This window comes from Neoarius graeffei, chromosome 8, assembly GCF_027579695.1.
Source record: "Neoarius graeffei isolate fNeoGra1 chromosome 8, fNeoGra1.pri, whole genome shotgun sequence".
NCBI lineage: Eukaryota > Metazoa > Chordata > Actinopteri > Siluriformes > Ariidae > Neoarius > Neoarius graeffei.
The window spans coordinates 80,062,854-80,490,353 of NC_083576.1; the positions used below are offsets into that span (position 1 = coordinate 80,062,854).

At 42.9% G+C, this 427,500-nt stretch overlaps 5 protein-coding genes across 11 annotated transcripts in view; 4 read left to right on the top strand and 1 right to left on the bottom strand.

The window, feature by feature from the left end:
* far1 (fatty acyl CoA reductase 1) overlaps positions 1 to 6,394 on the top strand; it is a 94,985-nt gene extending 88,591 nt beyond the window's left edge. Inside the window, exon 12 of the mRNA XM_060928307.1 lies at positions 4,095 to 6,394. Within this exon, the coding sequence (XP_060784290.1) occupies positions 4,095 to 4,257 (163 nt within the window). The 3' untranslated portion in view covers positions 4,258 to 6,394. The remainder of the gene's footprint in view (positions 1 to 4,094) is intronic.
* Positions 6,395 to 14,113: 7,719 nt separating this feature from the next.
* dkk3b (dickkopf WNT signaling pathway inhibitor 3b) lies at positions 14,114 to 35,305 on the bottom strand. The gene is made up of 7 exons (XM_060928308.1): positions 35,052 to 35,305; positions 32,345 to 32,425; positions 29,948 to 30,025; positions 24,027 to 24,119; positions 22,605 to 22,749; positions 17,019 to 17,169; positions 14,114 to 15,149 (listed from the first exon to the last, which is right to left on the bottom strand). Exons 1-7 carry the CDS (start codon positions 35,238 to 35,240, stop codon positions 15,104 to 15,106), a joined length of 783 nt encoding a protein of 260 aa, XP_060784291.1. The 5' UTR covers positions 35,241 to 35,305; the 3' UTR covers positions 14,114 to 15,103.
* Positions 35,306 to 49,016: 13,711 nt separating this feature from the next.
* Positions 49,017 to 284,203, top strand: mical2b (microtubule associated monooxygenase, calponin and LIM domain containing 2b). Of its 6 annotated transcripts, XM_060928315.1 has the most exons (37): positions 49,017 to 49,185; positions 84,462 to 84,798; positions 100,063 to 100,270; positions 103,359 to 103,475; positions 110,059 to 110,160; positions 113,408 to 113,563; positions 113,974 to 114,074; positions 119,015 to 119,272; positions 121,888 to 122,003; positions 124,322 to 124,448; positions 124,552 to 124,645; positions 128,465 to 128,612; positions 140,210 to 140,409; positions 140,839 to 140,930; positions 143,474 to 143,542; positions 143,617 to 143,739; positions 178,500 to 178,619; positions 178,766 to 179,125; positions 185,367 to 185,465; positions 187,625 to 187,738; positions 191,550 to 191,651; positions 199,414 to 199,518; positions 199,831 to 199,863; positions 206,367 to 206,547; positions 213,372 to 213,436; positions 213,519 to 213,597; positions 234,320 to 234,452; positions 237,892 to 237,971; positions 241,883 to 241,951; positions 242,640 to 242,743; positions 245,257 to 246,073; positions 246,159 to 246,235; positions 260,424 to 260,522; positions 260,601 to 260,694; positions 274,282 to 274,381; positions 278,006 to 278,079; positions 283,287 to 284,203. In XM_060928315.1, exons 2-37 carry the CDS (start codon positions 84,535 to 84,537, stop codon positions 283,469 to 283,471), a joined length of 5,265 nt encoding a protein of 1,754 aa, XP_060784298.1. In that variant the 5' UTR covers positions 49,017 to 49,185; positions 84,462 to 84,534; the 3' UTR covers positions 283,472 to 284,203. The 6 variants fall into 6 exon arrangements, with proteins under 6 accessions (XP_060784298.1, XP_060784293.1, XP_060784295.1 ...); XM_060928310.1 differs by lacking the exons at positions 178,500 to 178,619; positions 178,766 to 179,125; positions 185,367 to 185,465; ... (2 more) ...; positions 199,414 to 199,518; positions 199,831 to 199,863 and having other exon boundaries at positions 278,006 to 278,112; XM_060928312.1 differs by lacking the exons at positions 178,500 to 178,619; positions 178,766 to 179,125; positions 185,367 to 185,465; ... (2 more) ...; positions 199,414 to 199,518; positions 199,831 to 199,863.
* Positions 284,204 to 294,829: 10,626 nt separating this feature from the next.
* parvaa (parvin, alpha a) lies at positions 294,830 to 370,954 on the top strand. 2 transcript variants are annotated; one of them, XM_060928316.1, is made up of 13 exons: positions 294,830 to 295,101; positions 333,021 to 333,110; positions 338,110 to 338,180; positions 338,258 to 338,360; positions 341,194 to 341,334; positions 341,451 to 341,566; positions 349,311 to 349,369; positions 351,802 to 351,821; positions 354,707 to 354,768; positions 354,854 to 354,922; positions 357,591 to 357,692; positions 363,947 to 364,019; positions 370,318 to 370,954. In XM_060928316.1, exons 1-13 carry the CDS (start codon positions 294,975 to 294,977, stop codon positions 370,392 to 370,394), a joined length of 1,110 nt encoding a protein of 369 aa, XP_060784299.1. In that variant the 5' UTR covers positions 294,830 to 294,974; the 3' UTR covers positions 370,395 to 370,954. The 2 variants fall into 2 exon arrangements, with proteins under 2 accessions (XP_060784299.1, XP_060784300.1); XM_060928317.1 differs by lacking the exon at positions 294,830 to 295,101 and adding an exon at positions 330,788 to 330,936.
* A 34,053-nt stretch (positions 370,955 to 405,007) lies between these two features.
* Positions 405,008 to 427,500, top strand: part of tead1a (TEA domain family member 1a) — a 228,495-nt gene continuing 206,002 nt past the window's right edge. The window contains exons 1-2 of the mRNA XM_060928321.1: positions 405,008 to 405,152; positions 405,559 to 405,726. The gene's annotated coding sequence lies outside the window, so the exon portion shown is untranslated. The remainder of the gene's footprint in view (positions 405,153 to 405,558; positions 405,727 to 427,500) is intronic.

Genomic DNA, 427,500 nt, shown 5'->3' on the forward strand with positions numbered 1-427,500 from the left:
TCTTCCCTCATTTATCATCCGAATTCAGTTCTGATGGATGTTTGGGTCGATCTTCTATCGGGAACAAAATTTAGGAAATCCTTTCTTGAGTTTCCTGTTGTAAACAGTTAGTCGTGGAGGTTGGGCCTCTCTCACATTGTCACATTTCAGTTCTGTTCGATGTTCTGGTCGTCTTGGTTATTTTGACGGCAGGCCAGATGAGCTCCTACGTCCTTGACAACTCATTAGAAACACGGCACTGTACAGCACAAGACAAGTGTCTATTAATCAGCGACTCCCGAACAGTGCCAAGGCTTTATGGGCGACGCATTACTTTACTTTAAAAGCTACAGCAGTCTATTAGATCCAGCTCGTGTTACTTTACTTTTATAAAGCAGCCGCGGAGTGAACTCTAACTGTACATAACAGAGCCGTCACATATTTCAGGCCGAGTGTTATCTGATAGACGCTCTAATTGATTGGTGGATCTGCAGGACAGCGGCTGCTTCTGAAGCTGTCGGGGCTGGAATATAACACACCGCTATGTTTAGATCCCTGAAAACTATTCTTTTCTGCTTTTTCAGCAGTACCAAACAAATGCATGGGGAAAATTCACTGAACAAGAAGTGACACTAGAAAAAAGGCGAAAGAGGTGCGTGGTTTTGTTTTATCCAGGTGAAGCTCGATCTGTAAATTCACGCATCTTGTATTAAAAAGAAAAGAAAAAAAAAAGCTGTCGTATCTGTAATTGTTTAAAAAATGAAGGCACTCAACAAGATTATTGTGCGTCTCGAAGTTCAAGAGAGCTAGCCTGGGAAATCCCATGCTGCTTTGCACAATCGTTCCGATCTGAAAAGACAGCATGGAAACTATGGTCTAAAGGCTCGCCTGAGTTAGGGAGCCAATCAGAGAGTGGGGAGGGGTGGAAAGACGGTGACGCGTACTACTCGACAAACGGAAGCTTGTAGTTTATTTGGGACTGTTTACGGATCACATTTAACATGGCGGCGAGCGATACGAACCAAACTTTCGATCAAGCTTTAGACGCTGTTCTGAATAGTTTAGAGCGAAAGTTTGTTTTAAAAAAAAGAACAGCGTTTGGCGTTACAGTCTTTCTTCGTCTTCTTCGTCGCTCTAACTACGTCACCGGGTACAACTGCCATGATTGGCCATGGGCTACGTATACGCCAAATGATAGACATTCGCAACGTCCAATAAATGGCCGTTGACAATCGTAAACCACACCTCCCCTACGAGAAATTCAATAGGCGGATTCCAGACCATATTTCACTTGTGATATGGTCTGGTGTTAACCAGACTACAAGAGAGCAAGATTCGCTGTGCTCGCTGAGTGGGAGGGGCATACTCTGTGCGCGTGAGCTCATGTATGAGGAAGAGGGCAGATAGCTGTTTCCTCTGAGTGTCTTCCCGTGACACGGCACTTTGGAAAGATTGAACGGAGTAAAAAATGGAGTGGTTTTTTTTTTTCTTAAAATATAAACATTAAATACAAAAATGCCCTGTTTATGAGCATGTTGTAGTTGGGGGGGGGGAACAGTTTTCCCTTTTTTTTTTTTTTTCCTTTCCCTTATACAGTGTCTTGCAAAAGTATTCATCCCCCTTGGTGTTTGTCCTGTTTTGTCGCATTACAAGCTGGAATTAAAATGGATTTTTGGAGCGTTAGCACCATTTGATTTACCCAACATGCCTACAACTTTAAAGGTGCAATTTATTTATTTTTTTTTATTGTGACACAATAATTAAAATGGGGGAAAAAAACAGAAATCTGGAGTGTGCATAAGTATTCACCCCCTTCCGTCTGAAACCCCTAAATAAGAGCTGGTCCAACCAATTCACTTCATAAGTCACATAATTAGTTGATTAAGATCCACCTGTATGCAATCAACGTGTCACATGATCTGTCACATGATGTCTGTATAAAATCAACCTGTTCTGGAAGGACCCTGACTCTGCAACACTACTAAGCAAGCAGCATGAAAACCAAAGAGCCTCCAAACAGGTCAGAGACAAAGTTGTGGAGAAGTATAGATCAGGGTTGGGTTATTAAAACATATCCCAAACTCTGAATATCCCACGGAGCACCATTAAATCCATTATAGCAAAATGGCACCACTACAAACCTGACCAGAGAAGGCCCCGCCCACCAAAACTTACAGACCGGGCAAGGAGGGCATTAATCAGAGATGCAACAAAGACACTAAAGATAACACTGAAGGAGCTGCAAAGATCCACAGCGGAGATGGGAGTATCTGTCCATAGGACCACTTTAAGCCGTACACTCTACAGAGGAATGAGTGGCCAGAAAAAAAAGTCATTGCTTCAGAAAACACATTTGGAGTTTGCCCAACAGTATGTGGCAGACTCCACAAACACATGGAAGAAGATTCTCTGGTCAGATGAGACTAAAATTGATCTTTTTGGCCATCATGTGTGGCGCAAACCCAACGCTCTGAGCACACCATTCCTACAGTGAAGCATGGTGGTGGCAGCATGATGCTGTGGGGATGTTTTTCATCTGCAGGGACAGGAAAGCTGGTCAGGACTGAAGGAAAGATGGATGGGATTAAATAAAGAGCAGTTCTGGAGGAAAACCTGTTTGAGTCGGCCAGAGGTTTGAGACTGGGACGAAGGTTCACGTTCCAGCAGGACAATGACGCTAAACATACTGCTAAAGCTACACTGGAGTGGTTTAAAGGGAAACATTTAAATGTCTTGGAATGGCCTCGTCAAAGCCCAGACCTCAACCCAATTGAGAATCTGTGGCATGACTTGAAGATTATGCACCAACGCAACCCATCTAACTTGAAGGAGTTGGAGCAGTTTTGCCTTGAGGAATGGGCAAACATCCCAGTGGCTAGATGTGCTAAGCTAATAGAGATGTATCCCAAGAGACTTGCAGCTGTAATTGCAGCAAAAGCTGGCTGTACAGAGTATTGACCTTTTTTTTTCTCATCTTAATTATTGTTTGTGTCACAATAAAACAACAATGTGCACCTTTAACCTTCATCCTACCAAGTAGGGTCCATCTGGACCCCGCACCTATATGTTTGTTTGCCATTTTAAAAATATGTGACATACTGCCTCACCGTTTTATGAATTTGTCGGAATTTATGTCTTAATTAAAACACTAAAGCACCGGAAGATCAGCTTTTTGCATTGTGAAGGTATAATTAATTTGTTACTGGGGTCCAACCGGACCCCAGAGTAAAGTTTATCTGTCTTTCATTTTATAATTGAATAGCACACTGAAAGTTAACTTCTTTTATTTCTTTTATGTTCCATAATGAAACTACCAAGGCATTCCTTCTTGGGGTCCGTGTGGACCCCACTGCTGCAATAAGCACAGGCTGCAAAACAAAAGCCCTAAATTATTTTACAATTACTTTTTTGTTTTAAATTCTGTAAGAAAAGACCTAAGTTGTAATCCAGAATGTTTTACAGCTGCATGAGCTGCAAAAATCATGTATATAATGCCAATTTTTTTTGTGGCGCTATAATTTGCTACATGTATGCTAGTTATTGCAATGTTATTGCATTTATAATACATCATTGATATTCAGCCATAGTGGATTTTGTTCTTCAATAAAGTTATGTCTGTTTGCTGCATTGAATTGGTTCCTACTGCATTGATTTCAAGGTATTCCCTCCTGGGGTCCATACGGACCCCGCCTGGTAGTTTGTGTATGTAAAATTGGCTGGTAGGATGAAGGTTAAGTGTGTTCTTTATGCCTTGGGCCCTTTAGTGTATTGCTGTTATTAATACAAGATGTTCTGAACAAAACTTATCTGGTGATTTTGTCTTTATAAGCTTTAATTTTAAAGAAAAGTATTGGGGTCCAAACGGACCCCACATGGTAAGATTAAGGTGTAAAATAGCATGGTAGGATGAGGGTTAAAGTTGTAGGCATGTTGGGTAACTCAAATGGTGCTCACCCCCCAACAATCCATTTTAATTCCAGCTTGTAATGCGACAAAACAGGACAAACACCAAGGGGGATGAATACTTTTGCAGGACACTGTAAGCAATGATTTCACTCCTGTACTGTACAACATGTAAATTGTCATCATACACGGTTTGTCGTTCATGTCTCCAGGTTGCGAAACATCCGCTACACCTTCAACACCGTCCTGGTGATCCTGATCTGGCGTGTCTTCATCGCACGTTCGCAGATGGCGCGCAACATCTGGTACTTCGTGGTCAGCCTGTGCTTCAAGTTCCTGTCCTACTTCAGGGCATCCAGCACCATGAGATACTGAACCTCGTCCTGTCTTTCTCTCGTCTTCTCTCTCTCTCTCTCTCTCTCTCTTTTCTACAACAGCTATGCATACGCTCCAGCTCTGACCTCCAGAGCGCCCCCGCTAGGGTCAGATCCCAATGACTGCTTTGTAGAAAGCACGGCGCGACAGGGTTCGAAGACCACTGTAAATGATTCTCTGTTACAGTTTACAGATGTCCGTGATTCGTTTCCCGAATCGAGCGCGAGACGGGACGATAGGGGCACGATGGCTAGTTCACTGCTCGGTGCCTATTTCCTGTTTTACGATCTGCTCAGTCAGTGCTTTAGATGACCTCGCTTGGTTCGTCAGCATTCTATTTTTCTTCCTTAACTTATTTATGACTAAAATTTATTTTAAAAAAGGTTGTTGTTGCGCTAACAGTCGCTAGGTTATGCAAGTCGTGGCTTTTTCAGGTGGACTAGCACATTAACGGTAAAGGTGTTTTGCTTTCGCACTGAAACACACATTGTTAGTAATTTTTTTCCCCTTTAAGAATGATGCAGGAAGCTCGACCTGACTATAGCACAAACGTTCTTGATGATTTTTTTTTTTTTTAATTCCACCAAACACAACTTATAGTTCAGGTTTAATCTTTTAAATATGTAAATAATTAGATTTATGGCTTAATCATGCGTGTTTTGCTCAGCGCTGTGAATACGAGTGTGATTTTTCATAAGATTATTCCACCTATGGAGGCTCGGTTCACATCCCAGACTCATCTGAATGTTAAAATGACTGACTTATTCATGTAAAGCAGTTATGGGTTTTCTAAATCATTAGTGGTTATGATTTACGGTTTAGATGGCACTCTGATTACCAAGCCTTACCTTACCAAGCATTTCTAGAGTTAGGGGCTACTTATTTATGACAGAAATAGACTTCAGGAACTCGAGTTTATAACGTGCTCCGCTTACAGCCGCTTCATGTTACTCTGTCGTTTCTCGGCGGCTCGGCTCACGTTTCTCCGAATGGAAGTCGGTCACGGCGGCGCACACGCCGCAATGTCGCGCTCGCTGAACGTGCGAGGAGCTCTCAGTGCTTTCTGTGGTGTGAAAGTGAAGCTCCTGTTTATATCCCTGCTGTTTGGGGAATGTTTTTGAAAGCAGCAGCTGGGAAAACAGTCGAATAGTCCTACTGAGCTCGAGAGGAATTTCACCCGGATATACAGAGATATAGGACACACAGTAGGGTGCCATTACTTTGCAAAACAGTTCCGAAAAGCTATTATCAGCATCCAGGTACTTTTTTAAGTGACGCCTATGCAGCTAATACCAAAGCTTCATTTTACAGCAGGAACAGACCCAAATTAAAAAAAAAAAAAAAGACATGCAATAAAAAGTGTAGAGATTAGTGCAGAGAAATAAACGTGTGTGTGTGAGAGAGAGAGATCTCAGTTTCATGGTCGCAAAAGAGATGCAAATATTCCATCTTTGTTTCCAGAGCGTTTCATAAAACACATGTTGCTACTTTTTAAATTATATTCAAATATTCAAAAGCTGAATTGAATATAATTTGAATATTCGAATATAATTTGAATATTCAATATTTTTTCGCCCCGGGCTCGATCCAGTGCGTCCAGTGCTGTACTGTTTATGATTTGCGTATACACTGACAAAAATTTCAGCATTTAATGAGAAAACAAACCAAAAAAAAAATCATGTATAAGTAATAAAACACTTCAGGATATGCGGTTATTTAACAATTATTCGCTGAAGGCGAAGTGAATATTAACCGAGACAAAGTCGAGTTGCTGTGGTATGAGAGAAAAAAAAAATTTCCGAGCGTCTCAGACGTGTTTCAGGAAAATAATCGACTTTGTTTATTTATATTTTATTTCTTATTCCACACACCTGCGCTGTCGGTCCATGTTTTAGGCGTAGTGTCGGTTTAAATAAACATTTTTGAGTGCTTCATCTTTATAAAATGATGCACAAACCCTTTAAGGAAGCCTTTCTTTATATATATATATATATATATATATATATATATATATATATATATACACAATACCAGTCAAAAGTTTGTACACCCCTACTCTGCTCATTCATAGGTCGACTTTGTCTCGGTTATCTCATCTCATCTCATCTCATTATCTCTCACCGCTTTATCCTGTCCTACAGGGTCGCAGGCAAGCTGGAGCCTATCCCAGCTGACTACGGGCGAAAGGCGGGGTACACCCTGGACAAGTCGCCAGGTCATCACAGGGCTGACACATAGACACAGACAACCATTCACACTCACATTCACACCTACGCTCAATTTAGAGTCACCAGTTAACCTAACCTGCATGTCCCAGAGGAAACCCACGCGGACACGGGGAGAACATGCAAACTCCGCACAGAAAGGCCCTCGCCGGCCACGGGACTCGAACCCGGACCTTCTTGCTGTGAGGCGACAGCGCTAACCACTACACCACCGTGCCACCCGTCTCGGTTATCATTTAAATAATATTAGCTGGCGTTGAGTGGTATATCAGATAATATTATTATTATAATACATACACATTCCTTTCAGGTGTTCAACACGTCTTTCTCTTTCAAAATTCTCTCAAAATCTTTTGTATTTAGCAAAGCGAAGCAAACCTGGCGGCCATGTTCGTTTACAAATTGTCCCAGTCGCTCACTAGCGCTGAAGTTTTACGTCTCCGGTGTGTCACGTCATGTTGTCTTGACAACCATGCAATATCGTAAACCCTATTCAACGCTCATTCTCCATCGGGTAGAGTGACGTAATACACGTAGGATCAGCGATACGCTAACAATATCGCATGCTGTCGAACCAAATGAATGGAACCCGCTAGAAGGGAATAGAACACGTTTTTATTCCATCGAAAAAGCGTCCTGTATGGATAATAATCACCGATATTCACCGAGCCTGAGGAGGATAATTGTTTCCGTATGAATACTCAAGTGATCATTTCAAAATAATAAAGTATTTCAAAAAATTTCTTTCCGACTTTAAAAGCAACACGCGAATGTGCAGAGTCGTGTCACTTATCTACGCTGAGCCACATAAAATATTTTGTTTTGAAACAGATAAAATAAATCCTAACCCCGCCTTACCTTTGAATAGTTTTAGAACAATCGTCGTCGCATCTTTAGTGATTTTAGGAACAGCATTTTCTTTCATCATTTGTAATTCTTCCTCGCTTACGGCGACGAAGCGACCGGACGCCGTTTTGCCGAGTCGCTCGAGATGATTATCGAGAAATAGTCTGAATTTTTCGACCAATCAAAGTGCGCAATTTTCGATAATCATCTGCATATTTACTGTACACCTACAGGAAAATAATCCTTGAGATAATGGTGTGATATGATCCAAGTTACTACTCAGAAGTGGGATTTTTTTTTTTTCTCCTGTAACAGAACGTCTCAAAGTGTCGCGACTATTAAACTTTTACTACAGCAGTTCATCAAGGCTAATTACAGATCGTTTTAACCATTTCAAGCTTTTTAACAATTTATAGTGACGTCAGAACTAACTTCAACATCATTGTTTTCGCTTACATGAAAGAAAAAAAAGTAAATAGTTGTTTTCTCACCAGATTTGCTTTTTTCTCGAAGAAAAACGCAGCATTTTTCTAACAAAGTGCTGACGCTCTTGACTCCTTCCATTCACGCTTTTTCTTTGTTGAATAATAATAATCTTTTTTTTTTTTTAAACCTGCCTTGAGTTATCTCAAGCACTTGCCATACAAGACCTTCTAAAGACTGAGCTGTTACTATAGAAACAGTAGCCTGGTTTTCATTGCACCTGGTTTTGCGCAAAATAGAAGCGATATTTATTTATTTGTTTGTTTGTTTGTTTAAAAAATTTTGACAAAATACAATTGCAGACGGTGAGTGTTCAGATTAAGTAATGATATGCGATTTAAAGGAATACGCCACCCCCAGGTGAAATTGAGTCAGTCCCTGCAGTCCCTAGAGTTGGATGAGTGAGCCAAAGCGTTTTGTAGCCGACCCAGCCATTGTCCTGATCTGGAAACGTCCCGGTTAGCTTTAGCTTAGCGTAGTCGCTGTAATCCGGCGTGTCCAGCTAGCATTGTCGTTGCAAAAGTGAATCAAATAACTCAAGATTTTTTATAATTATTTCTCATGACATGTACATTCACATCGAGTACACATATCAATGCAAATTAACACGAAGGGATTTACTAGACCAATTTATATCTGGAACTGTTTTCGGCCACAGCACAGGCAAAGCACCGCTGCAGGCGCAAAGACGCCATGCAGCACCTGAAAACCCTGGTTTCCCTGGTAACACTGGTGTATTGACGGAAGTTGTGGTGCTGCGTGGTGTCTTTGCGCCTGCAGCGGTGCTTTGCCTGTGCTGTGGCCGAAAATAGTTCCAGATATAAACTGGTCTAGTAAATCCCTTCGTGTTAATTTGCATTGATATGTGTACTCGATGTGAATGTACACGTCATGAGAAATAATTATAAAAAATCTTGAGTTATTTGATTCACTTTTGCAACGATAATGCTAGCTGGACACGCCGGATTACAGCGACTACGCTAAGCTAAAGCTAACCGGGACGTTTCCAGATCAGGACAATGGCTGGGTCGGCTACAAAACGCTTTGGCTCACTCATCCGACTCTAGGGACTGCAGGGACTGACTCAATTTCACCTGGGGGTGGCGTATTCCTTTAAAGCTGGTTGTCTCCTCTCGCGACAGCTCTTCCAGAGCGCTCTTTTTTTATTTTTATTTTTTTCAGAAATGTTGCTGTATCGAATCGTCTAGGGGAAAAAAAAAACATCATGCAAGTGTTAAAATGTTTTTGCGATGTTTATTTGAGAGGGTTTTTTTCCCCAAAATTCACGTTTTGTCATGATTCGGTTTTTTTTTTTTTTCAAATTGCACATCAGGCAGGTTCACGGAGACACGGCGGATAACCGACTACAGTCGGATGAGCGCTTTAATATGAACCTGGGATTTCAGCGACACTCGGAGCTGCTGCTATAGAAAATTAATCAACACCTTCTGACCAATCAGGTTCAAGGAGCTAATCTTAAATTGTTCTATCCAGCTTTAGAAAACCGAAGCGTTACAGGATGAAGAATCTCCGGTTCCATGAAATACACTTTCCTGAACATTTCGCGGTACGATTGTGTGATCAAACCAGCACGGTTATGTCGGTAACGTACGGTAAAACGACCGATAAAAGACCAATGACGTCTCTGTTCTACAGAAATGCTGCATTAATAGTTATTGTACTTGATATTCAGGAATATAAAAAACGAAAAAAAGAATGAACTCCACAAAAGCATATCGATTATAAATTCGACATCACTTCAGTAAACATTTAATGCATAAATGGTCCGAGTTTTTTTTTTTTTTCCTCCCCGTTACATAAAAACTAAACCATGTGGATAGCCGCAGTGATTTTTTTTTTTTTTAAATCAGGAAAATATTTTGTAGAGCTTCCTTTTGAATAAATTGTTTCAGGAAAAAGGTGTTTTTGTTGCTCGTTAAGGTGACACTCATTCTGTTGGAGAACACCCCTGGGCCTGAGCAGCATTTATTTATTTATTTTTTCTCGTGATGGTCTTTTGTGCCGTATTCCTTTTTTTTTTTTCTTTATTGCAGAAAGTATATTGTAGATATCGATAGAGATTAGGATTAAAAATTGTTTGCACTTTCCTTTAATGATGGGCGTAATTATGTAAACACCTACACTACCGTTCAAAAGTTTGGGGTCACTTTGAAATGTCCTTATTTTTGAAAGAAAAGCACTGTTCTTTTCAACGAAGATCACTTTAAACTAATCAGAAATCCACTCTATACATTGCTAATGTGGTAAATGACTATTCTAGCTGCAAATGTCTGGTTTTTGGTGCAATATCTCCATAGGTGTATAGAGGCCCATTTCCAGCAACTCTCACTCCAGTGTTCTAATGGTACAATGTGTTTGCTCATTGCCTCAGAAGGCTAATGGATGATTAGAAAACCCTTGTACAATCATGTTAGCACAGCTGAAAACAGTTGAGCTCTTTAGAGAAGCTATAAAACTGACCTTCCTTTGAGCAGATTGAGTTTCTGGAGCATCACATTTGTGGGGTCGATTAAATGCTCAAAATGGCCAGAAAAATGTCTCGACTATATTTTCTATTCATTTTACAACTTATGGTGGGGGCGGCACGGTGGTGTAGTGGTTAGCGCTATCGCCTCACAGCAAGAAGGTCCGGGTTCGAGCCCCATGGCCGGCGAGGGCCTTTCTGTGCGGAGTTTGCATGTTCTCCCCGTGTCTGCGTGGGTTTCCTCCGGGTGCTCCGGTTTCCCCCACAGTCCAAAGACATGCAGGTTAGGTTAACTGGTGACTCTAAATTGACCGTAGGTGTGAATGTGAGTGTGAATGGTTGTCTGTGTCTATGTGTCAGCCCTGTGATGACCTGGCGACTTGTCCAGGGTGTACCCCGCCTTTCGCCCGTAGTCAGCTGGGATAGGCTCCAGCTTGCCTGCGACCCTGTAGAAGGATAAAGCGGCTAGAGATAATGAGATGAGATGAGATGAGATGAGATGAGATGAACTTATGGTGGTAAATAAAAGTGTGACTTTTCATGGAAAACACAAAATTGTCTGGGTGACCCCAAACTTTTGAACGGTAGCGTATCTTACTACGATCATCCCTTGTATTCTGAATCCGAACAAATCCATTTTGGGTGAAATTCCTCTTGGATAATCAAAGGCCCAATTTCCTGTCCACCGATTCTTCTTGTTGAATGTTGCTCGGGTCGCGTCCTCGTTTCAAAGGGCGTCTCACAGCTGTGATCTTCTCCCAGCTCTCCCTCCTGCTGCTCAAACACATCTGATCCCGAGGCCTTGATGAAGCCAACACACACACACTCTCATCGTCCTGTTTTGCCTTATCTCCATGACGTGACGTTCGCTTTCCCTTAAACTTGACATCATGATGAATTTTTCCAAAACTCTCCAGCGAGTACGTTTCTGATTTTCTTTATCAGGCTGAAAGAACGCTTGTTTTTTTTTTTTTTTTTTTTCCTCTGTCTGAGAATTGTTCAATGCCACAGTCGATGTTGATGGGGGGAGAAAAAAATACAACGTGTGCCTTGTATTTGTAAACCAAAAAAATGGAATAAATGACATGAAATCTGCCTGCAGCGTGTTTAATCCAGGACTCGGAAAACCTCCTGCGCTTTTAATAGACTTAGTCATGATTTGTACGTGTATAGTATGAGTCGTGACCAGAATAGACACTGATGAGTTAATCAGTCATGTTCGTCACATGCTTTAGTGGGATTTAATCCAAGCCTTGCGTCTGACCACGCGCTGTGTGTTTATCAGGTTCAGTAATGCTGCCCTCTAGTGGACATGGAAACACTTAAAGATTTAATCAGCATCAGAACACAGGGGTCTGAAAAGTCAGGAACCAGCTTAAATACACTCACCGGCTACTTTATTATTAAGAACATCCATCAGAAAAGGAGAAGCTCACGGTATGCTGCTGTCTATGTCACTGACATGGATTATGCAGACGATATAGCCGCCCGTGACAGTACCATACCCGGGCTTCAAGAAACCACTGACCATATCGCAAGGTATGGCAAGGAAGCAGGCCTACAGATTGGCACAAACAAGACAAAGACCATGCTGATAGGAAGGTCCCATAACCAGCGTCCTTGCCTTCTTTTCGAGACCCTGGATATAGAGGTCGAGGGAATAAATCTCGAGCAAGTAGATCACTTCTGGGATCCACGATCTCTAGTGATGGCTCAATCAATAAACATGGGCTCTGAAACAACAACTCCTCCAGCATTTGGATGCATTCCATCACAACTACTTACGAAGGATTTTGAATGTCCCGATTTTACGACCACGTTTCAAACCGTGAGATAAGGAGAAGAACCGGGCGCTCCACACTAGCATCAGTCATCGACGTCTCCTTTACTTCGACCATGTGGCTAGAATGCCAAGTGAAAGGCTCCTCTACTGGTTGCCACTTGTGAGTCTCGACGCGTTAGGCGTCTCAGGCTATCCCTGTTGAAGATCTTAGAACAAGACCTCCGGCTTCTCTTGGGTGACGATTGCAACATCTCGGATGGTGCGAGACTAACATTAGCTCGCAACAGGTGGCGTGGCGTCGCCTCTTGTTAACCGCACTGAACGAACGCAAAAAATGTGAGCAGGCAAAGCCGTCACCTGACGACGACTGAAGACCTGGATGAGGTACAAGGTAAGGTACCGATCAGGAACGCCTGCCGTTTTATTTTACGCAGTTCTCTAATCAGCCGATCCCTCGACATCGACAGCAGCACGATGCATCAAATCACGCAGATGCAGATACAAATCGACAGCTTCAGTTAACGTTCACAATGTTCAAACATCCGAACGGGAAAAATTGTGATCGCAAAGTTGTGACTTTCTTTCTTTCACTGTCGCATGGGTGTTGGTTTGAGCCAGATGGACTGGTTTGAGTATTTCAGAAACTGCTCCTGAGCTCCTCCACACACACACACACACACACACAACAGCCTCTAGAGTTTACAGAGAATGGTGCGGAAAAACAAAAAACATCAAATGAGTGAGCAACAGTTTCAAAGAAAGGTCAGAGGATAAATGGCCAGATTGGTTCGAGCTGCCAGGAAGAATATAGTGACTCGTACCGTATAATCACGTTTTGCAACAACCGTGGTGAGCAGAAAAGCATCTCAGCATGCAACAGCAAACAGAAGAGCACACTGGGTTCCAGTCCTGCAGCCAAGAACAGGGGTCTTAGAGCCAACAAGAAGTTCCTATTAAAGTGGCCAGTGAGCGGGGGCGTCATGGCTCAGGTGGATAAGGCGCCATACCATAAATCCAGGGACCTGGGTTCGATTCTGACCCAAGGTCATTTCCCGATCCCTCCCCATCTCTCTCTCCAGCTCATTTCCTGTCTCTACACTGTCCTATCCAATAAAGGTGAAAAAAGCCCCAAAAAAATCTTAAAAAAAAATTAATAAATAAATAAATAAAGTGGCCAGTGAGTGTATGCTACTGACATACTGTACATACAAACTTTTTTCTGCAATATTTATTTATTGCTGGAAAAACTAATGCTTGGAAATCTGAAATGTTTTTGTACTGACTTGAGAATGTAGAAAAAGTTTGTACTAAAAAAAAAACTTTTGCACAGGACCGTACTGTGTGCGTTCTTTTAAAGATAAACTATATCCATTAGGGTGCATCAGCTGCCCTCACTTTCATAAAATCTGATGCGTTTTTGTTCGGGTGTTCCTTTTCACCAATAAAGACATCCTGTAAAATCTTTTGACCATATTCAAAAGTCTAACGGTGGCACCATGAGGTTCTTTTGGGGTTTTTTTTGCCAAAAAACGCTTATTTTATGTTTTCGCGTAAGGTTTGAATCACAATGTCGGACTCCATTTACTGATTTCTTGTGAGCCAGAGATCATGTTAAGAACCTTTGCAAGGGATTGAGAAGCATTAATGTGATTCATAATACATTTGTATTGTTTGTTTAAAAGTAGTTGAACAGTGATTCAATGAACAGCTAAAACTCAAACTGTGCTTGATAATATATTTAGAATATGGACTAAAAATGTGGGCGGCGCGGTGGTGTAGTGGTTAGCGCTGTCGCCTCACAGCAAGAAGGTCCGGGTTCGAGTCCCGTGGCCGGCGAGGGCCTTTCTGTGCGGAGTTTGCATGTTCTCCCCGTGTCCGCGTGGGTTTCCTCCGGGTGCTCCGGTTTCCCCCACAGTCCAAAGACATGCAGGTTAGGTTAACTGGTGACTCTAAATTGAGCGTAGGTGTGAATGTGAGTGTGAATGGTTGTCTGTGTCTATGTGTCAGCCCTGTGATGACCTGGCGACTTGTCCAGGGTGTACCCCGCCTTTCGCCCGTAGTCAGCTGGGATAGGCTCCAGCTTGCCTGCGACCCTGTAGAACAGGATAAAGCGGCTACAGGTAATGAGATGAGATGAGAAGTCATAAAATAGCAGCTTTTTCCATAACTTTGAGCTCCTGGTGCCACCATTAAACTTTTGAATTTTGTCAAAATATTTCACCCAGTGTGTTTTCTTACCAAAAGGAACATAAAAAAACGCATCATGATCGGAGGAACTTTTAATTTTTACGGGGCGACTGATGCACCCCCACATTTCTAGATGAAATATCCAGGACAGTACAGTGCAAAAGGCTTTGGCACATGTAAAAATAGTGAAATTAAATGTTTCAATATTTTAAAAATACTATAAACAGGAAGCAGTAAGCCATAATAAATGAAACAAAGTCGATATTTGGTGTGACGACCCTTTGGGTTAAAAAAAAAAAAAAAGTAGTCTGAGGTCCAGCGAGTGGAGTTTGATAAGGAGATGAGCTGTAGGTTTTACTGAGCATCTTCCAGAACCAGCCGCAGTTCTTCTGGACACTTTGTCACACTCACTTCTTCATTTTGCCCCAAAACCCAGCAGCCTTTCTTTTTTCATCTGAAAAGTCGTCTCTTAAAAGTGTAATATGCTGCTCAGATACAAACTTTTTTTTTCTGTAGCATTTAATTTTGTGCTGGAAATAAAACGACCTCTAAAAAGTTTTTGTAATGTTTTGACTTGATAATGTAGAAGTCATAAAATAGAAATCTATAACAAAGTTGGTATGGGAAAAAAAAAAAGAGTGCCTAAGACTTTCGCACAGGACTGTAGTTGGTGTATATAGCATGCACAATCGAGCAACTGAAACTGAAGCAGTTATATACAAATATAACATAACATACACACGTTATATACATATACCTACATATAACCTGACAAACATCAAATAAGTGGAGCATTTTAAATAAGATGTCAGTCGCTGTCCTGCTTCTTTGAAGCGGTTAATGGAAATCCCTCAGGTTCTTCATCAAGCACAGGGACTCGCGACTAGAAAATAATAATAAAAAATATTTACAACATAATCAGGGATATTTTGTTATACAGTGGTGCTTGAAAGTTTGTGAAGCCTTTAGAATGCTCTATATTTCTGCATAAATATGACCTAAAACATCATCAGATTTTCACACAAGTCCTAAAGAGAACCCGGTGAGACAAAAATATTATACTTGGTCATTTATTTATTGAGGAAAATGATCCAATATTACATGTCTGTGAGTGGCAAAAGTATGTGAACCTTTGCTTTCAGTATCTGGTGTGACCCCCTTGTGCAGCAATAACTGCAACTAAATGTTTGTGGTAACTGTTGATCAGTCCTGCACACCAGCTTGGAGGAATTTTAGCCCATTCCTCCATACAGAACAGCTTCAACTCTGGGATGTTGGTGGGTTTCCTCACATGAACTGCTCGCTTCAGGTCCTTCCACAACATTTCGATTGGATTAAGGTCAGGACTTTGACTTGGCCATTCCAAAACATTAACTTTATTCTTCTTTAACCATTCTTTGGTAGAACGACTTGTGTGCTTAGGGTCGTTGTCTTGCTGCATGACCCGCCTTCTCTTGAGATTCAGTTCATGGACAGATGTCCTGACATTTTCCTTTAGAATTTGCTGGTATAATTCAGAATTCATTGTTCCATTAATGATGGCAAGCCGTCCTGGCCCAGATGCAGCAAAACAGGCCCAAACCATGATACTACCACCACCATGTTTCACAGATGGGATAAGGTTCTTATGCTGGAATGCAGTGTTTTCCTTTCTCCAAACATAACGCTTCTCATTTAAACCAAAAAGTTCTACTTTGGTCTCATCCATCCACAAAACATTTTTCCAATAGCCTTCTGGCTTGTTCACGTGATCTTTAGCAAACTGCAGACAAGCAGCGATGTTCTTTTTGAGAGCAGTGGCTTTCTCCTTGCAACCCTGCCATGCACACCATTGTTGTTCAGTGTTCTCCTGATGGTGGACTCATGAACATTAGCCAATGTGAGCGAGGCCTTCAGTTGCTTAGAAGTTACCCTGGGGTCCTTTGTGACCTCGCCAACTATTACACGCCTTGCTCTTGGAGTGAACTTTGTTGGTCGACCACTCCTGGGGAGGGTAACAATGGTCTTGAATTTCCTCCATTTGTACACAATCTGTCTGACTGTGGATTGGTGGAGTCCAAACTCTTTAGAGATGGTTTTGTAACCTTTTCCAGCCTGATGAGCATCAACAACGCTTTTTCTGAGGTTCTCAGAAATCTCCTTTGTTCGTGCCATGATCCACTTCCACAAACATGTGTTGTGAAGATCAGATTTTGATAGATCCCTGTTCTTTAAATAAAACAGGGTGCCCACTCACACCTGATTGTCGTCCCATTGATTGAAAACACCTGACTCTAATTTCACCTTCAAATTAACGGCTAATCCTGGAGGTTCACATACTTTTGCCACTCACAGATATGTAATATTGGATCATTTTCCTCAATAAATAAATGACCAAGTATAATATTTTTGTCTCATTTGTTGAACTGGGTTCTCTTTATCTACTTTTAGGACTTGTGTGAAAATCTGACGATGTTTTGGGTCATATTTATGCAGAAATATAGAAAATTCTAAAGGGTTCACAAACTTTCAAGCACCACTGTAATTTAAAGTTTTAAAAAGCTTTAAATCTTTAATAGCAGTAATTAAACAACTTATAAAAAACAAGTTTTTATTCCTTTGCTTCCGTTTAATTTTCAGGAGTAGTAGTCATTATTATTATTAGACAAAAGCAAAGGTGAAATGGAAATGTGATCCACTGGATGGCGCTGCAAGACCCCTTTATCTGTACAGTATCTGTATTTTGTGTGTGTGTGTGTGTGTGTGTGTTTACCCCAGTGGCTGGCACTGTAGACCTGCAGCACATGGACAGTGTTCATGAGGAGCCTCATCGTCCCACATCAGCAGCTCCAGCAGCTCGTTTGGCTGCTCGTGACAGCTCTGACCCTCCAGAGGCCGCGGCCTGCACACCGGATACAGCAACGCTACACACACACACACACAGGAGTGATTCATCATTACTATGTTAAAATTATGCAACATCATAAAGCAATTTTCTATTGGATTCATATCTGTAGACTTTTTCATATCTTTATTTCTATTCTTTCACCTCATTTTTCTTTCGCGCCACAAAAAAAAGTCATCTTAGCAACTAGGTTCCAAAGAACCAAATATAAGATTATTAAAACTATTTCGAGACATTATTTTTTACTAATTTCAAGCTTGATATATGAGTGCATCTCAAACAATTAGAAAATTGTGAAAAAGTTTTTTTTTTTTTTGTAATTTAATTCAAAAAGGTACATTTTCATATATTCTATATTCATCACATGTAAAAGTGAAATATTTTACGCCTGTTTTGTTATAATTTTGATGAATATGGGGTGGCACGGTGGTGTAGTGGTTAGCGCTGTCGCCTCACAGCAAGAAGGTCCGGGTTCGAGCCCCGGGGCCGGCGAGGGCCTTTCTGTGCGGAGTTTGCATGTTCTCCCCGTGTCCGCGTGGGTTTCCTCCGGGTGCTCCGGTTTCCCCCACAGTCCAAAGACATGCAGGTTAGGTTAATTGGTGACTCTAAATTGACCGTAGGTGTGAATGTGAGTGTGAATGGTTGTCTGTGTCTATGTGTCAGCCCTGTGATGACCTGGCGACTTGTCCAGGGTGTACCCCGCCTTTCGCCCGTAGTCAGCTGGGATAGGCTCCAGCTTGCCCACAACCCTGCACAGGATAAGCGGTTATGGATAATGGATGATTATGGCTTCTAGCTCATGAAAATAAGAAATCCAGTATTTCAAATTCTCGTCTCGTCTCGTCTTCTTCCGCTTTATCCGGGACCGGGTCGCGGAGGCAGCAGTCTAAGCAGGGAAGCCCAAACTTCCCTTTCCCCAGACACCTCGGCCAGCTCCTCGGGAAGAACACCGAGGCGTTCCCAGGCCAGCCGAGAGACATAGTCCCTCCAGCGTGTCCTGGGTCTTCCCCGGGGCCTCCTCCCGGGGGGACATGCCTGGAACACCTCCCCAGGGAGGCGTCCAGGAGGCATCCGAAAAAGATGCCCGAGCCACCTCAGCTGATTCCTCTCGATGTGGAGCAGCAGCGGCTCTACTCCGAGCTCCTCCCGAGTGACTGTGCTTCTCACCCTATCTCTAAGGGAGCGCCCAGCCACCCTGCGAAGGAAACTCATTTCGGCCGCTTGTATCCGCGATCTTGTCCTTTCGGTCATTACCCAAAGCTCATGACCATAGGTGAGAGTCGGAACGTAGATCGACCGGTAAATTGAGAGCTTCGCCTTTTGGCTCAGCTCCTTCTTCACCACAACGGACCGGTAAAGCGACCGCATCACTGCGGAGGCTGCACCGATCCGCCTGTCGATCTCACGCTCCATCCTTCCCTCACTCGTGAACAAGATCCCGAGATACTTAAACTCCTCCACTTGAGGCAGAACTTCTCCACCAACCTGGAGAGGGCAAGCCACCCTTTTCCGGTCGAGAACCATGGCCTCGGACTTGGAGGTGCTGATTCTCATCCCAGCCGCTTCACACTCGACTGCAAACCGCCCCTCCTTGAACTGCCACCTTATTGTGGTGGAGGGGTTTGTGTGCTTGAATGATCCTAGGAGCTATGTTGTCGGGGGCATTATGCCCCTGTCAGGGTTTCCCAAGGCAGACAGGTCCTAGGTGACAGGCCAGACTAAGAGCAGTTCACCAAAACCCCTATGGAGAAAAATCCGAGGACCGTGACGTCGCCCGGGATGACGCAGCCGGGGCCCCACCCTGGAGCCAGGCCCGGGGTTGGGGCTCGTATGCGAGTGCTTGGTGGCCGGGCCTTTGCCCATGGGGCCCGGCCGGGCTCAGCCCGAAGAGGTGACGTGGGCCCGACCTCCTGTGGGTTCACCACCCACAGAGGTAGCAGTAGGGGACTGGTGCAATGTGGATTGGGTGGCAGTCGAAGGCAGGGGCCTCGACGACCTGATCCCCGGACACAGCGGCTGGCTGTTGGGACATGGAATGTCACTTCGCTGGGGGGGAAAGAGCCTGAGCTTGTGCGGGAGGTTGAGAGGTACCGGCTAGAGATAGTCGGGCTCACCTCCACGCACAGCTTGGGCTCTGGAACCCAGCTCCTCGAGAGGGGCTGGACTCTCCACTTCTCTGGAGTCGCCCGTGGTGAGCGGCGGCGGGCTGGTGTGGGCTTGCTTATAGCTCCCCAGCTCAGCCGCCATGTGTTGGAGTTTACCCCAGTGAACGAGAGGGTCGCCTCGCTGCGCCTTCGGATTGGGGAGAGGGCTCTTGCTGTTGTTTGTGCCTATGGCCCAAATAGCAGTATAGAGTATCCGGCCTTCTTGGAGTCCCTGGGAGAGGTACTGAGGAGTGCTCAGACTGGGGACTCCATTGTGTTACTGGGGGACTTCAATGCTCACGTGGGAGATGACAGTGACACCTGGAGGGGCGTGGTTGGGAGGAACGGCCTCCCCGATCTGAACCCGAGTGGTGTTTTGTTATTGGACTTCTGTGCTAGTCACGGTTTGTCCATAACGAACACCATGTTCGAGCATAGGGGTGTCCATAAGTGCACGTGGCACCAGGACACCTTAGGTCGGAGGTCAATGATAGACTTTGTAGTCGTTTCATCTGATCTCCGGCCCTATGTCTTGGACACTCGGGTGAAGAGAGGGGCTGAGCTGTCAACTGATCACCACCTGGTGGTGAGTTGGATCCGCTGGCGGAGGAGGAAGCTGGACAGACCTGGCAGGCCCAAACGTATGGTGAGGGTCTGCTGGGAACGTCTGGCCGAGCACTCTGTCGGGGAGGTCTTTAACTCCCACCTCCGGGAGAGCTTTTCCCAGCTTCTGAGGGAGGCGGGGGACATTGAGTCTGAGTGGACCATGTTCTCTACCTCCATTGTGGACGCAGCTGTTCGGAGCTGTGGCCGCAAGGTCTCCGGTGCCTGTCGTGGCGGCAATCCCCGAACCCGGTGGTGGACACCAGAAGTAAGGGATGCCGTCAAGCTGAAGAAGGAGTCCTATCGGGCCATGTTAACCTCCAGGACTCCCGAGGCAGCTGACGGGTATCGGCAGGCCAGGCGTGCTGCAGCTCGGGCAGTTGCGGAAGCAAAAACTCGGAACTGGGAGGAGTTCGGGGAGGCCATGGAGAAGGACTATCGGTCGGCCTCGAAGAAATTCTGGCAAACCGTCCGGCGCCTCAGGAGGGGGAAGCAGTACTCTGCCAACACTGTTTACAGTGCGGGTGGGGAGCTGTTGACCTCGACTGGGGACATTGTCGGGCGGTGGAAGGAATACTTTGAGGATCTCCTCAATCCCACCGTCATGTCTTCCACTGAGGAGACTGAGGCTGATGACTCAGAGGTGGACTCGTCCATTACCCAAGCCGAAGTCACTGAGGTGGTTTGCAAGCTCCTCGGTGGCAAGGCACCGGGAGTGGATGAGATCCGCCCTGAGTATCTCAAGTCTCTGGATGTTGTGGGGCTGTCTTGGTTGACACGCCTCTGCAACATCGCGTGGCGGTCAGGGACAGTGCCTCTGGAGTGGCAGACTGGGGTGGTGGTCCCTCTTTTTAAGAAAGGGGACCGGAGAGTGTGCCCCAATTATAGGGGAATCACACTTCTCAGCCTCCCAGGGAAGGTTTACTCCAGGGTACTGGAGAGGAGAATTCGACCAATAGTCGAACCTCGGATCCAGGAGGAACAATGCGGTTTTCGTCCTGGTCGCGGAACACTGGACCAGCTCTATACCCTTCATAGGGTGCTCGAGGGTTCATGGGAGTTTGCCCAACCAGTCCACATGTGCTTTGTGGATCTGGAGAAGGCATTCGACCGTGTCCCCCGTAGTATTCTGTGGGGGGTGCTTCGGGAGTATGGGGTTCGGGGCTCTTTGCTAAGGGCTGTCCGGTCCCTGTACGAACGGAGCAGGAGTCTGGTTCGCATTGCTGGCAGTAAGTCAGACCTGTTCCCAGTATTTCAAATTATTAGAATATTTCCTCAGATCAATCAAAAAAAGGATTTACATACACACACACACTGTTGACTTTGGGACTGCGGTTGTCGTGAACGGTTTTGCGCTCGGGTTTCCGTCGGTGGGGGTTTATAGCATCAACGAAGCTGACTTCACATTAAAACTGTTAATGTTCTAGTCATGTTGTTTGTTGTTGCCCAAATGAGGATGGGTTCCCTTTTGAGTCTGGTTCCTCTCGAGGTTTCTTCCTCATGTCGTCTGAGGGAGTTTTTCCTTGCCACCGTCGCCACAGGCTTGCTCATTGGGGATAGATTAGGGATAAAATTAGCTCATGTTTTAAGTCGTTCAAATTCTGTAAAGCTGCTTTGCGACAATGTTTATTGTTAAAAGCGCTGTACAAATAAATTTGACACACAAGTGAGCAATGAGCGCACGCGCACAGGGCAGCTATGCTACAGCACCCGGGAGGAGTTGAGGGTTAGGTGCCTTGCTCAAGGGTACTTCAGGGATGATACCGTACAGAGGGAGGAGAACGAAGTGCTGCTCATTCACTCAACACCCCTCACATTTTCCCTGCCAGTCCTGAAAATTGAACCAGCAACCCTTTGGGCCCAAGGCTGCTTCTCTAACCTTCATGGCTGCCCTCATGAACCTGTGGAAGCCCTGCATGGTGGTGGTGGTGATGTTCTTGCTCCCACCCAAAGTGCCAAGTGTTTTTGTTGCTAATGATACGGTTACTATGGAAATGTCGATCTAACTTTTTTTTTTTTCTTCTCATGAATCACATAAGGAAGCGATCGAGTGCAGAAGCTGAGCGTAGCTTTAGGATCATTCTTCTCTCCTGAAGTAAATGGAGTCATATGACAGGAATAACGAGGAGAGAGAAAGGACAGAGGAAAAGATACGGTATCAGAGAGAGGAAACAGATGGTGAATGTGACTGAGAGTAATGAAGGAGGTGAAGAGGACAGAACCCCAGACGTGTGTGTGTGTGTGTGTGTGTGTGTGTGTGTGTGTGTGTGTGTGTTTTACAGCAGTTTAAGACTCCAGTGATGATGTAATGTTCTGAGGTTAACAGTAATAACCATCACAGATCACTTGCTGTTCGTTCTTTCAATTTTTTTCTCTTTCAACAAAATATTTCTTCATTTTCTTTCTCTGTGTATTTTCATTTCTTTCTTTCCTTCTTCTTTCTCGGTCACGTTTTCTTTCTACAAAACCTCGCTCTGTTTTATTTCTTTCTGCCACTTTCCATTTTTCTTTTTTCAAAAATCCTTCATATTTCTTTTTCTTTCTTTGCCTTTCTGATGTTTCTCTCTTTCTGCCTTATTTCTAACTATCTCCAGCTCTCTGATTTTATTCTACCTCTTTTCCTTTCTTACATGTCTGGTTACGCAGATGATTTGACACACTTCTGATGCACTACAGAAGCACTGGGAGCTCGAGAACCCTGTGGTACCTTTGTGTACGGCGCAGCAGTGCAGGGGGCTGCAGTCGTTCTGGTACTGACAGATGGTCCCTGAACCTCCTCGGGTTTTGTTCTGCATGCACACACCCCACACACACAGCTGTTCTCCACAGCACTCCTCATCCTTCACACACTCCTGCAAATACAAAAGAGAACATTGGAGAACATCCTCGGAGAGTAGTCTAAGTGGGAGAACATCATTGGAGAACAGTCCGAGTGGGAGATCGTCATTAGAGAACAGTCCGAGTGGGAGAAAGTCATCTGAGAGTAGTCTAAGTGGGAGAACATCATTGGAGAACAGTCTGAGTGGGAGAATGTCATTGGAGAACAGTCCGAGTGGGAGAAAGTCATCTGAGAGTAGTCTAAGTGGGAGAACGTCATTGGAGAACAGTCTGAGTGGGAGAACGTCATCTGAGAGTAGTCTAAGTGGGAGAACGTCATTGGAGAACAGTCTGAGTGGGAGAACGTCATTGGAGAACAGTCCGAGTGGGAGAAAGTCATCTGAGAGTAGTCTAAGTGGGAGAACGTCATTGGAGAACAGTCTGAGTGGGAGAACGTCATTGGAGAACAGTCTGAGTGGGAGAACGTCATTGGAGAACAGTCTGAGTGGGAGAACGTCATTGGAGAACAGTCCGAGTGGGAGAAAGTCATCTGAGAGCAGTCAGAGTGGGAGAACATCCTCAGAGGGCAGTCCAAGTGGGAGAACGTCCTTGGAGGGCAGTCCAAGTGGGAGAACGTCATCTGAGAGTAGTCTAAGTGGGAGAACGTCATTGGAGAACAGTCTGAGTGGGAGAACGTCATTGGAGAACAGTCCGAGTGGGAGAAAGTCATCTGAGAGTAGTCTAAGTGGGAGAACGTCATTGGAGAACAGTCTGAGTGGGAGAACGTCATTGGAGAACAGTCCGAGTGGGAGAAAGTCATCTGAGAGTAGTCTAAGTGGGAGAACGTCATTGGAGAACAGTCTGAGTGGGAGAACGTCATTGGAGAACAGTCTGAGTGGGAGAACGTCATTGGAGAACAGTCTGAGTGGGAGAACGTCATTGGAGAACAGTCCGAGTGGGAGAAAGTCATCTGAGAGCAGTCAGAGTGGGAGAACATCCTCAGAGGGCAGTCCAAGTGGGAGAACGTCCTTGGAGGGCAGTCCAAGTGGGAGAACGTCCTCGGAGGGCAGTCCGAGTGGGGGGGCAGTCCGAGTGGGAGAACGTCCTCGGAGGGCAGTCCAAGTGGGAGAACGTCCTCGGAGGGCAGTCCAAGTGGGAGAACGTCCTCGGAGGGCAGTCCGAGTGGGAGAACATCCTCGGACGGCAGTCAGAGTGGGAGAACGTCCTCGGAGAGCAGTCCGAGTGGGAGAACGTCCTCATACAACACCATGAGAGCACCATGAGGTCAGTGTGAGGTGGAGAAAATTCTCACCATGTTTGTGGATTTACACAAGACACATCTGGAGCTGCTGATATTGTAAAGACAGAAGCTGTCCTCCTCACAGTCTTCATCAATCAGACATTCCTGCAGATACACACACGCGCGCACGCACAGGCACACAGCTGTTACACTATATAATTTTATCTCTTCATGCAGGGGCAGATCCAGGCAACCTGAGAGGCAGGGGACAAAAAAAAAAAATTAAAAGAGCACCTGGAGGGTAATAACTCTTTTTTTCCCGACTGTAGATACATCCACATTTTCTTGCATGAAGAATCACCTCGAGGGCACTTCATTTCATTTTCTCACATGTAAGGAACCATATAAGGCACCATTTACATATTCTCCATGGGAAGGTCTCTGTAGAAGGCATTGCATTTGTGTATCTTCACACATAGAGGGACCCTTGAGGGCACAATACCACATTTCCTCACACATAGGGGAACCCTAGAGGGCACTTAATTGTGGTTGTTGTTGTTTTTTTCACATATGGGGAACCCTAGAGGGCATTCGGCCACATTTCCTCACACATAGGGCATTATATCACACATTCTCACATGTAGGGGATCCTAGAGAGCACATCATTTGTTTTTTCACATGTAGGGGAAACCTAGAGGGCACTAGACCACATTTCCTCACACATAAGGCACTATATCACATATTCTCGCACGTAAGGGAATCCTACAGGGCACTTAACTGTTTCTTCACATGTAGGACCACCCTAGAGGGCACTAGACCACATATCCTCACACATAGGGCACTATATCACATCCTCGCACATAAGGGAACCCTACAGGGCACTTCATTGAGTTTCTTCACACATAGAGGAATCCTAGAGGGCACTTCATTGTGTTTCTTCACATGTAGGACGACCCTAGAAAAGACGAGACCACATGTCATCCCACACAGGGCACTATATCACATATCCTTGCACATAGGGGAACCCTAGAGGGCACTCCGTTGTGTTTCTTCAAATGTATGGGAACCCTAGAGGGCACTAGATCACATTTCCTCACAGAGGGCACTATATCACACACCCTCACACATAGGGGAACCCTGGAGGGCACTTCATTGTGTTTCTTCACCTGTAGGACAACCCTAGAGGGCACTATAGAGGATGTGCAGTCATGTGACTCGTCCGTGTTTACTCCGCCATATTGGACGGCTTCAGGATTGTTTACCTTGCGCGAGCGTAATGGATCCAGGGAGTAATCCCCAAGAAAATTCGGAAAATACCCCGTCTACATCGCACGATAACTTGTCTAAGTTTGTTCAGCATCTTGAAGGTGACGTGAGGCAGCGTTACGTGGAAAAGTGTTCCAGGTTGGGGATTGCAGATTCGTACAACTTGCCGCAATCCTTGTTCAGAGAAATTCGGAGCTGCGGTGCCAGCGATTTGCCCAATCTGGCCTACCACGACATTTACAATTTTCTTGTTAATCGTGAATCGTGTTACACTGGCAAAGCCCTCAAAGCTTACAAGAGCCTGGAAGCTTATAAATATTTTGTTGCGGGATGGGTATCCTAACTATACCTCTGGAAGGTTCCGAAGAAGAATTTCTACTTGATAACCTCACGGGTAAGTGGCATTAAGACGTTTATCATAAGACTATGCAGGACGTTTTATCGTAAGACTGTTCGAAATCTAAACTCAGTTCCAGATAATGACAGGGTTGTAAATATGTATGTTTTTGTCTGAAATAAAAAAAAGATAAAACATTGTCATAGACTAGGCCAGGGTAGTAGGGCTAGGCATAGCCATTTTAAACGTTAGAGACTGTCTAGTTTCTAAGTATGCAGTTATCATTCAATCCGAAAATCAACTTAACAGATGTACTAGGAGGATTGAATTAGAAGATTACACCTACCTGATATGAAGTGTTCGCTACAAATTCGGCTGGTAGAACTGGGGTACCAGTTTTCTCTTCGCACAGCGGACACCCATTTTGCGCGTCTCTCCTCGTCTGCGGGGAATCTATAAAATGACAGGCCCTCCTTTTGGCCCTGTCTATTGGTACAACCAAATGCTGAACAAGATATAACCATTCTCGAAAGATCTACTCCCACACACTTGAGAATTAGAACGGGTTCGTCTAAGTTCTATGCGCGGCCATGCCGTCCAAGATGGCAGATAAACAAATATCACGTGACCTCGTGACGTCACGTGCACACTCTCTATATCACATATTCTTGCACATAAGGCACTATATCACATATCCTTGCATATGGGGAATCCTAAAGGGCACTTCATTGTGTTTCTTCACATGTAGGACAAGCCTAGAGGGCACTAGACCACGTTTCCTCACACACAAGGCACTATATCACATATCCTCGCACATAGGGGAACCCTAGAGGGCACTTCACTGTGTTTTTTTCACATGTAGGGGAACTCTAGAGGGTACTAGATCACATTTCCTCACACTATATCACACATCCTTGCATATAGGTGAACCCTACAGGGCACTTAATTGTGTTTCTTCACATGTAAGACAACCCTACACTAGGCCACATGTCATCCCACACAGGGCACTATATCACACATCTTTCCACATAGGGGAACCCTAGAGGGCACTTCACTGTGTTTCTTCACATGTAGGGGGACCCTAGAGGGCACTAGACCACATTTCCTCACACATAGGGCACTATATCACACATCATTGCATATAAGATAATCCTAGAGGGCACTTAATTGTGTTTCTTCACATGTAGGATAACCCTAGAGGGCACTAGACCACATTTCTTCACACACAGGGCACTATATCACATATCCTCACACATAAGGGAACCCTAGAGGACACTTAACTGTTTCTTCACATGTAGGACCACCCTAGAGAGCACTAGACCACATTTCTTCACACACAGGGCACTATATCACACATCCTCACACATAGGGGAACCCTAGAGGGCACTTTTACTGTGTTTCTTCACATGTAGGACAACCCTAGAAGGCACTAGATCACATTTCTTCACACACAAGGCACTATATCACACATCCTCACACATAGGGGAACCCTAGAGGACACTTAACTGTTTCTTCACATGTAGGACCACCCTAGAGAGCACTAGACCACATTTCTTCACACACAGGACACTATATCACACATCCTCACACATAGGGGAACCCTAGAGGGCACTTCACTGTGTTTCTTCACATGTAGGACAACCCTAGAAGGCACTAGATCACATTTCTTCACACACAGGGCACTATATCACACATCCTCATACATAGGGGAACCCTAGAGGGCACTTTTACTGTGTTTCTTCACATGTACAACCCTAGAAGGCACTAGATCACATTTCTTCACACACAGGGCACTATATCACATATCCTCACACATAGGGGAACCCTAGAGGGCACTTCACTGTGTTTTTTTTTCACATGTAGGGGAACTCTAGAGGGCACTAGACCACATTTCCTCACACTATATCACATATCCTTGCATATAGGGGAATCCTAGAGGGCACTTCATTGTGTTTCTTTACATGTAGGGCAACCCTAGAGGGCACTAGACCACATTTCTTCACACATAGGGCTCTATAACACACATCCTCACACATAGAGGAACCCTGGAGGGCACTTCATTGTGTTTCCTTGCACTTGGAGAACCCTGTGTAGGAAGGAACATTCATAAGACCACAGGGACAAAATGTCTGGTACCTAAAGGGAAATGGATTATGGTGGTCTGTAAATAATAGGCTTACTCTCGTTTTAGTTTATTCCATGTGGAGTGATTTGCTGTGTGTGTGTGTGTGTGTGTGTGAAACATATAATGTATTATTTTACTAGGTATTCTCATGGATACAATAAAATGTAATGATATTCTCATATTACAGTGCTTGTCAGGACTTTTAACTTTCAATATGCTTGTGTGTGTGTGTGTGTGTGTGTGTGTGTGTGTGTGTGTGTGAGTGAGCGCACATGCATGCATGTTCCCGGACCAGGAAATTCCAAAAGATAATTCTCCACCCCAAAAAAGTAAGGACTGTCAGTGCTCCAGTTGTGTGCTTCTGTTAACAGAAAGATCCTTTTTTAGAGTGAACACTTTATTGAACCCTTGTGTCATAAAGCTGATATAACCATGTCATAAAGGTGTCACTGAAGATATCACGTGCTGTCAGTTTCCGTCAAGTGATAGAAACGGGTGCCTCAAAAGAGCTTTATTCTAAATGCACTCTATTTAGCATATTTTATAATCAATGCTGTGTGATATATACTTTACTTTACGAGACATAAAAGTGACCCAAACGTGAAAAATGTTTCCTTGAAAGCTCTGGCTCCAGTTTACAAGGGCATCTAAATCCGTTTATCTGACACAAAGGAACACAGATGAGCTCCTGTAGCACAAACTGCTGAAAAAGTTACTGCTGGCTAAAACAGAAAGGTGTCAGCGTTAACTTTTTCAGCAGTTTGTTCTGTAGTAGCTCTCCTGTGGGAGTGGACCATATGGACTAGCCTTCGACACCCATGACTTAAGCTTATTAAACCTATTTTCCAGATACTTTTGCTTAATTTAAGCCTTTTTTCGAAAGAAGTAAAATGTTCTGCCAGTGGAATAAGACTTGCGCCACCCATGAGGCTATTTTCTAGAAGAAGGAATTAATTCTTGCCCAAAGCTGCACATCCAAAAAAAAAAAAAAAAAAAAGGACAACACGAACGTTTTTTTTTTTTACAAAATCTCAGTCGAGAAGAAAAGACCATAGTTAGCCAAACCAATTCCCAAGCCAAGTCCAAAGTCATATAGAAAAAGTCTCGAGACCAGACTCGAGTTGCACAGCGCTACTTTTAGGAGCTTGGACTTTCTCAGTCATTTCATCATGAGGAACATCATTTCATATGGATCTTCTTCACCAAAAAACAAGCGTCATCACTCAGGGCTTTGATTTTGCACGCTGGATAAAAATCAATCAGCAAAGTGTAAAAGTACATGTACACTCCACGCACAAAGAACATACAGTCGCACAACTGTTATCCTGAATAGCATCGTTACCATCACCACTTAATGGCAGGTTGCTACGCAGCGCTTTGCTAACACATCCAACGGCATCATGGCAGGATGATTTGTGCCACACGTCATTCCCTCACCACACTCCTCAAACCCTGCTTTCCATGCATTCCTTCCAGGCTGCTTAATCGCAGTAAATTCAGTGTAACTGCCAGCAATATACCACAACACCACCACTAACGGCAAGCTAGCAGCCGTAGCGTGGAATTAAACCCTGCAACGTAAAGCATAACCGTTACTGCCAAACTCCAGACGTTGTGTAATAACAACAGTGTGCAGTTTAGATTTATTGTTATTATTATAATTTCTATTTATTTGTTATAAAGTCAACTTTGTCTGAGTGTAATCCCGGCGCGGCAGTAAAACATTATTTTCCAGTCGAAAAACCGTGTTCTGGAGTCAGTAAACTCCACAGAGTTTACAAGCAGGATTTGCGAGAAGGGGAAATGTTGAATCAAGAGCTGTGTGACTCATGGAGCACTGGAAATGTGTTGTGCAAGTTGTGACAGAAAAGTGGATCAAGCCTAAACACGTGCCATCTGTTTTTCAGCTGATGAGTTTATAACATTACGCGATCCCGCTGGACATGTAAATAATTCCGTCTCCAGTCAGCCGTCCTGCTAATGAGGTTCGAGACGGTCCCGAATGTAAACAATAAAAAAGCGAGGATTGTTTTATCGACTGCTCTATGATGTTACTGAGCTCAAAATATCCATTAAATAGATGACTGGAATCGTTTCACGGTGCCATCGATAACGACTCGGGTGCGAGAATAAACTTCCTTCGTGATGAAAAAGACAGAACTACAAACTCACAAACAGCAATGAAGATTTTACGTATAGTTGATCTTAATGTTGTGTGTGTGTGTGTGTGTGTGTGTGTGTGTGTGTGTGTGTAGATATACCCACATGGTCCATCTCGTTCCAACGGCTCTCCTGAATGAAAGGTGCAGAGGAAAGTGTATCTCCTGACTCGCCCTCTGAGTCCTGGAGAAGGAAAAGGTGTTTTTAGAAAGAAAGAAAAAATAGCCATAAATTGGTGAACAACAGTTCTCTGTTCGTTCGAGGTAATGCTGTATATAAGGCGATCTGAAACATTTTAATCACTCTGACCAGATCCTAATGAAGGAATAAAAGACGTGTGGGTGTGCAGCTATAGGAAAATAATCAACGACAGGGTGATGTAATGTGATGCAGCCGGTCCAACTGCATGTCCTGAAGTGCTTTATTCCCCTTATACCCCAGTGTTCTGCCTTCCTCCCTCCCTTCCCTTTTCCTTCCTTAATGTCCCCTTTTCCTTCCTTCCTTCCTTCCTTCCTTCCTTCCTTCCTTCCTTCCTTCCTTCCTTCCTTCCTTCCTTCCCCTTTTCCCTTCCTTCCCTCACTTTTTCCTTCCTTAATGTCCCATTTTCCCTTCCTTCTCTCCCCTTTTCCTTTCTTCCTTCCTTCTTTCTCTCCTTCCCTCCCTCACTACCCTTTTCCTTCCTTCCTTCCTTCCTTCCTTCCCTTTCCCTCCCTCCCTCTCCTTCCTTCCTTCCTTCCTTCCTTCCTTCCCCTTTTCTTTCCTTCCCTCCCTTTCCTTTTCCTTCCCTCCTTCCCTCTCACTACCCCTTCCTTCCTTCCTTCCTTCCTTCCTTCCTTCCTTCCTTCCCTCCCTTTCCTTCCCTCCCTCACTACCCTTTCCTCCCTCCTTCCCTTTTCCTTCCTTCCCTCCCTCCCTCCTTTTCCTTCCTTCCCTCCCTCCTTCCTTCCTTCCTTCCCTCCCTTCCTTTCCTTCTTTCCTTCCTTCCTTTCCTTTTCCTTCTTTCCTTCCCTCCCTCCCTCCCTCCCCTTTTCCTTCCTTCCTTCCTTCCTTCCTTCCTTCCTTCCTTCCTTCCCTTTCCTTCCTTTCCTCCCCCCCTCCCTCCCTCCCTCCCTCCCTCCCCTTTTCCTTCCTTCCCTCCCTCCTATTCCTTCCTTCCCTCCCTTCCTTTCCTTCTTTCCTTCCTTCCCTCCCTTCCTTTCCTTTTCCTTCTTTCCTTCCCTCCCTCCCTCCCTCCCTCCCTCCCTCCCTTCCTTCCCTTTTCCTTCCTTCCTTCCTTCCTAACTAATCTATATTTTCTGGAAGGTCTGCTAAACAAATTAGTTCCTGCGATCATTTCTGTTATAGCAGCGATAAACAGTCATACTGTGAAACTAATAAGCGTTTAAAAACTCTGTCCTTAAAGAATGTGTAAAATTACTGTTACGAAACACTGACACTGGAGACTCCTTCCATAAATATTAACTAAATATCTTCTTACAGAAAGCTTCATTGTATAGTTTGCTTTGTTTAATAGCATTTATTATTCGAGTTAGATTACATAGAGCATCTTTCATACACTCCCTGTGTATGCTGTTAGGATAGAAATGAGAACATATTAAACTGAGTGTAATATACACTCACCGGCCACTTTAATAGGAACTTGTTCTTGAATCTCAGATCCCTGTTCTTGGCTGCAGGAGTGGAACCCAATGTGATCTTCTGCTGTTGCATGCTGAGATGCTTTTCTGCTCACCACGGTTGTAAAGAGTGATTATTTGAGATACTATATCCTTCCTGGCTGCTCCAACCAATCTGTCCAATTTTCCTCTGATCTTTCTTATCAACAAGGAGTTTCCACCCACAGACCTGTCGTTCACTCACTCACTTGATGATGTTTTTTGTTTTTCGCACCATTCTGTGTAAACTCGAGAGACTGTTGTGTGTGAAAACCCCAGGAGATCAGCGGTTTCTGAAATACTCAAACCAGTCCATCTGGCTCAAACCAACACCCATGCCACAGTGAAAGAAAGTCACACTTTGAGATCATAATTTTTTCTGTTCTGATGTTTGAAGTGAACATTAACTGAAGCTCTTGATTTGTATCTGTGGCTGGTGAGTGTATATACTGTATTTATAAATCTGTGATTCACCTTAAAGCCAGAACTGCTGTCAGATTCGATAATTCAACTACAGTGTGATACGATATGAAGGAAAATCTCTGAAATAAAGTCAAATTTCATGATCAGTTTTTTACTGCACTGCAAAAAAATGAAAACTGAATTTGAGGAGAAAATTACTTAATACTAGTGAAATTATCTTGCTGCATGGACAGATATTTTTATTTGATAAGACATCTTAGAATAAGTTGGTTGCAATCTAGAACTAGGTTTAATAATCTCAGAATTAGTGTCTTGTATTCTTTTAATAGGAAATGCTAGATAGTTTCAACTATTTTCAAGATATTTTCACTTGCTAAGACATAATTTTTTGCAGTGTCCTGTGGGTGAGAGGGTGATGGCCCACCTTGGCTCCGGCCCCGTTGAGACTGTGGTGGCCAAAAGGCAGACGGTGTCCGTATAGAGACCTGGAGGTTTCATTCACCATCTAAATATAATAAAGCAAGTGTTTCTGAATTAACAAGTGCTGCGTTTGCAACCCCGATTCCAAAAAAGTTGGGACAAAGTACAAATTGTAAATAAAAACGGAATGCAATGATGTGGAAGTTTCAAAATTCCATATTTTATTCAGAATAGAACATAGATGACATATCAAATGTTTAAACTGAGAAAATGTATCATTTAAAGAGAAAAATTAGGTGATTTTAAATTTCATGACAACAACACATCTCAAAAAAGTTGGGACAAGGCCATGTTTACCACTGTGAGACATCCCCTTTTCTCTTTACAACAGTCTGTAAACGTCTGGGGACTGAGGAGACAAGTTGCTCAAGTTTAGGGATAGGAATGTTAACCCATTCTTGTCTAATGTAGGATTCTAGCTGCTCAACTGTCTTAGGTCTTTTTTGTCGTATCTTCCATTTTATGATGCACCAAATGTTTTCTATGGGTGAAAGATCTGGACTGCAGGCTGGCCAGTTCAGTACCCGGACCCTTCTTCTACGCAGCCATGATGCTGTAATTGATGCAGTATGTGGTTTGGCATTGTCATGTTGGAAAATGCAAGGTCTTCCCTGAAAGAGACGTCGTCTGGATGGGAGCATATGTTGCTCTAGAACCTGGATAGACCTTTCAGCATTGATGGTGTCTTTCCAGATGTGTAAGCTGCCCATGCCACACGCACTAATGCAACCCCATACCATCAGAGATGCAGACTTCTGAACTGAGCGCTGATAACAACTTGGGTCGTCCTTCTCCTCTTTAGTCCGAATGACACGGCGTCCCTGATTTCCATAAAGAACTTCAAATTTTGATTCATCTGACCACAGAACAGTTTTCCACTTTGCCACAGTCCATTTTAAATGAGCCTTGGCCCAGAGAAGACGTCTGCGCTTCTGGATCACGTTTAGATACGGCTTCTTCTTTGAACTATAGAGTTTTAGCTGGCAACGGCGGACGGCACGGTGAATTGTGTTCACAGATAATGTTCTCTGGAAATATTCCTGAGCTCATTTTGTGATTTCCAATACAGAAGCATGCCTGTATGTGATGCAGTGCCGTCTAAGGGCCCGAAGATCACGGGCACCCAGTATGGTTTTCCGGCCTTGACCCTTACGCACAGAGATTCTTCCAGATTCTCTGAATCCTTTGATGATATTATGCACTGTAGATGATGATGATGATGATGATATGTTCAAACTCTCTGCAATTTTACACTGTCGAACTCCTTTCTGATATTGCTCCACTATTTGTCGGCGCAGAATTAGGGGGATTGGTGATCCTCTTCCCATCTTTACTTCTGAGAGCCGCTGCCACTCCAAGATGCTCTTTTTATACCCAGTCATGTTAATGACCTATTGCCAATTGACCTAATGAGTTGCAATTTGGTCCTCCAGCTGTTCCTTTTTTGTACCTTTAACTTTTCCAGCCTCTTATTGCCCCTGTCCCAACTTTTTTGAGATGTGTTGCTGTCATGAAATTTCAAATGAGCCAATATTTGGCATGAAATTTCAAAATGTCTCACTTTCGACATTTGATATGTTGTCTATGTTCTATTGTGAATACAATATCAGTTTTTGAGATTTGTAAATTATTGCATTCCATTTTTATTTACAATTTGCACTTTGTCCCAACTTTTTTGGAATCGGGGTTGTATTTGTAATAGGGAAAATGGACATTCAGGTATGACTAAACCATTTTAAAGTGGCAATTTGTAATTTTTCAGCTGATTAAATTGAATTAAATCTGTTAAATCTGCTTTCAGTTTTGCAGAAATCCTGGTCTCAGTTTGTATCTGTAATCAACTGAGCCAGCAGTTCCCAGTACTCCTGGGACAGGCTCCAGATCCACCGTGACTTGAACGAGGATAAAGCGTTTACTGAAGATGAACAAATGAACAGTGAAAAAGAAAACAATTTTATTGTGTCCTTGTGAGGTAACTGCAATGAAAACTTTGACAAGCCCTGCCCTTCCCTGAAAGTCACTAAAACTCGTAATTCAGAATTATGACTAGGAAGAAAAGAAAGAAAGAAAAAAGACACACAGACACTCCCTCAACTCCTAAAAAAAATAAAAAAATCCGACTTGCATTGTTCCAGCTGTGGGCGGGGCTCATTTACAGCCCAGAAATTTGTAAACAGAAGCCTGATCAAAGAAAATAAAGAAACTAATGAGATCCATTGTATATTAATATTAAAAACACAGTATTTCCATGGATGATGATGATGATGATGTTGTTATTATTATCGGTCTAGGAACACTTTTACATGTTACACACGACAGCTTTAAAATGCAACAAAGACACATGATAACTGTAACTAAGAAAAAAAAACATTTCTTCCATGTGGATTGGTCATAAAGAGATGATTTAAGGTGTGACCAGCTTTTCCAGCGATCCTTGAAAGATCCTCAAAATGTACTCTGGATCATCTTTGAAGAGGAATTTTACTTTTCTTTCTTAAATCTCTCAAGTCCGGTATCTATGGCGCTCTCAAACAGCTTCAAACTCACCTGAATCAATGGACCAGAAGCTCCACAGCTTCATTTATCCACCTCAGGAGCTGGAAATGAATAAAAACGTGCAGTGAGAAGCAACGAGAGGCTCTGTGTCCTACCTGATGCACGGCTTCTTCTAGTTTCTGCTGCGTGTCCTCCATCAGCTTTTCCACCTCCTTGAACATTTCACTTAAAGTTAATTGGCCCAGGGCCACATGAGCCACGAGGGTCTCGCCGAGGTCCAAAGGTCTCTTCTGATCTGCCTTCACAAGGCTTATAGAGAGAGACATGAGAGTGAAGAGCAGCATTGCTGTGGTGGAGCAGAGAGACTCCTCCAGTCTGACCTCAGGACCGATTGAAGGGAAACTGACGAAGGGGAGGGAAAAAAAACCCTCTTGGCTTTCTAAATGCCTGTGTTATTAAAGCAACAGTGCAACATTCCTTTAAAGTATTCACATATGGTTTGAGCTACAGTCAGGGGCGTAGCTAGGATTTTTTAAGGGGGGAGGGGGGGGTCACACACTGACTGGCAACCTGAGTACATTATGTAACAAAAAATAATTACCATTGCTAGTTTTAGGTAGCTTAGAAACTGGCTCTTCCATTATTGCGGTTTCTTCCACGTTTTCTTGATGTTGCGTTCTAGAAACGGCACTAAAACTTAGCTTCGAAGCCACAAAATGCAACTTTGATGGAAAAAAAATAATTAATTGTTTACGTCGAAAGAAGGAGGAAAGTTTTGCTTGTTTTGACATGGCAAATTATTAACACAAGAGGAAATACTCGTAATTCGCAACTAAAAAGACTGCAGCTACGGTACACTGGCAGCTTGACCACGCTTTCTAGTGCGATCGTATTGCACTTGCGCAGAACTGTATCAGTCCTGCGCGCCTTGGCTTGTGCACCTGAAGGCGTGCCTCAGGCTGCGCACGCGCCTAACGAGCTCCGGCACACACGCCGTTAACAAAGAACACCTGTCTTTAATCAATGAACTATGTTTGGACTATTTAAGGACTGCGCCCATGCAAGGACCATGCAAAGTATTACGCCGCGTCTAGTGTGCCTGACAGAGCCTTGTTCCCTGTTCTTGTTGACCTCCTGGTTTTTCGACTCCTGTTTCTCGTCCCTTGATCTTGTATAGTTTTGCCTCTGATATTCTGTCCGCGCCTCGATTGACCTCTTGCCTGTTTCCTTGATTACGACTTTGCCTGCTGTTTCAGACTGTTTGCCTGTTGTGTGCGTTTCACGCACTTTATGCTCATATCGCACTGTGTATTATTTAACATATCTGCACTTACATCCGCCTCTCCCGCACACACTCTGACAAACTGGGTTTTCGCGCCCAAACCACAGGAAGTCCGTACAAGGTTATAGAAACCCTAATGAGGCTCAGGTGACAATCTAGTTTAAAAAAAAAAAGTTAGAAAAATTACAGTGGGCGCTTTTCTAATATTCTTATGCGGCTATTGAAAAAAATGTATGGTCCGATAAGGGGGGGGGGTCACGGGCACCCCAGGACCCCACCCACCCACCTAGCTACGCCCCTGAGAGTATAACATTATAATCAATCTTTATATAGTAACCTTTTAAAAATAACTTGTATGAATGAATGAATAAACCATTTATTATCACTGTACCAGTGAAATTGACCATCAACCTGTCCTTACATAGGGGGAGTAGACAGGACAGGAAAACAGGGGAAAAAAAGAAATTACAGAAAACATGAGGAAAGGAGAGGAGAAAAAAAACATCCCCACTCTATGCTCCTGCGAGAGTACAGTATGGGAACAATAAAAAAACTCAGCACGTAAGCACAAAAAAACCCACAAGTACACTTTACAACATGACACAGGACTTGGGGGGGAGGGGAGGAGGTAGAGGTAACCCAGTGCAAGCAAGCAGCCATCCGCTCCTGCAGCCATGAGGGCGCTGGTCACGGACCCGCTTGTCACACTGGGGGTGAAAGCGGTGACCACGGGAAGTGGGGGAAGGAATTTCGAGAGAGAGTCTAACAGCAGTGTTCTCCAGGGGAATTGTTTTCCCAGCAATGACCTTGGCCAAGGCCAGTGCTGGCTAGGGAGCCGAAATAGTTAAGATTGGAATTTGTTTGGTCTTAGCGAGCAGACGCATGTCCACGTCCATCTTGGTCTCCAGAACAATCTAATTTCCATTGCAAAGCCGAAAGCTTCTCCAAGATATTATCCACGTTGCGGTTCAAGTTCTGAATAGCCACAGCCTGAGTGCCGACAGCTCTGCCCACCGCTTCAATCATGTCGGGCAGCTTTATGGGGCTTTGAACAGCTGTCACCGTTTTCTGATTTCCTCGATAAACCAGGGCAATGCCTAATCCAATCAGCAAAAGTCCTGTAATCATGGTTCCGAATAGGTAGATGTCTTCAATGTCCTCCACAGAAAGAACCGCCAGGCACACGACCCGCCACTTCTCCCACGCGTCCATCGTATAGCCAGCTGCGAACGTTCCAGCAGGACAGGCTGGCTCCCCCGAATCCAGGCTTCTCATCAAGAAGATTGTGTCAATTGTGTGAAGAGACCAGTTTATCAAATCCATGGTTTTTAGTTCGGAGAGTAATGTGGAGAGAGTCTCTCAGAATATAGACACTTAGACAGACAAGACAGCAGAAGCAGGAAAGATAAGGGAAGGGAGAGGGAGAGAATGCGACCACCTTCCGTGAGAGCATGGAGAGAAAAGCGCTCTTTTTTTAATATGCTAAACTGTCGACGCAGTTCCTAGTTATGGTAATTAGTTCAAGCTCCGCACATTCATCTGTTTCCGTAGGGCCCTACTGTTTACATCAGGAGGTAGGACACTATGCTTTAGCGTCTTTTCAATATGCTAAACTGTCGAATTTTTATCGACAGTTTAGCATACTGAAAAGACGGTCTTTTGATGAATATTCACAATTTTGTGGAAATCATTATAACAGCAAAAAAAGGAACGAGACGTTCAAAATGCACGTTGGTGTGATGGTCAGGTGTCCACATACTTTTAGCCATATCATGTATTTAGAGGGGGTTTTTTTCCAAGTACTGATTTGATTAAAGGTACCGACTGCAAAGTCATCTGAATTGTTTTTTTATTGCGCGTGGCATTTTCCGATGTCTCCCAAGAACATTAGCATGTGGACCAGATGTGATCATTTTGATGTCCTGAGGGTCGCATTTCTCCATTTTGGGTGTGTTTTCCTACCTCCTGATGTAAACAGTAGGGCCGTACGGAAACAGACGAATCTGCGGAGCTTGAACTAATTACCATAACTAGGAACTGCTTCACACCAAGATGGCAACGTGCGGAAAACATCATGACTCTGCATCGATCTCGGAGAGTTTTGAGTCGCAGGGATGTAATTTGTGGTTAGCATTCGCGAATAGATCCGTGAAACAAAAGACGAATAGATCTTTTCTTTGTTCCTGCTTTTGTGTTATCGTTTCTTTTTCTGTAAGATCAAAACATTCAGTGTATAACTCCATACTCGCTTGTCAAGTCCATGCATTCTAAGGCTAAGATACGGTAGCTAAGTGCTAGCTAGAATGATTTCGTTATCTGTCCAGAAAAATGACGTGCCATCTAACCTTGCTCTATTTTGCAGTTGCACTCACTAGGCAGGCTTTCCTTTTCTTTTTAGCTGTTGGAAGAGCCGAGTCCGCCATGTTTGCCCACGCCAACTAGTTTTGGTTAAAAGTAGGTCAAACACGTCCCACGGTGGTCACATGATATTGTTGCTCACTGGCTTCGGGAATCTCCAGAATCGTAAAATGCGGGACGCTTTTTATCTGAGTAAAACATTTACACACAGAATACAGAGTGTGTGTGTGCAGCAACGAAACATCTCGAAACTCCAACAGCAGTAGAAATAGAACATTTCGCCCAGAATTCAACTTTGCACTCAGAACCTTGAATTGATGCCGTGAATAAGTGCACTATCGGTAAATAATCATTTAAGCGTTTCAATGAGGATGAAAGTAAAGTATGTTCGGTATACAATAGTCATAAAATGGTTTTCACTGGAATGAGATATAAACACTTTTCCTCCACATGGAAATAGTCACCACTTGTATCACACGCTGCGGGATTTTGTTTTATTAATAGCAAGAAATATTAGAAAAGATGAAAATTCTAAAAGTGTCTCAATATATCACTGCTTGTTTTTTTGGCGTACGTGATTTGTACCCTATATATCTCTTAATAGGAACTTGTTGATTCTAAGACCCCTGTTCTTGGCTGCAGGAGTGGAACCCAATGTGCTCTTCTGTTTGCTGTTGCATGCTGAGATGCTTTTCTGCTCACCACGGTTGTAAAGAGTTGCTATGAGTTACTGTATCCTTCCTGGCAAAAAAAAAAAAAGCTCGAACCAATCTGTCCATTATCTCTGAGCTCTCTTATCAACAAGGTGTTTGTTTCCACTCACAGAACTGTCGCTCAGTCACTCTAGGTTGTTTTTTGTTTTTCACACCATTCTGTAGAAACTCTATAGACTGTTGTGTGTGAAGAGATCAGGAGCAGTTTCTGAAATACTCAAACCAGTCCATCTGGCTCAAATCAACACCCATGCTACAGTGAAAGAAAGAAAGTCACACTTTGAGATCATAATGTTTTTTCCCATTCTGATGTTTGAATGACGTGAACATTAACCGACGCTCTTGATTTGTATCTGCGTGATTTGATGCATCGTGCTGCTGTCACACAAGGGATCGGCTGATTAGGGAAAGGCATCAAACAGGAAGTGGCTGGTGAGTGTATAACATTATAAGCGAGCACTTTTACTTTTCAGACAAAATTTAGGGAAATAATGAAGGCTGAAGATGTTCAGTAAAATCTACAGCTCATTTCCTTATAAAACTGCACTCATTGGACCTGAGACGACTATTTTTTTATTTTTAAAGCAAAGCGTCGTCTCACACCAAATATTGACTTCGTTTCATTTATTACGGCTTACTGTGTTCACTTTACAGTATTTTTTAAATATAGAAATATTTAAGGCGGCACGGTGGTGTAGTGGTTAGCGCTGTCGCCTCACAGCAAGAAGGTCCTGGGTTCGAGCCCCGTGGCCGGCGAGGGCCTTTCTGTGTGGAGTTTGCATGTTCTCTCCGTGTCCGCGTGGGTTTCCTCCGGGTGCTCCGGTTTCCCCCACAGTCCAAAGACATGCAGGTTAGGTTAACTGGTGACTCTAAATTGAGCGTAGGTGTGAATGTGAGTGTGAATGGTTGTCTGTGTCTGTGTGTCAGCCCTGTGATGACCTGGCGACTTGTCCAGGGTGTACCCCGCCTTTCGCCCGTAGTCAGCTGGGATAGGCTCCAGCTTGCCTGCGACCCTGTAGAAGGATAAAGCGGCTAGAGATAATGAGATGAGAATGAGAAATATTTAATGTCATTATTTTTTGTCGGTATCTTTGCTCTGTAGCTTTTCTTTGCAGACGCAGGACTGTATATGGAGTAAAGCTTTCATGGTACATTACATGCACCTTTTTAATAGATGCAGTTTAGTATCCTTTGTCTCTGACCGTGTGATTTGGGGCCCTCTTTGGGAGACCGCCAATGAATCTACTGTATACATGAAATAATAAATGAACAGACGCCTTCTTGTCCTGTAGATGGCAACAGATGACTAGAAGCTTTTGTTTACCGTCATCGCACACTCCACAAACATAATGTACTGTAGCTCTATCAGCCAAACACTTTAGAACAGACAGTAAAGGCATTGGCTTTTTTTTTTTCAGTACTTTCACATTTACACTACCGTCAGGGGCGGACTTACCATTAGGCAAACCAAGGCGGTTGCCTAGGGCCCCCAAAATTTGGGGGCCCCTAACAGTCAGCCCCGTCATGGTAAACACCAAACAATATATATATGTAATCTTAATTTGTCTCTGATATTAAGTAGTCAACGATACAAATGGAAAAACACACCAAAATAGCATCAGAATATCGAATTCATGTGTATATAGTATTTTTCTCAGCACACACACACACCCTGGTTGTTTTACATTGGACTCGTCCATGATCTGACGGTGTAGACAGGTGCGCGACGGAAATTCAAACCAAAGCAGAGGGAACTGTAAACAAGATGAAGCGCAGTTATGAAAGTGGTTGCGCTAAACGAAAAAAAAGGGCACAAAGCAAAAAGAATGCAGCTGCACTTCTGAAACTAACTACATTTTTCAAATCGCCTGAGTCTGCTACAGATACTAATACTGTATGTTATCTGCGGAGTAAAAATAATAATTGGATTTCAGATATCCTTGTTTTATTAAAATATGGAGATTGACTCTTAAAATTCTCTCTCTCTCTCTACTGTCTCTTCTTCTGTTGTTTGCCTTGTCGCTCTCTCTCTTTCTGGTTTGATCTGAGCAATAAACACTGTCAGAATTTTGGCAAATGCTGGAGTAATCTCAAACCTGTTTCACTGTGGAGCTTATTTGGGGCACATTGTTAGAGTGGCAGTTTGCTATCTTTTTTTCTGAATTTACAGCAAGGAGATATGGCATGTGCCAAGTAGGGATGACCATTATTCTGTATGTGTGTTTCAAGACTGACTTTTGAGGGCCCCATGTCTGTATTTCGCCTAGGGCCCCAAAATGGCTAGAACCGCCCCTGACTACCGTTCAAAAGTTTGGGGTCATTTTTGAAATGTCCTTATTTTTGAAAGAAAAGCACTGTTCTTTTCAATGAAGATCACTTTAAACTAATCAGAAATCCACTCTATACATTGCTAATGTGGTAAATGACTATTCTAGCTGGTTTTTGGTGCAATATCTCCATAGGTGTATAGAGGCCCATTTCCAGCAACTCTCACTCCAGTGTTCTAATGGTACAATGTGTTTGCTCATTGCCTCAGAAGGCTAATGGATGATTAGAAAACCCTTGTACAATCATGTTAGCACAGCTGAAAACAGTTGAGCTCTTTAGAGAAGCTATAAAACTGACCTTCCTTTGAGCAGATTGAGTTTCTGGAGCATCACATTTGTGGGGTCAATTAAATGCTCAAAATGGCCAGAAAAATGTCTCGACTATATTTTCTATTCATTTTACAACTTATGGTGGTAAATAAAAGTGTGACTTTTCATGGAAAACACAAAATTGTCTGGGTGACCCCAAACTTTTGAACGGTAGTGTATACAGGAGTCAGAAGAAAAATATATTAAAATATAATTTGATGAATGAATGTTAATTTGTGAAGCAGATCCAAAGTCGTATCAGGTTCATAAGATGTATGAGTGTTAATTGCAAAGGGCTGTGTGTACACTGCCAGAAATAGGGGTACAGTAGGAGTCCATTTCTGTCCCCCAAGGTACAATCTACACTAATGTACCCTCTAGGGCTCATTATTAGACCTCAGTGTAGCTATGTGTACCTTTTTAGGACCAAAAAGGTACATATATGTTCCCAAGCAGTATATAAAGTGTACAGATACTGTAAGTACCTTCGAGGGTCCTGCACCAGTCACAAGCCAATGTACTCCTAAAGGTACAATAATGTGCTTTATTCCCTGAGTGTATGTTGAGTTTTGTTCAGGGGGACATGGTGACGTCTCTGAAAACTGATGCCCCTCTGTGGCAGCTGGTATGTGATATGGCAAATGCACTAAAATATGAGCTGTGTGTGTGCGTGCGTGCGTGCAATGTAGGTTATAGGGTTGCTATTTTATTATTATTAGTAGTAGTAGTAGTAGTAGTGTGCTTGCTCAAGCACACAGCAGCCGAAGGCTGCTATTGTTGTTCTTAAAGGTCCCATGGCATGGTGGTTTGTTGATGCTTTAAACGGGCTCGTGGAGGTTTCCGGATGTTATATCCGCAGCCTTTCTCGAAATGAACCCTCGGCACGTAAATATAGCCTCCTGGGAGAAAGCCCCATTTCAGCGCTTTTCCCAGTGCGTTGTTTTGCTAATGAGAAGCAGGAGGCGGGGAAGGGTAGAGGGTGGGGGCGGGCCATGGGGGGAGGGGGAGGGGCTTGACCAAGCTGTGGCCATGCTAGCTGTGTGTGAACAGTAGCAATGGCAATACTGATACTGATCTACATACTGACAGAAAATTATGGACACACAAAAATAAATATGAGAAATACATAACATAAGAAGAAATGACCACTAATCAGGTTCCTTCACAAGTCTAAATAAGGGAGTGGGAAAATGTGTGTACAACACTAGTAGTATAGTATAGTAGTATAGTGTTTGCGTGCACACACATACTCGCTGCTATCAGCGCCTGTAGCCACGCTGCTAAGACAAAACCCCGTTCTCCCTCGGACTCCTTTCGTAAACTCAACGTGACAGAGAACAGAGAGTGAGAGTGTTCGGAGTGGTAGTTTACGAACGTATAATACCCTAGGCTTGAACACGCACTCCATAACCAAAGAGGATAGAAGCAGCAACTACAGCAACATATCGCTTATCCAACAGAAGACATGCATTGCGGAGCAATAGTCACACATAAGCTCATAAGTTACAGTCGATTTCCAGACTAAACTCAGTTTAACAGAGCATGCTGCATGCTCTTTAGTTTTGTAGCGCAGATTACCTGGCTAACTGCAGGAAGCGGTTAGCTGCACAGCTAATGCAGCCATTGCTAGGCTAACGCACCGATTTTAAAACACGGCAAAACGACCAGTTATACACTTACTTGTTTGGTGTTTGTTGCTGATGCGGCAGGGATGCTCGGTACGGACTCAGGCTTCAGTGACAGTTGATGTGCAAAACCTGCCCTGTACTGTCCCAAGTTGTGGAAACATTCCTCAGGAAAATGCTTCCGACAAACATACACCGTCTTAGGTAGACTCGACGGCGTATTATTGAAGTAAATAAAATTAAGCCACTGCGTCTTCAGGGGCTCTCCCGTCGGCAGTAAAAACAGACTCTTTTCTGTGTTGTCACATCCATGTACAGCGCAATTTCCATGTTTCGCTCGCTTAGGTGATGCCATGTTGTTGTGTCCTCTATGGTCTCCTCACTACAACTGGGCGGGGCAATCCATACAGTGGGTGGGAATCCAGAGGGGGGGCGTGGGGATCATCTCCCTTGCTGATGTAGTAAAGGGAAGAGCTTATCAACGCGCCGTTTTGACGCGCCATTCTCAAATGTTGGGCATAGTTTGGTTTACACATTATGAAATTTCTAGCCACTGGGGTGACTTAAGAAGGTCAGAGGAACTCATTTTAACGTTAAAAAACCTCAGAAAGTGAAAATTTCATGCCATGGGACCTTTAAGTTTACTTATTCTGCCTTATTCCGACACGTTTTTTGGATCCACTACTCCTCCTAGGGCGTTCGAGATAGAGACACCATTCCAACTCTGAGACGTCTGGCCCGAAGTGGTGTAGTGTGCTTGTATACAGCTTTTGGATCAACGCACCCGTTCTCTTGTTCTAGGCGTTTTTCTTTTGTTTTTTTCCCATAGAGAATGAATAGGGCTCATGAATCGAATTGTCCTACTCGGACACGCTCCATCGCAGATGCACCAAACCTCATGTGATACTTCAGGCCAACTCCCCCGACACATACTTGCAATCGGTTCTGACCCGCACTCATATTTTTCCTTTCTTTTTGCTCATCCCTTTTTCCTCCATAGGCTTGCATTGATTTTTGGCCCCATTCAAATGAATGGAGTTTTGCTCAGTAACACTTCACCACACATCCACCAAACTTCATACGGCACCTCAGGCCAAATCACCATCACACACATGATATCGGTTCTGACCCGCACTCGTCTTTGTCTTGCCTTCCATCCGTCCATTTTTTCTCCATTTTGCCGCTAATCAGTGGAAGCTTGACTGAGTCATTCCTCCCTTCCCCCATAGGTGATGATGCATTTGGCAAGGATCTGCTCATTTGAGACTTTGACAGCAAATCAGCTTCAACTCAATGGCCACTTTATTAGGAATACTTACATGCACACACGATAGCAATTAGCATATAAGCATTCACGTGTTACCATGCTAGCTGTTAGCATGTTACCCATTACGATATCATGCCTGCTGTTAGCTCAAGAGTTGTTAGCATGTTCACCATTAGCATGTTATCATGAGAGTTGTTAACATGTTAGGATTAGCATGGTAGCATGCAGAGTTCACATGTTTGCTGTTAGCGAGTTCGCCTGAGCATGTTAGCATGTTAGCTGTTAGCATGTCACCCTCAGCGTGTTAGCATGCTAAAAGTTAACATACTAGCCATTAGCATGTTAGCCTGTTAGCTGTTAGCATGATAGCTGTCAGCATATTAGCCTTAGTGTTAGAATTTTAACAAAGAGCATGTTAATCATTAGCATGCTCTTGCATTAGCATGCTAGCTGTTAGCATGTTATCTATTAGCATGTTAGCATTAACATGTTAACATGCTAGCTTTTAGCATGTTAGTATGCTGTTAGCATGTTAGTATGCTAACTGTTAGCATGCTAGTTGTTAGCATGTTGGCATTAGCATGTTGGCATGCTAGCTTTTAGCATGCTAGCATGATAGCTGTTCTGCTACAGCTCAGCAAGCACACTGCATTTTCTCTGTGGAAATGCAGTCTAGTTGTTGTTGTTATTATTATTATTATTATTATTAGTAGTAGTAGTAGTATATTAGTAGCTATACCCTATGAAAGCCAAGGTCTAGTTCTGAATAAACAAGAGTTCAGGGATGCTTTGCACCTACGATACAATATGTCGCTAAGCGATTTATCACAGACCTGTCCATGTGGCTCGTCCTTCAATGTCAGTTACGCCTTATCTTGCAAGAAGGGAGGCTTTATTGCCCAAAGACATGATAATGTACGTGATTTCTTAATTACACTATTGAGCAAAGTTTGCCATAATGTCCAAGCTGAGCCTCAGCTGATTCCATTAAATGAAGAACACTTTGATCTAAAATCTACAACTACAAGTCAAGATGCACGCCTGGACATTAAAGCTGGGGGTTTCTGGCAACGAGGAGTTACAGCATTTTTCGATGTACGAGTCTCGCATGTAAACTCCAAGTGCAACCAGAACAAGGCAACCTCAACAATCTTCAAGGAGCAGGAACAAGAAAAGAAAAGAAAGTACCAACAAAGGATTCTAGACGTGGAAATGGGTTCTTTCACACCTTTAATTTTTGGAACTAATAGCGGAATGGGCGTTGAAAGCCAGATTTTCCTTAAAACTCTTGCCAAGAAATTGGCAAATAAAACCGGGCAAGGCAATGCAGACACAATGACTTACATAAGAACCAAGTTATCTTTTGAAATTTTGAAAGCAGTAATAATGTGCATTAGAGGTTCACGTACTCCTTTCTTTAAAAACAATGAATATGAATTTTTATTGGATTTTACTGTCAATGCCAATCTTGCTGATATTAGATAGTTTTTTTTTTCTTTTCCAGTTTTGTTCTTTATTTTATAATTATTTTTTTTCTTTGGTATTTGTAAATATGGTGTTTTTAATTCTTAAGAGTTTATATATATATTGTAAATTAGATTTTTATCAATGAATTTTAATAAAGTTTGTTTGTGAGGTAGTAGTAGTGATAATAATAATAATAGTTTTTCATTCATTAATTCATCACATATTTTAATTAGTTTTTATTTCAAAAATTAGATAGATAGACATTTTTATATATATATATATATATATATATATATATATATATATATATATATATATATAATCTCATTATCTGTAGCCGCTTTATCCTGTTCTACAGGGTCGCAGGCAAGCTGGAGCCTATCCCAGCTGACTACGGGCGAAAGGCGGGGTACACCCTGGACAAGTCGCCAGGTCATCACAGGGCCGACACATAGACACAGACAACCATTCACACTCACATTCACACCTACGGTCAATTTAGAGTCACCAGTTAACCTAACCTGCATGTCTTTGGACTGTGGGGGAAACCGGAGCACCCGGAGGAAACCCATGCAGACACGGGGAGAACATGCAAACTCCGCACAGAAAGGCCCTCGCCGGCCACGGGGCTCGAACCCGGACCTTCTTGCTGTGAGGCGACAGCGCTAACCAGTACACCAACATGCCGCCATATATATATATTTATATCTATATATAAAATCAGCAACTGATAAAATATATATTCTGTATGTTTGAAATACATTCTATATGTTTGTGTATATAAAATATTATTTAAATAGGGCTTATTCATTATTATTATTATTATTATTATTATTATTATCATTTATTGTTGTAGTAATAATAATAATTTTAATAGTTTTTATTCATTAATTCATTCCATATTTTAGTTTTTATGAATAAATAAATAAATAAATATACACAGAGAGAGACAAATTTTATAATATATATAAAAATCAGTAGCTGATATACATTCTATATGTTTGAAATACATTCTATATGTTTGTATAAATAAAATTATTATTTAAATAGGGCTTATTAATTATTATTATTATTATTATTAATTTTTAGTAGGTTTTTGTTCATTAATTCATTACAAATTTGAATTATTTTTATTCATAAAATAATTGTATATATTTTATTTATTTATTTATTTAGATATGTGAAATAGTTATTTAATAATAATAAAAATTTTAGTAGTTTTTCATTCATTAATTCATTCCATATTTTAATTAGTTTTTATTTTTAAATTTTTATAGATAGATAGATAGATAGATAGATAGATAGATAGATATCAGCAGCTGATAAAATATGCATTCTATATGTTTGAAATACATTCTATATGTTTTGTATATATACAATATTATTTAAATAGGGCTATTATTATTAGTTGTTGTTGTTGTCAATAATAATAATTTTATTAGTTTTTCATTCATTACTTCATTCCATATTTTAATTTTTATTTCAAAAAAATTAAATTATATATATATATATATATATATATATATATATATATATATATATAATGTGTGTGTGTGTGTGTGTGTGTGTGTGTGTGTGTATAGATAGATAGATAGATAGATAGATAGATAGATAGATAGATATAAAATCAGCAGCTGATAAAATATACATTCTATATGTTTGAAATACATTCTATATGTTTGTATAAATAAAATATTATTTAAATAGGGCTTATTTATTATTATTATTAGTAGTAGTATTGTACTTCTTCCCACTCCTTTTTCAATGTGCAGTGTTTTGTAATGTCTTAGCTCTTTATTTTATTTTTTAATTTCTCGTTTTCTTTCTTTTGTATGTACAAATAGTTATATATATTTTTATACATGTTCGAAATAAATAAATTCATTATTATTAATATTATTAATAATTTTTAGTAGTTTTTCGTTCATTAATTCATTCCATATTTGAATTATTTTTATTTATAAAATATTTTGATACATTTTATTTATTTATATGAAATATTATTTATTAATAATAATAATAATAATAATAATAATCGTAGTATTCTTTCATTTAATAATTTATTCCATATTTTATTTTTATTTTAAAAAAAAAAAAAATATATATATATATATATATATATATATATATATTTTATTTTTATTTAAAAAAAAATATATATATATATATATATATATATATATAATTTTAAATTATGGGCGGCCCGGTGGTGTAGTGGTTAGCGCTGTCGCCTCACAGCAAGAAGGTCCGGGTTCGAGCCCCGTGGCCGGCGAGGGCCTTTCTGTGTGGAGTTTGCATGTTCTCCTCGTGTCCGCGTGGGTTTCCTCCGGGTGCTCCGGTTTCCCCCACAGTCCAAAGACATGCAGGTTAGGTTAACTGGTGACTCTAAATTGAGCGTAGGTGTGAATGTGAGTGTGAATGGTTGTCTGTGTCTATGTGTCAGCCCTGTGATGACCTGGCGACTTGTCCAGGGTGTACCCCGCCTTTCGCCCGTAGTCAGCTGGGATAGGCTCCAGCTCGCCTGCGACCCTGTAGAACAGGATAAAGCGGCTACAGATAATGAGATGAGATTTTAAATACATTTTTTAAATACATGTTTGTATATTAAACATTGTTATTTAAATGGGGCTTTGGTATCGGACGTCAATCCTCGATTTGGATTGGACGCCTCGAGTTTGTCCTCGTACCTGATTGGACGACGACACCCCGAAGTCCCGCCTCTTACTATAAAATCCTGAGCCGCTCCATTGCTGCGCTGGGTAAACGCTGTGAGCAGCGAGAGGGAGAAGCAGCGCGACAGGAACCTGAGGGCTCGTTTTTATTCAGCTTGTTTTAAAGATTAACACACTCCGGGAAGGGTGACAGAAAGTTTACGGATTTATATCCGAAGTTCATAAAGATCGGCAGTGGATCCGGAAGGAGCTGAGCGTCAATAAAGCCGGTAAGTGAATCTGACAGGAAACTGGGAGAGAAACTTCAGCACAAACTCAACCTCACTGTGACTGACTGTGAGAGAGAGTGAGTGACTGACTGTGTGACTGACTGTGAGAGAGAGTGACTGACTGACTGTGACTGACTGTGAGAGAGAGTGAGTGACTGACTGTGTGACTGACTGTGAGAGAGAGTGAGTGACTGACTGTGTGAGTGACTGTGAGAGAGAGTGACTGACTGTGAGACTGACTGTGAGAGAGAGTGAGTGACTGACTGTGAGAGAGAGTGAGTGACTGACTGTGTGACTGACTGTGAGAGAGAGTGAGTGACTGACTGTGTGACTGACTGTGAGAGAGAGAGAGTGACTGTGAGAGAGAGAGAGAGAGAGAGAGAGAGTGACTGACTGTGAGAGAGAGAGAGAGAGAGAGTGACTGACTGTGTGACTGACTGTGAGAGAGAGTGAGTGACTGACTGTGTGACTGACTGTGAGAGAGAGTGAGTGACTGACTGTGTGACTGACTGTGAGAGAGAGTGAGTGACTGACTGTGTGACTGACTGTGAGAGAGAGTGAGTGACTGACTGTGTGACTGACTGTGAGAGAGAGTGAGTGACTGACTGTGAGAGAGAGTGAGTGACTGACTGTGTGACTGACTGTGAGAGAGAGTGAGTGACTGACTGTGACTGACTGTGAGAGAGAGTGAGTGACTGACTGTGTGACTGACTGTGAGAGAGAGTGAGTGACTGACTGTGTGAGTGACTGTGAGAGAGAGTGACTGACTGTGAGACTGACTGTGAGAGAGAGTGACTGACTGTGAGACTGACTGTGAGAGAGAGTGAGTGACTGACTGTGAGAAAGAGTGAGTGACTGACTGTGTGACTGACTGTGAGAGAGAGTGAGTGACTGACTGTGTGACTGACTGTGAGAGAGAGTGAGTGACTGACTGTGTGACTGACTGTGAGAGAGAGAGAGTGACTGTGAGAGAGAGAGAGTGACTGTGAGAGAGAGTGACTGTGAGAGAGAGAGTGACTGACTGTGAGAGAGAGAGAGAGAGTGACTGACTGTGTGACTGACTGTGAGAGAGAGAGAGAGAGTGACTGACTGTGTGACTGACTGTGAGAGAGAGAGAGAGAGTGACTGACTGTGTGACTGACTGTGAGAGAGAGTGAGTGACTGACTGTGTGACTGACTGTGAGAGAGAGTGAGTGACTGACTGTGAGAGAGAGAGTGACTGTGAGAGAGAGAGAGAGAGAGTGACTGACTGTGAGAGAGAGAGAGAGAGAGAGAGAGTGACTGTGTGACTGACTGTGAGAGAGAGTGACTGAGTGACTGTGAGAGAGTGTGACTGACTGTGTGACTGACTGTGAGAGAGAGAGTGACTGAGTGACTGTGAGAGAGAGTGACTGACTGTGTGACTGACTGTGAGAGAGAGAGAGAGAGAGAGTGACTGAGAGAGTGACTGTGAGAGAGAGAGAGAGTGACTGTGAGAGAGAGTGACTGACTGTGAGAGAGAGTGACTGACTGTGAGAGAGAGTGACTGACTGTGAGAGAGAGTGACTGACTGTGAGAGAGAGAGAGTGACTGAGAGAGAGTGACTGACTGTGTGACTGACTGTGAGAGAGAGTGACTGAGTGACTGTGAGAGAGAGTGACTGACTGTGTGACTGACTGTGAGAGAGAGAGAGAGTGACTGAGAGAGAGTGACTGACTGTGTGACTGACTGTGAGAGAGAGAGAGAGTGACTGTGAGAGAGAGTGACTGACTGTGTGACTGACTGTGAGAGAGAGAGAGTGACTGTGAGAGAGAGTGACTGACTGTGTGACTGACTGTGAGAGAGAGAGAGTGACTGTGAGAGAGAGTGACTGACTGTGTGACTGACTGAGAGAGAGAGTGACTGAGTGACTGTGAGAGAGAGTGACTGACTGTGTGACTGACTGTGAGAGAGAGAGAGTGACTGAGTGACTGTGAGAGAGAGTGACTGACTGTGTGACTGACTGTGAGAGAGAGAGAGTGACTGAGTGACTGTGAGAGAGAGTGACTGACTGTGTGACTGACTGAGAGAGAGAGAGAGTGACTGAGTGACTGTGAGAGAGAGTGACTGACTGTGTGACTGACTGTGAGAGAGAGAGAGTGACTGTGAGAGAGAGTGACTGACTGTGTGACTGACTGTGAGAGAGAGAGAGTGACTGAGTGACTGTGAGAGAGAGTGACTGACTGTGTGACTGACTGTGAGAGAGAGAGAGAGTGACTGAGTGACTGTGAGAGAGAGTGACTGACTGTGTGACTGACTGTGAGAGAGAGAGAGAGAGTGACTGAGTGACTGTGAGAGAGAGTGACTGACTGTGTGACTGACTGTGAGAGAGAGAGAGTGACTGAGTGACTGTGAGAGAGAGTGACTGACTGTGTGACTGACTGTGAGAGAGAGAGAGAGTGACTGAGTGACTGTGAGAGAGAGTGACTGACTGTGTGACTGACTGTGAGAGAGAGTGAGTGACTGACTGTGTGACTGACTGTGAGAGAGAGAGAGTGACTGTGAGAGAGAGTGACTGACTGTGTGACTGACTGTGAGAGAGAGAGAGTGACTGAGTGACTGTGAGAGAGAGTGACTGACTGTGTGACTGACTGTGAGAGAGAGAGAGAGAGTGACTGAGTGACTGTGAGAGAGAGTGACTGACTGTGTGACTGACTGTGAGAGAGAGAGAGTGACTGAGTGACTGTGAGAGAGAGTGACTGACTGTGTGACTGACTGTGAGAGAGAGAGAGTGACTGAGTGACTGTGAGAGAGAGTGACTGACTGTGTGACTGACTGTGAGAGAGAGTGAGTGACTGACTGTGTGACTGACTGTGAGAGAGTGAGTGACTGACTGTGTGACTGACTGTGAGAGAGTGAGTGACTGACTGTGTGACTGACTGTGAGAGAGAGTGACTGACTGTGTGAGTGACTGTGAGAGAGAGTGACTGACTGTGTGAGTGACTGTGAGAGAGAGAGAGTGACTGACTGAGTGAGTGACTGTGAGAGAGAGAGAGTGACTGACTGAGTGAGTGACTGTGAGAGAGAGAGAGTGACTGACTGAGTGAGTGACTGTGAGAGAGAGAGAGAGACTGACTGAGTGAGTGACTGTGAGAGAGAGAGAGTGACTGACTGAGTGAGTGACTGTGAGAGAGAGAGAGAGTGACTGACTGAGTGAGTGACTGTGAGAGAGAGAGAGTGACTGAGTGAGTGACTGAGAGAGAGAGAGTGACTGACTGAGTGAGTGACTGTGAGAGAGAGAGAGAGTGACTGACTGAGTGAGTGACTGTGAGAGAGAGAGAGTGACTGACTGAGTGAGTGACTGAGAGAGAGAGAGTGACTGACTGAGTAAGTGACTGTGAGAGAGAGAGAGTGACTGACTGAGTGAGTGACTGTGAGAGAGAGAGAGTGACTGACTGAGTGAGTGACTGTGAGAGAGAGAGAGAGTGACTGACTGAGTGAGTGACTGTGAGAGAGAGAGAGTGACTGACTGAGTGAGTGACTGTGAGAGAGAGAGAGTGACTGACTGAGTGAGTGACTGTGAGAGAGAGAGAGTGACTGACTGAGTGAGTGACTGTGAGAGAGAGAGAGTGACTGACTGAGTGAGTGACTGTGAGAGAGAGAGAGAGTGACTGACTGAGTGAGTGACTGTGAGAGAGAGAGAGAGTGACTGACTGAGTGAGTGACTGTGAGAGAGAGAGAGAGTGACTGACTGAGTGAGTGACTGTGAGAGAGAGAGAGTGACTGACTGAGTGAGTGACTGTGAGAGAGAGAGAGTGACTGACTGAGTGAGTGACTGTGAGAGAGAGAGAGTGACTGACTGAGTGAGTGACTGTGAGAGAGAGAGAGTGACTGACTGAGTGAGTGACTGTGTGAGAGAGTGAGTGACTGACTGAGTGAGTGACTGTGTGAGAGAGAGAGTGACTGACTGAGTGAGTGACTGTGAGAGAGAGAGAGTGACTGACTGTGTGTGTGACTGAGAGAGAGACTGACTGTGTGTGACACTGAGTGAGTGGCTGACTGTGTGTGACTGAGTGAGTGGCTGACTGTGTGTGTGACTGAGTGAGTGGCTGACTGTGTGTGTGTGTGACTGAGTGAGTGGCTGACTGTGTGTGTGTGTGACTGAGTGAGTGGCTGACTGTGTGTGTGTGACTGAGTGAGTGGCTGACTGTGTGTGTGACTGAGTGAGTGGCTGACTGTGTGTGTGACTGAGTGAGTGGCTGACTGTGTGTGTGTGACTGAGTGAGTGGCTGACTGTGTGTGTGTGACTGAGTGAGTGGCTGACTGTGTGTGTGTGTGACTGAGTGAGTGGCTGACTGTGTGTGTGTGACTGAGTGAGTGGCTGACTGTGTGTGTGTGTGACTGAGTGAGTGACTGTGTGTGTGTGTGTGACTGAGTGAGTGGCTGACTGTGTGTGTGTGACTGAGTGAGTGGCTGACTGTGTGTGTGTGACTGAGTGAGTGGCTGACTGTGTGTGTGTGACTGAGTGAGTGGCTGACTGTGTGTGTGTGTGTGACTGAGTGAGTGGCTGACTGTGTGTGTGTGTGTGACTGAGTGAGTGGCTGACTGTGTGTGTGTGTGACTGAGTGAGTGGCTGACTGTGTGTGTGTGTGACTGAGTGAGTGGCTGACTGTGTGTGTGTGTGACTGAGTGAGTGGCTGACTGTGTGTGTGTGTGACTGAGTGAGTGGCTGACTGTGTGTGTGTGTGACTGAGTGAGTGGCTGACTGTGTGTGTGTGACTGAGTGAGTGGCTGACTGTGTGTGTGTGACTGAGTGAGTGGCTGACTGTGTGTGTGTGACTGAGTGAGTGGCTGACTGTGTGTGTGTGACTGAGTGAGTGGCTGACTGTGTGTGTGTGTGACTGAGTGAGTGGCTGACTGTGTGTGTGTGTGACTGAGTGAGTGGCTGACTGTGTGTGTGTGTGACTGAGTGAGTGGCTGACTGTGTGTGTGTGTGTGTGTGACTGAGTGAGTGGCTGACTGTGTGTGTGTGTGTGACTGAGTGAGTGGCTGACTGTGTGTGTGTGTGTGTGTGACTGAGTGAGTGGCTGACTGTGTGTGTGTGTGTGACTGAGTGAGTGGCTGACTGTGTGTGTGTGTGACTGAGTGAGTGGCTGACTGTGTGTGTGTGTGACTGAGTGAGTGGCTGACTGTGTGTGTGTGACTGAGTGAGTGGCTGACTGTGTGTGTGTGACTGAGTGAGTGGCTGACTGTGTGTGTGTGACTGAGTGAGTGGCTGACTGTGTGTGTGTGACTGAGTGAGTGGCTGACTGTGTGTGTGTGACTGAGTGAGTGGCTGACTGTGTGTGTGTGACTGAGTGAGTGGCTGACTGTGTGTGTGTGTGACTGAGTGAGTGGCTGACTGTGTGTGTGTGTGACTGAGTGAGTGGCTGACTGTGTGTGTGTGACTGAGTGAGTGGCTGACTGTGTGTGTGTGACTGAGTGAGTGGCTGACTGTGTGTGTGTGTGACTGAGTGAGTGGCTGACTGTGTGTGTGTGTGACTGAGTGAGTGGCTGACTGTGTGTGTGTGACTGAGTGAGTGGCTGACTGTGTGTGTGTGTGACTGAGTGAGTGGCTGACTGTGTGTGTGTGACTGAGTGAGTGGCTGACTGTGTGTGTGTGTGACTGAGTGAGTGGCTGACTGACTGTGAGTGAGTGACTGTGAGAGAGAGACTGACTGACTGTGTGAGTGAGTGACTGAGAGAGAGACTTACTGACTGTGTGTGTGACTGAGTGAGTGGCTGACTGTGTGACTGTGAGTGAGTGGCTGACTGTGTGACTGTGAGTGAGTGGCTGACTGTGTGACTGTGAGTGAGTGGCTGACTGTGTGACTGTGAGTGAGTGGCTGACTGTGTGACTGTGAGTGAGTGGCTGACTGTGTGACTGTGAGTGAGTGGCTGACTGTGTGACTGTGAGTGAGTGGCTGACTGTGTGACTGTGAGTGAGTGGCTGACTGTGTGACTGTGAGTGAGTGGCTGACTGTGTGACTGTGAGTGAGTGGCTGACTGTGTGACTGTGAGTGAGTGGCTGACTGTGTGACTGTGAGTGAGTGGCTGACTGTGTGACTGTGAGTGAGTGGCTGACTGTGTGACTGTGAGTGAGTGGCTGACTGTGTGACTGTGAGTGAGTGACTGACTGTGTGACTGTGAGTGAGTGGCTGACTGTGTGACTGTGAGTGAGTGGCTGACTGTGTGACTGTGAGTGAGTGGCTGACTGTGTGACTGTGAGTGAGTGGCTGACTGTGTGACTGTGAGTGAGTGGCTGACTGTGTGACTGTGAGTGAGTGGCTGACTGTGTGACTGTGAGTGAGTGGCTGACTGTGTGACTGTGAGTGAGTGGCTGACTGTGTGACTGTGAGTGACTGACTGTGACTGACAGTTACTGTGTGATTGTGAGTGAGTGTTTGTGTGACTGTGAGTGACTGTGAGTGAGTGACTGACTGTGTGACTGTGAGTGACTGTGAGTGAGTGACTGACTGTGTGACTGTGAGTGACTGTGAGTGAGTGACTGACTGTGTGACTGTGAGTGAGTGACTGACTGTGTGACTGTGAGTGACTGTGAGTGAGTGACTGACTGTGTGACTGTGAGTGACTGTGAGTGAGTGACTGACTGTGACTGTGAGTGACTGTGAGTGAGTGACTGACTGTGTGACTGTGAGTGAGTGGCTGACTGTGTGACTGTGAGTGAGTGGCTGACTGTGTGACTGTGAGTGAGTGGCTGACTGTGTGACTGTGAGTGAGTGGCTGACTGTGTGACTGTGAGTGAGTGGCTGACTGTGTGACTGTGAGTGAGTGGCTGACTGTGTGACTGTGAGTGAGTGGCTGACTGTGTGACTGTGAGTGACTGACTGTGACTGACAGTTACTGTGTGATTGTGAGTGAGTGTTTGTGTGACTGTGACTGATTGTGAGTGACTGTGTGACTGTGAGTGAGTGAGTGACTGTGTGACTGTGAGTGAGTGGCTGACTGTGTGACTGTGAGTGAGTGGCTGACTGTGTGACTGTGAGTGAGTGGCTGACTGTGTGACTGTGAGTGAGTGGCTGACTGTGTGACTGTGAGTGAGTGGCTGACTGTGTGACTGTGAGTGAGTGGCTGACTGTGTGACTGTGAGTGAGTGGCTGACTGTGTGACTGTGAGTGAGTGGCTGACTGTGTGACTGTGAGTGAGTGGCTGACTGTGTGACTGTGAGTGAGTGGCTGACTGTGTGACTGTGAGTGAGTGGCTGACTGTGTGACTGTGAGTGAGTGGCTGACTGTGTGACTGTGAGTGAGTGGCTGACTGTGTGACTGTGAGTGACTGACTGTGACTGACAGTTACTGTGTGATTGTGAGTGAGTGTTTGTGTGACTGTGACTGATTGTGAGTGACTGTGTGACTGTGAGTGAGTGAGTGACTGTGTGACTGTGAGTGAGTGGCTGACTGTGTGACTGTGAGTGAGTGGCTGACTGTGTGACTGTGAGTGAGTGGCTGACTGTGTGACTGTGAGTGAGTGGCTGACTGTGTGACTGTGAGTGAGTGGCTGACTGTGTGACTGTGAGTGAGTGGCTGACTGTGTGACTGTGAGTGAGTGGCTGACTGTGTGACTGTGAGTGAGTGGCTGACTGTGTGACTGTGAGTGAGTGGCTGACTGTGTGACTGTGAGTGAGTGGCTGACTGTGTGACTGTGAGTGAGTGGCTGACTGTGTGACTGTGAGTGAGTGACTGACTGTGTGACTGTGAGTGACTGTGAGTGAGTGACTGACTGTGTGACTGTGAGTGAGTGACTGACTGTGTGACTGTGAGTGACTGTGAGTGAGTGACTGACTGTGTGACTGTGAGTGACTGTGAGTGAGTGACTGACTGTGTGACTGTGAGTGACTGTGAGTGAGTGACTGACTGTGTGACTGTGAGTGAGTGACTGACTGTGTGACTGTGAGTGACTGTGAGTGAGTGACTGACTGTGTGACTGTGAGTGACTGTGAGTGAGTGACTGACTGTGTGACTGTGAGTGACTGTGAGTGAGTGACTGACTGTGTGACTGTGAGTGAGTGACTGACTGTGTGACTGTGAGTGACTGTGAGTGAGTGACTGACTGTGTGACTGTGAGTGACTGTGAGTGAGTGACTGACTGTGTGACTGTGAGTGACTGTGAGTGAGTGACTGACTGTGTGACTGTGAGTGACTGTGAGTGAGTGACTGACTGTGTGACTGTGAGTGACTGTGAGTGAGTGACTGACTGTGTGACTGTGAGTGAGTGACTGACTGTGTGACTGTGAGTGAGTGACTGACTGTGTGACTGTGAGTGACTGTGAGTGAGTGACTGACTGTGTGACTGTGAGTGACTGTGAGTGAGTGACTGACTGTGTGACTGTGAGTGACTGTGAGTGAGTGACTGACTGTGTGACTGTGAGTGACTGTGAGTGAGTGACTGACTGTGTGACTGTGAGTGAGTGACTGACTGTGTGACTGTGAGTGAGTGACTGACTGTGTGACTGTGAGTGACTGTGAGTGAGTGACTGACTGTGTGACTGTGAGTGACTGTGAGTGAGTGACTGACTGTGTGACTGTGAGTGACTGTGAGTGAGTGACTGACTGTGTGACTGTGAGTGACTGTGAGTGAGTGACTGACTGTGTGACTGTGAGTGACTGTGAGTGAGTGACTGACTGTGTGACTGTGAGTGACTGTGAGTGAGTGACTGACTGTGTGACTGTGAGTGAGTGACTGACTGTGACTGTGAGTGAGTGACTGACTGTGTGACTGTGAGTGAGTGACTGACTGTGTGACTGTGAGTGACTGTGAGTGAGTGACTGACTGTGTGACTGTGAGTGACTGTGAGTGAGTGACTGACTGTGTGACTGTGAGTGACTGTGAGTGAGTGACTGACTGTGTGACTGTGAGTGACTGTGAGTGAGTGACTGACTGTGTGACTGTGAGTGACTGTGAGTGAGTGACTGACTGTGTGACTGTGAGTGACTGTGAGTGAGTGACTGACTGTGTGACTGTGAGTGACTGTGAGTGAGTGACTGACTGTGTGACTGTGAGTGACTGTGAGTGAGTGACTGACTGTGTGACTGTGAGTGACTGTGAGTGAGTGACTGACTGTGTGACTGTGAGTGACTGTGAGTGAGTGACTGACTGTGTGACTGTGAGTGACTGTGAGTGAGTGACTGACTGTGTGACTGTGAGTGACTGTGAGTGAGTGACTGACTGTGTGACTGTGAGTGAGTGACTGACTGTGTGACTGACTGTGTGACTGTGAGTGAGTGACTGACTGTGTGACTGTGAGTGACTGTGAGTGAGTGACTGACTGTGTGACTGTGAGTGACTGTGAGTGAGTGACTGACTGTGTGACTGTGAGTGACTGTGAGTGAGTGACTGACTGTGTGACTGTGAGTGACTGTGAGTGAGTGACTGACTGTGTGACTGTGAGTGACTGTGAGTGAGTGACTGACTGTGTGACTGTGAGTGACTGTGAGTGAGTGACTGACTGTGTGACTGTGAGTGAGTGACTGACTGTGTGACTGTGAGTGACTGTGAGTGAGTGACTGACTGTGTGACTGTGAGTGACTGTGAGTGAGTGACTGACTGTGTGACTGTGAGTGACTGTGAGTGAGTGACTGACTGTGTGACTGTGAGTGACTGTGAGTGAGTGACTGACTGTGTGACTGTGAGTGAGTGACTGACTGTGTGACTGTGAGTGACTGTGAGTGAGTGACTGACTGTGTGACTGTGAGTGACTGACTGTGTGACTGTGAGTGACTGTGAGTGAGTGACTGACTGTGTGACTGTGAGTGACTGTGAGTGAGTGACTGACTGTGTGACTGTGAGTGACTGTGAGTGAGTGACTGACTGTGTGACTGTGAGTGAGTGACTGACTGTGTGACTGACTGTGTGACTGTGAGTGAGTGACTGACTGTGTGACTGACTGTGTGACTGTGAGTGAGTGACTGACTGTGTGACTGTGAGTGACTGTGAGTGAGTGACTGACTGTGTGACTGTGAGTGACTGTGAGTGAGTGACTGACTGTGTGACTGTGAGTGACTGTGAGTGACTGACTGACTGTGTGACTGTGAGTGACTGTGAGTGAGTGACTGACTGTGTGACTGTGAGTGACTGTGAGTGAGTGACTGACTGTGTGACTGTGAGTGACTGTGAGTGAGTGACTGACTGTGTGACTGTGAGTGACTGTGAGTGAGTGACTGACTGTGTGACTGTGAGTGAGTGACTGACTGTGTGACTGACTGTGTGACTGTGAGTGACTGTGAGTGAGTGACTGACTGTGTGACTGAGAGTGACTGTGAGTGAGTGACTGACTGTGTGACTGTGAGTGACTGTGAGTGAGTGACTGACTGTGTGACTGTGAGTGACTGTGAGTGAGTGACTGACTGTGTGACTGTGAGTGACTGTGAGTGAGTGACTGACTGTGTGACTGTGAGTGAGTGACTGACTGTGTGACTGACTGTGTGACTGTGAGTGAGTGACTGACTGTGTGACTGACTGTGAGTGAGTGACTGACTGTGTGACTGTGAGTGACTGTGAGTGAGTGACTGACTGTGTGACTGTGAGTGACTGTGAGTGAGTGACTGACTGTGTGAGTGACTGTGAGTGAGTGACTGACTGTGTGACTGTGAGTGAGTGACTGACTGTGTGACTGTGAGTGACTGTGAGTGAGTGACTGACTGTGTGACTGTGAGTGACTGTGAGTGAGTGACTGACTGTGTGACTGTGAGTGAGTGACTGACTGTGTGACTGACTGTGTGACTGTGAGTGAGTGACTGACTGTGTGACTGTGAGTGAGTGACTGACTGTGTGACTGTGAGTGACTGTGAGTGAGTGACTGACTGTGTGACTGTGAGTGACTGTGAGTGAGTGACTGACTGTGTGACTGTGAGTGACTGTGAGTGAGTGACTGACTGTGTGACTGTGAGTGACTGTGAGTGAGTGACTGACTGTGTGACTGTGAGTGACTGTGAGTGAGTGACTGACTGTGTGACTGTGAGTGAGTGACTGACTGTGTGACTGTGAGTGACTGTGAGTGAGTGACTGACTGTGTGACTGTGAGTGACTGTGAGTGAGTGACTGACTGTGTGACTGTGAGTGAGTGACTGACTGTGTGACTGTGAGTGACTGTGAGTGAGTGACTGACTGTGTGACTGTGAGTGACTGTGAGTGAGTGACTGACTGTGTGACTGTGAGTGAGTGACTGACTGTGTGACTGTGAGTGAGTGACTGACTGTGTGACTGTGAGTGAGTGACTGACTGTGTGACTGTGAGTGACTGTGAGTGAGTGACTGACTGTGTGACTGTGAGTGACTGTGAGTGAGTGACTGACTGTGTGACTGTGAGTGAGTGAGTGACTGACTGTGTGACTGTGAGTGAGTGACTGACTGTGTGACTGTGAGTGAGTGACTGACTGTGTGACTGTGAGTGAGTGACTGACTGTGTGACTGTGAGTGACTGTGAGTGAGTGACTGACTGTGTGACTGTGAGTGACTGTGAGTGAGTGACTGACTGTGTGACTGTGAGTGACTGTGAGTGAGTGACTGACTGTGTGACTGTGAGTGACTGTGAGTGAGTGACTGACTGTGTGACTGTGAGTGACTGTGAGTGAGTGACTGACTGTGTGACTGTGAGTGACTGTGAGTGAGTGACTGACTGTGTGACTGTGAGTGACTGTGAGTGAGTGACTGACTGTGTGACTGTGAGTGACTGTGAGTGAGTGACTGACTGTGTGACTGTGAGTGACTGTGAGTGAGTGACTGACTGTGTGACTGTGAGTGACTGTGAGTGAGTGACTGACTGTGTGACTGTGAGTGACTGTGAGTGAGTGACTGACTGTGTGACTGTGAGTGACTGTGAGTGAGTGACTGACTGTGTGACTGTGAGTGACTGTGAGTGAGTGACTGACTGTGTGACTGTGAGTGACTGTGAGTGAGTGACTGACTGTGTGACTGTGAGTGACTGTGAGTGAGTGGCTGACTGTGTGACTGTGAGTGACTGTGAGTGAGTGGCTGACTGTGTGACTGTGAGTGAGTGGCTGACTGTGTGACTGTGAGTGACTGTGAGTGAGTGACTGACTGTGTGACTGTGAGTGAGTGGCTGTGAGATTTGCTGTGTTATTGTGAGTGAGTGGCTGACTGTGTGACTGTGAGTGAGTGGCTGACTGTGTGACTGTGAGTGAGTGGCTGTGAGATTTGCTGTGTGACTGTGAGTGAGTGACTGACTGTGTGACTGTGAGTGAGTGGCTGACTGTGTGACTGTGAGTGAGTGGCTGTGAGATTTGCTGTGTTATTGTGAGTGAGTGACTGACTGTGTGACTGTGGGTGAGTGACTGACTGTGTGACTGTGGCTGAGTGAGTGACTGTGAGAGAGAGACTGTGTGTGTGACTGAGAGAGAGACTGACTGTGTGTGTGACTGAGAGAGAGACTGACTGTGTGACTGTGAGTGAGTGGCTGACTGTGTGACTGTGAGTGAGTGACTGACTGTGTGATAGTGACTGACTGTGTGACTGTGAGTGAGTGGCTGTGAGATTTGCTGTGTTATTGTGAGTGAGTGACTGACTGTGTGACTGTGGGTGAGTGACTGACTGTGTGACTGTGGCTGAGTGAGTGACTGTGAGAGACTGACTGTGTGTGTGACTGAGAGAGAGACTGACTGTGTGTGTGACTGAGAGAGAGACTGACTGTGTGACTGTGAGTGAGTGGCTGACTGTGTGACTGTGAGTGAGTGGCTGACTGTGTGACTGTGAGTGAGTGGCTGACTGTGTGACTGTGAGTGAGTGGCTGACTGTGTGACTGTGAGTGAGTGGCTGACTGTGTGACTGTGAGTGACTGGCTGACTGTGTGACTGTGAGTGACTGGCTGACTGTGTGACTGTGAGTGACTGGCTGACTGTGTGACTGTGAGTGAGTGGCTGACTGTGTGACTGTGAGTGAGTGGCTGACTGTGTGACTGAGTGAGTGGCTGACTGTGTGACTGAGTGAGTGGCTGACTGTGTGACTGTGAGTGAGTGGCTGACTGTGTGACTGTGAGTGAGTGGCTGACTGTGTGACTGTGAGTGAGTGGCTGACTGTGTGACTGTGAGTGAGTGGCTGACTGTGTGACTGTGAGTGAGTGGCTGACTGTGTGACTGTGAGTGAGTGGCTGACTGTGTGACTGTGAGTGAGTGACTGACTGTGTGACTGTGAGTGAGTGACTGACTGTGTGACTGAGTGAGTGACTGACTGTGTGACTGTGAGTGAGTGACTGACTGTGTGACTGTGAGTGAGTGGCTGACTGTGTGACTGTGAGTGAGTGGCTGACTGTGTGACTGTGAGTGAGTGGCTGACTGTGTGACTGTGAGTGAGTGGCTGACTGTGTGACTGTGAGTGAGTGGCTGACTGTGTGACTGTGAGTGAGTGGCTGACTGTGTGACTGTGAGTGAGTGGCTGACTGTGTGACTGTGAGTGAGTGGCTGACTGTGTGACTGTGAGTGAGTGGCTGACTGTGTGACTGTGAGTGAGTGGCTGACTGTGTGACTGTGAGTGAGTGGCTGACTGTGTGACTGTGAGTGAGTGGCTGACTGTGTGACTGTGAGTGAGTGGCTGACTGTGTGACTGTGAGTGAGTGGCTGACTGTGTGACTGTGAGTGAGTGGCTGACTGTGTGACTGTGAGTGACTGACTGTGACTGACTGAGAGTTACTGTGTGATTGTGAGTGAGTGTGAGAGTTACTGTGTGACTGTGTGAGGGACTGACTGTGAGTGACTGACTGTGACTGACAGTTACTGTGTGATTGTGAGTGAGTGTTTGTGTGACTGTGACTGAGTGAGTGACTGACTGTGTGACTGTGAGTGAGTGACTGACTGTGTGACTGTGAGTGAGTGGCTGACTGTGAGTGAGTGACTGACTGTGTGATAGTGACTGACTGTGTGACTGTGAGTGAGTGGCTGTGAGATTTGCTGTGTTATTGTGAGTGAGTGACTGACTGTGTGACTGTGAGTGAGTGACTGAGAGTTAGTGTGATTGTGACTGTGAGTGAGTAACTGACTGTATGACTGTGAGTGAGTGACTGACTGTGACTGACTGAGAGTTACTGTGTGATTGTGAGTGAGTGTGAGAGTTACTGTGTGACTGTGTGAGGGACTGACTGTGTGACTGTGAGTGACTGACTGTGACTGACAGTTACTGTGTGACTGTGAGTGAGTGACTGACTGTGTGACTGTGAGTGAGTGACTGACTGTGTGACTGTGAGTGAGTGGCTGACTGTGTGACTGTGAGTGAGTGACTGACTGTGTGACTGTGAGTGAGTGGCTGACTGTGTGACTGTGAGTGAGTGACTGACTGTGTGACTGTGAGTGAGTGACTGACTGTGTGACTGTGAGTGAGTGGCTGACTGTGTGACTGTGAGTGAGTGACTGACTGTGTGACTGTGAGTGAGTGGCTGACTGTGTGACTGTGAGTGAGTGACTGACTGTGTGACTGTGAGTGAGTGGCTGACTGTGAGTGAGTGACTGACTGTGTGACTGTGAGTGAGTGGCTGACTGTGTGACTGTGAGTGAGTGGCTGACTGTGTGACTGTGAGTGAGTGACTGACTGTGTGACTGTGAGTGAGTGGCTGACTGTGTGACTGTGAGTGAGTGGCTGTGAGATTTGCTGTGTTATTGTGAGTGAGTGACTGACTGTGTGACTGTGGGTGAGTGACTGACTGTGTGACTGTGAGTGAGTGACTGAGAGTTAGTGTGATTGTGACTGTGAGTGAGTAACTGACTGTATGACTGTGAGTGAGTGACTGACTGTGACTGACTGAGAGTTACTGTGTGATTGTGAGTGAGTGTGAGAGTTACTGTGTGACTGTGTGAGGGACTGACTGTGTGACTGTGAGTGACTGACTGTGACTGACAGTTACTGTGTGATTGTGAGTGAGTGTTTGTGTGACTGTGAGTGACTGTGACTGACTGTGAGTTACTGTGTGATTGTGAGTGACTGTGTGACTGTGAGTGAGTGACTGACTGTGTGACTGTGACTGTGTGACTGACTGAGAGTTACTGTGTGATTGTGAGTGACTGTGACTGACTGAGTTACTGTGTGATTGTGAGTGACTGTGACTGACTGAGTTACTGTGTGATTGTGAGTGACTGAGTGAGTGACTGACTGTGTGACTGTGACTGTGTGACTGTGACTGACTGTGAGAGTTACTGTGTGATTGTGAGTTACTGTGTCACTGTGAGGGAGTGACTGACTGTGTGACTGAGAGTTACTGTGTGATTGTGAGTGAGTGACTGACTGTGTGACTGACTGTGAGAGTTACTGTGTGATTGTGAGTTACTGTGTCACTGTGAGGGAGTGACTGACTGTGTGACTGAGAGTTACTGTGTGATTGTGAGTGAGTGACTGACTGTGTGACTGAGTGAGTGACTGACTGTGTGACTGACTGAGTGAGTGACTGAGAGTTACTGTGTGACTGTGACTGACTGTGAGAGTTACTGTGAGTGACTGACTGTGTTACTGAGTGACTGACTGTGAGTGACTGACTGAGTGACTGACTGTGAGTGACTGTGTGACTGACAGTTACTGAGTGACTGTGACTGACTGTGTGACTGTGAGAGTTACTGTGTGATTGTGAGTGACTGTGTGACTGTGAGAGTTACTGTGTGATTGTGAGTGACTGTGTGACTGTGAGTGAGTGGCTGTGAGATTTACTGTGTTATTGTGAGTGACTGACTGTGTGACTGTGAGTGAGTGGCTGTGAGATTTACTGTGTTATTGTGAGTGACTGACTGTGTGACTGTGAGTGAGTGACTGTGAGAGTTAGTGTGATTTGTGAGTGACTGTGAGTGAGTGACCTGACTGTGTGTGACTGTGTGAGTGAGTGGCTGTGAGTGACTGACTGTGTGACTGTGAGTGAGTGACTGTGAGAGTTAGTGTGATTGTGACTGTGACTGACTGTGAGAGTGACTGTGTGACTGACTGTATGACTGACTGTGTGACTGACTGAGAGTTACTGTGTGACTGACTGTGAGAGTTACTGTGTGATTGTGAGTGAGTGACTGTGTGAGGGACTGACTGTGTGACTGTGAGTGAGTGACTGACTGTGTGACTGTGAGAGTTACTGTGTGATTGTGAGTGAGTGACTGACTGAGTGACTGAGAGTTACTGTTTGACTGTGTGAGGAACTGACTGTGTGACTGTGACTGACTGAGAGTTACTGTGTGATTGTGTGAGGGAGTGACTGAGTGACTGACTGTGTGAGTTACTGTGTGATTGTGTGACATTGAGTGACTGACTGTGTGACTGTGACTGACTGTGAGTGACTGACTGTGTGACTGAGAGTTACTGTGTGACTGAGTGACTGATTGTGTGAGTGACTGTGACTGACTGAGAGTTACTGTGTGATTGTGACTGTGTGACTGAGTTACTGTGTGATTGAGTGAGTGACTGTGACTGTGAGTGACTGAGTGACTGTGACTGACTGTGAGAGTTACTGTGTGACTGTGAGTGACTGAGTGACTGTGAGAGTTACTGTGTGATTGTGACTGTGTGACTGAGAGTTACTGTGTGATTGAGTGAGTGACTGTGAGTGACTGTGAGAGTTACTGTTTGAGTGACTGTGCCTGAGTGAGTGGCTGTGAGAGTTACTGTGTGATTGTGACTGTGTGACTGAGTGACTGTGTGATTGAGTGAGTGACTGTGTGAGACTGTGACTGTGTGTGTGACTGTGTGTGTAAGTGAGTGACTTTGAGGCTGTGTGACTGTGTGTGAGTGACTGAGTGAGACTGTGTGTGACTGAGTGACTGACTGTGTGTGACTGACTGTGTGTGAGTGACTTTGAGGCTGTGTGTGACTGAGTGACTGTGAGTCAGTGTGACTGACTGACTGAGTGAGTGACTGACTGGGTGAGTATGTGTGTGAGTGAGTGACTTTGAGGCTGTGTGACTGAGTGAGTGACTGACTGTGTGGCTGTGTGTGTGTGGCTGTGAGGCTGTGTGAGTGACTGTGTGAGTGACTGACTGACTGTGAGGCTGTGTGACTGACTGTGAGTGAGTGACTGACTGTGTGGCTGTGTGTGTGTGACTGTTTGTGACTGTGAGGCTGTGTGAGTGACTGTGTGAGTGACTGACTGACTGTGAGGCTGTGTGACTGACTGTGAGTGACTGACTGTGAGTGACTGTGAGGCTGTGTGAGTGACTGTGTGTGAGTGGCTGTCTGCTCTCAAAGCTACTCAGACTGCAGTTTGTTTACTATTTATTCTCAAACAAAGTGGTTATATTTATGAAAAATGAGTCTAAAGTGAACTTTTTGGGTCAGATATCAGGTCTCAGAGTCGAGTTAGTGTTTGGTATCCGGTGCACTGTTAGTGTTCGCTTAAATATTTCAGCAGCACCTGGACAATAAATAACTTCTTTTTTTAATTTTTCTTTTTTTAAGTAAAACTGTATTTAATATCCGATTAGATTTGATAAGCAGTTGTTTCATAATTTTGCAGGTTGACATTTCTGTGCATGCTAGAGAGCAAAGATGGCTTCAAAAATAAAGAAATGAGCTGTAAACAGTAATAAATTAAACACTGTCAATATTTGTTGTGATGAATCTATGCTTTCGAAATAAATAATAGTTTTGGGTACAATTTGTGCAGGTTTATAAGGAAATTGGTTCTTCTGGAGGTTTTGACTGCCACACTTGCTCCCTTTATCGGAGTGCGAATCCCAACAGCCTTCATCATGGGTTTATCTTTCTTCTTCTTTCTGGTGTCTAATGCAGGGATCAGACTACATTTTTTTCTTTCACGATGGTCACTATGTCTGATTAGATGACCACCGTGCTATAAATTCTTGCCATGTCTTGGTCAAGAGACTGGCAACATGACAAGTTTGACCCATCGTTGACATTTGTGCATGTCATCTGGAAGGAGGGTCAAGAAATTGTCAAATGTGGCCACCAAGGAGCATGTCTAATTTGAAGTGGAACCACAATTGAGACCAATGGAGTGGTTCCACTGGTCCCAGTTCGTCCCATTGTAGAGTGTCTTGGTCAAGAGACTGGCAATGCTACAAGTTTGACCTCGACCAATCATTGTTCAAATCCATGTGTGTCATCAGAAGGAAGGTCAAGAAGTTGTCAAACATGGCCACCAAGGAGCACGCCTAGAAAATCCAAAAAAATTCCAATGTGCTAGACTTGGGACCAGTGGAGTGGAAACACATTGGTCTCAGTGTGGTTCCATTCTACATTGGTTCCACTGATCCCAGGGTGGTTCCACTCTATTGGTCCCAAGTCTAGCATGTTGGAATTTTTTGGATTTTCTCGCCTCGTTTGACACTAGACTTTTCATTTGTCCCTTTTCCACCAAAGCAGTTCCAGGGCTGGTTCGGGGCCAGTGCTTAGTTTGGAACCAGGTTTTCTGTTTCCACTGACGAACTGGCTCTGGGGCCTGAAAAACCGGTTCCAGGCTAGCACCAACTCTCTGCTGGGCCAGAGGAAAGAACCGCTTACGTCAGCGGGGGGGCGGAGTTGTTAAGACCAACAACAATAACAAGACCACGAAAGCTCGCCATTTTTAAGCGACGAGAAGCAGCAGCTGTACAAACGCGAAGTCATTTATTATTATTGTTGCTGCTGCTTCTTCCGTGTTTTTGCTTCGATATTCGCGCCAAGGTTTAAGCAAACGTAGCGATGTAACTGACGTATACAGCGATGTAATGACGTATACAGTGATGTAATGACGTGACCCTGCGAGCTATGGAAAAGCAAACTGGTTCTCAGCTGGCTCGCAAGTTGAATGAGTTGTGAACCAGCACCAGCACTGGCCCCGAACCAGCCCTGGAACTGATTTGGTGGAAAAGGGGTAATTGAGGTATCTATTCTTCAGTTGTGGGCCTGTTTTGTTGTTTCTAACCTTCATATCCAGGCTTGACTCTGGAAATGTTTTCACTCGGACAGAATCCTATCAAAATCATCCTGAATTCATGTTGTCTGATCCTGGCATTCGTAACATGCCACTTTCTTTACTGACATTCGAGTTTTTTTTTTTTTTTTAATCTCCAGTAACATTTAATTTTCTGCTGGGAAACTGATCCTCTTTGAGATGATCATTCAGCTGTTTATGGAGGTGTCTGGGGACCTGCATGAAAAGTTTCTTTATGATTGGAAGACGCATAAACCATGGAAGCACAAACCTGATTCTGATCTCTGGTTATTCATCCATACATCCATTATCTGTACCGGTTATCTGTCAGTCACGTGGAAGCTGAAGCCAATTCCAGCTGACTTTTGTCAAGAGGCATTTTGCTGATCTATAGCAGGGCGAATACAGAGACGGCCATTCACAGAGCAGCCAGTTGACCTAATCTGTGGGACTGTAGGAGAAAACCCACGAAGGCATGAGAAAAACGTAAAGAAAGGCCTCGGTCAGCTGTGAGGTTTTCACCCAGAACCTTCTTGCTGTGAGGTAACTATGCTAACCACCATGCTGCCCATTATAATCACTGATTTGTTTCTGATCCAGTCCTTGAATGTACTATACATATAAAACGGGTGTAGACTGACACGTGAAAGGGTATAAACCAAAACCCATCTTTCATCCAATCTGTGAGGTTTTGCATAAGTTGGCGACAGGAGCTTGTAGAGAGTCTGCTTGGTTACTGTCACATATACAGTGTATTGTCTGTTTGAATCGAACCCTGAAGTGCTTTCCTCCTTTGGAACTGTTCATTTGTGAAGGTGAGAACATGGTGATCGTCTTTTGGTGTGAACCAAACAACCAGTCAGAGAGCTTCTTGGGACAGTGCTGAGAGTCTCGGTCTGCTTCCCACCAAACTCGTGCATTTACCCGACGACAGGACTACAGGAAACGAATCAAACCCCCCCCCCCCCCCCCCCCCCCCGGACACATGATGCCACATCTTTTCATGCTGTGTAACACATTAGAAGGAAAGCTCTACCTGCCCTCCTCCAAATACATGAGTTCAAAGACACCCATGATTGGCTAGTTTCACTGTAATCAACAGGGAGTGAGAGTATGGCCAATTTTGACACTGAACCATGGATGGTTGTTGGAATTTAAACTTGCAGTCTCTTGATATGAGTACGGTTTCAGGCCTTCATTCCGTGACGCCAGCATTTTGTATTTACAGTAACTGTGTGCAATGAGGAACAATACCAAACTAAAATAAAGGTATCAGTATTGCGTTCATTTGCAGATACGCAGGAGTTTGATATCCACATGGTATTGTATGTTTGACGCACTACATGTCCAATATGTTGCATGCAATCAGTGTTCCAGTTCATCCCAAAGGTGTTCAGTCAGGGCTCTGTGCAGGACGGTAGAGTTCATTCACTCCAACCTTGACGCATGCCTTCATGGAGCTCACTTTGTGCACAGCAGCATTGTTGTACTGGAAAAAGTTTGGGCCTCTTGGTTCCACTGAAGGGAAACTGTAACGCTACAGCGTAAAAAGACATTCTATACACTTGTTTGAGGAAGAACCACATGGGTATGATGGTCAGGTGTCCGAGTACTTTTGACCATGTTCTGGTTGGTAGGAGTCGTTGTTCATATCCTCGTCCTTTTATGGGAGTTTGTGCTCAAAGCGCCAGCACAAGTGGCTTGCGTTGATGTGTGAACTTTCCCCACACGCACTCCTTCCTTTATGGTCAAGCACCAGAAGTTTCCAAGAGCGTCCTGCTGACTTATAAGGGCTGTGCCGTTTATCAGTAGACAGAATGACAAAAATACCCCAGCACGGTGGCCCCATGGTCAAGTACAGCGTAGTCCACCCAGTGCCACAGCAGCATTTCACCACGGCCATGAGCAGAGCTTTACAGCAAGGCACAGAGGGAGAGTTCTGGCTCGGTGCTGAATGAAATAATTAATGCTAGTCATCTACAGATCGTAATGTGCTCCTGTGGGAGGCTCAGAGCTTTGTGTGGATTGTGGGCCTTATGCTGTCGCTCAGTCATGTCAGTCTCTCAGTAATAGCTTTCTATGAGAGATCAACATGGCACTTAGTAATAGCTTTGTCATAATATTGAGGGTCAGACAATATAATGAAATGTAGATAGCACTCCCAGAGGTATGACAAATAAAATAAGACACAAAACGGTAGATACGAGCAATAAAGTGCAATACAGTACGATGCAGGAGACAGTCGCAATAGTTTGTTGATCACATTAAGCCGTGTGAGTGTGTAGGGTCTGTGGTTTACCAGCTTGGGGGAAGAAGCTGTTTTTCCAGTCTTGCACTGCGTGAACGGATTGTCCTGTGTCGCAGACCAGAGGGAACTACCTGGAAGTGGTGGTGGCCAGGATGTGTCGGATCTCCGATATTCAAAGCCCTGCCCCGACAGCAGGCTGAGCAGTTGCAGGAAGCTACGTCCCAGTAGTGGACTCTGCCGTCTTGAGTCTTGGAGCCTTCTGGTCCTTTGTGGTGCAGCTGACAAACCACGCTGTGATGCAGCATGTGGTGGTGGTGATCTCCACAGTGCACCTATAGAAGTCTACCAGCAGTTTCTGTGGCAAACCAGCACTCCTCAGGTTCCTCAGAAAGAAGAGACGCTGTTGGGCCTTCCCAAGGACAGTGGATGTTTGAGGCCCACTTGTGTTGATGACCCCCAAACATTTAAGTGCAGTTATTGTGCTGTGCAAAATAACTTGTACTCTAGCACAATTCTGATTTCATCAGGAATGCGTAATTGTTTCTATAGTAACAGTTTACTCTATATGGTGCTTGTATGAAAAGACACGACGTTTAAGAGTTTTAAAGTGTTCGACAAACATCACTTTGGTAACTTTCTGTAAGGATATCTGTGAAAGTTCTCCGTCATCCAGGTCCTCGTAATCCGTAAGTGCAAAAGAAAGGGAACTGGACTTGCTTGAAGTCTTTGAATAAGGGAAGTCTTCAGGAATTTTTTTTTTTTTTAAATGCCCATGTGACAAGACCCACTTTTTTTCCAATACATATACCATATACTGAAACCTTCGTATCATGTGGGGGTTTTTTTTCAGTAATTTTTTTTGTGTGTGTTTTAACTAAAAGAATTTCGCCTTAAATATGTATCTAGAAACAGCTTTATTTACTCTCTCTCTCAAAAAAAAAAATCACTTGCAGTACAAATAGCTTTTTAATTGGGCCAGTACAGATCCCGGGTATCTGATCAGTGCCATCTTTCACAGAGCGAGAAAACGGAGGCTGGTAAAGGAACAAGTGTTTGTAGCTGCTATAACAAGCGATAACAGGAATGAATTTGTTTGTTAAATTTGGCTATAAAAACAATGACTGACTAGCTAGAAGGGCATTTTAGTCTAGACCTCTACCAAACCTCATAACATCAAAATCAAATCACTGGAACTGAGGATAATACTAAAGCAGTCCACCAAATTTCATCCAAATCTATTCACTACTTTTTGAGTTATGTTGAACAGATTAAAAAAAAAAATCCTGGATCCAGATACATATCTGGATTTGCATCGAAATCCAATCAATTGTTTCTTGACCCATGGCTCACCTTTCCTCCGAGTTTCATCCAAATCCGTTCACTACTTTTTTGAGTTACGTTTGGAACAGACTAACAAACTGGGGTGAAAACATAACCTCCTCTGGTGGGGTTTCAATCCTTGCCATCATCGCTAGCAACAGCGGCCCATGTGTTGTGTGGTTTGTAAAACATCCTTCTGTAGTTCACCATTTTAGTACTGTACGTGGGTTCAGCCGTGGTCTCGGGCTACTGCGATGTGTAACGTGATCCTTTTGCATGTGTGTGTGCACACAGGCATATTTTCTCTCCCATAAACAAGGATAAGCATCTTTCAAGACTGAATCATGAACCCTGCAGCACCAAGTCCTTGTTCTGTTTTTGGTCAAATCAAATCTTTTCAACCTTTTCAGACGTTTCACTTTTTTCAGGATGTTTAGGAAGAGGGTGCACTTTTACTTGTAACCCGCTCTGTATGTGTCTAAGTTTATGTAGCGTCTTTTAATAAAAATGCAAAGTCTAAACGAGACTGTATTACCCCAGAGACCACACCAGCTCTAATCCACATCTATCCCTGCGGGTGCACAGTGCAGAATTATCAGGATCGCATTCAAACGGTCTTGGCATACCGGAAAAGCCTAAATCCAAAGTAAACAAAAGTCGCTTTTGCACTGTTGCCACCCTGCCGTTTGAAAAGCGCAGCTGGTTCGTGTGATTAACATTCGACTAGAAACATGTGCAAGCTTCTCTGCATCCTGTCGGGTGGAAATATTGCAACTGCAAGAGCATTTTAAATACCGCTAACCAGGATATTGCTTATTGTTCATAATTTACATGTGATAGTTTATAAACCAGAAGGATGTCTTGAGGAAAACTTTTGATCATGAACTCAATATACGGTACACCATTAGTGTTGATTGCGCCTTTTATAAACAGGCCTTACTGAGGTGTCCTAACCTTGTGTAACCTGGAGATGGCTATGCGATCACACCCTCCTGGAAACTGAAATATGAAACTCTGCTATTCTGAGCACAGAGAACATCAGAAAGCTCCTGGATAACACACAGGGATTGAGGGAAGTTGTGACTTGCCAAATGCTCGCTGTTACTTTAGTCGATATCGGGAATTACAGAAACGATGACATGATTCACAATGATCAGGTGAGTGTTCTTATGAGGGTCATGCTGACATTCTTGTTTGCATGATACTTCAAGAATGAGTGGTTGATTGTTTGGGTTTATATGGAGTTATCAGTAGATGGGCTGATTTAGGTTTTGGAGTTGATCCAAACAGGTTAAAGGTCAAGTGGTGGTGGTGGAGGCGGCATCCCCTTCAGGCCAAGTTTACATTAGACCGTATCTGTCTCGTTTTCTTCGCGGATGCACTGTCCGTTTACATTAAAACGCTGGGAAACGGGAATCCGCCAGCGTCCACGTATTCAATCCAGATCGTGTCTGGTCCGGTGCTGTGTAAACATTGAGAATACGCGGATACGCTGTGCTGAGCTCTAGCTGGCGTCGTCATTGGACAACATCACTGTGACATCCACCTTCCTGATTCGCTGGCGTTGGTCATGTGACGCGACTGCTGAAAAACGGCGCGGACTTCCGCCTTGTATCACCTTTCATTAAAGAGTATAAAAGTATGAAAATACTGATGCAAATACTGCCCATTGTATAGTTATGATTGTCTTTAGGCTTGCCATCCTTCCACTTGCAAGTGGTAAGTGACGCGCATGCCCGACATGCACTGAGATCACACACACAGCGGCTCAGTCCCGAATCACTGCTCGTGCGCTCCACTCGCGCGCTCTGTGAGCTGCGCAGGGCCGGAGTGCGCACCCTCCAGAGGGCACTCGCTGTTCAGGGCGGAGTGATTTGGAGTGCAGGATGCCTGCGGAGCCAAGCGTATCCGTGTATTGGCGTTGCTATGTGCACGCGAATCGTGTATTGGCATTGCTGTGTGCACACTAATCGTTTTAAAAACGTTAATCTGATGATCCGCTGATACGGTCTAATGTAAACCCCACCTCAGTGATGTTGGCGTTGAGGATCTGCTTGTGTTTTGTTTGTTGCAGTGATGGAAATCACGGCCCATGTTATGTTTAGGGGTCCAAGCACCAAAGTCAACCCTAACCTAATGTGTTCAACGTACGAAAAGCTCTACTAAATAGATTTGATAAATTTCAGTAGCGTCCATGGAAAAAAGAAGCCTTTATTTGTCATGTACACTCAAGCACAGACTTAAGCGCACAGTGAAATTTCTTCTCTGTATTTAACCCATCTGAAGCCGTGAACACACAAGTGAGCAATGAGCACACGTGTATGTACCCGGAGCAATGCTTCAGCACCCGGGGAGCAATTAGGGGTGAGGTGCCTTGCTCAAGGGCACTTCAGCCCAAGGCCAACCAATGTTAACCTAACTTTGGACTGTGGGGGAAACCGGAGCACCTGGAGGAAAACCACGCAGCCCCGGGGAGAACTCCACACAGAAAGGCCCCTGTCGAGCCACTGGGCTTGAACCCAGAACCTTCTTACTGTAAGGCGACAGTGCGGGCCGCTACACTACTGTGCTGCCCAAAAAAGTACTACTACTAATGAGTCAATGACTACGTAGCTCACGCAGGGCCCCGTCTAGTCCAGAAGGAACGATCTAAAGCGGATCACCTTCCTTACACAATCAATGTTGCAACACTCAAGCTATATACAGAAGCGATATCCACCCTAGGAATACCGATCTATTTGCCAGAAAGAATCCAAAACGGTGAGGAATTGACTGAGAAGAAGCAATTTTTTTTTTTTGTTGAACTGCTCATTAAGGCTTAATTAGTCCATAACTTCATTAATACCAGATGGTGTCACCCTCCTGTCTGAAGTTCTGTGCTGATCAGCTGGTCCCCATCTTCACCCAGATCTTCAATAGATCCCTGGAGCTGTGTGAAGTCCCCTTATGCTTCAAACGCTCCACAATAATCCCAGTTCCCAAGAAAACCACCATCACAGGACTGAATAACTACAGGCCTGTAGCCCTCACATCTGTAGTCATGAAGTCCTTTGAGAGACTGGTGTTGTCCTTCAGGTGTGACATCACAGACCCCCTGCTGGACCCCCTGCAGTTTGCCTCCCAGGCAAACAGATCGGCGGATGAGGCAAACAATATGGGACTGCGCTACATCCTGCAACACCTCGACTCTGCAGGGATGTATGCCAGGATCCTGTTCGTGGACTTCAGTTTGGCGTTCAACACCATCGTTCCAGATATCCTTCACACCAAGCTCACCCAGCTCACTGTGCCCTCCTCCACCTGTCAGTGGATTATAAACTTCCTGACTGCAGGAAGCAGCAGGTGAGGCTGGGGAGCATCACATCCAGCACCTGGACTATCCGCACTGGTGCCCCCCCAGGGGTGTGTGCTTGCCCCACTGCTCTTCTCCCTTTACACCAACGACTGCACCTCAAGAGACCCGTCTGTTAAACTCCTGAAATTTGCAGACGACGCAACAGTCATCAGCCTCATCCGAGACAGTGACGAGTCTGCATACAGACGGGAGGTTGAACGGCTGGTCTGTTGGTGCGGTCAGAACAATCTGGAGCTGAACACGCTCAAAACTGTGGAGATGACAGTGGACTTTAGGAGGAGCCCCCCCACCCTGCCGCCCATCACGCAAATTTGGGTAGAAGCTATACGCACCCCAGGCAGACCTATCTTCCTGCCAAAAAGAATAAAAATCGGAGAATTGAGAGGGGAAGCGGGGTTGGGGTGGGGTGGGTTTTTTTTTTTTTTTTGGTGGAATGTGGATGACCCTGGATGGACGGACAACACGTGATGGGATAAACTCGTCAGCTGTCTAAACTGAGGTTCTTGACGGAACTTGTTTTCCAGTTAAAGGGGTCTCAAAGTTTCAGAACCGCTTTAATAAACTGCTTCAAATCTGTAATTCCTCAAGAATGGTGCCTTTTAGTTATACCTGAACTATACATGGATGTAGATGAGGTTTAGGGCACAGAGCTTCTCGAGAAACACAATGTTTCAGACCAAATAAGCTGAAATCGGCTGTGCAAGCAAGGTTTTTCTGAGGATGTAGGAGGTGAAACCAGGAGAATGTTCAAAACGTTTGATGGTAGCTGTTCCCGAAACATGATTGCTCTGAGAGTGGAGATGAGCAACAGTAACTACAATACATGACCTTTTATCATTTCAGATAATCTGTCAGAGCATGAGATGATCAAGTGCTTCTGAAAACCAAATGAATAGCATAAAGCAAAAAAAGGCAAAAGAAATGTCTGTCGGCTGAAATGCTTTGATGCTAACTGGACTTTCTAGCCATGTTTCTTGGAGGCAACCCGATTTCTGTACGTGGAATTGGCGTCAAAGCTTGACCCTTAGGTTTGAATATCTGGAATCAGTGAATCGATAGTGACTTGATGAGACCAGATGTATTCAAACTGGCGTTTGTCAAGGATACTGGATCAACAAAATGGTTGATTTTCTAATAAGTTTTGTAACTTGCTGCCCAACTCCTCATAATGTCCATACTTCATGATCTTGGCCTTGAAATAGGAAGCCATTCATTTGAAACTATTTTGAATCATTTTCAACCCATGGACATGTCAAAATAACCACTGGTCAACATCACATAACATTTTCAGATAGATTTCCCAGCGTTCACACTTGTCCATCTGTGAAGAGAAGAATGCCAATGAAGCCAACAAGAACTTGTAGTTCCTGTCCATGTTCATCCAGCAACTTGACCAGGCTGGAATAGTTGACGTGTCTTGCTCGGAATTGTTTGAAGCAGAACTCTTGAGTTTCTTGGAGTCCTTGTAATGAATGTCCTTTTGCAGCTAAGCCACATTTTAGAACTTCCTGTTTTTCCCAGGCAGGTACTTATCAGCACTTTTTCCTTCATACTAGGAGGAATGACATTTGAGCCCCTTTCCTTCCTCCATCTTGTTCTTTGGGCAGCTGTGCGCTTGGCATTTTCTCCAGCACATCATATCAACTTTATGCCCTTAATGAGAAAAATATCTAGCACAAGCAACAGAACTAGAACGAACCGAATCTATAGCTGGCTTGTCTTCATTGTTGTCCAGTTTCCTATTTTTTGCAACTTTTGTCGCAGTTCTAAAGTGAACAATGGCAAGACACCATTTTTGAGTGTTCCCATGGAACGCATGTTTGAAAGAATTCTGCCTCCTCCTTAATCCAGATTCACCGCTCTACCAGTTTGTCCCAAACCTTCTATCCACCATGTCTAAAACGTTTCTGCCTCATACTTGGACTAGGCTTGAGATGATGGGATTCGCAGATGGATTCCATTTGTCTCAACGGCTCTCAATTTGGACAGTCTAAACGTTCTTGAAAACATTGCCTACAGCTTTAGTAACAACAAAAATAAATTGTATCTTGTAATGTGTTTGGTTCCTTTTGTGATGCTTTGTAGTCTTGTATGAGCCAAACAGTTGAAGCCTGTATACCTCCAAACCACGAGTGATACCATGGTCAATCAGAGGTAGTTAAAGGGCATGATGTGGTGATGGCATTATTGCACACAATCTGAGGAGCCTTGTTTGGAGCCCTAATTGGACATTTTTATAATCACTGGATGGTTCTTCATGTTTTTGTTTTGTTTTTTTGAGCTCTATATGACGGGCGGTACGGTGGTGTAGTGGTTAGTGCTGTCGCCTCACAGCAAGAAGGTCCGGGTTCGAGCCCCGTGGCCGGCAAGGGCCTTTCTGTGCGGAGTTTGCATGTTCTCCCCGTGTCTGCATGGGTTTCCTCCGGGTGCTCCGGTTTCCCCCACAGTCCAAAGACATGCAGGTTAGGTTAACTGGTGACTCTAAATTGAGCGTAGGTGTGAATGTGAGTGTGAATGGTTGTCTGTGTCTATGTGTCAGCCCTGTGATGACCTGGCGACTTGTCCAGGGTGTACCCCGCCTTTCGCCCGTAGTCAGCTGGGATAGGCTCCAGCTTGCCTGCGACCCTGTAGAAGGATAAAGCGGCTAGAGATGATATGAGATGAGCTCTATATGACTTCAGGGCTGCTGCACACTTGGTCCTTGGACCCCTATAATCCAGTCTCAACATACAGAGCTACAGCATCGTCAGTGCTTGGACCCCTGGTAGGAAAACAATGAATAAGTAACAACACTTGGTTTTGTTATCATATAGACAGTGCCATCCATCTACTTCACCACAAAAAATGGAAGTGAGCAGGCCAAAGGATGTATGTGAATCTAAGGATGTGATGCCATGTAAAGAAAACGTATCCAGTTCAGAATCTGCTGAATCCCGTCGTTCTTGTTCATTTAAGGATAGGGGAAGTAACCCAGCTGAAAAGACCTGCTGTGGTTCTGCATGACGCACTCGGAAATGGTTAGATGCAAATTTATTTATTTATTATGCTACATCAGCAGTATTTGTGCCCACTGGCCTATTGTGGACCTGGTGAAGTTTCATGTTTTTGCCAGCAACAGTTCACAAGTTACACCAATAAGTACAACCGTTATTACTATTATGATCAATATATATATATATATATATATATATATATATATATATATATATATATATATATATAATATATAAAATAGAGGACCTGGGTTAGATATGTATGCACATAATTTAGGAGAGGTTAACTCAACTGTTCCAGGCTAATTTGAACCCAAGGAACAATCCAAGATGGCTGCCAGTAGCCATATTGAAAATATCAATTTTTGAACCACTCACCACAGAAGTACATGCAATACCTCATTTTATGGGTTTTTGGGTACGGGGAATCTATAAGTGACATCGTTTTTATGATTGAAGGAAAAGGGAACAAGCTATGGTCAAGGGTTAGGTGTGGGTTTTTTTTTTTTTTTAAAAGGCCAAAATTGCACTTTGACAGAAAACATGAGGAAAAACAGAATAACCCTACTTCAAACATGAAATCATGGAATTGGAAGACCTATGTGCACAATTTGAGAGTATAAGAAGGGAAGCATTTGATTAATATAAAGAAATTTGTATTTTCGATCATACTATTATGATCAATGGAATGTTAACTTAAAGTGAGCAATACAAAACATATTACTTTAGTAGGCAGTAATATCTCGAGAGCCTAAATGTTTAACAGCCAACAATACAACTTTTAATATCACGTTATTACTGTTTGTCTCACATAAACCAGGGTCAGGAACATGAAGAGTAGCACAATAATACTGTAATACCGGCGGCCATCTTGGATTGGTAATTTTCAGGCTGTTCGCCCTGGATAGCAATTTTTGGCACACATCCCAAGTTATTCCTTGGGGTCAAATTAGCCTACAACAGTTGAGTTATCCTCTCTTAAAGGAACAGTCCACCGTACTTCCATAATGAAATATGCTCTTATCTGAATTGAGACGAGCTGCTCTGTACCTCTCAGAGCTTTGCGCGACCTCCCAGTCAGTCAGACGCGCTGTCACTCCTGTTAGCAATGTAGCTAGGCTCAGTATGGCCAATGGTATTTTTTTGGGGCTGTAGTTAGATGCGACCAAACTCTTCCGCGTTTTTCCTGTTTACATAGGTTTACATGACCAGTGACATGAAACAAATTCAGTTACACAAATTGAAACGTAGCGATTTTCTATGCTATGGAAAGTCCGCACTATAATGACAGGCGTACTAACACCTTCTGCGCGCTTCGGCAGCGCATTGATACGGAGCTCAGATATCAATGCGCTGCCGAAGCGCGCAGAAGGTGTTAGTACGCCTGTCATTATAGTGCGGACTTTCCATAGCATAGAAAATCGCTACGTTTCAATTTGTGTAACTGAACTTGTTTCATGTCACTGGTCATATAAACCTATGTAAACAGGAAAAACGCGGAAGAGTTTGGTCGCATCTAACTACAGCCCCAAAAAATACCATTGGCCATGCTGAGCCTAGCTACATTGCTAACAGGAGTGACAGCGCGTCTGACTGACTGGGAGGTCGCGCAAAGCTCGGAGAGGTACGGAGCAGCTCGTCTCAATTCAGATAAGAGCATATTTCATTATGGAAGTACGGTGGACTGTTCCTTTAAATTATGTGCGTACATATCTAAGCCGGGTCCTAGACTAATGTACTTGACATATCTGATCTAAGCCTTGGTCAGAACCTGACACTTCTTCTGATAAATGTATTGGTCAAACAACTGATGCGAGACATGGAGATGCATCAATCAGTGGGGAAGCCATGGCCTAAAGGTTGGAGAAGCAGTTTTGGGACTAAAAGGTCACTGGTTTGATTCCGTGGACCAGCAGGAATGGCTGAAGTGCTCTTGAGCAAAGCACCGAACCCCCAGCTGCTCCCCAGACCGCTCTGGATATGTTGTATGTCAATCTGGAAAAGAGTCTGCTAGACTCTTAATATAATGCAATGACTTACATTAGCGATGGATTAAAATCGAGCAGGAAAGTTTCAACATTTTGGCAAAAGTAAATGTTACGAGATCTACAAATTAAGAGGAAAAAAACTTCAACAAAAAGGGCAGCATTTTGCTTCTCTTTTCCCCTGAAATCTGATCCTAATGTCATCTTTATGATCGATGACAAATTTGCACTAAAATTGCCACAGACTTGCTTGTGGTTGTTTTCCATCATGATGCTGTAAAGGAATAATCCATTGTGCGTGCCAGATTCGCAGGAAGTGACCTCTCGCTGGTCGGCCTTGACGCAGGTGACCAAGATGTTTGGGAAATGAAGTGCGTGTATAAACGGTACTATGCACACCCAATCAAAACTTCTCTTGGCTAAAACTCTTGCTAAAATCCACTCTGTATTTCTGATTTAATTGCTTCAGGTATAACCTTAGCATGGTGACCGAGATCCATGATGAGTGGTGGTCCAGTTTCTGCGATTTTTAGTCGATTGATCACAAAATAAGGTGTAGACAAGGACAACTATTGGTTTTATAGGCTTCAAACTTTTTTTTTTTTTAATTTTACATTTGGAGCCTTGAGAACAGTGCATTATAAATAGCATGACACCAACACATCAGAATGTGGCCAGTGCAGAGTTACGAGTAGATTCACCTGTCATCAATGGGTTTAAAAAAAAAAAAAAAAGTTAAGCACCGCAGTAGGACCAACACACTACTTCTGTTTTTGCCGACTGTTTAATAAAACAAGAGGATTGCGTTTGTTTTCTCTCCCATATAAACAAGAAACTAGCCCATGAATAATGCGTTAGGGCGACGGTGTTAAGTGGTGTGGTTTAAATGAGAATATGTACTTAAATTCTGAGCTTGTACTCCCAGAAATAAGTCACCTACAGGTTTTAAGTGATTGGACTCCTTAGATGAAAACGCAACAGGGCTGCTATGCTTGTAGAGTCGATGCATATTCATGTGGTGGGGCAAGATCATTTTAGCATGGTGTTGGAGTCCTGGTTTTGTAGAGATTTTAAGGTCATTCGTTTCCATTATTTCATACCACTGTACTTCAGGGCTCTATCCCTTATTTATAGCACATATCCATCAGGGCAGCGTGGAAAGCTGTTGACAATCCCAGCTGACTTTGGGCAAGAGGTGGGGTTCACCCTGGGCAGGTCACCAGTCTACCACAGGGCTAAGACGGAAACGAACAGCCATCGCACTTGCAGGCAATTTTCCGAGTATCTGGTTGACCGCCGGTAGTTGGGGGTTCGATGCCTTGCTCAAGGGCACTTCAACCATTCCTGCTGGTCCAGGGAATCGAACTGGCGACCTCTTGTTCCCAAAGCTGCTTCTCTAACCTTTAGGCCATGGCTTCCCCAAAGCCACTTTTCATATACATTACAGCGCAGTGAGATTCTTTGTGTTGCATACCCCAGCTTGTTACAAGGTTGGGGTCAGAGTGTAAGGTTCAGCCATGATGTGGCACATCTGGAGCAGAAGGGACTATATAAACTATGCTCAAAGGCCCAACAGTGTCAGCTTGGTGGTTCTGGGACTTGAACCACCAAACCTTCTGATCAGAAACCCAGAGCCTTAACCTTTGAGCCATCACTGCCCAAGGAGGCACTTGGAGAAGTCCATAAGGGCAGGATTCACTGCCCTGGGTTTGCTCTATGAACAGTTTTGCAATAAATTGTGGGCGAAGCCATGGCCTAATGTTTGGAGAAGCAGCTTTGAGACCAAAAGGTTGCTGGTTGATTCCCTGGAGTGGCACGAATGGCTGAAAGTACCCCTGAGCAGAGTACTTGCTCTGGGTAAGGGCGTCTGCTTGAATGCCATTAACATAATGACCGTATGCTGTCGATTCCCAACTGCCTCTTATGAGGTTGGGATAATTCATTCGATAGTAGCCTACAGTATAAGTTACATGTGATAGCCACTTGAGTTTCACTTTGTTTGAGGCTATGTTCTGGTCTGTGGTCACATGAGTAACTGCAGTTTTATCCATTTCTGAAACATGGGCATTAAGCACTCCTCCTCCATGCACATACAGTAGTTTTGGGTCACTACCTCTATCCTGTACTACTTTCAGAGCCTGCAGGCTATCCATTACAAGCAGACGAGCCTGGTGTAATTGAACACCTTCCTTCATAAAACCGCACGCTTCAGCGAGACGTTCTCCGATTACATCCGTTTCATCTCACTCACTCTTTCCAAACATCCTAAAGGCAAGACCCTTCTGTGCGAACATGTTCAGTGGTAAAATCACCACCACAGCTTTCCCACATTGCCATCTTATTCCTGTGTGTTACGAGGTCATGGACTTCAGTGTTGCCGTTCGTGTGACTCCCCAGCTGATGTGGACTGTGTCTCGTATTCATTGGTGACTCCGCCGGGACGTGTACACAGCGCTTTGATGGAGAAACCTCAAAGCACAGGCTGGTGCATATAAAAAGAGGATATCGAGCTGAAGGTGACAGACTTCCAGGCTTCATTTCAGAGATGGATGGATATGTGCTGGCAACAAGGGGATTCGAAACAAAACCCAGTGCCCCTGGATACAAATATTATTAAAAAATGAAATTTGGGTACATATTGTCAAATTTTTCTTTTTTTAAAGGAAACCTTACTGTATTCGTGATTAGTCATATCAAGAATCATGACGTCCTATTGCTAGAAGTCCTCCCGTACTTGTTTTTGATGCACAGTTGTCTATAAAAATAGACAAAAAGATTAAAAACAATGAACAGGTCACGCTTCAGACATTCGATGCCGCCTTCTGACTGGGCCACGCCTCCTACTCCTATGCCTCCTAAGTGTGGCCTGTTAATGGTTAATTTTTTTTTTTATAGACAACTGTGTATGGCGGCACGGTGGTGTAGTGGTTAGCGCTGTCGCCTCACAGCAGGAAGGTCCGGGTTCGAGCCCAGTGGCTGACGAAGGCCTTTCTGTGTGGAGTTTGCATGTTCTCCCCGTGTCCGCGTGGGTTTCCTCCGGGTGCTCCGGTTTCCCCCACAGTCCAAAGACATGCAGGTTAGGTTAACTGGTGACTCTAAATTGACCGTAGGTGTGAATGTGAGTGTGAATGGTTGTCTGTGTCTATGTGTCAGCCCTGTGATGACCTGGCGACTTGTCCAGGGTGTACCCCGCCTTTCGCCCGTAGTCAGCTGGGATAGGCTCCAGCTTGCCTGCGACCCTGTAGGACAGGATAAAGCGGCTAGAGATAATGAGATGAGATGAGACAACTGTGTATCGTACAATGTCTTAAAGAATCATGACACTTTTTTGTCATTTTTGATAGTTGTATAAAAATGGACAAAAAGATTAAAAACCCTGAACAAGCCACGCTTCAGACTTGAGTAGGAGGTGTAGCCCAGAGTCAGAAGGCGGAGTCGAATGTCAGTGGTTTAAATGTCAATACACCGTGTGTGTGTGTGTGTGTGTGTGTGTGTGTGTTTAGTTTGACTCTGCTGTCCCAACTGGTGCATCTTGAAGTGAGGAATGATAGTAGTAGCCTCGTAGGTCCAGTCACAAATTATTGGCACCCTTCAAAATTCTTCTGAGCAAAATGTAACCAACATGTTCCAATTATATTTTACTATAGGTTTGCAAGTGAATGTCTCGGAACCCTATGACTTGTGTCACGGGTTTATAAATGAGGGAAGAACTCTCTCAAAATGCACAAATTCACCTTCCTAAAGACCACACCCCTGAAAATGCTTAAAGCGCATACTCTGGACCAATTTCAGGTGTTTTTTTTTTTTTTAAATATTTACGCACTCATCCAGAAGGGTAATTTTGCAGAAGGGTAATTTTGCACAAGGCCATCTGTCTACAGTAGAAAAAAATAAAAAAAACGCGCCTGGAAAAATCCCAAGGGAGTCTGGAGCCAGATTCGTGACGTCACCTGCGGAAGCGCCAGCAGGCTGCGCGAGCTTTGCACGGTTTCAGTGCACAGCCTGTGTAGACCAAGCGCTCCCATTTCTCTCTCATTGTCCGGTCTTTTGGGAAACGATGAGTACTAATCCCATCAAGATTGGTGTTGCTCCACCCTCCTACGATACATCTGTTAACCATTTTTAATAATTACGCGATAACGTTGAAGAAATTTGCAGAAAACCACCAGGTCGTTTTCTCATAAACAAACCAGCGCTGACGTAAGATTTTTTCAGAGGCGGACCAATTCGCCTCAAATGGCTTGATTTCAACTGAATTTCTGGTATTGCGCAAGGTAAAAAAAATTGCGCAAAATGTGACCGATATTTGACCAAAGTTTAATATAAAATAGGAGAATTACAGTGATCTTGCTCCTGAATTTACCCATGATATGCACTTTTAAAAGCCATGTTAAGGTGTTTAATTTTAAAACCACCAGAGCTGTAGTGCACCCCTAGTTATTTTGGTATGAGGGTATGTGCGCGAATGTCTGTCTGAAACCAGACCCTTCATTCACGTTCAACCATTTCTTTTTCAGTACTGGTTGGAGATGACACCTGCAGCAGCCTTGCCTTGAGTTTGGCTCCCTTTTGAGAGGGAAAGACAGAGCAATGGGTGAAACAGAGGACGAGAGGAGCTCTCAGGCCAGCCAGCTCTTCGAGAACTTTGTTCAGGCTTCCACATGTAAAGGCACTCTCCAGGCTTTCGGCCTGCTGTGCAGGCAGCTGGAGCTCGACCCGGCTGATCACCGAGGCTTCTACAGCAGTCTGAAAGCAGCAGTCACCTCCTGGAAGGCCAAAGCACTGTGGACCAAGCTGGATAAACGAGCCAACCATAAGGAGTACAAGAAGGGTAGAGCATGCGCAGATATCAGGGTACGTCATGGACATAATTTGATTTGATGAATATTTGAAAATGTACTTGAGCTGACAAATAAAATGCATCTAAAACGTCTAATGAAAATGTTTAGATGAATGATGTTGGTGATGGCCGATTACAGGTAAGCAATTTTAGCCTTTAGATAAAATGTTTAATCCTTCTGAAAGCTGCTGAAGGCTAATAATACTGACATTATCGTGTGCTTTGGGAGTAAAAATGGACATTTAAACTCCATTCCCCGTAAGAAAATATATTCTGTCTTTAATTCCTCCTCGTTAAAATCGCTGTCTTGAATTCCTGACTGTGCAAACAGGACATAAAACAAGCGGCTTAATACAAATCACCCATTTTCATCTCCGTTTGTTTGTCAAATCTGGTTGTCGGTGTTTAACGTTTTGGTATTTATTTAGTGCTGGTGCAAGCTGTTACACTCTCACTCAGGATCTTTCCACATTTATTATTATCCTCAAGGTGTGTTTGTTTGTTTTTTTAAAAAGGACACTCCCTCAGTTTTCAACCAGTCGCCAAATTTTACATGACGAATACTTCTGGGCTGAATTACATTGCTATGACTTTTGGTGGTGATCTGGATCACTGATTGGAAATGATCTTTCTTTTTTTTTTTTTTCCGTGTTCGGGACAGCAGGGTACAACTTTTCCTCACTAAGCGTCATTCTCTATACCTCACCGTTCCAGATCTACAGGGTACAGTAACCAGACGTCTTGACTTGTAACAGCTAGCGCAAATTACTGTGACCTTTTAGTCGCAGTCTCTGTCTAGTGTGCTGTGGTTTTTTTTGTATTTTCTTCATGGATGCGGATTGATTCCATTATGATGGGGATCTGTTGGACCTACATCGACTCAAAGCTAAAACCAGAGTCTTCAAAGAATGCCAGAGAACCTCAGTGTGCTGATATTGCAATTTTCAGTGACGTATCAGTTGGCTTGCAGCTACTTTTAACCGCGTACAACAACCTTGCCAAGAGAATGGGCTTTGGGTATCAACACGGTCTCTGTCTTGGCCGTGTGCATTGAAACTTTAGCAGAGTTCTTCATAGGTGGTACAAAATTTAGCTAACGTCACTTGTTTCGAGTACCTTGGTAGCTTCAACGGTGACTGTTCTATGAAAGAGGAACTTGTATTTCCTATACATGTGACAGGCTTTTGGACGCTTGTGGAAAAGAGTATTTGATTGACATGACCTCACTGTATCGACCAAAGTCCATGATCAATGTTTGATGCCGCTGTTGCTGTGTGAAAGTGAAACATGGACTTTATACCAGCATGAAGTCAGACAATGATGTACAGTGGATATAAAAAGTGTACACACCCCGTTAAAATGATGGGTTTTTTCTGATGTAAAAAAAAAAAAAAAGATACCACGATAATTTCAAAACTTTTCCCACCTTTAATGTGACCTATAACCTGTACAATTCAATTGGAAATCAAACAAATCTGTTAGGGAGAAAACATAAATAAAAAAACGTACAATAAGCTGGTTGTACAAGTGTGCACACCCTTAAACTAATACTTTGTTGAACCACCTTTTGATTTAATTACAGCATTCAGTCTTTTTGGGTCGGAGTCTATCAGCCTGCCACATCTCGACTTGGCAATATTTGCCCACTCTTCCTTACAAAAGCGCTCCAGATTGGTCAGATTGCGAGGGCGTCTCTTGTGCACAGCCCTCTTCAGGTCACCCCACAGATTTTCAACTGGATTTAGGTCTGGGCTCTGGCTGGGCCGTTCCAAAACTTTTTTTGGGGGGTCACTGTCGTGCTGAAAGATGAAATTCATCTTCAGCTTTCTAGCAGACACCTGAAGGTTTTTGGGCCAAAATTGACTGGTATTTAGAACTGTTCATAATTCCCTCCACCTTGACTAAAGCCCCTGTTCCAGCTGAAGAAAAACAACCCCAAACCATGATGCTGCCACCACCATGCTTCACCGTGGGTATGGGGTGCTTTTGGTGATGCGCAGTGGTGTTTTTGCGCCAAACATACCTTTTGGAGTTGTGGCCAAAAAGTTCAACCTTGGTTTCATCAGACCATAACACATTTTCCCACATGCTTTTTGGAGTATTTTATTTATTTATTTTGCAAAATTTAGCTGGGCCTGGATGTTTTTCTTTGACCCTACCTCATAGTCCAGACATATGGAGAATACAGGAGATTGTCACATGTAGTACACAACCAGTAGCTGCCAGAAATTCCTGCAGCTCCTTCAGTGTTGCTGTAGGCCTCTCGGCAGCCTCCCTGACCAGTTTTCGTCTTGTCTTTTCATCAATTTTGGAGGGACGTCCAGTTCTCGGTAATGTCCCTGTCGTCCCATATTTTCTCCACTTCTTGATGACGGTCTTCACTGTGCTCCATGGTATATCTAATGCTGTGGAAATGTTTTTGTCCCCTTCTCCTGACTGATACCTTTCAACAATGAGATCCCTTTGATGCTTTGTAAGCTCTATGTGAACGCTGGCTTTTGCTGGAGGATGCAACTGAGTAAATGTCTGAACTTTATTTGAGATTAATCAGTCATTTTAATTGGTAGCAGGTGTGAACCCAAAAAGACTGACAAAAGGTGCTTCGGCCAAGTTTAACGGTGTGCACACTTGCGCCACTGTACCATCCAGCAGGGTCTTGTTATGAATATCAAATGGGACCAGTATGTTAGCAATGAGGAAGTCTGAACACATGCACATGTTGAAGACATAGACCTAAAGTCGATTAGAAATCACTTTTGCTGGTTCAGCCATGTTTGGAGGATGGATGATGACAGACCTGTAAAAGCACTTCTATATGGCAAACTATCTTGGAGACCTCGGCCGACCAAAATTGAGGTTTAAAGACACTTGCAAAAATGCCTTGAAGGGTGCCCATGGATTAAATCAGTTGAAAGCTGCTGTAGAGAATAGACAAAGATCTGTCCCTCTGAGTTGCATGTTGGTCCTGGGATTGAGACGCTGGCCTCTTCTGCCCCTCGGACCTGCTTGATCCATCCTGGTGCCCTGTGTCTGGTTGGAGTTTTATCGCACCGCTCCTGTGGAGGACAGCCCCATGTGGACAGTTGAAAGTCACACCTGGAGGACGCTCTGGACTCTTACAGTAATGCTTTTATGGCTGAGGACTGCAGTTGACTTGCTAACTTTAGGACTGCAGTTGTCATGAACAGTTTTGCACTCAAGTTTCCATCAATGAAGAGTTTATAACATCAACGAAACTGTCTTCATGTTAAAACTGTCTCATGTTGTCTGTTGTTGCCCAAATGAGGATGGGTTCCCTTTTGAGTCTGGTTCCTCTTGAGGTTTCTTCATGTCGTCTGAGGGAGTTTTTCCTTGCCACCGTCGCCACAGGCTTGCTCATTGGGGATAGATTAGGGATAAAATTAGCTCATGTTTTAAGTCGTTCAAATTCTGTAAAGCTGCTTTGCGACAATGTTTATTGTTAAAAGTGCTATACAAATAAACTTGACTTGACAAAGATGGAGAGAGCTGGTGCGAGTTATGTGATGGTCACAATCACAAGAGAATAGAACTTTACGAGGAGAGGAGAAAGAGAGAACAAGCTGTGCTATAACCGTTTGGGGTTCAAAAGCCGCTTACATGTTCACGGATGCACAGGAAGTGGAAAGAACACCATTTTCAAATCGGTGGTGTTTGTTTCTTGAGGTTGCGACCAGAAATGCCATTTGTACTTGTCAGAAGTTCAACCCCCCCACCAGCCCCTGGTTTCTCAGTGGTCCATTTTCATCTTTCTATGTCTGGACTTGATCCATTACTGATGGAATCCATTACTGATGCAATTGAAAGCTGATTAGACAGATTTGTTTTTGTTTGTTTGTAGAAAGACCCGGATTAGGGCCTGCCTTAGAACACTGGTGAATTGTGCAGGTTTTAAATTGGTAGCAAAAACCAAGTATTGCGAAAGAAACCTAATCTTCCAGCACACAGGACAAAGTTTCTAAATTGAGCAGCGCCTGAATGTTAAGCATTTTCAAGATAAGGGTCACGACCTCGCGTGTTAAACAAACTTCATTAGTTAATTTTACATGCTATTAGAAGTATTGAAGAAGAATTGTGCTAATCTGAAGCAATTATTGGACAAGGTTGAACAAAAATATCATTGAGTGGCAAGCAAACAATTATTTGCTGGTGCTGAAGCCAGAGGCGCAAAATTGCTTGTGAGACACTAGCACAATATTTTGTGAAAACCGAGTTCAAGAACTATCATTCGAGTTATTTTTTTAAATAAAGTTTACACGACGAGTCAAACAACAAATCAAACTCCTTGTCAGTTTTGGGATGTGAACGGTGTTGACGATGTGTGAAGTAACTGCACGTGAGCAGCCCGTTATTTGCAGGCAGTTATTCGCAGTTTGCTCAGCCAATCAAAAAGCCGTAAAAAATAATTTGAATGATGTGTTGGATTCAAACAGCCGCATTTTAAATTGAGTATACTTGGCATTTTAGTACTTTCACTCTGACGTGTTGCAGTAGGGTAATTAATAGGGCTGTAACAATATGCGGATCGAAATCGCGATACGCAGAGCCACGATCCGTGTCGAGGTACAAGAAGGCAGAATCGCGGTACACCCTTTCAAACTTCTCCTCAGCCCAAAAACAGATGTTAGTGCTTCCAAACTTCAATTTATGAATACTTTACTTTTTATTTAAATTACATTTTAAACTTAAATTACTTTTCTTTTTTATATCTATTAGTAAGTCGTTTTTTCGCCGACCTGCGACAATCTTCTGCGAGTCACGCGACGAGCTTTCAGTCATGTGACAAAAAGACTACATCACTGGCCAGTGGCAAATCGCAAACCCAGTCCTTCAAACACGGCCGGTGTACGAGAGCCATACAAGTGGCCATCTGACAGAAATCCTGACGCAGATGTCAGAATGGAAGATCAGCTCCGACCTCCCGGTGCCAGTGACCACTGACAACGCGAGGAATATCGCAAATGCTGTTGAGGCGGCCGGATTTTCTCCGCATATCAGATGCTTTGCCCACACAGTAAATCTCTAGCTGCACAGAAAGGAATGGCCGTGAACCACGTCTCCAGACTCCTTTGCAGAGTCAGGAAAATTGTCACGTTTTTTTTCACAAAAGCACTTCAGCCGCTGCTGTGTTAAGTGACAAACAAAAAATGGTGCAGTTGCCATCGCACAAGCTGGTGCAGGATGTTATCTGATCTGTTATACAGAACAGATGTTATTTTGATATCTTAACTATTGGTTTAGCACTAGTGCAAGTATGCTACCTCAGAATAGAAGGGAGATATTTCATTTACTTTTAACTCAATGGGGTCACATTTGTGACAGAAAAGAGAAATATGTTATTTATTTGGTTATTTGTTTACTTTTGCAGCACTAGTGCAATTCTGCTTCCCCAGAATGAAAGGGAGATCTCATCTCATCTCTAGCCGCTTTATCCTGTTCTACAGGGTCGCAGGCAAGCTGGAGCCTATCCCAGCTGACTACGGGCGAAAGGCGGGGTACACCCTGGACAAGTCGCCAGGTCATCACAGGGCTGACACATAGACACAGACAACCATTCACACTCACATTCACACCTACGCTCAATTTAGAGTCACCAGTTAACCTAACCTGCATGTCTTTGGACTGTGGGGGAAACCAGAGCACCCGGAGGAAACCCACGCGGACACGGGGAGAACATGCAAATTCCACACAGAAAGCCCCTCGCCGGCCACGGGGCTCGAACCCGGACCTTCTTGCTGTGAGGCGACAGCGCTAACCACTACACCACCGTGCCGCCCTGAAAGGGAGATGTTTCATTTATTCAATGGACGAGCATTTTGTTATACAGAATGAAAGTTTGTTGAATGTCTTTCAACAGTATTATTTTGAGAAATAAAACAATCTTTGGATATACATTTGTACATTTTTGCATTCTCTGCAGTGGTCTGAATTATTTGTTGAATTATTAAGTTAATGCAAGTAAGTAAATGTTAAGTCAAATTTACTACTTTAAAAACGTATTTAAAAAAATCGTGGGTGTATCGAATCGTGGGTCAAAAATCGTGATACGAATCGAATTGTGAGTTGGGTGTATCGTTACAGCCCTAGTAATTACGGTATAAAAATGGACTCCTCACATACTGTTCATGGTCAAGAACAGTGTATTGTAATAGGAAAACCAGTCGGTGTTGGAATTCTTAGGATAAAGTGGCTACAAACTACCATGAGATCTGTTTACGTACCAGCCTTCCAGGTTTTCTAGATTGGTCATGGTGGAACTCGCACATGGAGCAAAGCTCCATACTTAAGAGAATATGGTAATGCATCAACCTGATTTTTGATGGGTTTTGCGACTGTATGCCATCCATATATATACGTTACATTACATTTAATGGCATTTAGCAGATGCGCTTATCCAGAGCAATGTACAACATGCCCGGTGCAGTTGGGGGTTAGGCGCCTTGCTCAAGGACACTTCAGCCATTCCTGCTGGTCCAGGGAATCAAATCAGTGACCTTTTGGTCCCAAAGCTGCTTCTTTAACCATTAGGCCATGGCTTTCTTGTACGTACGAACGATGTACGTGTACCACCATAGGGACCTCGATCATAAATGCAAGGCAACGTATCTCAAACACCTTGACCACTGGACAATGAAATTTCCATCTTTATTTACATAAGACTGGGGGGAGTCAAAGTTCCTCCCATGCCAGGATCTCATCCTCCAGGCAGTCTCCTGTCCCAGTCCTACCCAAACACTTGGTGCATTGGGTGGTGTTGATCTCCGTTTCTATAGCCCTCGGCCTCTTGCCTATTACGTAGCTGGTCTTTTGGTGACTGCAAGAGTTTGACTCCGTACTCATATCTGTATTGTGGCGTGCCTCGCCAGTTGCCAGTCGATGCCATTTTGGTAATGAGCTTTGGTTTGACCCGACCACAAGTAGAACTCGTGATCTCCCAGTCAAGAGGTAGACACGCAAATCACTAGGCCGGCTCGTGGCATCTACATGAGAGAGATGGGGTTTTTATCCAGTGCCTTTTTATTATTTTTTTTTATAGTTTGCTTTTAATAAATAACACATTTTACACTCATTGGGAGCTCTGCTTTTAGGCAGTGCCTAAATATATTAAACACTTGACTGTAAAGCTATAGTCACACTACAGCTCGCGATAAATTGATTAAAATGAGGCATTTTGGTGACTATGCATGGCAATATACAGGCGAGATAAAAGTTGTGGACACGCAGCAGGTGAACACTTGACTGTCGCTCCTTCGCACGCTCAAGCGGCCACGCTCGCTCGTAGGACCCAGTCATTATGGGGAAACAATTGAAATCACCACCAAATTTCAATGCATGCTTTGGGAGTTTTCTTGACGTTTTTGGCCACTCACGAGGCAGAGACGCACCAAAAGACAAGTCAGGAAGCTTGGAGAACATTCACCATGCGTCACACGATTGGTGGCGATGCTACCAATTTTTCATCACCAGATATTCGCAAACCCGTCACAAGCTGTAGTGTGAGCAGGGCCAAAGCTAAGGGAGGGTTTTTTTTTGTTTGTTTGTTTTTTTTCCTTATCCAGCTCATGACACCAGTCATGAAGATGACATCAGGTTTTAAAGAGACAGCCCGCTTTGGTGTGTAACATCATTGAGCATGAAATCATTAACATTTCTACAGTTTACAAAAGCCTGCATTTATGAAGGCTTGCGGCTGCAGAAAATTGCTAGTGCCCATTTGCGATCGATCGTCCGAAAATGCCCAGAGAACACCTACCTGCTGCTTCCTTTTATATCTGATTAAAGTGCCATTCCACCATTGGATGTATTCGTTGGCATAAAATACAATATATTTTATGACAACATGACTAGACAGAGAAATCTTGTAGCTTCAAAATGATATATCAAACGTAATTTTTTGACAACGACAAGTATATTAATTTTGCGACCAAAGTCACCTACCCTTTTAATTTCCGCGCGGTAGTGAAACGTGATGTCATCGGCAGGTTCCCCTTCTTGTGTACCACGTGTCGGTCTATTTTTAGACCAGGAAACCCTCAAAGTGAGAGAGTCATTTCTCCTCGTATATGGGGGCCAAAAAAATTGCGAAAAATTTGGAGTTAATCTTTCAGTTAGCTAGATTTATTGGTATTAGCTAGATTTATTGGTATTATTTTTATCGCGGTCTATCCGCCATTGCTGATATGTGCCACGTCACACGTCACGTGGTACACAAGAAGGGGAACCTGCCGATGACATCCAGTGTTGCCAGATACTGCTGACGTTTTCCAGCCCAAAATATGTTCAAAACCCACCAAAATGCACTTGAAACCGCCCAATCTGGCAACACTGATGACATCACGCGCGGAAATTAAAAGGGTAGGTGACTTTGGTCGCAAAATTAATATACTTGTCGTTGTCAAATTATGCTTGATATATCATTTTGAAGCTAAAAGATTTCTCTGTCTAGTGATACCATTTATATATGTTGTCAAAATATATTGTATTTTATGCCAAAGAATACATCCAATGGTGGAATGGCACTTTAACTGGGCAATGAGGAGATGCTTGTTCTACATCATGCTGGCAGTCTATCAGGTGCAGCTAACATGGTATCAGTGCACCCTGTGGATATGGGATTTGCTGTTTGAACCTTCACCCATATATATAAATTTTCTCAGCTATTTTTTAACCCAGGGGTCGTCCACTATTGAACAGGAAAGTATTTCAGCGGATCGAATAGGGCGCTTGGACGGAGTTGTTGCAAAAAATAAAAAATAAAAATAATAATAATGTAAATCACAACACTGACTGACTTATCAGGGGTCTATAATCACTTGTGGACGTGTGACTTCTTCCCAAAGCTTTAAGTTAATGAGGTGATAAGACAGAAAGCAAGAGAGACAGGCAGGTCTTATTGAGCAGGGCTGATACGATTTATGGGTTTGCTTGTTTTTCAACTGGTATCGGTGTACATTCGTTTATCTGCTGATTATAGGTTTAGAAAAGATGACTAGTCAACATTGCACTACTTCAGGTTCTTATCATAAATAGGACCATTGTTTATCTCCATGTGAAGTTCTTTGTACAGTTCATGCTGTGTCTAGAGGAGATTTTGGTTCCTTTTAGCTCTTGTTGTTTCCTAGTTATTCAATGACACTTTGGTGAGCCTCACGCTTTGTGCGTTTAAAATGAGTAGTGCCGCTGGTCCTCTGAATCGAGAGCTGCTGCTTGACGTGGCGTGGTCCAGGATGCTTGGGCGGCTCCTGGAAGATCTGCATCAGGCACATCTTGGTGGAGAGCAATTCCAGCGTTATGGACGTGACACTTGAACTCAAATGGCAACAAATGACCCAGTGCATGTTTTATTGTCTCCCAGTATTTAAACAGGTGTTGCATATTTTAAGGCTGTACCATACTGGAGAAGTGATAGAACAAGAACAATTCCCATAGTACATCTAGGACATGCCAGAAAACGCCAATAAAAGATGCGTTATGGACGTGACAGAAAAAGTATCACTTTTCTTGGGTGACTGTACATTTTTATCAAACTCTGTGAAATTGTAAACCTAAAGTCGAAATGGAGATATCCATTTGATAGAGGGGTCCAAGGTGAATATTAAAAAATCTCTGTTTAAAATATTTTGTATTTCATGCAGAGTTTCGGAAGGAAAAGTCAGCGTTATGGATGTGACGAAATTCCGTTATGGATGTGACGTGTCTGAAATAGACATGGTGTATGTTTAGAAAATCAGCAATTTAACCACCATAACCCTTTGAAAAACTCTCTAAATATCAGCTAAAACTATCAAAGTTCTTAAATAATATTTAGGATGGCTATTGTTTTGCTGTTTTGTGGATTTTAGCATACATTTCTGTGGCTTGTGGCAATAATATAGAATTGTACATGATCAAAGTTGGTTTTAGCTTGGGTTTTACATTATAAGAAAGAAAGACTGACAGTGACATATTAGGTTGGTTACAAATTGGTTCAACTTATTCACATCTGTAAAATACAGGCCTAGGTGATATCTCTGGGAGTGGTTTTGATGTATTACATGTTGCTTTATTTTTGCATGGTGAGGTTGACATTTACATGGAATTGCCCTGGACAGAGACCCCAGAGCAGAGCCAGGACTTGCTTGAGAGATTATTTGACAGTTTGCTTGGGAATATCTGGGAATCCCTTCAGAAGAGGTGGAATCTGTGGCTTGACCGTCCGAGCCTGTTGCTATCTGGAAAAGCATAAGGAAATGTATCCGCTACTGTAAAGAAGAAAGGCTTCCTCTAGTGTAGGTGCCTCGTATGATGTCTTCATTTTTGAGTCTTATTGGAAGCCCTGGATGTAGGAGTGTGTGTCATGGAAGTCTGTATTTCAAAAGTAGCCAAAAATGTACTTGCATGAAAGAAGTGACCTTAAACACACAAACAAGGTAAGTGTGAGTGATTCCTGGAAAAACACAAGTCGAAGTTTCTGACATTTGTTTGCGAGTCAGGTTCCTTTCTGATGCCCCTTTTCCACCAAAGCAGTTCCAGGGCTGGTTCGGGGCCAGTGCTTAGTTTGGAAACAGGTTTTCTGTTTCCACTGACAAGGAACTGGCTCTGGGGCCAGAAAAACTGGTTCCAGGCTAGCACCAACTCTCTGCTGGGCCAGAGGAAAGAACCGCTTACGTCAGCGGGGGGCGGAGTTGTTAAGACCAACAACAATAACAAGACCGCGAAAGATCGCCATTTTTAAGTGACGAGAAGCAGCAGCTGTACAAACGCGAAGTCATCCATTGTTGTTGCTGCTGCTGCTTCTTCCGTGTTGTTTTTGCTTCGATATTCGCGCCAAGGTTTATGCAAACGTAGCGACGTAACTGATGTATACAGCGACATAATGACGTGGCTTCCCTTAGCACCACGAGCTATGGAAAAGCAAACTGGTTCTCAGCTGGCTCGCAATTTGAATGAGTTGTGAACCAGCACTGGCCCTGAACCAGCCCTGGAACTGATTTGGTGGAAAAGGGGTATGAGAGACCCGTCCTAGGACCACCCCACAACAAAACAGTGGCTCCTATTAAAATCATTGTTAAAGGACTGCTGACTGGCTTCCCAGTATGGGACTTCTCGTTGGCTAAAATGTACATTTCCCTCTTTTTCAAAAGAAAATGAACATACTAGCATTTACCTTACAGCATTCTACGGCTTTTGCTACTTGATGACGAGTCTGTGTTTGTCACATCATGCCTGTGGTTGGTAGACGAGAGCAACTGGACTTGCTTGAAAAGTCTTGAAGACGTTTCGCCTCTCGTCCGAAAGGCATCCTCAGTTCTGTCTGTCTAATAGGGAGTATCAAGTATTTATCCTCTCATGGATCATCATGGAATCCGAATCAGAATGCTGATGGCTGCATTGTAGGTGGCTGATAAAAGATGTCATAGACACCCACCTCTGTTCAGTGATGGACGTTCCAGGTTGACAAAAATGAACGATCCTCTCTGGCTAAGATGTCTGCCAGTTTTCTGGAAGTCCTCTCATACTCCCGCACCAGTCGAAGGGAACTCATCCCAAAGTGCGTAGAAACATATCTGTGAAGATACTCAGTCGTCCAGGTACATAGTAATCTGTGGTTGGTAGAAGAGAGCAACCACAGATTACTATGTACCTGGACGACTGAGTATCTTCACAGATATGTCACATCATGCCTTTACGATGATCAGTGGTGGAAAACAAGATCACATAGACATGAGGTCCTCTAAACATTTCAACTCTGTTCTACTTGGAAGGTATTTTAACATCAAGCTCCTTTAAGTTGAGCCCAAGTTCGCGATCATAAATTCATCCTAAATAATACAATTTCACCATCTCATCTCATCTCATTATCTCTAGCCGCTTTATCCTTCTACAGGGTCGCAGGCAAGCTGGAGCCTATCCCAGCTGACTACGGGTGAAAGGCGGGGTACACCCTGGACAAGTCGCCAGGTCATCACAGGGCTGACACATAGACACAGACAACCATTCACATTCACACCTACGGTCAATTTAGAGTCACCAGTTAACCTAACCTGCATGTCTTTGGACTGTCGGGGAAACCGGAGCACCCGGAGGAAACCCACGCGGACACGGGGAGAACATGCAAACTCCACACAGAAAGGCCCTCGCCGGCCCCGGGGCTCGAACCCAGGACCTTCTTGCTGTGAGGTGACAGCGCTAACCACTACACCACCGTGCCGCCCCCAATTTCACCATGACGTCCAAAATAATTGTAGCAAGCGAGCAGTTGGTGTGGGGGTGTTGGTCTTCATTGCGTGACCTGGGGGTGTGAGGCCTAAAAAAAAATTGAAATGAGAGCAGTCTTTCTAAACTAGTCAACAATGGATCAAAAAGATTACTGTGGCTAGAAAGATGGTAATCTTTACACCTTTTGGTGCTTCCAGAGACGGTCTACAGGAATCCTGACGCATTCTGAAGCTGTAAACCGCAAGTTTGACACAATTCTCTCACAATAGCGGCACTCGGCCCCAAATCTTGTCTTTCGTAGTAAAAGTGCTATCCGAAGCTTCATGGAAAAACAGCCATGATGCATGTTTTGACGTTTTAAAACCTTCTCTGCGTCAGGAAGTTTCTGTGATACGGTGTTCTTCTACATGATCATCTTTCCTTGTGGACTGATCAATTACAGATGAGTCATGAGTTCATCATGTTCCAAGCAAACACTAGATTTTCCCCCAAAAGCTCGTATCGGAATCCTGACCTACATGGACTTGAACGTCAATATGCAGGTTGTAAGTAGGTCGAGACCTTTCACAGCTGGTCGTGTCCAAATATGTGCATGTACAACAACACTCGTGTTCACCTTATGAACCTTCCAAACCCATCTGATGACGATGATGGATCACCGTCTTATATTAGGCTCTGCATCAGAATGCGTCACAGCCCCCTGTCTGTGATTTTCCTCTAACAGCACATCCTCAGTTACTCGGTGAATGGTCTGGAAGATGACCCTCACCTATGCCTGCACTGACTCGTGCTTTAATCTCACACACCATTTAAAGCTTGCATTCAGGACTTGAGTCCTTTTAAGGATGCGCATCATGGTACTGTACATTTTATTGTGGATTAATAAGTCAAGAGTGTTGGCCTTGTTTGAAAAGCAAGGTTACTGGTTGAACCCATTTAACAGGTTTGATTGTGTGTGTACGTACGTACGTACACACAGACATGTCTCAGCTTGGCACAAGCTCCTGAGCTGATCTGTACATGGACTGAACTGTAAAAGTTTATGGGATATCATCGAGATCACCTTTTGTATTTTGGAATTGTATACAAGCCAGTATAAAAAAGCCTTTTTTTTTTTTTTAATTTATTGTTTCAGTAAACTTTAATTTCAGGGGAATACCTTGAATTTAAGAATACATAATAGCACAGATTAATAAAATCTTTGTTCGCTTAAACCAAGAATGCTATCAGCATTTTTTTTTTTCCTTTAATGCATGTGCAGAGGTTGTGTTGATAGAGTTCAGGATTGCCAGATTGGGCTGGAGGTGCCTACGGAGAATTTGGGATTTCCGGATTGGACTGGAGGTGTCTACGTAGAATTCAGGGTTGCCAGACTGGACTGGAGGTGCCTATGTAGAATTCAGAGTGGACTGGAGGTGCTTATGTAGAATTTGGGGTTGCCAGATTGGACTGGAGGTATCTACGTAGAATTCAGAGTTGCCAGACTGGACTGGAGGTGCCTATGTAGAATTCGGGGTTACCGGATTGGACTGGAGGTGCCTATGTAGAATTCAGAGTTGCCAGACTGGACTGGAGGTGCCTATGTAGAATTCAGGGTTGCCAGATTGGACTGGAGGTGCTTATGTAGAATTCGGGGTTACCGGATTGGACTGGAGGTGCCTATGTAGAATTCGGGGTTGCCAGATTGGACTGGAGGTGCTTATGTAGAATTCAGGGTTGCCAGATTGGACTGGAGGTGCTTATGTAGAATTCAAGGCTGCCAGACTGGACTGGAGGTGCCTATGTAGAATTCAGGGCTGCCAGATTGGACTGGAGGTGCCTATGTAGAATTCGGGGTTACCAGATAGGCACCTCCAGTCCAATCTGAATTCTACGTAGGCACCTCCAGTCCAATGTAGAATTCAGGGTTGCCAGACTGGACTGGAGGTGCCTACGTAGAATTCAGATTGGACTGGAGGTGCTTATGTAGAATTTGGGGTTACCGGATTGGACTGGAGGTGCCTATGTAGAATTCAGGGTTGCCAGACTGGACTGGAGGTATCTACGTAGAATTCAGGGTTGCCAGAGTGGACTGGAAGTTTTTTTTTTTTTTTTTTTTTTTTTTTTTTAATAGAGAACTCAAGTTTGCTAGATTGGACTGGAGGTGTTGACTTTTGTTTAAAAAAAAAAACAACAAAATGTTCCTTATTCTGTTTTCAGTAACAATTAGAGATGGAACTACTTAGCTTTTTGCCCCACACACTTATTGTAAATGTACTCATGTTTCCTATTTAACAAAAAATAAAAAAATAAGTCTCTGATGTGTAAAAAAAAAAAACCCTCAGTGCCCAAAAATAAACCACCTTTTCAAACCTAATTCCAAGTCTTTGCATTTGTTCCAGGATTCAATATCTGTGGGGTTTTTCGCCTCCTGTTCTCTCCTGTATCCGATCCAACTTTTTTGCCAATACTATGATTTGGATCAGTGCCATTTGTGCTACAAACTAGATAGATAGATAGACAGACAGACAGACAGACAGACTATATGATAAAGCTGCACATGGTTAATTTCTCTAAACTAGTAGGATGAAGGATAAATTGTTTCATGATCTGGCAACCCTGATGGTAGTTTGTATTAGAAGCAGAAAGTTTAAAAAAAAAAAAAAGTTTGTATCCGAGCAGTGTATTCCATAAGGGAGCACTTTTCAGATTAAAAAAAGAAAACACAATGAAGGCTACTAGGTTTTGGGGCAAAATGAAAAAGCGAGTGTGACTGTCCAGAAGAACTGGGGCTGGTTCTGGAAGATGCTCAGTAAAACCTACAGCTCATCTCCTTATAAAACTGCACTCACTGGGCCTGAGAACTTATTTTTTTGTGTGTTAAAGCAAAGGGTCGTCTCACACCAAATACTGACTTTTTATTATGACTTTTAAATGTTGAAACATTTAATTTCATTATTTTTAAACCATTTTTGGTCGACGGCATTTCTTTCCATGTGCTTAAGACTTTTGTAAGAGTTGCTTGAGCGTTAACTATCGGACCCAGCACGTTCGATTGACGTGACTTGTTCGTTCCTCTGCAGTGTCTGATCATCGGCGGAGGCCCCTGTGGGTTGCGTACAGCCATCGAGTTGGCTCTCCTTGGAGCCAAAGTGGTGGTGATCGAGAAGAGGGACTCGTTCTCCAGGAACAACGTTCTCCATCTTTGGCCTTACACCATCCACGACCTGAGGAACCTCGGAGCCAAGAAGTTTTACGGCAAGTTCTGTGCCGGAGCCATAGACCACATCAGTAAGTGCAAGCTGTTGATGTACTTTGGATAGGTATACATTCGAGAAAATGATTGGGACCAGTTTTCAAAGAATGTGTGCAATTCAAAATGGTCTTCCATAAATATTCACCCCCCCCTTGTATTTTTCCAGCTAGCTTTTCCGTGATACCTTTTACTTCTTGCTTCTTTATTACACTCTTAAAACTAAACAGTATTTTACACATGAATCTGAAAGTTATAGGGAAGAATCTCTGAACAAAACACCACTCTTGTTGTGTGTGAGATATATATATATATATATATATATATATATATATATATATATATATATTAGGGTTGGGCGGTATCCAAATTTTGATACCTTTAAACTGTCTCTGTGTTTTCCCGGGGTATACGGTATTACCGAGAAAAAAATAATATTTTGTTTCGGCCTACTGTGTAACATGCGCCTATACCGGCGGACCTTGTCCAGACCTGCGCCTATGCCTCAAATGTACTATTTAAAAGCAGCATAGCGAATTGTGTGCATTGTGGTATGGATTAAGCAGCAAAGCGAATTTTGTGCATTGATGAATGGATTAAGAGATATTTCAAAGCATCACGCAACTCTTCCTTCATCTTGAAAATAGCATTCAACTGTCGTTTACACATGTCTGCGTTGAAACGCCATTTGCAGCACTATTTCACCTACTCCATCAAAAAAAAGTACACGATGAGCAGGATCATACCCTTTCAAGCATGGGAAATAAAAAAAAGAAAAAGAATCAACCAACACCCAAGTCCGTTTAGACTGCGCGATAAACCATATTCTTCAGCGCAAATGAGGCGAACCTAATTCAAATGCGTGATAGCTGCACAAGGCAAAATCATATGGGCCCACGTCATGCCATGGCGGGGAAATTAATAATCAAATGGCCTTACCTTGCTTAAAACGTTGTCTTGATCACATAACTCCTTACAATTATTCCACTTAAATCCATACGGTTTAACACACCCAACAAAGATAGCAAGCGCATTGCTAATTCCCACCAGAAACCGAACAGTTTACGCTACGATGTTTTCTTCCGTTTCTTCAGTAGATGACATTTCAAACGTTTATTACCCACATCCCAAATGTCATACGTTATATTATTTTACCTTGTTGTTACTCATGTAACCTGCTCAAAACACAACTCATTGGAGAGATCTCGTGGAAGTGGAGTACCCCAGGCTATGGTGTGCCTTAGGGGACATATTAGATTTTTTTCGATTTTGCGCGGTCATTTACATTATTGCTGGCTCTTCCTTTTCGTTTGAAACCAAAATGCTGCCACACTGCCGATGTTGTATTTTTTTTTTTTTTGCCACTAACTCGTTATCTTGACTTGCCATCTTTCAACCGCGGTCTCAGTCTCTTTTTTTTTTTTTTTTTTTTTTAAGATAGGACAGTATAGAGAGACAGGAAATGAGCGGGGGAGAGAGAGAGACGGGATCGGGAAATAACCTCGGGTCGAAATCGAACCCGGGTCCCCGGATTTATGGTACGGTGCCTTAGCCATCTGAGCCATGACACCCCCGCGCTCAGTCTCTTGCGAAGCTTTCTGTCAGACTCCAAAATGTCACGCAGGGTTGCCATGGTAACGACATAAACAACCCTGCACGTGATGAAAACTTCTTTAGGAAATTGATAGAATTAGTGAAAATACGATCACACAGTTATTCGGGATGATCTTCAATTTATTATTTTATATTATGACCTCATGTACTCCATATTTATTTAGATATTATATATTTTTTTAAAATGACGGTAATGAGACCGATACCGTTGGTACTTTTGGATACCTCGGGATACCTTCTTACCGTAATACCGCCCAACCCTAATATATATATATATATATATATATATATATATATATATATATATGCTATTCATTTTTATTATTTAGTTCATTTATGTAGTTCTTTGTCACTCGTTTTGTTCCTGCCGGTCTGTAAGACCTGTTTTTGCCTCACTCTTGTGTTTTCCTGCAGACGTTAGACCACACCCAAACACACCACAGCCAAAGAATATGCAAAATATCGTGCCTCTGCCAGACAATAATGCAAATGTGTTGGTTTCTCAAGCTGCTCATGTCTAATCAGAAATTATTCTGTCCACGTTCATCAGATATGAGCAATCGCACGCTCTGATTGGCTACTCTACTACAAGGCTATCAGCTCATATACCGTGAGTAAAGAGAAACAAAATGGTGGAGCGTGCTGCTGAACCAACCGAGGACGAAATAATAACTCAAACAAAACCCCAAAAATTTATCAAGTAATATCTCCTGTTCCACACTCCAGCCCAGTCAGTGGCGGTAATGCACCTTTAAGTTGGTTTGCCAACTGCCAGAAAACCCCCCAAAATACAAAACCTACCTACTGGAGCGACCTCAGTCGGACATCATTGACCATACTTCTCCATAATTCATGGTCTGCCATTGCGATTGGCAACTGATACTTCCCAAGATTGGTGTCTTCTACTAGTCGATCAATAAAGGTTCAGGCTGGTCGTCCTCGACTGCGTTTTCCATGGATTGGCTCCCAAAGATACAAAACAAGCAACAAAATATGGAGCAAGAGTATTTGATGCCAAGAAGGCCTCCCCCCAAAGAATTATTAGAGCATTTTTCAAAAATTGCTCCTGTCATTTCGCCGGTTTGTTTATGTTCTCAGAAGAAATTTAGTCGGATGTTTTGTATAAAGTTTTTATTTATTGAATTTAAAAAAATAATAATGCTCCGTTTCTCAAAATCCAGTGACTGTGGATAGAATAAAACGGTTATTCCACTCAATCTCGTCGTACATGGATGATAGCCAGCTCGGTGCTACGCGCTTCGTCAGCTATCAGCTCATGTACGACTCGATTTCGTGGAATAACTGTTAAATACACGTAGTTTGGCATCCGGTGACATCCTTTGCTTGTGTGTCTTTTTTATTATTAATAACATGTCAACAGATGGTCATGCCCAGCCGCCCAGAGCCATTAATGCATTTATGGTTTGAGGGCATTATCTCACTTTTTGCTGGATGTTCACCAGCTGATGTGTTGATGTGTTTCGTTAGGCTTGGTGTTCTTGTGTGTTTTAGGTATTCGTCAGCTGCAGCTGATCCTGCTGAAGGTGAGTCTCATCGTCGGGGTGGAGGTGCACGTCAACGTCGAGTTCCTCAAACTCCGGGAGCCGCCTGAAGAACAGGATAAGGATGGTGAGCACATTGGAGAACATTTATTTATTTATTTTATTTTATTAAATATATAGCCAGTCAATCAGGACTCCCGTTCCAAACAGGGGGTGGCCAAAAGTTTATGGACACCTGGAGCTCTGTGTAGGTTCTTCCGCTCCTCCAGGTCATGCTGGAACAGGTTTGAGCCTCTTGGTTCCAGTGAAGGGAAATTGTAATGCTTCAGCATAAAGACATTTTATACAACTTTGTTGGAAAAACTGCTTACGTATCCATATAATGTAGTGCAGTACGGTGTTATTGTGACCCCCCCCACCCCCTCCTACCAACTCCTGAGTCACTCGATGGATCCATGAAGAAATTGCACATCCACTCCTAGTACCGTTTCAAAGCTATATTTGTAATATTAATTACACATTTGTATAAGAAGGCTCCATCCAGTCCAGAAGTCTGTTTTTAGGAGCTTGTATAACCCGAGTCAGGGACCAACAGTGCGTTCTACTTTAACTACAGTGTTTCTTTAGACAGGAACATACTGTGGGTGGTTAATGATACTGAGAAGGTTTTCACGTCATTGTCACTCAAGAGCTTGCCTAGTGTGCAGATGATAAGTTTACAGCTCTGCTATATATAGACCGTGCGCCATCAGGATCCAGACAGAACATCTAGCAATGTGGCCTTCGAGAACTATAGAGGCCGGGCATTTTTGTGTCTGAGCTCTGTGTGCTTTTTTTTTTTTTTTTAAATATTTAAGCAGTGGTCGAAATACTTTTTTCCAGTGTTCTGCAATTTTGGAAATATTTTCTGCAAATACACAAGCCTCCATACTACACCCTTCTCAACCTATCTAGCTTTACAACTCGTAGCATTACTGTAATCAGGGATGTGATTTTTCCGCGAATTCGCGGAATTCCGCTTTTTTCACCTCAAAACTTGAAGAAAAATTTTTTCCAATTTTTCCCTCATCCACATTCGTATCCTATTCGTTCCGACTTTGTTTGAAAGATGGCAGCCTCGGATTTGCATCTTTACGCCTCGATCACGGAGGCTGCCATCTTTCAGCTCTTTGTTTGAAGCGAGCTTACGTACAGCTATCTAACAAGCGTGTTCATTGGTTGTTACAGAGCGATGAGCCAATCACGTACCTCGTTTCATCTCAATGACGTAATTGCGTAAATGACATAATTACCGCAATGAGATGAAACGAGGTACGTGATTGGCTCATCGCTCTGTAACAACCAATGAACGCGCTTGTTAGATAGCTGTACGTAAGCTCGCTTCAAACAAAGAGTTGAACGATGGCAGCCTCCGTGATCGAGGCGTAAAGATGCAAATCGAGTTAAAGAAATCGACAGAATAGTGAAAAAAAAGTTCCGCTGGGAATGGTTGGAGAAAAATTCACCTCGGGGCGAATTACGTCACAAGGCGCGGGGCTAGCGGGCCCTGCTCGCGCTGGTTCTTTGGGGTGAGAGAGTGAGTGAGTGTGTGTGTGTGTGTGAGAGTGAGCGAGAGCGTGTGTGTCAGAGTTGCATGTTGACCATTAAATTGGCTTGAATTTGTTAATCATGACAAGTTTTTTCTTGTGTGTTTGCTTGCCATTTTAGTACAGTTTTTAAGTCAGAAAACCCCAGAACCCAGGAGCTTCGGGGGGCTTCCCCCCTTGTCCCCCCACCAGGCCACTTCCCCCCGGCTAAAATTTTCAGATAATTTCAGTCTTCACAGATCCTTCTCTGCTGCAAAGTTATCATTCCATGATCCCTCCACAGGTCTTTCATCCCCCTCGCCCTGACACTACGGGCTACTACAACTTGAAGTATACCAACTAATTCATAAATGTACTAGTTATCACACCCACACATTATCCTTCCACACAACATACTAATAAAGGGATCACCACAATAAAAAATAGAACACAACTGTTCTGTTCTTCAAGAAACAAAACGTTCATTTTCATGTTACACGTCATGTTACATTTTGTCAAGATTAAGTTTCTAGCTTGAACAATAGATTGTTACCCAATATGTACTTCATTCACAGTGTTTGCATCTGCAACCTGTAGTTTTAAATTGAAAGCAAGGTTTCAATTCTACACTCTGTTACATCTTACGATGATGCAAAGAATTGATGCCATTATGGAATAAAACCCAACTGGCAAATGGAAAGACGTTTGGGTTCATTGTGTTTGCCGGCTTCTAAAGTGCAAGGTCATGAACTGAACTGAGAACGACTGCAGGGGCTTCACTGCTCTAAACTAACAACAGAGAACTGGGTACAAACTAATCATGGCAGAACTGAGAGCTACAGAACTACTGAGAGCTACAGAACTGAACCTATGAGCTTGGTCTTGCAGGGCAACGGTTTTACTTTGTGCTAGTCTGCACCACAGGCAAGACAGCACTCGTAAAAAACAAATAGAACATGTACACAACATGTATTAGTGTAGCTTGGTATGAGAAAACAAAATATTCAAAAGTATCTATGAATAAAGGTAAAATACTGTTGCTGTCTTCAAAAGGGATATATCATCAGTATAATTTTGCATGATTCAACAATACAATATATACAAACCTATACAATTTAAGCCTAGGTCACAACCGGATGTACGATTTTTTTGGCAGTGCGATTTTTGGCGTTTCCCAAATCGCTGCGTTTTTTTTGTTCATGGAGAAAGACGCACGTTGGGCGTAAGTTTGTCTTGCAACCTGAAAAAAACGTAAGTGCCCGTAGAGTTTGTTTGACATGACAAAGAACCTCTGCGGCCAGTCTACGGCTCGAAAATCAGCACGTCACACGCACACCCTCCGTGCGTTTCTTGCGTTTTTTGCACGTAGACCGGCCATAGGAGCACGTACGGCCGGTTGTGACGGAGGCTTTACCAATATGTGTATGTATGTATGTATGTATGCAAGATAAGAACTAGTCAGCAGTGACCGTCTTCATTTTTGTCACCCTCGCGTATGCGCGATCTGTCGCTGTTGTTGGAGCCACGCTGGCTGCCGGTTTTGCCGAGATACGACAAAATCGTCCTTGTTTTCTTGGCGTTTTTGTCGGACTCTTGCCCCGAAGAAACAATCCTCTTCTTGGGAGCCATGTTTGTTGTGCCGCATTGAATTCTGGGAGATGCATGGCGGAAACTGCCGAACACTGCCAAGGTAGTTGTCGGGTCCTCCCGGCGGGTATTAAGTGACGAAATCTTACATTGGAAAATGGCAACTGCCCTTATTTGGTTGTCGTCACCTTTCGTCGGTATTACGTAAATATTGCTCAATTTTGACCTGGAAAACGCCGTCAGGTTCGTGCGGCGCAGGTTTCAGTTTATTTACAGCGCTGCTAGTTTGCTAAATTGAGAACCATTGAATCCCGAGCCTGATTTTTTTTTTTTTTTTCATTCTGCAGAATTGCAGGTGGTTTAATTTTTCTTCTGCAATCTTGAAAATCATTCTGCAAAATGCAGACTGCAGACGGGTATTTCGAACACCGTTAAGTTATTCCACGAAATCGAGTCGTGCGTGAGCTGATAGCCGATGAGGCGGGGAGCACTGAGTTGGCTGTAAGTCATGTACAACGAGATTTGAATAGAATAACTTTTTTTTTTTTTTTTTTTTTAATTCTATCCATATTCACTGGATTTTGAGAAACGGAGCATTTTTATTTCCATCTTTTGCAAATTCAATAACTTTTTTTTTTTTTTTTTTTGATACAAAACATCCGAAATAATTTCTGCTTAGAATGTAAACAAACTGCTGAAATGACGGGAGCATTTTGTGAAAAATGTGATGGTTCTTGGGGGGAAAAAAATCTTACCATGAGATATTTTTTGGGCTTTTGTTTTCGAGTTTTTATTTCATCCTCAGTTGGTTCAGCAGCACGCGCCACCATTTTGTTTTTCTTTTTTTTTTTTAAAGATATTTTTTGGGCTTTTTTCACCTTTACTGGATAGGACAGTGTAGAGACAGGAAATGAGTGGGAGAGAGAGACTGGGAGGGATCGGGAAATGACCTCGGGTCGGAATCGAACCCGGGTCCCCGGATTTATGGTATGGCGCCTTATCCACCTGAGCCATGACGCCCCCACCATTTTGTTTTTCTCTCACTCATGGCAGCCTCAGCCGAGTCGCAGGCCTGGAGCCCCAATCCTGTCGATTAACCATGCAGTTGACCAGCTCAGCAGTACTGGCTGCGCCCACGTCCCTTTTCAGGGTGTCGATGAAGGTTGTGGGGGGCACGGCCTTCTGCAACTGTGGAGAGGCTCCCACAGCACAAGTTCACCAGCAGGCAGATTCTTGTGCCTGAAGTAGTGGCCTGCAAGTTCACCTTGTCAGAAATTCTTGGTAGAGTACCATATAAATCTTCATTTGGTACATCATTCTGCCAGGTGATGTTCAGAGCCGTATGTAACATTCAGGTGTAGGAGCCATCAAGAGATCTTTCTAAGGTAGAGGTAAGGGACCAGCATTTGTACAGGAGGACAGGCTCTACGGTGGCCACAAAGAGCCCACGCTTCAGCTCACGAGAGACACTTGATTTCCAGATCTTGTATCATTCAGTGCCTGCCAGGCTAGTGCCTTGCAGACTTTGATATCCTGCTCAGTTGAATTAACCCACGAGCCTAGATACAGTGGTGCTTGAAAGTTTGTGAACCCTTTAGAATTTTCTATATTTCTGCATAAATATGACCTAAAACAACATCAGATTTTCACACAAGTCCTAAAAGTAGATAAAGAGAACCAGTTAAACAAATGAGACAAAAAAATTATACTTGGTCATTTATTTATTGAGGAAAATGATCCAATATTACATATGTGAGTGGCAAAAGTATGTGAACCTTTGCTTTCAGTATCTGGTGTGACCCCCTTGTGCAGCAATAACTGCAACTGAATGTTTGCGGTAACTGTTGATCAGTCCTGCACACCGGCTTGGAGGAATTTTAGCCCGTTCCTCCGTACAGAACAGCTTCAACTCTGGGATGTTGGTGGGTTTCCTCACATGAACTGCTCGCTTCAGGTCCTTCCACAACATTTCGATTGGATTAAGGTCAGGACTTTGACTTGGCCATTCCAAAACATTCACTTTATTCTTCTTTAACCATTCTTTGGTAGAACGACTGGTGTGCTTAGGGTCGTTGTCTTGCTGCATGACCCACCTTCTCTTGAGATTCAGTTCATGGACAGATGTCCTGACATTTTCCTTTAGAATTTGCTGGTATAATTCAGAATTCATTGCTCCATCAATGATGGCAAGCTGTCCTGGCCCAGATGCAGCAAAACAGGCCCAAACCATGATACTACCACCACCATGTTTCACAGATGGGATAAGGTTCTTATGCTGGAATGCAGTGTTTTTCCTTTCTCCAAATATAACGCTTCTCATTTAAACCAAAAAGTTCTATTTTGGTCTCATCCATCCACAAAACATTTTTCCAATAGCCTTCTGGCTTGTCCATGTGATCTTTAGCAAACTGCAGACGAGCAGCAATGTTCTTTTTGGAGGGCAGTGGCTTTCTCCTTGCAACCCTGCCATGTACAGTACACCATTGTTCAGTGTTCTGATGGTGGACTCATGAACATTAGCCAATGTGAGAGAGGCCTTCAGTTGCTTAGAAGTTACCCTGGGGTCCTTTGTGACCTCGCCAACTATTACATGCCTTGCTCTTGGAGTGATCTTTGTTGGTTGACCACTCCTGGGGAGGGTAACAATGGTCTTGAATTTCCTCCATTTGTACACAATCTATCTGACTGTGGATTGGTGGAGTCCAAACTCTTTAGAGATGATTTTGTAACCTTTTCCAGCCTGATGAGCATCAACAACACTTTTTCTGAGGTCCTCAGAAATCTCCTTTGTTTGTGCCATGATACACTTCCACAAACATGTGTTGTGAAGATCAGACTTTGATAGATCCCTGTTCTTTAAATAAAACAGGGTGCCCACTCACACCTGACTCTAATTTCACCTTCAAATTAACTGCTAATCATAGAGGTTCCCTCAATAAATAAATGACCAAGTATAATATTTTTGTCTCATTTGTTGAACTGGGTTCTCTTTATCTACTTTTAGGACTTGGGTGAAAATCTGATGTTGTTTTAGGTCATATTTATGTAGAAATGTAGACAATTCTAAAGGGTTCACGAACTTTCAAGCATCACTATACTTGAAATCCTTTACTACTTCAAGCACCGTCCCATTGTTTGTGGAGAGAGGTGCTGGAGATGTAACATTTTGTAAGACATCACCTTGGTCTTGTCATTTAGAACAAGCCCGATGGGCATCATTTGGATAGCAACACACTGTCGTCGGCGAAGTCCAAGTCCGTGATTACCTTTTCTGGGTGTCTACAAGAGTGTCTTGGTGTGAACATAAACCCGAGGTTGGATTCTCTGCCACAAATAGCCTTCCGAAGAGCATAATCAAGCACCATCACAAAAAGAAAAAGCGCAAGAGTATCTCCCTGCAGCATGCCTGCTGTGATTTCAAATTCCTCGGTATCGCCGTCTGTTTATGAGCAGATATCCTAGTAGTAGAGTAGCCAATCGGAGCACGCAATTGCTTGTATCCAGTGAATGTGGATAGAATAATGGCATTTATATGTACATTGTGTGTGTGTGTTGCAGGGCTGGGATGGAGAGCCGAACTGCATCCCGCTGGTCACCCCATCTCTGACTACGAGTTCAATGTGTTAATAGGAGCAGACGGACGAAGAAGCACGCTAAACGGTGAGCGACATGTGCTCATATTCCGTAAAATAAGCACTTCCTGACCAGTCGAAAGTCATTATGAGCCTCTCCTGCTACTGGAATCTAACAAGTCAGGGTGAAGTTCTCAAAAAGAAAGATTACACGCTCTCTCATCAGTCATATCAGAGTGCAAGCGGTCTCAACTCGGCTTTGCTCATCCAGACACTGTGCACTTAACAGTCCACTTAAAATAGAATGTCATTTGCAGAACTTAACAGTTAAATCTGTAATATATTTGCAGTTCTCAATTACATTAACCCACACAGTACAGGAAGTAGCTCTCGGATTTCACGTGCGTTTCCTTCCGACATAAACACAGATCTATGCTTGGATGCGTTTGTGGAGGATTTTAAGGAAATTCCAAAAACCACAAAATGAGAGCTCAGGATTGAAAGGGTTACTCGTTTTGATCCAGTTGGAGATGAAAGAGCTGTCAAATCGTATCGCAGTTTCTCACCTCACGGCGTTTAGTGCCTGTTCTGGGAATTTGAGAAGGTCTCCTCTTCGGAAATATGTGAGCGATTAATCTGCTCCGATGGAAAGAGGAACTGCCGAAGCAGCAAAACTTTGTGTTCAAGGATGGATGGACGTGTGGAGATGACGGAGAAGATTCACGTCACTACAGGTCAAGGTCATTTAATGTAATCGAATGGTTTAATTATTCCTCTTGTAAAAGACTTTATAAATGCAGCATGTGATGTGATGTGATGTGATGGTCGAGGTGCATGTTTGCCAAAATGTGGAAGTGATTTAAAAAAAAAAAAGGCCTGTTGTCATCATGGTATGCAAGTTAGGAAAGATCACGGAGCATGCTGTTAGAGGAAAATTTATTTTTATCTGGTGTTTTTTTTTAATTCATCTTATACCACAGCGTGTAGTGGTTAGCACTGTCGCCTCACAGCAAGAAGGTCCGGGTTCGAGCCCCGTGGGCGGCGAGGGCCTTTCTGTGCGGAGTTTGCATGTTCTCCCCGTGTCCGCATGGGTTTCCTCCGGGTGCTCCGGTTTCCCCCACAGTCCAAAGACATGCAGGTTAGGTTAACTGGTGACTCTAAATTGACCGTAGGTGTGAATGTGAGTGTGAATGGTTGTCTGTGTCTATGTGTCAGCCCTGTGATTACCTGGCGACTTGTCCAGGGTGTACCCCGCCTTTCGCCCGTAGTCAGCTGGGATAGGCTCCAGCTCGCCTGCAACCCTGTAGAAGGATAAAGCGGCTACAGATAATGAGATGAGATGAGATCCAATCCGCTGTGTGGGTTGTGGTGGGGCGTTTGTTTTTGTATCGGATCAGTGCCATGTCCTCATCCGTCTGGCTGCTCCACTCACTGCAGGAAATGGCAGTCTGATACGTAACCGTTTGTGAAGGTTTGATAGATTAAACCGGTAGGCTGATGGTGACCTGTAATTAAGCTCTTTAAAGCATCCTGGTTTAGTCTTTAACTCTCCCACTCGGTAGGGAAGGAACGTCTGTGGGGTTGGTGTGTCTGAAGCATCACCGTCGACACATGAAACAACTTCTCAGTTCTGCTGAACATCCATCCATTCATTCTCTATACCACTTATCCATAAGCCAACCCCAGCTGACTTCAGGCGAGAGGCGGGGTTCACCCTGGGTAGGTCACCAGTCGATCACAGGACTGACACTGAGATGAACAAATAATTCACACTCGTGTTCACACCGATGGGAAACTTGGTGTCTCTGGACTGTGGGAGGAAACCGCAGAACCTAGAGGTTCAAACCCAGAACCTTCTTGCGATGAGGCGCAAGTACTAACCACTGCGCGACCGGTTTCTTGTTTGTTTAGAGCTGCATGCCAGTTTGATTTGTGTTTTAAATATACAAATTGTTTCTAAAAATATTTAACTCGATGTGTTTTTAAAATCCTTTATTTTTTTTTTATATGTTCCCCCTAGTGTTATGATTTAAAAGTTTAAGGAAGTGTACAAGCCATTTTCACAAGTATTTTAACATATATTAAAGCTACATGATGTAAGATTAGCATTCCCCCTCCCCCCAGCCAAAGATTCGGTCTCTAATGATTTAACGGAGTTTTACCGCATTTGAATAATTCCCACCCATGTTCGTGAAGCCCCGCCCCACCAGGATTTCCAGTGGCCCTGAATGTCTATAAAATGATTCAGGACGCGCATCCAAATACAAACCGGCGTTCCGGACCAGAAATCCATTTTCTAAATGGTCTTTCTGGGCTCTGTGTGCTTTTGGCAAGGCCAGGACATGGTCTACGGGGTCTTTTTGTTTTTGTGTTTTTTTTTTTTTTTTTAAATTAATCTCTCGCTGGCCAAAAGGCCCGAAGGGGGATTACGTCGTGGTGATGTCCATCCGTCTGTCCTGGAAAGGATACTCACCTTCTGAAATCAACTCCTCTCTCAATTTTTGGAGGAATTTCACGAAACTTGACGAGGCATTGTTATGTCGGTAATACGCATATTGTAATTTTGTTCATTTGGGCCACATTTTACCAGAGTTGCAGCCCTTCATTAACAAAACTATGATTTGACAATTTCATGAAGGTGTGCTCGCCTTCTGACATCAACCCCCTCACAATTTTTGGACGGATTTCTCGAAGCTTGGTAAAAGGCCTTGTTATATGACGGTAATACGCAGATTGCGATTTAATTTCGTTTGTGAAAATTTTCCCACAGTTTTGACCCTTGATTAAATAACTTTGACAATTTCATGAGGGCGGACGTTCTTCTGAAATCATCTCCTCTCACAATTTGTGGAGGAATTTCACCAAACTTGGTAGAAGGCTTTGTTATATGACCGTTATACGCAGATTGAAATTTCGTTTAATTTGGGCAAATTTTCCCAGAGTTATGCGCTTGATTATTAACAAACTTGTACGTTTGGCAATTTCATCAAGGTGTGCTTGCTTTCTGAAATCAACTTCCCTCGTAATTTTTGAAAGGCCCGAAGGGGGATTATGTCATGGTGACGTCCGTCCGTCCCAGGAAGGGTACTCGCCTTCTGAAATCAACTCCTCTCTCAATTTTTGGAGGAATTTCACGAAACTTGACAGGATTCTTTGTTGTATGTCGGTAATGCGCATATTGCAATTTTGTTCAATTCAGTTGCATTTTACCAGAGTTGCCAGCGGGGGATATTGTGCCTTCGGAGCACTCTTGTTTCTCCATATTCCCCCCCCCCCCCCCCCCCTTCTAATTCTGCTGCTGCCTTTTTTTTTTTTGCTGTTGCTTCTTGGCTCAGGTTTCAAAAGGAAGGAATTTCGAGGCAAGCTGGCCATCGCCATCACAGCCAACTTTGTGAACCGCAACACCACAGCGGAGGCCAAGGTGGAGGAAATCAGCGGCGTGGCTTTCATCTTCAACCAGAAGTTCTTCCTTGAGCTTAAGGACGAGACGGGCAAGTTCTCGTCCTTGAGTTATTTAATCACTTAAAATCTGTCCTGTTCTTCAGCTTGTACGAAAAAAACCAAAATGTTTATGTACTACATGATACATTTGTCATTATTATAAACAGACGGGTGAATTGTCTGACTTGAGATCTGACCATCATTTCTGATCAAATGAGGGTTAATGATTTTATCGTCTACTTTAATGAACCCTTCAAGTATGTGGTCTTGTGTATCAAGTTTTTTTTTTTTTTTTAAATAGTGCTCACATCCAAGAGATAATTAGACAGGAAATGATCTAGTGCTAAAGTCCAGAGCATGAGTCAAGATGTCTGTTTTCTTACCTTCAGTTTATATCCCACATTTATAAACCCATCATCTCTATGAATAGACAAAGTAAAGGTTGTTTCTTTTAAAACAGGGATTGATTTGGAGAATATTGTATACTACAAGGACAACACGCACTACTTCGTCATGACTGCGAAGAAACAGAGTTTGCTGGATAAAGGTGTTATTATTAACGTAAGTGGATATTTTAATTTAGACCGCACTTCTGCTGAGAGATATACGTACACTACAGTTCAAAAGTTTGGGGTCACTTTGAAATGTCCTTATTTTTGAAAGAAAAGCACTGTTCGTTTCAATGAAGATCACTTTAAACTAATCAGAAATCCACTCTATACATTGCTAATGTGGTAAATGACTATTCTAGCTGCAAATGTCTGGTTTTTGGTGCAATATCTCCATAGGTGTATAGAGGCCCATTTCCAGCAACTCTCACTCCAGTGTTCTAATGGTACAATGTGTTTGCTCATTGCTTCAGAAGGCTAATGGATGATTAGAAAACCCTTGTACAATCATGTTAGCACAGCTGAAAACAGTTGAGCTCTTTAGAGAAGCTATAAAACTGACCTTCCTTTGAGCAGATTGACTTTCTGGAGCATCACATTTGTGGGGTCGATTAAATGCTCAAAATGGCCAGAAAAAATGTCTTGACTATATTTTCTATTCATTTTACAACTTATGGTGGTAAATAAAAGTGTGACTTTTCATGGAAAACACAAAATTGTCTGGGTGACCCCAAACTTTTGAACGGTAGTGTATGTGTATGAGCGGCTTTGTTTAGCAAATTGCGTGCGTGTGTGCTTCTGGTTTGTACAGGATTAGAGCATTGGGACTTGCGGCATCTCTGGCCACACTTTATTAGTCTCCCCTCAGGGACGAATCATTTACTACAGCTGTGCGTGTGTGTAAATCTGACCCCAGGTTTCTCTCATGCCTCTGGGACGATTTACGCAGAGAGGATTAGAGGGTGATGAGGATGTTCCTTTACTGATTGAAACTCTATCAGGAAGGCCACTCGAGAGTCCATCTGCTGTGCTTTTTCCATACGCACGCAATCAACAGCAGTTAGTCAGTAGTCCATGGGCTCGAAAAAACCCATTGGTGCGTCTTTTTTTTTTGACGTTTACCATTGCCCTCCACTGTTCTCGAGCTTGTGTGGTCTCATCACCTGACATCATCGATCCACGCCTGTCTAGGCTGCCCCTTTCTGTTGCGTCCATCAACCATACCTAGCTTGATTATCTTCGACAACCGGTCGTCCTTCATTCTACACACGTGCCCAAACAGCTGAACTTTCCTCCTCTTGATGGTCCTCATCATCCAGGTGCACAGGCTGCCTGATCTCTTCACATAATGGAACCACTTCACATCTTGACAGCTACACTACCGTTCAAAAGTTTGGGGTCACCCAGACAATTTTGTGTTTTCCATGAAAAGTCACACTTTTATTTCCCACCATAAGTTGTAAAATGAATAGAAAATATAGTCGAGACATTTTTCTGGCCATTTTGAGCATTTAATCGACCCCACAAATGTGATGCTCCAGAAACTCAATCTGCTCAAAGGAAGGTCAGTTTTATAGCTTCTCTAAAGAGCTCAACTGTTTTCAGCTGTGCTAACATGATTGTACAAGGGTTTTCTAATCATCCATTAGCCTTCTGAGGCAATGAGCAAACACATTGTACCATTAGAACACTGGAGTGAGAGTTGCTGGAAATGGGCCTCTATACACCTATGGAGATATTGCACCAAAAACCAGACATTTGCAGCTAGAATAGTCATTTACCACATTAGCAATGTATAGAGTGGATTTCTGATTAGTTTAAAGTGATCTTCATTGAAAAGAACAGCGCTTTTCTTTCAAAAATAAGGACATTTCAAAGTGACCCCAAACTTTTGAACGGTAGTGTAGGTGTTGCAAATATGATGGACACATTACCGTATCACAGTACCAGAAGACGTTTCTGGGATGGGCATGTGATGGTGTGTCGTCGTCGTCGTCCCCTCTCGAGCAAAATGGCTCTGATCCTTGACTTGCAAGGGGCGGCGTAGTGGTTAACACTGTCACGTCACAGCAAGAAGGTCCGAGTTCAAGCCCAGCGGCTGATGGGGGCCTTTCTGTGCCCCCCTGTCTGCGTGGGTTTCCTCCGGGTGCTCCGGTTTCCCCCACAGTTCAAAGACATGCAGTTAGGTTAACATGGGACGGCCTTGGACTGAAGTGCCCAAGAGTGGCAGCGCGCACGTACGCAGCGGCTTTGCTCTCCTATGATAAACTAAATTTCGTTGCACATTTGTGCAGTGACGTGAAAGCAAAATAGAAACCCGGATGTCAGCCATGTTGGTGGAGATACAAATGCAGTGTCAAGTGACAGTCCATACAAAACATAGTCACGCGTGCACAACTCTGTTTTTCCACTGCTTTAAGCGTTCTTTTAGCTCTGCCATATCTTTGTACAATTTATGAAAAATGCTATAATAATTCTTGGGAAAAAATGTCTTAGCATTTAAGTACTTTTTATTCCATATTTTGGAGGGTTTTGTTTTCGAGGAGTCATTTCATCCACGGTTGGTTCAGCAACATGCTCCACCATTTTGCTTTTCTCTACTCATGGCATATGAGCTGATAGCCTAGTAGTAGAGTAGCCAATCAGAGCACATGATTTGCTCATATCCAGTGAATACTGTTTGATCTCGAACACACAGCCCGGCGCACATGGGCGATTTTCCGTCGCTTGGTTGTGCAACTTCTTGACGCAAGCAAAAAATTGCCTTTTGTGCGGGTATTTGCGACACCGGGGTATCAAACATGCTTGATATTCTGCGACAAAAAATCGCCAGTCGCTGACTTGTTGCAGAGATATCGCCATGTGTGCGTGTCTTTGTGATAAAGCGATCACCTCCAAAGGCTAAGCCAATCCCTGCCCACAGAGTAGTCACATGACTTCCACCTGACTTGCATCCCCCTCCTCAAATCACCCACTGGTTGTAGATGATGTGCACGCACAGCTACCCGAGACAGGAAACTTGCGTCCAAAAATCATAATACGCTTGCGATGAGAAGTCGCCCGTGTGCACCGGGCTTAAGAAGACAAGAAACTCGTCCGCTAATTAACTTTTGACGAGGTACACCACCTGTTAATTGAAAAGCATTCCAGGTGACTCCCTCATGAAGCTGGTTAAGATAACGCCAATATTGTACAAAGCGTCATCAAGGTAAAAGCTGGCTACTTTGAAAAATCTGAAATATCAAACATATATATTTAGTTTTATTAACACAATTCCATTTATTTTTTTGGGGTCCAAATCCTGCGCTCTGATTGGCTGGAGAGCGGGTCTGTATCCTACGGTACGGACCCCGGTTACGGACCTCTGGCGACTCGCTCGTTCACAACAACAAACATAATAGCATTTTTTTTTTTTTTTTTGGCAACATTTTATCTTTTTTTTTTTTTTTTTTTAATAAGATTTATTTATAAGATTATCAAAAATCTTATAAATTTTTACCAGCATTTCTCAGGAGAATAGCATTAATTTTACAGCATGGATAGCGATAACGACAGTGTTCACAGCGAAAGCGAGTTTTACTACCCTGAGGAAGAAGAAATAAAAGAAAACATTTCAGGAGAAAGCTAAAAACCTATAACTTGCTAATAGTTTGATCTCATTAGTTAATGAGGCCCATTTTGGACCATGTTATCCTAATACATATTACATTAGGTAAAAACTTTAAACCAGTACAATCTCATCTTCAAAGTTTCACCAAATGCCTTTATTTATGCAATATAAAGGTCATAATACTGTAGAACTTTGGTTGAGCAAAAACATGGCTGAATCCTGAATGACTCAATTTTGTATAAATAGGGGACTACAGTACATAGGCGGCAAAATGTATGCTGTGTTCACACTTATACCGGTATGAAAGTGGTATAACTGTATCGATACAAAGTATACCGGTACAGTTTAGTGCATCTGTCCACACTAGCGAGAAATCTTTGCGGTTTTCTTTCACGGTAGTTGAAATGCACGTACGTGAAATGTTTCCGTGGTTACCGAGTAACTTCCTTCCAAGAATATATGGCGGATGAAACAACGTGTGCGCTTTTTGTTGTCAATGTACAGTCTGAATCTCCGTTCTTCACCATTTTATTCAGTGAAGACATCGATTGAGGTGTGTGACTTTGCGCATGCGCATTATATTTGTATCGATACAGAGCCGCTTCATCTGTCCACACTACAGCGAAGCGCTACAGTACTGATACTGTACCGGTACGAAACCCATACATTTGTGGGTTTCGTACCGATACAGTTATACCGCTACAGTACCGGTATAGTTGCTAGTGTGGACAGGTGTTGCGGTACGAAAGTAGTTTCGTATCGGTACAAAATCCCTAGTGTGGACAGGGTAGTAGGTTTTTTTTTTTTTTTTTTTTTTTTTCCCCCCCTGCCATGGAAGTGCACTTGTATACCGAGGAGGAAGCCATTTGCATTACAGCCGTGAATGAGGATTCAAAATGGCAGCTCGGCTCGGTTTTCCCTTTCGGGCGCTCTCGTTTTCTGTTAGAATTTGGTAAAGAAAAAAATAAATATATTATTTACCAGCTTAAGGTCGGTCCGTATGGTGAAATACCGTGACCCCGGCCTTAAATACTGACCGAGGCCCTCTGGTCCCCTATTTATACAAAGCTGGTAAATAACATGTACATATGTTCCAGATGTTATTTCATAGTTTTGGTATCTTCAGTATTCTACAGTGTGGAAAATATGGGGGGAAAAAAACAAACAAACTATGAGTAGAGTAGGGGTGTACAAATTTTTGACTGGTAAATAAAGTATGGAATTTTTGGATTTATTAATGTATTTTTTTGGGGGGGAAAACGTTAATCATAAAACTACAGAGACGATGATTGAAGCAGCAATGGAAGGAAAGATTAATTTGTGTTCAGCTGCAGAGGCGTTAATGATCAGTAAATCAGGTGTTGATCATTTTTTGTTTGTTGCGTAAATAATTCTGACCCCCGACCTTTTTTGATTAATAGTCTGACCACGTGTGTGTGTGTGAATAATGTGTTAAACGCATTGCCTTTAAGCCAGATCTTTTTGTTTTTCTTTTCCATCAGGACTATATTGAAACAGAACGACTCCTGCACAGTGATAACGTCAGTCAGGAGGCTCTGCTCTCCTACGCCCGGGAGGCCGCTGACTTCGGCACCAACTACCAGCTGCCGTCGCTGGACTACGCCATGAACCACTACGGACAGCCCGACGTCGCGATGTTCGACTTCACCTGCATGTACGCGTCGGAAAACGCAGCGCTCATAAGGGAGAAGAACGGACACCAGCTGTTGGTGGCTCTGGTTGGAGATAGCCTTCTGGAGGTGCGGGGATAAAATGATTTGACTTGGTTTAAACTGCAGGTCGAACAGTTTGGCGAAATATCATATCCAAATGTAATCAATTAGCCGAGATCCAAATTTGCGCTGAAAGTATAAGGGTAATGTCGCAAACAAGCAGTGGAAGCTAATAGCTATGCATTTAGCATTGCATTATATCAGTGTCATCTTAAACGAACTTGGTTGTGATTTCTGACACAGCTGGGGGGGGGGAGCCATCTGGATGCCAAGTCACATTTCCTCATGACATAGTTTGGTAATGTGTGTACGGTATGTACAGTATATATTTAGTCAGTGCCTAAAAGCAGAGCTCCTGATGAGTTTGAGCAAAATATTTGGAAGGGCACAAAATCCACCTGAATAGAATTATAATATTGCACCATCGATTTGTATAGTGTTGTGTATTTCAATTCAGTAAATCACTACATCGTCTTGTGAAACCAATAATGAACCGCGCATCGCAGTTACTGTACGATACATTTATTCCTTTCTTTGACGCCGCATGCCACGCGCCAGAAACGACACCACGGCATTTAGGCCAGCCTTAATAAATTTTGTTGATGGTAGCATGGTATGAAAAATTCCAGTAGGAATTTTTACTATTTTAAAAATTCCAGTAGTAAAAATTGCAACAGGTGTAATTCATTTTACAGCAAATAATTTTATTTGACATGCAAATAATCTGATAATGCTCTAGAAACATTTATGGGGCGTAGCTAGGATTTTTCAAAGGGGGTGGGGGTGGTGGGTCACACACTGACCGTCAACCTGAGTACATTATGTAACAAAAAAAAAAAAAAAATTCCCATTGCTCCTTTTAGGTAGCTTAGAAACCGGCTCTTCCATTATTGCGGTTTCTTCCACGTTTTCTTGATGTGTTCTAGAAACGGCACTAAAACTTAGCTTCGAAGCCACAAAATGCAACTTTGATGGAAAAAATATCTCATCTCTCATCTCATTATCTGTAGCCGCTTTATGCTGTTCTACAGGGTCGCAGGCAAGCTGGAGCCTATCCCAGCTGACTACGGGCGAAAGGCGGGGTACACCCTGGACAAGTTGCCAGGTCATCACAGGGCTGACACATAGACACAGACAACCATTCACACTCACATTCACACCTACGGTCAATTTAGAGTCACCAGTTAACCTAACCTGCATGTCTTTGGACTGTGGCGGAAACCGGAGCACCCGGAGGAAACCCACGCGGACACGGGGAGAACATGCAAACTCCACACAGAAAGGCCCTCGCCGGCCACCGGGCTCGAACCCAGGACCTTCTTGCTGTGAGGCGACAGCACTAACCACTACACCACCGTGCCGCCTGGAAAAAATATATATAATAAATTGTTTACGTCGAAAGAAGGAGGAAAGTTTTGCTTGTTTTGACATGGCAGATTATTAACACGAGGAAATACTCGTAATTCGCAACTAAAAAAACTGCAGCTACACTGGCAGCTTGACCACGCTTTCTAGTGCGATCATGTTGCGCTTGTGCAGGACTGTCATTCCTGCGCGCCTTGGCTTGTGCACCTGAAGGCGCGCCTTGGGCTGCGCGCACGCCTAACGAGCTCAGGCACGCGCGCTGTTAACAAAGAACACCACCTGTCTTTAATCAATGAACTATGTTTAGGCTAGGTGGCACGGTGGTGTAGTGGTTAGCGCTGTCGCCTCACAGCAAGAAGGTCCGGGTTCGAGCCCCGTGGCCGGTGAGGGCCTTTCTGTGCGGAGTTTGCATGTTCTCCCCGTGTCCGCGTGGGTTTCCTCCGGGTGCTCCGGTTTCCCCCACAGTCCAAAGACATGCAGGTTAGGTTAACTGGTGACTCTAAATTGACCGTAGGTGTGAATGTGAGTGTGAATGGTTGTCTGTGTCTATGTGTCAGCCCTGTGATGACCTGGCGACTTGTCCAGGGTGTACCCTGCCTTTCGCCCGTAGTCAGCTGGGATAGGCTCCAGCTCGCCTGCGACCCTGTAGAACAGGATAAAGTGGCTACAGATAACGAAATGAGATGAGATGATCCCAAGCTGGGAAATTTTGTTGCAGCAGCAAGTTATCAGACTTGCGAAAAGAAAAGCACACACTGTACAACATAAAAATAGAATTTAAAAAAAAAATCAAGATTATACAAGCCGACTATACAATATACAGATAAAAACGTAACTGTACAAAATGTTCTTTTACATATGGCAATGTGCATGAGCAGTGCTAAAAACAAGAATTGTAATGAATGAAGATTTAAAAACTGTGCAAAAGTGGCAGTATTGAACAGAAGCTAGCTAAATGAAAACCAGTAAACTCTAACGGTGGTCGTGTAATTCGCTGCTAGCGCACTGGATGATCATAAGTTGCCCAAAATGATCAAAATTGTTCAGATAGAAATTGTTGCCCAGTCTCGGTGGAAAAGTGTCGAAGCAACATTGCCCAAAAAAGTTGCCCCGTGTATCATACGATTGTACGTTTTCATTGGTCATGGATTTTTTTTTTTAATCTGTTTTTAATGCTGTGGAAAATCCATGAAACAAATTCCTGCTGTTCTGTGATGAGACTTATTTCTTTTCTTTTCTTTGCTTATGTGTAATATGTGTTGTTGTCTGTCTCTCAGCCCTTTTGGCCGATGGGGACAGGATGTGCTCGAGGCTTCCTGGCTGCGTTCGACACGGTGTGGATGGTGCAGGGTTGGGTTCAGGGCAAAGCCCCTTTGGAGGTGTTGTCCGAGAGGTCAGAGTAACTCCATAGCTGATCCTTTTTTTGGGGGGGGGTCATAATAAATAGCATGTGTGTCTACAACCCCGATTCCAAAAAAGTTGGGACAAAGTACAAATTATAAATAAATATGGAATCCAATAATTTACAAATCTCAAAAACTGATATTGTATTCACAATAGAACATAGACAACATATCAAATGTTGAAAGTGAGACATTTTGAAATTTCATGCCAAATATTGGCTCATTTGAAATTTCATGACAGAACACATCTCAAAAAAGTTGGGACAGAGGCAATAAGAGGCTGGAAAAGTTAAAGGTACAAAAAAGGAACAGCTGGAGGACCAAATTGCAACTCATTAGGCCAATTGGCAAAAGGTCATTAACATGACTGGGTATAAAAAGAGCATCTTGGAGTGGCAGCGGCTCTCAGAAGTAAAGATGGGAAGAGGATCACCAATCCCCCTAATTCTGCGCCGACAAATAGTGGAGCAATATCAGAAAGGAGTTCGACAGTGTAAAATTGCAAAGAGTTTGAACATATCATCATCTACAGTGCATAATATCATCAAAAGATTCAGAGAATCTGGAAGAATCTCTGTGCGTAAGGGTCAAGGCCGGAAAACCATACTGGGTGCCCGTGATCTTCGGGCCCTTAGACGGCACTGCATCACATACAGGCATGCTTCTGTATTGGAAATCACAAAATGGGCTCAGGAATATTTCCAGAGAACATTATCTGTGAACACAATTCACCGTGCCATCTGCCGTTGCCAGCTAAAACGCTATAGTTCAAAGAAGAAGCCGTATCTAAACATGATCCAGAAGCGCAGACGTCTTCTCTGGGCCAAGGCTCATTTAAAATGGACTGTGGCAAAGTGGAAAACTGTTCTGTGGTCAGACGAATCAAAATTTGAAGTTCTTTATGGAAATCAGGGACGCCGTGTCATTCGGACTAAAGAGGAGAAGGACGACCCAAGTTGTTATCAGCGCTCAGTTCAGAAGCCTGCATCCCTGATGGTATGGGGTTGCATTAGTGCGTGTGGCATGGGCAGCTTACACATCTGGAAAGACACCATCAATGCTGAAAGGTCTATCCAGGTTCTAGAGCAACATATGCTCCCATCCAGACGACGTCTCTTTCAGGGAAGACCTTGCATTTTCCAACATGACAATGCCAAACCACATACTGCATCAATTACAGCATCATGGCTGCGTAGAAGAAGGGTCCGGGTACTGAACTGGCCAGCCTGCAGTCCAGATCTTTCACCCATAGAAAACATTTGGCGCATCATAAAACGGAAGATACGACAAAAAAGACCTAAGACAGTTGAGCAACTAGAATCCTACATTAGACAAGAATGGGTTAACATTCCTATCCCTAAACTTGAGCAACTTGTCTCCTCAGTCCCCAGACGTTTACAGACTGTTGTAAAGAGAAAAGGGGATGTCTCACAGTGGTAAACATGGCCTTGTCCCAACTTTTTTGAGATGTGTTGTTGTCATGAAATTTAAAATCACCTAATTTTTCTCTTTAAATGATACATTTTCTCAGTTTAAACATTTGATATGTCATCTATGTTCTATTCTGAATAAAATATGGAATTTTGAAACTTCCACATCATTGCATTCCGTTTTTATTTACAATTTGTACTTTGTCCCAACTTTTTTGGAATCGGGGTTGGTCCAAAATCACCATTTTCTCAGAGCAGTAGGAAGATACCTTCTACCATATTTCCATTAGATAGTAGATTTTGCTTTTTTGAGTCTCTTTGACACTCAGTTTCAGTCCCCCCCCGCTTATCACGTCTCCTTCAGCTTGTGAGTTAAATGTCTCGACCTTGGTCTTTTGGACCAAGAGGAACTACATTCACACAAGGAATTTGTTCTTGTGAAAACAGAAATGGCCCAAACCGGACCAAAAGACCATCGGGGGGGGGGAAGGAAAAAAAAAAGTGGTGGTTTTAGCAATTTTAGTTGTAATAGCCATATGGTGATCAAGCTTGGAGATGGATGGGCTCCACCAAGTTTAAATGCTCTAGACACATTGATGATGGACTGTTAATGTCTTCAGTGGTGCCCTTACAGCCCTTGTTGGCTATGGGGAGAAGCAGTAGTGATATGGTGGTGAGGAGATGAATTCATGGGAAATTAAATCTTGTATTGGCTTCCCATCATGTTCCAGTTGGTTGGAAATAAACTAGCAAAAGTCACAAACCATCAAGTTAAAAAAAAAAGGCCTTGGGAGGTAAAGCGTTCTATAAAATCTCTTCTCTGCACACATCCTCCATTTTGGAGTTGTCGGTAATGTTCATGGTGTTCTCTGTGACAGGGAAAGCATCTACAGGCTGCTGCCTCAAACCACAGCAGAAAACCTCAGTAAGAACTTTGAGCAGTACACCATCGATCCTGCAACTCGCTACCCCAACCTCAACTCCACCTGCGTCCGACCACACCAGGTGCTGCTTGCACTAACTAGTACACTAGCAAAATCCAACCATGTTTACATGTCTCTTCATCCTTCTGACCGTCTTTCTGTCCTTCACTCAATCGCTGCATCAGGTTCGGCATCTATACATCAACGGGGAGCAGAACTCGGGTTCGCTGGAGGAGCGAAGTGGACCTACGCGCAGGTCTATCAGTATCTCCAGGAAAGGTGAGGCAGGTTATTCAAATTAACCACTACAACACACGTTTTAGAGAGATCTATTTTTCATTTATTAAGCTGTAAGTCCACACGCTGATCTATTTCCATAAAATATAACCCTTCTTTTTAAATACAAATTACAGAGTGATAAATTTATTAGCTTGCCCTTCAAGCATGTGAGAGCTCCAATGAGCTTCCTATTTTGGATTTCTGGAAATGTACAGGTTGGCGCAATTTAACCCAAATTATTACGAGCTAGTTGTTGAGTTAATGCGTTGATAAAATAAGTGATGACTCAAGTTATTGGGAAAATGATGTGTAGCTGTAATCCTCATCATTAATTTATAAGTGAATTAGTAAAAATGATTCCTGCTGATGACCAAGAATGACCCTTGGCTGATGTGTGTAGTGCAGCAGGTGGCGAGAAGGACATGCTAGTGAGGTGTTGTGCCTTTTTTATATAATATATAAATAAAAAAAACGGGGGGCGGGGAAGCAAGTTAATCAAAACAGTTTAGATTTTGAACCAGTTCGCTATTTTGACAACTCGCATCTAGTCAGCAGGAAAACACCAGTAGTGATGCCATTGGAGTGAAATATCAGGAATTATTTTTTTCGCGGTGCAGTTTCCACCAAATCCCGCGCTCTGATTGGCTGGTGAGCAGGTCCATATCTTACGGTACAGACCCTGGTTATGGACCTCTGGCGACTTGCTCGTTCACAACAAAAACAAACGTAGCAATTTTTGTCAACATTTATTTTCGCATTTCTCAGGAGAATAGCATTAATTTTACAGCATGGATAGCGATAACGACAGTCTTCACTGCGAAAGCGAGTTTTTCTACCCTGAGGAAGAAGAAATAAAAGAAAACATTTCAGGAAAAAGCTAAAAACCTCTAACTGTTGCTAACGCCGAGCAAAAACATGGCTGAATCCTGAATGACTCAATTTTGTATAAATAGGGCACTACATAGGTGGCAAAATGTAGTTTTTTCCTGCCATGGAAGTGCACTTGTATACCGAGGAGGAAGCCGTTTGCATTACAGCCGTGAATGAGGATTCAAAATGGCGGCTCGGCTCGTTTTTTCCTTTCGGGCGCTCTCGTTTTCTGTTAGAATTTGGTAAAGAAAAAAATAAATATATTATTTACCAGCTTAAGGTCGGTCCGTATGGTGAAATACCGTGACCTCGGCCTTGAATACTGACCTCGGCCCAGAGGGCCTCGCTCAGTTCTTTCAAGACCTCGGTCACAGTATTTCACGATACGGACCTCCTAGCTGGTAAATAACATGCATACATACAGGACACTTTTTCAATGGAATAAAGACGTGTTCTATTCCCTTCTAGCGCGTTTCATTCATTTGGTTTGATAGCATGCAATATTGTTAGCATATCGCTTATCCTACGTGTATTACGTCACTCTACCCAATGGAGAATGAGCGTGCAATATGGTTTGATATTGCATGGTTAAGTCAACATGACGTCACACGTCGGAGATGTAAAACTTCCACGCTAGCGAGCGACTGGGACAATTTGTAACAAACATGGCCGCCAGGTTTGCTTCGTTAAATACGGCTGATTTTGAGAGAATTTTGAAAGAGCAAGATGCGTTGAACACCCGAAAGGAATGTGTATGAAATAATATTGTCTATCTTTTTTTTTTTCCACGGTATATCAGATATATTCCATTCAGCTACTCATCTTCCACTCCTTCAATATCATGCTAGCTGAATGGAATATATCTGATATACCACGAAAAAAAGCTAGCCATTATTATGTAAATGTCATTCAGATCCGTGATGTATTTCGTCTGAAAAATGTGAGTTTTTCAACACGAGAAGATAAACTTCATATTTTCAAGGCAATGTGTGATTTTTCTTTTTATTATCTCAACACATTCACAAACAATAAGTGCCCAAATTTATCAAAACAATTCACCGATTTCCTCACAAGTGACTTAGAGATTTGTCACGTTTTTGGTTCTCCATGTCCCAGATGGAGCTTGTACAGTGCTGAGCGTAAATGAGTGCACCCCCTTTGAAAAGTAACATTTTAAACAATATCTCAATGAACACAAACAATTTCCAAAATGTTGACGAGACAAAGTTTAATATAACATCTGTTTAACTTATAACGGGAAAGTAAGGTTAATAATATAACTTGGATTGCACATTTTTCAGTTTTACTCAAATTAGGGTGGTGCAAAAATGAGTACACCCCACAACAAAAACTACTACATCTAGTACTTTGTATGGCCTCCATGATTTTTAATGACAGCACCAAGTCTTCTAGGCATGGAATGAACAAGTTGGTGACATTTTGCAACATCAATCTTTTTCCATTCTTCAACAATGACCTCTTTTAGTGACTGGATGCTGGATGGAGAGTGATGCTCAACTTCTCTTCAGAATTCCCCAAAGAAAATAATTTCTTTACACCACAAAGGTGAAGGCTACAAGAAGATCAGCAAAGCTTTACTTATCAGTCAGAATACTGTAGCAAAAGTGGTACAAAAATTTAAGAAAGATGGAACTGCAACCATCTCAGAGACGTCCAGGTCGTCCACGGAAGTTAACACCTCGACAGGAGCGTCTTCTGATGAGAAGGGTTGAAGAAAATCGGCATGCAAGTTCACTGCAGTTATCTAAAGAAGTAGAAAGCCAAACTGGGGTGACTATTTCCCATGACACAATACGGTGTACACTGCAGAGGAATGGCATGCATGGATGCCATCCACGAAAGAAGCCTCTCCTAAAGCCCAGGCACAAAAAAGCCCACCTAGAGTTTGCAGGGCCCATGCTGACAAAGATGAAGACTACTGGGACTCTATACTCTGGAGTGATGAGACCAAGATAAATGTTTTTGGAACTGATGGCTTCAAAACTGTATGGCGTCGCAAAGGTGACGAATACAAAGAAAAATGCCTGGTGCCTACAGTGAAACATGGTGGTGGCAGTGTCCTTATGTGGGGCTGCATGAGTGCTGCTGGTGTCGGGGAGCTGCATTTCATTGATGGCATCATGAATTCACAGACGTATTGCTCTATACTGAAAGAGAAGATGCTACCATCACTCCATGCCCTTGGTCGTCGTGCACTTTTCCAACATGACAATGATCCTAAACACACATCTAAGGCCACTGTTGGATTTCTGAAGAAGAACAGGGTGAAAGTGATTCAGTGGCCAAGTATGTCTCCTGATCTGAACCCAATCGAACACCTATGGGGAATTCTGAAGAGACAAGTTGAGCATCACTCTCCATCCAGCATCCAGTCACTAAAAGAGGTCATTGTCGAAGAATGGAAAAAGATTGATGTTGCAAAATGTTGCCAACTTGTTCATTCCATGCCTAGAAGACTTGGTGCTGTCATTAAAAATCATGGAGGCCATACAGAGTACTAGATGGAGTAGTTTTTGTTGTGGGGTGTACTCATTTTTGCACCACCCTAATTTGAGTAAAACTGAAAAATGTGTAATCTAAGTTATATTATTAACCTTACTTTCACATTATAAGTTAAACAGATGTTATATTAAACTTTGTCTCGTCAACATTTTGGAAATTGTTTGTGTTCGTTGAGATATTGTTTAAAATGTTACTTTTCAAAGGGGGTGTACTCATTTACGCTCAGCACTGTATGTCCATATCTCGAGTGCCTTACTGAGTAAATTGAGCTGTAGTGAAAAGGGTGTGTTTAAAATCCCTATAAAGTCCATCATTATGTGGAAAAAAAAAAGTAAGTACTGAGGTTAAAGTTGGGGTGGATGAAGTCATGGTGAAATTTAGCAAGTCAGTGCTTACAAACGTAGGTGTACGTGCGTGTGCTTTCAGAATCGGAGGTGCGGCCCAGCCGCTTGTTGCTGTGGTGTCAGAAGCAGACCCAAGGATACAGAGGAGTAAATGTTACTGACCTTACTACATCCTGGAGGAGTGGCCTCGCCCTGTGCGCCCTTATCCACCACCAACATCCTGACCTCATGTGAGTGAGATGCACACGGAATTGACAGTAAGAAACAGTAATTCACATACTTGCCTCGTTCCACCACTATGACCATCACACTCACTCGCACGCTTTCAGTAAGCGCTTTTAAAGCCGCAGTTTATCCCATGTGAATGCTGCATGTGAGGTAGGAATGCAGCCTGAATGGGATGCCAGTCAATACACCAACACACACATGCGTTTACACCTAGGGCCAAGCTATCTTCTGGCAGGTTTTCTGGGAGTTTGGAAGAAACCAGAGAACCTGAAAGAAACCCACTTGGACACGGAGAATGTACAAAACTCCACACGGACACTAACCCGAGTTCAAGGTCGGACCGGGATAGTCCCAAGGAGACAGTGCTTCCTGCTGTACCATGGATTCGTGCCGTCCATTCCGATCGTCAAATTCCTTTAAATACTTGCTCAAGTAGTCTCATCTCATTATCTGTAGCCGCTTTATCCTGTTCTACAGGGTCGCAGGCAAGCTGGAGCCTATCCCAGCTGACTACGGGCGAAAGGCGGGGTACACCCTGGACAAGTCGCCAGGTCATCACAGGGCTGACACATAGACACAGACAACCATTCACACTCACATTCACACCTACGCTCAATTTAGAGTCACCAGTTAACCTAACCTGCATGTCTTTGGACTGTGGGGGAAACCGGAGCACCCAGAGGAAACCCACGCGGACACGGGGAGAACATGGAAACTCCACACAGAAAGGCCCTCGCCGGCCACGGGACTCGAACCCGGACCTTCTTGCTGTGAGGCGACAGCGCTAACCACTACACCACCATGCCGCCTGCTCAAGTAGTACTTAAAATATTTAGATGTTACTGTGCCGATCATCTTGTACTGTTTTGTAGGTGCAATTGGTGATTAAGTGATCAATCTCATTAATTAATACCATTAATTTTGGTGCTTAATAATAAATTACCAAACAGCTAAATTATGGTATATTCCAAATTATTATGATCACTTACCGTATTACACAACTCATATGCACCTTGGAATTCTTTGAGGTTGGGCACTTCAAAATTGTCGGAACAACAAATAAACACAGTTTCAATAATAAATGAATTTATTATAACAAAGATAAAATTGGATAATAGCAGTTGGAATCATTATATACAAATATGATATATACTTGGTGTGTGTGTGTAGGCTTCGTGGTAAACAAAAGGTTAGCCTAGCTTGCTAACGAGACAAAAGAATTAGCTGTGTGGCTAGCTAAGGTGTGTGTGTGTGTGTGTAAACAAAAGAATTAGCTCTGGTAGCTAACTCCACGTGTTTGTGGGGGGAGGATGATGACCTTGTGGTCCCTTGAGACAATACAATTAGCCCTGGATGCTAATGAAACAAAAGAATTAGCCGTGTGTTTAGCTAAGGTGTGTTTGTGAGGCCTGTGGCCACGTGTTTCTAAGTAACAAATGACTAGCCGGTAGCTAACCCACTAGCTCATAACACTACTAAATCCACTGAAATCTTGAGGTCAAAATGTGTAATAAGGAAATTGAGGATGTTAGTGAGGAATAGAGAAGCATGCACAGACTATTAAACAATTGAGAGATTAAAACAAAATAGAACAATCATCAATTCAACACGCTGCGTGTCTACAGTGTAAACAATTAAACCGTTCCTGAGTTTAAATTCACACTACTTCAATAAAAGCTAATTCCTAAGACTAGGTTTTGCCCAAATGCCAGTCTTACTTCAGTATCTCGTCTCTACGCGAGATTGAGAAGATGTTCCGAGACTTTTGGAGTTTCACCGTTGTGGAGCACGTGAGTCGCTTCTGTAGAAAGCAGAGGATTTCTTGATCCGATGCGTGGTCGCTCGTGATGAAAAGAGAGTCTCTGATCAGAATAATGTGCACAGCGCTTTAACTAGAAGGATCCGGTCGCTTCTAACTCTTTAACTGCTTGGGCTGCATTCGTACGTAACGTTAGTGATAATAGACAAACAAAACCGGCTGTAGCTCAATCGGAGTTTAAAATCGCGCGATTCCAGAATCTACCGTGGCCAAAGGTGAAAGAAAAGCACGAAAATCTGATTCTTGAGGAAAAAGAAAAGACATCTTTATCTGGTTTTCTGGTGCGGGGTATCTTTGTGTCCAGATGGCTTGACATCCAAGATGAGAGAGAGAAAGTATGGCGGATTTCCGGGTCACTTATGCCTTCCTGGAGGATGTGACGTTGGTGATCCCGCCCCGGCGTGATGCAGGTCAACGCGGAAGTTGGCTGATGGGAAATGTAGTCCTTAGACAGACTGTTGTAGTTCTTAGACAGTAGGTGGCGACTGTACCTACAGTTTAGATGGTAAACATTAGCTGTAGTGCAGTCACACAATAATCCATCCATGGAAGACTACTTGCAGAAAACCATGGGGGATTTTATTTTATTTTTTTATAAACTTGATGGGAAATGAAAACAATTGGAAGCACTGATTGTTTCTTTGTCAATGATTAACTTGCATTTATGACGTGGGATCCTTATAAAAATACATCCTTATGGCTTCTTATTTACTGTATATGCTCAATGCATAGTTTACCAAAACGGTGATGTCGAAGCTAACGTGTTAATACAGTGCCATCTGAGGGGATTGCAAACGAACATCCTGAAGATCACCATTACAAAACCATATATTAAAAAAAATAAAGAATATGGCACAAACAGGACTGTCATAACCAGGGGCAAGTCAGCACGATGCTACCACCACTGTAATATTAAAAAAGGAGGAATAATATGCATTATTAACCATAATGAATAGGAAAGTTGACAAATCCTTTATCATTGGCATCTTTCGGTCATGATTGGCCATGGATCTGTGCCTTGAGTCGCAATCAGTTGGCACTGGAGCAGCGCCTGTTATGGCTGTGCAGGCCGATGCAGGAACGTCAGTCCCTGCCGCAGCAGCTGCACTTAATCTTGGGCAAGGTCTTCCTATCCATTGCTGTCCATGTTGAGGGCCTTCATGGCTCTTTTAAACTGGAGTTTGGCATGGCCCTGAGCTCTCTTATCTGTTGCAAGCTCGCTATGCGGCAGGTCCTTGGGAATCGTGCCGTCCTGCATCCTGCGGACGTGTCCCAGATATCGGAGTCGGCATTGATGTAGCAGAGTGAAGATGCTGGGTGTGGTGGCACGCTCGAGGACCTTGTTACGGGGCCTGACCATTTGATGCCCAGAATCTGCCTCAGGTTGCCTATGTGGATGGTATTGAGCTCCCTTTCTTGCCTCGGGTACAGGGTCCATGACTTGCTGACATACCATATAAGAGGGCACTGAGCACACATGCTGTGTAGAGTGTCGTCTTGGTCTTTAGGGTCACTTTGGTGTTGTCCCAGACCCGCTTTGAGAGTCTGGCAAGTGTTGAAGCTCGGCCAATTCGTCTGCTGAATTTGGAGTCCATGGAGAAGTCATAGGTTACTGTTGAGCCGAGATATGTAAACTCCTTCGTTACATCTAGCTGATAGTTGTTTATGGTGATTGTTGACAAAATGCTTTCATATACTGAAAGTTCAAGTAATATTTATTTGGGCCTGAGTACCGGAGGCATAAGGCACTCTTGTTTTTAACTAAGGATTCTTATTATATTCTTTGTATTCTTCTTTTTCTTCAAGACTTGGCCATTTTTGACGTGGTTCCCATGGGTGAAAACTCATGAAATTTGGTACCCCGGTCCTGGCCACCGCTACTAAGGGATAGAGGCTTGGCCCCTGGGTGTATCTAGGGACTCCATAGTGCCCCCTGCATGTCATTGAGACTTTAAAGGACATATTCTGGACCAATTTGTGTTTTTGTTTTTTTAATATGAAAGTATGTCCCTTTACACACTCATCCAGAAGGGTAATTTTGCAGAAGGCCATCTGTCTACAGCAGAAAAAAATAAATAAAACGCGTCTGGAAAAATCCCAAGGGAGTCTGGAGCCAGATTCGTGACGTTACCTGCGGAAGCGCCAGCAGGCTGCGCGAGCTTTGCACGGTTTCAGTGCAGAGTCTGTGTAGACCAAGCGCTCCCATTTCTCTCTCATTGTCCGGTCTTTTCGGAAACGATGAGTACTAATCCCATCAAGATTGGTGTTGCTACACCCTCCTACGATACATCTGTTAACCATTTTAATAATTATGTGATAATGTTGAAGAAATTTGCAGAAAACCACCAGGTCGTTTTCTCATAAACAAACCAGCGCTGACGTAGGATTCTGAAGGAGGTGTCCCGCACGCGACGTCACGAAAATCAAAGTTTCCCGGGAAATCCAAAAATTGCAGAGAATGCAGAATGTTACAGATATTTGACCAAAGTTTAATATAAAATAGGAGAATTACATTGATCTTGTTCCTGAATTTACCCGTGATATGCACTTTAAACACACTGGCATGAATTGAGCTGCTTTTGAACGCTTCTTCCTCTACAGTGGTTTACTGGTTTTCCAGTTCCTTCACAAACTTCATCACACAGCGGCAGTCATTATGTGCCCTGGCGGAAATTAAAACAAGAAATATATGTTCATCTCGAATAGATATGTATGAAAGAGACTATGTAACACCTGCCTTTCCGGATTTCCTTGCTCTGTGTGTGTGTGTGTGTGTGTGTGTGTGTGTGTGAGAGAGAGCAAGAACGAATGTTGACATGCTTGTAATGTGACTTGATCACACTCACTTTAGGCATCTGACTCCATATCCTTCATTTCCAGCTTTCCTCAACATTTCCTTGCACAGCTTATCTCACGGGCACAAACGCTGCCTGCTAAATATCACACTGCCTTGTCGAGAAGGAGCCAGGGTTTGTCACCGACGACCACGGATATGGTTCACTCATACACGCACATGCACAGCTTGTTGGCCGTGAAGGAGGAAGTTTATTCTGGATGCCCCCTCCCCCTCTCCCAATGCAAATTCAACAAGCCTCAACAGAAACTGAAGAGCTTTAGGCCCTGTCCACACGGCAACGGATTCGGGTGAATCTGATAAAATTGTTTATCGTTTCGGCCTGGCGTCCACACGGCACTGGCGTTTTGGATGCCCCAAAACGAAATCTTTTGAGAACGGGTTCCAGAGTGAAAAAATCTGGCAACGGCGCCGTTGCGAAGTCGTCTGGATGAGTAGAACGGATTTGTTTACGATGACGACGTCACAACCACATGACTGTCAGTGCTTCACGCCGGGTAGAAGTGTAACGAACTCGATGCGAGTTGTCAACAAATCCTATAACTTGGTTCATGAAACGCGCTTACATAATATTTTCACTGTGAATATTTATTGTGTAATGGTGCAAAGTGAGAGAGAGAGAGAGAGAGAGAGAGAGTGAGAGAATAGCCCTTAGGGCAGAGTCTTTAGTCCAAACACTGCGGAAGCAGTACCAAACCGCGCACCGCCTGTGCGCTTTCCAAAAACAAAAACAATCCCGCCAGCAAACATAGGAAAAAAAAAAAAAAAAGGAATGATCTGACCTCTTCAGATGTTGGTTTAAGTCCAACAATACATTCCTCAAAAAGGGCGTAGAAGAACAAAGTAATCCATCAACGTGTAGCATTCAATTTATTCCGGACCATTAAAGAATTCTGGAGGATATCAGAATGTTGGCGTAACGGCTTCCATCTACCCCCGTTCATTCCTCTTTCCGCGTCTTTCGTTTTACGCTACTGATTAATAATCAAAACTTTGTGGCTGATGCTACAGAAGAAGGGGTTTATGCACATGTGTCCTACTTCTATTGTTCTGGTGTCTCCGATGGGACCGTCTTACAGCGCACGTAGAGGTGTGGCATGTGTATTGCATCGTTTTCAGCAAGTGTTGCGTTGCCATATGAACCTGATATTTTACTGATCCGTTGCCCATGTGGACGCGATATTTAAAAAAAAAAAATCTCGTTGCCATTGTCGTGTGGATGTAACCTTAGTTTTCGGGCTTGAGTTTCCCCCCCACCAGCAGTCATGGCCATCACCAGCGTGGAAAAAATTCCTAATTGTTTTCACCAGCTTATTTTAGCTGCCACAATTTGAAGCTTGCCCGTTTTGTTTATTAAACAACACATCCGTTCTCAATTCTGTAGATCAGGGCTTTTCAAAGTGTGGGAGAGTCAGCCCCCCCCAGAGAGCAAATAAACAACAGCGCCCCCCACCACAATTTTTGTTGTTGCTATACTTAATGTTCCATTCGTATTTAAAAAAATGGTTGTTGCACACATTTTTATTTTTTTCTTTTACACATTTAAAACATCTATGCTTTTTTAACAGTGTTAGGTGTAACGCGTTACAAAAGTAACGAATTACTGTAATGCATTGCTTTTTGCAGTAACGCGGTAATATAAGGCATTACAGAAAAAAATTTGGTAATATTTTACTCGGTACAAATGTCAGTAACGCGCGTTACAATGTATTTTTAACCTGGAATGAAGTGGTGGGCTTTTTTCCCTTCATACAAATTCGTCAAAATCACCGCGAGATCAGCAGAGGTGAAACATCCGTGCAAAATGTTTCGCTTCCTTTTCCTTTAGGCTAGTCAGACAGGAGAGAGAGATGAGTGAACCTGCAGCTGATCTAACGTCGGATAGCACATTCTCCAGATGGGCACACGCCCATTACTTTAACCTCCTAGGGCTTAGCGGTCACATGTGTGGACAGCACTTTATGGAAATTCGGAACAAGAATCCACATATGTGGACATACTTTTTCTCTAAAAGTACATCTTATCAAAAGATGATGCTTAGTTTTTATTCTAATCAGGTTCTAATAAGCCCAAATAGCAAAGAGAAATAAAAAATGCATGTAAAAAAACAGCTTGGGCCTTAGGAGGTTAAGTTTGTGAAAAATAAGGATGTGAAGAACATCGTAGTCAAATGCACTTTGTGTGCTAAACCTAAAGAACTGTCCACTTCCCGAAATACCACCAGTAATTTAACTAAGCATTTCCAGAGGTGCCATAGTAACATGAAGTTAGCAAGGAAGCAAGCGGTGGATGAGAGTGGCGATAAAATCACAAAGCAGCCAAAATTAACGTTCTGCCGCTCTAAGGCTATGTTCACACTGCAGGCTGAAGTGACTCAAATCCGATCTTTTCGCCCATATGTGACCTGTATCCGATCTTTTATTGACAATATGAACAACACAGATCCGATTTTTTCAAATCCGACCCAGGCCGTTTGGATATGTGGTCCTAATTCCGATTCCTATCCGCTCTTTTCATATGCGACTTCAGTCTGAACCGCCAGGTCGCATTCATCCGACTTACACGTCATCAACAAGCCACAAACGTCACTATTCTGCGCTGAAGTAGGCGGCGGGTCTCTCAAAAAAGTTACAACAACATGGTGCATAAACACGGGCGCAGATAGAGGGTGGGACTCGTCCCACCCAGATTTAAATTCACCTCGTTCGGTCCCCCCCACTTATAGGGAGGAAAAAACGTCTATGCTGTCTTTCTTTGCATAAGGCAAACCTCACGGAAAAATCAAAAGACTAATTACCATTCGGTTTATTGAGGTGCACAGCAGTGTATACATAGTTGCAACAACTCACATAAAACAAAGACTGATATTCGGTTGGTTGAGCTGCGCAGACTGCACAGGTTGCGAGCTCGAGCTTGGTTGCTATGGTTACTAACAAGTTTGACAGGCATATCGGGGTTGGGGTTGGTTTGCTGGCAGCTTTGCCCCCCCCCCCCCCCCCCCAGTTTTTTGTCCCCCCCAGTTCAAAAAACGTATCTGCGCCCCTGCGCATGACATCAATGCGAGGGACGCTTCGGGCTGTGAAGGTTCTGAATCTTCTCAATGGAAGGACGCAGAGGTTAGGGAGCTGATTTCCATTTGGGGGGATACAGCTATTCAAGCTAGATTGGATGGGTCATACCGCAACCGGGCGGTTTTACTTCCGTAAACACTGGCCATGCTCACTGCGTGTGACGTCGTCGTATCCTGCAATGCGCATGCGGAACACTTTTAGGTCGCTTTTCGTTCATACTGAGGATCACATACAAGTCGCATATTTTTGTTAATGTGAACGACCTCACAAAAAAATCGGATTTCACAAAAAAATCGGAATTGAGCATTAAGCCTTGCAGTGTGACCGTAGCGTAAGATGCTCCTTCAGCCTCAGGAGGTTAGGAGACTTGTGGCGGAGCATGTTGTTGAAGATATGCTGACAGTTTGTTTACATTTTTGTCCTGTATAAGGGCAATTCCAACGTTATGGACGTGACACTTGAACTCAAAATGGCAACAAATGACCCAGTGCATGTTTTATTGTCTCTCAGTATTTAAACAGGTGTTGCATATTTTAAGGCTGTACCATACTGGAGAAGTGATAGAACAAGAACAATTCCCATAGTACATCTAGGGCATGCCAGAAAACGCCAATAAAAGATGCGTTATGGATGTGACAGAAAAAGTATCACTTTTCTTGGGTGACTGTACATTTTTATCAAACTCTGTGAAATCGTAAACCTAATGTCGAAATGGAGATATCCATTTGATAGAGGGGTCCAAGGTGAATATTAAAAAATCTTTGTTTAAAATATTTTGTATTTCATGCAGAGTTTCGGAAGGAAAAGTCAGCGTTATGGATGTGACGAAATTCCGTTATGGATGTGACGCGTCTGAAATAGACATGGCGTATGTTTAGAAAATCAGCAATTTAACCACCATAACCCTTTGAAAAACTCTCTAAATATCAGCTAAAACTATCAAAGTTCTTAAATAATATTTAGGATGGCTATTGTTTTGCTGTTTTGTGGATTTTAGCATACATTTCTGTGGCTTGTGGCAATAATATAGAATTGTACATGATCAAAGTTGATTTTAGCTTGGGTTTTACATTATAAGAAAGAAAGACTGACAGTGACATATTAGGTTGGTTACAAATTGGTTCAACTTATTCACATCTGTAAAATACAGGCCTAGGTGATATCTCTGGGAGTGGTTTTGATGTATTACATGTTGCTTTATTTTTGCATGGTGAGGTTGACATTTACATGGAATTGCCCATAACTGTTTTTTTTTTTTTTCTCTCTTCTGGTCGGAAGTCAGACTAAAGTGATCGAGCTGCCTTTCCTTCGAGGGCTAATAGGCCTAAGCACTTCAATATCATTCAAAGCACTTTGATTTTGTTATTTCTAATTCTGTTTTTCGAAATGTGACTGGGTAGCCTCATATAGCTAATAGTCATCGTCTAGCTGTGATTTAAAAGGCTTGTGGGGTTTTTTTCAGGCCAGTTTTATTGTAGGCGACGATTTGCCATAATATGTTCATTTTTGTTAAATTTCTGAAATGGAGTCATATCCATTAGGGCTAATCTTTTTTTTTTTTTTTTTTTTTTTATGAAGCATAAACTATGCTTAATGCTGTAAACTTGAAAACAATAAAGGCATAGAAATGCTAATTTTGTATCCTGTCCTATCTTTAGACAATACAATACAATACAGTTCAATTAACGTTAATATGAATAGGCCTAAAGTTACAGTATTTCTATCACAATTTGCCAGACTTTCACCTTTTGTCTGTTCTTGCGATGATTGATTGATTGTTCCTTGTATTGTGCCATGAGCCGTCACTGTGGCTATTATATTCTAGAGTTTTTAACCATAAACCGAGCTCAGTCAGATACCACATCACCTGCCACTGGGTGTGTGATGAGCTAATTGAGCGTCTTGAGCTACAGTTAGGTAGGGTTTACATTAGACCATATCAGTGGATCATCAGATTAACGTTTTTAAAACGATTAGCATGCACACAGCAACACCAATACACGATTCACGTGCACACAGCAACACCAATACACGGATACGCTCGGCTCCGCAGGCATCCTGCGCTCCAAATCACTCCGCCCTGAACAGCGAGTGCCCTCTGGAGGGTGCGCACTCCGGCCCTGCGCAGCTCACAGAGCGCGCGAGTGAAGCACACGAGCAGTGATTCGGGACTGAGCCGCTGTGTGTGTGATCCCAGCGCATATCACTTACCACTTGCAAGTGGAAGGATGCAAGCCTAAAGACAATCATAACTACACAATGGGCAGTATTTGCATCAGTATTTGCAGTATTTTCATACTTTTATACTCTTTAATGAAAGGTGATACAAGGCGGAAGTCCGCGCCGTTTTTCAGCAGTCGCGTCACATGACCAACGCCAGCGAATCAGGAAGGTGGATGTCACAGTGACGTTGTCCAATGAGACGCCAGCTAGAGCTCAGCACAGCGTATCCGCGTATTCTCAATGTTTACGCAGCACCGGACCAGACACGATCTGGATTGAATACGTGGACCCTGGCGGATTCCCGTTTCCCGGCGTTTCCAGGCGTTTCCAGGCGGTTTAATGTAAACGGACAGTGCATCCGCGAAGAAAACGAGACAGATACGGTCTAATGTAAACTTGGCCTCAGATTGCCAAATCCATACTTCGTTATTTTGGTGAGAGTAACTTAAAAGTAATGCAATAGTAGTGTAATGCCTTACATTTTAAATACAGTAATATTGTAATGTAACTAATTACTTTAAAATGACAGTAACAAGTAATAACATTTATTACTTGTTACTGTCATTTTAAAGTAATTAGTTACTTGCTAACTTCATGTTACTACGGCACCTCTGGAAATGTTTAGTTAAATTACTGGTGCTATTTCGGGAAGTGGACAGTTCTTTAGGTTTAGCACACAAAGTGCATTTGACTACGATGTTCTTCACATCCTTATTTTTCACAAACTTAAAGTAATGGGCGTGTGCCCATCTGGAGAATGTGTTATATGACGTTAGGTCAGCTGCAGGTTCACTCATCTCTCTCTCCTGTCTGACTAGCCTAAAGGAAAAGGAAGCGAAACATTTTGCGCGGACGTTTCACCTCTGCTGATCTCGCGCGAGTTTGGCGAATTTGTATGAAGGAAAAAAAGCCCACCACTTCATTCCAGGTTAAAAATGCATTGTAACGCACATTACTGACATTTGTACCGAGTAAAATATTACCAAATTTTTTTCTGTAATGCCTTACATTACTGCGTTACTGCAAAAAGCAATGCGCAGGGGTGATAGCGTTCCGGCGCCGCACCGGATTTCCGGTGTACCATGGCTGGGGAAAAAAAAAAAAAATCTAGTTCGCCCATTGTCCTGTGTCATTCTGAGATGCGCAGATAGACAGTAAAGGGAATTCCCTTTACTGTCTATCTGCGCATCTCAGAATGACACAGGACAATGGGCGAACTAGTTTTTTTTTTTTTTCCCCCAGCCACGGTACGCCGGAAATCCGGCGTGGCGCCGGAACGCTATCACCCCTGAATGCATTACAGTAATTCGTTACTTTTGTAACGCGTTACTCCCAACACTGTTAAAAAAGCACAGACGTTTTAAATGTGTAAAAGAAGTGAGCAGTAGCTCACAGTTGATCTTGTGACTGTAGAATTTTGGAATTGATACAGAAATTATGACTTCTCATCATGTTGACTTGGTATGCAGCATTTTTTTTGGGGGGGGGGGCATGGAAAAACTCCAAGTGAAAAATTAGTCTGATCAGAAATCCAACCATACTACTAGGTTCCAGTTCTTAAAGTGGAATAAGGCCTTATGTCTGGCCTTCCCCCCCCCCCCCCCCCTTCTCTTTCTCGATCTCTCATTTCAGTGATTTCGATTCTCTAAATGAAGCAGACAGCGCCAAAAACAACCAGCTTGCGTTCGAGGTGGCCGAGAAGGCGTTCGGCATCCAGCCACTCATCACTGGGAAGGAAATGGCGGCTGAGCAGGAGCCCGATAAACTCGTCATGGTGCTCTACCTGTCCAAGTTCTACGAGATGTTCCACAACTCCTCCCTGCCTTCCTCAGGTACGATTCCTTCTGCGGCAGTTTGTAATCAATTAACATGTCTAGAAACGGGTTCAACAAGTATATATTTCGTTAATTAATTAAGCTTATCTTATAATACGCAATGCTCGATACATATGACTGTATTAAAGATGCTTTAACTTGCTACGATTTTTTTTGCGGTGGGAAAAAAAATGTAATTCCAGTCTCGGATCAAGATATTTTCATGTGGGTTTTTTTTTTTTTGAGAAATGTATGTCATATTGAGGGCTGTGACTAAAACGGACTCTGCCTGTTTTGGGGTCGCGCCATCGGTCAAAGACGAGTCGTGTAGATGGAAACTTTGCAAAAATTGATGGAAATTAACACACAGTTCTGTCATTTGGGAACAAAAAGGTGATTCATGCCATCATAGGATTAACAGAATGGCTTCCCATCCTTGATTTGCAGGGGCTCCGAGAGAGACCAATGAGGACATTTCATCCAATAACTCCGTTTACAACTTGATGAACCTTGTGCTGCCCAGGAAACGGATTCCAAAGGTAGCTTTTTATTTTTACTTTTTAAATTAACTTTTTAAATTGGCAGCACGGTGGTGTAGTGGTTAGCGCTGTCGCCTCACAGCAAGAAGGTCCGGGTTCGAGCCCCGTGGCCGGCGAGGGCCTTTCTGTGCGGAGTTTGCATGTTCTCCCCGTGTCCGCGTGGGTTTCCTCCGGGTGCTCCGGTTTCCCCCACAGTCCAAAGACATGCAGGTTAGGTTAACTGGTGACTCTAAATTGAGCGTAGGTGTGAATGTGAGTGTGAATGGTTGTCTGTGTCTATGTGTCAGCCCTGTGATGACCTGGCGACTTGTCCAGGGTGTACCCCGCCTTTCGCCCGTAGTCAGCTGGGATAGGCTCCAGCTTGCCTGCGACCCTGTAGAACAGGATAAAGCGGCTACAGATAATGAGATGAGATGAGACTTTTTAAATTCACTGCATTGCATGTTAATCTAGCTGTTTTGTGTCTTTTGTGTATGTTTTTATGACTAGCAGCAAAAAAAAAAAACAAGGGGGATTGTGTGAAAAGTGACTGCGGGTGGTGATATTAAATTTTAGCTTCGGAGCTACCGTAATATTTAGAAATGGCTTGACCTGTCTTTTTTTCCCTGATCCAGTGTCGTCATAAGAACCACGCGAGACAAACTATGGCATGACTGCAGTCTGGGATAGACGGAAATCAGCCCCAGTCTCCTTTCTGCATTGTTTTTAAGCTAGTCTATGTGTTTTTCTTATCATTCAGCAAATAAATGGCTGCCATATAGAGGATATTACACGGTGGTGCGAAGATATGAAGTTCATCTTCGAGTAGTGAATGTACTATAGATCATGAGTGAGCAAAGCGAACGAGTGAAAATATTTTCAACATGAGAAGATAAACTTTATATCCATCTTTGCACCACCATGCAATGCTCTTTAGATTAGATGATATGGACACGTCCACAAAAATACACAATTTTAATTTTGAACCGTTTCATCATTTTGCCAACAGATATGAGCAATCACACGCTCAGGTTGGCTACTCTACTACTAGGCTATCAGGTCATATACCGTGAGTAGAGAAAAACAAAATGGTGGCGCGTGTTGCTGAACCAACTGAGGATGAAATTTAAAAAAAAAAAAAACTCAGAAACAAAACCCTTAAAAAAAAATTGCCAAGTATTTAAAAGAAACAAATAGCTAAATGAAATATAGCGCCCCCCCAAAAAACAAAAAAAACCTTAAGAAGGAAACCCCCAAAAAAGCAACGAAATATGGGATAAAAGTATTTGATGATAACATCGTTTATTTTTCAAGACATGCATGTTATTTACCAGCTGGGAGGTCCGTATGGTGAAATACCGTGACCGAGGTCTTATTCAAGGCCGAGATCACGGTATTTCACCATACGGACCGACCTTAAGCTGGTAAATAATATATTTTATTTTTTTCTTTACCAAATTCTAACAGAAAACGAGAGCGCCACAAAGGGAAAACCGAGCCAAGCCGCCATTTTGAATCCTCATTCACGGCTGTAATGCAAATGGCTTCCTCCTCGGTATACAAGTGCACTTCCATGGCAGGAAAAAAACTACATTTTGCCGCCTATGTAGTGCCCTATTTATACAAAATTGAGTCATTCAGGATTCAGCCATGTTTTGCTTGGCGTTAGCAAGTTACAGGTTTTTATCTTTCTCTTGAAATGTTTTCTTTTATTTCTTCTTCCTCAGGGTAGTAAAACTCGCTTTCACTGTGAACACTGTTGTTATCGCTATCCATGCTGTAAAATTAATGCGATTCTCCTGAGAAATGCTGGCAAAAGTTTATAAGATTTTTGATAATCTTATAAATAAATCTTATTTAAAAAAAAAAAAAAAAAAGAGAAATGTTGACAAAAAATTCTACTCTGTTTGTTGTGAACGAGCGAGTCGCCAGGGGTCCGTACCATAGGATACGGACCCGCTCGCCAGCCAATCGGAGCACAGGATTTGGAAGGTGAAAAAAATAATTATTGCATTTTTCACAAATTGCTCCCGTCGGACATTTTGTATAAAGTTTATTATTTATTGAAGTTGCAAAAAATAAAAATGCTGTTTCTCAAAATCCAGTGAATGTGGACAGAATAAAACGGTTATCCAGTCAATCTTGTCGTACACTGCTTATAGCCACCTCGGCGCTATCGGCTCATATACGACTCGATTTTGTGGAATAATTGTTAAATATATGACTTGGACCCGTGATGTTTTTCAACACGAGAAGATAAACTTCTTCATATCTTCAAGCCAACGTGTGATTTTATTTATTTATTTATTTATTTATTTTTCCCCCTTCTTTTTATTGTATAGACACATTGACAGACAAAAAGTACCCAAATTCATCAAAACAATTCCTCGATTTCTTCACGAGTGATGCATCCAGATTGTCACCGTTTCGGTTCTTCGTGTCCCGGATGGAGCTCGTATGAAAAATACGAGTGGTGTATTTCCCAGTAAAACACTCGTGTCCATGTAATAAGATTCATCTTTGAAATGAGGAATTATTATATCTTGTATTTCTTTCTTTCAAAGGATGACAAAAAGGTCGAAGACAATGATTTGAGCAAGAGAAGAAGAAAAGGCATCAACTACCTGGAAGAGGTGTGTTTTTCAGCCAAGTTTTCCAGATCTCTCTTGTCCACGTGACTCGTGTGTGATGTCTGTTTCTCCTGTAGCTGTCCAAACGGAGTACTTCGACTGCAGTGGAAGAGGGCGAGCAAAAGGAGAATAAAGTGCGCTCCATGGCAACTCGACTTCAGGCCAAGTTTGAGGAGAACGCACCTAGCTGTCGTCGACAGGTAACACTTCCCGAGTCGGCGTTTACTGAAGAAACGTCATTTCCGAGCATCACAATGAGCAGCCAGTTTCTCTGAAGATTGATGCCAAAGTGGTTATATAACGGATAAAGAACAGCCAGTTGATCATTTACTACGAAATAAGCCATATAATCTAACCCTGAGGTGAAACGGAGTATTATTCTGAAGTTTTTTTTTTTGTTTTTTTTTTCCTGCCGTCATGACCGCACTGCCTCTACATTTATCATACAGGTCAAGGAAGCTGACGGTTCTACAAGATTAAATGTAATTCCAAACGGATAAAAATGACATGGTGGTCTTTAATACAGGGTGTCCCCCCCCCAAAAAAAGTACTCTTTCTTTAAATTACAGTAAATGCATTGTTTATTGACTTAAACAGGATTGATGGCCGTGGTCTTCCTGAACTCTCCTCATGGACGTCATGCACAGCTTGAATCCATCTGATTCAAACTCCTCTTGATGGTGCGTCGCGTTGGTGGATCTTTGTGAAAATGTCTGCTAAATTGTCTTTGCTCTTCCATGATGTTTTCGTGCTTCCCGGAGCACTTTATGATCCATTTTCTTTCCTCAAAACTTAGTTGTACTTCTGCAATTATTAGGGTTTATTTGATCTGAAAAGGAATGAAAAATCCAATGACACCCTGTAAATCCAAAATCGTACTCATTGGCAAATTGATGTCGTGTAAAAGTTAAGAATTGAACACTTTTGGATTATTTTCGATACCCCACCCCCACCCACCCAAACAAGTGTGTTATTCCTTACTTAAGGGTTGTTTTACAATCAGGGTAGAGGTCTGCGCGGGACATGATTTTCAGTCCTGCTCCCGCCCGCGCCTGCCATATTTTGTCCCGCTCCCGCCCGCAAATCCCGCATGATGCAGATGTTCGCGTTATTTCTCACGAAAGTTCTTGTCATTGGCTTGGGGAATTAAACATGCTGAGCTTAGCTGAGCTCTCCACTGACTGATCCTTCACCTAGCGAGGGTGCGCGTTGCCAGGCGGCATGCACAGCTGAGGCTTTACAGAGATACCCATTGTGAGCTTCACTAGAGGAGCTCTGCTCTTCTGCCATGATCGGAGATCTCAAACACGGAAGAGCGGAAAGGAATCGGAAACGTACGCTGAGATTAGACCACATCCGCAAATTTAGGCATCTTAAAAATGTTATTAATGCCAAATAAAATATCCAGCACAAATTGTATACGATAGACAGACATAAATTAATAATTTATAAATTTTATTTTAAACACGTTTTTAGTTCGCAGGACTGCAGCTTATCACCTCTCCCGCCCGCTCCCTCATTGTGCACTTCCCCCTCCCGCCCGCGCCCGCAATGAGCTTTCAAAATTTGTCCCGCGCCGCACTGCTTTGCGTCGGGTCCCGCGGGACTCCCGCGGGAGTGCAGGGCTCTAAATCAGGGTACTCAAGCTAAAAATCACATTTAACACTTATCTTCAATATCAAAAGGCTTGACTAAATAAACTTGGTTGTTTATTGTAGCCCTGTGATAGCTCTGTTTACCATGCAAAAAAAAAAAAAAAATGGTGATAACGTTATTTTTGGTGACTGTATGGCAATATGTGTCATATTTAGCAAAATTACTCGTGTCATTTAGAAAAAGTGCTTTTTTGACCACAGGTAGCTCCAAAAGGGATGCACTTAATTCATTCTTTATACCATAAAACAAATATTTGGTTCCATATCACTGGAAACATAGTTAAGTTTTAATGTTGAATGCCAGTAAGGTTTCAGACTATTTTGATCAAATTAGTATGTAATTCAGTCAAAAAAAAGTCCTCTCCGAGACAGCTAATTTTTCAATATAAAATAACATATCTAAAATGATTATTTTTATCCTAAAATGTGGTCAAGATATTGGGACATAAATATTAGAGACAACTAACACAAAGCTTACAGCCTTATATTTAAAAGCACTATGGAAGTAGTGGATTCTGAATTGTTAAAAAAAAAAAAGTCCTCTCCGAGAATCACTTCATTTGTTTCTCCCAGCCCTGCTTAAAGGAACAGTCCACCGTACTTCCATAATGAAATATGCTCTTATCTGAATTGAGACGAGCTGCTCCGTACCTCTCCGAGCTTTGCGCGACCTCCCAGTCAGTCAGACGCGCTGTCACTCCTGTTAGCAATGTAGCTAGGCTCAGCATGGCCAATAGTATTTTTTGGGGCTGTAGTTAGATGCGACCAAACTCTTCCGCGTTTTTCCTGTTTACATAGGTTTATATGAGCAGTGATATGAAACAAGTTCAGTTACACAAATTGAAACGTAGCGATTTTCTATGCTATGGAAAGTGCGCACTATAATGACAGGCGTACTAACACCTTCTGTGCGCTTCGGCAGCGCATTGATACGGAGCTCAGATATCAATGCGCTGCCGAAGCGCGCAGAAGGTGTTAGTACGCCTGTCATTATAGTGCGGACTTTCCATAGCATAGAAAATCGCTACGTTTCAATTTGTGTAACTGAACTTGTTTCATGTCACTGGTCATATAAACCTATGTAAACAGGAAAAACGCGGAAGAGTTTGGTCGCATCTAACTACAGCCCCAAAAAATACCATTGGCCATACTGAGCCTAGCTACATTGCTAACAGGAGTGACAGCGCGTCTGACTGCGTCTGACTGACTGGGAGGTCGCGCAAAGCTCGGAGAGGTACGGAGCAGCTCGTCTCAATTCAGATAAGAGCATATTTCATTATGGAAATACGGTGGACTGTTCCTTTAAAGCTACTTATACCCTGTCCACACTAGGGATTTTGTACCGATACAAAACTACTTTCGTACCGCAACACCTGTCCACACTAGCAACTATATCGGTACTGTAGCGGTATAACTGTATCGGTACGAAACCCACAAATGTATGGGTTTCGTACCGGTACAGTATCGGTACTGTAGCGCTTCGCTGTAGTGTGGACAGATGAAGCGGCTCTGTATCGATACAAATATAATGCGCAAGCGCAATGAACCATTCCTACGTCTTCCGGGTTATTCATACAATACAATACGCCCGTGCTTTCCAGCTGTAAATAAAACGTCAAAATGGCTCAAAACGACCGTGGAGCTACATGGAGCAAAGAAAGGGGGGGGGAAAGGAGGGAGAAAGAGGGGGAAAAGGGAGGGGAAGAGAAGGAAAGAGGGAGAAAGTGAGGGGGGAGAAAGGGAGATTCGTTTTCTTTGTTTCTTTCTCAACTGCCTCGCGCGTTTTATACGATTCGACTGAATAAATGACCACCAGAAATACAGACTGGACATTGACAACAAAAAGCGCACACGCGTTGTTTCATCCGCCATATTCTCGGAAGGAAGTTACTCGGTAACCACGGAAACATTTCGCGCACGCGCATTTCAACTACCGTGAAAGAAAAGCGCAAACATTTATCGCTAGTGTGGACAGATGCACTAAACTGTACCGGTATACTTTGTATCGATACAGTTATACCACTTTCGTACCGGTATAAATGTGAACACAGCATTAATCTTCTTTATCTTATAGCAGATTACACAAAACTACCATACACACGTCAAAAAATGACCTGAAATCTGTTCTTTAACTTGTCCTTCACTTAAAAACTGGTACAAGAACCAGTTTGAATCAATTTGAATCTTGGACCCCTGTGACACAAACTTTGTACCCTGATTGTAAAACTACCCTTAAACAGGATTGATGCGGGGGCAGGGGTGGGCAGTGCCCACCCTGAGATAAGCCTTGCCCACCCTGATAAATTGGTTGCCCATCCTATAAAAAAACGCCTGTGAATATCATCACAATATGCGCGATTTTGCTCGGAGGTGGCATCGTGTTCTCCTTTAAATCCATTTTGCACTCTACTGCTTTCTCATTGGCCATTTCGAAAGGGAAGGGGGGGGTGCCCTGCCCACCCTATATATAAAAAAGCTGCGTGCGTGCTCGCTCTACGCACATGCGGTAGTAGCAAAGTCAGTGTGTACGGCAGTACTGTAGATTCCGAGTTAATAGTTAACAGTAATACATTGCTTACTTTCCCTTCTGATAGTCATGCATAGGTTTCTCATTAAAAAGCAGACACCCTCACCCCCCGTGCCCCCGTGGCATAAGTTCTGTTTGTATTCATAAAAAAGGGAAAAAAATATTGATATAAAAATGTTCCATTGCTTCTATTAATCACACAAGTCCATGTAATGACAGGTCCTTTCCTTTTATCACTAGATGCAGATATGGTGCATAATGAAGCCCAACCTTTTTTTCATGTGTCTGTTTTTTTCATGTTTGACCCTCTGAATGTTTGTGTGAGTATGGATCTCAACTTACACTGCATTCCAAATTATTATGCAAATGACTTTTTTCACTGATTTTCCTGAAGAGTCAATAGAAATGACAATTGTCCTAATTTTCAAGTCATCAACCGTCAGTGTACAAATCAACTGTTTTTGAACGAACCTTCCAATGCTAACTGTATTGTTTTAAATTAAAAAAAACTAAAAATGGACTGTTCCAAATTATTACGCAAAATAGAGTTTCAAAAGATTTTTGTTCTTGTAAAGAACTAAAAATGGCCATTTGTGAAATTGGAAGCATTAGTAGGTGATAATTACTGGAATCAAAACCTAGTTCAATCAAGACATCTTATACAACCCCGATTCCAAAAAAGTTGGGACAAAGTACAAATTGTAAATAAAAATGGAATGCAATGATGTGGAAGTTTCAAAATTCCATATTTTATTCAGAATAGAACATAGATGACATATCAAATGTTTAAACTGAGAAAATGTATCATTTAAAGAGAAAAATGAGGTGATTTTAAATTTCATGACAACAACACATCTCAAAAAAGTTGGGACAAGGCCATGTTTACCACTGTGAGACATCCCCTTTTCTCTTTACAACAGTCTGTAAACGTCTGGGGACTGAGGAGACAAGTTGCTCAAGTTTAGGGATAGGAATGTTAACCCATTCTTGTCTAATGTAGGATTCTAGTTGCTCAACTGTCTTAGGTCTTTTTTGTCGTATCTTCCGTTTTATGATGCGCCAAATGTTTTCTATGGGTGAAAGATCTGGACTGCAGGCTGGCCAGTTCAGTACCCGGACCCTTCTTCTACGCAGCCATGATGCTGTAATTGATGCAGTATGTGGTTTGGCATTGTCATGTTGGAAAATGCAAGGTCTTCCCTGAAAGAGACGTCGTCTGGATGGGAGCATATGTTGCTCTAGAACCTGGATATACCTTTCAGCATTGATGGTGTCTTTCCAGATGTGTAAGCTGCCCATGCCACACGCACTAATGCAACCCCATACCATCAGAGATGCAGGCTTCTGAACTGAGCGCTGATAACAACTTGGGTCGTCCTTCTCCTCTTTAGTCCGAATGACACGGCGTCCCTGATTTCCATAAAGAACTTCAAATTTTGATTTGTCTGACCACAGAACAGTTTTCCAATTTGCCACAGTCCATTTTAAATGAGCTTTGGCCCAGAGAAGACGTCTGCGCTTCTGGATCATGTTTAGATACGGCTTCTTCTTTGAACTATAGTGTTTTAGCTGGCAACGGCGGATGGCACGGTGAATTGTGTTCACGGATAATGTTCTCTGGAAATATTCCTGAGTCCATTTTGTGATTTCCAATACAGAAGCATGCCTGTATGTGATGCAGTGCCGTCTAAGGGCCCGAAGATCACGGGCACCCAGTATGGTTTTCCGGCCTTGACCCTTACGCACAGAGATTCTTCCAGATTCTCTGAATCTTTTGATGATATTATGCACTGTAGATGATGATGATATGTTCAAACTCTTTGCAATTTTACACTGTCGAACTCCTTTCTGATATTGCTCCACTATTTGTCGGCGCAGAATTAGGGGGATTGGTGATCCTCTTCCCATCTTTACTTCTGAGAGCCGCTGCCACTCCAAGATGCTCTTTTTATACCCAGTCATGTTAATGACCTAGTGCCAATTGACCTAATGAGTTGCAATTTGGTCCTCCAGCTGTTCCTTTTTCGTACCTTTAACTTTTCCAGCCTCTTATTGCCCCTGTCCCAACTTTTTTGAGATGTTGCTGTCATGAAATTTCAAATGAGCCAATATTTGGCATGAAATTTCAAAATGTCTCACTTTCGACATTTGATATGTTGTCTATGTTCTATTGAGAATACAATATCAGTTTTTGAGATTTGTAAATTATTGCATTCCGTTTTTATTTACAATTTGTACTTTGTCCCAACTTTTTGGGAATCGGGGTTGTAGTTCAAATTGCATTACTGGATTTGTAGCAGATTCAGAGCCCAGTGGGGCTACCCAACTCCCTGGGGTCAAGCAGATGATGATGGTGAGGACGATGATAAAAAGTAGCAAATGTCACAAGAGCAATAAACAAAACCTCTTCCAAGCAGTGCAGATTTCCCACCATTGTTATTTTATCCACTTTGCTTCAACCAATCACCAGCAACTATCATTTAGGAAATCTTTGTCCTATTAATTTGCTCATACCCGTCTGAATGCGCTATTAATCATGGGAAACACGTCTGATCACGAAAATGGGGGACTTATACACACATACATACACACACACTACAATAAGAAATGTAATTTGTTGCCCCCCCCCAAATAAACCAAATGCCCACCCAAGCATGACATCCTGGCAACGCCTCTGGATTGATGGCCGTGGTCTTCCTGAACTCTCCTCATGGACGTCATGCACAGTTTGAATCCATCTGATTCAAACTTCTCTTGATGGTGTGTCGCGTCGCGTTGGTGGATCTTTGTGAAAATGTCTGCTAAATTGTCTTTGCTCTTCCATGATGTTTTCGTGCTTCCCGGAGCACTTTATGATCCATTTTCTTTCCTCAAAACTTAGTTGTACTTCTGCAATTATTAGGGTTTATTTGATCTGAAAAGGAATGAAAAATCCAATGACACCCTGTAAATCCAAAATCGTACTCATTGGCAAATTGATGTCGTGTAAAAGTTAAGAATTAAACACTTTTGGATTATTTTTCGATCACCCCCCACCCCCCCACCCAAACAAGTGTGTTATTCCTTACTTAACAGATTTCTAAATGTCCCCCAAAACCACATTCCTTATTAATAGTCAGTAATAGAGGGACAACGATGACGTACCGTCTTTAGATAGCGTTCATAGATCTGATTAACCACGAATCGTGGTCAGATTGGGTTTAGAAAGCCAGTTGAAGCTTTTGGTGTCCCAGTGACCTTTTATTTCTAATTCCAGGACACTTTCCACTGGTGAAATGGAAACGGTTTCAGAGTTGTGCTCATACGCTCAGGCAAGGAAAAGACGGGACAGGATCTGCCTCTTAGCTCTGGCCTGGCTATAATCCGAGCTGAATACCTCTTTGTCTCATGAGACATGGTAGACTATGTTCACTGCACAAAGAAATCCAGTAGTTCTGTCCTTTTTTTTTTTTCTTCTATCCGAGCATCTCTGATGTCCAGTTTTATTACTGAGCAAATGAATACGGCTGAAGTGATATTTGATTTTCAAATTCACATACATGTCAACCTATACGTAGGGCTGGGTATTGATCAAAATTTTTCGATACCGGTTCCTGAACGGTACCTTTTTCGATTCCTAATTTATAATATTAATCCTGGAAAAAATTAAAATTTCATTACACGTTCTGTTGCACATATTGGAGTATATTTATTCAAGTTATTTCCAGTGCAAAAAGAACACCAACACACACTATCATATTCACACCATACACACGCACACGCGCCAATGTAATCAACAGTTTTTCTTCAAGAAAATTAACATATCAGCCTTCTCAGAACCACTCAGCCGCGGTTACAGCCACATCCCTGACGTCTTTCAAATCTGTCTTGACCCTTTCCTTCTCGGCTGCATACCAGGCAGGTATGCATGTGTTTGCCAGCATGTCTCTGCTGGGGGGCTGATACCTGGGGTTAAGGGTTCTTATCATCTCCCTAATTGACAAACATTAGACAAAACATCAAAAATAACATAATGTTCTCATTGCTTAAAAACACATCACTTAAAATTAGTGCTGTCAAAAATGTCGCGTCATTAACGCGTTAACTTGACTCAATTTTAACGGCGATAATTTTTTTATCGCGAGATTAACGCTCTGTGACATGATGTAGGTTTTTCATAAGCTTTTGAAACTGCCAGGAACTTGGAACAGAGACTTTGCTTAGCAGCGAGACTGTAATGCCACGCCCCGCACAGCCAGAGTCCTCTGCCCTCCCCCCAAAGAACCAGCGCGGGCAGGGCGCGCTAGTAGAGATGGAATTTATGGCTCTTTGATGGGATCCGCATCTTTGTGATCCGTTCTTTGAAAAGAGCCGTTCAAAAGACTGGCTCATTTGGCTCTTTTTAAATATTTATTCAGTTTTAAGAAGACAGCGTCTAAAGAAGCCAGATCCCTCTGAACTGTAAACTCAATGCTATCCCAGAAATCCTTCCTGTAATATGCAAATTTGGCCACCTCTGATTGGACAGCGCGACGCATCAGCAGGCAGAAAGTGTAAAAGTACAAAATGTGTTAAGTGAGCTGAAACAGTAAAGATCAGATTCAATGCAATATTTATCAACGAACAACTTAAAGTTAATATAATAGTGTACTTTATATTATAATCAAGCATGTCAAGCCTACCGTCACTGTGTAACCTGTCTCTCTGATTAGAGACTAACTCAAGCAGTAGATCACTTCACTCATGGTTCTCTTGTTAGTCTCGGGACGAAGAGCCCCGGTGCTCAGCTTAGGTTTCAGTTTGCAGTGGCTGTGTCAAGACATGTTATGCTTTGCAATAAGAAAAACATTGGTACAAAACAAGCCCATTCACTTTTTTATGCTGGTAAGAGAATTACAATGGTTTTTCGTGTGACAAAAATGTGCGATTAAATTGCGATTAATCGCGAGTTAACTATGACAGTCGCGACATTAATCGCGATTAAATATTTTAATCGCTTGACAGCACTACTTAAAATACATCTAGGCTTAATTTAGATAAAGATAAAGGATTACAGATAAATGTAAATGAAGGATTTATTCAACAATATCCTGTACAGCCAACTTACCTAAACCACGGAGTCTCCATTGTAGAAAAAGGCAGCAAACCTTTCACCACAAACCGTGTCACTGCCCTGTGGCACTCGGCTTGTTTTTCTTTGGTCATTTTGGCCTTTTCTGCTAGTGTGAATGGATTTACGGTAGCTGCCTGCCTTTTCCTCCTCACATCAGGGACCTGGGCAGAGGCTGTGAAGGTTTTATACGTTAAGTTTTTGAGACTAGGGGGAGGTGAATATTTTTTTTTTAAATAACACTCATGCACGCGCGCACACACGTAGGCAGCCTACCCAATGATGGAGCACATTTTAAAAGCTAGCATTTAGATAACTTTTCACTTGGCTAGTTACATAGCCATTAAACAAAGTTAGGCGCTAATATCTTACTGTACCGTTAGCCAGGGTGCGATTTGTCAAAAAACCAGAAGGGGGGATTTTTTTTTTTTTAAATCATGAAACGTCACAAAATTAAGGTAACAATAGGCTAACAGCTCAATAACATCCGATGATATCAAATGAATAACACTAAATGAAAACGAACACTAAACCAGAGATAGTAAATTCATCTTCCTATCTCTCTGACTAAATACACGAACACTAACACAACAAAGTTCGCATTGCTTGTCGCGTTGCTGTGATGTTTCTCTCCCTCCGGATTAAATGGACAGTGACTCGAAAATCACTAAAATACATGAATACTAAATGAACAGTTTGCTCTGATGGCGCAGTTCACATTGTGCGCAGCTTTCCGATTTAAACTGTTTTTTTCCTCATCCTTATACTTCCTGTTTCATGGACTGTAACGGATTTGCTTATTTAGTAATTTTAATACAGAATTTACTTTGAAATTATAATCAGACACTCCAACGCCCCCCCCCCCCCCCCCCCCCCAAAAAAAAAGGCGGCATCCGCCAAAAGGCGCGCTGTTTGCATCCCTGCATAGAACGCAAAGATATTGTTATTATCTACAATGTATCTATTTGCTGGGGACGTTCGTGAACATCAAAGCTGCCACTTCGGGTCATTTTGAAAGTGAGTGCAATGTAGACCATAGAAAACTGTGTCACAACATGCCTGTCATGTCAACTTTTTTTTTTTTTTGGTTTGTTTGTTTTATTGACGGGGTTGTCCCCGAGGATTTTTTTTTCAGCAGAGATAAAAACCAGAGGGAGGGATGATCCCCCCCATCCCCCCCAGCAAATCGCACCCAGCCGTTAGCTATACATAAACTTACAACAACCTAGCTCTTAACGTGACAAACAAAGCAGTTCAACGGAATTCACGGAACAACTTACCAGATGAAATATCAGACACGACGCTGTGCTCGGTACTTTCAGATGAATCCGAGTCTGGTGGTAAAACGTCCTGCAGAGAAGTCGGGGGTGGCGAAGGTGCACAAGTTGGTGTGTGAGAGAAGACGGTGCAACTCTCCGCTCTCAGATTTATTCCATGCACCGTCAAATGCTTTAGGAAATTTGAAGTGTTGCCTGACTTGCAGGTCTTGACTCTTGTCGCATATATTGCAACGCGCAGTATTGTTATCGCTCTTGCTAAAATATAACCAAGCTTTCGACTTTGGCATTTTGTAGGCGTTGATGACACAACAAAGTAGTGCCCCCTACAACATGGGAAACATGCTTTTTCATGCACGCGAACGTTTCAGCCAATCACAGGTGGCATTATCGGGTCATAAGCACGCCAGCACGGATCAGAGCCCACTCCACTTTATACGTGATTAACCTCTGGGAACCGAAAGGCGAGGCATGTTTTAATACCCAGAAGAACCGTAACATTTCAGTCGGTGCCATGAAGGAACCGAATTTCGGTGCCCAGCCCTACCTATACGGAATGTCCGTATTTTATACGGATTTGATTCAATAAACGTAGTATGCGGGCGTACAAATAGTTATACGGATTCTTTAAAAAAACCTTCAATATTTATTTAGAGCTATAATCAATTCCCACGATGATAAGAGCGCATAACATTTACAAACGTACTGTACACCACAGAAAGCACACACAGCCAGTAAAGAGTCTTATGAAATCGCGCGTTATCTTGTGGTAGCGAGACTTCGTTCCACTTTTGATCATGTGCACACCGCATTGCAAGAATCCCGCCAACCGGGAAGTAACATTTTGTTTGAAAAGCGTATTTCCACCTGAGCGACTTTCAATAGCGACTGAAAAGATTCTGAATGGGCGCTCCGGCAAGATCAACACAGACACTTGCTGTGACATGCAGCCTCGTGAGGTATTGGTGCAGAGTGCTAAAAAAGCTGTCATGGAGTACAATTCAGAACATTAGAGTGACACTTTGTGTTTTTGTCAAACATTGGAGCTTTGTATTCATTCTGAAGGTTTATTGTTATTAATATTGAATAAAAAGTAATTTGGATATATCATTGTTAATTATCATTTAAATTTTAGGTAAATTATTTTAATTTGCATCTTATACGGATTTTATAAGGGAAATACGGATTTTGGAGGTTGTTTTATACAGGTTTGATTGACCAAAGGTTGACATGTATGAATTCATGAGTTCCACGTATGCCAGAGGTGAAGGGTTCATTACTGGAGTTATTTTACTGGAATCCATTTTAGGACTTGAACATCTTCGAGAGAATCAGTCGGGCTTAGATATGGAGATACTTGGCAGTATTAATAATGTTGCATCGAAAATTTTACTTTGAACAGTTGCGATAAATGGTGCCATCAGGTTTTTGTCTGTTCAAGTGGTAAAAACACAATCAACTTTTGGTATCCATGACCATCGTTGCACATAGTTTTGTGAGCTTTTGCAGTAAAATTATACCAGTAGTTCTCAAACTTTTGGTAGCCAGGGACCCTTTAAACTGTCAAATTCCACGACCCCTGCAGTATTGCTGGGTTTCACGTGACGTGACGTGACGTCACATCTGCCTCATGAGTCGTTCAGAACTTTAGCTGGTGGTCTACCAAAGCTCAGCTGACAAAGCGTTTGTACGGAGAAGGTGTATTGCTCGCATGAAAAATACCTTACACTTGTGTTGTTTTAGGTTGTTCGAATCGATCAAACTGATAAGTTTCTTCAGGGTTCCCCGTGAACGAACACGGGGTTTCACAAAAAGACGTCGAGAAAGGTGGCTTTCGAACCTCTCGGTGAAATCGAAGGGAGTCGAGTCGAAGCATGCTCGAGTTTCACTTGGTGAAAGGTTTGCATTTCCTTCTCAGCTCTGTCCTTAGTGTCTTCCAAGTATGTTTCTTACTACGTGTCGTTATTTTACGGGACTTTTTTTCGTCACGCAGCGCTAAAGTCCCCAGCTGTTTCTTTGACTACGTTCAGACTGCACCCTGAAACGACCCATATCCGATTTTTTTGCCCATATGCGACCTGTATCCGATTTGTTATTGACAATCTGAACGACACAGATCCGATTTTTTTCACATGCGACCCAGGCCGCTTGGATATGTGGTCTAATTCCGATGCATATCCGTTATTTTCACATGCGACTGCAGTCTGACCGGACAGGTCGCATTCATGCGACCTACACGTCATCAACAAGAGACAAACGTCACTATTCTGCGTTGGCTAATCCCGCCTCTTTGGTGGAAACTCGAAGAGTGCGCTTTTTTTTGGTTTATGTATTATGTAGATGTGCTTATTACGTGTCAATTTGCGCATGTGGGACACTTTTGGGTCGTTTTCCGTTCATATTGGAGATCGCATACAAGTCTCATATAATTGGTAATGTGAACGGCCTAACAAAAAAATCGGATTTCACAACAAATCGGATATGGGTCGTTTCAGGTTGAACGTAGTGTTAGTTTACTCCTCGAAGTCCATATGCATGAAGGTCGCGACAAAATTCTTCCCCAGCCGTACAGTTACAATACGCCGGGATCACTTCTCCGTCTTGTTTAACTAAGATCCAGGTCTTTAAAGGGCTTTCTGATGATCTTTGTGAATGATTTAGCTGAGAGATAAGAGTCAACACAAGTGAGAATCAAGCCAACTGTTTGTTTGCACTTCAACTTGCAGCGCTTCGTTGTAAAGACGCAAACGAAAAGCTTAATAAATATATACTTGGATGAAAACAGCACAAGATTCATTGGGCAGCGACTTGATCCCGAGGTCCTTTACCCAGCCACATACAAAAAAGTTGTAAGCCTCCAGACTCTTCCACACTTTCATGTGTTTTGCGGTGTAGAAGGACGTCTGCAACACCAGATAGTTCGAGATGTCGGGGAACTCGACTGAAGGGTAGTTTTCGAGATCATATGACAAATCCTTCTTTCCCAGACTGTAGGGGTCGATTCCATTGCACTTCTGAATATATCTAAAGCCAGCAGTGGCTTCTAGATTACGAGCATATGCTAATAATTTATCGCTAGTTGTTTGCACTACGGCAGCTTGTTTAGACCACCAGCTATTTCACTTCCGGTAAAACCGCTAAGAAAATTCACGTGACAAACCCAGCAATAGATTTATTTCATGGAAGTTATCTTAACTTGGGTTAAAGACGCAACCTTTAGCTTCTAACCTAATAGTTCGAGAAGCAGCTTTCAAATCAAGTCAAATTTGTCCTACCAGAGGAAATTAGGTTGCAGCCAAGCATTTAAAAACCCGCAAACCAGAATAAATACAAAACGGGTAACCGGGACTGAAGACTCTCACTGTATCTGAAATCACTCACCTATGGTATATAGTGGACTATATACCGAGTTCGCCATTTTGTCGTGCTGTCCGAATGTATAGTGAGAATTATTACACCCTGTATAGCTGGTGCACTCAAAGTATCCCACAATGCATCATGAAAAGTAATGATGGTCACTAACCAAGCAATATATCCCATCATGCATTGCGGTCGTGCTGGGGGAAGTGTGTTGGGGTGAATGGACGGAGGAAGAAACACATTATAAACTGACAAATAGTACGAGGATGGAAATTAAGCTAAAATAAAGTACAAGAATAAAAGTTACAGTGCAGAGCGAGGAATTGATCAAAAGCCTCGGATGTGATTTAATAAAAGGCAGCAGTAAAGAGAGAAAGTATTCGGGCTTGTAGACTGGTACCAAAATCCAGAATTGTGACACCCGAAGGCATTTTTGAGACAAAGTCGGCAAACAGTCTTATTTTGTCAATTTGGGTGTGCCGAATTCAAATCTGCAATATGCCGAGCTCTATCTGACCTCTGTTGACCTCTAGAGGTCATTGAACTTTGGGCCTGTAAACGTCTCAGCTGAACCCAGTTTCTCAGCTTTCTAAGGAATGAAATGTACTAAAATGATTAATGAAGTTAGCAAATGGCCTTGTTTGTTAAATGTTTGGGTGCTGAATTCATTTTTCATTTGTAAAACGACATATGACCTCTGATAACCTCAAGGTCATTAAACTTGGCCTATAGGCCTATGCATTTAACGGCATTTTTAAACTGACTTTACTCCCCCAAAAAGAATATGAACAGACAAAAAACAAATAGAAAGGAACAAATACAACATTAAATGCCAGTCCATGTACATGTGACTTACTTTTCACAATGAGAATGCCTAGGCGATCACCTTACATAACATTGCATTACATCTCATCTCATTATCTCTAGCCGCTTTATCCTGTTCTACAGGGTCGCAGGCAAGCTGGAGCCTATCCCAGCTGACTACGGGCAAAAGGCGGGGTACACCCTGGACAAGTCGCCAGGTCATCACAGGGCTGACACATAGACACAGACAACCATTCACACTCACATTCACACCTACGGTCAATTTAGAGTCACCAGTTAACCTAACCTGCATGTCTTTGGACTGTGGGGGAAACCGGAGCACCCGGAGGAAACCCACGCGGACACGGGGAGAACATGCAAACTCCACACAGAGAGGCCCTCGCCGGCCACAGGGCTCGAACCCGGACCTTCTTGCTGTGAGGTGACGGCGCTAACCACTACACCACCGTGCCGCCGCATTGCATTACATTTAGCGGTTATTGTTTATACAAAGCTACTGAAAAAAGGACAGATTCAGCAGCATACAAAATGTGGGGGCGTACAGGGTATACAGGTTAATCAGGGTTAGGATATATGAGAGTTTTTTTCTTTGTTGTTTTTGTTTTAAACGGGGTAAAGCCTTTACAAAAAAACAAACAACAAAGAAAAAACCTCTCATATATACTAACCCTGATTAACCTGTATGCCCCCACATTTTGTATGCTGCTGAATCTGTCCTTTTTTCAGTAGCTTTGTATAAACAATAACCGCTAAATGTAATGCAATGTTATGTAAGGTGATCGCCGAGACATTCTCATTGTGAAAAGTAAGTCACATGTACATGGACTGGCATTTAATTAGGGCCCGAGCCCTATGGGCGAAGGCCCTATTGTTCTTGTAAGAGTTCACTATTATTATTAGGGCCCGAGCCCTATGGGCGAAGGCCCTATTGTTCTTGTAAGAGTTCACTATTATTATTCTTCCGTCTTCTTTATTTTTCTCCGCTGTTGGGCCATTTTCGGGGCACTTGCCATGGGCGAAAACGCACGAAATTTGGCACCAGTTCCGAGAATTGCCACCGCTACTCAGACCCAAAAGCCCAAACTTGGCCGGGGCTCAGGGCCTCTATAGCGCCCCCTAAGTCGTTGTGATTTTGGTCTCCCGCATTAAGGTGCCTGGTTGCCATGTAGTTAGTAGTAGTGGCATGCCATTTGGTAGGCATATGTATCTCACTAAGTCGGACAAAAATGTAATGCCAATGCATTAGCCACGCCCAACAGGAAGTGAGGTAATTTCACTTTTGTGCGAAATGCATGGCCACGAAGACGGCGCAACTCCTCCTAGACCGTTCATAGGAATGTCACCAAAATTGATACACATCATCTACAGACATGGCTGACAAAAGTTACTAAATACGTTTCACGTAGGATAAACCGTTCAGAAGTTATACGTCAATCAATTTTCGATGCAAAATTTTACATGCTTAAAAATTCATAACAAATCTTCTGATTGCTCAAAACTGCTCATACTTCACACGCAAATCACTCATTGGGCTTCTGACATGTTACCCAATATCTGTGATATTTCGCCACTGGGGGCGCTATTTTTGGGCAAAAAATCCAATCTTTCCTCAAATTTGGTCAAACTTCACGGCCACCCTCTTACTACCTCCCATGTCATGTATACCACATTTTGGGAATTTTCGTCCATGGGGGGCGCTGTTTTTGGCCGACGCAATTGCTCCAAAACGGGTTTTTGGTAAATAATTCCATAATGCTTTTCCTTCACACCACTACCTTGTGATAGTACGTTGCTGTTGTAGACGCTTATTTTTCCAACTCATAATCGCTCATGTACAGCATAGCGCCACCTTCTGACATGGGAAAAACCAAAAAATTTATTCTTCAAAAATCTATATCTCATCTTCTATTTACTCAATTGTCATCAAACTTCATACGCAAACTCTTCATAGCTCACCTGACATGTACGCCAAATTTTGTGCACTTTCGCCCCTGGGGGTACTGGTTATGGCAGAAATGATATTGCAGCTTCTGATTTGTCAAACTTGGCAAGCAAACTCTTTACAAGACCCTTTTTGGGGCGCTTGCCATGGTCGACATCGCACGAAATTTGGCTCCTTTTTCTTAGACTGCCACCGCTACTGAGAACCAGAAGCCCAGATCCAGGCGGGCCTCAGGGCCTCTATAGCGCCCCCTAACTCGTTGTGATTTTGGCCTCCCGCATTAAGGTGCCTGGTTGCCATGTAGTTTGTAGTAGTGGCATGCCATTTGGTACGCATATGTATCTCACTAAGCCGGACAAAAATGTAATGCCAATGCATTAGCCACGCCCAACAGGAAGTGAGGTAATTTCACTTTTGTGCGAAATGCATGGCCACGAAGACGGCGCAACTCCTCCTAGACCGTTCATAGGAATGTCACCAAAATTGATGCACATCATCTACAGACACGGCTTACAAAAGTTCCTAAATACGTTTCACGTAGAATAAACCGTTCAGAAGTTATACGTCAATCAATTTTCAATGCAAAATTTTACATGCTTAAAAATTCATAACAAATCTTCTACTTGCTCAAAACTGCTCATACTTCACACGCAGATCACTCATTGGGCATCTGACATGTTACCCAATTTCTGTGATATTTCGCCACTGGGGGCGCTATTTTTGGGCAAAAATTCCAATCTTTCCTCAAATTTGGTCAAGCTTCACGGCCACCCTCTTACTACCTCCCATGTCATGTACACCACATTTTGGGAATTTTCGTCCATGGGGGGCGCTGTTTTTGGCCAACGCAATTGCTCCAAAACATGTTTTTGGTAAATAATTCCATAATGCTTCTCCTTCACACCATTACCTTGTGATAGTACGTTGCTGTTGTAGACACTTATTTTTCCAACTCATAATCGCTCATGTGCAGCATAGCGCCACCTACTGACATGGGAGAAACCAAAAAATTTATTCTTCAAAAATCAATATCTCATCTTCTATTTTCTCAATCTTGATCAAATTTGATACGCACACTCTTAACAGGTCACCTGACATATGTGCCAAATTTTGTGAACTTTTGCCACTGGGGGCGCTGTTTTCAGGCAACAATTTATATCTCGGCTTCTGATTGGTCAAACTTGATCAAACTTTACAAAACAACTCTTCATAGGTCCCTTGACATGTATACCAAATTTGGTGAACTTTCACCACTGGGGGCGCTCATTGCGCTGTAGCAGTTGCAGGAGAGGTGTTTACAATCATGAGGCACCAGGAGTATGTTGTTTTGGTTGCCTTAAACACACATGACTTGTGGGGAATGGGTAGGCAGTCGGGAGCAAGTGTTGTAGCGTTACATACAGACTAATAGATGTCTAACAGAAGACAATCCTATGTAGCTATAGCTTGGTGACTGATGAGGTAAATACATTAATTTGGTTGGGAAGCCATGGCATAAAATGTTCTGTCCATGACAACATCTCAGCGCACCGTGTACTCTGTGTCCAATTCTGTGCTTTGTCACCATTGTGGGAGTTATGTCTCTTGCCGAAGAAGCTGTGGAAGGTATTTCGCGGGGTCGCATGCCCCCGCCCCCCTTGGCCGCTGGCGCGAGGGCCCGTCGAGGCCGCTTGCGGCTTTAATTAGGGCCCGAGCCCTATGGGCGAAGGCCCTATTGTTCTTGTAAGAGTTCACTATTATTATTCTTCCGTCTTCTTCTTCTTCTTCCGTCTTCTTCTTCTTCTTTATTTTTCTCCGCTGTTGGGCCATTTTCGGGGCACTTGCCATGGGCGAAAACGCACGAAATTTGGCACCAGTTCCGAGAATTGCCACCGCTACTCAGACCCAGAAGCCCAAACTTGGCCGGGGCTCAGGGCCTCTATAGCGCCCCCTAAGTCGTTGTGATTTTGGCCTCCCGCATTAAGGTGCCTGGGTGCCATGTAGTTTGTAGTAGTGGCATGCCATTTGGTACGCATATGTATCTCACTAAGCCGGACAAAAATGTAATGCCAATGCATTAGCCACGCCCAACAGGAAGTGAGGTAATTTCACTTTTGTGCGAAATGCATGGCCACGAAGACGGCGCAACTCCTCCTAGACCGTTCATAGGAATGTCACCAAAATTGATAGACATCATCTACAGACATGGCTGACAAAAGTTACTAAATACGTTTCACGTAGGATAAACCGTTCAGAAGTTATACGTCAATCAATTTTCGATGCAAATTTTTACATGCTTAAAAATTCATAACAAATCTTCTGATTGCTCAAAACTGCTCATACTTCACACGCAAATCACTCCTTGGGCTTCTGACATGTTACCCAATTTCTGTGATATTTCGCCACTGGGGGCGCTATTTTTGGGCAAAAATTCCAATCTTTCCTCAAATTTGGTCAAACTTCACGGCCACCCTCTTCCTACCTCCCATGTCATCTATACCACGTTTTGGAAATTTTCGTCCATGGGGGGCGCTGTTTTTGGCCGACGCAATTGCTCCAAAACGGGTTTTTGGTAAATAATTCCATAATGCTTTTCCTTCACACCACTACCTTGTGATAGTACGTTGCTGTTGTAGACACTTATTTTTCCAACTCATAATCGCTCATGTACAGCATAGCGCCACCTACTGACATGGGAAAAAGCAAAAAATTTATTCTTCAAAAATCTATATCTCGTCTTCTATTTACTCAATTGTCATCAAACTTCATACGCAAACTCTTCATAGCTCACCTGACGCCTACGCCTAATTTTGTGCACTTTCGCCCCTGGGGGTGCTGGTTATGGCAAAAATGATATTGCAGCTTCTGATTTGTCAAACTTGCCAAGCAAACTCTTTACAAGACCCTTTTTGGGGCGCTTGCCATGGTCGACAACGCACGAAATTTGGCTCCTTTTTCTTAGACTGCCACCGCTACTGAGAACCAGAAGCTCTGATCCAGGCGGGCCTCAGGGCCCCTATAGCGCCCCCTAACTCGTTGTGATTTTGGCCTCCTGCATTAAGGTGCCTGGTTGCCATGTAGTTTGTAGTAGTGGCATGCCATTTGGTACGCATATGTATCTCACTATGCCGGACAAAAATGTAATGCCAATGCATTAGCCACGCCCAACAGGAAGTGAGGTAATTTCACTTTTGTGCGAAATGCATGGCCACGAAGACAGCGCAACTCCTCCTAGACCGTTCATAGGAATGTCACCAAAATTGATACACATCATCTACAGATACGGCTGACGAAAGTTACTAAATAGGTTTCACGTAGCATACACCGTTCAGAAGTTATACGTCAATCAATTTTCAATGCAACATTTTACATGCTTAAAAATTCATAACAAATCTTCTAATTGCTCAAAACTGCTCATACTTCACACGCAGATCACTCATTGGGCTTCTGACATGTTACCCACTGTCTGTGATATTTCGCCACTGGGGGCGCTATTTTTGGGCAAAAATTCCAGTCTTTCCTCAAATTTGGTCAAACTTCACGCCCACCCTCTTACTACCTCCCATGTCATGTATACCACGTTTTGGGAATTTTCGTCCATGGGGGGCGCTGTTTTTGGCCGACGCAATTGCTCCAAAACGGGTTTTTGTTAAATAATTCCATAATGCTTTTCCTTCACACCACTACCTTGTGATAGTGCGTTGCTGTTGTAGACACTTATTTTTCCAACTCATAATCGCTCATGTACAGCATTGCGCCACCTACTGACATGGGAAAAACCATAAATTTTATTCTTCAAAAATCTATATCTCATCTTCTATTTACTCAATTGTCATCAAACTTCATACGCAAACTCTTCATAGCTCACCTGACATGTACGCCAAATTTTGTGCACTTTCGCCCCTGGGGGTGCTGGTTATGGCAGAAATGATATTGCAGCTTCTGATTTGTCAAACTTGGCAAGCAAACTCTTTACAAGACCCTTATTAGGGCACTATTATTATTAGGGCCCGAGCACCGTACAGTGCGAGATCCTGTCGTTGCCATGTGTCCAATTCTGTGCTTTGTCGCCATTGCGGGAGTAATGTCTCTTGCCGAAGAAGCTGTGGAAGGTATTTCGCGGGGACGCATGCCCCCGCCCCCCTTGGCCGCTGGCGCGAGGGCCCGTCGAGGCCGCTTGCGGCTTTAATTAGGGCCCGAGCCCTATAGGGCGAAGGCCCTATTGTTCTTGTAAGAGTTCACTATTATTATTCTTCCGTCTTCTTCTTCTTCTTCTTCTTCTTCTTCTTTATTTTTCTCCGCTGTTGGGCCATTTTCGGGGCACTTGCCATGGGCGAAAACGCACGAAATTTGGCGCCAGTTCCGAGAATTGCCACCGCTACTCAGAACCAAAAGCCCAAACTTGGCCGGGGCTCAGGGCCTCTATAGCGCCCCCTAAGTCGTTGTGATTTTGGTCTCCCGCATTAAGGTGCCTGGTTGCCATGTAGTTTGTAGTAGTGGCATGCCATTTGGTACGCCTATGTACCTCACTAAGCCGGACAAAAATGTAATGCCAGTGCATTAGCCACGCCCAACAGGAAGTGAGGTAATTTCACTTTTGTGCGAAATGCATGGCCAGGAAGACGGCGCAACTCCTCCTAGACCGTTCATAGGAATGGCACCAAAATTGATAATCATCTACAGACATGGCTGACAAAAGTTACTAAATACGTTTCACGTAGCATAAACCGTTCAGAAGTTATACGTCAATCAATTTTCGATGCAAATTTTTACATGCTTAAAAATTCATAACAAATCTTCTGATTGCTCAAAACTGCTCATACTTCACACGCACATCACTCATTGGGCTTCTGACATGTTACCCAATATCTGTGATATTTCGCCACTGGGGGCGCTATTTTTGGGCAAAAAATCCAATCTTTCCTCAAATTTGGTCAAACTTCACGGCCACCCTCTTACTACCTCCCATGTCATGTATACCACATTTTGGGAATTTTCGTCCATGGGGGGCGCTGTTTTTGGCCGACGCAATTGCTCCAAAACGGGTTTTTGGTAAATAATTCCATAATGCTTTTCCTTCACACCACTACCTTGTGATAGTACGTTGCTGTTGTAGACGCTTATTTTTCCAACTCATAATCGCTCATGTACAGCATAGCGCCACCTTCTGACATGGGAAAAACCAAAAAATTTATTCTTCAAAAATCTATATCTCGTCTTCTATTTACTCAATTGTCATCAAACTTCATACGCAAACTCTTCATAGCTCACCTGACATGTACGCCAAATTTTATGCACTTTCGCCCCTGGGGGTACTGGTTATGGCAGAAATGATATTGCAGCTTCTGATTTGTCAAACTTGGCAAGCAAACTCTTTACAAGACCCTTTTTGGGGCGCTTGCCATGGTCGACATCGCACGAAATTTGGCTCCTTTTTCTTAGACTGCCACCGCTACTGAGAACCAGAAGCCCAGATCCAGGCGGGCCTCAGGGCCTCTATAGCGCCCCCTAACTCGTTGTGATTTTGGCCTCCCGCATTAAGGTGCCTGGTTGCCATGTAGTTTGTAGTAGTGGCATGCCATTTGGTACGCATATGTATCTCACTAAGCCGGACAAAAATGTAATGCCAATGCATTAGCCACGCCCAACAGGAAGTGAGGTAATTTCACTTTTGTGCGAAATGCATGGCCACGAAGACGGCGCAACTCCTCCTAGACCGTTCATAGGAATGTCACCAAAATTGATACACATCATCTACAGACATGGCTGACAAAAGTTACTAAATACGTTTCACGTAGCATTAACCGTTCCGAAGTTATACGTCAATCAATTTTTAATGCAAACTTTTACATGCTTAAAAATTCATAACAAATCTTCTAATTGCTCCAAACTGCTCCTACTTCACACGCAAATCACTCATTGGGCTTCTGACATGTTACCCAATTTCGGTGATATTTCGCCACTGGGGGCGCTATTTTTCGGCAAAAAATCCAATCTTTCCTCTTTTCCTTCACACCACTACCTTGTGATAGTACGTTGCTGTTGTAGACACTTATTTCTCCAACTCATAATCGCTCATGTACAGCATAGCGCCACCTACTGACATGGGAAAAACCAAAATATTTATTCTTCAAAAATCTATATCTCATCTTCTATTTACTCAATTGTCATCAAACTTCATACGCAAACTCTTCATAGCTCACCTGACATCTACGCCAAATTTTGTGCACTTTCGCCCCTGGGGGTGCTGGTTATGGCAAAAATGATATTGCAGCTTCTGATTTGTCAAACTTGCCAAGCAAACTCTTTACAAGACCCTTATTGGGGTGCTTGCCATGGTCGACAACGCACGAAATTTGGCTCCTTTTTCTTAGACTGCCACCGCTACTGAGAACCAGAAGCCCAGATCCAGGCGGGCCTCAGGGCCTCTATAGCGCCCCCTAACGTGTTGTGATTTTTGCCTCTCGCATTAAGGTGTCTGCTTGGCGTATAGTTTCTAGTTATTAGGGCCCGAGCCCTATGGGCGAAGGCCCTATTGTTCTTGTAAGAGTTCACTATTATTAGGGCCCGAGCCCTATAGGGCGAAGGCCCTATTGTTCTTGTAAGAGTTCACTATTATTATTCTTCCGTCTTCTTCTTCTTCTTCTTCTTTAGGGCGAAGGCCCTATTGTTCTTGTAAGAGTTCACTATTATTATTCTTCCGTCTTCTTCTTCTTCTTCTTCTTTATTTTTCTCCGCTGTTGGGCCATTTTCGGGGCGCTTGCCATGGGCGAAAACGCACGAAATTTGGCACCAGTTCCGAGAATTGCCTCCGTTACTCAGAACCAAAAGCCCAAACTTGGCCGGGGCTCAGGGCCTCTATAGCGCCCCCTAAGTCATTGTGATTTTGGCCTCCCGCATTAAGGTGCCTGGGTGCCATGTAGTTTGTAGTAGTGGCATGCCATTTGGTACGCTTATGTATCTCACTAATCCGGACAAAAATGTAATGCCAATGCATTAGCCACGCCCAACAGGAAGTGAGGTAATTTCACTTTTGTGCGAAATGCATGGCCACGAAGACGGCGCAACTCCTCCTAGACCGTTCATAGGAAGGTCACCAAAATTGATAGACATCATCTACAGACATGGCTGACAAAAGTTACTAAATACGTTTCACGTAGGATAAACCGTTCAGAAGTTATACGTCAATCAATTTTCGATGCAAAATTTTACATGCTTAAAAATTCATAACAAATCTTCTGATTGCTCAACACTGCTCATACTTCACACGCAAATCACTCATTGGGCTTCTGACATGTTACCCAATTTCTGTGATTTTTCGCCACTGGGGGTGCTATTTTTGGGCAAAAAATCCAATCTTTCCTCAAATTTGGTCAAACTTCACGGCCACCCTCTTACTACCCCCCATGTCATGTGTACCACATTTTGGGAATTTTCGTCCATGGGGGGCGCTGTTTTTGGCCGACGCAATTGCTCCAAAACGGGTTTTTGGTCAATAATTCCATAATGCTTTCCCTTCCCACCACTACCTTGTGATAGTACGTTGCTGTTGTAGACACTTATTTTTCCAACTCATAATCGCTCATGTACAGCATAGCGCCACCTACTGACATGGGAAAAACCAAAAAATTTATTCTTCAAAAATCTATATCTCATCTTCTATTTACTCAATTGTCATCAAACTTCATACGCAAACTCTTCATAGCTCCCCTGACATATACGCCAAATTTTGTGCACTTTCGCCCCTGGGGGTGCTGGTTATGGCACAAATGATATTGCAGCTTCTGATTTGTCAAACTTGGCAAGCAAACTCTTTACAAGACCCTTATTGGGGCGCTTGCCATGGTCGACAACGCACGAAATTTGGCTCCTTTTTCTTAGACTGCCACCGCTACTGAGAAGCAGAAGCCCTGATCCAGGCGGGCCTCAAGGCCTCTATAGCGCCCCCTAAGTCGTTGTGATTTTGGCCTCCCGCATAAAGGTGCCTGGTTGCCATGTAGTTTGTAGTAGTGGCATGCCATTTGGTACGCATATGTATCTCACTAAGCCGGACAAAAATGTAATGCCAATGCATTAGCCACGCCCAACAGGAAGTGAGGTAATTTCACTTTTGTGCGAAATGCATGGCCACGAAGACGGCGCAACTCCTCCTAGGCCGTTCATAGGAATGTCACCAAAATTGATAGACATCATCTACAGACATGGCTGACAAAAGTTCCTAAATACGTTTCACGTAGGATAAGCCGTTCAGAAGTTATACGTCAATCAATTTTCAATGCAAAATTTTACATGCTTAAAAATTCATAACAAATCTTCTAATTGCTAAAAACTGCTCATACTTCACACGCAAATCACTCATTGGGCTTCTGACATGCTACCCAATTTCTGTGATATTTCGCCACTGGGGGCGCTATTTTTGGGCAAAAAATCCAATCTTTCCGCAAATTTGGTCAAACTTCACGGCTACCCTCTTACTACCTCCCATGTCATGTATACCACATTTTGGGAATTTTCGTCCATGGGGGGCGCTGTTTTTGGCCGAAGCAATTGCTCCAAAACGGGTTTTTGGTAAATAATTCCATAATGCTTTTCCTTCACACCACTACCTTGTGATAGTACGTTGCTGTTGTAGACACTTATTTTTCCAACTCATAATCGCTCATGTACAGCATAGCGCCACCTACTGACATGGGAAAAACCAAAACATTTATTCTTCAACAATCAATATCTCATCTTCTATTTACTCAATCTTGATCAAACTTGATACGCACACTCTTAACAGGTCACCTGACATATCTCCCAAATTTTGTGACCTTTTGCCACTGGGGGCGCTGTTTTCAGGCAACAATTTATATCTCGGCTTCTGATTGGTCAAACTTGACACAACAACTCTTCATAGGTCCCTTGACATGTGTACCAAATTTGGTGAACTTTCACCACTGGGGGCGCTCATTGCGCTGTAGCAGTTGCAGTAGAGGTGTTTACAATCATGAGGCACCAGGAGTATGTTATTTTGGTTGCCTTTAACACACATGACTTGTGGGGGATGGGTAGGCAGTCGGGAGCAAGTGTTGTAGCGTTACATACAGACTAATAGATGTCTAACAGAAGACAATCCTATGTAGCTATAGCTTGGTGACTGATGAGGTAAATACATTAATTTGGTTGGGAAGCCATGGCATAAAATGTTCTGTCCATGACAACATCTCAGCGCACCGTGTACTCTGTGTCCAATTCTGTGCTTTGTCGCCATTGTGGGAGTAATGTCTCTTGCCGAAGAAGCTGTGCAAGGTTTTTCGCAGGGACGCATGCCCCCGCCCCCCTTGGCCGCTGGCGCGAGGGCCCGTCGAGGCCGCTTGCGGCTTTAATTATTCTTCCGTCTTCTTCTTCTTCTTCCGTCTTCTTCTTCTTCTTTATTTTTCTCTGCTGTTGGGCCATTTTCGGGGCGCTTGCCATGGGCGAAAACGCACGAAATTTGGCACCAGTTCCGAGAATTGCCACCGCTACTCAGAACCAGAAGCCCAAACTTGGCCGGGCCTCAGGGCCTCTATAGCGCCCCCTAAGTCGTTGTGATTTTGGCCTCCCGCTTTACGGTGCCTGGGTGCCTTGTAGTTTGTAGTAGTGGCATGCCGTTTGGTACGCATATGTATCTCACTAAGCCGGACAAAAATGTCATGCCAATGCATTAGCCACGCCCAACAGGAAGTGAGGTAATTTCACTTTTGTGCGAAATGCATGGCCACGAAGACGGCGCAACTCCTCCTAGACCGTTCATAGGAATGTCACCAAAATTGATACACATCATCTACAGACATGGCTGACAAAAGTTACTAAATACGTTTCACGTAGCATAAACCGTTCAGAAGTTATACGTCAATCAATTTTCGAAGCAAAATTTTACATGCTTAAAAATTCATAACAAATCTTCTGATTGCTCAAAACTGCTCATTCTTCACACACAAATCACTCATTGGGCTTCTGACATGTTACCCACTTTCTGTGATATTTCGCCACTGGGGGCGCTATTTTTGGGCAAAAATTCCAATCTTTCCTCAAATTTGGTCAAACTTCACGGCCACCCTCTTTCTACCTCCCATGTCATGTATACCTCGTTTTGGAAATTTTCGACCATGGGGGGCGCTGTTTTTGGCTGACGCAATTGCTCCAAAACGGGTTTTTGGTAAATAATTCCATTATGCTTTTCCTTCACACCACTACCTTGTGAAAGTACGTTGCTGTTGTAGACACTTATTTTTCCAACTCATAATCACTCATGTACAGCATAGCGCCACCTACTGACATGGGTAAAACCAAAACATTTATTCTTCAAAAATCTATATCTCATCTTCTATTTACTCATTTGTCATCAAACTTCATACACAAACTCTTCATAGCTCACCTGACGTCTACGCCAAATTTTGTGCAGTTTCGCCCCTGGGGGTGCTGGTTATTGCAAAAATGATATTGCAGCTTCTGATTTGTCAAACTTGGCAAGCAAACTCTTTGCAAGACCCTTATTGGGGCGCTTGCCATGGTCGACAACGCACGAACTTTGGCTCCTTTTTCTTAGACTGCCACCGCTACTGAGAACCAAAAGCCCAGATCCAGGCGGGCCTCAGGGCCTCTATAGAGCCCCCCGTGCACCGTTCAGTGCGAGACCCTATTGTTGCCATGTGTCCATTTCTGTGGTTTGTCGCCATTGTGGGAGTAATGTCTCTTGCCGAAGAAGCTGTGGAAGGTTTTTCGCGGGGACGCATGCCCCCGCCCCCCTTGGCCGCTGGCGCGAGGGCCCGTCGAGGCCGCTTGCGGCTTTAATTAGGGCCCGAGCCCTATGGGCGAAGGCCCTATTGTTCTTGTAAGAGTTCACTATTATTATTCTTCCGTCTTCTTCTTTATTTTTCTCCGCTGTTGGGCCATTTTCGGGGCGCTTGCCATGGGCGAAAACGCACGAAATTTGGCACCAGTTCTGAGAATTGCCACCGCTACTCAGCACCAAAAGCCCAAACTTGGCCGGGGCTCAGGGCCTCTATAGCGCCCCCTAAGTCGTTGTGATTTTGGTCTCCCGCATTAAGGTGCCTGGTTGCCATGTAGTTTGTAGTAGTGGCATGCCATTTGGTACGCATATGTATCTCACTAAGCCGGACAAAAATGTAATGCCAATGCATTAGCCACGCCCAACAGGAAGTGAGGTAATTTCACTTTTGTGCGAAATGCATGGCCACGAAGACGGCGCAACTCCTCCTAGACCGTTCATAGGAATGTCACCAAAATTGATACACATCATCTACAGACATGGCTGACAAAAGTTACTAAATAGGTTTCACGTAGCATAAACCGTTCAGAAGTTATACATCAATCAATTTTCGATGCAAAATTTTACATGCTTAAAAATTCATAACAAATCTTCTAATTGCTCAAAACTGCTCATACTTCACACGCAAATCAGTCATTGGGCTTCTGACATGTTACCCAATTTCTGTGATATTTCGCCACTGGGGGCGCTATTTTTGGGCAAAAAATCCAATCTTTCCTCAAATTTGGTCAAACTTCACGGCCACCCTCTTACTACGTCCCATGTCATGTATACCACATTTTGGGAATTTTCGTCCATGGGGGGCGCTGTTTTTGGCCGACGCAATTGCTCCGAAACGGGTTTTGGGCAAATAATTCCATAATGCTTTTCTTTCACACCACTACCTTGTGACAGTGCATTGCTGTTTTAGACGCTTATTTTTCCAACTCATAATCGCTCATGTACAGCATAGCGCCACCTACTGACATGGGAAAAACCAAAAAATTTATTCTTCAAAAATCTATATCTCATCTTCTATTTAGTCAATTGTCATCAAACTTGATACGCCAACTCTTAATAGCTCACCTGACATGTACGCCAAATTTTGTGCACTTTCGCCCCTGGGGGTGCTGGTTATGGCAGAAATGATATTGCAGCTTCTGATTTGTCAAACTTGGCAAGCAAACTCTTTACAAGACCCTTATTGGGGCGCTTGCCATGGTCGACAACGCACGAAATTTGGCTCCTTTTTCTTAGACTGCCACCGCTACTGAGAAGCAGAAGCCCAGATCCAGGCGGGCCTCAGGGCCTCTATAGCGCCCCCTAAGTCGTTGTGATTTTGGCCTCCCGCATTAAGGTGCCTGGTTGCCATGTAGTTTGTAGTAGTGGCATGCCACTTGGTACGCATATGTATCTCACTAAGCCGGACAAAAATGTATTGCCAATGCATTAGCCACGCCCAACAGGAAGTGAGGTAATTTCACTTTTGTGCGAAATGCATGGCCACGAAGACGGCGCAACTCCTCCTAGACCGTTCATAGGAATGTCACCAAAATTGATACACATCATCTACAGACATGGCTGACAAAAGTTACTAAATAGGTTTCACGTAGCATAAACCGTTCAGAAGTTATACATCAATCAATTTTCGATGCAAAATTTTACATGCTTAAAAATTCATAACAAATCTTCTAATTGCTCAAAACTGCTCATACTTCACACGCAAATCATTCATTGGGCTTCTGACATGTTACCCAATTTCTGTGATATTTCGCCACTGGGGGCGCTATTTTTGGGCAAAAAATCCAATCTTTCCTCAAATTTGGTCAAACTTCACGGCCACCCTCTTACTACGTCCCATGTCATGTATACCACATTTTGGGAATTTTCGTCCATGGGGGGCGCTGTTTTTGGCCGACGCAATTGCTCCGAAACGGGTTTTGGGCAAATAATTCCATAATGCTTTTCTTTCACACCACTACCTTGTGACAGTGCGTTGCTGTTTTAGACGCTTATTTTTCCAACTCATAATCGCTCATGTACAGCATAGCGCCACCTACTGACATGGGAAAAACCAAAAAATTTATTCTTCAAAAATCTATATCTCATCTTCTATTTAGTCAATTGTCATCAAACTTGATACGCCAACTCTTCATAGCTCACCTGACATGTACGCCAAATTTTGTGCACTTTCGCCCCTGGGGGTGCTGGTTATGGCAGAAATGATATTGCAGCTTCTGATTTGTCAAACTTGGCAAGCAGACTCTTTACAAGACCCTTATTGGGGCGCTTGCCATGGTCGACAACGCACGAAATTTGGCTCCTTTTTCTTAGACTGCCACCGCTACTGAGAACCAGAAGCCCAGATCCAGGCGGGCCTCAGGGCCTCTATAGCGCCCCCTAACTCGTTGTGATTTTGGCCTCCCGCATTAAGGTGCCTGGTTGCCATGTAGTTTGTAGTAGTGGCATGCCATTTGGTACGCATATGTATCTCACTAAGCCGGACAAAAATGTAATGCCAATGCATTAGCCACGCCCAACAGGAAGTGAGGTAATTTCACTTTTGTGCGAAATGCATGGCCACGAGGACGGCGCAACTCCTCCTAGACCGTTCATAGGAATGTCACCAAAATTGATACACATCATCTACAGACATGGCTGACAAAAGTTACTAAATACGTTTCACGTAGCATAAACCGTTCAGAAGTTATACGTCAATCAATTTTCAATGCAAAATTTTACATGCTTAAAAATTCATAACAAATCTTCTAATTGCTCAAAACTGCTCATACTTCACACGCAAATCACTCATTGGGCTTCTGACATGTTACCCAATTTCTGTGATATTTCGCCACTGGGGACGCTATTTTTGGGCAAAAAATCCAGTCTTTCCTCAAATTTGGTCAAACTTCACGGCCACCCTCTTACTACCTCCCATGTCATGTATACCACATTTTGGGAATTTTCGTCCATGGGGGGCGCTGTTTTTGGCCGACGCAATTGCTCCAAAACGGGTTTTTGGTAAATAATTCCATAATGCTTTTCCTTAACACCATTACCTTGTGATAGTACGTTGCTGTTGTAGACACTTATTTTTCCAACTCATAATGGCTCATGTACAGCATAGCGCCACCTACTGACATGGGAAAAACCAAAAAATTTATTCTTCAAAAATCTATATCTCATCTTCTATTTACTCAATTGTCATCAAACTTCATACGCAAACTCTTCATAGCTCACCTGACATACGCCAGATTTTGTGCACTTTCGCCCCTGGGGGTGCTGGTTATGGCAAAAATGATATTGCAGCTTCTGATTTGTCAAACTTGGCAAGCAAACTCTTTACAAGACCCTTATTGGGGCGCTTGCCATGGTCGACAACGCACGAAATTAGGCTCCTTTTTCTTAGACTGCCACCGCTACTGAGAACCAGAAGCCCAGATCCAGGCGGGCCTCAGGGCCTCTATAGCGCCCCCCGAGCACCGTACAGTGCGAGACCCTATTGTTGCCATGTGTCCATTTCTGTGCTTTGTCGCCATTGTGGGAGTAATGTCTCTTGCCGAAGAAGCTGTGGAAGGTCTTTCGCGGGGACGCATGCCCCCGCCCCCCTTGGCCGCTGGCGCGAGGGCCCGTCGAGGCCGCTTGCGGCTTTAATGTTGTATTTGTTCCTTTCTATTTGTTTTTTGTCTGTTCATATTCTTTTTGGGGGAGTAAAGTCAGTTTAAAAATGCCGTTAAATGCATAGGCCTTTAGAGATCTTGCAGTCACGTGACCGGAAAGTACACAGCCACCATCTTGTCGGTCAACAGCACAGCTGAATACTGCTGCACTCGTGTACAGAATGGATCAATTTCAACCGACGGACTACACGGCTCATTTTTCTAATGAACAGATAACTAGATATATGTCTAAAATAAACGATCTACAGATTAGTGACCCGTATGGCTTTCCGGACGGAGTTTTCACGACCGTGTCAGTGGATTTTGAACTGCCAGAGGTGGAATGCCCAGACATGTATAATTACCTCATCAACTTTCCCTCGCTGTTCAGTGGTGAAGCACTGCGTGCTTATAAATCTCTGGACAGTTATCTTTACAGAAATTCAGGATTTGTCAGCAACTCAGATGTGGCATCTTGTAAACAAGAAAATAATCCTCATTGGATGGGTAAGTCACTTAAGTATTGAGTATAGCACTGACCAGCCGATTATAGAATAGAATAAGGTAATTCCAGCTGTAATTCCAAATCGTCCGTCTTGTTTACCTGGCGTTGGAGAGGTAGAGGCTTACAGTGGAGATTTGAGTGGCTGTTTTCTGAGCTTAGTCAACAGGCCGCTCTGCAGCCTCGCTTTTGCTTCCTCTCCCGGCGCCGCCTCCTTCGCTTTGCTTCCGATAACAATCCACGGAGACCCCGCTGGTCTCGCTGTCTCGTCCGGAATGTTGTGCATGCGATGGAAATCGCTACAAACCGTCATTTTCTGCTGGAAACCAATGTCCAGTAAGTCCATATGGTTGTAGTGGATATTGAAGTCCGGTACAGACGAACAACACGCAAAAATACACACAAAAAACATAAACGTGCACAGGTAGGGAGAGCTTGTAGCCGCAGCCGTTGTAGTAGAATTGTATATAGTAGGGTTTTCCAGAAGAAAAGGTAGAAGTAGAACCAGAAGTAGAAGGCGGAAATATGGCGTTTGACCGACAAGATGGCGTCTGTCACGATCTGGATCGGCTGTGACATCACATGCAAGTGCTCCATAGGCCAAGTTTAATGACCTTGAGGTTATCAGAGGTCATATGTCATTTTACAAATGAAAAATGAATTCAGCACCCAAACATTTAACAAACAAGGCCATTTGCTAACTTCATTAATCATTTTAGTACATTTCATTCCTTAGAAAGCTGAGAAACTGGGTTCAGCTGAGACGTTTACAGGCCCAGAGTTCAATGACCTCTAGAGGTCAACAGAGGTCAGATAGAGCTCGGCATATTGCAGATTTGAATTCGGCACACCCAAATTGACAAAATAAGACTGTTTGCCGACTTTGTCTCAAAAATGCCTTTAACTCCTTAAATAAGCACTTTTTTGAATTTTGGTACCAGTCTATTGATATAAAAGAACCGAAAGATGCAGCAGTCACAAAGTACTTTGTATTGATTAATGTGGGAAATGCGCTCCGTATAATATGGATTTATCACAAAATGCATACGCGCATGTGTTTTTATTATTTTGAAAACCCATCAGCCGACTGATCTGGCATGTTTTGATTGTACGACGGTAATGACGTAAATAACAGCGTGATGGAGTCGTGTCCGAAAGTGTTTTGGGTTTTTTTTGTTTTTTTTCATTTTACCAATGAGCTCATGAGATAGTAGTGCCCTGTGTCGGGAGTAGTGAATAAGTGAGTGATTTCAGACATAGGAACAGTACAGCACGATGAAGGATCACTAGGCCAGGATGAGCGGAAAGTCCAGCGTGCACAACTGGCAAGAAATCATTTGTCCAAATTGACCGTATTAATTGCAGTGCAGACAAAGGAAAGTTTGAATCTTTTTGTCCTGTGAGTGGGAACTCTGTCTCCTACCTGAAGCTAGAAGCTCGAACTCCCTGATAGCCAGGTCCCCAAGTTGAAAAAGGGCTTTAAATAAGAAGGTGTACCGTAGGCATTTTTGAGGAAAAGTAATTAGTGTTGTTTCTGTATGATTTTTGGGTGCTGAATCCATTTCTGCCGTATAACATTCTCTAAAAGTTACGGTTTAGCCGTAAACGACAAAACAAAACATGGCCGCTGGTGTATTTCGTGTTTGCACAATAACTTTGGAATGGATGGATGGATGGATTTGCACCAAATCTTGTGCGCTAATACTCTGTAATAGATACATGAACTGACAAAATTTTGGAGACCAACTCTTTCAAGATGGCCGACTTTCAAGATGGCCGACTTTTTGTTTGCACAATAACTTTGGAACGGGTTGACGGGTTTATAGAAGGGGTGACCAGTGTAGTCCAATCTGGCCAGAACCTTCCTGAAGACATGACCGTTATGAAGGTCAGAGAGCTGAGCTTGATTCACCCCCAAGGACCTTACTGGCTACTCTGACAAGCTGACCAAGCTTTGGGACCAAAAGGTTGCTAGTTCGATTCCCTGGACCAGCAGAAGTGCCCTTGAGCAAGGCACCTAACCCCCAAACGCCATGAATGTAATGTGACTTTGTAATTTGTACCAGTGTAACATATACCCTGTCCACACTAGGGATTTTGTACCGATACGATACTACTTTCGTACCGCAACACCTGTCCACACTAGCAACTATACCGGTACTGTAGCAGTATAACTGTATCGGTACGAAACCCACAAATGTATGGGTTTCGTACCGGTACAGTAATGCTTCGCTGTAGTGTGGACAGATGAAGCGGTTCTGTATCGATACAAATATAATGCGCAAAGTCACACACCTCAATCGATGTCTTCGCTGAATAAATAGTGAAGAACGGAGAGTTGTTTGTTTCTTTCTCAACTGCCTCGCGCGTTTTATACGATTCAACTGAATAAATGACCACCAGAAATACAGACTGTACATTGACAACAAAAAGCACACACACATTGTTTCATCCGTACGGAAGCCGAGAGACGCCCTTCATATAATCCTTTTTTTTTATTCACCTTGGTATTCCGAGATAACGACATCATTAATTCAGGATCTCGAGAAAACAACACAACTAATTCGAGATCTCGAGAAAACAAAACAGTTATTTCTGTTATTTATTAGACGCAACTTTGGTCATTAGAATGTCTGGAATAATCGATCACCTAATAAGGCAATATTTTGATCAGGGGTTGACACAGGGAGAGATTGCATTAAGTCTTTTAATAAGGGATAATTTCAAAATTAGCCCGCGGCACCTCCGCAGAAGACTGGCCTGGCTTCGTCTCTACCGACGGAGATACAGTGATCCAGCTGAGATCATGAAAAAATTTAGTTTTCTTGAGATCATGGAATAATTGTTTTGTTTTCTCAAGATCTTGAAATAACGGATGCCATATTCTCGGAAGGAAGTTACTCGGTAACCACGGAAACATTTCGCGCACGCGCATTTCAACTACCATGAAAGAAAACCGCAAACATTTCTCACTAGTGTGGACAGATGCACTAAACTGTACCGGTATACTTTGTATCGATACAGTTATACCACTTTCATACCGGTATAAGTGTGAACACGGCAAAAATGAGGGGAAGTCATGGACCCCCTGGATGTACTTCACAAACCCCTGGAGGTCCCTGGATTACACTTTGAGAACTACTGAATTATAGAATTGTTTTGGGAAAACAAGGTTGCTGTGCAATTTGTATTTCATTCCAGCCAAACAGAATTAAAAACAAGTCTCTCATGCCCTGAGATTTTCACAGTGGTCGAAAATGTGTTACAGAATTGCATACTCTATGTATTTCTCCATTACAACTTCCATATCACCTTCATCTTTCTTCTGTTTCTGTTCGGTCTTCGCAAATCAGTCGGCGTCCGATTCCTGTTCTGTAAAGCCTGTTTCTCTGGACATGACCGAAAACCCTCGTTTTGCTAAACCCAAGCTCCAGTCCTCACCCCCTCCTGCTTCTCCCAAACCAAAGTGGCAGGTAGGCTTATACGCTTCAGCATGCCGTCACTAAACGTCCGTCATGCTTCTAGGACGAGAAACAAACAGCCATGTGTGAATTTGACCACTTTCAGTTCTTTCCCGTGTCCATCACATCTGAATGTCGCTCTGTGTCCCTGCTTCCAGCCATCCCCTTACCTGAAACTCCTCGAGTCTCGAATGCAGCCTGGTCACAAACACGCCCACCAGGAAACCCAACACGTTCAAGTACAGCCAGCTTACCACAACATGGACGACCAATCAGGCTTTCAGACCCTAGAAGCCCAGTTCACTTGTCAGACAGAACCTTGGTCTCCTCATGAACCTCCTGAACCTCGAACCAGTCTTCAATGCCTTTCTGTCTCGGCTACACAGCTGTTGACACTGAAGCGTGTCCTCAAACCTAAAGAGCAACCATCGATCATCAATAAGTCCTCCGAAACCCCCCTGATGTCCGCACCTGCTCTGCTGCAGCGACTCAAGATTCTGGAGGACAAGACCGCTCAGGTGAATGGGACAGTAGCTACCATGCAAAAGTTACACTGCAAAAAATGGCCTTTCAAAAATAAGAAATAAAAGATTAAAACAAAGCATATTTGCTTGAATCGGGTGAAAAAAAAATCTGCCAGTGGAACTAGTCAGATTTGACTTGGTAAGATTTCTTGAAGTAAGATGAAAAATCCAACCTGTTTTTAGATGAAATAATTCCAAAATAAGATTGGGGAACTTATTATGCGAGATCTGATTAACTCAATCAATCAGGGATGAGAGTTTTCCGCTTTTCGGCGGATTTTCGCTTTTTCTGAGCAAAAATCAATATTATGCCAAATCCGTTGAGATTTTTTTTTTTTTTCATTGAGGGGGGGTTGGGGTATGTTCCTTCGTGATACTCAAGCATACGACGATGTTACATGTTTACATTTTCGCCATCTTTAGTCTCGCTAAGTCTCGCGGTAGAATACGTGTTATCTACAATGTAATTGGCCAAAACATCGCTGGCGAGAGCATGATAGCCAATCATAACAGTTCTTACAAGAGCGTGGGAGAGAACAAAAGCCAATCATAACAGTTCTTACAAAAGTACCCGCATCTGTTAGCCTAGTAAACTAAACCCAACCGCCTAGCGGCCAAAAATATTTTTACCTAGTGAATGGGTCTAGCCTCGCATCATATAAACAAAAACACCCCGGGCATCAAATCGTGCCTGCCAATCACAACGCAAGGTTTTTGTTTGGATTCTTTGGGCGGGCTTTTGCAGGAGTGACGACAAAGCTGCGCGACGCTGGAGAAAGCACAACAGGAAAGATGGCTACGGCTAGTGAACAGCGCGCGTTTGACTCCGCTTTGGAATCAGTTTTAGAAGAATTAGACTTGGAGTTTTCGTTGAAACATGAGCAGGAAGAGGCTCTCCGCTCATTCCTTTTCAAGAAGGACGTTTTCGCTGTTTTGCCGACCGGCTATGGCAAAAGTCTGATCTACCAGCTGGCTCCGCTCGTAGCCAAAAGGATGGGGCTAGTTTGTGCAGTACGAAGAATTAATAAACAGCTTTGAAACATTACTTTTTGATTGTTTCTTATTTTCCCGTTATTTTAAATTTAAGGGAAATTATTTCACCAAACACCACTAAATAAAAACTCTCAAACAGTTTAAGCAAACCCTTGGAAAAAATGAGTGTATGTTAAGTATGTGGTACAGACTCCAAACTTGTGGTCATTATGTCCAAACTTCTTAATATCTAGAACCTGTTTATTAATTAATACGCATTTTGAAAAAATTATTTATTTCAAGGTCTCCCCCACTGCTTTCTGTCGCTCTGACTACGTCACAGTCACTGTTGCGCTGATTGGTCAGAGCGTTGGCCTATACGCACAGAGACAGTTTGAAAGACAGCGGGTTGTTCCACCCCCACCCTTCAGAAATGTCTACGGATCGAGGCCAGACTAAATATTCACATTTAGTCTGGCTTGCCAGGCTACGCATCTGTTCTATTTTATCGAAACTTGCACATGTTCATCGTCGCTGCGCTTCAAAAATACGTTTCTCTTTCGTATCGGCTTTTTTACTCAAAATGCCGAATACAGTTGACAAGCGAGACGAAGCGAAGGTACGTGAAATCGATGCTGGTATAAAAAACAGAGAGGACTGACGAGCTCTTGTCTTTGGCCAAAAGGCTGAAGAAGTCGTCGAAATGATTAAATGAAAATGAGAAGTGACTGTGAACTATAAATAATTGTATAAAGTGTACATAGACATTATCCCATAAACTTAGCATTCGTTTGATTTAATACGTTGAACATGTATATGATGGTGAGTAAATCTGAATTAATGCTGACAGTTTTGAAAACTTAAATATTTCAAAAGACTTTGAAATCATATGCAACAATGAGAAGAATGAGGACATAGGGCGACTGACCTTTTCTCCCTAAGAAATTTTATTTAATATATGAACATTTTGATAATTAATAAAACTTGCGTTTAATGTGAATTTAGTTTGTCATTTTTGTCGATCATAAATTATAACCATACCCTCGAATGTAGAATGTGATTTTATTTTGAATTCAAACAATACTCCTATTGATTTGAAACATATTTTCATGTAAATATATAAAAAAAAACAGATTTTTTTTTTTTATCTACTACAGCTCAGATTGCAGGAAAAGTGGTTTGTAAGGTCTTATTTTTCAAAATTTTCCTGGGGGGGGGGTATCCCTCCCAGACCCCCGGCTTCGGGCGCCATCTTGTTTTCTGCTTTTTTTTTTTGGTGACCACCCACTCTCATCCCTGATCAAAATAGTTCTTATAACAAGATCGTACTTCTTAGGCCGAATCCCATTTCACCCCTTGGACCAACCCCTTAGCCCTTCCCCTCCATTTTGCGCGTTCACGTGAAGGGGTAGGGGTATCCCAATCCCAGTTAACGCGGAGGGGAAGGGGAAGGCGTAGGGCTTCTGTACCCCTCCAAACGGAGATTTTCCTGGAGCAGACTCCGAACGAAGGGGTTTGAGTGATTTCCCACAATGCCATGCGGATTTCAGCGAGATTTCATGCGGATTTCAGAAAGATGGCGGTTCCCGCGGCGAAAGATTGTCATAAATGTATTTTCTCCATTATTTACGTGTTTTAAGTTGTTATCCAGAGGAAACACGCCGCTTGATTCGCTTTCGAGCTGAGAATGAGCAGCGATTTCTGAAATCCAAGCTGCTGCTAAAAAGCTTTGGGAGTGAGTATTGTTTTCGGTTGCTTTACTGCGTACGTTTTGTTCTGTTATTCTCGCTTTTATTGTTTACATGAGTGTTCTGACACCTCATTCTGTCGGATGTGGTGCACGAAGCGCCAAAGATATCCCATTCAGTGGTGTTAGTTAACAAATTACACCCTGCCAGCAGAGATTTCTGCCTCTGGCTCTGACTGTAGCGGCTGGTCGCAGCCAATGACGCGTCGCGTTTTGCTAACGTAAACGCTGACGGAGGTACGCGATGACGTATGCGATCGTTGAAGGGCTATCCCAATACGTAAGGGTTGAATTTCAAGCCCTATCCCTTGTAGCTCAGTTTCAAGGGGAAGAGCCATGGGGAAGGCGGAGGGGAAGGCGGAGGGGTAGGGGTAGAAATTAGAATTGGGATTGGGCCTTACATTTAGCCATTCAAGTCATTTTTATTTATTTCATTTTAAGGGTATTTCACTTAAATTCATGACAAAGTCTTAGCAGTAAAAACTGAATTTAAGATAAATATACTAATATTAGGATTGTTAAATTCTACAACTAAGCATTGCTAGCTTAAAAGGTTCTCCTTTTGTGACCTGTAATTAGTAAAATACTCTAGATACGAGACCAGAGACTATCTTGAATCAAGTTGACGACACGTGTAGCATTGCAACAAGTTTATTTTTCTTCCCATTTCAACATTCAAACATTAAAACATCTCTTAAGATTCCACTTCCCCAGGACCTCAGGCACCAAAAAAAAAAAAGTCTACGCATTTTGACTTACAGTGCTTACACAACGCCAAAGCAACAGTGCATTTTGGGGGCACTGACTATTCATGTGTCAAAGTCAAAAGTCAAAGTCCTTCCCACGCCTTACAGTAGCTGGTATTCCTAGGCAGTCTCCCACTCAAGTACTAACCAGGCCCAACTTGTATGTGGTGCATCGGGCGGCACCGATCTCCGTTTCCATAGCCCTCGGCCTCTCGCCTATTACATAGCTAGGGTTACAGTGGGTGGCTAGTCCTCTGGTAACCACGAGAGTTTAACTCCCCATGCACATCTGTATTGCAGCGTGCCTTGCCAGATGGCGGTAGGTACCATTTTTATGATGGTCTTTGGTATGACCCGACCGTGAATAGAACTCACGATCTCCCGATCGAGAGGCGGACACGCTACCACTAGGCTGTCGACTATTCATGTGTACGAGGGGTTTACAAGATCAGGCACAAAAAAACAAACAAACAAAAAACACTGAGCTTAACTCACAGCATTCCAAAAAGACCTCACTAAGGTGGGGTTTACATTAGACCGTATCAGCGGATCATCAGATTAATGTTTTTAAAACGATTAGTGTGCACACAGCAACACCAATACACGATTCGCGTGCACACAGCAACACCAATACACGGATACGCTCGGCTCCGCAGGCATCCTGCGCTCCAAATCACTCCGCCCTGAACAGCGAGTGCCCTCTGGAGGGTGCGCACTCCGGCCCTGCGCAGCTCACAGAGCGCGAGTGAAGTGAACAAGCGGTGATTCGGGACTGAGCCGCTGTGTGTGTGAGATCCCAGCGCAGATCACTTACCACTTGCAAGTGGAAGGATGGCAAGCCTAAAGACAATCATAACTACACAATGGGCAGTATTTGCATCAGTATTTGCAGTATTTTCATACTTTTATACTCTTTAATGAAAGGTGATACAAGGCGGAAGTCCGCGCCGTTTTTCAGCAGTCGCGTCACATGACCAACGCCAGCGAATCAGGAAGGTGGATGTCACAGTGACGTTGTCCAATGACGACGCCAGTTAGAGCTCAGCACAGCGTATCCGCGTATTCTCAATGTTTACACAGCACCGGACCAGACACGATCTGGATTGAATACGTGGACCCTGGCGGATTCCCGTTTCCCGGCGTTTCCAGGCGGTTTAATGTAAACGGACAGTGCATCCGCGAAGAAAACGAGACAGATACGGTCTAATGTAAACATAGCCTATAACGCCCTCCACTCACTCATAGCCTTTTTGAAGGCACTTGTCTGGTCTAGAGTCTGTACCGTACAGCATCTAGAAGGAGCTCACTCTGAATGACTGAGAAAACAGTCGCAGTAAACTTAGGATCTGTAAGGTGGAGTTGAATTGTAATGAAAGATTCAAAGATTTCAGTAAAGTTCATTTATTCCCAAAACAAGCGTACTTTTTTTTTTTCCTGAAACAAGATGAACCGCATTTGACAAATGTCCAAAATGTACTTACTTGTTTTAAAAAAAAAACCTTTTTATTTTCAAAGGTGCTCCAAATAAGACTTTTTTCAAGACATTTTGGCCGAATCCCATTTCACCCCTTGGACCAACCCCTTGGCCCTTCCCCTCCATTTTGCGCGTTCACGTGAAGGGGTAGGGGTATCCCAATCCCAGTTAACGCGGAGGGGTAGGGGAAGGGGTAGGGCTTCTGTACCCCTCCAAACGGAGATTTTCCTGGAGCTGACTCCGAACGAAGGGGTTTGAATGATTTCCCACAATGCCATGCGGATTTCAGCGAGATTTCATGCGGATTTCAGAAAGATGGCGGTTCCTGCGGCGAAAGATTGTCATAAATGTATTTTCTCCATTATTTACGTGTTTTAAGTTGTTATCCAGAGGAAACACGCCGCTTGATTCGCTTTCGAGCTGAGAATGAGCAGCGATTTCTGAAATCCAAGCTGCTGCTAAAAAGCTTTGGGAGTGAGTATTGTTTTCGGTTGCTTGACTGCGTATGTTTTGTTCTGTTATTCTCGCTTTTATTGTTTACATGAGTGTTCTGACACCTCATTCTGTCGGATGTGGTGCACGAAGCGCCAAAGATATCCCTTTCAGTGGTGTTAGTTAACAAATCACACCCTGCCAGCAGAGATTTCTGGTTCTGGCTCTGACTGTAGCGGCTGGTCGCAGCCAATGACGCATTTGGTCGCGTTTTGCTAACGTAAACGCTGACGGAGGTACGCGATGACGTATGCGATCGTTGAAGGGCTATCCCAATACGTAAGGGTTGAATTTCAAGCCCTATCCCTTGTAGCTCAGTTTCAAGGGGAAGGGCCAAGGGGAAGGGGGAGGGGTAGGGGTAGAAATTAGAATTGGGATTGGGCCTTTGTCTCTACAAGATTTTCAAGATGGACTGTCTAAAAACTAGCCTTTCTAGCTAAATGAGGTTTTGATTGTTGGGCAATTATGTCTTTTATAATAAGCGTGGCTAGATGTTTTGACTTGAAAATAGACACACAAAATTTTTATTTTTTGCAGTGTAGACTCTGCTCACTTCCCTGTGTCTTTAGAGAAAGGCTTCATGGTCTTTTCACAAGGATACGAATTATATTTGGTTAACAATTTCCAGAAATCATTGTTGTTGGAATTGACTCGTTAATATGGAAGCTAAAGAAAGCATGCAGGAGAACTCGTCCTCCATTAGTTAAAGAGCCAAGCTTTGGACATCATTCGTCATCCACGTACTGTATGAAGGTGGTGTAGATGAAAAGCTTGCTTTCTTTTTCCCTCCTCGCCTCGGCGCAGAAGAAAGTCCAGACTCGAAGCGCACGAGAGTTCAGCAAAAAGAGCATCAGGGAGAGAGCGCAGCAGCTGAGCTTCCTCTTCTCTGGCACGGTGTCTCAGGTGATGGACAGAAGCACGCCGCTTTGCTCCAGTCTCACTTTGGAATGTTGTGGTACTGTACAGTCCTGCCTGCCCTGCTGCACCCCTAATTAAAGAATGAGATGGTACGCTCTTGGTCCTGCCCATCTCTGGTCAGACTGACGGAGCGTACGACTCTGCAGGGATGACTGACTGACTGACTCGCTCGCTGTGTGGGAGTCGTAACTCCAGCCTGATGAAGTTCTCGTTGTTGCATGCAGTTTGTCTTCATCTGAGTTTTACTTTATTGACTCACAAATGGTTTTAAATGTGGCAGCGATCCCTGGAGTCCAGTTTCAGCATGGTGTCTCCGTTTTCCAACACAACTAACACTGTGTTGATCTTCTCATGTGTCAGTTTTTCTTTCTCACTCTCCTGCTTTATCTGATTTTTTTTTTTTTTTTGCTTTCCCTTTCTTTTCATTTCTTTTGCTTTTTTTCATTTCATGTCCTTTTTGTAGTTTTATTTTCTCATCTCATCTCATTATCTCTAGCCGCTTTATCCTGTTCTACAGGGTTGCAGGCAAGCTGGAGCCTATCCCAGCTGACTACGGGCGAAAGGCGGGGTACACCCTGGACAAGTCGCCAGGTCATCACAGGGCTGACACATAGACACAGACAACCATTCACACTCACATTCACACCTACGCTCAATTTAGAGTCACCAGTTAACCTAACCTGCATGTCTTTGGACTGTGGGGGAAACCGGAGCACCCGGAGGAAACCCACACGGACACGGGGAGAACATGCAAACTCCACACAGAAAGGCCGTCGCCGGCCACGGGGCTTGAACCCGGACCTTCTTGCTGTGAGGCGACAGCGCTAACCACTACACCACCGTGCCACCTAGTTTTATTTTTCCCTTTCCAATTTTAAACTTATTTGACTTTTTTTTTTTTTTTTTAATTTCAATTTTTTACATTTACAGGTAGTCATTGACTTACGACTGCGTTTGGTTACGACTGACCGGTCGTAAACCGATCTGGTCGTAAGTCGGCCTATGTTAAATGAACGTAAGCATATTGTGATGTGTACTGATATTGTAATCATCTTAAAGTCTTATTTTATCAACATTTTCTTATTTCATTACCTTGGCTCATTATTTGGTTTAAGTCAAATACTGCATACTACACTGCGTACAGTACAATTCGTTTAATATGTGCAAAACAAAAAAATACGAAATACAGGTGTGAAAAATAGAAAACATTTTAGTTTGAAACATACCAAAATACAAATGTAAAACATAGCAAAATACAAAATTTAGTGACCGCTGGCATCACTGCTGCTCGGCTGTGGGTCGTCTACGTCATATCAGCTGTTGCAGCGCTCGGGCTGGCGGGAGGATTTGCTCGCTTCATAAACCAGGAGCTGGGGCGGAAACTGTATGACGGAGTGCGTGAGGGAGTGCGAGAGAGACTGCGCATGTGCCGGGAGCTGGGGCGGAAACTGTATGACGGAGTGCGCGAGGGAGTGCGAGAGAGACTGCGCATGTGCTTGGAGCTGGGGCGGAAACTGTTGTACGCGGCGAGAGGCGCTGCCGGGAGCTGGGGCGGAAACTGTCGTACGCTCAGCTAGCTCAGCTGGGAAACACTTGCCAGTCATAACCAGACGATCGTAAAGTCAATCGGTCGTAAGTTGCATAGGTCGTAAGTCGACGACTACCTGTATTTCACTTTATCTTCCTTTTTGTCGATTTGCTTTTCTTTTTCTTTTTGCTTGCTTTGTCTTTTTCTCATGTTTGTATTGTGTGCTCTTTATTGTGCTCTGAAATTCTTTTCCCTTCTGTTTTCTACCCTTGTTTTTTTCCCCCCCTTTTGGGTTTTTTATGTTTATCTTTATTTGCATTTTTCACTTGATCCTTTTTCTGTTTTTTTTTTATTTTTCTTCCTTTATTTTGCTTTTTCTTTACTCCTTTTTCGTTTTCTCCCCCTTTCTTTTTCCCTCTTTCTTCGTCCTGTCTTTCTTTTGTTCTATCCTTTTTTCTTCCTGTTTTCTTTTTTGTTCTCCCTCTGTCTTTATTTTTCCTTCTCCCCTTTTTCCATTCCTTCTCTGCTTTTTCTTCCTCCCCACTCTTGTTCTCGCCTTTTTCTTTTTCTTTCTTTCTCTCTCTCTCTCTCTCTCTCTCTCTCCATTATTTAATAGACGATTGAGCCCGCTCAGGCTTCTCCTCCAAAACCTCTTCCCTGTCCGTCTCTCCCTGAGCCCTCAGCTCTTTCCTGTCTGCCGTCTCCTCTTCCTGAAGCTCAGCCGAAGCAGGTAACATCATCCGCCTTTTCGTGTGTGTGTGTGTGTGTGTGTGTGTGTGTGTGAGAGAGAGAGAGTAACCCTGACAGTGTTTTGTGTTTCTCTGTGTGCATTTCTCTCCCTTTTGTGTTCAATAGTTGCCATTTTGCCTTTAGCTCATTTTCAGGTTAAATCTCCTGTGCAGCTGTTGCAGGCCTCTTTGTTGTGTAAGTGTGTCGGATGGAAGGCCAGAATCTCTTACGGGAGTAAATCTCTCCCTGAATTGGGTGTGGAAGAGATCAGTGTGCTGCTGACTTCCTCCCAGACCGCAGCCACTTAACACCTGTCAGCTCGTGTCCGTCCCTCACTGAGACGGAGCCCGCACCCCTCTGTGGTTTCTGTCCCTCACTGAGACGGAGCCCGCACCCCTCTGTGGTTTCTGTCCCTCACTGAGACGGAGCCCGCACCCCTCTGTGGTTTCTGTCCCTCACTAAGACGGAGCCTGCACCCCTCTGTGGTTTCTGTCCCTCACTGAGACGGAGCCCGCACCCCTCTGTGGTTTCTGTCCCTCACTGACACAGAGCCCGCACCCGTCTGTGGTTTCTGTCCCTCACTGAGACAGAGCCCGCACCCCTCTGTGGTTTCTGTCCCTCACTGAGACGGAGCCCGCACCCCTCTGTGGTTTCTGTCCCTCACTGAGACGGAGCCCGCACCCCTCTGTGGTTTCTGTCCCTCACTGAGACGGAGCCCGCACCCCTCTGTGGTTTCTGTCCCTCACTGAGACGGAGCCCGCACCCCTCTGTGGTTTCTGTCCCTCACTGACACGGAGCCCGCACCCCTCTGTGGTTTCTGTCCTTCACTGAGACAGAGCCCGCACCCCTCTGTGGTTTCTGTCCCTCACTGAGACGGAGCCCGCACCCCTCTGTGGTTTCTGTCCCTCACTGAGACGGAGCCCGCACCCCTCTGTGGTTTCTGTCCCTCACTGACACGGAGCCCGCACCCCTCTGTGGTTTCTGTCCCTCACTGACACGGAGCCCGCACCCCTCTGTGGTTTCTGTCCCTCACTGACACGGAGCCCGCACCCCTCTGTGGTTTCTGTCCCTCACTGAGACGGAGCCCGCACCCCTCTGTGGTTTCTGTCCCTCACTGAGACGGAGCCCGCACCCCTCTGTGGTTTCTGTCCCTCACTGAGACGGAGCCCGCACCCCTCTGTGGTTTCTGTCCCTCACTGAGACGGAGCCCGCACCCCTCTGTGGTTTCTGTCCCTCACTGACACGGAGCCCGCACCCCTCTGTGGTTTCTGTCCCTCACTGACACGGAGCCCGCACCCCTCTGTGGTTTCTGTCCCTCACTGAGACGGAGCCCGCACCCCTCTGTGGTTTCTGTCCTTCACTGACACCGAGCCCGCACCCCTCTGTGGTTTCTGTCCCTCACTGACACGGAGCCCGCACCCCTCTGTGGTTTCTGTCCCTCACTGACACGGAGCCCGCACCCCTCTGTGGTTTCTGTCCCTCACTGAGACAGAACCCGCACCCCTCTGTGGTTTCTGTCCCTCACTGACACGGAGCCCGCACCCCTCTGTGGTTTCTGTCCCTCACTGAGACGGAGCCCGCACCCCTCTGTGGTTTCTGTCCCTCACTGACACGGAGCCCGCACCCCTCTGTGGTTTCTGTCCCTCACTGACACGGAGCCCGCACCCCTCTGTGGTTTCTGTCCCTCACTGACACGGAGCCCGCACCCCTCTGTGGTTTCTGTCCCTCACTGAGACAGAACCCGCACCCCTCTGTGGTTTCTGTCCCTCACTGACACGGAGCCCGCACCCCTCTGTGGTTTCTGTCCTTCACTGACACGGAGCCCGCACCCCTCTGTGGTTTCTGTCCCTCACTGACACGGAGCCCGCACCCCTCTGTGGTTTCTGTCCCTCACTGACACGGAGCCCGCACCCCTCTGTGGTTTCTGTCCTTCACTGACACGGAGCCCGCACCCCTCTGTGGTTTCTGTCCCTCACTGACACGGAGCCCGCACCCCTCTGTGGTTTCTGTCCCTCACTGACACGGAGCCCGCACCCCTCTGTGGTTTCTGTCCCTCACTGAGACAGAACCCGCACCCCTCTGTGGTTTCTGTCCCTCACTGACACGGAGCCCGCACCCCTCTGTGGTTTCTGTCCCTCACTGAGACGGAGCCCACACCCCTCTGTGGTTTCTGTCCTTCACTGACACGGAGCCCGCACCCCTCTGTGGTTTCTGTCCCTCACTGAGACAGAACCCGCATCCCTCTGTGGTTTCTGTCCTTCACTGACACGGAGCCCGCACCCCTCTGTGGTTTCTGTCCCTCACTGAGACAGAACCCGCATCCCTCTGTGGTTTCTGTCCTTCACTGACACGGAGCCCGCACCCCTCTGTGGTTTCTGTCCCTCACTGAGACAGAACCCGCATCCCTCTGTGGTTTCTGTCCTTCACTGACACGGAGCCCGCACCCCTCTGTGGTTTCTGTCCCTCACTGAGACAGAACCCGCACCCCTCTGTGGTTTCTGTCCCTCACTGACACGGAGCCCGCACCCCTCTGTGGTTTCTGTCCCTCACTGAGACGGAGCCCACACCCCTCTGTGGTTTCTGTCCTTCACTGACACGGAGCCCGCACCCCTCTGTGGTTTCTGTCCCTCACTGAGACAGAACCCGCATCCCTCTGTGGTTTCTGTCCTTCACTGACACGGAGCCCGCACCCCTCTGTGGTTTCTGTCCCTCACTGAGACGGAGCCCACACCCCTCTGTGGTTTCTGTCCCTCACTGACACGGAGCCCGCACCCCTCTGTGGTTTCTGTCCCTCACTGAGACAGAACCCGCACCCCTCTGTGGTTTCTGTCCTTCACTGACACGGAGCCCGCACCCCTCTGTGGTTTCTGTCCCTCACTGACACGGAGCCCGCACCCCTCTGTGGTTTCTGTCCCTCACTGAGATGGAGCCCGCACCCCTCTGTGGTTTCTGTCCTTCACTGACACCGAGCCCGCACCCCTCTGTGGTTTCTGTCCTTCACTGACACCGAGCCTGCACCCCTCTGTGGTTTCTGTCCCTCACTGACACGGAGCCCGCACCCCTCTGTGGTTTCTGTCCCTCACTGAGAGAGAGCCCGCACCCCTCTGTGGTTTCTGTCCCTCACTGAGAGCCCGCACCCCTCTGTGGTTTCTGTCCCTCACTGAGACAGAGCCCGCACCCCTCTGTGGTTTCTGTCCCTCACTGAGACGGAGCCCGCACCCCTCTGTGGTTTCTGTCCCTCACTGAGAGAGAGCCCGCACCCCTATGTGGTTTCTGTCCCTCACTGAGACGGAGCCCGCACCCCTCTGTGGTTTCTGTCCCTCACTGAGACAGAGCCCGCACCCCTCTGTAGTTTCTGTCCCTCACTGAGACAGAGCCCGCACCCCTCTGTAGTTTCTGTCCCTCACTGAGACGGAGCCCGCACCCCTCTGTGGTTTGTCCCTCACTGACACCGAGCCCGCACCCCTCTGTGGTTTCTGTCCCTCACTGACACCGAGCCCGCACCCCTCTGTGGTTTCTGTCCTTCACTGACACCGAGCCCGCACCCCTCTGTGGTTTCTGTCCCTCACTGACACCGAGCCCGCACCCCTCTGTGGTTTCTGTCCCTCACTGACACCGAGCCCGCACCCCTCTGTGGTTTCTGTCCCTCACTGAGACGGAGCCCGCACCCCTCTGTGGTTTCTGTCCCTCACTTTGTTTTTGAAGCACTCTCTAATGGAGTCCAGTGGAAGGGAAGCGTGTGAATAAGCTAAATAAATGATGATTAACGCTCTGTTGCGTCAGCTGTCAGATGTGCTTTCTGTCGATTGTAGCGTGACGGACATTCTCAGCCTGAACAGATGACTCGCGATCACCGCGGGCAGAAAAGTCAGTCCGAAATCAAACGTGTACAATGCCTTGATCCTTCCAAACAGGTATGTTTTGGGCATGGTTTCTTGGAATTGCATTTTCCAAACTTGCCTTGCATGCAGAATGCGTGACGTTAAACAAATAACCAACATAAAGTACAGCTTCAGTGCACCTCGTCTGGAGATGCACAATCTGTCTGACTGCGGATTGGTGGAGTCCGAACTCTTTAGAGATGGTTTCGTGACCTTTGATGAGCATCAACAACGCTTTTTCTGAGGTCCTCAGAAATCTCCTTTGTTCGTGCCATGATACACTTCCACAAACATGTGTTGTGAAGATCAGACTTTGATAGATCCCTGTTCTTTAAATAAAACAGGGTGCCCACTCACACCTGATTGTCATCCCATTGATTGAAAACACCTGACTCTAATTTCACCTTCAAATTAACTGCTAATCCTAGAGGTTCACATACTTTTGCCACTCACAGATATGTAATATTGGATCATTTTCCTCAATAAATAAATGACCAAGTATAATATTTTTGTCTCATTTGTTTAACTGGGTTCTCTTTATCTACTTTTAGGACTTGTGTGAAAATCTGATGATGTTTAAGGTCATATTTATGCAGAAATATAGAAAATTCTAAAGGGTTCACAAACTTTCAAGCACCACTGTAGTTTAGACATGACGGCCTCCATCGTACTCTACTGGAAGGCCAGATAAACAGCAGACGAGATCAAGGCCGGCCCAGAATATCTTGGGTTACGAACATCAGGGAATGGCCTGGCGTGACTTGCACAGAGGCAGGACAAAAAGCAAAAACGCCATTCTTTCCGGTTTTGATCACATCCGACCTTCGACCAGAGAAAGGAACGTGAAGAAAGAGGCGTTCTTACAATCATATTTCTTTTTCTTGTATTTTTGGGGTCGTCGTTGTCTTGGTTTTTGGACTGTGCAACAGGAGATATCGGAAAGGAGACAAAACCTACAGTATATTCTTCTATCAGGGATGAGAGTTTTCCGCTTTTTGGCGGATTTCCGCTTTTTCTGAGTAAAAAAACAACCTTTTTATATTATTCCAAATCCATTGAGAATTTTTTTTTTTTTTAATTAATTTCGGGGGGTTGGGGTATGTTCCTTCATGTTGTTCAAACTTTATTAACTCCAACGATGTTTACACATTATTTGTAAGTCACCATCTTTAGTCTCGTTAAATCTCGTTGAATGTGATGTAAAATTCGTGTTCTCTACATTGTTATTGGTCAAAACATCGACGTCGAGACCATAATAGCCAATCAAAACAGTTTTTACAAAGACACCCGCAGCCGTTTTCTTTTATCAAAACTTACACATGTTCGTGAGCTGCATATCAAAAATGCGTTCCTCTAATCGGCGTGTTTTCTCAAGATGCCGAATACTATTGACAAGCGAGATGAAGCGAAGGTACGTGAAATTGATGCTGGTATAAAAAACAAGTTTAGGAAAGCGAGAGAGAGCAGAAGAGAGCCAGGTTAGAGCATGTAAAAACACAGGAGGAGCTGGCTAATGAAAGAAAAAGGGGGAAAAAAAGAGAGGACTGATGAGCTTTTGGCTTTGGCCAAGAAGCTGAAGAAGAGTTCTAGATGGTCTAATGAAAATTTGTTTCAAAAATAACTGGGAACTGTAAACAACTTAACTGTAAAAAGTGTGAATAGACATACGCTCTTCCTTTTGAAGAAAACATACAAGTGATGTGGATAATAAGATAAAGACAGTCCCCATAAAATATGCATTTGTTTGATTCAATATATTGAATATATGATGATTTGAATTATAGCTGACAGTGTTGATAACTAACTTTAAAGTTTAAATAAACATTGTGAAGAAATCATATACAGGTAATGTGGACATTAGGAAAAGGTCAGTCTTGATAAGATATATATATATATACGTACACACTAAGTAACTTTGGCAGCATGGTGGTGTAGTGGTTAGCGCTGTCGCCTCACAGCAAGAAGGTCCGGGTTCGAGCCCCGTGGCCGGCGAGGGCCTTTCTGTGCGGAGTTTGCATGTTCTCCCCGTGTCCGCGTGGGTTTCCTCCGGGTGCTCCGGTTTCCCCCACAGTCCAAAGACATGCAGGTTAGGTTAACTGGTGACTCTAAATTGACCGTAGGTGTGAATGTGAGTGTGAATGGTTGTCTGTGTCTATGTGTCAGCCCTGTGATGACCTGGCGACTTGTCCAGGGTGTACCCCGCCTTTCGCCCGTAGTCAGCTGGGATAGGCTCCAGCTTGCCTGCGACCCTGTAGAAGGATAAAGCGGCTAGAGATAATGAGACTAAGTAACTTTAAAAACGCACAATGGAATTCAACACATCACTTTAGATCCATGCATATATATATTTTTTTTTTAAAGATATTTTTTGGACTTTTTTTCACCTTTTATTGGATAGGACAGTGTAGAGATAGGACAGGAAATGAGTGGGAGAGAGAGACGGGGAGGGATCGGGAAATGACCTCGGGTCGGAATCGAACCCGGGTCCCCGGATTTATGTTATGGCGCCTTAGCCACCTGAGCCATGACGCCCCCGATCCATGCATATATTTGAAGTTTATGATATTGTATGTAATGCACACACATCCTGAAACATCGATAAAGGACATTTATTGTCAAACTCAAGAATTAATTCACAATAAAAAAAATTCAAAGTGACAGTTGGTCCATGTTCGGACCGTCATGCTGGAGATTCTGGGTCTGTGTCGTCCAGGGGTCTCAGCAGCAGTGACTGAGGGGGTCAGGAATCTGTCACGGAGGTGAGCTAGCCTGATGTGCTGATCCTGAACTGGCGTCGTGACTCGAGGCTGACCAGGGCGTGGACGATCCCTGGTGCTCCCTGTCTGTCTGTAACGCTGACTCAAACGGGAAATGGTTGAATGATGAACACCGAAGTGCCGGGCGACCTCTGTCTGTGTACTTCCGGCACGCAACATCCCGATGGCCTGTTCACGTTGATTTTGGCTTAGGCGTGGCATCTTCAATAATGACAATTTTCCCATCATTTCCCCCGGGTATTTATAGGCAAGATTGTGTGTGTACAGTGTATGCAAAATTTGTTTGAAAATTAAAGCCTGTCCATGTCATTGACTACCCGAGTCATATTGTACGTTATTGAGTACAACTCCCTTAAATTCTGATTTGAGCACAGATTTGGAACTTATTCGGGCGGAACGAAGTTATTTTTCCGTTGTGATATATTTCTTTTCTTCTTGAGATAAACTCAGCACGAATTCAGCAAGTTTTATCAATGTGCGTTTTTAAAGTTACTTAGTGTATAAATGTTTTTATTGAATTCAATATATTGAATATATGAAAATTTGAATTATTAATGGAACTGTAAATAACTGAATTTTAATGGACATTTTTTAGAAAAACAACTGATGTTGACAGTGAGTAATAGCCAGTCCCCATAAAATCTACATATTATTTTGAATTAATGCAATACACATATTGATTTTGATACATATTGTTCTATATAATAGTGTTTTTATTTCAATAAGTATGAAAGTAGGCATCAGGTGTTTTAATTAACTACAGCTCAGATTGCAGGAAATAGGGTGTGTAAGGTCTCATTTTGAAAAAAAATTTCACGGGGGGTGTCCCCCTGGACCCCCCCCCCCCCTTATTACTTGGGGCACCTTCGGTGCCCTCAGGACATTTTACAGATTTTCTGCTTTTTTCATCAGGACCCACTCTCATCCCTGTTCTAGCCATTTCTGTTTCTTTTAAAGGCGTCACGCAGTGGCGATAAAAGTCGCATTATTCTGCACCAGAGTGCTTTCGAGATTCGAAATAAAATGACCGTCGATTTTTCAAAAGCTTCCCGCGGTTGTAATCGGTCCTTATTTGGTCATGCCCATCACTTGAAATTTCCCGCGTTCGCAGCGCCCCCTCTCGGTCAATGGAACAGCTGCGTGACGTCATACCAGTAACCACTCGGTGCAGTTGCAATGACGGACACACCAGAAAATAGGAACGATGCTGAGGAAATTAGCTTTGATTTTACCGATACAGAAGAAGAAAATGGCCCACAAGTAGAGATTTTGACAGCTGAATGTCCTGGTGGTATCCAGCCTTACAGATTTGAACCTGAGCGCTCATCTTCAGAAGAAAATGAGGACAGTTCTGACGACGACAGAAACGAAGACGAGAATGAAGAAGACCGGCGACTTGAAGACCTGTTTTGGTTGGTTTCTCTGACTAAATCACTACTTGTGTGTCTTTTTAAAGACCATTTTCACTTGAATTAGAATGCTGTGTGATTAATCTATGATTATGTGTAATACTGATAGCTGTAGGGGGTGAAAGTAGAGCTAGAAAGATTGAATTCTAGCAACTTGACAGCTTGCGATCTCGCGAAATGCAGTGGGCCTTCTGATACAGTAGACCCCTCGATATTCCAGTTTTCATCATTTTCCTTTTATTGCGGTTGATTTTAACTTGATATTCAGTATGTTATAGGCTGGGAGTATTGAGCTTTGTATTGTATTGTTTAGTAAACGTACAATCGTCAGTAATAAGTGATAATTATTAGTTAAAGGCAGCTCTGTGGCATAAATCTTTCGATTAATCTTCGGTCATCCATTTGCTAAAATTATGTGCCACATATGTTATCAAGACAACACTTCATGTGACAAAGAAAGATATGACAAATACATAAATGTATGAAAATCATTATGTACAATTAATGATTGATACATAGAAACACTTAAAACGTGTTTTTAAAAAATATTTTTTTTTCTATCAATACCTAGCCATGACCTTGAAATCAGATCCATTGATAACAGTCACAAATAGTGTTCAGTGTTCGTTGTTACAGCCAAACACAATACACCGATTAGGCATTTTGTATCACAGAATATTAATACATCATTTCATAGTGTTTTGAGTGTTCAAAACTATCCACAAACTGAATAAATCCACAAAATCCGCAATGTAAACAGCTCTGGTAAACGCACGCTATAGAGAAAACATGGCGACAGGCCAGCATCACCCAAGGGAGGTTACTGGTATGAATGACGTCACACATAAGTTGACCTAGTTAACGGCTGGCTGCCTAAATTTGGCTGTGCGTGTCAACTTTAAATGCTTGTAGCGGGCGCATCGTGACACTGAGATCGCGGGAAACCGAGGGGCTTGAATAACCCACCAAACCCGACATTCTGACACATGATATAGCCTGATTGCTGAAATTACCGCACGACGCCTTTAAACAATTTTGTTGGGGTTTTGTTTTTGAGTCGAGTTTTTAATTTCGTCTTTGGGTGGTTCAGCAACACGTTCCGCCATTTTTTTTGTTTCGTTTTGTTTTTCTCTACTCGTGATGTCATATGAAGTTGTCCTCTTATGCATACTGTTCAATTAATAATAATAATAATAATAATAACTTTATTAATTCATCTTGAACTAAAAATATATGATGAATTTGCAACAAAACTCAACAAAGTTGTAAAAATACATCTCCAGAAAAAAAGAGAAAAATAAGAGTATAATAGATAATATAATAATATGGTTGGGCTGCACGGTGGTGTAGTGGTTAGCGCTGTCGCCTCACAGCAAGAAGGTCCGGGTTCGAGCCCCGTGGCCGGCGAGGGCCTTTCTGTGCGGAGTTTGCATGTTCTCCCCGTGTCCGCGTGGGTTTCCTCCGGGTGCTCCGGTTTCCCCCACAGTCCAAAGACATGCAGGTTAGGTTAACTGGTGACTCTAAATTGACCGTAGGTGTGAATGTGAGTGTGAATGGTTGTCTGTGTCTATGTGTCAGCCCTGTGATGACCTGGCGACTTGTCCAGGGTGTACCCCGCCTTTCGCCCGTAGTCAGCTGGGATAGGCTCCAGCTTGCCTGCGACCCTGTAGAACAGGATAAAGCGGCTAGAGATTGAGATTAGATAATATGGTTGAAGGTCTGGAGACCATTAAGGAGAACATTAGGGGTGGTGATAGGTTAAGGTTATTATTACAGAGAGAAACTTTTTATATATACAGTTTACAGGCTACAACATATCCAGGGCTAAATGAAGAAATTGATTTTAGTCCTTTTCTGTAATAGTCGAGTAGCCAATCAGAGCGCACGATTGCTCATATCCAGTGAATGTAGATATAGTTCACTCTGACATCACTCCCAGTGTTTTCCCGTTGACTACACACGCGTCGTCGAAATGGTGAACTGGTTCAAAATAAAAATTCTTGCGTATTTATTTTTGTGGCGTCCATATAAAGAACATTACATGGTGGTGTGACGGTATGAAGAAGTTTATCTTATGTTGAAAAATATCATTTGTTCTCTTTGGTCACTCGTGATATATTCACCACTCGAAAATAAACTTCATACCTTTGCACTACCATGTAATATCTTATATATAGGATACTGTATATGTGTTTTGTTTATATGAGAGAGGGAGGGAGATATTTAGAGTAAATTTATAGTTCTGTCCCGTGTCCACCCGGTTATTGTCAAAAGCCACCCAAGAGTGTAATTACACTTTATTATGATCTGTGTTGTGTTGAACTTTTCAAAATTAGCATCACGTTCTTGAACGTCCTTTTCCTGACATTTAAAGAAACCTTTATCAGCCTGGTTCTGTGCCTACTGAAATACGTGGAACATGTTAGATACCGTTTATCAGCCGACTCGTATATATCAGTCAAGCCCTAATTTTAAAGTGCATATCACGGGTAAATTCAGGAGCAAGATCACTGTACCGTAATTCTCTGATTTTATATTAAACTTTGGTCAAATATCTGTCACATTTTGCATTTTGCGCAATTTTTTTTTACCTTGCGCAATACCAGAAAAATTCAGTTGAAATCAAGGCATTTGAGGCGAATTGGTCCGCCTCTGAAAAAACTCGGCATTTGGATTTCCCGGGAAACATTGATTTTCGTGACGTCGCGTATGTGCGGGACGCCTCCTTCTGAATCCTACGCCAGCGCTGGTTTGTTTATGAGAAAACGACCTGGTGGTTTTCTGCACATTTCTTCAACGTTATCGCGCAATTATTAAAATGGTTAACAGATGTATCGTAGGACGGTGTAGCGACACCAATCTTGATGGGATTAGTACTCATCGTTTCCCAAAAGACCGGACAATGAGAGAGAAATGGGAGCGCTTGGTCTACACAGGCTGTGCACTGAAACCGTGCAAAGCTCGCGCAGCCTGTTGGCGCTTCCACAGGTGACGTCACGAATCTGGCTCCAGACGCGTTTTTATTTATTTATTTATTTATTTATTTTCTGCTGTAGACAGATGGCCTTGTGCAAAATTACCCGTCTGGATGAGTGTGTAAAGGGACATACTTTCATATATTAAAAAAAAAAACACGAAATTGGTCCAGAATATGCACTTTAATCTGCTTTGAATGTTTTGTTCTTTTTGGCATTTCTTGAAAATATAAAATTCACAAGTAACTCTTGAGTATCTTTGTGAGCTGACCTCTTCATGTCCACTGTTCCAAGGGAACGCACAATTCTGCCTCGCTCTCTGAGCTCCAGATGTTTTTACACACACGCGCCCCACTCTTATTCGGCGCATGCCTGATCGTTTAGGGAACTTTAGGACAGAGAAGGGTTTATTAACCCCCCCCGCCTGAACTGAGCTGGTTGTGGGAACAGTGTGCTGTGTTTGAAGTTGCCCCGTTATGACGTTGGAATGCTTTGTACAAGTCTGTGCATGTCTAACACACTTTTTTGCTCTTGTATCTTTTTGTATGGTTAATTTTTTTTCTCATGAATTTCACTTCCTGTCCACTGGTTTTCCTTCTTCGTTCCGTTTTGTTTCCTGTCCGTGATGGATTAGAGGACGGTGGGGAAGGTTTCCTCTGTGATTGGTCTTAAAGCTGCCACTCTGGCCATCCTTTATGAAACTGATCACAGACCCAACAACCCTTACACCCTCTCACTGGTAAGCAGGACAGCACTCGGGGCAAAACACAAGGTTTCTGTTTTTAGGCCTCCATCCCTGATTTTATTGTAACACGATATCCGTGATGGGTCATTTGATTTTCTCTTACAAAGGAAAGATCTATTGCTAATTTCTTGGAGCGGTGTCATGAGTTTCTTGTTTAACCGCAGTCGTGTTATCAGCCAGTGCTCATGAGATAAGATGTGGCTGCTACTGTACTTCCATGGATGTTGCTTTTCTCTCTTTTCTTTTTCTTTCCCTCTCCCCCAATGAAAGAGGGTTTTTTGACCTTGCTTTCTTTATCATCCACAGACCGAGGCCAGGAGATGCCAGGAGTCTGGTTCGGTAAATGTTTCTGAACTAACTGGCTGAATTTCATAACAGCTTTGTTTTAATCAGCATACAGATTAACCCTCGTGTGCCATAATCTGCTTTATATAACGTTTTTGGTCTCGAGGAGAATGTTTAGTTTACGCACTCACTCACTCTTTGAACTTTTCCACATTTTGTCGTGTTACAACCTGGAACTGAAATGAACTTGATTGGGACGGTGTGTCATAAGGACACAAAAACCCATAACCTTCAAATATTAGACAATATTCTATCCACATTCACTGGATATGAGCACTAATTGGCTGCTCGACTACTAGGATATCAGCTCATATACCGTGAGTACAGAAACTGTTAAATATATAAATCAAATGATAGAATTTCCTAAGGAAGTCCATCTTATTTTGGTTTCAGGTTGCAGCAATACAAAAATGGAAATGTTCTGGGGGGTGAATATTTATGCACAGTTGACTCACTGTGAAGGAAACCAAGTCGAGATGATTTTATGAAAATGCACCACCGTAGAGAAACTTACCAAGTTGTAACCGATCAAAACGTCCCGTCCCAAGGCGGCGAAAGCCTGGAAATCTTTCCGAAAGATGGTCATTACGCAAAATGGCGACAAATTGTAAATTGTTCTTGGACACCGTTTTATGAACGGGATAAAGAAAAACACAGCACTGAAATAAAACCAAGGTTCTAATAAAGATCTCATTTTATGATTTTATTTTATTTTTTTCTCCCCGAATAGTGTACAGATAAGGTTTTAAAAATGGCAAGAAAAACTAAGCTATTGACGTCCTTGGACTCAAAATCGCGTGACGTGAAACAGGTGAACGCAAATCCAAAATGGCAGCCGTTATTAATCAAATCCTCCTCGCTAAAACGCATCAGACACACTTTCATCAAATTAGACAGCTTGAAATCTTTTACAACCCCAGTTCCAAAAAAGTTGGGACGCTGTGTAAACTGTAAATAAAAACAGAATATGATAATTTTGTAAAACATGGAAACCGGATATTTCATTGAAAATTGTACAAAGACAACATATCAAATGTTGAAACTGAGAAATTTTATTGTGTTTTGAGAAATTTATTCTCATTTTGAATTTGATGTCAGCAACACGTTTTTTTTTTTTTAAAGTTGGGACAGGGGTGTGTTTACCACTGTGTTGCATCACCTCTACTTTTAACAACACTCTGTAAACGTTTGGGACCTGAGGAGACCAGTTGCTGTAGTTTTGAAAGAGAAATGTTGTCCCATTCTTGCCTGATGTACAATTTCAGTTGCTCAACTGTTCAGGTCTCCTTTGTCGTATTTTGCGCTTCGTAATGCACCAAATGTTTTAAATAGGAGACAGGTCTGGACTGCAGGCAGGCCAGTTTAGCACCTGGACTCTCTTACTACAGAGCCATGCAGTTTTAATAAGTGCAGAAAGCGGTTTTGGTGCATTGTCTTGCTGAAAGAAGGAAGGCCTTCCCTGAAAAAGATTTTGTCTGGATGGCAGCATGTTGCTCTGAAACGTGTTCATATCATTCAGCATTAATGACGCCTTCCCAGATGTACAAGCTACCCATGTCATGTGCACTAATGCCCCCTCATACCGTCACAGATGCTGGCTTTTGAACTGTGCACTGATGATAAGCTGGATGGTCCCTCTCCTCTTTAGCCTGGAGGACGTAGTGTCCATGATTTCTAAAAAGAATTTCTACTTTTGATTCGTCAGACCTCAGGACAGTTTTCCACTTCGCCTCAGTCCATTGTAAAAGAGCTCAGGCCCAGAGAAGGTGGCGGTGTTTCTGGATATCGTTTATATCTGGTTTTAACTTGCATTTGTGGATGCAGTAACGAACTGTTTTCACAGACGATGGTTTTCTGAAGTGCTCCAGAGCCGATACAGTGATTTCCACTACAGACACGTCTGCCTTTAATGCAGTGTCGACAGCCTGAGGGCCTGAAGATCACAGACATCCAGTGTCAGATTTCAGCCTTGTCTCTTGCATACAGAGATTTCTCCAGATTCTCTGAATCTTTTAATGATATTATGGACCATAGATGATGTGATCCTCAAGCTCTTTGCAATTTTACATTGAGGAACATTATTCTTAAATTGTTGCACTGTTTGCCCTCGCAGTCTTTCACAGAGCAGTGAACCCCGCCCCATATTTACTTCTGAGAGACTCCGCCTCTCTGGAATGCTCTTTTAATACCCAGTCATGTGACTGACCTGTTGCCAATTAACCAAATTAGTTTTTTATTTTCTTTTTTAAACATTACACAAATTTTCCAGTCTTTTGATGCCCTGTCCCAACTTTTTTGAAACGTTTTGCTGACATCAAATTCAAAACAGGCATAAATTTTTCAAAAAACCCAATAACATTTCTCAGTTTCAACATTTGATATGTTGTCTTTGTGCTATTTTCAATGAACTATAGGGTTTTCATGATTGATTTGCAAATTATCGCATTCTGTGTTTATTTACAGTTTAGACAGCATCCCAATTTTTTTGGAACTGGGGTTGTATATCTTTTTTTTTTTTCTTTATTGTAATCCAAATTTAAAAGAAATACAAATTTACCTGGCTGAGCAAGATGAAGGTTTCAGTGTTCCAGCGCACACAACTACCAAACAATGCGAATTCGATTGTAAATGTAATAATTTCTTGCCTCCTGAAGTCTTTTATCGCTCGGAAAAGAATGAAAGGATGGACTACTATCAGTTGAATTGTTTTTGCAGCCGTGCAGTAACGTACCATTTTGAGTTCTAGCTCAGACTTTGTAGTTCATGAATACAGCTAATACATACAAACGCGTGAGGTGTTCGTTTACCCGTTTCAAACCGCATGACCACAGCACTCCGATGGCGTCGAGGAAGTCTATAATGTGTGAAAAGTGAAGGTCGGGCGCCCCTGCTGGCTGGCTGCAGTATAATGTGTAGCTCCGCCCATCTCCATGTGCTGAAATGATGAGATGGCTTATGATCTGTTGCCACGACGTGGCGTCCGTCGTCCACAATTGAGTTAAATCGTATCTCCTCCGTCGATTCTCCACAGATTTCCGTTCCGATTGTATTGTTTTGTTTGAAAGAACTCATCATTCCACACACAAATTAGTCGTTTTGTCAAATATTTTGCTAACGAGTTAGCACGTAGGCCAAATTAACGAATTTTCCAGGCGTCTCACCTAGAATTTTTATTTTTTCCTCATTTCTCATCAGATTTCAGTTCAGATTAATGTTTTGGGTAGATCTTCCCTCAGGGAACAAAACTTGGTGGTTGGTTTGTTATCGCCAGATATAGAAACAGGTTCCGTCTGTCCAGTCACATTTTTGTTTCCGGGCTATGTCTTTATTACTGAAGATATCTTTATGAAATGTTGTATACATATCAAGCAACACGTAAACTGGTGCCTTTTGCTATTTTGGATTTAAAAAATATATATATTTTTACAGTTAAAAAAAATAAAATAAAATTTCGACGTAGTTTCTAAGAGCAGTGTTTGTTTCCAGAGCGCATATCCAAAACTATTCATGATATGGATTTGAAACTTGGTATACATGTTAACAAGGTGATGTAGATGTTCATTTTCATACGAAGAAATTTTAATTTTTCATGTTTCCATGGAGGGCGGCACGGTGGTGTAGTGGTTAGCGCTGTCGCCTCACAGCAAGAAGGTCCGGGTTCGAGCCCCGTGGCCGGCGAGGGCCTTTCTGTGTGGAGTTTGCATGTTCTCCCCGTGTCCGTGTGGGTTTCCTCCGGGTGCTCCGATTTCCCCCACAGTCCAAAGACATGCAGGTTAGGTTAACTGGTGACTCTAAATTGACCGTAGGTGTGAATGGTTGTCTGTGTCTATGTGTCAGCCCTGTGATGACCTGGCGACTTGTCCAGGGTGTACCCCGCCTTTCGTCCGTAGTCAGCTGGGATAGGCTCCAGCTTGCCTGCGACCCTGTAGAACAGGATAAAGCGGCTAGAGATGAGATGTTTCCATGGAAACAATTTCAGACTTAATCTCTCCGATTAGTCTGGGGGGGGGGTTGGTTTGGTTTCCAGAGCAGAACTTGAAAACTGAGCGGTATGGTCTTGAAAGTTGGTGTATGTGTTGAGGACGTAATGTATATGTGCCTTTTGATACTGAGAAATGTGAGATTTTAATTTTTAGCTCACATGGACCAAAGGTCCGGTGGGTTTATGCCATGGGCTGCTGAGGTCAGTGTGAAGAGGTCGGGTTGGTTTCCTGCAGCACAATTTGAAAAATGTGACAAATAATATCTTGAGCCTTGGTATACAGGGCGGGGGGTATAGATGACTGTCTTCTTGTTGATTTTTCCTCTTGTAAACAATTTGTTTATTTTCAGTTAAATCGTGTCCCCTTCCTCAGTTCTGAATGGATTTCAGTTCTGATTGTTTTATTTGAACGACCTTCTGTACAAAACTTGGCCGTCGTCATTTGTTTTTGCTAACAAATTAGTAATTAGGTCGACTTAACACATATATTTTCTTCTGACCTAGAATTGTATCTCCTCTCATTTATCAGGCGAATTCAGTTCTGATCGACGTTTTGGGTCGATCTTCCTTCGAGGAACAAAATTTAGGAAGTCCTTTTGTTGATTTTCCTGTTGGAAACAATTAGTCGTGGAGGTTGGTCCTCTGTCACATTTCAGCTCTGTTTAATGTTTTGGCCGTCATGATGGCAGGCCAGATGAGCTCCGACGTCCTTGATGTTCTGGTTGTCCAGGTCACTTTGTCATCGAAACTGTCTTTCCATCTACGGCAGGGCTTTTCAAAGTGTGGGAGAGTCAGCCCCCCCTCAGAGAGCAAATGAACAACAGCCCCCCCCCCCCCCCCCCCCTTACAATTTTTGTTGTTGCTATACTTAATGTTCCATTCGTATTTTAAAAAATGGTGGTTGTACACATTTTTTTTCTTTTACACATTTTAAACATCTGTGCTTTTTTAAAACATCTTGTTTTACACATTTTAAACATCTGTGCTTTTTAAAACCTCTTCTGTACACATTTTAAACATCAGTACTTTTTTAAAACCTCTTTTTTTACACATTTTAAACATCTGTGCTTTTTTTAAAACCTTTGACACATTTTAAACATCTGTGCTTTTTAAAACATCTTTTGACACATTTTAAACATCTGTGCTTTTTAAAACCTCTTCTGTACACATTTTAAACATCTGTGCTTTTTAAAACCTCTTCTGTACACATTTTAAACATCTGTGCTTTTTAAAACCTCTTCTGTACACATTTTAAACATCTGTGCTTTTAAAACCTCTTCTGTACACATTTTAAACATCTGTACTTTTTTCAAACCTCTTTTTTTACACATTTTAAACATGTGCTTTTTTAAAACCTCTTTTTTACACATTTTAAACATCTGTGCTTTTTTAAAACCTCTTTTTTACACATTTTAAACATCTGTGCTTTTTTAAGACATCTTGTTTTACACATTTTAAACATCTGTGCTTTTTAAAACCTCTTCTGTACACATTTTAAACGTGCTTTTTAAAACCTCTTCTGTACACATTTTAAACATCTGTGCTTTTTTCAAACCTCTTTTTTACACATTTTAAACATGTGCTTTTTAAAACCTCTTTTTTACACATCTGTGCTTTTTAAAACATCTTTTTTGACACATTTTAAACATCTGTGCTTTTAAAAAAAAAATTTTGTTTTACACATTTTAAACATCTCATAGCATCGTTAGCTAGCACCTCTTGGCAGACAACACACTGTGGCAGTGGAGCATCTTCAGATCCAGTCCATGAAAATCCAAACTTTAAATAATCGTGGTCATACTTCCTTCTTTTGTTGCTTGGCCCAGACTCTGTCTCCTCACTCACTGGAGCTTTAGGTACTAAAAATCCATCCATTTTGTCTCTGGTAAAGGCTAGCTGAAGTTCGCTAAATGTCCGCAATAGTAACTTATTCTGGTTTATTTTTCCTCACGTTGCGCCCCCCCCCAAGAACTCTGGCGCCCCCTAGGGGAGGCGCGCCCCACACTTTGAAAAGCCCTGATCTACGGTGTTTAATTCAAACAGTTTTCCCTCTGCTGATATCTGCACTTTATTTTACCCAAGAGATTTAGTTTTTAAAATGTTATTCGACTATATCGTAATTTGGGAATGAAGGAGGGGAAAGGGGCGGGGCCTACCAAATGAGCTGATGTGCCTGACTTTGCCTCTTGTCGCTCCTGCGTAGACTCTGGCTCCGAATTTGACAATGCGGTAGAGGAATTTTGGCTTTGTTTCTGTAGAACGGAAGGAAACGTTCTTCAGCGGTCTTTCTTAAAATCTCACCATTCATGGCATGAGTAGAGAATTCTACTGAAATTGTTCAAAATTCTCTGACTTTCTGGCCGATGTGGAAACACTGCCTGCTTCGTCACTAATGTCGTACTCCGTTTCATAAATAACCGCACTGCTATTACTGTGAGAATACGCATCATGTGCTCCTGTCTCAGAATCCGGTTCGGGTTTTGATCTCGCCCCTTCGTGTGTGTTAATGTTTTAGGTGAACCTGAGGAAGGAGTTTGCTCCTGGAATGGGCGGCAGTGACACCTGCCACTTCTGTAAGAAGCGTGTGTATGTGATGGAGCGACTAAGCGCAGAGGGCTACTTCTTCCACCGAGAGTGTTTCCGCTGTGACGTCTGCAGCGCCACCTTGAGGCTGGGAGGACACGTGTTTGACCAAGGTACAGTATAGTGCATGCATTCATGGCTTTTCAGGATAGTTAAACATACAGATTACCGGATATAACCATATACATCTCGAGTCATATTATATTCAATACAATTATACCACAGCGCTGTTGAATTCTGGTTGGTCAGAAGGTGTTTTGATTTTCTGTAACAGCAGTTCGGTTAATGCACTCGTTCTAATACGTTCGCGTTTTTATAGTAACAACTAAAGCTGCTTTGTGTGTGTGTAGAGCGTACGCTATACAAGTTTCTGTTTAATCGGTGACTCATTCCGTGAAAAGATGTTTTTAATGACGCGCTTAGCAGAGGTGGACAGTAACGAAGTACATTTACTTGAGTACTGTACTTAAAGTGCATTTCACAGGTCAATTCAGGAGCAAGATCAACGTAATGCTCATATTTTATATTAAACTTTGGTCAAATATCGGTCACATTTTGTGCAATTTTTTTTTTACCTTGCGCAATACCAGAAAAATTCGGTTGAAATCAAGCCATTTGAGGCGAATTGATCCACCTCTGAAAAAACTTGGCGTTTGGATTTCCTGGGAAACATTGATTTTCGTGACGTCGCGTATGTGCGGGACGCCTCCCTCTGAATCCTACGTCAGCACTGGTTTGTTTATGAGAAAACGACCTGGTGGTTTTCCGCAAATTTCTTCAACGTTATCGCGTAATTATTAAAATGGTTAACAGATGTATCGTAGGAGGGTGTAGCAACACCAATCTTGATGGGATTAGTACTCATCGTTTCCCAAAAGACCGGACAATGAGAGAGAAATGGGAGCGCTTGGTCTACACAGGCTGTGCACTGAAACCGTGCAAAGCTCGCGCAGCCTGCTGGCGCTTCCGCAGGTGATGTCACGAATCTGGCTCCAGACTCCCTTGGGATTTTTCCAGACGCGTTTTGTTCTTTTAATTTTTTGTTTCAGAACACTCCCTCTGAACTTAAGAGCATCTTAACTAGAAGGGTGTGTTCATTGTGATGCTCGCTCTACCATTTAACGATTATCTTTGTGTTACGATGCTTTTGGGAAACCCACCCCTGCCCATTTTCCTCTGACCTCTCATCAACAAGGCGTCGCCCACTCGCTCGATGTTTTTGTTTTTTGTTTTTCGCACCATTCTGTGTAAACTCCCGACACTGTCGCGTGTCAAAACCACGACAAAAGGAGATCAGCGTTTTCTGAAATACTCAAACCAGTCCATCTGGCTCAAACCAACACCCATGCCACAGTGAAAGAAAGTCACGATTTTTATCCCTCGCTGGCCGAAAGGCCCGAAGGGGGATTATGTCGTCGCGATGTCCATCCTGGGAAGAGTACTCGCCTTCTAAAATCAACTCATCTCACAATTTTTGGAGGAATTTCACAAAACTTTCAGACAGGATTCTGTGTTCTACTGCAGTTTTGTTCAAGTCAGTCACATTTTGCCAGCGTTATGGTCCTGATCGCGCATATACAGTTGCCCGCAGGGGATATTGTGCTTTCGGAGCACTCTTGTTCCCGTTCTCGTGTTTGAATGACGTGAAAATCATTAACTGGCGCTCTTGATTGGTATCTGCATGATTTTACGCATCGCGCTGCTGATTTGGAGAACTGCATAAAACAGCAGGTGTTCCTAATAAAATGGTCAGTCAGGGTATATGGTGGTGTTATTTAATGAAAAAAAAAATGCTGTAGTATAAAAGGAATAAAGCAATTCGAGACATGCCGTTATAGGAAAGTAATCAGTGTCAGCGTGGCAGCAGAAAGACAGCATTAGGAATCCCTGTCGAAGTGTGTTGTGCTTTACTGTAGGTTTTACTGGGTGTTAAAGGGCATATTCTGGACCTTTTATTTATTTTTATCTGAAAGTATGTCCCTTTACACACTCATCCAGAAGGGTCATTTTGCACAAGGCCATCTGTCTACAGCAGAAAAAAAATTAAAAGAACAAAACGCGTCTGGGGGCGGTACGGTGGTGTAGTGGTTAGCGCTGTCACCTCACAGCAAGAAGGTCCGGGTTCGAGCCCCGTGGCCAGCGAGGGCCTTTCTGTGTGGAGTTTGCATGTTCTCCCCGTGTCCGCGTGGGTTTCCTCCGGGTGCTCCGGTTTCCCCCACAGTCCAAAGACATGCAGGTTAGGTTAACTGGTGACTCTAAATTGAGCGTAGGTGTGAATGTGAGTGTGAATGGTTGTCTGTGTCTATGTGTCAGCCCTGTGATGACCTGGCGACTTGTCCAGGGTGTACCCCGCCTTTCGCCCGTAGTCAGCTGGGATAGGCTCCAGCTTGCCTGCGACCCTGTAGAACAGGATAAAGCGGCTAGAGATGATATGAGATGAAAACGCGTCTGGAAAAATCCCAAGGGAGTCTGGAGCCAGATTCGTGACGTCACCTGCGGAAGCGCGAACTTTGCACGGTTTCAGTGCACAGCCTGTGTAGACCAAGCGCTCCCATTTCTCTCTTTGTCCGGTCTTTTGGGAAACGATGAGTACTAATCCCATCAAGATTGGTGTTGCTACACCCTCCTATGATACATCTGTTAACCATTTTAATAATTACGCGATAACGTTGAAGAAATGTGCAGAAAACCACCAGGTCGTTTTCTCATAAACAAACCAGCGCTGACGTAGGATTCAGAAGGAGGCATCCTGCACATGCGCGACGTCACGAAAATCAATCAGTGCGTTTACATGCACATCCAAATTGAGCTACTGTCGGTAATCGAGCTAAGGGTCCCAGCAGGGGTGCCAGAGAAATCCAATCCTACACGCACACAAGGAAATCGAGCTATTGTGTGAGGTACATTGTGCTAGCCTGGCTAACGCGACTTCAAAGCTCTACAAGCTATTGGTCTGGCCAAGATATTAAGCCCAACCGTTTCCCAGAGCCCGTGGTTGACCCGCCTCCCTGAAATGCCTCAGTTTGCTACTGGTCGAAGCCAGAAAAGGCTGTGACGAAGCTTAAACCAATCACATCACTCTTTCCTCTGACGTATGTGACGCGACGGGGCTAACTGGTAGATTAAACTCTTACCGAAGCCGGTCGGGAGCAAGGCGAAAACGTCCTTCCTTTCAATAAATACCTCCAGGGCTGCTCTTTGCTCCGTTTTCAATGAGAACTTCCCGTTGAATGCTTTCAATACAGCATCTATGCGTAATAGATGCGGAAGCGTGAATGAAGCGCTTCCGGCATAGATTCTGTAAACAATCTATGGCTTCCGGTCGCAGTTCTACTACGTCAGTGCCTTGAACACGCCTCTACCCAGGGCCGTTGGAGATGCTCAAAGTTGATTGGTTCCCGATTTTTCGGGAGCTTGGAAGAGCTGTAGATAGCTTGCCTGGCCAGACTAAGCTCGCAACAGGCCCTCGTGTTGCGTCACGCTTAGGATGGGCGGGCCCAGGCTAACATTGTGCACCCGAGCCACAGGTGGCGCTACACGCCCCATCGTGTTGGTACACTTCCGGTTGTCGTCATGAAGAAGAGCTATTCAAGAGTGTAAACAAAGTTATCAGTTCCGTGTTCTCCATTGCGCGTTTTTCTCCCGTCCATGAATTTTAATATATTCAACTCCTTAAGCTGAATGAGCATGAACTCTGTCTCCTCATTGCTCCAGAAGTGCACGTTTCTGCTCGCCATTTTCTCTTCTTCTTTTGTTCCTCCTGACCTCTTCTGCTGCTCGCTACTACTGTTGTCATGCCGACCGAGGCTGTCGTGTTTCCCGCTTGTGGTCTCGTCACTTCCGGAAGGGGCAGTGCTGAAGTAAGTAGCTCGACTGCGTAGCTCGATAGGGTTTACATGCACTAAGTAGCTCGGCTACAATCGCATAATCTAGGTCGCGTAGCTCGATTACGAGAAATCCAGTTCGGTTCGATTTCAGCCGAGCTAAGGTGTTTCCATGGCATTTAGAACTTCGATTTCAGTCGAGCTACGGCAGAAATTCGATTTTCTCTATGTGCATGTAAACGCACTGAGCGTTTACCGGGAAATCCAAACGCCAAGTTTTTTCAGAGGCGGACCGATTCACCTCAAATGCCTTGATTTCAACTGAATTTTTCTGGTTTTGCGCAAGGTAAAAAAAATTGTGCAAAATGTGACACATATTTGACCAAAGTTTAATATAAAATATGAGAATTACATTGGGCGGCACGGTGGTGTAGTGGTTAGCGCTGTCGCCTCACAGCAAGAAGGTCCTGGGTTCGAGCCCCGGGGCCGGCGAGGGCCTTTCTGTGTGGAGTTTGCATGTTCTCCCCGTGTCCGCGTGGGTTTCCTCCGGGTGCACCGGTTTCCCCCACAGTCCAAAGACATGCAGGTTAGGTTAACTGGTGACTCTAAATTGAGCGTAGGTGCGAATGTGAGTGTGAATGGTTGTCTGTGTCTATGTGTCAGCCCTGTGATGACCTGGCGACTTGTCCAGGGTGTACCCTGCCTTTCGCCCGTAGTCAGCTGGGATAGGCTCCAGCTTGCCTGCGACCCTGTAGAACAGGATAAAGCGGCTAGAGATGATATGAGATGAAAACGCGTCTGGAAAAATCCCAAGGGAGTCTGGAGCCAGATTCGTGACATCACCTGCGGAAGCGCCAGCAGGCTGCGCGAACTTTGCACGGTTTCAGTGCACAGCCTGTGTAGACCAAGCGCTCCCATTTCTCTCTTTGTCCGGTCTTTTGGGAAACGATGAGTACTAATCCCATCAAGATTGGTGTTGCTACACCCTCCTACGATACATCTGTTAACCATTTTAATAATTACGCGATAACGTTGAAGAAATGTGCAGAAAACCACCAGGTCGTTTTCTCATAAACAAACCAGCGCTGGCGTAGGATTCAGAAGGAGGCATCCTGCACATGCGCGACGTCACGAAAATCAATCAGTGCGTTTACATGCACATCCAAATCGAGCTACTGTCGGTAATCGAGCTAAGGGTCCCAGCAGGGGTGCCAGAGAAATCCAATCCTACACGCACAAGGAAATCGAGCTATTGTGTGAGGTACATTGTGCTAGCCTGGCTAACGCGACTTCAAAGCTCTACGAGCTATTGGTCTGGCCAAGATATTAAGCCCAACCATTTCCCAGAGCCCGTGGTTGACCCGCCTCCCTGAAATGCCTCAGTTTGCTACTGGTTGAAGCCAGAAAAGGCTGTGACGAAGCTTAAACCAATCACATCACTCTTTCCTCTGACGTATGTGACGCGACGGGGCTAACTGGTAGATTAAACTCTTACCGAAGCCGGTCGGGAGCAAGGCGAAAACGTCCTTCCTTTCAATAAATACCTCCAGGGCTGCTCTTTGCTCCGTTTTCAATGAGAACTTCCCGTTGAATGCTTTCAATACAGCATCTATGCGTAATAGATGCGGAAGCGTGAATGAAGCGCTTCCGGCATAGATTCTGTAAACAATCTATGGCTTCCGGTCGCAGTTCTACTACGTCACTGCCTTGAACACGCCTCTACCCAGGGCTGTTGGAGATGCTCAAAGTTGATTGGTTCCCGATTTTTCGGGAGCTTGGAAGAGCTGTAGATAGCTTGCCTGGCCAGACTAAGCTCGCAACAGGCCCTCGTGTTGCGTCACGCTTAGGATGGGCGGGCCCAGGCTAACATTGTGCACCCGAGCCACAGGTGGCTCTACACGCCCCATCGTGTTGGTACACTTCCGGTTGTCGTCATGAAGAAGAGCTATTCAAGAGTGTAAACAAAGTTATCAGTTCCGTGTTCTCCATTGCGCGTTTTTCTCCCGTCCATGAATTTTAATATATTCAACTCCTTAAGCTGAATGAGCATGAACTCTGTCTCCTCATTGCTCCAGAAGTGCACGTTTCTGCTCGCCATTTTCTCTTCATTTGTTCCTCCTGACCTCTTCTGCTGCTCGCTACTACTGTTGTCATGCCGACCGAGGCTGTCGTGTTTCCCGCTTGTGGTCTCGTCACTTCCGGAAGGGGCAGTGCTGAAGTAAGTAGCTCGACTACGTAGCTCGATAGGGTTTACATGCACTAAGTAGCTCGGCTACAATCGCATAATCTAGGTCGCGTAGCTCGATTACGAGAAATCCAGTTCGGTTCAATTTCAGCCGAGCTAAGGTGTTTCCATGGCATTTAGAACTTCGATTTCAGTCGAGCTACGGCAGAAATTCGATTTTCTCTATGCGCATGTAAACGCACTGAGTGTTTACCGGGAAATCCAAACGGCAAGTTTTTTCAGAGGCGGACCGATTCGCCTCAAATGCCTTGATTTCAACTGAATTTTTCTGGTTTTGCGCAAGGTAAAAAAAATTGTGCAAAATGTGACCGATATTTGACCAGAGTTTAATATAAAATATGAGAATTACATTGGGCGGCACGGTGGTGTAGTGGTTAGCGCTGTCGCCTCACAGCAAGAAGGTCGTGGGTTCGAGCCCCGGGGCCGGTGAGGGCCTTTCTGTGCGGAGTTTGCATGTTCTCCCCGTGTCCGCGTGGGTTTCCTCCGGGTGCTCCGGTTTCCCCCACAGTCCAAAGACATGCAGGTTAGGTTAACTGGCGACTCTAAATTGAGCGTAGGTGTGAATGTGAGTGTGAATGGTTGTCTGTGTCTATGTGTCAGCCCTGTGATGACCTGGCGACTTGTCCAGGGTGTACCCCGCCTTTCGCCTGTAGTCAGCTGGGATAGGCTCCAGCTTGCCTGCGACCCTGTAGAACAGGATAAAGCGGCTAGAGATGATGAGATGAGATGAGAATTACATTGATCTTGCTCCTGAATTTACCCGTGATATGCGCTTTAATTTCAGCTTTGTATTGGTTGTAGGTTTGGATATTATTAATTTCAGTACTTTTGTCATTTCCTTGCCAATTAAGCAGTTTACATTTTGCAGGCGCTTTTTACTGCAAGCTGCACTTTTCCCAGCACAAAACCAGCCACAGGCTTCGAAAACCAGAGGTGAGTCTGATCACTGAACTACTTGTGAGTTTCTGTTCATGGTTATTTTAAATACATTCACCCGTATGTGCCCCCCCCCCAGGTCCACAGAGACGACGTGTCCATGCCTGATGGCAGCGATGGGTACTCCACCAGCGGGAGCCTCCCCAGGCAGCCTTCAGGTACCCTGTGTTCCCTGTTTAGGATAAAGCTGTCCGGCTGGATGCATGGCGCAGCCTGGGCTTTACGGTTACACCTCAGAGAGCGGCAGGACGACTATGTCTTCTTCTCTGAACTCCTGGGTCTTAGCATCCCTCTGCTGTTCATGCTCTATGAGACGACAGAACAGATTAGCCTTGAGGGGAGGTTCTTCAACACGAGTATAGTGTTAGACTGAGACGAGCGTGGGTTTGGGTTTGTTTTTTTTTTTTGCCACGATTGATCAATTTGCGCTGTACCGTAATACGATTCTTTATTAATCAGTGTTTGAGTCACAGATCCGAACTGTGCCAATTCTACCCACTCCTCCATCATTTCATCCTGCTTTAATCAGACGTCACGACTCTTTGGTGTTTAACTTGACATGTTGTTTTTTTCTGCTTAAACACGGGCGTTTGAAATCAGGGAAACCGTTCAAATGCGAGGTACAGAGGGATAGAACCGGACGAGTATTAAGATCATCAGTATTTTATATACAGTATTTTCCTTCAACCTATTCACGTGAGATTTCCGGAGATCATTTTAATACAAAGACTTGAATAGAAATACATTTCTATTATATACTGGAGTGAAAATCTGAAGGAAGTGTGTTAGTTGACTTTACATGCACCATATGGATGAAACCAATCCCTGATAATTATGTAGCGCGTTAATTAGGCCAGATTGTCCTTTTTTTTTTTTTTTTTTTTTTTTTTAAATATGTGTATAAATCAGAATGGAATGATGTGGTACAAGCGGGTGCCGTTTACCCATAATTCCTCTTACAGCTCAGACACCGATCTTTATTTTGTACGCTTGATTTTATGTATTATTCCGTTAAAGCGTGAACAACCCATCTTTTTCTCCCTAATGTATTGTTCCAGTGTTGGAAAGCTGGATAAATCTCCAAAGATGATCTCTGGTAAGATTTTACCACTTAATTCGGTGCTTATCGCTGCTGAGGAGGAGGAATACATACAGTCTAGCTGTAAAAATCCGCCATGTTTGACCGATCGCTATGGCAAAACTATACTTTAATGATTCTCTTTCGTCTCGGACCAAACGCAAATAAAATTTAAACGCCAGTTCACAAAAAAGGAAGCGATACGGATCATAAAAGACGCCTTTGTTTCTAGTCGGTTATTTTCTCTCCATACTGACTTTCTATGTTCGAGATGAACTTTGACCTGCGAATGTCACAAGATTGTGACGCAGAATGCCTTAAAAAAAAAAAAAAGGGAGGGCGGAATAAAGGATTTAATTATTATTTTTTTTTTATTAAAATGGCCGCCTTGTCTGGACATTCTCCGGAGTTTTGGGGTAAATTGTTTGAACTCCTTGTAGGTCTTTCAGATTATATATCCAGATATGTATATTTTTAAGCGTTTTTGAAACGTGACCCGATGTCAAACTTGGATTATAATATAAGAGTTTTAAGTTTTGAATGGAATCGTTTGTGGAACTCACACATTGGATAGAAAATTGGGTTGAACTCGCATTCTTTTATAATATTCAGCATTATATCCCTCGTCAAAAAATTCCCGTGCAGGGATTGGTCAAGGATGGCTCACGTGACCTAAAGTCGTTCCACCGCTGATTAAGCAATGTATCTCGTGACATCAAAAAAAAAAAAAATGTGGTGCGAGTCATGGTATATCCTGAATATATCACGAACTGATGTCAGAATTTCAAGCTATACAGCCGACTCGAGTCACGGCTGTGGCTCCGTAGATCTACGTATCGTGATCATGCCTAGCGAGGCAGGTGATATCATGGTATGTTGCACATGCGCAGGTCGGAGGTCGCGCCGACGTAAACAACAAACACCGCCGCCTCCAGTGAGTTTATGCCGAGATTCAATCTTAACCTTTTTTTTTTTTTTTTTTTTAATTTGGAAATTTTTGATGAGGGATTTTTAAGTTATTCCACGTAATCGAGTCATACGTGAGCCGATGTGCGACAGGATTGAGTGGAATAACTGTTTTATTCTATCCACATTCACTGCATTTTGATAAACGGATCATTTTTATTCACTTTTTTTTAAATTCGATAAATAATAACTTGATACAAAATCATTACCGCTTAGTCGGACTTCTTAACCTATCGACGGCTGCAATTTAGTGTGTTTTTTTTTTTTGTACAAAGTGCCGTCTTGCTGTCGTGCCGAGGTATAGAATAGCTTTAGACGTTTATTTAATTCTTCCTTGGACATTTCAGCAAATTCAACAAATTTTAATGCTTAAAGAAGAAGAATGTAGAGAAACACTGGCGAAACGACCAGAGTAATTTGTGTAAAATGCTATAATTCTTGAAAATTAAAAAAAAAAATGTTCTTACCATCAAATGCTTTTATTCCATGTTTTCTTGAGGTTTTGTTTTTGAGTATAGTTTTTATTTCGTCCTCGATTGGTTCAGTAACGCGCCGCCATTTTGTTTTTCTCTACTCACAGTATATGAGCTGATATCCTAGTAGTAGAGTAGCCAATCGGAGCGCGTGAATGCGGATAGAATAATTAGTGTTGGATGCGGTTTTTAAAGACTTTTGACTGTTTAAAGGAACAGTCCACCCTACTTCCATAATGAAATATGCCCTTCTCTGAATTGAGACGAGCTGCTCCGTACCTCTCCGAGCTTTGCGCGACCTCCCAGTCAGTCAGACGCAGTCAGACGCGCTGTCACTCCTGTTAGCAATGTAGCTAGGCTCAGTATGGCCAATGGTATTTTTTGGGGCTGTAGTTAGATGCGACCAAACTCTTCCGCGTTTTTCCTGTTTACATAGGTTTATATGACCAGTGACATGAAACAAGTTCAGTTACACAAATTGAAACGTAGCGATTTTCTATGCTATGGAAAGTCCGCACTATAATGACAGGCGTACTAACACCTTCTGCGCGCTTCGGCAGCGCATTGATATCTGAGCTCCGTATCAATGCGCTGCCGAAGCGCGCAGAAGGTGTTAGTACGCCTGTCATTATAGTGCGGACTTTCCATAGCATAGAAAATCGCTACGTTTCAATTTGTGTAACTGAACTTGTTTCATGTCACTGCTCATATAAACCTATGTAAACAGGAAAAACGCGGAAGAGTTTGGTCGCATCTAACTACAGCCCCAAAAAATACCATTGGCCATGCTGAGCCTAGCTACATTGCTAACAGGAGTGACAGCGCGTCTGACTGCGTCTGACTGACTGGGAGGTCGCGCAAAGCTCGGAGAGGTACGGAGCAGCTCGTCTCAATTCAGATAAGAGCATATTTCATTATGGAAGTACGGTGGACTGTTCCTTTAATAATTCTCCTAAGAGCACTTTATTCGACTCTGAGGTGTTTTATTGAGGCCGGGTCTAACCTGCCTGCCATGTTTTTGTGGTCTTCAATTTTCTCTCACTGTTGTGTGTGTGATGGAAATGCTTTCCAAAGGGTACCAGATGTAGATAAATCTATAGAGTATGATGTTTTCTGTGCTTGTTCGATTCTTCAGTTTATGTAATCATAACTAGTCTGAACTGTATTGCTTTATAAGCATTTCAAATCTTACTACTGCTAAATTTCCTTCCTTTGTTTCTCTTCATCCTTCACTTCTCCATCCTGTTCCACATCATTTACCATTAGTCTGTTTCAAGCTCCCAATGCTCCGCCCCCTGATTGGCTGAACGGTGGTGCCTGAAGGTGATTGGCCTGCACGTTCAGGGTGTGGTCTGGCTTTGCTGCGTCTGTGTCTAACCGCTTGCTCCGTGGGTCTTCTGTATGAACGTGTCAATCGTAATTGTCCGCTAACACTAACTCACCGAGCATGAAGGGCCCGCTTGTGAAAACACGCCCGTGTGGTTTTGCACGTTTTCGATATATTTTTTTTAAAAATACATTAAGACGCAAATTATTTTTCTTCTTCTTCTTTGTGTCCTTGCGTTGCTCTTTTGCAGAGGATGCTTTACTGTCCAAATCGCACTCCAGACCTCTGTCTTGTTCTGAGGTCACCACTTAATGAAGGATCCTTCTGTTGTTTTACAGTTTTAGCGACAAATCCTCAAAACCTTCTTCTTTTTTTTTTCTTGTAAATTTGTAGTGCTATGTATAATTTCCTTCCAGTTCTGTACAGTTCATAGCACATGATTCTATGAAATGTTCTTAATTTATACAATTTACGTCCTATTATGTATTAAATAAATTCATTTTCAACTCGATTTATGTTTCTGGCTTTTGTTTATCTTGTGTGGAAAAGTTTAACAGCTCTCGATAGCCACAGCACAAGCTGGCCTTTGACAATAACCACCGCCATTTCAACCCGCGCGTAACTTTTTCCGCTTTTTTCCCTAATATCTTCACTGAACTTCACTCATAGACCTGAAAACTGCGTCTGGTTAATTTCCTGAGGTTTGTTGGCCGACTAAAAGCCCTGTGTCGCTGGTGATCAGTCCAGAGGCGTGCATACATTAGACCCATTGTGAATACAACGCAATCACTGGGGTTTAAAAAGGTGTTGGTCTTCTGTTCTCTGTCTTTTCCTTGCACTGTAATTCTATCGGAGAAATGAATGAGGGTTGTGTTTTCCTATCCATATCGCGTCTTTTTGATAAAATGTACGAATGGTTCATGACAATAGCGTAGGATTTCTTTATGAAATGAGAGAACGAGGGGGAAGAAACACTGATGTGACCAGGTCTAGGGCTTCAAGCTTGGCATCTTAAGATTCCTTATTTTATTTTTTATTTTTTTGGCTACTTATTGGAGGCATAGAGCTTTTAAATCCATAACTTGCCACCTAACTTGCATTTATTTATTTATTTATTTATTTATTTAAATACCCCAGCTCCAAAGGAGGGTGGGTACTGGTTTATTTACCTCTGTCCATATCTCCATCTATGGAAGCCGCGAGAGGCCCTTCATATAACCTTTTTTTTATTCACCTTGTTATCCCGAGATAACGACATAATTAATTCAGGATCACGAGAAAACAACACAACTAAGGGCCCGTTTACACGAGGACGCTGTCGGGTAAAAACGACTAAATATTTTATCGGAAGTGCCTTTCGTCTACACGGGGACGGCGTTTCCGAGGCTGAAAAACGGAAAAAATTGAAAACGCCTTCCAGAGTGGATAAGTTAAAAACAGCCCCCGTTGCATATCCGTCTAAACTACCCAACACGCGAAACTCTGCTCGGATCTGCTCACGTCAGGTACGCGTTTACGTCATACATATGTCATATACTGTACATGCCAGCCCGGGAAGTAAGAAAGTAAGTAAAAAAGTAAGAGCATGTCTGATTACATCGATCCAACGGACCTTCAAGCTGCTCTGGCAGCTTTAATAAACGTCCAGGAGTCCTTCGAACATCTATACCGAATCTGCACATATACCGTTAATGAACAGAGGCAGGTATAGTAGCTATGCTCTTACTTTTTTACTTACTTTCTTACTTACCATAGCCAGAGTAGTCAAAGTTTTTGCGGCGCAGATGTGCAGATCAGACAAGACGGAAGATGTTGCGGAGGTCTTTCACAGCACCACCTAGCCGCCTGGCATGCACATCCAATTGAATTCCACACATTTATGCGTCACCGTATAGATGCAGATTTCCTCCTTGAAAACGGTCGTGTAGACGCGGAAAAAAGTGAGAACGAAAACGGACTTTTGCGTTTTTGTTTCAGACCGTCCCCGTGTAAAGTGGGCCTAATTCGAGATCTCAAGAAAACAAAACCGTTATTTCGAGATCTCGAGAAAACGAAACAATTATTCCGTGATCTCAGCTGGATCACTGTATCTCCGTCGGTAGAGACGAAGCCGGGCCAGTCTTCTGCGGAAGTGCCGCGGACTAATTTTGAAATTATCCCTTATTAAAAGACTTAATGCAATCTCTCCCTGTGTCAACCCCTGATCAAAATATTGCCTTATTAGGTGATCGATTATTCCAGACATTCTAATGACCAAAGTTGCGTCTATACAGAATGAGAAACAGCCCCAAAGTCAGCATATCACAAGTCTCTTGGCGCACCTGAATGAACCATTTCTCAGCTGTTTACTCGAGATCATGGAATAACGGTTTTGTTTTCTCGAGATCTCGAATTAGTTGTGTTGTTTTCTCAAGATCCTGAATTAATTATGTCGTTATCTCGGGATAAGGTGAATAAAAAAAAAAAGGATTATATGAAGGGCCTCTCTCGGCTTCCATATCCGTCTGTCTGAAACACCCTTTTTCTCAGCAACCACAAATCATAGCCACTTGGTACCGAGCTTCAGCTTGGGGTTCTATACCGTGTGTACCGTTTTCAGGTCTGTCGCACATCGACTTCCTGTTTACCGACTGAATGTATTTACGAAACGTATAGCGTGGATTTTACAAAATTTTCATCATATTTTTCTCCGCAACTACAAATCACAGCTGCTTGATATTTGGTACCGAGCTTCAGCTTGGGGTTCGATACCCTGTTTACCGTTTTCAGGTCTGTCGCACATCGACTTCCTGTTTACTGACTGAATGTATTTACGAAACGTATAGCATGGATTTTGATGCTATTTCAAAATGACAGTTTACCAGGATGCTGTTTGAAATCCCTGAGGAGAGACACGGCTCTTTACTTACTTGTTTCAGGGTTCATTATTTGTTGAAGTCAACATTCATAATAAGTCTCCTATTCCTTCGATTGCTCACGTAGAATTGCTTCTCCTTCTATTGCTGCACCACTGGCCAAGGTAATAAACCTGAGCATCAACACACCAATCTTTCCATCTGCTTGGAAACTGGCCAAAGCGACACCTGTGTGCAAAGCTGAAGACCATCTCGATGTCAGCAGTTACCGGCCTATAAGTATTTTGCCGATCTTGTCAAAGGTTTTGGAGAGGCATGTCCACATAACGCTTTACAAATTTCTGTCCGATTAATAACCTCTGGGCGGCACGGTGGTGTAGTGGTTAGCGCTGTCGCCTCACAGCGAGAAGGTCCTGGGTTCGAGCCCCGTGGCCGGCGAGGGCCTTTCTGTGCGGAGTTTGCATGTTCTCCCCGTGTCCGCGTGGGTTTCCTCCGGGTGCTCCGGTTTCCCCCACAGTCCAAAGACATGCAGGTTAGGTTAACTGGTGACTCTAAATTGAGCGTAGGTGTGAATGTGAGTGTGAATGGTTGTCTGTGTCTATGTGTCAGCCCTGTGATGACCTGGCGACTTGTCCAGGGTGTGCCCCGCCTTTCGCCCGTAGTCAGCTGGGATAGGCTCCAGTTTGCCTGTGACCCTGTAGAAGGATAAAGCGGCTAGAGATTAATAACCTCTTAAGTAGATCCCAGTCAGGATTCCGGATACACCATTCATGTGAAACATCTATGATCAATCTCGTTGATGCATAACATGGACAATGGACTTATTTCTGGACTGGTACTGGTAGGCTTCAGGAAGGCTTTCGACTTGGTGGGTCACGATATACTCTTGGAAAAGCTATCCGTTTATAAGATCTCTCCATCTTCCATGGAATGGTTCAAATCGCATCTACAGGACCGGGAACAAAAAGTTTCGATTTCTAACAAACTCTCAAGTGCTCTCCCAGTAAAGTCTGGTGTTCCGCAAGGCTCAATTCTTGGACCTCTGCTATTTATTATTTTTGTCAATGACCTTCCTCTATTTACTAAAAGATCGTCTATTGTGATCTATGCGGATGACGCTACCCTGGTATCAACGGGAAAGACATTGCAGGACATTGAGGTAACCTTGTCTGAAGAACTGAGTGTTGTTGACTGTTGGGCAAAAGCCAATAACATGGCCTTAAATTGTAGAAAAACCAAATCAATGGTTGTCTGCAGTAACCCCAAATTGCAAGAACTAACGAAGAATAGCATCAGACCTGAAATCTATTTAGCTGGCGAAAGAATCGGAAATGTATCAACAACTAAGTTACTGGGTCTTTGTATTGATGAAACACTATCCTGGAACAGTCATACTGACTATCTACGGTAACTAAGAAACTGAACAAGCGACTCGGGCTTTTAATACAAACAAAGAAATTCCTTTCTATGAGTGCGCGGAAGACATTTTTCGACGCATTAATTCAACCAGTCATGGACTTTGGTTCCATTGTTTGGGGAGAGATGTCTAAAGCCTAGGTCACAACTGGCCGTACGTGCTCCTACGGCCGGTCTACGTGCAAAAAACGCAAGAAACGCACGGAGGGCGCACGTGTGACATGGTGATTTTCGAGCCGTAGACTGGCCGCAGAGGTTCTTTGTCATGTCAAACAAACTCTACGGGCGCTTACGTTTTTTTTCAGGTTGCAAGACAAACTTACGGCCAACGTGCGTCTATCTCCACGAACAAAAAAAAACGCAGCGATTTGGGAAACGCCAAAAATCGCACGGCCAAAAAAATCATACGTCCGGTTGTGACCTAGGCTTAAGACGCATGCGGATACCATGATTAGAATACAAAAAAGAGCAGCAAGAATTATGGACGTAGGAAAGTTTGAGCATTCCCAACCTTTATTTGATACACTTAAGATAGATGGATAGACAAAAGTGCATGATGGTGTTTAAAGCACTTAAAACGAGGATTTGCACCCTCGTATATCAAAGAGAAACGTATTCCTTTTAGAAATATTCACTGCAAAAACACTCGATACTCTGAAACTGATCTTATGCTTCCTCGTGTGCGCCGTGGGTTTGGGGAAAAGCTTGTTTTTAGTGCTTCTAGTGCACGGAACTCTCTCCCCACCCATGTTAAACAAAGCAAGTCATTGAGTTCCTTTGCGTGCTCGTTATCATCAATTAAATTAGTTTAGGTCCTTTAATTCATTATTTTTATTATTGTATGATTTGTAATTTTTTCTATGCATTTTTTTTTTTTAAGGACCCATGGCATGGTGGTTTGTTGATGCTTTAAACGGGCTCGTGGAGGTTTCCGGATGTTATATCCGCAGCCTTTCTCGAAATGAACCCTCGGCACGTAGATATAGCCTCCTGGGAGAAAGCCCCATTTCAGCGCTTTTCCCAGTGCGTTGTTTTGCTAATGAGAAGCAGGAGGCGGGGAAGGGTAGAGGGTGGGGGCGGGTTTTATCATTAATATTCATGACATGTAAACGTGTTACCTCTGATTGGCTAACAGCACTGTGACGCTACCTCCAGTGGGTCAGAACAAGCGGATGTGGGTGTCTTACTATGGCGAGAGAGAAGGAACAAACCGCGAAGGGAAAAATACCGCGCGCTGACGTCATTAAGGTGCGACGCGAGGAAATAAAATAAATTCAACAAATGTTTGGGTTTTTACTGAACAAACAAACAAACAAAAAAAGAATGTGGGTGTCTTTGTAAAAACTGTTTTGATTGGCTATTATAACAGAGGTAGCGCAGAGTACCTGGCTAACTGCAGGAAGCGGTTAGCTGCACAGCTAATGTAGCCATTGCAAACGCACCGATTTTAAAACACGGCAAAATGACTTAACGGTTATACACTTACTTGTTCGGTGTTTGTTGCTGATGCGGCAGGGATGCTTGGTACGGACCCAGGCTTCAGTAACAGTTGATGTGCAAAACCTGCCCTGTACTGTCCCAAGTTGTGGAAACATTCCTCAGGAAAATGCTTCCGACAAACATGCACCGTCTTAGGTAGACTCGACGGCGTATTATTGAAGTAAATAAAATGAAGCCACTGCGTCTTCAGGGGCTCTCCCGTCGGCAGTAAAAACAGACTCTTTTCTGTGTTGTCACATCCATGTACAGCGCAATTTCCATGTTTGGTGGCAACTTTTGAGCTGGGCGGGCAATCCATACGGTGGGTGGGAATCCAGAGGGGGGGCGTGGGGATCATCTCCCTTGCTGACGTAGTAAAGGGAAGAGTTTATCAACGTGCCGTTTTGATGCACCATTCTCAAATGTTGGGCATAGTTTGGTTTACCAATTATGAAATTTCTAGCCACTGGGGTGACTTAAGAAGGTCAGAGGAACTCATTTTAACGTTAAAAAACCTCAAAGTGAAAATTTCATGCCATGGGACCTTTAAGAGCCATGTGTATATTATCTTTAAGATGTTAAGTGTAACTCTAATAAATGTCGTCTAATCTCACGTTCTGATACAAGCGAGAACGGGGGGCAGTAGGTCATAGTCGAGCTTGGTTTTTTTTTTTTGTCATTTTAAATATGATCAGATGTCAGTTGACATTTATAGGCGTAGTTTAAGGTATTGACGTTTGAATCAAAACTATTCAATTCAAATAGAACAAATTATTGAGTAAGTACTCCAGAAACACCACTGTGGCAACGTTGAAGAGGGAAAATAAAAACCGCAGAACCCTCAGCTTTGCTTCATGGACCCTTGGACTTTGGGTATCTCGAGACGTAATGCTCTGATCAGGATTGTCCTACATAAGTATTGTTTTGAACACGCTTTATAATGAGCTGTAATGGATTTTAATTGGGATTATACTTATGCCATGAATCCATACGAATTATCAGTGGCGTGCACAGACATTTTGTGGGGCAAGTGTTCTGGGGGGGAAAAAGGGCACTTTTTTGCGCATGTGGAACACCTTATTATAAAAGTCTGAGATTTAACCCGCCTCTTGTGTTCATAATCGTATCAAAGTTTTGGGTATTTTTCTGTAGTTCCATCTTTAAAAAGTCTGATAAAGTCTGATCTTCCTGTCACTGACTTGAGTCTCAAGACTGTGTTTATTCACAGGTTTCCGTGAGATCATCTTAAAATTTGTAACGAAATATACACACTCAATGGGCTCAACGGAGCTCTCCTTTATTTGCATAACGGCGTGCATACTAGCATAACGCGATATTCTTAATGTTATAAAAACAGGTCGGAATTGATGGAGAGTGGGGTTGCCTCAATGGTTTAGGCTGCATTTAAAATGTTGTTCAGTTTGTTTCTCCATATGGAAATGGAGCAAATAAGCTGGCAAAGGCTGCCATGCAGAGCCGGCCCGTGGCACAGGCAATATAGGCAAATGCTAAGGGCGCTGCGTCCATCCAGGGGCACAGAAACGGGGGGAGAAAAATTATGACTTCCACTATTCTGAAAACGAGTCAGCATTATAATGTCGTAGCCTAATTTAATTGTACAGCAAAGCATGTAGTCAGGGTGCGATTTGTCAAAAAAAGTGGGGTGGGGTGTGGTGGTGGTTGTTAATCATGAAACAATAAGCGCTCAAGTGCGCATCCGTGGCTATTCTCTGTTTTGGCCATGTACCGTAATAGCCTAAGTGTTGTTGGCTAAAGAGTGTTTTTGCATAACGTAGATAACTGACATAGATCTGTTGCTTGTTTTGAATATGGCTGCACTTGGTGTCGTTGAGCAGTCTGGGCTGAAGTAAAGGTCTTTTATGCACCGAACACGTTTCGCAGCGAGATATTCCAATGGTGCCTGGCACGTTTTTTTTTTTTTTAAATAAAACAAAGTTGCTTTGTTGATCTGTGTTCTCATTAAAATGACAGTTTAGCAGCCCATTCAAGCAACCATGTTGCGAAGAGCTTCCTGGAGGAAAATATAATAAATGCGTTGAAAACAAGAAACAATCTCAGTGCGTCAAGACTGCAGGGAAACGAAACAAGCACTCAGATGTGTTCTCTTTACCAGCGCCGGTGATTGCCTAGAGCGCAAAGTGTGCCCAGGGGCGCCAAGGGCGACCAAAACCCTACCAAAAAGGAAGGATGGAGTTATTGAATGGAGATGTTACCAAGTGCATCAGTGGTGTACAGTGTTTTCAACCACTGTGCTGCCGAACTCTAGTACCGCGGAACACTAGTGTGCCGTGAGAGATCACCAAGTGTACCGTGGAAAATTATAGAATGACTGTATATTGTAAATATTGGCAACAGTGTTTTAGTTTCAGTCAACATTTTCTATTGGTGATGTGCCTTGAGATTTTTTCATTGAAAAAAGTGCGCCCTGGCTCAAAAAGGTTGAAAACCTTTTTTACAACACCTCTGATGTGGCTGGGGATGTAGAAATACGCGCTCCTTACCTCTGCTGTTACACTACCTGTGACAGTAGCTTCTGCTGAAAGAAGCTTTTCAAAATTAAAACTGCTGAAGACATACTTAAGGTCAACAATGAGTCAAGAACGTCTGAATGGGCTTGCTCTGATGAGCATCAACCAAGAGATCTCAAGAGAAATATCATTTGATGATATTATCAAGGAATTTGCCATTAGGAAGACCAGACGAGTCCCATTGTAATGTCACTTCAATAACAAAGTACCCATAATAGCACTTTTGTTTGAAAATACAGCCCATTGATGTCCTAACAGGGTGCTTAAGTTTGCACAATTTAGAATTGTAGAATTTTTTTATTCATTTAATTTGTTAATTCTTCAGAGATGACTTAACTTTTAATAGCAAAAAAGAAACTAAAAATAATTTCTTGTTTATTGCCCATGCACTACACTTTGAACAGGGTGCGGAAGAGTTTTTGCCCATTATATGGAGATATGTATTGAATTTGTGTGGTCATTTTACTTTGTGACACTTTATGTGAATAATGATAACAATAATAACAATAATGAAAAAGATAAAAATGACTTCTTGTTTATTGTCCATGCACCGTACATTGTTTAATAGTAATAGAATAGAGTGATTAGATTAAAGTGTTATTTAGATGTTATTAGAGGGTTTTTTTCTGGGGGGGGCGGGCGCCAAAACTCAATCTCGCCTAGGGCAGCCAAAGACCTAGAGCCGGCCCTGCTGCCATGTGCAGTTGTTTCTGTATGCGACGGGCTACTTCACGACAAAATAATTACAGCTTGGGCTTAGAGGGCAAACAATACATTTTCACTCGATTCATGTGTTAGCTGGCTGGTGGGGCAGGGGAAGAGCTGACTGACTGCCCGATGTGTTGTCTGCGCTACGACAAGGCCGTGGCTTCCAGGACGCTATGCTGCTGCAACCTCACATTGAATGCACTGCACGCTTGTTCACGTGACAGAGCAAGAGACACAGAGGTCCGGTGTGTGTGCGGAGGGGGCACACATCGGGACATTATTTTCACACACGCTTTTAATGCCACGGCTTTTCTAAAAGATCATGTCGACATTGGCCTCAGTAAACTGTAAAAAAATAAAAAATTCAAAAGGGCACTTTTTTGGGCAGAGGGGCAGGTGCTTGAGCACCACCTCGTGTCTATCTGTGCACGCCACTGCGAATTATTATACATGTATGCAAGGAAAAATATACTGTCAAATTAAAACCAGATTGTGGGGGCGTCGTGGCTCGGGTGGATGGGGCGCCGTGCCGTGGATCCGGGCGACCCGGGTTCGACTCCGGCCTGAGGTCATTTCCCGGTCCCTCCCCATCTCTCTCTCCCGCTCGTTTCCTGTCTCTACACTGTCCTATCCAGTAATAAAGGTGGAAAAAAGCCAAAAAAAAATCTTTAAAAAAAAATTAAAACCAGATTGTTCATTTTGTAAATAGATGGATCTGATTTACAATAGCAGTAGAAAGAGCTGTCAAACATATGGCCTGCTTTTTACAGCTACAAATTTAAAGTATTGGTTCTCTTGTCTTTCAGTTACAGAATTTTCACATTTTATTTTGAGTAAAAACATAAAATAGAGCGGCAGCTACAATTATCGACACCTTAACGATCTTTTGGTCGTTGTAAAAGTAGAAAAGACTTTCAATATGTACTGTAAATTGTGCAGGAATAATTACTCAAACTTCCACTGGAGAAAAAAAAAAGAGTGGATTCCCGATTACTTAGTGTATCGGATCACGTGACATCGGTTCACAGTTATCGACATAAAAAAATTAACTAATCGGTATGTGGTATTAAAGTGCATATTCTGGACCAATTTTGTGGTGTTTTTTTTTTTTTTTTTTTTTTTTTTTTATATGAAAGTATGTCCCTTTAGGGCGGCACGGTGGTGTAGTGGTTAGCGCTGTCGCCTCACAGCAAGAAGGTCCTGGGTTCGAGCCCCGGGGCCGGCGAGGGCCTTTCTGTGTGGAGTTTGCATGTTCTCCCCGTGTCCGCGTGGGTTTCCTCCGGGTGCTCCGGTTTCCCCCACAGTCCAAAGACATGCAGGTTAGGTTAACTGGTGACTCTAAATTGACCGTAGGCGTGAATGTGAGTGTGAATGGTTGTCTGTGTCTATGTGTCAGCCCTGTGATGACCTGGCGACTTGTCCAGGGTGTACCCCGCCTTTCGCCCGCAGTCAGCTGGGATAGGCTCCAGCTTGCCTGCGACCCTGTAGAAGGATAAAGCGGCTACAGATAATGAGATGAGATGAGATGTCCCTTTACACACTCATCCAGAAGGGTCATTTTGCACAAGGCCATCTGTCTAAAGCAGAAAAAAATAAAATAACAAAACACGTCTGGAAAAATCCCAAGGGAGTCTGGAGCCAGATTCGTGACGTCACCTGCGGAAGCGCCAGCAGGCTGCGCGAGCTTTGCACGGTTTCAGTGCACAGCCTGTGTAGACCAAGCGCTCCCATTTCTCTCTCATTGTCCGGTCTTTTGGGAAACGATGAGTACTAATCCCATCAAGATTGGTGTTGCTACACCCTCCTACGATACATCTGTTAACCATTTTAATAATTACGTGATAACGTTGAAGAAATTTGCAGAAAACCACCAGGTCGTTTTCTCATAAACAAACCAGCGCTGGCGTAGGATTCAGAAGGAGGCGTCCCGCACATGCGCGACGTCACGAAAATCAATGTTTGCCGGGAAATCCAAATGCCAAGTTTTTTCAGAGGCGGACCAATTCGCCTCAAATGGGTTGATTTCAACTGAATTTTTCTGGTATTGCGCAAGGTAAAAAAAAAATTGCACAAAATGCAAAATGTGACAGATATTTGACCAAAGTTTAATATAAAATTACGGTAAAATTATAAATATAAATATAAATATAAAATTAGAATTACGGTACAGTGATCTTGCTCCTGAATTTACCCGTGATATGCACTTTAAGTTAGCAGAACAGTTTTTATTTAAAATTTGTTTTACATAGACTTGTATTTTGTACAAAAATATTTTATATAAATATATGGATGTCGGTGTTTACATAAATAAGGAAGTTTGTAAACAAACGAACTGATAATGTTTAACCTGCGTCAGAAAATCTTTGTTCCACTTTCTAAGTATTTTCGTAGATCACATTTTGTTAATCATTCATTGTTTGTATTCATTTGTAGTTTACCAGTTAATGTCAACAGGCAATTGATATTGTAACCACATGAAAACCCAGGTCAAAGGTCGCATGTCATTCCTCGAACCAAAATATAAAATGTCTACTGATATTGCAATATGTGGTAGATCTTTACAACAAACTGCAAAAAAAAAAAAAAGTAAAAATCTGAATGACTCAAGTATAATTTTTTTATATGCTAGGAATTTAATTCTGCTCTAATTCTATTTATTGCAATTGGATTCCAAATACTCTCTAAACATTCCATTCTGTTATGAATCAGAAAAAAATTATTATAAATCACGGCACTTTTATATTTTTTAAAAGTACTTCACCTATTTCAGCAACATTACACAAAGATTGATCCATAACAGTCGTAAATGTCCCTTAATTCCACAGGGTGTCGATAATGGTGGACACCGGTGAAAGTGATCACTATTATCGACACCTCACGTGACTCTCAAACGCGCGTTTAAATACAAAACAGCGACTGTCAAATGAAAGAGTAAGAAACGAAGTAGGTTTCGACAAGGAGATCATGAAATATCAGTGAATTTGAGAAGTAAAAACATGTCCATGATCTTTCCACCATGCTTACCTGCGATGATCATCATCCAGGTTTTCCGAAAAATTGCTGATCGTGATTAAAAAAACAAATTCCATCTCCGGTAACATCAGACGACAAGATCAAAGGGCGAGGCGGGTCTTCTGGTTGAGTAATTAACCAATAATAACTGTTGTAACTGACTCACCTTTGTAAAATTGTTTTATCGGTAAATCTGAAAAGGTGTCGATAATTATGGACTGTTGATAATTGTAGCCGCCGCTCTATTACAGTTTTATTTTTGAAATAAAACAATTTATTGATTTTTTTTTTTTTTTTTCCCAATTTAACTTTTTTCAATTTTTATTTGATTCAGTCTCCTATACAAACCCTTAAAGTAGTTCAGGTGCGACCAGTTGCCGTCAGAATTCGTATAATTAATTGAATAAAGTGTGACACGTCAGAATCAATAATCAATCCATCTGTTCCTGGAAGAACCCAGAGTTTATTAGAAAACGCACCTAAACAAATAGCATCCTGAAGACCAAGGAGCTTTCAAAAGAAGTCCATGACAAAGTTCTGGAAAAGTATTGATCGCAGTTTGGTTATTAAATTAAAAAAAAATAATCATTCCAAATCCCGCCAAGCAGTGGCTACTACTTATTTTTTTCTGATCCCATGTCTATACAGTAAATATCGCAAATATATATTTTTCAATATATATATTTTTGTTCAAAATACAGTGCTGTGAACTCGATCTTTTTTTCAAAAATGGTAAGAAAGCACTTGTTCATGAATTGTCTTCGAAGCATTATAAGGTACTAACGAGCACATTTTGTTTCACGAGTATAGTGTAAAGGCTCGAAAATAAAACAAAATTAAAGCGAATAGCAGAACTTTGATGTGTTTCTCAGTACATCGGCCGACAAGCTCGAAAAAAATTAAACCTTTCATTTGTCCTTTCAGAAGGACCAAACAAAAGCTGTGATAATCAAACGGTAACTTTTCGTAAAATAAACGCCATTTACTTGATATCAGTAGCCTTGGCGAACCACGAGGTGAATTTTGTTTCTCTTTTTATCTGCTGATTATCTTCCGATAATATACTATGACGTTATAACGAGGTTTCTCTTTCTGGTTCGGAAGTTTATCAAGAAGTAGAACGGGTAATCGGACTCGATCAGGATAAGTGCTGATTGGTTACGAAGTTTCGCTCTTGTTACACTCATTCTTTCAACACGATGACATCGCGGCTTCACCACTCGTTCTTGTGTACCTTTGATGACGCGAGATCGACTGTTCGTATCGCGAGATCACGATTCGCCGTTCTGGTGATTTGTAATGCTTATGCGCAGTGCACTATTGTTACTCTCGTTCTTACAACATGACATGGTGGCTACTGCCTCGCTTTGCCTCTATGAGGCAGTAGCCACAAAAATGGAAAGAATATAGAGGCGGGAGGGGGGAAAAAAACAAAGAAACACTCAGCCATCAAGCAAAACTAAGCAACTGGTTAAAGACGGCGTTAGTCAGAGAAGCGACCAAGAGGCTGAGGGTAACTCTGAAGAGATCTGTACGGAGTTTCCCAAAAGCATCGTGTAACAGATCATCGTTAAATGGTAGAGCGAGCAGCACAAAGAACGCACTCTCTCCAAGTTAAGAGGCTTTTGGGAAACCCACCACTGAACACGCACACCATTTTATTATTTATGTATTAGGGATCGACCGATATGTTTTTTTTTCAGGGCCGATACCGATTATTATGGAATTGGGATGCCAATAACCGATATGTGCAACCGGTAAATGTAAACATTATGCAACCCCAATTCCAAAAAAGTTGGGACAAAGTACAAATTGTAAATAAAAACGGAATGCAATAATTTACAAATCTCAAAAACTGATATTGTATTCACAATAGAACATAGACAACATATCAAATGTCGAAAGTGAGACATTTTGAAATTTCATGCCAAATATTGGCTCATTTGAAATTTCATGACAGCAACACATCTCAAAAAAGTTGGGACAGGGGCAATAAGAGGCTGGAAAAGTTAAAGGTACAAAAAAGGAACAGCTGGAGGACCAAATTGCAACTCATTAGGTCAATTGGCAATAGGTCATTAACATGACTGGGTATAAAAAGAGCATCTTGGCGTGGCAGCGGCTCTCAGAAGTAAAGATGGGAAGAGGATCACCAATCCCCCTAATTCTGCGCCGACAAATAGTGGAGCAATATCAGAAAGGAGTTCGACAGTGTAAAATTGCAAAGAGTTTGAACATATCATCATCTACAGTGCATAATATCATCAAAAGATTCAGAGAATCTGGAAGAATCTCTGTGCGTAAGGGTCAAGGCCGGAAAACCATACTGGGTGCCCGTGATCTTCGGGCCCTTAGACGGCACTGCATCACATACAGGCATGCTTCTGTATTGGAAATCACAAAATGGGCTCAGGAATATTTCCAGAGAACATTATCTGTGAACACAATTCACCGTGCCATCCGCCGTTGCCAGCTAAGACTCTATAGTTCAAAGAAGCAGCCGTATCTAAACATGATCCAGAAGCGCAGACGTCTTCTCTGGGCCAAGGCTCATTTAAAATGGACTGTGGCAAAGTGGAAAACTGTTCTGTGGTCAGACGAATCAAAATTTGAAGTTCTTTATGGAAATCAGGGACGCCGTGTCATTCGGACTAAAGAGGAGAAGGACGACCCGAGTTGTTATCAGCGCTCAGTTCAGAAGCCTGCATCTCTGATGGTATGGGGTTGCATTAGTGCGTGTGGCATGGGCAGCTTACACATCTGGAAAGACACCATCAATGCTGAAAGGTATATCCAGGTTCTAGAGCAACATATGCTACCATCCAGACGACGTCTCTTTCAGGGAAGACCTTGCATTTTCCAACATGACAATGCCAAACCACATACTGCATCAATTACAGCATCATGGCTGTGTAGAAGAAGGGTCCGGGTACTGAACTGGCCAGCCTGCAGTCCAGATCTTTCACCCATAGAAAACATTTGGCGCATCATAAAACGGAAGATACGACAAAAAAGACCTAAGACAGTTGAGCAACTAGAATCCTACATTAGACAAGAATGGGTTAACATTCCTATCCCTAAACTTGAGCAACTTGTCTCCTCAGTCCCCAGACGTTTACAGACTGTTGTAAAGAGAAAAGGGGATGTCTCACAGTGGGAAACATGGCCTTGTCCCAACTTTTTTGAGACGTGTTGTTGTCATGAAATTTAAAATCACCTAATTTTTCTCTTTAAATGATACATTTTCTCAGTTTAAACGTTTGATATGTCATCTATGTTCTATTCTGAATAAAATATGGAATTTTGAAACTTCCACATCATTGCATTCCGTTTTTATTTACAATTTGTACTTTGTCCCAACTTTTTTGGAATCGGGGTTGTAATTCACATGAAATTAAAAATAGCACACACTGACACAGACCTTCATATCCATGAAATGTATGTTTAATTGTAAAATTGAACATGAAATTTTGTGCAGGGAGATGCCAGCAGCATTTGTACAATAAAGTCAAACATTAGTTAGAATAAAATGAGAAATAAAATAATAATAAAATAAATATTCACCAATAAAAAAAAATAAATCACTCCCTACTATATTACAGCTCACCATTTTCAGTGGAAAATAAATGAAAATACACTCTGGATTCTTTTACACCAAGAACTAAGTAAGACTTGCCAACTTCAAGTAGTTTTTAAATAACAAATCAAGTGTAGGGAGCTGCCTGCAGCATTTTTTAAAAAGTAAACTCAAACATAAAGTCGGCTATCACTCCCTATTATGTAACAACTTAACAAGTAACCATCTACATTCTAATGCTTTTAATGCCCAAGCCTAATATTCCCAATTTAGGAGGATTATATTGTAGTGAAGGAAGCATTACATGTAGTTTCAGCGAGACTAGTTGGTTGTAGGCTAATTCAAGTGCTTCCTTCCATAAGCCAAGTTTGCCTGGCTACACAGATGCAAATGGACAAATTTAATGAGTAGTAGATGAAGAATGTAAACATATAATAATGATGTGCTTTTGCAACTTGTGTGTTTGTGACTTATTGTGGCAAAAGCAGCGTGTCCTTACCTTGAAGTGGGATCTGCTTCTGCCCAAGTGCCCGTACGGCCGCCTTGAAACAGTTCACAGCGTTTAGCTACGCGTGTTGATTGGCTGTATCCCTTGTGCCGCTTCTGCCCGAGTACCCGTACGGCCACCTTGAAACAGTTCACAGCGTTTAGCTACACGTGTCGATTGGCTATATCTCTTGTGCCAAACAAATCAGATGTTGTGGTGGGCGGGACCGTGTTCTTGAACTCAGAGAGGCGAGTGCAGGAAAGGATGTGCAGTGACAGTCACGTTAGGAACGAAATGGCTGCAAAAAGGCATGTTATCGGCATATCGGTGGAAATTACGGCCGATACCGATAATCCTAAAAATGCAGAATATCGGCCCGATATATCAGCCAGGCCGATTATCGGTCGACCCCTATTGTGTATACAGATCTGTATACAGCTGGGATTTATGGAAGATTGATCCGTGTTCATGAAACTCCTGTTTGGGGTTTGCCAGAAGGCATATTGGAGACTCGGGGGGGATGTGTGGAAAAAGGTGCTCAGGTCTAATGCCACCAAACTAGAAGTTTTTGACCTTAACGCAAAGCTTGACATTTGGCAGGAACCCAGCTTTGCTCATCACCCTGAAACATGGTGGTGGTAGCATCATGTTGACGATTACCCTCGGTCTCTTGGTTGCTTCTCTGAAGAATGCTCTCGTTTATTTCTTCACTGGTTTCTCCAGTGCCATATTTTCCGTTTTCTGATGATAGATTTTAACAGTGCTCCATGGGATGTTCAGGAATGTGCGTGTGTGTAAAGATCACTGAGGTTTTAAACACATGAAGCATTCTTCTTTCTAAATTGTATTCATGGTTTCAAATTGCGTGTTAAGAGTTGAATGGACGCATAATCTATCACTCTGTTGGTTATTGAGTTCTTTATTGTAGTGCACATGTATCTTTCTCTGTGTAGACACAATAGGAATAAGTTCATTGCCCAAGACGCATGAAGAGCACATCCGGAAAGTTCTGCAGGATACTGAGAACACGGCAGCGAGTTCAGACAAGGAACAGCGCTCCGATCTTCCAGAGTTCACCAGCAACAGGTTCATCTACAGCACCAGCATCTCCTCGTTCCTCATCTTCCTGTTCTCTCCCCGTCACATCCAAAATCTTCGCTTTAATGCACACACACACACACACACACACACACACACACACACACACACACTGGGTTACATCTTATTTGTTTTCTATCTACATTTTACTGTGTTGGTCTGTCTGTCTGTCCCCATCAGTCTGCTCATCTGTGGATCCATTTCGGTTTGTTTATTTATCTTTCTCATCTGTTTGGTTTTGTTTGTCCGCCTCAGTCTTGTTAATGTTTATAAGTCTGTACATTGGTCTGTCTGTCCTTCTGTTTGTCTTATCAGTTGTCCGTCAGTCTGTCTGTCTCTCACCTTAGGACTGTGTCAGTTAATCGGCCTCTTTTGTTCTCTCTTTCTGTTGTGTGTCTTTCTCATGCTCTCTTTTTCTGGAGTGTGTGTGTGTGTGTGTGTGTGTGTGTGTGTGTGTGTGTGTGTGTGTGTGTGTGTGTGTGTGTGTGTCCTTTCTGTTCTCACACACATGCGCTCATGCTCTCTCTCTGTGTCTGAGTCTCTCTCTCCGTGCTGTTGTCTCGCCTTTCTGTTGTCTCAGTCTCTCACCTTTCTGTTGTGTGTGTGTGTCTGTCTCTCGCTCGCTCTTTTTCTGGTGTGTGTCCTTTCTGTTCTCACACACATGCACTCGTGCTCTCTCTCCGTGCTGTTGTCTCACCTTTCTGTTGTGTGTGTGTCTCTCTCTCACCTTTCTGTTGTGTGTGTGTCTCTCTCTCACCTTTCTGTTGTGTGTGTGTCTCTCTCTCACCTTTCTGTTGTGTGTCTCTCTCTCTCACCTTTCTGTTGTGTGTGTGTCTCTCTCTCACCTTTCTGTTGTGTGTCTCTCTCTCTCACCTTTCTGTTGTGTGTGTCTCTCTCTCTCACCTTTCTGTTGTGTGTCTCTCTCACCTTTCTGTTGTGTGTGTCTCTCTCTCACCTTTCTGTTGTGTGTCTCTCACCTTTCTGTTGTGTGTCTCTCTCTCACCTTTCTGTTGTGTGTCTCTCTCTCACCTTTCTGTTGTGTGTCTCTCTCTCACCTTTCTGTTGTGTGTCTCTCTCTCACCTTTCTGTTGTGTGTCTCTCTCTCACCTTTCTGTTGTGTGTCTCTCTCTCACCTTTCTGTTGTGTGTCTCTCTCTCACCTTTCTGTTGTGTGTCTCTCTCTCACCTTTCTGTTGTGTGTCTCTCTCTCACCTTTCTGTTGTGTGTCTCTCTCTCACCTTTCTGTTGTGTGTCTCTCTCTCACCTTTCTGTTGTGTGTCTCTCTCTCACCTTTCTGTTGTGTGTCTCTCTCTCACCTTTCTGTTGTGTGTCTCTCTCTCACCTTTCTGTTGTGTGTCTCTCTCTCACCTTTCTGTTGTGTGTCTCTCTCTCACCTTTCTGTTGTGTGTCTCTCTCTCACCTTTCTGTTGTGTGTCTCTCTCTCACCTTTCTGTTGTGTGTCTCTCTCTCACCTTTCTGTTGTGTGTCTCTCTCTCACCTTTCTGTTGTGTGTCTCTCTCTCACCTTTCTGTTGTGTGTCTCTCTCTCACCTTTCTGTTGTGTGTCTCTCTCTCACCTTTCTGGTGTGTGTCTCTCTCTCACCTTTCTGGTGTGTGTCTCTCTCTCACCTTTCTGGTGTGTGTCTCTCTCTCACCTTTCTGGTGTGTGTCTCTCTCTCACCTTTCTGGTGTGTGTCTCTCTCTCACCTTTCTGGTGTGTGTCTCTCTCTCACCTATCTGGTGTGTCTCTCTCTCACCTTTCTGGTGTGTCTCTCTCTCACCTTTCTGGTGTGTCTCTCTCTCACCTTTCTGGTGTGTCTCTCTCTCACCTTTCTGTTGTGTCTCTCTCTCACCTTTCTGTTGTGTCTCTCTCTCACCTTTCTGTTGTGTGTCTCTCTCACCTTTCTGTTGTGTGTCTCTCTCACCTTTCTGTTGTCTCTCTCACCTTTCTGTTGTGTCTCTCACCTTTCTGGTGTCTCTCACCTTTCTGTTGTGTCTCTCACCTTTCTGTTGTGTCTCTCACCTTTCTGTTGTGTCTCTCACCTTTCTGTTGTGTCTCTCACCTTTTTGTTGTGTCTCTCACCTTTCTGTTGTGTCTCTCACCTTTCTGTTGTGTCTCTCACCTTTCTGTTGTGTCTCTCACCTTTCTGTTGTGTCTCTCACCTTTCTGTTGTGTCTCTCACCTTTCTGTTGTGTCTCTCACCTTTCTGTTGTGTCTCTCACCTTTCTGTTGTGTCTCTCACCTTTCTGTTGTGTGTCTCTCTCACCTTTCTGTTGTGTGTCTCTCTCACCTTTCTGTTGTGTGTCTCTCTCTCACCTTTCTGTTGTGTCTCTCTCTCACCTTTCTGTCGTCTCTCTCTCTCACCTTTCTGTTGTCTCTCTCACCTTTCTGTCGTCTCTCTCTCTCACCTTTCTGTCGTCTCTCTCTCTCACCTTTCTGTCGTCTCTCTCTCTCACCTTTCTGTCGTCTCTCTCTCTCACCTTTCTGTCGTGTGTCTCTCTCACCTTTCTGTCGTGTGTCTCTCTCTCACCTTTCTGTCGTGTCTGTCTCTCACCTTTCTGTCGTCTCTCTCTCTCACCTTTCTGTCGTCTCTCTCTCTCACCTTTCTGTCGTCTCTCTCTCACCTTTCTGTCGTCTCTCTCTCTCACCTTTCTGTCGTCTCTCTCTCACCTTTCTGTCGTCTCTCTCTCACCTTTCTGTCGTCTCTCTCTCACCTTTCTGTCGTCTCTCTCTCTCACCTTTCTGTCGTCTCTCTCTCTCACCTTTCTGTCGTCTCTCTCTCTCACCTTTCTGTCGTCTCTCTCTCTCACCTTTCTGTCGTCTCTCTCTCTCACCTTTCTGTCGTCTCTCTCTCTCACCTTTCTGTCGTCTCTCTCTCTCACCTTTCTGTCGTCTCTCTCTCTCACCTTTCTGTCGTCTCTCTCTCTCACCTTTCTGTCGTCTCTCTCTCTCACCTTTCTGTCGTCTCTCTCTCTCACCTTTCTGTCGTCTCTCTCTCTCACCTTTCTGTCGTCTCTCTCTCTCACCTTTCTGTCGTGTGTCTCTCTCACCTTTCTGTCGTGTGTCTCTCTCACCTTTCTGTCGTGTGTCTCTCTCACCTTTCTGTCGTGTGTGTCTCTCTCGCTCACCTTTCTGTTGTGTGTGTCTCTCTCGCTCACCTTTCTGTTGTGTGTGTCTCTCTCGCTCACCTTTCTGTTGTCTGTCTGTCCCTTGTTCCTTTTTGTTTCTCCTTTCTGTTGTCTGTCTCACTGATTCTCTATAATTTTGTCTCCCATTCCATTTATCCACTCATCTTGCAATGTACCTGTCCAGCTTTTCTTCTGTCTGTCCTCCTATATATCAGTTGTTACCCTTGTAACCTGTGTGTGTGTGTGTTTGCTCTTTGTCACTCTTATTGTATGGATGTTAATAAACGTCTTGCTGTTCAGCAGAGATGGAGACCTTTCAGTTCAGGATCTTGCCGTGCAGTCGGAGCCGCTCGGTCCGAGCTCTCCACAGCTCAGCAGCGGTGAGTCTCGACGTCCTGCGGCCCTTTAAACCGCATCTCGTCTCCTCCCCTTCAGTAGATCTGGGCGTGGTCGTGTGAAAGCAGTTTAATTCCGGTTCTGTTTGTTTTGGCAGGGCTGGGCGTTGTGCTCGGGGTCATGTGTATGAATTCAGTGACGCAGCAGCTGCTGAGTGTGTGTACGTTATGTTACACCTCCAGCTGTTCGCTCTGTATCCAGTGTGTGAGCAGATGTTGTTTTCTGAGAACAGCATGTCAGTTTTATTCCTCTTATACCACAGATATTTACACAGGGTTACAATTCCACCTCTGTTATAGCAGCTGTATGCACTCGTTCCCTCACACGCCCTCTCTCTCTCTCTCTCTCTCTCTCACTCACTCACATGCACACACGTCTCTCGTATACATATAAAATGTGTTTCTTTCCTTTCTGTTGTTTGTCTGTCTCTTCTGTTGTGCGTCTCTCTGTGTGTGCGCATGTCTCTCCATCTCCTTTCTGTTGTATGTTTCGGTCTCTCTCCCTCTCTTTCCATCTCCTTTCTGTTCTCTCTCTCTCCCCCTTTCTGTTGTGTCTCTCTCTCTCTCTCTCCCTCCATCTCCTTTCTGTTGTATGTATGCCTACCTGTCTCTCTCTCCCCATCTCCTTTCTGTTGTCTGTCTCTCTCTCCCTTCTGTTGTCTGTCTATCTGTCTCTCTCTCCCCATCTCCTTTCTATTGTCTGTCTCCCTCTCTCCTTTCTGTTGTTTCTCTCCCCTTTCTATTGTCTGTCTGTCTCTCTCTCCCATCTCCTTTCTGTTGTCTCTGTGTCTCTCTCTCCTTTCTGTTGTCTGTCTATCTGTCTCTCTCTCCCCATCTCCTTTCTATTGTCTGTCTCCCTCTCTCCTTTCTGTTGTTTCTCTCCCCTTTCTGTTGTCTGTCTATCTGTCTCTCTCTCCCCATCTCCTTTCTGTTGTCTGTCTCTCTCTCCCTTCTGTTGTCTGTCTATCTGTCTCTCTCTCCCCATCTCCTTTCTATTGTCTGTCTCCCTCTCTCCTTTCTGTTGTTTCTCTCCCCTTTCTATTGTCTGTCTGTCTCTCTCTCCCATCTCCTTTCTGTTGTCTCTGTGTCTCTCTCTCCTTTCTGTTGTCTGTCTATCTGTCTCTCTCTCCCCATCTCCTTTCTATTGTCTGTCTCCCTCTCTCCTTTCTGTTGTTTCTCTCCCCTTTCTATTGTCTGTCTGTCTCTCTCTCCCATCTCCTTTCTGTTGTCTGTCTCTCTCTCCTTTCTGTTGTCTGTCTATCTGTCTCTCTCTCCCCATCTCCTTTCTATTGTCTGTCTCCCTCTCTCCTTTCTGTTGTTTCTCTCCCCTTTCTGTTGTCTGTCTATCTGTCTCTCTCTCCCCATCTCCTTTCTGTTGTCTGTCTCTCTCTCTCTCTCTCTCCCTTCTGTTGTCTGTCTATCTGTCTCTCTCTCCCATCTCCTTTTTATTGTCTGTCTCTCTCTCCTTTCTGTTGTTTCTCTCCCCTTTCTGTTGTCTGTCTATCTGTCTCTCTCTCCCCATCTCCTTTCTGTTGTCTCTCTCTCTCTCTCTCTCTCTCTCTCTCTCTCTCTCTCTCTCTCTCTCTCTCTCTCTCTCTTTCTGCTGTCTGTCTATCTCTCCCCATCTCCTTTCTATTGTCTGTCTCCCTCTCTCCCCTTTCTGTTGTCTGTCTCTGTCTCTCTCCCCATCTGCTTTCTGTTGTCTGTCTCTCTCCTTTCTGTTGTCTGTCTATCTGTCTCTCTCCCCATCTCCTTTCTGTTGTCTGTCTCTCCCCTTTCTGTTGTCTGTCTATCTGTCTCTCTCCCCATCTCCTTTCTATTGTCTGTCTCCCTCTCTCCTTTCTGTTGTTTCTCTCCCCTTTCTGTTGTCTGTCTATCTGTCTCTCTCTCCCCATCTCCTTTCTGTTGTCTGTCTCTCTCTCCCTTCTGTTGTCTGTCTATCTGTCTCTCTCTCCCCATCTCCTTTCTATTGTCTGTCTCCCTCTCTCCTTTCTGTTGTTTCTCTCCCCTTTCTATTGTCTGTCTGTCTCTCTCTCCCATCTCCTTTCTGTTGTCTCTGTGTCTCTCTCTCCTTTCTGTTGTCTGTCTATCTGTCTCTCTCTCCCCATCTCCTTTCTATTGTCTGTCTCCCTCTCTCCTTTCTGTTGTTTCTCTCCCCTTTCTATTGTCTGTCTGTCTCTCTCTCCCATCTCCTTTCTGTTGTCTGTCTCTCTCTCCTTTCTGTTGTCTGTCTATCTGTCTCTCTCTCCCCATCTCCTTTCTATTGTCTGTCTCCCTCTCTCCTTTCTGTTGTTTCTCTCCCCTTTCTGTTGTCTGTCTATCTGTCTCTCTCTCCCCATCTCCTTTCTGTTGTCTGTCTCTCTCTCTCCCTTCTGTTGTCTGTCTATCTGTCTCTCTCTCCCATCTCCTTTTTATTGTCTCTCTCTCTCCTTTCTGTTGTTTCTCTCCCCTTTCTGTTGTCTGTCTATCTGTCTCTCTCTCCCCATCTCCTTTCTGTTGTCTCTCTCTCTCTCTCTCTCTCTCTCTCTCTCTCTCTCCTTTCTGCTGTCTGTCTATCTCTCCCCATCTCCTTTCTATTGTCTGTCTCCCTCTCTCCCCTTTCTGTTGTCTGTCTCTGTCTCTCTCCCCATCTGCTTTCTGTTGTCTGTCTCTCTCCTTTCTGTTGTCTGTCTATCTGTCTCTCTCCCCATCTCCTTTCTGTTGTCTGTCTCTCCCCTTTCTGTTGTCTGTCTATCTGTCTCTCTCCCCATCTCCTTTCTATTGTCTGTCTCCCTCTCTCCTTTCTGTTGTTTCTCTCCCCTTTCTGTTGTCTGTCTATCTGTCTCTCTCTCCCCATCTCCTTTCTGTTGTCTGTCTCTCTCTCCCTTCTGTTGTCTGTCTATCTGTCTCTCTCTCCCATCTCCTTTTTGTCTGTCTCTCTCTCCTTTCTGTTGTTTCTCTCCCCTTTCTGTTGTCTGTCTATCTGTCTCTCTCTCCCCATCTCCTTTCTGTTGTCTGTCTCTCTCTCTCTCTCTCTCTCTCTCTCTCTCTCTCTCTCTCTCCTTTCTGCTGTCTGTCTATCTCTCCCCATCTCCTTTCTATTGTCTGTCTGTCTGTCTCTGTCTCTCTCCCCATCTGCTTTCTGTTGTCTGTCTCTCTCCTTTCTGTTGTCTGTCTATCTGTCTCTCTCCCCATCTCCTTTCTGTTGTCTGTCTCTCCCCTTTCTGTTGTCTGTCTGTCTCTCTCCCCATCTCCTTTCTATTGTCTGTCTCCCTCTCTCCTTTGTTGTTTCTCTCCCCTTTCTGTTGTCTATCTGTCTCTCTCTCCCCATCTCCTTTCTGTTGTCTGTCTTTCTCTCTCTCCTTTCTGTTGTCTCTCTCTCCTTTCTGTTGTCTGTCTCTTCTGTTGTCTGTCTATCTGTCTCTCTCTCCCCATCTCCTTTCTATTGTGTGTCTGTCTCTCCCTCTCTCTCCATCTCCTTTCTATAGTCTCTCTCTCTCTCTCTCTCTCTCTCTCTCTCTCTCTCTCTCTCTCTCTCTCTCTCTCTCTCTCTCGCTTGTCATGGTTCTCAGGGACCAGAAAGTACAAACTTCTCCGTCCTGAAGATTTGTAAATTGTGAACACTGGAGACTCCTTCCTTTAAAAAAAAAAAGAGTAAATTTCTCCTTGTAGGAAACATCGCTGTATCAATAATTGCACACATTTCACTTGAACTGATTAAAGAAAATTCACTGTACAAGTTCCTGTGACTGAGCTGCGACTATCCTGTAGAAATGCCCCTGTGTTTTCCTAAGAGCATTAAGATCATCGTGGGATTTGTCGTGTCGTACTGAAAGTCCTCAGGGCTGCTGATAAAGAAAACTGGAGCTGTTTATCGAGAAGCCTGTTCATGATGCACGTTGTTGTTGTGTGTTCAGTGGCGCGCTCGTACACGAAAGGAGAAATCACCTTCGGAAACAATCGCTGGAGAAGGAAGATCAGAGCAAGTAAGAGTCTGCGCGCGCACACACACACACACACACACACACACACACAGAGTCGTCTTTCGCTTTCTCAGATTGTACCGTTGTGCTGAACATCGCTCTTCCTGCTCAGACCTGCATGAACTTGACTCATTCTTTCGTTAATCCTAATTGGATTAAAATCCACCATGCAATCCTTTTTATAGCAGCTAAATCCAGGCTTACATGAGCACAAGGTTTGGCACGTTTCAGCAGGTCATGCCTGGGAGAAAAACGCCGGCAGTGAGGAGTTTATTCTGGCGTTTACGTCTCTGTCTCATGGGGGGGCACATATTATTGGTGGAGTTAATTCTAGTCTGGGGGGGACCTTTATTTTAATTAAATAAAATAAAGCAGGTGATTTTCACTCCAATAGAGGGCGCTGTTGGCCTTTTATTGCATTTCAAAATCACTTTTATTCACAATGATTTAAACCCTTGACTGCTTTCTTAAAGAAAGTAATATTAAATAAACTTTCTAGTATTTTTTTAAATATAGTACAGTAGATATGTACACCATTACATCCCCCTCTTGACTGAAATATGGATATTATACAGTATACGCGGCTTTTTTTTTTTTTTTTGAGGTCTGCCTTTATTGTTTGGACTGTTATTAGGGAATATTATTACCACATATTTATTAAATAATTTTTAATAAATGCTCCTGTCTTCAGCGTTGCCTCTGATTCTGCTGAAGTCGTTTGACCAGAAAGGTGGCGGAGACGATGCTCTGTTAGAAGAAGATGGAGATTCGGATTTTGAGGAGCTGCATGTGCCGGTATGATGGTTTAAAAAAAAAAAAAAATTTAAAAATCATGAAAAATCTTTACTGTTTAAATAAAACCCTTTGACTCAATAATTGCAGCTTTTAACTGTTAAAATGTCAAGTTTTACTGCTCAGTTTCTACATCAGTGAGTTTTTATTTAAATGTACAAACCTTTAGTGCAGATTTTTTTTTTTTTTTTTTTACAGCGTCTTGCAAAAGTATTCATCCCCCTTGGTGTTTGTCCTGTTTTGCCGCATTAAAAAATGGAATTAAAATGGATTTTTTTTTTTTTTTAAGGGGGGGTCAGCACCATTTGATTTACACAACATGCCTAACAGAGAGGTGGACAAAGTACAGATCCCGCTGGTCAAATGTGACTCCGATACAAGTGAAAGTTGTCCAGTCAAATTTTTACTTAAGTTAAAGTACTAAAGCACTTGCTTTTAAAAATATTTAAGTATTAAAAGTACATTTTCTGTCAACGCATCGTTGTATTATTGCCACAACGCTTACAAAACCTAATGCCGTTACCAAAGACAGAAATGTGAATTCACAAAATGAACGCATGTTGTGCATCATGGTGGTTTAACGTTAAGCTAGCTAGTCAGTGAAACTCCACCTGACATGCTAGCAAATTCTTTTCGAACTCGAAATCATATCGGGTCGCTAACGCTACTAGAAAAGAAAGATTTCTACATTGTTTATTTGGCAAGATTATGCTAAAACACATTTCTGAAAGCACTTCAGATAAGTTAACGTTATTCATGTTAGCGTAACTCCGTTTCTACATGCTAACTAACAGTGTCCAAGTTAACTAGCTATGTGTTAGCGTTAGCCGTGGACAAGGCGACGGCAACTTGGAGGGCAAATCCATAGAAAGTCATTTGACTAACCAGACTGCATAGCTATTGCAGCGTTATTGCTAGCTCTAAAAACACAGACAACTTCACTGCAAGCTTCCTCTTGGAATAAAACGTTTACATCCCTCAATATGCTTCTGCAGGTCGGACGGCGAGTTTTTGTAGGCCGTGATGTGGTTCGTTTTCGGCAAACATTTAAAATGAAATGAATCTTTAATCCTTTCAGAAAACTGAAACATGGGTTCTAAAGCCATGGGGGCGTGCATTCCCTAGAAGAACCGCCTCCTTCTGTTCTCCCATCAACTGATCGTGTTCAAATAATGCTGCGGAGAAATCACTGATCTTGATTTTATCCAGTCTATGGACGTGACGTGACCCGAGTGATTACTGATCGGCTGTCTCAGTGTCAGCTGGGGGAAAAAAGATAATAATCACGTTTTAGAAAAGAAAAAACCATCCACTTTCAAAGCGGCTTCATGGTAACGAATAACGAGGACCTTGATAGAAATGTAGTGGAGTGAAAAGTACGATATTTGCCTTTCAAATGTCGTGTTTAAAAAAAAAATACTCTTGTAAAGTACAGATACTCAAAGTGTACTTAAGTACAGTACTCAAGTAAATGTACGTTACTGTCCACCTCTGACGCCTACCACTTTAAAAGTGCGAATTGTTTTTGGGTTTTTTTTCTGACGAACAATTATGAAAAAAAAAAGTAAAAAAAAAAAAGCAAATGATGATTCCTTTGTGATTAAAACAAGCTCTTGGCAGCCATAGAGTGGGTGGGGTGGGTTTTTTATTTATTTTATTTTATTTTATTTTATTTAAAGCAAGCTTGATCCTAGTAATGCTGTTCTGTTCTCTGCCCCTCCCCTCCCCTCCCCTCCCCTGAGCAGGGGAGCAGCGTGATTCCTGCCCCAATAGACCTCTAATAGAATTTTGTTGTAGTTCCGGTGTTTGACCACTAGGTGCAATAATGAATAATAACACGATGGAGCCAAATGGGGCAGCGAGCACGTTGTCGCTCTCTGCTCAACGTTTTAAGAATGGTGAGCAAATCCACAGAACGTTAGATTTTATCGGTCACGCAAAGATTTACGAAGATCGATTTGTTGAACACCCGATTAAACAGCGTCCTTACTGATGAGTCGTCACTGCCTCTTTCGTACCAAAAAAAATTTACACCACTAATTTTAAAGCTCACCGTTGCTGAGGGTCGTCTTTATTCAGTATAGAGGCTTTGTACAGCCACATGACCCCCACAACAACGGTGACTACGCTGCCGTGACAGGAGGCGCGCTTTTTGTGCTTCATTCAGATGAGTTAGATCCCCCCCCCCCCCCAGATAATTAATTACTTCTGGTAAATTACAAAAGTCTTTTGTTTCTTGTTCAGAACAAGTTGCACATCCAAAAATGCAGCAAAACCTTCAAATACTGATCAATAACAACTAACAAGAAGTGTGCGTCCAGTCATGACGGCGTAGTTACTGTTGCTACGGGGGTCACGCGATGGTGCAAAGCCTCTATTCTTGCCAGTTGTGTGTCTTGAAATCAATACATTCTTGCATGAACAAGATCAAATGAGTGTTTCCACCAGTTGCATGTTGTGCGTCAAGATAAACGCTGCAAGTTTTTATTCTTCTGATTCTGGATTTGTGTTCCCAGCCGGAGCCTGAAAACGATGCTGCAGACTCTCGCTGCCCTCTACAGGACGAACCAGAGAAATCCGCCGTAGTTGAGATTCCTTGTTACCGCACTCATGGAGTTTCATCCGTTCCCAAATCTGACGCGTGTTCTCCAGCGGAGCAACTCGGTGCTTCCATACACGTACCGGACCAACAGAGCAGTCTCGGCCCAAAGAAAAAACTCACTCTGTCCTTATCCGAGAAGGAGAAGCTGCTGAATTGGGACGTGACCACTCCTGGAACATTTTCACGCACGCCTACAGCCATCGATAAAGCAGAAAGGTACAACCGAAGACCCGAAGACGCAACAGAGCCTCAACCGGAGCGGAGTCCAATCCCTGCGGAACCTGAGCCCAGCCCTCCTGTCTCAGGCTTCCAAATGTGGGCTGACACGCTGAGAAGATCCTTCTCTGGAGCAGGAACCAACCCCAAAGTGATCCGAAGAAACCGTCCTCCCAGACCCCGGCCGCTGTCCGAGGGCTCCTTCAGCTTCAGCTCGCTGTTCGGCGTCTCCGCTCAGAATCAGGACGAGGACGTGATGACGCGCTCCAGAGCCGATACAGAAGGAAGCCAAAGGAGGACAGCAGGCAAGAGCGAGATCACGGCCATGTTGGAGCAGGTGGCACTCGGGAACAAGCCGTCAGGGGCTTCCAAAGACGACATGGACTCCCTGCCACCAAGGAAGCTCAACTTTTTCTCCTCGATGCGGCTGAACAGGAACGAGGGAGGAGATGGGAGCAAAACGGACGACCAGACGAAGGACATCTGGAGCATTCTGTCCAAGTTCAAAAACAAAGGTTGGAGCAGGGATCAAGTCTCTGAATGAATTATTTTGTGGTGATATAATTTTCTTTTAATAAACTCTTTACTGGATGTTCATAGCATCGTCACAACAGCACCAACAAGAAGGAGGCAGCTATTCATCCAGTGAGGAGGACCAGAAATCCATCACACAAATGGTAATTTAAAAAAAAAGTACTACTTTGAGACTCTTCTCACCTTTAAAACTGCTTTTGCTGTATAATAAACAACTTGTATCAGAAAAAAAGGAATTGAATTCTATAAAGCAGACCAGTCGAGTCGAGACCAGCCTTGCCCTCTACATGCGCAAGCAGGTCTTTCATCCACAGTTCTATATTATATTATCTGAAAAGCAGCCATGAAATGAATGTATATCCATGTAGTATTTAAAGGACACCATGTACTGACTCCGGTGAATAGCTTTGCTTTTTTCTTTCGCCCCATTCCTTCAATCTCCACCAGCATTCAAGAGCCTTAAAGAACCACCGAGATCCAGATGTTTTCTTTCACTCATGAAAGTCCTACTACTGAGAAGACCTGTAAATTGTTTAAACTTAAATGAGTATCGAACAAATGACACTTTTTTTTTTTAAGCATGTTAGATAAGACGTGTAATTCAAAGCAGATTTCATTTCACCAAATTCTGTTTTGAAGAGTTTTTTTTTCCCCCGATATTGAATAATAAGCTAAGATAAACTTTATTCGTCCCTCAGTGAGGAAATTCACGTTACAGCAGCTGACAAATAGAGAGTCAGGAATAAACAGTAACGGCGTGCAATAAGTGTTTTTTTTTTATTTAAAAAACCTGTACGAAAAATATATGTTTAACAGTTATTCCACGAAATCGAGTCGTACATGAGCTGATACCTGACGAGTAGGGTGCATCAGTTGCCCCCTAAAAATGAAAAGTTCCTCTGATCATGATGCATTTTTGTTTTTATGTTCCTCTTGGTAAGAAAACACACTGGGTGAAATCTCATCTCATTATCTGTAGCCGCTTTATCCTGTTCTACAGGGTCGCGGGCAAGCTGGAGCCTATCCCAGCTGACTACGGGCGAAAGGCGGGGTACACCCTGGACAAGTCGCCAGGTCATCACAGGGCCGACACATAGACACAGACAACCATTCACACTCACATTCACACCTACGGTCAATTTAGGCCAAGTTTACATTAGACCGTATCTGTCTCGTTTTCTTCGCGGATGCACTGTCCGTTTACATTAAAACGCCTGGAAACACCGGGAAACAGGAATCCGCCAGGGTCCACGTATTCAATCCAGATCGTGTCTGATCCGGTGCTGTGTAAACATTGAGAATACGCGGATACGCTGTGCTGAGCTCTAGCTGGCGTCGTCATTGGACAACGTCACTGTGACATCCACCTTCCTGATTCGCTGGCGTTGGTCATGTGACGCGACTGCTGAAAAACGGCGCGGACTTCCGCCTTGTATCACCTTTCATTAAAGAGTATAAAAGTATGAAAATACTGCAAATACTGATGCAAATACTGCCCATTGTGTAGTTATGATTGTCTTTAGGCTTGCCATCCTTCCACTTGCAAGTGGTAAGTGATATGCGCTGGGATCACACACACAGCGGCTCAGTCCCGAATCACTGCTCGTGCGCTTCACTCGCGCGCTCTGTGAGCTGCGCAGGGCCGGAGTGCGCACCCTCCAGAGGGCACTCGCTGTTCAGGGCGGAGTGATTTGGAGCGCAGGATGCCTGCGGAGCCGAGCGTATCCGTGTATTGGTGTTGCTGTGTGCACGTGAATCGTTTTAAAAACGTTAATCTGATGATCCGCTGATACGGTCTAATGTAAACCCCACGTTAGAGTCGCCAGTTAACCTAACCTGCATGTCTTTGGACTGTGGGGGAAACCGGAGCACCCGGAGGAAACCCATGCGGACACGGGGAGAACATGCAAACTCCACACAGAAAGGCCCTCGCCGGCCACGGAGCTCGAACCCGGACCTTCTTGCTGTGAGGCGACAGCGCTAACCACTACACCACTGTGCCACCACTGGGTGAAATATTTTGACAAAATTCAAAAGTTTAATGGTGGCACCAGGAGCACAAAGTTATGGAAAAAGCTGCTGTTTTATGACTTTTATGACAATTTCGATCACTTTTCATGAAACATTATGGCACCTTATAGAGTATACCGAATATCTTATGGGGCTTTTCCACTACCAACGCGGCTGAGCCGTGCCGTGCTGAGTCAAGCTGAGTGGGGCTGTTGGAGTTGCATTTCGACTACAACCGTGCTGAACCGTGCTGGCTGGAAGTGGGCAGGGCTTTGAACCAGAATTTTTTTCCTATTGGTTCGTTCCGAACAGAAACGGAATTTTAACGTTTCCGGTTTTGGGTTCCACCATTAAATAGACGTTCCTGAACCGGTTAGAACAAAAAAATTTCGTTCCCGGAACAGTTAATTACGTTCCCTGTCAGCTGTTTAACAAATGGCTATAAAATTATGTCTCTGTCTCATCCAGCTTAAGCCAAATGTAGGCTAATTCTATTACAACCTTCATTAAATAAGACAAGAAATAATTCAAAACAATTATTATTTCAAATGTTGGCGATTTGGATTCTCAGTATGTCTTCCCGTCTACACAAACAGAAAAAGTGCCAAAAATGAAAGATAATTCGTTTAGTGTGTTACCAAAGGCTAGTCAGGCCCTATGCATTGATAGGCTAACAGAGGTTAACGTCATTTAATGTTCGCGAGCCTCTCATTAACGTGGACAAATATATTGATATCGTGTTTGAAATTGATGTTTTTGAATAACGATAGACTGCAATATTTACCTCTTATTTAAGATGTGGAGACGTGATAGTAGTCCACCCTCCCGCGCTCTCCATTCAGTCAGCGAACGTCACACAGGAAGTGAACCTCAGCGGGTCATAGAAACTTGCGCAGGAGAAGAATGACTTTATTTGTAGGCTACGGAAACTTTGAGGAACGAAATAAAAACCAGTATTAACCGGTTACCATTATTTTTAATAAGCGTTTCTGTTCCGGAACATAAAAAATAATAAAGTTTCTGGTTTCGTTTCTGTTCCATGTGAAATAGAAAAAGTTCCCGGTTTTCGTTTTCGTTCCTTGAACCGGTTCAAAGCCCTGGAAATGGGTGGACACATTGGGTGGAGTTAGCGAAAGTGGGTGGAGGTCACGTGATGTCGTTAGGCGGTGCAAACAGTGACATCAGTGACCTTTTAAGCAGTAGTCTCACGACCTGGATAGTAAACAATAAACATGGAGGACATCTTCCATCTTCTAGTTTTCTGATCATCTTCTTTGTCGTAATTCTTCTTCTTCCGGGTTTACGGTGTTTACAGATCCCAGCGTGCTCGCGGGGCGTGTGTGGGCATGTGAGGACACTCCTCCTCACCAATCAGTGTACAGGGGAGTGTCTCCTCACGCCCCTAGCCCCACTCGGCTCGGTTGGGCTCACTTCAGCCCCACTCCAAAACCGTGCGAGTTTTGGGTGCTGAGTAAGGCTGAAGCGAGCCGAGTCGTGCCGCTCTGAGGTAGTCGAAACGCGAGCCGTGTCGGGCTGAAGTGAGCTGAGAAAGGGTCGTGGAAAAGGCCCATTAGATCCACATTTTTAGTCCATATTCTAAATATATTATCAAGCACAGTTTGAGTTTTAGCTGTTCATTGTATCATTGTTCAACTACTTTTAAACAATACAAATGTGACCCCTCACCAAATCCAGGGACGCATGTCGGCCGAAACGAATCCGAGATAATCGCAAAAGAAGCATTTTTTTTTCGAAATTTGTGATTTTTGTTTTTTTCCATCATGTGCAAGTTGAGATCTTGAAGAATGCAATCAGTATTTCAGATAATAGATTGTTTTGTTGGAAAAGCATACATTTTTTGTTGCAAATTGTCTCGTTTTTGTCAGGACTGTAGCCTGCTGGGGGGTGTGGGTAAATTACCATATGGGCCATTCACATGATGATTTAAGTCATTTGTTTGTTTTTTCCGCGAATCAGCTGTATGATACGAGCTGAGCTCGTGGCTACTTAACTGCATACAGGCGTGTGATTTCACTATGGAATGAGCGAGCTAAACAGAGCGCAGAGGAGCTGAAACACTGCGAAGCAAACAGACACTCGGTATTTACATCGGAGATAACCATTTCTAGCAAAAAAAAAACCGCAACCTCGTTTTCCAGATTGAATGGAATACTTGAATGATCGGATGATACTCGGACCGTTCTAGGACTACATTCCATCGGAGGCACTGATGTGTGCAAGGCGCCGTTTCTCTTTCTGATGGGGTTTGAGTTTATTAATCTAAGGCTGTGTGGTTATTTTTGCATGTAACGGAGAGTGTTGTGGTTTGGTTAAGCCTAGGTCACAACCGGACGTACGATTTTTTGGCCGTGGGATTTTTGGCGTTTCCCAAATCGCTACTTTTTTTTTTTTTTTTTTTTTTTTTTTTTTTTTTGTTCATGGAGAAAGACACACGTTGGCCGTAAGTTTGTCTTGCAACCTGAAAAAAACGTAAGCGCCCGTAGAGTTTGTTTGACATGACAAAGAACCTCTGCGGCCGGTCTGCGGCTCGAAAATCAGCACGTCACACGCGCCCTCCGTGCGTTTCATGCGCGCTCTCGTGCGTTTCTTGCGTTTTTTGCATGTTGACCGGCCGTAGGAGCGCGTACTGTACGGCCGGTTGTGACCGAGGCTTTACATGAAACTAGTGTTGTGTTAGTTGTGTCATCATCGTGCTATCTTTCTCTCTTACGGTGTGAGTAATTTTTCAACCACAAAACGTTAAAGTATACTTTTGGACTTATTTTTGTACTTCATAATTGTGTTGGGCATATTTTGCATGGAAGGAAAATTGACGTGGTGATCTTTGTTTACATGAAAGTAGCATCGTGCTAGCTCGTAGGGGGTAGGGCTTTCCTTAATGTCATGCAGATGAGCACCATTATGTGCCCGCCCTGCACCCAGAGTAGCTGAGATGGAAAACTTTGAGGGCGATTTTCTCCCTTTCCTGTTTTAAGAAGTATACACTTTCAAAAGGCCACACATTCTTCAAATATTGTCAGAGCTCCACATGGAAGGCATCATTGGAAAGCTTAGAAACTGTACTTTCTGAATCTGTCAATAACTCAAAATGCCCCCGGGCTGACATGTGTCCCTGGATTCTGTGATCTGCCACAAATGTATTATGAATCACATTAATGCTTCTCAATCCCTTGCAAAGGTTCTTAACATGATCTCTGGGTCACAAGAAATCAATAAATGGAGTCCGACATTGTGATTCAAACCTTACGCGAAAACATAAAATAAGCGTTTTTTGGCAAAAATGAACCTCATGGTGCCACCGTTAGACTTTTGAATATGGTCAAAACATTTTACAGGATGTCTTTATTGGTGAAAAGGAACACCCAAACAAAAATGCATCAGATTTTATGAAAATGAGGGCAGCTGATGCACCCTACTGACGAGGCGCGTAGCACCGAGTTGCCTATAATCCATGTACGACAAGATTGAGTGGAATAACCGTTTTATTCTATCCACATTCACTGGATTTTAAGAAATGGAGCATTTTTATTTTTTGCAGTTTTCGCTTAGAATTCAAACAAACCGGCAAAATGACGGGAGCAATTTGTGGAAAATGCTATAATAATAATTCTTGAAAATTTAAAAAGGCACGTTCTTGCCATCAGATACTTTCATTCCATATTTTGTTGCCCTTTTTGGGGGTTTTTGTTATCGAGTAGTTTTTATTTCGTCCTCGGTTGGTTCAGCAACACGCGCCTCCATTTTTGTTTTTCTCTGCTCATGGTATATGAGCTGATATCCTAGTAGTAGAGTAGCCAATCGGAGCACGCAGTTGCTCATATCCTGTGAATAATGTGTGTATATTTTTTGTGTGCATATGCTTCTTTATTTATACACATTTGTATATATTAGTGTGTATAAAAAAGTAAAAACACGTGTTATGTACATAATATACACAAGAATGAAACTTTAAGAATAATACTCGCAAATGAAAAGGATATTGGACCAAATAGTAGTAATATTGCACAGCATAAGTAGATCAGTGTTGTTGTCGAGTCACTAAACCTCGAGTCTGCGTCCAGTCTCGAGTCCCCAGTGTTCAAGTCCGAGAACAAGACTCCAACCGCACCATTTGACGCTTTTATGTGAAAGCATCTCTGCTGCTGCGTTGGACTAACGTGACTGCTCGACTGCGCCATTTTAGTTAACAAGCTACAGATAAAAAGCTAGTTCATCGCTCAGCAAGCCCCGCCCACTATCAACAGGGCAAATAACATGAGAGCGGGTTAACACTAGCTAGTTCATCGCTCAGCAAGCCCCGCCCACTATCAACAGGGTAAATAACATGACAGAGGGTTAACACTAGCTAGTTCATCGCTCAGCAAGCCCCGCCCACTATCAACAGGGCAAATAACATGAGAGGGTTAACACTAGCTAGTTCATCGCTCAGCAAGCCCCGCCCACTATCAACAGGGCAAATAACATGAGAGAGGGTTAACACTAGCTAGTTCATTCCTCAGCAAGCCCCGCCCACTATCAACAGGGCAAATAACATGAGAGCAGGTTAACACTAGCTAGTTCATTGCTCAGCAAGCCCCGCCCACTATCAACAGGGCAAATAACATGAGAGCGGGTTAACACTAGCTAGTTCATTGCTCAGCAAGCCCCGCCCACTATCAACAGGGCAAATAACATGAGAGGGTTAACACTAGCTAGTTCATCGCTCAGCAAGCCCCGCCCACTATCAACAGGGCAAATAACATGAGAGGGTTAACACTAGCTAGTTCATTCCTCAGCAAGCCCCGCCCACTATCAACAGGGCAATGAACATAGCGCGTCACTTCCTTCTCTGGGTGGAGTCTCACCAAACGATTGAAATTCGAAGTCGTCCCCGTCGTCTCCTCGATAGTTCTTTTACATATTGAACACACAGCAGTGTATTTTTTCCCACCGCACAAGAAGTCTGTATAAGCAAAGCGGACAATCCTAGAGGCGTCTCTCCAGGCATTTTAGCGCCGTTAACGTTAGTTTGTTCCTGAACATGACATATGAACAGGTGACTGTACGTTCTCGTACACACAATTGGTATAAAAATTAATGTAACTACATATGCCAAATTATGGCTTGTTACAAAAAAAAAAGAAAGGAAAAAATCCTCGTCTCTAATTTACGAGTCCGAATGCAGTTAATGCACGAGTCCGAGTCATCAGTGCTCTACAAGCCTGGTAGATGATGGTGATGAGATATGAATAAAGTGACAAAATGGTGATGGTACCATTGAAAAACAGCGCTGCATTACACCAGGCTGTTGGTGGCGAGTCTGCCAGCGGTTGGGATGAAAGCTCTGCGGTAACGTTCCTTCTTGCTCTGTGGGTGCAGCAGTGTGCTGCTGAAGGAGCTGCTCAGGGCACCAACAGTTTGAAGTAACAGCTCCATGAAACACTAAATCCGGAGTCTATAAATGTGCAAATTAGGAGCAGCCAGAATTATTGTTACGAACCTGATTTATTTTCAAACAGCTGGTTTTATTCCAATACATCACTGATTACATTGTGTATTAATATAAAAAAAATGTATCTGTTTATAGTCGGGCTGTCAATCGATTAACATATTTAATCGCGAATTAATCACCCCTTTTTTTTTTTTTAATCTGTTCTAAATGTACCTTTTAAAAGGATATTTTTCAGGTTTTTGGGGAGTGGGAGTGGACAAATCGGCTGCTACGTGGCCAGGTCAGGAAGGATAATACTGGACACGGCAAAAATTATTTTTGTGGGTCTTTTATTCCCCCACTGCATTTAAAAAATAAATCAGTGTTGGGGCGGCACGGTGGTGTAGCGGTTAGCGCTGTCGCCTCACAGCAAGAAGGTCCGGGTTCGAGCCCCGTGGCCGGCGAGGGCCTTTCTGTGCGGAGTTTGCATGTTCTCCCCGTGTCCGCGTGGGTTTCCTCCGGGTGCTCCGGTTTCCCCCACAGTCCAAAGACATGCAGGTTAGGCTAACTGGTGACTCTAAATTGACCGTAGGTGTGAATGTGAGTGTGAATGGTTGTCTGTGTCTATGTGTCAGCCCTGTGATGACCTGGCGACTTGTCCAGGGTGTACCCCGCCTTTCGCCCGTAGTCAGCTGGGATAGGCTCCAGCTCGCCTGCGACCCTGTAGAACAGGATAAAGCTGCTAGAGATAATGAGATGAGATGAAAATCAGTGTTAATGTTATAATTTTGAGTGTTTCGCACAATTAATTGTGAACAAAACTATTATTTTCCTCTAGTTCTGTCCTCAACTTCCAGCCTCAGACTAACTGATGTGGTGATGTGGACTCTGGATAGCAGTAATGGTTATCTTAAATAAATTAAATAAATAAATAAAAAACTACAAAACCCACGAAAACACTTTTGTTATGGCACACGGCTCATAAAGATGTTTTCCAGTAAAATGTTAAAACTCACTGGTAAATATACAATACATTCAGGAGCAAAAACGTCATTTACGAACACTTGCATCACTCAGACATTTCTCAGAATAAAACAAACGCGTGCACACACACATCTGGACCTTAACATGTCTCCTTTTCTCCCCTCTGGACCATCGAAAGCGTATAAAAACGCCCACGTTTTCTGTAAACAGTCAGAATGCAACAATACGAGTTGATTCTGTACACAAGTGCACTTTATCACGACTTGCGCCAACCAGCTGCTCGCGCCACGTCACTTCCTGATTTCCCGAACTACAGAGGAGGGGCACAGAACGCACATGCGTTAATCGTACGTCAAAAAAATGAGTAGCATTAAAAGGAATTTGCGTTACCGTGGTGTTATTGCGTTCACGTCGACAGCCCTAGTTTATACCGCAGCTGTGTTTAATGTTGAACATCTGTCCGACAAGTTTATTCCTCTTACCGCTTACGTTACAGCGTCAATAAACGGTTATTTCCTCACCAGCTCAGTTTCGGTTTATTTTATAAGGGACCATGTACAATTAAAGCAATAAATGTTGCCATTTCATGCATCGTACCAGAGTTAGCCTCAGGCTAATTTACATCTGCAGTCCCAGGCAGGACATAAAAACATATAAAATAAATATCCAGACCCCCTACCTCACCCAAATAGCAAACTCCACTCATACAATAAACAAATCACTCACATGAGTGTCCAAACCCCCTACACCCCAAACTCGCGCACATACACACACACACGCAAACACCCGCATCCAACATAAACACATTCTGTCAGCACCATGAATCAGTGATTACAGTTTTGACTGTTTTTTAGGAAACATTTCAGCTGAGATTTGAAGCTCCTAATGGAGAAACAGCTCTTTAAATCCCCTGATAGCGCATTCCACTGTGTAGTGGCTTTAAAAGAAAAAGAAGGCTGTCCAAAAGTTGTGCGATAGAAAGGTATGCTACAATCATGGACAGAGGCTGTTCTGGAGGATCGTATGGAACTAGCAGGACGATAACAGACAAACTCCAATAGACAAGCTGGAGCCAGACCATGTAGGATCTTATAGTCCACTCGCATGTGACGTCACAGCCGATCCAGATTGTAAACAGATGCCATCTTGTCGGTCAAACGCCATATTTCCGCCCAAATCTGCAAATATTACCGTGGCACAATGCCGGAGAGTTGTATGGCATAATATGTGTCAGATAACGGAATCCAGGGACACATGTCTGCCCGGGGGCATTTTGAGTTATTGACAGATTCAGAAAGTACAGTTTCTAAGCTTTCCAATGATGCCTTCCATGTGGAGATCTGACAATATTTGAAGAATGTGTGGCCTTTTGAAAGTGTATACTTCTTAAAACAGGAAAGGGAGAAAATCGCCCTCAAAGTTTTCCATCTCAGCTACTCTGGGTGCAGGGCGGGCACATAATGGTGCTCATTTGCATGACATTAAGGAAAGCCCTACCCCCTACGAGCTAGCACGATGCTACTTTCATGTAAACAAAGATCACCACGTCAATTTTCCTTCCATGCAAAGTATGCCCAACACAATTATGAAGTACAAAAATAAGTCCTAAAGTATACTTTAACGTTTTGTGGTTGAAAAATTACTCACACCGTAAGAGAGAAAGATAGCACGATGATGACACAACTAACACAATGCTAGTTTCATGTAAAGCCTCGGTCACAACCGGCCGTACAGTACGCGCTCCTACGGCTGGTCTACATGCAAAAAACCCAAGAAACGCACGGAGGGCGCGCGTGAAACGCACGAGAGCGCGCGTGTGACGTGCTGATTTTCGAGCCGCAGACCGGCCGCAGAGGTTCTTTGTCATGTCAAACAAACTCTACGGGCGCTTACGTTTTTTTCAGGTTGCAAGACAAACTTACGGCCAACATGCGTCTTTCTCCGTGAACAAAAAAAAAAAACGCATTGATTTGGGAAACGCCAAAAATCGCACGGCCAAAAAATCGTACGTCCGGTTGTGACCTAGGCTTAACTAAACCACAACACTCTCCGTTACATGCAAAAATAACCACACAGCCTTAGATTAATAAACTCACCCCATCAGAAAGAGAAACGGCGCCTTGCACACCAATGCCTCCGATGGAATGTAATCCTAGAACGGTCCGTGTATCATCCGATCATTCAAGTATTCCATTCAATCTGGAAAACGAGGTTGCGGGTTTTTTTGCTAGAAATGGTTATCGCCGATGTAAATACCGTGCGTCTGTTTGCTTCACGGTGTTTCAGCTCCTCTGCGCTCTGTTTAGCTTCCTCATTCCATAGTGAAATCACACGCCTGTATGCAGCTTAAGTAGCCACGAGCTCAGCTCGTATCATACAGCCGATTCGTGAAAAAAAAAACAAAAGACTTAAATCATCATGTGAATGGCCCATATGGTAATTTACCCACATCCCCCAGCAGGCTACAGTCCTGACAAAAACGAGACAATTTGCAACAAAAAATGTATGCTTTTCCAACAAAACAATCTATTATCTGAAATACTGATTGCATTCTTCAAGATCTCAACTTGCACATGATGGGAAAAAAACAAAAATCACAAATTTCGAAAAAAAAATGCTGCTTTTGCGATTATCTCGGATTCGTTTCAGCCGACATGCGTCCCTGGATTCGGTGAGGGGTCACATATAAATGCCACAACAGGAGAGGTCAGAAATCAGGAAGAAAGTTTCATAGGCTGCCACGGGACCCTGACAGGCGTGCAAAATGGATTGCTGCTATCAGGTATACCATATATACAGTAATAGTGATAGACTACTGATACTTGATCTAACTGATAATATAAAATATTTAAACATAATCGGCTGGTCAGTGCTATACTAGATACTACTGATATATCTAGTATCAGTACTAGTACTCAATACTTAAGTGACTTATCCGTCCAATGAGGATTGTTATTTTCTTGTTTACAAGATGCCACATCTGAGGGGGGCTGACAAATCCTGAATTTCTGTAAAGATAACTGTCCAGAGATTTATAAGCACGCAGTGCTTCACCACTGAACAGCGAGGGAAAGTTAATGAGGTAATTATACACATCTGGGTATTCCACCTCTGGCAGTTCAATATCCACTGACACGGTCGTGAAAACTCTGTCCGGTAAGCCATAAGGGTCACTAATCTGTAGGTCGTTTATTTTAGACATATATCTAGTTATCTGTTCATTAGAAAAATGAGCCGTGTAGTCCGTCGGTTGAAATTGATCCATTTTGTATACGAGTGCAACAATATTCAGCTGTCCGACAAGATGGCGGCTGTTTACATTCCAGCTGGGATTCGGTCACGTGACTGCAAGAGCTCCATGCACTAGACACAAGCTTGAAAAAAGTCTAAAATTTTCAAAACTTAATAAATGATGTTTCTCTAGAATATTGCAATGGTGGTGCTGAAGTGTTTTTTTTTTTTTAAATCAAGAATTTTTATAGCTTGTTTATATAGCGATTGTCGCGGTCTAATGGTAGATTCATTGGCCTGCCCCTAACAGGTGATGCAATATGAAATGTGTGAAAAAATTAAAGCATGCATAAATGTTTTGGCTACATCCATAGGAAGCGACGATCTTAGATGTCTAAAATTTGCCAAGTTATATTTAATTGTTTTTGTCATTTTTTTAATATGCTTTTTGAAGTTGAGAATGGAGTCCAGTGTAACACCAAGATATTTGAATTCGGTAACTACGTCAATGGATTCATGTCTAAAGGGGTGTTCACACGGCAACTTTTACTCCGGTGTAGCACCGGGGCTGCCCCGGTAGAGCGTTCACACGGTACAAAGTTATACCGGTGTCGCCCCTGAAAGCTGCTTAAACCGGTGCAAATCTAACCCTGCTCGGGAGGTGGTTTAAGAAATTTACTCCGGAGTAAATGCTACGGTAGTTTGCGGGGCAGCACCGATATAAAATGGGACGTCTGAACGCTACAGGGGTAGACTCGCTACGCGTGAGGAGAGCTGATTACATACGGGCATTGCATAATTTGCATCCTGGTATTTTGCGCTTCCAAAATGGCGAATATCAACAACAACAGAACTGCGTGTCTTCCAGTGTTGCCAGATTGGGCGGTTTTAAGTGCATTTTGGTGGATTTGAACATATTTTGAGCTGGAAAACGTCAGCAGTATCTGGCAACACTGGTGTCTTCATCCACGTTGTTTTCCCGGCGCTTGGTGATGCCATGACAACCGGGACAAGGAAGTACATTTTCACGCATGCGCATATTTCATTTCCGCATTATTACTATCGTATACTGTAGCACGGTCGCAAAAACTGCCGTGTGAACGCAAGTGGGGCTGCACCGGTGCTAACACGCTTCTCTCTAGTAAGCAGGGTTGTGACGTGTGAACGCTCCATAAAATTTACACCGGTGTAAAATATATCGCAACAAAATACATCGGTGCAGCACCGATGCAAATATGTGTTGTTTAAACACCCCTTTATTTTAATATTAGCAGTTGGAGTCTGCCCCTTAGTTTTACAGAAGAACATGCCCTTTGTCTTACTGATGTTCAGAGAAAGACAGGACTGCTCAAGCCACTCAGCCACACCTTGCATAGCATTGGTTAATTTCTCCGCTGCTACCAAAGCTGCTTTCGGAGTCGAAGATTCTTGTTCACACAACATCTCAAGAACAAGTGGTGGTTTTTGTTTGGGAGGATTTATAAATATTGATCCTAACAGGGTCAAGATCACAGCCAGGTCAAATGTCTAATCAGAAAGTTTTTCTTCACGTTTGAAGCATATTTACATACACGTCAACCTATACGGAATGTCCGTATTTTATACGGATTTGATTCAATAAACGTAGTATACGGGCGTACAAATGAAGTTATACGGATTCTTTAAAAAAAATTCAATATTTATTTAGAGCTATAATCAATTCCCACGATGATAAAAGAGCGCATAACATTTACAAACGTACTGTACACCACAGAAAGCACACACAGCCAGTAAAGAGTCTTATGAAATCGCGCGTTATCTTGTGGTAGCGAGACTTCGTTCCACTTCTGATCATGCGCACACCGCATTGCGAGAATCCCGCCAACCGGGAAGTAACATTTTGTTTGAAAAGCGTATTTCCACCTGAACGACTTTCACTAGCGACTGAAAAGATTCTGAATGGGCACTCCGGCAAGATTAACACAGACACTTGCTGTGACATGCAGCCTCGTGAGGTATTGGTGCAGAGCACTAAAAAAGCTGTCATGGAGTACAATTCAGAACATTAGAGTGACACTTTGTGCTTTTGTCGAACATTGGAGCTTTGTATTCATTCTGAAGGTTTATTGTTATTAATATTGAATAAAAAGTAACTTATATCATTGTTAATTATCATTCAAATTTTAGGTAAATTATTTTAATTTGCATCTTATACGGATTTTATAAGGGAAATACGGATTTTGGAGGTTGGTTATACAGGTTTGATTGACCAAAGGTTGATATGTATGTATTTATGGGTATTTTTGGCAAGCAAGATGGTTGCGGGGTCGTGGCGGCATCCATGTTGATGCCGAGACATCAAGTTTGACTGGTTTTCTCATTCTTTAAGCGAATGGTGGAGGAAAAAACAAACAAAAAACGTCGATTGTCATATTACTAATAAACAGCTGAGTGCAAATTCCTTTGTCTTAAAGACCGTCCACTGGTTGTAAACCTTACTGACGGTTGCAAAATGTTTACCCTTAACGTTAAATAAACGTTTCCTGAGAATCAAGATTTCCGTCGTGTTTGTGGTACGAGATAAAGTAACGGCAAAACCGTTACCGTGGCAACGGTCACCGATTTCTTGTAAATGAAGTTTAGTTTAGGTGACTTTTTGTTTATTCATCTCTGGTTTGTTTGTTTGCTGCATGTAGTCTGAATCGGGCCGCTCCAAGAGAAGGAGAAAGAAGGAGGAGAAAATGCTCATCATGCAAACCAAGAGAGAGCAGCTGAAGCGACTTCACAGAGCTCAGGTACGATCACGAACAGGTCACGTCACACGCGTCCAGACGTTTGCTTTCGCATCACATGTAATGTAACTGTGTGTGTAGGTTATCCAGAGGCAGCTGGAGGAGGTTGAGGAGAAGCAGAGAGCTCTGGAGGAGAAGGGAGTGGCGCTGGAGAAGGTCCTCAGAGGAGAGAGTGGTAAATGTTTGCCTTTATCATGTGACCAGGTTTTGAAATGGCTGGTTGCTGCAGTCGAGTTCACCTGAAGCAAAGTTGATTCTGATCTCGTATCTCATTTCTGAGAGGTTTATCACTTCTGGGAAATTCATGTTGATAAAAATGATCGTATCTGGACATGTTTGCGAAAAAAAGGGAATTAAGCGTGTCCGTAATTTGTTTGGCAACGTATTTTTGGCAATGCAGTTTTCGTGATGGAGAACATCTTGTAGAAATGTTAGCTAATCAAACTCATCTCATCTCATTATCTGTAGCCGCTTTATCCTGTTCTACAGGGTCGCAGGCAAGCTGGAGCCTATCCCAGCTGACTACGGACGAAAGGCGGGGTACACCCTGGACAAGTCGCCAGGTCATCACAGGGCTGACACATAGACACAGACAACCATTCACACTCACATTCACACCTACGGTCAATTTAGGCCCTGTCCACACGGCAACGGATTCAGGTGAATCTGATAAAATTGTTTATCGTTTCAGCCTGGCGTCCACACGGCACTGGCATTTTGGATGCCCCAAAACGAAATCTTTTGAGAACGGGTTCCAGAGTGAAAAAATCTGGCAACGGCGCCGTTGCGAAGTCGTCTGGATGAGTAGAACGGATTTGTTTACGATGACGTCACAACCACATGACTGTCAGTGCTTCACGCCGAGTAGAAGTGTAACGAACTCGATGCGAGTTGTCAACAAATCCTATAACTTGGTTCATGAAACGCGCTTACAAAATATTTTCACTGTGAATATTTGTGTAATGGTGCAAAGTGAGAGAGAGAGAGAGAGAGAGAGAATAGCCCTTAGGGCAGTGTTTAGTCCAAACACTGCGGAAGCAGTACCAAACCGCGCACCGCCCGTGCGCTTTCCAAAAACAAAAACAATCCCGCCAGCAAAAATAGGGGAAAAAAAAGGAGCGATCTCACCTCTTCAGATGTTGGTTTAAGTCCAACAATACATTCCTCAAAAAGGGCGTAGAAGAACAAAGTAATCCATCAACGTGTAGCATTCAATTTATTCCGGACCATTAAAGAATTCTGGAGGATATCAGAATGTTGGCGTACCGGCTTCCATCCAACCCCGCTCATTCCTCTTTCCGCGTCTTTTGTTTTATGCTACTGATTAATAATCAAAACTTTGTGGCTGATGCTACAGAAGAAGGGGTTTATGCGCATGCGTCTACTTCTTCTATTGTTCTGGTGTCTCCGATGGGACTGTCTTACAGCGCATGTAGTGGTGTGGCATGTGTATTGCATCGTTTTCAGCAAGCGTTGCGTTGCCATATGAACCTGAAATTTTACTGATCCATTGCCCATGTGGACGCGATATTTAAAAAAAAAAAAAATCTCGTTGCCGTTGTCGTGTGTATGTAGCCTTAGAGTCACCAGTTAACCTAACCTGCATGTCTTTGGACTGTGGGGGAAACCGGAGCACCCGGAGGAAACCCACACGGACACGGGGAGAACATGCAAACTCCACACAGAAAGGCCCTCGCCGGCCACGGGGCTCGAACCCAGAACCTTCTTGCTGTGAGGCGACAGTGCTAACCACTACACCACCGTGCTGCCCTGTTGTATGTATATTTATGGTATACGGTATATATTTTTTCAATTGTGTACATATGTCACGCAATTCAGTCATGTGACTGCTATGTGAGTTTTTTAATAAACTATCTACAGATCATCTCCGATATGACATCATCCAGTTCGTTATTTTCAGCCTGATTTTGGCGCTGCAGACAAAACTAAACGCCTCGTAAAGAGTTGAGATCCGTAAATTTATGAGGGTAAGTCAAACCGGAGTATTTTTACCTCACCCGCGACAGCGTAAATGGGGCGAAGTATTGTAATCAGTGCTGTTTGTTTGTGTCTAACAATCTAGTGTCTAGACGGTTGCACCGATTGACTTAAAATCTTCAGAGTAGGTGGGCAAGTGGTCCGGAGATTAACCTGATTAAATTGTGGGGGTTATCCGGTCAAAGTGAAGGTCAAGGTCACCGGAAAGGTCAACCTTTCGGTCAAAATAACAAAAAAACAGTTGCAGATAGTAAACATCTGTATATTACGAGCCTGTAGGAACTTCCATATGGCCTTTCATTTGGCACCGTGATCTTTGACTTTTGAGTGACCTTGAAAGGAGGGCTGTAACTTAAACGGTTGATGGTAGACAGATATTTACCATTATCAACTTGTAGGAAGTGCCATATGGGCTTTCATTGGGCACCATGACCTTTGACCTTGAATGACTTTGAAATGTCAAACTCAAGGTCATGGATTTTCATAGGACAGCTGATTGAGAAATATTACCATTGTCAACTTAGAGGTGTAAAACAAGTGCTGCTGGGCAAGGTTTGTTTTGCCTGACAACACTTGTTTGTGTTGTTTATTGCAAATCCAGTGGCATGCAAAAGTTTGGGCACCCTCGCTGAAAATGTCTGTTACTGTGAATAGTTAAGTGAGCAGAAGATGAACTGATCACCAAAAGGCATAAAGGTCAAGACGAGACATTTCTTTAATATTTTACACAAGATTACATTTTTATTTCCATCATTTACAGGCGTGAAATACCAAAAAAGGAAAAGGGCCCGAAGCAAAAGTTTGGGCACCCTGCATGGTTAGTACCTAGTAACACCTCCTTTGGCAAGTATCACAGCTTGTAAACACTTTTTGTAGCCAGCGAATAATCTTTCAGTTCTTACCTGGGGGATTTTCACACATTCGTCCTTGCAAAAGGCTTCCAGTTCTACAAGCTTCTTGGGCTGTCTTGCATGCGCTGCTCTTTTGAGATCTATCCACAGATTTTCAATGATGTTTAAGTCAGGGGACTGTGAGGGCCCGGGCAAAACCTTCAGCTTGGGCCTCTTGAGGTATTCCATTGTAGATTTTGAGGTGTGTTTTGGATCATCGTCTTATTGTAGGACCCGTCCTCTTTTTAACTTCAACTTTTTTACAGATGGTGTGATGTTTGCTTCCAGAGTTTGCTGGTATTTATTCGAATCCATGCTTCCCTCGACCAATGAAATGTGCCCTGTGCCACTGGCTGCAACACAACCCCAAAGCATGATCGATCCACACCCATGCTTCAGAGTTGGAGAGGTGTTCTTTTCCTGGAATTTGGCACCCTTTTTTCTCCAAACATACCTTTGCACATTGTGGCCAAAAAGTTCTATTTTGATTTCATCAGTCCACAGGACTCGTTTCCAAAATGCATCAGGCTTATTTAGATGTTCATTTGCAAACTTCAGACGCTGAATTTTGTGGCTAGGACGCAGGAACGGTTTTCTTCTGATGACTCTTCTATGAAGGTCATATTTATTCAGGTGTCGCTGCATAGTAGAACAGTGCAGCACCACTCCAGGGTCTGCTAAATCTTTCTGAAGGTCTTTTGCAGTCAAACAGGGTTTTTATTTGCCTTTCTAGCAATCCAACGAGCAGGTCTTTCAGAAAGTTTTCTTCATCTTCCAGACCTCACCTTGATCTCCACTGTTTCTGTTAACTGCCATTTCTTAATTACATTACGATCTGAGGAAACCGCTACCTGAAAACACTTTGCTACGTTCTTGTAGCCTTCTCCTGCTTTGTGAGCATCAATTATTTTATTATTCAGAATGCGACGGAGTTGCTTAGAGGAGCCCATGGCTGTTGATTTTAGGGACAAAGTTTGAGGAGTCAGAGAATTTATACAGCTTTGAAATCTGCATCATCTGACCTTTCCTAACGAAGAATTTGAACAAGCCACAGCTCAATAAGCTAATTAAGGTCTGGAACCTTGCTAAAAGTTACTGGAGAACTCAAATGTATTGGGGTGCCCAAACTTTCGCATGGTGTTCCTTTTCTTTTTTCACTCTCCAATTGGACAAAACAAAAATAATACGCACATCTCGCAGAAAACGCTGAAAAGAAATGTCTCGTCTTGACCTTTATGCCTTTTGGTGATCAGTTCATCTTCTGCTCACTTAACTATTCACAGTAACAGACATTTTCAGCAAGGGTGCCCAAACTTTTGCATGCCACTGTATTTATCACAAGTACATAATTTCCATTTTGTTAACGCATTCGCTCCAGCACTTAGTAAGCACCCGGATTCCTCTAGAAAAAAAAAATCTTCCTGTACACTGGATATACATCCAGTGATGTACAATCGGTTGCACTTCATCTGAGTTCCTAATGCCACCTTCAGGATACACGGTGACCCGGACGTTGTTGAGCGATTTTTTTTTTTTTTTTTTGCTCATGACTCACCTGAAAAACACCTGTATACAATCAGTTTCTCAAACGTATGCCTCACTTTCAAGATTTTCATTTAACTCTCCATCATAGAACGCAGAATGGAAGCGACCTGCTCATCGACAGTCAATGACCAAATGATGAAACTGAAATGTTAAGAAGGTTTAACATTATGATATCGTTATATATCAATTATAAGACTGTTAAATTTATTTTGGAGATATTGACTCAAGTTTCTTTTTTATTGGCAGATCATTTTGCTTTGTTCTAGAAATCAAAGCATGAAATGAGTACAAATTGGTCAGAACAAATTCTAGAAATAGGATTAAGAGTCTTGTATTTGTTAATTATTTACTGTAAGTTATTCCGCGAAATCAAGTCGTACATGAGCTGATAGCCGACGAGGCATGTAGCACAGAGTAAAATAGCACTTTTATTCTATCCACATTCACTGGATTTTGAGAAACTTATCTTTTTTTGCAAATTTGATAAATAAAAACTTGATACAAAACATCCAACAGAATCATTTCCTCTTTGGCGGACGACTTAAAAACCTATCGATGGCTGAATGAATTGACTTTTTAGCGTTGTTTTTTTTGTACAAAGTGCCGTGTCGTGGTCGTTCCCAGGTATAGAATAGCTTTCGACATTTTATTTCATTCTTCCTTGGACATTTCAGTAGTAGTAATAATAATAATAAATGTTCAATTTATATAGCGCCTTTCTCAAAACCCAAGGTCGCTTTACAATAATAGGCAGAAAAAAGTCCAGCAAATAGAGGTCAGGAGATCATTCCAGTGGTGTAGCGGCCACAGTCCCACCAAAAGGTGCACAAAAACAAGTCCCACATCTCCAGCACAGCCGCCGCGACGCCGCCAGCGACATCGCTCGAACACCACGCCATGGATCCACAGAGCGAGCACAGAAGCACCGCCACGCGGAGCGCTGGTGTGTCCCAAACCGCCTGCACAGCCGCCGCGACGCCACCGAGCAACATTGCTCGGAACATCATGCCAAGCATTAAAGCACAGAGCGCTGGACAACCACGATGTTAAAATGAGCAACAAGCTCACTGCAGTCCACAGCTGGGAGCACAGGCATCACCCACAGCGAACCAAGGCCTGGAGGGAACCGACGCCCAAAACTGGGTCCGGAGCTACACCACGACCGGCGGACAAAACACTCAAACATCAAACACAGAAAAAAAATTAAAATAAAAAAAGGCGAGAAAATAAAATTAAAAAAAGCTCCAGTGAGAAGCGGCAGCCAGAATGCGCACAACGTACTCTCAACTGGAAACGGGGGGAAAAAAAAGTGATGCAAGTTTCAAACTTCTTTGCGATTTTGAACCAGTCTAAAAAGAGTCAATGAATTTTAATGCTTCAAGATGTAAACAACCCAGCGAAATGACGGGAGCAATTTGTGAAAAATGCGACGATAATAATTGTTGGGGGGGGGGTTTCTTACGATCACTTTTATTCCAATTTTTATTTTTTTTTAAATATTTTTTGGTGGTGTTTATTCAAGTAGAGTTTTTATTTCATCCTCGGTTGGTTCAGCCATACGCTCCGCCATTTTGTTTTTCTCTACTCACGGTATATGAGCTGATATCCTTGTAGTAGAGTAGCCGATCGGAGCATGCGACTGCTCGTATCCAGTGAATGTGGATAGAATAATGAACAACTGTTCGCCGAAGGCCAAGTGAATAATAACAGAGACGAAGACCGATATTCACTGAGCCTGAGGCAGATAATTGTTTTAGTATAAATACACAGGTGACACTTTAAAAAAAAAAAAAAATTGTATTAAAAAAAAAAATTTATTTCAAACTTCAAAAGCGGCATGCAAATGTAATAACGGTGCACGCAGACTTGTCACTTATCTACGCCAAGTCACGTAAAATACTTTTTGTTTTGAAATCAATAAAATAAATCCTATTTCCACCTTACCTTTGAACAGTTTCAGACCAAACCTCGAAGCATCTTTCGGCCTTTTACTGTAGGAACTGCATTTTCTTTCATCGTTTGTAATTCTTCCTCACTTACGGTGACGAAGCGATCGGGCGCCATTTTGCAGAGTGGCTCGAGGTGATTATCAAGAAATATCTGAATTTCTCGGCCAATCAGCACACGTCGTTTTCTATAATCACTTCCGTATTTATACTAAAGTGTAATATTAGTTGTTGAAATTGTTTGCAAAGGGATGCTTTTTTTTTTTTTTTTTGGTGGAGGGGGTCAGAAATTTGAATGCTCCTCCAACACTCATCTAAAATCCACCAATAACGCCAAACTCGTAGGTTCGCTACAAATACGCAAGTGGCGACGAAGAAACAAACACAACCTGCTAATGGACGGAAAATATTCCGAATGCTCACTTTGAAGAATTTTTGTTTGTTTCGCTCGTTTTCTAACCAAGCTGACTAAATAGAACGTCGTCACTTTCTTTGATCACAGGTCTACCGTCAGAGATTCTTCATCATATAATCGGACATGGAAAATGCGTTATTGTTCTTACAGTCATTTATAGAAATCAGACAGAAGTTAGATCATCTCGTACAGCGTGATGAGTCTTTTATCTTAAAAGAGCACTGAAATTAGTTTTCCTGCCTCTGTGTTCCAGGAATACACTCCGGAGCCGCTGCCGCAACCCTGACCAGAATAAAAAAGCGCTTACTAATGATGAATGAAGGAACGAATGAATATGTAGCCTATTAAAATTTTTTTTTAAATGTATCTAAATACAAAATATGCCATATTGTATAGGAACATATTCATTCTTAATATATTGTTTCAGGTGACTGCGACCCTGAAGTTACCTTTTTTTTCTTTACCAGTTCTAGTTAATTCAATGCTCATTCAAATCTTGGACTATAGATGATTCAAAGTAATCACACTGAGGAATGCAGTCTTGCAGGTCTGAATCATTTGAATGCCGAGGCCTACACGCAGCCTTGGTGCTGTACGTCCATTATAACCGCGCGGCTATATGGCTTTTCTTGAAGTCAAAGAAAACCGCAAGGTCATTCCGTGAAGTTGTTGGGGAAAAGATTTTCAGTGACTGACGCATGTGTTGTTTTTTTTTTTCCTTTCCCCGTCCCTCTCTCTCCCTCCCTTCTCTTTCATCTCGTGGCCGTGCCGTATTAGCCGTCCTCATCCCCAGTCTGTGCCTTGGCGCGATAGGTTTTTCTAAGAGGCTCGAAATTAGCCATTCAAATAATAGCGATTTGCATTCAAACCAAATAGCCACTTAGAGAGTAAATTGTCCCGAAATGACTGTAAAGGTAATGGGTCCCGTAAATAGGCTGGAAAGGGGAAAAGTGCTCCAAAATGGTGTGATGTTTCATTATTTTAACAAATGTTTCTATACGCAAGGGTTATTAAAGCCTGCAATTCTTCCGGATGAAAGAAGTAACAGTGCCTGCATGGATAATGAGTTTATAATCATGGTCCTGAAGTCGGCGCGTGTTATTTGCGTTTTGGGTAAATTGAATTTTTGGATGGAGTGGAAGAAGGGGGGGGAATCCTATTTGGAAATGCTTTAACCTTTCCGGCCTTGTGTAGATTAAGATGGTTGCGAGCTCTATACATCGACAAGGCAAAAGGAATATTTTAGAAAGTGCATCACGTGACCTGCTGGAATAAATAGCCCTCGGTCAGTTCGTGTTCCAGCATGAGAGCTCGCAGGCAGAAGAATGCAGCCATTGTTTTCTTGTATCTTTGACCAGCCGTCTTGAACAAGAACCAGCTGCTTGCAGAGTCGAATGATGGACTCTGGCAGTGCTGCAGCTATTGTCCTAGATGTTTACTCATCTGTGTAGATCATTGTATTAGCAGAAAGAGAAGAGGGCTTTGGGGGATGAATGGCTTCATTGTTATCTGACATTCACAGTCTGGGATGAATGGAAAGAGTAGGTGGTGGAAACTGCGCTCATACACGCTTGTACACGGGGCCATGGTGAAGGGGGACTCGGGTGTGACGGCAGTCGTGGCTTTCATGACTGTTGGAGTGAAATATTTACACCTTTTCTGAGATATGATATGATATCAGGATTCTTCTGGGTGAAAATGTAAAAAATTCCACAAATATGCACTTTAGAATAAATTAAAGACGTCGTCGTCGTCATCGACCGTGAAGGGAGTCGGGGTCAGTCCTTGCACAACCTCACTCCAGGTGTCACGGTTCTTCATAGCCGCCTTCAAGTCCCCGTCCTCGATTCCAGTGTCATAAATGTGAGTTTCCTGGAGAAAACTCCACCCACGGGTTTCCAGAGAAAGACCAATGATGCACCTTCACCTTTGGTTCACGAACAATGCCTGGTGAAATGAACTAGTCTTTGAGCAACTCTGAGATATGGATGAGAGCTTCCAGGATCGTGTGCTGTCTCAGTCTGATGTTTTGTGCTCTGCGTAACAAGTTGGCATATGTTCCATCCAGTCTAGATTGAAGACCTGGTGTCAAGGTCCAAGTTTCTGCACCATAAAGCAAGACAGGCTCCACTGGACTGCAAAAGAGTTGGATTTTGAGGTCATTACTGAGGTTGGAAGGCCAAATATGGTCCAACTTGTTGCAAGCATTCCTACTTGCCTGCCTGCCTACCTACCTACCTTGTACCTTGGTCAGGTCTTCATCCGTCTTGCGTCAGGTCTGTCTGCTCACAATCTCTTAATCGTTGTTTGGCGGAACGTAGGATTCAGTGCCATTTAGCTCAATCCAATGCACAAAGCTTCCCTGTCGCAATACCGTAATTCTCTCCTAGATGCAGCTTAAGATTGTTACCCAGCATCTTCAGGATGTTTAGTTTTGGGCGTCCAACGTCTCTAGAGCCACGGGCAGGAACCTAAGGGAGCCTGCCATCTGACATTCGTGCCACATGCTCAAAGTAAAGGAGACGGCAGTAGCTTATGCGGATTCCTGGGCTACAGCAACCAATTCTCCTTCTTATCTCAAGGTTTGAAATGTGATCGCGGAACTGTACCTTCAGGATGCGTCTTCAGCTCGTTCAAGATCATGCTACCTGAGTGGAATGTATCTGATGTACCACTCAACACCAGCCCTATATTATTATTTAAATATATCAATAGCAAATTGGTGACAGTACAACTGGAACAAAAATGCAAAAGCAACAGTAACTAGAGGTACTCTGCCAAGGGCACAGTGGTATCCCATTTCCACACTGGAGGCCTTGGGACAAAGGTCAAGGTCACAGAACTGAGAGAAATGAGGCCACTTGTCTGGAATCTGATGACAAAGGGAAAAGGATATAATACTTCCATGGGTATTATTCACCAAGTTCCTATCTTTTACCAATTTCTTGATGCAGGCCAGTGAAAAATATGCAGATCATTGATCTGACCGGTCAAGGTCACTCCAGGGCAAAACCAACGTTCCCAAATGAAAGCCCATAGGAGTTCCTATTCATGGTTAATAGCAGAGGTGGACAAAGTACCCAACTTCATGACTTAAGTCAAAGTACAGATCCCACTGGCCAAATGTTACTCCGATACAAGTGAAAGTTGTCCAGTCAAATTTTTACTTAAGTATTGAAGTACTTGCTTTTAAAAATACTTATGTCAACGTATCGTTGTATTGCCACAACGCTTAAACCTTATGCCTCTGAAGCAACCAACTGGATTCACAAAATGAACGCATGCTGTGCCATCATGGTGGTTTAATGTTAAGCTAGCTAGTCAGTGAAACTCCACCTGGCATGCTAGCAAACGCTTTTCAAACTTGAAATCATACTGGGTAGCTAACGTTACTAGAAAAGAGAGATTTCTACGTTGTTTATTTGGCAAGATTATGCTAAAACACATTTCTGAAAGGACTTCAGATAAATTAACGTTATTCATGTTAGCGTAACTCCATTTTTACATGCTAACTATGTGTAAATGCTAGCTGTGGACGAGGCAACGGCAACTTGGCGGGCAAATCCATAGAAAGTCATTTGACTAACCAGACTGCGTAGCTACGTTTGCAACGTTATTGCTAGCTCTAAAAGCACAGACAACTTCGTTACAAGCTTTCTCTTGGAATAAAACGTTTACATCCCTCAATATGCTTCTGCAGGTCGGACGGTGAGTTTTTGTAGGCTGTGATGTGGTTCATTTTAGATAAACCAGGGCTTTTCAAAGTGTGGGGCGTGCATCCCCTAGGGGGCGCCAGAGTTCTTCGGGGGGGGCGCAACGTGAGGAAAAATAAACTAGAATAAGTTACTATTGCGGACGTTTAGCGAACTTCAGCTAGCCTTTGCCAGAGACAAAATGGATGGATTTTTAGTACCTAAAGCTCCAGTGAGTGAGGAGACAGAGTCTGGGCCAAGCAACAAAAAGAAGGAAGTATGACCACGATTATTTAAAGTTTGGATTTTCATGGACTGGATCTGAAGATGCTCCACTGCCACAGTGTGTTGTCTGCCAAGAGGTGCTAGCTAACGATGCTATGAGATGTTTAAAATGTGTAAAACAAGATTTTTTTTTTTAAAAGCACAGATGTTTAAAATGTGTAAAAAAAAAAAATGTTTTAAAAAGCACAGATGTTTAAAATGTGTAAAAAAGAGGTTTTAAAAAAGCACAGATGTTTAAAATGTGTAAAAAAGGTTTTAAAAAGCACAGATGTTTAAAATGTGTAAAAAGAGGTTTTAAAAAAGCAGTTGTTTAAAATGTGTAAAACAAGATGTTTTTTAAAAAAAAAAGCACAGATGTTTAAAATGTGTGAAAAAAAATGTTTTAAAGCACAGATGTTTAAAATGTGTAAAAAAAAAAGTTTAAAAAAAGCACGTTTAAAATGTGTAAAAAAAAAAAAAGCTTAAAAAAGCACAGATGTTTAAAATGTGTAAAAAAAAAAAGTTAAAAAAAGCACAGATGTTTAAAATGTGTAAAACAAGATGTTTTAAAAAGCACAGATGTTTAAAATGTGTAAAAAAAAAGAGGTTTTAAAAAGCACAGATGTTTAAAATGTGTAAAACAAGATGTTTTAAAAAGCACAGATGTTTAAAATGTGTAAAGGAAAAAAAAATGTGTACAACAACCATTTTTTAAAATACGAATGGAACATTAAGTATAGCAACAACAAAAATTGTCACGGGGGGCGCTGTTGTTTATTTGCTCTCTGAGGGGGGGCTGACTCTCCCACACTTTGAAAAGCCCTGAGATAAACAAAGCAAACATTTAAAACAAAATGAATGTTTAAATCTTTCAGAAAACTGAAACGTGGGTTCATGGGCCCATGGGTGTGTCCATTCCTCAGAAGAACCGCCTCCTTCCATTCAGCCATCAACTGATCGTGTTCAAATAATACTGCTGAGAAATCACTGAGCTTGATTTTATCCGGTCTATGGACGTGACATGATGCTAGTGATTACTGACGGGCTGTCTCAGTGTCACCTGGCGGCAAAAAAAAAAAAGTGTCACGTTTTTTTTTTGGGGGGGGGGAATAAAACGCTTTCAAAGCTGCTTCATAGTAACGAGGACCTTGATAGAAATGTAGTGGAGTATTTGTATTTCAAATGTGGTGAAGTTAGTCATAAGTTGCCAAAAAATTACTCAAGTAAAGTACAGATACTCTGTGTATTTAAGTACGGTACGCAAGTAAATGTACTCCATTACTGTCCTCTGTTAATAGTAACCTTGTCTTGTATGGAATCAATTTTGTGCCAAAATGTTCATACAATACTTTTGAAATATCGAACAAAAACGACAAATCAAAATACAAAAAAAAAAAGGCAATTTTTTTAGACTGGCAAACATATTATTCATGCAATCGTGCAAAATATCAGTCTATTACTCTTCAGAAACCTTTAATTTTTGTTCCGCGTCTTTCTCAGTTTTGTTTGACGTAATTTATTTTGGTTGCGATTCCAGCTTTCTCGTTTGCACTCCCTGACTTTTTGCTTGCAGTTTTGGCACAAACTTGACGTGTGGGTGGGCTGTCCAGGAATGCATTCCCATTGGCTAACTTGTGTTTGACTGACAGCTACGCTCAGCCATTCCCTACTCGGATTCTGGCGGACTGTTTGACGAGTGACCGATCCATTGACGGTAAACAAGGATGGAGTGGACTTCAGTGGCGACTATGATATTGAATTTACACTTTGTTGAATTAATTCAATATCATAGTCGCCACTGAAGTCCACTCGATCCTTGTTTACCGTCAATGGATCGGTCACTCGTCAAACAGTCCGCCAGAATCCGAGTAGGGAATGGCTGAGCGGAGCTGTCAGTCAAACACAAGTTAGCCAATGGGAATGCATTCCTGGACAGCCCGCCCACACGTCAGGTTTGTGCCAAAACTGCAAGCAAAAAGTCAGGGAGCGCAAACGAGAAAGCTGGAATCGCAACCAAAATAAATTATGTCAAACAAAACTGAGAAAGACGCGGAACAAAAATAAAAGGTTTCTGAAGAGTAATAGACTGATATTTTGCACGATTACACGAATAATTTGTTTGCCAGTCTAAAAAAATTTACCTTTTTTTGTTTTTTTGTATTTTGATTTGTCGTTTTTGTTTGATATTTCAAAAGTATTGTATGAACATTTTGGCACAAAATTGATTCCATAGTCTTGCTCCATTTTTGAGATCTAGGACCTAATATTAACCTAGGTCAAAGGTCAAAACTATATTCATTAAAACGTGTTTTTCTATGGCAAAGGAGCAAGGCTAACTCAAAGACCATGAAAAATAGACAAAAGTCTGACTTTTTGCTATAGAGTCACAAGTTCAAGGTCGCGTAACTCAGTGAAAATGGGTCAAATTGCTCAACCGATGCGAAGTATTTCAAAGCCCCCCCCCCCCAAAAAAAAAGTAGGTTCTCTGTACACAATTTGGTGAAAATTCATGAAAAAGTGAGGGAGGAGTAGCGATTTAACACGCAAGTGACCTTTGACTTAATTCTGGCAAAGGGGTCAAGGTCATGGGTCAAATGAGTGCAAAAAAGTATTAAGGTATAAGGGCCATGGAAGATTGCATGAAAGAATTTTGTCTCGCTTGTCCTGGTACCGTACCAGCTGGTCCCATTCATAGCCATTCCTGAAAATTTTTATGATGTCATAAAATGACATCATGCATGATATGGAGATCACAGATGCACATCAGGTTTCATCCAGATATCTTGAAAGCTGGGCGAGAAATGACCCGTGTCTTTCTACTACTACTATGACGTATACGCTAAACCTAAGCAATTTCAAGATCCCATTTCCACTGAAGTGGAACCATAACAATGAAATAATTCTACGCTGTAATTTAATTTCAGGGAGTCAATCGAGCACTTGTTGAACTCTAATATTCATTTTCGTGCGAGTGTGGTTTTGTAAGTGTAGCCTTTGTGTTTTGTGTTTCAGGGAACACGTCAGCAGACGAGGCGGAGCTCCTGCACACGTGGTTTAAACTCGTCCTGGAGAAGAATAAGCTGGTCAGATACGAATCGGAGCTCGTGATCTTGTAAGAAACCGTCCTGTGTGTAAGGACTTGATTGAGATTAGGGTCTGTGATCAGGAAAGCATGTTCTGAGATTAAATGTGATACTGTTAAAGTTTAATGAAGTGTTTTTTGGTGCTGGTAAATTTTCTGTAGCTCAGTTTTGGAAGACTTTAAGCCCGAGTGTGTTTACATGCACGTTAATAATCTGATCATTATCTCGTATCAGAGTATTTCAGATCAGGTCAAGTCACCTTGTACACTCTCACTACGTTCACACTGCAGGCTGAAGTGACTCAAATCCGATTTTTTTTCGTCCATATGTGACCTGTATCCGATCTTTTATTGACAATCTGAACGACACAGATCCGATTTTTTCAAATCCGACCCAGGCCGTTTGGATATGTGGTCCTAATTCCGATTCCTATCCGCTCTTTTCATATGCGACTTCAGTCTGAACCGCCAGGTCGCATTCATCCGACTTACACGTCATCAACAAGCCACAAACGTCACTATTCTGCGCTGAAGTAGGCGGTGGGTCTCTCAAAAAAAGTTACAACAACATGGCGCATGACATCAATGCGACTCCGCACCCACACGTTCCTTTGAACGGAGGTTGCAGTCACTACCCCGCAGAACGCCTGAGCCAAAACCCTTGCCCTCTTCCTTCTCAACCTCCTCCTTAACATCAGGCTATTGTGCATGTTCTGGCTCCGTCGCAACAACAACTGCATCATCGCCAGGTACTCCATGCTGGCTACTGTCATACACAGGAAACTTTAGGTTACTTCCATAAACACTGGCCATGCTCACTGCGTGTGACGTCGTCGTATCCTGCAATGCGCATGCGGAACACTTTTAGGTCGCTTTTCGTTCATACTGAGGATCACATACAAGTCGCATATATTTGTTAATGTGAACGACCTCACAAAAAAATCGGATTTCACAAAAAAATCGGAATTGAGCATTAAGCCTTGCAGTGTGAACGTAGTGTCAGTGGTCACTTTATTAGGAGCACCTTCTGTTTTTATTTGATGCGGTTCTCTAATCAGTCAGTCCTCCGACAGCAGCATGATGTGTCAAATCACGAGCTTCAGTTAATGTTCACGCATCAGAACGGGGAAAATTGTGATCTCACAGTGAAGTGAGTTTCTTTCACTGTGGCATGGGTGTTGGTTTGAGCCGGATGAGTATTACTGGTTGGAGTATTTAAGAAACTGCTCCTGATCTCTTCCTGTATGGAATCAATTTTGTGCCAAAATGTTCATACAATACTTTAGAAATATCGAACAAAAACGACAAATCAAAATACAAAAAAAAAGTCAATTTTTTTAGACTGGCAAACAAATTATTCGTGTAATCGTGCAAAATATCAGTCTATTACGGAAGCCGAGAGAGGCCCTTCATATAATCCTTTTTTTTATTCACCTTGTTATCCTGAGATAACGACATAATTAATTCAGGATCTCGAGAAAACAACACAACTATTCCGTGATCTCAAGAAAACAAAGCAATTATTTCATGATCTCGAGTAAACAGCTGAGAAATGGTTCATTCAGGTGCGCCAAGAGACTTGTGATATGCTGACTTTGGGGCTATTTCTCATTCTGTATAGACGCAATTTTGATCATTAGAATGTCTGGAATAATCGATCACCTAATAAGGCAATATTTTGATCAGGGGTTGACACAGGGAGAGATCGCATTAAGTCTTTTAATAAGGGATAATTTCAAAATTAGTCTGCGGCACTATGGAATCAATTTTGTGCCAAAATGTTCATACAATACTTTTGAAATATCAAACAAAAACGACAAATCAAAATACAAAAAAGGAAAAAAAAGTCAATTTTTTAGACTGGCAAACAAATTATTTGTGTAATCGTGCAAAATATCAGTATATTACTCTTCAGAAACCTTTTATTTTTGTTCCGCGTCTTTCTCAGTTTTGTTTGACGTAATTTATTTTGGTTGCGATTCCAGCTTTCTCGTTTGCGCTCCCTGACTTTTTGCTTGCAGTTTTGGCACAAACTTGACGTGTGGGCGGGCTGTCCAGGAATGCATTCCCATTGGCTAACTTGTGTTTGACTGACAGCTACGCTCAGCCATTCCCTACTCGGATTCTGGCGGACTGTTTGACGAGTGACCGATCCATTGACGGTAAACAAGGATCGAGTGGACTTCAGTGGCGACTATGATACTGAATTAATTCAACAAAGTGTAAGTGGGGGACAAATGTGTTGTATGTGTTGCAGTAGTGCACATTATGCAGGTGTTTCGTGGCAAGTCAAATGTTAGACTTAGCTCCACTACTCAATATAATAGCTGTCTGTTAAACACGCCTGCATAATGTGCACTACTGCAACACATACAACACATTAACCCGCACTTACACTTTGTTGAATTAATTCAATATCATAGTCGCCACTGAAGTCCACTCAATCCTTGTTTACCGTCAATGGATCGGTCACTCGTCAAACAGTCCGCCAGAATCCGAGTAGGGAATGGCTGAGCGTAGCCGTCAGTCAAACACAAGTTAGCCAATGGGAATGCGTTCCTGGACAGCCCGCCCACACGTGAAGTTTGTGCCAAAACTGCAAGCAAAAAGTCAGGGAGTGCAAACGAGAAAGCTGGAATCGCAACCAAAATAAATTACGTCAAACAAAACTGAGAAAGACGCGGAACAAAAATAAAAGGTTTCTGAAGAGTAATAGACTGATATTTTGCACGATTGCACGAATAATTTGTTTGCCAGTCTAAAAAAAAATTGACTTTTTTTTGTATTTTGATTTGTCGTTTTTGTTTGATATTTCAAAAGTATTGTATGAACATTTTGGCACAAAATTGATTCCATACTCCTGGGGCTTGTTTTCATGCACAACAGTCTCTGGGGTTTACACAGAATGGTGCGAAAACCAAAAATCATCGAGTGAGCGAGCGACATTTCTGTGGGTGGAAATGAACGCCTTGTTGATGAGAGATCAGAGGAAAATGGTTCGAGTTGTTTTTTTGCCGCTAGGAAGGATATAGTAACTCATAGCAACTCTTTACAACCGTGGTGAGCAGAAAAGCATCTCGGCGTGCAACAGGAAACAGAAAAGCACACCGGGTTCCGCTCCTGCAGCCAAGAACCGGGATCTTAGAATCAAGAACACGTTCCTATTAAAGTGGCCGGCGAGTGTATACAGAGAACGTTTAAAAATGAAGCGTCCGTGAGAATGAAATATACGGTAAATAAATTGATTAGATGATTAAAGCAAATTAAAAGACCATCTCGCAGATTAAGACAAGATGGAAACAAATCAGAAAATTTGAGACCTTGGAGAACACGCCCCTTTCTGTCCTGTCACTCACAGAGACGTGAGCCAATCACAGGCATCTGTGAGTTTATGTATGCAGAAGAGGGTAGATAGCACTTTCCTCCGAGTGTTCTCCTCTGCCCTGTGATGCAGTACAGTACACTCCCAGCTGGTGGTCGTTGTGTGATGAGGGAGGACTGACTGACGGGTGGGAATTAGCAGATGTTCAAATTCAAGAGAAAATGGGAGACTCGAGACTCTTAGATAGACGGCTGGGAGAATTCTTCTTCTTCAATCCACGAGGGTTTGAGTCTGAGGGTTGTATCTAACACGTGAACGTGTCCACGTTGCAGTGCTCAGGAGCTGGAGCTGGAGGACAGGCAGTCTCAGCTACAGCAGGATCTCAGGTGCAGGATGGCCACTGAAGGTGAGGGTGATCTCGTCTCATCTCATCACTCAGGTCTGCACTTTTCAGTATTTACACAGCAAAACCCGGTTCAGTTTGAGCAACACAGTGCTGCTGGTCGAGACCCTGAAACTGGTGATACCAGAGCTGTGGTGTCGTTTCATCACCATGACAACGTCTCACATTATTCAAGCCTTTCAGGTTATTTACACAACCTCCAAGTGTAAGATTTTAAACGCTTGGGCTTTGAAAATGAATCCTGCCAAATTATTAATGATTATGAAACACGACTTCACTTCTTCTGGATATTAAGATCCCTCAACTGTTATTATGGATGGGTGTATGTACAGGACCAGTCAAAAGTTTGGACACGCCTTCTATCGAATTCAACGGTTTTTTTTCTTTATTTTTATTAATTAAAAGCCACTTCATGTCTTCAAGTAACGGTGGATGTCGTTTCTCTTTACTTAGTTGAGCGGTTCTTGAGATGCGTACGGATTCCTACAGTTGTGGACAGAATAGGGATGTTTTTATTTATTTATTTATTATTTTTATGATTAATATTTACTGTTTGGGGCGGCACGGTGGTGTAGTGGTTAGCGCTGTCGCCTCACAGCAAGAAGGTCCGGGTTCGAGCCCCGGGGCCGGCGAGGGCCTTTCTGTGTGGAGTTTGCATGTTCTCCCCGTGTCCGTGTGGGTTTCCTCTGGGTGCTCCGGTTTCCCCCACAGTCCAAAGACATGCAGGTTAGGTTAACTGGTGACTCTAAATTGACCGTAGGTGTGAATGTGAGTGTGAATGGTTGTCTGTGTCTATGTGTCAGCCCTGTGATGACCTGGCGACTTGTCCAGGGTGTACCCCGCCTTTCACCCGTAGTCAGCTGGGATAGGCTCCAGCTTGCCTGCGACCCTGTAGAAGGATAAAGCGGCTAGAGATAATGAGATGAGATGAGATTTACTGTTTGATCTCAATCACATTTAAGAAGGCGAGAAACTCGTCCACTAATCAACTTTTAACGAGACACCTGTTTTTTTTTTTTTTAAAGATATTTTTTGGGCTTTTTTTCACCTTTATTATTGGATAGGACAGTGTAGAGACAGGAAATGAGCGGGAGAGAGAGACGGGGAGGGATTGGGAAATGACCTCGGGCCGGAATCGAACCCGGGTCCCCGGATTTATGGTATGGCGCCTTATCCACCTGAGCCACGACGCCCCCAACGAGACACCTGTTAATTGAAAAGCATTCATGAAGCTGGTTAAGATGACGCCAATAGTGTACAAAGCGTCATCGAGGTAAACGCTGGATACTTTGCAGAATCGAAAATGTCAAACTTTTTAGATTACCACATAATTCCATCCATATTCACCGGATATGAGCAATCGCGCGCTCTGATTGGCTACTCTACGACTAGGATATCAGCTCATATACCATGAGTAGAGGAAAAACAAAATGGCGGAGCATGTTGCTGAAGCAACCGAGGATGAAATAAAAACTCTACTTGAAAATAAAACCCCCCCAAAAAAAGGCAACAAAATGTGGAATTTAAGTGTTTGATGGTAAGAACATGTGTATCTGGGTCTGTCTCAGAAACTGGGTACTGTGGGGGAACCCCACTAAATATACTCCGTCAATAAACTATACGGTTTTGAATGGTGATGTTGGTTTTAATTTGAAATAAAATGATGAAAGAAATAATACAGATAAAACTAAATCTTTGATGTGAATACTCTATTCAGAATTTGGCAAAAATTCTGCAAATTTGTGGAAAAATGGCGGCTTGATCTGGGACATGATAAATGGTCGACTACATCGCATTCCCTTAAAAAGGTTGTAGTCCACTGAAAAGTCTACAGTTATCACTAATTGTATTTTAAGTTGTAACTTTATCCACCTAAGGATTGGTGCGCTCACAGAATAATCATAACCGTAATAAAACATCATGCAAAATATTCCATCACCGTCGTAACTCCATTTCCTGCATACCCAAAACCAATACGATCGTGTGTTTTGAACTAAACAGAAAGCCTCAGGGTCAAGGTAACGACCTCACCAACAGTAGTAACTTAAAATCACTACGCCATATAAACATTTAGTTATAAATCTGCGATTTTGTTTTTTTAAAACGAAAGCTGAAAGTTAGGTATAGAATATGTTTCTTACAGAATATGTTATGATGGTAGCTGGTCTTGTATGAATTTCTGAGCTATAAAATGAGTTGTGGTCTATTTTTTACCGTAGCGTGTTATTTGTGTGCGGGGAAGGACACACATTAACAATTTGCATGTGTAGAATGGAATTTTCCACTCCAACAGTTAGAAGTTGATCGCGCTTCCATTTGCGGTCTTTCTGTTACGCGGGTGATCTGTTCGGACGTTATCACTGAAAAGGTGAGTTTTGACAGTTTTATTTTGTTTTAGTCTTGCAGTACAAGGCAATAGAATGTTTCTTTTTCATCTTACTTTCATATTTCGTAGTGTTTGCGTATTTTTGGCCAATATTTTGCAACCATGGCCAATTTAGATCGAACTTTTGATAGAATCTACGGCCAGTCGTTTTGCCCCGCCCCCGCCGTTATTCTCATCTTTCCGGTGTGTTCTTGATTTTTCCATTGTGTCCTATTTCTCCATATCAAATACCCAAAATGTATCATATTATTCATGTTTAAGTGAATAATCAATTCAGTCATCATAACTTGGCATTTTTAACCCAAGCAATCAAAAAGAGGAAATGTATTCAATATTTTCACTCGTCTGTGAAGGAGGGGCGTTAATTCTTCATGATGGAGTTATTTTATATGGAAATCCATTTTACAAAAGCATTTGAATTGTAATTTAAAAAATTTTCCACAGTGGAGGCCAGATAAAGCAAGATGCTATCTTTATTCTTATTAAACATGACAAAAGAAACATCGAGTGTTCGGTAAATGTAAAAAAAAAAAAAAAAGTGAAATTAGAACATTTATTTTTTGACCATAATGTCCCAAATGAGAGACCGGTTTCTGAGACGGACCCGTTACATTCATCTTTAAGCGTTAAAATTTTGTTGAATTTTTTTTTTTTTAAAGACTGGTTCAAAAGCTCAAAGAAGTTTGAAAATTACATCACTGAAATGTCCAAGGAAGAATTAAATGTCTAAAGCTGTTCTATACCTCGGCAAGATGGCACTTTCTACAAAAAAAAAAAACTAGTGCTGTCAAGCGATTTAAAATATTTAATCGCGATTAATGTCGCGACTGTCATAGTTAACTCATGATTAATCGCAATTTAATCGCACATTTTTGTCACATGAAAAACCATTGTAATTCTCTTACCAGCATAAAGTGAATGGGCTTGCTCACCGTTCGAACTACGGGGGTACTCGGGGGATCCGAGATCCCCTGAAACAGACATGAGATCCCTTGAAAACATGATTTGGGAAATGTTGGGGGGTCTCTAAAATATTGGCAAAATGATGTTTATTGACATAGCAATCGTGTGTAACGGGAAGCATTTGCATATCCGAAGTGAGCGCGCGATGGAGATCCGCGCTCTGAGACAAGCGCAAGCACCCACCCCCCCCAAGGGAAAAAAAGGGACCCCCTGAAAATATCGGCATAGTTCGAACACTGGTTGTACCAATGTTTTGTTTTGTTTTTTATTGCAGAGCATAACACGGCCAAGTGCAAAGTGGGGCTGGAGCCGCCGATGGGAAAACGAAACCTAAGCCAAGCACCGTGGCTCTTCGGGGGAGGGCAGAGGACTCTGGCTGTGTGGGGCGTGGCATCATGTCACAAAGCGTTAATCTCGCGATAAAAAAATCATCGCCGTTAAAATTGAGTCAAGTTAACGCGTTAATAACGCGACATTTTTGACAGCACTAAAAAAAACCACAAGTCAATTCGTGCCACCATCGATAGGTTTTTAAGAATTCCGCCGAAGAGGAAATGATTTTGTCAGATGTTTTGTACCGTATGAAGTTTTTATTTATCGACTTTGCTAAAAATTAACGTCAAAATGCTCTGTTTATCAAAATCCAGTGAATGTGGATAGAATAAAACGGTTATTCCACTCAATCTCGTCATATATGGCTTGTATACGCCATGTACGACTCGATTTCATGGAATAACTGTTAAATACGGTATGTTCCAGACAGTGATGGGAATAACGGCGTTAGAAATAAACAGCGTTACTAACGGCGTTACTTTTTTTAGTAACAAGTAATCTAACTAATTACTTTTTACATCATTATAATGCTGTTCCCGTTACTTACAATAAAATACTATGCGTTACTTTATTAAAGCTGTTCTCATCTGGCACGCTGCTCGTTCAGCCTTTCTTTACTCTGCTTTAGTGTGGGGTGGGGAGATGCGAGACAACGGCATAGTCAGCCAATCAGAGTAGATTTGGACAACATACGTAGGTAGGCCACGCCTACTGCACTACTGCGCACTCTTTCAATCGGAAGACCCAGCGATGGCGAGCGGTCAGCCCAGCACTGCGCTTTCACACTGGAAATACAGCCATTACTTTTCATTACTTGAAATAAAAGGCAAGAGTGTTTACGTGCAATGCACATTATGTCGAGGAACAAAGCGTTTGTCCTCGTCAGTGGCCAGTAATTAGTAACATAATTTTAATAACTACAAAAATATATTACATTTGATAGATGTCTTATCTCACATTGTCCCACAAAAATATTAATATAGTGTAGATAACATTACTAACTGGTTCTGTTAAGTGTCCATTTCGGTCATTAAACACATTTACTTTTATTATGATTACACTAACTGAATTTGATTTTTGTTTTTTTTGAGGGGGAACAAAATGTAACGGAATAATTACTTTCCCTGGTAATTAGTTACTTTTATGACAAAGTAACTCCGTTACTAACTCCGTTACTTTTTGGGAAAAGTAACTAGTAACTATAACTAATTACTTTTTGAAAGTAACGTGCCCAACACTGGTTCCAGATGTTATTTCATAGTTTTGACGTCTTCAGTGTTCTACAATGGAGAAAAAGCTGAGAATATGTACAGTAGAGTATGGGCGTACGAACTTTAGACTGGCACTGTATACGAAATGAAGAATATCTTAGCTTGTATTTCTGACTGATGTATATTGACAGATGTGCTGTGCACTTGATGATAAAAGATATAAAGCTACAGTAATTTTATTTAAAAAGGGGGAAAAACCCTTCTCATTGTTTGAATGCGGCGATGTGCCGTATAAACGTGACTGTGTTGCTGTGCAGACTGTAAGAAGAGCGCGGCGGAGCTGGCGGAGGAACAGGCCCTGCTGGACGAAGTGATGAAGGTGGTGGAGGAAAGAGATCGTCTGGTGAGTCTGCTCGAGGAGCAGCGGCTGCAGGAGAAAGCCGAGGACCGCGACCTCGAGAGCCTCATCCTCTCCAAGGGCTACCAGTTTCACTGGGCGTGACCGAGAAGGAGGAAGCGCTGATTGATGAGTTTAGGATGGAGATGAACACAAACTTGATTAAAAAGGGAAGCGTTCTAGTACTCGTGAGCGTTTTGGATATTTAATAAAGATTACTCTTTATTCATTTCTTAATCACGAACCTTAAACAGGTCCTGGATCTGCGTTTTCACTCAGATACACAGAGTGAAGATGTTTCTCACTCCGATACGACCAGCTACGCGCTGGAGAGATTTTACGTACTGTACATGTCCCGCCACTTCTGACTGAGCACTGATCATTTCACGTTCTATCTTTGCAGCAAAAGCCCCAAATAAACATCCTGCTTCATCACTGCTGCTCCTTTTAAAATAAAAATGCACCAGGATGTGTGTCGTAAGCCATCACTAATGAGTTATTTATTTACAGTAGGCTTCATCTCCACTGAGTGGCAGCCTTAAAACATGTGAAGTGTGAAACGCTCGTGTTTTGTGAAAAACCGTCGTCACGAGGGTGCGTTAATGCTGTTTAACGTCGATGCTCTGATCTTGTAAACGTCTGTCAATTTAATGTGAATAACTTTTCTGTTCTGTTGTTGACCAGCAGTTGACCAGCATGACTCCTCCGTCATGTCCTTTAATCTGTTCCGTGTTTAATTTGATTTGAAACGTAGCCGAATGAGGCACGGAGTGATTTAATAAATGAAAGCTGATTTAATTTAATAAAGACGGCAATCTCTGTTTGCTGATGGATGTCTTAAGTGTCTGTGTTTTTGTAATCGATTAACTGTGTGGCGGTGTAGGAAAATAATCAACGATAAGATGGCGTGATGATGCGTGACATTTTACACGAGGTTCCTGTTACCATCATGAAGTTGTGGTTTTCGTATGAAGCCGCATCCTGAAGTGTTTTATTCCTCTTAAAGCACAGCGCTTGTTTTAACCAACACGAACACTGACTGGGTTTCACTCGGCACTCTTTCCTCGTCCCGGGAAGACGGAGTGTGAGGTGGGAATGAATACATCCTGGGTGAAACGTGGGTCCGTCACATGGCTGTGTTTACACACGTTCACAATAGTGGTGGTTTAGAACGGTCAGTCCGTCTACCTGCATGGTTTTAGAAGGTCGGGGGCGACAGGAGAACATGGGGAAACTCCACACACTGTAACCTGTGCTCAGGACTGAACTGATGGGGGTCGGTGTGTCTGTTTCTGTCTCTCTCTGTTCCTCTCGTCTGTCTGTCTTTCTCTCTGTTTCTCTTGCTGTCTGTCTGTCTTTCTGTGTCAATCTCTGTCTGGCTCTTGTGCTATCTCTCTCTCTCTCTCTCTCTTGCAGTCTGTCTGTTTCTTTCTCTCTGTTTCTCTTGCTCTCTGTCTGTCTGTGTCTATCTCTCTCTCTGTCTCGCAGTCTGTCTGTTTCTCTCTGTTTCTCTTGCTGTCTGGCTGTCTTTCTGTGTCAATCTCTGTCTGGCTCTTGTGCTCTCTCTCGCAGTCTGTCTCCGTTTCTTTCTCTCTGTTTCTCTCTCTGTCTCTCGCAGTCTGCCTGTTTCTTTCTCTCTGTTTCTCTTGCTCTGTCTCTTTGTGTCTATCTCTGTCTGGCTCTTGCACTCTCTCTCGCAGTCTGTGTCTGTTTCTTTCTCTCTGTTTCTCTTGCTGTCTGTCTGTTTCTTTGTTTCTCTTGCTCTGTTTCTCTCTCACAGTCTGTTTCTTTCTCTCTGTTTCTCTTGTCTGTCTGTCTCTCGCAGTCTGTGTCTGTTTCTTTCTCTCTGTTTCTCTTGCTGTCTGTTTCTTTGTTTCTCTTGCTCTGTTTCTCTCTCTCTGTCTGTTTCTTTCTCTCTGTTTCTCTTGTCTGTCTCTCTCTCTCGCAGTCTGTGTTTCTTTCTCTCTGTTTCTCTTGCTCTCTGTCTTTCTGTCTGTCTATCTCTCTGTCTCTCGCAGTCTGTCTGTTTCTTTCTCTCTGTTTCTCTTGCTCTCTGTCTTTCTGTCTGTCTATCTCTCTGTCTCTCGCAGTCTGTCTCTGTTTCTTTCTCTCTGTCTCTCGCAGTCTGTTTCTTTCTCTCTGTTTCTCTTGCTCTATCTCTTTGTGTCTATCTCTGTCTGGCTCTTGCACTCTCGCAGTCTGTGTCTGTTTCTTTCTCTCTGTTTCTCTTGCTGTCTGTTTGTTTCTCTTGCTCTGTTTCTCTCTGTCTTTCTCTCTGTTTCTCTTGCTGTCTGTCTCTCTCTGTCTGTTTCTCTCTTTCTCTTGCTGTCTGTCTCTCTGTCTGTTTCTTTCTCTCTGTTTCTCTTGCTGTCTGTCTCTCACAGTCTGTTTCTTTGTTTCTCTTGCTCTGTCTGTTTCTCTCTCTTGCAGTCTGTTTCTTTCTCTCTGTTTCTCTCGCAGTCTGTTTCTTTCTCTCCGTTTCTCTTGTCTGTCTGGCTCTTGCTCTGTCTGTCTCTCTCACTCTGTCTCTCTTGCACTCCTCCTCTCATCTGGGTCTTACTTTCTCTGTTTCTCTTGCTCTCTGTCTCTCTTTCTCTCTCTGTGTCTGGCTCTCGCTCAGTCCGTTTCTCATTCTCTCTTTTGCACTGTCTGTTCTTCTCGTCTCTCTCTCTCTCTGTCCCTCTCCCTGGTTGCCTGTGTGTGTGTGGGTGAGACTACAAAAATAAAAACAAAGAAACCATAACATGTAAAAACTCTCTTCTGAAGATGTTTCCATTGATGAAAACTTGATCTCTGATTTATTACAAAAGTCCTGACACTGGAGACTCCTTCCATAAATGCTAAATTAACACTTCCTCACAGAAAACGCCACCACATCCAAAATTACACTCCTTTTTAAATCTGTTTACGTGGATTGTACACGTCCCAGGAAATGAGCTGTACATGCATAATAAAAACGAGTGCATGGATTTACAGTATTATAACCCTGTGATTGTCTTTCAGCTGGAACTACTGTCAGAGCTGCTGTTCTAGAAAATTAACTAACAGCTTCTGACCAAATGGATTTGAGAATTCGATGATGTGGTATAAAATGTTTTGTTATACAGCTCTGTGAATGTGGTCTTTTCCTGTTTGTTAATAATGGATAAAGGGTGGTGCAGTGGTTAGCACGGTCACCTCACAGCAATAAGGTTCCAGGTTCAAACCTCTCAGCGGACGGGGGGCCTTTCTGCGTGGAGTTTGCATGTTCTCCCCGTGTCTGCGTGGGATTCCTCTGGGTGCTCTGGTTTCCCCTACAGTTCAAAGACATGCAGGTTAGGTAAAATACCCAGCCACTGGTTGCACACGTGCCAGATCAAATACGCAGATCCTGCTTTCAACACCCCAACTTCAAGCCCTGACTCTTCTCTTGCTGCCTAATGTACTGTATCCCACCTCTGGAAAGGGGCCAGTGTAATGAGAAAGTAATTTGCTTCACCTGTCGGTGGTTTTAATGTTATGGCTGATTGGTGTATACGTCTGTGATAAACACCGTCAGTGTCTGTGTACAACAGTAAGTAAACAAAAGTCCTCAGGATCTGACCTATCACCACCTGAAACCCCATTCCAAATTTTCCAACGTTGAGTTGGTTGCCATGGAAATACGGAACAAATGGTCACAGAAATCCCAAAAGGCACAACTCCTGTCGTCACTTAACATAACTGTGAGGTTTTGTGAAAAAAAAATTCCTAATAGTTGTTGAGCTGTGCTCCGGAAACTGAAATGTTTACAGATGGCTATATCCCTCTGCATTATAGGCCGGAGGGGGCGGGGGGGGATAATGAAAAACACTGCAACCGATGCCAGCGGACAGAGGGTATTGGAAATTTGGCAATGTATTTGAGCATTTTAGCCCAAAAACCTGGTTGCCTTTAGCAGGAAGTTACTAGAGATTTGGCCTGTAGATTAACAGTCTGAGAAAATAACGTATGATTTTATATACAACCCCGATTCCAAAAAAGTTGGGACAAAGTACAAATTGTAAATAAAAACAGAATGCAATGATGTGGAAGTTTCAAAATTCCATATTTTATTCAGAATAGAACATAGATGAGATATCAAATGTTTAAACTGAGAAAATGTATCATTTAAAGAGAAAAATTAGGCGATTTTAAATTTCATGACAACAACACATCTCAAAGTTGGGACAAGGCCATGTTTCCCACTGTGAGACATCCCCTTTTCTCTTTACAACAGTCTGTAAACGTCTGGGGACTGAGGAGACAAGTTGCTCAAGTTTAGGGATAGGAATGTTAACCCATTCTTGTCTAATGTAGGATTCTAGTTGTTCAACTGTCTTAGGTCTTTTTTTGTCGTATCTTCCATTTTATGATGCGCCAAATGTTTTCTATGGGTGAAAGATCTGGACTGCAGGCTGGCCAGTTCAGTACCCGGACCCTTCTTCTACGCAGCCATGATGCTGTAATTGATGCAGTATGTGGTTTGGCATTGTCATGTTGGAAAATGCAAGGTCTTCCCTGAAAGAGACGTCGTCTGGATGGGAGCATATGTTGCTCTAGAACCTGGATATACCTTTCAGCATTGATGGTGTCTTTCCAGATGTGTAAGCTGCCCATGCCACACGCACTAATGCAACCCCATACCATCAGAGATGCAGGCTTCTGAACTGAGCGCTGATAACAACTTGGGTCGTCCTTCTCCTCTTTAGTCCGAATGACACGGTGTCCCTGATTTCCATAAAGAACTTCACATTTTGATTCGTCTGACCACAGAACAGTTTTCCACTTTGCCACAGTCCATTTTAAATGAGCCTTGGCCCAGAGAAGACGTCTGTGCTTCTGGATCATGTTTAGATACGGCTTCTTCTTTGAACTATAGAGTTTTAGCTGGCAACGGCGGATGGCACGGTGAATTGTGTTCACAGATAATGTTCTCTGAAAATACTCCTGAGCCATTTTGTGATTTCCAATACAGAAGCATGCCTGTATGTGATGCAGTGCCGTCTAAGGGCCCGAAGATCACGGGCACCCAGTATGGTTTTCCGGCCTTGACCCTTACGCACAGAGATTCTTCCAGAGTCTCTGAATCTTTTGATGATATTATGCACTGTAGATGATGATATGTTCAAACTCTCTGCAATTTTACACTGTTGAACTCCTTTCTGATATTGCTCCACTATTTGTTGGCGCAGAATTAGGGGGATTGGTGATCCTCTTCCCATCTTTACTTCTGAGAGCCGCTGCCACTCCAAGATGCTCTTTTTATACCCAGTCATGTTAATGACCTATTGCCAATTGACCTAATGAGTTGCAATTTGGTTCTCCAGCTGTTCCTTTTTTGTACCTTTAACTTTCCCAGCCTCTTATTGCCCCTGTCCCAACTTTTTTGAGATGTGTTGCTGTCATGAAATTTCAAATGAGCCAATATTTGGCATGAAATTTCAAAATGTCTCACTTTCGACATTTGATATGTTGTCTATGTTCTATTGTGAATACAATATCAGTTTTTGAGATTTGTAAATTATTGCATTCCATTTTTATTTACAATTTGTACTTTGTCCCAACTTTTTTGGAATCGGGGTTGTAGATACATTGAGAACTTGTCTCAGTTTGGAGTAATTTGAACTGAAGAGCAATGTCCAAAAAAAAAAAACATAAAGGAGCTTGAAATGGCGGCACGGCGGTGTAGTGGTTAGCACTGTCGCCTCACAGCAAGAAGGTTCCGGGTTCGAACCTTGTGGCCGGCGAGGGCCTTTCTCTGCGGAGTTTGCATGTTCTCCCTGTGTCTGCGTGGGTTTCCTCCGGGTGCTCCGGTTTCCCCCACAGTCCAAAGACATGCGGTTAGGTTAACATGGGGTGGCCTTGAGCTGAAGTGGCCTTGAGCTGAAGTGCCCTTGAGCAAGGTACCGAACCCGTGACTGCTCCCCAGGTGCTCTAGTTTGGCTGCCCACTGCTCTGGGTGTGTGTGTGCATGTGTTAAATGCAGAGGATGAATTTCACTGTGCTTGAAGTGTGCATGTAACAAATAAAGGTTTCTTCTTCTTCAAAGACATGCAGACTGTACAATAGGGCGACTGTAATTGGCGCAAGCTGTAGTGGTTTCCAAGCCATAATGTTTGTACATGTATAGATCTTGCTATGGCAAAATAAAAAAAAATAAATCAACTCTGTCGAAAGGGGTGCCAATAGTTTTGAACACGGCTCTTTTGGTCATGTGGGGTGTCAATACTTTTGAGACAATGGTCGTGTCGTACTCAAACTGGTGGCATGATAAAACTACATACCGTAAGATGAGTGAATTCATGGATAAAAACTGCACACTTTGCACGTTTTTTTTTTTTTTAATTTATTTTTATTGTCAGATATCATTGCATACATTTTGGATAAAAAATATATATAAACAGTTTGCCAGGGGTTATGGCATGGAAATAATAGTTTAAAAAAAAACACAAATAAACAGCAACAGAAACAGGAAAATAAATTTACATGAATGCATTGTACAGCACAAAAAGGGAATAAGACTTCACAGCTTTCTTAAGAGAACAAGAGATGGACGCTATATAATGATTCACATAAATGGAGAATTCAATAAAGGTTGGCTTTACATTTTGAAATTGACTTGTGTATATAATGTTTGGCTAAAATGATAATGAGGTTGATTAAGTAAAACTCAGAAGTGGCATTCCTGTCTTGAGTAACAAAACCAAAGAGTACATTTTCCCATTTCAAAGCAAAATCAGGGTAGACAGAATCTATCATATATCTTGATAGTTTAGACCAAAATGTCTTTGTATGAGAGCATGACCAAAATAAGTGTTCAAGTGTTTCTCTGTGATCCCTACAAAAGGTGCAGTTTACATCAATATCTTTTTTAAGTTTCTGTAAATAGTGGTTGGTTGGGTAAAACCTATGTCTCATCTCATCTCATTATCTCTAGCCGCTTTATCCTTCTACAGGGTCGCAGGCAAGCTGGAGCCTATCCCAGCTGACTACGGGCGAAAGGCGGGGTACACCCTGGACAAGTCGCCAGGTCATCACAGGGCTGACACATAGACACACACAACCATTCACACTCACATTCACACCTACGGTCAATTTAGAGTCACCAGTTAACCTAACCTGCATGTCTTTGGACTGTGGGGGAAACCGGAGCACCCGGAGGAAACCCACGCGGACACGGGGAGAACATGCAAACTCCGCACAGAAAGGCCCTCGCCGGCCACGGGGCTCGAACCCGGACCTTCTTGCTGTGAGGCGACAGCGCTAACCACTACACCACCGTGCTGCCCAGAGTGATCTATTTTTAAATAAAATATGCTTATTGTTCCAAATATAAAATCTTTGTGGGCTAAAGTTGTTTATATATCAGTGACCAGGCCAACAGGATTTGTTTATGGTAAGAAGCAAGTTTTACAGGAATTTTATCAATATTGTAATTGCACATTAGGACAAAGTTCAGACCCCCCAAAGAAGAAAAAATGTAATTGGGAATAAAGTTCCACGGTGATGTTGGATGCCTTAAAAAACGCTTAACCCAGTTTATTTTAAACGTGTAATTCAATGTGGAAAAATCTAGAAAGTTAAGGCCGCCCTTGCAGTATTCATTCATTATGACAGATTTTTTAACAAAGTGAGTACGGTTTTTCCAGACAAAGTCATATAAAATTTTGTCTATAGCTTTACATGTTTGTGTATCTACGCTCAAGGAGAGAGCAGCATACGTTAACCTGGAGATCCCCTCTGCTTTGGAAAGTAAAATTCTGCCACTTAAAGACAGATCACGAAGAAGCCATTGATTTAATCTTTTTTTTTGTTGTTTTATCAACAATGGGAGAGAAATTAACTGAGCATCTATGAGAGTCTTGTTTGTCTATAGTGACACCCAAATAAACTACAGAGTTTTTAACAGGAATATTTGAAACAGAATCAACATCGCAGTCCTTGATAGCTAGTCGTTCACACTTTTTTAGATTTAAGTGAAGACCAGATGCCCTAGAAAACACATCCATAAGGCTGATGGCTAAAGGGACTTGAGAACTGTTCTTTAGAAACAAAGTTGTATCATCAGCTAATTGACTGATGAAAATAGTTTTATCAGCTATGGTGATACCTTGTAGGTTGCTTGATTTAATATAAGTGCACAAAAGTTGGGCAGCAAGCAAAAATAAGTACGGTGAAATAGGACATCCTTGACGGATGCCTCTCTGAACCTCAAATCTAGTTGAAGATCCATGTTTAAGCTTTATAGAACAGTTTGCTCTGTTGTAGAGTGTTTTTATAGCATTACAGAAGAAGTTACCAAAACCAAATTTTCTAAGTGCGTCATAGAGAAAGTTGTGCTCAACTGTATCAAAGGCCTTGCGGAAATCTAAGAAAAAAAAATAAAGCTATCATCATAAATTAAGTGAGAGTAGTCAATAAGATCTAAAACCAGTCTAATGTTGTCAGAGATATGCCTATTGTGCATAAGCCCAGTTTGAGCCTCATCAGTAACTGAAGAAAGTACAGCTTTAATTCTTTTGGCGAAAATGATAGCCAGCAACTGGTAGTCATTGTTCAGCAAACGTTCACACTGCTGAAGTGACTCAAATCCGATTTTTTCGCCCATATGTGACCTGTATCCGATCTTTTATTGACAATATGAACGACACAGATCCGATTTTTTCAAATCCGACCCAGGCCGTTTGGATATCTCATCTCATCTCATTATCTCTAGCCGCTTTATCCTTCTACAGGGTCGCAGGCAAGCTGGAGCCTATCCCAGCTGACTACGGGCGAAAGGCGGGGTACACCCTGGACAAGCCGCCAGGTCATCACAGGGCTGACACATAGACACAGACAACCATTCACACTCACATTCACACCTACGCTCAATTTAGAGTCACCAGTTAACCTAACCTGCATGTCTTTGGACTGTGGGGGAAACCGGAGCACCCGGAGGAAACCCACGCGGACACAGGGAGAACATGCAAACTCCACACAGAAAGGCCCTCGCCGGCCACAGGGATCGAACCCGGACCTTCTTGCTGTGAGGCGACAGCGCTAACCACTACACCACCGTGCCGCCCCCGTTTGGATATGTGGTCCTAATTCCGATTCCTATCCGCTCTTTTCATATGTGACTTCAGTCTGAACTGCCAGGTCGCATTCATCCGACTTACACGTCATCAACAAGCCACAAACGTCACTATTCTGCGCTGAAGTAGGCGGCGGGTCTCTCAAAAAAAGTTACAACAACATGGTGCATAATCACGGGCGCTGATGGGGGGGGACTCGTCCCACCCAGATTTAAATTCACTTCGTTCGGTCCCCCCCACTTTGCATAAGGCAAACCTCACGGAAAAATCAAAAGACTAATTACCATTCGGTTTATTGAGGTGCACAGCAGTACATACATAGTTGCAACAATTCACATCAAACAAAACAAAGACTGATATTCGGTTGGTTGAGCTGCGCAGACTGCACAGGTTGCGAGCTCGAGCTTGGTTGCTATGGTTACTAACAACAAGTTTGACAGGCATATCGGGGTTGGGGTTGGTTTGCTGGCAGCTTTGCCCCCCCCCAGTTTTTTGTCCCCCCAGTTCAAAAAAACGTATCTGCGCCCCTGCGCATGACATCAATGCGAGGGACGCTTCGGGCTGTGAAGGTTCTGAATCTTCTCAATGGAAGGACGCAGAGGTTAGGGAGCTGATTTCCATTTGGGGGGATGCAGCTATTCAAGCTAGATTGGATGGGTCATACCGCAACCGGGCGGTTTTACTTCCGTAAACACTGGCCATGCTCACTGCGTGTGACGTCGTCGTATCCTGCAATGCGCATGCGGAACACTTTTAGGTCGCTTTTCGTTCATACTGAGGATCACATACAAGTCGCATATATTTGTTAATGTGAACGACCTCACAAAAAAATCGGATTTCACAAAAAAATCGGAATTGAGCATTAAGCCTTGCAGTGTGAACGTAGCGAAATAGGACGCCAGTTGTCAATCAAGAGTATGTCTTTTTGAGGCTTTGGAATAAGTGTTATTAAACCTTGAGTCATGCTCCATGGCAATGTACTGACTGATAAGCTCTCATTAAATACTTCTAATAAAAAAGGTGCTAACTGTAGAGAGAATAATTTATAAAATTCAGACGTTAAGCCGTCTGTACCAGGAGATTTGTTATCCTTTAAAAGACTAATACAATTCTTAACCTCTGATAGAGATAAGGGAAGATCACACATGTTTTTTTTCTGATTCATCAAGTTGGGGAATATCCTGTAACAAGTTAAAGAATGTTTGTGCGTCACTGTCAGAGTATTCTGTTTTGTAAAAGGTGGAGCAAAATTTTGAAATAATATTGGGGTCATCAGTTACATCATCATTAATTTTAAGTTCAGATACAGAGTTCATATTGGCTCTATACTTCTCATCTCATTATCTCTAGCCGCTTTATCCTTCTACAGGGTCGCAGGCAAGCTGGAAAGGCAGGGTACACCCTGGACAGGTCGCCAGGTCATCACAGGGCTGACACATAGACACATTCACACCTACGGTCAATTTAGAGTCACCAGTTAACCTAACCTGCATGTCTTTGGACTGTGGGGGAAACCGGAGCACCCGGAGGAAACCCACGCGGACACGGGGAGAACATGCAAACTCCACACAGAAAGGCCCTCGCCGGCCCCGGGGCTCGAACCCAGGACCTTCTTGCTGTGAGGCGACAGCGCTAACCACTACACCACCGTGCCACCCGGCTCTATACGTCTCCAGTTTAAAGAAATAGGCAGAGTTCTGTTCACCTTCCTCTAACCATCGCCTCCGTGATCTAATAAAGGCACCTTTAGCCCTCCTTTTATACACTCCATCTAGGTTCTCTTGCAAATTAACCAGCTCTACTTTCTGTTCATCTGTAAGGGTGTCTGGAGATATCTGGGAGAGCACAGCGATTTTGCTAATGATGTTCTGTTCTTCAGCAGCCCTAATCTTGGCAAGGTTACTACCAAACTTCCTCTGATACTTAGAAGATTCATATTTAAATAACTCCCAGTTTAAACCAAAAGAATTATCATGTTTAGCTTTGGTGAGGAAATGCTTGATTAGTTGCAATATATGAGATTTTACTTCTTCATGCTCAAGAAGACAGTTGTTTAATTTCCAGTAGTTGGCTTTGATGTAGCGACTATTTGAAGGCAGTAAGTTTATAGAGATAGATAACACACTTTGCACGTTCTGCCGTAAAGCAGGACGATTTTAACGTCACCGCCATTTTTTTTTTTTTAATTTTACATCAACCGTTTTCAGTGTAACAGCGGAGGTAGATGGAGACACAATTCCTGAAAGGACAGGTTTCGATGACACACTGAGAGAGTGAGATGAACTTTGGAAAAGTGGGCGGTGCAAAGATAAAATGAACAAGCAAGGCGAAACCATTGTAAAAAGTTTGAGGGGGTGAAGAAGAAGAAGAGGGTGATGGGAGAATCCATGTTTCCGAGGGCAGGGCTAGAAATATCTGGAATTCCGGTTCCGTTCCAGGAATTTTTCACAAATCCTACCGGAAGGGGTCAAGAAATTAAACCCTTTTTTATTTAAAAGTCATATTTGTTGTTTGAATAGACCGTGTTAGTGATGGCGTCCCCCCCGCCGAAATCTCCGACTTCTCCAACTCCACTGTCCCCAAACTTCAGGAAGAAAGATGAGAGTTTCCTGGGGAAACTCGGAGGAACTCTGGCCAGAAGGAAGAAGGCGAAAGAAGGTAAAAGTGAAGTTTGAGCTGGAAGAGCATGTCCAGATGTGTTCAACAGCCTCCTCCATCCAGAGGTCCAGGAGGGTTTACTGTTTTTGTTTGTTTGTTTGTTTGTTGATGGAGACCCAGCAGTGAAGGAGCAGGCTGAACATGTTGACACCAGTAGAAACATGTTCCTGTAGAGATGAGCTGCATATTTCATCTGTTTCATCTTCACTGGTCTTTATTTACACTTCAGAAAAATAAGAAATAAAATGTCTGCATTTCCACACAAGATAGACATCAAACAACAACAAATAAACACACAACAACAACATCTCATTATCTGTAGCCGCTTTATCCTGTTCTACAGGGTCGCAGGCAAGCTGGAGCCTATCCCAGCTGACTACGGGCGAAAGGCGGGGTACACCCTGGACAAGTCGCCAGGTCATCACAGGGCCGACACATAGACACAGACAACCATTCACACTCACATTCACACCTACGGGCAATTTAGAGTCACCAGTTAACCTAACCTGCATGTCTTTGGACTGTGGGGGAAACCGGAGCACCCGGAGGAAACCCACGCGGACACGGGGAGAACATGCAAACTCCACACAGAAAGGCCCTCGCCGGCCACGGGGCTCGAACCCAGGACCTTCTTGCTGTGAGGCGACAGCGCTAACCACTACACCACTGCGCCGCCCACAACAACAACATATTCTTAAATAACCAAGTTAGTCATGATAAATATCTACCTCTATATTTCCATCAGGCTTTGAACCGGGCAATTCCATGTAAATGTCAACCTCACCATGCAAAAATAAAGCAACATGTAATACATCAAAACCACTCCGGGAGATATCGCCTAGGCCTGTATTTTACAGATGTGAATAAGTTGAACCAATTTGTCACAAGAATTGTTCCCTTCGCCTTAATATGTCAGTCTTTCTTTCTTATAATGTAAACCCCAAGCTAAAATCAACTTTGATCATGTACAATTCTATATTATTGCCACAAGCCACAGAAATGTATGCTAAAATCCACAAAACAGCAAAACAATAGCCATCCTAAATATTATTTAAGAACTTTGATAGTTTTAGCTGATATTTAGAGAGTTTTTCAAAGGGTTATGGTGGTTAAATTGCTGATTTTCTAAACATATGCCATGTCTATTTCAGACGCGTCACATCCATAACGGAATTTCGTCACATCCATAACGCTGACTTTTCCTTCCGAAACTCTGCATGAAATACAAAATATTTTAAACAAAGATTTTTTAATATTCACCTTGGACCCCTCTATCAAATGGATATCTCCATTTCGACATTAGGTTTACAATTTCACAGAGTTTGATAAAAATGTACAGTCACCCAAGAAAAGTGATACTTTTTCTGTCACATCCATAACGCATCTTTTATTGGCGTTTTCTGGCATGCCCTAGATGTACTATGGGAATTGTTCTTGTTCTATCACTTCTCCAGTACGGTACAGCTTTAAAATATGCAACACCTGTTTAAATACTGGGAGACAATAAAACATGCACTGGGTCATTTGTTGCCATTTTGAGTTCAAGTGTCACGTCCATAACGCTGGAATTGCTCAACCACGGATTATAGTAGCAATTTTGCACAAGACATTGCACAGTATATCTACCTCTATGTTTGCACACTGTTTTGTTTGCCTCTCTTTTTTTTTTTTTAAATGTTATCTTCATTTTTCACTCTACCTTTATATTTTGCATTCCATATGCACTTTATATTTCATATTTATATATATATTTCTTTTTATATTGGTAAGCGTGGCGGCACGGTGGTTTAGTGGTTAGCGCTGTCGCCTCACAGCAAGAAGGTCCTGGGTTCGAGCCCCGGGGCTGGCGAGGGCCTTTCTGTGCGGAGTCTGCATGTTCTCCCCGTGTCCGCGTGGGTTTCCTCCGGGTGCTCCGGTTTCCCCCACAGTCCAAAGACATGCAGGTTAGGTTAACTGGTGACTCTAAATTGAGCGTAGGTGTGAATGTGAGTGTGAATGGTTGTCTGTGTCTATGTGTCAGCCCTGTGATGACCTGGCGACTTGTCCAGGGTGTACCCCGCCTTTCGCCCGTAGTCAGCTGGGATAGGCTCCAGCTTGCCTGCGACCCTGTAGAACAGGATAAAGTGGCTACAGATAATGAGATGAGATGAAATCAGATTATTATTATTATTATTATTAAATAAGCAAGTTAGTCGTGATAAATAGGATTTGTCACCTTTTTGACCGAAAGACACTCTTTACAATCATTAACTTTTTTTTTTAACTTTACGAAGCTTTTTATTTTTTTATTTATTTATAGGCGGCACTAGTGCAGTAGCTATCATTGTCGCTTCACAGCAAGAAGGTTCTGGGTTTGAAACTCACAGCTTGTGTGGCGTGTGCAGGTTCTGACCGTGTCTGTCTGGGTTTCCCTTACAGTCCAAAGATTAGATTAGATTAGAACTTTATTGATCCCTTTGGGAGGGTTCCCTCAGGGAAATTAAAATTCCAGTAGCATCATTACAGGATAAACAGAGAATAGGAATAGAGAAAAACTTCTCGATAAATTAGGTATTTGCATATACAAATATAAAAAAGAATAAGATATTGGGGGGGGAGTCCAACAGAAGAAGTATTGCACATTGTCCACTATTGTTTATTGTCAGGCTAGGCTACTGCTCCGTCCCGTCCTCTGTCCTGGAGTTGTACAGTCTGATGGCGTGAGGGACGAAGGAGTTTTTAAGTCTGTTAGTCCAGGGCCGCATTAACCCTTGCCGAGGCCCTGGGCAGACACCCCCCCGAGGCCCCACCTCCGCCTGTTGTCAACTGCACTCAGCAAATTCACCCCCTCAGATGTGCCTGTCTAACTAGACACAGAAACTTAAATAATGACAGTGGCACAGTTAGAAATACTATCGAACGATAAAACTTTATATCCATCAACACCTATTTAATCGAGAAAAAGCAATGGTGAAATAGGCAATTGCATGGTGAAAAAATCCATCAGACATCACGGTTAACAAGTCTGGTTAACTAAAGTTTAGCCTCAAGAAGCCTTTGAATGAGTGAGTCAATGAACAACATGTCAAGAACATAACCGAGGCCTACAACAGTTTCTTTAGTATTCAGAACAAGAACATTCATTTGGTATAGAACCGTTCGTTTTCATTTTGGAATCCAGGCGACTTTTAACTTCTGAAAACTAAGAGCGATAACAAAGAAAGAAAAATATCTTGCTTCTCAGAAATAAATCTCAAAATGTTCGGCTATGTGAAACATTTCATCCTTTCACACACGTAATGTCCCAAACAGCAGTGGCACACAGCTTTGCGCATTCAGTTTGACAGCCATGGGTCAACTTACAAGGGCACTTTCCTACTTTTCTGGAAAGCGAAGTCATTAATTAAATCATTGAACTCAAGCTGGCGTAGCGTGTGAAGACATGGTGGACAGTGATCATACTGACAGTGACGGGACAAGGTGGGCTTCCTTACAGGTGGCGAAATGCATCAAAAATGTTATCAATATGATCAAAACTTCTGAAAATATCGTTTCATATTTTCCGATCTTGCTACCTCTGAGGCCCCCTAGTGGCCGAGGCCCTGGGCAGCTGCCCATGAAGCCCATTAGGCCCCGGTCACACCGCCTGAACTTTGCTGGAGCGTTCCTTGAACGGTAGGGAGGGGGGGCTGAATTTCGACAACGCTCGTCACCGCGCACAAAATGGGAAAAAAAATCGAAAACACGGGCATTGGCTTAGCGGTGCACCGCTGAAGCCGGCGTTGCTTTAGCGTTGGTTTAGCGGTAGCGAGCGTTGGTTTAGCGGTGACGCGAGCGTTGGTATAGCGGCGTTCTGCGCATGCGGGCTTTGGCTCGGCGGGGGTATAAAGTTGGTTTAGCACCAATCATAGCAAGTCTCTCAGCATCCATGGTGATAGTTTTACTGTAACTTTGAGCAAATTCGATATAGATGAGGTCTGAACTCAACGGCAGCTCGATTCCAAATGAGCTCCTGGTCCATTTCTCCCCGTATTTATAGCCGAATTCTGGTCCCGCTCCGACACCTCTATACCAACACCAAACCAAAGTTCATCGCCGCCATGGATAGCTGCTTCAACGCCCGACACCGTTCCAGCAACCCCGTGTCCGCTCGTAAAACGCTTACAACCGCTCCACCGAAGTTTGTGCAACGTTTAATCGCCGCCCGGGCAACGCTGGCGAAGCAGCGGTGGTCCAGCGTTCAAGATTTCTGCGTTGGCCTAGTGGACCCAAGCGTCCACGAACTTGCGTCTAGCGGTGCCAAACTTTGACTGGGCGTTGGTGGAGCGGGGGTGAACTTTGCCGGGGCGGAAAATTGCCCCCTCCTCACCGCTCGCAATATTTTGTGCAGCTCAAAACTTTCGGAGCGGTAGGAGGGCCCCTCGAGAAACATCAGCGGTGGCCGAGCGTATACGGCGTTGCTTTAACGGGGGCCAACTTTTGTTAAACAGTGGTGAACGGTTACGAGCGGTGATGAATTTTTTTCACTGCTCCAGGAACGCTCCAGCAAAGTTCGGGCGGTGTGACCGGGGCCTTAGGATAACGCGTCCTTGTGTTAGTCCTGCACTTGGGAAGGAGCATTCTGTCACTGAACAGGCTCCTCTGGTTGCTGATGACGGTGTGCAGAGGGTGGCTTGCAGATTAGGTAAAGTTCCCAGCCACTGGGGTTCCACAAGCCAGCGGGTACTTGGTGCCAGTCCCAAGCCCGGATAGACTGGGGAGGGTTGCGTCAGGAAGGGCATCTGGTGTAAAAATCAACTATGCCAAATCAAATATGTGGATCAGATCCTCTGTGGCGACCCTGAACATACAGGAGCAGATGAAAGAAGACGACGACAATCTGGTCAGATACCAGCAATTCAAATATTCATAAGTTACAGCTCGTCCAGAATTTTGCTGCCTGAATTTGATCGATCTGTGCAGCGCAAATATGATCACATAACACCGACTCTTAAAGCTAGACGGCCTTTTGATTTCACTGAATCGGTGAAATTTAGTTCCATCTGAAATTTCCTCATTGTGATGTGTTTATTTCTGTAATATCTAAAAAAAACCCCCATATCTCTGGTCATTTTGTGGCTGGGAAGTTATTTAATTTGAAGGGATTAAAGCAAATAATGTGCATGATATCGCTCGCTTTGCACAGTCAAGCAGACAGAGGAAGTCCGTGTGTGTGCGCATGCGCAGGTTTACCTTTGACTGTACACGGACAGTTCCATCATTCTGTCACTAAACGAACAGCTGATCGCACCGATATTTATTTATTAATTTGGTCCTGCGTTTCCTTTCCTTCGTATATAACATAACGTCTTTTCTTCTTCTCACTTTCCGTTACTGTAGTCGGTCTTTCACGTTTCGCATTTCGCACTCCATTTTTCTCTCCTGTTTCAAATTTGTGTCCCACAATGCCTTGTGCGAACGGGGAAAGCCCACCACGTGATGTGATGAATGGCGTAGTATCTTGTATTGCGTCATGGTGAAGCAGGAAAAAATAGTGGAGAATTTAGGGCTACGTGGCTCTAAATTAATTAATTGTTTTGTTTTAAAAAAAAAAAAAACTAATAAAATTGGAAGTCTGATTTGAATTCCATAGCTTTCGGTCCACTAAACAAAAATAATTGGCTGTCGGGGAAAATTATTTTTATGACCTACGTTTGAAAACTCTGAAAGGCAGTCTAGCTTTAAAGAACTGAAGCGTTTGACTGTGTCTGGCTTATTAACCATAAGAGATGCCGTACTTCTGGATGAATAATCATGTAACATGTCAAACTGTGAATACCTGAGCTCAGGCCATCCTTAAAAATATCCGTTTCCTGTCCACCGGGTGAGCAAAAAAATGTTCAGTCGGGATGGAGGGATTTTTTTTTTTTTTTTTTTAATATATATGGATGGATAAGAAATCGCAATGCTGTGTTTGCTTTTTCTTTCAGTACTTTTTTATTACAAAAGCAGACACATTTAATAAAATATGACGGTTTAATCAACTGAAACTTGTACAAAAACTTTAAGTTAGCATTTTAAATGCTGACTGCAACATTTGCAAAACTTTTACAAAGGTACTTAAAATGTCCGACACACGGACTTTTTGTAGTTCTAAATTGACCGTCAGGCCTAGTTCGGATGAAATTACACTATTAAAATGATCACTGAATGATTTGTTTTTCTGAATCTTTACTATTTTGTTGTTTGCTAGAATACCATTTTGCGATTTCACACTTAAGCAAATGTTTGAAAACTCCGGATCTGCTTCCTTCATGGTGGCTGCCATTTTTTTGTGCTGCACGGCGCATGCGCAGAGCTGATTCAGTTCTATATTCTGCGCGGAATGCAGGGCTTTCCACAAGCGCCAGTCATACAGCTGACTACACAATTAAGTCCAGCCGGCTACTTTAATGACTATTATTTTTGTAGCCCACAGGCTCTAAATATTAATTTTCGATTTTAATAAAATTAAATGTTTATCTAACGGACTGACAATAATGTCAAACTGAACCGCACTCATTTAAGTTGTGATTTGCGCTGTTTGTACCGATAATAACCACAAATTCCCCGCAGACTTCGTTGATCAAGGGAGAGTAACTCATCCGCGGCCCCGACATGTGGTGTGTGCGCGCGCACTCGGCGGAGGCAGTAGTGTGTCGGAGGCGACAGAAGCAGAGAGAACGCTTATTTTGTCTCCGGTAAACCAGTCTTCTCTCGTTCAATTCCGTGCTGGCATCAAAAGACACTGTTGGTTGTAAATGAACCCAAACTGAGTGGTTGGAGTGTATTTTCATACACAAATGGAGAAATGTTCGCTGAGTGTGTAATTGTGTCGCCCCACTGCAGACCGTTGTCGTCGTTAATTCATAGCATGCTCAGCTGCGTGAATGTGTCATGCACCGAAAATAAGAGATTTACAAGCCAGGAACGCCTCATGATGCAATACGCAAGAAAAGAAAGAAGATTTACTGCCATTTTACTTTGTATTTGAGTAAAGTGAATAAATAAATGGTCTGTGGAAAATGCATTTAATCCTGGGAACTGCGTGCACAGGAGTTTATTTTGTGTTTACCCCCCCCCGGCTGGCTACTTATTTGTCATGGCTGGCTAGTATGAGCCTTAGTGGAAAGCCCTGGGAATGCGGAAATGTCAAGTTCGATTTTAGATTTACGAACCCGAAAAAAATGTCGAAAAACCGGCGTTAAAAAAAAATTTTCAACTGCACAAACGGCACTCACCCGGCCGGTGGACCGGAAACAGAACATTTTTTAATAATGACCTCAGGATGGAGCAGGGATCCGGGAGCTGTTAAGCGGCAACACTACAGCTGCTGAAGATATTCTCTATTTTCAGTGTTTATGATGTTGAACTAATATTTCTAATGAATTCTTATTCAGTGTTAGTGTTTAAAGTAAGCAAATAAAAGCAAAAAATTGATTTTATCAATATTTTTCCTTTATTTTTAAAAGCTTGTTCGTGTCCTTGTTACATTAGCAACTGGGTAAATATTTATGGATTTTATCATACATTGTAGAGCAGGAGTTATCTTAACAACTGTTATATTTTCTTATATGGTCAATGCTTCATGGAAATAAAAGTTGTTTTCAGTTGTAAATTGTTTTAAGTGACTCCCTCTATGTCACATTTTGGTAACCCCATTTCATGGACTGACCCATTTGTTGATGCAATTAATTCATATTTTTAATGGAAAGAAACTGATATAGCGTGCATTTACAGTACGTTTCATGTCCCATGTCCTTTAACTCTGAAGTTGTTGGTTTTTCTTCTGAGGTTTTGTCGTCACTCGGGTAACGTTGGCTGTAATTTTTTTTTTTTGGGGGGGGTAATCTCTGCTCCATCGACGTCATCTCCAGTATGAGCTCCAGCATGCTGACAACGAGTGTTTGGAGTGCGTGTCATAACCATGTAGGGTAATGCTGAGTGTGCTCGACAGGCTGTGGGTCGATGAGTCACAAACACAGCTGGACGTTCACACCTGTCTGATTTACAGCTTTAGGGAAACTCTGAGTAATGTGCTGACGGTTAATCGGGCCTGAATACGGACATCAGGGACACCGAAGGGGCCTTGGAGTGTGACGTAATCTGAGAACGGTGATGTGGCGTCTGGGACGGCCCGTGACACCGAGATGAACATCGAGCATGTTGGGATATTTTCTTGCTTAGGTTATCCTCTCATCCGGCCGGTAGGTGATGAGTTTATGCCGTCATGGGTTGTCCATCTGGCGTCGTCGACATTTCACAAAAGTTGCTTCTTCACTCTCAATTCTTCACTGATTTTTATTCTTTTTGGCAGGAAGGTGGGTCTGCCTGGGCTGCATATAGCTTCTATCCAAATTTGCATAATTGCAATTTATAATGAAGATATGGACCGATCAATCCCTAACACGGGCGATTGCTCTAAGACAACGAGGGAGGCTCAGCCTCCTCTAAAAATGACGAACATCGAATCATAGAAATATATGTGCTCAACCCAACTACAGTGCGAAATCATTCCGTTATAACTTTCCCTAGTTCGCCTAATGTGTGCGTGAGTTTTTCCCCCTCGTGACAGCGCGATGCAGCCCAGCCTCAGTGGACTTCAGTGGCATTTGGGAGCTATGCGCTTTTCAATCTCAAAATGCAAGACGATTATTGGACAAATACTGCGAAAATGCCCGCCCACGGAGTCCCACGGACTCCCAGCCTCAGTGCACTTCAACGGCATTTGGGAGCTCTGCGCTTTTCAATCTCAAAATGCAAGACGGTTATTGGACAAATACTGCGAAAATGCCTGCCTACAGACTCCCAGCCTCACATGGGAGGGACATGGCAGTTTCCGCGAGGAGACTGGTGATTGGTGAAAGCGGCCGGATATTTTCTTTGATGGACAGCTCGTTTCAAATATAGACAGGCAGCGGTGAATCTCAGTTCAGTCCCATGCGGATTCGCAAGTGCTGTGGTGTATTGTAAGAGATCAGCTTACATTTCGATTTCATTCATTACATACGGTTTCTACCAGCTTTTTTAGTTTGTATATATTTTCAGTGTAAATATAGTGTTGTCAAGTTTGCTTTCTTAGTTCCAGAAATGTCGTTTATTTGAGTGACTGAACTTGAACTTGAGGGGGCTAGTCAGCTAGCAAGAAAGCTGCGCACGGATGCCAAGCATTGCTGATTTAATTTTGGCGAAGCCATTTGCCAGTCTTCCTTTTGAGGAAAAAATTAAAATTAAAGAGCAGGGTAGACCAACGCCTCAAATTGACTTGGTGAAAAAGGTAGGGAATAATACTCGTTCCTTTCAGCTCTCCTGGTACGAGAAAGTGAATTGGCTAACAGCAAATGACCCACATCAACAACAGTAAATAGGCTACTTTAGTAATATGTCATGGATGGACCAAAAATATAGAATCTATTTAAAATGTTTATGCTGAGTATATTATATTGGAATATATATTTCTCTGGATATGAATTAAACACAGCTACAATTTGGAAAACATTTTTAAACAAAAACACAGCCGAGAACATTTCACACTACAGACCTGGATTAAAAGTGAAGGGTTATCAAAATTGTCAATAAAACATTTCTCAGTCAAAATAAGTAAAATATAGGGAAAGTGTCATTGAATGAAATGTGTGGCACCCAGCTCTACTGCTGAGGTTCCTGACAAAGAGCTGCTTTCAATAATGATCAATTTTTAAACAACATGCCACAATTTTAAAATATAAAATGTTAAAATATACCCCCCCAACACCACCATCATGTATATTGGACAGTAGGCTAATGGGCCAAAAGAACCTGTTATTTCACAGTTTGTGACCCTGCCAACAATCAGCCAGATCAAAGGCAAGAGTATGGGCAAAACTGATGTTTTTTCTTTTAAAATCTGGAAATATCATAACCGACCAGCCTCCCCTGTTTGAAAGACTACCAGCCGCCACTGATCCCTAACGAGCAGTTTCCACACAAATCGCATCTCCTCTTTCAATTCTTCACCCATTTTGATTCTTTCTGCCATGAAGGTAGGGTGCATAGAACTTCTATCCAGATTGAGATGAGATGAGACAATTATACTGAAGTTCTGGACTAATTCACTCACACACACTCACTCACTATCCATTAACGTCAGTTTCCACCAGCCGGCGAGTGTAACGTTGCATGATAGGCTTTCACCCTCGTTTTCCATGCTGTTTGGTCCCTTGTGTCATTTGTAGTGAGTTTGGTCACCTTTAGGTCATTTGTGGCCACTTCTAGGGATGGCGAAAACTAAAAAAAATCTTGACCGACCACCGAGCCTCATTAGGCGGTTAAAGTCGGTTAACCTATGAGTTTAAAATTCTAGAATTGGAATTATTAGAATCTATTCTAAATCTAACCGCGAGCATCCGCACATTCAGTCCCAGTCGCTGCCCTCCACTCACATTACCTTTTCTACAGCGCGAAACATTTAGGCCCTGTCCACACGGCAACGGATTCAGGTGAATCTGATAAAATTGTTTATCGTTTCGGCCTGGCGTCCACACGGCACTGGCGTTTTGGGTGCCCCAAAACGAAATCTTTTGAGAACGGGTTCCAGAGTGGAAAGATCTGGCAACGGCGCCATTGCGAAGTCGTCTGGATGAGTAGAACGGATTTGTTTACGATGACGTCACAACCACATGTGCTTCACGCCGGGTAGAAGTGTAACGAACTCGATGCGAGTTGTCAACAAATCCTATAACTTGGTTCATGAAACGCGCTTACAAAATATTTTCACTGTGAATATTTGTGTAATGGTGCAAAGTGAGAGAGAGAGAGTGAGAGTCAATCCTGCCAGCAAAAATAGGGAAAAAAAGGAGCGATCTCACCTCTTCAGATGTTGGTTTAAGTCCGACAATGCATTCCTCAAAAAGGGCGTAGAAGAACAAAGTAATCCATCAACGTGTAGCATTCAATTTATTCCGGACCATTAAAGATGCTGCCTTCCGCGTAGAATCATACGTCATCCTCGCCGCCATATTGGATAGGTCAAAGCGGAGAATAAAGATGCCTCATTCATGTGCTGCGTTTAACTGTACCAACAGGTTTACTGTCCAAACGAGATCACATGGGATTACCTTTCACAGGTGAGACTGGAAAAATACTTTTCATTGTATTTGGTCATTATAACGTAATTTTACGAACAGATTTTTCTGACTTTGTGGCTAATATGAAGTCTCGCGCATAATAGTTTATGCGCATGCATCCTTACTTCTATTGTTCTGGTGTCTCCGATGGGACCGTCTTACAGCGCACCTAGAGGTGTGGCATGTGTATTGCATCGTTTTCAGCAAGCGTTGCGTTGCGTTGCCATATGTACCTGATATTTTACTGATCCGTTGCCCATGTGGACGCGATATTATTATTATTATTATTATTATTTTATTTATTTTTTTTTTAAGTCTCGTTGCCGTTGTCGTGTGGATGTAGCCTTAGTCAAACGCGGCACTGATGTCGAGGGGTTTGTATTGGAGCGGAGGACAAATGGCTCCAGCTTAGAGACAGTTTCAGTTGGCCATGATGGCGTTGAAAATAAAGTCAAGTGCTAGAAGAAGTACATAACATTCAGTGATGGGAATAATGGCATTAAAATAAAGGCTGTTATAACGCCGGGTAACCTAATTAATTAGCTACAATCGTTATAACGCCGTTACCAATATCAACACGCCATTACTGCATGGTATTGAAGTTGCTCTGAAGCCATCACCGACTTGGCTGACAGACATAAAAGCTGCGTTTGTCACTCCCCCTCCAGACACCACTGTCATTTCATTCTCTCCCCTTCCCTCCAAAAGTCGGCATCTGCGCCTTTAGTTTGTGTGCTAATTGTGCACAGCCGTTGGGAATGGGATAGCTGGAGCTGAGCTGATTAGCCGCTAAGCTAATATAGCAACTGTCTGATGCTAAGTAACATCAGTGAGTAACCAGGTTTTAGTTCAGATCTTGTGTATTATTATTACGTTGACATTAATATTCACCAGACTAATCAACCATCGACTTCATTCATGCGCCGTGTTCTTGTTTCTTTGATAGTCAAGAATTTCCTTGATGTTACGTACCTGGTTAACATCGTAGTAAAATGTAATCCAACACTGAGATTTTTCTTTCGCCGAGTGGCAGCTGTCTTCACCTGGGGCGGGAGGGCGGGACATGACTGAATGGGTGTTTCTGATTTGTCAGCTGTCATCCTTACACCGCATGGCATGCCCCAAGCGTTTACAACACAGAATTCCAGGTTCTCCGCTCCAAAATCGGCAGCTTCAAAACGATTGATTTTTTTTTTTTAACTGACAACCAAAAAAAAATTAACCGGTTGACGTTGATTCGGTCAAACGGTCATCGGTTAACATCCCTAGCCACTTCGCACCATGTTTTGCATGGCCTACCCCTTCTTTTCCGCCCATCAACCTGGATGTTCCTTATGGTGTTTACAGCTCTCAGCCCTTTCTACATGTCCAAACCATCGCAGCCGCTTACATCTGATAGCAGTCACGAGGTCGATCATCTCGAGCCTTGCGCGTAGGTCACTCATGCTGGTAACATCGTCAGGTTTGACACCACACATCCACCTTAGCATCACCCGCTTGTTTCTCTCCAGCCTTGCCATGTCGATCTTCCTAGGGGCCCGGCGCTCACTGGTGTACAGCCGACTATGGGCGAGAGGCGGGGTACACCCTGGACAAGTCGCCAGGTTACCCATGGACATCCAGCTGTTACAATTAAGCCAAACTAAAGTTGCTTCTTCTCGCTGTTTTGGATTCTTTCTGGCAAATAGGTTGGTATTCCCAGGGTGGATATAGCTTCTATATATAGCTTGCAATATTTATTGTGCAAGGCAGCCCACTTTAGATCGTTCCTTCTGGACTAGACATTAACGGTCTCGTTTGTTTGTAGTTTGCAACTCTTACAATGTTTTCCTTGGTGGTCAAGATTGACCGGTTCTTGACCCTCCTCCCCAACAACATGCAAAGACGTGAACGATGATTGGTCCGGACCAAAATTGTTGCATCGCCAGTCTCCCGATTGAGACACAGCAACAGTTTATGGCACTATGGTCACAGAATCTGACACAGTGACCATCATGAAAGACAAAAAACACACAGTCTGATCTCACCATTTTGGGTTAATCAAGAAACATCTCATCTCATTATCTCTAGCGCTTTATCCTGTTCTACAGGGTCGCAGGCAAGCTGGAGCCTATCCCAGCTGACTACAGGCGAAAGGCAGGGTACACCCTGGACAAGTCGCCAGGTCATCACAGGGCTGACACATAGACACAGACAACCATTCACACTCACATTCACACCTACGCTCAATTTAGAGTCACCAGTTAACCTAACCTGCATGTCTTTGGACTGTGGGGGAAACCGGAGCACCCGGAGGAAACCCACGCGGACACGGGGAGAACATGCAAACTCCGCACAGAAAGGCCTTCGCCGGCCACGGGGCTCGAACCCGGACCTTCTTGCTGTGAGGCGACAGTGCTAACCACTACACCACCGTGCCGCCCATCAAGAAACATGTTCTTCATAAAGAATCTGAAGAGTCTAAAACTGGCTGAACTCTCAGGAGAACATCTGAAGAAAACCAGGACTTGTGTTTGGAAGTGCTCCATGGAATTATTTTTTTTTGGCTTTGAGAACATAACAGAGATCTCACTATACACCAGACCTGGGCATTTTCCGGCCCGCGGGCTGCATCCGGCCCTTTGGTTCATTCTGACCGGCCCGCGTAAGGTTAATTAGAAATTACAAAATAAACGTATTTTCTAATTTTACCTCATGCATGGACTGAATGTGCATTGCTTTTATTTTGAAGTTGTGTTCAACAAAAACGCAATGCGCGCGACATGAACATGACCTGAAATCCCACGAAACCTAATCCCGCGATAACTACTTCCGTAATTTGTCCAGACCAACCACAAACTTGTACGTCATCCTTCAAACGGTCCAGCCAATCACATCGTGTGACGTCACCAGCAGGCGCCGGAGCCCGAGCCGATCTGTAGATCTGATACCTACACCGAATCGACTGATGATCACCTGTCAGCTGTGCTTCGCATCTCCACCTCAGGCATTCAACCTGACTTTGATGCACTCGTTAAAGGAACAGTCCACCGTACTTCCATAATGAAATATGCTCTTATCTGAATTGAGACGAGCTGCTCCGTACCTCTCCGAGCTTTGCGCGACCTCCCAGTCAGTCAGATGCAGTCAGACGTGCTGTCACTCCTGTTAGCAATGTAGCTAGGCTCAGCATGGCCAATGGTATTTTTTGGGGCTGTAGTTAGATGCGACCAAACTCTTCCGCGTTTTTCCTGTTTACATAAGTTTATATGACCAGTGATATGAAACAAGTTCAGTTACACAAATTGAAACGTAGCGATTTTCTATGCTATGGAAAGTCCGCACTATAATGACAGGTGTACTAACACCTTCTGCGCGCTTCAGCAGCGCATTGACATCTGAGCTCCGTATCAATGCGCTGCCGAAGCGTGCAGAAGGTGTTAGTACGCCTGTCATTATAGTGCGGACTTTCCATAGCATAGAAAATCGCTACGTTTCAATTTGTGTAACTGAACTTGTTTCATATCACTGGTCATATAAACTTATGTAAACAGGAAAAACGCGGAAGAGTTTGGTCGCATCTAACTACAGCCCCAAAAAATACCATTGGCCATGCTGAGCCTAGCTACATTGCTAACAGGAGTGACAGCGCGTCTGACTGCGTCTGACTGACTGGGAGGTCGCGCAAAGCTCGGAGAGGTACGGAGCAGCTCGTCTCAATTCAGATAAAAGCATATTTCATTATGGAAGTATGGTGGACCGTTCCTTTAAAGACCAACAGAGACTAGATTTCTCTCACTGAACAAATAAAAAACACCAAATGAGGTGATTAGACTACAAATGTGGGCATCATTATTATAATATGATGTATCTTGCTTGATATTTGGAGTAGAAAGACAATATTGTGATGTCTTTATTGTGTTTTGGGGTGAATGTGACTGAAAAAAATGGTACAAACGTTCACATTTTGTTAACCATTGTTTTGGGAAATTTGATTGAATAAATGACATATTTTTTGTAAGGCAACCTCGTTTTTTCCATACTCTTACCAGTCTTAGCAGCTTGTAAAAACAATGTTATTTACTGCTTTATATAAAGAAATACAATTAATATTATGCAGAATTTAGTTCAGCCTTATGGTCCGGCCCTCCACAAAATTTTCTGTTTCTCATGTGGCCCCACGGAAAAAATAATTGCCCACCCCTGCTATACACTGTGCCAGGAACCAGTGAAAGAGAAACTATCCTCACCGGCCACTTTAATAGGAACTTCTTCTTGATTCTAAAGGCCAGTTTATGCTGACAACCCAGTCCTCGCAGACGGTGTCGCAGACAGTGTCTGCGTAGCCCCCCCACCTTCACAGACACTCTGCGCGCACCTCCCAAAAATTGTGACCACCGCAGAAGCCTCGCAGACAGCGCCGCAGACAAGAGGGCTCTGATTGGTCCGCTGTACACGCACTTCCGCTTCCCTACTTTTCTGGTTTGTTTTGTTTTCACAACCGGCATTTTTAAAAACACGAGCGAAGATGGAGCAGCATGAAGAGCGGTTGATTGAGGAAGTACGTACATCTATACGACTCCAGTTCTAGTCATTATAAAAAAAAAAAAGTTCTAGTCATTATAAGTAACCGGAGGATAAACACTCCACTAACCACACCCACCAACTACTCCTAGCGACTTTGCGCCCCCTTGCGTTGTGCCGGTGAATAACATCGCGCACGCCTATTACTCCCCGCTCAACGATAAATTACAACTGTCTGCGAAAAGCTATCTGCGAAAGCCTTGTCGCAAGAGCATGCAGAGGCCTTAAGATTTTTGTTCTTGGCTGCAGGAGCAGAACCCAATGTGCTCTTCTGTCTGCTGTTGCATGCTGAGATGCTTTTCTGCTCACCACGGTTGAAAAGAGTGATTATATGAGTTGCTATATTATTCCTGGCAAAAAAGCTCGAACCAATCTGGCCATTTTCCTCTGACCTCTCTTATCAACAAGGCGTTTTTGTTTCCACCCAGAGAACTCTCACTCACTCACTCACTCACTCGATGATTTTGTTTTTTGTTTTTCGCACCATTCTGTATCAACTCCAGAGACTGTTGTGTGTGAAAACCCCAGGAGGAGATCAGGAGCAGTTTCTGAAATGCTCAAACCAAAAATACTCATCTGGCTCAAACCAACACCCATGCCACAGTGAGGGAACGTCACACTTCACTGTGAGATCACAATTTTTCCCATTCGGATGTTTGAACATTAACTGAAGCTCTTGATTTGGATCTGCGTGATTTGATACATCGTGCTGCTGTCACACAAGGGATCGGCTGATTAGAGAACTGCATCAAATAGTATTTATAAAAATGGTCTTCCTGTTGACTCTTGGGCATTTCCTCAGCTGCTTTATGGTGTCATGTTGAGGATCGGTTCGTGACTCTCGGACACCCTGTACAGGAGATCTCACGATGAGGGGCGTTTGTGTTCATTACATCCTCTGTTTGTTTGTTGCAGAATAATATTTCAGTGCTCCGTACAGCAGGTGGTTTATTATAATCCGGTCATGTTGCTGCTTGAGTTGTTGTCATGACGACAAAGTGACGTGACGTGACCTGTCTAGTGCTCTGTATGGCATTTTGGCGCCGCTGTTGGGATGATAGAAGGCGGGATAAAGTTCAGTACGTCATTAGGGCAAGTGTTAAAGGAGTTTCTCGGAGGCTGTAAATCTACCCATCAGGCTGTCACCGTGAACTCAGGGGCATGTCTGAATAGGGCTGGGTGATGTGAGAAGATATCAATATCGTGATATATTATATGGACCCGAGTGTTTTTAGTGGAATACACACCACTCGTATTTTTATTTTCTTTTTTAATCCAAGCTCCGTCTGGGACATGGAGAACCAAAACTGTGACTTAAATCTCTATACAGTATGTCACTCGTGAGGAACTCGATGAGTTGTTTTGATAAATTTGGGGACTGTGTGTCGATATAATTAAAAGAAAATAACACGCTGGCTTGAAGATATCTTCATACGAAATGCATCGTAGATCTGACGCTATGTTCACACTGCAAGGCTTAATGCTCAATTCCGATTTTTTTGTGAAATCCGATTTTTTTGTGAGGTCGTTCACATTAACAAATATATGCGACTTGTATGTGATCCTCAGTATGAACGAAAAGCGACCTAAAAGTGTTCCGCATGCGCATTGCAGGATACGACGACGTCACACGCAGTAAGCATGGCCAGTGTTTACGGAAGTAAAACCGCCCGGTTGCGGTATGACCCATCCAATCTAGCTTGAATAGCTGCATCCCCCCAAATGGAAATCAGCTCCCTAACCTCTGCGTCCTTCCATTGAGAAGATTCAGAACCTTCACAGCCCGAAGTGTCCCTCGCATTGATGTCATGCGCAGGGGCGCAGATACGTTTTTTGAACTGGGGGGGACAAAAAACTGGGGGGGACAAAGCTGCCAGCAAACCAACCCCAACCCCGATATGCCTGTCAAACTTGTTGTGGGTTACCATAGCAACCAAGCTCGAGCTCGCAACCTGTGCAGTCTGCGCAGCTCAACCAACCGAATATCAGTCTTTTTGTTTTATGTGAGTTGTTGCAACTATGTATACACTGCTGTGCACCTCAATAAACCGAATGGTAATTAGTCTTTTGATTTTTCCGTGAGGTTTGCCTTATGCAAAGAAAGACAGCATAGACGTTTTTTCCTCCCTATAAGTGGGGGGGACCGAACGAGGTGAATTTAAATCTGGGTGGGACGAGTCCCACCCTCTATCTGCGCCCGTGATTATGCGCCATGTTGTTGTAACTTTTTTTGAGAGACCCGCCGCCTACTTCAGCGCAGAATAGTGACGTTTGTGGCTTGTTGATGACGTGTAAGTCGGATGAATGCGACCTGGCGGTTCAGACTGAAGTCGCATATGAAAAGAGCGGATAGGGATCGGAATTAGGACCACATATCCAAACGGCCTGGGTCGGATTTGAAAAAATCGGATCTGTGTCGTTCATATTGTCAATAAAAGATCGGATACAGGTCACATATGGGCGAAAAGATCGGATTTGAGTCACTTCAGCCTGCAGTGTGAACGTAGCCTGAGTGACACATTTTAAATAATATTGGCTGGTGCTGAGTGGTATATCAGATATATTCCATTCAGTTAGCATGATACTGAATGAGACGAAAACGAGTAGCTGAATGGAATATATCTGATGGACCATGAAAAAAAGCCAGCCAGTAATAATATTATTATTATTATTATTATTCTACATATTCCTTTCGGGCGCTCGACACGTCTTATTCTCTCAAAATCTTTCGTCTTTAACGAAGCAGCCATGTTTGTTGACCAATTGTCCCAGTCTCTCAATCGCTAACGTGGAAGTTTTACGTCTCCAGCGTGTGATGTCATGTTGTCTTGACAACCATGTAAACCATATTCAACACTCATTCTCCATTGGATAGAGTGATGTAAAATGTAGGATAAACAATATGCTAACAATATTGCATGCTATCAAACCAAATGAATGAAACCCTCCAGAAGGGAATAGAACACGTTTTTATTCCATCGAAAAAGTGTCCTGTATGGATAACAATTCTCAATATTTCACTCCGATGACGTCACTCCCAGTGTTTTCCTGCTGACGAGGCGTGCGATATCAAAATGGTGAACAGGTTCAACATTAAAATTCTTTTGATTAGCTTGGTTTTGTGTGTATGTTCATATACATGGTGGTGTGAAGATATGAAGTTTATCTTCTTGTCTTGAAAAATGTATCAGTCATTCGCTTCACTCACTTATGAATATATAAATTCACCACTTGAAGATAAACTTCATATCTTCACGCAACCGTGTAATATCCTCTATACACAGTGTCACAATATGCTTTTTTTTTTTTTTTTTTGGTCCTCATCTCATCTCATTATCTGTAGCCGCTTTATCCTTCTACAGGGTCGCAGGCAAGCTGGAGCCTATCCCAGCTGACTACGGGCGAAAGGCGGGGTACACCCTGGACAAGTCGCCAGGTCATCACAGGGCTGACACATAGACACAGACAACCATTCACACTCACATTCACACCTACGGTCAATTTAGAGTCACCAGTTAACCTAACCTGCATGTCTTTGGACTGTGGGGGAAACCGGAGCACCCGGAGGAAACCCACGCGGACACGGGGAGAACATGCAAACTCCGCACAGAAAGGCCCTCGCCGGCCCCGGGGCTCGAACCCAGGACCTTCTTGCTGTGAGGCGACAGCGCTAACCACTACACCACTGTGCCGCCCCTTTTTTGGTCCTATGTTTGCTTAATCATTTTTTTTTAATAATTACAAACTGATCCAAAGCAGCTGATTTGATATTAAAGGTGTCATTGCATCGTTTTTTCATTAATTGTGCGGTGGTCTCTAGTATGAATGAATGAATGCCCTGTGAGCCGGTTTTGGTTAAAAAAAAAAAATGCTGTGGTTCTCCTGTTTCAGGCTGTTCTAGTTTGCTGGAGGAGTGGGTGGCGGGAGAACGACAGGATTTCAGCTCTTATTCATTTAATATTCATGACGTAAACGTGTTACCTCTGATTGGCTAACAGCACTGTGATGCTACCTCCAGTGGGTCAGAACAAGCGGATGTGGGTGTCTTTGTAAAAACTGTTTTGATTGGCTATTATGAATGAATGTATTTATTTCGAACATGTATAAAAAATGTATGTAACTATTTGTACATACAAAAGAAAGAAAACGAGAAATTAAAAAAATAAATAAAATAACATAAAGAGCTAAGACACTACAAAACACCGCACATTGTTCGAAAAAGGAGTGGGAAGAAGTCCAATACTTTTTTAATTTCCCACCCCTTTTTAACTACCCTGAAATCCAAACTACATTAATACACCTATAAAAATATATACCATATATACACTTCATAAATATCTATATAAATATATAATTACAAAAATAAATATATACTACATACCATATATACACTTCATGAATATCTATATAAATATATACTTACAAAAATATATACTACATACCATATATACACTTCATAAATATCTATATAAATATATAATTACAAAAATATATACTACATACCATATATACACTTCATAAATATCTATATAAATATATAATTACAAAAATATATACTACATACCATATATACACTTCATAAATATCTATATAAATATATAATTACAAAAATAAATATATACTACATACCATATATACACTTCATAAATATCTATATAAATATATAATTGCAAAAATATATACTACATACCATATATACACTTCATAAATATCTATATAAATATATAATTACAAAAATATATACTACATACCATATATACACTTCATAAATATCTATATAAATATATAATTACAAAAATAAATATATACTACATATCATATATACACTTCATGAATATCTATATAAATATATAATTACAAAAATATATACTACATACCATATATACACTTCATAAATATCTATATAAATATATAATTACAAAAATAAATATATACTACATACCATATATACACTTCATAAATATCTATATAAATATATAATTACAAAAATAAATATCTACTACATACCTATCCCTGTAAATATAAATATATAAACTATCCCCATAAATAAATATATACCATATATACCATATACTAAGTTAGTTCTAATATAACAATCAACCCTATTCTATTTATCCCTCATCATCCTCCGTTAACAGACTTCCTCTTCTATATACTTGTTTAAAAATATTTTTTGTACCTTTTTTAAACAGATTTATATTTGCACTTTGTTTTATTTCTGTCTCCAGTCTGTTCCATAAAGTCACCCCACAGCTCGATACGCACATGTTTTTCATATTTGTTCGAACCAACAATTATGGTCTCGACGTCGATGTTTTGACCAATAACAATGTAGATAACATGAATTTTACATCACATTCAACGAGATTTAAACGAGACTAAAGATGGCGACTTACAAATAATGTGTAAACATCGTTGGAGTTAATAAAGTTTGAACAGCATGAAGGAACACACCCCAACCCCCGAAATTAATTTAAAAAAAATCTCAACAGATTTGGCATAATATAAAAAGGTCGTTTTTTACTCAGAAAAAGCGGAAAACTCTCATCCCTGCCTAGCTTGTGACCATGTCGTGCATGCTAACGTGGAGAATATGAACATGCTATTTTGAAACAAAAACCTTCAAACAAAAAGTTCATGTTTTACTTGCAGCTTGTGAGCTGGTGGTCAAGTGTCTTGACGGTACAGATCCAGGGATTAAAAACAACCTCGAAGCAAAACGCTGGCTACAAATGTAACCGTGGTTCTATGACTAAGTGGAAGACCGCCAGGGCGGTGCTGAAAGCACTATTGGAAGGATCTTTGCATCCGCGCGTTTCAAGAGTCGCATACAAAAGTTGTCATCTCATGACGTATGACGTGCCTGCCTATATAAGGCAACATCCCACGTCATTTGGCCTCAAGATCATTCTCGCGCAATCCGAGTGACCAAAGACCCTGGCGGTCTTCCACTTAGTCATAGAACCACGGTTACATTCGTAACCAGCGTTCTATTTCCTTCACTCCAGACCGCCAGGGCGGTGCTGAAAGCACTAGTGGAAGACGAATACCAACCCAGTCACGAGGAATTCAGAAGAGCATCACCACCTTCTGGAAGAACAGCTGCACACAGCAATGGCATGGACGCAACATTTAGCCTGTAGTACTGGGCAAATGTACATGTATTGGACCAAGTTGCAGCAGCACAAATGTCAGAGAGTGGTACACCCCGGAGAGCTGCCCATGATGTTGCCTGAGCATGCGTCGAATGGCAGCGGACAGGAGACGGCACAGTACGTCCCATAGATTCATAGGCATGGGTGATTGCCTCCACAACCCAACGGGAGAGCCGCTGCTTGGACAGAGGCCTTCATCTCGGAGCGCCACCAAAACAAACAAACAATTGGTCTGTCGTACAAAAGGCTGCCGTCCTATCAAAATAAAGCCTCAGAGCCCTGACAGGGCACAACTCAGCACGCAAGTCCGTCCTGTCCGCCGGTATAGCAGTCAGCAAAATCGGCTGGTTGCTAAACTGGGGAGATAAGACTTTCGGGAGGAAAGCTGGGTTAGGCCACAATGAAACACTGTCAAACACAGGGCCCCAATGAAGACAAACAGTACTCACTGAGAGGGCATGTAGCTCACTCACACGCCCGGCTGTTGTGATGGCAAGGAGAAAAGCTGTTTTAACAGATAGCCACTTAATGTCAGCTGCTGCCAGGGGCTCATAAGGAGGCAAGCAAAGGGATTCGAGCACAGTGTTCAGATCCCATGACGGACTCCGCACAAAACGAGGAGGATTAAGACGAACTGCCCCTCTCAAAAAGGCTACCACCAGCTGGTGGGACCCAAGTGAAACACCTCCAACCTCTGAACGGTGGGCTGTTAGTGCTGCAACATACACCTTAAGTGTAGATGCAGCCCTGCCAAGCTCTAAAAGGTGCTGCAGGAAATCTAAAGTCTGTGGAACAGAGCAGCTTAGGGGGTCGATGTTGCGTTCTGCACACCAATCACAGAACACCTTCCACTTGCCTGCATACAAGCGTCGGGTAGATTCTGCGCGTGCGTTCACCACAGTGTTCCTGGTCCCTTCTGAGCACTTCAGTAGTAGCCCCGGGGCCCCAAGGGCCACACCCAGAGCTTCAGCTGTACGGGACATGGGTGTTGAATCCTGCCCTCCATCTGTATCAGCAAGTCGGGCCTGCTGGGCAGCTGACAAGGGGGTCCCACTAGTAGTGACAGCAGGAGCTGGAACCATGGCCTGGATGGCCAATGAGGAGCTATCAATAGCACATGGTGACTGTGATTGTGCACACGGCAGAGAGTCCTCCACAACAGTGGTAGAGGGGGAAAGGCATAAAGGATGGCCCTCGGCCATTCATGGGCCAGAGCATCCTGGCCCAATGCTGCCGTTTCTTCTCCCAGGGAAAACCATGTCGGACAATGAGTTGTCTGACTGCTCGCAAACAGGTCCACAGTTGCTCTCCCATAGGTTTTCCAGATCTGTTCCACCGTGTCTGGATGCAGTTTCCAATCCCCTTGAGACACCTTGCCACGTGACAGAGCATCTGCCACACTGTTTAGGCGTCCAGGTAGATAAGATGCTGTTATGGAAAGGAGGTTGTCCTGAGCCCATACTAGGAGACTGTGAGCCACCTGAAGCGCAGCTACAGACCTTGTGACCCCCGATGATTGATATAGAAAACAGTTGCCACATTGTCTGTACGTACCAATACATGTTTGCCCCGCAGCACTTCCTGAAAGTGGCGCAACGTCAGAAACACCGCCATCAACTCCAGTGTGTTGATGTGGGACGTGCGCCACGGAGCAGGCCAGGTGCCGTTCACACCTTGCTGACGCCAGACTCCACCCCAACCCATGAGGGAAGCATCTGTCCGGATAACCTCCCACCGTCCTGGTGGGGGACCAAGTGGAACTCAACGAGTGAGAAAGTGTGCCTGGGACCAAGGTCTTAGCGTGAGCATGCAACGGCGTGTTATTCTCACCCTCATGTGCCTGTCTCACACTGGACACAGGCGCAGTTGAAGAAGCCATCTCTGAAAAGCCCTTAGCCACAGAAGACCCAGAGGAATGACTACTGAGGCCGCTGTGAGTTTCCCCAACAGCTGAAGGAGAGAAACGTAACGCTGAGTTCCCCCGACACGAAGGTGGTTCACGCCAGTGAGAATTGAACTTATTCTGTCTGGCGTGGGACTGGCCAGCATAATGTTCGAATCCAGGGCAAGGCCGATGAAACGTGTTGCCTGGACTGGGACCAGTTTGCACTTCCTTTGGTTCACCCTGAACCCCAGAGCCGTAATGTGTAGTAGCAACCGGTGAGCATGTTCCCTGGCCTGTTCGGGCAATGCTGCACAAAGAAGCCAGTTGTCCAAGTAAGGGAGCACTCTTATGCCCTCCTTCTGAAGGGGTTCTAGTGCTACTTGGACGCATTTCGAGAACACCCTTGGCGCCAGAGAAAGTCCAAAGGGGAGATCTCTGAACTGAAAAATCTTTCCCATGAATGAAAAATGAAGGAAGCACCTGTGGTCCGCGGCAATGGATATGTGAAAATAGGCGTCCTCGAGATCTACGGTCACAAACCAGTCCTGGTTTGTGACTGCTTGCAGTACATCTGTTGTTCGTAGCATTCGAAAAGGAAGCACCTTCAAGAAACGGTTTAACCTTCTTAAATCTAAAATCAGCCTGAACCCGTCGTCTTTCTTTGGAACGAGAAAATAAACTGAAAAGAAACCCCCTGGGTGAACAATGGGGTCGACCATCTCTATGGCTCCTTTTTGTGGCAACAACTGAACTTCTCTCGACAAGGCTTCTGCCTGTCTTGGATTGGTTATAACTGTCTGCCTCACACCCGAATGCATTGGTGGCCAGCGGCGGAATTGCAGGTGGTACCCTTCTGAAAGGGTGGTGAGTAGCCATTGGTTGGTTGTTATTTTGCGCCAACGCGCTAGCTGGCTGCCTGTAAAAACTCCTGCCACTGGCCCTGACCCGTCAGTGGCCCTGTCTACGTTTTTCGGAAGGGATGGGGGGGGCGACGACGGCGGGGAGGACCTGTCTGTCGAAAATGGCGAAAACTCATGTGTGGCTGAGTGCCACCCTGCCTGGCCGAGGGGGGATTGGGGGGCCTGCTGCTGGGGTCGATGGGGAGACCTTTGTGCAGCTCTAGGGGCCACATGTCTAAAGCGTGAGGCAGAAGGGTTTGGCGGAGCTCTGAAGGTAGGTGCTACGCCCACATGACGGGAGCGAGACTCTGTAACAGACATGTCTGTCAAGGGCCTCTTGTGCTGCTGGCCCAAAGACCTGTCCAGGTGCCAGTGGGAGGTGCCTCAGGTTGTTCCTGCATACTTCTGGCAGAGGCGATTGAGCCAGCCACACTTGTCGACGGGCTTGCAGCAAGGTGCCCAAGGTAGTGCCACACTGGTTGGCAATGACACCCATAGCCTGCAGTGCAAGTTCCAGTACCTCAGCTGCCAGTGGGTCTGCCGATGATGTGTTGAGTGTCGAGTGCAGCATAACAAGCATGTGTGCCAGCAAGTTAGACACCCTGCCAAGAAAGGCAGTAGAGTTGTAAGCACGAGAAAGTAGCTCATCTGTGCAGCGGCACTCGGCCTTAGGGCAACGCACCTGCTCCTGAAGTTCTTCATCGGGAGACACAATGAGCGAAGCAATGCTTGATTCGACTACTGGCATGCTACCCAAGCCAACAGCACCGGGGTCCTGCATCGCCGCAAGCATGCGAGACACCTGGTCTGGACGGGCAGGTTTCGTAGCAGCCTCCAGGGCAGAGGCCACCACAGAAGTAAAGTCACGACACTGTGGAATTACCAGAGAGGCACGCTGAACATGGCGCAGGAACATGTTCTCAGATCCGGTAGGGGGCGCTGGGGTGTCCAACTGCAAACGTGCAAGCAAAGCCTTCAATGTGGCCTCCACCGAACCCACCACTGAGGCAGACTCCCCAGATCGCCCAGAGGTAACATCACTGCCCGAATCACAGGGCTCAACACCTGGCAGGACTTCGCTTGGTGGCTGCGCCGAGGAAGAAAGCTGACTGAAAAAGGTGTCTGAGGCAGCCACAGGCATCACTTCCTCTTGGTCAGGTGGCTGAGAACATGAGCCAACGGGTGACAAGGAGGCAGGCGGTGCAGGCTGTTCCTCTACAGTACCTACCTGTGTCCCTGCTGTAGGTGGGGGGCCTTGCAAGCAGAGGCAGCAGACACTCCACTGTAGATGAGAGCAGTTCCACTTTACGCTCTAACTCAGAAGACTTAGATTTTTTGCGCTGTTTTGCATGCACTGGTGGTGAAAGCTTACGCTGTGTCTGAGAATCCGAGAGCAGAAAACTGTTAGACGCACGTTCCATACCAGCCAACCGCACCTGTCTAACAGTAAGCGACATTAACGCACAGGAAGGGCATGGATCAGACATTGCCTCCCTTAGATGTTGCATGCCAAGGCACTCCGCGCAGCGATCATGTGCATCCAGCACCTCCATTAGATTGGGGCAAGTGGAACACCTCACTGAATCCATCTCAGTGTCTACTCACCCGCAATTTTTTTTTTTTTAGAAAAGAAGCAAGGTGTAGCACTGCTTTCTAGCCTGGCAACCAAGGCTAGCGAGTTCGCAAGCGCAACTTTACCGCTACAGACAACAATTTACTAGCAACCAGAAAACCGATGCTCACGTATAGTTGTAAGTACACGTTAACGTTATTGGCAACAAATTCGCTAACTCGCTCAACACTGACAAACCTGCCGGCAACCGAGCAGTTTGTGACAAGACCGATATAATAGCCGCCCCTGAAAACTTGGCAGCCAAGATTCAGTGACTATCGATGCATAAAACAAGTTACCTTCGCGACCAAACAGCTCGCGTGGAGTCGAGTCCCACTGAAGTCCTCTTCAGTCACGAGCTGCACTGTAGATTGTCGCAGGTATTCCCACAGTTAACTGATAGCACACACAGAATTCCAGTAGAAAAGATGCGATTCCAATGCGAGAAAAAAGAAGAGGCCAAATGACGTGGGATGTTGCCTTATATAGGCAGGCACGTCATACGTCATGAGATGACAACTTTTGTATGCGACTCTCGAAACGCGCAGATGCAAAGATCCTTCCACTAGTGCTTTCAGCACCGCCCTGGCGGTCTGGAGTGAAGGAAATAGAACCACTACTGAAGGCACCGAAGTTTGAAAAGTCACTATGGTTGAAATGATCAGAACACAGTACTAACACTGCATTGTACTTCGCTGGTGGTGTTCCAAAGATAAATTCCAACCATTTCTTCTTCACCTCTTCTATCTTGGGCAAGAAATGCAACGTTGATGTGTTACTGCCACAAATAACACGGGCACGAACTTGTTCAGACATGTTTTCAGCTTGCTGTTAGGTCCTCTTCGTTAGCTACTGACGAGATGGGCTCTGCTATCTCTCCTCGCGCTTAAATCCGAACTTTCTTCCCGTGGGCGGTCGCAAGCCAAGGTGGGCGAGGCCATGAATACTAATTTTCGAAGTGACGCAAGTTCGTAGGGCTTTTTCAGATTCGCTCGTTTTTCCGACTATTTTCTTTCATAAGCTAATACAGGGAATGGGAGTAGAATTACATTTTCACATGCAGCATGCATATGCAACTCGGAGTGAACTATGGTATTTCAAAAAGAGCCAGTATTAACCTCCTAAGACCCAAGCTGGGTTTTTTTACATGCATTTTTTATTTCTTTTTGCTATTTGGGCTTATTAGAACCTGATTAGAATAAAAACTAAGCATCATCTTTGATAAGATGTACTTTTTGAGAAAAAGTATGTCCACATATGTGGATTCTTGTTCTGAATTTCTAAAAAGTGCTGTCCACGTATGTGACCGCTAGGCCCTAGGAGGTTAAACGTTTTTGGTGGAAGGGCACTTTTAAAATTTCTAAACGGTAAAAAAAAAAAATTGTCAGCTTTAAATAAAGGGTCATCAGACAGGTGGTGTGTGTGTTTTTTTTTTTTTTTTTTTTTTTAATTATTCTCAGGTCTATATCGGATATCATAGAAATGTCTTTGAGAATCGTGATGTGTATATTTCTTTAGGGTAATTCTGCCCCAAATCACCAGATTTAGAAAAATGTTCGCCACTGACCATCTCAGATTTGCCTCATCTCATCTCATTATCTGTAGCCGCTTTATCCTTCTACAGGGTCGCAGGCAAGCTGGAGCCTATCCCAGCTGACTACGGGTGAAAGGCGGGGTACACCCTGGACAAGTCGCCAGGTCATCACAGGGCTGACACATAGACACAGACAACCATTCACACTCACATTCACACCTACGGTCAATTTAGAGTCACCAGTTAACCTAACCTGCATGTCTTTGGACTGTGGGGGAAACCGGAGCACCCGGAGGAAACCAACGCAGACACGGGGAGAACATGCAAACTCCACACAGAAAGGCCCTCGCTGGCCACGGGGCTCGAACCCAGGACCTTCTTGCTGTGAGGCGACAGCGCTAACCACTACGCCACCGTGCCGCCCAGATTTGCTTCATACTTTCTGGAAATATTGTCAGTGTGCCCAATAAATAGTGAGCAAAATTTTAGGCTTGTACCTTCATTAGTTTCTGAGATATAGGGGCTTAAAAAAAGGGGTGTGGCCCCAATTTTACTGTTGAAACGCATGCTACAGAAAACGGACCTAATTTCCATAAGTCATTACTTTTAAACTATTCATGCAAGATGCATGAAATTTTTAAGGATTGTTCTTCAATGCCAGACGCCTTTAAATACTAAAATAGAAAGTTGACGGTTCAATATTTGCCAAGTTATGGCTTGCTGAAAATCATAAAAAAATGTGCTTTGGAGCAACTTTGACGCCCCATATCTCTAAATTAAAGCACACCAGATCTTTCAAATTTTCTTATTTATTACTCATGTTAAAGTACTCTTTAGGCAATTAGGTATGTGTTCAAAAGACATCAAACTTTCTGATTTATTAGGCTTTAAAAATAAAACATTTGGCGCCTATAATTCAAATGCATATTGCAAATATATGACAAGGTCTACTATAAAAACAATTATGCCACTGGAAAGAGCTTGTTTTGATTAGCAAATGCACAAAATATGAAGTTGGTAGCCTAAACCAAACTATAAATATTAAGGTATCGAGTGCAGCATGTTTTACGATAGACGGAAATGCTGTTTTAAGGCATATTACAATTACAAACCTAAAGTGTAGGAAAAATAACAACCTTAAAAATACTTTATTTGAAGAGCTTAAACAGTGTATTGATTTGCTTTTCCACATCAGATGGAAGTTTATACTGCCCGCCAGTTGATGTAAGTGGGGCATCAGTGATTTTCATGACATGCACCAGAGGGACCCAACAGTTATCCTCTCTCCTGGGCCAGCTGTAAGTCTGAGAGGGACCATGAGGATGCATAAAATGTTACTTGTACATCTTGTTCCTCCTCTGATAATGCACGAATGTTGCCGATCCACCACTGTCTGTCATACAAACATACAACATATTTACCAGGAATTGTATCTGCCAGAGAGACTGCTGATTTAACAGGGGTTTTATGCATTACTTGTGGCCGATTCCCACTCATATCCACAATGAAGCTAGGAACACCTGCTGACCTGCAGCTGGTTGAACATGATTGGAACGAATGAGTGGTTGTCTCCTGTTCCAGGAATAGTAGCAGACCTTGAAAATCTTGTCTCCAATGCTTTTCCACTCTCCATAACTTCCCCTGTACCAACCCAGATGAAATGGATATTCTTGATGTTTTTCTGCCCACAAAAACAGATCAGATGGGGTTAGTATGTGATCACTCGTGACTGCCTGTAAGCTAGCTCGAGCTGCTGACCGCTTTACAGTGCCTCCAATACCATCACAGGGTGATTTACCATGAGAAGTGACAAAGAAATGCCATTCTGCCAAAAGTCCAAAATCGTCTGCATGCTTTATTAGATTTGTGAAATTTTTATAGTTTTTGTATTGGGCTGCTGATCCATCACTGAAGTAAATGACCTTTTTCAGCTGGGGATGTAAATGGCATACATATGGTAGAACTTTTAAGAATACACGCACGGCCACTGTATCACGCTTAAGGCAGTCACTTATTATGCAGATAGAGATGCATTTCATTACTTTTGTACCATCTTCATTCTTTGCTCTAATGTACACTGCAAATGGATGAAGAGTGCATTGGCTGTTGTCCCAGTGGTATCCCTGGGCAGAATCCTGTACACAGAATTAATAGTTTTCAGCAAAATCCAAAAGCATAATACATTCATCCGCTGACAGATAATTCTTCAAATATCCACTCTGGTGTTTGCCAATGAAATGATGTTTTGCTAGTTTGTCTGCTAGTAGATTATATGCCTTAAAACAGCATTTCCGTCTATCGTAAAACATGCCGTACTTAATCCCTTAATATGTATAGTTTGGTTTAGGGTACCAACTTCATATTTTGTGCATTTGCTAATCAAAACAAGCTCTTTCCAGTAGTATAATTGTTTTTATAGTATACCTTGTCAGACATTTGTGATATGCATTTGAATTATAGGTGCAAAATGTTTTTTTTTTTTTTAATATATATTTAAAGTCTAATAAATCAGAAAGTTTGATTTCTTTTGAACACATACCTACAACCCCAATTCCAAAAAAGTTGGGACAAAGTACAAATTGTAAATAAAAACGGAATGCAATGATGTGGAAGTTTCAAAATTCCATATTTTATTCAGAATAGAATATAGGGTCATTCCATGCCAAATCAAAAAATATCTGACAAATTTATGCTCGACCATCTCAGATTTCAATGAAATTTGGAGGGCTCAGAGATGCTATTAAAAGAAGTTAATCCCCAAAATGTGAGCTTCCTATCTCCAATGGTTTCAGAGATACAGGCATTTGAATTTTTTGATTTTTTTTTGCATTTTGCTCAAAACATACATATTTCAAAGTGTAATATAATCTTTATTATGCAAGATAGAAACCTAAAATTTTGCACAGAGAGACTCAATGTCTTATACTACAAGCTTCAACTTAGAATTTCAATGGTCATTGTATATTAGATGGTGATTTTAACAAGGAAATTAAAAAGACAAATTTGCATTTTTTGCATTTTTAATTCATTCTGGAAGCTTGCCTGTGGCAGTAATGCTTAAACTAAGAATGTTATTCAAATCTACACAGAAATATCTACCAATTTCGGTTTTACCAAGTCTCCACTATTCCTAGTTTGTCTGTAATAGGGTTTTGAAATTCGCCGATTTCTAAAACATGCCATTTTCAGTAGCATGGATTCCAATGTGGGATAGCAGTTAGGAACTTGTAAATTTTTTTCAGTAATCTCCTAGACCCATATTTTATATTTCCAAGTTTTTGTTCTGTGTCTCTCAAGTATTTCTGAGCTACAGGTGTTTAAAAAATCCATTTTTTCCAAATTCGACTTTTTGATATTTCCATTTTATTGATGATTTAAGGACTGATAAATACAACTAAATGATTTGTATAGATAAGGAAACATTTTACTTGTGTTCATGTCACAGAAATATGGTTTTAAAAATATTATCATTTTGAAATAAGCTAAATAATATATGAACATTTCACATTTTTCAGTAAATATATATAATATAAACTAAAGAAGTCAGTCATTTGTCATATAAATCACTTAACTTACAATTTCTGTTGTATGTTAGTTTATGGCAGTCAGAATCTTTCTTTAGTCTAATTCCTATAGAACAGGGAGGAAGTTCAGCCATTTCTAGATGTCTAAGAACAAACTCATTTATACTGATCTCAAATTGAAAGCAACTACAATTAAATTCCCTTGTCAACTATTCAAAATATCCAATCCTTGCAAAGAAACACATTCAGTTAATAACATTGGTAAATTTTCTCAGTGCTCTGCATTACAATGTATTTAATATAATCCAAGCAATATAATGTTGTTATCTGAACAAGTATGCAGTTTACAGACTCTAAAACTATAAGATATGAGCCACCTGTTCTGGTATCAAAGGTCACCTATTGTGCTATGTTGATATTGATACGGCTGGCTGTTGACTGGGACACAATAGCTGGTCATTGATTACTAATGTTACACAGTCTTAGATTAAAATCAATTTACAAATAATTAATACTGAGCATTAATTGAAATTTTATTTAAAATTGAGGAAGAAACATGTCTCCTAACCTACTTGAGCCTTATTGAAGCATTTATTAACCCTCAAATATCAGTTATATGAAAATATATCAAAAATTCGAATTTGGTGAAAATGGATTTTTTAAACCCCTGTAGTTTAAAAATACTTGAGAGACACAGAACAAAAATTTGGAAATATAAAATAAGGGTCTTGGGGATTACTGAAAAAAAATGTACAAGTTCCTAACTGCTATCCCACATTGGATTTCTTGCTACTGAAAATGGCATGTTTTAGAAATCGGCGAATTTCAAAACCTTATTACAGACAAACTTGGAATAGTGGAGACTTGGTAAAACTGAAATTGGTAGATATGTCTGTGTAGATTTGAATAACATTCTTAGTTTAAGCATTACTGCCACAGGCAAGCTTCCAGAATGAGTTAAAAATGCAAAAAATACAAATTTGTCTTTTTAATTTCCTTGTTAAAATCACCATCTAATATACAATGACCACTGAAATTCTAAGTTGAAGCTTGTAGTACAAGACATTGAGTCTCTCTGTGCAAAATTTTAGGTTTCTATCTTGTATAGGAGCAATTCCAGCGTTATGGACGTGACACTTGAACTCAAAATGGCAACAAATGACCCAGTGCATGTTTTATTGTCTCCCAGTATTTAAACAGGTGTTGCATATTTTAAGGCTGTACCATACTGGAGAAGTGATAGAACAAGAACAATTCCCATAGTACATCTAGGGCATGCCAGGAAATGCCAATAAAAGATGCGTTATGGACGTGACAGAAAAAGTATCACTTTTCTTGGGTGACTGTACATTTTTATCAAACTCTGTGAAATTGTAAACCTAATGTCGAAATGGAGATATCCATTTGATAGAGGGGTCCAAGGTGAATATTAAAAAATCTTTGTTTAAAATATTTTGTATTTCATGCAGAGTTTCGGAAGGAAAAGTCAGCGTTATGGATGTGACGAAATTCCGTTATGGATGTGACGCGAAATAGACATGGCATATGTTTAGAAAATCATCAATTTAACCACCATAACCCTTTGAAAAACTCTCTAAATATCAGCTAAAACTATCAAAGTTCTTAAATAATATTTAGGATGGCTATTGTTTTGCTGTTTTGTGGATTTTAGCATACATTTCTGTGGCTTGTGGCAATAATATAGAATTGTACATGATCAAAGTTGATTTTAGCTTGGGGTTTACATTATAAGAAAGAAAGACTGACAGTGACGCATTAGGTTGGTTACAAATTGGTTCAACTTATTCACATCTGTAAAATACAGGCCTAGGTGATATCTCTGGGAGTGGTTTTGATGTATTACATGTTGCTTTATTTTTGCATGGTGAGGTTGACATTTACATGGAATTGCCCAAAATAAAGATTATATTGCACTTTGAAATATGTATGTTTTGAGCAAAAAAACAAAAAAATCGAAAAGTTCAAATGCCTGTATCTCTGAAACTATTAGTGATAGAAAGCTCAAGTTTTGGGGATTAACTTCTTTTAATAGTATCTCTGAGCCCTCCAAATTTCATTGAAATCTGAGATGGTCGAGCATAACCTCTTGTTGATTTGACATGGAATGACCCTATAGATGACACGTATCAAATGTTTAAACTGAGAAAATGTATCATTTAAAGAGAAAAATTAGGTGATTTTAAATTTCATGACAACACCACATCTCAAAAAAGTTGGGACAAGGCCATGTTTCCCACTGTGAGACATCCCCTTTTCTCTTTACAACAGTCTGTAAACGTCTGGGGACTGAGGAGACAAGTTGCTCAAGTTTAGGGATAGGAATGTTAACCCATTCTTGTCTAATGTAGGATTCTAGTTGCTCAACTGTCTTGGGTCTTTTTTGTCGTATCTTCCGTTTTATGATGCGCCAAATGTTTTCTATGGGTGAAAGATCTGGACTGCAGGCTGGCCAGTTCAGTACCCGGACCCTTCTTCTACGCAGCCATGATGCTGTAATTGATGCAGTATGTGGTTTGGCATTGTCATGTTGGAAAATGCAAGGTCTTCCCTGAAAGAGACGTCGTCTGGATGGGAGCATATGTTGCTCTAGAACCTGGATATACCTTTCAGCATTGATGGTGTCTTTCCAGATGTGTAAGCTGCCCATGCCACACGCACTAATGCAACCCCATACCATCAGAGATGCAGGCTTCTGAACTGAGCGCTGATAACAACTTGGGTCGTCCTTCTCCTCTTTAGTCCGAATGACACGGCGTCCCTGATTTCCATAAAGAACTTCAAATTTTGATTCGTCTGACCACAGAACAGTTTTCCACTTTGCCGCAGTCCATTTTAAATGAGCCTTGGCCCAGAGAAGACGTCTGCGCTTCTGGATCGTGTTTAGATACGGCTTCTTCTTTGAACTATAGAGTTTTAGCTGGCAACGGCGGATGGCACGGTGAATTGTGTTCACAGATAATGTTCTCTGGAAATATTCCTGAGCCCATTTTGTGATTTCCAATACAGAAGCATACCTGTATGTGATGCAGTGCCGTCTAAGGGCCCGAAGATCACGGGCACCCAGTATGGTTTTCCGGCCTTGACCCTTACGCACAGAGATTCTTCCAGATTCTCTGAATCTTTTGATGATATTATGCACTGTAGATGATGATATGTTCAAACTCTTTGCAATTTTACACTGTCGAACTCCTTTCTGATATTGCTCCACTATTTGTCGGCGCAGAATTAGGGGGATTGGTGATCCTCTTCCCATCTTTACTTCTGAGAGCCGCTGCCACTCCAAGATGCTCTTTTTATACCCAGTCATGTTAATGACCTATTGCCAATTGACCTAATGAGTTGCAATTTGGTCCTCCAGCTGTTCCTTTTTTGTACCTTTAACTTTTCCAGCCTCTTATTGCCCCTGTCCCAACTTTTTTGAGATGTGTTGCTGTCGTGAAATTTCAAATGAGCCAATATTTGGCATGAAATTTCAAAATGTCTCACTTTCGACGTTTGATATGTTGTCTATGTTCTATTGTGAATACAATATCAGTTTTTGAGATTTGTAAATTATTGCATTCCGTTTTTATTTACAATTTGTACTTTGTCCCAACTTTTTTGGAATCGGGGTTGTAGTTGCCTAAAGAGTACTATAACATGAGTAATAAATAAGAAAATTTGAAAGATCTGGTGTGCTTTAATTTAGAGATATGAGGTGTCAAAGTTGCTCCAAAGCACATTTTTTTTTTATGATTTTCAGCAAACCATAACTTGGCAAATATTGAACTGTGAACTTTCTATTTTAGTATTTAAAGGCGTCTGGCATTGAAGAACAATCCTTGAAAATTTCATGTATCTTGCATGAATAGTTTAATGGCTTATGGAAAAAATTAGGTCCGTTTTCTGTAGCACGCGTTTCAACAGTGAAATTGGGGCCACGCCCCTTTTTTAAAGCCCCTATATCTCAGAAACTAATGAAGGTACAAGCCTAAAATTTTGTTCACTATTTATTGGGCACACTGACAATATTCCCAGAAAGTATGAAGCAAATCTGAGATGGTCAGTGGCGAGGCTTCTGGTGATTTCACATGGATTGACCCTTTATCATATCGCCCCAGCCTTGCGTCTGAAGATGACCAATGAGTTAGAGAGAGAAAGAAAGTGTGCGTTTCTCTCATTGAACTGAATTAATGATTTTACTGATGACCCCTGCTCTGACTTAATAAAAAAATATCATCAATAATTGAAACCCAGATTTGAACCTTTTTAAATTCACACATAATTCAGACCGGCAGTGGAATATGTCAATATGTCCGACACCTTCCTTTCCTTACACACACACACACACACACGCGATGTGTGGATGATTTCCCTGTCTCTCTCTCCAGGAGGCAGCAGCTGTGTGTGTGTGTGTGTGTGTGTGTGTGTGTGTGTTAGTGAACTTTGTCATGATGGTGTTGATTGCGAGGATGGTGAGGATTTTGGGGATGTGATACTCACCAGGAGGGGTTTTGCGATCCAGCACAGGATGTTTCCTCCGTCTGCATCGCTGTTGAAGGTGTGTGTGCAGTAATGCATGCTGGGTAGTGACAGGGTGAAAAGCTCACAGGGTTTCTGGCAACAGGCTGCTGTTCACAGCGGCTTAAAATAGTGGCATTAATAAAGCGGAGAGGTGCTTCTGTTCCAGTAATGGCGTGAAAACGCGTTTAGTGAAGATGGGTGAAAAGAATGCTGAGATGTATTTAAATAAAATCCACCTTTTTAAATGCATTTTTTTATGAGTTACACACAAAGCAGGTGTCGGGTGCCGACAAAATGACATTTTAATGTCATAGTAATATCATCAGGGCGTCTCATTAGATCTTGTGTAACAAATCACATCACGGTTCATGTGATACGTGACGCCAAAACAATACTCTTTTGTTTAAAAAAAAAAACCATTTAAACTCGCATGCCGTTCACGTTATTAATATAATTCATGGTTTGATTCAATTCATGATCCTGGTTTCACGATTTGATTTTCCTCCAGTATTTTTGAAACATTTTATCACAAAAAAACATTTATTTTTCCTCTTCTTTAACAAGTAAAATATTCCTTTTCGTGCAATAAAAAAAATCCTTCCGTTTCATTTTCTGAATAGATAACAATAATAATCCTCTCACATTTCTAAAGATTGCAGTCTAATATAATCACCTGTTAACCAAAATATTCATTTATTAAAATACTGAGTTAATAACAAATTAGTTTCCTTAATAAACTTTTATATAAACATCCTCCATTTGCGTCTCTTTATCTTTCAGCAGTCTGTAAAGAAAGAGTTCTGATTTCTTGTTAAATTTATTTGTACACAATCACACAGCAGCGCTTTCGCATTTTCGATCTGTTTTTGTGCGTTTTCGCTGCATTAGAGCTGTGTTCCTTCCGCCTCCGGTGAAGTCACGTGTATTCCCGCTATTCAACAGTTATTCGCTGAAGGTGAGGTGAATATTGGGGAAGAATAACCCAGGTGAAGTCGAGGTTATTATTCACCGATATTCACTGAGCCTGAGGTGGATAATTGTTTTAGGATAAATACACAGGTCATTATTTCAAAAGATATTTTTAAAAAATCATATTAAAATTTTTTTCCATCTTCAAAAGCAGCATGCAAATATAATAACGGCGCGGCGCAGACTTGTCGTTTATCTACGCCGAGTCGCATAAAATACTTTGTTTTGAAATTGATAAAATAAATCGCAATTCCACCTTACCTTTCAATAGTTTTAGACTAAACTTTGTAGCATCTTTAGTGCTTTTCGGAACAGCAGCATCTTTCATTTGTAATTCTTCCTCGCTTACGGTGACGAAGCGATCAGACACCATTTTGCCCAGTCGCTCGAGGTGATTATCGAGAAAGATCAGAATTTCTCGACCAATCGGCGCACGCGATTTTAGATAATCACATTAGTATAAAGACAGAGGTATGTTATTGCACCCTCTGCTGTCCAAACAATGCAATTACACCTCAGAAAAAAAAGCAAAGATTACGCAGCCTGATAATAATCATGATTCTTTATTTTATTTTATATTGATTTCAACAGACATAAATTATTATGAGGATTTATCGTCACACAATATATCGTTACCTGCCTAATAAACAACTAATTTAGTCTTAAAATCTGACTGAAATGCGTACATCATTTCGGTTATATTTTCTATTTGTTTAGTGTTTTAATTTGCGAAATACAACAATTGATGCTAGCTATTTTTTATTATTATTATTATTATATACAGATTTTCTTTTTGTAGTGGATAAAACATTTTATCACATAATAGCTGGACTGTTGCTGTAAAAAAAAAAAAGTGAGTGTTACCAAGAAAGTAAACCGTGTAACCAGATCTTTCTTCACTTGTGTAGAATTAGCATAGAGAGAAGACGAAGTTTAGCTAGCATCATGTGTAATGCTTCAAATCATCCCTTCTTAATTATTTGTCTCGTATTATTTTTAAAGACGACTGGGTAAAAAATTACGGTTCTGATATTTTTGTCTCTTTTTTAACACGTTGAAGGAAGTGTAACATTTTTGTCGTAAGTTTTGAGAGGAAGGTTGAGTTATTGCTTTTAACATTTTTTTTTTTTTTTTTGTGTGTGTGTCCTGTAGTGTCAGAGTTGCAGGAGGAAGGCATGAAAGCTATAAACCTGCCCCTAAGTCCCACACCGTGCGAGATGCATCCAGAAGACACCATGCTGGGTAGGTCGCGCACACACACACACACACACACACACACACAAAAAAAAGATTTCTCCAACCCAATCTCACATTCTGCACACTTTTGTCTTTCACACCACCTCCGGCTCATCAGGTCATTCTCTCTGGGTCCAGCGACGGTTCCAGGAGTTTCCCAAACACCACAGTGTGTAATATTTGGAAATTTATTGTGGAATCAGATAGGGCTGTAATGATACACCCAACTCACGATTCGATTCGTATCGCGATTTTTGACCCACGATTCGATACGCCCACGATTTTTTTTAAAATGTTTTTTTAAAGTAGTAAATTTGACTTATTAACATTTACTTACTTACATTAATTATTTAATAACAAATAATTCAGACCACTGCAGAGAATGAGTAATATGTATGCAAAAATGAACAAATGTAAATCCAAAGATTGTTTTATTTCTCAAAATAATACTGTTGAGCCGGAATCTCTGTTTTTTTCGGTTCTGAAAAAGTCATTTTTCCAAATCGTGTAAATCCGTTAAGATTTTTTTTGGGGGGGGGGGGGGGCTCTCTCACTGTCTCACTCTCATAGGGCCAATGATTTTCTGTGATCGCGGAAAACAGATGGAAATTACGGAATTTTTATGGTGAAACATTGCTCGCGTGTCAAAATGGAACTGCCGCAGAAGGCTTCCGCCCAAGCAGACATGCCTTCAGTGTTGCCAGATATTGCTAACGTTTTCCACCCCAAAATATGTTCAAAACCAGCCAAAAAGCACCTAAACCTGCCCAATCTGGCAACACTGCATGCCTTTCCGGTCAAGCGATTGTGATTGGCTTGTGGCACACCTAGCCAGCCAATGAGCTGCTTGTTTACAGATTCGCTCCCCGCATCGCAACCAGAATGGCGACCGCTTAAACGAAATGAATGCTCTGCCAGTGGCGAGTGTGGACGTTGCGTGACTCGCAGAAGATTGTCGCAGGTCGGCGAAAAAACGACTTACTAATAGATATTAAAAAAAAAAGTAATTTAAGTAAGTATAAAATGTAATTTAAATAAAAAGTAAAGTATTCATAAATTGAAGTTTGGAAGCGCCTCTGTTTTTGGGGCTGAGAAGTTTGAAAGGGTGTACCGCGATTCTGCCTTCTTGTATCGCGATACGGATCGTGGCTCTGCGTATCGCGATTTTGATTTCGATACGCATATCGTTACAGCCCTAGAATCAGAGGAATAAATAATTTCAGGATGTGCTGTTATTGGAATATAATCCATGTCCGTGTAGAAACTGTAACTCCACTCCACAGGGCCACGTCACATCACCCCGTCATTGATTATTTTCCAATAACAGCATACTAGGGACCTTCAAAAAGTTCTTGGCCTCACCCAGAAACAAGGGGCGTAGTTCTCGTTTTGGGGCTTAACTGTACACTTTAAAGCCTTTCATCACTGTCTGGAAAAACTCAACTGAAGGACAAAATCACAGAAAAAAGGAGAGGGAAGAAAGCTATGAGCTGGCATGATATTGCTCCAGGACAACGCGCCCATCCACACAGTACAGGTGACAGGGTAGAAGCAGCCAGATGTGGCTTTTGAACTGTTGCCCCATGTACCTTACTCACCCTACCTGGCACCGTCTGACTTCTGTCTGCATGGTCGCCATTTTCAGAGTGACGATAAGGAAGTCCTCCATGCTGTTGAGGAGGATCCGGAGGCTCATCAGAGCTGTGTTACTTCCACCTACAGTGAAGTCATGTGTATTCCCACTATTTAACAATTATTAACTGAAGGCTCAGTGAATATCGGTGAATAATAACCCAGATGAAGTTGAGGTTATTATTCACTGAGCCTGAGGTGAATAATAGCCTCAGGATGTGACCACCTTCTGCAAACCGATACCGAAACTACAACATCAGTGGACCAAGCGCACTGAAGTGAAAGGAGACTGTGTTGAAAAATAAATAACGCAAGAACAACCTGTGACGTTTTCTGCGTTAGGGAGGTCCCCTCGTATTTCCTGTAGAAGTGTTTTATTCCTGACCTTGACGACTTGATTGTTGGTTGCAGCCCGATTGTGACTTCAAGCAAACGTACGGTATACATGGTTATAGACGGTCTGTCTGGAGATTTTTTTGGAAAATTTGTCAGCTTGTTAATTCTTCTCCTTCTTAAAGTACATATCACGGGTAAATTCAGGAGCAAGATCAATGTAATTCTCCTATTTTATATTAAACTTTGGTCAAATATCTGTCACATTTTGCACAATTTTTTTACCTTGCGCAATACCAGAAAAATTCAGTTGAAATCAAGGCATTTGAGGCGAATTGGTCCACCTCTGAAAAAACTTGACGTTTGGATTTCCCGGGAAACACTGATTTTCGTGACGTCGCGTATGTGCGGGACGCCTCCCTCTGAATCCTACATCAGCGCTGGTTTGTTTATGAGAAAACGACCTGGTGGTTTTCTGCAAATTTCTTCAACGTTATTGCGTAATTATTAAAAATGGTTAACAGATGTATCGTAGGAGGGTGTAGCAACACCAATCTTGATGGGATTAGTACTCATCGTTTCCCAAAAGACCGGACAATGAGAGAGAAATGGGAGCGCTCGGTCTACACAGGCTGTGCACTGAAACCGTGCAAAGCTCGCGCAGCCTGCTGGCGCTTCCGCAGGTGACGTCACAAATCTGGCTCCAGACTCCCTTGGGATTTTTCCAGATGCGTTTTGTTCTTTTATTTTTTTCTGCTGTAGACAGATGGCCTTGTGCAAAATTACCCTTCTGGATGAGTGTGTAAAGGGACATTCTTTCATATAAAAAAACCCAAATTGGTCCAGAATATGCACTTTAATCAGTTTAGAAGTTGTTAAAATTACTGGATCGATGTCCTGAATAGAATTGGTTTAAAAAATTTAAAAAAGGGCAATTATCATTGCAATAGATTGTGAATTGAGGCATGAAAACACCACCACTTCTGTTATTTTGTCACATTTAATGTAGGCAGGTATTATCTCATCTCATTATCTGTAGCCGCTTTATCCTGTTCTACAGGGTCGCAGGCAAGCTGGAGCCTATCCCAGCTGACTACAGGCGAAAGGCGAGGTACACCCTGGACAAGTCACCAGGTCATCACAGGGCTGACACATAGACACAGACAACCATTCACACTCACATTCGCACCTACGGTCAATTTAGAGTCACCAGTTAACCTAACCTGCATGTCTTTGGACTGTGGGGGAAACCGGAGCACCCGGAGGAAACCCACGCGGACACGGGGAGAACATGCAAACTCCACACAGAAAGGCTCTCGCCGGCCACGGGGCTCGAACCCAGGACCTTCTTGCTGTGAGGCGACAGTGCTAACCACTACACCGCCCTATTATTATTATTAAGTTAAATTTATATAGTGCCTTTCTCAATATCCAAGGTCGCTTTACAATTATAAAAAGGTCACGATTCGATTCGGGATACTGGGAATCACAATTCGATTTTCCAACAGTATTTTTTTTTCAAAAAATATTAAATGAAGAAAATTTTATTACCAAAAAAAGCAACATTTTATTTTGCTGTTCTTTATCAAAGTAAATATTCCTTTTGTTAAATAAAAAACCCTTTTGGTTCATTTTCTTAACCCTCTGGGGTCTGAGGGTACTCTGGCACTCTAATGATTTTGGTATGGTTATACCAGTCACACGTCCCATGTATTCCTACTATTTTACGTTCTAACGTTACATTACAGGCATTTAGCAGACACTCTCATCCAGAGCGACATGCCTTGCTCAAGGGCACTTCAGCCATTCCTGCTGGTCTAGGGAATCAAACCAGCAACCTTCTGGTCCCAAAGCTGCTTCTCTAACCGTTAGGTCACGGCTTCCCCCACGTTATAACAATGCAATTACAGCTAGGATCCTAAAAACTAAGAGATTACACATCATGATTCATTTTTTTTTTTTTTATTTCAACAATTCGAATCATCATAAAATTGTCACGATTTATCATCACACGATATATCGTTACGTGCCTGAGTGGTACAGCAGAAAAGCTTTCAGGAAATCGTGAGTGTGTGGCTGGGAGTCTAAGAGCAAAACTGGTCATGCTTTCTGCGTGGGAGGGGCATACTTTATCCCCCCTGTCAGTCACAGCGACACGAGCCAATCACGGGCATCTGTGAGCTCATGTATGTGGAAGAGGGCAGATAGCGCATTCCTCCAGGTGTGTTACAGTAGCCTGGCTAACGCGACTTCAAAGCTCTCCGAGCATTTGGTCTGGCCAAGATATTAAGCCCAACCGTTTCCCAGAGCCCGTGGTTGACCCGCCTCCCTGAAATGCCTCAGTTTGCTACTGGTCGAAGCCAGAAAAGGCTGTGACGAAGCTTAAACCAATCACATCACTCTTTCCTCTGACGTATGCGACGCGATGGGGCTAACTGGTAGATTAAACTCTTACCGAAGCCGGTCGGGAGCAAGGCGAAAACGTTCTTCCTTTCAATAAATACCTCCAGGGCTGCTCTTTGCTCCGTTTTCAATGAGAACTTCCCGTTGAATGCTTTCAATACAGCATCTATGCGTAATAGATGCGGAAGCGTGAATGAAGCGCTTACGGCATAGATTCTGTAAACAATCGATGGCTTCCGGCCGCAGTTCTACTACGTTACTGCCTTGAACACGCCTCTACCCAGGGCCGTTGGAGATGCTCAAAGTTGATTGGTTCCCGATTTTTCGGGAGCTTGGAAATGCTGTAGATAGCTTGCCTGGCCAGACTAAGCTCGCAACAGGCCCTCGTGTTGCGTCACGCTTAGGATGGGCGGGCCCAGGCTACTGTTACAGTGCCCTGTGATGCAGCAGTTCTAGAAAAACGGAGTTGGCTGGTTTCGCACGTCTCTGAGAGCACGTTTTTGCCTTTGCAGGAGGCACAGGGAATCGGGTTCCTTGCGTTCCTCATACAGAGGAACGCAAATATACAGTGCATGAGTTCTTGTATTGCATCTTTTACATTCTTTATCCAAGTTCCTTGTCTTTTCTCATGAAACAGAGGAGAACGAGGTTCGCACCATGGTGGACCCCAACTCCAAGAACGACAGCAAACTTCAGGAGTTGATGAAGGTGAGGATGAGGAGTGGGTGGAGGGGACGTTCCTCAGGCCGTTGAGCGTCCCTGTTTAACGATGATGTCTCACTCAGGTGCTGATCGACTGGATCAATGATGTGCTGGTTGGTGAGAGGATCATCGTTAAGGACCTGGCAGAGGATCTGTACGATGGACAAGTCCTGCAGAAGCTGTTTGGTGAGGATCCTTAGCACCTTGGCTGGGATACTGCAGGAATGATGCAGACCAGAAAATATAAAAATAATAATAATAATAAGTAAGCAAGCTGTATGTTATAATAAGTCCATTGTATGACACTATTTTCCCAATACGTTTTTCAAACAGTGAGATAATTACAGGTCTGGAAACATCTTTAAATGTTACATACTGCATCTTTAAAACGAAATGGACCTTGCACACTAGACGTATCGTGTCTTCTGTGTACACAGACACTCTGATTTAATTCTCGAGTCATTAATGACGACTTCAGTGAGTAGCTCGAGTGTGTGGTGAAAAAAAAAGTAAAAGAAGAAAGGACACACTGTTTGTGTCCTGCTTCAGTCGTTTAACATTAGGGATGAATAAATTTACAAATTACTGTGATTGAACAAATACAGCGATTATATTCTGTCCGCTCCAGAATTATTGGCACCCTTGCTAAAGATGAGTGGCGTGGCCGTGGAAAAATGTTCCGAGTTAATTATCTTAATCTCGCACTGAAGTATGATAATAAAATAGAATAAAATATAACTTTTAAACCGTACATGTGGTAGTTGAATGTGAACATGTACAATAAATAAGGCTTTGGTTTTGTTTTCTGAGAATGAATGCACTGTAATTAAAGCTAGACCGCCTTTCGGATTTTTCAAGTGTAGATCATGAAAATAATTTTCCCCGATACCTAATTATTTTTGTTCAGTGGACCGAAAGCTACTGAATTCGAATCACAGACTTCCAATTTTATTTATTTATTTTTTTTTTAAATAGAACAATTAATGAATTTAAGGCCACATGGCCCTAAATTCTCCGCTATGTTTTCCTGCTTCACTATGATCTAATTCAAGATACTACGTCATGCATCACATCACGTAGTGGGCCTTCTCCGTTTGCGCAAGGCATTGTGGGATACAAATTTGAAACAGGAGAGAAAATGGAGGACGTGAGTGTGCGAATGAAACGTGAAAGACCGACGACAGTAACGGAAAGAAAGCGAGAAGAAAAGACGTTATGTTCTATACGAAGGAAAGGAAACGCAGGACCAAATTAATAAATATCGGCGCTCAGCGAGCACCTCGGTGTGATCAGCTGTTCGTTTAGCGACAGAATGATGGAACGGTCAGTGTACGCTCAAAGGGAAACCTGCGCATACGCACACGCACGGACTTCCTCTGTCTGCTTGACTGCACGAAGTGAGCGATTTCATGCACATTATTTGCTTTAATCCCCTCAAATTAAATAACTTCCCAGCCACAGAACAGAACGGCCTGATATTTTGTGAGATATTACAGAAATAAACATGCATCACAATGACCACATTTCAAAAGGCACTAAATTTCACTGCTTTTATGAAATGAAAGGCCGTCTAGCTTTAAAGGTTCTGACTGCAAAGTTGAATTCTGGGCAAAATGTTCTATTTCTATTGCTGTTGGAGTTTTGAGGTGTTTCGCTGCTGCGCGCACACATACACACTGTATCCTGTGTGTAAATGTTTTGCCGAGATAAAAAGCGTCCCGCATATTTTACAATTTCCTTAAAACCGCCGAAACAAATGAGCAACAATATCACGTGACCACCGTGGGGCGTGTTTGACCTACTTTTAACCAAAACAAGCTGCCGTAGGCAAACATGGCGGACTCGGACTCGGCTCTCCCGTGAGCTAAAAGCCAGCGGAAAAGAAAAGGAAAGCCTGCCTAGTGAGTGCAACTGCAAAATAGAGCAAGGTTAGATGACGTGTCATTTTTCTGGACAGGTAACCAAATCGGCGGCACGGTGGTGTAGTGGTTGGCGCTGTCACCTCACAGCAAGAAGGTCCGGGTTCGGGCCCCGTAGCCGGCGAGGGCCTTTCTGTGTGGAGTTTGTATGTTCTCCCCGTGTCCGCGTGGGTTTCCTCCGGGTGCTCCGGTTTCCCCCACAGTCCAAAGACATGCAGGTTAGGTTAACTGGTGACTCTAAATTGACCGTAGGTGTGAATGTGAGTGTGAATGGTTGTCTGTGTCTATGTGTCAGCCCTGTGATGACCTGGCGACTTGTCCAGGGTGTACCCCGCCTTTCGCCTGTAGTCAGCTGGGATAGGCTCCAGCTTGCCTGTGACCCTGTAGAACAGGATAAAGCGGCTAGAGATAACGAGATGAGATGAGAATGAGGTAACCAAATCATTCTGGCTAGCGCTTAGCTATCTTAGCTTTAGAATGCTAAGGCTCCATGGTAGTGAGTATGGAGTTTTACACCTAATATTTTGATCTTACAGAGAAAGAAACGATAACACAAAAGCAGGAAAAGAGAAAATGTATATTTGTCTTTTGTTTCATGGATCTATTCGCAAATGTCAAGAACAAATTACATCCCTGCGACTCAAAAAACTCCGAGGTCGATACAGAGTCACGATGTTTTCCATCTTGGTGTGACGCAGTTCCATGGTTATGCTAAAAAGTTAAAGCTCCTCACATTCGGCTGTTTCCTGTTTCCGTAGGGCCGTACTCATACTGGTTACCTTAAGAGGGAGGAAAACGGTCCCAAGACGGAGAAAAGCGACCCTCAGTGCATTAAAATGGTCACATCTCTTCCGCACAATATTGTTCTTGTGGGACAGAGGAAAATACCATGCACGATAAAAACATTGAAAATTTCAGATGACTTTGCATACAGCACCTTTAACATGTTAGATTTCTGTCATATTGTTAGCATGATGTTAACCACAGATTTTGATCTTTTTTTTTTTTTAAATGCATCTTTAACAAGGGTGCCAATAATTCTTCACACTTGACCAACCCTCCTGATTTCTCATATCCCTCTCTGTCTGTCTGTCCTTCAGAGAAGCTGGCGGGAGAGAAGCTGAATGTGGCAGAGGTAACGCAGTCGGAGATCGCTCAAAAGCAGAAGCTCCAGACGGTTCTCGAGCGCATCAACGAGGTTCTCAAGATCTCCACCAGAAACACCAAGTGGAACGTTGACTGTAAGCTTGTGGAAATGTTCTTCCCAGACTTGAAGATATTTGTAGTCTAGTGTTCTCAGAGCTAGCGTACGTACTCAGAGTTAACTTACCAGTTCTCCGTTCCTATCCTCTGTTAGCTGTTCATGCTAAGAGCATGGTGGCCATCCTGCACCTCTTGGTGGCGCTGTCTCAGCACTTCAGAGCTCCAATCCGCCTCCCTGATCACGTTTCCGTCCAGGTGGTGGTGGTTCAGGTACGCAACCTCGAGTCAGTGTGGGATATTTCACCCTTTTGGAAGTTTTGCTGTACTGTACGTCACAAAATCTCGGCCTGTAAGGATCGTTTTATTTAACGTTTTTATAAGAGTCTTCGGTGTCAGAGTTTCCTGTTTTTCGGTGACGCAAGAAGCTGTTTTTGTTTCTTTTTCTGGTGAGAGAGCTGTTTAGAGCTGCTATAGTGGAAGCAGTAATAGGACGTAACTTGTTTTCCTGGACGTTCCATGACTTTAAACGTAACTATAAAGTGATAGTGTGTCATTATTTTATAAATAATAAATCCTGCGCTCTGATTGGCTGGCGAGCGGGTCTGTATCCTACGATACGGACCCCGGTTACGGACCTCTAGCGACTCGCTCGTTCACAACAACAAACATGGTAGCAATTTTTGTCAACCTTTACCTTTTTTTATAAGATTTTTATCAAAAATCTTATAAATTTTTGCCAGCATTTCTCAGGAGAATCGCATTAATTTTACAGCATGGATAGCGATAACGACAGTGTTCACAGCGAAAGCGAGTTTTACTACCCTGAGGAAGAAGAAATAAAAGGGAACATTTCAGGAGAAAGCTAAAAACCTCTAACTGTTGCTAACGCCGAGCAAAAACATGGCTGAATCCTGAATGACTCCTATTTGTATAAATAGGGGACTACATAGGCGGCAAAATGTAGTTTTTTTCCTGCCATGGAAGTGCACTTGTATACCGAGGAGGAAGCCATTTGCATTACAGCCGTGAATGAGGATTCAAAATGGCGGCTCGGCTCGGTTTTCCCTTTCGGGCACTCTCGTTTTCTGTTAGAATTTGGTAAAGAAAAAAGTAAATATATTATTTACCAGCTTAAGGTCGGCCCATATGGTGAAATACCGTGACCTCGGCCCTAAATACTGACCTCGGCCCAGACAGCCTCACTCAGTACTTTCAAGACCTCGGTCACGGTATTTCACCATACGGACCGACCTTAAGCTGGTAAACAACACACATTTTATTACCTTACGTTCACACCAAACGCAGCAAGAGTGTTAAAATAATAATTCTTAATAACATAACTTAAGAATTAACTCCTCTAAATCTTCTCTAGAAGTTTTAAACTGGATTGATTGAGAGACAAACAGAAAAATTCCTAAGTGTTTGCTCGTATTTAAATCCCTTCATAATTTAGTTTCTGAATATTTTAGCGACTATTTCACTTGGAACTCAAGTATTCATAGTTAGAGCATTCGACCTAAATCTGACCTGCATTTACCAAAACCTAGAGCGTAAGTAAGCCAACTTTTAGATATTCAGGTTCAATACTTTTTAATTCACTGCCAGCGAATATTAAATCAGCTACTAGTAGAAGACCTGGGTTAGATACAGTATGTATGCACATAATGTAGGAGAGGTTAACTCAACTGTTATATGCTAATTTGAATCCAACGAACAACTTGGGATGTGTGCCAAAATCACTATCCGGGGCGAACAACTTGAAAATTACCAATCCAAGATGGCTCCCGGTAGCCATATTGAAAATATACATTTTTGAACCACTCACCACACACACATGTGCAATACCTCATTTTATGGGTTTCTGGGTACGGGGAATCCGTTAGTGACATTTTCATGATTGAAGGAAAAGGGAACAAGCTATGGTCAAGGGTAAGGTTAAAAAAAAAAAAAAAAATTGGCCAAAATTTGCAGTTTCACAGAAAACATGAGAAAAACAGAATAACCCTACTTCAAACATGAAATCATGGAATTGGGAGACCTACGCACATGATTTAGGAGAGTATACGAAAGCAAGCATTTGATTGAAAGTACAATTTCTTTATATTAAATCATACTGGGCGGCACGGTGGTGTAGTGGTTAGCGCTGTCGCCTCACAGCAAGAAGGTCCGGGTTCGAGCCCCGGGGCCGGCGAGGGCCTTTCTGTGTGGAGTTTGCATGTTCTCCCCGTGTCCGCGTGGGTTTCCTCCGGGTGCTCCGGTTTCCCCCACAGTCCAAAGACATGCAGGTTAGGTTAACTGGTGACTCTAAATTGAGCGTAGGTGTGAATGTGAGTGTGAATGGTTGTCTGTGTCTATGTGTCAGCCCTGTGATGACCTGGCGACTTGTCCAGGGTGTACCCCGCCTTTCGCCCATAGTCAGCTGGGATAGGCTCCAGCTTGCCTGCGACCCTGTAGAACAGGATAAAGCGGCTACAGATAATGAGATGAGAAATCATACTGTTATAATCAACGGAATAATAATAATAAGTAGTAGTTAAATTTATATAGCGCCTTTCTAAATACTCAAGGTCGCGTTACAATTATAAGGGGGGGGGCGTCCACTAAATAAAGGTCAGGATGTCATTCCAATGGTGTAGCAACCACAGTCCCACCAAAAGGTGCACGAAAACAAGTCCCGCGACACTGCTGGGCAACATCACTCGGAACACCGCACCATGGATCCACAAAGCAAGCAGAGAAGCACCGCCACACAGAGCGCTGGTGTGTCCCAAACTGCCTGCACAGCCGCCACGATGCCACTCAGAACACCGCGCCAAGCACAGAATCATCGCCGCACAACCATGATGTTAAAATGAGCAACGAGCTCACTGCAGTCTATAGCGAGGGGCACAGGCAAACCAAGGCCTGGAGGGAACCGACGCCCAAAACTGGGTCCGGAGCTACACCACAACTGGCGAACAAAACACTCAAACGAAAAGGAAAAAGAAACAATCATCAAACTACACGAAAAAATAAAATGAGAAGCGGCAGCCAGAACGCGCACGGCGTACTCTCAACCAGAAACAGGGAGACGGGGAAAAAAAAAGTTACTCTTTTGCAGTCCATTGATAACGACGACAATGACTGTTTCATATGCCGTCAGGGACAAATCAAAGTCCTCCACTTTTGTCTGTTGTTGGCCGTAACCATGGTCGACCAAACTGTCGTGATCAGGCAGGCGAGTTTCACTTGGAGCCGCTATATCGATGTTGTAGCGTCTCCGCTCCATAGCTACTACAGCAGTCTGTCGTTCAGGTCTATCCACCCCAGTAGTGACCTTACATTCCATCCGGCTAGATTCAAAACTTTTATTTTTCTTCATGTTCATTTTTTTGCATCCTAGCAAACGTTCCACTGGCCCCCAGAGCGGGAGGTGACCAGAGTGAACCTTGGTAACCCGGGCGACGTTCAAGCCGGTATGATATACAGGTTCCTTTCAGCCATAGTCATGAAACTGCTTGCAAGGGTTTTAAAGTACTCCTAGCTTTTGCAAGGTACTAGCAGCACTATCTTGACAGAACAATGGTGTAGCCCAGTGGCAAGGACGGGCCAAGACAAACTGGCATCACTGTCTGCTGCAGTGACTAACCGGGAGATAGGTTTGTTTAACCTGGGCCTGGCGCGATGGGCGGGCCTTTGGGGGCCGGGCCCACCCATTTAGTCACGTGGGCCCGCCCGCCCGCCCTGTCATAGGCTAGGGCCAACAGCTTAACACAATATTTAAACTAAATAAATCACAGGCTACTACAATTAAACGCTTTGCTTTTTTTTTTTTAAAAAGGGCATAATATTAAAGAAAAAGTCCTTAATTTAAAATGTGTATACATGACACACTGTTTTCTTAACGTTTCGGCCTGCGCCCATCTCGGCAGCCCTGCGCTGTCATGCACTTGCCGTTTGATTTGCAAACTAAGCACTGGAGGTAAGAAACTGGTTTTGACGTTTCAGTTAACCTACAAAACACATCTGTATTAAAGATTAATGTTGTCATGCTTCACAAAACTAGATTTGAGACATAAAACTTTGAATGCGCATGGTTTCACTGAGAAGGGATTCAGTGACTGCAGTTAGGCTTTGTGCAGGGAGGATGAGTGTGGCACGGGGGTACGAGTGTGATGTAATCTTCTGTTGCGCACTCTTAATTGTAAATATCAATCTTAATTTGCTGTCAACATTGATCACAATCATCCGTTTGCGCATTCAGTGTTGGGTATTCGGAACGAGTTTACAACATGACTCGTGCGCAAACGGAATACTGCCAATATTCCGTATGAAACGGAATATTCCCTGCAAATGCGCTCAGTGACGGACAATATATAGCAGCGGAACAGGGTGTCTGAAGAGCTCAAAATACACCATTTTAGAGTGGTTTTTTTCAAAAATTTATTCCGGGGGAGCATGCCCCCGGACCCCCCTAGTAAAATTGGGTTCGCCGATGCGTGCCCACCCCCAGCCAGTGCAATGCCCGGCTACTAGACCGCTTCTGCTGCCGGGTCTGGTTTAACCCCGCTCTTAGGTGATACCACTGGTCACCTTGCATGATGGCCATTGGCTCCCAAGGAGCTCATCCACCCTTTGACAGGTCTTGTTTTTAGTCCTGCTGGGTGACGTGACGCCACCCTCCTCATCAGTATACACTGGTGGGGGAGCCAGTTTCGACGCCGACCACCCGTCCATGCGGCAGGTTGGACTGGGTTACAGTGTTACCAGTAGTAAGGTCCATCAGGGTCCTGACCTGACACTCGATGGAAGGTTAACTTAAAGTGAACAATACAAAACAAAACATATTACTTTCGTCGGCAGCAATATCTTGAGAGCCTAAATGTTTAACAGCCAACAATGCAACTTTTAACGTCACATTATTACTGTTTGTGTCACATAAACCAGGGTCAGGAACATGAAGAGTAACACAATAATAATAACGGAATACCAGCGGCCATCTTGGATTAGTAATTTTCAGGCTGTTCGCCCCGGATAGCGATTTTTGGCACACATCCCAAGTTATTCCTTGGGGTCAAATTAGCCTACAACAGTTGAGCTATCCTCTCTTAAATTATGTGCGTACATGTCTAAGCCGGGTCCTAGACTATACGTCTCTAAAGGCTCATGAGGTCAGATTTTTAATCGTAGATAATCACCTCAAGCGACTCGGCAAAATGGCGTCCAATCACTTCAATACTGTACGGTAAGTGAGGAAGAATTACAAATAATGAAAGAAAGTTCTGTTCCTAAAAGCACGAAAGATGCTACGAAGTTTGGTCTAAAACTATTCAAAGGGAAGGTGGAATTGGGACGTATTTTATCGATTTCAAAACAAAGTATTTTATGTGACTCGGCGTGGATAAGTGACACAAGTTTGTGCCGCGCCGTTATTACATTTACACGCCGCTTTTGAAGTTTGAAATAAAAGATTTTTTTAATACAATTAAAAAAATTTTTAAATAATTGTTGTTCCACGAAACCGAGTCGTACATGAGCTGATGGCCGACGAGGCACGTAGCACCGAGTTGGCTATAAGCCGTGTATGACGAGATTGAGTGGAATAACTGTTTTATTGTATCCACATTCACTGGATTTTGAGAAACGGAGCATTTTTATTTTTTGCAAATTCGATAAATAAAAACTTTACCCAAAACGTCCGCCAAAATAATTTCCGCTCAGAATGTAAACAAACTGGTGAAATGACGAGCAATTTGTTAAAAATGCAATAATAATAATAATAATAATAATAATACTTGAAAAATAAAAAAAGAGATGTTCGTACCATCAAATACTTTATTCCATGTTTTGTTCTGCTTTTTTTTGTGTGGTTTTGTTTTCAAATAGAGTTTTTATTTCATCCTCAGTTGGTTCAGCAACACGCTCCGCCATTTTGTTTTTCTCTCCTCATGGTACATGAGCTGATATCCTAGTAGTCGAGTAGCCAATCAGAGCACGCAATTGCTCATATCCAGCGAATGCGGATATCATTAAAATCTGACAGCTTCATTAAATAAAAATAATAGCTGAGGTCTTTAGTAGCAGAAATGACGCCCAATTCAGTTAATCTGTAAATAAGGTGACGAGCCGTAACTGAAATAATCAACACGCTTAAAGATCATCATCCAGAGAAAAGCAACACGTTGTGAAGAAGAAACCTAAAGTCTCTGAGGGTCGATGCAAAATAAGCACAGCATTTAAAAGCAGCGCGAACAGAAATAAAAGTTGGAGAAAGCACACACACGGGGCTGTGTGACGATGGAGAGAGATGGCGAACTGGGTGCGAATCGGCGAATTCGATTCATTTTGAGAAAATTGGAATGAGGGGAAAAATCGCTGTAAGATGATGAACGAAATGTGAAAGTGGCTGCGTTTCAAATCGAACGCTGTGCACTATATTAGTGTGCACTGTCTGTGCTGCATTCTAGACTGTTTATCACTTGTATTTTGTATCGTGATGATTTTAATCAAACACTAACAGTTTGCGTGTCGCATCACATCACGTCGTTACGTCACACCACAGGGACAGCTGTTCGGGTTAAACATAAACGTGAACAACATGTCCACTGGAAATGTTTAACGTGTGTCTCCAGTTTGAGAAATGAACTCCGTATTGTCTCGCAGCTCCGCCCCTTTCACCAGGTCGAGTAGGATGTGACTAGAGGTCTGCGCGGGACAGAATTTTCAGTCCCGCCCGCTCCTGCAAAGAATTACGATTTTCAGTCCCGCTCCCGCCCGTGCCTGCCATATTTTGTCCCGCTCCCGCCCACAAATCCCGCACGATGCAGACGTTTGCGTTATTTCTCACGAAAGTTCTTGTCATTGTTCATGTCATCAATGACAGCTCTTCTAAATTTGAGTGCCCCATCATCTACATGACGTGACACAGTTGTTGGATGGGGCAGAATATCTCGCACATCGAATTTGCCTATTGTGGCTGCCGTGTCAACTAAGTGTTGGGCTAACTGAACTAATCCCCGACCAGCGATCCTGTCATACGGGCGGAGGTCCGCCGCAACAAAATCAACGCATTTCTCCACGGTCTTTGCCTTCAACGCGTCTGTCACTTTTGCGTTGTTCCCTCTGAACTCCAACAATTGTTGTCCTTTTAAGACGGTACATACATGGCGATTCAGGCCTGATGTACCTGATTTATGGCCGTTGTATGTCAGAACCTTTTGGCACTTATCACAACAAGCAAAGGGCAGCTGATTTCCCTCTGCGTCGTACACGAGTGAGAACGACTTCCAAATGTCTGATTTCAGGACTCTTGACTTTTTAACGGTAAATGTACCTCTTTTTAAAGCAGCACTTACTTCTGAAGCACTGTGAGCTTCACTAGAGGAGCTCTGCTCTTCTGCCATGATCGGAGATCTCAAACACGGAAGAGCGGAAAGGAATCGGAAACGTACGCGAGATTAGACCACATCCGCAAATTTAGGCATCTTAAAATGTTTTTATTAATGCCAAATAAAATATCCAGCACAAATTATATATGATAGACATAAATTAATAATTTATACATTTTATTTTAAACACGTTTTTAGTTAGCAGGACTGCAGCTTATCACCTCTCCCGCCCGCTCCCGCATTGTGCACTCCCCCTCCCGCCCACGCCCGCAATTAGCTTTCAAAATTTGTCCCGCACCGCACTACTTTGCGTCGGGTCCCGCGGGACTCCCGCGGGAGTGCAGGGCTCTAGATGTGACCTCAGAGCGCAGAATGTGCCCCTGACCTTCATTTCTCATCCGTTGGAGTAAATTATCTCGACACTGATCGTGTACTTCAGTAACTGAACACAGGTTTGAGACTGTTGGTTCGAGAGCGTTCAGCAACCTCGGTGTGTTTTATTATTCGGTTTTAATCTTTAATTCTGCTCGAGTGAGTGTGTGTTGTTCAGAAGGCGAGACATTTATGAGATGGTCCAGATGTTTCCCGTCTAACTGTGTCTCAGTGTTTCATTCAGGAGTGTGTGTGTGTGTTTTCCTGACTGTCAGAAACGGGAGGGAATCCTGCAGTCTCGTCAGGTTCAAGAAGAAATCACAGGCAACACTGAGTGAGTTCTTCAGCTTCTCTGTGTTCTTGTTCTTTCGCTCATGTACAGTTTAAAGCCATCTGTCTAAATCCCTGGGGAGTTTATACACACACTAATTGTGAAGGAGAGTCTAAATTATGACTGAGTGAGTGAGTTACGCTGACGGCGTGTCAGTGTGAGTGACATTAAATAAAGAATAAAACCCTCAGGTTTGTGCTGCTACGGGAAAATAATCAACAACAGGGAGGTGTGATGCGACCCGATGCACAGCGGGGTCAGTGTTACTGCTCCTCCAGCTGATTATTTTCCAATAACAGCACATTTTTGTGTGTTGTGGGTTTTTTTTTTTCCTTCTTGAAATTATTATTCCTCTTCTTGGTTACCGCAGCAATCTGTGTTTAAAGTGCATATCACGGGAGCAAGATCAATGTACTGTAATTCTCCTGTTTTATATTAAACTTTGGTCAAATATCGGTCACATTTTGTGCAATTTTTTTTTTACCTTGCACAAGACCAGAAAAATTCAGCTGAAATCAAGCCATTTGAGGCGAATTGGTCCGCCTCTGAAAAAACTTGGCGTTTGGATTTCCCGGGAAACATTGATTTTCATGACGTCACGTGCGGGACGCCTCCTTCTGAATCCTACGTCAGCGCTGGTTTGTTTATGAGAAAACGACCTGGTGGTTTTCCGCAAATTTCTTCAACGTTATCACGTAATTATTAAAATGGTTAACAGATGTATCGTAGGAGGGTGTAGCAACACCAATCTTGATGGGATTAGTACTCATCGTTTCCCAAAAGACCGGACAATGAGAGAGAAATGGGAGCGCTTGGTCTACACAGGCTGTGCACTGAAACCATGCAAAGCTCGCGCAGCCTGCTGGCGCTTCCACAGGTGACGTCACGAATCTGGCTCCAGACTCCCTTGGGATTTTTCCAGACGCGTTTTATTTATTTATTTTATTTTTTTCTGCTGTAGACAGATGGCCTTGTGCAAAATGACCCTTCTGGATGAGTGTGTAAAGGGACATACTTTCATATAATAAAACCACGAATTTGGTCCAGGATATGCACTTTAAACATTGAGACGCTATACTTTTTATCCGTTTAGAGTTACATTTAATGTTGGGGAATGTCAGTGAAATAAGTTATCTCCTGTTATCACTTGCAGCTGGTGTGTGTGTGTGTGTGTGTGTGTGTCTTTTTCTCTCTCCCCTTCCCTCCCTCCCTGTTTCTCTGTCTTTTCTCCCTCTCATCCTCTATTGTCTTCCTCTCTTCTCTCTCTATCTTCCTCTCTTCTCTTTTCTCTCTCCCTCTTTCTCTTCCCCTCTTTTCTCTCTCTCTCTCTCTCTCTCTCCTCTGTCTGTCTCTCTCTCCCTCTTTTTATCTGCCCCTCTCTTTTCTCTCTCTCTTCTGTCTCTCTCTTCTATCTGTCTCCCTCTTTTTCTCTTCCTCTCTCTTTTCTCTCTCCTTCTTTCTCTCCCTCTTTTTTCCTCTCAAAGTTAATAAGACAAAATGCAGCTTGTCAGATTACTGTTACTTTATCAAGAAACATACTGTATACAGGTAGTCGTCGACTTACGACCTATGCGACTTACGACCGATCGACTTTAGGACCATCTGGTTATGACTGGCAAGTGTTTCCCAGCTGAGCTAGCTGAGCATACGACAGTTTCCGCCCCAGCTCCCGGCAGCGCCTCTCGCAGTATTGCCAGATACTGCTGACGTTTTCCAGCCCAAAATATGTTCAAAACCCGCCAAAATGCACTTGAAACCGCCCAATCTGGCAACACTGGCCTCTCGCCGCATACAGCAGTTTCCGCCCCAGCTCCAGACACATACGCAGTCTTTCTCGCGCACTCCGTCATACAGTCTCCGCTCCAGGCACATGCGCAGTCTCTCTCGCACTCCCTCGCGCACTCCGTCATACAGTTTCCGCCCCAGCTCCTGGTTTATGAAACGAGCAAATCCTCCCGCCAGCCTGAGCGCTGCAACAGCTGATATGACATAGACGACCCACAGCCGAGCAGCAGTGATGCCAGCGGTCACTAAATTTTGTATTTTGCTATGTTTTACATTTGTATTTTGGTATGTTTCAAACTAAAATGCTTTCTATTTTTCACACCTGTATTTCGTATTTTTTTGTTTTGCACATATTAAACGAATTGTACTGTACGCAGTGTAGTATGCAGTGTTTGACTTAAACCAAATAATGAGCCAAGGTAATGAAATAAGAAAATGTTGATAAAATAAGACTTTAAGATGATTACAATATCATTACACATCACAATATACTTGTGTTCATTTAACATAGGCCGACTTACGACCAGATCGGTTTACGACCGGTCAGTCGTAACCAAACGCAGTCGTAAGTCAATGACTACCTGTAGTATATTTTAGATTTTTGTGCTTTTTGTGATTGTTTTTTTTTTCTTTCTTTTGCTTTTTTACAGGGCTTTATCCGGCAGACACGGTATGTGTGTTTTGTTTGTTTGTTTTAACATGAACTTGTTTCACAAATTTAATGTATTTTTGCATTGTGCCTTTCCTGTAAGTAGATGAAGTGTTGCAGTGCCGTTCTACTGATACTCAAGATTTCAGTATCATTTGATATAAACACACATCTGATACGGTTTTCGTTAAAAACTACTGAGCATTAAACGGGCAATAAGATGAAAAACTCACTTGTTCATTGCTTGTGCACAAACATTTGGGTATGTGGAGCCAACCAACACAGAAACTCTGAAATAAAACACCCAGTCCGTTTCTTTTGTTCTGACTGTTTCAGAAAACATGAGCTTCAACCGGCCGTTCAGATTCGGCTCCACTTTCTATGTCACAAGAGGAGCTCATTAGAATGATCCCGCCCCCTCATCTGAATATCTCCACTCACAGTTTGAGAACTGCCTTTGTGAATAAATTATTCATGAAGAAAGTGCTACCTGATTGGCTGGTGTCAGGGGGGTGGGGCGAGCAATGGCTCATTATCATTTAAAGGAACAGACCGTTCCTCAAATCTGTCGTTTTGATCAGAGTGAGGAGGAGCTGTGGGGTTTTATCCTCGTCGTATTTTGACCAAAGCATGTCACATGGTCATGAGCTTTGGGTAATGACCGAAAGAACAAGATCGCGGATACAAGCGGCAGAAATGAGTTTCTTTCGCAGGGTGGCTGGGCGCTCCCTTAGAGATAGGGTGAGAAGCACAGTCACTCGGGAGGAGCTCGGAGTAGAGCCGCTGCTCCTCCACATCGAGAGGAATCAGCTGAGGTGGCTCGGGCATCTTTTTCGGATGCCTCCTGGACGCCTCCCTGGGGAGGTGTTCCAGGCATGTCCCCCCGGGAGGAGGCCCCGGGGAAGACCCAGGACACGTTGGAGGGACTATGTCTCTCGGCTGGCCAGGGAACACCTCGGTGTTCTTCCCGAGGAGCTGGCCGAGGTGTCTGGGGAGAGGGAAGTTTGGGCTTCCATGCTTAGACTGCTGCCTCTGCGACCCGGTCCCGGATAAAGCGGAAGAAGACGAGACTCCGACTCCGGGAGCAAGCCGGAGCGCGCTGCTTAATTTGAGGGGGAGCAAGCCGGAGTGCGCTCCAGCGCTCGAAACTAACGGTGTCCCGATGTCCCGGGGACCATAAAAAATGTCATCGGGACACAAAATTATTATATCTGGGACAATCCCGGGACAATGGAAAAAAATAGATCTAGAAAAAAAGTTCGACATTAATATTATTTACAAAGCCGTAACACATACGTAGACATTCACCTAATTTGTTAATTTTAAAACGTTAACAGCGAAAAATACATAGTAGCTACACTTTCGATGCACCTGCATCCGTAGGCTACAGAGCAGCGCATTCTGTTCTAGAATCTTCGGCCGCATTATATGGACTTGGAATGGAATTGCTACCGCACACGCTGCGCCGACTCTTGCCAGAACAAAAATGCTGAAGTGGTTGAAGCGGACCGACCGCGGGGAAGAAACTGAAAGCCCAGACATAACGTCTCCGGGACCTTCAGGATCCAAAGTGTCATCGCCTGGTCTGCAGGCAACGCGAGCAACTGAATGAACTGAATGAACACTGTTAGACACGTTATAAAATACAACAGGAATGATGTGGATGATATTGACGGAAGATACCGTTCAACAGAATAAGTGAGTTTTTTTGGTGTCTTTCTAGTTCAGAAAGTTTAGTCAGTCAGCAGCACAACTAGGCTCGGACCTGCCACTATGCTGATGTTGCTAATATTTGCACCCACGTTTCGGCAGCGAAAGTTCGTAAAATGGATAACGGAAAGTTCATAAAAATGGATAACGGAAAGTTCATAAAAATGGATAACGGAAAGTTCATAAAAATGGATAACGGAAAGTTCATAAAATGGATAACGGAAAGTTCATAAAAATGGATAACGGAACGTTCATAAAAATGGATAACGATCTCATCTCATTATCTGCAGCTGCTTTATCCTGTCCTACAGGGTCGCAGGCAAGCTGGAGCCTATCCCAGCTGACTACGGGCGAAAGGCGGGGTACACCCTGGACAAGTCGCCAGGTCATCACAGGGCTATGGATAACGGTAATGGTGAAAATTATAAGTTGGCCTTATAAGTGCCCACAGATATTCAAGGTATAAGTAGATGAAATGAACATAAAAGGGGTCTTATTTTCAACTAAAGTGTACTGCAGATGTAGGGAGTTGAAACATTTTCTGAATGAGCTAGTTGGCCCCTTTAAATAAACGGGTATCTATTATCAGTATCAGTGAGATCGCCAAAGTTTAATAAACTGAAAATGCAATAACTAATTTTGAAGTAGATGATGTATAGGACATGTGTCGCTTGTGTCTTGTGACTTATTGTAAAAATGATATAAAGGGTTCAAAATCGCATAGTTACAAATATAATAGTAACTTCATATGATAATATTAACCACTGGTTATTTCAGAGAGGAAAAAAATGGGGACACTATTGCTTCCATTCGGGACAATACAACACAGAATTCGGGACCACTGGGGGACACAAAGAAAAAAAGTTCATTTCGAGCCCTGGTGCGCTCCGGCAGCTATTTACACTGGATCCGGTGTAAATAGCTGCCAGATCATAATTACAGTAAAGGAAAAACTTGAGACTGAAAGGTTTTAACAGTCATCCAAATGACTGAACGTAAACATTGCTACAGTAACATACTAGCTACCATGTTGTTGACATTAGCTAGCTTGACCTTCAAAATGGCGGACATCGGGGCGTCACGTGACCCTGTGACGTCAGGTGAAATACCTCAATAGCAGGTAAACATGAAATAAGCAGTATAAACAAACTAGCAGCTGTTAAGAGTTTTGTCAACTGTGCTTTCTCTCTCCGCAGAACGTGACGCGTTCGACACCTTGTTCGATCACGCACCTGACAAACTGAGCGTGGTGAAGAAGGTAACGTATCACAGACGTGCGTTTTACAAACCGATTCCCAGAAACGGATCCTGATTTCACTGAAACCGTGCTGATCTCTGTTCAGACGCTCATCACGTTCGTCAACAAACACCTCAACAAGCTGAACCTGGAGGTGGCCGAGCTGGACACGCAGGTACCGAGCTCTCTCACACACATGGCTCACGATTTCAGTATTCAGCGTTTTATACCAATCGCTGTTGCACTGATTCGTTCATTTTAGTGAGTCATTCAAAACAACTCGGTCATGAACAACATACAAGGATTGAGGATTGGACATTTGGACATCGCAATTAGATTTGTGTAATTAAATATTAAGCAGTGAATGTGTGTGTGACGCTGTCCTTAATGACATACCACAGATCGATACTTTTATTAACTCGTCTGTCCATAAGGCTGATGATCTGTTCCCGTGGCGTGGCATCCGTCGTCCACGATTCAGTTAAATCGTATCTTGTCCGTCAGTTCTCCGCGGATTTCCTTTCCGATTGTTTTGTTTGAAAGAACTCATCACACCGCACACAACTTGGTCGTTGTTTTGTCAAATGTTTTGCTAACGAGTTAGTAATTAGGCCAAATTAACACATTTTCCAGGCGTCTGACTTGAATTTTTTTTTCTCCTCTCTCATTTCTCATCCGATTTCAGTTCTGATTGATGTTTTGGGTCGATCTTCCCTCGAGGAACAAAATTTGGTTGGTTGGTTTTTTATTTTCCTGTTGTAAACAATTTGTTTACTTTCCGTTAAATCGTGTCTCCTCCCTCCTTCAGTTCTTCTGCACAAAACTTGGTCGTTGCGTTGTCATTTTTTGCTAACAAATTAGTAATTAGGTCGACTTCACGTGTTTTCTTCTGACTAGAGTTGTATCTCCTCTCTCATTTATGATGTGAATTCAGTTCTGATCAGTGTTTTGGGTCGATCTTCCATCGAGGAACAAAATTTAGGAAATCCTTTGTTGATTTTCCTGTTGGAAACAATTAGTCGTGGAGGTTGGTCCTCTCTCATATCGTCACATTTCAGTTTTGTGTGATGTTTTGGTCATCATGGTTGTTTTGATGGCAGGCCAGATGAGCGACTACGTCCTTGACGTTCTGGTTTTATTACTAATGAGTAGAATTTGTTCTACAGCAGGGCTTTTCAAAGTGTGGGGCGCGCCCCCCCCGGGGGGTGCCAGAGTTCTTCGGGGGGGGGCGCAACGTGAGGAAACGTAAGCTAGAATAAGTTACTATTGCGGACATTTAGCGAACTTCAGCTAGCCTTTGCCAGAGACAAAATGGATCGATTTTTAGTACCTAAAGCTACAGTGAGTGAGGAGACAGAGTCTGGGCCAAGCAAAAAACCAGACCCTCCAGGATTTCACGATGTCGCGATTCAACCAATCCCCGCGAATTCAGGGCGGTGTTGCAATTATATCCAATCACCGCAACCTTCCCGCAAATTTGACCAGTGGTTGGCATCGTCTTGAGGTGACGTCGACAAACTACCTTCCGCCTTACTTCCGTGTATACGTTCAAGAGAAGCAGCATGCGCGCAGTGTTGCCAGATTGGGCGGTTTTAAGTGCATTTTGGCGGGTTTTGAACATATTTTGGGCTGGAAAACGTCAGCAGTATCTGGCAACACTGCATGTGCGAGTCAGTGTTTATGTAGGCTTAAATTCTGTTACTGAAAGTCTGTTATGTTTACAGTGAAGGACTGTGTGCACTTTACATTATTTTTTTACTTAATACAAGAAATTAATGGGTGCCAAAATTTTTGCCAAAATGGTATTTTATTTTCCATTGTTTAGGCAGCTTCAGCATCATACTGTGAGATTCTGTTCAAATTGTTTTTTTCTTCTATGAAGCCTGAGCCATTTATTTTATTAGTTTATAATTATTGTTTAATTTAGTCTTCAGGAGAGACTGCCTGCACACAGGACTAGTATTAATAGTGTTTTTTTTTCTTACATGAAAGCTGAGGCATTTATATTATATTTTAAGGTAACTTCATGTTGTGCTGTGAGGTTCTATGCACTTTAACTTTTGAACCAACAGGAGCATTTGGATAAGTAAAGCCTATTTTTCTGCATTTTTGTAGTCCTGGTAATCTTTTATATTGGTAAAGTTGTTTATAGGACCATTTCTCAGTCTCTTTGTTTTTTAAATCAATAGTTTTTCAGTAATAACTTAATATTTAACATATCACTCAATTTTAATCACAAAAAGAGAAAATCGCAGCAATTTCTCGCAACTTTCACTTCCTCCCGCAATGTAATCGCAACAAAAACCTAAAAAACACCGCAACTTTCATCGCAATTTTTTTTTTGGAAAACCCCCGCAACATCAGACATTTTAGCCCGCAACAATCACAAAAAAGGCCCGCGAAATCCTGGGGGACTGAAAAAAGAAGGAAGTATGACCACGATTATTTAAAGTTTGGATTTTCATGGACTGGATCTGAAGATGCTCCACTGCCACAGTGTGTTGTCTGCCAAGAGGTGCTAGCTAACGATGCTATGAGATGTTTAAAATGTGTAAAACAAGATTTTTTTTTTTTTTTTTTAAAAGCACAGATGTTTAAAATGTGTCAAAAAAGATGTTTGAAAAAGCACGGATGTTTAAAATGTGTAAAAGAAAAAAAATAAAAATGTGTACAACAACCATTTTTTTTTAAATACGAATGGAACATTAAGTATAGCAACAACAAAAATTGTAAGGGGGGGGGCGCTGTTGTTTATTTGCTCTCTGAGGGGGGGCTGACTCTCCCACACTTTGAAAACCCCTGGTCTACAGTAATGTAACGTGTGTGTGTGTGTGTGTGTTCAGTTTGCAGACGGAGTGTACCTGGTGCTCCTGATGGGACTCCTGGAAGGATACTTCGTGCCACTCTACAATTTCTTCCTCACCCCTGAAAACTTTGAGCAAAAGGTGTGAATTTGTGTAATTTGGATTTAAAATTTCAGCGTCCAGACCGCTTTTTTTTTTTTAAACATTTGTTTATTCCAAATAAGTTGGAAATATTCCCCAGAGAAAGCCCTTTTTTCATCAACCACCACTTTGCAGAACAAACGAGAAATTAAGGCTTTATTCAGTTTGTTACTTTAGAGGCAGTGATCCTCTTTATCAATATCGATGCAAACAAATTCATTTGTAATTCATTTGTAATTCATTTGCAGGAGCTTCGACACAAGAAATGGGGTGTTCACCAAATTCCAGCTAGTTAGGAAACAATTTCCTTTTCTACATTTCCCTTTGGATTTTGTGTAAATTTACATTTCAGAATGTAAGTACATTAAGTACATTTTAAGAACATTAACATTTAATCCCGAACCATTGGCTCCAAATCGAATAATGAGTGACTGTGATTTTTATTATATATTCTGTAGCCGCTTATCCTGTGCAGGGTCGCAGGCAAGCTGGAGCCTATCCCAGCTGACTACGGGCGAAAGGCGGGGTACACCCTGGACAAGTCGCCAGGTCATCACAGGGCTGACACATAGACACAGACAACCATTCACACTCACACTCACACCTACGGTCAATTTAGAGTCACCAGTTAACCTAACCTGCATGTCTTTGGACTGTGGAGGAAACCGGAGCACCCGGAGGAAACCCACGCGGACACAGGGAGAACATGCAAACTCCGCACAGAAAGGCCCTTGCCGGCCCCGGGGCTCAAACCCGGACCTTCTTGCTGTGAGGCGACAGCGCTAACCACTACACCACCGTGCCGCCTGGTGTGATATATATATATATATATATATTTTTTTTTTTTTTTTAATTTATTAATGAGTCCAGTCTTGTGTCATCAATACATCTTCCAGGTGGTTGAAAAATGCCACCTGACCTACAATTCTGACCTGGAACGTATACATTAAACAGTCAAGTTTAAATTATTTATTTCGGTAGCACACGTTTACTGAGAATGTTGCAAAACTGAGGTAGTTCATATTAATGACATGGAAAAAAGCACTCTTTAAAAAAAATATATGTATGTATGTATGTTAGACCTTAAGGCTAATAAGACCAGCTATTCCGTTAGGACAAAAGTAGACGAAGCGTGTGTGTGTGTGTGTAGTAACTGATGTGCTGCAGTGGCTGAGCTGCGTTATTGGAAGATGTTTTTCAAAGGTGATCTTTCAAAGTTCACTTGTCATTTTGTCATTGTTGGTGCTCTGTGACGAGAGCTTTGCCTTATATGCAAGGATGAGAATTTTCTGCCGATCGGCGGATTTCTGACTTTTTCAGACCAAAATGATCGTTTTTGAGATCGATGTAAATCCGTTGAGAAATTTTCAGGGGTGTATGGTTAACGATCCGTGGTCACTTTATAACGTCTTGATTCTTGGTGGGCTCCAGGTTAACACGCTCGAGTCTTTTGACATGTCGTAATTAACATTCACTTTTGCAACAACGTTCAACTTATTTGCGGTAGAATTTTCGGGAAATCCCATCACGTGCAGTGTATAAACACAAGCACGCATGCTCTCCACACTGGCTTGCAGTCGCCGTTCACCGACCGTACACGCTGTTTGACGATACACATTGGTAACATCGGAAAGACACGTATTCAGGCGGGATATTTTAGCATATCGACAATGGCAAAAGTCCTAGATAAGAAAGAAGAGGATCGAGTGAGGGAGACTGATAAAGGTGCAGGAATAAAGAACTGTTTTCGATGGGCTTGGTTAGAAAGAGCACTGAATGTCGAGATCGACAAGCAGACTGTCACATACGGAAAATAGACGTCCCAGGAAAAGTACTTTGCTCGTTGTGTTCTGACATGATAAACTACGCTAGTAGAGGGGCAAGGACTATTGAACTTCACATATACACCAAAAAACACAAAGGGAGGTCGAGAATTATTTTGCCTGTTCAATGATTCATTATATTATTTATAATGTATATCGCACAAATCAATGCCATGGTGTGTGTGTAGTCATATAAGTGTGTATCTTTTATAAATGGGGTTAGCTTATCTAATGTAGCATGTTGGGGAGAATCATAGTATCGTATCTATATTTCTGATAAAATTTTAGGTATGACATCATGTATAACTCTCCTACTTATTGCTCATTTCATAGGGGGATGGGGGGGAATTGCTGGCATGTGCCGCGCAGGAGCGTCTGCCCAAATTTTTTCGGCCGAGATGAACTTATAGTTTTTGATTTTAAAAAATTTTCCAATCTGTAATGCCCATTGTACATGCCTGTCCTTTAATTCAAAATCACCATCTTGATCTTCAGATTGACCGTATGGTATCTGTATTACATTACACAACATCCTGTCCAGATAAAACCTCGTTATTACACACAGCAGTTGAAAGGGAAGTGATAAGTGATGTTGAATGTTGCCTGCTTAATATGCAAGACCTCCTGCTACCATGATAACATCAGAAGAAAGCTTCAGAGAATTATATGACGGAACTTTTTTCTGGTTTGCACTTCATTGTAAAGGATTAGAGTATTCAAAGACATGAATAGCAAAAATGCAGAAATATAATACTGTAGAGCTCGTTTATATTAAAAGGTGAATTGATTTTTTTTTTTTTAAATCAAATGTGAATTGATTAAAAACAAGTCTCTTGTACCATATTAATCATTTTCACCTGGTAGTCCACCAAGAAGGGGAATTTATTTCCAAATACATTGCAGCTTTTTGCTGATAAAATTAATGGTTTTGGGGTAAAAAAAAAAAATAGCCAAAAATCATTAGCTCCCGCCCCCTGGGCCCCCACCGGTGCTCTGCCCCTGGGCCCCGCTGGGTGCCTGCGGCCCCCAAACCCCCGGCTTTTTTCAGGCTTTTTAAATATTTTTCATTCTCATCCCTGAACATGGAGTGCTGTAGGAGTGGCTAAATGTAAATCAGCTGTGCCGCGAACATGCTCGGTAATTAACAGCTAATCGGCATTTATTAAGATGTTTATGTCAGGACAAAGAAAATGAGCGTTCCTGAAGCTTTTGTAAATCTGGAGGAAATTGTTAGTGTGTTTTTGATCAACCAGAGCATCAATATGAAAAGCCGACAATGAGCATCGGTTAAGAAGCCTGTGTTTTTAAATCCTGCACATATTAAAGCGTGAGGATGTGCAGCGTTGAGGCTCTCTCTCTCTCTCTCTCTCTCTCTCGGGGGGCAGGGTGCTGTCGTAAGGCCCAGTCGAGTGGCAGCGTGTCCGGGTTTACGTCCAACACACCGGGCCAAGTGGGCACCGAGCAGCAGCACGGCTGTAATCTGCTTCTGCACAGGAAATGGAAGAGTGACACGGAGATTAGCATCCAGCTGGAGATGGAGAGAATGTGAGACAGCTGGAGTGTGTGTGTGTGTGTGTTTTAAAGGACAAATCAAGAGAATAATAGAATAGACATAATCAAGCCGACAAAGACACAGTGCATTTGCAAGGAAAAAAAAAACCCTCACTAATTCACCTTCAGTGTCCTGTCATGCACTAATTACTGTCCGCGTTTAGAGGCCGCTGTGTTGTAGAATTTCGAGGACAGAACATAGTGAGCATTTGTGCAAGTTTCTGACACAAGGCTTGTTGTCTCTTGGCTTCATCTTGACCTGACAGGATGGAAAGGGGGGAAAAAAAAACTCACTTGAAGACTGTGCTTTTCTTAAAAAAACAAAAAAAAAGTTATCTTTGGAAGCCGTGCTGCGAGGCTTTAAAGCTAGACGGCCTTTCGATTTCATAAAATCGGTGAAATTTAGTTCCATCTGAAATGTGCTCATTGTGACGCATGTTTATTTCTGTAATATCTCAAATATCAGGCCGTTCTGTTCTGTGGCTGGGGAGTTATTTAATTTGCTTCGAAGCAAGCGATTTCAAGCAGACAGAGGAAGTCCGCGTGTGTGTGCGCAGGTTTCCCTTTGAGCGTGCACTGACAGTTCCATCATTCTGTTGCTAAACGAACAGCTGATCACACCGAGGTGCTCGCTGACCGCCGATATTTATTAGTTTGGTCCCGCGTTTCCTTTCCTTCGTGTAGAACGTAACGTCTTTTCTCGCTTTCTTTCCGTTACTGTAGTCGGTCTTTCACGTTTCATTCGCACACTCACGTCCTCCATTTTTCTCTCCTGGTTCAAATTTGTATCCCACAATGCCTTGCGTGAACAGGAAAACCCACCACGTGATGTAATGCATGGCGTAGTATCTTGTATCGAGTCATGGTGAAGCAGGAAAAAATAGCGGAGAATTTACGGCCACGTGGCTCTAAATTAATTAATTGTTCTGTTTAAATAAACTAATAAAATTGAAAGTCTGTGAATCGAATTCGGTAGCTTTCGGTCCACTAAACAAAAATAATTGGGTGTCGGGGGAAAATTCTTTTTATCACCTATACTTGAAAAATCTGAAAGGCGGTCTACCTTTAAAGGGGAACAGAGGGCAATATATAGAGTAAATATAACAATAAAACGCACATTAACGAACCTTATTCAAGACTTACAAAAGTTTTTTGTTCTAAGGTTGGAAAGTTATAGTGTTTTGAAAGTAGCTCGAGCAAACTATTTCCACAGTTTGAACAGCCCGCCATGATATTAATTTTATCCAATCAGAATGCACGTTCATTTTCTCTGCGTAACACTCATGACGTATGTATGTGCCCAGTTGTGTTGGCTCATTGAGGTTGGGACTAGCACGTGTGAAATACCCGTTTCCGCCTCTTGCGACGATTTCGCAAGTCCACGGGTGGCGCCTATCTCATTGCAGCAAATAAATTCTGCTGGACTTGTGAGCAACTCCACGTTACATTTTCCGCACGAGCACCACGCCGTGTCACCTGCACGCAGACGCTCTGCCCCACGCTCGCCACGCCCATGGTCAGCATCAGTCTCATCCTCGCCGTCATCCGAGCTTTCTTCTCTTATTTCATCACCGGAGTCGAGAGTACCTCTCCTAGGTTCAAACCGGTACCCTTCTAAGCCATAGCCTGCTTGCAGTGTGTCTTGCGGGATCTCTTCGTATGATTCGACAGAGCTGTCGCTTTCACTTGATGCGCCCGACGCCATGATTACACGCTTATCTCCTCTATTTCGGAGAGTTCCACTAGTGCAGTGGGTAGCGCTGACGTCACGGTCTTTTAAAAATGGCGACTCTTGTGCGGTTCAGCGTATAAAGTATTATATTTACAATTACCAAGATATTTCGTTGTTTTCTAGTATATAAATTTGATAGAATACTTAAGAATACGTTACTTTATCACATCAGCAACTGTATATATTATATTTGGTACCCCTTTAAGGTAAAAATGTCATGGGTCATCGATGAAAATTATACATTTTGGTGGCGATGCCTGGCGAACACTTGATGTTCTTTTGAGGAGACCTGACGTTTTTCTGAAGAGGCATGCTCGAGGGTTTTGTACGCATCAGTGTCCAGCAGGAGAATGATCACCAATGCCTTGCTCAATACATTTTCAACAACGCATGACATCAGCACCAACCAATCACAAATGCATCGTCTAACCGTCGCCAAACATTCGCTGAGTATTCATGAACCCTTCGCTCAACCAGTTACAGACCTCGGCGAAGGATTGCCAAATGTGCTTTTCAAGATTCGGCGAAGGTTAGGCGATGCCGACCTGCCGTGTCACCGAGGTCCCTGTGAGCATCGAGGACATGGATTTGAGACAAATGCGTCTCAAGAGGCTTGATGAAGGTTCCCTGAGCTTCAGGAAGTTTTCCCCGACCCATCTGCGAGTTTTCGCCACTTGGTTTGCTGACGAAAACATTGCCACCAAATTTCAGTGAAAATTTTCAGAATGTTTTTGGCCAGTCACGAGGCAGAGACGCACCAAACAACAACTCATGAAGCTCGGAGAACATTCATTGTGCATCGCACGATTGGTGGCAATGCTACCGATTTGATTGATTTTTTTTTTTTTCATCGCCAAGTATTCGCAAATTAAACCCATCGTGCGCTGTCATGTGAGCAGGGCCTAAGATAACTAAATTAACCCAAATAATATTTTTCTGACCAACCCTCTTGGTATTTTGACATTGTCTAATCAGGCACCCTTTGCAAAAAGTTTGTACACCCCAATCTAGAATCTCAGTAGTGTGGATGGAGTATGGAGCAGTCGCTCAAACTGTGAAGGGTCCAGTCTCGCCGACTTACAACAGCAGATATGGAGGTTTTTTTTACGGAATCTGTGAACCGCTCTTGTGCTGTTTCTCTTTTCCAGGTCCATAACGTGTCCTTCGCCTTTGAGCTGATGCAGGACGGCGGCCTGGAGAGACCAAAACCCAGGACAGAGGGTAAACACAGTCCTCGCATTCAATTTAGAAATGCGTCCCAAACATGTACCCTTCGTAAATACTATCCGGAATTATTGCCACCCTTCAAGAAAAGGAGAGTGTCATGTGTGAGATTTTGAGCTTAAAGTGCCATTCCACCATTGGATGTATTCTTTGGCATAAAATACAATATATTTTATGACAACATGACTAGACAGAGAAATCTTTTAGCTTCAAAATGATATATCAAACATAATTTTTTGACAACGACAAGTATATTAATTTTGCGACCGAAGTCACCTACCCTTTTAATTTCCGTGCGGTAGTGAAACGTGATGTCATCGGCAGGTTCCCCTTCTTGTGTACCACGTGTCGGTCTATTTTTAGACCAGGAAACCCCCAAAGTGAGAGAGTCATTTCTCCTCGTATATGGGGGCCAAAAAAATAGCGAAAAATTTTGAGTTAATCTTTCAGTTAGCTAGATTTATTGGTATTATTTTTATCGCGTTCTATCCGCCATTGCTGATAATATGTGCCACGTCACATGTCACGTGGTACACAAGAAGGGGAACCTGCCGATGACATCACGCGCGGAAATTAAAAGGGTAGGTGACTTTGGTCGCAAAATTAATATACTTGTCGTTGTCAAAAAATTATGTTTGATATATCATTTTGAAGCTAAAAGATTTCTCTATCTAGTGATACCATTTATATACGTTGTCAAAATATATTGTATTTTATGCCAAAGAATACATCCAATGGTGGAATGGCACTTTAAACACAGGAAAGAACCTATTGCGTATAAAAGAAAAATATCCAGAGCCATGTTTGTTTTTGAACATTTTGACACTTTTTTTTTTTTTTTCCCCTCCTCCCCCGAAACTTCCCAGAGTCTCATCATGTAATGTCGAACATTATTAGAGACTTTAAGGCTTGTGGTTCACTTCTCCATACGGAACTTTTTTTTTTTTTTTTTGAAACTCGTTTATAGTCTGAGGTTTGTTCAGACTCTTCAGTTTGGAGTACAACTTTTCAACATGGTCTCAATCTGGAGACTAAAATGTTAGTCAATAGAGATCTTGCAGTCACGTGACCGGAAAGTACACAACCGCCATCTTGTCGGTAAAAAACACAGCTGAATACTGCTGCACTCGTGTACAGAATGGATCAATTTCAACCGACGGACTACACGACTCATTTTTCTAATGAACAGATAACTAGATATATGTCTAAAATAAACGATCTACAGATTTGTGACCCTTATGGCTTTCCGGACGGAGTTTTCACGACCGGATTTTGAACTGCCAGCGGAATACCCGGACGTGTATAATTACCTCATTAACTTTCCCTCGCTGTTCAGTGGTGAAGCACTGCGTGCTTATAAATCTCTGGACAGTTATCTTTACAGAAATTCAGGATTTGTCAGCGACTCAGATGTGGCATCTTGTAAACAAGAAAATGATCCTCACTGGATGGGTAAGTCACTTAAGTATTGAGTACAGCACTGACCAGCCGATTATAGAATAATGTAATTCCAAATCGTCCGTCTTGTTTACACGGATCTGGCGTTGGAGAGGTAGAGGCTTGGCAGTGGAGGTTTGAGTAGCTGTTTTCTGAGCTTAGTCAACAGGCCGGCTCTGCAGCCTCGCTTCTGCTTCGGCTCCCGGCGCCGCCTCCTTCCCTTTGCTTCCGATAACAATCCACGGAGACCCCGCTGGTCTCGCTATCTGGTCTCGTCCGGAATGTTTTTTTTTTTTTTTTTTTTCTCTCGTCCGGAATGTTGTGCATGCGATGGAAATCGCTACAAACCGTCATTTTCTGCTGGAAACCAATGTCCAGTAAGTCCATACGGTTGTAGTGGATATTGAAGTCCGGTACAGACGAACAACACGCAAAAATACACACAAAAAACATAAAAAACGTGCACAGGTAGGGAGAGCTTGTAGCCGCAGCCGTTGTAGTAGAATTGTATATAGTAGGGTTTTCCAGAAGAAAAGGTAGAAGTAAAAGCAGAAGTAGAAGGCGGAATATGGCGTTTGACCGACACGATGGCGTCTGTCACAATCTGGATCGGCTGTGACGTCACATGCAAGATCTCTATGGGGGGAAAAACAGATTTTGTATCCAGAACCTGTTTTACGATGTCGCCATCACGAGGTGTAGGAAGCATTGTTTTAGGTCATTTCATTTTAGTTTTTATTTAACTTTGCCCATCAAAAATCATAAGCAGGTACCGATTACTGTGGCCCCCAAAACAGTACTTGTACGGACTTCTTGTTCGTTCATCCAAACAGGGTCAAGGTCACAGCAAGGTCAAATGTCTCTAAAGTAGTGTTCCTTCCATTACTTTTATATTTTAAAAGTAAACAAATTACTAGCAAGAAGGATTAAACTTCTTGATGGAGGTTGTACTTTTTTTTTTAATACATATAAATTTGCCCTCCTGTATGTTCTTGATCAGTCTACAGACAAATATTAACCTCCTGGCAGAGACAACCAGGTTTTAGAGATTAAATATCCTGATGTGTACACCATCAGAATTTCTGACATGACCATCATATTTTCAAGAGAATGATTTTTGTTGATAGAAAAGTAAGTAGTTTCTCAAATTGTTTGGATTTTTTTTTTTTGCTCCTTCTTTCAAAGGGTGCCAATAATTAAAATTTATAACAACATTTATAAAACCAAGCCTTCAAAAGTTGAGGTGATTATTAATTTGTGCGAGCAGCGCTGGTGCAAATTGTTACTCTCACTCAATCTTCCTACTTTTTGTTGTTGTTGTTCTTCTTCTGCTTATTATTATTATTATCCTAACGTTTTTTAGGACGCTATTTCTCCCTCAGGTTTCAACCAATCATCACCAAATTTCACATGAAGAATACCTCTGGGCTGAATTACGTTGCTATGACTTTTGGTGCTGATCTGGATCACTGATCCGGAATGATCCATACAAAACGGGATTTTTTTCAATCACTTATAACTGTCGATTTTCATGATATTTTTCAGTCAATTTTTATCCCCCGCTGGCCGAAAGGCCCGAGGGGGGGGGGGGGATTATGTCGCGGCGATGTCCGTCCATCCCGGGAAGGGTACTCACCTTTTGAAATCAGCTCCTCTCACAAATATTTGGAGGAATTTCAATAAACTTGGCAAAAGGCATTGTTATATGTCGGTAGTACGCATATTATTTTGTTCAATTGGGTCACATTTTACCAGAGTTCCAGCCCTTGATTAACAACCTTGTACTTTTCACAATTTCATGAAGGTGTGCTCGCCTTCTGACATCAACTCCTCTCACAATTTTTGGACGAATTTTTCGAAGCTTGGCAGAAGGCCTTGTTATATGACGGTAATACGCAGATTGTGGTTTAATTTCGTTTGTGAATTTTTTCCCAGAGTTTTGACCCTTGATTAAATACAGTGGTGCTTGAAAGTTTGTGAACCCTTTAGAATGTTCTATATTTCTGCATAAATATGACCTAAAACAACATCAGATTTTCACACAAGTCCTAAAAGTAGATAAAGAGAATCCAGTTAAACAAATGAGACTAAAATATTATACTTGGTCATTTATTTATTGAGGAAAATGATCCAATATTACATATCTGTGAGTGGCAAAAGTATGTGAACCTCTAGGATTAGCAGTTAATTTGAAGGTGAAATTAGAGTCAGGTGTTTTCAATCAATGGGATGACAATCAGGTGTGAGTGGGCACCCTGTTTTATTTAAAGAACAGGGATCTATCAAAGTCTGATCTTCACAACGCGTGTTTGTGGAAGTGTATCATGGCACGAACAAAGGAGATTTCTGAGGACCTCAGAAAAAGTGTTGTTGATGCTCATCTGGCTGGAAAAGGTTACAAAACCATCTCTAAAGAGTTTGGACTCCACCAATCCACAGTCAGACAGATTGTGTACAAATGGAGGAAATTCAAGACCATTGTTACCCTCCCCAGGAGTGGTCGACCAACAAAGATCACTCCAAGAGCAAGGCATGTAATAGTCGGTGAGGTCACAAAGGACCCCAGGGTAACATCTAAGCAACTGAAGGCCTCTCTCACATTGGCTAATGTTCCTCAGTCCACCATCAGAACACTGAACAACAATGGTGTGCATGGCAGGATTGCAAGGAGAAAGAACATTGCTGCTCGTCTGCAGTTTGCTAAAGATCACGTGGACAAGCCAGAAGGCTATTGGAAAAATGTTTTGTGGACAGATGAGACCAAAATAGAACTTTTTGGTTTAAATGAGCAGTGTTATGTTTGGAGAAAGGAAAACCCTGCATTCCAGCATAAGAACCTTATCCCATCTGTGAAACATGGTGGTGGTAGTATCATGGTTTGGGCCTGTTTTGCTGCATCTGGGCCAGGACGGCTTGCCATCATTGATGGAACAATGAATTCTGAATTATACCAGCGAATTCTAAAGGAAAATGTCAGGACATCTGTCCATGAACTGAATCTCAAGAGAAGGTGGGTCATGCAGCAAGACAATGACCCTAAGCACACAAGTCGTTCTACCAAAGAATGGTTAAAGAAGAATAAAGTTAATGTTTTGGAATGGCCAAGTCAAAGTCCTGACCTTAATCCAATGGAAATGTTGTGGAAGGACCTGAAGTGAGCAGTTCATGTGAGGAAACCCACCAACATCCCAGAGTTGAAGCTGTTCTGTACGGAGGAATGGGCTAAAATTCCTCCAAGCCGGTGTGCAGGACTGATCAACAGTTACCCGAAACGTGCAGTTATTGCTGCACAAGGGGGTCACACCAGATACTGAAAGCAAAGGTTCACATACTTTTGCCACTCACAGATGTATAATATTGGATCATTTTCCTCAATAAATAAATGACCAAGTATTATATTTTTGTCTCGTTTGTTTAACCGGGTTCTCTTTATCTACTTTTAGGACTTGTGTGAAAATCTGATGATGTTTTAATTTAGGTCATATTTATGCAGAAATATAGAAAATTCTAAAGGGTTCACAAACTTTCAAGCACCACTGTAAATTGTACTTTGACAATTTCATGAGGGTGGACGTTCTTCTGAAATCAACTCCTCTCACAATTTGTGGAGGAATTTCACCAAACTTGGTGAAAGGCTTTGTTATATGACCGTTATACACATACTGAAATTTTGTTTAATTTGGGAAGATTTTCCCAGAGTTACGCCCTCGATTATTAACAAACTTGTACTTTGGCAATTTCATCAAGGTGTGCTTGCTTTCTGAAATCAACTTCCCTCACAATTTTTATTATCCTCCGCTGGCTGAAAGGCCCGAATGAGGATTATGTCGTGGCGATCTCTGTCCGTCCCAGGAAGGGTACTCATCTTCTGAAATTACCCCCCTCACAATTTTTTGGAGGAATTTCACGAAACTCGGCAGGATTCTGTGTTATATATCGGTAACACGCTTATTGTAATTTCGTTCAATTCAGTCACATTTTACCAGAGTTATGGTAGAGTTGCCAGCGGGGGATATTGTGCTCTCAGAGCACTCTTGTGGTTGTTTTTTTTTTTTTTTAATTATTTTATTCAGGGCAGCAGGGCGCAACTTTTCCTCGCTAAGCGTCATTCTCTGTCTCTTACCGTTCCGGATCTATAGGGCACGGTGACCAGACGTCCTGGTTTGTAACAGCTAGCGCAAATTACTGTGACTTTAGTCACGGTCTCCATGTAGTTTGTTATTCTGCCTGCTTGGAGTAACTCTAGACAGGAAGCTGGATTAATTCTATACTTGGCTGATACAGAGAGCCTCTGAGCGGGTTTTAACCTCATTACCACCCTGATAGGACACAAACGAACATCATGCACTTGGTATCAGAAGCTAGCAGAAAAAGTGAAGACTATTTTAACAGCACAGCACATTTTAGACATTTTGAGCCACTAACCTGTGCAGATTTGACAGCAGTGATATGAAAGTGAAAGAAATTGACACAAGTGGATTTTTTTTTTTTGTACTGAATAACGAGCAGATGTTCAGGATGTGGATTTCTGACACTATGCCCTACGCACTTATCACTCGAGGTTCACTAAACAGTTCACGCCCACATAGACCACCTTGTGAAAAAATCTGCCTTTTGTAATAAAATAAAATGACATTTTGCAGGCTGAGTGAGTTCTCCTTTTTAGACAGCAAGAAGAAAACTGATAAAAATGAACTACTTTTATTTCTTCTTACACTTTCTACATCTCCTCCTACCTGTATAAACTCTGAACCCCAGAGAAATTTCTTGGTATTTGAAATTTGATTGATTTTATATATTTTTTAAAGTTCTAAACCAGCTCCTGGATTATAACATAATCGTGGTTTTCTCCTCTCAGACATCGTGAACTGTGACCTGAAGTCGACTCTGCGTGTTCTCTACAACCTCTTCACCCGATACAGACACGTGGAGTGACGACGAGACACGCTGACGGACGTTTAGTCTGCGGTTCGCTTCGGGAGAATCAACACTACAGGGGTTTATCGTGGCCGTGTTGTGTTGTACAGTGAGCCGTGCGATTGCAGTACGAACACTGTGTTGCATGTTGCTTTTTTGGGTTTTTCGGGGTTTTTTTTTTTTTCAGTGGGGAATTTGAACATGGCCGATTCTGCAGCAAACTTCTCACACTGCTGTAGCGTTCGCTTGCAGAATCTCTTCAGCGTGTCGGGTTTCTTCTTCACTCCAAGGTGTCTGAAATATAAATATATGTGAGCAGATTTCCTGTGTGATTTAGAAAACAGTGTTGTGTCAGTGTGTGATTTTTAATATGGGAAACATTTCAGGTCCTTTTTATAATTCAAGCTTCAGAGACTATACACACATCAGGTGTGTGTGTGTGCTTTTGTTTGTATAGATGTGGATATTTGTGCAAGCTCATCGAAAAGTCTCTCATCTTCATCAAACTGACTACTGAGATAAACTTTGACTGAATCAGATTTGACTGAATAAATAAACTTGAAATGATTTCATAACCAGTACTGACTTTTTTTTTTTAAATTTCATCCTCTTTTTCATACATTTATTCATTTTCTCCAAGAGAGAGAGACACCAATTCAATAATGTCAAACAAATTGTGATCCGTTTGCTTCTGCAATGTGTCATACAGTACATTATTCACCTCCTCATTCACTAATACAATTATCCAGCCATGGATAACCTAATAGTTAAAGAAGCAGCTTTGGGACTAAAAGGTTGCTGGTTCGATTCCCTAGACTAGCAAGAATGGCTGAGTGCCCTTCAGCAAGGGACCTATTCCCAGACTGCTCTGGGTAAGAGCGTCTGCTAAATGCCTGTAATGTAATATAAAAGCTAACCATTTTGGGAAGCCATGGCCTAAAGTTTAGAGAAGCAGCTTTGGGACCATAAGGTCACTGGTTCGATTCCCTAGACTAGCAAGAAAGGTTGAGTGCCCTTCAGCAAGGCACCTAATCCCAGGCTGTTCTGGGCAAGAGCGTCTGCTAAATGCCTGTAATGTAATATAAAAGCTAACCATTTTGGGAAGCCATGGCCTAAAGTTTGGGACCAAAACGTTACTGGTTCGATTCCCTAGACTAGCAAGAAAGGTTGAGTGCCCTTCAGCAAGGCACCTAATCCCAGGCTCTTCTGGGCAAGAGCGTCTGCTAAATGCCTGTAATGTAATGTAAAAGCTAACCATTTTGGGAAGCCATGGCCTAAAGTTTGGGACCAAAAGGTTACTGGTTCGATTCCCTAGACTAGCAAGAATGGCTGAGTGCCCTTCAGCAAGGGACCTAATCCCAGACTGCTTTGGGTAAGAGCGTCTGCTAAATGCCTGTAATGTAATGTAAAAGCTAACCATTTTGGGAAGCCATGGCCTAAAGTTTAGAGAAGCAGCTTTGGGACCAGGGCGGCACGGTGGTGTAGTGGTTAGCGCTGTCGCCTCACAGCAAGAAGGTCCTGGGTTCGAGCCCCGGGGCCGGCGAGGGCCTTTCTGTGTGGAGTTTGTATGTTCTCCCCGTGTCCACGTGGGTTTCCTCCGGGTGCTCTGGTTTCCCCCACAGTCCAAAGACATGCAGGTTAGGTTAACTGGTGACTCTAAATTGAGCGTAGGTGTGAATGTGAGTGTGAATGGTTGTCTGTGTCTATGTGTCAGCCCTGTGATGACCTGGCGACTTGTCCAGGGTGTACCCCGCCTTTCGCCCGTAGTCAGCTGGGATAGGCTCCAGCTTGCCTGCGACCCTGTAGAAGGATAAAGCGGCTAGAGATAATGAGATGAGATGAGCTTTGGGACCAAAAGGTCACTGGTTCGATTCCCTAGACTAGCAAGAATGGCTGAGTGCCCTTCAGCAAGGGACCTAATCCCAGACTGCTCTGGGTAAGAGCGTCTGCTAAATGCCTGTAATGTAATGTAAAAGCTAACCATTTTGGGAAGCCATGGCCTAAAGTTTAGAGAAGCAGCTTTGGGACCAAAAGGTCACTGGTTTGATTCCCTAGACTAGCAAGAATGGCTGAGTGCCCTTCAGCAAGGCACCTAATCCCAGGCTCTTCTGGGCAAGAGCGTCTGCTAAATGCCTGTAATGTAATATAAAAGCTAACCATTTTGGGAAGCCATGGCCTAAAGTTTGGGACCAAAAGGTTACTGGTTCGATTCCCTAGACTAGCAAGAATGGCTGAGTGCTTTTCAGCAAGGCACCTAATCCCAGGCTGTTCTGGATAAGAGCGTCTGATAAATGCCTGTAATGTAATGTAAAAGCTAACCATTTTGGGAAGCCATGGCCTAATGATTCGAGAAGTAGCTTTGAGACCAAAAGGTTACTGGTTCGATTCCCTAGACTAGCAAGAATGGCTGAGTGCCCTTCAGCAAGGCACCTAATCCCAGGCTGTTCTGGGTAAGAGCGTCTGTAATGTAATATAAAAGCTAACCATTTTGGGAAGCCATGGCCTAAAGTTTAGAGAAGCAACTTTGGGACCAAAAGGTCACTGGTTCGATTCCCTGGACCAGCAGGAATGGCTGAGTGCCCTTGGGCAAGGCACCTAACCCCCAACTGCTCCCCAGGCTGCTCACTACTGTGAGTATGTCATGGTCCTGTTGTACGTCGCTCTGGGTAAGAGCATCTGCTAAATGCCTGTAATGTACAGGTAATGACAGTATCAGTTAATCTTTATTTTTATTTGTAAAGCACATTGATACTGTATGTAGTACTCTAAAGCTCTTGACAAGTGTGTCATGCTACGGGATTTTTGTACCAGATACTCCGTTTACAGAATGTGTAGAAACGGCATTGAAAAGCACTGTAAAAGTGGTAAATGTTTCCCGTAGGGGCGCTATTGAGGTGATTATTTGTTGATTGTTACTGGATCAGCCAGCCGTTTCTGCACATTCTGTAAACCAAGCATCTGGTACAAAAATCCCATGGCACGACACACACACACGTGTATATAAAATCTTAAAAACGTTCTTTGAAAAAATAACAACAATAAAGCTATCAAGTCAGTCCCCCTCACGCCAGAATCTGGTCTTCCCAGGCAGTCTCCTGTCCCGGTACTAACCAACTCTTTAAGGCATATGGGTTCAGCGCTGATCTCCGTTTCTGTAGCCCTTGGCCTCTCGCCTATACAGCTAGGGTTCCAGTGGGGGGCTGGTCCTCTGGTAACCGTGAGAGTTTAACTTCCCCACTCACATCTCTATTGCAGTGTGCCTTGCCAGACGGTAGTAGGTACCATTTTTATGATGGTCTTCGGTATGACCTGACCGTGAGTGGAACTTGGACCACTAGGCCAACTCGCGGTCAATAAAGCTATATATTATACAAAATTCCAAAAACATAGACTTTCAAAAAGACACAAATGTTGTTGCCAACGATATTTGTTGGGGGGGAGGAAGCTACATTATTAAAAAAAATTATGAAGCCATTTGAGTAAAAAAAAAAAAAGCTTCCAGAAAAAGACATACAATGGCGTAGCTGAATTACAACGAGTAACTATTCTTACTGAATAGACGCGTCTTTAAGTGTTTCTTAAATAACTCAAAATCAGTTTCAAAACCGAGCATCTGGTTGTTTGTTCTACAGTGTTGGCGAGGAGCAACAAATACCTCGACCACCAAATGTTGTCCTCTTTACATTCGGAGCTTTGAGATAGTTCTTGTCGTCGGCTCTAGTTCCCTTGTTACAGCGTTTTGCAAGTAAGTTCCATAAGGTGCACTTGAAAATTAGCAAGATGATCTTGAATGCAGTTCACGCAGGACCAGATTCTACACTAAAGAGCCTGTCTTCTGTTCAGAAAACCATTGCAAGGTTGGTAACAGGGTCCAAGGGGTATGATCCTCCTTGGTCCATACTCCGTGGTCTCTATTACCAACCTTGCATCAGTTTTCTGAACAGAAGACAGGCTCTTTAGTGTAGAATCTGGTAATCCATTGTTGCTGTAGTCTAACGCTACGTTCACACTGCAAGGCTTAATGCTCAATTCCGATTTTTTTTTTGAAATCCGATTTTTTTGTGAGGTCGTTCACATTAACAAATATATGTGACTTGTATGTGATCCTCAGTATGAACGAAAAGCGACCTAAAAGTGTTCCGCATGCGCATTGCAGGATACGATGACGTCACACGCAGTGAGCATGGCCAGTGTTTACAGAAGTAAAACCGCCCGGTTGCGGTATGACCCATCCAATCTAGCTTGAATAGCTGTATCCCCCCAAATGGAAATCAGCTCCCTAACCTCTGCGTCCTTCCATTGAGAAGATTCAGAACCTTCACAGCCCGAAGTGTCCCTCGCATTGATGTCATGCGCCATGTTGTTGTAACTTTTTTTGAGAGACCCGCCGCCTACTTCAGCGCAGAATAGTGACATTTGTGGCTTGTTGATGACGTGTAAGTCGGATGAATGCGACCTGGCGGTTCAGACTGAAGTCGCATATGAAAAGAGCGGATAGGAATCGGAATTAGGACCACATATCCAAACGGCCTGGGTCGGATTTGAAAAAATCGGATCTGTGTCGTTCATATTGTCAATAAAAGATCGGATACAGGTCACATATGGGCGAAAAGATCGGATTTGAGTCACTTCAGCCTGCAGTGTGAACGTAGCCATAGAGAACGATTGTCTTCGCAGCTTCTAACGTTCTGCATCTCCTGACTTTGAACATGTTGTGAAGCTTGAAGAAATGTCCTTTCACTGTATTGTGGATGTGATTTTCCAAACACATGGTGCTGTCAAGTTCTACTCCCAGGAGGGTAATTGGATTAGATGTCGAGACAGACAGGTTCAGCTAATGTTAGCTGGTTTGGTCAGTATTTCCCAAAATGCTGATCTCTAGACTTTATGCAAAAATAGTGGGAAAAACAAAAAACACCCGGTGTGCGGCAGGTCTGCAGCCATAAACGTCTTGATGAGAGAGGTCGAAGGAGAATGCCCAGACCAGGCTTGGGGTACTCGAGTCCGACTCGTGCCCTAATTTTAAGGACTTGTGACTTGACTTGGACTCGTGCATTAACTGCATTCGGACTTGTAAATTAGAGACGAGGACTCTAATTTTTTTCTTTCTTTTTGTAACATGCCATAATAATTTGGCATAAGATATTTATATTTATATCTACATTAATTTTTATACTAATTTCATGCAAGAGAATGCACATTCACCTGTTCATACGTCATGTTCAGGAACAAACTAACATAAATGGTGCTAAAATGCCTGGAGAGAAGCCCCTAGGATTGTCCACTTTGCTTATACAGACCTCTTGTGCAGTCGGAAAAAACACGCTGCTATGTGATCCATATGTAGAAGAACTATTGAGGAGATGACCTCGAACTTCAATCGTCATTGGGTAAGACTCCACCCAGAAAAGGAAGTGACATGCTATGTTCATTGCTCTGTTGATAGCTGGGCTTGCTTGCTGAGCGATGAACTAGCTAGTGCTAACCCTCATCTCATTATCTGTAGCCGCTTTATCCTGTTCTACAGGGTCGCAGGCAAGCTGGAGCCTATCCCAGCTGACTACGGGCGAAAGGCGGGGTACACCCTGGACAAGTCGCCAGGTCATCACAGGGCTGACACATAGACAACCATTCACACCTACGCTCAATTTAGAGTCACCAGTTAACCTAACCTGCATGTCTTTGGACTGTGGGGGAAACCGGAGCACCCGGAGGAAACCCACGCGGACACGGGGAGAACATGCAAACTCCACACAGAAAGGCCCTCGTCGGCCACGGGGCTCGAACCTGGACCTCCTTGCTGTGAGGCGACAGCGCTAACCACTACACCACCGTGCCGCCTAGCGGGACATGTGTTGGACTCAACTTGGATCAGTAGTGGACATGACTCGGACTTAATGTTAGTTTGTTATGGTAGGATTTTTGCCCAAACTGATCACATCAATTTTCTCTGGCTAATCAGACACAAGGTACGCCACCACTCTTGCCAGAGCAGGTGGAGGTTAGGTGCCTTGCTCAAGGGCACTTGAGCCAGTCCTGCTAGTTCAGGGAATCGAACCAGTGACCTTTTGGTCCCAAAGCTGTTTCTCTAACCATTTGGCCATGGCTTCCCCTTTTATGATTCGGACTTGAACACTGGGGACTCGAGACTGGACACGGACTCGAAGTTTAGTGACTCGACTACAACACTGGGCCAGACTGATTCAAGTTGACAGGAACTCACTCACTCTGTACAACCATGGTGAGTTGAAAAGCACAACAGGTTGATGGCCAACAACAGCAGTTATCAGGTCACACTCCTGTCAGCCAAAACCGGGAATCTGAACCTACAGACTCGCCCAAACTGGACAGTTGAAGTTTGGCGCACATTGGACTCAGTCAAGTGTCGTTTGACTCGGCTGTAACTTTAAATAATTGTCACACAGTGACACATTGAGAAATCCAGCAAATGTTAATTCCATCACTTTGCCTGCATGATTAATCAAAAACGATGAGCTGTGGTGTTTTTTTTTTTTTTTTAAATGACTGAAGCCATCATTACTTCCTGCATTGTGAACACTGACATTATGAATGCAGTGACATTTATTTTGTTGCAGTACATTTTGTGCAAGTGATTCTGACAGATGGACACAATGTGAAATGTGCTAAAAAGACATCGGAGCGATTAAAATGTTTTGGTTTTGCTATTTAAAAAGCTTTCAGTGGTTGACAGGATGGATTTGCGTTTCAGAGAAATCTGTCAGAATCCGTCTGATTTTATTTGTGCTCTTTGAACATACAATGAAACGCGGAGAGAGAACAGAATTGGCCAGGATAAATACGTCGCGGCTCATTGTCTACATTTCATATAAATAAGAAATTTGTGGACGTTTTCTGTTTGGCTACACCGTTGCTGTAAGTGGTGTCTGTCTAAGTGGGTAAAGTTGTGCTCCAGGAGCTGTAATGTTGCAGGTTCTAATCCCATGAGTATAAAAGTGACCCTCCTGTCCTTTCTTGAGCAAGAGTTTTAACCCTCAAATGTGCTTTGGTCCTTATTAGCTGGACACATGATCAGCCATCACTGGATTTTGTCTTGAAATCAAGTGAACTTCAGAAACAAAGAGGAAAATCATCTATACTGTAGTAGGAGTCTTCGATCTTATCCACAAAGGGCCGCTGTGGCTGCAGGCTTTCAGTCCAACCAAGCAGGAGTGGCATCTGATTCCACTTGGGTAATCAGTTCATCTTGGTCTCCAATCAACAATCGTATGTGCCCTTATTTTGCTGGAATGAAAGCCTCCCCTGACCCTGTGAGGACATGATTAAAGACCTCTGATCTATTGCATTAATACAGCCTGATTCTACACTAAAGACATTTTATATAGTGGACAAAATCATACATTTATTAGCTGTCCAGTCCCGTGTTTCGATTACCTGGAAAGCTAAACAACAAGGCTAAAAAGTGCTAGCTCGCTTAATGTAATAACATGACGAGCTAGTTAGCTAGCTAAGTGTATTATGGTAATATTAGGGGTGTAAATGTCAGGCTTCCATATGATACGATTTCGATTCTTAAGGCAAAGATTCATTAGTTAATGTTGACACTGAATCTGCTACGATACAATTTCAATTCTTAAAATAAAGGTTCATCATTTGACAGTACTACTGAATCTATGACTGTATGATACAATTTCAGTTCTTCACGCAACACTTCCATATTTGATGATGCTACAGGATCTGTTATAGGATATGATGTATACAATTTCAATTCCTATGGGAATAATGCATTGTTTGACAATACCAATAAATTTGCGAGGATACGATATGATTCTGATTCATAAGGCAGTGATTTGATATACGATGATACAACAGAATGTCTCAAAATGGGTTTGATATGACGATTCCACTGAATCTGCTACAATACGATTCTTTAGCCAACAATTTAACATTTCATGATGCCACAGAATATGCTGTGATACAATGCAAATCTTAAGGCAACAATACGGCATTTGATGATACCACCGAATCTGCGATGATATGATTTTGATTATTAAGACAACAAAAAGACAGTTGAAGATGCTGCAAAATCTTCTACGATACAATATAATTCTTAAGGCAATAAGACGATATTTGATGATTCCACTAAATCAGCTACAATATGATATTTGATGACACCTCCGAATCCACTACGATACAATTCAATTCTTAAAGCAACAATACGATGTTTGACAATGCCATAAAATCCGCTACGATACCATGTAACGCTTAAGGCAACAATACGATATTTGACGACACCACCGAATCTGCTACGATACAATTCAATTCTTAAAGGAACAATACGATATTTGACAACGCCACCAAATCCACTGCGATACCATGTAATTCTTAAGGCAACAATATGATATTTGACGACACCACCGAATCCGCTATGATACAATTCAATTCTTAAAGCAACAATAGGATGTGACAATGCCACCGAATCTGCTACAATTCAATTCTTAAAGCAACAATAGGATGTGACAATGCCACCGAATCTGCTACAATACAATTCAATTCTTAAAGCAACAATACAATGTTTGACAACACCACTGAATCCGCAACGATACCATGCAATTTTTAAAGCAACAATACGATATTTGATGACGACACTGAATCCGCAACGATACGATATTTGACGACGACACTGAATCCGCTACGATACCATACAATTTTTAAAGCAACAATACGATGTTTGGCACCGAATCCGCTACGATAACATGTAATTCTTAAGGCAACAATATATTTGACAACATCACCGAATCTGCTACGATACAATTCAATTCTTAAAGCAACAATACAATGTTTGACAACGCCACCGAATCCGCTACGATAACATGTAATTCTTAAGGCAACAATATATTTGACGACATCACCGAATCTGCTACGATACAATTCAGTTCTTAAAGCAACAATACAATGTTTGACAACGCCACCGAATCCGCTACGATACCATGTAATTCTTAAGGCAACAATATGATATTTGACGACACCACCGAATCTGCTACAATACAATTCAATTCTTAAAGCAACAATACAATGTTTGACAACGCCACTGAATCCGGAACGATACGATATTTGACGACGACACCGAATCCGCTACGATACCATACAATTTTTAAAGCAACAATACGATGTTTGATAATGCCACCGAATCCGCTACGATACCGTGTAATTCTTAAGGCAACAATATATTTGACGTCATCACCGAATCCGCTACGATACAATTCAATTCTTAAAGCAACAATACAATGTTTGACAACGCCACCGAATCCGCTACAATACCATGTAATTCTTAAGGCAACAATATGATATTTGACGACGCCACTGAATCCGCTATGATACAATTCAATTCTTAAAGCAACAATACGGTATTTGATGACGCCACCGAATCCGCTATGATACCATGCAATTTTTAAAGCAACAATATGATATTTGACGACGCCACCAAATCTGCTACGATACAATTCAATTCTTAAAGCAACAATATGGTATTTGATGACGCCACCGAATCCGCTATGATACCATGCAATTTTTAAAGCAGCAATATGATATTTGACGACACCACCGAATCTGCTACGATACAATTCAATTCTTAAAGCAACAATATGGTATTTGATGACGCCACCGAATCCGCTATGATACCATGCAATTTTTAAAGCAGCAATATGATATTTGACGACACCACCGAATCTGCTACGATGCCATGCAATTTTTAAAGCAACAATACAGTATTTGATGACGCCACCGAATCTGCTACGATGCCATGCAATTCTTAAAGCAACAATGCGGTATTTGACGACGCCACCGAATCCGCTATGATACCATGCAATTTTTAAAGCAACAATACGATATTTGACGACGCCACCGAATCTGCTACGATGCCATGCAATTTTTAAAGCAACAATACGATATTTGACGACAACACCGAATCCGCTACGATACCATGCAATTTTTAAAGCAACAATACGATATTTGACGACGCCACCGAATCCACTACGATACCATGCAATTTTTAAAGCAACAATACGGTATTTGACGACGCCACCGAATCCGCTACGATACCATGCAATTTTTAAAGCAACAATACGGTATTTGACGACGCCACCGAATCCGCTACGATACCATGCAATTTTTAAAGCAACAATACGGTATTTGATGACGCCACCGAATCCGCTATGATACCATGCAATTTTTAAAGCAGCAATATGATATTTGATGACACCACCGAATCTGCTACGATGCCATGCAATTTTTAAAGCAACAATACGGTATTTGATGACGCCACCGAATCTGCTACGATGCCATGCAATTCTTAAAGCAACAATGCGGTATTTGACGACGCCACCGAATCCGCTATGATACCATGCAATTTTTAAAGCAACAATACGATATTTGACGACGCCACCGAATCTGCTACGATGCCATGCAATTTTTAAAGCAACAATACGATATTTGACGACAACACCGAATCCGCTACGATACCATGCAATTTTTAAAGCAACAATACGGTATTTGACGACGCCACCGAATCCGCTACGATACCATGCAATTTTTAAAGCAACAATACGGTATTTGATGACGCCACCGAATCCGCTACGATACCATGCAATTTTTAAAGCAACAATACGATATTTGACGACGCCACCGAATCCGCTATGATACCATGCAATTTTTAAAGCAACAATACGATATTTGACGACGCCACCGAATCTGCTACGATGCCATGCAATTTTTAAAGCAACAATACGATATTTGACGACAACACCGAATCCGCTACGATACCATGCAATTTTTAAAGCAACAATACGGTATTTGACGACGCCACCGAATCCGCTACGATACCATGCAATTTTTAAAGCAACAATACGGTATTTGATGACGCCACCGAATCCGCTACGATACCATGCAATTTTTAAAGCAACAATACGATATTTGACGACGCCACCGAATCTGCTCCGATGCCATGCAATTCTTAAAGCAACAATACGGTATTTGATGATGCTGTTAAATCTGCTATGACGCAATACAATTTTAATTCTGAAAACAACAATTTGATATTTGATGCTAAAGGAACCAGTCATCGATTATGATCATGTAGCACACTGTATTTGTGTAGCGTTGATTTTTTTTCTAGTTGTTGAACCTACTTTTTCGCAACCACGAATAAAATAAAACCTAATCATGAGATTTGTTCACCTGTGGATTTACAGACAACGATTTTATTCTCTGCAGTCATTTCAGAGCCCCGAACCCCAAACCCTGGCCTGCTTTTATTCCTGTGAATATGAAACCGTTAAAGCACACCAACCTTTGTTCTTTTCACACTCACGAATGGTTTTGTATCTCACGTCACTTTTTTTGTGCTTATTTATTTTCATAATTACTGTTCACATACACCTCCTGATAAAACCAGGTTTTTCTAATTTGGCCCTGTCATTTGGTCGCGTGCCTCCTCTTCGAGATGTGTGAACAGCATCCTGCAAATGGTTCACGCACCTCTGAGCGCCACATGGTGTGTGTTCAGTGGGAAGCTGGGTTAACGAGTTAACAAGCTGGTTTGTTGCTCATTCTCTTGAGCCAGTGACACAGCAGATTAATTGTACATCTTCCGTCTCTAAAAGCAGCGCTATTGATGTTTCTGGCCTTTTCACTTCACTCTGTGTTCACACACTTCATGCTGCTGATACACACACACACACGCATCAGGGGTGTGTGAGTGTGTGTCTCACCATGCTACTGGAGAGAAATATGTGATGTATTCGCTGTAACTACTCAGGCGAGGCAGGATGGAGCTCTTTATCCTGATGTGTTATACAGGACTTTTTTAAGAAATCTACTTAAAGTTCACGGTTGAGGTCGTGGATTAGGTTTTCACGTGCAGAAGTGTGTTTATAAATCAGAGTGCAGTAGATAGTTCGGTGTCAGGATCAGACTCAGATTAGAGGTGGGGCCCAGTTTAAAGAAGTAACTGCACGTTTCAGTTTATTGTTTTTTTCTTTTACAAAGACGGTCCTTTATGACTTAATGGAACAGACTGGAGACAGAAATAAAACAAAGTGCAAATATAAATCTGTTTAAAAAAAGGTACAAAAAATATTTTTAAACAAGTATATAGAAGAGGAAGTCTGTTAACAGAGGATGATGAGGGATAAATAGAATAGGGTTGATTGTTATATTAGAACTAACTTAGTATATGGTATATATTTATTTATGGGGATAGTTTATATATTCATATTTACAGGGATAGGTATGTAGTATACAGTATATTTATTTTTGTAATTATATATTTATATAGATATTTATGAAGTGTATATATATGGTATGTAGTATATATTTATTTTTGTAATTATATATTTATATAGATATTTATGAAGTGCATATATGGTATGTAGTATACAGTATATTTATTTTTGTAATTATATATTTATATAGATATTTATGAAGTGTATATATATGGTATGTAGTATATATTTATTTTTGTAATTATACATTTATATAGATATTTATGAAGTGCATATATGGTATGTAGTATATATTTATTTTGTAATTATACATTTATATAGATATTTATGAAGTGTGTATATGGTATGTAGTATATATTTATTTTTGTAATTAAATATTTATATAGATATTTATGAAGTGTATATATATGGTATGTAGTATACAGTATATTTATTTTTGTAATTATATATTTATATAGATATTTATGAAGTGTATATATGGTATATAGTTTATATATTTTTTGTAATTATATATTTATATAGATATTTATGAAGTGTATATAAGGTATGTAGTATATATTTATTTTTGTAATTATACATTTATATAGATATTTATGAAGTGTATATATATGGTATGTAGTATATATTTATTTTTGTAATTATACATTTATATAGATATTTATGAAGTGTATATATATGGTATGTAGTATATATTTATTTTTGTAATTATATATTTATATAGATATTTATGAAGTGTATATATGGTATATAGTTTATATAGTTTTTTGTAATTATACATTTATATAGATATTCATGAAGTGTATATATGGTATGTAGTATATATTTATTTTTGTAATTATATATTTATATAGATATTTATGAAGTGTATATATGGTATATATTTTTATAGGTGTATTAATGTAGTTTGGATTTCGGGATAGTTAAAAAGGGGTGGGAAATTAAAAAAGTATTGTACTTCTTCCCACTCCTTTTTCGAACAATGTGCGGTGTTTTGCAATGTCTTAGCTCTTTATTTTATTTATTTTTTTAATTTCTCGGTTTTTTTCTTTTGTATGTACAAATAGTTACATACATTTTTTTTATACATGTTTGAAATAAAATAAATTCATTCATTCATTCATTCATTCATTCATTCATTCATTCCTCATAGCAACAATGCAAAACTGAGGAAGCAAACTTCAGACATCAAACATCTACGGGAAGTGCAGACCGTTTATACCAGAACTCTGTTACATTCTCAAATCAGAAGGTGTTGATGAATTTTCTACAACAAGAATAATAGCAACAATAATTCCGGCTGTAACATAAATAGCAGGTTTACGTATATTCATTTGCTCTTTCTGATACATTATTGTTTCTGTAGTAACAGCTAATATCCTGAGACTTGGTGGATGGACGCTTCATGTAACAGATTTTTAAAACGTTATTTAGCAAAGAAAAACATATTTAACAGCAGGCTTGGAGTACTCGAGTCTGACTCGTGCCCTAATTTTAAGGACTCGTGACTCGACTCGGACTCGTGCATTAACTGCATTAGGACTCGGAAAATGGAGACGAGAACTTGGAGTTTTTCTTAGTTTTTTTTTTTGTACGGGTAACATGCCATAATAATTTGGGATAAGATATTTATATCTACATTAATTTTGTACTAATTTCGTGTAAGAGTCACACCTGCGCATCTTGCCGTGTGCATCAGATAGACTCTTGGGCGCGCTCCAGACAGCGTACGAGTCAAGCAGACTCTCGCGCGCGCCGTAAACAACTCTCACCTGTACAGGATTAAGGCGCAATCAGCGCGCCAATATAAAAACTGTGAAAACATACTTACTTTGTGAAGTATTGAGTTGCACTGCTGACACATTACCGAGCCTTATTTCCTTGTTTGGGTTCCTGATCCCTGATTTCCTGTTTCTCGTCTTTGATTCTGCCGAGTCTACGATAGCCTGTTTGTGCCTCGCTCGGCCTATCACCTGTTTCACCGTTTTACGATTTTGCTTGCCGTTCTGGATTGTTTACGCGTCTTCACTTGTATTAATAAACACACCTTCCGCACTTACATCCGTCTCCCAACCATCTCTGACAGAATACTTCACACTCCCTGACAAGAAGAAACCTTTATTTGTCACATGCACACTTCAAGCACAGTGAAATTCATCCTCTGCATTTAACCCATCTGAAGCAGTGAACACACGCACCCAGAGCAGTGGGCAGCCCAGAGCGCCCAGGGAGCAGTCAGGGGTTCGGTACCTCGCTCAAGGGCACCTCAGCCCAAGGCCGCCCCACGTCAACCTAACTGCATGTCTTTGGACTGTGGGGGAAACCGGAGCACCCGGAGGAAACCCACGCAGACACGGGGAGAACATGCAAACTCCACACAGAAAGGCCCTCGCCGGCCACGGGGCTCGAACCCGGAACCTTCTTGCTGTGAGGCAACCATGCTAACCACTACACCACCGTCTTGCCCCAAGAGAAGCACATTCACCTGTTCATATGTCATGTTCAGGAACAAGCTAATGTTAATGGCGTTGAATTGCATGCTGAGATGCTTTTCTGCTCACCACGGTTGTAAAGAGTTGCTATGAGTTATTATATCCTTCCTGGCAAAAAAGCTCAAACCAATCTGTCCATTTTCCTCTGAGCTCTCTTATCAACAAGGCATTTGTTTCCACCCACAGAACTGTCGCTCAGTCACTTGATGTTTTTTTGTTTTTCGTACCATTCTGTGTAAACTCTAGAGACTGTTGTGTGTGAAAACTCCAGGAGGAGATCAGGAGCAGTTTCTGAAATACTCAAACCAGTCCATCTGGCTCAAACCCACACCCGTGCGACAGTGAAAGAAAGTTACACTTTGAGATCACAATTTTTCCCATTTGGATGTTTGAACAACGTGAACATTAACTGAAGCTCTTGATTTGTATCTGCATGATTTGATGCATCGTGCTGCTGTCGAGGGATGGGCTGACTTATATTTATCATTAATGGAAGGAGTCTCCAGTGTCAACACTTTATAATCAGTAAGTTTCTCAACCATGGATGGTGAAGGACTTTGAGATTTCTAGTTTTTTGGTAACACGACAAGCTGGGTTTTGGTGCTGTTGGTTATGGTTATTTCTTTTCTTTTTAACTTCCCTCAAGAGAAATGTCTCATCTCATCTCATTATCTGTAGCCGCTTTATCCTGTTCTACAGGGTCGCAGGCAAGCTGGAGCCTATCCCAGCTGACTACGGGCAAGAGGCGGGGTACACCCTGGACAAGTCGCCAGGTCATCACAGGGCTGACACATAGACACAGACAACCATTCACACTCACATTCACACCTACGCTCAATTTAGAGTCACCAGTTAACCTAACCTGCATGTCTTTGGACTGTGGGGGAAACCGGAGCACCCGGAGGAAACCCACGCGGACACGGGGAGAACATGCAAACTCCGCACAGAAAGGCCCTCGCCGGCCACAGGGCTCGAACCCGGACCTTCTTGCTCCGTGCAGCCCTCAAGAGAAGTGTATAGCTGCTATAACGTAAGCAATAAGAGGAACTAACTTTACATAAAGGATGTGGAAAGCAGTGGCGGCTCCTGAATTTTTTTTCGGGGGGGGCAATTTTCCCCCATTATGTCTACACGGACCGTAAATGTCCACAAGACTGAAATAAATTGACCTAGGTAGCAAATAAATTGGCCGAACTTGTTTTTGCCTGGTAAATTCAGATATCAATATAGACAATATCTCTTCTCTCCACTAGGTGGCAACACTAAACAAGTTAAAGGTGGCAAACTAAGGTAGCCTAGTAAACTAGTAGTGGGGCGGTTTAGCTCGAATATTCAAAAGGATTGTGCATTTTGTGATACAAGCATCAAATTTGGCACAAATGTATATTGATATATGGCGAACATTTTCAGATATTGAGCCACTCGGAATTCTTCCTTCATGTCCGCCATATTGGAATTCAAAATGGCCGCCATTTGAAATCTACATTTTCGATTATCTTTGGGTCTAATGCTGCTATTGACTCGATTCTGGTGTCTAAATGTATGTTTTGGGGGGCCAGGAATCCAATGGTAACAATCTGCATCACATATTTTGTACCAATGAGCCGCCATATTGGATTTCAAAATGGCCGTTGTTTGAAATCTACATTTTCGATTATCTTTGGGTCTAATGCTGCTACTGACTTGATTCTGGTGTCCAAATGTATGTTTTGGGAGGAAAGGAATCCGATGGTTACAATCTGCATTGTGTATCTTTATAAATTAGCCAACATATTGGATTTCAAAATGGCCGCCACTTGAATTCTACATGTGCGATTACCTCTGGGTCAAATATTTTTATAGTACATGACAATATTTGCTGGTATCCATTTTTCAAAATGACATACTTTATTACAGTACTCCACTTAATTCATGAGAGATGAATATTCATCATCATGTATTTTTGACAAGACAACATTTTACTCAAAGTCTGTGAAGTAAAAATTGTTTTTGATTAGATTCTGTGTTGTTCTAGGTTTGATATGGAACCCGAAGGAGTTCCAACAGTTAAGCAATAGGCTAATTATCCTAAAGTAGGTGAAGGTGACGGGCAGCACGGTGGTGTAGTGGTTAGCACTGTCGCCTCACAGCAAGAAGGTCCTGGGTTCGAGCCCAGCGGCCGACGAGGGCCTTTCTGTGTGGAGTTTGCATGTTCTCCTCATGTCTACATGGGTTTCCTCCGGGTGCTCCAGTTTCCCCCACAGTCCAAAGACATGCAGGTTAGGCTAACTGGTGACTCTAAATTGAGCGTAGGTGTGAATGTGAGTGTGAATGGTTGTCTGTGTCTATGTGTCAGCCCTGTGATGACCTGGCAACTTGTCCAGGGTGTACCCCGCCTTTCGCCCGTAGTCAGCTGGGATAGGCTCCAGCTTGCCTGCGACCCTGTAGAAGGATAAAGCGGCTAGAGATGATGAGATGAGATGAGAACTAGATAATGCTGATGAACAAGAATGAGCATCTATTCCGTCCTCTGCCTCTTGGTTACTTACTCAGTCACTGATTTTTGGTGGATGACTTCCTCATGATTGTACCAAATTCTTTCCTTTTTTTAAAATGATGGATTTAATATTGCTCTGTGGGTGCTCCAAGTTTGGGATATTTTTTTTAATAACCAAACCCTAATTGACACTTTTTCAGAACCTTGTCCTGCATGTGTTTTCATAGGTTATTGGTTTTCATGATGCTGTTTGCTTAAGTATGCTCTCTAATAAACCCTGGAGCTTTCTACAATCAAATCACTGTCTTTAGAATGGAAATCACCTCATAGTTTCTGGAAACTTTCAGCTGATTTAACCATAACTAATTTCGGGGTTTTACACCAATGGAGGGTGAATAGTTGACAAATTATTTTTTTATTTGTAAATAATTTTGCAAACTATACTGATCAATCCATTTCTCAATAATATGGGCTATTTTGTGTAGAGACATGACATACAGCTCTGGAAAAAAAAGAAATAAGAGACCACTTAAATCTTTTCTTAAATCAGCATCTCTGTGTACGGCAGCCATTTCATTCCAGTGTCTGTGCTGGGATTCCAACACATCTCATTTTACTTAATGAGGTATTGATTAGGTCATCACCTGTACCAAATATTATTTAATGAGGAAAAGTATAAAATCCACTGATGTGGTCATCACTATCCTCTTGCAATAGGACCAGTCTGGATGGCAAACACAGTGCTAGTATTACCTTAAATTTAATTGGAATATAAAAATATCTATTCTTCATGTAACAGTCCACAGAATGGAAACAACAGGGAAGTGAAGTTTAGGTCAGATAAGCGCAAATGTAGATTTCAAATGGCGGCCATTTTGAATTCCAATATGACGGACATGAAGAGAGAATTCCGAGTGGCTCAATATCTGAAAATGTTCGCCATATGTCAATGTACATTTGTGCAAAATTTGGTGCTTGTATCACAAAATGCACAATAGGTTAGCTATGCTGCCCCACTATAGACCCACCCGCCGAGCGGCCAAAAATATTTTTGCCTACGAGTGGCAAATATTCACATTTAGTCTGGCTTGCCAGGCTAAAACTAAGAAGATTCATTGTGACGCCTTCAAAGCAAAACATTTGGCATCATAATCAATTAATATTACATTACTCATTTATTTAGTCCAGTATTCTATAATAAGTAGACACAAATTCTTAATTATAAACATATTCTAATTTCTTCAATTCTAAAGAATGCAATTAAAGTGGCAGGATATAAATCCAAAACAAGTGTTTATTTAAGTTTTGAAAAAGATGAAGAAAAGCATAACCATCAAACAAACATGTGCAGCTTAATTATGTGGTTTTTTTTAAATATGGAATTGCACCATTTTAACAACAAATAATTCAAAATAAATTCTGCAGTTTTTTTCCCCAAGAATTCCTCCAGAAAGCCATGGCTTAAAAGGAAATTTAAAGTATTACAAGCATGTCAATGAACACAAAAGGCTTTAGTTATTTAGCTATATACACACAAGGTTACACAAGGTTTTGTAGTCAGTGCAACTTGGCTTAACAAGTTGGAAAAAAGGTAAGGTGCTGCTGGCTCCAATGAACACATATACTGTACAATATATAAAAACTGAAAATATGCTTAATTTACACCAAGTCAGAGAGAACTTGAGGCTACTGAAATATTCCAAGCATGGCAATGTTAAACTGCCATTGGTAAAACAAAAACATGGCAATGTTAAACTGCCATTGGTAAAACACACAAAAACAACTTTTGCCTAGTAAATTCAAATATCAGATATCACTGTACCGTCTGCTGTGCTACTTCCAGGGTGGAAGAGAGCGCAAGGGTAGCAAAAACGAGCATTGACTACATCACAGCCAGCTAGCCAAGTTTTCCGGTGGTACCAGTTCTTGTTAAAACCTCTTGAGTAGGTCTTCTCCCCCTTCGTAGACACTTGCTTGATGTTTAAATTCGGTCTAGGAGGTCCTAGCTGTTTGATTGCTGTTTTCTCCTCATTGGTACGACGACTAAAGGGAACTTCTTTCAGAGACGCTATCGTATTGTTGCACTCAACACTCGCCGCCATCTTCATAGAATGTTCACACATTTCTCGCGCAAGTTGCGTTTTCCAGCCCAAAATTATGTTCAAAGACCACCAAAATGCACTTAAAACCCCCCAATCTGGCAACACTTGCGCGGCGCAACAGGCATATGACGTAAGCACGCTGCTTGTGCGAGCACATAAAACCTAATAGAAAATGTATTGGGAGCAGGATTTTTGAAAAAAACGTACGTACCATTAGTGTCAATGGGAGATTTTGGGGCAAATCTGAACCCGACAGAAATCGCCCCAAAAGGGCGTGGCTACACCAGGCGCGACCTTAGCCTGATTGGACAATGACATTACACTGTGTGCACAATTATTAGGCAAGTGAGTACTCTGACCCTACCATTATTTCTATGCATGTTTTCCAACCGCAAGCTAGATACACTTGAATGCTAATTGGATTTAAGCATTCTCAGGTGGTATTTATTTGTGTAATGAGGGAGGGTGTGACCTAAAGTCATTAATACCCTATATTAAGGTGTGCATAATTATTAGGCAGCTTCTTTATCTCAGGCAAAATGGGCCAAAAAAGAGATTTAACAGACACTGAAAAGACAAAAATTGTAAAATGCCTATCAGAGAGATGCAGCACTCTTGAAATAGCTAAGCTATAGAAATGTGAGCACAGAACAATCAAACGTTTTGTTGCAAATAGTCAACAGGGTCGCAAAAAATGTGTGGAGAAGAAAAGACACAAATTAACCGCAAAAGACTTGAGAAGGATTAAACATGAAGCTACCAGGAACCCATTATCCTCCAGTGCCACAATATTCTAGAACTGCAACCGACCTGGAGTGTCCAGAAGGACAAGGTGTTCGGTGCTCAGAGACATGGCCAAGGTAAGGAAGGCTGAAACACAACCACCACTAAACAAGACTCACAAGTTGAAATGTCAAGATTGGGCCAAGAAATATCTGAAGACAGATTTTCCAAAGGTTTTATGGACGGATGAAATGACAGTGACTCTGGATAGACCAGATGGATGGGCCCATAGCTGGATAACTAATGGACACAGGGCACTTTGACTCAGACACCAGCAAGGTGGTGGAGGGGTAATGGCATGGGCTGCTATTATTAAGGATGAGCTAGTTTGACCATTTCAGGTTGAAGATGGACTTAACATCAACTCCCAAACCTACTGCCAGTTTCTAAAAGATACATCCTTCAAGCAGTGGTATGGGAAGAAGTCTGCATCATTCAAGAAGGCCATGATTGTTATGCAGAACAATGCACCATCACATGCACCCTAGTACTCCACTGCTTGGCGAGCCCGCAAAGGCCTTAAAGATGACAAAGTAATGACATGGCCCCCTTCCTCACCTGACTTAAACCCTATTGAGTACTTGTGGCCCCTTCTTAAGCATGAGATTTACAGCGAGGTAAGACAATACACCACTCTGAATAGCATTTGGGAGGCCGTGGTTGGGCGGCACGGTGGTGTAGTGGTTAGCGCTGTCGCCTCACAGCAAAAAGGTCCGGGTTCGAGCCTCGTGGCCGGCGAGGGCCTTTCTGTGCGGAGTTTGCATGTTCTCCCCGTGTCCGCGTGGGTTTCCTCCGGGTGCTCCGGTTTCCCCCACAGTCCAAAGACATGCAGGTTAGGTTAACTGGTGACTCTAAATTGACCGTAGGTGTGAATGTGAGTGTGAATGGTTGTCTGTGTCTATGTGTCAGCCCTGTGATGACCTGGCGACTTGTCCAGGGTGTACCCCGCCTTTCGCCCGTAGTCAGCTGGGATAGGCTCCAGCTTCCCTGCGACCCTGTAGAACAGGATAAAGCGGCTAGAGATAATGAGATGAGATGAGATGAGGCCGTGGTTGCTCCTGCACAAAAAGTTGATCGTCAACAAATCAAAAAACTAACAGACTGGATGGAAGGCTCATGGCAGTTATTGAAAAGAAGGGTGGCTATATTGGTCACTGAATATTTTTGAAATGCTAGAAGTGTTTATTTGTTAATTCTGAGTTGTTTATTTGTTACACTGAAAATTAAAATAAACAAGTGAGATGGGAAACTTTAAGCTTTTCATTTAGTTGCATAATAATTCTGCACACTAAATGTTGCCTAATAATTCTGCACACTTGTATATTCCCCTGAGAAGGCCTAAACTCCCCTTTCCTTTGTTAATTATTCTGGTTTTAGGTTTATTAACAATTTGGATTGACTGAGAGCACTGTATTTCTCATCTCATCTCATTATCTCTAGCCGCTTTATCCTTCTACAGGGTCGCAGGCAAGCTGGAGCCTATCCCAGCTGACTACGGGCGAAAGGCGGGGTACACCCTGGACAAGTCGCCAGGTCATCACAGGGCTGACACATAGACACAGACAACCATTCACACTCACATTCACACCTACGGTCAATTTAGAGTCACCAGTTAACCTAACCTGCATGTCTTTGGACTGTGGGGGAAACCGGAGCACCCGGAGGAAACCCACGCGGACACGGGGAGAACATGCAAACTCCACACAGAAAGGCCCTCGCCGGCCCCGGGGCTCGAACCCAGGACCTTCTTGCTGTGAGGCGACAGCGCTAACCACTACACCACCGTGCCGCCCAGCACTGTATTTGTTCAACGATAAAATTAATCATCAGGAATACAACTTGCCTAATAATTGTGCACACAGTGTACTGTTGGTAGTAGGAGTAGATAAAAAAAAAAAACACCTCCCTCCCTGTTTGCGAGTGCGTCGCCCAAATCGCCCCTATTAACGAGCCGCCAGTGGTGGAAAGCCAAACGAGTAACAGGTGAAATAACTGGGTCCATGTGATGAGTGTAAAATAAGGATAACACTGAGCATCTGTAAAGTTTTCCTCCTAATATTGATTCTTGCAACCCATTAAACTCCTGCGTGTATTGATGTGTATGTTTATGAGTGTGAGGAATGTGTACAGTATGTGGACCTGAGTTTATCCTTCATCGGTTCTTCCTTCTACATGCATTACAGTCAGAAAAACCTCAAAACAAATGACTGTAATGGAATAACATGAAATATAAGTGAATTCGTGCTCGAGGAAATAAAAGCCTCCTTATGGGATCGTATCAGTCAACGTTGCACTAAACCAGATTTCTGAATCCCAGCGGCTCGCCTGACAGTTACTTGAAAGCATTTTAATGCTGTGCATTGCTGTATCATCCTCGGTCATCCTATTTAGTGCTCTCAGCCCCGGCCGCTTCTGACCACAGGGGGGCAATCATTCACGCACAGATCCTATTTGCCCTTTCGAAAAAAGAGACCAAAAGCCCCCATTAACCGTAAATTCGCTGTTGTCCGAGAAGAATTAATTCCATCATATAGGGAAGTGAAGGATTATTGCCTACTCATACTAATATGTGTGCGTGTGTGTGTGTGTGTGTGTTCATACAGTGGAAAGCAACACCATCATGCATACCTTGTATAGTTACTCTACTGACCTTTACAACATGGGCAACACTTTTAAGTCAAGCTTATTTGTATAGCGCTTTTAACAACAGACATTGTCGCAAAGTAGCTTGACAGAATTTAAATGACTTTAAACACCAGCTAATTTTATCCCTAATCTATCCCCAATGGGCAGCACGGTGGTGTAGTGGTTAGCGCTGTCGCCTCACAGCAAGAAGGTCCGGGTTCGAGCCCCGGGGCCGACGAGGGCCTTTCTGTGCGGAGTTTGCATGTTCTCCCCGTGTCCGCGTGGGTTTCCTCCAGGTGCTCCGGTTTCCCCCACAGTCCAAAGGCATGCAGGTTAGGTTAACTGGTGACTCTAAATTGACCGTAGGTGTGAATGTGAGTGTGAATGGTTGTCTGTGTCTATGTGTCAGCCCTGTGATGACCTGGCGACTTGTCCAGGGTGTACCCCGCCTTTCGCCCGTAGTCAGCTGGGATAGGCTCCAGCTTGCCTGCGACCCTGTAGAAGGATAAAGCAGCTAGAGATAATGAGATGAGATGAGATGAGATCTATCCCCAATAATCAAGCCCGTGGCGATGGTGGCAAGGAAAAACTCCCTCAGACGACATGAAGAAGAAACCTCGAGAGGAACCAGACTCAAAAGGGAACCCATCCTCATTTAGGTGATAACGGACAACTTGATTTTAACAGTTTTAACATGAAGTCAGTTTAGTTGATGTTATAACTCTTCATTGATGGAAACTTGAGTGCAAAACTGTTCATGACAACTGCAGTCCTAAAGTTAGCAAGTCAACTGTAGTCCTCAGCCATAAAAGCATTACTGTAAGCGTCCAGAGTGTCTTCCAAGTGTGACTTTCAACTGTCCAGATGGGGCCGTCCTCCACAGGAGCGATGTGAGGAGACTCCAACCAGACGCAGGGCACCAGGATGGATCAGGCAGGTCTGACTTTTACTCAGCCTGTCATGGACGATCACGTGACACCATTCGAGTTTATTCCAGTGATATGAATGGAATGTCATGCTACCATGGTAGCTGCTGTAGTGCTTGATGGTATCACGTGCTCGTGCACTCTAGCTAACATGCTTTATCACATACAGGTATGATACACAGTTTATAAAAAGTGCCATAACTCGAGGAGTGTGACGTTACTGGAAAATAATCAACAATGGGGCTTGGCGGGAAGCAGGGTCACTGACAGCGTACCCTAAAGTTGATTACTTACTTTATCTTGTATTTTATTTCGTTTATTTAAATTCTTTTTTTTTTGCTGCTGTTTTCTCTGAGTGCGACCAAAAAAGTTTCGTTATCTAACTACAATGACTGTGAAGTCTTATTCAAATGATGTAGTACATCAATAATTATGAACTGCCAATTATTACAAATTTTAATTTCTTCGAGAACAACCCGACGTTCGTTTTTATGTGTTTAGTTACATTTAATGTTGTGGGAATTCCATGAAGCATCCATCCATTATCCATAACCGCTTATCCTGTACAGGGTCTCAGGCAAGCTGGAGCCTATCCCAGCTGACTACGGGCGAAAGGCGGGGTACACCCTGGACAAATCGCCAGGTCATCGCAGGGCTGACACATAGAGACAAACGACCATTCACACTCACATTCACACCTACGGTCAATTTAGATTGTTGGGGAAACCGGAGCACCCAGAGGAAACCCATGCAGACATAGGGAGAACATGCAAACTCCACACAGAAAAGCCCCCGTCAGCCGCTGGGCTCGAACCCAGAACCTTCTTGCTATGAGGCAGAAGTGGACAGTGATGAAGTACATTTACTTAAGTACATTTTTTGAGTATCTGTACTTTATTTATTTTTTTTTGGAAATTTATGACTAACTTCACTACATTTGAAAGGCAAATATCATACTTTTTACTCCACTACATTTCTGTCAAGGTCCTCGTTACTATGAAGCGGCTTTGAAAGTGGATGTTTTTTCTTTTCTTTTCTAAAACGTGATGGTTTTTTTGCAGTTGACACTGAGACAGCCTATCAGTAATCACTAAGGTCACGTCCATGGACCGTATAAAATCAAGTTCAGTGATTTCTCAGCAGTGTTATTTAAACATGACCAATTGATGGCAGAATGGAAGGAGGCAGTTCTTTTGGGGAAAGGATTAAAGATTCGTTTCATTTTAAATGTTTGCATTGTTTGCTTAAAACGAACCACATCATGGCCTCCAAAAACTCGCCGTCCAACCTGCAGAAGCATATGTAAACGTATGGAAACCTTTTATTCCAAGAGGAAGCTTGCAGTGAAGTTGTCTGTGCTTTTAGAGCTAGCGATAACATTGCAATAGCTATGCAGTCTGGTTAGTCAAATGACTTTCTATGGATTTGCCTGCCAAGTTGCCATAGCCTTGTCCACGGCTAACGCTAACACACAGCTAGTTAACTTGGACACTGTTAGTTAGCATGTAAAAACGGAGTTACGCTAAGATGAATAACGCTAACTTATCTGAAATCCTTTCAGAAATATGTTTTAGCATAATCTTGCCAAATAAACAGAATGTAGAAATCTTTCTTTTCTAGTAACGTTAGCGACCCAATATGATTTCGAGTTTGAAAAGAGTTTGCTAGCGTCAGGTGGAGTTTCACTGACTTGCTAGCTTAACGTTAAGCCAACATGATGGCACAGCATGCGTTCATTTTGTGAATTCACATTTCTGTCTTCGGTAATGTTAACATTGTAGCTTTCGTGACCTTACGCAATTACTATAGCTACTACATATGTTTTACCAGTAGCCAAAGAGAAAAACTAGCGAGCATCTTATTGATGATTCTGCTTGGTTGTAAGTTGTGTTTCATTTTGTAACATTCTACCAGGTGTTTATTCTACTAGTCAGTAAATCCAGTCGGTTGCTTCAGAGGCGTTAGGTTTTGTAAGTGCTGTGGCAATAATACAACGATGCATTGACAGAAAATGTACTTTTAATATTTAAGTATTTTTAAAAGCAAGTACTTCAGTACTTTAACTTAAGTAAAAATTTGACTGGACAACTTTGACTTGTATCGGAGTCACATTTGACCAGCGGGATCTGTACTTTGACTTAAGTAATGAAGTTGGGCTCTTTGTCCACCTCTGCTGTGAGGCGACAGTGCAAACCACTACACCACCATGCCACCGTTCTTAAGAGTTAATAAGACAAAATTGTTCATCATAGAGACCTTTATTCAGATTTATTTGTAATGCTTGTGATTGGAATCAGGGTTCATCATGTCTACAAGGCAGAGATGGTCATATTCTTATATTATCTATTAGGGTGGTTCACAATATGATGGTATAAGTAAAAGTTTTCTAAATTTTGCCAGATCGCATTTTGCCTTGTTCCTATTGACAATGTAAACATCTGTACCAAAAATTGAGCCAATAGGATGCCAGTAAAGGGTGGCACACTTTTTCACAATTTTTAATGTTCTACATAAGAATATGTAACTTTAGCAGAAACAGAAACTTGAACATTACAAAAATGAACAATGCAGAATGCTCAATAAGTGTGCTCAATAATAATCTCTCCCAATCTCCCGGTACTTATGCTACATACAGTGGTGCTTGAAAGTTTGTGAACCCTTTAGAATTTTCTATATTTCTGCATAAATATGACCTAAAACAACATCAGATTTTCACACAAGTCCTAAAAGTAGATAAAGAGAACCCAGTTAAACAAATGAGACTAAAATATTATACTTGGTCATTTATTTATTGAGGAAAATGATCCAGTATTACATATCTGTGAGTGGCAAAAGTATGTGAACCTCTAGGATTAGCAGTTAATTTGAAGGTGAAATTAGAGTCAGGTGTTTTCAATCAATGGGATGACAATCAGGTGTGAGTGGGCACCCTGTTTTATTTAAAGAACAGGGATCTATCAAATTCTGATCTTCACAACACATGTTTGTGGAAGTGTATCATGGCATGAACAAAGGAGATTTCTGAGGACCTCAGAAAAAGCGTTGTTGATGCTCATCAGGCCGGAAAAGGTTACAAAACCATCTCTAAAGAGTTTGGACTCCACCAATCCACAGTCAGACAGATTGTGTACAAATGGAGGAAATTCAAGACCATTGTTACCCTCCCCAGGAGTGGTCGACCAACAAAGATAACTCCAAGAGCAAGGCATGTAATAGTCGGCGAGGTCACAAAGGGCCCCAGGGTAACTTCTGAGCAACTGAAGGCCTCTCTCACATTGGCTAATGTTAATATTCATGAGTCTAGCATCAGGAGAACACTGAACAACTATGGTGTGCATGGCAGGGTTGCAAGGAGAAAGCCACTGCTCTCCAAAAAGAACATTGCTGCTCATCTGCAGTTTGCTAAAGATAACGTGGACAAGCCAAAAGGCTATTGGAAAAAAAAAGTTTTGGACGGATGAGACCAAAATAGAACTTTTTGGTTTAAATGAGAAGCGTTATGTTTGGAGAAAGGAAAACACTGCATTCCAGCATAAGAACCTTATCCCGTCTGTGAAACATGGTGGTGGTAGTATCATGATTTGGGCCTGTTTTGCTGCATCTGGGCCAGGACGGCTTGCCATCATTGATGGAACAATGAATTCTGAATTATACCAGCGAATTCTAAAGGAAAATGTCAGGACATCTGTCCATGAACTGAATCTCAAGAGAAGGTGGGTCATGCAGCAAGACAACGAACCTAAGCACACAAGTCGTTCTACCAAAGAATGGTTAAAGAAGAATAAAGTTAATGTTTTGGAATGGCCAAGTCAAAGTCCTGACCTTAATCCAATTGAAATGTTGTGGAAGGACCTGAAGCGAGCAGTTCATGTGAGGAAACCCACCAACATCCTAGAGTTGAAGTTGTTCTGTACGGAGGAATGGGCTAAAATTCCTCCAGGCCGGTGTGCAGGACTGATCAACAGTTACCGGAAATGTTTAGTTGCAGTTATTGCTGCACAAGGGGGTCACACCAGATACTGAAAGCAAAGGTTCACATACTTTTGCCACTCACAGATATGTAATATTGGATCATTTTCCTCAATAAATAAATGACCAAGTATAATATTTTTGTCTCATTCGTTTAACTGGGTTCTCTTGATTTACTTTTAGGACTTGTGTGAAAATCTGATGATGTTTTAGGTCATATTTATGCAGAAATATAGAAAATTCTAAAGGGTTCACAAACTTTCAAGCACCACTGTATATTAGAACATTAGAACAGTTCAAACACTATATTCCATGTATGATGACCTTGTTCTCTTTGATACTTTGTCTCTGTGTCTTTGCACAATGCGGAGCAAAAACTGCTTTTGGTCCTCATTTCGCACAGATTGTTGCCAGCGTTTAATAAGGGCAATGCCTCTCTCTGCACTGTCATTGATGACCTTCAAGGCATGAACTTTTTGTCACAGGTTCTCATCTGTGAGAATGTACCTCACATCATCAGGGTTACTTGTGCTGTTAATTTGGCCTTCAGTGAGAACTTCAAAGAAGTGGATTGAGCGGCGAGTGACGAGGCTAGAGATGGTAGTTGTACTGTTCTTGCAGAAGAAAGACTTGGCATCAAGTCTTTTGAGCATCTTCCCAGTGCGTCTTTCAAGATTTCTCAGCATTGCCTCCTTTTCTTCAGCATCAATGCGAGCATCAAAAAATGCTAGAGCGACGAGATCTTCTGACAGATACCACAAATGTCGTGCAATGCTCTTCAGTGCAGCATCTGCAATGCTTTTATCTGGATATAGATGCAAACTCTGGATCGAGTCCAAATCATTCTTTGGCGCATGGGTTGCAAGGGAAGCCTCATGCCAATACATTATGTAGATGAAACAGACGAAGTTGGTAACTTTCCTCACTGATTGTTTCTGCTTCAATGTCAGACTTGTCTGGGCCTCGAAAATAGAAAAAAACCGTTAACAATTTCAAAATTGTGAAAAAGTGTGCCACCCCTAAATGTGCAGCAATTGACTCCATTTTTGGTACAGATGCTTAGAATATCAATTGGAACAAGGTAAAAAGCGATCTGGCAAAATTTGGTGAAAGTCAATTTTATGAACCACCCTATCTATCTATCTATCTATCTATCTATCTATCTATCTATCTATCTATCTATCTATCTATCTATCTATCTATCTATCTATCTATCTATCTATACTACTAAAGGAAGGCTGTCTGTCTGTCTGTCTGTCTGTCTGTCTGTCTGTCTGTCTGTCTGTCTGTCTGTCTGTTCTCCTATGCAAATCGACATGGCTGGACGCACATACTCCATACTTTGCAGATGGATTGGTGACACCCCAGAGGGGCCCAAGACCACATTTTCGATTTTCCAAAACATGGGATTAGTGCTAACCCAAGACACTATCATTTCCCATAGGCTACATGCTCACGCTAACACACTGCATGCAGTCTCGCCAGGAAATTCCCTCCCCTACTTGCCTGGGAGTTTCGATTGTACGGGACCTCGCAATCAGCACTCCTCACCAGAGACTTCCGCTAGGGCCGAGTCTACGTTACTGAGGAGACGTGGGGAGCGATTTAGCCGCTGTGAAAAGCACCATTCAGAGGAAATTGGGTTCACAGGCAAGGACTACTAGTCTAAACTACAAAAAGTTACACAAAACTCCTGGTGTTTTTTATATGTCCTGTTGCTCACATTGGTTTCCTGACATTTTTATTCCATTCTTTTATGCTTGAGTGTGCATGTGATGAATAAAGGTGTCTTCTTTTTCTTCCTCCTCCAGACTCATTAATTTTCTGTAGATCTAAAAAAAAAAAAAAAGAACCATGTAACTGTTCAGAGTTTTGTTTTTTTTCTTCCCCGGGATAACAAAATGCACAAAAATACGCAAATATGTGGTGCTTTCTCTTGTACTGTAGTTGAGTCAGTTCCTCTGACCAAAGTTACAAGGTGTGTAAGATCAATATTGTGGAGTCAAAAGTTTCTTTTAAAGTTCATGGAGTAAAAGTTCAGTCTTGTAATGGTTGAGTAAACAAGTGAAAATGCCCCTAATGTGTAATGTAATTTACACTAATGAATTATGGGTAACCTTTATTTCTGTGTAGTAAACAAAACAAACAACCCCCCCCCCCCCCCCAAACCTTATGGTCAAAAGTATGTGGACACCTGACCATGATCTTATGTTGATCCTTCCCCAAATTGTTGGAAGCACACAATTGTACAAAATGTCTTTGCATGCTGTAGCTTTACAATTTCCCCTCACTGGGACTCAGAGACCCAAACTTGTTCATAAAGCTTAAAGTCTTAAGGTTGACAGATCCCTATTCTCTTAAGTTGCATAACCAAGTCAGGATACAAAGTTGACCTTGATAACCTGTTTTAGTTCTTAATAATATAAATATTCTAAATATTTGCCTGATACCGATTTATAGATCTAGATTTTGTTAAAATCTATATCTTGTTGGAAATAGTCTTGTAAAAAATTTCCTATAGAAGCTTTGTTTTAGATATTATATTTAGATATTTGTATTTACAAACCCGCCCAGACTACCTACTTAGCTATATGCGGGTGCGTAATTTATTGTACTTATTTCGCTAAAACTTGAATTTGAACCCTGACCTCAACCCCACTGAACACCTTTGGGATGAACTGGAACACCTCAGGCCTCCTCACTGAACATCACTGCCTAACCTCACTAATGCCCTTGCGGCTGAATGATCACATAATGATCACATCACAAATCCTCACAGCCACGCCCCAAAATTTAGTGGAAGGCTTTCCCAGAATAGCGGAGGTTATTATCACAGAAAAGGGGGACCAAATCTGGAATGGGATGTTCAACAATAGCATATAGGTGTCATGGTCAGGTCAGGTGTCCACATACTTTTGGCCATGTAGTGTACATGCAAGTATTGACTGTATTTACGAGTTTGAATGAGTCTGGAAAATATCATACCATCATAATATTCTGTAATTAGAGATGATAGTGCAGCTTGGAGTACATGTCGTGCTTTGTTCTAATATTATGGCACTTGAGAGATTAATGGACGACGGTCACTTTCCTCTTCAAGCTTTTCCAGAAACCAAAATAAAAAACCTTTTGTAACTGTCAGAGCTCTTAAATAAAGAATAAAATACAAGAGAGCATGTTATTATAGGAGAATAATCAACGGTCAAATACTGTACAAAGTATTTAAAAACACACTCATAAAAAGGATATAAATACAAATATATGAAAGACACAAACAAAGCTGCAACAACAACAACGCCTGATAAACAGCAGGAGCACGGAATTACATATGTGATGACAGAATAAAACAAATAAAAGTAAAAGTAAATTAATAGGGCGAGAAGATCAGAGAATAAAAATGTATCTTAAGCCTAGCTTTAAAATAGATGGATGGAACACGTTTAATTTCATGTGGAGGTGGACTTTTCCTTTAAAAAGCAAACTTTGGAAGTATTCCTTTAAGACTAACTTAAAAAAAAAAAATCCCAAGGAACAATATGAGTACAGAGCACAAAGTGTACAAGTCTGGGCCTTCATTCAATTTCTTATGAGTGTGTGTGTTTATATACTACTGAGGACCAAACGTCCCCACAGCGACAGTAAAATCTGACAATTTTGACCTTATGGGGACATTTGGATAGTCTGCTGAAGGGAAATGTATTTTTCGACCGACAGACAGACAGACGAAAGGAACGAAAGAAAGGAACGAAAGGAACGAAAGAAAGGAATGAAAGGAAAGAAAGAAAGAAAGAAAGAAAGAAAGAAACGAACAAGTTTCCTTGTCATTACTGGGGTTAAGTTTATGGTGAGGTTCCGGTGTAGGCAGAGCATTAATTAACTGTGTTAATGAAGTGTCCTTAGAAGGATAGTAAGACACATAGTGGATGTTCATTATGTCTAACTATTACAAATATTTTAAGTTCGTTTCTTAGACAAGGATATAACAAGGTAACAAGATAGTAAGACACATCTATCTTTGTGGGGACTCTCACTGACAGAATACAGTCAAGTTTATTTGTATAGCGCTTTTAACAATAGACATTGTCCCCAAGCAGCTTTACAGAATCTGAATGACCCAAGACATGAGACAATTTTATCCCTAATTTATCCCCACTGAGCAAGCCCGTGGCGACGGTGGCAAGGAAAAACTCCCTCAGACGACATGAGGAAGAAACCTCAAGAGGAACCAGACTCAAAAGGGAACCCATCCTCACCTGGACAACAACAGACAGCATGACTATAACATTAACAGTTTTAACATGAAGTCAGTTTTGTTGATGTTATAACTCTTCATTGATGGAAACTTGAGTGCAAAACTGTTCATGACATCTGCAGTCCTAAAGTTAGCAAGTCAACTGTAGTCCTCAGCCATAAAAGCATTACTGTAAGAGTCCAGAGCGTCCTCCAGGTGTGACTTTCAACTGTCCATATGGGGCCATCCTCCACAGGAGCGATGTGATGAGACTCCAACCAGACACAGGGCACCAGGATGGATCGGGCAGGTCCGAGGATTCCCTAGCTCCAATGTCTAACCCTTACCCTAATTCTAATTCTAACCTGAATCCTAAAACCAAGTCTTAACCCTCAAACAGTACTTTGAAGAAGTGAGGACCAGCCAAAATGTCCTCATTTCCCAAAAGTAGCCTAATTATGCTGGGGAGGAATCTGGTCCTCAGCATGTAACACACACACACACACACACACACACACACACACACACACACACACACACACACACACACTTCTTTGTGGGGACTCTCATTGACAGAATACGTTCCATAACCCCTTACACTAACCCAAACCTAAACCTAATTCTAACCTAAACCCTAAAACTAAGTTTTACCCTCAAACAGTCATTGAATGAAGTGAGGACCAGCCAAAATGTCCTCACTTCCCAAAAATGTTGGTTAAAAAAAACAAACAAAAAAAAAACATACTCTGGTCCTCAATATGTAGCAAGTACACAAGTGTGTGTGTGTGTGTGTGTGTGTGTGCTTGTTACATATTGAGGACCAGAATATTTTTTCCAGCGTAATTAGGCCATTTTTGGGAAGTGAGGACATTTTGGCTGGTCCTCACGTCATCAAAGTACTGTTTGAGGGTTAAGACTTGGTTTTAGGGTTCAGGTTAGAATTAGGTTTAGGTTCAGGTTAGGGTAAGGGGTTAGGGTATGTATTATTGTATGTCAATGAGAGTCCCCATAAAGAAGTATATGTGTGTGTGTGTGTGTGTGTGTGTGTGTGTGTATACTTGTTACATATTGAGGACCAGAACATTATTTTTTCCCAGCGTAATTAGGCCACTTTTGGGAAGTGAGGACATTTGGCTGGTCCTCACTTCATCAAAGTACTGTTTGAGGGTTAAGACTTAGTTTTAGGGTTCAGGTTAGAATTAGATTAGGGTTAGGGCAAGGGGTTAGACATTTAGTTGTGATGGTTAAGGTGAGAGTAAAGGGCTAGGGAATGTATTATGTCAATGAAAGTCAGGACATCGCATCTAAGCACTGCATGTCCTGAGCCAGAAACATCATCAGTGACCCCTCACACCCTCACTATGGACTGTTCTTCCTCCTGGCCTCTGGAAAGAGGTTCCGCAGCATCCGGTGCAGGACCACCAGGTTCTACAACAGCTTTTTCCCCCAGACTCCTGAACTCCAAATCCAAACTCTAAACTTCTGTTTATACTTGAACAATTCCTAATTCCACAGGTCACTTTATACTATTGCACTTTATAATATTTTTGCTGCTGCATAATTTAATACACTTTCATATTTAATTCTGTGCTGAGCCAAATTGCAATGAAATTTTGTTCAGTGTACACTTGTTGCATACTGAATGACAATAAAGGTTGTCTAAGTCTCTAAGTTTAAGAGTCCCCACAAAGATAAAAGTACATCTGTGTGTGTGTATATATATACTTGTTACATATTGAGGATGAGAATATTTTTTTCCTCAGCATAATTAGGCCACTTTTGGGAAGTGAGGACATTTTGGCGGGTGGCATGGTGGTGTAGTGGTTAGCGCTGTCGCCTCACAGCAAGAAGATCTGGGTTCGAGCCCAGTGGCCGGCGAGGGCCTTTCTGTGTGGAGTTTGCATGTTCTCCCCGTGTCCGCGTGGGTTTCCTCCGGGTGCTCCGGTTTCCCCCACAGTCCAAAGACATGCAGGTTAGGTTAACTGGTGACTCTAAATTGACCGTAGGTGTGAATGTGAGTGTGAATGGTTGTCTGTGTCTATGTGTCAGCCCTGTGATGACCTGGCGACTTGTCCAGGGTGTACCCCGCCTTTCGCCCATAGTCAGCTGGGATAGGCTCCAGCTTGCCTGCGACTCTGTAGAAGGATAAAGCGGCTAGAGATAATGAGATGAGATTATTATTATTATTATTATTATTATTATTATTATTATTATTAATTTCATCATTTACATAGTACAGTGAGTCAATATTAAGTCAAATCATAACGTTGCCATTGCTGTTTTATGTGTTTTAATGGGACCACAATGGAAATAAGTGCTTGCGCTTTCTTGTGTAATCCTGATTTTAATGTATTTTGTACTTCATTTTACATTATGATCGAATCAAATCAAATCAAATCAAATCAAATCAAATCAAATCAAATCAAATCGGCCCCCGAGCAGTGTTGCCAGATTGGGCGGTTTCAAGTGCATTTTGGCGGGTTATGAACATAATTGGGTTGGAAAACGTCAGCAGTATCTGGCAACACTGCCCCCGAGGTCCCACTTAAAAAAAATCTGGCCCCCTAACCAATTTCACCCTGGCACCCCTGGGTTAGGGGCTGTATGATGTCAGTGAGGGTCCTCATAAAGACAGGAGTGTGTGACGATGGAAAGCTTGCTGTGCGCTCTGTACTGTAGCTCCGCCTCAAGACACTCCCCCGCCCCGCCCCTCCACTCCCCGCCCCGCCCCGCGTTCACATCATTCCTGCTCTCATTCCGCACATACCTCACATCGCTGGAGATCCACCTCCTGCTTACTCTCTCAAACCTCGCAGTGCTGACAGGGGAACTCTTCCTCCGGCTTCACTTTTATCTATTAAAGCTTGAACAAACAGGTCAAAAAGCACAGATATTCATGTTTATGGTGTTTGCGGGTAAGTGCTCTTCCACAAGTGCTCAGTGTTGTCGGCTACAGGAGTTACACAGAGCTGTCTGTCTGTCTGTCTGTCGCCCACTCGGATTATTACCTCGGGCTTTATGTGTTTATGACTTTCTCAGCACTCTGTTCAGCTTTTCCCCAAACACTTCGGTTTAGAAATCTGACATTTCTAACAGACACTCATTATAATAACAAAACCAAACTCTGCCTGCACTTTGTTGTTGTTGTCGTCCAGGCTGTGGACTTTCCTTTCCTTTTCTTTCCTTTTCTTTCCTAGTCTCAGTTCTTCTCAGCGTTTAACTTCACACCGACAAAAATGAATGAAAACATTTGTAGAAAGAATACTTCTGGTGTATTCGCTGACTTTTATGTGGTTAATATGATGTTTTGTGCCCTGATAGTTAATCTAATCTCAGGAGGACAGCAGAGCAACATCACCACCTCACTGCTAAACTCTGATCTTCACTGCACTTTTGGACATTTTTTCCTCAAACCGTCGACGTGAAAACTGGATACACATCATCCCCGAAGGAAGATAAATCTCCAAACAGCTTCGTTTCTTCTTTCCTGTGAGTTTATTTTTGTCCTTTAAGCTGTTAATGTAACCGACTCCAGTGTAGCTCAGCTCTGATCTGTCACATCCATCCATACATCCATCCTGGCAAAACTGGTCTGTTTTTAAACTCAGGATTGCACTTATTATAAAGATAAACGTCTAAAAAGATAAATTACCTTCTTATGTCTTAGTATAAGCGCATGTTTTAGTTTAATTCTTGTTTTTTTCGACAGCACGACGCTGTGTTTGAATGGTGTCACCGGCTGACCGCTTGTTATTGTTGTTTATTATTGTTGGACGGTTCACTTAGGAAACTTTCCCACACCGGTGTCTAAAACTCACTTTAAATCATATATTTCACCATCTAAAGCGACTAAACTCTTTCTAGACGTAAACTGGGGTTATTTTAGTCCTGAAATATGACTCTTTTTGGATTAAACTGAGGTGAAGTTACAGTAGTTAGCAACAACCGCTAATCAGTCAGTAAAGCCTCTGTGGATTTAGCTAGCTTTAAGCTAATTTCTTTGACAAAATACATCATTTTAATGCTTCACAACTCTCAAATTACTCCCATCTGATCCTTATTTTTTTGTCCTTCAGCTTTTCTTTTATTGTCTGGAAGGTTTGAGGGTGGTAATGCAGGGAGAAAGTCCACACTTGGGATTTTGTTAATCATTAATGTAAAGTTGTGAAAGCTCTCTCAGTTCCTGTGCTGCTGGTTAAGCTTCTATTTTATTTTGCCATATTTTATTTTTTCTTTCTGTGCCCATTCATATAAAAGTGTAACTATATCTCCAGTGTAACTTGGGATGTATTCAAGGTTTAAAAAAAGTTGTAATTTATAACTATTAGCAGAATTTTCTGGTCATTTCAATGTTCCGTGTGTGTGATATTGATATTTTTTATATATATATATATATAAAAATATATATATGCACACAATGATCAATATTTAGTGCGAGAAAGCCAAAATGCATCATCGCAAAGAAAACATCTGATTTAACCGAATGTAATCACCTTCTGAGTAAGTTTTCAGTAACTTCCAGATCATGTAGCAATAATAGGACAAAAAAAAATCCTATCCAGAAATATTTAGTTTAACCCAGGCCTGTATAAAGCTCTAAACCTCAAACTAAATGCATATTTCTCAATGTAAATGATTCACAGAGCACAAACTTTAAGGAACAGAACAATAGAGGAGGAAAAAAAAATGCACCACACTCCCTTCATGGGACTCCCTGTGGGAGCAGGGGATTGTGGGAAACTGGGGAGGAACGGGAAAAAGGGGCCTCATTGTCGCGCTTTGAGGGTCTGAATCGCTCCACAGCCGGCTCTATTCTCCCGCTGACATCTGGTTTAGTGTCAAACGCACCTGTAGGCTAAACGATTGCAAAGTGTGTGTGTTCGGTGTGCTGTTCTCTGATCAGAGAGGAGACTTGTCTGTTGTGTGTGTGGGGGGCGCCCTGGTATATTGTCACGCCAGCAACAGGCGTCAGGAGTGCAGGTGCCAGATGGTGTGACTTGATGCTATCTGGTAATTTTGCTTATCAGTGCCACAATGGTTCATTTCTTTTTTTAATGTGTGTGTGTGTTAGGCGGAACGGCTCACTTTTGAAAGTCTGGGACAAGAGCGGTTTCGGAGTTACTAGAGCCACCTGTATTATCTCAGATCTTGTGATCAAAGGATTACAGAAGGTGTGTAAAATGTTTCCTGGAGCGTTCAGAGATACAGCAGCATGACTCGAGTCTTGGACACACAGATTTGCATGACCGACCGTGAGCATTCACACTGCATGCTACGATGTTTAATGTGCACTAGAGTGGGCAATATGGCGATGGATCATATACCGGATGTAAAAGATGATATATGATATGATATATGTCATTGAGCGAAGAGCGTATCTGTAAAACACACGAGCATCACATGAAAAACGTCCCGGAAAAACCGGTTTCATTGTTTTCATTTAACAGTTCCAAAAAAAAAAAAAAGTTCACCTGAGAAAAGGAGAAAAAAATTAGAGAGTTTGTACAAATAAAGGCTTTAACATGTAATTTGTAAGGAACAGATCAACCTTTGTGTCCGGAGCTGATTATTTGCCTCTCGTAGCACGTCCTAAAAAGTTTTATTCTTCAGACACTGCAGCATTTGTCGAATGATGCATAGTTTTTATCCATTTATAGTTACATTTAATGTTGTGGAACATTCGTGAAATGAGTTAATCATTCCCTCATCAGCCTCTTACAGTCCTCGAAAAAAAATCTCCCCTTGCCCAATGGGCAAGCAGCACCCAAAACATGCTTAAAACAATTCCACTTGCCCAGAGCTTTATTTTATTTCAGAGAGGACAGAAGGCAGGTTTTTTTTTTTTTTTTAATTGGTGAAGCAGAATAATTATCATAAATCCACAAAACTACAACACCAATATGTGCGCACACGCTCAGAAAGAACGAAGTTCTCGTAGCAGAGGAATGAATAATTTATAGTATATTAAGCTGTGGAGCGTTTTATTATTATTATTATTATTATTATTATTATTATTGATTAATGCTGGAGCTGTGTTTCTGTTATCAAAGGTACACAGTCTTGTGCAAAATGTCACCGTGGAACCAGAGGATAGAAATGAATCAACAGTTCAAGAGAGTTCTACACACACACACACACACACACACGCACACTAAACTTTACAATAGCATGTGAAATGGAAATAAATCGACTCAGGCAGGAAAAACTATTTTGGATAAAACGGTTACTGTCCGTTACACACTGATCAACCTGTGTGACTCAGCTGTGCCTTTGAATCGAGAATAAATGAAAAGGGAACTGAACATTAACCGTTTATTGAAATTATTATTATTATGAGAGTGATTATAGTTACTATAACTACAGCTACAACTGAAATGTGCTGAGTCTGTTAGTTACTGTAGCATCCACTATTAGATAAAATTAAAATAAAATCTTACAATATTGTTTGAAAGTCTAGAGCAAGATATTTTGTTATTTTACAAATAATAACACTTCAGATATTGCTTTAACAATAATAAGCATCACTGTATAAATGACAGAGTGCGGATAGCTGTGTACGGTAACTACATGTCCTTGGGGTTGATGAGACATGGAGGGGTGGGGATACCATCTAGCCCACAGTTTAGGTCAGAGCCCTTTGAGAGTAAATGCTTTCTGTTCCCAAGACAATGTTGTGGGAAAAAGTCTTTACACAAAGAAGGGTTTCTTGCTTTTGTAGTTTTTTTTTTTTTTTTAAACTGTTCTTCAGTATCGGGACTCTTCAGGAAAAAGAATGTATGTTCCAACATGTAGCTAATGCTAACGCTAGGCCACAAATCTGCACACTCACTCCAGTCATTTCGAGGAATTTTGTACAGATCAGAACCGCTAATAAACTCTAATTTCCGTGTATATCTATCCTTCGCTTCTTTCTGACTAAGATTATCCAAGTAATCCGGTAGTAGAACTTTTTTTTTTAGCTGTAGACAACAGCAACAGATGCCGGACATCTCCGCTTGGCTTCAGTATGTGAACAGCCAATCAGCAGGTCCCGTATGTGTTTACAATTTTTATGTCACAATTTACAACCAATGGGAGACACCCTTTGTCAGCTGTCCTCCAATCACAGGCTCCCGTGCCACAATGGTGGTATGTTGATTAAATATTTAGAAAATAAAAACGATATCATTACGAAATATATGAAGCCATCAAAAGCATTAAAAAATCGTTATACACACACACACACACACACACACACACACTGGTTAGAGGTAAGGAACATTATTCAGTGATGTTGTTTATTATTAACTCCAATCGTGATATAAAAGTTCTGAGTGCCCGCTTCAACCGCGCTGCTGGCACACGATGTCCTTGACCCTCATCGCCCTTAGCCAGTTGGTATAATTACATCGTTACGTGGACCTCTCTGAGCCGAGCTTTTCCAGTACGCTCAAACACACGCATACTTTATAATAATAAGTTCAACTTATATAGCACATTTCAAGAAACCCAAGGACGCTTTACAATTATAGACAAAGAAAAAATAACAATAAAAAATAATAAATAAATAAATGAATAAATAATAAAAAATAAAAGTAAAAAGTCCACCAAGTAGGGGTCAGGATGTAATTCCAGTGGTGTAGCGGCCACAGTCCCACCAAAAGGCACATGAAAACAAGTCCCACATCTCCAGCACCGCCGCCGTGACGCCGTCAGCAACATCGCTCGAATGCCACGCCGTGGATCCACAAAGCGAGCAGAGAAGCTCCGCCACGCAGAGCGCTGGTGTGTCCCAAACCGCCTGCACAGCCGCCGCGACGCCACCGAGCAACATCGCTCGGAACATCACGCCAAGCATTAAAGCGCAGAGCGCTGGACAACCACGAATGTTAAATGAGCAGCGAGCTCACTGCAGTCCATAGCTGGGAGCGCAGGCATCACCCACGGCGAACCAAGGCCTGGAGGGAACCGACGCCCAAAACTGGGTCCGGAGCTACACCACCACCGGCGGACAAAACACTCAAACATCAAACTACACAAACACACAGAAAAAAATAAATAAAATGAAAATTGAAAAAGAAAGAGGAAAAAAAAAGGCTCTGGTGAGAAGCAGCAGCCAGAATGCGCACGACGTACTCTCAACCGGAAACGGAAACTTTGACGAATTATAACCAAAAACAAGGAAATTTGAATGATTTCCTCAGAATATTTTTTTGGTACTTTTCTATATTGTGTTGATGAATGCAACTTTTTAACGCATTTTCCGTGAAACGAGACGAGCTACTTTAGACTGGTTCCCTGGTCTCTTAGCGCAGAGCGAGCATACAGTCAGTGTCTCTGACGCTTGGTAGGATCAATTTTATACAGGAACCAGTCCAGGAAAACAAGATTTTTGATAAACACAGGTCAACTTTGTTTTGACAAGGAGTTAGATGTCAAGATGCATGATTCACTTTGCATAATAATAATAAAAATAATAATAGAAATATGCTACTTCCGGACTGACAGTTCAGACCTGTATCATGGAGCAGTTGGTTAGGTTGCCAGCACTAACTTTTGTCGTCCGATCGGACGATTACCATTAAAGTTTTACTCGTCCTTGCACATACTTTAGCTGTCTCGGACGATCGGACATGCGGTTTTTCGAGCATTGTTCTTATTTCTCTCGCTCTCTCTTTCACTCTAATTTAAAGGGGAACAGAGGGCAATATATAGAGTAAATATAACAATAAAACACACATTAACGAACCTTATTCAAGACTTACAAAAGTTTTTTGTTCTAAGGTTGGAAAGTTAGAGTGTTTTGAAAGTAGCTCGAGCAAACTATTTCCGCAGTTTGAACAGCCCGCCATGATATTAATTTTATCCAATCAGAATGCATGTTCATTTTCTCTGCGTAACACTCATGACGTACAGTATGTATGTGCCCAGTTGTGTTGGCTCATTGAGGTTGGAAATAACACGTGTGAAATACCTGTTTCCGCCTCTTGCGACGATTTCGCAAGTCCACGGGTGGCGCCTATCTCATTGCAGCAAATAAATTCTGCTGGACTCGTGAGCAACTCCACGTTACATTTTCCGCACGAGCACCACGCCGTGTCACCTGCACGCAGACGCTCTGCCCCACGCTCGCCACGCCCATGGTCAGCATCAGTCTCGTCCTCGCCGTCATCCGAGCTTTCTTCTCTTATTTCATCACCGGAGTCGAGAGTACCTCTCCTAGCTATTTTAAGTTCGTTTCTTAAGACAAGGATTTTTTTAAGATGTTCCCTTGTTGACAGTTTCGGCGAGAATCTTCCGCCTTCTTCAAAACAGTCACCAGATGTGTCCTGGGGGAGCGACCTGACAGCAGGAGGCGTGAACTACCTGTCAAATCGGGCTGGACGTTCACGCCTCCGTAGCGTAACATCAGCTGATAAGGCACGTCACCACTCGACATCTGGTGACTGTTTTGAAGAATGCGGAAGATCCTCGCCGAAACTGTCAACAAGGTAACGTCTTAAAAAATCCTTGTCTTAAGAAACGAACTTAATAGTTAGACATAATGAACTTCCACTACATAGTACCTCTCCTAGGTTCAAACCGGTACCCTTCTAAGCCATAGCCTGCTTGCAGTGTGTCTTGCGGGATCTCTTCGTATGATTCGACAGAGCTGTCGCTTTCACTTGATGCGCCCGACGCCATGATTACACGCTTATCTCCTCTATTTCGGAGAGTTCCGCTAGTGCAGTGGGTAGCGCTGACGTCACGGTCTTTTAAAAATGGCGACTCTTGTGCGGTTTAGCGTATAAAGTATTATATTTACAATTACCAAGATATTTCGTTGTTTTCTAGTATATAAATTTGATAGAATACTTAAGAATACGTTACTTTTGGCCCTTTTCCACTACCCTTTTTCAGCTCGCTTCAGCTCGCTTCAGCCCGACACGGCTCGCGTTTCGACTACCAAAGAACAGCACGACTCGGCTCGCTTCAGCCCTGCTTAGCCCCTAAAACTCGCACCGTTTTGGAGTGGGGCTGAAGCGAGCCGAGTGAGGCTGGGGGCGTGAGCAGACACTCCCCTGTGCACTGACTGGTGAGGAGGAGTGTCCTCACATGCCCACACACGCCCCGCGAGCACGCTGGGATCTGTAAACACCGTAAACCCGGAAGAAGAAGAATTACGAATTACGAGAATTTCTGAAGTCTTATGCGCCTCGCCTCATCTATACGCTCTTGCCAGTATCTGTTGGCGTTGTCGGTGACAACAAGCCACAGCACCAAGACCAGCAACACTAACGACTCCATGTTTATTGTTTACTATTCGGGTCGTGAGACTACCGCTTAAAAGATCACTGATGTCACTGTTTGCGCTGCTTAACGACATCACGTGACGTCCACCCACTTTCGCTAACTCCACCCAATGTGTCCACCCACTTCCAGCCAGCATGGTTCAGCGCAGTTGTAGTCGAAATGCAACTCCAACAGCCCCGCTCAGCTCGACTCAGCCGCGTTTATAGTGGAAAAGCGGCATTAGTCACATCAGCAACTGTATATATTATATTCGGTACCCCTTTAATAAATGCTTTAAAATGCAGCTTGTCATGTCACTGAGAAACCCAAAAGTGGAAATTCTTTCCAATGTTTAAAAAAAAAAATTTTTCCAGCGCTGACACTGGAGACTCCTTACATAAAAGTAAAGAAAAAAGCCCCATCTCATATCAACAGTTACACACGTTTTTAAAATCCCTTGACTTGTACACATGCAAGTCTGTGTAAATTGTTACCATGGAAACAACAAGGAACTGCATTTAGATCTGTTAGAGAAAATGAATCCACACCTTCTGGCCAATCAGAACTGACACTTCAACAGCTCTGCATTATTATTTCGTTACTGAGCCACAGTCCTAGCATGTTGTTGTTTTTTTTTTTCCACAGACTGAACCCATTAGACCTCGTTTAAACACTTCCTGTTAAACATGTGTAGCGTTAAATGAGTCAAATTTGAGTTTCACACCACAGTTGATTAAATACAAGACCTGCATCAAGACCAGACTAGATAAGTTAGATGAATCGACCCTGTGATTTTCAAACCATCCGAAAGAGTGGTACTTGATGTACGCTGATTAATCACGCAGGGCTTTATCCACCCACACAACCTTTTGAGAATGTCACTGTTGTTTAATACACGGCAGACGATATCCTTTGCTTTCCCCAATTCGTTTTTGCACTTGGTAGACCAAACTCTCTTCCGTGTCTTGTGTCCTAACCGCGTTCATTCAGCTTCTTGGCGGCTTTGTTGCGCAGTTCAAACCGTGGACGTGCAGAAGAAAGGCTTTCGTTATCGATACTGAATCGATGTCTACGATTTTAGAATAATCGTGCAGATATTAATATTCATACTGTATAACCGGGACCGAAAAAAGCATCACAAGCGAAACATTAAAACGCTTTCGTTTCATATTCGAGGTTCTTTACAGTACTCCAGGTGAAGCTTTGGACACACTCGACCAGCTTCATCGCTGCGTCTCCAGCGTTCTCTGTCCAGCACTTGAGTCAACGAATATGATTTGGATAAAATTCATGAGATTTAGGGCGTATTCACACCTACGTTGTTTGGTCTGGACCAAACGAACCAAATTTCCCTTGATCCGGACCTTTTGGGTTGGTCTGAATACAAACCACCGAACTCTGGTCCGGACCAAACAAGCAGACCGAGACCGAGCTGCAAGGTCGGACTCGGTCCGGACCAAAGGAACCCTGGTGCGGATCTTTTGGAGGTGTGAAAGCAGACGGACCTAATCCGACAGTTTTGCTTTTTTGTACCTCGGGAGCTTCCGTCGTTTGTCGAGCATTATGGGAAACAGAGTCTTGACACTCCACCACAAAGTGCAAACACTGTTTCGGTTGTCAAGGGTCGTTCAGTCACCAGTGGTAGGCGAGTACAAAAAATGAGTAGGGGGCAAACGTGGGCCGAGGAAGAAACGCGTCCCCTTGTGGATATATGGGCAGATGTCCACATATCTGAGCTTTTGGAGAGAACACACAAAAATGCCGACGTGTTTGCTGTATTCTGTGAGAAAATGAAGAAGGGGTTCACGCGCTCCCCAGAACAATGTCGGCTAAAAGTGAAGAAACTCCGTCAGACCTACATTAAAATCAGGGACATTCTTTCAAAAAGTGGCGGTACTAGCGACGCAAAAAAGAAATTCATCTATTGCGTGAAGAGCCAGAAGTGTCACAACATGATGTGCGCTCATCAGCGCTATCCTCCGTAGCCGCCTTGCCCTTTGTCGTCGTCGTTGATAAATTACTTGTACAACAGCATAGTAATCGCACAATTGTGAAAACAGTAAAAACTGGAAAAAACACACAGCTTTGATGACATTAAAAAGAATAACAGCACGGAAAGCCTCCATGACTACTTTTGAACTTAACGCTTTGTGCGCGTGTCGTCTCTGACCAATAGCTGAACGACCTCAGGGCGCGTGGCTTTGTTGACAGATTTTGGTCCGCTTACTAAAATGTACAGTGTGAAAGCGAACTGCACCAAAATGAAAAAATAAAAAAAAACATTTGGTTCGGACCAAAGCAAGTGAACTATCGAACTATCCTGGTCTGAATACACCCTTAGGTTCACCAGCAGAAATCCGGATCAGATATCTGACAAGGAAAAAAACAAACAAAAAAAGATTTCAGTCTGATCCTGTACCAGATTTACATGATGTGTGGAATTGGACTAGGATAAGAGTGGATGTTTTTTGTTTTTTTTAAAAAATATACAGTAGTCTGAATGTCTTGATCACATGCAAAGACGCTCTAGAGCACAGATGGCTTCAGAAATAATGGAAGTTAATATTTCTACATTTTAAAAAATACTGTAGTCAGTAAGCCGTAATAAATGAAACGAAGTTAACATCTGGTCTGAGACGACCCTTTGCTTGAAAAAAAAAAAAAAGAGTCTCAGGTACAGTGAGTGCAGTTTTATGCGGAAATGAGCTGTAGGTTTTACTGAGCATCTTACAGAACCAGCCACAGTTCTTCTGGACACTTTGACTGTCACACTCGCTTCTTCATTTTGCACCAAAACCCAGTAGTCCTCCTTTTTTTTTTTTTTTTTTTTTGTTGATATAATTAGTATTTGAGGGGCGGCACGGTGGTGTAGTGGTTAGCGCTGTCGCCTCACAGCAAGAAGGTCCTGGGTTTGAGCCCCGGGGCCGGCGAGGGCCTTTCTGTGCGGAGTTTGCATGTTCTCCCCGTGTCCGCGTGGGTTTCCTCCGGGTGCTCCGGTTTCCCCCACAGTCCAAAGACATGCAGGTTAGGTTAACTGGTGACTCTAAATTGACCGTAGGTGTGAATGTGAGTGTGAATGGTTGTCTGTGTCTATGTGTCAGCCCTGTGATGACCTGGTGACTTGTCCAGGGTGTACCCCGCCTTTCGCCCGTAGTCAGCTGGGATAGGCTCCAGCTTGCCTGCGACCCTGTAGAACAGGATAAAGCGGCTAGAGATAATGAGATGAGAATGAATTAGTATTTGACATAATCAGATGGGTATTGAGATCAGCTAAAACACAACGTGTCAGTATTGGTCCTGTTACTGGGTAAGAATAAGTAGTATAGTGTTTGTTTGTCTAGTTTCTACTAAGCTGTATTTAGGGAAATGAAAAATACATATTTGGTTAAATTTGCATGCATTTGGTGAGCGTCAGGCCGACGGAGAGGAGCTCCATCCAGATATGGGTCTGTCTCAGAAACTGGGTACTGTGGGGGAACCCCACTAAATAATACTCCGTCAATAAACTATACGGTTTTGAATGGTGATGTTGGTTTTAATTTGAAATAAAATGATGAAAGAAATAATACAGATAAAACTAATTCTTTGATGTGAATACTCTATTCAGAATTTGGCAAAAATTCTGCAAATTTGTGGAAAAATAGCGGCTTGATCTGGGACATGATAAATGGTCGACTACATCGCATTCCCTTAAAAAGGTTGTAGTCCACTGAAAAGTCTACAGTTATCACTAATTGTATTTTAAGTTGTAATTTTATCCACCTAAGGATTGGTGCGCTCACAGAATAATCATAACCGTAATAAAACATCATGCAAAATATTCCATCACCGTCGTAACTCCATTTCCCGCATACCCAAAACCAATACGATCGTGTGTTTTGATCTAAACGGAAAGCCTCAGGGTCAAGGTAACGACCTCACCAAAAGTAGTAACTTAAAATCACTACGCCATATAAACATTTAGTTATAAATCTGCGATTTTGTTTTGTAAAGCGAAAGCTGAAAGTTAGGTATAGAATACGTTTCTTACAGAATATGTTATGATGGTAGCTGGTCTTGTATGAATTTCTGAGCTATAAAATGAGTCGTGGTCTATTTTTTACCGTAGCGTGTTATTTGCGTGCGGGGAAGGACACACGTTAACAATTTGCACGTGTAGAATGGAATTTTCCACTCCAACAGTTAGAAGTTGATCGCGCTTCCATTTGCGGTCTTTCTGTTACGCGGGTGATCTGTTCGGACGTTATCGCTGAAAAGGTGAGTTTTGACAGTTTTATTTTGTTTTAGTCTTGCAGTATAGTCTTGCAATAGAATGTTTCTTTTTTTTATCTTTCATATTTCGTAGTGTTTGCGTATTTTTGGCCAATATTTTGCAACCATGGTCAATTTAGATCGAACTTTTGATAGAATCTACGGCCAGTCGTTTTGCCCCGCCCCCGCCGTTATTCTCATCTTTCCGGTGTGTTCTTGATTTTTCCATTGTGCCCCATTTCTCCATATCAAATACCCAAAATGCATCATATTATTCATATTTAAGTGAATAATCAACTCCGTCATCATAACTTGGCATTTTTAACCCAAGCAATCAAAAAGAGGAAATTTATTCAATATTTTCACTCGTCTGTGAAGGAGGGGCTTTAATTCTTCATGATGGAGTTATTTTATATGGAAATCAATTTTACAAAAGCATTTGAATTGTAATTTAAAAAAATTTCCACAGTGGAGGCCAGATAAAGCAAGATGCTATCTTTATTCTTATTAAACACGACAAAAGAAACATTGAGTGTTCGGTAAATGCAAAAAAAAAAAAAGTAAAATTAGAAAATTTATTTTTTGACCATAATGTCCCAAATGAGAGACCGGTTTCTGAGACGGACCCATATCAGAAATGACATAACAGACTTTTTTTTTTTTTTTTTTTTTTTTTTTTAAATTTATTTTTTTAATTAACAACACTGATATGTGGCATGATGTGTCGGTTTGCTAAATAAACCCAGGGGCGCTGCTAGAAATTTTGGGAAAACCCTATGAAAAAATATAATATTGTGTCCCCCCCCCCCCCCCCCCCCCCCCCCCCTTTACATTTCTGGTACTTCGACTTCTTCATGATGGCGTCAATCTACTGATGGTTCACCATCAATTCTGCTTCTCCCCTGCGCAGCTAACATTAGTGCTGGATTGGAAAGCAACAAACCTAACAGTCAGTGCAATTACATGCACATAGAGAAAATCGAATTTCTGCCGTAGCTCGACTGAAATCGAAGTTCTAAATGCCATGGAAACACCTTAGCTCGGCTGAAATCGAACCGAACTGGATTTCTCGTAATCGAGCTACGCGACCTAGATTATGCGATTGTAGCCGAGCTACTTAGTGCATGTAAACCCTATCGAGCTACTTACTTCAGCACTGCCCCTTCCGGAAGTGACGAGACCACAAGCGGGAAACACAACAGCCTCGGTCGGCATGACAACAGTAGTAGAAACGTGCACTTCTGGAGCAATGAGGAGATAGAGTTCATGCTCATTCAGCTTAAGGAGTTGAATATATGTGTGTGTGTATATATATATATATATATATATATATATATATATATATATATATATATATATATATAATATGTGTGTGTATATATAATATATGTGTTGCTGTCAGTGCTTAATTTGTGAAGTGGGAGGTCCCGGAACGCAGGAGGTGGGTGGGTCCGGCGACTCAAAAAAAAAAAAAAAAGGCAGGGGGTGGTTTACAATAACTTTACGCACACACGCCTATTGTGTGTGTTAAAAAAAAAAATCAGACATTATGATCTTAGAAAATGCTTTAGTGACGAACAGTTACAGACAGTAATATGTCGTGATATTATGTTATAAAATATAATTTTTTATTAGGCTATATATTAAATTATATATTAAATTTATCTTCTAAAATAACAGACTGTACTCGTATCACAACCTGTTTATTTCACCACTGGCGATCAGATCACTAGACATGAGTTAAATGACTCATTTTAAGGATTTAAGTAGGGGATTTAAAAGCAGTGCCAGTGGGACTTCGTGGCTCAGGTGGATAAGGCGCCATACCATAAATCCGGGGAACCGGGTTCGATTCCAACCTGCGGTCATTTTCCGAGCCCTCCCTGTTTTTCTCCTGCTCATTTCCTGTCTCTACACTGTCCTATCCAATAAAGGTGCAAAAAAAGACCAAAAAAGAGAATAATTTAAAAGCAGTGCCATCAAACATAAGTGCAATCAATTCAAGTAATAGTTAAGAAATAAAGGGTTTACAAAACAAGTTGGAGAATTCATTTAAAAAATTTTAGTAAGCTTTTTTTTTTTTTTTGCCATTTTTTCCACAGCGCAAGCTAACGGCTACAAAAAACCCGGTGTTCTATTGAGCGGAAGTATACACCCCATGTCCCTCCCTCTTCCCCTTTCGCATAGATTTTGTGGATGTCATAGGAGAGAAATCAACAACAGATATCAAAACCGAACACTAAACAAATTTTATTTACTTATTTAATTTATTGTTTGATTTTTTTTTCCCTTTGTGATGGTCATGGAGGTGATCTGATCCATTTAAATAGTTGCCGGAACACCGAATGAAATGAAAATAGCTGCCGGATCCGACAACGGAGGTTACGGATCTTGTTCCGTCATGTTCCGGCTCAAATTAAGCCCTGCTTGCTGTCCTCATCGTCGTTCTTCTTGTGAACACGGAACTGATAACTTTGTTTATACTCTTGAATAGCTCTTCATGACGACAACCGGAAGTGTACCAACACGATGGGGCGTGTAGCGCCACCTGTGGCTCGGGTGCACAATGTACCTCACACAATAGCTCGATTTCCTTGTGTGCGTGTAGGATTGGATTTCTCTGGCACCCCTGCTGGGACCCTTAGCTCGATTACTGACAGTAGCTCAATTTGGATGTGCATGTAAACGCACTGAGTGTCACGCTCTGGCTCCGCCTACACAAGACCGTACCATGTCATGAATAGGAAGGGGAGTGAAATATAAAGACTATTGTAATAATTTTGCAGAAAATGGGACACCAAACCAGAAGGTTGTTGGATTGGCTCGTTTTAAGAGACAAAATGATTGAAGATATTTTTATTAAATTAACTTACACATGGTAATGATGTTAATATTGTCCCCTGAGGGTCCTTTGTCAATGCTGGGCCCTTAGACTCGTCCTAACTTTCCCTCCCTAACGGCGCCCCTGAATAAACTGTCCGTGAAACTGGTGTGTGTGTGAAAATCTTGTGTGTTCAACAGTACTATTCTTTAAAAGTATTTAACAGTTTAAAAAAAAAAAAAAGGAAATAAATTTCATGATTATGAGAGAAAGTTTTACAAGTGTAAATATTTCCTGTCAAAACTTTGACATCCAATCAGCTGCTTCTAATCCGAGTTTGTACTTGTTTAAAAAAAAATTACAAATGAATCATGTGAGATTTCTGAGAAACATAGTGACTTAATTAGAGAGCGCGTTTTCCTTTTCTGATACTGGTACTGTGAAATCTTGTGTATGAGTCAGTACCCAATATTTATTTTTCTTTAAAAAGTCAAAACTACGACGCTTTAAAAAGCACTGAATACAGGAAAAATGCAGAGCTGAACCAGGAAACTCATGTAATAAAAAGTACACAAAGTCATGTAATAAGTGCACGTAAAACTATTATGTAAATATAATAAAAATCAAGTTCCAAAAAAAATCCATTTACCCCACCCCTAACCCCCAAATCCAGGTTTCAGTTACATGGCAAATACAGTAAATTATAATAAAGTGTAGAGTATAAAAAGAAAAAATCCTGACGTTCATTAATATGTTTAAGTCTCTTTTATATATCATTTCCAGTGTTAAATTAAAATCTTTTCAAAATCCAGAAAATTTCCAATCCAGCTGGAACAAGATTGGACCTGCTTCATGCTTTTCTTTTTTCCCCCAATATCCGATCCAGCTTTTTTTTTTTTGAACTCCTCTTGAATATGCTGATAATTTTATTGTAGTATTTATTTTTTTTTTAAAGTGTGGATGTTTGTGTGAGTCGAGTAGCTGTAGGATATCTGGAGGCTGTGCGGTTAAATGACGTGTCTTTACTGTTTGATGCTGAACTTGAGATGAAATCTGAATGAAAAGGATTGCCAGCCTTTAATATACAAGCACGCACACACGTGCAGCAGCTTTAAAGCAACAGGTGCCTGGTGTCTGTGCCGCTGCTGCGGGGTTCGAGCCTTACTCAGGATTAGTGCTTATTTTGAAAGTTAAATAAAGATGAATCCTCGAGTCGTCACCGTCAAGAGGACGAGCCGTGGACGAGGAGCGCGCAGGTTTCATACACGAGCAGAAAAGATGTAGTGACTCAGGAACGATAGAATAGATATGACTGAGACACACCACACACAGAGCAGACGAGGCAGAGAGCAGGGCGAGAGAGAAAATTCATATGTAATGAAATTTAGGCTGGCTGTTTGTCAGTGTGACAATAACGCTGTGTGTGTGTGTGTGTGTGGCAGGGCCATGGGTGGCCATCTTTGTTCTACAGAGATCAGGAACAATAGTGTGCACAGAGTGGCCCCGAGCTACAGGAGGCCCACGCCGTGCTCACACTGACAAAGAGGCTACACACACCACAACCCCCATTCCAAAAAAGTTGGGACGCTGTGTAAACTGTAAATAAAAACAGAATGTGATCACTTGCAAATCATGGAAACCCGATATTTCCTTAAAAATAGTACAAAGGCAACATATCAAATTTTGAAACTGAGATTTTATTTTATTATTATTTTTTTAAAATATATGCTCATTTTGAATTTGATGTAAGCAGCATGTTTTAGAAGAGTTGGGACAGGGGCAACAAAAGACTGAAAAAGTTATGTAATACTAATTAAAAAAAACGGTTAATTGGGAACAGGCCAGTCAAATGATTGTGGGGAAAAAAAAAAGAGCATCCCAGAGAGGCGGAGTCTCTCAGAAGTAAATATGGGGCGGGGTTCACCGCTCTGTAAAAGACTGCGAGGGCAAACAGTGCAACAATTTAAGAAAAACATTCTCAATGTAAAATTGCAAAGAACTTGATCACATCATCTATGGTCCGTAATATCATTAAAAGATTCAGAGAATCTGGAGAAATCTCTGTATGCAAGAGACAAGGCTGAAAACTGACACTGGATGCCTGTGATCTTCAGGCCCTCAGGCTGTCGACACTGCATTAAAGTAGGGTATTAGGCAGAAAAAGAAATTTACCAGTCAAAAATAATATTTTATATAATCCTGATAAGCGCCGCAGGTGCGAAGACGAGCGCCGCAGGCGCGAAGTCCCTCTAGGGGGGTCTGGGGGCATGCCCCCCCAGAAAATTTTTGAAATTTAGACTTCATTTCCTGCATTCTAGGACATTTTCAGGGTGAAATGGCGTGTAATTTTTGATCAGAAATATTGCATATTTTTACTTTGTATTTTTTTCAGTTTCACTCCTGAATGTATCAGATGTATGTATGGTGTTTGATTTGGTAACAAAAGTGAAAAGAAAATAAACAACAATGAATTGTATATAATCTTTTGATCTAGTTACAGTATTTAATAAAAAAAAAAAACCAACAGTATTCTATTTTACCATACCCCAATGAACCCCCCTTGTTAATCAATGTATCACACATACCTTTTCTGTCTTTTTGTGGAAAAACGAATCAGTTTTTGTCACATTCAATTTGGGGCGTTTGTTGGGATTCATCTTGATCCAGAAGAGTGAGTCAGCAAAAAAAAATGCGGTTCTCCCGCCAAGAAAGAGGAAACTACAACGCAGGGTGTTTGGCAATTTTCGACCAATCAGAATTCGCGATTTATTCAGTCCGCATGTTACAAGATTCAGTGCGGGCCAAAATGGCGGAAACGATGAAATATTCTGATTTTTCATTTCAAGTTTTCAGTATTTTTCGTATTAAACTGTGTTTCTTACGATTTGTAAATGATGGCGGAACCACACACGGACTGGCCATCGGGAGTAGCGGGAGTTTTCCCAGTGGGCCGGTGGTTCAGTGTGGGCCAGCGGAGAAAAAAAAAAAAAAACAGTTGCGCGCTGGCCTTTAATATGATAAGCAATGTTAACAGTTTCTTTAACAAACTGTTAACATTGCTTATCATATTAAAGGCCAGCGCGCAACTGTTTTTTTTTTTTTTTTTTTTCTCCGCCGGCCCACGCTGAACCACCAGCCCACCGGGAAAACTCCCGCTACTCCCGATGGCCAGTCCGTGTGTGGGCGGAACATAACTGGATTTATCGGATGACGTGGGAGTATTCATGTGCGAAAATTTTCGGCATTATCGTCCGTTTCAGTATCCGTCTGTGTGTATACTTGCCCGTTGAAATCGGCAATCGCCCGTCAAATTTACGGGTGGACGGGTCTCTGCCTAATACCTTACATTAAAGGCAGACGTGTCTGTAGTGGAAATCACTGTATGGGCTCTGGAGCACTTCAGAAAACCATCGTCTGTGAAAACAGTTCATTACTGCATCCACAAATGCAAGTTAAAACCAGATATAAACGATATCCAGAAACACCGCTACCTTTTCTGGGCCCGAGCTCTTTTACAATGGACTGAGGCGAAGTGGAAAACTGTCCCGAGGTCTGACGAATGAAAAGTAGAAATTCTTTTTAGAAATCATGGACACCACGTTCTCCAGGCTAAATAGGAGAGGAAGCATCCAGCTTATCAGTGCGCAGTTCAAAAGCCAGCATCTGTGACGGTATGAGGGGGCATTAGTGCACATGACATGGGTAGCTTGTACATCTGGGAAGGCATCATTAATGCTGAATGATATAAACACGTTTCAGAGCAACATGCTGCCATCCAGACAAAATCTTTCAGAGAAGGCCTTCCTTCTTTCAGCAAGACAATGCACCAAACTGCTTTTTGCACATATTAAAACTGCATGGCTCTGTAGTAAGAGAGTCCGGGTGCTAAACTGGCCTGCCTGCAGTCCAGACCTGTGTCCTATTGAAAACATTTGGTGCATTATGAAGAGCAAAATGCGACAAAGGAGACCCGAACTGTTGAGCAGCTGAAATTGTATGTCGGGCAAGAATGGGACAACATTTCTCTTTCCAAACAACAGCAACTGGTCTCCTCAGGTCCCAAACGTTTAGTGTTGTTAAAAGTAGAGGTGATGCAACACAGTGGTAAACATGCCCCTGTCCCAACTTTTCTGAAATGTGTTGCTGACATCAAATTCAAAATGAGCATATTTTTTATTTTTTTCAAAAAACAATAAAATTTGTTTCAACATTTGATATGTTGTCTTTGTACAATTTTCGATTAAATATAGGGTTTCCACAATTTGCAAATTATCGCATTCTGTTTATTTACAGTTTACACAGCGTCCCAAGTTTTTTTAGAATTGGGGTTGCACATGACACGCATAACCTACAACTACATACATGCACTACACAACCCATATGCATGGCATGCAACCCACATGCACTACACATGGCACACTACACATACCATACACACAACCCGCACACACTACACCCATATCTCTCTCTCACACACACACACACACACACACACACTATACATTACATACTACCCACATCACTCACTCACACACTATACATCACACACAACCCACTCACACTACACCCACTAGACACACCATGCACAACCCAAATCCTACCCACTCGCACTAAACCTACCCCCCCACACACCCAGCCCACTCACACTACACACACACAACTCACTACACACACTAGACACCATACACAACCGAAAACCTACACACACCCAGCCAACTCACACGACACACACAACTCACTATACACACTAGACACACCATACACAACCCAAAACCTACACACACCCAGCCCACTCATACTACACACACACAACTCACTATACACACGACACACCATACACAACTGAAAACCTACACACACACCCAGCCAACTCACACTACACACACAACCCACTATACACACCATACACAACCCAAAACCTACACACACAACTCACTATACACACTATACACAACCCAAAACCTACACACACAGCCCACTCACACTACACACACCCAACTCACTATTCACACGAGACACACCATACACAACCCAAAACCTGCGCGCAAGCGCACACACGCACAACTCAGTATACACACCATACACAATCCAAAACCTACACACACCCAGCCCACTCACCCTACACACACAACTCATTATACACACTATACACAACCCAAAACCCACACACACACACACACACACACACACACACACCCAACTCACTATACACACGAGACACACCATACACAACCCAAAACCTACGCACGCACAACTCAGTATACACACTACACGCACCATACACAACCTAAAACCTACCCCCCCCACACACACACACACACACCCAGCCCACTCACACTACACACACACAACTCACTACACACACTAGACACCATACACAACCGAAAACCTACACACACCCAGCCAACTCACACGACACACACAACTCACTATACACACTAGACACACCATACACAACCGAAAACCTACACACACACCCAGCCCACTCATACTACACACACACAACTCACTATACACACTACACACCATACACAACCGAAAACCTACACACACACCCAGCCAACTCACACTACACACACAACCCACTATACACACCATACACAACCCAAAACCTACACACACAACTCACTATACACACTATACACAACCCAAAACCTACACACACAGCCCACTCACACTACACACACCCAACTCACTATTCACACGAGACACACCATACACAACCCAAAACCTGCGCGCAAGCGCGCACACGCACAACTCAGTATACACACCATACACAATCCAAAACCTACACACACCCAGCCCACTCACCCTACACACACAACTCATTATACACACTATACACAACCCAAACCCCCACCCCACACACACACACAGCCCACACACACTACACACACCCAACTCACTATACACACGAGACACACCATACACAACTGAAAACCTACGCACGCACAACTCAGTATACACACTACACGCACCATACACAACCTAAAACCTACCCCCCCCCACACACACACACACTACACACACACACACAACTCGCTATACACACTACACACCATACACAACCCAAAACCTACACACACACGCGCACACACCCAGCCCACTCATACTACACACACAACTCGCTATACACACGGGACACACCATACACAACCCAAAACACACACACACACACACACACACACACACACACAAAACCCACTCACACTACACACACAAGTCGCTATACACACTAGACACGCCATACACAACCCAAAACACACACACACACACACACAACCCACTCACACTACACACACAAGTCGCTATACACACGACACACCATACACAACCCAAAACATACACACACAGCCCACTCACACCACACACACACACACACACACACACACACACCCAACTCACTATAAACACTAGACACACCATACACAACACAAAATCTACACACACAACACGCTAGACACACCATATACAACCCAAAACCTACACACACACACAACCCACTCATACTACACACACACACCCAGCCAGCCAGCCCACTCACACTACACACACAGCCAACTCACTATAAACACTAGACACACCATACACAACACAAAAGCTACACACACACACACACACACACACACACACACACACACACACAGAGCCCACTCATACTACACACACACACACACACACACACACACACACACACACACAACCCACTCACACTACACACACAAGTCGCTATACACACGACACACCATACACAACCCAAAACATACACACACAGCCCACACACACACACACACACACACACACACACACAACTCGCTATAAACACTAGACACACCATACACAACCCAAAACCTACACACACACACAACCCACTCATACTACACACACACACACACACACACACACACACACACACACACAGAGCCCACTCATACTACACACACACACACACACACACACACACCCCACTCACACTACACACACAAGTCGCTATACACACGACACACCATACACAAACCAAAACATACACACACAGCCCACACACACACACACACACACACACACACACACACACACACACACACAACTCACTATAAACACTAGACACACCATACACAACACAAAATCTACACACACAACACACTAGACACACCATACACAACCCAAAACCTACACACACACAACCCACTCATACTACACACACACACACACACACACACCCAGCCAGCCAGCCAGCCAGCCCACTCACACTACACACACAGCCAACTCACTATAAACACTAGACACACCATACACAACACAAAAGCTACACACACACACACACACACACACACACACACACACACAGAGAGCCCACTCATACTACACACACACACACCCAGCCAGCCAGCCCACTCACACTACACACACAGCCAACTCACTATAAACACTAGACACACCATACACAACACAAAAGCTACACACACACACACACACACACACACACACACACACACACAGAGCCCACTCATACTACACACACACACACACACACACACACAACCCACTCACACTACACACACAAGTCGCTATACACACGACACACCATACACAACCCAAAACATACACACACAGCCCACACACACACACACACACACACACACACACACACAACTCGCTATAAACACTAGACACACCATACACAACCCAAAACCTACACACACACACAACCCACTCATACTACACACACACACACACACACACACACACACACACACACACCCAGCCAGCCAGCCCACTCACACTACACACCCAGCCAACTCACTATAAACACTAGACACACCATACACAACACAAAAGCTACACACACACACACACACACACACACACACACACAGAGAGCCCACTCATACTACACACACACACACACACACCCCACTCACACTACACACACAAGTCGC

Coding starts and splice junctions, on each gene's coding strand:
- dkk3b (XM_060928308.1), bottom strand. CDS start 35,240: ATGCTGCTCTTCACTCTCATGTCTCTCTCTATAAGCCTTGTGAAGGCA. Junction 30,026..32,344: donor TCAACGGGGCCGGAGCCAAG/GTGGGCCATCAC, acceptor TTCCTTCTCCAG/GACTCAGAGGGCGAGTCAGG. Junction 22,750..24,026: donor TGTGTAAATCCACAAACATG/GTGAGAATTTTC, acceptor TTGTATTTGCAG/GAGTGTGTGAAGGATGAGGA.
- mical2b (XM_060928315.1), top strand. CDS start 84,535: ATGGGTGAAACAGAGGACGAGAGGAGCTCTCAGGCCAGCCAGCTCTTC. Junction 100,271..103,358: donor CGGAGCCATAGACCACATCA/GTAAGTGCAAGC, acceptor TGTGTGTTTTAG/GTATTCGTCAGCTGCAGCTG. Junction 199,864..206,366: donor GATGCCAGGAGTCTGGTTCG/GTAAATGTTTCT, acceptor TTAATGTTTTAG/GTGAACCTGAGGAAGGAGTT.
- parvaa (XM_060928316.1), top strand. CDS start 294,975: ATGGCGTCCCCCCCGCCGAAATCTCCGACTTCTCCAACTCCACTGTCC. Junction 341,335..341,450: donor CACCAAGTGGAACGTTGACT/GTAAGCTTGTGG, acceptor ATCCTCTGTTAG/CTGTTCATGCTAAGAGCATG. Junction 351,822..354,706: donor GGCTTTATCCGGCAGACACG/GTATGTGTGTTT, acceptor CTCTCTCCGCAG/AACGTGACGCGTTCGACACC.